Raw genomic sequence first — 576,716 nt, 5'->3', positions numbered from 1 at the left:
AGAACAATTGTAACAATATACTGTAATAGTTATATGAATGTGGTCTCTGTCAAAAATCTTACTGTGCTGTGCTCATTCTTCTTGTGATGATGTCGGATGATACAATGCCTACATGATGAGATAAAGTGAGGTGAATGACATAGGCACTGTGATGTGTCAGACTACTACACCGGTTATTTGAACACAAGCACTGTGGTACTGCAACAGTAGATCTGATAACTAAGCAGCCTATTAACACACTTATGGGATGGGTATCATCTACAGCAGGGGTCTCAAACTCAACTCAGCACGTGGGCTGCAGAGCAAGATCACAGCCGTTCGGCGGGCCGCACTAGGTCTACAAAAGGCGACTGTTACGTAACACTTTTCTCACTGCAGTTGAAAACAAAAAATAATCAGTACAACAAGCACAATCGTACATGCAGTTTACTCAGTGTCACAAAACAACCAGAAACTATAGTTCGCATCACAACTGCTGTTAACTAAGCTAATATCTAGCTAGGATGCTAGAGAAATGAAAAATACAAGTAGGCCCCTAGGCTTACTTAATTTTATCCAAAATATTTTGAACTTCATGGATTAGTCTGCGGGCCACACAAAATTGTTCGGCGGGCCGCATGCGGCCTGAGGGCCGTGAGTTTGAGACCCCTGATATACAGAATGGACACGCTGGACAAAGGAATGACTCACATCCCAGAAAGAATGGAGCGAGAAGGAGCAAGATTTCATCATAGTACTCAGAATGGTGTGCAATTTAAAACTTATGATTTTTTTTAATCTGGAATTTTTCATTTAATATTTTGAGACCATGGTTGACAGCAGGTAACTGAAAGCTTGTAAAGTGAAACGACAAATAAGGGGGGAGGGAGTACTGTACTGACTTAGACAAAGCCTTCTACATATCTCTAGTTAAGAGTTCTGGCCTATGAACACAGTATTGACTAGTACCTAATGATTATACAATAAGAGTTAGTTGTTTTTATTAATATTAAGTTCAGGACAAAAACCCAAGAAAGGACAGACAATTCTGATGTAAAGAGACAGCATTTACATAATAACCCTCATCATTACACCTCAAGTAAACAACATAGTCTGATTTCTCTGGAGACAGGTTTTTTGTTTGTTTGTTTTTTTGCAACCATAACATTTGCTGCAATTACAATGCTAGACCTAAAAGGCAGTCATATTGACTTGAGAAATTCCAGAAACCCCTTCTTTTAATCCTTCTTTCATTGTGACTTGAAGAAACTCAGGAAGACCTCTCTTAACTTCTCTACCAGCAAAAGCCCCACTATTAGCATTTATTACTGTGAAAGGGACTACCTTTACTTCACCCATGCCCTAAGTTCACCTTCTCTCCTCTGTGCTCCCAAGCCATCTGGTATAAACCTCAATAACACCACTTTGAATGTCCATACTTGTTTATGTGTCTGCCTGCCTGCTGAATAACACGTTCTGGTAGGGATAAAGCCTATCTTTTTCATAGGCTTTGGAATTAGTGCTGATTATATGATCTTAGGCATGTAACTATACCTCTCTCAATCTAGGATCTCATCTATAAAGTGGGAAAATACTTCATGGGGTTTCTGTGAACCTTAAATGGGATTATATATTTTTAAAATATTTGGTTCAGCCCTGGCTGGATAGCTCAGTTGGTTGGAGCATTGTCCCAAAGTGCAGAGGTTGCCGGTTTGATCCCTAGTCAGAGCACATACAGGAACAGCTCAATGTTCCTCTCTTTCTGTCTCTCCCTGCCTCTATCTAAAAAAATAAAAATAACTTATTTGGCTCACTTGTATGGTGCCCCAATCCCAAACCCACTCTCCATAGTTTGAACCAGTTCCTGGCTAGTTCTTAGGAATGACAGAGCAAAATGCTATTCACAAAGATGCCTTCTAAGCTGCTAGCTCTGCTAATGTAAGTTTGGAGTTTGAAAAATAAAAATTTCTTGAACTGCCTGAACAGGCAAGTGGCGCAGTGGATAGTGTTGGACTGGGATGTGGAGGACCCAGGTTTGAGACCCCGAGGCCGCCAGCTTAAGTGCGGGCTCATCTGGTTTGAGCAAAACTCACCAGCTTGGACCCAAGGTCGCTGGCTCAAGCAAAAGGTTACTCAGTCTGCTGTAGCCCCATGGTCAAGGCACATATGAGAAAGCAGTCAATGAACTAAGGTGCCACAATGAAAAACTAATGATTGATGCTTCTCATCTCTCTCCATTCCTGTCTGTCTGTCCCTATCTATCCCTCTCTCTTACTCTCTCTCTGTCTCTGTAAAAAAAAAAAAAAAAAATTCTTGAACTACCTTAGCTAAAAAAATGTATATACTGTATACGGCCCATTTTAGGTGTTCAATGAAACACCTGTTTTCTCTATCCCTCCCACAGAACAAAATAATAAATACTCTTTAAGTATATATTAAGTGAAAGATGAAAAATTATTAATTTTTTAAGCTCCTATAAAATGAGTTTTCTATCCTGGCCTGTGGTGGTACAATGGATAGAGCGTCAACCTGGAGCAATGAGGTTGCCAGTTCAAAACCCTTGGTTTGCCCTGTCAAGGCACAGATAATGAGCAACCAATAAACAGTTAATGTGAAGCATCTATGAGTTAATACTCCTTTCTCCACACTTCCCCTGTAAAATCAATAAATCTTTTAATAATAGTGAATAATGTTTCAAGAGTATTTACTATGTCTCAGGTACTGTGGTATATGCTTTACATATGTTTAATCTTAACGACCATATTAAGTAACACCTTAATGGCCATTTCAAACATAAGAAAACTGAGGCCTAGTTATTCATCCATAGTTGAGTGGTACTAAGATTAGAATCTAACTTCAGGCCGTTTTCTTAACCGCTGTGTTTACTGTAGAGGAACGCTTATGGTTTAAATACCCAATCATCAGTCATGCTTAGGGCTAGAACAAAGCTGTGTATATTTGGATTTAGAGCAAACACTGCCTAGGCCTTTCGCAAACACTTTATGGAGACCATCCTGTTCCTTCATCCATCTGACTATGCCCTCTGAAAAGCAATGTGCATAGCAGTGCCAGGAATCAGATCCTTTGAAGTACACAGCCCATGAAATCAACCTGCCTGGGCTTTGGCCCATCAGCCAGCTCTGAGTCAGCTGGTAGGCTAATGGGCCAGAGGCTCAGATGTAATCAGTTCCTGAACAGGTTCAACCATGCCACCTTCACCTTCCTCGGCCTTACATATCCTTCCAACCTGATTTCTCAAGAAACCTGTTTGCAGGGGGAGGCACCATCTCTCAGAAATGGCCCAGTAACTCTCCCTAAGTAATTCTCCTCCAATCTCTAAGACAGGCACACTTACTACGCAAAAACAATGATTAAGGATAATAATGCTTGGAAGCTTTGGTAGTGTATTGGAATGGAATACAAACTTTAGAGTCAAATCAGGCAGAGTTCAAAGTTTTAGCTTTGTAATATTGTTAGACAAATTGTCCAATCTCTTTAAATTTCAATTTTCTTATTGATAAATTAGGGATGAAAATATTAAAAGTATTTTACAGAGAGTTGTTATAAACATTAAGAAACTTCTGCCTGACTGGGCGGTGGCGCAGCAGATAGAGTGTCGGACTGGGATGCGGAAGACCCAGGTTCAAGACCTCGAGGTCGCCAGCTTGAGAGAGGGCTCATCTGGTCTGAGCAAAAGCTCACCAGCTTGAGCCCAAGGTCGCTGGCTTGAGCAAGGGGTTACTCGGTCTGCTGAAGGCCCGCGGTCAAGGCACATATGAGAAAGCAATCAATGAACAATTAAGGTGTTGCAATGTGCAATGAAAAACTAATGATCGATACTTCTCATCTCTCAGTTCCTGTCTGTCCCTGTCTATCCCTCTCTCTGACCTCTCTCTGTGAAAAAAACAACAACCAAACTTCTGCCTGGCGTGTGGTAGCACAGTTGATAAAGCATTGACCTGGAATGCTGAGGTTGCTGGTTTGAAACCCTGGTCAAGGCACATACGACAAGTAATCAATGAACAACTAAAATGAAGCAACTATGAGTTGATACTTCCTGCAACCCCCCCACCCTATAATAATCAATAAATAAAATCTTTAAAAAATATATCATGAAACTTTGCTTACAGGAAAACATCAAATGTTAGCTGTAACTGTGTAGCTTTGGGTAAATAAACAATGGAAACTCACTATCACCCAGAAGGCTTTTGTATAACTTAAAAAGCCTATGGCACAGAGTAAGTGCTCAAAACATTAATTTATTTGATCAAAGCTCCATTTCCCAGGGTAATAATAATAGTAAACAACTTCAGTTTGTTCCATCACAAGCCTGGTGAGATGCAGTGTTGCCATCAAGTGTAAAAGGGACAACACTATTGGAGATTAGGTAAGGTAAGCATCTTGTTGGACTGTGTTAGGTTCTGAGATTTTATTTATTTTTTTTGTTGTTGTTGTTTTTTTTTTGTATTTTTCTGAAGCTGGAAACGGGGAGAGACAGTCAGACAGACTCCCGCATGCGCCCGACCGGGATCCACCCGGCACGCCCACCAGGGGCGATGCTCTGCCCCTCCGGGGGGTCGCTCTGCCGCGACCAGAGCCACTCTAGCGCCTGGGGCAGAGGCCAAGGAGCCATCCCCAGCGCCCAGGCCATCTTTGCTCCAATGGAGCCTTGGCTGTGGGAGGGGAAGAGAGAGACAGAGAGGAAGGAGGGGGGTGGGGGTGGAGAAGCAAATGGGCGCTTCTCCTTATGTGCCCTGGCCGGGAATCGAACCCGGGTCCCCCGCACGCCAGGCTGACGCTCTACCGCTGAGCCAACCGGCCAGGGCTGGTTCTGAGATTTTATATCAAGGTAAGGGCCATATGTGCTTTAAAAACCTTAGACTTGGCCTGACCTGTGGTGGCGCAGTGGATAGAGCATCGACCTGGAGCGCTGAGGTTGCTGGTTCAAAACCCTGGGCTTGCTTGGTCAAGGCACATATGGGAGTTGATGCTTCCTGCTCCTCCCTTCTCTCTCTCTCTCTCTCTCTTTCTCTCTCTCTCTCTCTCCTCTCTAAAATGAATAAATAAATAAAATCTTAAAACAAAACAAACAAAAAACCTTAGACTTGCCTGACCAGGCGGTGGCGCAGTGGACAGTGTTGGACTGGGATGTGGAGGACCCAGGTTCGAGACCCCGAGTTCGCCAGCTTGAGTGCGGGCTCATCTGGTTTGAGTAAAAGCTCACCAGCTTGAGCCCAAGGTCGCTGGCTCAAGCAAGGGGTCACTTGGTCTGCTGTAGCCCCTGGTCAAGGCACATATGAGAAATCAATCAATGAACAACTTGAGCTGCAACAAAGATTGATGTTTCAACAAAAAAAAAACCACCTTAGATTTTTATACAACATTTACTTTACCTTTAACCAGTCTGATCCTCACAACTTTATGGAGTAGTTCTTATATCATATTTGGAATTTTTAAAATTACAGTTGACCCTTGAACAACATGGGTCCACTTTATATGTGGATTTTTTTTCGATTGACCAGTTAAACCCTTGTTGTAAGGGTCAACTCTTCAGTTGGGAATCCCTGTGTGGAGAGGTGACTGTAGCTATACTTGAATTTTCCACTACACAGGAGATCTGAGTCCCTAACCCTGGCATTGTTCAAGGATCAATTGTATTTGATTTACATGTCATTCTCCACAATAAGACAAGAAAATTTTTTCATCATATTTTTCTATCCAGATAAAATTTCACTGACCAGGACACTAGTTTAACAGTGTTTTAAGTGGGTTTCTGAATGGGGAGAGGAAAGAAATAGAAATCCAGAGGTATGTTACTCATATAAGGTAAGCTTTGGAATACACTTTAATTTCTTCATCTGTAAAATCGCATAATCCCTACTTCAAAAACTTTGAAAAGATAAGTATGTAATGCTGATGCTTTGGTTGTAGGACATAGCAATAAACCTAAAAGCAAGTTGAATACAATCGTTGCTCATAAAAAGAAAACTCAACATGACCATTAGTTAATGCTCAGGAGGCATGGTATTTTTGCTGACCTATAAAGGACCAACATTGCAAACTAATGGTACTATGCTTTTAGGCTGTCTGGATGCCCAGAAATATATATTTTCTGGCTGAGCTCCTAACTAAGGGCACGTGGAGGGATTAGAGAGGGGCTAAAAACATTCTAAATGCAGACATGAAGGTGGTTAGAGTGAGAGGGATAGTTCCTTTTGTGTGTATGAAGGTGGTGACATCATACATGGGCTTATAGCTTTTCTAAAATTTTAAGAGATTCATGGACCCTAAGAACCACTACTCCAGGGCATGAGAAAAGGCTCTATTCATTCAACAAATATCCACCGTACACTACAAAAATGTACTATATTCTCTGTGCCCTCATAGTGGAGAATAACATGAAAACCAAATATTCTGAAGAATTCCAGTGATTTATGGTATTAAATAGTTTTCCTTTTTTGTTATCAAAACAAGCAGGCTCCCTTTGTGATGTCTCTCTACCTACCTGCTTATCTCAATCACCTGGAAAAGAAAGGCATGTATAAAGTACCTAGCACATAGTAAGCCCTCAACCTTTAGTTCATTTCCCTTCACTTATCAACTTAAAAACACATACATCTTCCTCCTCTTCTCTCCTTTAGTGCAGTAGCACTAATATTCACTGAAAGGAGATGTTGCTGTAGAAATCTTATCCAGGATGGGAGTAGTAGGCATGGTGTGATATTTCCAAATGTATACACCTATAAAGGACAGTAGCACTATAAAAGTCCTTAAATAATGTAGGTCAAATACCTTACGTGAAAAGTTCTGGCACATAAAAGGTGCTAAATAAATAGAGGCTAATAAAAATGAACCAAAAAATCCAAAATCCGAACAGGTACAGACCTAGAGGAAGTGAGAAGTAACACTGGGAACTTTTACAGGTTTCATAGTCATAATCTGTGAGAATGACAAGGAACATTAGACGATACACAATCATTCTGTAAATGAGAAGGCTGAGCATCAGAGAGCTTATCACTAGTGTCTAGTTCAGATCAGCCTTAACTTTGCAACTTCTGACATCAACTGACATGAAATTTTAAGAGATCATAATGCTTGCTAGAGTTTGGTTATTGTTACCTACCTACACATGTTTCTTCAGTTAAAACTGGAGGACAGAAACTCAGGAAAACACACAAAGAGTTTTACTTGTAGCTGGTGAACACTGCATTGGACTTCGGAATATACTTAATCCAATTTTATACTTTATAAATGATGAAATTGAGGCCCAGAGAGGGGAAGTGACTTTTCAAGACAAGTTACTGGCAGAGTCAGTACTGTAATCCCAATTCTGTATCTTCAGATAAAGACAGATCAAACTTTACATGAAGGCCAGCCCTCTACAGAGTTCATCTCTTTCCTTGATGCCCCCTATCTTTAAGAATCCAGGCGCCTTAATACTACTTACAGTACAAAACACACTACCCCTAGCTAGCAGTGCATGCACATTTTTCAGAACAGATTGCCAGGCCCTAACCTCCAACTCCATCCGCAGATCCCATCCTTTTTCTAGCCCAACACATGCACACTACATACACCACATGCACCCTTTTCCTGAGTCTTAAATAATTCTCAACAGCTTGATCTACAAACTAAGGTATAGATGACAACAGGATGATGACTTAGCCCCTCCTTGGATATCTATATTTCTATAGGAGCTTATCAGAAAAAGTACTGTTTCAAATGCCTTTTTTGAATAAAGAAAAGTTGTACATGAAACATTCAAATGTTACTTTTTAAAAGTAAAAATTTAGTACAAACTATTAAAAAAGGCAGCACAAGAAAATTTGGGGGACAATGGAACTGTTCCATACCTTGATTGTGTTAATTACATGACTCTATGAATTTGTTAAAAGCCAGAATTATACATCAAAAGAGTAGTTCTTAATGTATTAAAATTTAATTAACAAAAAAAAAAAATTAAAAAGATGGGAAAAAGGCCCTGGCCGGTTGGCTCAGTGGTAGAGCGTCGGCCTGGCATGCAAGAGTCCTGAGTTCGATTCCTGGCCAGGGCACACAGGAGAAGCGCCCATCTGCTTCTCCACCCCTCCCCCTCTCCTTCCTCTCTGTCTCTCTCTTCCCCTCCTGCAGCTGAGGCTCCACTGGAGCAAGGTTGGCCCTGGCGCTGGGGATGGCTCCATGGCCTCTGCCCCAGGCGCTAGAGTGGCTCTGGTTGCAACAGAGCAACGCCCCGGATGGGCGGAGCATCGTCCCCTGGTGGGCATGCTGGGTGGATCTCCGTCAGGCGCATGCGGGAGTCTGACTGCCTCCCCGTTTCCAACTTCAGAAAAGTAAAAAAAGGAAAAAAAAAAGATAGGAAAAAAGTAATTTCATAGCCCATTAATACCCCTTAGTTTTTCCTGCCCAGAAGTAACAGTGGTCTTTGTTTTTTTTGTTTGTTTGTTTGTTTTTGTATTTTTCTGAAGCTGGAAACGGGGAGAGACAGTCAGACAGACTCCCGCATGCGCCCGACGGGGATCCACCTGGCACGCCCACCAGGGGGCGATGCTCTGCCCCGACCAGAGCCACTCTAGCGCCTGGGGCAGAGGCCAAGGAGCCATCCTCAGTGCGCCCGGAGCCATCTTTGCTCCAATGGAGCCTTGGCTGCGGGAGGGGAAGAGAGAGACAGAGAGGAAGGAGGGGGGGGGGTGGAGAAGCAATTGGGCGCCTTCTCCTATGTGCCCTGGCCAGGAATTGAACCTGGGTCCCCCGCACACCAGGCCAACGCTCTACAGCTGAGCCAACTGGCCAGGGCAACAGTGGTCTTTTAAAAAAAATATTATAGTGGTGAAAATTTAGTCAGAGGAAAACTTATTGGGGAGGTATTTTTGGAAATGATGGTTATTAGTGCTCTTAAACCAGGAAACCTCCTACTCCACTGCAGTTTTTTTGGCTACAGATCATTTTCCACCTTTTCCCCACGAGACTGTTAGCCTCCTAATGGCATGTCTGTGCCTAGTTATCTTGGTGTCCCCAGAATCTACCTAGTATATCTGACACCTAGTGGATACTCAATGAATATCTGCTGAAGAAACAAAAGTCCTATTTTAAGCACAGAAGGAAATGTGAAAATAAATACAGTATAGGTTTTGTTCTCAAAGATCAACTTGGTGGCCATATACTTGCAGTGTAGTTAATAGTGTACAAACATAAGTGGGAAATAGGAGAGCAGAAGGTAGGGAAAGACTGAGTATCAGTCAATTATGGAAGCCTTCAACCTATCTTAATCCATTATGAACATTAGTGGTGTAGTATGCAATAGGAATCCCCTCAAAGAACTGTGGCTGATGATGAAAACATTACTAGGTGACAGGAAAATAGACCAGATGGAGGTAGTCTATCTGAAAATGCTTTATCTAATTGTAGAGTAGTATATATATATCTATACTTTTAAAAGAAATTGAGGATGAAACTGCCTTTGTCAAACCTGCATCATTTAGAAATCTGTTACATAACCAGGTCCCAAAGGAAAACAGTAATTAACACCACCAAAAACAAACTCATTTTGCAGGCTTCCTTTAGAAGATAAGCTGAAGTGTTACAGTGATGACTTTATTGTCATGGCATTAAACACACAATGGCACAAAACCCAGCTATCCATAGGATTTTATTTTCAAATATCATGATTTTCTCTGCACTGGGAATCAAGGATTCCAGTTCAGTTTCCTGTCCAAGCCCTAAAGGACTTTATCAACCATGTTCTATTTCATTGTCTGAAAGTCTCTCTAGCACAGAATCTGTCCCCCAAAAATCAGGTGATCAGGGATAATATAAGTAAACTATTAAAGGATTAAATCATCCTTGTTTTATAATGTAACATCTTATTTATCCATTAAACAACTGCTGCATGTCTACGTGCCAGGTAAAACAGTATATTAACAATAGGTAACAATAACATCTGGCTGCCAAAGGCAGCTTATTGGTTTATGCAACTTTGTGCTAAAAGGGTGTCAGAAGGGAGAATCAAGTTGTTTCCTAGGCATCATAATCAGCCTTTGGGGAGCATTGTGAATTTTAAAGGTGGTTTAAAGTCTACAAGTAGTAATTGGATCTGCCTTTTTCAAGTCAAGTACTAAATGATGCAGTATATCCATAATTATTTTCAAAATATAAAATTGTGTCATGTGGCTTGCACAAGAACTACAAATTATAAAATACTAAAAATTAAAATTATTCTGTAAAGTCTGGGACACACTGTCACTGTTCATGGTTTTACATACCTAATCACCTAGGTGACTAGTACTGAATGAAATAACTACAGGTCAACAATCCCTTAAACTAAACCCTTAGGACCAGGTGTGATGCAGAACTCAGAAATCATTGGCATTTAGGATGGCAATGAGGCCCATATACTATATATTATGAAACCTCTCCAGCAGGGTCTAGGTCAGCGCTGACATCAAGTAGTATTTCCGTAGTGAAATGAGTGAATGCTCACACCAGTAAGAATGGGTAAAACCTACAAAGAGTTTTTTTTCATCAGCACAGATCAGACCAGGCTATAGTTCCCAGCTGCCCAGTTTTCCTCATGTGTAAGATGTTAACTTCTTTATGTTATGAATTGACCATTAGTGCTTCTGAGCCAGAATTGAAATAATTTGTATATGTATTATGCAATAATTTAGCGATTATCATCAGTTCATCATGCCCCATGTGGATTAAAAGGGCTTGAAAATCACTATTCACTTTAACATTTTTTTCCCACTCTCAACAGCGTTTTCGTAAAACTAAAATGTTTTATAGCCTTCTAAACAAGGTATGTGAAAATATATCCACTGATATTGATGAGAGGTGGAGGAGGAGAAAGGGGCATTCAATCTTCACCGGTAAATTACCAACACAAACCCCAGAAACCTTAAAATGTTTTTCTTGGAGGGCAGAAAAGATAAAAAGATATCAAGTACATTGTGAAAGAAAAATTGCAGTACAAACTTCAGCTTATCTATTTTTAAAAATGTGCTTTAACCCTTTTAGTATGAACGTTTCATGTACGTCCTCGTGCCTCCTGACCATCCAGAGTATGATCGTACAAAAATTATTTTAAAAATCTGTAAGGCAACATTAAAAAAGGCAAATGTATGTTCTTGTTTCCATAAATTGGTTATCAAACAAACATGATTTTAAGTTAATAAAACTGTAACTGGAACTAATTTCATTTTTTGAAAGCAAAAAAAAAACCCACCTCACTCCCAGGGGTCAGCAAGCATGAAAACTCACTACTCAAAGGGTTAAATAGTTACAGAACTTTTGTTTCATATGGTTGTTTCACCTTTTGGAAATGTGGGGAAAAACCGTATTTGTTGTCTTGGTCAAATAAGAAACTTAAATTTGTCCGTTTCCCCTAGAAGATAATAGTAGTAGTTCTCATGTAGATTTTAAAAGTCAACAACTTGGATTCTATTCTTAATTCCTCTACTTGTTAATGGGTGACCCTGAGCAGATTTGTACCTTAATTTAAAAATGAGGCCCTGGCCAGTTGGCTCAGTGGTAGAGCTTCGGTCTGGCGTGCAGGAGTCCCGGGTTCGATTCCCGGCCAGGGCACACAGGAGAAGCGCCCATCTTCTTCTCCACCCCCCCTCCTTCTTCTCTGTCTCTCTCTTCCCCTCCTGAAGCCAAGGCTCCACTGGAGCAAAGTTGGCCGGGGCGCTGAGGATGGCTCTGTGGCCTCTGCCTCAGGCACTAGAATGGCTCTGGTTGCAACAGAGCAACGCCCCAGATGGGCAGAGCATCGCCCCCTGGTGGGCATGCCGGGTGGATCCTGGTCGGGCGCATGCGGGAGTCTGTCTGACTGCCTACCCGTTTCCAACTTCAGAAAAATACAAAATAAATAAAATAAAAAAAAATGGAGGTGAGCTCTGGCCAGCTAGCACAGTTGGTTAGAGCACTGTCTTAATATACCACTTGTGGGTTTGATCCCATCAGGGAACATACAAATTAACCAATGAATGTATGAATAAGTGGAACAAATCAATGTTTCTCTCTCTCTAAAAATCAGTATTTTTTTTTTTTTTTTTTTACCCAAAGGTGATTCTTGTGAACGTGGTAGCTAAAAATATACTAACATTACTTATAAAGCTTACTGTTGCGGACAAAAATCTCTCTTCCGAGTTGGAGGTAGGTTAATGGTGAAATGCTTGAGCAGTGTCTAGAGAAAGGTACCACAGACTGAAAGGCAATTAGGTGATAAACTAATTGGGTGTGCCAGTAACTTTCCTAGGCTTTGGAATACATCAGCTTCAATGAACAAAACAGAAAAAACCTTCCCTGCTGGAGCTTATACACCAGTGGGACCACTTGAGGAAGTTAGCCCTACCTTTTAATTCTATCTAGGACACACTGAGTTACAGACAACCCCTCCAATCTGTTTATACAAAAAAAAAATTAGTATTTACTATACCTTGCTGAAGTTTTATGTTGTACCTTGAATTTAACGTTCTCAAAATTGTGAGCCTCTTATGAAAAAGTTCATTCATTCATTCATTCATTCTACTATTACTGAGCTATTACTATGTACTAAGTATAGTGGATATAGAACAACTTGGATACTAAACACATACTTTTAGACAATAAAGCTGCCTCTTTTTCTAACTGCTCCTAATGAAACAAAAGGAGATAATTTAGTACTCTCTAAAGAGTGTTTGTGTGGCCCTAACTGGATAGCTCAGCTGGTTAGAGCATCATCCCAATACATCATCAAGGTTGTGTGTTTGACCCCTGGTCAGGACACACACAAGAATCAACCAATGAATGCATACATAAGTGAAACAAATCAATGTTTCTCTGCCTTTTTTTTTTTTTTTTTTACAGAGACAGAGAGAGTCAGAGAGAGGGATAGATAGGGACAGACAGGAACGGAGAGAGATGAGAAACATCAATCATCAGGCTTATTTTTCGTTGCAATACCTTAGTTGTTCATTGATTGCTTTCTCATATGTGCCTTGACCGTGGGCCTTCAGCAGACCAAGTAACCCCTTGCTTGAGCCAGAGACCTTGGGTCCAAGCTGGTGAGTTTTGCTCAAACCAGATGAGCCCATGCTCAAGCTGGCAACCTCAGGGTCTTGAACCTGGGTCCTCTGCCTCCCAGTCCAATGCTCTATCCACTGCGCCACCGCCTGGTCAGGCTCTCCCTCTCTATTTTTAAATTTTAATTTATTAAGTGAGAGAGACAGGGAGAGACAGAAACATCAAGCTGCTCCTGTATGTGGTCTGACCGGGAATTGAACCAGCAATCTTTGTGCCTTGGGACGATGCTCCAACTGAGCTAAGTAATCAATTAAAAAAATTATCTGCATCTTCACCAGAAGAAATGAGACCTTCCTTAAATCCACTTTATGGTATAATTTGATTTTGAATTACACGAGGTCAGACATCACAAGTTTTTCAGTGCACAGGTCTCAAGTTCTTAATCAGGCCTTAGATACAAGTGAAAAAGTTCATGCCATTAAAAAAATTTTTTTTTGTATTTTTTTGAAGTTGGAAACGGGGAGGCAGTCAGACAGACTCCTGCAAGCGCCCGACCGGGATCCACCTGGCATGCCCACCAGGGGGCGATGCTCTGCCCATCTGGGGCATTGCTCTGTTGCAACCAGGGCCATTCTAGTACCTGAGGCAGAGGCCATGGAACCATCCTCAGCGCCCGTGCCAACTTTGCTCCAATGGAGCCTTGGCTGAGGGAGGGGAAGAGAGAGACAGAGGAAGGAGAGGGGGAGGGATGGAGAAGCAGATGGGCACCTCTCCTGTGTGCTCTGGCCGGGAATCGAACCCGGGACTCCTGCACACCAGGCCGACGCTCTACCACTGAGCAAACCGCCCAGGGCCACCATTAAAAATTTTAACTAGGGTTGTGAATCACGGTTTCATGAAATTTAGGGGGTCCATGAACTTGGATGGGAAAAAAATTACATCTCTATTTTCAATAACGTCCACAAAATTTGAATGTAGGCAATAGAAGTGTTAGCAGTAAATGTTGCAGACAACTTGAAATATTTGTTCACCACAGTTAAAATTACAGTAATTACAGGCAGCACTATGTCTTAACTAATGAGTTAATAAAGCATATGTATTTCTATATCAAAATTTTTAATTCTTGATAATTGTTTCACCATTGGCCTCTTTTGTAATCCAATATACTGCACTTCATTAAAATTTTCTTTTGAAAATAACACTAAAAAGGTTGAGTCTAATGGTCTGTAGAGTCAGTCACTGTTGTACCTCCAGAGCCTTGTACTTGGTAATTATTCCATACTTAATTAAGAAATGGATTTAGAACTGGTTAAAAACGTACTCCCAAAATATTGATACTTCCAGTAGTCTGTACCAGAGTACTGTAAGGCTATCTTACTCTCAAATGTTTTAGATGAAGACATGTATCATATAACTTGTTCATTTCCTTCAGAAAACTACTATACACCTTAGTTAAGCAATACTTGTTCATGTGATTGATTATATTCTTCACTGTATATATATATATACACAGAAACATTTAAGAATATTTTGCACCTATGTCATGGAATTTCAGAAATAAGAGGTATTGAACACAACGGAAAGACTGAATTATGAAATGAGAGAGGGCTTACAATGAAGAGGACTTTTTTTTTTTTCAAGTCAGAGAGAGGAACAGAAAGGGACAGACGGGGAGAGACATAAGAAGCATCAATTCTTCGTTGCATTTAGTTGTTGGTTGTTCAGTTGATTGCTTTCTCATACATGCCTTGAGGCGAGGGGGCTACAGCAGAGTGAGTGACCCCTTGCTCAAGCCAGCGACCTTTGGGCTCAAACCAGCAACCCCTAGCTCAAACTGGTGAGCCCGTGCTCAAGCCAGATGAGTCCATGCTCAAACCGGCGATCTTGGGGTTTCAAACTTGGGTCCTCCGTGTCACAGTCTGATGCTCTATCCACTGTGCCACTGCCTGGTCAGGCAAGAGGTCTTTAACATTTTACCTTGGTGCTTTCAAGAAAAATTAGGTGGTGAGTTTGTTAAATGGATATATTCATAAAGGTATTTATATTTATCATTAAGTTCATGTTCATATACATGTTCTTGCAAAAAAAATTTTTCTAGTGCAACCTTAGTTATCCAAACCTATAAAAACAGAAAATCATAGGATAAAGAGAACAGACTTTATCTTTAGTGGCATATTAAAGCCAGAAGTTAAAATTATGCCAATTTGCGACAAACACAACAGTGGGTCAACCAAAGACCAGAAAACGTTTTCATTTTCTGAATGTTAGCTGAAAGTAAAATGTTTAAAATGTGAAGTATTAAAAAGGTTACAGTTTTGTCTTTATTCTTTAGCAGATATGGATAAAAGCTACAGAATTTTGAATGTAAAAACTCCAAATTTAGTATACTAGTCAAATTTGGAGCTAAAAAAGATACATTACATAGCATGTACCCAAATATCAAGAATACTAAGATAACAAATCATTTTTAAAATTTAGGACTTAGGGAATTATTAAAATTTTCAGAAAATTCTAGTATCTGGTTGCCACTGTCTAGAGACTTACTTTAAATATCTGAATAGCTAGCCTGACCTGTGGTGGCGCAGTGGATAAAGCGTCGACCTGGAAATGCTGAGGTCGCCGGTTCGAAACCCTGGGCTTGCCTGGTCAGGGCACATGTGGGAGTTGATGCTTCCAGCTCCTCCCCCCTTCTCTCTCTCTCTCTCTCTCTCCTCTCTAAAAATGAATTAAAAAAAAAAAAAGATGCACCCAGTTTTAAAAAAAAAAATCCGAATAGCTATTTTCCCCCCCAAGTGAGAGGAGAAATAAAGAGACAGACTTCCACACATGCCAACAGGGATTCACCCGGCAACCAGTCTTGAGCTAATGCTCAAATCAACTAGCTATTTCTAGCTCTTGAGGCTGATGCTGGGACCAATGAGCTATCCTCAGCACTTAGGGCCAGTGTTCAAACCAATTGAGCCACTGGCTGCAGGAGATAATGAGAGCAGCAGATGGTTGCTTCTCCCATGTGCCCCGACCACGAATTAAACCCAGGACATCCATACTCTGGGCCAACACCTTATCCACTCAGCCAGCCAGCCAGAGCCTAAATATCTGAATAGCTTTATCATAATTTTGTCATAGCATCAAGCTTTTACTGAAAACGTGTCTTATCACTTCCTTAGCATTAGACTAAACTCCCTACTCTAAAAAATACCTAGGTAAGTTAAGATATTTTGGTACTCTCAAGGCTCAAGTTGATCTCCGCCTGACTAGGTGGTGGGACAGGGGATAGTGGTGACCTGGGTCACTGAGGATCCAGGTTCAAAACCCTGAGGTTGTGAGCTTGAACACGGGCTCACCTGGCTTGAGTGTTGAATCAAAAACATGACCCCATGGTTGCTGGCTTGAGCAAGGGGGTGGTGGCTAAGCTGGAGCCCCTGGTCAAGGCACATATGAGAAAGCAATGAACTTAAGTGCTCCGCTATGAGTTGATGCTTCCCACCTCTCTCCCTTCTTGTCACTAAAAATAAAATAAAGTTTATCTCATCCCTCCCTCCCCAAATACTAAGTATAAATTGATCACTAGGCGATTTCCTCATTTAAACATTTCCAGAATAGCCTGACCAGGCGGTGGCGCAGTGGATAGAGCATCGGACTGGGATGCCGAGAACCCAGGTTCGAAACCCCGAGGTCACCAGCTTGAGCACGGGCTTATTTAGTTTGAGCAAAAGCTCACCAGCTTGAACCCCAGGTCACTGGCTCGAGCAAGGGGTTACTCAGTCTGCTGAAGGCCCACGGTCAAGGCACATATGAGAAAGCAATCAATGAACTAAGGCAGGGGTCCCCAAACTTTTTACACAGGGGGCCAGTTCACTGTCTCTCAGACCGTTGGAGGGCCGGACTATAAAAAAAAACTATGAACAAATCCCTATGCACACTGCACATATCTTATTTTAAATTTAAATAATAAAACGGGACAAATACAATATTTAAAATAAAGAACAAGTAAATTTAAATCAACAAACTGACCAGTATTTCAATGGGAATTATGGGCCTGCTTTTGGCTAATGAGATGGTCACTGTCCGGTTCCATATTTGTCACTGCTAGCCCTAACAAGTGATATGACGTGCTTCCGGAGCCCTGACGCATGCGTCCTGCGTCACCGGAAGTAGTACTGTACGTGAGCAACCCAGCGCTTTGCGGCTCGGCCACATACAGTACTCCAGGAGCACAGGATGCGGATGCTCCTCTCACTAACCACCAAAGAAAGAGGTGCCCCTTCTGGAAGTGCGGAGGGGGCCGGATAAATGGCCTCAGGGGGCCGCATGTGGCCCGCGGGCCGTAGTTTGGGGACCTCTGAACTAAGGTGTCACAGCGCGCAACAAAAATCTAATGATTGATGCTTCTCATCTCTCCATTCCTGTCTGTCTGTCCCTGTCTATCCCTCTCTCTCTCTGTAAAAAAGAAAAAAAAATTCAGATTAGTAATAAATCTAAAATCTTTGCCAAAACTTATTACTGGTGTAACACATCACTGAAAACAAAGTTATGGGATAGGAAGGCCTCCTCTATCCCACCTACAGTCATCTATAGTTTTTAAAACTCACAATAGCTGGTTCCAACCCTGAAGAATTCAGCAGGGATATGTGGGCAGTAAGTACGTATTTTGAGCTGTATAGGTGATCCTGACATTTAACCCTGTTGAAAAACGCACTGCTCTAACAGCAACTGACTCAATACAATACTCTTTAATGAGCCACATATAATGACAATAAAAATCAATGTCCTGGACTCTGGCTGAGTTGGTCAGTGGATACAGTGTTGTCCTGGCATGCAGAGGTCACAGGTTTGATACCCAGTTAGGGCACATGTGAGAAGCAACCAAATGAATGCACAACTAAATGGAACAACTATGTGGAACCGAGTTGATACTTCCTTCTCTCTCACCCCCACCCCTTTCTTCCTTCTCTCTCAAAGTAATAAAAAAATTACTAAAAAAGCAATAAATCAATGTCCTTGTATTCACCCTCCCTGGGACACACCTGTACCTTTCCCCTCACCCTCTATGCCCCCCTCTCCCAGAACCTTACATTTACACTTTTAACTTTATAATTTGTTTTTTCTAAACTTTTATTAAAAAAAGTTAATGCTTAATTCTTTTGAGATGAAAAAAAAATGTTGGTTTCTGTATCTATCTAAGGCATTCCTAATGAAGTTGACATTATCAACTACTCAAATACGAATTTTATAAACAAAACTTCTAAATAAAGCAGTATAGATTTTTTTCCTCTTAAGAGTTAAATAAAAAGTTAAAGAGTTATATCATTGAGTCTTTTTGTAGATATTATCTAGATCTGTTTCAATTCTTTATGGCTAGATGCCCATTGGATATAAGGCTGGAAAAACTTCAAACTACCCCCACACATGACAAATTGTAGAAATCAGTGATTACATAGATCTTATTTCCCACTCATAAGATTCTGAAAAATCTGTTGGGGTTTCTTTCTCCCACTAAACTGTCTTTCATAGTAACTCAAATTAAGGAAGCTATTGCTTGTATAAAGAAATACCTTACAAAATTCACTATTATTTTGTGTAAGACACAAAAACACCCTGAACAACCCCTAAATATTTTTTAAGAGTTTGAAACTAAGCCTAAATGTAAATCTGTCTAGTCTATTTCATGTTTATTAAGTTTAAAACACTTCTACAGTTGTACTGAAGGTCAGAAATAAAATAGTAAACATTTTTGTCTTTTTCCTATACTTACCATCATAACAGATTTGCATGAGTCCTTCCCATTGTAGTATTCATGGATAAATGTTCCCAGAAACATGACATAGAAGATCATTTCCTCATGAAACTGTTTTTGTAGTTATCATCTGCATACATTCAAGAGACTATTTCTATCTTTTTTTTTATCATTTGTAATCACTGTGCCTAGCCTTTCTTTGATAAGAGAATTTGTTTATCAGTGACAGTTTTATTAACACCTAACCAGTGAAGTGCATATCTTACTGACCCAAAGTAGTTAGTTTTGTTTTCAGAATAAGGTGCAAAAAAGAGGAAAAAGAGCACAAAGTATATCAGCATTTTTAATCCTTCAGACACCCTCAGGAAGAAAAAATATCTCCCATCTTTCTATAGTGTAGACCAGGGGTAGTCAACCTTTTTATACCAACTGCCCACTTTTGTATCTCTGTTAGTAGTAAAATTTTCTAACTGCCCACCGGTTCCACAGTAATGGTGATTTATAAAGTAGGGAAGTAACTTTACTTTAGAAAATTTATAAAGCAGAGTTACAGCAAGTTAAAGCATATAATAATAATTACTTACCAAGTACTTTATGTTGAATTTTCGCTAAGTTTGGCAGAATAAATCTTTATAAAACTATTTACTATAGTTAAATCTATCTTTTTATTTATACTTTGCATACATAGAAATTACATTAGTTAACTGAATTATTAGTGGGATCCCTGAGGCTGATGCTGGGAAACTAAATATTGAATACCCAGTTCAATTTTTGTGAGGAACAAACGAAGGTCTCCCCTTTCGGAAATATTCTGGCAGTTTCTTTCTTTCGTCATAATATGATTAAGAGCACTAAATCCTGATTCCACAAGATATAAGGTAGAAGAAGGTATCAATAAACTGAACACCACTTTCCACATATTTGGATATAAGATTGGCATTTTTTAAATTTTGCCATAGGTTTTTATATCCAGCACTGTCGAATTTATGTTTACTTTCTTCATCAGATCTAATTTCTAACAATTCTTGGCAAGTTGTATCAGCCTCTTCAATATCTGCAGTAAAAGAATTTTTCATCCAGTCATATACCTTCAATTTCAAAATATCTTCAAATTGTTTTTCCATGTCCAATTTAAGTTCGTTGAGGTGGCTACTGAATCTGTCAATATCCTCTGGAGTTACATCATCTTTTATAGAGGATAATTGAGGAAACTGATGAAATTTTCTCTTCAATAGACTATGATGAAGTAGTTCAAGTTTGTCAATAAATAATAGCACATTACTTTGGCAACCTATAAGAGTTTTATTAGCTCCTTGAAGCTGCAGATTGACATCATTAAATCTCTTGAAAATATCTGCCAAGTAAAAGGTATCATTCTTTCCTGTTTTTAACTGTTGACACAGATTGCTCTCATTATTACTTTCAAAAAATTGTATGACACTATCATATAATGCTACAAATCTAGCCAAAGACGTACCCTTTGACAGCCACCGAACTTCTGTGTGCAAAAGTAACTTAATAAAATCTTCATTATTGTCCTGGCAAAGCTGCCGAAACATTCTATCATTCTTTGCACTGGATTTGATCTTGTTTACGCTTGAATTATTATAGTTAATGATGGAGACTTGTACTTAGATGTTTTCCTACACGATGTTGTCTGTGCACCACACAATGAATACATAAAACATTTGGCACTTCCTGCTTCAAATAAGCAACAAATCCACAATAGCAACTTACCATTGATGGTGCTCCATCAGTAGCACATGCAACAATATTATTCAAAGGAATATTATTTTTTGTAAAGTATGTTCTCACAGTATTAAATATAGATAATCCTTTTGTATCTGTGATGAGATTTATTGCGAATAGCATTTCTTCTCGTAATATATTTTCATCAAAATAGCGTACATATGCCATCAATAAAGCATCATTATCTGCACTGGTAGATACATCCAATTGCATGGAAAATGAAGTTTTGGATAATACTTATAAGTTTGTTTTCAACATTAACTGCCATTTCATCAATTCGTCACTTTACTGTGCTATCGCTTAGGGGCAACGTTTTTAAAATTTGAGGTATATCCTGATGCATTACTGTTGAGATAAATTCTTTTATAGAGGGTATTATTACAGTTTCTCCAATATTATAGCTTTTACCACTTTTTGCAATTATTTGTGAAATGTGATGAGTGGCAATTAATCTATCTTCATTCACTGTATGTTGTTTCTTAAATGATGCAACAATAGTAGAATGATTTTGAAATTTTTTATATATTTCCTGAAAATATTCAATGGACTTGTCCTTGTCATTTGTATGCTTTGTCGAAATATGTTCTTGCAATCGACTTGGCTTCATTGCCTCATTGGATAATGTTTTATGGCACAATAAACACATTGGATGTTATTTGCAACAGATTCTACGAAACCCATCTTCAGATACTCTGGTGAATAGCCACGTGTATTTTTTTTTTGAGACATGAGCTCACGAAATTTCACAATATTTTGTTTGAAGTTGTAAGCACGTGCTTGCTCTCAGAAATCTAACTACGTACTGACTTTAGTTTTGATTGATATGTAGCAATTTAACTTCACTTACCTAACGTGAACAAAACTTACACACTTGAAGTTTGTTGCATGGCCACGACGTTACAAGTGTCGTGGTTGAGCAAGAGTTTGTCGAGATGAGACTAAGTTAGTGAGTATACGTGGTTGTGTGTTTTATAAAATTTTATGTAGTGGGTGTTGGCCAATGGCATCACTTCTTTGCGATCAGGGCGAAGTAGTGAGACATAGGCTAGTTTTGGCAGTCCAAGGGGGGGGGTCCCTAAAATGTCATCCTATTACCCTAAAATCTGGGAATCGAGACAAAAATATGAGTTAATTGTTGTCTCCATTGTCCGGCAGTTTCTGTCATAGAAAGAAGCATCAAACCATGGAGTCCTTTGTCTACAGGGTAATAAAATGATGAACTGCTAGTTTTTGGGCGACAATAGCGGTCATAAACTGCCCACCTGATGGGGCGGCAGGTGTGGACCCGGGGTCAGATACCTGGCTGCTCGAGGATGTGGGCCAGGTGGTTGCAAGAGGTCAGGTGCAGTCCCAATACAAATGCCCTGTAACAGAATCTGACTACTGTCCTGATCTTGACTGGCCAACAGTTAGTGGAGTAGTATGTAATCCCAGCGCCCTTTGGTTGCTCCGCTACCACCCACCATGAAAGCTGGAATGCCCACTAGTGGGGGGGGGGGGACCAGGTTGACTACAACCGGTGTAGACAGACTCTGAAAAATAAACACAGAGTATTGTTTTAGTAATACAATTGATTTAAAAATACTGTTCATTTGATACTAGACAAGATAATTTTTAAAAACCAGTGATTTGGTTCCACTTAAAGAATTAGTTGTTAAAGTAGTTATAAATATGGAGTACCACAAATTTAAATAGGTTGGTGATCCATGCCAATAAACAATCCCATCTCTGCAGTTTAGCGTACATGCACTCTTAAGTTCACAAAGGATCCATGCAACTCGGGAACAGATTGCCTGTCCATCAATAATATCCCCGTCCCACATGTCCTTGCTTTTGCTGACAGGTACAAAGGTGTCATTTCAACCTGGGTGTGTTTCTCTTATAGGCCTGTTATCTTTTAATTGCAGCGCCAAAGATCCCTCTGTCCTTTTGCAGCTTGTCTACCTTCCCAACATTGATTTCTTTGGACACCTTCGCAAATCATTCTGTATGAAAGACCAACGAAGGTCCGAAACCTTGGGGGAGGGGTAATAAAGAATGGAAAACAAATTAAGAAGTTAAACGTAAATTTGGAGGGGACAGCCCAACTCCGTGATTGGAAGCTTGTTCGACCGCAGGCGAGAAGTTCGCCGCCCGGGGGTCCCGGTACCCAACAAAGATACCAACCATCCCGCCAGTCCCGTTAGAGGGTCCAAATGATACTCGGAGGCCACCTGTGAACTGAGTCCCTCAACACCTTACTTAGAAAATGGAGCAAGAAGCGCAGGGAGTCTATGCAACCCATGTAGGACCGTGAGGCCGAGGCCCATTTGATCTCTGGATGTCGCCTCCAGCCAGACATCTGTTTCCAGATGAAGGCTCTACCCTTCGGTTCCCAGGTTCGGGCCCCCGGATCTCCAGCGGGCTTGTCCTCCACCTCACCGTCCCCAGTGCACCAACATTCGGCTTCCACGCTGACTAAAACCCTCAGCCGAGCTCCGCAGAATCCTCCGGCAACCCTAACATGGCGGCCGAGCTTCCTTAGCTCCCTTCTTTCGCTCTGGGTGCGTCCGACTGCGGCGCATTTTGGGCATTGTAGTTCCGGCAATAATCTCAGGGTCCGGTTACGCCGTAAAGAGACTACAATTCCCAGAATGCAGCGCTCCTGAGCATGATTATTGGGGCCTTTTGGACAGAGGGATGATGTCATTGCAAAAACCCCACTGCATTCATTGTGCTAAGGTCTATCCACCCCCCTGCTGCTGCTGGGCTAGTGATTGCCGCTCGCTCCTGCTGAGCTAAGAGTAGCGGCGGCATCAGGGCAGGGACTGACTCCAGCCCTTGGACTTAAGACATCGCAGCACCTTACGTTGCGTGCGTGACTCGCACATCATTTCTGTTTATGCCTGGGGTGGGGAGAAATATCCCAAACCAGGTGAGTTGAAGTGATTTATTCAAATGATTCTACCAAGTTATTCCTCCCGCTTAATTCTCAGGGCTTTCTTTTGGAAAGAAGGTGGGGGGAAGAAGATTGGGGAGATGATTGCAAGCGCTGCTAAGCTTAAAGCCCTGTGCAATTTGGGTCACTGCAAAGAACTCCAGCAACCTTCCCCCGCGGGAGGACCGATTCTTGCCAAATTTCTAGTCGCAACTCCCCTCAATCTTTTTGAGCTGAGAGAGGGGGCTGGGCTGGTGAGGATGTTGGGAAGTGCTCTTGGAAAATCAGAAGAAGGCAGAGGACTGCAATCCTGTCACAAACGCCCCGAGTGCTGAGGTTTGAGTAGGAAGGGGTGATGCGTGGGGAGAAATGGAGACAGTGATTTAATGTGGTCGCACTACTTTAGAACATTTCTGTGTCGCTTGGGCGAGCACACACTATTCTTTTTTAAAGATGAGCGTGCTTCTCAGTAGGTTAAGTTTTGTGGGGCTCTGTTTCATATGTGTCTATGTCGTTTGCTTCGCCTTTTCTGCTGGTTTGAGGTGACAGTGTCCTTTAATGGTGCACTCCGTGCCAGTCAAATATTTCACGTGTCTCGGGGAAGCTTCTCTTTCGGCTGCTGCAAGTAGCCTTTTCGTTAAGTGTTCTCTGGATTGCAGGATTTCAGGACTGTTTGGAAGTGGAGCCGACAGATTTGTGCTTGTGTGAGTGTTTTAAATTACATTACAATAGGCTCCTTGCCACTGGCAGTGGTACCATAATGAGCTGCTGTTTCCTGAGGCACAGTTACTAGTCACAAATAACGGTTTAGAGAAGGGATAATTAAGGAAACCTGGGTTCATTTTGACGCATTAGGAACGGGGAAAGTTAGAAGCACTGTTAACCTTCATTTGCCATTACTGAAAGGAACCCATGGACAGTGCTATTGGCCGAGAAAATCAAGGAACATAGTAGTAGTTTGTTTTTTTTTTTAGTTTTTTTTTTTTACAGGAACTGATACGTTTAACGGGACAGAAAGCATTCTGACTTGTATGATGTTGGCTCTTGTAAGTTATTAGGATGATTAGTGCAATAAATATGTTACTTTGAGATAAACAGTTGGCTGATTCAAGAACAGATAAGGCCAGTCTTAGCTGAGAGATCTACAACCTTGGAAATGAATGGACCTAGGGTCAACCACACCCCCCTCTTGGAATGTCAAAAGAAGGAGAAATACTGGTACTTTATGCTTAACTCTAAAATGCCAAACCTTTTTGTAGTCAAGTCAGGCATTGCGGGAAAGTCTTTAATGGCAGTCTTCTGCTGCTGAACTGATTTTGTTCTTTTTAAATTCACACACTTAGATCTCCAAAGTTACAGCTGGGTGATGCTTCATTTAATGCTGCTTGTTACTGAAAGCAAAGGACAATCCATTGTACGGGCTTTGTAGTAGAGTGATTTATTGGAATGCAATGAGCAGCTTTTGGATTTGGGAGAAGATGGACTGCCTAGCTCTGTATCTCTGCATGACTCTGTTTTGCTTGCAGTCTGCTTTTTTTGGACACCTTATCCTTTTGTCCTGGTACCTTCCTTTTCCCACCCATCTACATTATCTTGAAGTTCTTTCAATTTCTTTCCCTGTTTCTCCATTTGCAATTCTCATTTTTCCTTTGTGGTTTCAGAATCTCCCTCTTATCTCCAGTATATCACATCTATTTCTTTAAGTCTCTTTCCAGTCTCTGAATACCTTCTCCACCCCTTCACTGCCTCACCCAGAAACTCCAGACGGTGTGAGACAGTGTGAACATTTATTCCACAGAGTTCTCTTTGAGGAGGCTTTGTCTTTTCTTCTTCTTGCAGTTGTTGCTTGGCAAGATGAGCAACAATGACTCTGACCCCTTGGCCTGGTTTGTGACTTTTGTGACAGACCATAACCGGGCCCCAAGCAGCATGTGAACAATGAAATGATGCAGTAGAGATCATGCCAACTGTGTTGCTACCTGCATTGAGACCTGCCAGTAGTCCTGATTGGTGGTGGTGCAGTGAATAGAGCATTGACCTGGGATGCTGAGGTCCCAGGTTCGAAACTCCAAAGTCATTGGCTTGAGCATAGGCTCACCAGCTTAAGTGCAGGGCTGCCGGCTTGAGTGTGGGATCATAGACATGACCACATGGCCACTGGCTTGAGCAAGAGGTCATTGGCTCACCTGGAGCCCCCTGGTCAAGGCATGTATGAGAAGCAATCAATGAACAACTAAGTGCCACAACTATGAGTTGATGCTTCTCCTTTCTTTGCCCCTGCAAAAACAAAAACAAAATCAAAAACAAAAAACTGCCAATTGGTTAGCAAACTTTCTAAATGCTGTACATGAAATGTTCTAATGATTCCCCCAAAATAAGCAGATTTCACATGGCTTTTTGCCTCATTTAATACTTTCTTTTTCTTATCCCGCCTCCAGTAAGTCGTAGGAAGGCATCTCCCCCCCCCCCCTTCTCTGTTGATTGCTAAGGAGCAATATCCAGGTGGCAAAACTGCTGCTTTTTGAGGGAGGGGGGTCACTGAGCAAAAACATCTTTCTCTCCTGTGGTTTCTTCTCCTTTGTGGATGAAAGAAGTTTGTTATTTTATACCCCCCTGTTAAAAGAAGGGTGTGGCAGTAATATTTGTTTGTTTAACATTAGCATTTCTCTAGGCATGGAAAGTCTAACTGTCTGGCAGAGACAACTAGTGTGACAGGCAGATTCAGAAACTGTCATTCTAGACCTCTCTGTCATCACCTTCTCATTTCTAACATTCATCTAAAATGCTCCCTCTCCCAACCACACTTTTTAGTGTTTTAGGGAGGAGAAATGCTATCTCTGTGACCTTGAAAACTATGCAGTTCTTTCTGTCTCAGTTTACTCTTTGCAAAGGGGTAATGAACCTTGGTACTTGGTTTACTTGGCCTCATGTCATAGCTTGCTACAATCTGGCCCCACCCTGTCATCCTGACAACAAATATTAATTGAGCAACTACTGTGTTCTAAGGTCTGTAGATACATCAGTGAAAAAAGAAGCTCCTCTTGCCCTCATGGAGTTTGTATTCTAAAAGGGGAGACAATCGTTGGACATGTTATTGCAAGTATGATGAATGTTACTGACTAAAGGGGGTGTATTATAAGATGGAACAGGAGTGCCTACTGGTGCTCTCTCCCCTTGTCTTTCTTGTAGGAGGTGACATTTCAAGAGTCACTTAAGTGAGTACAAATACTTTAGGGTGGCAATGAGAGGTTCCTAGAGGGGCTCAAAGAGGGTTTCTGACAGAGGGAACTACATGTTTAAGGTACAAAGGATAAAGTGATGAATATGAGGTTTTGAAAGGAGGTCAGTCAGTGTGTGGGAGAAGAGACCAGAACGTAAAAGAGTGGGGCTGGAGAGGTGGGCAGTTTTCTGAGCCATGGGAATTTTGGCCTTTATCCTAAGAGTAACAGGAACTTAGTAAAGGCCTTTAATTAGCTAGGTCAATTACATATGTAGAAAGATATAAAAATATCACTATGGCTGTTAAGTGGAGAAGAGACTGGAGAAAAATGGCCATACTGAAAGTGTGAAGATCAAGCAGTAAGTCATTTTTGTTGCCTACATAAGCGACAATGGTGTCTTGGATCTAGGATGGTGCAGAGGGCTTGGAGAACAGGGAAGACATTAGAGCAGGGGTAGTCAACCTGGTCCCTACCTCCCACTAGTGGGCATTCCAGCTTTCATGGTGGGCGGTAGCGGAGCAACCAAAGTATAAATAAAAAGATAGATTTAACTATAGTAAGTTGTTTTATAAAGATTTATTCTGCCAAATTTAGCGAAAATCCGACATAAAGTACTTGGTAAGTATTGATAATTATTATTATATGCTTTAACTTGCTGTAACTCTGCTTTATAAATTTTATAAAGTAAAGTTACTTCCCTACTTTATAAATCACCATTACTGTGGAACCGTTGGGCAGTTAGAAAATTTTACTACTAACAGATACAAAAGTGGGCTGTAGGTATAAAAAGGTTGACTACCCCTGCATTAGAGAGATGCCAAATTTGAATATTATAATTGATAAGATTGTTAATTGATTGGATGTGGGAATTGGGAGAAGAGAGAATCAAGATGACTCAAGTTTTTCCTTGAGCCACTGGGGATGCCATTTACAGAGAATGAGAATACTGGATGGGGACCAGATCTTTGTTTGCTTTTTTCAAGAAGTGACTTTTGGACATGTTAAGTTTGCAGTTCCAGGAGGACGTCTGAGAGCTTTCTCTCCCTGTCCGCATGTTTGATGTGGCATGCTGGAACAGAAGAGAGCCCTGGTGAGAGCTCTATGACTGGATACTACTATTTATTAGCTGTATGATGTTGGAGATGTCCTATTCTTTTTATGATCTTTAGTTGCCTCATCTGTAAAATATATCTATTCCATGAATTTATACTGATCGTCAGCTACGTGTGCACTGTGCTAGGAAGATAGCATTGAATGAAATAGTGTTTACTTTGGAAGAATTTGCTCAGGTGATCACATACAGAGAGGTATGTAGACCTTGGTAGGAGAACACAGCCCCATGGAGGGGCTTTTATTCTTTTCCCTGGTGGGAGGAATAGTGTCTACAAAATGGCTGGTGACTTTTGACCTGAGACATAAAGGCAAGAAAGAACTCTCCAGACTGTGGTCCCCAGGCACCTAATAGAGTACCTTGCATAAATTAGGGACCCTGTGAATATTTGTTGATTGAGTCAACTAACCTAGGTCACTAAGGGCCCATTGAAAACAGGAAATATCAACATATGGGAAGAGGGCAATTAGAAATGTAAATGTCAAATGTGAAATGCTTTTAACAAATCCATTAACATGTGTCCCTGAGACCTGAAGCCTTTGAGATGTTTTGTGATGACTTTTGGGGAAATTCAGAAATATTTCAGATCTGGTTTCCTTTTGATCAGCACTTCCTTTATTTAAGCTAGTTTCTTAAAAATAATTTTAATTGTACGTATCTAGTTCCCTAAATCAGTAGGTCTTAGATTTTTGAATTTTATAAATAAGTAAAATTACAAAATATTAAGATACAGTGAGGGGTGAGCTGTTGACAATAGTTGTTTTTCTATCAGATATTTTTTATTTATTTATTTTTAGGAAGAGAGAGGAAGTGAGAGAGATGAGAAGCATTAACTCGTAGTTGTGGCACTTAGTTGTTCATTGATTCTTTCTCATATGTATCTTGACTTGGGGTTTTGAACCTGGGACCTCAGAGTTCCAGGTTGACGCTTTATCCACTGTGCAACCACCAGTCAGGCATATAATAAAGAAATTTTTTATTTTTTTTAATCTTTTAATTTTTTTTTATTTTTTCTTAAGTGAGAAGTGGGGAAGCGGAGAGACAGATACCCACATGTGCCCCAACCCAGATCCACCCAGCAAGCCCTCTATTGGGCAGTGCTCTCCCCATCTGGGCTGTTGCTCTGTTGCTGGGCAACTGAGCTGTTTTAGCGAATAAGGGGAGGCCATGGAATCCTCAGCACCTGGGGCCAACTTGCTCCAACCAAGCTATGGCTGCAGGAGGAGAAGAGAGAGAGAGAGAGAGACAGAGACAGAGAGAGAGAGAGAGAGAGAGAGAGAGAGAGAGAGAGAGAGAGAGAGAAGGGAGACGGGGAGAGGTGGAGAAGCAGATGGTCACTTCTCCCATGTGCCCTGATCAGGAATTGAACCCAGGACGTTCATATGCTGGGCTAATGCTCTACCACTGAGCCATCTGGCCAGGGCCAAGATATTTCTTGAATGTATCTTTTAAGTTGTAGGAAAAGCATAATTTTAAAACTAAAAATATATTTAGCTTTATGAAAATTTATTAACCTTTTCCTCACTTTGTTGGAGAATAGTTAAAAGAAGAAAAACAATCAAAACACTTAAAATAATTTATGGAACCATTTTCCTATGTTCTTGGCTGTTTTGAAAATGTGGCTGATTTTATATGGAAGACTTTTATATGGACCATAGTTAATATTTTTTCAGTTTCTTTCCTACTGGAAGTCACATTTAAAAACTAGATAGGTTGTCTGACCAGGTGGTGGCGCAGTGGATAGAGCATCAGACTGGGATGCGGAAGACCCAGGTTCAAGACCCCGAGGTCGCCGCCAGCTTGAGCACGGGCTCATCTGGTTTGAGCAAGAATTCACCAGCTTGGACCCGCTGGCTCAAGCAAGGGGTTACTCGGTCTGCTGAAGGCCCATGGTCAAGGCACATATGAGAAAGCTATCAATGAATAACTAAGGTGTTGCAATACGCAACGAAAAACTAATGATTGACGCTTCTCATCTCTCCGTTCCTGTCTGTCTGTCCCTGTCTATCACTCACTCTGACTCTCTCTCTGTCTCTGTAAAGAAATAAAAAAAAATAGATAGGCCTCCTCAAGTTCAGTCTAAGTTAGGGGTTCTTAACCAGTTCCTGGAGGATCATCAGGGAAACCATAAACCCCTGAGATCATATGTTAAAGTGTGTGTGTATGTGTGAGTTTACGTGTGCATACACGTTTTTCTATCACTACATGTGTATCCTTAGGCAACTTACTTAAGTCTTTTGAACCTCTATTTCGTTGCTAGATTGTTACGTGGTTTAAATGAAATAATATATTTTAAAAGTCTGGCACTATGCCTGATATAGCTGGGGCTAATGGTAGCTGTTTTTACTGTTAAATGTATTTATTGTTTTAAATATTGTATTTATTGGCTGATGCTTACTTAGTGCCCACAGTGACAAAAATAAATAAAAGATAATTTCGTGTAATTAGAAAAACCTCATGCAATAGAAAGTACACATTACTGATGTAGAATTGTTGCTGCAAATATTTAACCTAAATCTAATCATGAGGAAATAATCAGGCAAATCCACATTGTGGGACATACTGCAAAAACAGCTGGCCTGTGGTCTTTGAAAATGTCAATGTCATGAAAGACAAAACAAAATCAAACAAAATGTATGGGCGACTGATCTTAAAGGAGGCTAAAGAGTTGTGACAGTCAGGCCCTGGCCAGGTGGCTCAGTGGTAGCGCGTCAGCCTGGTGTATGGATGTCCTGGATTTGATTCCTGGTCAGGGTACCCAGGAGAAGCGACCATCTGCTTCTTCCTCCCCGACTCCCCTCACAGCCATGGCTTGTTTGGTTTCAGCACATCAGCCTCTGGAACCTCTGCCTCAGATGCTAAAAATGGCTCGACTGGGAGTATGGCCCCACATGGACAGAACATTGGCCCTAGATGGAGGGGGAGGTATTGCCAGGTGGATCCTGGTCTGGGTGCATGCGGAGGCCACCTATCTCTTGTCCTCTCACTTGGAAAAGAAGAAAAAATATAGTTGTGACAATCAAATTCAACATGTAAGCCTTGATTGGATCCTGGGCTTAAACAAAATGCTATAAAGGACATTTTAGGGACAGTTGGGGAAATTTGAATGGGAGCTGCCTATTAGATAATCAGTAACAATGTTAGTTTTCTTGAATGTGACAATGGTACCATCTGCTTAGCTTGATGTGTATGGGTATTGGTGTCTAGATCAGTCGTCTTTGGGAATGTTACAGCAGAGCCAGAAGACATCAAGGTCTGCTTCAGAAGGTGGTGATTCTCTTGGTTAATGCAAGTATTTAAACAGCCTGTGTGCTGGAATACCATTTGTTCGGGATCTTGTAAGTGATCCTTGAGTCCTTTCTAAACACAATCCTGTCTATTCTGTAAGCTAAGATACATTCTGTCTTTGATATTACTAGAGGTAGTAATGCAGGTGGAGCTGCTAACTAGTTGTTTTTAAAGTGAAGAGGAAAGGACAAGAAAGGGCACATAAATATATACCTTAAATTTGTTTCTCTGTTTTTGTTTTTTTTTGTTTGTTTGTTTTTAAGCAAGAGAGACAGACAGGAGGGAGAGAGATGAGAAGCATCAACTCATATTTGCGGCATCTTAGTTGCTCATGATTGCTTCTCACATGTGCCTTGACTGGGGGGCTCCAGCCCAGCCAGTGACCTCTTACTCAAGCCAGCAACCTTGGCCTCAAGATAGTGAGCTTGGGCTTCAAGCTAGTGACCGTGGGGTCATGTCTATGATTCCATGCTCAAGCCAGCGACCCTGCACTCAAGCTGGTGAGCCCACACTCAAGCTGGCAACCTTAGACTTTCGAACTTGGGTCCTCAGTGTCCCAGGTGACGTTCTATCCACTGTGCCATCACCTACTCAGGCATCTTTTTGATTTTAGATATAACATTAATAAAAATTTTAGTACAGAAATACACAAAGAACTACATAGGAAGTTCCCCTAATTCTACCCACTAAGGATAATTAACTGTTGAGATTTTGATGTATAATCCTCTGTCATTTTTTCCTCACACGTGTACTAATAATATTAGTATAATACATATTATTTTGCTTGCTTTCTTTAACTTAATATATTTTGGGCATTTGTCCCACATATGTGCATGTTGCTCTAACTTACCTATTTTAATGGCTGTAGGGCACTGCTGCAGTGAGCATTTAAGTATTCATCCTTTTGTGATGAATTTGTAGGAATATTTCTGTATAATACATTTCTAGGGATAGAAATACTCAGTTAAATGGCATGAATGGTTCCCCTTTAATAGCTCCCTGATTTAAATTCTTATTGATAGTTTTTGACCATCATTTCTATACACCTTTGCAAAATCCATTACCTACCTGAGCTAAACTTTCTTACTAAGGGAAGGGAGCTGTGATGGGTGGACAGAAAGTAGGGAAAAATGGAATCACAGAATGCTTGCTTGTTTTTGTGATGGCTGTAATAAAGGTTGATGTGTAAATAATATGGAAACCCCTGAAAAAGAGAAGTAAATTACATTATCCCTGCCTGCAGCACAGCACGACGTTTAAAAACTGAACTGAAAGAATAGAGCAGCCAAGAATTTTCCCCAGAAAATTCTGCAGGAAATTTTATTTTTTGAGATATGGTTAAAATGTGGACACCATCAACCTTCAGATGAAAATAACCTCTTCTGCTTACTTCCTCTCCATCTTAGTCACACGACCATACTAGAAAGAGGAATTTAAGCCTCACTTTTTTTATATGGCACATGGTTAAATGGCCCAATTATTCACCTTTCTGAGTATCAGTAGAAGCATTCCTAGGGCAGATTTTTGGCATTTTTCTGCAGAAAAGGTCTGAGTCTAGGAGTGGCGATCAGTGACTCACTCTGCCCTAGCAGAGACCCTGATAAAGAGATTGTAAGGATCATGAGCTGTGCGTTGTTTCCATTTTTTTAGCCAGTTATTTACATTCTTTTTTATTTTATTTTATTTACTGATTTTGGAGAGAGGGAGGAAGGGAGACAGAGGGAGAAACATAAATTTGTTGTTTCACTTATTTATGCATTCAATGATTGATTCTTGTAAGTGCCCTGACCAGAGATTGAACACTTAACGTTGGCATATTCAGGACATTGCTCTAACCAACTGTGCTACCCAACCAGGGCCCAGTTATTATCATTCTTTTGTGGCTGAGCAGAGCAAGCACAAATTCGAGTTGTGTGCTAAGTGGGTAATTTATCTTTTCAAAATGCTGTTTCTTCATCTATGAAATGGGGATTATTATGAGGCTCAAATTAGATAATGTATATAAAAGATTTTGGCAAATTTATGTGCACATAAATATATGCTGTTGTGAAGGTGCTGCTGTCTCAGACTGGGTCTGCTTATATTCTTTCCTTAAATGAAATTTGTAGCCCCAAAGATGTCTGTCTCATAAAGGTTTCTTGTTACTTCTTTAACCAACATTTGTGAGCATAAGCTAAATGCAGGTCCTATGCTGAGTGTTCTGATAGGGGAACAAAGGTGGAGCCATCCAGGAGTTTTCCTTCTCCTCACTTTTATTCTAGGAGATTCATATCTTTTAAAGAGGGTCTTCAATAAAAGTTGCTTTATAAAGCATCTTTTAAAATTATGAATATTATACCGTCTTATTCTCACAATCCCAGGCAGTAAATTTTAGGTCAGTTTTTCCATATAAATGAGGAACTAATTTTTTGTGAGGTTAAGTAACTTTTTTTTTAAGTTACCTAGTTAAAAAAATTTTTTTTTCAAATGTGGGCCCTAGGTAGATTTTCTGGAACCAAAACCATACTGCTTCTCCAGCTGCTTCCTGTTTTTGCCTTGCCTTCTGATCGTAAGTATAAACTTGACGAAGGCAGGACTGGCTGGTGGACTTTACTTTAATGGGGTTTGTTTTACCTACAGGCATGGGGGAAGGAGCTTTCTGTGGCTCTATTGAGTTAACTGAAGCCATCATGAACTCTGTCGTAGCATCTACTTGGTGCCAGATGGTTTCTGTGTTTTGATTTTTTTCCTCAACTTATTTTGAAAATATTTGAACATATTGAAAAATTGCAAAAGTATTACAATGAACATTCCATACTCTCTTCATCTAGATTCATTTGCTTTCTTTATCTACACATGCACACACATATATTTTTTTCTAAACCACTTCAAACTGAGTCGCAGACATCACAATACTTTATCTCTAAGCACTGAAGCATATATCTCTTAAGAACAAGGACATTCTCCTATGTAACCATAATACCATTACATTAAAACGATAATATTTTCAGATTTTCCTAGTTGTTCCAATGTTGTTTATAACCTTTTATTTGGGGACCCAAGATGTAATCAAGGATTACATAAGTTGTGTCTCTTTAGTTTCCTTTAATATATCACAGTATCCTTGCCTTTTTTTGTCTTTTATGACATTGAAAATTGGAAGTTTCCAAGTCTGTTGCCTTGTTGTAGACTGTGAGTTGGATTTGTCCAATTATTTCTTCACTATTAGACTCAGGTTAAACTTGTGGTAAGAATGCTCCATAGTTGCCTGACCAGGCGGTGGCGCAGTGGATAGAGCGTCGGACTAGAATGCAGAGGACCCAGGTTCGAGACCCCGAGGTCGCCAGCTTGAGCGCGGGCTCATCTGGTTTGAGCAAAAGCCCACCAACTTGAATCCAAGGTCGCTGGCTCCAGCACGGGGATACTCAGTCTACTGAAGGCCTGTGGTCAAGGCACATATGAGAAAGCAATCAATGAACAACTAAGGTGTTGCAACGTGCAATGAAAAACTAATGATTGATGCTTCTCATCTCTCTCCGTTCCTGTCTGTCTGTCCCTGTCTATCCCTCTCTCTGACTCTCTCTCTGTCTCTGTAAAAAAAAGCAACAAAAAAAAAACAACAAAAAAAGAATGCTCCATAGGGAATGTTGTATCCCTCCCTATGCATCACATTAGGTGACACATAATGTGAGTTTGTAATGTCACTGGTGTTGTGAGGTTTGATTTCCTGGGTGAGGTGGTATTGCCAGAGGTCTGCATTGTAAAGTTAACCTTTTCTCTTTGTAATTAATAACATTATCTGTGGGGTGATCCTTTGAGATTGTTTAGATAAGGATATCTTACCTTAAGTTCCTTAACAACTTTCATCCAATGGTTCTTTTTATTTAAAGATTTTATTTATTGATTTTAGAGAGGGAAGGGGGTGGAGACAAGAAGTAATTGCTTCGTTTTAGTTGTTCATTGATTGCTTGTCATATGTGCCTTGACCGGGCAAGCCCAGGGTTTTGAACTGGTGACCTCAGCGTTTCACGTGGACATTCTTATCTCCACTGCGCCACCATAGGCCAAACTCATCCAATAGTTCTTAACATCTATTGATAATCCTTGCTTAGGTCAGTTGCTATCTATCGGTGTTTTTCTGATTCATTAGCTATCAACTCCCCTCTTCTTTTTTCAAAAACATTTATTTATTGAATTTTAGAGAGAGAGGAAGGGAGAAAGAGACATCAATTTGTTTTTCCACTTATCCATGCCATCATTGGTTGACTCTTGTATGTGCCCTGAGCAGGGAGGGAATGAACCTATAACCTTGACATGTTGGGACAATGCTGTAACCAACTGAGCGACCCGGCCAGGGCTTTTTTTTTTGGTATCACTTGGACTTCTGGATTCTTGTATTCACCCAATGTGTTATACTGCTCACAGAAATTAGGGGATATTTCAAAATGAATAAGAAGCGATAAAAAGAAGCATTTGATTTCTTTTTATTAAATAAGAATATCAGAAAAGCAAACAACAAGTCAAAGAAAGTTGTTCGATTTTGCAAATGAGGTGCAAAACCAACTTTTATTTCATTGGTGAAAATGCACTATACAAAAGGCTGAAAGTACTGGAGTATCTGCACGTTCCCTGATCCCCTAATTTTTGTGAGCGGTATACGTTACCAACCTTCTGTCATTATTTTCAACCTTTTGCTTTTTGCTACACAGATTGTATCTGTCTTATTTTACTTAAATGCTAAAAGAAACCTAATAAAGTAAGTAAGATCTTATCCATTTTATAAGTGAGGAAATTAAGGCTCAGAAAGTACAGCTAATCTTCCCAGAGTCACATAGCTAGTTAGGCAAGGCCAGTGGCAAATCCAGTGTGACTAACTCGGAAGTTTTCCTGCTACTATGTATGCTGCTTCCTGGCAGTCCAGGAGCAGAATAATCATCTGATGAAGGCACGTTAAAAGCATCGCATCATTGTTGGTAATAGCAAATGATTTGAAACAACTTAAGTGTGCATCAGTGGAAAACTGGTTAAATAAATGAGTACATTCATACAAGGGGAAATTAATATGAAACTACAAACAGGAATTAAGGTATTCTTCAGTTACTTATACGGAAAGATCTCTAAGAATAGACTAAGTGAAAGAGGGGAGGTAGAGAACAGTGCATGTTTTTTGAAAGAAATGGGGCTAAACATATTTCAATTTGTACAAAGACCCCTGGAAGGATGTAAAATAACAAAGTGGTTATGGTATGGGGCAGTAGGAGTGTGGAGTGTGTGTGTGTGTGTAGTGGGGTTCCTTAAAATTTACTATTTTATATAATGCTGATTTTTTAAATAGCTTTATTGTAATATAATTCACATATCACACAATTCACTCACTTAAAGTGTATAATTCAGTGATTTTTAATGTTTACAGACTTGTGAAACCATCAGTAGACTCAAATTAGAACATTTTCATTATCTCTCCCAAAAAGCCTGAACTCATTAGCAATCATTTGCCATTTTCCTCACCCCAGGACCCCAGTCCAAGGCAACCATTTATCTTTCTGTCTCTATAGATTTGCCTGTTCTGGACATTTCATATACTGCAAATGGTTTATTTCATTAGCATAATCATTTCAAGGATCATCGTGTTGTAGTATAGATTAGTACTCCATTCTTGTTTTATTACCAAATAATATTTAATTATATTAATATACCATATATTATTTATTCATTTATCAATTGATGAACATTTGGGTTGTTTCTACTTTTTGGCTATTATGCATAATGCTGCTATAAACATTTGCATACAGATTTTTAAGTGGACATTGGTTTATTTAATTAGCATCTATATCTACAATAGGAGTGCAATTGCTGGGTCAATTGGGTACTCTACGTTTGAACTTTGGAGGAATTGCCAAATTGTTTTCAGAAGTAGCTGCATTGTTTTATATTCTCTCCAGCAATTTCTCCACATCTTTGCCAACACTTGTTATTATCTGCCTTTTTTTATTGTAATTTTTCTAATGGGTATATCACATTGGGTTTTGAATCACATGAATATATTACCAATGTAATATCTATTCCAAAAATAAAGTAAAATTATAACAAAAAAAATTGGAAATAAATGACAGCTCAGAAAGAAGTTTCAGATGGCTAGCCAAAGAGTCAGGGTGTGGTGAGATGGCCTTAGGGTAGGGACAAATAAGGTGTCCTTGTTTGGCCTGGGTACTTGATGCATAGACATTTCCCTCATCTGCTTTTTAGTACCAGCTGACTTTTCCTCCTCCAGTGCTCTCCCAGGTTCATTGCCCAGAGTGTGGGGGTCTTGGAAATAAAGTGCTGGCCTGAGGATTTCTTTTACTTTAGAAGCAGCTCTAGAAATAGAGTGACTAGGACCATGTTAGTTTTAAGACCAGGGAGGTACCAAGATTCTGTGTGCTATGATTTCCTCACATTGGAGTTCCTAGTATACATGGTGAGGGAATTAGAAAAGGCTGCTTAGGTCTAGGAGGAGGTATTGGATGCTTTAGAACAGGGGTCCCCAAACTACGGCCCGCGGGCCGCATGCGGCCCCCTGAGGCCATTTATCCGGCCCCCCCGCCGCACACCCGGAAGGGGCACCTCTTTCATTGGTGGTCAGTGAGAGGAGCATAGTTCCCATTGAAATACTGGTCAGTTTGTTGATTTAAATTTACTTGTTCTCTATTTTAAATATTGTATTCGTTCCCATTTTGTTTTTTTACTTTAAAATAAGATATGTGTAGTGTGCACTGGGATTTGTTCATAGTTTTTTTATAGTCCGGCCCTCCAACGGTCTGAGGGACAGTGAACTGGCCCCCTGTGTAAAAAGTTTGGGGACCCCTGCTTTAGAAGAAAACCAAGTATGGGAGCCTACAGACTGGAGTTTGAATCTATGTTCTTGTCAATTTTAAGATGTGTGACCTTGGGCCAGTTGTAACTTCTCTGAGCCTCAGATTCCTCATCTACAATAGCCTAGTCTAATGTGTCTCCTCAGAAGATACTTATTAATTACAAAGGGGCAGAGAGTGAATTTACAGTGGAGAAAGGTGGCAGACACCATTTTTAGTAAGTGGTCAAAGTTAATTCCAGTGATAAGACAAATTAACATTTTAGAAGGACGCGTCACTTGTGTGGCATTCCTGCCTAAAATGCCTAATCTGAATCTAATTATGAGGAAATATTAGATACACTCAAATTGAGAAACATTCTACAAAATAAATGTACTGTATTTCTTAAAAATGCCAAGTTCATGAAAGACAAGGACTGAGGAATAGTTCTATTGTAGATTAAAGGTGACTAAAGACACATAAAAAGTAACAGGTACCTCTTATTATCCTGGATAGGACTGAACCAGAGAAAATGTTTTTCTTTTGCCATAAAGGACATTACTTGGTGAATTGGTGAAATTTGAATAAGGGTTGAGATTAGATTACAGTATAATATTGAATTAGTATTCTTATTTAATATTAATTTTCTTACTTTTATAATCATACTGTGAAAATATAAGAGAATATCCTTATTTTGAAAGAAGTATTAAGTGGTTAGTGGTGATATAATATCGACTTACAGAAGAATGATAAAGCAAATGTGGGAAAATATTAACATTTAGATAATCTGAGTGAAGGGTATATATGAATTCCTAGTAATTTTTTTTTGCTTTTTTTTTGATATGTATGAAATTAATTCAAAATAAAAAGGTAAAAAAGGAGGGAGGGGCGATGCCAGTACCTATATTGCTTAGGGTTGTTGTGAGGATTTAAACAGGGCCCTGTATGTCAAGTCTCAGCATGGTGCCCCTCACCGGGAGGGCCTCGAAGTGCATGTGAGCATCCTGGTTGGACAAAGCGGTCAGTAGCTCTTCACCATTGCTTGGAAGCCAGATTAAAATTGACACATGGCATATGATGATAGTATTGTTCAGAATCCAAAATTGGGATTCATGGTTCGACAATTTTTTTCCTTTATTTATAAATTCATTTAATTGCAAAGTCTGCCTGACCTGTGGTGGCGCAGTGGATAAAGCGTCGATCTGGAAATGCTGAGGTCACCGGTTCGAAACCCTGGGCTTGCCTGGTCAAGGCACATATGGGAGTTGATGCTTCCAGCTCCTCCCCCCTTCTCTCTCTCTGCCTCTCCTCTCTCTCTCTCTCTCTCTCTCTGTCTCTCCCTCTCCTAACAAATAAATAAATAAATAAAAAATAAATAATTGCAAAGTCTTATAAAATATACATATATATGAATCTCATTTAGTTATCTATTTAACAAATTTTCTTATTATAATGTTACATTTTTGTGAAGTCATAATTGTCCTAGGAAATTTAGAGGCTGTTCACTTGGGGCCATATTGGGGCCAGGATGAGCATTCAGGCAACTTTCCCCTCCCCTCCCCACCCCTCCCCTCCCCTTTCCTCCCCACCCCTCCCCTCCCCTCTCCTCTCCTTCTCACCACTCACCACACAACCAAGTTTCTGATTTTGTTGCCCAGCCATTTTAATTAGCCATGTCAAAAGTTAATTGTTTTGGCAGACAAAATAAATTTGAATAAGCTTTTTCTTCTAATACTTAAAATTCTACTTTTTAAGAGTTAACTTTGGAAGCAATGTTTCTGGTCTGGAAAATTCAGATAGCAACCTCAATAGGAATTCATGTCCTTGAGGAACTGGGAGTGGGGTGTGGAGTTCAACTGCCATTCAAATAAATATTTCTATCTGAAATAGTAATAAAGATATATTTATTTCTTTCATCTTTTTTCTTAAAAGCTTTAAAACATGAATGATTAAATTCAAAATAGATTGGCCCTGGCTGATCAGCTCAGTGGATGGAGTGTTGGCCTGGCGTATGGACGTCCTGGGTTCAATTCCTTGTTAGGGTATACATGACAAGTGACCATCTGCTTCTCTCCTCCACCCTCTTCTCCCTCTCTCTCTCTTCCCCTCATGCAGTCAGTAGCTTGGTTGGTTCAAGTGTCATTCCAAGTACTAAGGATAGCTTGGTTGATTTGAGCACTGGTCTCAGACGGGGGTTGCCAGGTGGGTCCTGGTCAGGGTGCATGCAGGAGTCTCACTATCTCTCTCCTCTCACTTAAAAAAAATATTCAAAATAGATTTAGCTGAGCTACACCCCCCCCCCCAAGAAAAGAAATAAAATCCTCACATAATCCTGATTAAAAAACATTTATGAGATCTTGGGCAGGCTGCTTTGCTAAGAGAGATGACCCTTAGTAGAACATTAGGCCTGTCCCTTTGAAGTGACAATATTTCCAACTACTAGAGTTACAACTGTATAGCTCCAGATTCCACATTCAGTGATACCAATCCAGATTCATTATTACTGCTGCAATAGTGTCTGGTGTTTTTCTTTTAATGTTTATTGTTTTTAGAGAGCGAGGGAAGGAGAGAGACAGACAGACAGAGACAGAAACAGCAATCTGTTCCTGTATGCGCCCTGACTAGGGATCAAACCCGCAACTTCTGTGCTTTTGTACGATGCTCTAACCAACCAAGCTATCCGGCCAGGGCAGTGTCTGTTTTGACTATTCCTTGCCATAAATTGTTTGGTTTCAAAATACTGCATGCTGTTTGCTTTTAAAGTTTTCATGGTCAGGAACCTAAATGGCATGTTTATATGCATACTAAGTGACTTTTATTATATAACTTTATAATAATAATTCTGGCAAACAGTTTTTGAGTTTATGTGCCAAGTGCTATGCTGCTTTACATAAGTTATAGCATTTAATTGTGACAAAATTACATGAGAAAGTTAAAGCTCTGGGGCTTTTAGTAACATGCCTAAGATCCTATGACAAGTAAGAGGCAGATCCAGGATCAGAAATCAAGACTGTCTTTCTGCAAAGCCTGTGCTTTTCTGCTGTGATTCATCCCTTTTGCAAATGTGTGTGGAAGATGATATGTTTTTACATCATGTTTGGAGCAGAGTCCTGTTTTATTTACTTATAGCTATTTATTAAGTGGCCATCACCTGTCAGGCACCTTGAGAACTATAAGATGATTGAGACCCAGTCTTTGTCATTAAGAAGTTCATACTCAAGTAGAGGAGATAAAACAGAAACACCTGTGTACCCTTATGTTCATAGCAACATTATTCACAATAGCCAAAAGGTAGAAGCATCCCCGGTGCCCATCAATAGATGAATGGATAAGCAAAATGTGGTATGTGCATACAGTAGAATGTTATTCACTCTTGAAAAGGAAGACAACTCTGACACGTGCAACAACATGGAGGAACCTTGAAGACATTATGCTAACTGAAATAAACCAGACACAAATGGACAAATATGGTGAAGTTCCACTTACTGATTTACCTAGTGTCATCAAATTCATAGAAGCACAAAGTAGAATGGTAGTTGCCAGGGCCTGGGCGGGAGGGAGCAACTGTGAAGTTGTTTTTTAATGGGTGTAGAGTTTCAGTTTTGCTAAATGAAAAATTCTGGATATTGATTGCTTAATAATGTGAATATATATACTTAACAGAACTGTACACATAAAAATGGTTAAGATGGCCTGACCAGGCGGTGGTGCAGTGGATAGAGCGTCGGACTGGGATGCGGAAGACCCAGGTTCGAGACCCCGAGGTCCCCAGCTTGAGCACGGGCTCATCTGTTTTGAGCAAAAGCCCACCAACTTGAACCCAAGGTCACTGGCCCCAGCAAGGGGTTACTTGGTCTGCTGAAGGCCCGTGGTCAAGGCACATATGAGAAAGCAATCAATGAACAACTAAGGTGTTGCAATGCTCAACGAAAAACTAATGATTGATGCTTCTCATCTCTCTCCGTTCCTGTCTGTCTGTCTCTCTCTATCCCTTTCTCTGACTCACTGTCTCTGTAAAAAAAAAAATGGTTAAGATGGTAAATTTTATATTATGTGTATTTTACCATAAATTAAGAAACCCAAACAAACACCCCTCTTGTATGTGGTAGAAACTAATTAGTGAAAACAGAAAGTCTAATGAAGTCATAGGAATGAGAGATGGCTCCTAGCTGGGGCGAATACAGCTGGGCAATAGAGGATGGGGAGATTTGTGTGGCAGTGAGGAGGGTGGAAAGGGCAGCCCAGGTGAAGGGAACAGTGAGCACAGTTCTTGAGGCTACTTGGTGCTGCTTTAAGATCCAATCCTAGCAAGAAACAAATCTCTAAGTACATGGTTCTGTAATTATGGGTATCCCAGCCATCTTCCATGTGGGCAGAAAGTTAAATGCAAAGTCTAATCCAGAACATGAGACTGTGGTGTGCTGGACAGGGACTCATTCATGATTCATTTAGTAAACATTTTTTAGCACATAGTGATTGCTATGCTTAGCGCTTTATGTATGTTGGCAGATTTAATAACCCCAACAACTCTAAGGTTATTAATAGTCCCAATTAACGAATGCAGAAATAGTGACTCAGAGATGAAGTAACTTGCCCAAAGTCACATGACTGATAGGTAGCAGGAGCAAGACTTTGCCTGTGGAGCCCATGCTGTGTCCTCCAAGCTACACTGCCGCCTTGAGGGGATGAGTGAGAAATAATATTGTCTTTGAACTCACAGTCACAGTGGCATGTGACTGCTACCACTTGTCATCTTCTTGCTGCTTTTGAGGCTACCTTGGCTGAGCTACCTTACAGCTCTGAGGCTCCTTCCTTCTCTGTGAAATAAAGACCTTGTATTAGACCAGATGATGATTATTATTATCTATTTACTTATTTTTTGCAAGAAAGAGAGAGAGAGGGACAGACAGGAAGGGAGAGAAATGAGAAGCAGCAGCTCATAGTTGCAGCACTTTAATTGTTCATTGATTGCTTTCTCATATGTGCCTTGACTGGGGGGCTTCAGCCGAGCCAATGACCCCTTGCTCAAACCAGCGGCCTTTGGGCTCAAGCCAGCGACCATGGGATCATGGCTATGATCTCACGCTCAAGCTGGCGACCCACACTCAAGCTGGTGAGCCTGCACTCAAGTTGGTGATCTTGGGTTTTGAACCTACAGGTCCTCAGCATCCCAGGCTGATGCTGTATTCACTGAGCCACCACCTGCCCAGGCCAGATTATTTTTAATGTTTCTCCAAGATTAAAAGCCCTATTCATCCCTCCCTCCATCCATCCATCAATGTGTCCATCCAATGCTAATTTAATATTTACTATACAAGGTACTATGCTGGTGGGTACTGGTAATTGAGATTTTGCAGAACACCATTTTTTCCTGAAAGGAGATTATAACCTAGTGAAGGAGACACTATAGATGATTATTGTACAGTGTGGTCATAGTGCTGGTAATGGTGTATACGGAAGATTGGAGCATAGAGGAGGGGCACCTGGCCTTTTCTTGGGTAAGAGGATGTCAAGAGGAAATGATTTCACAGATTAGGAAGATAATAAAGAAGACCAAAAGAACTTTATCCTTTCTGTTGTCCCTATGACCATATTTATTAAATTCAATAAAACATTGGTAAAGTTAGAACTCCTTATTTTAAGCCTTGTATAAAGTTTAGTTGAATTTGACCTTTGTGGGTTTTTTTTTTTGTTTGTTTAATTTGGTTTTTGAGAGAGAGGAGAAGAGAGAGAGAGAGAAAGAGAGAGAGAGAGACAGGGAAGGAGAGAGATGAGAAGAATCAACTCATAGTTGTGTCACTTTAGTTGTTCATTGATTGCTTCTCATACGTGCCTTGACTGGAGGGCTCCAGCTCAGCCAGTGATTCCTTGCTCAAGCCAGTGACCTTGGGATCACATCAACAATCCCATGCTCAAGCTGGCAACCCGTGCTCAAGCTGGATGAGCCTGTGCTCAAGCCAGTGACCTCGGAGTTTCAACCTGGGACCTCAGTGTCCCAGGTCAATACTCTGTCCACTGCGCCATCACTGGTCAGGCCTATTTGACCATTGCTAAGTACAGCTATGTGCCAAAGATATATAAGGTTTGGACTCTCTTTCAGATTGGAGAAAGATAATAAAGTTGAAGAAAGACGTAGGAGTTAGTTTGTTTCTCTCTTTCTATCTCTTTCTCTTTCTCTCAAGAAAATTTAGGAAGCATGAAGTAGACTAGTAAAAGACCCAAGGGCCCAGAGTTATTTGATATGTTCAGCTAAAGTCATAGATAGTTATATTTCAAAGACACAAGTGAAATGGTCAAGATATGGGATAATATACATGAGTCTCTGAAGATTACTAAGAACCTGTGGATTGATAATAATTAGAATGGTTATTAGAATTCCAATACTAAGGAATTGAAATGAGGGTTGAGGGAGAAAATGTAAGAGCTAACATTTATTGAGCAACTACTGTGTATCAGGCACTGTGCTATGCCCTTAGATTCACAATTTTGTTTATCCTCCCCACAGTCCTATAATACAGGTATTTTTATCTTTTTTTTTTTCAAGAGAGACAGACAGGGAGAGAAATGGGAAGCATCAACTCATAGTTGCAGCACCTTTAGTTGTTCATTGATTGCTTTCTCATATATATGTGCCTTGACTGGGGGGCTCAAGCCGAGTCAGTGAACCCTTGCTCAAGCTAGCGACCTTGGGCTCAGGCCAGAGACCATGGGATCATGTCTATGATCTCACACTCAAGCTGGCAACCCCATGCTCAAGCTGGTGAGCCTGTGCTCAAACTGGATGAGTCCACACTCAAGCCGGTGACCTTGGGATTTCTAACCTGGGTCCTCAGTGTTCCAGGTCAACCCTCTACCCACTGCGGCACCACCTGGTCAGGCAGGTGTTTTTCTCCTTTACAGATGTAGAAACTGAAGCTCAAAGAGGTTATGACTTGCTAAGGCCACAGCTAACTAGAAACTGAACAGTGGTTCAAGAACTGGTTGTTAAAATAAAGGCTTTTGCCCCTTACACTACACCATGCTTCTTTAGGATCCTGGGTTTTCTATTCCCAGAGGAACTTCACTGTGGTGCAGGGCTTCCCTCTCATCCTTGGAGCCCAGAAAATAACAATAGGAGAGGCCAGCTCTTGACGTTTTCTAACATGCTGAAGGTTAGCTCCCTCATTCCTTGTGTCTTCCTTCTGGGTTGTTGGATCACCAGCTACCAGGGATAAATGGGTCTTACTAAAATGTTTTCTTTTCTTTTTTTTTTTTTTTGCCTTTCCCAGGAAGTTTATGATTGTTTGATTTTGACAATTTGTCTTTTCTAAGTGGCTCATGAAAATCACCTGAGAGAATGCTGATTGAGGCCAGCTAAGTCAATGTAGTTGATCCCCTCTCCCTCTCCAACAGAGTGTACCTTCAGCTTATTTGCTTAGGATTCTATCTTTGGAGTCCTGAGAGACCTTGTCTGGCTCTCAGAGGCTTCCAGCTATGAGATTCTGACAAAATCACAGGAGGTCTCAGCACTTCTAACCATGCCTCAGGCTCCCTCCTCTTTCCTTACGGCTACCCTGTGGGCATAAGCTACGGGTGTCTTGTCAGGGAATATTTTCCCAGCTGCTTTTGGAGGCAGGCCAGGCATCTATCTCAGGCCCTTTAACCCCCGGCAAAGTTTCCACAAATGGCTTCATGAAACAGACAATTAGCCTCCAACATGGGTTGAAGAACTATGGCACTGAGAAAAAGTCCCGTTCAGCCAGGCCATTTCTCTGCTCTGGAATTTCATAGTTTGGGCTACAGTGATATGGATAGAGGATCTGGGGTTGGGAGACTGGACTTCAAATCTTGGCTCAAGTCACAAACCTTGGGGCCATGAGCACTTGACCTGTCTAAGCTCTTAGCTGTAAATGAAGGACTGATGACAGTCTCATCTTCATACTGTTGTTCTGAGAGTAAAGTAACTCAATATGGAATATAAAAGTGCTTTATAACAAGCCCATCGAATATATCACAGATGTCAATGCTTGCTGCTATAAACCAGTTTTGGCTCAATGAGAAACATTTCTGGAAACTGAGCAGGATGCATGCTCTGTCATCACTGGCCCCAGTCCCTGGCAAACCTTTTCATTGCTCAAGTGGGCGTTCATGGCATCATTCTCCTGTTTATTTTTGTAATCTTTTCATTTATAGTCTTATAAATGCTCCCAGAAGCTTTGTTGATTCTTGAATATTTATCTTTGAAAACTGTGGTCAGGGTTGTACACTTAGATACAGAGCTGTTTACACCAGAGTAATTATTTTAACTCTTGGAGCTGTATGTTGATCCATTTCCCAATAAATCATAGGATAGCAGAGCTGGCTATGTATGATAAATGAGGTTTTTCTTGCTGTTATGATTGCTTGTTAGGATTCTGTATGGTTGAGGATCTCTGAAGGTATCTGATAGCAGGTAAATCTTAAGCTTGGTACAGCTTCTGGTAATGAAATGAGAACGGGGGAGAGAGTATCTTACTCTAAATGATTCATGATTTTAGTGCTAGTAGTCCTTGGAAACTGAAGAATCTTTTGCGTATTGTCATCAGTTTGTTGGAATTATTACTCTGTTTTGAGAAATTTTCTAGGTGTTCCCTAGACACTTGGGGATTGTTGCTTTATTCTATCTTCCTGTCACTTCAAATGATTGCAGTTTATTCTTCTTGACTGTGTTCCTCAGAACTCTTTGAGTTGTAACTGAAAGACCCAACTCAAACTAGCTTGGGCAAAGAGAGCATTTATGGGAAGAACATTAAGGTGTTGCATGTAAGCTGCATAGGAAGGTGCAGCTGGAACCAGGAGATATTAGAGCAGGTAATTGCCCTAACAACCCCCAAATTTCAGTGCTTAACACAGGTTTATTTTTGTTTGAACAGCAAGCAGTTCAACCTGGCTAAGTATGATGTTCAACATAGTTTTTCCTGGTTAGGTGACTTTCTCTGCTTCAGGGACTATAAAGCCAGTAGCCACAGCCACCATCACAGCCGCCTGGCCCATGCAGGTTTGCATTTGATTCGGACAGACGGTAATGAAACACGGAGCCAAGAACTGGTGGGCCATTAGCTTTAATCCTAGCTTGCACCCAGTGGGCAAGAAACACACACAGTGGGAAAACACTTCCCTTTCCATTCAGTGCTCCCAAAACCACTGACTTATCCGAGTTTCCTAGAATCAAAGGTTCCTACCTCACCAGCCTTATTCACCTCTGTTCCCCATCTCCTTCTCTCTGCACAAACTCTGCACAAACCGGCTTCTCCTTCAGCACTCCGCCATCTGGGCTGCTTCTCCTTTCCTCCACGTAGCCTTTCTCTGCTCTCTTCTCTAATGCTAATCTCAGGAACTGAGAGAGAACAAGCTCCCGGTCTGCCCATTGTATAGTATAGAAATCAAAACCTTTAATACAATATACAAACAAGGAAGTCTCTGATACAAAGTCACTTAGGGTGGGAAAGGCTTAGTCTTAAAACTAAGCCTTAGGGTATAATGACCCTGCCTGCTTACAGCCTGTCCCCCACACCCAGTGCAAACCTATATATCATATTTACAAACTTATTTGACCAACAGGGACCCAGGCTCCTTCTATCTGTGGATTCCTTCTCTAGGTGTCTCAAAGTTCTCTCCTTTTAACCTGCACATGAAGAAGGAGACTGAAGGATCTTACATGGGATGTTCTCATGGGCCAGGTCTAGAAGTGGCTTATATCATTCCTGGCCTCATTCAATCAATTAGTGCCCAGTACAAGATCCCCCTATAATGGTAAAGGAAGCTGGGAAATATGGCCTGATTACCCATTAAGAAAAAGAAATAGGTTTGGTGAGCATGTAGCTATACAGAGACTTAAATGATGTCAAGATTCTGTTTCTTGGCTTTGAATTTCTCTTGTACAATAGGGAGCATGGGTACGATTGTTTCTGAACTCTTAACCTCACTGTTGTTAACAGCAGAGACAACTGATCTACACTCTTATTGGCTCCAACTAAAAATTTTCAAAGAGAAATGATTGGCTCAGTCTGGATCATGTGACCACTCTTGATCCAATCAGTGGTGGGCTAAAGGGCAGGGTCATTTAGCACCAACTTAGCTACTGAGAGAAGGAGGAATCCTTGTGAGACAGCTACTCCACTTGCCAACCATTAAAAAGACCTAACCTCTCTTTTTGTTTCTACTCTTGTGGAAAATTTAGTGCATTTTTATAGTTTTTCCAATTCTTCTTACCACAGCTACATCAAGCGATTATATTTCACTGAATCTCTGACATTATCATTTATAATACATATGACTATTACATATACCACTGAGAAAGAAAAAGAAAATAAGGTTCCAAATAAACTATTACACAATGCCAAGATGCCTTCCATCGGAAATTTCCGAGCTGTCAAAATGTAAGAAAAAATGTTTTTAGAATTAATGAAAGATATTTATTACTCCACAACCAAGCTCTATACTATTTCATGCCTCAGTACCACTGCTATTTTGTTTCTTTAGTCCATCCATTAATTAAAAAATATTTATAGGCCAGAGAACAATGAATAAGGCATTCAGTTTCTGCCCTTTTAATGTTTACCGCCCCTCCCCCTTTTCCATCCTGGTGTTATGTAGTATCTGCTCTGTACTAAGCAGTCTGCTGGGCACTGAGGGCTCAAGAAGGAATAGATGGGGTCCTTGTCTTCAAGGGACTTACATCCTGGGGTAGTAGAAGCAATGGATTGTAGGTAAGTAATCATAGAAACAAATGAGTAAATGAAGGGTCATAGGTCCTGTTACTAAAGCCCTTACAGGATATATAGGACCCCGAAACTAGAGGTAATGGACAATTCTTTGAGGAGTGAAAATGATGTACTGTGTTTGCCAAGATGATTGCACACTGTTAAAAGAATAAACAGTAGTCTATTTTGAGTACTAACATGCAATTTTCCCATATATTTGATCATAATAAGTAGGCCAGTGTGTTTTCCAATGCCTATTTGAATCACTTCAAACTTTCTATAAAATTTCACATTCAAAGGGACATGTGCATCTCTTTTTTGTGCAAATATTAATAAATAGTCTGCAAAGCCTGTTATAGAGATAAAGTAATAGGGGGAACTCAGGAGTTAAAATTTTTGCTTAAGTAACCTGGCTGGCGGTGGTTCAGTGGGTAGTGTATCAACCTGAGATGTCAAGGTGCCAGGTTCGAAGCCTTGAGGTCACTGGCTTAAGTAGAGGCTCACCAGCTTAAGCATCGGGTCATTGGATTGAGCATAGGATCATTGACATGATACTATGGTCACTGACTTGAGTCGAAGGTCGCTGGCTTGAGCAAGTGTTCACTGGCTTGGCTGGAGACCCCTGGTCAAGGTATGTATGAGAAGCAATTAATGAACAACTAAAGTACTGCAACTACAAGTTGATACTTCTCATCTCTCTCCCTCCCCACCCTCTCTCTCCCTTGGGAACAATAAATTAGCATAATGGTGGCTTTGGTTGTGGTCAGTGGGCTTCATGGTCAATGCAGGCAGAGGAGCTGGGAAGCCTGAGTGGGTCTGCATTACTTAACAAGATCTGCAAGCAGTCCGCTCTTGTGCTCCAGGAGATCTGTGAGCGATCCACCTTTGTGTCCCAGGGATCTTCAAGCAGTCCACTTTTGTGGCCCAGGGGTCTACAAGCAAAGCCTTTGTGCTCCAAGGACTGAACACTGTCAGTTAACTTTGACTATGATCTGATTAACTTTCCCTTGAAATTCCAAAACCCTTACCTACAAGGTTCTTTCCCTTATAAAAAAGAAGGGGTTGAGATGGGGTTGACTGAATTGGTGACAGGCAGCTCTAACTCCAGAATTTCTAGTTTCAAAAATAAGTAGATAGCCTGACCAGGCGGTGGTGCAGTGGATAGAGCGTCGGACTGGGATGCAGAGGACCCAGGTTCGAGACCCTGAGGTCGCCAGCTTGAGCGCGGGCTCATCTGGTTTGAGCAAAAGCTCACCAGCTTGGACCCAAGGTCACTGGCTCCAGCAAGGGGTTACTCGGTCTGCTGCAGGCCCGTGGTCAAGGCACATATGAGAGAGCAATCAATGAACAACTAAGGTGTTGTAACGAAAAACTGATGATTGATGCTTCTCATCTCTCCGTTCCTGTCTGTCTGTTCCTGTCTATCCCTCTCTCTGACTCACTCTCTGTCTCTGTAAAAAAATAAAATAAAATAAGTAGATAGCAGTTTTATCTTGTGGTGGAGGCAGTCTGCATTTGTGTACAGGAATTACCTGGGCTCCTTCCAGAGGAGCCTGTGTGATGCTTTTTCAGGCTCTAGTGGCTGCTCTGGATCACTTGGTCCTCAGGAGAAGAGCAGGAACTGCCAGGAAGGGCTGATGCAGGCACTCAGGCCATGCTGGGTCCATGAAACAGAGATTACAGTGATGGGATTTGGAGAAAATGTGGGTGAGGCTGTTTGGACCAAAGATCAGAGAATAGCTATTGCTGGGCTTTTCCTTAGAGACTCCTGGAATCCAAACTTATAACTGAGTGCTGGATCCTTATTTCAAACGAAGATTATTCTTATCTTTCAGCTAAGATTCAACCAGTTTTTATTGATTGAAAAGCACATGAAAACAAGACTCTGGGAAGTACAGGGAATTTTTTGAGGTTCATATAGAAGTCAGTAGAGCGTTAGTGTCTGTCTCTCTCTTCTGGCTCTTAGGAAAAGCTTACCTAATTAGTCAGGAAGACAATTCAAACTTTATTTTTCTGTCCTCTGGTTTATGGAGATTATGGAAATAACCATTGAGATATACAGGATTTTTTTTTAACCTTCCAGGTCAAATGCGTCTGGAGCATGGTGCTTGAGGTAGGGGGTGGGGAGTGAGATGTGTTGTTGGGCAGATAATATATATTATGCTCACTTTGTTAAAAATGGCGCTGCCCACGTGGAGGCCATCACCCAGGTGATATTAATGTGTGTTGGGGGTGGCTGTGGGCAGGCAGGATCCTTGTAGCCTGGGGCTTGGTTTTAGGACTAAGCCTTTCCCACCCTTTTTGATGTGGGGTGGTACAATCCCACCATGACTCACATAAGTGACTTTGTAGTAGAGACTTACCTATTTTGTATATTGGATTAAAGGTTTGGATTTCTACATTATAAAATGAGGGCAGAAGAGGAGCTTGCTCTCTCTCGGTTCCTGAGATTAATATTAGAGGAGAGAGGAGAGAAAGGCCACGTGGAGGAGGCCAGGAGAAGCAGCCAAGTTGGCGGAGTGTTGAATGAGAAGCCAGGTTGTGCAGAGTTTGTGCAGGGAGAAGGAAGGAGATGGGAAACAGAGGTGAATAAGTCTGGTGAGCTAGAAACCTTTGATTCTAGGAAACTCAGATAAGTCAGTAGCTTTGTGAGCACTGAATGTGAGTGGGTTTTGGAGCCCAGTGTGTGTTTTTACTTGCCCGCTGGGTGCAAGCTAGGATTAAAGATGATGGCCCATCAGTTTTTGGCTCCATTGTTTCTTTACCGACTGTCCGAATCCAATGCGAACCTGCATGGGCTGGGCAGCTGTGATGGTGGCCGTGGATACTGGCTTTACATGTGTGAATCCACTTCATTATTGGGCGTTGGGTGCCTTCAGGCTTCTAGTCAGTTGAGAGGAGAGAGAGCTCCAAGTAGCTTCTTTTTTGTCTAAAAAATTTTTTAATGTTTATTGTAAAGCCAGTTGCCGGGGCCATCATCACAGCCACCTGGCCCATCCAGGTTCTCATTGGATTTGGACAGATGGTAATGAAACAACAGAGCCAAGAACTGGTGGGCCATCATGGGCCATCATCCTTAATCCTAGCTTGCACCCAGCGGGCAAGTAAAAACACACACTGGGCTCCAAACCCACTCATTCAGTGCTCACAAAGCTACTGACTTATCCGAGTTTCCTAGAATCAAAGGTTCCTACCTCACCAGCCTTATTCACCTCTGTTCCCCATCTCCTTCTCTCTGCACAAACTCACTTCTCCTTCAACACTCCGCCATCTTGGCTGCTTCTCCTGGCCTCCTCCACGTGACCTTTCTCTGCTCTCCTCTCTAATGCTAATCTCAGGAACCGAGAGAGCAAGCTCCCAGTCTTCCCCACTTTATAGTACAGAAATCGAAACCTTTAATACAATATACAAACAAGGAAGTCTCTGATACAAAGTCACTTATCTGAGGTATAATTGGATTCCTCATGAGAGTGCACCACCCCACATCAAAAAGGGTGGGAAAGGCTTAGTCCTAAAACCAAGCCCCAGGCCACAAGGATCCTGCCTGCCCACAGCCCACCCCCAACACACATTAATATCACCTGGGCGACGAGCTTCCACATGGGCAGTGCCCTCTTTTTTTTTTATTTATTTTTTATTTATTTTTATTTATTTATTTTTAGATTTTATTTATTAATTTTAAAGAGAGGAGACAGAGAGAGAGAGAGAGAGAGAGAGAAAGAAGGGAGGGAGGAGCAGAAAGCATCAACTCCATATGTGCCTTGACCAGAGAAGCCCGGGGTTTTGAACTGGCGACCTCAGTGTTCCAAGTTGATTTTTTTACCCACTGAGCCACCGCAGGTCAGGCTGGGCAGTGCCCTCTTTAACAAAGTGAGCATAATATATTTTCTCTGCCCAACATTTATTTTATTGATTTTAGAGAGAGAGGGAAGGAGAGAGATATAGATAAAGACAACAGGAACACTGATCTGTTCCTGTATGTGCCCTGACCAGGGATCTAACTGGCAACCTCTGTGCTTCAGCATGATGCTCCAGCCAACTGAGCTATCAGGTCAGGGCTCCAAGTAGCTTCTTTAGAGGGAAGTAAAGAAGGCAGACTCTCTAGATCAACTTTGTAATTTCTAAGGACAGTCTGACAGAAAATGAGGTTGGGGTGTGCTATACTTGTACTGGAGATACTCGAGTGAGGGATGGCAGAAAGGCACCCCTTGCTCCCTTCAGGAGGATGCCTTGTGAGCGTACAGAAAGAGGAAGCCCAAAGGGAAGAGGAAAAAAGAAAAAAAAGAGAGAGAAAGTCATCCTTTGAAAGCACCCCAGGAGTGATTTATGGGTATATAGAGGAGGAACATTAAAAAGAGTAATTGCTGGTTATTTATTTTGGAGAAGGATGTGTAGTGAGAGTGGAGGCAGGGAGCTTTATTTTCTATTTTACCTTGCTCCAACTTCCATTAGTGTTAATAGGATCATATATTCTAGACTTTCCTTGGCTTGCTGCCCTGACATAACTGTGTGAATTCCTTGTTTTAGTATTATATATTCTTAACAACAGAGGAAAAGAGAAACAGAATGTTGTGTGCTAAATTATTCTGTATGCTTTAATGTGGATGGGATTTATTCCCTTGGGTCCATGGCTATTAAGATGATCTGCTCACATGATCTGTGTTTCTGATAGCTACTTCTAGATAGCTTTATAATTTGCCCAAGGGGTTTGTTCAGGGGATAGCTAAATGTATTTTTTATTTGGTGGAACAAGGTGAGCCTTAATCCTGGTTATCTGAGCTCCAGGCTGGTACAGGGCCCGCTGTCATCCAAAGGCCAATGAGTTGCATGTTCCCCTTGTTGTGAGGAGTCGGTCCTGTGGGCATTTATTAGGAGTTCATTTGATACACATTGACCCTCTTGGTGGGGGAATTAGTTCTTAGGTATACTGCTGCAGAATCTATTTAAATAAATAACAATTGAGCTCCTGCTCTGCCTTGAATATATTTCAGATTTGGGAATACTCTGTGCAAAGAGCCAGAATTGGACTGTTCAAGGAAATCCAGCAGAATTAGAATGCTAAAATTTCCAGGTGTGAAGGAACCTTAGAGATAACTTATCCAGGACCAGTAAGCTTATTCTGTAAAGGGCCAGCGAATAAGTAGGGACCACACACAACTTCTCATGGATATTATTCTTTGTTTGCTTTTTTTACAATCATTTAAAAATGTAAAAATTTTTCTAAACTTGGACGGGGTCATGTAAGCTGGATTTGGTTCATGAGCCATAGTTTCATAGTGTCAACATAAGAAATGTCCAAACCTGTAAAAATTTTTGTGAGTTTATTTGAGCCAGACTGTCACAATTGCTTGGAAGCAAAATCTCAATGGATTGAGAAAATGTTCCGGAAAATGGTAGGTTCACCACTTACTTTGTACATCAGAATCAAAGGGGGAGGAAGACTAAGGGGGGGGGGGGTTCCATGAAATCCACGGTGATGGATTACGGAGGTGTGGGGAAATGGGGGGAGGAGAATCTTTGGGATTGGATAGAAAGTAAAAGTATAGACACACACTTCTTTTACATAGGCAGTTATATGATAGTTAACAATTTTTTAAATTTAGAAATTAAATTTAATGGGGTGACATTGATTAATAAGAGTATATAGGTTTCAGGTAAACATCTCTATAGCATTTGAACTGTTGATTACATTGTGTGTCCATCACCCAAAGTCAAATCATTTTTCATCACTGTATATTTGTCCCTCTTTACTCCCCTCCACCCTAACCCCCTTTCCCTGGTAACAATTAACATGATAATAACAACAATGAGGGGATTTATGGGCTCTGCTTTAGTGTGGTGGCTGCACCCTGAGGGGTCTGGAAAAGATTTCTGTCACCTTTCAAAGGCATGTTACTTTAACATTTGAAAGGTGTGGTATGTTATCAGGTATGTTATTATAGATAAATAAATAAAGGCCAATAGACAGGCTTAGTTAAAGTAAACACTGACCATTGTTAGAGAAAAATACCTCCCTAGGACAAGACTACCTGCCCTGAACTGCTTTTAGTTAGAAAGTTTGAATTTCAGACCATCCTATATAGTTACTTTAGGTCTTTGAGTTTGCAAGACCACCATGCAGGCTTCCCTGAGCTTGTCAGATTCAGCTTGTGGCCCCTTTTGTCTACACTAGCTTGCCAAGCCTGGATCTAATCCATTTCCCTCATTAAAAAAGAAAAAAAAAAGAATCAAAGGGGCAACTGAGAGCCGAAGGGTGAAATGGTTCCACTCTCTCATAGCTCCGTCCCCCTCCCCATGGTCACTCAGCTAGTTCTTGACACTGCTGATCGGTGACCCTTAAGAGGGCCCCCAAACTGCCTAGTTTTTTGCAAATGTTTAGTTCTGGTCGTCAGGGTAGTATAAATTTTAGTTAATTATTAAGTTACTAAGTGCCTATCACTTATAGGCACTGTGCTTGGGACTGAGGATGCAAAATTAGCACAACAAAGCTCTAGGCCTCAATCTGTGTAGCTGTTGGTGCAGGCAGATAAGATGGTGTAAAGCCATTAGCCATGGCCACCATCACAGCCACCTAGCTCGTGGAGGTTCGCATTTGATTCGGACAGACGGTAATGAAACAACGGAGCCAAGAACTGGTGGGTCATTAGCTTTAATCCTAGCTTGCACCTGGCGGGCAAGAAATACACACAGTGGGAAAACACTTCCCTTTCCATTCAGGGCTTCCAAAGCCACTGATATATCCAAGTTTTCCTAGGATCAAACGTTTGTACCACACCAGCCTTATTCACCTCTGTTCCCCATCCCCTTCTCTCTGCACAAACTGGCTTCTCTTTCAGCACTCTGCCATCTTGTCTGCTTCTCCTCTCCTCCACGTGGCCTTTCTCTGCTCTCTCCTCTAATGCTAATCTCGGGAACCCAGAGAGCAGGCTGCCGGTCTGCCCCATTTTATAGTGTAGAAATCAAAACCTTTAATCCAATATACAAACAAGGAAGTCTCTGATACAAAGTCACTTATCTGAGGCATAATGGGATTCCTCATGAGAGTGCACCACCCTACATCAACAAGAGTGGGAAAGGCTTAGTCTTAAAACTAAGCCTTGGGCTATAATGACTCTGCATGCTTATAGCCTGTCCCCCACACCCAGTGCAAACTATAGATGAGCAAAGATATACATCATATTTGCAAACTTATTTGACCAACATTCCACCCCTTTTGCTCACTTCATAATCTAAAGTACAGGTATTCCTGCACAAGAAAATTAGGCACATTACACAAATTACAACAACATGACAAATCATACAATTTCAACAATTACAAAGGTACACTTCACTAGTCTCTGAGTACTTTGCCAAAAACACAAAATGTCCTTGACCTTCTTTCTAGCCATGGGAAAAGCTACCTGGGGCAGGGGAGTGCTTCCAGCAAAGCTGCCCCCCATCCCCATCAGGGTATTTCACATTGTCCAAAATCCTTAAGTCCATCCAACAAAGGAGCCAGTGCCCATTCCGGTCATAGTCTAGGAATGCTAGAATGCACATGGGGCCTTAGCCTCCCCCCCTCATCCCTGCCATCCTGGCAGGTCTTACACTATCCCAAAGAGGAGCACGTGGCAATGGCAGTCAGTATTTCCATCTCTGCTTTGGAGAGCATGATGGCACTCACCCCTATGTCCCAAAATCACAGACCTACCAGGAGCATAGCAGGTACTCCTTGCTGCTGGGCTCTCACCTTCTGGAGACTGCGGATTGCAACTCCAGCCCGATTCTTCTTATCCTCCAAAGAGGAACTGAAAACATCAGCTCCTGCTGCTGAGCTCAAGCCCCGGGCCGCTGCCACCTTCTGCTTTGCAGACCTTGCAGCCCCAGCTCCGGCCTCAGCCCTAGCGTCCTGCTGCTGATGGCTCTCCACAATGTCCAGGGCAATCTGCAACTCATGAACCTGTGATTCCTTCTCCAGGAGCTGCTCCATTTCCAAGTGAATCTCACGAACCTGGTCAGCCTCCTCTGGTGCTTGCTCCAGCTCCAGGGTCGGCATCTCTTTCTCCCACATTTGCTTCAGCTCCAGGGTTGGCATCTCTTTTTCCCATTGTAAAGCCAGAAGCCAGGGCCACCATCACAGCAGCCTGGTCCATGAAGGTTTGCATTGGATTCGAACAGTCGGTAAAGAAACAACGGAGCCAAAAACTGGTGGGCCATAGTCTTTAATCCTAGCTTGCACCCGGCAGGCAAGTAAAAATACACACATTGGGCTCCAAAACCCACTCACATTCAGTGCTCACAAAGCTACTGACTTATCCGAGTTTCCTAGAATCAAAGGTTTCTAGCTCATCAGACTTATTCTCTGTTCCTGTAAAGCCAGAAGCCAAGGCCAGAGCCACTATCACAGCAGCCTTCTGGCCCATGCAGGTTCGCATTGGATTCGGACAGTCGGTAAAGAAACAAAGGAGCCAAAAGCAGATGGGCTGTCATCTTTAATTCTAGCTTGCACCCGGCGGGCAAGTAAAAATACACACTGGGCTCCAAGACCCACTCACATTCAGTGCTCACAAAGCTACTGATTTATTCGAGTTTCCTAGAATCAAAGGTTTCTAGCTCACCAGCCTTATTCTCCTCAGTTCCCCATCTCCTTCCTTATCCCAGATACAAACTCTACACAAACTGGCATCTCACTCAGCACTCCGCCATCTTAGCTGCTTCTCCTGGCCTACTCCACGTGGCCTCCTTCTGCTCTCTGCTCTGTTCTCTCCTCTAATCCTCCCAGGAACCAAGAGCCCAAACTCTGTTCTGCCCCCATTTTATATTGTAGCTTCACAACCTCTAATCCAATATACAAAATAGGGAAGTCTCTAGTAGAGTCACTTCTCTGAGGCATGATTGGATTGTACCACCCCACATCAAAAAGGGTGGGAAAGGCTTAATCCCAAAACCAAGCCCCAGGCTGCAACGATCCACAGAGACACACATTAATATCACCTGGGCAATGGCCTCCACGTGGGCAGTGGCGCCATCTTTAACAAAGTGAGCATAATACATTTTATCTGCCCAACAGTTCCCCATCTCCTTCCTTCTCCCTGCACAAACCCTGCCCAAACTGGCTTCTCTCTCAGCACTCTGCCATCTTGGCTGCTTCTCCTGGCCACATGGCCTCTTTCTGCTCTCCTCTCTGCTTGGCCTTTCTCTGCTCTCTGCTGCTAATCTCAGGAACCGAGAGCGCAAGCTCCCGTTCTGCTCCCATTTTATAGTGTAGAAATCCAAACCTTTAATCCAATATACAAAATAGGGAAGTCTCTAATACAAAGTCACTTATCTGGGGCATGATGGGATTGTACCACCCCACATCAGAAAGGGTGGGAAAGGCTTAGTCCTAAAACCAAGCCCCAGGCTACAAGGATCCTGCCTGCCCACAGCCCAGAGACACACATTAATATCACCTGGGCAACAGCCTCCACATGGGCAGCGCCATCTTTAACAAAGTGAGCATAATATATTTTATCTGCCCAACACCCATGTTTGCTCCAGCTCCTTCCACTGCTCAGTTTGCAGGTCCCAGGCAGCCTCTTCCACAGAGCTCTCGGTTTCCTCATGCATGGCTGTAAAAGTTAGCCAGCCTACGGTCCCCAAAAGGACAGGCATGGGGAACCATACAGCAGCCAGTCCTCTACTCCACTTCTCAAGGGTGATGGTGGTTCCATACTGATCTGTTTTGAATCTTGCCACAGACTACACCAAATGTAAAGCCAGTAGCCATGGCCACCATCACAGACATCTGGCCCGCGTAGGTTCGCATTTGATTCGAACAGACGGTAATGAAACAACGGAGCCAAGAACTGGTGGGTCATTAGCTTTAATCCTAGCTTGCACCTGGCAGGCAAGAAATACACACAGTGGGAAAACACTTCCCTTTCCATTCAGGGCTTCCAAAGCCACTGACTTATTCGAGTTTTCCTAAGATCAAACATTTGTACCACACCAGCCTTATTCACCTCTGTTTCCCATCCCCTTCTCTCTGCACAAACTGGCTTCTCCTTCAGCACTCTGCCATCTTGGCTGCTTCTCCTCTCCTCCACGTGGCCTTTCTCTGCTCTCCCCTCTAATGCTAATCTCGGGAACCCAGAGAGCAGGCTGCCGGTCTGCCCCATTTTATAGCGTAGAAATCAAAACCTTTAATCCAATATACAAACAAGGAAGTCTCTGATACAAAGTCACTTATCTGAGGCATAATGGGATTCCTCATAAGAGTGCACCACCCCAGGATGGGAAAGGCTTAGTCTTAAAACTAAGCCTTGGGCTATAACGACCCTGCCTGCTTACAGTCTGTCCCCTACATCCAATGCAAACTATAGGTGAGCAAACATATACATCATATTTGCAAACTTATTTGACCAACAGATGGCAATGTGGAAAGTGGCATACGGAGACAAGGGGTGGGTGCCCTGAGGCACTAGAAGGCACTCCTCCCTTGGTGTGTGGCGTGCTTCTGTGTACCCATGGGTACATTCATTCACTGTGCCTCCCCCTTATGTTTTGGGTGCCTTTACCCCTCCTAAAGAAAGGGGACTGGGGCCTGGGTTCCTCCCCACTGGCTTGTTTTTCTCTTTGGAGACTCATACTTCATGTACATCCTATATATACACGCACGGGTGGGTCATGAGATGAAAGGAACTAAAGTGAAAAAAGATTCAGGCCTGTAAGGCCAGAGGCTGCTGCCATGGCCATGCAGGTTCACACTGGATCTGGGCGATAGTAAAGGAACTGTGGAGCCAGAAAACGGTGGGCCATTCTGTTTATTAAAGTCTTGTAATGGCGGATGAGCAAACAGGCAGGGAAGACCGCTGCTCTCTCACTCAGGGCTCTGAAACCCTGACCACCTCTGGAGTGACTGGACTCACAGGCCTCCACCAGCCTCAGCAGGGCTCCCAAGCCCCTCAGCACTCTCCAGTAAAACAGGCTGGGTGGAAATACCCCTTCCATTGCAAACAGTAGCAAACTATCACCCTTCCCCAAGCAGGCAGGTTACCTGCTATTGGCAGTCTGCCGCCCTGAGGGCAAGCACCCGCAGCCTTCCATAGACCATACACATGGCGCTGCCCTGCACCAATGTACCAATTTGGCAAAATACAAGCAAGCAAACCAAACTCACTTGTTTCACACTTGAAACACATTGGTTTGCACAACAAGGCCCCCACCAGAGAAAGATGGTTTATTTGGCAGTTTTTTTGTTGTACTAGTTTATCTAAGCAGTGGCACAGACACAGCTGAAACTGTCATTAGAGAAAGCCCAAGCCCAAAGGGGGCTTCTCCATCCTCGGTTCTTGTCATGCTCGTGAGAGTGAATTCATGCAACAGACACTGCAGCATTCAAGCAAAGCAAGCAGTTTATTAAGCAAAGGTATACACTTGGCACAAGCTGAGCACCCTGCCTGTTGGGGTGTTAGGAGTTATATACTCTTAGCTTCAAGGCTTTGTTTCCCTGTTATCGGGTCTAATGTTTAGGGTTTCAAGGCTTCTCTTTCTTGATGTTGGGACTAACATACTGGGTTTCAAGGCTGTCTGGACATGTGGTGATTTTGTTTTGGCAGACCTTAAGACTACTGACTCCCTCCTTTTAGTGGGTGAGATAAACCCCCTTTGTTTCTTTCCTCCCCTTTTCGTTCCCTGGTAACTGTCTATCCTACCTAACAAAATCATATAGTGTCATTATAGTACCTTTTAATATTCTAGAATTAAAAGGACTTTAGACATTACTTGACTACATATACTTTTTCATTTAACAGGAAAAGAGAGGGAGGCCCAGAGATGTTAAATTTCTGGGTCACACAATTAATTCCTAGAATCTCAGTGTTATAGAGGACCTTTAAAGATACTTAGTATAACCACCCAGATAATAGTAAAGAACAACAATTATGGTCCTGGCTAGTGGCACAGTGGATAGAGCATTATCCTGGAGCACTGAGGTTGCCAGCTCTATCCCAAGTTTGACAGTTCAATCCCAAGAGCACCAGCTTGACCATGAGGTCGCTGGTTCTAGCCCTAGTCAGGGCACTTATGAGAAGAAATCAATGGGTGCACAACTAAGAGGAACGAGTTGATGGGTCTCTCTCTCTTTCAAAAAAATAAAAGAATAATAATTATAACTAGTATTTATTGAAAGTTTATTGACATGTGTAATGATATATATTTTCTCATTTAATTCTGACAGTACCCCAATATAATAGGTACAATTATCATTTCCATTTTACAGCTGAGGAAACTAAACTTGAACAGATTAAGTAAAATTTGCCCAAAGTCATCCAACCAACCAAAAATTAAACTTGTATGGAGTCCTTTACTCCAATTTGCCTAAGTGTTTGAACTGTGTTTCTTCATTAGCGTATGAGCGCCTGGACATAAGCAGGGCCATGCTCCCTTCTTGTATGTTTCCCACTCTGGGATTGTCATGTAAAATTTGCTCAACAGATTTTTGTACAATGAATGAATCATTGTCAGTCACTGTTAGTGACAAGTGACTAGGAACTCAGTGGCTAGCTAGACCCATATCCAGGTCTGCTGATGTCTTACCCTTTCAGCAGCTGTATGAGCTTATATGCAGATGTGGACCAGAAAAGCCCATTGCTCTGCAGCTGTCTACATTGTCACTGAACAGTTTTGAGAATTAATGTGCACAGAATTATCTTTGGACATCAAAGCTTCTTTGAAGATGTGGCAGCCTGGTTGGTTTCCCTGAATCTCTGAAGTTTGTCGAGGCAACTGGAAGATTCTCTCTGTATGTAGTACCATATTCCCCCCCCCCCCCAACAACCATTTAATTTACAGTTGTAGTTTCAAACCATAGTCTGAGGTGTCCTGGAGTTCGTGGGCTAGAGAATTGGGGGATTTTGTAAGAAAGCATGGCAAGGATTTGGCTTTGAGTCAAATAATGACCACAACAAATATCTTTGCTGTATTAATTTATTAGTTCTGACAGATGAGAATGGACTCATTAGATGTACAATACCTTGTGATGTTTTCTTATAAGCTGAGTGTTTTTCCTACTCAGTAATGGTAATATATGGGCTTGTTTGTTTAGAGGTTTTTCTTTTTAAAATTAATTTATTATTTATATAGAGGAAGAGGGAGAGATGGAGGGAGGGAGGAAAAGGGAGAGACGGGGGGGGGGTGCATCAACTTGTTCCACATAGTTGTGCATCCATTGATTGCTTCTCAATGTGCCTGGACTGAGGATCAAGCCAATGACCCCAAGACTGAGTCAACTACCCCAGGCTCAAGCTGGTGACCCCAGGTTCAACCTGGAGACCTTGGGATTGAGCTGGTGACCCTGGGCTCAATCTGGAAACCATGGGATTGAGAAGCCAGTGACTGTGGCCTCAAGCCAGCTACCTTGGTGACCCCAGGATCAAGCCAGCAACCTCTCTCAAACTGGTGACCTTGGCACTTTAGTTTGACCCTCTATTTACTGTACCACTACAGGTCAGGCAATTGGAGGTTTTTGAAGCCAAAGACATTTTAACAGATTTATAAAGATGGTTCTAAAAAGAAACAAAAAACACCTCTCTACCTAGATTACTGCTTTCTATATAAAGAACAGCATGGGCATTGTTTGCCATTCATTGTAAGCAGAGTTTCTCTATATGGCACGGAAAAGCCAAGGTTCTTGGATTTCAGCTCAAAGCTATAACCTTTGAATCTGGACCCCAGGGTTGGTTCATAAAAGCAATACATAGCATTAATAATTGCTGCTTATCACTTGGAGGAAAATCCAAATTAAATAAAGGAGGCTTTCATTAGGTTGTGAACAAAAAGAATCAGGCTCTGTTGGTAAGAATCTTGAGGGATTTTCATGGGGAAGGGGTGTATACAAGATACTCTTCTTATTTGTAGGCATTTGAGAAATCCCTTAAAATAGAGAAACAAATGAATATTTGTTTTCTAACACAAAAAAAATATTCAAAGACCTGCCCATGTTCCTTGCCAAAGCTTTTCTCTTTTCAAGTTTCAGGCAACTGCCACATTTTTTTTCCTGATTATATTAGGGAGAAAACCTCACTGAGTAATTGCTTTCTGTTAATACCCACTTTTAAACATATCTCATCTATTAATGATTCTTTCCTTTAAGTCTGTCAGGGTCTAGCCTGGTTTATCCAGCTCCCTCTTCGGCAGCAGTAGTCACAGTAAAGGAGTAGGAGGTGGAGGGTGGCAAACAAGAACGAGAGGATCTGTTCACTACATGGTGGCTGCTCTGTTACCAGATAAGTGTTCATGTCACCATGTGCTGGAGGTAGCTGTGCATTTTTATTTCTAACTTTTTATTTTCAAAAATTTCAAATGAACAGATTAGTACAAAGGACACTCAAAAAGCTTAGATTTACTAATTCTTAACATTTTGTCATATTTGCTTCATCTTCATAATATATGCAGGTTTACATTTTTTTGGCAGCAGACATCATCATGATACTTCATCTCTAAATATGTCAGTATTTATCTCCTAAGTATAAAGATATTCCTCTACATCAACACAATAGCATTATCATGCCCTAGAAACTTAACACTGATTCTGTAACACACATGCTATATGGAAATCTCATAATCAGTTAACTTTTGCTGCATAACAAGCATAACAAACAATGCCAAAACTGTTGGCTTAAAAAAAAATTATATATTAATGCTCATGATTCTGTGAGTCAACTGGATAGTTCTTCTATATAATCTTTTTTTTTTTTTTTTTAATTCAGTGAGAGGAGGAGAGGCAGAGACAGACTCCTACATGAGCCCCAACCGGGATCCACCTGGCAACCCCCCCCCCCCCAGCTATTTTTAGTGCTTTAGGCCAATGCTCAGAGCAACCAAGCTATCTTCAGTGCCTGGGGCCAATGCTCGAACAAATTGAGCCACTGACTGTGGGAGGGGAAGAGGGAAAGAAGGAGGACATGGAGGGGGAGAGAAGCAGATGGTCATCTCTGTTGTGTGCCCTGACCAGGAATCGAACCTGGAACATCCATACACTGGGCTGACTTTCTATCCACTGAGCCAACTGGTCAGGGACTTCCCTCTTTTGTATTTTGACATTGATTTTCTTTTTAAACAACTGATCGTCAATTTATCAAGAAGGTTGATTTAAGCATCTGCAATGGTGGCTTCAATCTTAACTGCTGCATCAATACTGATGGAAATAATCTCCTTAACAGTCTCAGAAGGGCTGTGCAAATCAATGGGTTACTTGTGGATCCACATCTGACACAGATCCCGAGTCTCAGAGCCCTCCTCTTTGGGAGCTCTTCATGTAGTGATTCTCAGAATCTTAGTAGGCATCTGACTGGTCCTTTCACTTGGCGATTCTTTTTTTTTTAAATTTTTTAAATTTTAATTAATTAATTTTTTACAGAGACAGAGAGTGAGTCAGAGAGAGGGATAGACAGACAGTAACGGAGAGAGATGAGAAGCATCAATCATTAGTTTTTCATTGTGCGTTGCAACACCTTAGTTGTTCTTTGATTGCTTTCTCATATGTGCCTTGACCACGGGCCTTCAGCAGACTGAATAACCCCTTGCTGGAGCCAGCGATCTTGGGTTCAAGCTGGTGGGCTTTTTGCTCAAACCAGATGAGCCCGCGCTCAAGCTGGCGACCTCGGGGTCTCAAACCCGGGTCCTCTGCATCCCAGTCCGATGCTCTATCCACTGCACCACTGCCTGGTCAGGCTGGCGATTCTTTTTATTTGTGCCTGTGGTCAAGTCAGCACACACCCTCTCCAGACTTTAATTGGGGCTGGTGAGGGTAATTCTAATTCTGTTAATTGCCACCTCTGTTTTCACAAGTGGCTTTCTGGTGTCTTTAAAAGCGATGGCCTGACCTGTGGTGGCGCAGTGGATAAAACGTCGACCTGGAAATGCTGAGGTCGCCGGTTCGAAACCCTGGGCTTACCTGGTCAAGGCACATATGGGAGTTGAAGCTTCCTGCTCCTCCCCACCTTCTCTCTCTGTCTCTCTCTCTTCTCTCTCTGTCTCTCTCTCTCCTCTCTCTCTCCCTTTCTCTTCTCTAAAATGAATTAAAAAAAAAAAAAAAAAAAAAAAAAAAAAAAGCGATGGCTGCCTCGCGGCATCCTGACTGACCTGAGCAAGGGCAGAGCCAACGGCAGTGAGTCAAGAGCAGGAGTGAGTGGGACAGAGCTCAGCTGCTGCAACTGTTTCTCAAGGAGTGACATTGATATTGTTTTGATTAAGATTCCAGGCCGCCTGACCTGTGGTGGCGCAGTGGATAACGTGTCGACCTGGAAATGCTGAGGTAGCCGGTTCGAAACCCTGGGCTTGCCTGGTCAAGGCACATATGGGAGTTGATGCTTCCAGCTCCTCCCCCCTTCTCTCTCTCTCCCTCCCTCTCTCCTCTCTAAAAATGAATAAAGAAAAAAAGAAAAAAAAAAGATTCCAGGCCTATTTTCATAATAATAACTCACAACCTGAATTTATTTAGTTATTTCCCCACAATTATATGTAGGTTAAACATTCTTGGCAAGAATTTTAAATAGCTGTATTGTATACTGCCCCTTGCTTCACAAGGGGAGGCACATGTGTGAGTTTATTCCACTACTGGTGATGCTCACTTGGCTAAGGTGGGTTCTGTCAGATTTCTCAATTGTAACTGTCACTTCCTAGAGATAGTTTTGTATTAAGTCTGGACATTTGGTGCTAAAGTTCTTGCAATCACATCAGCATGCATTTATTAGATACCTACTGTAACTGTAGTTTTAAATTTAGTGCTGTGGAGGCTCTAAAAGAACGGTAAGGAATGTTGCCTGTCTGAAGAAATATATAGTGTTCTTGATGTTGAGTACTTTTAAGAAAACTGAATGAAGAGTACAGGAGTGGTGATTCTTCTAAGTTAATATCTGGTTTATAAAAACTTTTTATTGAAATATAATGAATACGCAGAGAAGTGCACATATAAGCTTAGAGCTTGATGACATTTTCAAACTAAGCAGACCAGTGTAACCAGCACCTAGATTAAGAAGCAGAATATGAGCACATCTCAGTAAACCTATGTCCAAATGATGGCTGTCCTTTTCAATACCAATTTATGAGTGGCCTAATAAAATTAATATCCTTTTAAGCTCAAATGATGTTATCTTATTATCAGTCTGTATTCATCAAGCTTGAATTAGAGTAACTTTCACTGTGTTCATACATTACCTCTCTTTCCCCAAGGGTATTCTTTCCTGATGCATCTGTCCTGCCCCTCTTGACTTTCTTGGGTCTAGTTCTTTCTTTAAAAAATTTATTTATTGGTTGACCTTGGCTGGTGGCTCAGTGGATGGAGCATCAGCCTGGTCTATGGATATCCCAGGTTCGATTCTAGTCAGGGCATATAGGAGAAGTGACCATCTGCTTCCCACCCCCCTTCTCTCTCTCTTTCCTTCCTGCAGCTAGTGGCTCAATGTTAGAGTGTTGGCCCTGGGTGCTGAGGATAGCTCAGTTGGTTGGAACATTGGCCTCAGATGCTAAGGATAGCTTGGCTGGTCTGAATGTTGGCCTCAGGCACTGAGGATAGCTTGGTTCATTGGAGCATTAGCCCCAGATGGGGTTGCTGGGTGGTAGATACTGATTGGGGCACATGGAGGAGTATGCTTCACTATCTCCCCTCCGTTCACCTAAAAAAAATTTTTTTTTATTGGTTGATTTGAGAGGGAGGTGGGGAGAGAAAGAGAGAGAAACATGTTTGTTGTTCCACTTATTTATGCATTCATTGATAGATTCTTTTATGTGCCCTGATCTGGGAGTTGAACCTACAACCTTGTCATATTGGGATGACACTCCTAACTTACTAAAGGACCGGGCCAGAGCTGCTCCTCCTAGTACTTTCTTGCATTTCTGTCTTTGGCTCTGTCTTCAGTTCTCTTCTTTTGGCTCCTGTTCCTCACCTTCTCTACCAGGCATGGCCAACAGTTTTTGCCCCTGGGCCAGATTAGAAAGAAAACTTTTTTCACGAGCTGGACGAAATATTAAAATTAAAAAATGTTAAATACAAAAATGATTCATTTAAGTAAATAAAATTTTATTATGTAATTTGTTTATGAATAAATGTAAGTGGGTGAAAAAAATTTAATATACAATATTATTTTAATAAAAAAATAATTATATACCATCTAAATATCCAAACTGTATTGCAATCAATTGAAACAATATTTAATTAATAGAATGAGCTTGAAGGGGTTATATCGCAAATAAAACAATTATTTTGTTTTACAAACAGCCTGGACAGTTTTCAGTTATCAACTGCAGCTACTGTCTATGCTACAATGCCACTTGATTCAGCACACTTGACCACAAAAATAACGAATTGTTTGACCTTGTGTGCACACTGGCAAACTCCGCCTAAAAGAATGTGGGTTTCACATCGCCACTAAATGTCAAATAGTTCATATGGAGTACAGACAAGTACAAAAGTTGTAAATCTTTATAATGGAATTTTTTAAAAAAAATAAAGAAGTATTATGAATCCATTTGACCAATTATTGGAAGTTAACCCTAGATTAGTCACACGCGGAATTCTTTTCCGCGTATCACTATCTTCTTAAATATCTTAATTTCTAATAATCAAAGATGCTTCTGCTTCTGAGTAGCTGAGATTTTTAAAGCAGCGGAGAATATTAAAAATTTAATCGCGGGCCACATAAACTCATTCCCAAGGGGCCGTATGTTGGCCATGCCTGTTCTGTACTTATCAGCAGTTCTGCTTTTCACCAGGCTGCTCCCTCTCCTTTTTATCACCATGCTTTTAATAAGACTGTGTTCCCTTCCTCTTTAATCCATTCATCCACATGTCCTTGAGACTTAGTGTTCCTTCCCACAGTTCTAAGGAAGTTCATCAGCAAACTCCTGGTTACTAAGGCAGGCTTTGTTCTCTTAGATCCTGCCTCCTCTTCTCATCTTTTCTTTGAGACTGTTTCTTCTTGGCTTCCATTTACTGTGTGCTTTGTCTTCTGCCAACTGCTCTGAGCACTCCACTAACAGTTTGACTCCCCAAAGTCTACTTTTGGTCTGTATGAGAATGACACTTCTTAGGACCTTCTTTTATGGACTGTGGGTCATTATGTTGGCAATTTATTTGTAGCTTGAAGATTGTGATTTTAATAGCAAACCCTCAATTAAATTGATGTAAATTCTCTGCAACCTTAGTTTTTTTGATGCTATGCCTGGTAGGAACTCAATAAATGTTTGTTGGAATGATTTACTTGTTCAATTATTCATTTATACATCCAATAAATATTTACTAAATGTCTAGTTGGTGAATTGAACTGTTTGTTAAATTTAACAGTAGGTTACATCTTTTTTTCAAATTATGTAAATATGGTTTTCTTTTTCTTCCAACTTTTGTTGAAGTATGTTTATTTGCTTGTTTTTTTTTTTTTTAAATTCCAGCAATAACTAGCTAAATGACTCTTGGATAAGTTGCTTAACCTCTAGAAATCTGTTTCCTAATTTTTAATACAGGGATAGTAATAGTGCCTACCTTCTGGGGTTTTTTGAAAAGATTAGATGCAAAAAATACACATAGATCACATAGTACATGCTAGCATATAATAAAGGCTCAATAAATGTCAGTTGTCATTATTCTTATTAGAATGTTTTAGACATTGGACTTTGGTCCTCGCAGCAATTATCCTGAATTGGGCATTATTTTCCCCATTTTTTAAAGAAAGAAACTAAGACTTAAAGAATTTAAATAACTTGCCAGCTATCACAGAGCTGGTCTGGGCTATCTGATCCCATAGTCTGTGCCTTTTACCTACATTACAGCCTTTCAGCATATTGTTTGATACTTAGAGGTAAAGTAAGAGTCACTGTATATTGACTAAAATAAACTGAAATATTGTTTTCATTTGCCTTTTTTTTTTTTTTTTTTTTACACAGGGACAGAGAGAGAGTCTAGAGAGAGGGATAGATAGAAACAGACAGACAGGAACGGAGAGAGATGAGAAGCATCAATCATCAGTTTTTTGTTGTGACACCTTAGTTGTTCATTGATTGCTTTCTCATATGTGCCTTGACCGCGGGCCTTCAGCAGACCGAGTAACCCCTTGCTTGAGCCAGCGACCTTGGGTCCAAGCTGGTGAGCTTTTTGCTCAAGCCAGATGAGCCCGTGCTCAATCTGGCAACCTTGGGGTCTCGAACCTGGGTCCTTCCGCATCCCAGTCCAACGCTCTATCCACTGTGCCACTGCCTGGTCAGGCTTCATTTGCCTTTTAAAAGAAAGTTGTGCTCTATTGTGGAAACTTTAGTCCTGAAAGTCAGATAAATAAAGATTGTCACTTAAAACCACAGAATCCTAGGGTTTAGAAGGATTTTAGGTTTAGGCAGATCTGCCTGCTTAATTATTGAGTTCTGTAACCATCTAGCCAAGGGGTCATCAGGATTGTTCATTAAAGCTTCCAATGCCAGGAAAGTCGTCAGCACCCCGGGCAGCTCACTTCACTTTCTGCAGCTCTGACCAGGAGACAGCCCTTCCCTATGGCAGCTGAACGCTTCTCCTGTGACCGCCCTCGCTCCTAACTGGCCCCCTCCCTGCACTCCCTCTTCCTCACAGTAACCAGAATTCTCTCTTTAAGGCACAAGTCAGATTTTCATTCTCCTAATTAAAACTCTCCTTTGATTTCCCATTGCCCTTATGACAAAATCCAAACTCTTTTCTGTGGTCAGCGAGGCCCTGCCTCATCTCAAACATCCTTTCTTCCTTGTTGCTCACTCACCCTTTCCCTGGTGGCCTTTCTGTTCTTCAGAAATGCCAAGTGTTTCCTGCAGGAGGCCCTGGCACTGTTCCTTCTCCCGGCTCTCTTCTTTCTTCCTTCTTCTTTTAAAAAATGTTTATTATTGATTTTAGAGAGAGGAAGGGAGAGAGACAGGGACATCAGTCTGTTCCTGTATGTGCCCTGACTGGGGATGGAACCAGCAACCTCTGCACTTTGGAATGATACTCCAACTAACCAAACTTTTTGGCCAGGACTGCGCTCTTCTTTTCTGAGCTGTGCAAATGATTGGCTCATTCTCACCTTTCAGGTCTCAGCTTTCTCAGAGAGGCCTGTCTTCATCACTCATCTGAGGCCTGAATCTCATCATCCTGTACTTACCTTTCAGGTCCCCTTGCCTTGTCTCCTCATGAGAGCTTAAGTTCTTTGGTGAGTGGACCTAGGCTACCACATTAGCAGTCGTATCCTCTACAGATGTCCAAAGGAGGTGTTCCATAAATGTTTGAGGAATAATGAATGGCCTCATGATTGACTGTCAGGGTGTGCAGTCATATTCAAACTGAAGTCGAATTGGAACTTTGCTGCTTTCTGTGTAACTTGGGGCAAATTACATTGCCTCTCTGAGCTTCGGTTGCCTCACCTATATAAAAACAATCTTATCTTCCTCACAGAATGATGTGAAGATTAAGATATCGGCTGTGACTGTACATGCCACATTACCTGGCACATGTTAGGTGTTCAGTCCACTTCAAAGCCTGGTACTTAATTATGAACACGTGTAGAAGAGTTCTGTGTAGTTTCAGCCTGATTAATGAAACTGTTTATACAGTGTGCCTGTGTGTGCGTGACTCACAGCCTGGGTGTAAGATGCCTGTGACTCCCCTGAGGCAACACTCGCCTAGCTGGGAAGACAGTTCTGAGCCAGGATATCAGTTGTGCTGAGTGATGCTCAGTCTGATAACTCAGGGGTGCCAAGCCCAGAGCCTTCGCTGGGCCACTGAACACACAGCCTGAAACTAAATGCTCAAACGTGACCGTGTTGTGTCCAGTCTCTTGTCAAGATGGATTGGGACACTCTGTCTAGACAGTTGTCTCCCTTGGGAAATCACAGTTGCTCTAAGAGGAGGCACATGGTCTCCTGTTAAGAATACAGAATAGACCTGTGAGCTGTTTTGCAGGGGGCGGTGGAGTTGCTGTGAGGTACATGGGCCTGTGGAGCAGAACCCACAGAAGGGAGTTGTCAGTTTCCATACTCACAGCATCTCAGGATCACAGTGGTGGCCTTCTCCTTCACACACGCAGTGTCAACAGCACCCACGGGAAAGCAGAAATGTCACTGTCAGTGTCAGCCTGTCCAGAGCCAGTGATTCTTTTCCCCCACTGAGGAATGCTCAGAGATTAGTAGGTAACCCTGGATCATGGATTACCTGCTGGGAAGTGGGCAGAAGGTTATGCAACTTGCTTGCTTGGCATGATGGCCTATGTCAGGGGTCCCCAAACTTTTTACACAGGAGGCCAGTTCACTGTCCCTCAGACCATTGGAAGGCCAGACTATAAAAAAAACTATGAACAAATCCTTATGCACACTGCACATATCTTATTTTAAAGTAAGAAAACAAAATGGGAACAAATACAATATTTAAAATAAAGAACAAGTAAATTTAAATCAACAAGCTGACCAGTATTTCAATGGGAACTATGCTCCTCTCACTGACCACCAATGAAAGAGGTGCCCCTTCCGGAAGTGCAGCGGGGGCTGGATAAATGGCCTCAGGGGGCCGCATGTGGCCCGCGGGCCGTAGTTTGGGGACCCCTGGCCTATGTGGTTCCCTCTGTAGGCTGTGAGACTGAGTGTTTTAACATGCGGGCTCTAAAATGAGATAGATTTGGAATCAAATCCTGGCATGTCATGATCTTGGCTAAATTATTTAACATCTCGCCTTAGTTTCCTCATTGAAAATTAGGTTACTAATGATTCCTATCTTATTTGGTTGCTGTGAGGATTAGATGAGGTAGTGCATGGACACATCTTAGCTTAGTTTCAGACCCATAGCCGATGTTCAGTAAATGATGATTCTTTTTATTAGGCAGGACAGGTCAGGGTTGTGAGTTCATTTCTGGTGAGTCTCACCCATATTGAACTTTGGGTCTTGGTTCACCACTTGCCAGCTGTGACTTGGGACAAGTTATCTGACCTCTGAGTCAGTGTTCTTATATTACATGCAGTTTATAATTCCCACCTCAAAGTGCAGGTAGAATGAAATACGAGTACCTGACACAAAGTAAGTGCTCAAAACACTCATTCCCTTTACCTTTGGTTCTTGACTGTCTGAAATGTGGAATGAGGTCCCTTTAAGCTTGTTGAGATTCCTCCCTAGTCTTGTATGCAGCTGTGTTCAGATAGCTTTGGCAGGAAGAAAGAGTTGCTTTTTTTTTTATGACTATTTCATAATTTGTTGGCTCAGATCTGCTGCTGCCACACCCTGTGCCTCTCAGAGTCCCTGGGCCTTATTGCAATTAGCGTGTGCCTTGCCTCTCACCTCAGTGACCCTAGAAAGACGCTGCTCGGGAAGGCTGCTGAATGCAAAATGGATTTTTCTCTCTGCTCTTTGGTGCGATTGCTGGCTCAGGGATTCTCAGCTGCAGGAGGAGGGGCTGGCAGGCCTGAACTGCAGTTGGACATAGCGGCCAGGAGTTTTCTGGTTTTCATTAAAATTCTCTGGCTGTCTTTGGAATACTCCGTTGGCTATGACTAGGCGTTGGAGCTGGTTGTGCTGTTCTGTCAGCCTCACACACCCGTCAGACCACAGCGGCCCTGAGGATGAGAGAAAATTGAAGGTGGGGAACAGGCTGGCTAAGGGGTCTTGTTGAGCAGCCTTTGTGTAAGTGGTGTAAGGGACCCCTGTCTACAACAGCAGAGCTTGGATTTTGCAGTCTTAACTACAGATGGGGAGGTAGACAGAGCTGAGCTGGGAATGGGTAGCAAAGAGAAATCCTCTTCCAGCCTGCTCTTGATGACAGACTTGCTCTTGAGCAGGGGTCTCAAACTCGCGGCCCGCCCACCAATTTTGTGCGGCCACAAACTGGCCCGCAGACTAATCCACGAAGTTTGATTAGTCTGCGGGCCGCACAAAATTGATGGGCGGGTCGCATGCGGCCCGCGGGCCGCGAGTTTGAGACCCCTGCTCTTGAGGGTAGACAGAAGCTTCTTGGCAGGTGTCAGAGGACCCCAGAATGTTACATTCATGAATGAAATCAGTCTGGCATAATCATTTTTCTGAGGTGCCGGTAATCCTCATATGGCCAAAGAGATCAGGATTGGGTGTAAATTCTCTGAGGGTGGCAGATTGAATAAAGACGATTCAGTTTTTAAATGTTAGTTTCTGGTAGCTAAAAAAAAAATCTCACTTGAGGCCTGACCTGTGGTGGCGCAGTGGATAAAGCGTCGACCTGGAAATGCTGAGGTCGCCGGTTCAAAACCCTGGGCTTGCCTGGTCAAGGCACATATGAGAGTTGATGCTTCCTGCTCCTCCCCCCTTCTCTCTCTCCTCTCTCTCTCTCCCCCTCTCTCTCTCCTTTCTAAAATGAATAAATAAATAAAAAAATCTCACTTGAGAGTGAAATTTTAATCTGAAAACCCAGGTTTAAATTAGGACTCCGGTATTGATAAGCTTTGTGACTTTGAGCAAGTTACTTTCCTGGGTCTCAGCTCCCCAGTGGGGCTGCGAGGATGAAATGAGATGAATTATGTAAAGGTCTTGGCATAGCATATGTTCTCAGTAAGTGGTAGCTATTGATATAAATTGGGCTGGATCTGACCTGGCACTCCAGCTCACCAAGCTATATCCCAGTTCTGTCACCTAGGACATTTGTTGTACATCCCTTCCAGCTTTGTGTCATTTAAAAATTTGAGGCAGACGTGTTCCCTAGGGCAAATTGAATCTCCTCTCTTTGGAAAAATAAACCAACACATTATTATGTTTCCCACTGAAAGGCTTACAATGTCAGATATTTCATCTCTGGGTAACTTAGTAGGAAGAAAAGGATTTTTGACATCATTCTTGGTGGATAGATTGTGAGAAAGCCATTGTAATTGATCTTAGGTATTAATGTTCCCTGATGCTACCCCAAGAGAGCAACATTACTCCCATGGGAGCATCACTGAGGCTCCCAGTTGCCTTCATTTTATAGTCGACTACATTTCCAGTCTTTTCTCCTTTCACTCTATGCTTCAATCAAGCCTTGTGTTCCAGCCACAGTGTACCGCTCACGCAAAATAGTGAACATGGAACACATTATACGTACCGAAGAGTATTTTAAATACACATTTACAGTTTAATTTTTTTTTTTTTTTTTTTTTTTTGTGGCAGAGACAGAGAGTCAGAGAGAGGGACAGATAGGGACAGACAGACAGGAAGGGAGGGAGATGAGAAATATCAATTCTTTGTTGTGGTTCCTTAGTTGTTCATTGATTGATTTCTCATATGTGCCTTGACCGGGGGGCTACAGCAGACCGAGTGACCCCTTGCTTGAGCCAGCGACCCTAGCCCCAAGCTGGTGAGCCTTGCTCAAACCAGATGAGCTTGCGCTCAAGCTGGCGACCTCGGAGTCTCGAACCTGGGTCCTCCACATCCCAGTCCGATGCTCTATCCACTGTGCCACCGCCTGGTCAGGCCACATTTACAGTTTAAAAGAATAATAATCGGATGAAAACTGGTTATCTACCATCCAATTTATAAAATTGAGTATTTTGGGTGCCTTAGCTGCTCTGTACTCTCTGCCTCCACATCGTGTCTTCTTCCTCCCTTACCAGAAGCAATAATTATCTTAACATTTGTGTTCATCATTCCCTGACTTTATGGTTTAATAGCCTATGTTTGTATTTCTAAACTACATATTGTTTAGTTGTTTTTTTTTTATTTAGAAATTATATTTAATGGGGTGACATTGGTCCATGAGAACACATAAATTTCAGGAAGACATCTCTATAGCATTTGGACTGTTGATTGCATTGTGTGCCCATCACCCAGTCAAATCATTTTCATCATCATATTTTTGTCCTTCTTTCCTTCCCTACTCTTATTATTTAGTTTTTTAAAACAAAGATTCAAGCATAAATCTAGCAAGCTTTATAAGAAAAGGGTGACATTGACACTCCTAGATCTAAAAATAATCTGAATTTACTCAGGGTATAGTCTGGCTTTAGCTTCCCTGGGAGTTCCAAAAGGTTTTAGTGTCAATGTGCAAGATTGTAAGTGAATCTTAGGGAATGTGAGACTCACCACTGATGGGGCATCTGGATGGGGTGGTAGTGACGACCAGGCATTGGGCATCTGGTAGGATATGGTCGCAGAGAATGGACTGCTCTGCCTCTTCTCCTCATTTCTCTGTGACTCAGGGAGTAGTCAAAGCCAAACTCATCTGTGGGATGAAGTAAATGCCATCAACTAACCCAGATAGACAGCAGGGAGGGGACAAGCAGATACTTCATCAGCACGTGGTCAAGACAAATAGAATCAGGAAAGAATTTGAACCAAGTTTATTTATATTTGTCAGGTTAAAAAGAGAGTATGTAGAATATTCCATAGGTGGAATATTCTAATCTAAAAGTTAACCCCCTTCTACTAATAATAGATTTTAGTGGCTATGCTTATGGGATAGATTAATGGTGACATGATCTGAAGAGGGAGGATTTTTCTGGTCCTCCTCCTATATGAAATGGCTAAACAGAAAAGAAAAAAAAAAGTTAACCCCTATGGTCCTGGCTGGATTGCTCAGTAGATAAAGCATCGTCCTGGTGTGCTGAGGTTGTAGATTAGATCCCCAGTCAGGGCACATATAAGAAGCAGTCAGTGAGTATACAAGTAAATGGAACAACTAAGTGGAACAGAGAGTTGTTGCTTCTCTTTCTCTCCCTTCCCTCCTCACATACTCCACTCTCAAATCAATGGAAAAATTAAAAATAAATAAGTAAAAGCTGACCCCTAAATCTTATCAAGCATCTAGAGCTGACTCATTGGAAATATAGAGGAAAGGATGAGAAGTTAAATTACACTCTAAGGAAGCAAACAAATAAATTTAGTATTGAACAAATGACTTGGCTTCTGCAAGAAGTCAGTGGCATGAAAAAAATAATGTGGCTTAAGGATAATAACCAAGCCTGACCAGGTGGTGTCACAGTGGATAGAGCACTGACCAGGTTTGAAAGCCTGAGGTCACTCGCTGGCTTGAGCATGTGCTCAATAACATGATCCCAAGGTTGCTGGTCATTGGCTCAGCTTGAGCCCCCCAGTCATGGCATTTATGAGAAGCAATTGAACAACTAAAGTGATGCAACTATGAGTTGATGCTTCTCTCTCTTTCTGTCTCTCTCTCTCTCTCAAAAAAAAAAAAAAAAAAAAAGCCCTAACACAGATAGCTTGGTTGGCTAGAGCACCATCCTGAAGCGCAGAGGTTGCTGGGTTCTATTCATGGTCAGGGCACATACAGGAACAGATCCATGCTCCTGTCTCTCTCTCCCTTCCTCTCTCACAAATAAATAAATAAAATACAATAAAATAAAAAGAGAATGGGTAAAAAAAAGATGAGTTCTGAAGTACATGGGTAAAACAATGTGGAGTTTGTTTTAAAATATTCTAACTAAGAAAAATATAGGGGGGGGGAAAGGATAGATCAAGTTAATAGGTCAAAATGTTCATAATTGTTGAATCTGGGTAGTAGGTATTGGGGGTCTACTTTTGAGTATGTTTGAAAATTTTATAATCATATATTTAAAATAGTTAGAATAAAGAGAGTTTAATGGCAGTGGGTTTGTTGTGATGACCATCTCCAATATGCCTCTCCCTGGAGTTATACTTCTCTGACCTGGTTGGCTTCTTCATGTGGTAGTTATTTTGGAAACCTCTGTTACTTGTTTCTACTCGAGCCTCTGATTCTTGTCTACTGCTTGGTGAAGGACATCTTCCAGTTTGTAGAGTCTTCTCTGCAGTGTCTGCAATTTCACAGTAATTTCACATGGTGCTTAGTGTGCTGGACCCTTTCAACCTGACAAGGTGGACCCCTAAATTCTTTGAGGTTTGGTTGAGTTATATTATTGTGATTTTTCTTTTTTCTGTTTTCTCTTTCTTGGGAATTTCTCTTATTCAGATATTGGACCCTTGTACAAATCCTCTAGAATGTTAACTTCTCTCTCCTGTTTTCTATATCTTTGTTTTTTGACCCTTACACTCCAGGAGAATTCTTCTACTTTATCTTTTAATCCTTTTATTTAGTTTTTTCTTTTTTTTTTTCACAGAGACAGAGAGAGAGTCAGAGAGAGGGATAGACAGGGACAGGCAGACAGGAACGGAGAGATGAGAAGCATCAATCATTAGTTTTTCGCTGCGCATTGCGACACCTTAGTTGTTCATTGATTGCTTTCTCACATGTGCCTTGACCATGGGCCTTCAGCAGACAGAGTAACCCCTTGCTTGAGCCAGCAACCTTGGGTCCAAGCTAGTGAGCTTTTGTTCAAACTAGATGAGCCCACGCTCAAGCTGGCGACCTCGGGGTTTCGAACCTGGGTCCTTGGCATCCCAGTCCGACGCTCTATACATTGTGCCACCACCTGGTCAGGCAAGTTTTTAATTTTTATTATTAAGTTGTCTTTTATTGTGTGTGTGTGCGTGAGAGAGAGAGAGAGAGAGAGAGAGACAGGGACAGACAGACAGGAAGGGAGAGAGATGAGAAGCATCAACCTGTTGTGGCATCTTAGTTGTTCATTGATTACTTTCTCATGTGTGCTTTGACTGGGGGGCTCCAGCTGAGCCAATGACCCTTTGCTGAAGCCAGTGACCTTGGGCTCGAGCCAGCGACCTTGTGCTTCAAGCTAGCAACCATGGGGTCGTGTCTGTGATCCCACACTCAGGCTAGCAACCCCATGCTGGTGAGCCCACACTCAAGCCAGATAAGCCTGTGCTCAAGCTGGTGACCTCAGGGTTTTGAACCTGGGCCCTCAGCATCCCAGATTGATGCTCTATCCACTGCACCACTGCCTGGTCAGGCAAGTTGTCAATTTCTAAGAGCTCTTTTTTGTTCTCTGAGTGTTTCTTTTTTATAGTATACTATTTTTACTTTGTAGTGGCAGTTTTATATCCTTTTTGTGAGAATATTAGTGGTACTTACCCCCTGCGTAGTATCTGTTTCCTGCAAGTTGCTCTTTTTGTGTTTGCTGTGGTCTAGATCTCTATTAGAGGTTTTCCCAAGATGTCACTCTCAATGTGACCTTTGGCTATGTTGCTCCTGACTAAGGGGAATGGTTTAAAAAAGGCTGTCAAAACCTTGACATTATGGTAAGTGAAAGAAGCCACTCACAAAAGACCCTATAGTATATGATTTCATTTATATGAAATGTCCAGAATAGGAAAATCTATAGAGACAGAACATAGATTAGTAAATAGTTGCCTGGGGCTAGAGAGTGGGTAGAATGAAGGGTACAGGGTTTCTTTGTGGGGTGATGGAAAAGTTCTAAAATTGATTATGGTGATGGTTGTACAACTCTGTGAATATACTAACCCTGCTGAATTGTATACTTTGAAAGAGTGAATTGAGTGTGTGAGTTATATCTTAATAAAGCTTAGTATTATATCTTAATAAACCATTCTGGTGGTGATGGTTGTACAACTTTGTGAGTATACTAAACACCATTGAATTGTGTACACTTTAATGCCTGACTGATGGTGGTGCAGTGGACACTGGGGGACCCAGTTTGAAATCCCATGGTCTCTGGCTAGAGTACGGGCTTGTGGGCTTGAGCATGGCATCATCGACCTGAGCATAGCATCATCGACCTGAGCATGGCATCATCGACCTGAGCATGGCATCATCGACATTATCTCAAGGGCACTGGCTAAAGCCCAAAGGTCGCTGGCTAAAAGACAAGGTCACTGGTTTGAGCGCCAGGTCGCTGGCTTGAGCAAGCTGTCACTAGCTCAACTTGAGCCTCCCCCCAGTCAAGGCACAAATAAGAAACAATCAATAACCAACTAAAGTGAAGCAATAACAAATTGATACTTCTCATCTCCCTTCTCCCCCTGTTTATTCCTTCCTATCTCTCTCTCTTTAAATAATAAAATTGGACACTTTAAAAAGGTAAATTGATTATGTGAGTTAATTAAATATAGTGTGTATATATTAATTTTTAAATTGATTTTAGAGAGAGAAGAAAGGGGAGAGAGGGAGAGAAAGAGATTGAGAGAAAGAGACTTCAATTTGTTTTTCCACTTAGTTGTGCATTCATTGGTTACGTCTTATATGTATCCTAACCAGGGATTGAACCTGCAAACCTCATGCATCAGAACAATGCTCTAACCCAGTAGTCCCCAACCTTTTTTGGGCCACGGACTGGTTTAATGTCAGAAAATATTTTCACGGACCGGCCTTTAGGGTGGGATGGATAAATGTATCACCTGACGAGACAAGCGTCAAGAGTGAGTCTTAGATGGATGTAACAGAGGGAATCTGGTCATTCACTTAAACTGTTTTTAAAAATAAAACATCGGCCTGGCCTGTGATGGCGCAGTGGCTAAAGCGTTAACCTGAAACGCTGAGGTCACAGGTTTGAAACCCTGGGCTTGCCCGGTCAAGGCACATACAACAAGCAATCAATGAACAACTAAAGTGGAGCAACTATGAGTGATACTTCTCACTCTCCCCCCTTCTCTCTGTAAAATCAATAAATAAAATCTTAAAAAAAAATAAATTAAAAAAAATAAAACATCGTTTAGACTTAAATATAAATAAAACGGAAATAATGTAAGTTATTTATTCTTTCTCTGCGGACCGGTAGCGGTCCGCGGCCCGGGGGTTGGGTACCACTGCTCTAACCAACTAAGCTACCTGGCCAGGGTGTGAATTATATCTTAATAAAGCTGACCAAAAAAAACAAAACAAAACAAAAAACTGTCAGGAAACTGAATATTGGATGGAGATCATTAACTCTGGGCCTCACTGTAGCATGATTGGGCTGGGCTGCTTTGGGGGGGCCTTGAAGGGGCACCCTCAGGTTTGCCCCAGGCTGTGTTCTCCCGGGGTGAGACTGACACTCCTTTCTGTGGAGAGTGGTGCTACCTCGGTATCAGGAAGATGTGTGGCACTCTACCTTTAGTAGTCAGAATGCTCTTTGTTACATTGCCCTTCAAATATGCTGGGTCCTTCTGGACCAGAGACAGTCTTACTTTTTATTATAGAAAATGTCAAAGATTTAGAAAACTAGAGAGTACAGTGAAACTCCATGTTCCCATCACCCAGGTTCACCAGTGATCACTTCATAGACATTTTTATTTCATCTGTATCCCCTGCCCCTTCTCCCAGAGTATTTCAAAGCAAACACTAGACATTTCTATTTTATGTTTTCCAGACACTAAACCTCTAGAATCTTCCCCTGGGGAGAGGATATAGGGACCGAACTTCTTTTTGAGCAGTTTTCACTCTTCTTGATTGTGGCATCTGATACCCCTGGGTACACAGTACTGTCAGTCCTGGGCCTGGGAGGATTCTGTGGTTTAAATCGGCTCAATTCTCAGCTTTCCCTGCACCTGGCCTAGGATTTAGATTTCAGAGTTTGCTAAGTCAGTCTTCTTTTTCCTTGTACTTGTACAGTTTTGTTATTAGGAAGAAAAGTATTCCGCTGACTTTTTGTGGGGTTTCTGGAGCAGGCAAAATGAGAAGCAGCTGTTTGCTGTGCTGTGGTCTTGGGAAGATGGACTGCCCCCCCCTTCCCCCAGTCGTGCTCTGCCTACTCCATTCTGCTCAACCCTAGAACCCTATTTTATTCACTTAAACTGTTTGGATTTATTTGCCTTCAAAACTCTCTTCCAGTCTTCTAAGAAGGATCTTCTTACTTCAGCCGCCTTTCTTCTGACCTTGAGTCTAGGCAAAGTTAAGGCGTCCCTGTGTTTGTGCCTCGCTGGCATTCTGTGCTCGCCTCTTATTATAGAGTTGTTTGCTTGCACTTTGCCTGCTGCATTGCAGTTTGTTTACCTGCCCATTTTCCCTGGGAGGCAGGATTTGTGAGTCTGACTATGTCTTGTTTTTCCCTGAATCTTGAGCACAATGCCTCGCTCCCAGAAAACATTTGCTAACTCAGTCTGGATCACTGCACGCTGTGCTTCCAGGGTGGGGACAGACAGCAGACAATGCCCTTTCCTTCTTGCCTCTTACTGGCACCACTGTTTGCTAAATAGGAAGGAGCAAAGCTTGCCTTGTCTTCTGACTTCTTGTTATGCAACGCTGTACCCTTTGCTTTCAAGCCTGGTGTTTTATTCCCAGTCAGCAGGTTGGGGGGGGGGGGTGTCTTGGAGTGTAAACACCCTACCAGAGAAGGAATGGGTTCAGTCAGAGATGCGTGTTCCCTTCCCTTGGTAGAAAGATTTGTGGTCTACAGTCCACCTCCTGCTAGAGAGGAGGGTGTTGTTTTGACAACTACTTAGTTCTCTGTACAGTCTTCCGTTGCTTTTTCCCTTTGGGCAAAATGCCAGGAGGAGTTTTTCTTTGAAAACAAACTTTTTTTATTTAGAAATTAAGTTTAATGGGGTGACATTGATCAATGAGTGTACATAGGACCCTGGCCTGTTAGCTCAGTTGGTTAAGAGTGTCATCCCGAAACAAGGTTGTGGGTTCGATTTCCAGTCAGGGCACATATGGGAAGCAACCAGAAAAAGCACAACTGAGTGGAACAACAAATGCTTTTCCTGCCCCTCCCCTCTCTCTCCCTTCCTCTCTCTGTCTCTAAAAATCAGTAAAAATTAAGCCCTGACTGGAGAGCTTGGTTTGTTGGAGTGTCGTCCTGGAGCGTGGAGGTTGCCGGTTTGATTCCCCAGTCAGGCACATACAGGACCAGCTCAATGTTCCCGTCTCTCTCTCTCTCAAAAAAAAAAAAGAAAAAAAGAGTACATAGGTTTTAGGTAAACATTTCTATAGCATTTGAACAGCTGATTACGTTATGAGCCCATCACCCAAAGTCAAAAAGTTTTCTGTCACCATATATTTGTCCTTCTTTACTCCCTTCTCCCTCATCCCACTCCCAGGAGAATTTTTTAATTACTGATTACATTGTTAAAAAAAAATCTGGTGTTAAAGTGTTATCTATGAGAGGTTCTATTGCAAAATATAACTTTGCAAGGGTGACAGTCTGTTTTTTCTTCTTCTTTTCTTTTGAGAGAGAGGAAAGGAGGAGGAGTGGGGTGGGGTTGGGGAGAGAGACAGACAGAGAGAAACATCAATTCATTGTTCCACTAAGTTGTGCCATGGATTTCTTCTCACATGTGCCCTGATGGGAGCTCAAACTGGTGATCTTAGGGTTGAGCTGGTGACCTCGGGGTTGAGCTGGTGACCTCAGGATTGAACTGGCAAACTTGGTGCTCCAGATAATGCTCTATCCACTGCACCACTGGCCGGGCATTAATCCTTTTTTTCTTAAAGCATGTTCCTCAAGATGCTATGATGATCCTCCAGGGTGGAGAAATAGAGCACTAGTCTTCAAACAAACTTGGGTGCTGGATTAAACAACGTTAAATAGAGTTCCTTACTGCTGGACTTCTCAGAGCCTTGCTGCTGTGCATTGTGGGGATCCTAGAGGGGTATGCAGTAGGCAGACTTTTCTAAATTTGCTTTTCATCTGAGGAGCAGATGATTTTAGCTTGGTGTTGTGTGAAACATGCACAACTCTGGAAATAGCCCCTCAGCTTAAATTCATTCTTTGAAGTCTAATTCAAATGCCACTTCCGCCAAGGCTTTCCTCTTCCCCCAGAGATATATAACCCTTTCCTTCTTTGCATTGCACTGCCTTCATTTGTGTGATTGTCTCCCTCCCTCTTCCCTACCCACAGGAGATCATAAATTCCTTATACATGCAGTATCACTTCCACGGCATCTGGGACATTGCCTTGTACAAAGGTGCTCAAGGAATGTTTGCAGTGCTGCATTTGGTGCCTTGGCTGAGTCATCCATAGAGTCCAGAGGGCACCAGCAGGGGCGGGAGCCCAAGACGGGTCTGGAGCTTGGGACTCTCACTGCTGAGGGATATGGATGGGGGAGAGGGCTCACAGCAAGGGCACAGGTCCAGCATCAGAGCCTGGTCCTGGAGGACAGACTAGGAAAGCTGTATCAGGAGACGCTGAGAATATTAATCAAGTGTACTGAAGGCTGGTTGTATGCCAGCCACTCTCTGGTCAGCTTTGAACACTTAACCATATGTAAAGCCAGTGGCCAGGGCCGACATCACAGCAGCCTGACCCATGCAGGTTTGCATTGGATTCGGACAGTCGGTAAAGAAACAATGGAGCCCTAAACTGATGGGCCATTTTCTTTAATTCTAGCCTGCACCCGGTGGGCAAGTAAAAACACACACTGGGCTCCAAAACCCACTCACATTCAGTGCTCACAAAGCTACTGACTTATCCGAGTTTCCTAGAATCAAAGGTTTTTAGCTCACCAGCCTTATTCTCCTCAGTTCCCCATGTCCTTCCTTATCCCAGATACAACTCTGCACAAACTGGCTTCTCACTCAACACTCTGCCATCTTGGCTGCTTCTCCTGGCCTCCTCCACGTGGCCTCTTTCTGCTCTCCTCTCTGCTCTCTCCTCTAATATTAATCCCAGGAACTGAGAGAGCAAGCTCCCGTTCTGCCCCTATTTTATAGTGTAGAAATCCAAACCTTTAATCCAATATACAAAATAGGGAAGTCTATACTACAAAGTCACCTTCTGAGGCATGATAGGATTGTACCACCCCACATCAAAAAGGGTGGGAAAGTCTTAATCCCAAAACCAAGCCCCAGGCTACAAGGATTCTGCCTGCCTTTAGCCCACCCCAACACACATTAATATCACCTGGGTGACGGCCTCCTCCTGGGCAGCGCCATCTTTAACAAAGGGAGCATAATATATTTTATCTGCCCAACACCATAATTCCAACCTTTCAAGCAGGTGGTATTCTTCCTATTTTATAGATGAAGAAACAGGGCATCAGAAAGGTACAGTAGGAGTAAATACCTAAATTACCAGGCACTGTGCTGGGGACACAAAGATGAATTAAACTCAGGCCTTTCCCAGAGGGAACCCTAGTTTTATGGAGTAGATAGCCCTGTAAATAAGTAATTATAAACAGTGTGGGTACTACAGTAATGAAGCTGTGATCAGGGTATTATGGGAGAACCAAGAGCAAGGCTGAGCAAGAGTGCAGGGCTTGAAGGGACCAAAGATTAATATATACATGCCTAAATATAAATAAGTAAAGAAAAGCATGGGGCAAGAAATACTGCTTGGAATTTATTGTTAGTGGAGTATGAGATGTGAGTTAGGTGAGAAGTGAGGCTGGAGAAGTTGAGACAATGTTTTAAACGTGTTGAAGAGTTTTGTACTTGATTTGGAAAATTATGGGAAACCATTATAGGGTTTTCAGCATCAAAGGAAGCTGTCTAGCACATTTTAGCTACCCAGGTAATGGGTAGAAGTTAGTATTATTCCCATTTTCTAGATGAGGGAATGTGACCCAGCTTGTCAGAGGTGGAACAGAGCCACGATTTCAATTCAAATCCATCTTTAATCTTTTCCACTATTAAGTGACTTCTCAAAGTAACAATGGCCAACAATTGAATTTCCTATTGAAAAATACTGCTCCTCTCACTCTGATATTTGAATCATAGAATAGTTATAAGACTTGATATAATCAAGAGCTAGTACTTAGAGGCATAGATGTTCAAAGGGAGAGATCAGGAAGGACTTCATGGGAGAGATGGGATCTATGTCATCTTGAAGGAAGAGCCAAGCGAGAACAGATGATGGGAAACCAGGTGAGATAAAGATGGGGCTGGAGGGGTCAGGTTGTGCCACCAAGTGGTAGAGTAGGAGTGGGCACGGGAAACATGACGAGGCATAGGCATGGTCACTTCTTTTTGACATAGCCATGTAAAGAGGAAGGAAACAAAAGTGACCATGTTCCTTAATTTCCACCTTCACTTTTGCTGAATATAAACACACAACCGGCATTTAAAAAATCTTTGTACTGCCTTAGTACAGTCACTGGAGAGTTCACTCCCTGCAGTGTTCTCCCTTACACTGTACTGAGATTGATGTTAGTGTCCCCCTTCCTCTCCTCAAACCTACTGTGAACGTAAAGGGGCAACAGTTGAGGGCCCTATAGCTAGTAGGACTACAGCCAGATTTTCAATAAACCATCTGTGTGAAAATGCAATACTAGAAGTCTGTATGAGGAACAGAGCTTGCTTACACAGAAGAAGGGAGTGTGTGTGTGTGTGTTGGCGCTCACAGATTCTCTAAATATTCCTTCAATCTCTGTTATGATTCATTTCAGAGACTGGAGTTGGGATTAAAATAATTTTTTTAAAAATTTATTGATTTTAGTGAGATATACAGGAAAAGAGAGAGAGAGAGAGAGAGAGAGAGAGAGAGAGAGACATCAGTCTGTTCCTGTATGGGCCCTGACCAGGTATCATACCGGCAACCTTTGTGCATCAGGTCAACACTCTGGAACAACCAAGCATTCTGACTAGAGCTGGAGTTGGGATTTTTTTGCAAATACTATTATGTTATACTACAGTCAATGGTGTGGTGGAAAGAGGATGCTCCTTTGAATCATAACACAGCTGGATTAGTATCCCAGCTTCTCTGCCTACCAATTCTTTTACCTGGGGCATGTTATTAACTTCATTAAGACTAGTCTTATAGATATTTGATGTTGTAATTATGCCCTCTCTCTTTGCCATCACTAAATTTACCCTCATCCTTGGGTAATTCTCCGTATCAAGCAAGCATGCTCTAATATTTCTTATCTGGAAGCAAAATAACAAATCTCAAAACCTTTTCTATTTTTTTTATTTAATTTTAAACTGTTAACATTATATCCTTCTCTAGCTATCTTCTAGTTTTTTTTTTCTTTTTCTCAGTAAAACTTAAAAGTCCATAGTTTTAGCTTTGATTTCTCCTCCTCACTCTAATTTCTTCCTGTCATTTTATCAGGACTAGTCTTGTCTGAAGGTCAACTAATGACCTTCATGTTGCCAAATCTAAGGCCACTGCTTTCTTTTAATCTTCCCTATTCTCTGAGCAGCATTTGTCAAGGCCAATCACTGTTTTCTTGGAAACTCTCCTTTCCTGGGTCTCTTTTTATCTTTCAAGTCTCTTCTCCTCAGCCTCTGTCTGCTCCCCAGTCTGAAACTGCCCCCTTCTCTCCTTTATTCTCTTTTCATAGATAACCTCTTCTTGCCAATGGCTTTAATAACATTCATTTGCTAATGATCTTTACATTTGCATTTTAATCCTCAGACTTTCTCTGGAATCCAGACTCATGTTCAGATAGATGCCTAAAAGGCATTGCAAGTTTAACACAGCTGAAAGAGGACTCTTTTTCTCTCCACCCCAAACTTGCTCTCTTCCCTCAGCCTTCCCCATCTTAGTCAGTGGTGCCACTATTCCCCCCAAGTACTCAAGCCAGAATACCTAGGTGTCACTTTTAATTTTCTTTCTTCCCCATCATTGTCCAATTCCTTAGCAAGTCTTAGCTTTTCTGTCTTCAGAACCATTCCCATACTTGTCTCCTTTCCTCCATCTCCACTGCGAGCACCCTAGTCCCAGCCACACACTCTCTCACGTGGACTGTTTGCAGTGGCCTCTTAACCAGTCCCTTTGTTTCTACTCTCCATACCACAATATCCTCCTTTACAGGACCAGAGAAATCTTTTCAACTGTTCCTTGGTTAGGTCACATTTTGTAAATCCCTCCAGGTGGCCCCCCATGGCACTCGATGACATCCAGACTCCTCTAGCTCTGTGACCTGCCCCATGTCTGTGTCTTGGCCTCTTCTTCTTGACCAATCACCCAGCCTCATTACTCCAGCTTTAGTTCCACGACCATGCCAAGTTCGTTCTTACTTTAGGGCCTTTGTACTAGCTGTTCCTTCAGCTTGAAATGCTCTTCTTTCATTCTTCATCTTTATGTGCTTGGGTCTTTCTTATTCGCATCTCATTTTAAATACAGCCATCTCAGAGAGGCCTTCTCTGACAGCCAGTCTGCAATAGCTGCCTAGTTAGCCTCTGTCCCTTCCTTTTATTTTAATTCTATTAGCACTATCTGATATTTTTCTTGTTTATTTATGTATATGCTTATTGCCCCATTCATTCATTGCTCTGTTTTCTGCCCACCTGGAAGGTATGTTTTATGAAAGGGGGACTTGGCTCTTACATTGCTGTAGCTGCTGGACCAGTGACTTGCACGTAAAAGATGTTCAGTGCAGATGTATAGAGTGAGTGAAATATGTTTTTCTCATCTGTAGAATGCAAAGGCTAATACTTATGTCTCTGAGTTGTTGAGGGCTTGCATTATTTAATTTGATAATACATGTAAAGTGAATAATAGTTCTATGTGTAGTACACTGTGTTTAATAAATGGACACTATTTTTTTTAACGTATCTGGCTCATCATAGACAGTTAACAAAGATTAGTTGTCTTTCTTTCTTGCAGTCTGCATCCCCTGTGGTGTTTTATATTTAAATAACCTGTACTCTGGACAAAGCAAAAGGCACTTTCCTGTCAGCTCTATTTTTTTTCTAAAGAAGTTTAAAAAATCATTATTCAATGAATAGTCAACATAAGAACCATTATTAATGTCACTTCTGCCCACCACCACCCACACAATATACACAGACACACTGCATTATAACATTGCTTGGCTTTCTCTTGGGAAATTATAATTTTCTTCTTCCTTTGGTTATCTGATCTTTTCCAGTTCTCCATAGGATCAAAGTATTTGTGGGTTTGATTTTCTCTCCCATTGTTTAGGTTCTCTGAAAAATATTCCCAGATTTTGTGTGTTCTGTTCACTTTTTCTTTTGCATTTATTTATTTTTTATGAGGACAGAGAGAGAGTCAGAGAGAGGGATAGAGAGGGACAGACAGGAACGGAGAGAGATGAGAAGCATCAATTATTGGTTTTTCGTTGCAACACCTTAGTTGTTCACTGATTGCTTTCTCATATGTGCCTTGACCATGGGCCGTCAGCAGACCAAGTGACCCCTGGCTCGAGCCAGTGACCTTGGATCCAAGCTGGTGAGGTTTTCTTTTCTTTTTTTTTACAGAGACAGAGAGTCAGAGTGAGGGATAGACAGGGACACACAGACAGGAACGGAGAGATGAGAAGCATCAATCATTAGTTTTTCGTTGCACATTGTGACACCTTAGTTGTTCATTGATTGCTTTCTCATATGTGCCTTGACCGTGGGCCTTCAGCAGACCGAGTAACCCCTTGCTCGAGCCAGCGACCTTGGGTCCAAGCTGGCGAGCTTTTTGCTCAAGCCAGATGAGCCCGAGCTCAAACCGGCAACCTCGGGGTCTCGAACCTGGGTCTTCCGCATCCCAGTCTGACGCTCTATCCATTGTGCCACTGCTTAGTCAGGCCAAGCTGGTGAGGTTTTTGCTCAAGCCAGATGAGTTCGCGCTCAAGCTGGCAATCTCGGGGTCTCGAACCTGGGTCCTCCGCATCCCAGCCTGATGCTTCATCCACTGCGCCATCGCCTGGTCAGGCTCTTTTGTATTTATTTAATAAATATTGATTTAGGCTCAGCTGAGCGCAGGCCATGGGGATATAGATAGGAATTCATAGGGATCTCTGTCCTTAAGACCTAGTCGGGAAGGCAGGATACAAAAACCAGTGAGGATAATAAAGTGACATGCAGAGGGTCTCCTTATAGCGGAGGCACAAAGGAATGAGTGGCTAATTCACGTGGAGGGAAAGGAAGGTTTCAGAGATAGTTACTCACCAGCCAGCAAAGAGAGAATGGGCATGTGAGTAAAGGTCTAGAGGGATGAACCTGCCTCATGTCTGTGCCCTGGGAGCCTGGTGTGGCTGTGTGGTCACAGTGGTGCTGGCAACTCAAAGGCCACGGGAAGCAAAGCTGCTGGGATGCACCTGTCTGGCCGTGATGGCTCTCTGTGCCCTGCTAAGGAATGTGAACTTTCTCCAACAATAACAATGACAGGAGCAGCACTTAACGTGTGTGGAGCTCTTCCTCCATGCCAGGTTCTCTTCCTCATGCTGTACTCTATTCATTCCTTTAATTGCAACCTTGGGCGTAAGTACTGTTACCCCTGTTTACAAATAAAGAAACTGAGGCACGAAGAGGATAGGGAGGTTGCCCAGAGTCAGCAAAGGCAGAGGCAGGACTCAGAGTCCTGGGGTGTGGCTCTGAGTGCGCCCTCATCACCAGGGCACTGGACTTCCTTTCAGATGGCTTTGTATACATAGCAGGAGCCCATGTGGAGATTTGAGGAACGACATGGTCAGATTAGTTCTTTGAAAAGGTTGCTGTGGAGTCATGTCGCTACTTGTACAGGGGTTGTTTCTGAAAGCATCTAAGGCAAAGAGTGCTGAGTTCCATTGTCCCTGGAAGTGAGGAGCGGCCGAGTGAGGTTTGCTGTTAGCACAGCAGCTTCCCAGCCTCGGAACTGAGCGTGGCCTTGGGGAGGCACACATGGCAGGGATGAATAGTCGGTTTGTAGTGAGCGGCCCTGTTGTTTGAAAATCACAAAAGCAACGCACTCCTATGGAAACTGAGCCCCTCAGAGGTAATAGCAGACTCAGCTACCCGCTCACTTTCTCCAGGGCCCACACTCACCTAATGGGCGGGGGAGCCCACGTGTTGCTTAGATAGTGATTTTTCCCATCCCTGTTCCTCTCCCCAGAGGAGTGGCGCGGATGGAAGTCAGGCCTGTGTGTGATGACAGCAGGGTGGAGGAAGGTCTTCGTGGAGTGGGGAAGTGGGAAGAAGGCAGAGAGAGCAGGCAGCACGTGGCAGCTGCTGCCCAGGGACGAGAGGCTGGCCCCAGTGCAGCTCGAGCAGGTGGACAGGAGAACATGGACGCAAGAGATGTAAAGGAGGTTGAGTATTCTGGACCCAGTGACTCATTGGATTTGATCCCTTCAAGCATTTCCTGATCTGAAAACATATAGTTTATTATGGTATCTTTCTGTTTTCAAAGTCTGGTAAAATTCCTTCTAATATCAAACTCCGTGAGCCTTAGTAACACAGTCCTCTCCCTGTTCCTGCCTGTCTTCTGCAGGTATTAGGAACTTTGATCAATCTGTCTGTTTTGTCACAGTGGTGCAATATTTCTGTGTTTGTTGTTGTTTTGTTGTTACAAATAGACATTATATTAGGTCAGTTCTCCTGAAAGTGCTTGAAAAAAACCTACCACAATATTTTTTCTTACAAGTTTTATGTTAAGTTCACTGATTTTTAAAAAATTGAAGTGATTTTATAACTACTTTAAAGAAAACCTTAACCTGATTACAGTGATAAAAACCAAACCAAACCACCCAGTATACAGTAAAAAAAGAGACAGGGAGAAGCATGTGATACGCTGACTGTGATTGTGTTCCTTTGGGTAATTTATTTTCCCCTTTTCTTTGTTTTCTAAGTTTTGAAAAATGTGTCTGTGGTACATGCACAATGTTAGACATTTGTTTAAAAAAAGGACAAAATTTAAAAAACAATAAGCTCCTTGTAATCCCATAATCCTAACACAACATGTAGTATGTTCTTCCTTTTGAAATGCCTTTGTTCACATACATGCTTGTTTTTCATAGCCGCAGCCCTGACAAGCGCAGCTTTGTGTATTCTTTCTATGTTACATCCTATTGTCAACATTATTTCATATTTCTACATAGTTTTCATGATTGGCATATCTAATGGCTGCCTTGCATTCCATGGTGTTGATGTTCCATACTGAACTATCCCTTGTTCGACATATGGATTGTTTCCAATTCTCTTAGAGAAGACGTAATGAGCAGTTTTGTTCCTTTAGCATTTTTAATTTGATCAGTTCTTTCCCTAAAGTGAATTCCTAGCAGTGAGCTCAGTGTGTAAAAGCTTGGAATTCTGTAATGGTTTTGGTTTGCACCAAGTGAGATGATTTCTAGGACAGCCGACTGAGTGTGGATGGCTGCTAGCTATGTTCCTGTGGGTCTGTCTCATGTTTCCCTCGCCAGTATTGCGCCCCTGTGATATTTCAACAAAGTGTAGTATTTCTTTTTTATTTTTCCTTAAAGATTTTATTTATTGATTTTAGAGAGAGGAGAGAGAGAGAGAGAGAGAGAGAGAGAGAGAAAGAAAGAGGCAGTGGATGAGGAGCAGGAAGCATCAACCTGTAGTAGTTGCTAGTCATATGTGCCTTGACCAGACAAGCCTGGGGTTTTGAACCCGCAACCTCAGCATTCCAGGTAGATGTTTATTCACTGTGCCATCACAGGTCAGGCAACAAAGTGTTTTATTTCTTAATATCATGCTTATTGGAGAGAATTTAGAAAAGTATAAATACATAAAGAAGGAAATAAACTATCCGTTATCTCACCACCCAGAGGTAAGCATCTTAAAAATGTATTTCCTTCCAAGTATATATTTCATAATGTTATACCACATGGCTCTACAAATGTCTAACATCTTTTCTGTTATTGGATGGAGGTTTACTCCTTTCTCCATGGTGGTGGTGGGGGGTGTTACCGTAATTCCCTATGTATAAGATGCATCCTATTCTGAAAAATTTGGGGTCTAAAAAGTGGTTGTGTCTTATACAGTGGTTGTAGATTTTTTTTACTTGTATTTCCTGCTTTTCCATGCAGACGAGTTGTATGAATTTTATGATGAATAAAACTTGAGTTCAATAACTCAAGTAATATATTTTTTTCAAATTTCGGGCCTGTTGGTCAAATAAGTTTGTAAATATGATATATATGTTTGCTCGCTTGTGACTTATATTGGGTGTAGGGGACAGGCTATAAGCAGGCCAGGTCGTTGTAGCCTAAGGTTTGGTTTTGGGACTAAGCTTTTCCCCACACCCTTGACTGATTGTATGATCTGGGTGGTGCATTCTCATGAGGAATCCAGTTATGCCTTGGATAAGTGACTTTGTATCGGAGACTTCCTTGTTTGTATATTGGATTAAGGGATTTTGGTTTTCTACACTATAAAGTGGGACAGACCAGGAGCTTGGACACACAGTTCCTGCTATCACAATTGCAGGGGCTTCCCTGATCCCTTGCCCTTCATGGGAAGAGCTGGTTTTCTGCTTTTCCCTTGTCTTCTTTTGTGGTTTGCCTGTCTTGGTGAGACACCAATAAATAGGATGGCCCCCCATCCTCTGACTCCGCCATTTCTTTATCGTCTGCCCGAATCCAATGGGAACCTGCATGTGAATGGCCACGATGGCGGCTCCTGGCCTTACAGGGCCCCAAAATTAAGGTGCGTCTTATACATGGGAGCACCTTATACACGGGAAAATACGGTATTTACGTAATACTAGAATGAACTTTCTTGTGAATAAATCTTTATGAACATTATGGAATCATTCCTTAGGGGACAATCAGGCCCCCCACCCAGAATTGCTAGGTCAAAGAGTATGGACATTGTTGAAAATGGAAAACTTGCTATTGAGGAATATTGTGCCATGTTATACTTCACCTGGTTGGAAGTGCATAGGAGACAGTGCATAGGAGACAGGCTGGGTGAGAGCTGACAAGGGCCTGAGCCAGGTGGGCGCAGTCGAGACAAGCTGGAGCAGAGGGGGAATTCATGCCATATTTCTGAAAGATAATCTGCAGACCTTGGTGACAGATTGCTCATGGCATGCTGTTTGTGTGTGTGTGTGTGTGTGTGTGTGTGTGTGTGTGTGTGTCTGTGTTTTGGGGGTCCATGTCGAGAAAGAATTTCTACCTTGTCTTCTATGTCGGGATTTGCTAAAGTGCGGATAAGATAATTAGGAAAGTACACCCAGACCCGAGGTGCTGAGTAGATCTGAAAGCTACTGATGGTAACAGCCCCAGGCAACAGGGTTTTTCAAGTGGGAAATGGGTGTGTGTAAAGCACCCATGCTAGTCTAGACAAAGAGTCATTTACTTGAGAAGCTGCACAAACTCAAGATAATTCCTTTATTTTATCTTCATCCATTTGAGTCCCAGAGATGTGGACACTTTCTTCCCTTTTACTTCCCCTGCTTGTAGTAAGGAGGGAATCTGTGCAAACAGCTGACAGGGGTTCAGCCTGGAGTGACAGTCTTCTTTTTGACAGGGAGGTAGGCACTTCTGGCCTTGGTAGGCCTTGGGCCCCTCCGGTGGAGGGAAGCCTTGAGCCCACTTGTGGGCTGCAACCCGGACCTCAGGCTGCCTGGCCAGGCTGCTTTGTGTGCTCAGCCTGGGGGAGGAGACTGAAGATGCTGATAAGGAGGCCTTTCCTGTCCAGCCAGACAGGCACAGGAAAGCTTCTGCAGAGGAAAGATTAGACACAGTCCCCAGTTTAGAAAACAACAGCAGGCCAGCAGAACAAATTCCCTCCCCCAGCTCTTTGCTGGTGGTATTGTTTATTGTTGCAGGAGGACCACAGAGGGAGCCTGGCCTGCTTGTGCAGAAGACGGAAACAGCAAGTTGGGCCTGGAAGGGCCTTGTCTAGATCAGTTCAGCAAACGTGATTTGCTGACAGAATCTCTCCATCTTGGGAAGGGATTTATGAGTGGGGAGGGTATCTCTCTTTTCCCCCAGGAAGCAAGGTGCTAGTATTTCCAGGAGCATCCAAGACTGTGAAGCACCTGCGCCCAAGTGCTACGGCACAAATTAGCTGTGCCTGGGCAGTCACTGAGAGGGGGTCCAACACAGCACCCGCCCTTCTCCTTTCCCCTCTGTAGGACACCAAATCTGTGCTCAGTGCAGTGACACCTGTCACTGTGGAAGGTGACAGAGCACTGTTACTTCAACAATGGGATTCAGACACTTGCTTTGGTTACTGCTGATGAAATGCTAGTCCAAAGCTTAATTTTTTCAATTTCCTTACATGTCTGATATCCTGAATGTATTATATATTTATATGAAATAGGAAAATATAAAAGATGATCTACACAAAGGATAAAATAGTAAGATATTTTATTGTTTTGCTTTTAAAAATCATATCGTGGAGGTCTCAGGCCTACTTTATTTTTGCTTTTTACATGTCTTGAAAAATATTCCCAAGGGCTGCTTTTGAGCTCCCTCCCATTGATGGGTCCATGCCAGCCTTCCTGGTGGTTATGACCATGGCCTTGCTCAGTAGTGAGTTAGCTTTGCAGACCTTATGTGTCATAGCAAAAGGTCTGGCTTAGAGTCAGGGGACCCACGCATGCTTTCTGACTGTTGCTGGCATGCTGCATGGCCTGAGGCAACTCACTCTCTTGATTTTAAATCCATTTCTTTAAAATGAGGAGAAAAAGACAGGCTCCTCCTGCTTCTTCAGGAAGATTCTGTGTCAGAATGCAGTGAGAGTAATTTCTGAGCAGTAAGACATGACACACCTCTGCAAGAGTTTTATTTTTATTAGTGACACAAATAAACTATTGTTCCACCCATAGGTTTTGGCTGTCATATGGTGGATACTTGGTTTGAGGAAGTCGGTATGAAAGAATGACTACCGTGCAGGGACCTGCTGTGCTGGTTTAATAGAGGAACTGTGGTCCACACATCCTTAACTGGAGGAAGCAACCCAGAGTCTGGGTGGGACGGTCCTTCCCTGTCATGTGAAAGTGCAGGAGAGCAGCCAAAGAAAAAGACAGAAACACAGAAACACAGCACTCAAAACAGACTTTTTCTAAGGGCCTCTCTCACTGTATTAAGAAAACTGGCTTGCCCTGGCTGGTTGGCTCAGTGGTAGAGCATCGGTCCGCCGTGTGGAAGTCCTAGGTTCGATTCCCGGCCAGTGCACACAAGAGAAGCACCCATCTGCTTCTCTACCTTTCCCCCTCTGCTGTCTCTTTGTCTCTCTCTTCCTTCCTGCAGCCAAGGCTCCACTGGAGCAAAGTTGGCCCAGGGTTTGGGGGGGGGGGCGCTGAGGATGGCTCCATGGCCTCCGCCTCAAGTGCTAGAATGGCTTAGGTTGCAACAGAGGAACAATGCCCTAGATGGGCAGAGCATCGCTCCCTAGTGGGCTTGCCAAGTGGATCCTGGTCTGGTGCATGCGAGAGTCTGTCTCTCTGCCTTCCCGCTTCTCACTTCAGAAAAAATACAAAACAAAAACCAAAACCAAAAAACAAAATGGCTTGCCCTGGGCAGGTTGCTCAGTGAGTTATGCATTATCCCAGCGCATTAAGGTTGCTGGTTTGACCCCCAGTCAGGGCAAGTACAAGAAGCAATCCAAGAGGGCACAACTAAATGGAACAACTCAGTGGAAAGAATTGATTCTTCTCTCTCCCCCACTTCCTCTGCCTCTCCCTTTCTCTCTCTCTCTGTCTCTCGTCCTCCAACCTTCTCTCTCTCATTTTCACATACACACACTCTCTCTCTTTCCTTTCCTCCCCACTTCAAATCAGTGGGGAAAACTGGCTTGCCTTTTGAGCACTACAGACTGAATAGAAGGACAGAGTATAATTTGCTAAGAGTTGGCTGTTATCTTCTTTTCTAGAAAGCGCTAGGTCTACAGCCTCCCCAGAGGCAGACACTGTTGCTAGTTTTCTTTGTATCCTTCCAGGGATCCTTCCTGCCTGTACAGACAAATAAGTATATGCTGTTTTCATACCATACACACCACTTTCCACCTTTCTTCTTTTACTTAATGCACATTGCAGATGTCTGTAGCAGGCTGCATGGTACATTGATGTCGTTTCCAAAATCTGTACTACCATTTTCCTGCTCTGGACGTTCAGGCTGTTTCATGTTTGCCATTGCAAACATTACAGTAATGAATATCCTACTCCAGTGCCTTCATACACATGTATCAGTTCAAGTGTAGGATAGATTCCTAGAAGTGGGTTGGAAGGTTTGTAATAGCCTTTTTGTTTTAAATCAATTTTGTTTTCCATAGGGGGGACATTGATTTACCTCCCATCATCAGTATTCCAGGGTCCCATTTCTCCATATTCTTTCTGGTATAGAATGAACTTTGCCAGTCATTGCTGAAAAATGGTTTCTGATTATACATTCATTATAGTTTTCAATATAAATCATAATTTTTATTTAAAATTAAAATATATGATTATAATTTATAATTATGAAGTATAAATTCATTAGAGTCTGATTTGCTCTTATGAGTAAGGCTTATCATTTAAAAAATGTTAGTACCATTTTTGTTTTCTGTTTTATAAACTATCTCTTCATGTCGTTTGCCCATTTTTTCTGTTCTGTTATTCAATTTTTCTTGATTTGTAGAAACTCTTTATTTAGGAAGTCAGTCTTTAGTTATATGCATTGCAGATATATATATATATATTTTGTATTTTTCTGAAGCCGGAAACGGGGAGAGACAGTCAGACAGACTCCCGCATGCGCCCGACCAGGATCCACCCAGCACGCCCACCAGGGGGCGACGCTCTGCCCACCAGGGTGCGATGCTCTGCCCCTCCGGGGTGTCGCTCTGCTGCGACCAGAGCCACTCTAGCACCTGGGGCAGAGGCCGAGGAGCCATCCCCAGCGCCTGGGCCATCCTTGCTCCAACGGAGCCTCGGCTGCAGGAGGGGAAGAGAGAGACAGAGAGGAAGGAGAGGGGGAGGGGTGGAGAAGCAGATGGGTGCTTCTCCTGTGTGCCCTGGCTGGGAATCGAACCTGGGACCTCTGCACGCCAGGCCGACGCTCTACCACTGAGCCAACCGGCCAGGGATTGCAGATATTTTAATCAGTTCATTTTTTATTGTTTTTTCATGCAGACTTTTTAAAAAGTTTAAGTAGTCACATTGGTCAATTTCTTTATTTATGGCTTTTATTTTGAATAGTTCTTAGAAGATCATCCCACTTAAAGATTTTGTATATATCATGGTTTCTTCTAGTACTTATATGCTTTTCTCTTTAAAAGGCCAAATTTTTAATTCCTCTCGAATTTTATTTATCTCTCCATTTTATTATTTAAAAGAAATTTATGAGAGCGAGCAAGCTAGGAAGTAGATGGGCAAAAGAGAAAGGAAAGGAGAGAGGAAGGAAGAGAGAGCGGGAAGTATCAATTCGTAGTTGCTTTCACTTCAGTTGTGCATTGATTGCTTCTCCTATGTGCCTTGACCAGGGATTGGACCTCTGGCTTCAGCCAAGCCAGGGACTTCTTGCTCAAGCCAGTGACCTCAAGCTGGCAACCTTTGGGATGTGTTGTCAATCCCGTGCTCAAGCCAAAGAACCGTGCTCTAGCTGGTGACCTTAGTGTCTGGAGCCAGCAACTCCAGCATTTGGAGCTGGCAACCTCAATGTTCGGGGTCAGTGCTCCATCCTTTGCACCACCATAGATCAGGCTCTATTTTATTTATTTACTTTTCAATAAGTTTACATCTTGAGGGGTAGAGCATTACATGGATTCTGTGTCCAATGGCTTTAGCAGGAAGGTTGCTTCAGAATTTGGCACAAGCCATTCACTGTTCCCATGAGTGCGTTACCTTTCCCAAGATGACTCTGGTTTTGTTTGGTTTGCCACCAGGAGTCACTGTGTTCTTTGCCTTGTACACATAAGCACATCTCTTGCCTAGATGGAATTCAGTTTCATCTCAAGCATAAACACCAATTTTAAGAAGAGCTGTGCCCTCGCTAGTTGGCTCAGTGGTAGAGCTTTGGCCCAGCGTGTGGATGTCCCTGGTTCGATTCTGGGTCAGGGCACACAGGAGAAGTGCCCATCTGCTCCCCCCCCCCCATTACTCTCCTACAGCCATGGCTCGATTAGACCGAGTTGGCCCTGGGCACTGAGGATGGCTCCTTGGCCTCCGCCTCAGGTGTTAAACAACATGGCTCCTGTTGCAATGGAGCTAAGGCCCCATATGGACAGAGCATCGCCCCCTAGTGGGCTTGCTGGGTGGATCCCAGTTGGGGTGCATGCGGAAGTCTTGTCTCTCTGCCTCCCCTCCTCTCACTAAAAAAGAAGAGCTGTGTGCTCCCTCTGGTTCCAGAGACCCTGCTTATAGCTGGCAAAAATGGCCTCGTGAGAGAAGTCCTGTTCCTGAGAGGCCGCCACAGGCCCCATGATAGTGGGAAAAGCTGAAATTTATTCTAGCATAAAGAGTGAGGTAGAGTTCCAATTTAACTTTTTCCCAGAAAGATGTGGGCTTTGAATCATGCACTTTTACTCACTGTAATTTTGAACAAATTAATTAACCTCTCTGAAACTCAATTTTCTTATCTGTATAATGAGGCTGTTAAAAAGGTTAAATAAGATTAAGTATGGAAAAAACATTTAGCATAGTTCCTGGCACATATTAAGTGTTCAAATCATGGTCCAAATACTCAGGAACCTGGGACTACATCATGTGTTCCAGCAAAGGAGAGAAGTTCTAGGTGGCTGGTGTAGAGGTCACCTTGCAACTCGCTAGTGTGTGACTTAGGGTGAGTCACTTTATCACCTACACCCTCAGTTTCCTCACCTGCATATTTAATGATAAGAAGCAATTCATGAGATCATTGCAGGTCCAGGTTAGATCACATCTGTTAAAGCAACGGTTGTAACCTGTAAGGACCATGTAAAAATTCTGGAGATTATGGCCTGGTGAACGAGGAGTAGCTGTGGTGCAGGTGGGTGTTTGAATTCTCTGGCCAAGGAGAGTAATTACTTTGAAATAATATGAAATTAACAGCTGATGTAAAGCAGGTGAGCTTGCAGCAGTTGATTATAGTAATGTTTAGTAATTGCCTTCTAGTAATTAGGCAATAATGAGCTTCCTGAGACAGAACCTTGTTAGAGCGAAAGATGGATCAAATGCTCTCAATTCAGCGTGTACATCTTGAGCACAGCGGACATGAGTGTCTTGTTGAAGTATGCTTCTCCTTAAGGACATAGGGGCAATAGATAGGTAGAGCACATCCCTCCAGCAGGCGAGGGCACATGCCTAGATGTACTTGGAGGAAGGTCCACATTGCTCTGGGGTTGTCCAGGAGGGAGAGACTTTGCCTGCAGAGCCCTGTTTGCCAGTCTGAGACTGGTCCCCAAAGTGTGGCCCTGCATCCAAAGAGCCCCTGTGTAGTAATGCCTTCTTCAATGTCACTTGCCCCTTTTTATTCCTTGTTTGGTTGTTTTGGATTCACCCATCACATCCTATTGCTTATGCTCTGCCCATCTCCCTCCACACCTTCCAGGGGCCCTGGGGTTGTGCTTAGGGCCCCTGTTTCTCCTAGGTTTGCCGACTCACATTTTCCCTGGGTGGGATTGCCCGATGAAATATAAGATGCCCGGTTAAATTTGAATTTCACATAAACAACTAATAATTTTTTAGTGTAAGTCTGTCCCACATAGTATCTGGTTCACACTTTTATACTAAAAATTTATTCATAAGTCCATCTCATGTTTGGAACAAATATATTAAAATGTGCTGCTATTAGAAATTCAGATATGTAATGTTTACTGGGTGTCCTGTTTCTCCTTCTTTCCCTCCCTCCTTCCCTTCTTTCCTTGCTCTCTTCCTTTATTCATCTAGCAATCATGCCTGCATGGCCCTGATTTCACATGCTGTAAACTGGCATTTACCACACTCACATTTCATGGAGCCCTAGTAGCAAAGGAGGTTCAAAGATGTTAGGAAAGAATTCTGGCCTAAAATCACGCTTGGTAAATCCTGGCTTAAACAGAGTTAGCTAGTTTTCTTCATTATAGCAATTTCTAGAACCTTTTACATCTCCAACATTTTGTTGTGGCATGTAGTATTTTGCAAAGGTATGTCCCTACCCACGCCTCCCCATTCTGGAGAGTTCAGGGTCACAGGAGTGAGTGTTGAATGGATGCTTGCGGTCTCTGTTTGTAGACTATGAGTTCTAATTTTGGGTTTTGGGACAATACCCCTCTATAGAAAAATTGACAACTTTGTATAATGTTCTGTTTCTGTTTTTAAAAGCCATAAATTTATAAAATATACACATAGATGTGAGTATATTTAAATTAAAAAACTAGAAGGATATATACCAAAATATTAACTGTCATCACAGTAATGAGTGTGGATAGGGAAAGATTATAGATGATTTTCATTCCTTTTCTTTTGGCTGTATGTTCTGTGATCTGTAAATATCAGATATGACTCTGTCAGAGGGTTAAAAGTTTTTGATTATTTTAAAAAGGGTTACTATTCCATGTATTATTTTATTTGCCTCCCAAGCAATTCAGTGATAGAGGTTCTAGTACCCCCATTCTGTGGAGGAGGAAATACGCAGTTCCGTAGCAGGCTCAGGTCTCTTGATGTCATTATCATGCTGCCTCTTTGGTACAAGACGGGCAGCACACCCTGTCCTGGGAAGGGGTCGTGGCGCCCATCTACCTAGACCCCTCAGTTTACAGACCAAGGTTGAGACCCTGAAAGGGAAAAGGACTCTAGTGAGACTCATGATTTTTGAACAAGGACACGTCCTTAAAGTATCTCTTTCTTGGGTTGGGTCTGGGGATCAGAAGGCAGGACAAGGATCTGGCCTTTATTCCCCAGGAGCCTTGACTTTATCTGTTACACTACACCAGAAGGGCAGATGGGAACACGTTGTGCTGTATGACAGTGAATACAGTTTTGTTTTGTTTTTAAAAAGGTCACTTGATAAATGATTTATGTTGATAAAGTCACATTGCTTAGACTTTATTTTTAAGCTTTGCAAAGTATATTTTCCTATATCTTTTTTTTCCTATATCTTTTTTTAAGCTCATTTTTTCATCTATTTTTCCTTTTCAAATTCTAGGCATATATCCATTTATTTAGAGCTATTGTGGAGATTATGCTATTTGGGGTTTTGCTTGTTTATCTGAGTAGTGATACTGTTTATATTATCTGGTGTAGTTACATGGATGAAAGATGACTGAGTTGTGGGGGTGGTATGCAGGGAAAAGTCTTGAGTCTAGCTCCTGAAAGAAATCTGAGCTCAGAAGGCACAGTGAGGAGCAGTGCTTGTATAGTGTGGGATCAGTGTGAGACCCTATCAATGTGGGTGTGCTGCTCCCAGAACAGGGAGATTCTAGAGCACTGTAGTTCAGTGGGGCTGGCGTTCCATGTAGCCGAGCCTCCGGCTCTCGTACAGATACAGCAGTGTTGTCAACTATGAGGCAAGGGGCAGCAGCATCCTATTTCAGGAGTTAGGCTTTGGAGTTGACTGGATCCGGGTTGGAATCCTGGTCCTAAGACTAACGAGCTGAACATGTTTAGGATAAACTCTCTGTGCCTCAGTTTCTCTTCTGAAAGCTAGGGATGTTAATAATAATCCCTACCTTATAGGGTTGTTGTGAGCATTCAGTGAGTGAATACATGTAGAGAGGACCTGGCGTGTCATGAACATTGAGTAAGTGTCAGCTATTACTATGATTAACAATAATAGAATATAAAACTCCTAGAATACTGCTCAGCCAGGAGCATATCTTGGCACATGTTTGCTCCCCAGACAAGTGTGAGTTTGTTGTCAATTTAGGGCTGGGTGTAACTGACTGCTTCGGAATGAGTTTCCCTTCCTGGGGAAGCTGCCCCATCCCCTGGTGATCGGTGATGCCTGAGTTGTTCTATCACTTACCGAACAGGTGGGCTTCCTCAGAGTGCAGTTTCCAGAGAATTTTTGTGAGTGTTTCATTCAGTATTGTGTTTTCTATCAGAAATAAAACAATTACCACAGCAGGTAACCTGGAGTTTACAGCTCAGCGTTAGCCGCAGACAGCCTGCGTTTTTAAAGAGACCAAACACTTTTCCCCCAGATGTATATTAAAAAAAAATTCAACAGAGCATTACAGTAATTTCTTTTAGAAAGGAGAAGGGCACTAATTTTCATTCTGTGGCTTGCTCCAGTGGTAACTACATGAGGCTTGACTATGAATGTTGACTCTGACCAAGTAACTCTTTGCCTTTCTTTCATGGAGATGCATCATTTGGGCAGTTAACTTCCTCTTATGAGCCCTGTTTCTCAGGTCTTTTTTTTTTTTTTTTTTTTTTTTTTTCATTTTTCCAAAGCTGGAAACGGGGAGAGACAGTCAGACAGACTCCCGCTTGCGCCTGACCAGGATCCACCCAGCACGCCCACCAGGGGCGATGCTCTGCCCACCAGGGGGCAATGCTCTGCCCACCAGGGGGCGATGCTCTGCCCCTCCGGGGCGTCACTCTGCAGTGACCAGAGCCACTCTAGCGCCTGGGGCAGAGGCCAAGGAGCCATCCCCAGTGCCCGGGCCATCTTTGCTCCAATGGAGCCTTGGCTGCGGGAGGGGAAGAGAGAGACAGAGAGGAAGGAGGGGGTGGGGGGGTGGAGAAGCAAATGGGCGCTTCTCCTATGTGCCCTGGCCGGGAATCGAATCCGGGTCCCCCGCATGCCAGGCCAACGCTCTACTGCTGAGCCAACCGGCCAGGGCAGGTCTTTTTATTGGGATGCTGTCCTCTGGATTCCCTGCTTGTTCTTTTGACCTCTGTAAACATGGAGAAGTAAACGTGGGGCAAACAATCTGAGCACAGAAAAAGAATGCAGCCCCGTCCTGTGTTCCTGTTCACAGGCTATGGAAGCAGTGAGTTGTGGGTTCTCAGAGTCTCAAGTCTTTCCGCTGTCCTTGTGTTTGTCTCTGAGTTTTATTTTCTTTTCACTGTCACTAGTTTGAGCTTTGATTAACATATTATGTCCCTGAGACTTTATTCAGAATTTGACCTTGATTCTTGTTTAGATTACTACAGTGTGGTAGAAAAGCATTTTGCATTCGAAGCCAGAAGAGAAAAAAGGGAAATCATACTTCTTAAGTGTTTTTACCCTTTATTGTTTAATTCATCAGATCTTTCTTAAGCTCCCACTATGACCCAGGTATTGTCAAGGCACCTCAGGGTATTGGTTCAAAGAAGTGGGTGCTGGACCCAGGCTGTCTGGGTTTGAATCCCAGCTCCACAGCTTAAATGGGACCCAGCATTACATGGGGCTTTAACTTTTTCTTTTTAGACTTTATCTATTGATTTTAGAGAGATGTTAGAGAAAAAGAGGGGAGCAGGAAGCATATGTGCCTTGACTGGGAAAGCCCAAGGTTTTGAACTGGTGACCTCAGCATTTTTTTTGGTATTTTTCTAAAGCTGGAAACGGGGAGGCAGTCAGACAGACTCCCACATGTGCCCGACCGGGATCCACGCGGCATGTCCACCAGGGGGCGATGCTCTACCCATCTGGGGTGTTGCTCTGTTGCAACCAGAGCCATTCTAGCGCCTGAGGCAGAGGCCATAGAGCCATCCTCAGTGCCTGGGCCAACTTTGCTCCAATGGAGCCTTGGCTGCGGAAGGAAAAGAGAGAGACAGAGAGGAAGGAGAGGGGGAGGGGTGGAGAAGCAGATGGGCGCTTCTCCTGTGTGCCCTGGCCGGGAATCGAACCTGGGACTCCTGCACGCCAGGCCGACGCTCTACCACTGAGCCAACCGGCCAGGGCCTAACCTCAGCATTTTAGGTCAACGTTTTATCCACTGCACTGCAACAGGTCTGGCAACATTTTTTTTTAGGTTTTCATTTCTGACATGGTTTAAAAAAATTTTTTTTTTATTTTAGAGAGAGAAGAAGGGAGAGAGAGACAGACAGAAACATCAATCTGGTCCTGTATGTGCCCTGACTGGGATTTGAACCTACAACCTTTGATCCTCAGGATGAAGCTCTAACTAACTGAACTATCTGGCCAGGGCTTAACAACTTTTTATTTACCTTCTGTTCTGCTTCAGTGTCCCCATTTGTCAAGTTAGGATGCTAATAGCATCCACCTGATAGGCTTACTTGGAGAATGAAATGAATCAATAATATAGAGTGAGATGATGATGATGACAATGACGGGACAGGTTAGGATCAGGACTGAACTGTTTGTTATTCTCACGCTGCTCACAGTCCTGCGTGTGTGTGTGTGTGCGTGTGTGTATGTGTTTAGGACCAAGGTGCTCAGCATGGTGTTGGTGTGTGAGACCAATATATATGATTAAGTATAGTAAAGCATGGTGAGTGTTACTGAAGGAGAGGGGAAGGGCGTTGGGAGAGCATGTACCAGGGTGCCGCCTCCCTCATAATCAGAGAAGCACACGAGAGAGTGATGTTTAAGCTGAGATCTGAAGGAGGAATAAACGATAGCTAGGCTAGGGGCGCTGAGGGGAGGTTGTGTTCTGTGTTCTGTGCAGAAGGAACAGTATATGTGAAAGTCTGAAAAGAAAAATCTCGTGGTGTTTAAGAAACTGAAGAAATCAGTGGGTGTAGAGCATGGGGTGTGAGGAGAGTGGTGAGAGATGGCACTGGCAGTAATGACGGCTGAAACCAGACGATGGAAAACGTGTGAGTCACATTGTGGATTTTGAGTAAGAGCCAGGATCTATTCTTGGGGGTTTTCTTATTTTTTATTTATTTTTTTATTATTTAAAACATTTTTCCATTGATCAGAGAGAAAGAGAAAGAGGAAGGGGTGGGAAGGCAGGGAGAGGAGCATCAATCTGTTGTTTCACTTAATCGGTCCATTTAGTTGTGTACTCATTGGTTGCTTCTCGTATGTGCCCTAACTCTGGGTTGAATCTGTGAACTCTGGTGCACCAGGTCAACACTTTATCCACTGAACACCTGGCCAGGGCCTTGGGTTTCTTATTAATTACTTCAAGCTTCACAACTCTGTGATACAGGTGTTATTAGCCCTCTTTTATTGATGGTGAAGTTAAGACTAAAAAATTTTCACTTGCCCAAAGGCACAGACATAGATGGTAGTTGTATGGCCAGTAGCCACAGCCACCATCACAGCCGCCTGGCCCATGCAGGTTTGCATGTGATTCGGACAGATGGTAATGAAACAATGGAGCCAAGAACTGGTGGGCCATTAGCTTTAATCCTAGCTTGCACTCGGCAGGCAAGAAATACACACAGTGGGAAAACACTTCTCTTTCCATTTAGGGCTCCCAAAGCCACTGACTTATCCGAGTTTCCTAGAGTCAAAGGTTTCTACCTAACCAGCCTTATTCACTTCTGTTTCCCATCTCCTTCTCTCTGCATAAACACTGCACAAACTGGCTTCTCCTTCAGGATTCTGCCATCTTGGCTGCTTCTCCTCTTCTCCACGTGGCCTTTCTCTGCTCTCCTCCAGCATGGGCTCCTCTGCCCCATTTTATAGTGTAGAAATCGAAACCTTTCATCCAATATACAAACAAGGAAGTCTCTGATACAAAGTCACTTATCTGAGGCATAATGGGATTCCTCACGGGAGTGCACCACCCCACATCATGCAACAGTCAAGGGTGTGGGGAAGAGCTTAGTTTTGAAAAGATCTTAGTATTAAAAGGGTGGAAAAGGCTTAGTCTTAAAACTAAGCCTTAGGTATAAAGCCCCTGCCTGCTTACAGCCTGTCCTGCATACCCAATGCAAACTATAAGCGAGTAAACATATATATCATATTTACAAACTTATTTGACCAACAGTAGTACAGTCAGGTTTTGAACCTAGGTTTCTCTGGCTCCAAAGCTCAAGTTCTTTTGATGACACATAGCCTTCTGAACTTGAGGGCTAGCTTTCTTACTTCAGGCTATTCTCTTAATGTCCTTTACTTCAGTTTAATCACTTGCAAACTAGGTAATATAAATAAATACCAGCCTCATAGACTTGTGAAAAAAAATGGAAATGTACATAAAGTGCCAAGTACATTGCCTGGCATACAGCAAGGGTAACGACTTCTTACAGACCCAGGTCTCGACAGAAAAATGTTTCTCTTTCATGATACCATGAACTGACACAGAACCCCATGTGCTGCCAGCTGCGTGTGGCTTGGGTGTCCCAAGGACCAGTTGAAAGCCACATAGAAATCACCTCTGCACACAGGGAATCGATTCCTCAACTACCTGACAGGTCTCAGTACAGTGGGCTCTCCTGCCTGCAACCCTACAGCCGCTCGGGCTTCAGCTGGCTGGTAGGAGTGACCCAAGGCTTCTGCAGCTCTCCGAGCACCCTCCCCCTCCTGGGCTTGCTGTTACCTTTTCTCTTCTCCTCTGGAGTCCGCTGGGCTTGTTCTGCCTGCACCAGAGTGCAATTATAAAATTGAACTCTGCTGTTGATTTGAATTGAATTTAAGTTTGTTGTTTAACATTTCTCATGTTGGTCTTGAAGGCAGAGAGTCTCATCTCTGTATTTCCCATGGTGATTACACAGTATTGTCATAGGTACTTGTGAAGCCAGTGGCCAAGGCCACCATCACAGCTACCTGGTCCATGCAGGTTCGCATTGGATTTGGACAGACGGTAATGAAACTATGGAGCCACGAACTGGTGGGCCATTAGCTTTAATCCTAGCTTGCACCCGGCGGGCAAGTAAAAACACACACTGGGCTCCAAAACCCACTCATTCAGTGCTCACAAAGCTACTTACTTATCCGAGTTTCCTAGAATCAAAGGTGTCTACCTCACCAGCCTCATTCTCCTTTGTTCCCCATCTCCTTCTCTGCACAAACTCTGCACTAACTGGCTTCTCCTTTAGCACTCCACCATCTTGGCTGCCTCTCTACTCTCCTCCACATGGGTTTACTCTGCTCTCTGCTCAAATGATAATCTCAGGAACCAAGAGAGCAAGCTCCCGGTCTGCCCAATTTTATAGTGCAGAAATCAAAACTTTTAATCTTATATGCAAAATAGGGAAGTCTCTAATACAAAGTCACTTGTCTGAGGCATGATGGGATTGTACCACCCCACATCAAAAAGGGTGGGAAAGGCTTAGTCCTAAAACCAAGCCCCAGGCTACAAGGATCCTGCCTGCCCACAGCCCATCCAACACACATTAATATCACCTAGGCGACGGGCATCTATGTGGGCAGCGCCATCTTTAACAAAGTGAGCATAATATATTTTATCTGCCCAACAGTACTCAATAGATTACAATTGTTTTCACTAGGATAGGGCTTTATGGATAGCAAGGCTCTTTTATATAGTTGGTTTTTTTTTTTTACATCTTCGCAACAGTTCTCTGAAGTAGAGTGTATAGTATTCTTTTTCGCACAATTGGAGAAACTAAAGCCTACACTTAAGCAATATGACTGTTAATTAATTCTTTAATTCTAGAGTTGTTATTTATTAGGTGTACCTCTATCCTGTGGGCTAGTAAAACAGAGCTGAAAGATGTAATCTTGCCTGACCTGTGGTGGTGCAGTGGATAGAGCGTTGACCTAGAATGATGAGGTCATTAGTTTGAAACCCTGGGCTTGCCCCGTCAAGGCACATATGGAAAACAACTATGAGTTAATGCTTCCAGCTCCTACCCCTCACCTCTTTCTCTCTCCTCTCTCTAAAATCACTAAATAAATTTTTTTTTTTTTTTAAAAAAAGGATGTAGTCCTTTCCTTCACAGATAAAGGGACAGACATTTGAACAAATAACTGTACATAGCAAATGAATTTTGGGAAAAGAGGAATGATGAACGTGTTTAACTTTATTTGGAGAGTATCAGTGAGAATTTCAAAGAGTAAGAGATGGCTGCATTGGACCTTAAAGAATTGACCTTATCATGCAGAAAGAGTGGGGGGGGGGGCGTCCTGGACAGAGGAAGTAACATACATCAAAGCCCCTCAGAGTGGGGATGGCACTATGGACGCCCTGCAGCATCGGTGTGGAGGGCAGGACGTGGATGGCAGTGGGTGGTGGGAGAAGAGAAAGATGGAGGTAATTCCTATTGGGGAGGCCTTAGGACCTCCAGGTCTATAAGGGACTGAAAGGTTCCTTCCTGGCTTCTTGCCTTCAGTCGGTCTCCCAGCCCCCAGCCCAGAGGCATACACAGCCCCAACCTAACCACTGTGAAGCTGTGGGCAGACTCTCCTTTGCCCTGGTTCCTTGCACCCCAGCTGGTCTGCATGTAGATTTGCAATGTACTTTCCACGCCAAAAGAAAACCCATCTTATCACATGAGCAACCTGTGGCCTGACTACTTGGAAGAATAAAGGTCACCAGGTGAAAGAACATCTGTGTCATTTACTCTTTGTGGTGTGAGGTGGCTGGGAAGGAATGAAGTCCATCTGTGACCAAACACCTATGTTCCTGTGTCGCTGGTGGAGTCACCAGAGGGGAGCATTAAATTGCCCTTCAAATGAGTCAGACCGTTGTTCCCGAGGAGACAGGGCCGGCGCAGCGTGAGCTCTGTGGGCAGGTCTGACCAGGCCCCGTCTCACTCTTGCCTGTTTGTTTGCCTTGCAGCTGTGTAAATGAGTATGGAAGATTATGATTTCCTGTTTAAAATTGTTTTAATTGGCAATGCTGGTGTGGGGAAGACGTGCCTAGTCCGACGATTCACTCAGGTAAGAGAACTCGGAAGTCCAGGGTTGGCTTTCTCCATCTGGCCTGAGGGTTAGAAGGAACTAATAGGACAGGTCTGGCCCATAGCCAGCCTCTGGCTGCCGGTTATTAACGCAGCCTTTGAAAGAGCACCAGCTTTGTAGCCTAGACTAGGGCTTTTTATTTTTTTATTGACTTGATTGGGGTGACATTGGTTAATAAAATTATACAGGTTTCAGATGTACAGTTCGCTAACACATCATCTGTACACTGTAGTGTGTGTTCACCGCCCCAAGTCAAGTCTCCTCCATCACCATCCTTCCCCCTATCGTCCTCCCCCTCCCGTACTCCCCTTCCCCTCCTGTAATCCCCACACTGATGTGTCTGCTAGTCTTTTCTTTGCTTAATCCCTTCACCTTTTCCACCCAGCTCCACAACCCCCTTCTTTTCTGACAGCTGTTCTCTGTATCAATGAATCTGTGTCTATTTTACTTGTTAGTTCACTTTGTTCATTAGATTCCACATATAAGTGAGATCATATGGTCCTTGGCATATTTCACTTAGCATAATGCTCTCCAGATCCACCGTTGCTGTCGTGAAAGGTAAGATTTTCATCTATTTTACAGCTGAGTAGTAGCCATTGTGTAAATGTACCACAGCTTTTTTATCCACTCATCTACTGATAGACACCTGTGCTGCCTCCAGATCTTGGCTGTTGTAAATAACGCTGAGGAACCTAGGGGTGCATGTATTCTTCCAAATTAGTGTTTCGGGTTTTTTTGATATATTCCCTAAGTGGAATTGCTGGGTCATAAGGAAGTTCCATTTTTAGTTTTTTGAGAGACTAGAGCTTTTTAAGCCACCTCAAGGGAGCATGGCTCTGTGGTCACCGCCTCCCTCCCACGCCTCTTTTGGCTTCCTGTAATGAAAGGGGCGAGTCGTTTGCTTTCAATGTGCAGCATCAAAAATAGATTATTAGATTCATAAATAGATTATTAGTTAATAATAATCTAAAGATGAAAACAAATGAATCTGGACAGCAAATTAAGCCTAAAATATATCTTTTAAATACAAATTAAACCAATCAAACTCCTTGCCTATGTCCTCTCAAGTCCTCCCAGAAAACTGAGAGAATCATTTTGGTTCAGAACCTAATACGCTGATTTTTCTAGATCTATTAAATGGGAATGAAATGAGAACAGAGATGGACTGTTTGAACTAAATAATATGTTCCCTCTGGGTTGAGTACTTATCTTAATATCTAAGTACCAGTTCTTTTGGTGCTGCCCTTTTGAGAATTTCTGCCAGAGATTATATATTGTTTTTATACAGAAATAGTAGAAAATTATTCTGAGGTTGACCTTCTTTTGTGTTTTTCCGGAAAAGATATGAATGGTGTCCTTTTCAGGATATCACGCATGCATCTTGCATTTTCATAAAGTGCTAGTTGGGAAAGTTGAAACTAGCTCTTCTATGTGAGGCAGAGGGCAACCCAATGCGGAGAAAGGACACTGGCTTGACAGGACACGGGTTCTAGTCCCAGCTCTGCCCCTGGCTCAGCCTGTGAGCCTGGGTAAATTACTCACCTTTGTTGGGCCTCCCCGCCTCCATGCACAGGAGGGGCCTGGTGCTCTCCAAAGCCCCTTTCAGCCACAACAGTCTGGTTCTGTAGAAAACTGGAGAGGCAGATTGGATAAGATAAACAGCGTTAGGACAGAGAGCCACCTTTGGAATTGCCAGGTTTTCCCCATTATATTTAATGACACAACACAATTCATGCTTTTTACTAAGTTTTAGCCTGGTGAAATCAAAAGTAACAAGCTCATGTGCCTGTTCTCAGTCAAAACAACTTAGCGTTACATTGGAAACTCCAACTGGTTTTCCTTCTGCCTAACATTCGTGATCTTTTCTGCTTTATTTATTTATTTATTTATTTACTTATTTATTTAGTGACAGAGAGAGAGGGAATGATAGGGTCAGACAGACAGGAAGGGAGAGAGATGAAAAGCATCAATTCTTCATTGTAGCACCTTAGTTCTATTCATTGTTTGCTTTTTCATATGTGCCTTGACTGTGGGGCTACAGCAGAATGAGTGACCCCTTGCTCAAGCCAGCGACCTTTGGGCTTAAGCCAGTGACCATGGGTCATGTCTATGATCCCACGCTCAAGTCAGTGACCCCACACTCAAGCTGGTGAGCTCGGGGTTTTGAACCTGGGTCATCTGTGTCCCAGTCTGACGCTCTATTCACTGCACCACTACCTGGGAAGGCTGATCTTTTCTGCTTTTGGCAGGAGGACAAGACTGCAGAGATGTAGAGAAGTTTTCAGTCCCCTTTTCAAAAATTCCTTTAACCTTTTCTTATCGGGAGATTTCTTAGAGATTATCCAGCCCACTCCTCTCATTTTATGGATGAAAAACTCAGGTCCAGAGGGATGACATAACTTCTTAGTATCTCATATCATGTAAGTGGCAAGGATAGTATTAGAACCAAGGTCTCCTGGTTCTTGGCCTTATCAATTTTTTATCTTCTGCATATTCTAACCTCTAAAATCTTGCCTTTTTTTTAAAAAGCACAAACCTTGTTATTATAGGTAAAAATGCTTCCATATTTGAACACTAATTTTTACCAATAAGTACACCATCCCGTATTTTTCATTTCTATTTTTCACCCCTCAGCTCTCCCCAAAGTTTGTATTTCATAGAGAGGATTATGTTCGTTTTTGTTATTTAGTAGACTGTTGAAATGAATTGGATTCAGCTGTTTTTGAGGCATGAGGAGTTGGGGAACAAACGGAGAGGAGAAGATGTTGGGAAGGATTTGTTTTATTTTTCGGCATTGGTTAGACTGCAAAACAGCTGGAGCTATAAACTTGAAGCTTGGCAGCCTTGTGTTTGAGCCAAACCAAAATAGGAGAAAATTGATTCAATATTTGTAAGTAAAGTTATGAATGTTTATGTTTACATCTTTTGCAGACAGGCAATGGAACACTTCCTGTTAGTTTGAAGCTCAGTCTTTTAAGTTTAAACTAAATTAAAGAATTATCTTGCTCAGGAATGGCCTTAATTAAAGATGGTTCAATCTTAGCTGCCAAAGCTAATAAATTCCATTTTACTTTAATTTCTGGAAATTTTGGAATATAAGTAAAGAGAAAAGAGAAAGTAGGTGAAGGGTTCTTTCATGATAGAATTCTAGCTCTCTCCCTAAGCTGACAGGAAATATTATGTAAGAGTAAATTACATTATACATGTTATTTTAATGGAATCTTTCTAGGGTAGCTTCCAGCTTGAGGTAAAGCGGTTTTTTTGTTTTGTTTTGAAATGCTTGCATTAGTCACAGACTCATGGAGTTTGAGGCCCAGAGAGGGGAACTGGTTTGCCTCATGTCACACAGAGATCCTACGGCTCATTTACACCTAATGGTTTAGTATTTCTCCTAGACTTTCTCCCTGAATGACTTTGTTTTCTTCAGTTATCTTCCCAGTGTCATTGTTCCTGATTTCATGTAATTACATAGTTATCACTCTCAGGGCGGAGGGAAACCCAAAAGCTTCTCTGGGCTGTTCATTTTCCTTACACTGAGCTCTCGTTGGTCTCTTCTACTGCTGTTCACCTCCCTTGCTGTCCACGCTTGAGACTGAAACCTCTTTCAGAGAACCAGCCCGTTCACTCTCACCCTACAGTCCTGATCCCATCATCCCTGTGGCTCCATGCTTCTTAGTCTTATCTTTGTGCCTGTTCTTTCTGTTTCATTTTTGAAATCGGATCCTCCTGCCCTTCCCCAATTCTCTTCCTTCACCCTCTGTCTTCTTCTCCCTTATTTGTCCCCCTTTAGCTTTCTTTCCTTTTTTTTTTTTTTTTTTTCCTGTATTTTTCTGAAGCCGGAAACGGGGAGAGACAGTCAGACAGACTCCCGCATGCGCCCGACCGGGATCCACCCGGCACGCCCACCAGGGGGCGATGCTCTGCCCCTCCGGGGCGTCGTTCTGTTGCGACCAGAGCCACTCTAGCGCCTGGGGCAGAGGCCGAGGAGCCATCCCCAGCGCCTGGGCCATCTTTGCTCCAGTGGAGCCTCAGCTGCGGGAGGGGAAGAGAGAGACATAGAGAAAGGAGAGGGGGAGGGGTGGAGAAGCAGATGGGCGCTTCTCCTGTGTGCCCTGGCTGGGAATCGAACCCGGGACTTCTGCACGCCAGGCCGATGCTCTACCACTAAGCCAACCAGCCAGGGCCCTTTCTTTTTCTTTTAGGATTTCTCTCCCTCTTTCTTCCTCCATTTGCCTTCCCTCAAAACATACATACATGTGAAGTTAAATTAAACAGGGTTCCCAGGACACTAACTAGAGCTTTTTTCCTACTAGTTAACTCAGGCAAAGGAAGGGGCTGATGATGAATAGTGATGGGGGGGGGGGGAGAATTTCATTCAAATGAAAGATTTGCTTAATTGTTCCACTATTTCTTCTTTAGGGTCTTTTCCCCCCAGGTCAAGGAGCTACAATTGGAGTTGATTTTATGATTAAGACAGTGGAGATTAATGGTGAAAAAGTAAAGGTAAGATGTTAAGTGGTCAATAAGGCTTTTATTGTGCTGTTAGAGGAAGCAGTGTTTTCATAACATTTATCATATCTCCTAATTGAAACCCACATTGAAAATAATATACTCAGCCATGACAGCTTATTTGCAAACAGAGGTCACTCCCTTTATGGGGGCAAATAGGGGGTTTGGATAATGCATTCACAGATGGGAGGACAGAGAAAGAAGGGCTAATGCAAGCTTGTCTTGTCTTCTGTCACATCAGAAGGGATGTAAAAACAAGGAAGAAATTTCTTTTTGGGATCTCCTTAGTTGGGCCAGTAGGTGGTGCTACCTCTTCTGAGGTAGCAGCCCCATGAAAGAACCAATGTCTTCCTACATTGGTTATGTCTTATTCAGTCACATGTATCATTTACTGTCTCCCATCATACCCCCTATTCCTAGCAAGGGAGAAATACTAAGTGAGGGGTTCAGGAGGGATCCACCATCTCTCCCTTCCCCTTTGTGGCCTGTAGATAGTTTGGTACCTATAAGAACTATGGTGTCTGATAACAGGAGAAGGGAGACAGTGTTTATCTAGTATCTACTGTGTCAGTCCCTCTGTTGGGTGATTTTGCATGTGTTATCCTATTTAACTTAATCCTTACTATAAGTCTTGTGACGTAAATAGTAAATCATCTTCATTTTATAGGTTTCAGAGAGGTTGTGTGACTCATTTATCTTTAGAGTTAAGAAAGGAGGTAGGCAGGATCTGAACCATTTTGTGAGCTAGTGCAACCTGTTGCCTCCCTGGAGTCTGCCCTGCCATGAAAGGAGAAGGAATGGAGGCACAAGAAACTGATCACCTTGGAGCAAGGAAAGAAAGAAGGTGATGGAAAGGTAGAGAGACTTGCCCCTTGGAGTTAGTGAAATTCCACTATAGATCTTCCAGGGCTGAGGCCCATGGAAAGAAGCTGCCACTCCGGCATCAGCTGCACAGTGAAAACTGTGGCATCAGAATCCCAGCTAGATCCCAACCCAAGCTTCCCAAGTTTGAGTCCTTGTCATTTGCATTCTTCCCCCATATGTACCTGCACTCCTGCCTTCAAATGCTTAGGGAAGGGCAGACACACTCCAGGGTGCTGTCTCTTGCAGCATTTCATAGACACACAGAGAACTGTTTAGGACAAGGTTCCTGAATGGGAACAGAAGCTTGTCCAGTGGTGACTCCATGGAGTGGCTCCTTACTGCAGCATTTACACCAAGTACAACAGTGACGAAGAGCCGGGGCTCTGGAAAACAGAAACGGTGCAAAATCCACATGAATGCCAGCTGGAAAGCTCAGGAAAATGGCGCGCTGGGGGTGGGGGGCAGGGCGGAGAAGGCCCCAGGGTCTGGGGATCGGCAGGAGACAGAGTGTGCACCGAGCAGGTGTTGGCAGGGGCAGCCGCTTGCAGCGGTCTGTTGTTCAGCAGAGCGCAGGTGGATGCCACCTCCAGGAGTTGAGTAAAAATAATGACTGGTTTAGGCATTTTACTTCCAAGTGTTTGGGTTTCCCATTTATGTACATGTATATGTTTGAGTGAATCCCGTTGACCAGAATTGTTAGTGCCTGCTGTATGCCAAGCACTGGGAATGAACTGGGCTGAGGAAGAAATAGTCCCTACTGTTAAAGAACAGGCTTTTCACCTTGGCTGGGTATCTCAGCTGGTTGTAGCATTGTCCTTATATGCCAGTGTTGCAGGTTCGATCCCCGGTCAGGGCACACACAGGAATCAACCAATGAATGTATAAATAGATGGAATAATAAAAAAATAGATAAAGAACAAGCTTTTCTATTGTAAATAAATGCCTAATAAGTAAAACTCTAAGCTAGGTCACATTTTAACTTTAGATTATGGCAATGAAGTTTTTTTACTTCTCTCTAACCAGGTATATTTTGCATAGATATACACATCTATTTGTTCATTCGACCATTTATTCATCTATCCTGTGTTATAGTAGATGCTTCATTCCAAGCACTGTGTTAGGTAAATCACCTTTGCTCCCGAGTAACTGTCTTCTAGCTCAAACATTTATCTATGAAAACTTCTTTAAAATCCTACCAATCAATACATAGAATTAATTCTTCCTTTGTGATTTCCACAATTCTTTGTCATTCAGTTAGTCATTATTCAAATGTTTCCATCATGTAATATGTAGCATGTTAGGAAGGCACTAGAGGTATAAAGTTAAGGAAAAGACAGTCCTTGCCCTTACAGAACTCAATCTAGGAGACACACCAGTAAACCAATGACTGGAATAGGTTATTGTGACAGTAAGGCAACAGAGGTGTAGGTAGTGGGGTAAAGAAGAGAGCAGATGAACCACGCAGCCCCATGATGGAGGTGAGTAGTTAGAAAGGCCATGGCTATGGTAATGAGAACATGACTGGCATGAGACCAATACTAGGAGGCACTTTCTCCTGCTGGAGCCTCTTTAAAAGAATGTCCCATATTTTATTATGGGTAGTTACTGTTGTGTTTATCTTCCCTATAGATTGTGAGCCCTTTGAGATCAGGGATTGTGTTTTATTCATCTTTGTACCCTAACTGTGCTTAGTACAGTGCTCTGCATATATTACTGAGCTATAAATGCTGAAAAGGGCGTGACCTGGTGGTGGCACAGTGGATACAGCATCGGACTGGGATGTGGAGGACCCAGGTTCGAGACTCCGAGGTCGCCAGCTTGAGCGCGGGCTCATCTGGTTTGAGCAAGGCCCACCAGCTTGAGCCCAAGGTTGCTGGCTTGAGCAAGGGGTCACTCAGTCTGCTGTAGCCCCATGGTCAAGGCACATATGAGAAAGCAATCAATGAACAATAAGATGCTGCAATGAAGAATTGATGCTTCTCATCTCTCTCCCTTCCTGTCTGTCTGTCCCTATCTGTCCCTCTCTCTGACTCTCTCTGCCACACACACAAAAAAAAAAATGCTGAAAAGGAGCAAATGAATTGAAGAGAGAATGGTGGAACCAAGGTGAATGATGAAGGCAATGGGATATGGAGATCCCAAGACTCAACTATGAGGCTAGAAATAGTTAGCCTCCTATGAGGACACATCTTGGCAAGGCAATACAGTCACTTTTTTAGAATAGATTTCAGTGGCTTTAATTCTCAAAGCTCTTCTCAAGATCTGCCAATCATGAGAACATAGTGATTTCTAATGATGGATAGTATAAAATCCCATCACAAGCATATTTCAGTGTTCAATGTGGCATTAAAACAATAGCCTGTTGTTCTGAGACCCTTTCAGAAGGCAACCACATCCCTGTGTTTGGGGTAGAGCAGAGAAATAACTTCTGTCCCAGCAAAAGCCAGAGCTCCTGTGTGGTCGCCTTCAGCACACAACTTTCACGTACACTATCAGAGTAGCTGTTAACTCCAAATCAGAGGACAGCCCTTGTGCTACTGATTGGGTTACTTGTCACCCATGTTTCCTTGGCTAAGATGGTATGAGCAGAGGGTGACATCAACTGATCTGTCCTCTTGGGATGCTGCAGGACATTTAAATCAGTCTCCAGGAGCAAACACAGCACAGTGGTGTGAAATGAGCCCTCACCTGGGAATGAGGCCTGGAGTCTGAGTCCCAGCTGTGTGAGTAACCAGTTAGCAGATGGAGCTTCCTGTTAATGAAGGGGAGGCACAAACTTGCCTAACCCATTGGATTGTTGTAAGGATCAGGTGAGACCAGCAACAAATATTTGAACACCTTACTATTTTCCAGACACTCTATTTGATGCAGGGAAAACTCTAAGTAAAATGGACATTGACATTCCCCTCAGGAAGCTTTCAGTTCAGTGAGAAAGACAGCTATTAAACAAATTATTACAGCTAAATAAATGATTTAAATGTGTCAGGTGCCATGAGGAAGAATAACAAGATGGGTTGCGGGAGCCTGTGTGGGGGTGGGAGGTGGGGATGGGGAAGGGGAACCTGTCTAATCTGAGGCTACCAGAAGGCCTTCTCTGAGGAAATGATGTTCTGTTAACGGGGTGAATGCATTTTGCGACGTGCAGTTTATGCAATTAGAAGGGAAGACTATTATTATTGTCATTTCTCAAGGCCTTTTGCATGCAGCGGTCTCTCTGGAGAACAGTTCTCTTTCAGTATCTTCTGCTCTGTGCAGAGAAATTCGGGGAGAAGTGATTTTTTTCTTTGTTATGAGATCCATCAGTTATTAGGTCATAGAACTGGTAGATGATTTCGGAAACTGAATTTTTAGCAGGTTCACATGTTTATTAACCTCTTTTCATAAAGAAACTGCTGAAACCTAAAGAGACTAAGTGACTTGCTCAAGGTCACAGAGCTTAGAAGTACTGGAGGAAAATTATTATTTTTGTCTGCTGTGGCATTGTTCCTGTTCACTAACAAAGATACTACCTTAATATATTCATTTGAATTTTGAACTTGAAAAGGTGGTGAAGTTGGATTTTCTCCCTCTCCAGTTGTTGACTGACACACCAACAATCACAGAATGGCAGCTTGCCCTGTATCCTGACTTTTTATGGCATTGTGGTGCAGAGCATGGACTCTGGGACCCTAGTGCCTGGTGGAATTGGCCCTGGAGTGAACGTACTGGCTGTGAGGTGTTGAGCAAGTTAATTAGTGTCTCTATGCCTCACATGAGACTTGGATATAGTAAAAGTACCTACCTCATAGTTATTGTGGGAATTATGTGTTATGACATATAGAGTGCTTAGAATAGAGATGAACACATAATAAATGCTCAGTAAGGGTTTTCTTTTTCTTTTTTTAAAGAGTAAAGGGGAAACTTTTAAATCTAACAAAGAAAATATCCAAAGCAAGCCCCTGTCTTTAACCAGACATATACATTTAAAAAAAATTTTTTTAGTACTTTTTTATTATGGCAGAAAATAACTATGCAATTATTTGAGTGAAGGTGTTCCCACTTCTAAAGTATCTTTCTTTTCTGCTTCTCCAACCTGACCCTCCTCGTATACCTGTACAGCTTCAGATTTGGGACACAGCCGGTCAGGAGAGATTCCGGTCCATTACCCAGAGCTATTACCGAAGCGCCAATGCCTTGATCCTCACCTATGACATAACCTGTGAGGAATCCTTCCGTTGCCTTCCTGAGTGGCTGCGGGAAATAGAACAATATGCGAGCAACAAAGTCATCACTGTGCTAGTCGGTAAGTAAGGGCTAATGCGGGAAATTGATTTTTGGGGCATCAGAGAATTTGTAATCACATAAAGCTTGTGCCTTGGTACCTTCCAAGAATATAGTCTACAGCTATATAATTCAAGCAGTGAACATTAAGTTCTGCAGTTGAAGAGAAAATGAACTAGGTCCTATCCCATGGTGATGGTTTAGAAAAGTAAAGGAGAAAGTACTGCAGATAGATTTTTCTGTCAATGTCAGCTGTAGGGAAGAAGGTATACTGCCATGAAGTTATGTGGCTGCTAAACTTTATTGTATGTCCATTCGTGAGATCATGAAATTGCTGGTCTAGAATTAAAATATATCTTTTATGTTGATAAGGAATTCATTATGAAGCAATTGTTTTTTGCCTAAGAAGTGGACTTTGGCTGATTTTTTCCCCTCTTTATATTTATGCTGACTTGAGAAATTCTAATTTTCAAAACGACTCTACTAAGGGAAATTCTGCAGTTTGTTTCTTTTTGTAAGAGAGTAGAACCTCTGTTTAGTATGAGGGAAAAGCAGAAAACGGCCCATGATTTTCTATGGTGACAAATACAACTGATTAAGAATGGAATTACAACAAAATACCAGGTCATTAAAAATTCCTCTAGTGGTGATGGGAAAATGTTAATGATATATGGTTGTTAAAATGTTTTCTTCCTAAGAAGGAACATTACTGTATATTCAAGCAAGACCTGAATTGGAAATCTGGGTAGAGAACCTCAGAAAGGTTATAAAGTATGGCTAATGCTAAGTTAACACCTTATAGTAAGCATTATAGCGCCAGGAATCCTACTAAGACTGTTATGTGTCCTGATCTTTAATTAACAGATGAACAAACCAAGGCTCTGGGAGGTGAAGTTTCTTGCCCAGGGTCACACGGCATGTAAAATCTATCCTAAACCCTGTGTTTATCCAACTTTACTTATTATTTTTGTTAATTTTTAGAGACAGAGAAACATCAACTTGTTGTTCCACTCATCCATGCATTCATTGGTTGATTCTTTTTTTAAAAAATTTCCACTGATTTTAGAGCGAGAAAGAAGATATAGGGGAAAGAGAGAGAATGGAATTACAAGCAAAAGAAAGAAGCATCAACTTGCTCTTTTGCTTAGTTGTTCCATTTGGTTGGGTACTCAATGGTTGTTTCTCATATGTGCCCTGACTGGGGATCAACCCCGTGACCTCAATGTGGTGGGACAATGCTTATCCACTGAGCCACCTGGCCAGGGCCATTGGTTGATTCTTGTATGTGTCCTGAATGGGGAATCAAACCTGCAATCTTGGTATGTTGGTAGGACATTCTAACCAACTGAGCCAGCGCATCTGTCCAGCATTAATATGCTGCTTTGTAACAAATTCCTGGACTCTTCTTTCAGGCTGTTGTGTTGGGTATCTGCCTCTTTATGAACTAATACTCTATACCCAGTCCTAGAAACCCTCTGCATACTGGAGAACCTTTGCCATGAAGCACCTGAAAACCCTCAGCTTTCAACTTGGGCTTTCTTTCTATTCCACAGAAAGCCTTTGAGAACTTCAGTCAAAGCATTACTACTTGGGAATCTAACAAAGTTAAATAAAAATTTGAGGGGAAGCCTGACCTGTGGTGGTGCAGTGGATAAAGCGTCGACCTGGAAATGCTGAGGTCGCCGGTTCGAAACCCTGGGCTTGCCTGGTCAAGGCACATATGGGAGTTGATGCTTCCAGCTCCTCCCCCCCTTCTCTCTCTGTCTCTCCTCTCTCTCTCTCTGTTTCTCCCTCTCCTCTCTAAAATGAATAAATAAAAAATAAATAAAAATTAAAAAAAAAATTGAGGGGAGATAGTTCAGTAGGAAAAAGGCACTGGCTTTCTCTCTTTTATTGTAACCCTTTATTATGGAAAGTTTCAAACCTAAGCAGAAGTAGAGGAAACAGTGTAATGAACCCCATGTACACATCTCTCAGCTCTGACAATTATCAGCTCATGGCCAATCTTATTGATCTGTTCTCCACCTATTCTGTTTGTCCTTCCCTTCAGGTTGTTTGTAAGCAGCTGTTGTATTAATTCATCTTTTAATTCTCACTGTGTATCTCTAAAGGATAAGATTATTTTTTTAAATAACCTAACCACAATGACATTTCACTTATAAAAAAGTTAACAATTCTTTAATAAGATCGGAAATTTAGACAATGTTCAAATTTTCTTGACTAAAATTTTTTTTAGTTTATTCAAATCAAGGTCCAAATAAAGTCCATGTTGTAATTGATTCTTTGTTTTTTTTATTTTCCTTTTATCTGTAGCTTATCTTCCATTTTTTTCCCCTTAGACCCTACTTGTTAAGCATTTGTCTAAAATTCAGAGTATTAAGTCTGAATTTTGTTATTTCATGCTGGGGTGCATTTGACAGACTCTTCCACCACCGGTATTTCTTGCAGATTTGTAGGTAAATCTAGAGGCCAGGTCAGATTCAGGGTTTTTTGTGTTTGTTTATTTTCTTTTTAGTAAAAACTCTTTATATTTGGTATTCTGAGGACAGTCAAGAAAAATGCTGTTTTCTCATTTTTAAAGATTTTATAGAAAGAAGAGAGAGGAGAAAAGCAAAGTATCAACTCATAGTTGCTTCACTTTAGTTGTTCATGATTGCTTGTTTGTTGCTTGTCGTATGTGCTTTGACCAGGAAAGCCCAGGGTTTCGATCTAGTGACCTTGGTGTCCCAGGTTGACGCTTTACCCACTGCGCTACCACAGGCCAGGGTGACTCTTTTTTATTTACTATTTTTCAAGATAATGAGTTGGGCCTGACCTGTGGTGGTGCAGTGGATAAGCGTCGACCTGCAATGCTGAGGTCACAGGTTCAAGACCCTGGGCTTGCCCGGTCAAGGCACATATGGGAAGCAAAGGATGCTTCCCATCCTTTCTCTTCCTTCCTCTCCTCTCTGTAAAATCAATAAATGAAATCTTAAAAAAAAAAAAAAAAAGATACTGAGTTGGTGCCCCAGTATCTTCCAAAAGTAACTATTGAGGTTTTTTATATTTGAATATAGTTATATATTTAAATATATTTGATGTATTTTAGTCCTTTGCAATTATTATCAATTGTCCAACTCTCCCAACTTTGTTAGTGGGAGCTTCTTCAAATGGGTTTCTGAGTCCTTTTGACATGACCCCAGGAACCTGGTAATTTTCTTGTTTTCTGATATAACAGTATTCTAGGCACATCTTGTGCATTTCCTGCCCCAGACCTGGAATTACCCATTTCTTCAGGATGTACTGTTTCTTTTCAATGGGAAGTTGTATTGAGAGGCCACAACCAAGATGATAGGCATTCTCTTTACCAGTTTGTTGGTTGTTGCTTTTAGGCTTTTCATTAGGCAGAGTTAGTGTGTGTATATGCAGTGAATTCTATAGCCAGAATTCACAGGGGTTATCGAATTAGGCTCTACTAAATATTTTGACTCACACTGGCATCATATTCAGTTAGAAGAGTATAGGACAGGAGACACAGCTTAATAGGAGGTCAGCCTCAGGCATGCTTCTTCAGTGGACGTAGTCCTCATAGCAGTCTATGTAGTTATCCAGAACTTCCCAGGACCCTTCAGGTATGAGGAAAAAGGCTCACTTCAAGGTTCACGATCTGCCCTGGTCTAAAAGCCTCAATGCCCACAGGAGCCAATCTCACATAAGCTCCACAAGCCTACCTTTCAGGGTCTTTTCAAGTGAAGAATCACCACACTCAGGGAAGCCCAAAGTTATGGCTTTACATTAGGTATTTATAATTCATACACAGAATTTCCAGGTCAGATGGAATTTACCAATCAGGGTCACTTTTACCATAGAAAATGTTGTCAAGTAACAGAGTTGACATATCACCTTTGTCCGGTTTCTTGGAGAAGAGAGGTAGAATTTTTTTTTTTAGTTGAGAGGAGGGAAGATAGTGAGGTAGACTCCTGCATGTGCCTTGCAACCCCATCTTGGGCCCATGCTTGAGTACGGAGCTATTTTCAGCACCTGAGTCTGATGCACTCCAACAGAGCTATCCTCAGCACCTGAGCCTGACACTCGAACCATCGAGCTTCTGGCTGCGGGAGGGGAAGAGGGAGAGAAGGGGGAGAGGGAGGAGGGGAGAAGCAGATGGTCACTTCTCCTGTGCGCCCTGACTGGGAATTGAACCTGGGATGTCCATATACCAAGCCAACACTCTATCCACTGAACCACTAGCCAGGGCCAGAAATTTTTGTAAAGACAAAATACACCATGTATTATTCATACTGATACTTTCATTTATTATTTAGAACTTCAGAAATTTTACTTAACCTCATTAATCTTATATCTGTTATTTTCTTTTTCTCATGCCAAAAATCCCTGTCCCAGTGACACCTGCATAATTACTCATTTGCTTTATCCCCAAAAGCATTCATGGCAGCCTCAGAATAACATGCCAGCACTACCCCTGACAAGATGATTACTGCAATAATTCAAGATATTTTCCTTCAACTCTTTCTGTTCTTGGGGTGTATGACTGGTGATGCATAGTTAAATTACTGTCTCTTAAATTTATATGAATAGTTTCTCTTTGCGGTTATGCCATTTCATGATAAACAGATTCATTTGTTTAATTTTGCTTTCAATTTTAGGAATTGTTTTTAAATTTAATTTTATATTAATTATATAATTATAAGTATATAATTACATAAAACATTTATAAGATTCTAAATTCAAATCTATAAATAAGGTATATTTAGAGAGGCCTAGTTTCTATCCTTCCTTAATCCTTAACCTATTCCTTTCATGGGTAACCATTATATTTAAAATTAAGATTTTGGTTTATTCTGTCATTAAAAAATAAACAGTGCATATATATTTTTTTCCTCCTTGTTCTGAGACAGACAGTGGTATGTTATATATACTTTCTTCTACTTTGCTTTATTCACTTAACAATATATCCTAGTGTCTCATTGCCTGGCAGCATATAGAGATGTTCCTTATTACTTTTTACAGTGGCAAATAACTCCAAATAACTATTGGGTATATGATAATATATTTAGAGCCCAATTGCTGGATTTTGGGCTGTTTCCAGTTCTCTGCCATTACAAGTGGCATTGGTATTTTCAAATAAACATTCCAGTAATTATATTCCCAGTGGCTTGGCTTTTCTTGCCCATCTCTCTGGTGTGAATGCAGATATGGAATTGAATTTTAATGTTTCTGAGTCTGCAAAAGTCAAATGATGATTTCTTCTCTGATTTTATCATTGTTTTAGGCAACAAGATTGACCTGGCTGAAAGGAGAGAGGTCTCCCAGCAGAGAGCTGAAGAATTCTCAGAAGCCCAGGACATGTATTATCTGGAGACCTCAGCCAAGGAATCTGATAACGTGGAGAAACTCTTCCTTGACCTAGCATGCCGCCTCATCAGTGAAGCCAGGCAGAACACACTTGTGAACAATGTATCATCACCCTTACCTGGAGAAGGGAAAAGCATCAGCTATTTGACTTGTTGTAACTTCAACTGAAGGCTGAGGCAAGAAGTGAGAGGAATCAGCAGCGGCCCGATGGGCCACAGATTGCTGGGGAGCTCTGACGATGATGTGCCTCCTGCTCTCGGACCTTCTGACTCCTGTGACTCCTGAGACTCCTGAGTTTACGCAGCATGGCAGGCCAAGGGCCTGGTCCACAGGCTGGCATTAGCAGAACATATAATGGTTTCATCCTTTCGCAGTCTGGAGTCAGAGCAAGGAGAAAATTGCACTAGGCGCGCCATGACCTGCAGAGCATGTTGCTTTTGTTTTTTTTAAAAAGCAAGCAAAAGTGGATTCCTGAACATAGTCTGGAGGAATCCCTCCCGCACATCAGCGGGTGCACGTGGGGGCAGTTCTTTAGGGCTTCTGAGGGCCTTGGCTTTGTTGTCCACCAGATAAACCCAAACTGGGAAGGCCAAGTGCTGTCTCTGTGGTGCGTGTTGATGACCCCGTGGAGAGTTTGAAAAGTGTTATTTCTCTTGTCCACAGGCACTTTCAAGAACTTTGGGATGTAAAAATGAAATGAAACCTTTACCCATGACAAACAGTTACCAATTATTGTTTTAATAATATATACAAGCTCCATGACTCCTTTCGGTGCTAATGATTCCGCTATTTCACAGACCAAACGTTTAGTACATTGATGTCTTTAAATGTATTTCATAGAAATAAAAAAAAACAAACCAATAAGGGAAGTCCATGAATCAGCACTCTTTCTCAAAGTCTCATTACTATCTTTTCTAGGGTGGATTTGTTAGAAAAGAGAATACTTCCTTTCATGTTCCTCTCTAAATCTTGCCATTTTCTTCTATTTTCTCATCTTTCCTGCACTTGAAGTAAATGAAAATGATTGAAAAATGAAAAAAAAAAAAAAAAAAAGGAATGGCTGATAACATTCTAAATAAAAGATTAGCTCCATGACATTATGAGTGTGAGAAAACAGACCAGATCTGACCAAATACTGTGGATTAATGGACTGCCATGCAGAGGCCCAAGCAGAGCACAGTCCTTGATAGCAGGTCACATCTTTTACTTTCTGGTACTATGTATCTTGGACAGACCAAGACTTAGGATTTTGTAGATTTTTTAGTATGATAAGTGAAAACAGCGACAGATGAAAATTCTCATGAACCATTTTTGTATCTTCAGTGATAACCTTAGAAACTGTCTGCTTGTGGAAGCAGCTTTAGTTGTCATTTTTTACCTCCTTTGTGTAGTAATGTTACCCTCAGACCATACATCCTTTCCTGTTTTCCTTTTCCTTTCTTTCTTTTCTGGTCTTTCCCTTCTTTCCTTATATGCATGTTACTGCAAATCTCCAATTCAAATGGAGGTGTATATGCCTTTACTTAAGCCAATTTTAAACCAGGATTCAAAAATGGAAGATATGCTGCTGAATATGTTATTTCTTCAGTGCCATATTTTGATACCTTCCAATTTGTTCACTGATATAAATGCAAATTGGGAAAATAATTAAACCTGTGTACTGTTCATGCTGTCAGATGTTTATGTAGCTTGCTGCTTAGCAAACTGAGGAATGAGTAATGGAATAGGATATAATATATAATTCCACTGTTTCTGTTGGTGGTGGCAATCTCAGTCCAATTGATGTTTGAAAGCTTATTTAAAAGAAATGAGTCATGTCAAGATGCAATATTGATAAAGCATATCTAGAATTCTCTTGCAGGTTTCAGAGTGACCCATACCTTGCACTTGGTGGCTATAAATATTGTTTAAGGGACTGATATTTTTGGTTGGCCCTACTATGTTTGTCCTGATTATATGGGTAAGAGAGACCCCAAAAGTTTGAATTGCTTTTATTTTAGAATCTATCTCTATAGGAAAGAAAAATCATTTTAATAAACACCAACCAAAATAATTTATAACTGTGGCCTTTCCCTCCTTGTCTTCCCCACTAAGCCAGCAACTATAGGTATTCAGAAAACAAGTTGATCAAGGTGGGCAGAAGAACTGTTTGTCTTTTAATTGGGCAAAAATCCAGTAACTTTACTACATCATGACCCAACTTTGTCTTACAGCAGCAAGTGTATTGAAAATAAAGTTGCTCTGTGAACTCAGAAGAAAGGACTTTGTTAGATTGGATAAATTTATATAAAATAACAGCTTCTAGAGTTACTCCTGCATTCTGAAATTCTATTCTTAGGCTCACCACCCTTTCTCTACTGTTGGCTGCACTTGGAAGACTTTAGAAAGCTCTTCTCTTGGGCCCTTTCTTCGCTGTTACTCCTTCCAGCCTTTCTGTAATTTAGTCACTCGTCCATGGCCCATCAGCAGGACACTTGAGAATGTAGAACTGTTTCTTCTTTTTACCCCTTAGTATGTGAAGTCTAGATTAGGCCTTTAGGTCTTATGGACACTTGTTCATTGATGTAGCTCAAGTTTGAGAATAATCCCTGATGATATTGTAGGTGCTTAATAAGTATAGCTGAATAAATAACTTAGTGTCAAGAGGGACATTTTTTGTTGTTGTTGTTAAATAGAAATTTCTCAAAAAGAACTCGAGAAAGGACACTAATTAAATATGGTCATCTTGACCCAGGCCAGGACTTAAACTTACTGGTTTGCCTACCAGTTCTTACTTTCATGGCAATATTTGCTCAGATGAGTCTTCTAAAATAAAAATGACTTCTCATTTAATGGTGGGTGAAAAAGAGTTACTTTATCATAATTTAGTTTGGCTTAACCTCAAGACTATCAGACTCCATGTCTACTTCCATTTTTGGTGTGATCTTTGTCTTCTTTTAATAAAGTTACTAAATATATGGCAAAGAAAATGTATCATATTCATGTCATGTAGTCAGATTTGGGAAAATGTGTGAAATCATATATAGCTTGCTGATATTAATCATTTATTAAGGGTTTGTGTAGACTGCATTGTCAAAGGATTTTGTGCTTTCTCCTTTACCTATGCAAGGCTTTTTATTCCTTGATATGCTTTTAGTCATTTTACATTTGCATCTCTTCCTAAGTGGCAAGAAAACAAAACAAAACAAAAAAAGTCAACTGGATTGATTTGACAGTGTGTCAATTTCTGATTTAGGGTTTGGTAAAAGCCACTGGTCAAAATAAGATACTGGGTTCGGATTATTTATTTTAAACAATTTAGAGTTCTTGGAATATCAAGGGACAATCTAATAAAAAACTGGATTCTTCTTCTGTTCATGAATGTATGCCCTTGTAGGACACTGGTGAATCCCAGTGTTAGAGCAGTGATTTGCCTCATTTACCCTTTTAGCGATCCCATAATTCTTCCAGATTCAGCATCAACTTTCAAAATATGAATCATTTTGAATAACCAGTTGTAAGTGATTATGAATTGGTCTTCTGACTAAAGTTAAAACATCTTTTATAAACCAAGCCACAGCAGCCTCAGGAAGAGCTCCCCTATGGTTTGCCCTTTCATCTAGGGGCTTTTTGTTGTTGTGGTCTTTAACTGCACTGTTATTTACTTTCCTCAACCATAGTCCAGACAGATGTGCTTTAATACAAGTATAATAATACTTTTAAGACTTTTAACTAGAAAATCAAAAGCAGTGAAAAAAAAGTGTATCTACACTTCAGACATAAGCAGTATAGCTGAATACTAATTCTGGAATAAGAGAGGGATGTGTTTTCTTCTCAGATTTCATTTCTGTCACATAACCTATTTGTGTTGGGAAGGAAAACTGCTTTCCCTTACATTCTTCACATTGGGTAGAGAGCACACTGACTTCTTATCTCTTTAGACAACTAATTAATATAGTAGTGTTAGACCAAGGGAGATGGCACTTCATCGCCTTTCCTAAGCCCATGACGTTAGAATGTTACAATCATTCTTGGAAGCCATTCTTTGAAATTAAAAACAAACTGAGGCATTATAAAGATGGTGAAGGAATTAAGTTTTTAAGACATTTGAATACTTGAAGGATTTTAGGAGATTTAGCTTGGGAAAGAGGAATATAATTAGTGCATTAGAACAAGACTCTGTGGTCCAGAGGGATATAACGAGGCCCATCAAATAGAGGCCATAAGGCCACAGATTTGGGCTCCATGTCAGGGAGAACATGCTCAAAAAGGAGGTTTACCTTGAAAGGGGCTGCTTTAGCAATGGTCTGTCAAGCAGAGTTTAGATAAGAACTCAGCAAAGATGATGTAGACAGGCTCTCAGAACTGATTAGGCATTGGACCAGATGAGCTATTAACTTAAAATTCTAATGTTGCAGTGCTTTGTCCCTCATAAGATGTTCAATTAAATATTTGTGGACATGCAGATAATGCTTTAAAAAAGAAAAAGCCTTTCCTCTTCTACCAAAAGTGCATTCTCCCTTCCAGGAAGGAGGCTGGTTACATGTTGTTAGGCCAAAACACTACATGCCATTATGCCCCAGGCTGGGATTTCTTTGTCAAGTCCATTCATTTATGTCCTGTTGAAGTCATATACTAGGTCTTAAAATTTTTTAAAAAGATATTGTTTTAGTGCAAGTTACATGAAAATTGTGTATTTGTCACTTGCCAAAAATAGACCAGGCTAGGTTTAGTGAATATTGGTGTATCTTCAGGATTTCAGGACAGGCCATTTTAGTAGAGCAGAATCTTTAGTTAAAGGACTCATACATACACCAACATGAAGTTTTGCAGTTGCCATCCAAGATAGGCTGGTGGATCACTGGCATAAAGCAGTCCCCAGGATCTAGTTTGAAAATAGATCAAATGACATTTGGTTACTTGGTTTGATTCTCTTGAAAAAACATGACCTGAAAAATATGATTTTAACAGAAAGGATGCCAAATTGCTTTATGTAAAAAGTAACAAAACACAGGTCTTTGAAAATCAGAGATAACTATAAGCAACAGTTGCTAATAAATCCCATGACCCAAATGACTCCACCTGTAAAACAACATGCATCTTTGCTAGGCTGATAGATTCATTGGTCTTTATAAAGGTCGATAGATTCATTGGTCTTGATAAAGGTCATTGGTCTTGCATCAGTAGAAACACTTGAGTTTGGGTGAGCAGGACAGATTTCTTTGGCTAAGAGGACAGAGCATAAAAGCTAGTCATCTCTTCTTTAATTGACTTCCTGAGGTGCATGAGTCAAAATATTCCTTTCCCACTGAGATAAAGTAGAATATTTGGAGATGTTGTATTCAACTTCCTGATGGAATCCTCAGTGGATAGTGATTCTGACACGTAAGTAATGCAGGGAGGTGTACAGAAGGGGGAATTACTGGGCTAGTGTTTTAGGAGTACTAGTACTGCCATGAATTAGCTTTATGCAAAGCACAATCTTGAGTATCAGTTTTCTCATCTATGATAGACATACCTGTCAGTATTATTGTGAAAATTAAATAAGAAAAATTGAAAGTACAGCACTTAGTAACAGTAAGAACTCAAATCTTAGTTCTTTTTTCTTTAAGAGCAGACTTTGGATGTATGGTCTGATGCAAGTACAGATCCTTAGGACAAAACAAAAAACGCTTATTTGATAGCAAAGAAAAGAGCTCCAATTCTGAAAGAGCCGTAAAAGAAAGTCACTTCTTGACCCATCAGTCTGCCTTTGGGCATTACTGTTACCCAAGAGAGTCTTCATTTCTTTAACATATTTAAGGAAAGGCATTCTCTTTCCATCCCTCTCTCCCAACAGGCAATTCCAGGGTTGTAAACTCCTCATTATCAGGAAACCTAACCTCCTTACTGAAATACCTCACAGTGCAATTTGAACCTCTTTCTTCTTGATCCTATTCTTCATGGGAAGAAAAGTGGGTTGATCCTATCCTTTTAAGGGGCCATGTTTGCCATTTTTTATTGCCCTTTTGCCTCATTTTTTAAAATGTCAGTCAGAAATGCTCACTAAGGGGGTAATTATTCCTTGAGGAAATGTCAGGATAGGTATTTATAAACTCTTAGCTTCTTCTTGGTATGAGATTTAGATCATAATCTTACTGTTAGTTAACTCTTGAATTATCCACATATTTTTTTCTTTATATAACATAATTGATGACAAAGTGTTTCTGAAGATTATTCTGGTTGTGTGGCTCTTGTTTCTTCCTTTTGGTAAAAATGGAGTCATAATTCTAATTTTGTCACCTGTTTTTAGAAATTAATTTCACAGATGACATTATTTGATAGACATAATTACCAACATCGAAATTTATGTGTGCACTAAGTTCTGAAATAAAAATTGGAATACCAAATGACCAATTAAGCAAAAACTCATGTACAGAATAACAAAAGATAAGAACCTGGCCTATTAGGATAATTTGTCACTAGTTGGTTGAATGGTGCATAGCTTTTGTCTAGGGTTAGTTAGGCCTAGATTAAATAACAGTAGCAAGACCTGATGCCCTCTAAAATATAGCTGCTAAACATATTGCTTTCTGAAATGTAATCATTAAGAATAAATGTTCATTTGTCCTATACAGTTGCAGAATGCTAGTGGAACTTTCTTGTAGGCTATTTGACAATGAATGTTAATTCATTTATATAATTTTTAAAATCCTTTCATCCCTTTAAGGCATGTTGGGGCTTCCATGTTCCTATTGTAGAAAATTTCAAATGCTGGCTTCTAATTTCTGCTCACTGATACACCTACATAAATGTGTGTCAGTAAAATTGCTGTTTTCAGGGAAAAACACTGTTCAAAATTTCAGACAATAAAGAGTTAAGAGATTTTTGATAATCCAAAGGGAAAGGTGTGCCCCCTATATATTGTTGCATATACTTTAATGCATGACTTTTAGTATAGGGATGAAATAAATGCAAATTATATCATTCTGGAGGTCTTTTCTGCAGCTAGTAAAAATATTTAGAGCTGTTTTATAAAGACTTAACAATCCTTTACCTCCACCCCCATTTTCTTATCCTTTTTCTTTGAAACATGGATCTTGAACATACACATAGTTTTAATAACCATATGAGTCATCAAATCTTATAAACTCAATTCTTAATATTTGGCTATTGGTTTTAAGCACAGGCTTTCAGTAATACCTGAACATACCAGTATATAAAATTTAACCATCAGCTTCAAAGCAAACATACTTGATTTTAAATGTTAATATGCAGATATTGACAGTATATTGTACCATGTCTTATGCGATTATTTTTTCCCTAATAATAAGCCTTTTAGATTTATAAGCCCATAATGACCTGAGTGCAGTTAGCTGAAAACATTCTGTAGAAATGTGATTGTGTGAAAACTTAATATTAAAAAGGAGGGCTAGAAAACAGAAATCTGAACAAAATGTTTTAAAAGAAATTGTATATCTTTTAAAAAATAAGGTATAATTCACACACCATATAATTCTGTGTACGGAATTTTTGCAGTAGACATTTTTGCTGGAAACATTTTGGCCACAATATATTTTTGCTGTATAATTAATTGTTCATGAAACCATTTTGCTGTAAAAAAAAAAGATAAAATAATTTTAGTTTTTTGTTTGGTTTCATTTTTCCATTGACGAATCAACCAACCACTATAAAAAGATAAAATAATTGGTTGACAGTGTGTTCTCATTTCTTCATTGACACATCAATTGCCTTAATGTGTTGAAGACAACATATTTAAACTAGTCAGTTTGGTTTCATATTCCCATTGACAAAGTTCTTTCAGTTACTCCCATTTTTGTGTTATATATAAACCTTAGCTAGCCCTTACAATGGTCTCTACAGTGACAAGTAAAGATGCTTACAACGGAAGTACTTAGAACCATACAGTTTACCCCTTTTAAGCATACAAATCAGTATTTAGTATTTTCACAAAGTTGTACAACCTTTACCACTATCTCTAGAGCCATCATCCCAAAAAGAAACTCTGTACTCATCAGCTGTACCTCTCACTCTCTCTTCCCCCTGTATCTGGCAAACACTAATTTACTTTCTGTCTCTACAGATTTGCCTATTCTGGACATTTCATATAAATAGAATTATACATTATGTGATTTTTTATGTCTGAATTATTTCTAACTTTTTTTTTAACAGGGACAGAGAGAGAGTCAGAGAGGGATAGATAGGGACAGACAGACAGAAACGCAGAGAGATGAGAAGCATCAATCATCAGTTTTTTATTGCGACACCTTAGTTGTTCTTTGATTGCTTTCTCATATGTGCCTTGACTGCAGGCCTTCAGCTGACTGAGTGACCCCTTGCTCGAGCCAGCGACCTTGGGTCCAAGCTGGTGAACTTTTTGCTCAAGCCAGATGAGCCAGCGCTCAAGCCGGGGACCTCAGGGTCTTGAACCCGGGTCCTTCCGCATCCCAGTCCGATGCTCTATCCACTGCGCCACCGCCTGGTCAGGCTGAATTATTTCTAAATTTAGCATAATGTTTTCAAGTTTCATGTACCATGAATCATTATATATCTATATATCTATCTATATCTATATCTATCTATCTATCTATCTATCTATCTATCTATCTATATTTTATGGCTAAGTCATATTCCATTGTAGGTATATACCACATTTTATTTGCCCATTCATCAGTTGATAGATATTTGGGTTGTTTTCACTTTTTACTATGATAAAGAATGCTGCTATGAACATTTCCTACAAGTTTTATGTGGACATGTTTTCACATCTTTCTTAAAAGCAACTGGTCTAGCAAGTCAAGTCATGGGTGTTGTTAAGCAGAACTTCTTAAAATTCCTTCTTAGGGAATACAATTTATAATCTTAAATCAACTGTTCAATAAAAAGACCCATAAATAATTGCTAACTCCCCAATATGTCCATAAGAATTTTTCTATGAGCCTATCGTTTAGATATGATGATCAATTTCATGCTTCAGTCTTGTAGAAATTGAGTTGTCATCATAGATTGTCTGAAGTCCTCTGCATTGTTTCAAGGACAACTACAAATCATGCTGGAGAGGAATACTCACCAATCTTCTAGGTTTCAACAAAGGAGCACTTTTAATATACAATTTCCTTTATATTATATATTGATTGTCTTTTCAAATTTGGATTTCCCTTCTCGCAAAAAGACTGTCAAATACCCAAACCACTCAACTGTCCATTATAGCTTAATTTTTATTATTAAAAATAATTCCTACTGAGAGTCAAAGTAAAAAGAATGTATTTTGTGTGCATAGGATAAATATATCAATAATTTTCTTTGTATGGAATTTTTTAAAAAGATGAAGGGAAATCGCTTTCCCATGTACTTGTATATAAATAAACATTTCCTTTTGCCCACATTTGGGGGATCATATGCTATCAGAGTATGTAAATAGCAAATAAGCTTTAATTACACTAATGTCTTTCAGGATGACATGTAAGGTGCTCTGGATTTGGCCATCTGGAGACCTCAGTTTGTTGATTCCCTAATTGGTTAAACCAGACAAGTCATTTTGACATTTTGCACCATGGATTTTGCACCTCCTCTGTAAAGGGGCTAGATTGAATAATCTTTAAGGCCTCTTCAAACATTAAATAAGATTACTCTGCTATATTCAGGATGTGAAAACTATATGTTATTTCTAATGGTGTGAAAGATGCGTTTTTCAATATGTTGGAAATATTATTGCACTGAGAACAAGGAGTCATAAATTCTAGTTTCAGTTCTGACACCCAGGAGGTGTATGACATTAGAGCAGATATCTTTAGCTAGCAGTGCTTTCTAGCTAAAACATATTTTACAGTTCTACATTCCTATTTTATTTCTTTTTAGTGAGAGAGCGAGAGAGAGGAAGGGAGAGAGATGAGAAGTATCAACTCATAGTTGCATCACTTTAGTTGTTCACTGATTGCTTCTCATATGTGCCTTAATGGGGGAGGGAAGGCTCCGGCTGAGCCAGGTTGATGATCCCACGCTCAAGCTGCTGAGCCTGCGCTTAAGTGGAATGAGCCTGTGTTCAAGCTGGCAACTTCTGGGTTTGGAACCTGGGAACTCAGCATTCCAGTTTGATAATCTATCCACTGTGACATCACTGGTCTACAGTTCTATATTCTTTAGAGATATCACAAGATATTATCCTTCATAATTAAGAACGAGATGACTGCCCCTGGCCGGTTGGCTCAGTGGTAAAGCGTCAGCCTGGCGTGCAGGAGTCCCGGGTTCGATTCCCGGCCAGGGCACACAGGAGAAGTGCCCATCTGCTTCTCCACCCCTCCCCCTCTCCTTCCTCTCTGTCTCTCTCTTCCTCTCCTGCAGCCAGGGCTCCATTGGAGCAAAGTTGGCCTGGGCTCTGAGGATGGCTCTGTGGCCTCTGCCTCAGGCGTTAAAATGGCTCTGGTTGCAGCAGAGCGATGCCCCAGATGGGCAGAGCATCGCCCCCTGGTGGGCATGCCGGGTGGATCCCGGTCGGGCACATGCGGGAATCTGTCTGACTGCCTCCCCGTTTCCAACTTCAGAAAAATACCAAAAAAAAAAAAAAAAAAAAAAGCCTTACTAGTAAGGCATTCATTCATTTACTCATTCATTTATTCACCATTTATTAAGCATACACTATACGGCAGGTGCAGGAACCTGCTTTTATACTTCCCTTTTCACCACTGCAGAAGTCATGGATTTTCACCTTTTTTTGAAATTCAACCCCGTCTCATCCTCTGCCTTGGGATATGCACTTAAGAGATGAATATCTTGGGTTAAGAGTACAGTGAGTCATGAAGCACGGCAGAGTTAACAGGATGGCAAAAGTATTAAACCTATGATTTTGGGGTCCCTGGCATGGTGTTCTTTAGTTAACTAATAAGTACAGACAATCTGTAACCTTATAAATTATCATTTAACATTAATAAAGTACTGGGATTTGCAAAATCATTCATAATAATTTAATGTTATTGTCTAATGACAGCTTCTCTGCAGTTGTTATGAAACTCTCATTTTTGCTATTTGAGCACCTTCACTAATATGATGTGTCTGTAGAAATTTCTTTTCTGAATTTACACATGCTGTGGTTTTAAGTGTCCTATTATTAATATTAAAACACATGAAATTGTTTTTGTAGGTCAAAACTGGTTAGATATTGACAATTTATATGATTCTAATGTGACCTAAGAAGTCATAAGCAGAAAAGACTGGAAGGGAAATACAACTAGCTGGAGGAGGAACTATGACTCTTACTTATTTTTATTCCATTTTGTTTAGTTTTTCTGCCACTAAGAAAATTTAGACAAGTAATTTCACCTTGCACATTGGTTTTTCCATTAGTTATGTGGGAGAAATTGCAAACTTGAATAGGATTTTAAAATGCTTACTCATGTACAAATCATTATAGATCACTGAAGTATAAATATGGTTTATCCCCCAATCAGTAAACTGTTTAGATCCTTGTGCTTCTCATTTGGGCAATGTAATGCTTCAGATACTCAATTCCTTGGCAAATTAGAAGTCAATGTTTTGAAAAACCTTGAGGATCACTATCATTAGTGACTCAATTATTCCACATCGGCTATCCACAAACTACACCTGATATATGCTATCTGCATACCCTCAAGTTCATCTGCAGCTGAAAGATGAAAACTGAAGCTATATTTAAAGCACATCATATGCCTATGCTTTTGGCCAGGTGCTCACCTCTGAATATTTCAAGAGTTGAAATATCTTATTTCTATTACTTGCTGGAAACCATGTTAATAACCTAAGACATCCTATAGGCTTTTATTTCTGAACTGTATTCAGGCTTCCTAGTGAAGTTATGTTTTCACATCAAGGTAAAAATAAGCTTAAAGATACAGGCTAGGCTTTCTGACTTTGATCTTAAAGATGAAACCTTAAGAACAACAGTATGTGACCTAACATTAAAAGTTTATTGATGCCTGACCAGGTGGTGGTGCAGTGGATAGAGCGTCTGACTGGGATGCAGAGGACCCAGGTTCAAGACCCCGAGGTCGCCAGTTCGAGCATGGGTTCATCTGGTTTGGGCAAGGGTCACCAGCTTGAGCCCAGGGTCACTGGCTCGAGCAGGGGGTCACTTGGTCTGCTGTAGCCCCCTGGTCAAGGCACATGTGAGAGAGCAATCAATGAACAACTAAATCAAAGTGTCACAGTGAAAAACTGATGATGGATGCTTCTCATCTCTCTCCGTTCCTGTCTGTCTGCCCCTATCTATCCCTCTCTCTGACGCTCTCTCTCTGTAAAAAAAAAAAAAAAAAAAAAAGTTTATTGATGCTCAGAAGGGGTGAGACAGCTCCCTCACCCACTTTTTATAAGGCACTAATCCCATTCATGAGGGCTTTGTCCTCATGACCTAATCACCTCCAAAAGGCCACACCTCCAAATACCATCATATTGGGGATTAGGTTTCAACATATGAATTTTGGGGGAACACAAACATTCAGTCAATATCAGATGGTGTCCAATTAATCAGGCTGATCAGCTATTCAGAGTTACAGGTTTAATATTAGAGTAATCCTATCCACTTTCCTTTTGATATATCTGAAAGAAATACCCCAAGATCAAGGAGTTATAACACATTGTCAATGGCATTTATTGACTCCAGTTCATTTAAGCATGTCCATTCAACTTATTCAAATTAATATTTTTTCAAGTGCTTATTTTTATGTAGAAAATTAAATTTAATGGGGTGACATTGATCAATAAGAGTACACACATGGGTTTCAGGTAAACATTTCTATACCGAATGCTTTCATTCAACCTCTTCATTTGGCACCAGCCAAACTGCAAGTCCTGAAACCAGTAATCTGGTTAAGGCCAGATGAATTATGGCTATCTTCCCAAACACATAAACCTTAAGTTTAGATCTTCAAAGAGTGGAAAAATGCTTTTGTAGCTACTGCTGACTTTTGGGTCTCTGTTTTTAGTGATCTTGGACAAATTCTATTTTCATAGTATTTTTGATTGGTTGATTTTGTAATCATAGATGCTCCTCAAAGTACAATGGTGTTACATCTCAATGAATCAATGGTAAATTAAAACTATGCATTCTTAGGCCCTGGCCGGTTGGCTCAGTGGTAGAGCATCGGCCTGGCGTGTAGGAGTCCCAGGTCCAATTCCTGGCCAGGGCACACAGGAGAAGTGCCCATCTGCTTCTCCACCCCTCCCCTCTCCTTCCTCTCTGTCTCTCTCTTCCCCTCCCACAGCCAAGGCTCCATTGGAGCAAAGTTGGCCCGGGCGCTGACGATGGCTCCGTGGCCTCTGCCTCAGGCGCTAGAATGGCTCTGGTTGCAACAGAGCGACACCCCAGATGGGCAGAGCATCGCCCCCTGGTGGGCGTGCTGGGTGGATCCCGGTTGGGTGCATGCAGGAGTGTGTCTGACTGCCTCCCTATTTCCAACTTCGGAAAAATACAAAAACAAAACAAAACAAAAAACAAACAAACAAAAAAACCCTATGCATTTTTTTTCCATTTTTCCAAAGCTGGAAACGGGGAGGCAGTCAGACAGACTCCTGTATGCGCCTGACCAGGATCCACCCAGCATGCCCACCAGGGGGCGATGCTCTGCCCCTCCGGGGTGTCGCTCTGCTGCAACCAGAGCCATTCTAGCGCCTGAGGCAGAGGCCACGGAGCCATCCTCAGTGCCCGGGCCATCTTTGCTCCAATGGAGCCTTGCTGTAGGAGGGGAAGAGAGAGACAGAGAGGAAGGAGAGGGGGAGGAGTGGAGAAGCAGATGGGCGCTTCTCCTGTGTGCCCTGGCTGGGAATCGAACCCGGGACTCCCGCATGCCAGGCCGACGCTCTACCACTGAGCCAACCGGCCAGGGCCCCCTATGCATTTCTAAGTAAAAAATGCATTTAATACACTTAACCTATTGAACATCAGAGCTTAATCTAGCCTATCTTAAACATATTCAGAGCACTTACATTAGCCTGTGGTTGTGCAAAATCACCTAACACAACCAATTTTGGAATAGACTGTTGAATATCTCAGGCAACTTACTGAATACAGTATCTAGGAAATGTTGGGGGGGACAGTACACTATGGAGGACTAGCTGTTTACCTTCCTGGTTGGGGTTGATTAGGAATTGCACTTGCTGCCACTGCTCATCCTCGAGAGAGTACTTACAGTATATTGCTAGCCCAGGAAAAGATCAAAATTCAAATTCTGGAGTATGGTTTCTACTGAATTTGTGTTACTTTCACACCATCATAAGTAAAAAAAAAAATCACAAGTTGAAACATCATAAGTAAAGGACAATATGTATTTTATAAACTAAGTATGTATGTGGTAATTACTAGCGTAAAAACAGAAACAGCACTTAACTACCAAACCTAGGAGAAAGGAGAACAGAAATGACAAAATTAATAATCATCAGGGGGGAAAATAGCATAAAAGAAATATTGAATAGACAGAGAATAGATAAGAAGTATGATAAATCCAAATATATTTTAATCATTACATTAATTGTTAATGGACTAATGTTCCAGTTAGAGGGAAAAATTGTCAAAGTGGACAACAAAACAAAACCTAACTATTGCCTGACCAGGCGGTGGCGCAGTGGGTAGAGCATTGGACTGGGATGCAGAGGACCCAGGTTCGAGACCCTGAGGTCGCCAGCTTGAGCACAGGCTCATCTGGTTTGAGCAGGAGCCCACCAGCTTGAACCCAAGGTCGCTGGCTCCAGCAAGGGGTTACTCAGTCTGCTGAAGGCCCACGGTCAAGGCATGTATGAGAAAGCAATCAATGAACAACTAAGGTGTTGCAAGGTGCAATGAAAAACTAATGATTGATGCTTCTCATCTCTCTCAGTTCCTATCTGTCTGTCCCTGTCTATCCCTCTCTCTGACTCACTCTCTGTCTCTGTAAAAAATAAATTAAAAAACAACAACAAAAAAAACCCCCTAACTATATGAGGCTTACAAGAAGCAAATCAAAGACAAAAAGATACAGAAATATTGAAAAAGAAATGAAAAGCAAAAACGAATACCTCTTGCAAATATTAACTAAAACAAAGCCAGTGTAGTACAGTGATAAGAATTAGATTTTAGGACAAAAGACATTCATAGTAATAAAATGGGGCTTCCATGATGAAATTTTCAGTCTAATTAGGAAGATAAAACAAGATTGAATTTGTACCTAATAGCCTCCCAAATATAATAAAAATTGACAAAACTGAGAAACACATACATTCACAATCATAGAGGAAAATTTTTAAATCCCTCTTTCAGTAATTAATAGGACAGAAAAAAGATCAGTACACATATATTTGAGCAACATGATTAACAAATATAGTATAAACATATAAAATTCTTTGCCCAAAAACTGCTTTCAAACACATACAAAACATAAAAACTGGTCATAGATTGGGCCACTAAAGAAGTTTCAACAAATTTCGAAGGACTAAAAAAATATAAAATCTTTTTTTGTTTGGAAATTAAGAAACACATTTGTAAAAAGCCTCACAAGTCTAAGAGAGCACAGGTAAATTATAAAATACTTAGAGCTAAAACGACAACATAAACACTAACATACAAGCATGGTCTCAGGAGAAAGTCTAAATAGAAGATTGACTTAGAATTAAACAGCTTATGGGTGGTTACTATAGATGAGTGAATGAATTCAACCAAAGAGTACATGTAGAAGGAACAATAAAAGAACACTAAGTTAAGGCATCATCTTTTAAAAGGCAGGTACTTTTAAGACCCGAGTAAGCAGGGATCCACACTTAAGAATACTCGTGCTTTAGACTGCCTTCTTCAAGATTTTATAAATCCTCCTCCAGTTCCTGGAACTAACTAAGCAAGGCACCCTGAGACTGGATTTGGTCCCATGTAGGACCTGGATGCCAAGTACCTGTCCTGAGATTTTCTAAGTCTCACTTTGGTGCCTAAAATAGATATCTTTTCTCTCCTTTCACCTATGCTTGGTAGACCAAATGCCCCAGGGAGCTCTGGCTCCTGTGCCTATAGAATTTTCCTGAGTCTGATTTTCCTGATCATTTTCACTAGCTGAGCAATATTTCTTTCAGACAACAGCATGAGATTAGGCTGTCAGAATGGTGCTGACTTGCTTTTAAGTGACTATTATATTGGACACAGGTTAAATTCAGAATTCTGGACTACTGAGGGTCACCATGAAGCCTTGGTATTGTAGTGTGTGTGTGTGTGTGTGCTGTGCATTGGCTGTCACTTCTCTGTTCCATCTATGATGCCGCCTCCGGTCTGTAGACTCCCAGATTTGTGAAGGTGGTGGCAGTGTTCTTTACCTTGTCCATTTGTACCAGGGAGGTCACCCTTCCCATCTAGTCAGGTTATGCACCTTGTGTTGAGCCAGACCTCTCTCATCTGAGGTTTTTCAGGATTTGTTTCACAAAGCCAATTGGCTCTTCCAATAAATGTCCTCTCCTGTTTCCAACTGATAGTGACTGTTCTGTCTAGGACTTGGCTTAAGACATGCTGATGAATGCATGGATATGCCCTGCACAAATAAAACTACTTTTCTTGCTCCACCCATGGACCTCTTGCCTTTTCTTCCTGAGTGTGGCAAGGAATGCGGTAATTACAGCTTAAAACATTCAGGAAAAGACATGGTTGGAATATGTTTTCTATGTTTATGCTACAAAAGTCCAAATGGTAAATATAACCAGAAAATAAACTATTCTTCCCACTCTGGATAAGACTTGCACTTTTGGTAATCATCAATGAAGCATAGTAACAATCCTTGAGAGAGAGTCACTGAAAGTCAGTATCCACAGGCACAATGAATGCAACATAATGAATAATTATCTATAGGGTTCAATACAAACAGGTTCTTAAGAGTCATGGCAGAGTAATAATAGCATTGCTACTCTTATTTCAGTGGGAGGTATGCCAGAAATGGCACATTTGACAATAAAGAACATGAGACTATTTCCTAGGCTTATAGTATATAGGCACTATTTACTAGGTGCCTGTATACCATAAAAAATCTTTACATGTACTGACTGGACAAAATACATGTACCTTTTCTCTATCCATTATTCTAAATCTTCATTGACAAACCACTTTAGCTTACATGAGTTCATAAATTTTATAATAGACTTTTATTTTTATCTTTTTTAATTTTTATTTTTTCCTTTTGGGAGAAACAGAGAGAGTCAGAGAGGGACAGATAGACAGGAAGGAAAAGAGATGAGAAACATCAATTCTTTGTTGCAGTTCCTTAGTTGTTCATTGATTTCTCATATGCGCCTTGACACGGGGGCTACAGCAGACCGAGTGACCCCTTGCTCAAGCCAGCAACCTTGGGCTCAAGCTGGTGAGCCTTGCTCAAACCAGATGAGCTCATGCTCAAGCTGGTGACCTCAGGGTCTCGAACCTGGGTCTTCCACATCCCAGTCTGACGCTCTATCCACTTCGCCACCACCTGGTCAGGCTATAATAGATTTTTAAATAAAAGTTTTCATATAGACAAGGGCCTTGCAAAATATATTTGCCCTGTAGGCAGCCCAGATCAAAGCAAAGCAGAAACTAAGAAATCAGAAGCCATGCTCTTTCTTCTTTCTAAAAATAATATAAATAAAAATGTAAATGTTCGTTTGTACAAAATCTTAAATCTCTAAAAGTTCTTCACCGATTGCTTTGAAATTGACACAACGTTGCATTCGAATACATGCATGTTTTTATATAGGCTTGTGTTTTTATATACCTACTATTATATAGATGTCACACCTGTGACAGGTAAAAACATGCTTTTTTAAAAAAACAGCGCCATCTGTTGGACATAAAAGCAACACACACTATACTAAATATTTTACGATTCCGTTTCAATGTTTCCAATTTACGATCCATTTACGATTTCCAAATTTCCAATTTTACAATTCCATTTCAATGTTTCCGACTGCATTAAATTAAATTTTCATAGATTTCTACTTATTTTCATTTTAATTATTTTGTGTGATATTGTGTTGGAATTGAGCTGTGTCGTTTACCATAGCATTCATTTTGTGAGTAGAGTTTATTTTTTTTTGTGAACAAAATTACAACACAGGTGATCTTTTGTTGTATGTGCAATCAAATATTCCTAAGCTAATGCTTGAGCAAAAAGGCATTTATGATCAAATAATGCAAACTGTCAATAGCGGGGTTGGAGAAATCTTCTTCTTAGATGCGCCAGGAGGAACTGGTAAAATGTTCCTAATTAGATTGATTCTGGCAGCAATTCGATCCCAAAATGACATAGCCTTAGCTCTTGTGTCGTCCAGAATAGCTGCGACATTGCTACCAGGTGGAAGAACTGCTCATTCCACTTTGCAATTGCCATCGTACATGCAATTCATTGAAACTCCCACATGCAACATTTCCAAAGCATCTGGCATGGGAAAAGTATTGCAGAAATGCAAACTTATTGTTTGGGATGAATGCACAATGGCGCATTCGTGCCTTGACCAGGAGTGGGGGGGGGACCTCCAGCTGAGCCAGTGACCCCTTGCTCAAGCCAGTGACTACTGGACTAAAACCAGCAACCTCAAGATCATGCTGAAGATCCTGTGCTCAAGCCGGCAACCCTGCACTCAAGCCAGTGAGCCTGCACTCAAGCGGATGAGACCAAGCTCAAGCCAATGACCTTGGGGTTTTGAACCTGGGCCCTCAGCTTCCCAGGTCAATGCTCTACTCACTGTGCCACCACGTGTCAGACACAAGTACACAAATATTACTAAAATAAAATGTAAAACAATGTGAGTGTAGAAAAACAAAGAATATGAAAAGATATTCAACATCATATATCATCAGAAAAATGCAAATTATAGCAACCACACACTTATTAGAATGGACAAAATTCAGGACACTGACAACATTAAATGCTGGTAATGATGTGGAGCAACAAGAACTCCATTGCTGGTAAGAATGCAAAATGGTACAGTTTAGCCTGACTGGTGGTGGTGCAGTGGATAAAGCATCAACCTGGGTCACTAAATTCCCAGGTTCAAACCCCAAGGTCACTGGTTTGAACACAGGCTCATCAGTTTGAGCACGGGATTATTGACATGATCCCATGGTCACTGGCTTGAGCCCAAGGTCACTGACTTGAGCAAGGGGTCACTGGCTCAGCCTGAGCCTCCTAGTCAAGGCACATATGAGAAAGCAATCAATAAACAACTAAAGTGCCACAACTATGAATAGATGTTTCTCATCTCTCTTCTTCTCTCTCTCATTCTCTCTTGCTAAAAAAAAAGGTACTATTCAGCAGTTTCTTAAAATACTAAATATACTTTTGCCATACAATCCAGAAATCACACTTTTTAGTATTCACTCAAAGGAGCTGAAAATTTATATCCTCACAAAAACCTGCATAACTTCTAATACTTGGAAACTTTAGTACAGGGGTAGTCAATCTTTTTATACCTACTGCCCACTTTTGTATCTCTGCTAGTAGTAAAATTTTCTAACCACTCACCGGTTCCACAGTAATGGTGATTCATAAAGTAGGGAAGTAACTTTACTTTATAAAATTTATAAAGCAGAGGTACAGCAAGTTAAAGCATATAATAATAATTACTTACCAAGTACTTTATGTCAGATTTTCGCTAAGTTTGGCAGAATAAATCTTTATAAAACAACTTACTATAGTTAAATCCATCTTTTTATTTTTACTTTGGTTGCTCTGCTACCACCCACCATGAAAGCTGGAATGCCCACTAGTGGGCGGTAGGGACCAGGTTGACTACCACTGGATACTAGAATAAAGCAAACACATAAATCTAAAATGTAGGATAGTCTATAAAACAGGGGTTGGGAACCTTTTTGGCTGAGAGAGCAATGAACACCACATATTTTAAAATGTAATTCCATAAGAACCATACAACGACCCATGTATGTTATGCATTATCCAATAAAAATTTGGTGTTGTCCCAGAGGACAGCTGTGATTGGCTCCAGCCACCTGCAACCATAAACATGAGTGGCAAAAAATGAATGGATTGTAATACATGAGAATGTTTTTTTTTTTTTTTTAAGGTTGTTTTTGAAAGAGCAACATTTTTTTTTTTTTTTTGTATTTTTCTGAAGCTGGAAACGGGGAGAGACAGTCAGACAGACTCCCGCATGCGCCCGACCGGGATGGCACGCCCACCAGGGGTGAGGCTCTGCCCCTCCGGGGCGTCGCTCTGCTGCGACCAGAGCCACTCTAGCGCCTGGGGCAGAGGCCATAGAGCCATCCCCAGCGCCCGGGCCATCTTTGCTCCAATGGAGCCTCGGCTGCGGGAGGGGAAGAGAGAGACAGAGAGGAAGGAGGGGGGGAGGGGTGGAGAAGCAAATGGGCGCTTCTCCTGTGTGCCCTGGCTGGGAATTGAACCCGGGACCTCTACACGCCAGGCTGACGCTCTACCACTGAGCCAACCGGCCAGGGCCATGAGAATGTTTTATATTTTTAACATTATTAATTTTTTATTAAAGATTTGTGTGCGAGCTAAATGCAGCCATAAAAAGAGCCACATCTGGCTCGCGAGCCATAGGTTCCCAACCCCTGCTATAAAACAATGGTCTTTTTCATAAAGTTAATGTAGCAGAGAATAAGAGCTCTAGAAAAAGAGACAGGAGACATAACCATATACCAAGAACAAACTCTAACAAAATCCTGGTTAAACAATATCAACAATAATAAGACAATTTAGGGACAAGTAGAAAAATTGGAATATGAGCTGAATGTTAGATATTGGAGAATTACTGTTATTTTTCTTTGGTGTGATAATGATATTGTAGTTATAAGTTAAAGTCTTTATATTATGGAAAATTATGTTGAAAATTGAGGGATGAATCATTCTATCTATAGCTTAAATTCAACTGGCTGAGCAATAACTTACATCTATACAGACATATTGAAAGCAAATACACAAATATGAAAAGGCGAAATGTTAAAAAGAACTGAATCTAAGTGGTATGTATAGATGCTCTGTCAGTGTACTGTTCTATTCTTTCAACTCTGTATTTGTAAATTTTCAAAATACAAAGTTGGGGAGAGGGAAAGAAACAACTGAATGGAAGTAAAGACAGACGGTTGTAATTAACAGCCAAATACTAGAAAGATACTGCTCACGAAAATTAGGGGATATTGCAAAATGAATATGAAGCTATAAAATATCCCCTAAATTTTGTGGGTAGTATAGAAGGTGGGCACCATGTTCTGAGATTAGAGGAAAGAAGCTGTGAGTAGAGACACAGACAAGTGGGCAGGCATAGGTGTGGGAAGCAGGGGAAATACCAGGAGATCCCAATCTTTGCCACAGAGGAGGAGACACGAAGAGTGGCCATAGGTTGGTGTCATGAAGAGAATGAAGATGTGGAATAGCTGCTGTGGGGAATGGCAAAGGGAGCTCAACAGAGAAAGTAATGATTTCACAGCTAAAAGGTTTAGCTGAGGTGCTAAGAATTTGTCTAGAAATTGCTTCTGATTTTTGCTCCCATTAGAACTTCAAACTTATCTCCAGTCACAGAATTTATCAGATAATAATTGTATTTACTCTATAGATCATGAATTTCTTAAGGGTGAAGAGCTTGGCTTTGTGTTCCCAGCACCTTGACTATAGTAAGCACATAATGGATATTTATTTAATAAAATAGGACAGTTTCACACTTAACTCTAAATACCAAGTTTTTATTGACCTTTCTTCCTCCCCAGCCCAGATTCTGCTGGGTTAACTGCTTCTCTATCACAATCCCATAGCAACATAAATGTCTGTAATACCCATTAAAAATCTCGTTCATTGTATTTGCTGCATTGTAGTGAAATTGTCTGTAATATGTCTGTCTTACCCAGTGGAACAAAATCTTTTGAGATCAGTGATTGTATAGCTTGGTATGACAAACTCAACCCAGTAGTTGGTGTAAGACACACAGGCCTTTTCTGAACTGAGCTGAACAATTAATGAAGATTTTAAGTTTTGCTTTGCAAAGGCTTTATTTCTAAATGTACATGTGAGTTTAATAATAATTTTAACATGCAAAATTAACAACATTACTACCATACAATCAATAATATAAAGTGCCAAATTATCTGAATCAGAGTATTCTGGACACAATACAAAAAAACAACTACTTTACAAACATTTTAAACAGCACAATAATACCTCTTTTCTATTTGTGTCTCTGCAAGTGTTCAAAATGGCAAGAATACTTTCCATGCCAGTGGAGGCAAAGTTTCCAAACAGACTTACTTTTAAAGGTTCAGCCCTAGCCAGGTAGCTCAGTTGGTTAGAGCATTGTCCCAATACACCAAGGTTGTTGGTTCTATCCCTACTCAGGGCCCATGCAAGAATCAACCAATGAATGCATTAGTAAATGGAACAATAAATTGATATTTCTCTCTCTCTCTCTCTCTCTCAAATGAATAAAAAAGGAGGATTCAGCCATTAGGTTCAGCTGACTTTTTTACAAAAACAATTCAGGAGACCAAGCACTTCTAAAGATTTTATTTATTAATTTTATGGGGGCGAGGGCAGTGAGAAGTATCAACTCATAGTTGCTTCACTTTAGATGTTCATTGCTTGCTTGTAGTATGTACCTTGACTGGGCAAGCCCAGGGTTTTGAACCAGTTACCTCAGCATTCCAGGCCAAAGCTCTATCCACTGTGCCACCACAAGCCAAGAGAACAAGTACTTTTAGATTCAGGCACTGAAGGTGGCCAATTTTCTGAAAATGTAAGGCAATATTTGACTTCTGAATAAGAACCTGGTCCCAAAACTTACTTCCTCCCTCCCTCCCTCCCTCCCTCCCTCCCTCCCTCCCTCCCTCTCTTCCTCCCTCCCTTCTTCCCTTCCTTTTTTTTTTTAGGTGAGAGGAGGGAAGATAGTGAGACAGACTCCTGCATCCACCCCAACTGCAATCCAACCGACAAACACAGTCTGAGGCTGATGCTTGAATCAATTGAGCTACTTTTAGCTCCTTAGGCTGATACTTGGACCAATGAACTATCCTCAGCAACCAGGACTGACACTCGAACCAACTGAGCCACTGGCTGTGGGAGGGAAGGAAAAGGGAGAGAAGCAGATGGTTGCTTCTCCTGTGTGCCCTGACTGGGAATCCAACCCGGGATGTCCATATGCTGGGCCAACGTTCTATTCACTGAGCTAACTCACCAGGGCTAAACTGACTCTTTTGAAATTCTTTTATTTTTGTGTGTGTGTGTGTGACAGAGACAGAGTGACAGAGAGGGGGACAGAATAGGGGATAGACAGAAACAGACTGTCATAAAGGGAGAGAGAAGCATCAAATCTTTGTTGTGGCACCTTAGTTGTAGTTGTTTTTTTTTAAAGAGACAGAGTGAGAGTCAGAGAGAGGGACAGAGAGACAGGAACAGAGAGAGATGAGAAGCATCAATCATTAGTTTTTCGTTGCGACACCTTAGTTGTTCATTGACTGCTTTCTCATATGTGCCTTGACCGTGGGGCCACAGCAGACCGAGTAATCCCTTGCTCAAGCCAGCAAACTTGGGTCCAAGCTGGTGAGCCCTGATCAAACCAGATGAGCCTGCATTCAAGCTGGTGACCTTGGGGTCTTGAACCCGGGTCCTCCGCATCCCAGTCCGACGCTCTATCCACTGCACCACCACCTGGTCAGGCTTATTGCTTTTTCACGTGTGCCTTGACTGGGGGGCTACAGCAGACTGAGTGACCCTTTGCTCAAGCCAGTGACCTTGGGCTCAAACCAGTGTCCATAGGGTTGTGTCTATGATCCCACGCTCAAGCTGGATGAGCCTGCACTCAAGCTGGTGATCTTGGGGTTTTGAACCTGGGTCCTCTGCGTCCCAGTTTGATGCTCTATCCACTGCGCCACCTCCTGGTCAGGCTCGACATTCAACCTGAGCACATACTGTTGTAGTCAGGAGTTTTCTGATTTGTAACTATTGCTGTAAGCATATTCTTTAAATTGAACTCCTTGGCTTGGTTAAATGTTTATTGGTTCTTTGTTCAATGTTTCAGTTTCTTTTTCAATAATATGTTTAATCAGGAGAATTACAGGCAACAGGGTATTTCCTTAGACCAATGGCTTGGAATCCAAGCATATCTGAAAGAAATACTTTTTTTGTAATAGAAGGGGCCCATTCATCAATGTCAGATTCAAGGCAGTCAGCAACAGGACAGCTGTTAAAAACCTCTGCTTGTGTCATACCAGAAATAACAGGGCTTCTGGAATTCTGGCTGTTTTCATATTTTTGGGACAACTGAGAGTGACTTGCTATGCTTCATTTTAGAGGAAATACTTGTATTTTTTTTTAATACTTAGCATCAGGATCTGAATAAAAGGCAGGTAATTTCTTGACATCTCCTGCCATCCAATGGTTTCGTGGGAGAATTCTGCAACTGGAGTTGACTGTGAACATGGAACAAAGTCTTGGTTATCTTCAAAATCATTTTCTGAATCTGATGGAAAATATGGTGAAGAGCATGTTTTTTTAGTAGTTGCTTCTCATATGTGCCTTGACTGGGCAAGCCCAGGGTTTTGAACTGTCAGTATTCCAGTTCAATGCTTTGTCCACTGCGCCACCACAGGTCAGGCCAAGAGAGTTTCTTTGGACACATGGAGGCAGACATGTCCTGCAAGGATAATTTTTGTGAAGATTGGCTGGAGTTTTCAGAAAATGAACTCAGTGAAAAATCAGATTCTGTATGATGACTTTCTGCCAAAGAATATCCTCATTGTAACAAAATATCCTGTGATTTTTTGGTGATTTCTGCTGCAATATCCATTTCTTTAGCACGATCATCAAAGAGATTAGCAGAAGGATTGCAGCTACCTCTATCACCAGTAAAACCATTCTGTGTTAAATTATTATCAATATGTCTCTAAGCCATTTCCTTCAATGTAGTTGTAATTTTATTCGGATTACTGCACAGAGCTTCTAAGGGACACGTAAGTTTCCTGCAGATTCTAAGACTGTCCCTTGGCTCTCTAGCCACCTACTATATAGTTTATTTTCTAAGTTGCAAAGATCAGAAACAGCACTATACCTCATAGAACACAGAGTTGTCAACTTTTTACTCATTTCCAAAGCAATTTTTCTCCACACCCATCAAAATATTTGATATAGAGACAAGAATGGTTACTCTTTGAAGTACTATGTTTAAGAAAAATTGCAGCCCTCTGTGGTGAAATTCTGGTAGACCCCCGAAGAGTAGATGTTATTCCTAAACCTTTTGAAGATGAAAACTGAGATGACAGATAAGCATTTGGTAGAAAATATTTAGATACCGCTCTTCCATTTCTACTCACAGAGACAGCCTCTGCTGTCACTCTTTTTTGAACACTAGGAGTTGGATTTGCTTCACAGCTGGAAAGGAGTTACTTTGCCAGAGTTTGTTTTGACTGTTGCTTGTGATGATCTTAAAGCTACAAGTGGTATATGCAAGGCTCTAGTAGTTCTCTAGGGAATCACAGATAAATTGCTGTGGTTTGCATGTAATTTATCAATGCTATTACTTAGAGGATGCTTCCTGCTGCTGGCATCTGTCTGAGTTGGAGCAATCTCACTTTCAATAACTGCCAGAAACTTGTTTAAGCTTTTAAAGAATGGCAAGTCACCCCAAATCTTGGGGTCATAATCCTGGAAACCACCAGCTCTCCAAGTCTGAGTGATGAAGAAGGTGGACAGCAAGTAGGTCTTTCCTGAAGGTTCAAGGGAGGGAGGAGGAGGTACTGAATCATGACACTGGTGACACGTTAGCTCACGCTGAGAATTTCTATTTTTAATTTCTACTGCACTGTGGAAGGATATTGTATTACTTGGCTCATGGGGTTCTAGCATTTTCAAGGGGAATAAATTGGAACCAGGGTTGGGCAAATAAGTTTGTAAAATCTGTCTTTTCTGGTTTTGCTCACCTTTATTGTTAAAAATGGCACTGCCCATGTGAATGGCCATCGCCCAGGTGATACGACTAATTGCCTTTCTGCTTGGGTAGGGGCTTGGTTATGCTAATGTGTGCTGGAAGAGGGATTTTCACACCAAAAAGTTTTAAAAGAAGGAGCTAGGAGGCCATTTTGAAAGAGAGGCCACATGGTTGCAGAGGAGGCAGGCAGCCAAAACGGAGGTGTGCAGAGCGGACTGAGTGAGGCTAGTGGGGCCTTTGATTCTAGGAAAACTCGAATGTGTCAGTAGCTTTGTGAGTGCTGAATGAGTGGGTTTTGGAGCCTAGTGTGTTTGTGTCTACTTGCTTGCCGAGCGTTAGTTTGGAATAAAGGTTATGGCCCACCAGTTCTTGGCTCCATTGTTTCATTACGATCTATCTGAATCAAATGCGAACCTGCATGTGCCAGGCGGCTATGACAGTGGCTGCGGCTACTGGCCCTTCAACCAGTAACTCCAATTTCATGATGACTGCTGTGTACTGCACTTGGCTGATGAGCTTGTAAGCCAAGTTTTTCATCCAAGCTTTGTGCTGGACTCTTTTAATCCATCTATGAAACAAGGCTCCATGAACACTGAATGGCACCATGGCAACTCTTGGAACCAGTGTCCTCTGCCAAGGAAATGCAATTTCTGTTCTGTGGAAGAGCATCAACGGCCTGGCTTTGTTCTGAAGCGGAGGAATTATCATCATCTGTTAGTTGTGAAACAGTGGAAGTGAGTTTAAGTGTGGCTGACAGAATATTAAAAAATCATCTCTGCCATGGGACTCAGAAAAAGAACTGCTCTCTAAGACACATACGCTGCTGCCATCAATACTTGAGGGTTCTAAGGCAAGTAAGTGGCTATCAGGTGTGTGGGAGCCACTATGACATTTTCTGAAATCAGAAAGCCGCAAAAGCTGCTGGAAATAGTCAATGACAGTGAAGCCTGCACCACCCTGGGCTGGCAGGACAATCTGGCAAGTGCTTTACCTCTTACTGTTCTAAGAAGTTACTGGAATCTAAACCTTGCCCATGTTAATTTTCAAAATTCTGTGTAAGAAGTAAATATATTTACATGAAAATAAAATTTTCTTCCTTTGACTAGAATGTGCAACAGTGACTTAAAATAATTTCAATTCCTCTAGTGTTACAAGCACAGCAGTTTAAGTAAGAGAAGTCAACCTTGGGGTAAAGATACTTGTATTCCAATCTGGTTCTAACATTTACTAATGTTGTTGCTTTGGACAATTTATTGAACCTTTCTGAGCCTTAGATGAAAAAACGCAAAATTATTGTATTTGCAATCACACATGGAGAAATACAGTGCTTAGCAAATAGTAGTTGCTTAAAAAATGGTAGGGACTATATTTCTCATTAGTTTCCTTAAATTCTAAGTACTTAAGGGAATGTTCTTATCTGTTTTTAAAAAAGAAAAAAGATAATCATGAAGGTTTGAACAAAGAAAAGCTCTGTAGGAGGATGACGTCAGAGTAATGGCGGGGTAGGAAGCGATACCGATAAATCTCCCCCAAAACTCAACAAGATCTTCAACCAGAAACAGAAAAACCTATACTTGGAGCTTCCAGATGCTTCGCAATACACCCAAAGGTATGATTGAGTGAAAAATTGGCTAAATATATAACCAAACCCCGAAGGAAATAGGGAGTAAGAAATGCTCCGCTTTCCTCACTAACCTAAACAGGGCGGCTTTCTCTGGTAACTGTGAATATAGAAACTGAGGCGGGCAAAGGGGGTGAATACAAACGGCCGAACCAGGCTGTGGCACGGAGATCCAAGCCGAGGAAAATCTGATCCTGTGGCAACCCGGGCAATACAAGCTAACACTCGCGCCAAACCCAAACAAAGAAAGACAAGCGGCGCGGCCATTTTACCCGGTCTCCTGGTTGGTGCGCAGTTAGTGGGCGAGAGATTTCTTCCTAAGCCCCGGAAGTGGGTGCCCGTGTTGCCCCACGGAGAGGCAGAGTCAGAGGCCTTTCTGTGGGCCGAGGGCAGAGTCTCTGGGCAGCCCCAGCGCCCTGGGAAAGCCACACATGGGAGGGAGTGAGAACTAATTCCAACGGTGGAGATTTTCCGTGCTGGAGGGTGTTTCACTCAGAGGGAAACGCGGCCGGCCTCATATCCTGGTTTGTGCTCGCAGATAAGGAGTGAGCGATTCCTCCGAGTGCCTCGGCAGTGCGCGCCCGTGTTATCGCACAGAGGGGCAGAGTCAGGGGCCTTTGTGTGGGCCAAAGCGGAATCTCGGGCAGCCACAGCGCCTTGCAAAAGCCGCGCACGGGGACGGAGCGAGACTCAATTCCAACGCTGCAACTTTTCCCTGTGGTTGGGGGTTTCACTCAGAGCGTGAGACTGCTGGCCGGATATCCTGGTCTGCGTGCGCAGCCAGTGAGTGAGAGTTTCCTCCAAACGCCCCGGAAGTGGGCGCCCGCCTGTGTTACCGGACAGAGTGGCAGAGCCAGAGGTCTTTGAATGGCCGGAAAGCCCGCCTGATTATGCTAGCAGCTCTGACTGACTGAGCCTTACCCAGAGCCCTGTGCTGAGTGGAAATAGAGTGGGGAGTTGCCAGCTCTTTGAGCCTCTTACTATCCAGGCAGAGGCAGCAGCAACCCCATAGCTGGATTATCAGGCTACTAATTGAGGAAGGAAAGACTAGGAGAAAGGCTCCAGGAACACGGACTCTCTCACTGTCGGAGCCTATAAATGCTAATGAGCTTCGACTGCCAACGAGACTAAAGCACAATACATGACATTGCCATAGAGACTTATCAACTGCAAACCTCCACCTGAGCGTGCCAAAGGGGCAAAACCCGGGGTACAGAATCACCGACCAGGAAGAGGGAGAGAAAAGAAAAAGCAAGAAGATAACCTCTCAAAATCAAGAATAATCTGCAGACTTTATAACCTATCCCATTTTATTATATTTGTTCGTTTGTTTCTCTTATCTTCATTCTTGATACTTTTTTTTTTCCTCCTCCAATTTGGCTGATTAACTCTCTACTGGTCTTACTCTCTCCTCTCCTTGAACTACACTACCCATAAGTGTTACATCTCCCATTATCTTTTCTCTTCTCTTCCTTTCTCTCTATGAGGGTTGCACTCCAAAACCCTTAACTCTCTCTCTCTCTCTCTCCTTTCTTTTTTCTTCTTTTAGTGGTTCCCTCTTTTTTTCTCTCTCTCTCTTTCTTTTCTCCCTCTATATTAGTTTCTTCCTTTCTCCTTTACATCTCCTCTCATTCAAACCTCAATAACAAACAAATTATCTTATCTGGGACTCAAACTTATGTTTGTGGCATTTTGGGGGGTTTTTACTTCACCTTTTTAACTCACTAACAGTGCTCCCATCCCTGGCTCTCCATATTATCTAGTTCTTGTTCCACTAAATACAATAGTAATTTTTTAATTTGTCCCCCCATTTTTCTGTTTTCCTCTTAATCCTCTCATCATAACTCTTAGACAACCAACACCTAAAAGCAAATCATTTTATTCTTGACCCAAATTTTTTCCTTATTTGCTTTTTGTGGGTCCATACGCTCTTTTTTTTTTCTTTTTTCTTTTTTTTTTTTTTGCCCCTTTATTACTTTTCCCCAATTCAGGCCCTCCATCACAGGCATTGTTTGTTATAATTCACAGTCCACCACAAGATTTTATCAAGAAAGAGGGGAGAGGAGAGGAGAGGAAAAAAGGAGGGGGGGAATAATTTCCTTTTTTTTTTTTTTTTTTTTTAATTTTTATTTTATTTTATTTTTCTTTATTTCATTATTAATTTTTTTTAAAAAAAACAATTCTTTTCGATTTTTAATTTTTTTTATTATTTTTTTAAACTTTTTATTCTTTATTAAATCTCATTAATACTATCAACAAAACCACCCTCAGATGCCATTAAGGAAGAGAAAATCGAATATCATGGATACAAAAGACAGAGAGGTAACACAGCTAGATGAGGAAAAATCTATGGAGAAAAAATTTAATATATTGGAAACCTTGGAGCTAAATGACAGAGAATTCAAGATAGAAATCCTAAAAATCCTCCGAGATATACAAGAAAACACAGAAAGGCAATTTAGGGAGCTCAGAAAACAACTCAATGAACACAAAGAATATATGTCCAAGGAAATTGAAACTATAAAAACAAATCAAACAGAGATGAAAAACTCAATTCACGAGCTGAAAAACGAAGTAACAAGCTTAGCTAATAGAACAGGTCAGATAGAAGAGAGGATTAGTGAAATAGAAGACAAACAACTTGAGGCACAACAGAGAGAAGAAGAAAGAGACTCAAAAATTAAAAAAAATGAGATAGCCCTACAAGAATTATCTGACTCCATCAAAAAGAATAACATAAGAATAATAGGTATATCAGAGGGAGAAGAGAGAGAAAATGGAATGGAAAACATACTCAAACAAATAATAGATGAGAACTTCCCAAGCCTGTGGAAAGAACTAAAGCCTCAAGTTCAAGAAGCAAACAGAACTCCAAGTTTTCTTAACCCCAACAAACCTACTCCAAGGCATATCATAATGAAATTGACACAAACCAACAGCAAAGAAAAAATTCTCAAGGCAGCCAGGGAAAAGAAGAATACAACATATAAAGGAAGGCCCATTAGATTATCATCAGATTTCTCAGCAGAAACTCTACAAGCTAGAAGAGAGTGGACCCCAATATTTAAAGTCCTGAAAGAGAGGAACTTTCAGCCACGAATACTATACCCATCAAAGCTATCCTTCAAATATGAAGGAGAAATAAAAACATTCACAGATACAGAAAAGATGAGGGAATTTATCATCAGAAAACCCCCACTCCAGGAATTACTAAAGGGGGTTCTCCAATCAGATACAAAGAACAAAAAAAAAAAACAGAGCCACAAGTAAAAGCTCCAAGAAGAACACAATAAAACCAAATTTAAACTGTGACAACAACAAAAAGAAAGAGGGGGAGAAGATGGAGATTAACAGTAGCAAAGGACTATGGAGTGCAAAAGTACTCACAAAATAGTTCGCTACAATGAACAGGGTAGGGACCCTTTTCATTATTCAAAGGTAACCACCATTGAAAAAACCACCACAGAAGCACATGAGATAAAAAAGATAGCAACAGAGGAAAGATGTATGGAATACAACCAAATAAAAACAAAAGATAGAAAAACAAAAGAGAAGGATCAAACAAGACACAAAACTAACAGAAAGCAAGATATAAAATGGCAATAGGGAACTCACAAGTATCAATAATTACACTAAATGTAAACGGATTAAACTCACCAATAAAAAGGCACAGAGTAGCAGAATGGATTAAAAAAGAAAATCCAACTGTATGCTGCCTACAGGAAACTCATCTAAGTAACAAGGATAAAAAAAAATTCAAAGTGAAAGGCTGGAAAACAATACTCCAAGAAAATAACATCCAAAAAAAAGCAGGTGTAGCAATACTCATATCGGATAATGCTGACTACAAGACAGGAAAAGTACTCAGAGACAAAAATGGCCATTTCATAATGGCTAAGGGGACACTGAATCAAGAAGACATAACAATTCTTAATATATATGCACCAAACCAAGGAGCACCAAAATATATAAGACAGCTACTTATTGATCTTAAAACAAAAACTGACAAAAATACAATCATACTTGGAGACCTCAATATTGTGGTTCCTTAGTTGTTCATTGATTGATTTCTCATATGTACCTTGATGGGGGGGTTGTTCAGCAGACCGAGTGACTCCTTGCTCAAGCCAGTGACCTTGGGCTCAAGCTGGTGAACCTTGCTCAAACCAGATGAGCCTATGCTCAAATAGGCAACCTCAGGGTCTCAAACCTGGGTCCTCCACATCCCAGTCTGATGCTCTATCCACTGCACCACCACCTGGTCAGGCTACAAATGTTTTTATTATGCATTTATCATATTATAGTGTATTATTGTTGCAATGAATAAAATGTTTCTTTTATTTACAATATTTTTTCAATTTATTTTTGTCTTCCTTTTCATTGTAAAAAAGTTGGCCACCTTGACTATAGTCACTGTTGGGCAGATAAAATGTATTATGCTCACTTTGTTAAAGAGGCCATCGCCCAGGTGATATTAATGTGTGTTGGAGATCGTTGTAACCTGGGGCTTGGTTTTGGGATTAAGCCTTTCCCACCCTTTTTGCTGTAGGGCGGTACAATCCAATCATGCCTCAGAGAAGTGACTTTGTATTAGAGACTACCCTATTTTGTATATTGGATTAAAGGTTGTGAAGCTACACTATAAAATGGGGGCAGAACGGGACTTGACGCTTGGTTCCTGAGATTAGCATGAGAGAGCAGAGAGAGTAGAGCCAGCAGCAGGAGGAGGCCACGTGGAGGAGGCCAGGAGAAGCAGCCAAGATGGCAGAGTGCTGAGTGAGATGCCAGTTTGTGCAGTTTGACGCTGGAGAAGGAAGGAGATGGGGAACTGAGGAGAATAAGTCTGGTGAGCTAGAAACCTTTGATTCTAGGAAACTCGGATAAATCAGTAGCTTTGTGAGCACTGAATGTGATTGGGTTTTGGAGCCCAGTGTGTATTTTTACTTGCCCGCCGGGTGCAAACTAGGATTAAAGACTATTAATATGCGGCCGGCATATTAATAAATTTCCTCCTTTCAATAAAATCCTTCAAAATTCATCTGGACTTGGTGTGTCTAAATAAACCCGTGGAAGTGAAGTACGGTACTTTACAAAATTTGGCTCCCAACATGGGGCTGCAGTGTTCTGTGTCACCAGGTAGAGGGTCCCCTGTTGGTCAAATAGGTTTGTAAATATGATATATATGTTTGCTCGCTTGTGATTTTTATTGGGTGTGGGGAACAGGCTATAAGCAGGCCAGGTCGTTGTAGCCTAAGGTTTGGTTTTAGGACTAAGCTTTTCCCCACACCCTTGACTGATTGTATGATCTGGGTGGTGCACTCTCATGAGGAATCCAATTATGCCTCAGATAAGTGACTTTGTATCGGAGACTTCCTTGTTTGTATATTGGATTGAGGGTTTTGGGTTTTCTACTCTGTAAGGTGGGACAACCAGGAGCTTGCTCACTCAGTTCCTGCTATCACAATTGCAGGGGCTTCCCTGATCCCTTGCCCTTCATGGGAAAAGCTGGTTTTCTGCTTTTCCCTTGTCTTCTTTAGTGGTTTGCCTGTCTTGGTGAGACACCAATAAATAGGATGGCCCACCATCCTCCGACTCTGCTGTTTCTTTACCATCTGCCCGAATCCAATGGGAACCTGCATGGGCCAGGCGGCTGCTTTGATAGTGACAGCCATGGCTCCTGGCCTTACATCCCCGAATCGGCTGGTCTCTCTGGAGGACTGACTGACCCCGCTGGAATCTCAAGGAGATATGCCAGCTGAGACGTTTTCAGGGCTCCCATTTTCCTGTGGGTTCAGACAGTTCTTCAGCAGACGCCCCCGGTTCCCAAATTCGACAATTTGGACAATTTGGCAGAAAGATCAACGAGGTAGGTAAAGCAACTCTTTTGCTTTACTGAATTCTAGCTTGTAAAGCCAGTAGCCAAGGCCACCATCACAGCAGCCTGGCCCATGCAGGTTCGCATTGGATTCGGACAGTTGGTAAAGAAACAACGGAGCCAAAAACTGGTGGGCCAACATCTTTAATCCTAGCTTGCACCCGGCGGGCAAGTAAAAACACACACTGGGCTCCAAAACCCACTCACATTCAGTGCTCACAAAGCTACTGACTTATCCGAGTTTCCTAGAATCAAAGGTTTCTAGCTCACCAGACTTATTCATCTCTGTTCCCCATCTCCTTCCTTCTCCCTGCACAAACTCTGCACAAACTGGCTTCTCACACTCAACACTCCGCCATCTGGGCTGCTTCTCCTGGCCTCCTCCACGTGGCTTTTCTCTGCTCTCTAATGCTAATCTCAGGAACCAAGAGCGTAAGCTCCCGTTCTGCCTCCATTTTATAGTGTAGAAATCCAAACCTTTAATCCAATATACAAAATAGGGAAGTCTCTAATACAAAGTCACTTATCAGAGACATGATGGCATTGTACCACCCCACATCAAAAAGGGTGGGAAGAAAAAAAAAAAAGGGTGGGAAAGGCTTAATCCCAAAACCAAGCCCCAGGCTACAAAGATCCTGCCTGTCCACAGAAACACACATTAATATCACCTGGGCGACGGCCTCCACGTGGGCAGCGCCATCTCCAACAAAGTGAGCATAATATATTTTATCTGCCCAACATAGCTTTTCTATTTGGGACTAGTATGTAGGTAAGGCAGATCTGTGGCTTTGCTGTTTGTGACTTCGAAGATATGTAGGTAAAACAGACCTTCTGCTTTACTGTTTGGGACTCCAGAGGTGTGTAGGTAGGGTCAATCTTCTGTTTTGCTGTTTAGAACTAGTCTGTCTGGATCTGCTGCATTGTTGGGCAGATAAAATATATTATGCTCACTTTGTTAAAGATGGTGCTGCCCACATGGAAGCTGTCGCCCAGGTGATATTAATGTGTGTTGGGGGCAGGCTGTGGGCAGGCAGAATCCTTGTAGCCTGGGGCTTGGTTTTAGGACTAAGCCTTTCCCACCCTTTTTGATGTGGGGTGGTACAATCCCATCATGCCTCAGATATGTGACTTTGTATTAGAGACTTCCTTATTTTGTATATTGGATTAAAAGTTTTGAATCTACACTATAAAATGGGGGCTGTTGGGCAGATAAAATGTATTATGCTCACTTTGTTAAAGATTACTGTTGGGCAGATAAAATGTATTATGCTCACTTTGTAAAAGATAACGTTGCCCACGTGGAGGCCGTTGCCCAGGTGATATTTATGTGTGTTGAGGATCGTTGCAGCCTGGGGCTTGGTTGTGGGATTAAGCCTTTCCCACCCTTTTTGATGTGGGGTGGTACAATCCAATCATGCCTCAGAGAAGTGACTGTATTAGAGACTTTCCTATTTTGTATATTGGATTAGAGGTTGTGAAGCTACAATATAAAATGGGGGTAGACTACACGAGAGCTAGGGACTCTTGGTTCCTGAGATTAGCATGAGAGAGCAGAGAAAGTAGAGCCAGCAGCAGAAGGAGGCCATGTGGAGTAGGCCAGGAGAAGCAGCCAAGATGGCGGAGTGCTGAGTGAGATGCCAGTTTGTGTAGAGTTTGTATCTAGGATAAGGAAGGAGATGGGGAACTGAGGAGAATAAGGCTGGTGAGCTAGAAACCTTTGATTCTAGGAAACTCGGATAAATCAGTAGCTTTGTGAGCACTGAATGTGACTGGGTTTTGGAGCCCAATGTGTATTTTTACTTGCCCGCCGGGTGCAAGCTAGAATTAAAGACTATGGCCCATCAGTTTTTGGCTCTGCTGTTTCTTTACCAACTGTCTGAATCCAATGCGAACCTGCATGGGCCAGGCGGCTGCTGCGATAGTGGCTCTGGCCGCTGGCTTTACATTTACGTTGCCCACGAGGAGGCCATCACCCAGGTGATATTAATGTGTGTTGAGAATCCTTGTAGCCTGGGGCTTGGTTTTGGGATTAAGCCTTTCCCACCCTTTTTGATGTGGGGCGGTACAATCCAATCATGCCTCAGAGAAGTGACTTTGTATTAGAGACTTCCCTGTTTTGTATATTGGATTAAGGGCTTGGATTTCTACACTATAAAATGGGGATGGAACAGAGTTTGTGCTCTTGGTTCCTGAGATTATCATTAGAAGAGAGAGCAGAGGGGAGCAGAGAAAGGCCACGTGGAGGAGGCCAGGAGAAGCAGCCAAGATGGTGGAGTGCTGAGTGAGATGCCAGTTTGTGTAGAGTTTGTATTTGGGATAAGGAAGGAGATGGGGAACAGAGGTGAATAAGTCTGGTGAGCTAGAAACCTTTGATTCTAGGAAACTCGGATAAGTCAGTGGCTTTGTGAGCACTGAATGTGACTGGGTTTTGGAGCCCAATGTGTATTTTTACTTGCCCGCCGGGTGCAAGCTAGAATTAAAGACTATGGCCCATCAGTTTTGGGCTCCGCTGTTTCTTTACCAACTGTCTGAATCCAATGCGAACCTGCATGGGCCAGGCGGCTGCTGCGATAGTGGCTCTGGCCGCTGGCTTTACAATTACGTTGCCCACGAGGAGGCCATCACCCAGGTGATATTAATGTGTGTTGAGAATCCTTGTAGCCTGGGGCTTGGTTTTGGGATTAAGCCTTTCCCACCCTTTTTGATGTGGGGCGGTACAATCCAATCATGCCTCAGAGAAGTGACTTTGTATTAGAGACTTCCCTGTTTTGTATATTGGATTAAGGGCTTGGATTTCTACACTATAAAATGGGGATGGAACAGAGTTTGTGCCCATCTGCTTTTGGCTCCTTTGTTTCTTTACCGACTGTCCGAATCCAATGCGAACCTGCATGGGCCAGGCTGCTGTGATAGTGGCCCTGGCCTTGGCCTCTGGTTTTACATTTGGCGTAGTCTGTGGCAGGATTCGATACAGATCGGCAAGGAGCCTTTCAGTGGTGGAGTAGAGGACTGGCTAGTGTTATGGTTCCCCATGGCTGTCCTTTTGGGGACCGTAGGCTGGCTCACTTTTACAGCCATGCGTGAGGGAACTGAGAGCTCTGTGGAAGAGGCTGCCCGGGACCTGCAAACCGAGCAGCGGAAGGAGCTGGAGCAAATGCGGGAGAAACAGGTGCTGACCCTGGAGCTGAAGGAAGTGCTGGAGGAGGAGGCCAACCAGGCTTGCGAGATTCGCCTGGAAATGGAGCAAACGCTGGAGGAGGATTCAGAGGTTCGTGAGTTGCAGCTTGCCCTGGATGCTGTAGAGAGCCAGCAGCGGCAGGAGGCCAGGGCCGAGACCGAGGCTGAGGCTGAAGCCAAGTCCGGAGCTGCAAGGTCTGCGGAGCAGAAGGCGGCAGCGGACGGAGGCTCGAGACCAGCAGCCGGAGCTGGTATTTTCAGTTCCTCTTTGGAAGATGAGGAGAATTGAGCTGGAGTTGCAATCCTCAGTCTCCATAAGATGGGAGCCCAGCTGGAAGGAGCACCTACTACAGCCCTGGTAGGTCTGCGATTTTGGGGACATAGGATGGACGCTATCATGCTCTCCAGAGCCAAGATGGAAATGCTGACTGCCATTGCCACTTGCCCCTCTTTGGGACAGTGTAAGACCTGCCAGGATGGCAGGGATGAGGGGGGTGGCTAATGACCCACATGCATGGACTGATTTCCTGGACTATGACCGGAGTGGGCATTGTACCCACTCTGGCTTTACAGGGGCAGAATGGGAGCTTGCTCTCTTGGTTCCTGAGATTAATATTAGAGGAGAGAGCAGAGAGAGGCCACATGGAGGAGGCCAGGAGAAGCAGCCAAGATGGCGGAGTGTTGAGTGAGAAGGCAATTTGTGCAGAGTTTGTGCAGGGAGAAGGAAGGAGATGGGGAACAGAGGTGAATAAGTCTGGTGAGCTAGAAACCTTTGATTCTAGGAAACTCGGATAAGTCAGTAGCTTTGTGAACACTGAATGTGAGTGGGTTTTGGAGCCCAGTGTGTGTTTTTACTTGCCCGCCGGGTGCAAGCTAGGATTAAAGATGTTGGCCCACCAGTTTTTGGCTCTGTTGTTTCTTTACCGACTGTCCGAATCCAATGCGAACCTGCATGAGCCAGGCTGCTGTGATGGTGGCCATGGCTACTGGCTATACATGCATGAAAATTGGACGCAATCTTATTTGTGCACTGGGCTTTCCAAGACCAAGACGTGGTGAAGAGTTTTTGGGTCCTGCCTTGGGCTCCTCTGGGCAACGTCTGGTTGTACTCTGGAAGCACAATTAGTGGGGATTAGGTCCTGCCTCTGACTCCCAGGGATATCTGCTCATACTCTAGGAGGGCATTAGTGGAAACTGAGCTAACCAGGTTAGTCAGTTCTGCCTTGGACCTCCAGAGACATCTGTTTATGCTCTAAAGAGACAATTAATGGGGACTTCATCCTGCCCAGGACTTCCAGAGACATCTAGTAGTGCTCTCAGAGGGAGACATTAGTGGGGACATTAGGGGGTGCTCTCAGGAAGAGACCTGAGTAGGGACTGAGTTAATACTGAGCTAATCAGTCCTGTCTCAAGACTTCCAGGGACATCTTTGTGTTTGTCAAGATCTCAGTCTTTGTTTTTAATGTTTCTGTCTAAACCCTGAGTGATTAGTGTGTAAGTGGAAATCTCTGGTGCCTGAGCCTGTAAGCACCTGAGAGGCCCCTAGAGGGAACCCCTTCCCTTGTCTATTGAGCTGTGTATTTAAATAGTAAATAATCTGTTTTGTCTCTTTGTTTTGTCAGAAAAATATCCGGTATAATTTTGATTGGAATAAGTAAAGTGTGTTCATTTAAATTTCTTGATTTCTAATTTGTGTATGTGAAGTCTTTGTTTAATGTTTAAATGTGTCTTGCATGCAAAAATTGAAACTTTCTGGCTTAAAACCAAAGGGCAAATTAAAGGGAAATTTATAAACTTCATATGAGGTTAGTGGCTATCTGATGGAGCCTGCAAATGATAAAATCTCTCTTCTTGGATCCAAGCCTCTGGCTTCAGAGCACTCTGATTTCTTCCCTGAAGAAATTATTCTCTTCTGTTGGCTCCTTCCCCTTGTCTTGTGTAATAATATCTCTATAGCCAAACATCCTTTATTCTGAGTACTAATTATTATCTGTCTTCTTGTTCTTGCCTTTTATTGGTGTGCTAATTCCTGGATTTTCCCGGACAGTTTCAATTTTGTAAATCAGCACCCAGACATTAAATATGGGAAAAGAAGGCTGGTGAGGTAGAAACCTTTGATTCTAGGAAACTCGGGTGAGTCATTGGTTTTGGGAGCCCTGAATGGTAAGGGAAGTGTTTCTCCAGCCTCTTGGGAAAAGGGCTGGCAAGTAAGTGGTTTGGGTGAGAGAAAAGTGGAAAGCAGGGCCTGGACGTGCTGTGTGCGGAGTGGCGGGGGAAGGGCGCTGGAATAAAATGGCAGGGACAACTAAGGGTGAGGTGACTGGAGGAAATATAGAATAGAAACTAGTTTCAGATATTCAGATACCCACCTACTGACCAGAAGAGGTTTTGCCCATTTGGAAAATACAGGGTAGGAATAGTATTAAAAATTAGAACTTTGCTTTAGAAAAATCTTAAAAAACAAAAATAGGGCCAATTAAAAAATTTAAAAATTAACAAACCACAGGTGTGGACCTTGCTGGTAATCAGTTTCTTGAAATAAATTGCAACTCGAATGAGTAACAGGATTATAGGAAATAGAATTATCAGGAACAGGGCCTCCAGCTGCAACTCCCCTTCCCCTCCCTAGGACATAAGGGTAGTGTGGGCCCTCCATGGGTTGGGGGTGGTGGCTTGTTGCCCTCCACTGGTGTAAAAAATTATATAAAAAAAATAAATGGCCCTGGCCGGTTGGCTCAGTGGTAGAGCGTCGGCCTGGCATGCAGGAGTCCCGGGTTTGATTCCCAGCCAGGGCACACAGGAGAAGTGCCCATCTGCTTCTCCACCCCTCCCCCTTTCCTTCCTCTCTGTCTCTCTCTTCCCCTCCCACAGCTGAGGCTCCATTGGAGCAAAGATGGCCCGGGCGCTGGAGATGGCTCTGTGGCCTCTGCCTCAGGTGCTAGAATGGCTCTGTTCATGACAGAGCAACGCCCTGGATGGGCAGAGCATCACCCCCTGGTGGGTGTGCCGGGTGGATCCCGGTCGGGCGCATGCGGGGAGTCTGTCTGACTGCCTCCCCGTTTCTGGCTTCGGGGAAAAAAAAAAAAAAAAAAAGATGGATAAAAAAAAAATGTAAAATGTACAAAACTAGCACTGGGAGAAGGGTTCCAACTCTCTCCCGTGAGGCCAAGGCTGGTGTTGGGTCCCCTCCAAGTCTCTCAGTTCCTTTGTATGGCATGGTTGTTGTCTGACATGGAAGGCATGGGATTCACAGGGGAGACCCACTGCTTTAACCATAGTAGTAGTGTAAAGCCAGCAGCCAGGGCCAGGGCCGCTATCACAGCAGCCTTCTGGCCTATGCAGGTTTGCATTGGATTCGTACAGTCGGTAAAGAAACAACGGAGCCAAAAACTGATAGGCCTTCATCTTTAATTCTAGCTTGCACCCGGCGGGCAAGTAAAAATACACACTGGGCTCCAAAACCCACTCATATTCAGTGCTCACAAAGCCACTGACTTATCCGAGTTTCCTAGAATCAAAGGTTTCTAGCTCACCAGCCTTATTCTCCTCAGTTCCCCATCTCCTTCCTTATCCCGCATCAAACTGCACAAACTGGCATCTCACTCAGCACTCCGCCATCTTGGCTGCTTCTCCTGGCCACATGGCCTCTTTCTGCTCTCTGCTCTGCTCTCTCATGCTAATAATCCCAGGAACCGAGAGCACAAACTCTCGTTCTGCCCCCATTTTATATTGTAGCTTCACAACCTCTAATCCAATATACAAAATAGGGAAGTCTCTAATACAAAGTCACTTCTCTGAGGCATGATTGGATTGTACGACCCCACATCAAAAAGGGTGGGAAAGGCTTAATCCCAAAACCAAGCCCCAGGCTACAAGGATTCTCAACATACATTAATATCACCTGGGCGATGGCCTCACGTGAGCAGCGCCATTTTTAACAAAGTGAGCATAATATCAATACATTTTATCTGCCCAACAAATAGAAATTGTAAAAGGAATTTTCAGGAAATTGTGGGGAAATTAAAAACCTCATATAGGCTAAAGCAGCCCACTGTTGGGAAGGTAAATTTGTAAAAATTTATATTTTTAATTTGCTGCTTCTGTTGTGGGAAAATAGCATTGGGCAGCTGCTCAGAACAAGGCAGTTAGTTGCAGGTAGCAGGTTGGATTAAGTTCATGCTTAGGAAAAACCATTGTTGACTGCAGGAAACCTGCTTGACTGCAGGAAAAATGGCGAGAAAAGAAAAAAAAAAAAATAGAAGCAGCAGGCTCCACTCACAGCTCCCGTAGCCTGCTCCAGGAATCCCAGGCTCCCCGAACCTTATATTGACTTAATAGTGTAAAGCACTGTAGGTCAAAAAGAGGGTTAATTTCTCTTTGCCAGCTGGTTAGTTATGAAATAGTGCATTTTGACCATTCCTTATTTTTCTCAGTAAATCAATGGTTCATTGGGATAGTAGTTTACAATCCTCTTATTGTAAACTATACTAAACTTATATTAATAATAAGGCATATAAAATTGTATAGCCTACCAAATCCAAAGACTTCCTTTTTGTACCAAGGATCCCTTATTGTATAAAAAGTATTTTCCATGTTAGAAATGTATATGTTATTCCAAAAGCCTTTTGTTAATTCTCCTTTTTATTTGCTGTTTCATAGCCCTGTGATATTGAAATCTTGGTTTAGATATTTGGGGAATATGTAATAATTATTAATAATGTCTCTTTATATAATGTTTAATTTATTATCATTTTTGAAGCAGTATTGTTCAGTGTTAAATCACCAAAACCCAGAGGGACAAATATTACTATTGATTAGCCTAACAGTAAAGTTACAGCATAAATAAAATGTACTCAACAAATGCTTAAAGGTCAATTGTAAATAATATAAAAAAGGGGGAAGTCATATCCTAGAACTCCTGCAAATCTATTTTTATTATGCTTTTTACTTAAAAATTTCTTTTGAATGCTAATGTACTGAGTTATTCAGCAGCGGCGAGACTCTGGAATCCTACGGGAGATGCCAAACTTGTTTCTCCTGCAAACTTCTACCCTCTTTTATTTGATCCAGCTAATAATGCTGTTTTTGTCTTTTTCCAATCAGTTCCAGATATACAAAAAAAGTTTATATAGGCAGATAAGGACCCTCAAACCCCTCAGTAAGATCTTCTGAGCATGGCTTTTAAAAGGTCTATAACAGGGGTCGGGAAACTTTTTGGCTGAGAGAGACATGAACGCCACATATTTTAAAATGTAATTCCATGAGAGCCATACAATGACCTGTGTACGTTATGCATTATCCAATAAAAATTTGGTGTTGTCCCAGAGGACAGCTGTGATTGGCTCCATCCACCCACAACCATGAATATGAGTTGTAGGAAATGAATGGATTGTAATACATGAGAATGTTTTATACATTTTTTTATAAATAAATTTTTATTAATTTTAATGGGGTGACATCAGTAAATCAGGGCACATATATTCAAAGAAAACATGTCCAGGTTATCTTGCCATTCAGTTGTGTTGCATACCCATCGCCCAAAATCAGATTGTCCTCCGTCACCTTCTATCTAGTTTTCTTTGTGCCCCTCCCCCTCCCTGTTTTATATTTTTAACATTTTTTCTTATTAAAGATTTGTCTGTGAGCCAGATGCAGCCATCAAAAGAGCCACAGGTTCCTGACCCCTGGTCTATATTGACCAAGAGAGGGACAGAAAAGGAAAATAGAGCCCAAAAAGAGATCAGGTAAAATACCAGCTCTTGGCATACACCCTTAAAGGCTCCAATCCCCTGAAAGGGATTCATAGGACTCATCAGGGCCCTGCTTCAAGAGTGGAAAAGAAGGTCATTGAGCTAAGGCCTGCCAGGCTTCTCAGTCCCTCACCAGGGACATGCCTTTGCTGTGGGAGAAAGGGACACTAGAAGGTAAGCTGCTCCCTCACTCCTCTAAGGGAGGGTTCAGTCTCTTCCAGCCCTGCTCCAGCCACCTGTGACCTGACCTTGCCCAGCCTGCTGGAACTTACCATGGAAGGCTCAAGGTGCCCAGGGCCATTGGCCCCATCTTGAGACACCAGACGACCCAAGGGTATTTTTTCCTAGTAGCGTGTAAACTGATTTCGTTTCTTATGGACATGAGGGCCACTTACTATACCTAGCCTGAATATTTGGGTTTTATTTATCCCTTGAAGATCTCTGTTGTGGGTATTGATAATCCTATTTTCTGCTTTGTTTAATGTATAGTGTCTCCTTTATTCCTCTTGTCTCAATGCCCCATGCCTATTTTAGGTTGGGACCTGCTCCTAATTTAGATGAATCTACCTCTGCTACCCAGCATAGTGTATCCCAAGGTTCTCGTCACCATGCCATGGTTGCAGAGCCCTAGGGAAAGGCCCCCTGGGTTCATCTCTCCAGTTTAAAGAAAACGAAAGCTCTGTCTCCATATGTGCTGCAGACGGCTTTTCCAGTCTACCTGAATCATTGCCAGCTAGAAGTAGTGGTTATTGGGACTTAGACTCTAGCTGCAAAGTGTGGAAATGTGACCACAACTCCAGTGCCTTGTGAACTTTTCCTGAATCTGTGTGACTCCTGCTCCTTGGGACAGTTCTCAGACTGAAGTGGGGTTAGGTTATATTTACAAATAATATGAAGCAGTGATAGTATCAACATGGATTTGGTGAAATTAACATGTTAAAAACACTTAAGACTGTAAAAATTTTATTTTAGATCCCGTTGTATTAAGACTTTGCTTGATAATATAATAGGCTTTAATCACTTCGTTGTATTAGGACACTTGTTATAGTATCTGTTAGCACTGGCTATTTTAATTTTGTTGTTTCTTTTATATTTTTTTAGTCTGCCTCAGAATCAGAACATAGAAATTCAAATGAGTATAAAGATGATACATAAAACCAGTGGGGTTTTTAGGAAATTTTAATAACTTCACTAAAACCCTTGTTACTAAAGGTTTATTAGCAACCAATTAGAAAAAGATTTTGCCAATAGGGAAGGGATAGTTAGAAAAGCCAGTTAATTTTATATAAGTTACAGAAGGTCTGTAGAGTTTATAAAAAATTAATCAGTAATATTCGTTTCTTTAATAAACTACATTGCTATTAATGCTGTCTGTTAAATATCTGTTAGTGTTATAAGCTAATATTCTTACTTAACAGCCTCATGCTCTACCATTAAATTAAGTCAAAGATTTTACTTAGGATACAAAACCAGTGGGGAATGTGGTAAGGTACCAAAAAGCTGCAAAATTAATATTGATATTTTAGAAGGAAAGGTCAGGCTTTCTGTCCTGTCCTTTCCTTGGGGAGGGGAGGGAGAAGAATGTAGAAGCTTCCTGACTTACAAGGACAATGGGTTGTTTAGTTTTAACTATAGAATAAAGGTTGTCTGAGAAACTTCTTTTTTCTTACAATAAGAGACAGAATTTACATACCACCCTACATTGATTTTGGCTCTTCCTCCAATCCTGGAATCCTGAGAGTAACATACCTTTAGGCAAAGGAGGAGAGAAAGACACTAAAAGATGTGTAAATGTCTTTGATTGTATTACTTTAAAAGTTTTAATGTTTCTATGGATCCCCTAAACAAATGTTATAAGCTTGTGTCATGATGTCATGCTCCCCCCAACCTGTATGTGGTCAAAGGGTATATAACCAGCCTCTGAGATGTATTTGGCGTGCATGATTTGGATCTGCAATGTCCCGTGTTAGTCATATGCTGCCAGCATATTAATAAATTTCCTCCTTTCAATAAAATCCTTCAAAATTCATCTGGACTTGATGTCTCTACGTAAACCTGTGGAAGTGAGGTACAGTACTTTACAACAATATATGTCCTTGCATATTCGGTACAACATAATAGGTCAAACTATGCAGTAAAGTTGTAATGCAAATGAGAGAAATGACAAAATTTCAACTTCTGATATGCAACTATTTCTACAAATGCTTATTCTCCCTCAAGGGACTTTAGCAACTTGAGTGGTAACTACAATTCGGATAATCCTTCAGTTTGAAACAATTTTCTTTTCTTGTTCTTATGTTCTCTAACTTGGATTAGAGGGTGTGTTCTTCTTTTGTTTTAATTTTATTGATTGATTTTAGTGAGAGACGAAGAGAGAGAGAGAGAGAAAGAGACAGGCATATTAATCTGTTCCTGAAAGTGCTCTGACCGGGGATCGAACTGGCAACCTCTGTGCTTCCAGATAATGCTCTAGCCAACTGAGATATCTGGCCGGGGTGGATTAGAGTTTTGTAATTTAATATTGTAGTTACAGCTTAGTTGGCCTGAATAAAAGGAGCCTGGTTTAATATCACAATATGTATTCAGGAAATGAACATCTATATCTTGATAATATTTTAAAGGAACTGATGATCTGAGGTTGAGTGATCATCCTTTTACTAAATGCATATTACCTTTAAAACACATATCTTCAAATTCTATTAATATACTAAAGGAGTAATTAGGAAAAAGAATGCTTTAAATAATCTTACTTCTGCAAATCAGTGGCTGTAAGACCAAAAAAAATTCATCAACAGAGCTTCAAAAAACAGTTAACACCAAATAATTTGTTTGATTCTGCAACTTTTAGGGAAGTTTCTCTCTGTAATTGGCATTTTCAGGTTCACCAGTAGAACCACATTTTGGACAATGAGACCTGAAACAGTGAAAAAAAAAATTCTAGAAATATTCACAAATGTTCCTATACCACTTACAGTCTTCTTAAACTATTTCAGATCAATCTCTTTTGAATTTCTTTATTCATAACAGCTGCCTTCACTGATTTAAATTAAGTAACACCAAAATTAACCAAAAAGCGGTGTGTGTGGGGGGTGGTGTGGAAACAGAGATGTATAGTCAGGCATTAGCATAGTTCAAAAAGTCTCGTGGCACACTGAAAATCGCTGATCTAGCTTAAAAAAGAATGGCAAATGCAAATAGAAAATAAAGAGAATTTTAAAAATTTGATTGCTATCAGATAGCCACTAGGTGGAGCCTAAACTCCATAGCTACCAAGGTGACTAGTTTAAAGACAAGTTAATCCTTCCTAAAAGAAGTTATTGAGTCATCATTAAATAGGTGCTAATTATTATTTTTGTTGTTGTTATTATTACTATCAGCTACACTGAGGATAGACCATGCCAATCCAGTTATATAATCTTCCCCAAATCTGGAGATTGTGCTGTAGTTTGGCCATAAATATAATTTCTTTAAATGTTATATATATATTAATAATTTATTCAAGTCTCATGTAAAATTCTTAGCAAATCTTAGAATAGTTAATAGACATCAGCATTTGGGAGTTAATAAATGTTTGTAAAATATGTTATTTTATTCTGATAGGTAAACAAGGCCATTTATTCTCATTTATGTATGGGGTAATTGGAGTGAATTTTTGTCCAAACTGACAAAGTTAATAAATTTTGTGACCAAATCCAAAGCTTTGGATTTCTAGCCTGGAGATTTTTCTTGTTTGATGTCTTATGATAACTTAAGAACAATATGGTTAATAATGAACTATCTCAAAAATAGAATATCAATGATAGCCTAACAAAACCTAGGTTTTCTAATATGAATGCATATAAACACTAAATTACATATACAGTAGTTTTATATATGTATAATGCAGATATTTATGTCTATAGTTTCCTTTAATCCTTGAGAAATAAGGCTCAATTGAAATAAATAAATGTTAGTATGGAATAAAACACATCAGAGCTTGAACTTTAATATGCATATACATAACCTTGGGATCTTATTAAAATGAAGATTCTGATTCAATAAGTCTGTGTCAAGGCCCAAGATCCTGCATTTCTAACAAGCTCCTAGGCAATACCTAGGATGCAGCTGTTCCCCTATCCACACTTTGGGAAGCAAGGGTACAGACAACACATTCAAATTATAATCCCCTCATTTAACTTCTAGATATACTCCTATTTCCAAAATGTCATTTTTTATGAAATAGCAGTTTTCAAACTTTATATGCCTAAGATTATTGAGGAAACTAAAGAGCTTTTGTTTATGTGAGTAATATCTACTGGTATTTTAAACTGATTATGAAAATTTAAATGAAAGAGAAATTAAAATTAATAAATTTAAAAAGTACTTATTAATTAATTAAAAATAACAGACCCACTGCATGGTTAACAAAGAAGAATAACTATGTGTTCCAAAATATAAATTAATGAGAAGAGTCACATTGTTTTACATTTTGCAAATCTCTTTAATGTTTGGTTTAATAAAGACGGTTGACTTGATCTCTTTTTCTGCTCAGTCTGTTGTGATATCACATGTCATGTAGTCTCTCAAAGACTCCTTTATGCACTTGTGAAAGAATGAGAGTGAAAAGGGAAATAGTATCTTAGAATTATAAACATAGTATTGATCTCACAAAGCCTCTGAAAATATCTAAAATAATACCTGAAATTTGTTACCTATTATTTTTTTATAACAATTAAAACAGCAGGTTTCACCTGTTTATTTTTCTGGTATATCTATATATATATCCCTGAAGTAGAAGTGGTGAGATGATTGATTCTTAGTGTTTCCTTGGTCATGAAGTTCTGAAATCTGATGAAACCAATGAAGTCTCTCCTAGAAAAACACACATGTAACCACAACCACACAATACTTTATATATTTTCAGGACTAGAAGATTCATATACATCTACAGTCTATATTCATAGACCTCAGGTTAAGAATAGCTAGACTAGATGATTATATAATGTCCCTTCCAAATTTATAGTCCCATATTAAGTTCAATGCATACAATATAATAAAGAATACTTAAGAAAATGTATACTTAATGGAAGCAATCTAAGAGCCCATCAATAGAGGAGTGTATAAAAAAGCTGTGGTACATGTATTTGGGGTGGGCCTAAGTAGGTTTACAGTTGTAATACAAATAAGTAATACAATTATTGATAAACAATAATATAAGAACAAACTCTGTTTCATGTACTTATAACTGTAAACCTACATTTGCAATCACTGTACAGAGGGTCCTGGGTTACGACCCTCTGTACAGTGATTGCAAATGTAGGTTTACAGTCTCTACATACAACGTTTTTAGTTTACAATGCTCATTCCATGAAAACTTAAAAAAATTGAGACGTGAGTGTTTTGGCTTACACTGTTAGCGTTGTAGTTACGGACTACATGGGTGAACTAGTATGGCTGTGCGTGGTGGAAGAATACACAGTAATGTGGCATATAAGTGAGGGAGTTGGCATCCCCCAGTACGCTTACCTATATATACTATTTTGGGCTGTTAAAAGCACAAGTGTTCCATTGCATTAGGCTAGGGTGTGTTTTGACTTACACCAAAATTCCGGTTACACTACTGTCGAAGGAACAGAACTGTGTTGTAATCCAAGGACCCTGTATAATGGCCCCTACTCAGTCAGAAAAAAAGAATGAAATCGGCGCAGTGGATAGTGTCGAACTGGGACGCGGAGGACCCAGGTTCGAAACCCTGAGGTTGCCGGCTTGAGTGCAGGCTCATCTGGTTTGAACAAGGCTCACCAGTTTGAGCCCAAGGTTGCTGGCTTGAGAAAGGGGTCACTCGGTCTGCTGTAGCCCCCCAGTAAAGGCACATATGAGAAAGCAATTAATGAACAACTAAGGAGCCACAACAAAGAATTGATGGTTCTCATCTCTCTCCCTTCCTGTTTGTCTGTTCCTATCTGTCCCTCTCTCTGTCTCTGTCACAAAAAATAAATAAATAAAATCTTACTATTTACAACAGCATGAATAGACCCAGAGGTTATTGTGCTAAGTGAAATAAATAAGTCAGAGAAGGACAAATACCATGTGCTTTCACATACATGTGGAATCAAAAGAACAATGGATAGCTTATCTGGATAAGTCTCCTCCCTTGCTCATAATTTTTGGGAGAGCACACACACACAAACACATAAAAATAAAATTAATTTGGTCCTTCATATGAAATTATTATATTCACATTTATGTACACAAATAGGTGTACACTCATGTATGTGAACATGATAATCTTATATGAACAATCAAAAACTTTCTATACATATATTTTCTATGTTTGTATGTGTATGTGTCTTCATCTTTATACCCATCATGAATGCAAATGAAATCTTGGAACCCTAATACAAGGATGAAAATGGAGTGCTAGCCAATGGTTATAACTCAATCTTCAGAACAAGTGAATGAATCAGGCATTATTCCCCCATTTTATAATGAGATCACCGAGAATCAAGTAAATTAAGACTTTTGCTCCAGAACACACAGAATGTGTCAGCACTTACTTTGAAAGTAATTTTAATTAAAGCCTGCACTTTCCATCCTACCAAGTTGTACAGTCACTCCCCATAAGGAAATGGAATAATAAAAATATGAATTATTAAGCATATATACAAAAATATTTGAAGAACATCTTTACATATAAAATTACAAAGTAATAGTGTTTTTGCCTTATTCTGGATGGATCTTTCTGCAAATTACCTGCTCTTAATTAATTCTCAGTAAATTTTTAATGAAATTCTCAATATATAATATTCCATGTGTGAATGTTGCTTAATGTCTTATGTTATGAGACTCATACTTCCCAGTGAACCAAACACAGGAAGAAATGCTTGTACTCATTTTATGTAACATCCAGCTTCAGGAGTCTGTCACTACTTATGAATAGAAATCATCCTTTGTTCATGAATTTGGCTCCATGCTGTGACTTTCTCCAGTTGGTAATGACATGGCTCTGAGATCTGATTGCTTCTGGATGGGGAAACATCTAAAAGGAACTGAGTTATCCCAAGAAAGCTTGGTGTTCCTGCTGCCTTTTCAAACAGAAACAGCTTGGCCAGCACAAACCCTTTAGGGGATGAAGAAAATGCCAATGATGTGGGTGTGTCTTAACCTCACGGTGGGCATTTGTCATTTCATATTTCTGTTTTCACACAAATCCTACCCTATGGAAGTGACACATGATATCCTGCTACAGCTCTGCTAGCTCATCCTCTGTTTGTTTGTTTGTTTATTTATTTGTATTTTTCTGAAGTTGGAAATGGGGAGGCAGTCAGACAGACTCCCGCATGCGCCTGACCAGGATCCACCCGGCATGCCCACCAGGGGGTGATGCTCTGCCCATCTGGGGCGTTGCTATGTTGCGACCAGAGCCATTCTAGCACCTGAGGCAGAGACCATGGAGCCATCCTCAGTACTTGGGCCAACTTTGCTCCAATGGAGCCTGGGCTGCGGGAGGGGAAGAGAGAGACAGAGAGAAAGGAGAGGGGGAGGGGTGGAGAAGCAGATGGGCGCCTCTCCTGTGTGCCCTGGCTGAGAATCGAACCCAGGACTCCTGCAAGCCAGGCTGACGCTCTACCACTGAGCCAACTGGCCAGGGCCCCTCTGTTTATTTTTAAAACAGCTAACATCTATTGAGTGCTTACTATGTGCTGACACTGTGTAAAACTCATTATTGTCATTATCTTGCCAAATCTCGTAAATTTTAATATTTTCTCCATTTTTCAGGTAACTTGTTCAAACTTCATCAACCAACAAGGAACATAGCCAAAGCCCATGTTCCTAATTACTATGCTAATGCTATGCTGCTTTAGTAAAGAGTGTTACTATCCATAGGACGCTGGAGAGATGTAAGACTGGAATAATTATATTCTAGTCAACAGCCTAGTGAGAGATTCTCTATTGGATGGTTTTTGTAAATTTTGCTATTAGAAAGTGAATTCCTGGTGCTTTTGCCTCTACCATTTGCTTGTAAATGTGTTTACAAGTAGATTCCTATCTTGTCTTTTGATCAAAAGCCATGTCTTATATTTTGCTGGTATCTCCAACTACATAATACAACGCTTTGCCTTGGTAAACATGCAATAAATACCTTGTTAATTAAACTAAATGACCAGAGATGCTGCAGGAAACTCATGAGTCAGGCAGATGGTGATCCACATGTCTGGGCTTTGACCTGTGGTTATCAAACATAAGAATCCCAGACCATAAACTATAGTTGCCTGCTTTCTAATTACAGGCTGCCTGGCTTTTTGGTTACTGTTTTCCACTGAAAGGAGATTACCAAACTAGCCAAACTCAGATTCCTCAATTATATCTAACCAAGACCATCTTGAATAGAATGAGCAAAATTACATGACTTAGTTACGTTATACACACAAAGATAAAATGATTTATGAAAGCTTCTAAGTGACAACTCTAGTCAGCAGCAGAATTGTTATATGATTGAGATATATTTGAACAAAATCTCTAACCTAATGTTCTAGAAAAACAATGAACTAGAAGATAGGGGATGCATCTGACTTGGGAACTATTTGGGACAAATTTCTCCGGCATCATTCATTCATAATCACTTATTCATAATTGAGTTGATGCCAGAAGCTGGACCAAACTCTGAGTATTAATCTTCAGAGGCCAGTAAAGAGAAATCTTTGTTGCCTTCACTGGGTAGCCCAGTTGGTAGCATCGTCCCAACACACCAAGGTTGTGGGTTTAATCCCCAGTCAGAGCACACACAAGAACCAAACAATGAATGCATAAATAAGTAGAATAACAAACTGATGTTCTCTCTGTGTCTATTTCTCTCTCCCTTCCTCTCTTTCTAAAATCAGTATATATATATATATATATATATATATATTTTTTTTTTTTTTTTTTTTTTTTTTTTCTGAAGCTGGACACGGGGAGAGACAGTCAGACAGACTCCCGCATGCGCCCGACCGGGATCCACCCGGCACGCCCACCAGGGGCGACGCTCTGCCCACCAGGGGGCGATGCTCTGCCCCTCCGGGGGCGTCGCTCTGCCACGACCAGAGCCACTCTAGCGCCTGGGGCAGAGGCCAAGGAGCCATCCCCAGCGCCCGGGCCATCTTTGCTCCAATGGAGCCTTGGCTGCAGGAGGGGAAGAGAGAGAGAGGAAGGAGGGGGTGGGGGTGGAGAAGCAAATGGGCGCGTCTCCTATGTGCCCTGGCCGGGAATTGAACCCGGGTCCCCCGCACGCCAGGCCGGCGCTCTACCGCTGAGCCAACCGGCCAGGGCCAATATATTTTTTAAAAAAGGAAAATCTTTGTATCATCCGTATACCTCAAATGGCTTCCATCAAGTTGATTATGATGATGTATATCATAATGGCTTGAAGAGTACAGAGAATGAAAACAGAAAGAACAAGAATACACTTTATTATATAGTCCAGTGAGCCTATACAGTGTCATCATCAGTGAGATTGGGGCCCAGACAATAGGAGAAGAACTTGCAAATTTTCTTGCTCAAAAGCCTCTATTTAAGACTAGTAATAATTCTTAGCTTTGTGGAAATAGGGAGGGAGAAAGGAGACATGAAAAGATAAGAGAGGACAGAGAACTGATATATAAAACTAAGGAAGAGTTAGGAAGATATTGTTATTACAAGTAAAAATGGATGGTGATTGCTGCAGGGAGTACTAAATTTATTGGGGTTTGAACTAGAAAAACAACAAGTTCCCTCTTCCTTGGTGAAACTGAGACATGTGTGAAGTCAGCTTAAACCTTGGGTTTCAGAGTAGGTAAACAGAAAGCACAGAGCTAAGGTGCCTAAGTGTTTACTAATTGGCCACAGTTCTCCCGAAGGTCAGGTGAGGCACTGCTGAATTATCATCCGGATGATGTCCTTTTACAAAGTCCAATGGAAGGTCTGTCCTGTTCATCCACTATAACCTACGGTCTACAAACAAAGAAGTGATAATCTAGTGTCCTGGGAGAAAAGCATATTTGCAATATTTTCTACTGATCCTGAATTAAGGTAGTGTTTGTTATAGTTGAATCCAGTGATATAAATCTATTTCAAGAGTTCCTGTCTCATATGAATGTATTTTGCAAGAGTTTCAAAAGAGAAAAATAAGTTAAAATGGTATTACCATCAGAAGTAACATAAAATGTACTAATGTATGTAAATGATTTTTATGTGTAAGGAACATGGAAGTCCAACTTACAGCTTCATAAAACACACTCCACATAGGATGTTTCAAATTAAAGTATTTTCATTTGTGTACATTTTTAAATGTCACTACAATTAATTATTTTCTTTTCCTTGCCCATATTAATAATACTTGTTGCTTGCTTGGCAGAAAACAGCTATTGAAAGTAGTGACTAAGGCCTTACCAGGTGGTGGCACAGTGGATAGAGCTTCAAACTGGGATGTGGAGGACCCAGATTTGAAACCATGAGGTCTCCAGCTTGAGCACGGGCTCATCCGACTTGAGTGTGGGCTCACCAGCTTGTGCACAGGGTTGCTGGCTTGAGCGTGGGATCATAGACATGACCCCACGGTCAATGGCTTGAGTCTAAAGGTCACTGGCTTGAAGCCCAAGGTCACTGGCTTGAGCAAGGGGTCACGCGCTCTGCTGTAGCCCCCAGTCAAGGCACATGTGAGAAGATAATCATTGAATAACTAAGGTGTTGCAACAAAAAATTGATGATTCTCATCTTTCTCCCTTCCTGTCTGTCTGTCTCTATATGTCCCTCTTTCTGACTCTCTCTGTCAAAGAAAAAAAAGAAAAGAAAATAGCTACTAAGGTAATGATTAACATGTATACCAAGAACAACCCTAAAACCAGCCTGTCTGGGTCAAATCTAGATTGCATCATTCTTGGGCCCTTAGTCATTCAAAGTCTCAGATACATTATCTGTAAAATGCTAATGATAAGAGTAAAGTTCTCGCCTGGACAGGGCGGTGGCACAGTGGATGTTGCGTCGGACTGGGATGCAGAGGGCCCAGGTTCGGGACTCCAATGTTGCCAGCTTGAGCTCAGGCTCATCTGGTTTGGGCAAGGGTCACCAGCTTGAGCCCAGGGTCACTGGCTCGAGCAGGGGGTCACTCGGTCTGCTGTAGCCCCCTGGTCAAGGCACATGTGAGAGAGCATTCAATGAACAACTAAAGTGTCACAATGAAAAACTGATGATGGATGCTTCTCATCTCTCTCCATTCCTGTCTGTCTGTCCCTATCTGACTCTCTCTCTATATATAAAAAAATAAAAAAAGAGTAAAGTTCTCATGAAAATTAAATTAATATGAAGTTCTTAGAATGAATTTATATGAAGGACTACTAGGTACACAGACTTTTTAAACTATCAGGTATCATTACTATTCTGTTCAAGTCATTATACTTTATGGTTAATTATTGCAATTCCCCTAAGTTACACATGTATGGTCTCCATTTCATTACCCTAATTGTATAGATCAGGAAACTGAGGCTTGGGAGGTTACATCATAACTGATAGTAGTAGAAATGGGTTGAAAACGTGCCTGACTCCAAAGTCCTTCTATTTTTCACTGCATTGCATTAACTTCATTGGCATTCAAATCCCCACTTTCTCACCCATCCATCCTCAAACACACAAATGTCCTTCTAAGTAGAAATTGTCTCTTCTCTGAGCTTGGTTTTGTTTCTAAATTCTAGCTGTCTAGTAACTTCTCTGGAAACCAAGATGAGATGCCTACCTGAAGATGAGTGAATGTTCTCTGTTTGAAACACATTTCCTTGATAAATGTTTCTGAGCTTGGATGTTTGTCTGAGTGTCAGATCTCCCAAAGACAGAAACAATCTTGAATATCACATATTCTGTGATTATTTCTCAGAATGTACAATTCAATTTGGATGTGAAAAAACTCTTATTTTCTATGGGTGAAAAAAATCTAGACACTTTGGAGGATAAAAGGTGATGCTAACTGGGTTGGATGTGAGAATAATAAGTATTATATAAACCAGGATGGCCCAGGCAACGTGGCATGTATGCTTACTCCACCTGTAACTTCCTTCTGAGTTCTATTAGGGAGTGTCTGAATAATGAAATATATATGAGTAGTCCCTATTCTGAGATTCTCCTGGCTGGGTGTTATCTTGTCCTTCCTTCCTTTGTTTCCTCCTTTCTTACTGTTGTTCTTTGAAACTCTTTGTCACAAGAGGGAAAGCATATCGAACTCAGAAACTGAAGGATGCAATTATTTTTGTATAGCCTGACTTTTATTGCTGTCCTATTAAAGTGAGATTTGAGAAGTGCCATGAATAAATATCAAAAAAGCTGTCCATGAAAGAAAAAACAATTCAGCTTACTAGACCAGAGTAAGTAATGAGAAGAGACAGGATAACGTGGAAACCTGCAGCCCTAGTGAAGATCAAGAATTTCCCCAGAGAAGAGACAAGGACACATCATTAAGCTGTGTTAATGAGGGAGAAAGGGGAGGAGAAGGAAAAGAAGATTTTAAATTATTGTGCTGGCCTGGCTGGTTTGCTCAGTGGATAGAGCGCTGGTTCAGTGTATGGATGTCCTAGGTTTGATTCCTGGTCAGGGCACATAAGAGAAGTGACCATCTGCTTCTCTTCCCTTCTCTTTCCCTTTCTCTTCCTCTTCTCCTCCTGCAGCCAGTGGCTTGACTGGTAAGAGCCTCAAAAGCCTTGGGAGCCTCAGCCAGGGCACTGCGGATAACTCAGCTGGTCCAAGTGAGTTAGCCTCAGGTGCTAAAAATAGCTAGTTGATTCAAGCATTGGCCCAAGATGGAGGTTGCCAGGTGGATCTTGAGTGCTTGAGGGAGTCTGTCTCACTATCTCTCCTCCTCTCACTTAAAATAAATAAATAGATATATAAATTGTGCTAAATTGGGGGGAACGGTGACATGAGACAAGTTGAAATTTTGGATTCTAAGTAAAGCTGTGCGATGAAGCTCCTGGGCCCACCCCCTCATCTGATCACATCCAAAGCCAAAAGAATTTGTATAGTTGGGGAGAAGCCTCCATTCTCACTGAACAATCCAAAGAGCAATCCCAATTGGTATCTGGAAAAATTAATTTATGCCATAAATATCTTTAAAAATATGCTTATCCAAAAACTATAAAACTGTGAGCCACACAAATGAATGTACCCTCTAATAGTCCCTTACCAAAACCATCTTGGCCTGACCTGTGGTGGCGCAGTGGATAAAGCATTGACCTGGAACACTGAGGTCGCTGGTTTGAAACCCTGCACTTGTCTGGTCAGGCACATATGGGAGTTGATGCTTCCTGCTCCTCCCCCCTTTCTCTCTCTCTCACTCTCACTCTCTTTCCTCTCTAAAATGAATTTTTTAAAAAACAAAAACCAAAAAACTATCTTGTTATTTATTTTCTATTTTACTTTATCATATTATCTCTAATTAAACCTGACTCTCCAGAAGGTGACTCTACTGTATAATATACAACTCTTCCACACTGTCCAACACAATCCAGCCAGGCTTGCACTCATGCATACACACACAATCCCTAACCATTTGAAAGGCATTTTTCTTGAAATGTTTGTATTTGTGTGAAGTGTTTATTGGCCAGGCTTTGTAGCCATAGAAACATGCTGTAGAAGAAAGTGCTGGCTGAAATAGGCAGCGTGGGAGCTCTAGCTTGGGACTATGTGAGCTCAGGTCCTTCCCATGACCACTGGATAGAATCCCAGCTTGTTTGGCCCCACTGAGACGCACTAAGAAGAGGGCACCACAGAGCTCATGTCGGTGCCTACCTGTTTTGTAGACAGCTGCAGCCACTTAAGTCAATCTTTTAGATCCTACACTGGTTAGATGGAATAGAAGCGACTTGCAAGAGAAACCTAGTCCACATATCTTCCCAACAGCCACAACCTGTAACTTCTCTCCTTATGTAAAGTTTTACTGGCCAGTCTCTAGGTAAAATCACCTTAGTTCCTCTTGTCTTCAGTTTTCTTTCTCTGGAGGTTATGATGGGTAGTGAAGATAGCAAAAGATTCCATGTTTCTATCCATGTAAGTTAGAATCATATATCAGTGCTGCAGCATAGTTAGCTATTCATTATACAGAAGCTAACATTCCCTTAGTCCCTGCTACCTCACCAAGGCCAGGGTGTCAATGAACAACTAAGGTGAAGTAACTATGAATTGATGCTTCTCACGTAACTCCTCCTCTTTCTGTGAAATCAATAAGTAAAATCTTTAAAAAAAATCTCCTTTGGCCTGACATGTGGTGGCACAGTGGATAAAATGTAGACCTGGAACACTGAGGTCACCGGTTCGAAACCCCAGGCCTGCCTGATCAAGTTGATGGAAGTTGATGCTTCTTGCTTCTCTCTCCCTATACCCTGCTCTCTCTCTCTCTCTTTCTCTCTCTCACTCCTCTCTCTAAAATGAATAAATAGGCCTGACCTGTGGTGGCGCAGTGGATAAAGCATTGACCTGGAAATGCTGAGGTCGCTGGTTCGAAACCCTAGGCTTGTCTGGTCAAGGCACATATGGGAGTTGATGCTTCCAGCTCCTCCCCCCTTCTCTCTCTCTGTCTCTCCTTTCTCTCACTATCTCTGTCTCTCCCTCTCCTCTCTAAAATGAATAAATAAAAAATTAAAAAAATTAAAAAAAATAAAATGAATAAATAAAACCTAAAAAAAAAACCCTAAAAATTCCTCCTTCTAGGTGGAATTAACGTTGTTAAAATGTCCATACTGCTCAAAGTAATCTATAGAGTCAACACAATTCCCATCAAAATACCATGCCCAATTTCCCCCCATCATTATAAACATTATCACCATTCCCCAAAAACCTTAGAGTTGTCCATAATTCCCTTTCTTTCACAGAAATACACATCCTATCTGTCAGCACATCCTCTCAGTTTTCCTTTTGAAATACACAGGGGGTCCTTGCATTACGACAGTCTCGACATATGATGTTTCAAGTTTACAACGCTCACTCCCATAAAAACTTTAAAAAATTGAGACATGAGTGTTTCAACCTACGCCATTAGCATTGTACTTATGGACTATGTGGGTGAATTAGTTTGGTTGTGTGCAGCGGAAGAATACACAGTACAGTGTACAGTACAGTATATTTATGTCCTTTACCTTTTCCTGTAGCTTAGTTGTGTTTTTATGTTGTAGATTATGATTTTACAACTGTGATAGGATAGGTAAGTGACTTAGGCTAGGGTATGTTTCGATTTATACCAAAATTCGGGTTATGTCACTGTTGTAAGAAGGGAACTGTGAAATAACCCGAGGATCCCCTGTACACAGAATACAATCTTTCATCTTCATCTCTACTACCACCACATGCTATAAGGCATAAAGTCTGTCACCTGGGTCCTGGCAGTAGGCTTTTAACTATTCTCCTTCTCCTCTTTCCTCCCTAAACTCAAGCAACTAATGTAACACTTTAAAAACATAGATCATACAAATAAATGGAAGCATATACTGTGCTCATTGGAAAGAATTAAGAATGTTAAAATGTCCATACTACTCAAAGTAATCTATAGATTCTATATAATTCCTATCAAAATGCCAATGATGTATTTCACACAACTAGAACAAATAACCCAAAAATTTATATGGAACTACAAAAGATCCCAAATAGCCACAACAATCTTGAGAAAGAAGAAAAAAGTTGGAGGAATTATGCTACCTGATATCAAATTATAATACAAGGCAACAGTAATCAAAACAGCATAGTTCTGGTATAAAAACAGAAATATAGATCAATGGAACAGAATAGATAACTCAGAAATAAACACACATCTTTATGGTTAATTAATATTTGACAAAGGAGTCAAGAACATACAATGGGGTAAACACAATCTACTCAGGCTGACCAGGCAGTGGCACAGTGGATAGAGCATCAGACTGAGATTCGGAGGACCCAGGTTCGAGACCCCGGGGTTGCCACCTTGAGCGTGGGCTCATCTGATTTGAGCAAAAAGCTCACCAGCTTGGACCCAAGGTTACTGGCTCGAGCAAAGGGTTACTCGGTCTGCTGAAGGCCCGCGGTCAAGGCACATATGAGAAAGCAATCAATGAACAACTAAGGTGTCGCAATGCTCAACGAAAAACTAATGATTGATGTTTCTCATCTCTCCGTTCCTGTCTGTCTGTCCCTGTCTATCTCTCTCTCTCTCCCTGTCTCTGTAAAAAATACAAACAACCCCCCCCCACAATCTATTCAATAAATGGTATTGGGAAAAGTAGACAGATACATGCAAAAATATTAGGTCTGACCTGTGGTGGCACAATGGATAAAGCATCGACCTGGAACATTGAGGTCGCCGGTTCCAAACCCTGGAACATGAAATAATGTTGAATATCACAAATCAACAGAAAAATGCAAATTAAAACTCACATCACACTTGTCAGAAAGCTGTCATCAATCAATCAACAAGTGTTGGCAAGGATGTAGAGAAAAGGGAACCCTCGTGCACTGTTGGTGGGAATGGAGATTGGTGAAGCCACTGTAGAAAATGGTATGGAGATTCATCAAGAAGTTTAAAATAGAACTGCCTTAAGACACAGTGATTCTATATCTGGGTAGATATGCAAAGAAATTCAAAACACTAAATCAAAAGAACATATGCTTCCCTATGTGCACTGCAGCATTATTTACAATAGCCAAGCTATGGAAGCAAGTGCCCATCAGTAGACAAGTAGATAAAATGCTGTGGCACATATATACAACGGCATATCACGTGGCCACAAAAAAGAACAAAATCTCACCATTTGTGACCTAGAGGGTATTATGCTAAGTGAATACTGATACTGTGAAGTAAATCACTATTTGAAACAACCATGCCAATACCAGGTTGGAAAAGCAGAAAAGACATCCAAAATCAATACAGAGCAAATCCTACACAGACCCAGTTCAACGAAAGTGGTGAAGTTAGTCAGTCACCCTTAGGGAAGTTCATATGACATTAAAAGGTGGGATGGGAAGACTTAATAGCCACTATGTCTTGGGGTGTCCTGGATCACTAGGAGTGGTAGATATCGTGGAATTTTTTAATTCCAATTTTCTATATCATAATGCCACTAAAACACTACAGTGACTATAAGAGGTTGGTATTAGCATAAAAACAGACACAGAGATCAACGGAGCAGAATGTAGAACCCCAAAACTAACCTGTGTAAACGGCGGTGAAAATGCTGGACAACCACAGGCAAAATGACACTAAAAACTAACTGAAAAACCAACAATTTTTTACATCAAACCCTCTCTGCTGGGTCATGGGAGGGCTGACAACCTGGCCTCCATCCTGCAGCAGCCCTGGCACACAGGAAGCTTCTGCTCACCTTTTGCCCTGGGCAATGCCTAGGAAGCGCGGGGGAGGGCACCGAGGTAAACCAAACACAAGTGCGGGCTCACGTCCCCCAGAGCCAACGTGGCTATTAAGCTGAACAAAATTTTCTCAGAACAGGTGCGGCAACAGACTCTGAGGCTGCATAGGTAGTCACTCTGCTCTAACTGCTCCCATAACCTGGGACCGGAACTAGTATACTCCTGAATACGATGCTAGAAGGCGTAGAAAGTGCTCATTTAAATTGACCCCCCAAAAAGGTGTCCCTAGCAAACCTGTCCTGAAGAAGCGTTCATGATAATGGTTCCTACCGGAAGTGCTCACTTAAATTTGGCAGTGAGGACGTGTGCCTCGGGAACGTTCTAGAGCAGTGGTCCCCAACCTTTTTTGGGCCACGGACTGGTTTAATGTTAGAAAATATTTTCACAGACCAGCCTTTAGGGTGGGACAGATAAATGCACAAAATAAAACTATATGACCGGCGTAAAAACTGTGGTATTTTTAAATATAATTGTCGAACTTACGAGATAAGCATCAAGAGTGAGTCTTAGATGGATATAACAGAGGGAATCTGGTCATTTTTAAAAAATAAAAATCATTCAGACTTAAATATAAATAAAACAGAAATAATGTAAGTTATTTATTCTTTCTCTGCAGACCAGTACCAAATGGCCCACGGACCGGTCCCAGTCCGCAGCCCAGGAGTTGGGGACTACTGCTCTAGAGGAAATGCTTGGAAGAAACCAGCCTGGGCAAAGCGGTCACAGCACATCAGCTGGCTGAATTGCACACTCTACCCCAGGGACCCCCTCTGCTCCTCAAACACTGGCAAAAGCGGTAATAAAAAAATTTGCATCTAGGTCTCTTATAAGGTTACCAATCATCCTCCTTTAGGGAGGATAATCTTTCATTTGTAAGTTCCGTCCTCCCTCAAAAAGTGTCCTCCTACATGTCCTCCTTTTTGATATTGGAAGACTAATCTGTAAATGTCTGTATTCGATCGATGCAGAGTTGATCCATTGCGTGTGATGTGACATATTTGTTGTATCTAAATGAGTACTTTTTTCTTACAATTATTATTAAAAATTAATAGGCAAATAAGCATAATTACAAATGTTTCTTTTATTTAGATATTGTTTTCTTCAATTTTTTTTGTCCTTCTTTCCATTGTAAAAAAGTTGGTCCCTTATCTCTCAGCAACCCTCAGGGGGGACCAGTCTGTCCTCACACACTAGTGTGAAGCCAAGAAGTGGTGCTGCACACCCAGCTCTCTGCTGGCCAGTTACCTCAAGACCCATGCTGTTCTTCACACTCCAGATGGCACCAGGAGGGAGAATTTGCCTCCATGTTTCTCCTTGCCTGTTTACCAATGACCTCCTCAGTCCCTTACAAGCTGTATGGGGAGGTGTTGTAGTAATATAATGTTATAGTAATTAAATATATTGAAATATAAAAAACAAAAATATGAAAGATATATAAAAGTAATTAAAATATAATATTAAAAATAATTAAAGAAATTAAATAAAGTTATACCATCTATCGGACAGGAATTAATATAGTGGGTGTTGATGTGATAAACAGACTCTGACTTTCAAGCAGGGCCCAGTTAGTGTATGTGTGTGAAGTTATACATAGATAAGAAGTGGGCCCTGGCAGGTTGGCTCAGTGGTAGAGCGTCAGCCTGGTGTGCAAGAGTCTCGGGTTCGATTCCTGGCTAGGGCACACAGGAGAAGCACCCATTTGCTTCTCCACCCCTCCCCCTCTCCTTCCTCTCTGTCTCTCTCTTCCCCTCCTGCAGCCAAGGCTCCATTGGAGCAAAGTTGGCCCGGGTGCTGAGGATGACTCCATGGCCTCTGCCTCAGGTGCTAGAATGGCTCTGGTCACAACAGAGCAATGCCCCAGATGGGCAGAGCATCGCCCCCTGGTGGGCATGCCGGGTGGATCCCAGTTGGGTGCATGCAGGAGTCTGTCTGACTGCCTCCCTGTTTCCAACTTCAGGGAAAAAAAAAAATCTTAATAAAAAAAAAAAAAAGATAAGTGGCTTGGTGTGATATCTCTGTAATTTGATAAACAGATAACTTTCGAGCAGGGCCCAGTTAGTATGTGTGTGTGAAGTTATACATAGATGAGAAGTGGCTTGGTGTCATAACTTTGTAAGTTAACGTAAATAAGAAAATCTTAAAAAGTGGTTTGATGTAAACATTTCAATAGATTAACATAAAAGGGGGTTCCCTGCAAGGAACTCCCAAAAAGGTGGTTTGAGGTGATAATCCTGTAGATTGACACCTGTTAGAAGACGTTGGCTAGGAAAGGTACTAAAGTTGAGGGGCCCCCTGCTGTGGTAGTGGCCCAGACTCCAACGTGAACGTGAACTGTCTCCACATCGCTCTGAGCTCTGACCAAAGACAGCCGAGAGGAGCACGCCGATGGGGCCCCCTTAAGCTGTACCCAGGCACGCCAAAAGGATCTGTGAGTAATAAATTGCCTGTGTGATTATTGCAACTAACCCTGTGTGTGTCGGTCTCGGGCTTTTCCTCTGGTGGCAGTTAGTGTTGGCACTTATCTCATAGCTGCCTCAAGAGTTGTCTCGAAGGGGCTGCCAGCCCTGCTGTTAAGCAGGAGTGTCCCACTGCGAAGTCGAATCAGGGACGCCTGATTGACATAGAGCTTGGGCTCTACTGGGACAGGAGGGAAGAATAATTCACCTCAAGGTCTTTCCTTGCCCCTTACCGGAAGACCCTTTCTGCCCCTCACACACTAGTCTCAAGCCTGAATGGATATTTTGCCCCAGGTCTCTAATACCTCCTCCCCAGGCATCCCCTCTACTCCTCAATAGCTTGTTGGAGCTGAGATAGAAAAATATGCCTCCCGGTCTCTCCTAACCTCATACCTCAAGACCCCTGTAAAACTTACCTGATATGTAGATCCCAAGAAAAAAGATAACTACTAAGAAGGGCTCCTGGTGGAGAACTGGTTTCAAAAAATAAAGAGTCTAATAGCCAATTCTACACAGAGGCTTCTTACACAAACCTCACATTAGGGAGAAGTTTGCACTGACCTGCAAAGTTCCTTTAGCGTTGAACTGACTGGTGAAGTCTAGACAAAACAGAGCAAAGAAGAAATGATAAATCCGGAATGGAACTCGTGGGGCAGAGCAGAGTAAAGCACAGCTGAGCTGTCTAGGCTGAAAAAGAATTTGCCCCAGGGTTGCCACACCCCAGGGACTCCTCACAGCCAAGATGCTTCATAATTGAGAGGTAGCACTGCTAAGCTGTTCCACAGCACTTCATAATTAACCTGTAACAATATTGAGCGTCTCAATAGCTGTGCTGTTCTCACAGTCATGCCCTAAAACAAATGACCTATTTGCTCTGCATAAAGTTTCCTACATTTACCGCACCCAAATTTGGGGACTCTTATTGGCACTGAATTGGAGACAATAACCATTGATTGGTAGAAACCAAAGACCAGTGCTGAACTTAGGATCCTGGACATAGGCACTTAACCAAAAGCTAGACACCAGACCTTGGTCCCCAAACATAAATCTGTTCCCCAAATCCAAAGCCGGACCCTAAATCCAGAATGCCAGACATCAAATGCCAGAGACTGATGGAACCAGATGCCAGATTCTAAACATGAGACCCTGGAGCCTGAGCTACATGTGGACCCAACACAGGACCCAGTACATAAAGCCATACCACCCAAAGAGACCCCAGACTCATTACCCACACCTGAATGAGGATTCAAGCCTAGACTACAGGCCCTGGAGATGGAACCCAGATCCTTAACTAAGACTCCATACCCAGACTCTAGAGCTGGACCCCAAGTTGCCAGATACTAGATGCAGAAGCTGAACTAGATTCTTACAACATAAACAGACTCATGACTCAATAAAGAAAACTCAAGACACTCTAAGTCTAAGGAGCTATCTTCAAAGTATTTTTTTTCCATGCCACTGTAAATGTAGAAGACAGGAAAATAAGTCACAGCACTTCTAACTTCTACCAAACCCTGCAGAAATAGACCAGGAAGGAGGTCAGAGTGAACAGAAATAATGCTTACCTTTGTTGGCAGTTGTTCATGATCTCTCATCTGCAGCAGTTTCCATTAGCTAGCAGTGCCCCAGTCAGTGATTTCAATGGTCAGCTGATCAATTCTGTGGGGGCTAATCATCAAATCAACATAATGAGATTAAGAGAAGATATTCAAAATTTAATACATGGGAAGGGGAATTCATAAACAGCGAATAGCAAAGACAATGAGGTAATATTGGGTATATAAGACATTTTGGATAATTGGAGAATAGGCTTTTACAGTTTTGAGGTGAAATGGGTGATATGCAGGTAATTTTTAAAAAGTGAAGCATAGGCCCTGGCCGGTTGGCTCAGAGGTAGAGCGTTGGCCTGGCGTGCGGGGAACCCAGGTTCGATTCCCGGCCAGGGCACATAGGAGAAGTGCCCATTTGCTTCTCCACCCCCCCCCCCTTCCTCTCTGTCTCTCTCTTCCCCTCCCGCAGCCAAGGCTCCATTGGAGCAAAGATGGCCCAGGCGCTGGGGATGGCTCCTTGGCCTCTGCCCCAGGCGCTAGAGTGGCTCTGGTCGCGGCAGAGCGACACCCCGGAGGGGCAGAGCGTCGCCTCCTGGTGGGCGTGCCGGGTGGATCCCGGTTGGGCGCATGCAGGGGAGTCTGTCTGACTGTCTCTCCCCGTTTCCAGCTTCGGAAAAATACAAAAAAAAAAAAAGTGAAGCATATATGGAATGTTACTTTTTTGTTAGGCAACTCCAAATACCACAGGACATGATGGATAAGGTAAGGGGGTCAACAAACTCCTGCTTGGAGTCTGAATTTCTAAGGTAATTATGGTAAAGTCTCTTCCTAAACCAGGTTTTTCTAATGAAATATCTTAGGAAGAAACCAGATAAAAATCACAGGTCTTCCTTAGTCTTTTGTTTCTTAACAACCAGCTTAAACACATGTCAAGCACAAAACTTTGGCCCTCTTCATCTTCACCTTTGAAGTTTTGGGGTTTTTTTGTATTTTTGTGAAGTTGGAAACGGGGAGGCAGTCAGACAGACTCCCGCATGCGCCCGACCGGGATTCACCCGGCATGCCCATCAGGGCGCGATGCTCTGCCCATCTGGGGTGTCGCTCTGCCACGACCAGAGCCATTCTAGCGCCTGAGGCAGAGGCTATAGAGCCATCCTCAGCGCCCGGGCCAACTTTGCTCCAATGGAGCCTCAGCTGCGGGAGGGGAAGGGAGATACAGAGAGGAAGGAGAGGGGGAGGGGTGGAGAAGCAGATAGGCACTTCTCCTGTGTGCCCTGGCCAGGAATCGAACCCAGGACTCCTGCATGCCAGGCAGACGCTCCACCGAGCCAACAGGCCAGGGCCACCTTTGAAGTTTCAAATAAAAGTTTTACACTCACAAGCTAAATTAGTAGATTGTTCCATATTTCATTGATATATTCATTCATTCAGTCCTAAGAATAAGTTAGTTTAGTTAGATTATTAAATTTTGGCCTTGGCCAAGATAGTCAGCCTGGCGTATGGATCTCCCAGGTTCGATTCCTGGTCATGGCACACAATAGAAGCAGCCATCTGCTTCTCTCTTCCCCTCCTGCAACCAGTGGCTCAATTAGTTCTAGCTTCAACCCTGGGTGCTGAGGATAGCTTGGCTGGTCTGAGCACATCAGCCTCAGATGCTAAGAATAATGTAGTTGATTAGAGCATTGGCCCCAGACAGGGGTTGCTGGGTGGATCCTGGTTGGGGCACATACAGGAGTTTGTCACACTATCTCCCTCCTCTCATTTAAAAAAAAAAATTGCCTGACCAGGCGGTGGCATAGTGGATAGAGTATTGGACTGGGATGTGGAGGATCCAGATTCAAAACCCTGAGGTCAGCAGCATGAGCGTGGGCTCATCTGTTTTGAGCAAGGCTCACCAGCTTGAGCCCAAGGTCACTGGCTTGAGCAAGGAGGGGTCACTCGGTCTGCTGCAGCCCCCTGGTCAAGGCACATATCAGAAAGCAATCAATGAGAAACTAAGGTGCTGCAACAAAGAATTGATGCTTCTCATCTCTTTCTCCCTGTCTGAGTGTCCCTATTTGTCCCTCTGTCTCCTTCTGTATCTGTCACAAAAAAATATTGTTAAATCTTTCAAAAGCTCTGACATTAATGTACTTACAAAATGTACCTCCTATTAAATATCTAATTACTTGCTTACGTAGGTGATTACTTGCTTACGTAGGTATTCGGAAAACAGTAGTGTTAGGCTTGCTCACTTGTACTTTGCTTGATTAGTGCACAAGCATGTGGCAGTGCCACATGTGTATAGTCTATGTAGGCTATGGGTGCTTGCCCTCAGGGCAGATGGTGGATTGTGGATTGCCTGCCTGCCACTGTGAGGGGACATTTTTTGCTGCTGAGAGGTTTTCCTCTGCTTGTTTGCTCATCCACAGATGTGAGATGCTATTAAATGGGTATGGCCCAATGCTTTCTGGCTCCACAGTTTCTCTACCATCTGCCAGAATCCAATGTGGATCTGCCTGGCCTTGGCCCATGACATTACATCTGGCATAGTTGGCAGGATTCAGATCACATCAGTATGGAGCTGCTGACACCCTTGAAGGGTGAGATAGAGGAGTGGCTGTTCCCTTTGGCTACTGTTGGGGGTTGGGTGTTTTTTACAGCCCTGTGAGCAGAAACTGAAAGCTCTGTGCGAGAGACTGCCCAAGTTCTACTGCCTGGATGAGCTGTAGATTGAGCACTGACAGCAGAGTCAACTGCAACAGTTGCTGGAATAAAGGCTGACTGCTTTCAAGAACTGCAGTGTGAAATTCAAGGCTGAACACCAACAGCTCCTGGAATTGGAATGGTCACTGAGAAAGGAATTGCAGGTATGTGAGCTGCAATTTCCCCTGGAAGCAGAACATTGGCAGCAATAGTTGTTGGAGAAACAATTTTGGATCCAAGAGCTCAAGTTTCAGCTTCAGGCTGAGAACTGGCAGCCTTAAGAGCTGAAGTGAGTGCTGAGGAAGGAGCAGCATCCCTGCCGGTGAAGTGTCTGCGTCAGCAGGAGCAGGCGTTTCCAACTTCTCCTCTTCTGAGGAGGAGGTTTGGGCTGAAACTGCCATCTGAAGACTCAGAGCCCGGCTGGTGGTCACCCAGAAGGTAAAAACCCAGCAGCCAAGATTGCCTCAGGGAGCAGGCACAACCCCCTCCACTGGTAGTGGAGCACTCTGTGGTCCACCCCTACACCCAGGTAACCTGATGGAGTTGGGGGCAAAATTCAGGCAGAAACCCACCCAGACCCTGGCAGCCTGGTTGCTGTGGTTGTGGGACATAGGGGGTGGTGGATGGTATCATGCTCTCTGGAACAGAGATTGAGAAATTGGCCACCATTACCACACACTCCTCCATGAGGCAGCTTCTTCAGAACTGCCATGACAACCCAGGAAATCATACCCTATTAGAATGGGTAATGGCTGCCATTTGTACAGTCTGGCAGAATGCTAAAGACTTTCTGGGGGCAGTGAGTTAGTGGCAGACACATACTGAGCTGAAGAAGGTCCTCTGGGAACTGGGTATGAGGAATGCTGCTTTCAACCTGAGGTCCTGTGGGCCAGATGAGGGACCTTATTCTATGTAGCACCCTGTCAGCCCTTTCCAGGTCACTAGTGGCTATCTTGAGCCCCTATGTGGGGCAGCCCATCAATGCAGTCACACAGATAGTGGCAGATTTGGAGGAGCTGGAGACAGAATAGGACTGTAAGGCTCTGCAGGCAGCTGCCTGTGCTGCCTCCTCAAGTAACAAGAGAAATGAGCCTGTAAAGGTTACCTAAACACAAATATGGGTAGATTTTATTGCAGCTGGGGCAGATAAAGAGAAATTAGATGGCAGGTCTAATGATATCCTTTTAGAGCAGGCGTCCCCAAACTACGGCCCGGCCCGTGGGCCACATGCAGCCCCCTGAGGCCATTTATCCGGCCCCCGTCACACTTCCGGAAGGGGCACCTCTTTCATTGGTGGTTAGTGAGGGGAGCACTGTATGTGGCAGCCCTCCAATGGTCTGAGGAACAGTGAACTGGCCCCCTGTGTAAAATGTTTGGGGACCCCTGTTTTAGAGGTTTGGCAACAGCTTGAGCTGGAAACAGAAGTTTCAGCCACTGAAAAAGTGGGAAAGAGGGTGGCCTTGGCAGCTCCCCCCAAAATGGCTGGCATTCAGGTTGCATGGTAGCAAGATTATTTGTTGAAGACAGCTGAGGGAGAGGAGGATTCCCCACCCAAGACCTGTTGTTTCAGTTTGAATAGAGGGAAAGCTGAGGGAACATCAAATGGGGATGGGTTGAGGGGGACAGAGGCCCCATGTGAAACTGGCAATTCATTGATCCCCTTCTAATGTGAAGCAGGTGTTGGCATTAGAATAGGAGCTTTTTTTGCAGCAGTAGCAGCTAAAAGAACTGTCAAGGTGGCACAGGCCTTGGATGTGTTTGACCCCACCAGGCCATGTAAGCTTACTTAGGGGTTTTGATGGGGCTTGTAGCAATGGACAGAGCACTTAGGAAAAGATGCTGAGATCCATTAATAAAGAGCTGTATAGCTAGTTGCCTGTAATGGACATTTACCTTGGTGAGTTGCACAGACAGCTGGGCTATCATGGAATGATCATTGAGCAGTATAATGGACTCCTGGACTGCGACCAGAGGGGTCACTGGCTCCCTTGCTGGATGGACATGCCACTTGTGGAAAGTACTGTAAGAAACCTTGACGGTTGAGCTGCGGCATTTGTGGAGACCCTCCTGCACCGGGAAGCTGTTCCCATCTAGATGCAGAGATGCACCAAGGACACTTTGTGGTTTCAATGGACATAGCCCTGGACTATACAGGCCCTCTCACCTACTGTGGGGTACAGGGCTAGAGGTGGGCCTCTAGTTAACTCCCTGGGAAGAGTGCTCAAGGAGACACTATGAAGGGCACCTTTGTAATTATTATAGTTCTTGTATAAGGTGCTGTTGCTGTAGTCTGTTTGTTTCTGTAATGTACCTCATGCCTCGCACAGGGACCATCATGGAAGATACCTGTCATGTAGATTGTGAGGAGAGCAACCCTAAAGAAGAGGAATGTTGGGAAAACAGCTGTGTTAGGACTGCTCACTTATACTTTGCCTGATTAGTGCATGAGCACGTGTCAGTGCCAAGTGTGTATAGTCTATGTAAGGCTAAGATCCATTAACCTGAGGGTGCCTGCCCTCAGGACAGATGGCAGATTGCCTGCCTGCCACTGTGAGGGGAAATTTTTTGCTGTTTGTTTCCTTTCTGCCGTGAGAAGATGTTTTCCCCTGCTGCTTTGCTTGTCTGCTCTTATGAGACTCTATTAAATGGAAATGGCCCAATGCTTTCTGGCTCTGCAGTTTCTCTACCATCTGTCTGAATCCAGTGTGGACCTTCCTGACCTTTGCCATGAGTATTACAGAGGGGAAAAAACAAACTTCCACCTAACCTCAAGGTTCTAGTGCCCGGTCTAATTATCAAATAGATATGAGTCAGGTTAGCAATGGAAAATAACCAAACTTAAGATATACATCTGTGTGAGAATCTCACATACATAAGAGTCAGAGACCCCACATGCAGGAGAGACTCAGAGATAAAAACAAATCATGGGTATATTAGACCTCCTGAGGTAGGGATAATGTATAGTGCCTTCAAAGTGTCCTTGCAAAATGGCAAGAGCAAGTGCCTAGTTAAAACGTGCTATTCCCAAAATGTACAATTGATTAGATGGCAGCAAAAACAGAACATTTCCAGGTGGCCTCAACTCAGGTGTTATTCCAAACAAGTTCACTAGATGGCAGTGTGCACCAGAGTGTTGAAAAGGTCCCATTCTGACAGAGGGTCCACTCACAGCAGCTCTAAGTACTCTGAGTGTTGGAATTAGTACCTCAGAGATTATGAGGTCCTATAACATGAGCTCTGGCTCCTCACCAGAGAGAGTAAAGGGTCATGTCATGTCAGCTCTGGGTCTTCTGAGCAAGGGGAGGGATCTCGTGACATCAGGTCTGGATCATGTGAGTATGCAAGATCAGAGATGACAGACTGGAGTGTCCTGTCACTACAGCACTGGGTCTTGTGAGTGTAAGAGGGGTCTCTACCTGTGAAATTAGGGTGGCCTGACAACCGCCCGAGTGTTCCCATCTGACAATGGGTGGTCCTGTCACATTGGCTCTATGTTACTGAGGGTAGGAAATGGTTCCACCAGAGACAATAGCCTCTGGGTTCTCTGACTGTGGAGAAAAGTGCCTTCCTGTGAAAGTCAAGGGTCAGCTCTTAGCCCTATTAATTTGGAGAAAAGTACCACCTGAGAGAATAGTGGGTTCTGTCACATAAGTTTGGATCCTCTCACTATGGGGAGGAGTCCCGCCTAAGAGAGTAGTGGGTCCCACTGCTATGCTGCTATGGGTATATAAGACCTCCTGAGCTAGGGATGATGTAAGGTGCCTTGGGCCTTGGGGGATTCACGGGATCTTTGGTAAATGTTAAGAGCAGATGCTTAATAAATAGGTGCTATTTCCAAGAAGTACACTAGATGACAGAAGAAAAATGCATTTCCTGTAAGTGTGCTCTGAGCGTGTGAAGATCTTCCACTCTGAGAGCATAGAGGATGCTGTCACAGCCGCTCTGGATTCTCTGAGTGTTGGGAGAAGTTCTAGAGAGAGTAGGGGGTCCTGTCATGTCGGCTCTGAGTCCTCTGAATGTGGGGTAAGTTCTCTCATGAAAGAGTTAGGGATCCTTTCACATCATCTCCAGATTTATTTAGTATGGAATGTGGCTCCACCTGACAGAGTATGGGGTCCTCTGACATTACCTCTGGATTCTGTGAGTGTGGGATCCTGTCATGGTAGCCCTGAGTCCTGTGAGCATGGAGAGGGTTATATATGAGAGAATGGAGTGTCCAGTCACTACAGCTCTTGGTGCTATGAGTGTTGCATTGGGTCTCATCCAGTAAAATCAGGGTGTCCTGTCATATCAGCTCTGTGTTCTGTGAGTGTGAGGCAAAGTGTGAGATTTGGGGATCATGTCACATCACCTTTGGTTCTTGTGAGGGGAGGAGGGTTCTTTCCCTGTGATGGCAGAAGGTCCAGTCACTTCAACTCTGGATCCTGTGATGGTAGTATGGGTGACACCTGAGAGTAGAAAGTCCGATAACTTTACAAATAATGATTTACAACTATTTTTAAAGATGACCAGAAGAGAGAAATTACATAAAAGTGTTTTATAGAATAAACATCTAACCTATAAACTACAAATAAGAATTAAAGTGTTTTCTAATGGTCTCCTTCAGGGACACATAATTTGTCTAATTTTTCTAAAGGCAGTCATAATAAGTCCCTGAAAAAGATTTACTAACTTTATATGAAAATTCTAGAAAGGGAAGAGAGAGGCAAGCAGGAAACAGAAAATTAAATAAACAAAAAGAGACAAAACCTCTTTAATCTGAAGAAATATTGGTGAAAAATATTTTTGCAACATTAGCCAGGAAAATCTTAGTGAGTACAACACAGTTTGTCCATTGCATTTATGATAGGTGCAGTACTCTTGTAGGGAAGGAGCAGGTGACAGGGTTACAGACAGAAAAAAAACAAAACAAAACAGGCTCTTGTGTTCAAGGAATTTATAATCTATTGGCTAAGGCTATATATAATTACCAATGAAGTGACACAAAGGTATGTACAAAATTTGCAAGCTCCAGACTTTCATATCTCAACTGCTTACCTGAGAGTCAACTGTATTTGGATGTCCCAGAGGCATCTTTCCTTCATTCCTCTATCACACCCATAGGTAAATGCTTGCGTCTATTCCCATATCTAAAAACCATCATTCACTCACCAACCCCTATGCCCCAAATACTGCCACCACCTTAATGCAAACTACCATTATCTCCTGCTCATGTTACTGCATTAGCCTCCTGTGTGGTTGGTCTCTGCAGATCTCTCCAGACTCACCTCATACAACTATTCTTTCTGAACATATTCCAGAAATATAGTTTTTTTCATTGGTTCTTGAACATGAGGATACCAAGTTCTTTCCTGCCTCAGGGCCTTTGAATAACCCATTCACTATGGAATGTTCTTTCTTTCCTCTGTTGAGTGGCTGGATCGTTCTCATCTCTTAGGCCTCAATTTAAGTGTCAACTTCTCAGAGTGCTCCTCCCAGACCAATCTAATTCCAATAGGTTCCCTTGTTTTTCCTCTTTAGTCCATCCACAAAAGTTTTAAGTTCCATTAGGATGGGAATCTATCTTGTTAACAATTGTAATTCCAGTACCTCTTGTTAACAATTGTAATTCCACTACCTCGTAGTTTTTGGCAGAGGAGGAAAGCAATTAAAAATTGTCTGCATAATGAATCACTAACTGCAGGTGAGGGAGGATGGTGCAGTTGAACTCAAAAACACATTCTGTATGGTTGGAAGCTCTGGCTAGAGTGGTGAAAAACAAAACTGCAGTGGCAGGTGAAGACCAGCCAAGAAGGGCCCTGTAAACCATGTTAAGGAGTTTAGATTAAACCTGAGGGAAAACAGAAGTGACTGAAAGGCTTTAAATTGGGAGTGCCCTGACCAGATTTGAGCTTTATCAGCCTGGCAATGTGGAAACTGGCTTGGAAGGTAATAAGGTTGGAGAACCAGCTGGGAGGCTATTGTCATAGCTCTGCAGCAGTGTGGTGACTGGCTAGATGTGAGCAATTAGGAAGGAATCCAGAAAAGGTTCATGTATCTGGTTTGAAAACACCACTCGGTTAATCAGTTTTCCCTCTGGGCCATCAAAACAGTTCGGAAAAGTCCCCTCTTCAGCATGTATTACTTTCAGCAGAACAGCCAGCTGAATATGTATCTCTGAGCACCTCAAAAGCCAGAGTTATTACTTTTCCTTTCTCTATGTTCGGTTCCTGACGCTGATCCGTGTCTAGCTCGACAGCCCAGTATATGCTCACTAACAGCCCCCTGAGCACTGCAACAGCACTAAAATTAAAATGACTGACCTTCCACTCTCAACCCTCATACAAGACCGTCCTTTTATAGAAGAGGCTAAATCCTGCAAAAATAACAAACAATGCTCTGAGTCTCATTTATAATGACGGTACGGGTTTCGTTAGGAGTCTCGGGCCCTAGACCTCCCGGGGAACCTCTTCCCGCAGGTATTCGAAAGGGACTAGGAAGGCAGAGCTCAGTAATGCAGGCAGGCGGGACTTACCGGTGAGTTCATAGTTCTCAAATCTAATCTCCCGCGTCCTCTTCCGCCGGAAGTGACGATTCAATCATGATTCTTCAGAACCAATCAGAAGAAGGCGTCTCGGAGGGCGGTGGTTAACCAGGCTTTCCCGGGAACTTTGGGAATGACCGTTTTAGTCAAACTGGGTGAACAGTTCAGTGTGGCGAGTGTTTTCCCTCGGCTGGTTGAGCGGTAGTTCAGCCTGTGAAGCTGATTTTGAGGAAGCGCTGAGCCACTGGGCGAAGGGGTCCAGGGGAAGGGGTAGGAGTTCAGCAGGGCGAGTGGAAGGAGGGTGAAGCCAGTGAAGGGGGTCGGAGGAGCGGAGAAGACAGCGGGCGGCTCTGCGGGATGGGATAGCGTGACCCAGCGACGGGGCAGAAAAGGGGCTTCCGCGCTGGGAGGCGGAGAGGCGGAGAGACGGGGCCTGAAGCAGGCTGCGGGGAAAGACGGGGCGTAACAGGAAGAAGGGACCAGGACCAAGCGGGATTCGGGGCTGCGTGGGCCTCGGGTGACCTCCATACGGGGTGGTGCTGTGGGCAACACAGAGGCTCGGGCTGACCCAGGGACAGAGCCCAGTAGGAGGGCCCTGGACGGGCACAGCGGAGGTGGCGTCAAGGAGCCGAGGGAGCCGTCTGAGAGGCCCTCGCCCCCTCTATCCGAGTGGCCCAGTGCAAGTTCAGTTTCCTCCTCTGTAAATGAGAGTGGCGTTCACACACACGCACGAGGTTTCTGTGGTGGTTGAGATAGGTGATGTGTTTGCCATTGTGACGTGTAGGAAACGATCAATAAATTGTCACGGTAGCTGTTGTTACCATTATATGAGATTTGCGGGGGCAAGGGGTGTGGCAATGGAGGTAAAATGGACAGGGTAGGGTTTGTAGGTGACGATTACGGCGAGACTATAGGGTGATGAGGCGGCAAGAGGGTGATACAGTTAAAAATGTGATTCAGCGGTGGGATAGAATGGGGCCCTGGGATGATGAGGGCAGATTTGTAGTGTGACCGAAATGAGGGTGGACTCTTAAGTGGAGATGCAGGAGAGGGAAATGAAAAGTGGCTTCTCTGGAATGGGGGCGGGGGCGGTGTGGCTTAGTGACCTGGGTTTAGACAGCATGGCTGAGGGGCGGGTAACTTCGGGTTTCCCTGGGGCGGAGCCTATTGGAGGCGGGCGAAGCTGCGGGCTGGGCGAGGCTACGACTGCAAGTGTGCAGGAGTGCGTCCCAGCCTGAGCCATGGGGCGCCCTGTCCTGCTGTTCCTGGGTTTTCTGATACCAGGATTCGCCGTCCCTGTACCGCTAGCCCTAAGGGCCCTCAGCAACCTGCATTTGTCCACCAGCGTTGTATCCCGTCCCGCTGTGGTCATGGAGTACTCGATTCATTACATTCAACAAAAGGTAAGACTGCATGTGGATTGGAAGGAAAGGCCTGGGGTCGAGGACTCCTGCCCAACCGACGGGACACCAGGCACCAGAGCCTACCCGAAATTTCAGACCCCTAATGCATAGGACTTGTCCGATCTTTGGATCACATTTTCCAGAGGGTGGTCCCCAATCCCAGATCTGTATAATATCTCTCGTCCCATTACCAATTATTTACTATTAGTCTTTCCTCCACAGTGTTCTGTAACCGGCCCCTGTAATCACTTCAAGTCCTTAAGCTGTCAGAGGATGCTTTTAATTCAAATTTCCAATCCAATTTAACACCAACTCTGGCCTCTACTTCACTTGTAACAGTCATCCGTTGTCTCAAAGCGACCTTTAAATACAAATTTACAGTATCTTCGTAGTTGACATCTAACATTCAACATAAAACATAAACTTGGCATCTCATGCTTAACTCGAAGTTGATTTTGTGTCCCTTTTATGAAGAGTTCTTAACCTTCTCTGTTCTTGGCAAGACTGAACATAGATGTAGCCCCTGCCTGTAGATGAAGTTGTTTGGAAGTGAGGTGGGGGTGAGGTTTAGCATCGTTCGTTCTGAAGCTTGAGTTTAGAAATTGGATCTAGTCTTGAAGACTGTGATTGGCTGGAATGAGAGTGTTCTCCAATAAACCTAGATGGAAATGTACATTCTGTGTGAGATGATGGGATCCCTTACAGCTCTGTATTTCTGGGAGACTGTAAAGATAGGCAAAGATTTGGTAAGGATTGGGATTAGAAAGAGTGCGAGAGTCTGAAGTTTGGCTTTTGGAGTCAGATTGACTAGAATTCCACTCTCTACCTCTGCAGCTTTGGGAAGGTTATAATCACTTCTCTTAACCGAGATTTTCTGGATCTCCTGGGATTTGATAATGGTGAAATGAGAGCAGATGACATGTGTCTGTCTTCCAGTAGGCTCTTACTAAATTTGTGATTTCTGACCTATACAAATTTTGTATAAGAACTTCGGATAGAGAGATGACATGAACGTGTAGAATAATTTACAAGAAATGGTTTTTAACCCAGAAATTTATATTAGAGTTTATGAGGAAGAGAAAACATTTTAATTTTAGCAGAGGTGCCAGGAACGAGGGGTCTTTTTCTCAGGCAACTCACATTAATTTTTGAGGCTACAGTTTCCTGATTTGTAAATTTAGAGGTCTGGACAGGGACTAAAGTGTTTCACACTTCACTGAGGAAATGCAAGGGCTCTCTGTGGAGACAACTCAGAAGGATGGTGGGTGAAGGCCCAAGTGGAGGCCAAGTTAAGGTGTCCCAGTACCTTCTTTCTCCCTGTTTTCAGCGTGAGCTTTGTGCTTTTATCCATTTTATACACTGACTCTATATGTCTATTTGCAGTGATCTATTACTAATGTAAAATTGAAAGGGAACTCTTGGAATGAGGACCTGTAAAATCTTTCTGGAATGATTACAAAGAACTATCAGCAGAAAAGGGGAGAATAACGGGTAGAAGAGACTGAATCATGTGTTAGCTCCTAAATAACATTCCTTTAAATTTTTTTTTCTTGACTACTTCACTGTTTAGAAAGTGATTTAAGGTTATTTCTTCATTTTGGTGATTTGAAAAATGTATTTTGCTTCACTCAGCCACCCCTTGCCCTCTGGCCTAAATATAAAATTTAGTTCATATTATAGGACACAGATTACATATATATCTTTTTATGATAGTAATAATTTTCTTTATATCAATTCTAATTGAGTTTTATTTCATTTTTTGAGAAACTTTTCAGATGTGTATTGCATCATAACGGTTATAGTAGTTTCCAGTTTCTGGACCATAGATTTTTAGTTGGGACTGTGCGTGTATGTGCAAACTTAATTTTAATTTTTTTAGTTAGAGAGAAAGAAATACTTCATGACTTTTAATAATGAAAATTATTACTATAACTGCAGACTCAGTTTTTATTCAATGCTTAATTTTCATTAAACTTGATAATGAAAATTTTCTTTATCTGTGTTTCTGTCTATCCAGCTGACCAAGCTATCCCCAGCTGTCCTTATGTGCACTTACGCTCCATGAATGGTTCAATAAAAAGGGTTAGCCCATGACCCTGTCCCTCTTCTCCTTAAAAATCCTTCATAACTCTTAATTGTTTGCAAGGAAAGGATCAAATTCCTTGGCATTGTTCCTCACCATATAACCCAGCTGGCCTTTCCAGTTTCACATGCTGCCATATGTCTTCCTACTACCCCAACACACATATATTTTTAGTAACATAGAACATAGACTCAATTGAACTTTACTGTGTCAGAAATTCTGTCTGGAATAATATCCTGCTTCTTCACTAAAGTCATATCTCTGTCCCAGCTGAAATGTCATCTCTTCTGTGATACCTTCTTGACTTTAGGACAACTTAGCTGGTGTTTTTTTCACCCTGTGCACTTAGTGTTTTGTATGTATCCTGCCCAGCTAGATAGTACTCTCCGTTATCCAGAAGAGCCCATAAAAGTATATCAAGTATAAAATAAATATTTGTTGAAGGAGTTAATGAATGACTAACCAAAGAAAGCCTAAACAAAGTGACACAAATTCCTTTTTTCTTTTTCTTTCTTTCTCTCTTTCCTCCCTCCCTCCCTCCCTCCCTCCCTCCCTCCCTCCCTCCCTCCCTCCCTCTGTCTCTCTCTTCTTTCCTTTCTCCTTTCTCCTTTCCCTTCCCTTTATCTTTTGCTTCCATTCTTTGTATTTTGGATGCCATAAGCTGGCTCTGAATTGTGAAAACTCTGTCCTGTCCTCAGCAGCCCTGCCCAGCTCCTCTGGACTCATGCTTACGGCTTCTTTTATGGATTCAGTCCATCTCATATTCTCTCTTCCCGTTTTCCTGCTGCCTTCTATTTTCCCCAGCATTATTGTCTTTTCTCTGCCCTCTCATGATGTGCTAAAGTAGGACAGCTTCGGTTTTGTCATTTTATCTCCAGGGATGATTCAGGCTTGATTTGTTCTAAGATCCACTTGTTTGATTTCTGGAAGTTCAGGGTATTTGTAGAGCTCTCCTCTAACACCATGTTTCAAAGGAATCAAAAATTTTCTGTCAACCCTTTTTCTTCAGTGTCCACCTTTGGCATCTATACATATAATTGTGAATAGGAAATGTGGATGATCTTAACTTTGTTCTCTAATGGCACATCTTTGCTCCTAGTGATCATTCTTAATTTTCCCATGCTGCTGCCATTTTGAGTCTCAGCCTCTTGAATTTTTTGGCTGCAGTCCCTATTTGAGTTGACTGAACCAAGGGAAGCAAAATCTTTCTTTTCATTTAATTTAATTTTTTTTTTTTTTTTTTGTATTTTTTCTGAAGCTGGAAACGGGGAGAGACAGTCAGACAGACTCCCGCATGCGCCCGACCGGGATCCACCCGGCATGCCCCTGGGGGCGATGCTCTGCCCACCAGGGGGCGATGCTCTGCCACGACCATAGCCACTCTAGCGCCTGGGGCACAGGCCAGGGAGCCATCCCCAGCACCCGGGCCATCTTTGCTCCAATGGAGCCTTGGCTGCAGGAGGGGAAGAGAGAGACAGAGGGGGGGGGTGGAGAAGCAAATGGGTGCTTCTCCTATGTGCCCTGGCCGAGAATCGAACCCGGGTCCCCCGCACACCAGGCCGACGCCAACCGGCCAGGGCCTTCTTTTTTTTTTTTAATTGAGAGGAGGGGAGACAGAGACAGACTTCCACAAGCACTCCAATCTGGATCCACCTGGCAAGCCCCTTAGTGGAGATGCTCTGCCCATCGAGGGCCATTGCTCAGCAACTGAGCCATCCTCAGCACCTGGGGCCAACTTGCTCGAACCAATCGAGCCATGGCTGTGGGAGGAGAAAAGAGAGAGAGAAAGAAAGAGGAGAGGAAGAGTGGAGAAGTAGATGGTCACTTCTCCTGTGTGCCCTGGCTGGGAATTGAACCTGGGGCATCCACACTCAGGGCCAGTGATCTACCATGGAGCCAACTGGCCAGAGCCTGGGAAGAAAAATCTTTACTAGTTATTTTTTATTTTTATTTTTTTTATTCATTTTAGAGAGGAGAGGGAGACACAGAGGGGGGGGGAGACAGAGAGAGAAGGGGGAGAGGAGCTGGAAGCATCAACTCCCATATGTGCCTTGACCAGGCAAGCCCAGGGTTTTGAACTGGTAACCTTAGCATTTCCAGGTCGACGCTTTATCCACTGCGCTACCACAGGTCAGGCATCTTTACTAGTTATTTTTTTCTCTTCTTTCAAAGTCTTCAAATATTGTTGATTTAGTAGGATGTGTGGCTTGTGGTTACAGGGTTCCCCTGTTTCTATGGTGTTCCCTGTTTTACTATACTCCACCTCCCATGCTAGCCCCTCAGAATAGAATTTGAGTCCTTAGGGCATTTTACCTTGTGATATAGTGGGAAAGAGAATGAGTCCTTTCAAGCTATCATTTTCTTGTGTGCTGAAATAGAGAGCAGTATCTACTAGTCAGAGTCCTCTCAAGAAACAGAATAGTGTGTGTGTGTATCTCCCCAAAGAGAAATGAATTTATTTTAAGGAACTGGCTTATGATTGTGGAGGCTTGGTAAGTCCAAAATTTTCAGGGTAGGCTGGAGACCAAGGGTAGATTTGCAGTTTGGGTCCAGAGGCAGTATGCTTGCAGAATTCCTTCTTGTTCAGGACAGGTCAGTCTTTTTTGTTGGACATTTAGACTTTTACCTGGTTGGATGAGTCCTCCTGCATCATCAAGGGTAAATCAGTTTTACTCAGAGTGCACTGATTGAAATGTTAATCCCATCCAAAAAAAACCCACCTTCACAGAAACAGCCAGAATAATGTTTGACAAAATACATTGACATCGTGGCCCAGCCAAGTTGACATAAAATTCACCATCCCATCTACCAAGGTTGTTGTGAGCATTATCTATGATAACATGATAGCATATGCACAGTGCTTTGAACGTGGTAGGAACTTAGTATAGTAAGTGCTGGTTCCTTCCCCATTCTTTCCTAAAAGCACACTCTCCATAGTATAATTTGTTTCAGACTGATCCAAATGTCAGACAGTTGTGGAAATGCCTCTTCTAGTAACCTGGTGGTCAGCAATCATACTCAACTATTCCTACTTAAGTACTGACCAGTGTTTTTGTTAGAACTCTACATCATGGTCCAGCATTGAGCTCATGGCCACTGACTTCTGCATGCCTCTCACCAGCTCCCTCCCCATCTGCTGTGAGGCAGTCCCAGTGGGCTAAGCTATTTCTATTTATGTACACCCCTTACAGTTCTACTTTCAATTCCTATTCTAGGTTCCCCTTTTCCACCTTGTCACAGTGGCCCTGATGGCTAGTAAAATGTATCTATGTCAGGCCCTTTGGAAGAACCTATTGCTCTTTTCCCTTCTTGTCCTTTTACTATTATTTTTTAGTTATTATTATTTTACTTATTGATTATTAGAGAGAGAGGAAAGGAGAGAAAGGAAAGTAGAGAAAGTGAGAGAGAGTCGTTTGTTGTTCCGCAGAGTTGTGCATTCATTGGTTACTTCCCGTATGTGCCCTGAGCGTGGATCAAACCTGCAACCTTGGCGTTTGGGGATGATGCTGTAACCAGCTGAGCTAATTGGCCAGGGCCTCTTCTCTTATTTTTGGTTTGTCTATTGGTGGCCTTAACCTTAGACCTGGAGTATACTGTCACAGATAGTGTGTGAATTCTGAACTGATTTCTGTTTTCGCTTACAGCATCATTGTCAGAAGGGATCTTAGAAATCATGTAATCCACCCCTTAGAAATGATGAACTGACCTTGATCTCAATTATGGAGGGTTGTAATTTGATAGAGTTTGAATACTATTCAGGTTTGAGAACAAATTTTGTTTTTACCACTACCTGAGTAACTTCAGACAAGTTACTCTGTGCTTGCATTTTTATCATCAGCAAAATGGAGATAATTATACTACCCATTCCACCCATTTGTTGTGAAATGAGCTGGGATGTGTAAACTGCTTATTTAGTAGTTTGTATCACTTAGAAAACACTCAAGAATGGTCCATATTATTTGAGCTTATATTTTCTTAATTTACATGGCTTTAACTTACTTCCTCTTTACTCAGAATAAAATATTTAAATCATTCCTTATCATTACCTAAAATGGTTATTCTGAAAAATATGAAAATCTGTGGGAACTCTTTTCTGTTTCAAATACAGTGCAAATGTGTATTTATTTATTTATTTATTGACAGAGAATCAGAGAGAGGGATAGATAGGTACAGACAGACAGGAAGGGAGAGAGATGAGAAGTATCAATTCTTCATTGCAGCACCTTAGTTGTTCATTGATTGCTTTTTCATATGTACCTTGACCAGGGGGCTACAGCAGACTGAGTAACCTCTTGCTCAAGCCAGCGACCTTGGGCTCAAGCTGGTAAGCCTTGCTCAAACCAGATGAGCCGGCTCTCAAGCTGGCAGCCTCGGGGTTTCGAACCTGGGTCCTCCATGTTCCAGTCTGATGCTCTATCCACTGTGCCTCTGCCTGGTCAGGCCAAATGTGTCTTTTTTATCATTGGTTTATAACCTTAATACACTTGTAAATAAGGCATAAATATTGACTTTTTATTTTTTTGCTTAAAATCATTTTTTTCCATACAAGATTGATGATATATGAAGAAAGACATATGAAACTATTTTTTTTCTATGCTATTTTGAGTTTGGTAAGTTGTGGAGCAGAAAATATGATAAATTATAATTTTTAAAGGTTTTTGCAAGTACTTTCTCGTATACTAAGGCTAACATTGTATTTCTGATATCTGAGTTTTGGATGTTTTAACAGTTAATGCTAAAATGCACTTGTAGTAAAAATTAATTTTAGGTTTTGCATTGTTATGTTTATACTGCTCTGTCAGCATATTGTAGGGACTTTTAACTTTGGGCACTTGAACAAAACAATTTTAAAAGTTTGGGTTCTAGTTATCAGCCCTGCCACTACTCATGTTATGACCTTGTGCAAGTTGCTTAAGTCTAGATCTTCCTGTATTAATATATAAAGAAAGAGGATTGGGTCTACTGATATCTGGTGCCTGTCATTCACCAGTGGGGATGTGGGCACAAGTCTATTTTGCCCTGTCATTAATTGCCTTTGGTAAATTGGATCTAAGCCATTTTTCCATCTCAATTTTGAATAAAACACAGACTCACATCATGGTAACTGTTTTTTTTTTTTTTTTAAGTTAATTAGCTCTGCTTCAATTAAAAAAAAAGATAAGGCCCTGGCCGGTTGGCTCAGTGGTAGAGCGTCAGCCTGGCGTGCAGGAGTCCCGGGTTCAATTCCCAGCCAGGGCACACAGGAGAAGCGCCCATCTGCTTCTCCACCCCTCCCCCTCTCCTTCCTCTCTGTCTCTCTCTTCCCCTCCCACAGCCAAGGCTTCATTGGAGCAAAGTTGGCCTGGGCACTGAGGATGGCTCTGTGGCCTCTGCCTCAGGCACTAGAATGGCTCTGGTTGCAACAGAGCAATGCCCCAGATGGGCAGAGCATCGCCCCCTGGTGGGCATGCCGGGTGGATCCCAGTCAGGCGCATGCGGGAGTCTGTCTGACTGCCTCCCCGTTTCCAACTTCAGAAAAATACAAAAAAAAAAAAAAAAAAAAGAAAAAAGATAAAAAGATTAGCTTTGTCTCTGACACCATATTTATAACATAGACTATTGTATTTATTTTTACAATTTTAAATTTTGCTTGGTAATGAGTAGGTTAGAGAAGAAAGAAGAATTGTAGGTAAGAGAATAATTGATGATATGCTTTATCTTACTTGTTTGTATTCCTAATGCCTTACATGGTGCCCTCTATATAGTAGTTATTTTTAAAAATTATTTATTTTAAAAATTGATTTTCAAAGAGATTCAGAGAGAGAGATAGGAATGGAGAGATAGAGAGAGAGGAGAGAGATGAGAAGCATCAACTCATAGTTGCATCACTTTAGTTTTTCATTTATTGTTTCTCATATGTGCCTGGACTGGGGGGCTCAAACAAAGCCAGTGACCTCTTGCCAGTGACCTTGGGCTCAAGCCAGTAATCTTGGGCTTCAAGCCAGTGACCTTTGGGCTCAAGCCAGCCGCTTTGGGAATCATGTCAAAGATCCTGTGCTCAAGCCAGCAACCCTGCGTTCAGGCTGCTGACCCTGTGATCAAGATAATGAGACTGCCCTCAAGCTGGTGACATTGTGGTTTCAAACTGGGGACCTCAGAGTTCTGGGTAAACTCTCTATTCACTTCACCACCACTGGTCAGGCTACAGAGTAGTTCTTAAAGATACTTTTTTAATGGAAAATGTTGATTATAAATTAAAGTGAAAAAGGAATAAAAAGTGAGAGAGTAAAATGAACTATGCAGTGCTTAGTGTCTAATACATTATTAATAATCTGTTACTATTTATTGAAAGCTTTATATGCCCTAACTGTGCTGCTAGGTACTTCTTAGACATTCACTTATTTAAACGCTATATCTACTGTATGAGGTAGATACTATTATTGCACTACTTTATAGGTGAGAGAACTATTATATAGAGATTAATTGACATGTTCATGTTCAAGGTAAATTGCTAACCTGTACCATTTTTGTTTTTCTGAAAGTTATTCCAACAAATTTCTAGTTCTAAGATAAATGTCATTACCTTGCTAGGTTACATTGCTGTAAAAAATTCAACAATTTTCATAACTTTACCGCCCCCCCCCCCCAAATTTATGACTCATACTGTATTTCCATTTGGATGAGCAGAGTATTCTGCTCATTGTATTCTTTTGGAGACTGAGGGACTGATGGAAGCTGCCTCTCAATATCTGCTCTCATAATCATGGTTGCAGTGGAAAAGAACCTGGCAGGACTGTGCCAGCATGTAAATGCTCCAGCCTAAAAATGTCATGTGTCACTTCTTATCACAATTCCTTGGCCAGAACAGGTTATAGTGTTGCATCTAACCACAGGGTGGGGAGACAAAAAGTATTGACTTTGAATTGCCTAGGAGTGTCATACTCAATTAGTCACTGACCCAGCCACTTATCCACCTACACAGGATTCATCCAGTTCCTTTTATATGTTGGGTACTGGTCTATGTCTTAGGGAGGTAGAGACAATTACATCCTGGAGGACTTTACATTGTATATGTTGACCATTCCAGTAGCTCATACTCAAACATCTATCTGAATAATATGAAAAAGCACTGATAAATCTGTGATTTATTGGCATATATATGGCAGCAACTCAAAGATTGCTTCAAAGAATATTCCTGAAGTGATGCTGGTTTACTTAATGTTTTCTTTGCTTTTATCATCATAGTTCACTGAACCGATATATTTATATATATTTGGAGCACATAATAAAAAAGTTATTTATTCATACTGTCATTCAGTAAATAAAAATAATTGTTTTGCTTATCTTTTTATAATAAAAGATATACAGTTGATGCAGTTTTTAAAAAAATCTTAAGTATATTTTAATTATTGGTGAATTGTTCATCAAAAGGCAAATTCTGCATTGGTAATCTATATATCATTGGTGGGTTTATAAAATTTTTTTTCTGGTTCACAAGTAAGAAGAGTCCTAGTTATTATTTATGAGCTGTGAATGAATGAGCATTTATTGGTTTTCTAATCTGGTCCAGGTATTATGCTCAGTCCTTTTACATATTTATTTATCACAAGCACTTTTAAAAAATGTTATAATTGAGAGTCATTGAGATTGTAAGGTATTTTTCCCACCAAGGAAGAAAGAAGGGAGTAGCTACAAGTGTGGAATAGCAAAAGCTTTATTTAGTAGAGTGCTGCCCGGATGAGGTTCTCTGGTCCATGAGATGGGGGCCAGAGAAGTCTCACAGATTCTCCCATTTGGGGGTAATTTATAGGGTCAGTAGGGTGAAGGCAAGTTGATATGATGTGGTGAAATTTCATTGGCTGTCAGACAGCTGTTCCTTTTCAAAGGGCTCCTGGGAAGTTTCTTTTAGCGCACATGGGTGTGGGTGGTTCCAGCCAAAGTTCCCAGGCCTGGTTCCTCACGTGACCTTCCCCCATTGCCAACCGACCTCACATTCCGACCTTTATGTTAGATAGGGGTGCTGCTATTTGGCTACTTTCTGATGGTTAGGGGCTTGGTGAGGAGGGGAGGTCGGAAGGTGGTGGCTTTGAGGGGAGTTGTGTATATATGAGTGTAGGAGCATCTGTTTGTGACTTGAGAAACCTCATGAATGCAGTCCTGTAAGAATTTAAAAAAGAGGAGCAAATATGAGTAATATGCTGATAATTAGAAGAAGACCTAGGATAGGGGCAGCCCAGGTGAGGATGGGTGGCTGCCATCAGGAGTTAAGCAGGTTGTAGGAGGAGAGATCCTTGCGCAGTTTCTCTTGCAGACGGTTGAGGACATTGATGTATTCTTCTATCAGGCCAGTCTCATTGAACAGCATTGCTTCTTGCTTTAATTCACTCTGGTGGCAGGTTCCCAGTGGGAGGGATAGGAGCAACAGGGCCCAACCTTTTGGTGAGCCGGAGACAGGTGGGGCCCAGTGGTTCTGACTGTCAGCAGTCCTGAATGGGGCCAAGCTTGAGGCGAGAGACGTGTTATTAAGGTGTTTGCCCTAGGAGCTTGGCTGCAGTAGGAATAGTCAATATTACCGTATGGGGTCCTGTCCACCCGGGCTATAGGGAGCCGGGTTGGAGCTCCCTCAGAAGAACCCTGTCTCCTGGCTGGAGGGGGACCGCTGGGTGTGCTTCATCTGGACTCCCTATGTGAGGAAGGGTTCGGTCTGCATGTTCCCCGACAATTCAGGGTGATAGGGTATGTGGAGCTTTCAGGTGATGTTGAGAGAGATGGCAACCTGCTGGACTATTTGGGCATATTAGGCTGGGCCATTGTCTGACTGGATGGTAGTCAGCAGTCCAAATTGCGGGATACATTTAACAAGAATGGAGGCAACGGTGTCTGCTGTCTCTTGAGAGGTGGGAAGGCTTCTATCCACCCCGCTCCTGTAGCATTACCCTGGGCTCGATGAGGGTGATGGGGTCTTCAAGTTTGGGTTGCGTCAGTTGTCTTTGAGGCCTAGGAGTTCAAGTGACGGGCTCGCCTGGCTGGCTTGGTCTCACATTTGGGTGGCTTGTCCTCCACGCAGAGGTGCCAAGGAAGAGCCTGTTGCCCAAAAGGGGCAATCGCTCGGCCAGTGACTGGGCTGCTTGCAGTTAGGGCAGGGCTTAGTGGGTGGCCTCGGGCAAGGGCACTGTCATGCCTACATTTAAAGCAAGCTTCTGTTGGGGTTCCTCTTTACGGCCTGGACTTGGGTCAGGTACCTCCTATGCCTTGCCCCTGTTGCTCTGCCAGCCTCAGGGCTGCCACAGGAGTCTGGGTTTGGAGTGTTACCTTTTGCTGCATGCGGGCCTGGCAAGCAGCTTGGGCCTTTTCCTCCCGACTTTAAATGCCATGTTCATCAGGTCTCGGATAAGGGTTTGGGATTGAAAATAAGAGGAGGGAGGCTCCTAGGGAGCCCAGCACCCAGATCTAGCCGGAAACGCTGGAGCCAGAGGCAGGACAGGGCCAGACCTTCCCGCAAGAAGACCAGGGCTGGGCCATGGGATCAGGAGCCCTGCAAACCTGTGTGAGGGCCAATGGCTGGCGGAGCAGGGCCTGACGGGGAAGGGGCTTAAGACAGTGGAGAAGGTAGGGGCTCCTGGCCGGCAGGGGAGGGGGCTTCCTGGAGGGAAGGACCCAAGTGGCAGAGGTCTGCAGAGGGACCAGAGAGAGGTCCTGAGAGAGGAGTGCCCTTGGGGGTTGGGCAGGAGGAGGGAGGAGAGAGCTGGGGCTCAGTGAAAGAGGAAAGATCAGAAGTGGAGGGTTTAGCTGAGGTTTATCTGGCCAAAAAGGGCCTGCGTCTTGGAGCAGGCAGCATAGAGATTAGGACAGAATGCAAATACTAGGAGCCCTGAATGTAAGGGATCTCAAACCAGTTACCAGTTCTTTGGCAATAGTTAAATTGGTGAGGGTGTTAAAATAGAAAGTCCCTTCAGGAGCCCACCTGGTCTGGTTATCCACTGGGTATTGGGGCCAGGCCACATTGCAGAAGATTAGTTTATTCTTTTTTAGGGAAGGATCAATGTTTGAGAGATTCTGGATAAGGCACCCCAGGGGTGTTTTAGAGTCAGGTTTGGATTCCTTTGTCCCCACGGCCACCCTCAGCCCTCGGAGGGGTCAGAGATGAGAATTGGTGTCCTGCAACTCAAGCTCTGGCCACCGGACGGTTAGGTAGAGTGGGTGTGTCTGGGATGTCTCCACGGGCACACACACACTCAGAATGGATAAGAGGTCCCTAATACAGCTGCGATTACAGACAGGGAGTCTCGGGTGGAAAGAACTGAGGGGAGGCTGGAGGCAGGGGACTTACCGCACCATGTGCCGAAGTGGGTATGAGGTCAGAGATCCTGGTTCTTCCTTGGAAGGGAAGGGGAGAAGAGCAGCCCCAGTGGGCTTCAAGCTCCTCCAGTTTCGGCACCAAATGTAAGGTATTTTCCCCGCCAAGGAAGAAAGAAGGGCATAGCCACCAAGTGTGGAATAGCAAAAGCTTTATTTAGTAGAGTGCTTCCCGGATGAGGTTCCCTGGTCCATGAGACGGGGGCCAGAGAAATTGCACAGATTCTCCTGTTTGGAGAATGTATATATATAATATGTAGCATTCAAGACCTTCCACTTTAGGGCCCCAACCTGACTTTTCCATTTGCTAATCTACTCTGCACACATGCCCCTTCCTTTGTTTTTTTCTGTGCCCTAGCCCACATTGTTCCCTTTGCCTGAAAGGCCTCTCCCATGCCCTTCCCTTCTTTATCAGCTCCATCACAGACCCTGCCTCCTGGGGCTGTTTCTTAATCTCCTTAGAAGTGTGTGACAAGAGTCTTATTCTAGCTTTATGTTGAAATCTTTTGTATCCTTGTTTTAATTTCTTTTCAAAGCAGGAACCCTGTCTTGTAAGTATTTATATTAACACAGAGCTTACTGTACATTTTACCTAAGAGTATTATCTTCATGAATGTTTGTTGAATCTATATCTTTTCCCCTCTTCCTTTTTCTGCTTCTGTACATGTTGAGGTGAGGAAGGTGTGTGCATGTGTATGTGTCTAGGTAAAGAATATCAGAACTTGATTCCAGCTGTCTAAAATTTTAACAGGAACAAAGTAGAATGTCAGGTAAGTAAAAATAATCCTCTTCTCATTCTTTTATTTTGATGATCTGGAAGCTGTGGCTACTTGTCTGTGCTGACCCTACTCTACTTACAAATATCTACAGAGAAAGAGTCATGGGAGGGAATGCCGCTATTCCTGTTTTTTGTTTGATTGTTTGTTTGTTTTTGTGGGGTTCTTTTGTGTGTGTGTGTGTGTGTGTGTGTGTGTGTGTGTGTATGTGAGTGAAGAATGAACACATTAAGAAAAATGTCTCCAAAAGGAACCCTCATTCACTGTTGGTAGGAATATAAATTAGTACAACCACTATGGAAGAATAGTGGTTCCCAAAGAAATTAAGAATAGAACTACCATATAACCCAGCAATCCCTCTACAGGGTATATGCCCCCCCAAATTAAAAACACTGCTCTGTAAAGACACATGCAACCCCATGTTCATCGCAGCATTATTCACAGTGGCTAAGACATGGAAACAACCAAAGTGCCCTTAAATAGAGGACTGGATAAAGAAAATGTGGTATACACACACACACACACACACACACACACACACACACACACACACACACACAATGGAATACTACTCAGCCATAAGAAATTATGACATAGTATCATTTATGACAACATGGATGGACCTTGATAACATTAAACTGTGGTAAAGTTTTTTTTTTTTCCTGTTTTTTTTTTTTTTTTTTTTTTTTTAACAGAGACAGAGTCAAAGAGAGGGACAGATAGGGACAGACAGACAGGAACAGAGAGAGATTAGAAACATCAATAATCAGTTTTTCCTTGCGACACCTATGTTATTCATTGATTGCTTTCTCATATGTGCCTTGACAGTGGGGCTACAGCAGACCGAGTAACTCCTTGCTCGAGCCAGTGACCTTGGGTCCAAGCTGGTGAACTTTTTGCTCAAACCAGATAAGCCCGCGCTCAAGCTGGTGCCTCGGGGTCGGGTCTCGAACCTGGGTCCTCCGCATCCCAGTCCGTTGCTCTATCCACTGCGTCACCACCTGGTCAGGCTATGGTAAGGTATTTAAAAGTTGCAAAATTAATATTGATATTTTAGGAGGAAAGATGAGGCTTTCCTGTCCTGTCCTTCCTTTGCGGAAGGGAGAGAGAAGAATGTAGCAGCTTCCTGACTTACAAGGACAATGGGTCATTTAGTTTTAAGTATAGAATAAAGGTTGAGGAACTTTTTTTCTCTTACAATAAGAGACAGAATTTACATACCACCCTACATTGATTTTTGGCTCTTCCTCCATTCCTGGAATCCTGAGAGTAACATACCTGTAGGCAAAGGAGGGGAGATAGACACTAAAAGATTTGTAAATGTTTTTAATGTGTTACCTTAAAAGTTTTAATGTTCTTGTGGATCCCCTACAAATGTTGTAAGCTTGTTAATAATTGTGCCATGATGTCATGCTCCCCCCAGCCTGTATGTGATCAAGAGTATATAACCAGCCTCTGAGATGTATTTGGCACACACAATTTGGGTCTGCAATGCCCATGTTAGTCATATGCGGCCAACATATTTAATAAATCTCCTCCTTTAATAAAACCCTTCAAAATTCATCTAAACTTAATGTCTCTACAGAAACCCACTAAAGTAAGGTACAAGTACTTTACAACAATACTGAGCGAAATAAGTAAATCAGAAAAAGCTAAGAACTGTATGATTCCATATATAGGTGGGACACAAAATTGAGACTCATGAACATAAATAGGATTGCAGTGCTTACTAAGGGGAGGAAAAAGGAGGGAGGGAGAGGAGGACGGACAAAAAGAGGGACAATATAAGGTGACTGAGGATGATTTGACTTTGGGTGATAGGTATACAACATAATTGACTGTCTAAATGATGTGGAGATGTTTGCCCCAAATCTATGTACTCTGGTTGTCCAAGGTCACCCGGTAAAAAAAAAAAGTTCCCTTAAAGGCTGCTTCTATGGTAATTGTGTATTGCCCATATTTATTAGAGAGTTCAAGTAGAGGCAGTTGTTTTTATGATTGTGGTTTTTCATTTGCAAACAGGCCAGTTAACTATGTTTATTTGTAAGTCCTTTCTGTCTACAGTGTATGTGTCAGTTCTAGGTTGCCTGAGATCCTCCAACTGGCGAGGTCATGATGTTCTCTTTCTTACTGCTCGTACTGTGGGAACTACCTGTATAGGTTAGTAAAAGGCAGATTTGTTAGTCAGATTTCTTTAGGAGCTTTCTCTGAGCAGTTCTGCAATTTGGTTATGCAATGCAATGAAGCGCCACTCTATTATAGCAGATATGATAATCTAACATTTATGTAGTAGAACAGCCTAGTTATATATTTATTCAACAAATATTTATCAAACTTTTCCTATATGCTGTACACTGTGTTAAGAACTGAAGATAAGTAGCAAACAATGATAGACCTCATGAAAGTTACAGTTTAGTGGGAAAGAGGATAGTGACAAGTGTGACGTGCTTTAAGGAAGTGGCTTGTTGTGGGATCTACAGTGGAGTCCTCAGGTTTGAGTATTGGGGAATCTGCTAAGCAGCAGTGGTCTTAAAGCAGAAACCAGAAAGCTGAGTAAGGTGTTAGCCAAAGAAGGGAGATGATTGAAATTTCTGTCCCAGTAGAGGATGTATCATGTACCAGATCCTCACTTAAAAGAGCAGGTTATGTTGGAGGAACTGAAAGGAAGTCAGTAAGATTGGGACAGCGGGTCAGTGGTGTGGAGGCAAGGTGGGTGTGAAACATGGAGGTCAGTATTGTCCCTTTTATCATGTACACACTCATGGTGTGCATATTCCTTCTCAGAGGCTTTCATTGACTTTAAGAACATACCATGGTATTGTAGTGTGGGGCAGAGCATGCTGTGTTGCCTAGAGTAAATACATTCACCTGGTGACAGTACTGCGTAAGTATTCTTAATATATTTTTCTTTCATTTTTACATCTTTTTTATTGAGGGACATAGGGCTCAAAGGTGACATAATGTGTCTAATCACCTAGTTGATAAATGATAGTGACAGCACTAGAATTTAAACAGCTTTGTTGACATCAGAGCTCTTTGCTCCATGTTGCCTCTGTAGTCTATTTTTGGGATAGAAGTTTTGTAATTCATGGCCTGATTTTGAGATAGTTGTGGGAGTCACAATTATTAAGGCAATCTGGATTAGACAATAAAGTTGAAAAATCTCAATTCTTTTTTTAATAATGAGATTGCATAATTTTAGAGAACAAAATAACTCCTGCTGGAGATTTCAAAAACAGAATTTTGTTCTCACTTTGGTTTTGTGTAATGGAAAGAAGTGCTTTAAGTGAATGGCAACTATGTTAGCAGCCAAAGGGACCCTGAAGATAACATGCACTGAGATATTTTGGGGTGGGTTTATACATTCTAGGGTGGAAGATGTTAAGAGACCTCTACTGATGATCACAAAAAGGCACTCTCCAAGGGAATAAAGGAGGAGACTAAATCAATGGGGCAGGAGTGAGTTTCCTGCTTTAGAACTTTGTTCCCTTAAGTTTGGTGCTCATTGTAGTTTACCTTTATTTCATTAGCACATCCTTCATTTTAAGCTTTCCCACCAGTCTGTTTACAAAATTTGGCCTGGAATTAGTTAAGTAAGAATTCATGTAAATGTCCCTAATCTATGCTGCATGACTAGTTGCTTACCTATATTCTTCTTTCATTGCACTTGTAAAGGTCCTTGCATATCCCCCTCCTGTTCAGTTATTTAAAGGGACCAATGTCACCTGTTTGGCACTCTGCTTTTGAAAGTCTGCTAGCCCCTGGATAAGGGCATCAAGTCCCATTGACTGTATCTAGGTTTTTTATTCTGTGTGTGTGTGTGTGTGTGTGTGTGTGTGTGTGTGTGTGACAGAGATAGAGAAACACACAGTGGGAAAGATAGGGAGAGACAGACAGGAAGGCAGAGAGATGAGAAGCATTAATTCTTTGTTGCAGCTCCTTAATCTCCTTAGTTGTTCATTGATTGCTTTCTCATATGTGCTTTGACCAGGGGGCTATCATAGAGCTAGTGACCCCTTGCTCAAGCCAGCGACCTTGGGCTCAAGCTAGCAACTATAGGGTCATGTCTATGATCCCCTGCTCAAGCTAACAACCCTGCTCTCAAGCTGGTGAGCCTATGCTGAAACTGGTGACCTCAGGGTTTTGAACCTGGGTCGTCCGCATCCCAGCCTGACGCTCTATCCACTGCCCCACTGCCTGGTCAGGCAGGTGTTTTTTTTTTTAAGAGCCTGGTCACTGTTGTCATCTTTTTTTTAAAAAGAATTCTCAGTTTATTTGCATATATACATTGTCACCCCAGGGAGTAATCTCCACTTCACCTAGCCAACATGCAAAACCTACATAGGAGTCTGGGTCCTGAATAAATAATACCCAGGACTCATATCACAACCCCATACATAGGTTATGTTATAAGAATTTATTTAGCAAAAAAAGAGGCCAGTGCCCATAAGACATCTTTACCCCTTTGTAAACATTGACTACCAGGCCACTGGAACCTGGGGAAAGTGTGCAAATATGAGGGTACCATACTGTGTGCTCAGAGGGCCAGGGATACCTGGCAGCCATACCCGTGAAGTCCTGAAGAGCTGCACTCACTGGAACCTGGCAGTGCCAGGGGAAAAAATCAAGGCAGCTGGCCCATGCCTGAGGGCTCACATGAGACTACAGCGGCGCTCTTGCCCATATGGCTCTCCACACGGGCAATCTCCTGGATGACTTTGGTGAAGATGCGTTGAGTCAGCTGATTCTCTCGAGCAGATGACTCCATGAATGTTGCACCCCAGGACTCTGCCAGCTTCTTCCCTTCAATTGCCTGGACCTCCCTATCTGGAGAGAGATCTGCCTTGTTCCCCACTAGCACCACGGGCAGCTGGGTTTTCCCATGGCCTTCATGTAGCTTTTGGTACAGACTCTCAATGACTTGGAAGCTATGCAGAGAGGTGACAGAATACACAAGCACATAACCATGGACCCCAATGATGAATGAATAAGGCAGAATGCTGTACTCATCCTGCCCTGCTGTGTACACCAGGTGTAAGTGAAACTCATCTTTGCCAAGAGTCACTATCTTGCTGTAAGTATTCTCCATTGTAGGATAATAGCTTTCCAAGAACTTGCTCTCCACAAACTGATGTGCCAAAGATGTCTTCACTACAGAGCGGTACCCGAGGATGACCACCTTCCTATAACGGACTAGCGGCATGGCAGGAGCCGGCCCCGAAGGGCTTGCAGAACTGCGGGCTGAGAAAGCCCTGAGAAGAGGAGGTCACAGGTGCAGCAACTGGCACAGAAAAGCGCTCACCCGAAGATACCGGGGTGGGGGGGCGGGGGGGGCAAGCTAGAGAGAAACCAAAACAAGCGCTGCACCCGGAGCTAACCACGTGATCACAACACAGCAAGACTAAAGCGAGGGAGCAGTGCGCAGGGGAACTCTGTTGTCATCTTTTAACATAGTGTTTAGAATAATAGTATTATTTTTCTGTTTGATAAAGTGGTATCATTTTAAAGGATTTTAGACTGAAAATTTAAGCTAATCTCTTAATTTCTTTGGTGAGAAACCTGGTTGTTGAACCAGGGTTGCAATGATCTTATGCTGCCATGTAAGAGAAAATAAGTAGTCCCTTAAGATGTAGATTTATAATTTTCAGCATATGAACCAATCACAGTGTTATCACAGATTATTTTTAAATTCTTTATACAGTTTCCAAAGCAATCATGTTTCATTTCTGCAATATGTACCTTTTCTCAGAGCTACATAATTTCCGCAGCGAGATGTATGTGTACTAAAGGCATGTTGTACTTTCTTAGCACTGGTGACTGGTAACTGGACAGAAAGTCAAAAGCATGTCACATACCAGGCCACATCATTTTTGGTGTGTAAGAGCCCCTCATTGTCGCCAAATCATTTCCCTATCATCAGTTTTAAGATAGCTGCAAAATTTTAAAAAAATTATTCATTTATTGTTTTTAGAGAAAGATGAAGGGGTGGAGAGAGAGAGAGATAAACATCAATTTGTTGTTCCATTTATTTATCTTTGTTAGTTCCTGTATGTGCCCTGAACAGGTATTGAACCACAGCCTTGGAGTATTGGAATGAGGCTGCAGCCAACCAAGCCAATTGGCCAGTGCTGCAGAACTTTTTTTTTAAATTTGACTTTGCGAGGTCATGTTTTTTTAAGTCAACTCTCAGAACAAATTTTTAAAGTTTTATACCATAATTTTTCTTCATAAGTGTCAATATTTAAAAGAAAACATTATTATACATGTTTGTTTGTGTGTTTAGCAGTGGTTTCAGACGTGGGAGGTGCTTGCTCACGTAATCATCAAGCTCTCCCTTCCAGGCCCTTGCTGGGCACTGGCACACATGTATTACCCAACTGAATCATCACAAGACCCCTCTGGGATAGTTATTATATTTTTCATTGTACGTATTAGAAAACAAGCCAAAGACATGAAGTAACTTGTTCTAGATTAAATAGCTTTAATGGATGGCAGAATTGGCACTCAAATTCAGATCTATTTTATATGCCCTTCTCTTTCACTGTATCAGAGAACATTTGTGGTTTTCAGGAGGGAAAAAACAAAGTGTTTGAATGATCTTGGTATTAGTTAAATTTTATTACTGCAAAAGAGTATGTGTGTGTGTTTAAGCCTTGACGCAATTTGCATTTTAGTTAAGTTTTCCTGATGGTGTATATAACTAGTGTGTTTTGCCAGCACCATTGTGATTTAATAACCTAATTTAAACAAGGAAGTACAACCCAAACAATGGCTCTGATTCAGCAGATAGGAAAGTGAGGAAGTACTTGTTATTATTTTTCAGTGAATTTTATTTTTATGCAGTCTGAGCCATGGGTCACACTGCAGACACCGTCTGTTAAAACTGTTGGAAAAGTCTGTCACTTCCTGAGCAGTGATGGCCTTTCCTTTAAGGGAGCAAGCAGCTCATACAATAATTTTGGAAAGCACTGCTGATGACTCTTTGGTGTCTGATGCTTCCTTTCTTGAACAATGGCTTGAATGACAGTGATCAGTCTAGCCCATACAAACCAAAAGAGGCTTTTTATTTACCATTCTATGTAGTCTAATTTCTAGAAAATGATCACACTTGATATTTTTATTTATTTGAAATGTTAAAGAGTTTATCTGAGCCAAAGTGCAAGGGAGCAAGATCTTAAAGGCTCCCGGAAAATGACCACTCTGTAAATTAGGGAAGGAATTCATATTTGCCAAGCACCTCTCTGTGATCTCCTCAAGGACAGCAACTTTGGGTTTCACTCATGTGTGGATCCCGGAGGCCACAGCACCGCACTCTGTACATGTGGAATTAGCTGAGAGGATGGAACAGCACTGCACGTCATATCCTGTCTTATCACGGGCATTAAATGCAAAGAGCCTATTGCTGTTACTCATATACCCCAGTGCTTTAGTCCATCTCTGAAGGATGTGAGTGTAACATGGTGAAATGGATATTGGCTGAGATGTCAGGTAGTTACTTGCCATTAAATATGGATCATGGTTTTCATAGATGTCCAGAAGGGTTTTTTGCAGTCAATTTCTATAACTTTAATTAATGTGAATTAATAGTCATTTATCTGTAGTATCTGTTTCCAGGAGACAGTGAAAATGAATTTTAAGATCCAACTTTAAAATATATAATTGGAGAAGTGAATCTGCTAGAACAAAACTATTATATGTTGTTATAATATGTAAGGCATTAGACAATAGTTATCTCCTTGTCTTGTACACACTGTAATGGGATATGGCTCAGACAGTGCTGGTATCTCTCTGCTTGAAACGGTTCATCTTTGTCCTTTCTCTCCCTGGTGGACTCCTGTTCACTCTTTACTGCTCAGGTCTTTTTCCCCTTTTCTGTGCTGCTCTCCCACAGACTGGGTAATTGACTTCTACCCCAGTTGTGTCTCCACTGCACTTTATAGAAGTTCTTTTCTGCTACTACTCTGGATTTCAGTGGTTTGTTTCTCTGTTGGTATGCCCCTTAGACTGTGGGTAGCCTGAGTGCTGGGACTACACCCCTCAGTGCATCCTCAGCGTACACACTCAACAAGTGTTTGGGTCATTGGCCCAAGCTGAAGTGATTACTCCCTCTTCTGAAAGCTGCTAGTCCTTGCTTATATTTACCTAGTAGTAACCAATATGGCATCGATACTGCCCAGTCAGAATAGAAGCTGGTTATAGAGCTGAGGCCTCTTAATACACCGTAGGTTAGTTCTTTAAGTCTAGAGGTCTGGAGAAGGGACTGGGACAACAGGGAAAGTGGGCATGTAGAGGGGCCAGGCATCACTCCAAGTGCTAAGATAATTATTTGCCAACTGGCATGAAAATATTTTAAGAACTAGGTGAGTATCAGCCTTCATTCTTCCAGCTAAGAAGAGCTCCTGGTGACAAACTGGGTTCAAATTTAAAAGCAGAGCGTAGCAGCTGTTTTTATACAGAGGCTTCTCATGCAAAACCACACTTCAGGGAGAAGCCTGCACTGAACTGCAGGCCTGCACTATATTCCTGCCATCTGAGACAACCCATAAAGGAGTTCCTGGAGTTGTATTTGAATCAATAGGACTGAGGTTTTTCTTCATCTAACCCAGGGGTCGGGAACCTATGGCTCACAAGCCAGATGTGGCTCTTTTGATGGCTGCATCTGGCTCGCAAACAAATATTTAATAAAAAAAAAAAACAAAAAACTTTAAAAATATAAAACATTCTCACATATTACAATCCATTCATTTCCTACCGCTCATGTTCATGGTTACGGGTGGCTGGAGCCAATCACAGCTGTCCTCCAGGACAACACCAAACTTTTATTGGATAATGCTTAACGTACACGGGTCGTTGTATGGCTCTCACGGAATTACATTTTAAAATATGTGGCGTTCATGGCTCTCTCAGCCAAAAAGTTTCCCGATCCTTGATCTAACCAGAGCTATGCAGCTATATTCCTACCAACATCTTCACCGACCAATAAGAGCAGCTCCATTCTGACCAATCAGGACATTTTCTTTCAGACCAATCAAACTATGAGGATTTGGAATCCTCCTTTGCATGAGGATGGTCCAGTCAGGGAACAGGGCTTTGGATTTTCTATATAAGCCAGCTCTCCTGTGGTTCAAGCAGTACACTTTTTTTTTCCCCACTGTGTTTCCTCAGCTAGAGCTGAAACACAGAAGATGTCTCACTGAAGCAAAACAAGCAAGCAGAGTAGAGCTGAGCAGAGATAACTAGCCAGAGTGGGATCTTGCTCCAGGGCCTCCTGGCCTCAGAGCCACCTTGCCCCAGGGCCTCCCCAGGGCCATACTGTTTTTCTCACAGCCGGGCTGTATCAAAATTGAGCTGTTTGCACTAAATACATTATCCTACTTCTCTGCACCCCAGATCGGAGATTCCTGTCCGTATTGGATTGGTGCCAATGACTATTGGTTGATAATTGTTAATGGCACTATCTCCTCTTGGTCACACAGGATAGAGTACTTTGGAATCTTCTGGTTTTCTCACTTTCTACATGAAAATATGATCAATCACCAGGACCTTTTTATGATTTCTTCCTAGTTTCTGTCCCTTCCTTTATTTCCCCCAGGGTTACCACTTTGTAGAGACCCATATAATTCCTAGCTAAACTATTAGAATAAGCTCTCTGTGCCTCTGTTCTTTTAGGCTCATTACAGGCCAGCTGGCACAATGCACTTTTTCTTTTCCTCTTTTCCAATCCAGGCTTTAGTGGGCCCTGGTTAAATACCACCTCCTCAGGGAAACCTTTCCCATTGACCTAGCCTAGCACTAGCTATCCTGCTTCAAGCTCCCCTTGTATTTATTGTCTGTAGCATTCATTTGGCTGTTAACTGACTGCTTTGTGAAGTTGTTCTTGCTGCCTGAACTGTAATTCCATCTTGGTATGTGATTTAACATGTAGTTATCCCTAAAGTAGAAAGCATTTATGGTCTAGTATTAACACAACCACAGGAGCATATGGTTCAGGATATTTAGATTTTTTAAATTTCCTGATAGATACAATTTTAAACTTTGCAGCTAGGTTGGTGTATAATATGCAATTTCATTAAGGAGAAATGACCCACTAAATTTAGTTATAACCCAGTAACAGATCACTACCTCCATATATGTAACATTGATCTATACTTTATGGATCCAACAAAGGTGAATTTATGAGTCTAACAAAGATGAATGTTTCTCCTGGAATGAAGAAGTAAGACCTGGAAGGAAAAATCTTTACTACAAGTGGAGTTATAAATTATTGCAAGAGAAGTATGCAGCATGAGAGTTCAGAGGAAGCAGAGTTGCATGATGAAAACTACTTACTGTTGTAGAAAGTTGATTCTGTTTGGAAGAGAAGGGGCTTGAGTATCTCTGGGAAGTCATTCATCTTCTCTTTATTTATTCACTGTTCTGTTTTTCTTCTTGATCTTTATGTGCTTGCAATGATACTAGGGCTAGTAGTTAACATTTCCAGACTTGGATTGTATCTCTCTTTTTTCTTCTTCTTTTTTGTCTGTTTGTTTTAGAGAGACAAAGAAAGGAAGGCCAGGGGGAGGTAGGGAAGATGAGCAGCATCAACTTATAGTTATTTCACTTTAGTTGTTTATTGATTGCTTCTCATATGTGCCATGACCTTGGAGGCTCAAGCCAAGCCAATATCCCTTTGCTCAAGCCAGTGACCTTGGGCTTCAAATCAGCAACCTTGGGCTCAAACCTGTGACCTTGGGCTTTAAGACAATGACCTTTGGGCTCAAGCCACCGACCGTGGGATTATATTGATGATCCTGCACTTAAGCTAGTGACCCTGCACCCTAGCAGGAGACCTTGGGGTTTTGAGCTGGGGCCCTCAGTGTCCTGAGTCACTGCTCTATCCCCTGTGCTTCCACTGGTCAGTCTGGATGGTATTTCTAAACACTAATAAGGAAAACAGGATGCTGTAAGGGAGAAGATTTATGTCTTCCTTAATACTCATTCATTTTGGGGATGAACAAAGAAATCTTAAAAAGTGGGGAGCTCTGGGAGTTACTAGGCTTTGGGATGAAAACATCACCACTTATGAATAGTTGTTAAGTACCTTCTCATTGTAGGCTGCCCGGATTATAGTTTTAAAGTGAGGCAATATGCTATAGCAGGGGTCGGGAACCTTTTTGGCTGAGAGAGCCATGAACGCCACATATTTTAGAATGTAATTCCATGAGAGCCATACAACGACCTGTGTACGTTATGCATTATCCAATAAAAATTTGGTGTTGTCCTGGAGGACAGCTGTGATTGGCTCCAGCAACCATGAACATGAGCGGTAGGAAATGAATGGATTGTAATATGTGAGAATGTTTTATATTTTTAACATTATTTTTTTTTTTATTAAATATTTGTCTGAGAGCCAGATGCAGCCATCAAAAGAGCCACATCTGGCTTGCGAGCCATAGGTTCCCGACCCCTGTGCTATAGTAAGTAAGGTTGGTAAACAATTATTGTTTAACTTATTTTTTTATTTTTCAATTACTACTGACATAAAATACTATTTTAGGTCAGACTATTACTGCTGAGTCATTTTCCTCAGAATGTGCTGTTTATTTTCCATTGATTTTTAAAATTTTTATTCTTAGATGGTATGAGCTTTTGAGACAGAGCTTCTTTTCTTGGTTACATTCTTTGTGGGAGCTTGTTTCCATTATAGAAGAGGCGGTATATACAGGCTACCTTACATTAGTTTTACTGCCTTAATGAGAACAGTATTTTATTGTACCAGGTGAAAATATATCATCAAACTGTTTTTTAGGTTTCCTAGGATTATATATATACCAAATGTGAAAATATCCATATAGTTGTAATGTACTTGTGTGTGTGTGTGTGTGTGTGTGTGTGTGTGTGTTTAATATCACAAGGTAAAATTATTGCTAAACCATCAGAGGTTATTTGGTATAATTCAATAAATTTTGAGCCTATACTGTGGTCAGGAGTTTGTACACATACTACCTTGAATCTTTGCAACCTTGTAAGGGAAATATTAGTAGCCCCTTTTTTATAGATGAGGCAACTAAGGTTTAGATGTGAAAAAATTTGCTGGGCCGCGCTCTCCTTGGGAGCACACCGGCACCTTTCTTTTCCCTCTGTCCTTCCCCCACTGGCGTGCATCTCCTAAACTCTAAGGGAACCCACTAGACATGCAACCAGGGAGCAATGAGCAGTGGGAGCTTGTCCCAGGGTAACTGCCTGAACCTGTCCCCAAAGCCCCTTTTCTCTGACTTCCCAGTGTGCTGACAGCAGCCCCACCTTGACTCATTTCATAACATCTCTAGAGAGCCAGAGCAGCCCCACCTAGTCTCCTGTTGCTGCTTCTATCCTAGGCCCTTCCTTTGTTGCACTGTCCCCAGCTTTGATAAACATACTGTCAAAATCAGCTGGACTCATGCTGTGAATCTTTCCTGCTTGAAATCAAGGACCCACTCTACACGCCAGCCTAGGCAGACCTGCTTCAGGTCCAGTCCGCTTAAAATTAATATTGCTGGAATTCATCTAACTTGAAAGTGGCACAATCAGAATTTTAGTCCAGAATTGTCAGGCTACAAAGCTGTGTATTTCCACTGGAGAAGGAATACTTCCCTCTGCACCAAGGGTTGTCCTTGAAAGCTTTACCGAGGGAACAGTGCTTAGGGGAGCACTTGGAAGGGTGATGGATGAAATAGATCTCTATTATGACACGAGGGAGGAGGATCTTCTGGGTGGGAGAGAATTCATGTGCGACAGCGTGGGGACTTGAGAACGTGTATTATGCTCAGAGGATTTCTGAATTATGAGGCAGGAGAGGGGCAAGTGGTAGAAGATGAAGTGGGGAAAGTGGTGGGCACGGTCCTGGTGGTGGCATTACTAGCTCCTCTGGGTTTGCCTTCACTGCAGCTCCTGTACCAGCAGATAGTCAGGTTACATCTCCTCTCCGCTGCCACAGCAGACACCCCGTGCTTACCTGCATTCACAGTGTGCATCCTTTGTGTGGAAATAGTTTCTTTGCTTGCTTATCTGCGCTAGTGTGTGGCCTCTTTTAGAGCAAACTGCCTTTTATGATTGTATCCAGTGCAGCTTTTCTGCACTAGAGTGTGGCCTCTGACAGCAAAAGACTCTGCCTTCTATACTTGTATTGAGTGTGGCCAGGCTCATGCATCAGGTACATGAGAAGTGGTGAGGGGATGAAAGGGCTTTGTCCTTGATAAGGAGATTCAATATGAATCATAGTCGCCTATGTCAGCAATTTTCAACCAGTGTGCCACAAGAATCTTTAAAACATGCAATACTTGACTATTTAGTCAGGATCAGTGACCTCATTTGCGTTAGATTTAAAAAAAAAACATAACAGCCAACACTACTATAGCCATCCAGTGTGAATAAATCAAAATTATACATATTTGTCAATTTGACAAAAAAAATCTATTTTTTGGAGTGTGCCACAAAATTTTAGTAATTGGTTTATGTGTGCCATGAAATAAAAAATAATGAAAATGCTGACCTATGTGTACAACTCTTCTACCCTTTCAATATTGAGTTGTATATTACTTGATAATTTTAGGATATGTTCACATTTCCTGAGATTAACACACCTGATAGGAAGATAAGCCTCACTGCTGTCATATTATACTTCTCACTTGTACTCAATTCAGCTCAAAAGTCTGGTGGAACAAGTCCTCTGCCCATTGTGCTTTGTGCTGTGGGCGTTCTGGCAGTACGGCGTAGTGGAAAAATGCAGCTTCTTCACTTCACAGGGTTCCTGTGAAGAACAAATTAGGTTCTATACATTTATAGCCCTTAATGCAGCCCTTGCGTTATTCACAGGGGCAGGCGGGAATTATACACAGGGTTTGATCAGTAGGATCAGTAGATTCTAACATCTATGGATTACTTTAGTGTTGGGGTTTGTTATAGTATAGCAAGGATATTATATATATAGATAACTAGTGCAAAGCTAGTTACTGTTTTTACTAGTGCAAAAGTAGGTTTACTGTTGTTTGTATGGAAAATAATACAGTAATTAGTAAACCATAATACAAGAATAAACTGTTTCATGTACTCACAACTGTAAACCTACTTTTGCCCCACCTGCATTTAAAAAGAACTGTGGCAGAACTGAAATTATTGTGGAAGCTCAAAGAAGGTAGAAAGGCCAAGGAATGCTTCATCTAGGAAGTGACATTCAGTAACATCCCCTGGACCTTTTCACACACTTGATGCCTCACTAGAAGGCTGTGGAGATTAAAGGCTTAACTAGGTCTACCTTTGTTACTATCAGAATCAAACCTGCACAATTATAGTTTCTAAGTGTTTCTCTATTTGTTTATTTGCTTGCTTGTCTGTTTCCTTCATTAGATTCTAGCACTGTGAGGACAGTGATCATATCCAGCTTGTTCACTGTTGTATCTCTAGCATTTATCTCAAGGTAGACACTCAAGAAATACTTGAATAAACGAATGGCTGCAATCTCTGACGGTCACTCTCAGTACATCCTGTTAGCTCTGGGCAGTTGCTATACAGGATGGTGACGGCGGTGGCAAAAGCACTTGAAAGTAATCAAAGAAGCAACTTGGTCATGTTTGAACTTGCTGTCATTGTTTTGAGCTTTTTGGTTTTAGCTGAGGATATCCTTTTCCCTTCCTGTTATCTTTTTTACAGTGCCCTTATCATTCAGACCGGATGAATGCAAAAATAATGAGTAGACTAGAAGTATATTTATAAGTTGATGATAAAAAGTCTCTAGAGGCCATTGTATAGGGAAGCCATGAAGATTTGGAGTTCCCCAAGAGGAAAAAGCTTAGGCAGCTACTTCTGTCAGTTGCTTCCTTTTGTGGATGTTCTTCAAATGGGGACTTGTAAAGTTTTATTTTTCAGAATTCTAAAAGCCTCTAAAATCATGTGTTAGTCGATTTAATAATGATGCTTTTTAAAGCAATCTCGAAAAAGAGAATGCTGTAGGTTTTCTTCCAGTTCTCGCAGTGTGATTCACAGATCTCCACGCAAATGAGGAGATGCATTTTAGCATTCTGTCATAATATATTGTTTGTATATAATACTTTTAAAATATAGTTTATTAATTTAACAGAGGTTACACAGTCAAGATTGTGATCCCAATGTCATGTCTCACCAGAGGGAATCAGGAATCAAAAAGTTTGAGAACTATTAGATTCTTACTTGATACAGTTTTTTTAAAAGGTGTTTGAAAGAAAAGGATGGGAATAGAATCTACTTTATTAACTTCCATTAAATGCTAGGGACAACTTGATTTCACTAGGTTGGTGGGCTCCTACTCTTAAATGCCCACAGCCAGTGTTAGTGCAGAATCAATTATAAAATGGCAGTAGTGGTGGTTACAACTGTTCAAAGGACTTATTTTGGATGAATGCTGTTATTTCAATACTGCTGATGTTATTGTACATTGGGTCCTTTTTAATTGTGATTTTTCCAGGGTATTTCATGATTTTGGAAAGTGAACATTATTATTATTTTTTTTTTCATTTTTCTTAAGCTGGAAACGGGGAGAGACAGTCAGACAGACTCCCGCATGCGCCCCACCGGGATCCACCCGGCACGCCCACCATGGGGCAACGCTCTGCCCACCAGGGGGCGATGCTCTGCCCATCCTGGGCGTCGTCATGTTGCGACCAGAGCCACTCCAGCGCCTGAGGCAGAGGCCACAGAGCCATCCCCAGCGCCCGGGCCATCTTTGCTCCAGTGGAGCCTTGGCTGCGGGAGGGGAAGAGAGAGACAGAGAGGAAAGCGCGGTGGAGGGGTGGAGAAGCAAGTGGGCGCTTCTCCTGTGTGCCCTGGCCGGGAATCGAACCCGGGTCCTCCGCACGCTAGGCCGACGCTCTACTGCTGAGCCAAACGGCCAGGGCGGAAAGTGAACATTATTTATGTATTATATATGTAGCAACTGAAGAGAGACTTGGGTTTGAATCCCGGCTAATTCATTATTCTTACCATCATCTCTTACCTGGACCTTTCAGTAGCCTTCTGTTTACTCTTGCTCTCTTTCTTTATCACCTTTTTCTCCAAGTCATCCGCCATAGAACAGCGAGAGTGGTCTCTTAAAACATAAATCAGAGTAAGTTTTAGAACCCTTTTAAAACTTCCCATTGCCCTTAATACTAAATTCAAACTCCCTGCTGTGGCCTACTCAGCCCTGAGCCCCATCTTATACCACTACCCCCTTTCCAGCATGCTTCAGATGCTTTGTTCTCCTTTCTGTTTCTACAACATTTCAAGCCCTTTCTGGCCTCTGGGGCTTTGTAGTTTCTGTTCCTTCTTTCTAGAGTTCTTCCCCTTGTTGGCTCCTTCAGGCTTTACCCCCAATGCCACATCCATGGAGAGGCCTTCTGTGTTAGTTTCTTAGGGCTGTTGTAACAATGCCACAAACTGGGATGCTTAAAACAACAGAAATTTATTTTCTCACAGTTCTGGAGGCCAGAAATTCAAAATCAAGGTCTCGGCAAGATTGGTTCCTTCTCGGGAACTCAGAGGGAGAATCTGTTCCCTGGCCCACTCCTTGCTTCTGGTGGCTGCAGGCTGTCTTGGCATTCCTTGGCTTAAAGCTGCATAATTTCACTGTCTCCTTTTGTCATCACATGGCTTCTGTGTCTTCACATGGCATTCTATTCTGTGTTTTTGTTTTGTCTCTTCTATTCTTATCTGGACGCTAGTTATAATGGAGTAAGGGCTCACCCTACTCCAGCATGACTTTGTCTTAACTAATTATATGTGCAATGAATGACCTGATTTCCAAATAAAGTCACATTCTGAGGTTCCAGGAAGGACATGAATTTTGGGGGACACTATTTGACCCAGTACGCCTACCCTGACCCTCAATTTAAAGTAGGCTGCATTAGTGGAGCTACATCTATAAACAAACATGTTACTTATTTTTGGCCAGTGGTGAGCAAGGCACTTCATTAGAGCACATTTTATACGTTGTACTGGATTCTGGGCACACCATCCATGAAAGGGAATGTACTTGAACCAGGATGTGAACAGGATTATAAAGATTATAGAAATAGTGTTATATGGGTAAGAACCAGGTTGCTCAGTTGGAGAAGAAGGCTTCTATGGGAAGTCATAGAAGCCTTCTGCAGGAGGGCTGTTCCTTCAGAGGGGGGTAGTATGGAGTAACTGGTAGTATGGAGGATTATGAATTATACACATCACAAGTCTATACCTAAAAGGTTTTGCCTTTTTTGGGTAGCAGGAGTGTGTGTGGGGGGGTCTTTATTCTTTTGCATTATACCAGATACCAGCTTCCATCTCTCAGAACTGGCATGATATATGATCATAGTAGTGCTACTAGGAGAATGTTTTGCATGTTCAGAAGCATTCAGAACAATAGCATTTAAAGAAAGAAAACCATTAGTAATACATCATATTATATATATTAACAAAACAGGAGAATATAAACCTGTAGAGCTTTGTTTGATAATATACAGCATTACATAACTTTTATAAGATTATCATTGAAATGCTTACATATTGTATATGTGAGTTCTGGCAACATTTTTCACTCTCTTTTTCTAATGTTTGTTTTATTTATTTTTAGAGAGTAAGGAAGAGAGAGAGACAGGAACATCAATCTATTTCAGTATGTACCCTGACCTGGGATGTAACTGGCAGCCTCTTTATGCTTCCGGACCAGTCTCTCTGGCCAGGGCACATTTTTCATTCTTTAAATGGGATAACAACAACATAGTTTAGATTCCCTTGCAAGTAAGCAAGCAAATTTGGCAGCATTTGTCTGTGGTGGAGAGGACCTCATCATGCTGGGTATTCATGGTTATATGGATATCAGGGATGACCTCAATGTTCTTGTTCCATGTCTTTCTGTCATAGCCTCTTGATGAATTTTCCTCCTACTTTTATCCAGCCATTCAAGTTCTCTGTTCTAACCCTGGGTTAAAGATACCTGCTGAAGCAAACCTAGACAGGTTGTCATGTCTGCAAATTCAGCCTTAAACCTCAGGCACGAACCCTCTGGAGATTTAAACATCAGTTCTTTTTTCCATGCTACACCTTTGCTGTTTTATTTTCTTATTTTAATTTATTTTTACATTTATTTACTTTTTTAAAAACTCTGTTTTAATAGATAGCCTTGTGCCCAACATCACTGATTAAAAAACTGAGGTGATGTGTTAGAAGCACAGCCTCTTTAGTTTCCTCCCTTTCACCTAGAAATGTAACTCCTTCTGCACCAATGTGTTTCCCAGTAAAGGAGGGCTTCTCTCCTGTCCAGTCGAATCCCTCCGTCTGTGCTGTGGACCCCATTCCCTCCTACCACCTCAGAATCTCTTGGCATCACGAAATCCCCATCTCTATAGTTTCAACTCTTTCTAATCACTTATGGCCCTTGGGTGTTATACCTTTCCCAGGTTTCTTTCTTTTTCATCAAACTGTTGTTGAAAAATGTATTTTACATTTTGATCAAATCAACATTTTGCAGCACAAGGTTTACTGAACTTGAGAATGCTATGAATGAATTCTTATGATACACATTTTACAGGAGACTGTCATTCAGGTTAAATAACAGCACTGGATGAGAACCACAGTTTTAAGTCCATCCCAGCCCTAAATAATGTGACTATAACCCTGTCATAAGATCAGGCATATTTCAGGTTTATAGTTCACTAAAATGCTCATTATCCTTCCCTGACCCTCCACCCAGATTCTGGCCTTTTGTCTATACTAATTGTAGTTATTCATCTTGCTTCTACCTCCGGCAGAGGGCATGCAGGTCCTGCTCCTCAGCAGCCTGGTTAAGGATAAACTGTTATGAACTGATCTTAGATTTTATGCTTGGGTTCCCTCTTAGGCCTGTGGTTTGTCGCTGGGCAGAAGGCACATTCAACTTGTCCAAAGCCAGTAAAAGACCCATGCAATAAAAGAACCTGCACAAACTTGATCTTGGGAACTTTGATCTCCATTCTCATTGCTTTGAGTCATGCTGTTTTTTTAAACCAGTTTTGGTGTTTTGGTACCAGTTGCAGAGCTAAGATGTATACCTACATTCATGCATTCTCTGCACATTCACTGATCTTCTGCTATCTGCCAAACATTATTCTAGTCTCTGGGGATTTAGTAGTGGACAGAACAGACAGACTATTGCCTCGGTCTCATTAAGGTTCTATTTCTAGTGGACTGATTTTATTCATTGCTGGTTTAGAGAAACAATTTCAGATTCATTTAGGTTTCTCTTGATAGAATATTTTCTTATTTAGGTCTAGTGGCAGCCTGATAAATCCAGCCTTACCCTCATAAACTATATACATTCTTCCATAAAAAACAACAACAATAAAACAGTTCCTGAATGTTTGTTCTGCACAGTTCATCATGCTCCTTTTAATTGAAATGCTCTTCTATCTTTCTGTACCTGAAAATATTCTTGTTACTTGTTAGGGGTCATCTCAGATGTTACCTCCTTGCTGTAGCTTTCCATGATTTCCTCAGGCAGGAGGGCAGCCCCCTCTACTGAGCTCCCACAGCCGGTTGTCTGTAGAATCTTTCCACACCATCATGCCACTGTTTATTAGAAAGTTCATAACTTCTGTTAGATTCAAAACTTAAGAGATAGAATTGAATCTAGTTCTCTTTCCTTACTGCCTATCATTTAAGAGTACTCATCTATTTTTAAATTAAAGAAACATTTAATATAGATATTATTTAGTGCAATGTAATTTACAGATGACTATAGTGAACTAGAACTGTAAACACCATATGTATGTTATAAAATAAATCTTAAAATATAATATATAGCTTAAAGACAATATTAAATATTAACACTGCTATTTGTTCATTGTTGTATAGAAAAATGCAGTATCCTAACTCCAGAATCCTCTCATTATTTTTTAGAGTCAATTTCCACTTCAAGAGTAACTACTGTCTTGACTTCTAATAGCAAAAATTTTAAACCCTGACTCTAAAAAGGACAATGAATGCCATATTTAAATGAAGTGAATACATGTATATTTAAAAAATAAAGACAAAATAATTGGCATTTCTGAATCTTATTTTGTTTTTATGTAAGAATTTTCAAAAGAACTTGAGTTTTTGTTCATTTAGAACTTAGATATCTAAGTTCTCTTTCTGTCTTAATATTTTACGAATCTACTTCTTATACTACAGCACCCTCTAATGGTATAAAATTTATGCATTTCATAACAAGAGCAGCACTTTATTTTTAATTTTAGAGTTTAAGTTGTGGCCAGGTAATTCTAGTGGTGCAAACTTCCTAAGCCATCAGAAGTTTTTGATCACATGGTGCTGCCCAGAGTTGTTTAGCCAAAAATCTTTATCTAATGAAACATTTAACTCTTGTTTTACAAAACTTGTTACAGCTAGTGCTCGACTTATGACCACGATTGGTTCCAACAGACTGGTTGTAACACGATTTGGTCATAAGTTGAGTAGGCTATATGTACAGTACTGTGAAATGATGTTATAAAAATCTTTAAGTCATATTTTATCATAATTTTCTTTCATTGTTATATATCATAATTTTCTTTGTTCATTTTATGCCATTTGTATCATCTCTACACCATTTCGTTTCTTATTTTTATATTCGTCAGGTTTAAGTAAAACACTGCATTACCAGTACAACTGGTTTAATATTTGCAAAGACAATTTCCTCTTGGTAGACATCTTGGGAGGGGTTTGATGAAAAATATCCAAGACACAAAACACAAATTGCTGTACCAAGTCTGGGATAACAGTTGAAATGGTACACGCGGAGATGGTAGTGCTGCCGGAAGCTGGTCCGCACTGTCACACACCCAGTTGGGCAACGCTTGTGCTGTCAGATGCAGAACAGTTGTGGCTAGTGACTGTGGTCATAAAGTCGAATGGTCGTAAGTTGCACAGGTCGTAAGTCGATCAATATTTGTATTTCTTGATTTACTGGAACATTTGCAGTGTTCTCAAGGGCAGGATATCTCCACCTCTGTTATAGCAGTAGAGCAGAGAGCATTTTGATTCCATAGAGTTTTGGTAAAATAGAATGTAATTCTTTGGAGCCCACAGTCTTGGTCATGGAAAAGGGGGTTAGTGAGCATCTCACAGTTAATTGGAGAGGGTGTTTGAATCCATTTTCCTACCAAGTACTTTTTTTTTTTGTATTTTTCTGAAGTTGGAAACGGGGAGGCAAACAGACTCCGCATGTGCCTGACTGGGATCCACTCGGCATGCCCACCAGGGGGCGATGCTCTGCCCATATGGGGCATTGCTCTGTTGCAACCAGGGCCATTCTAGCGCCTGAGGCAGAGGCCACAGAGCCATCCTCAGTGCCTGGGCCAACTTTGCTCCAATGGAGCCCTGGCTGCGGGAGGGAAAGAGAGAGACAGAGAGGAAGGAGAGGGGGAGGGGTGGAGAAGCAGATGGGCGCCTTTCCTGTGGAATCAAACTCGGTACTCCTGCACACCAGGCTGATGCTCTACCACTGAGCCAAATGGCCAGGGCCCCAAGTACATTTTTTAAATGTAATTTGATTGCGGTATTATATTTATACCAGTATTGCATTTATAATAGTTTCTCATATATTTTCTCAAGCACTGGCCACTACAATAGAACATGTCTATGAAAATATTAACATAACAAGAGATTTGGGGACCACTGATTTAGAAGATTTGAACTGCATTTATTTAATAGTTATAAAGTATCTGTGGTACAGAAGCTCTGTGGTAGCTCTTGTGTTCTTGCCTTTCTAACTATCCATTTGTAAGCATAGGAGCCTGAACTTAGCCAAACTTTTTCCAGGGGAGACTCACCCTTGTTTCTCCTTTTGCTCCTTTTACCTAGATCATTTCATTTTAAATGAGTCTTTTTTTTCTTTTTTTTTAAATTTATTCATTTTTAGAGAGAGAGAGGAAGAGAAAAAGAGAGCAAAAGAGGAGGGAAGAACAGGAAGCATCAACTCCCATATGTGTCCCAACCAGGCAAACCCAGGGTTTCGAACTGGCGACCTCAGCATTTGAGGTCGAGGCTTTTTATCCACTGCGCCACCTTAGGCCAGACTAAATAAGAGTCTTTCTATCTCTCTCTCTCTCATTCTTTTTTAAATTTTTTTGTCTTTTTCAAATTATGAGAGAATATTTGTTACTTTTTTTTTTTTTTACAGAGACAGAGAGAGAGTCAGAGAGAGGGATAGACAGGGACAGACAGACAGGAATGGAGAGAGATGAGAAGCATCAATCATTAGTTTTTCATTGTGTGTTGCAACACCTCAGCTGTTCATTGATTGCTCTCTCATATGTGCCTTGACCGTGGGCCTTCAGCAGACCGAGTAACCCCTTGCTGGAGCCAGCAACCTTGGGTTCAAGCTGGTGGGCTTTTTGCTCAAACCAGATGAGCCTGCGCTCAAGCTGCCGACCTCGGGGTCTTGAAGCTGGGTCCTCTGCATCCCAGTCCGACGCTCTATCCACTGCGCCACCCGCCTGGTCAGGCTATGGGAGAATATTTATATAGAAAGTTACTGAGGTAGTAGAAAGGCCCTTGAAACTTAGGAGAGAAAGACAGAGGTAACATGCGGGGGTTGGGAGGAGGGAAGGAAATGTGCTGGCGTGCTCCCCAGAGGGAGGTAGCACCAACAGTCTCATTTTTAAGGCTAGGGTTGGGTTACCAAAGAAGTATAGAAGGAGGGGAGTACCATTGTCTCCTGGTTAATATGGCCAGAAGGTGCATGTGTGAAATGTATGAAGAGCAGTGACTTATTACACAGACGATGGTTTCACTTGAAGGGTATATCTGAGGACATTCTCACCTTCTTTGATAAAATGGAAACTAGACTTGCTAGGTGGCCATGAAGAGAGTATCCCTATGGGCAGGGAAAGGCAGTTCTGTTTTTTGTACTCACCTTCCTCTTGGAGGAATTTGGATCGTTTCCTTGTCACTACCACACTATCCTCAAGGAATACTGTTTTGTTTTAATTATTTAATTCCAATATAGTGGGTAGCTCTTCCTGATATCTTCATAGTAGAGATAAACAAAGGCAGAACGTTTAAGCAGGACTTTTAATGGTTCTGACATAATGCGGTGACAATAAATGGGAATCACCCCTGATCTGACTCATAAGATAGGGTTTGTTCTTTTATCTTGTCATAGCTTTGGGGCTACTACTGTGTGAGCAACAACTTAATTTAGTAAGACTACACTTGTACACATGTACCCCTTTGCAACTATAGACTAGTGCTACCTAAACCCCACCTTTCTTCTAGGTATTGGTTCTGTTTTTAAGAACTTCTGCCTTCCAACATGAAGGTGTTCACCCTTTCAGGGGAGATCAAGCTTACCCAGAAACAGTAGCAGTTCTGTTTAGGAACTCTTAGCAATGTAATGCCAAATTCCAGATTAAATATAGGACACACATCAAATGGACAAAGAGGAGACTTATTTCAGGTTAGTTAGCATTTTTTTTATTAGAATTGGAAACCATAACATCATCCTTCAAGGATCCTTGATTTATTGGATGTGTGTATCCATTTTTTTGTCCTGTGTTCTTTTCCTATTTTTAGTAAAATTTCAGTTAGCTATCATTATACATCTGGGTGCATAAATAAAACCAACTGTATACTGAGGTGTTGTTTTTTTAAACCAAAGGTTACTGAGTAAAAATCAGTGTGATTTTGTTTTTTTTATCAGTGGCATAATTACATGAGCTACAAATAGTAGTATAGTAAGGATTATTGAATCAAGTCAGTGAAAACACCAATATTTCATATATTCTTCAGTGTAACTGTTAGTAGCTGTAGGATAATCTTCATTTTGCAGGTTTAGGAGAAAGATATCGCAGTGTCTCCTGACAAAATTTGAAGTTTGTAGTCAGCCCCTATCCACAATAGTGTGTTAAACTAACAAAAGCAGCCCAGGTTTTGTTGGAGGTAGGCTTGGGTAGGAAATAAAATGCTTGAAAAAGAATTATATCTGACTTTGATTTATTAGTTATGTACCTCGGGCATGTTATCTGACCTCTTTGAGCTTCTACATCCTTACTGTAATACTGGTGTAAGGAAAGCATCCCAGAGGGTGATCCTGAGGATGATGAGGTGATCTTTAGAAAGCACCAGCATGGTGTCAGGCACATAGTAGGTACTCTGTCCTTTCCTGCTCCCCACTGCTCCCATATTGCCACCCAAACTGTCAGATGGAATATTCTGACAGGCTTTTCTGAATGTAATTTAATTTTCAAGTTTTAAAGTTCAAATATTGTAGTTATTTTCATATCAATGAACTTAATTTAGAGAATGTTCTGTTTGTACTTTGCTTACGCATTTCACGGATCTCTTTCTGCCCTTCAAGGTAGAGATTTTTGGACCACATTGTAGAAAGGACTAGTGTATATGACTAATGGTGTTTCCTTTTTGGGGTCTGTAATGCTGGTGGCCAAGGCCAGGCAGGTCCACACTGAATTCGGCAGATGGTAGAAAAAACTCTGGAGCCAGAAAGCGTTAGGGCCATTCCATTTAATAAACTCTCACAAAGGCGGACAGGCACACGGACAGGGGAAAACCTCTTCTCCGGCACACAAACAGCAAGAATGGCCACTCACAGCAGCGGGCAGGCAGTCGCGATCAGCAATCTCCCATCCCTCGAGCTCAAGCGCCCATAGACTTGTATAGGCCATACATACGTGGCGCTGCTATGCACCCATGCACAATCAGGCAAAGTGCTTACAGCTGGAAACCCCACGAGGAAGCCTAACACAGCTGCCCCACAGGGTCATTCCTATGTTGCTTTTACAGCAGTACTATTTATTTTATCAATAGTTATGTCCATAAACCAAATTTCAAAAATAATTAAAAGTTCCAGCTCTGCTTCTGACTTGTAGCCAAGTCACTTGACATTTGAGCTCAGTTTCTTCTGCTGAACAACTGATCAGATAGTTTCTAAGGCCCTTGTCCCCTTTCATGTTGTGATTTATAAAACTCTCTTCAGGAGCATAGAGCTGAAAGTGGCATGTAGGTCCTAGTTCTCTACAGCAGAGGGCACATGCCCCTAGTGTGCTAAGCCACTACTGGAAACTACATTTATGTAGTTGGAAATTTATATCCATGGTGATAGGAAGGAGCCAAGAAAATTCTGTAAATTAATGTTTTTCAAAGGAGATTACACTGCCATTTTCTAACAGTTTAATATTTAGGGGAAGTGCTCAGAAAATATGGGAGATCTTGACATTCTAAAGGTATTTCCTGTTAATTTTGTGAAAAGTTTCATCATCTCTCCACCTTATAACCCATCCAAGTACGCCATGCTTAGGATTGGTGTGCAAATTCAATGGAGAGAACTAACATTTACTAGGCAGTAATTATTTAACCTGAACTCTACCTGGGATTTAAGTACTTTTCTCTAATCCTATGAATTGTGTGTTATTATCCTAATTTTATATAGGAAGACACCAGGCTCAGAGGTTAAGTGACTTACCTGAGGGCTCATAGTAGAGATTGAAGTTCAGGTCTGTTAACTCTCAAACCTGCTTTCTTTCTGCCATGCCAGGGTTCCTACCCTTTCCACCAGTGTTAACAATTAGGGATGACTGCTGGGAACAGGAGTGCCCTGAGAGTGGCCACAGAAGGAAGTGTAACTTTCTTTGGTTCTGGAGTTCTTGTGGCCCTTCTTTTTCTGGATGGAAGCTTTTCCACGTGTAAGAAATTTGCTATTTACATTTACCGTGATAGATACAACACAAAACCATGTTTTTCAATTTGAAACCTGGAGTATTGAATTGTGTGGGTTGTTTTTAAGGATACAGTCATATTTTGTTTATTATAGGAAGGCTAGGTTCTAAAGTGAGTGGGTAAGATGAAAATCACTATGGCAACATGATCTTTGAAAATCCCACAGGAAAAAATAAATTTAAAAAAAAAAAAAGAAAGAAAATCCCACAGGAAGGCATCTTGTTAAAGAGCCATGTACTTCCTTTCTTTAAATTGAGCACAGCCAATCTTGTCTTGTTGAAAAGATCATGTTTCTTTTTTCTTGTTAACTGGTAAGTCTTTAAACACCAGAGTCTCATTCAACATGGTTAGGTGCTTGTAGTATGAGAAGTATTCTGAATTGATTGAGACAAGGAATAGTGGACTTGTATCTTATTTTGGGGCTCATGTTAACTCAGTGGTTCCCAGAACTTTATTGTACTGTACATCAGAATCACCTGGAGAGCTTGTTAAAATACAGGTTCCAGGGTTCTGCTCCCGCAGTTTCTGATTCAGTGGGTCTGGGATTCAGCCAGAGGACTTGAATTTCTGCTGGCTGTTCCAGGTGATGCTGTTCCTTTAGGGACCTCATGCGGAGAAGCACTGTACTCATTGCATGGAAGCAGGTGGAAGCACTGTCTGTCTTCTCTCTTTTTTAGGCGAAATGGGTGCAGTTGGATTAGTTTGTGTTAAATGCAGGGGTTGTGGCTCAGCCACCTCTGTCCTGTTGCTTAGCTTACTACTTTGCCTAGAACAAGTACTTGGTGCATTCAATAGATGCTTGTTTGTGGGGGTGAGGAGAGTGAACACACAATACATTGTCCAGAGATGTGTTGTAGAACTGGGCACCTGAAACCTGTATAATTTTTTTAACCAGTGTCACCACAATAAATTAATTAAAAAATAGATTTTTATTGAATGATGATTGAGTGAATTAGCATATTATGAGAGGGATTTTCAGCACATGGACATTATTATCGTATACCTGCTCTATGTGTACTGTGTATTTCCTGAAGGTAGGCAGTCTTTACATTTGAATAGCTTGTATGTTAGGACCATATATGGCAATGATCACGGACATCAAGGAGTGTGTAGTTAGGTTCAGTTTTGAGAGGCTTGCATTCCAGGACCCATGGTAGGAATGTGAAGTGTGTGTGTGTGTGTGTGTGTGTGTGTATAGCTGGGTAGGGGAGTCCCATCTGTTTGGATTGTCCTAGGAAGACTTGCAGGGTCTGGGTGAGGTCAGAACCAACTCCTGCCCCAGGGAAGCCTGAGCAGCACTTGGATCAGCTTATGTCTGCCCTTGACCAGACACTGCGTTCTCACTGCTGTTCCCCAGAGCACTGGGGGACTCAGCCCGCGTGATCCTAAAGGCTCTGTAGAGCTCTGGTACTATGAGATAACTGCCAATTTAGGTACTGTACCTGAATCTTACTGTGCTATAGGGTTTGATGATTATATTTTAAATGGTGGTCTATTTAACAAAGGGGAAAAACTACCTCAAGAAATTATTTTAAAGTTCAATTTAGGCTTAACATTGTTGTCATTTTTAATATTTTTTAAAATATTTTATATGATCTGACTTGCGAAGTCTCAGAATCCAGTGTTTTCTCTCTTTCAGGTATAAATTTTCTTCCTTTAAATTTATTTTACTTCTTTATTCTGAAGTATTTTTAAGTGATAGAAAGATGATATTTTAGCTCTAAATATTTTTAAGTACAGCTGTAAAAATAAAATTTTCTTATGTACCCAAAATAATATGATCACTTCTAACAAAATTAACAAGTCCTTTCTATCATCTAATATCCAGTTTATATTAAAATTAACCTAATTGTCCCCAAATTGTCATTTATGTTTTCCTTGTTTAAAGCAGAATAAAACCTAGAATCATGCTTTGCATCTGGTCATGTTGCTTAAAATTTATTTAATCTAAACAGTCTTCTTTTTTAGACTACTAGAAATAATAAGCCAATACAGTAAGGTCGCAGGATACAAAATTAACATACAGAAGTCAATAGCCTTTCTATATGCCAACAATGAAACATTTGAGAATGAACTCAAAAGAATAATCCCCTTCACGATTGCAACAACAACAACAACAAAAATACCTAGGAATAAACATAACAAAGAATGTAAAGGACTTATATAATGAAAACTATAAACCATTGTTAAGGGAAATCAAAAAAGATATAATGAGATGGGAGAATATTCCTTGTTCTTGGTTAGGAAGAATAAATATAATCAAGATGGCCATATTACCCAAAGCAATATACAAATTTAATGCAATTCCCATCAAAATTCCAATGACATTTTTTAAAGAAATGGAGCAAAAAATCATCAGATTTATATGGAACTATAAAAAACCCCAAATAGCCAAAGCAATCCTAAAGAAAAAGAATGAAGCTGGGGGCATTACAATACCTGACTTCAAACTATATTATAGGGCCACGACAATCAAAACAGCATGGTATTGGCAGAAAAATAGACACTCAGACCAATGGAACAGAATAGAAAACCCAGAAATAAAACCACATATATATAGTCAAATAATTTTTGATAAAGGGGCCAACAACACACAATGGAGAAAAGAAAGCCTCTTCAATAAATGGTGCTGGGAAAACTGGAAAGCCACATGCAAAAGGATGAAACTGGACTATAGTTTGTCCCCCTGTACTAAAATTAACTCAAAATGGATCAAAGATCTAAACATAAGACCTGAAACAATTAAGTACATAGAAGAAGACAAAGGTACTCAACTCATGGACCTGGGTTTTAAAGAGCATTTTATGAATTTGACTCCACAGGCAAGAGAAGTGAAGGCAAAAATTAATGAATGGGACTACATCAGACTAAGAAGTTTTTGCTCAGCAAGAGAAACTGATAACAAAATAAACAGACAGCCAACTAAATGGGAAATGATATTTTCAAACAACAGCTCAGATAAGGGCCTAATATCCAAAATATACAAAGAACTCATAAAACTCAACAACAAACAAACAAACAATCCAATAAAAAAATGGGAAGAGGACATGAACAGACACTTCTCCCAGGAAGAAATACAAATGGCCAACAGATATATGAAAAGATGCTCATCTTCTTTAGCTATTAGAGAAATGCAAATCAAAACTGCAATGAGATACCACCTCACACCTGTTCGATTAGCTATTATTAACAAGACAGGTAATAGCAAATGTTGGAGAGGCTGTGGAGAAAAAGGAACCCTCATACACTGTTGGTGGGAATGTAAAGTAGTACAACCATTATGGAAGAAAGTATGGTGGTTCCTCAAAAAACTGAAAATAGAACTACCTTATGACCCAGCAATCCCTCTACTGGGTATATACCCCCAAAACTCAGAAACATTGATACGTAAAGACACATGCAGCCCCATGTTTATTGCAGCATTGTTCACAGTGGCCAGGAAATGGAAACAACCAAAAAGCCCGTCAATAGATGACTGGATAAAGAAGATGTGGCACATATACACTATGGAATACTACTCAGCCATAAGAAATGATGACATCGGATCATTTACAGCAAAATGGTGGGATCTTGATAACATTATACAAAGTGAAATAAGTAAATCAGAAAAAACCAGGAACTGCATTATTCCATACGTAGGTGGGACATAAAAGTGAGACTAAGAGACATTGATAAGAGTGTGGTGGTTGGGGGGGGGAGAGGGAGAGGGAAAGGGGGAGGGGGAGGGGCACAAAGAAAACTAGATAGAAGGTGACAGAGGACAATCTGACTTTGGGTGATGGGTATGCATCATAATTGAACGACAAGATAACCTGGACATGTTATCTTTGAATATATGTATCCTGATTTATTGATGTTGCCCCATTAAAGAAATAAAATTATTTTAAAAATAAATAAACTGTAACTAATAAACAGTCTTCTTTTTTATAAAGTGCTCAAACGCAATTTATTCTCTTAAGCAGTTTAAACACTTCCCTTTTCATCTTGTTTATACCACAATTTGCCCAGAAAACCTTCTAAAAAAATAGAGCAGTCTAGCTCTACCTAAATGATCATCAAATATGAATTAGCCATGTCTGAACTACAAAGGTATGACTCCAGGACATTGCAGCTAGCATGCCTGAGAATCATGCACTGAAGAACTGGGCAGAGCAGATTCTTATTTTCCTATTTAGTTCTTAGTCAGAAGCAGGGGCTTAGAATTAGTTGCTCAGTCCTATTGAGAGGAGAGAAAGCCCCCTGACCAGGAAATAATGCTGGCCATTATGCTAGTCCGCCTCAGAGGTCTAATGGTAGCTTCCACTGAGGCAGTAAAAATGAGCAAATTTACTGTTAGGATAATTTTACTATGATCAAACAATTGCCAGTGGGCAAAACTAATAGAAGATAATTTGATTGCGGTTCATTTTCAGCAAGTATAGGTGAGCAATTTAAGTGTCAACAAAGAGAGTCAATTGCTAGAATGACACTGTATTTCACAGTTTAATCTTTTTACTTTCTCTGGTTCATTCAGCTAAAATTCTATTTCTTTGGGTGGATCAAAAATTCTCTTTCTTTTTTTTTAAATTTAATTTTTATTTAAAAAAAATTTTAAATTTGTTCTAGCTGGTTGGTTCAATGAATAGAGCATTGGCCCAGCATAAGGACGTCCCAGGTTTGATCTCCAGTCACACAGGAGAAGCAACCATCTGCTTCTCTCCCTCTCCCTTTCCTTCTTCTCTCTTTCTTCCCCTCCTGCAGCCAGTGGTGGGAGTGGTCCAAGGAAGGCCCTGGCCCCTGCCCCCCAGGGCTGAGTATAGCTCAGTTGATCCTGGTTGGGACGTATGTGGGAGTCTGTCTCACTTTCTCTCCCCACTCTCACTTAAAATAATTTTTATTTTATTTTCGGTTGCAATTTACATTTAATATTATTTTGTATTAGTTTCAGATGTATAGTATAGTGGCCAATCATATACAGTGATCCCCCTGATATTTCAAGTACCTACCTGGCACCATACAGAGTTATTACAATATTATTGACCATACTCCTCATGCTGAACTCCATATCCCCATGACTGTTATTAGCTACTAATTAGTACTTTTTAATCCCTTCACTTTTTTACCTGGCATTTCAACCCCCCACCCTCTGGCATCTATCAATCTGTTCTCTGTAGCTATGAGTCTATTTTGTTTATTTGTTTGCTTTGTTCTTTAGATCCATATATAAGTGAAATCATATAGTATTTGTTTTTCTCTCTGACTTATTTGACTTAGCATAATACCCTCCACATCCATCCTTGCTGTCACAAATGGTAAAATTTTATTATGGCTGAATAATATTCCATTATATATATATATGTATCACAACACTTTCAACACTTTTTTTTTTAAGGATTTTATTGATTGATTTTATAGAAAGGAGAGAGAGAGGGTGGGGTAATTAGAAATATCAACTCATGGTTATTTCACTTGAATTGTTCATCTTTTGATTGTTACATGTGCCTTGACCAAGCAAGCCCAGGGTTTTGAACTGGCGACCTCAGCGTTCCAGGTCAGTGCTTTTACTACACCACCACAGGGGAGGCGGTAACACAACTTCTTTTATCTCTCATCTATTGATGGCACTTGGGTTTCTTCCATATTTTGGCTATTGTCAGTAATCCTGCAATGAATATAGGGGTGCATATATTTTTATTAATTATATAGTCTCTTTTAATGATATTTTCTTGCCATTATCTTGTAAAATGTCCCATCTTTAGATTTGTCTGATTGTCTCTTCAGAATGTCTTCAGCTTATTCTTCTATCCTGTGTATTTCTTGGAAACTAGAAATTAGATATAAAGGCTGGACTAAGATACAGTTGAACATTTTTGTCAAGAATTCATCATGGGTGATTTGTGCTTCATGTATCATGTGAAGAGATACACAATCCCTGCCTACCTCACTGTTAGTGATGCTAACTAACATCGATCACTAGATTAAAGTGATGGCAGCCTGATCCTTCCATTGCAAAGTAACATATTTCTTTGTGAAAAGAGAGTATTCTCTATGATAAAACCAGCCACTAATGTGAATGTTCATTTCCCTATCATCCACTTTCCTAATGCTTTTAACACCATTTGGTAATTTTGCCTCAATCAGTGACTTAATTACAGTTTACAAAACTATCACTTTTCTAATCCTGGTATTTCTTGTGCAATAGCTGACATTTGATTAAACAGCTCTGTTTCATCAACTGGGACAATTTGGTACCCTGAAGTTAAATTCTGTTGAAAAGGCAGGTTAAAGACTGAGTTCATGACTCTTTTTATTCTCAATTTCAAAGAAGTTAGTTTAACAGACACCTTAAATAGTGGCAAATGAAAAATTTTCTTGCTTCTTTTTGATATTCTTATGGACTAATATATTTTCATGAATTGAATAATTTAATCAACTATAATTATTCTTTTTTCATTCAATTTAAAACTTTACCCAGTGATAATCTCTTGTAGTCAGTGCCTATGTCTGTTAGACATAACTTCATTAAATTTTTAGCACTTCTTGCTTTTGAACAGCAAGATGCCTTGTCCTAGTATCAGTCAGACTTGTCACTAACAAGCCTAGTTCCTTTTAGTGGAGAATGGCATTAGATACCAGAATGCTGGCCCTTGAAATGTCAAATGTTACTGGGGTGTCAGTGTTTATAGACATTTTCAGCAGTCTGTTTAGTTTTTGAATTTTGACATTGAAGGTTTGGATAATGAAAATCCAGATGGTAGAAATATCTGTATTTTAATAATTAATGGGTTTACAAAATAGAAACAGATCCATAGATACAGAAAACAGACTGAGAGCTGTCAGAGAGGAGGGAGTTGGAGGGCTGGGTAAAAAATGGGAAGGGATTAAGGGGGTATGGGAGGAATCCCATAGACGCAGACAGCAGTATGGTGATTACCAGAGGGAAATGTGAGAGGGAGGTAGAAGAGGGAAAAGGAGGGATAAATGGACAACGAAGAAGACTTGACTTTGGATGGTTTAGTGTAATATAATATACAAATAATGTATTTTAGAACTATACACTTCAAACCTATATACTTTTACTAACCAATGCCATCCCAATAAATTCAATATTTCTTTTTTAATTAATGGATTCACATTGCCCTGGTCAGTTAGCTCAGGGGTAGAGAGGGTCAGCCTGGCATGTGAATATCCGGGTTTGATTTCCAGTCAGGGCACACAGGAGAAACAACCATCTGCTTCTCCACCCTTCCCTTTCCCTCTTCTCTCTTTCTCCCTTTCTCTCCCACAACCATGGTTTGATTGGCTTGAGCTCATTGCCCCAGGTGCTGAGAATGGTTCCATGGAGCCTCTGCTTCAGGTGCTAAAACTAGCTTGCTTGTGAGCATTGCCCCAGATGAGCAGAGCATTGGCTCCAGGTGGGTTGCTGGGTGGATCCCTGTCAGGGTGCATGCCGGAGTCTGTCTCTCTATCTTCCCTTCTCTCACTTGGAAAAGAAGAAAAAAAAATTATAATGGGTTCACATGAGTATTTCCAATTCAATTTTAATGTATTTAAAAGTAGCTACTTCATTTTATAATTGCTTCTTTTCTCGTATACTGAGAATCTTTTTAAAAACATTTTATTTAGAAAATTAACTTTAACAGCGTGATATTGATCAATAAGAGTACATAGGTTTCAGGTAAACATTTCTATAGCATTTGAACTATTGATTATGTAGTATACCTATCATCCAAAGTCAAATCATTTTCCTCACCTTATATTAGTCCCTCTTTACACCCTTCCCCCCACCCTCTCCTTTGTGCCCCTTGCTCATGTTCCCTTCCCCTGGTAACCACTTCACTTTTATCTAGATCCATGAGGTTCAACTTTATATCCCACCTATGTGTGACATCATACAGTTTTTAGATTTTTCTGATATACTTGTTTTACTCAGTAGAATGTTCTCAAGGTCCATCCATGTTGTTGTAAATGTCACTATATCATTATCTCTTATGGCTGAGTAGTATTTCATTGTATATATGTACCACATCTTTTTTATCCAATCGTCTATCGAGGCACACTTTTGTTGTTTCCCTGTCGTGGCCCCTATGAACAATGCTGCAATGACCATGGGGGTGCATGTGTGTTTATGTACCAATGTTTTTGTGTTTTGGGGGTAGACACCCAGTAGAGGGATTGCTGGGTCAAATGGTAATTTTATTCTTAACTTTTTGAGGATCCAGGGTAATTTCTTCCATAATCATTGTACTAATTTGCAGTCCCACCAGCAGTGCATGAGGGTTCCTTTTCCTCTACAACCTCTATAACACTTGCTATTACATGTCTTGTGGAGATAAATAGTCTATCTAAGAGGTGTGAGGTGGTATCTCATTGTAGTTTTGATTTGCATTTCTCAAATAGCTGGTGAAGATGAGCATCTTTTCATATATCTGTTGGCCATTTCTATGTCCTCTTGGGAAAACTGTCTGTTCAGGTCCTCTCCCCATTTTTTAATTGGACTGTTTGCTTGCTTGTCGCTGAGTTTTGTGAGTTCTTTATATATTTTGGATATTAACCCCTTATTGGAGCTGTTGTTTGTAAATATCATCTCCCATTTAGTTGGCTACCTATTTGTTGTCAGTTTCTTTTGCTGTGCAGAAGCTTTTTAGTTTGATGTAATCCCATTCATTTATTTTTGCCTTTACTTCTTTTTGCCTTTGGGGTCAAATTCATAAATTGTTCTCACTGGCCAAGGTCCATTAGTTTAGTACCTATGTTTTCTTCTATGTAATTTATTGTTTCAGATCTTATGTTTTAGGTCTTTGAACCATTTTGAATTAATTTTTGTGTGTGGGGACAAACTATAGCCAAGTTTCATTCTTTTGCATGTGACTTTCCATTTTTGCCAGCACCATTTATTGAAGAGAGTTTCTTTTCTCCATTGTATGTTTTTGGTTCCTTAGTCAAAGGTGATTTCTCCATATATATATATGGTTTTATTTCTGGGCTCTCGATTTTGTTTCATTGGTTTGTGTGTCTATTTTTCTGCCAACACCATGCTGTTTTGATTATTGTGGCTCTATAGTATAATTTGAAGCCAGGTAGTGTGATACCTCCCGCTTCATTCTTTTTCCTCAGGATTGCTTTGGCTATATGGAGAATTTTTTATGGTTCCATATAAACCTGGTAATTTTTTGTTCTAGTTCTTAAAAAAATGACACTGGGATTTTGATAGGAATTGCATTAAGTTGTATATTGCTTTGGGTAATATGGCCATTTTAACTATGTTGATTTTTCCAATCCACAAACATGGAATATTTTTATTTCATTATGTCTTTTTTAATTTCTTTTAATAATGTTTTGTAGTTTTTAGTATATAGGTTCTTCACATCCTTTGTTTAGTTTATTCCTAGGTGTTTTATTTATATTTTTCTTGTAATTGTAAAAGGAATTGTTTCTTTGAGTTCATTTTCCAAAGTTTCATCGTTGGTGTATAGAAAAACAATAGAATTTTGTGTATTGATTTTGTATCCTGTGACTTTACTGTATTGGTTTATTGTTATTAACACCTTTGGTGGTCTCTGGGGTTTTCTATATACAGGATCGTGTCATCGGCAAATAGTTATATCATTATTTCTTCTTTCCCGAAATGGATGCCTTTTACTTCTTTCTCTTGCCTTATCGCTCTGGCTAAAACTTCCAGAACTATGTTGAATAAGAGTGGAGAGAGTGGGCAGCCTTGTCTTGTTCCTGATTTTAGAGGAAAAGCCTTCATTTTTTCACTATTTAGTATGATATTAGCTGATAGTTTGTCATGTTGAGGTACTTTCTTTTTGTTCCTATTTTATTGAGTGTTTTAAATGTAAAGAGATGGAGTATCTTATCGGATGCCTTTTTTTAATCTATTGATAGGATCATATAATTATTGTTCTTTGTTTTGTTGATGTGGTGTATTATGTTGATCAATTTACATCTTGAACCATCCTTATGCTTCTGGAATGAATCTCACTTGATTTTGATATATTATTTTTTTAATGTGTTGTTGTATTTTATTTGCTAGTACAGTGGTACCTTGAGATACAAACAGACCAACATACGAATTTTTAAGATACGAGCTGCGACTTGCTTCATTTTTTTTTTTTTTTTTGTATTTTTCTGAAGCTGGAAACGGGGAGAGACAGTCAGACAGACTCCCGCATGCACCCGACCGGGATCCACCCGGCACACCCACCAAGGGCGATGCTCTGCCCACCAGGGGGCGATGCTCAGCCCCTCTGGGGCTTCGCTCTGTTGCGACCAGAGCCACTCCAGCGCCTGGGGCGAAGGCCAAGGAGCCATCCCCAGCGCCCGGGCCATCCCTGCTCCAATGGAGCCCTGACTGCAGGAGGGGAAGAGAGAGACAGAGAGGAAGGAGAGGGGGAGGGGTGGAGAAGCAGATGGATGCTTCTCCTGTGTGCCCTGGCCGGGAATCGAACCTGGGACCTCCGCATGCCAGGCTGACGCTCTACCACTGAGCCAACCGGCCAGGGCCAATTTTTGTTTGAGATCAAGTAAAATTCTGAGATACAAGTCGTGATTCGGGAAGCTGCTGCTAGTTGGTGCGTTGGCACATGGATCCAGTATCGGCAGTTTGATATATGAGTTGACTGACTTAAGAGCTCGGTTACAGAATTAATTAAATTCATATCTAGGTTGTGGAATTTGGTAGCATATAATCTTTCATAATATTCTACTTTTATCCTTTGTATAGCTATGATGTCTGTGGCAATTTCTCCTCTTTCATTTTGAATTTTGTTTATATGAGTCTTTCTTTCTTCTTTTTTTTTTTTTGTATTTTTCTGAAGCTGGAAATGGGTAGAGACAGTCAGACAGACTCCCGCATGCGCTCGACCGGGATCCACCTGGCATGCCCACCAGGGGGCGATGCTCTGTCCCTCCGGGGCGTTGCTCTGCCGTGACCAGAGCCACTCTAGCGCCTGGGGCAGGGGCCAAGGAGCCATCCCCAGCGCCCGGGCCATCTTTGCTCCAATGGAGCCTTGGCTGCAGGAGGGGAAGAGAGAGACAGAAAGGAAGGAGGGGGGGGGTAGAGAAGCAAATGGGCGCTTCTCCCATGTGCCCTGGCTGGGAATCGAACCCAGGTCCCCCGCACGCCAGGCCGACGCTCCACCGCTGAGCCAATGGGCCAGGGCCTCTTTCTTCTTTTTTCCTTGGTAAGTCTAGCCAGTGGTTTGTTGACTTTATTGATCTTTTCAAAGAACCAGCTTTTTGTTGTATTAATTTTTTTGTAGGTTTTTTTTTTTTTTTTTTTGTATTTTTCTGAAGCTGGAAACGGGGAGAGACAGTCAGACAGACTCCTGCATGCACCCGACCGGGATCCACCTGGCATACCCACCAGGGGCCGACACTCTGCCCACCAGGGGGCGATGCTCTGCCCCTCCGGGGCGCCACTCTGTTGTGACCAGAGCCACTCTAGCGCCTGGGGCAGAGGCCAAGGAGCCATCCCCAGCGCCTGGGCCATCTTTGCTCCAATGGAGCCTCGGCTGCAGGAGGGGAAGAGAGAGACAGAAAAGAAGGAGAGGGGGAGGGGTGGAGAAGCAAATGGGCACCTCTCCTGTGTGCCCTGGCTAGGAATCGAACCCGGGACTTCCACACGCCAGGCCGACGCTCTACCACTGAGCCAACCGGCCAGGGCCTTTTTTTAGTTTTTTTGTTCTTTATTTTATTTAGTTCTGCTCTTTTACTAATTTGATATGTTGTGTTCTCATTTTTTTTGTCTATGTATATCTTTTGATTTCTGCTTTTCTTTCTCCTTTGACCCAGTCATTTTTTAGAAGTATGTTGTTTAATCTCTACACTTTTGTGGGTTTCTTTACTTTTTTTGTACAGTTGAATTCTAACTTCAAAGTTTTATGGTCAGAGAATTCGCTTGGTATAAGTTCAATCTTCCAGAATTTGTTGATGTTAGTTTTGTGGCCCAACATATGGTTTATTCTTGAGAATGTTTCATGTATGCTGGAGAAGAATGTATAATTTGATGTTTTGGGATGAAGTGTCATTTAAATATCTATTATGTCCATTTGGTCCAGAGTGTCATTTAAGGTCTATATTTATTGATTTTCTGTTTGGATGATCAATCTAGAGCCACCAATAGTATGTTAAAATATCCAAGTTTGATTGTGTTCTCCCAGAGGAGTTGCTTTCGCAATGATGTAGGTGAGACCGCATTGTGTTGGTGGATGTGGTGTGTTGTGAAGGCTTTCTGGCTTTATGGCTCTTAACAGTGATGATTTCAGTCTCTCAGATACTCATCCCCACATCTCAATAGTCCTGAGGACAAGACACAGAGCACTTCTATTCTTCTGGGGATAGAGTAACTCTGAAGAGCTAGCTGTGGGGTTTGTCTCTGCCACTCTTCACACCATGAGGTGAGGGAAGTGGGATCTGGGAAACTGGGAGCATCTCACTTTAGTTTTCTCTGTCTGCTGTGTGTGGGCTGCAGGTAGACTGCAGGAATACTGGCCATGACCCCACAGTCTGGCCACTTTGGTTTATCTCCTCTTCTGTCCCTCTGTCTCACCGCTCCTCCTGGCAGAAGGAGACCCAGTCACTCCGCGTCTCCCTCTCTGTACCCCTCAGACAAAATACAAACAGCCTGAGCTTCCCTCCTCCTCAAAGTCCAGTAAAGAAAAAAAAGGAACCCAGTCACTCTGAGTTTGTCTCCTCTTCAGAGCTGACCATAAATGCATTTTATCTTCCACCCTCCTTTTCAACCCATCTGACCTTTAGTCCATTCAGTGCATTGATCTTTCAGGCACGTCTTTGAGGCCAGCTGGGGTTTCTTTACTGCATTATAGTTGTTCAATTTGTTGAAATATCAAGGGGAGAGATTGGGAGTATCTCTCACATCACCATTACTCTGATGTCATTCTTTCTGAAAATTTTAACCACCAATAACATTGCTTTATCTTGCAATGTAAAGAAATAATTTGAGCCCTGGCCAGTTGGCTTAGCAAGAGAGCATTGGCCTGGCTTATGGAAATCCTGGGTTCAATTCCCAATCAGGGCACACAGGAGAGGCAACCATCTGCTTCTCCACCCCTCCTCCCTCTCCTCCTCCTCTCTCTCTCTCCCTCCCGCAGCCATGTCTTGAATGGTTAGAGCAAGTTGGCCCCAGGTGCTGAGGATAGCTCCATGGCCTGGCCTCAGGCACTAAAATAGCTCAGTTGCCAAGCAACAGAGCAATAGCCCCAGATGAACAGAGCATCATCTCCAGATAGGTGTTGCCGGGTCTGCCTCCCTGCCTCTCACTTAAAAAATAATAATAATTTTGTTTTATCTAATAATATAAAGAAAATAACAGTATTAATATTGCTACTAATAAAATCAAATACAGTTTAATTTTTGTAGGATAGGTTGATTTAATGGAATAATAAATTCAATTACTCTTTTTGTTGATCTCATTTAATTACTTTCCTTTGAAGTATGTATCTTGTCTGGTTTGTTTTTGTCATAGGTTGATCATTTTGGATTTAAGACTGATAAAACTTTTAAACAGCGGTACCTAATAGCTGATAGACACTGGAAGAGAGATGGTGGATCAATACTTTTCTACACTGGTAATGAAGGGGACATTATCTGGTTTTGCAACAACACGGTATGTGCAAATTTGTGGAGGTCCTATGCTCTATTTGTCTGCTGTCATGATAAACTGGAAAAATGTTTTGTAGTGTATATATGATCAAGTATTATTGTACTTAACTGTGAAGTTCTTTAAAAAATAACAAGAAGTTCAACTCAGTAGAAAAACAGCAAAAAAACCTATGAATGGGCAGTTCACAAAAGAATAATGAATGTAGATATCCAGTAAGCTTGCATGTTCAGCCTTAAAGAATTACTCATGAAGAATGAAATACTATATTTGGACAACTGATTTTTAAGACTTTTTAAAAATCTTATCTATTCACTGGAGTGAACAAGGATATGAGGGAAATGGGAATAGGAATGTTATGGGATATAGTTATTTTATTTTTATTATGGTCTCTGGATTGTAAATATTATACAAAGGCCTAAATTTTTGGATTTTTATTTGCTAGGCATATAGTAGGTCTGAATATTTGTTAAATGGAAGAATGAATAAAGCCAATGCAAATAAAAAATATACAAGTCTAATTATCAAACAGGAATGCACAAAGATAAAGTGGTAGCTATATTTTAATTTAGCTTTAATGTTTGACCATTTTTCTTACATTTGTAAAGGTAAAATGGTATAGCTGGGTTTTTTTTCTTTATTTGGTGAGAAAGAGAGAGAGAGAGAAAGAAAGAAAGACTGAGACAAACAGGTACAGACGGACAGGAAGGGAGAGAGATGAGAAGCATCAACTCGTAGCTATGGCACTTTAGTTGTTTATTAATTGCTTCTCATATATGCCTTGACAGGGATCCAGCCAAGCCAGTGACCCCTTGCTCAAGCCAGCAACATTTGGGCTCAAGTCAGCAACCATGGGGTCATGTCTATGATCCCAGGCTCAAGCCAGCAACCCCATGCTCAAGCTGGGGAGCCCACACTCAAGCCAGATGAGCCTGTGCTCAAGCTGGCAACCTCAGGGCTTCTAACTTGGGTCCTCAGTGTCCCAGGTCGATACTGTATCCACTGCGCCACCACCGGGTCAGGCAAAATTTTCCTTTTTAAAATGTCAGAGCTCTGACTAGAAAATGACAACTTTCTACCAAAAACCTACTCTATGCTCTACCTTAAAGTGAGGACTGAATCATATTTTCTCCACTGCCAATGTCTGGCATGCTGCTGGTACTCAGGAGACCTCAGTAAATGCTGGACTGAACTGAACTGAAAGCAAAGATATGAAAGCAATTATACATTTCTGATATTTCCTTAGCAATGCTAAGATTCTAAATATGTGCTATGTTACTTGAAAATAAAATAATTCCCTGAGAAATGAGATGCTAGGATGTCTATTTCTTTTAGATCAGAGACGAGTGACATATAAAACCTATTTTGTGTCAGACTCCAGCTCTGGTTGCTGTGAAATAACTGAGTCTGCCTCGTCTTCCTTCCTTTTCCTTGTGTAACTTCCCTTTCATGCCAAGGCCACAGGCAGCTTCTCCTGCCCATTCATTTTCCCAGCTCCTCCTCTTCTTTATTACAGGCAGGCAGCTGTCCTGCCCCTCCCACCCGCTGTCCTCACTGGCACTGCAGTGTAACTGAAGGCTGCCAGGAAACCCCGGACCTCAGAAGTGGTAGAAAGGAATACGTAGTGTAAGAACAGTCCCAGAGAACTGACCGGAGCCTGATCCTGGAAGGATAGCTCCTGGTCCTTTCCCAGCCCTGCACACCTTCTTTACTTACTAAAGTGTTCCAGTGTGTGTTGACATGTCCTGGACGTTCATTTATTGAGAGTCAGTCTATCATGGTAGTCAAGAGTGAAGACTTCTGCCAGACTGATAAGGTTTGAATTTTTATTTTGCCACTGTGCTGTGTTACTTTGGGCGAGTTTCTCATTCTGTGCCTCAGTTTTCTCATCTGTTATATGGGTATAGTAATGATGTCTAGTTTATAGAAATATGTGAAGACTAGATAAGAATCAGGGCTTTAGAGTAAAGCTGGCACATAATGTTATTGAGAATTAATATATTATGTGGATCTATTTTTTTTCTTCTTCATTTTTCCGAAGCTGGAAACGGGGAGGCAGTCAGACAGACTCCCGCATGCGCCCGACTGGGATCCACCCGGCATGCCCACCAGGGGGCGATGCTTTGCCCCTCTGGGGCGTGACTCTGTTGCATCCAGAGCCATTCTAGCGCCTGAGGCAGAGGCCAGGGAGCCATCCCCAGCGCCATCTTTGCTCCAGTGGAGCCTCACTGTGGGAGGGGAAGAAAGAGACAGAGAGGAAGGAGAGGGGGAGGGGTGGAGAAGCAAGTGGGCGCCTCTCCTGTGTGCCCTGGCTGGGAATCGAACCCGGGACTCCTGCACGCCAGGCCGACGCTCTACCGCTGAGCCAACCAGCCAGGGCCTGTGGATCTATTTTGAAAAATAAAAATACCTCTGAAGTCGAGGCAAATTATTACTCATTATAATGTGAATCAGCTGAATTAAATTGTTTCCTCTTGAATCCTGGGGTCAACTCCACAGAGGTCTAGGTGTTTTGATGGATGGTCTTTACCTGAAGAATCTCATAGACTGGTAGGGTAAGACATATGTGTAAACAACTATTGCAGCACAGTAATGGTTATCTATACTTAGCAGTGTTGAGAGGAGGGAGCAGCAGGCTAGGGTGTGGCAGGCAGATGATGGCACATTTGAGCTGCTGTTACAGAATCTATAGAGCTGGCAGGGAAGGAGCAGGGTGTTAAGAGAAGTTATTGAAATAATCAGATATCAGGTTAAATTCTCCATCCTCATATTCATACAGCTCTTTAATTGTTATTTATTGATCCAAACAAAAATGTTTGGAGGTTCTTAGTCCTTGTTAGGAGGGTGTGGCTCATTAAAAAGCAAAAATCTGCAATAGAAATGACTAATAGTTTTAATGTGTGTTAAATCTAAATCTAATCGGTTGATGTTGGCTGCCTAGAATGCTTTATTAAGAGGATTCTGAGGACACAACAGATCTAAGTAAAAAAATGCAGTGATTGATTAATAATCAGCACTAAATGTGGAATCAAGATTATCTAATAACACTGGTGATTGTGCTCTGGAGCCAGACAGCCTATGTTTGAATTTTGGTGCTGCCACTTTCTAGCTCAGGGATCGGGAAACTTTTTGGCTGAGAGAGCCATGAACGCCACATATTTTAAAATGTAATTCCATGAGAGCCATACAACGACCCATGTACATTAGGCGTTATCCAATAAAAATTTGGTGTTGTCCCAGAGGACAGCTGTGATTGGCTCTAGCCACCCACAACCATGAATATGAGCAGTAGGAAAAGAATGGATTGTGATACACGAGAATGTTTTATATTTTTAACGTTATTTTTTTTTATTATTAAAGATTTGTCTGTGAGCCAGATGCAGCCATCAAAAGAGCCACATCTGGCTCGCGAGCCATAGGTTCCCGACCCCTATTCTAGCTTGTCTAGCTGTGATCATGGCAGGTTGTTTTAACTCTTGTGCCTCAATGACTTGTCTGTAAATTGGGGATAATCAAAATGCATATCTCTTAGATTGCTGTGAAAATTAAGTGAATTGATACATATAAAGTGTTTAGAATAGTGCCTGACACATTGTGAGCATTCAATTCATATTAATTATTGCTAGTTACTATTTATTTTCAAATAAATAAGATTAATATAAAACCCATGTGAGTCTAGTATGCTTATTTATACTGTTCTTACTTTTATGTTATAAATGTCTATTTGTAGGCAGTGAATTAAAATATCTTCAGCTCTTTCTTAGGCTGTTTGTCACATAATACAATTTGAAGACTATTTTAGACGTAATGTTGATTCTATGTCTAGAGTGTCAGAATATGGAGAGTTGGAATTAGTAGTGGTTGAGCAATGGGCTGGTTTTTAATTGTTTCACTTTAATACAGTGTGAGATTCTACAACAATGACAGCAATTATACCATTTATCTATTGACAAATATAAATTACATGGTTTTCAGAGAGCTCTTTTTGGTCTGGTTGAGCATCTGTTTCATATGAGTTGCAAGAAGATTAATGACTTTTATTATTGTATCCTACTTTTATCATCTGACTCTGTAAATTCTTTCTAGGGGTTCATGTGGGATGTGGCCGAGGAACTGAAAGCAATGTTGGTGTTTGCTGAACATCGATACTATGGAGAGTCTCTACCCTTTGGTGCCAACTCATTTAAGGTAAGTACATTTTTAACTTCTAAGTTTAGAAGTTTTTTAAATTTTACAACAATTTCTAATTACAGCCCCACTGTAAGAAAGAAATAATAGCTTTAACATGAACTGTCTGAAATTCCAATACTTTGTGTTTAGTCTTTTACCTAATATATAATTTGAACAGATTGAGACTTTTTATAACCATGTTATTATCATTTCTAATGTTGATCGGTCTCTAACTCTGCATTATGAAGCTAGCCTTCCCCAGAAGAATCTTTATGGCTGCAGAAACTGGAGGGAACTTTTCATTGTTTCAAAAATGTCAGTAAATTATACACTTAAATTATTGAGTCTACTATTGGAAAAAATATAATGAGAACTGAGATATTTGTTTAATAAGATGTTTTTCAGTAAAATAAGGACAAAGAATCTCTATGATTCATTGAGACCAGGTAGCCACATGGATTTCTTTTCTTTTCTTTTTTTTAGCAGGGGTTGGTGGGGACAGGAAGGGAGAGAAGTGAGAAGCATCAACTCATTGTTGTGGCACCTTAGTTGTTCCGTGATTGCTTTCTCATATGTTCCTTGACCAGGGGAGCTCCATCTGAGCCCGTGACCCCTTGCTCAAGCCAGTGACCTTGGGCTCAAACCAGTGACCTTGGGCTTAAGCCAGCGACATTTGGGCTTAAGCCAGCAACTATGAGATCATGTCTATGATCCTAGGCTCAAGCTGGTGACCCCATGCTCAAGCCAGATGAGCTTGTGCTCATGTATTATTTTCTTTTTCAAAATTATATTAAAACAAGTATTCAATTAAAAATGTTTGTGTAATACCTAAGATTATTATATATAACACCAGTATAATCATACCATGCTTTTGGGGAACTGTGAGTTAGAAGAACTTGGGGTCAATTATTTTTATTGGGTACATGTTTTGAAAGGAGTTATTAAATTACTGTCTCAAAGGTTTTATTATCTTATATTGTAGATAAATAAAAAGTCCATGTGTTATAAATGAAAAGCAGAACAATTTGTTGATATGTATTGGGCTGTATGGGAACTCTATTTTTTTGCTTATTATTTTGCATAATTATCTGGTTAGGGGAGTTGACTGGTCCTGAAACCATTTGGAATTAGTCAGCTTATTAAAGATAGAAACATTACCTCCACACACATACAAACACCAACATAACCTTTATTAGGTCCCTATGGTTTGTACTTTTTTAGCAAAATGGAGCAAAGGGCTTCTTTGATATATGCATTTTCTCTTTTTGTGCTCACAGAATTTGTCACTCACCTGGGATTTATAACAAATATTATGCAAAGATTAGACAATTCTTAACTCAAATATACATAGTGGCATGAAAACAAAGTAGAGAATAGTGACAGACAATGAGAGGGACAGGAAGAAGTCAGAGCTAAAGGAGTCAGTGACATATATGTATTGGAAAGATGGGAACTGTGTGCTTCCAAATGTGCCGAGTCAGAATGGCAAGACCAAAGCATGAAGGTCAAATAGGATAGTATACTATGGATATACAGCTATTTTAGTTATCTGTCACTATATACCAATTTACTTCAAAACTTAGTGGCTTAAAACAATAACAGACATTTACCATCTCACAGTTCCTATGGGTGAGGAATTAAGAGTAGCTTAGCAAGGTGGTTGTGTTTCAGGGGGTCTTGTCAGCTGGTGCAATGGTCACCTGAAGGCTTGACTGGGGTTGGAGGTCCCTCTCCACTCTCAGAGGATCCACATAGGTGACAAAGTGATACTGGTTGTTAGCAAGGGGCTTCAGTTTGTCTCCCCATGGATTTCTCCAGAGGACTACTTGAGTGGCCTCCTGACATGGAGACTAGATTCCCTCAAAGTTTACAATCCAAGAGAGCAAAGTGAAACTTCAGTGCTTTTATTGACCTAACATTGGAAGTCATATATCACTTGTTACATTCCCTTTGTTAAAAGCAAGTCACTTAGTCCAGCCCAAGTTCAAAGTGAGAGTAATTAGGCTTCAACTTTTAAAGGGAGACACCTCATTAGTCTCCCTAGCTTAGCAAGACTCTGTTTTGAGTTCCACTACCCTACATTGCAGTGAGAATTGTCCCTAGGCAGAGAGCTAGAATATCATGAACTTATTTTATGAGTTTCTTTCTCTGAGGTATCAATATCTTATGCTGCTGTTTTCTGATTCCTGAAAATAATTGCTCTGTAGTGTTTTTGTTTTTTACTCTAATTTTATAACTGGCAGGTAAATTTGTTTCATTTGTTGATATATCAGACATAACAATAATGTTTCTGATAAATAAGGATGAGTTTTATTTTTACTAATGATTCTCACTTCAGTTTTCTGCAGGATTTAGTTTACCTTTGCTTGTGTGGGAGCTATTTTAAATGAAATTTTGAAATAAAGTTTTAGTACAGTAGTTGTCTGTTAAGCTTAATATTAAGTTCTATCACATTTGCTATTAAATGTTATTATCAGTTTATTTCTATTCTTTCTACAACCTCAACAAGGTCTTTGGTGAAGAGAATATATTGGAAATTATATTTGAGCCTGACCAGGTGGTGGCGCATTGGATAGAGCATCAGACTGGGATGTGGAGGACCCAGGTTCGAGTCCCCGAGGTCGCCAGCTTGAGCGCGGGCTCATCTGGTTTGAGCAAGGCTCACCAGCTTGAGCCCAAGGTCGCTGGCTCAAGCAAGGGGTCACTCGGTTTGTTGTAGCCCCCAGTCAAGACACATATGAGAAATCAATCAATGAACAACTAAGGAACCGCAACAAAGAGTTGATGTTTCTCATCTCTCTCCCTTCCTGCCTGTCTGTCCCTATCTGTCCCTCTCTCTGACTCTCTGTCTCTGCCACAAAAAAAAAAGAAAAAAAAAATTATATTTGAACGCAAAATACATTATTTCTACAAACTTAAAATCAGTGTAAATCAGCATTGCTGTGGCTTTGACTAGGCATTTTAACTCAATTGCCTAGAAATTCTATTTGGAGAAAAGATTATCTGACTCTGGCTTTTTTCTGGATCTATGCTATGCCTGAGCTGTTATGTGCACATTTATAACTGTGTTCTTTGTTATTTTTCTTTAGGATTCTAGACACTTGAATTTTCTGACATCAGAACAAGCTCTGGCTGATTTTGCAGAGTTAATCAAATACTTGAAACGAACAGTCCCAGGAGCTGATAATCAACCTGTTATTGCCGTGGGGGGCTCTTATGGTGGCATGCTTGCAGCCTGGTTCAGGATGCAATATCCTCATGTGGTGGTTGGGTAAGTGCATTTATATTCGACACAAGCACTTCTTAATGGTTGTCAAGGCAAGCTTAGAGATTCGTTTTGGGTAAAACATGTTTAATTCTATTGTATTGTTTGGGTTTCTATCTCATTACCAGCTGTTATTTTTCTCACCATTCCTGTTCAATATTAGTTTCAGTTTTAAAACTTGAGTTTGAGGAATTACATTGTTTTTCTTTTCTTTTGTCCTTGTTTTATTACTATTTAGAGCTCTTGCAGCCTCTGCCCCCATCTGGCAGTTTGAGGATCTAGTACCTTGTGGTGTATTTATGGAAATTGTAACTACAGATTTTAGGAAAAGTGACCCGGATTGTTCAGAGAGCATCCGCAGGTCCTGGGATGCCATTAACCGACTCTCAACAACTGGTAAGCTTTCATTAGAAGAATAGGATCATGTTTTTTTTATCTTTAACTTGTTAAATTCAACATTTCCCACTTCTTCTATAAACATTCTATTTAGACATAACATACATATTTAAATACACAGAAAAGTACACATATCAACCTACACAACTTGATGAATTTTCAGAAAGCAAATATGTAGTGTAATGAGCATTGAGATAAAGAACCTTCCTAAGAAATCCCCTTGTGCCCTTCCCAGTCACTACCTCAGCATTTCCCAAGCTAATCACTATCCTGACTTCTAAAACATAGATTAATTTTGCTTGCTCTTGAATTTTGTAGTCATTGGAATTGCACAGTGTGTATTTTTGTGTCTGCTTTCTTTTGATCAATCCTGTGTTTGTGAGAAACTTCCATTTGTTTTATTTAGCCATAGTTTATGCTTTCTCATTGTTCTATAGAGTTATACTTATTTACTTATTTATTTCATTAGTGTCTTTAAAATAGACAATAATTCAGAGTACAAATTCTGGTAAACTCCAAGAGGATGGCAACTTGTCTATCATGGGATTATTATCCTGTTACTCTAAATATATCTTACTGATTTTGAAAAGGTATTCTTGGAGAAATGGTATAGAAGATTTTATTTTGTAAAATATTAAGTGAAGAGAGTATAAAATCTTACGTTGAGCAGGGCTTTTTGGATTTCAGCATTGTGATTTTATTCTCAGGGGCTGGCTTGCATTGGCTTTCTGAAGCTCTCCAGTTATGTACCCCATTAACAAATTCTCAGGATGTTCAGCGTTTGAAAGACTGGATCTCTGAAACCTGGGTAAATCTGGCAATGGTGGACTACCCTTATGAGTCTAACTTTTTGCAGCCTTTGCCTGCTTGGCCAGTCAAGGTAACAGGAAAATGTCCTTTCATCATATGTAATAACATTCTTTTTAATTGTATGTGTGCCTTCTCTGACTTTCAACATCAGGGGAAATCCCAGTGACAAAGGGGCTGGGGCATTAGTCAAATCTGGGCAGGAATGCTGGCTTTGCCACCTTCTGGTTACTCAGGTTTGACCATGTTACCAACTTTTCTGAACTCTGTTTCTTCATTTGAATCATGGAAATTAAGTGCATAGGTTACAGAGTTACATGGATTAGAAATAAGACCAATAGTTACGTATAATGGAATGTTACTAAGTGTCAAGTCCTGTGCTGTGCACTCTGCATATTCAATTGATTTAATCTTTGTGATATATGTGAGACACCTAGAGCTATGTAATACATGGTCAATGTTTAACGAGTGGCAGCTGCCCAGATATTTTGTCATCTCATATCACAGCACTATGATCCAGTCAACTGCTTATGCATTCAAGTTCTACCTCCATCATGAAGGGGTGAACCACTCGTAGCAAGGTGGAGTGGAACGAGCACTGACTCTGGATCCTTGATCTAGAGCTACCAGTTCCCAGCTGTGTGATCCAGAGCTACCAGTTCCCAGCTGTGTGATCCAGAGCTACCAGTTCCTAGCTGTGTGATCCTGGGCAAGGCTTTCTCCTTCCTGAGCCTCCTTGTCTTCCTCTGCAGAACAGGATAATAATACTTTCTCCATTGGGGTGCGCTGAGTGTCAGATAAAATACTAGATGCGAAAACAGTCCAGAAAGTGCAAAGATACATCATACTATACATTTTAGGTTTCTTTTATACCAAACTTTGTTATTGTATGTTCCCTTTTGAAAACATTTTTTTTTTTTTGGAAAGAACAATTCCTCTTAGTTTTGAAAACAAAGGCTGGCCAAATTGATGGTCATTAAGTGTCGAGACTATAACTGACTCTGCAGTTAGAATGAATGTTGAAATGTAATGGAATTGGTCTTAGAAGAACAAGGTTTCAAAAGCACTTTTAATAAAATTGTCCCTTTGTTAAATGCACACCTTGCTTAACACTTTGTAACCTAAATGGTACAAGGACATTTGCTATTAGAGATAGTTTTCTTTATCTAAAAAGTGTAATGACCAGTGTGTATCTTGCACATAACAGGCCAGAGATAAATGGGTATTGAATTAAATTAAATTTTGATTGCTTCCATGTCTTGGCCTCTGTGAATAATGCTGCAGTGAACATGTCTCTTTGCGAAATTAAGTTTTGATAATGCAAAGGTTATTAAAAGAGCAGATCTTTCTCATGTTAAGGTAACCTGTATCGAAATAATGAGTAAAACTGAATCTGAACCACAAAGTCACCATATGTGTCAGTGTGCTAATATTGCCAAATTTTTTTTACATTATTTTACTATTTACAAAGCACTTATATATACACTATTTCATTTAAACTCACAAGAATACTGTGGAAAAAATAGGTATAATCCCAGCTTCATGGAGGGGAAATTTAAATGAAATAATCACAAAAAACTGATGGACCGTGTCTCAAAAATTTTTATCACAAGTATTTTGTCATCTGTTTTTTACTTACTACAATCCTTCTTTCATATTTTGTATATATACATTATAAAAGTTTATTTTTAAGGCATGATAACTATGTGTCTGTCCCACCATCACCTTTTATTTTTTTATCCAAGACTAGTTCTTGTCATTTTCTTCAATTACTTCTTATTGACTTGATTCTTCTTTTTGACATGTTAACAGATTTTTGATTGTTTAAGATATATTTATGATTCTGTTTCCTGTTTTACCCCACCAAAAATAACCTTTTTTCTTTGCCTCTTGCTTGAGAAACTTTGAATGCATCTGTCTTCAGTTTCATCCTATCTGATTTAGAATTTTTCCACTACATGTCTCCCTCCCAGACTTTTAGCTTCAGATCACTTTCCTTCACTGTTCATTCTGCTTCTCTTTTCTTGAGCCCCAGTCTGTTCCCTCTAATCCCTGGAACACTACCCAGTGGGATTGCTCTTTCACTTGGGTAGTTCCTTTAACCAGGACTCCTCCTCCTTCTCATTCACTTCTTCCTTTTGAAAGGGCTGACAAACAGCCATTTTTTCTTTCTTTCTTTTTAAACTTCCATTTTATTTTCTTTTTTAATTAAATTTATTGGGGTTACATTGCTTAATAAGATATATATTTCAAGTGAACATTTCTATGATACATGATCTATATATTGCATTGTGTGCCCACCACCCAAAGTGAAATTTTCTTCCATCACCATGTATTAGGACCCCTTTACCCGTATTACCTACCCACTTCCCTTTGAAAACCACCATGCTGTTGTCTGTGTCTATGCGATTCAGTTTTATATCCCACTCAGGCTTAGGGTGGTGAGATAGTAACTAACAGTGGACTATGGAGAAAAGCAGGTGATTTCAAAGTCTGTCTGGACCTTGTTTGGTTCTGATGGATCCATAGTCAGCAACTGAATGCCATTTCCCGTGCCAACTCGATATTGTACTTTTTCATTTGTCTTCGGGCTTTACCTGCTCAGACATTTGCTTTGTTTACTGTTAACCGAAGCTGCAACATTCAGGCAGAAATAATCATGGACTCGGCTGATAGAAGACAAGGAAGAAGAGAAAAGGGAAATTGAAAACCCCTCTGTCATTTGACTGCTCTGTCAGCATGAAACTACTAGGTCTCTTCTCAGCTTAAAGAGCCATTTTAAAGGACACTGCAGAGTTTGTTTATTTTAGAATCATGTTTTTAGCTGATAACTCACTAAATCTTTTAGTTTAGCCTTCTGAGCATGCAGATAGATATTGTAAAATAATGAGACATAAACTGACAAATCTCTTCCATTTGTTTTGTGTTTGATAATGTATGCGACCTCTCTGGGTGGTTTAAGCGGTTTAGGTGCATTCTGTGAAAAGGGAGCTTTTAATGACAAAACTAATGTGATTATTGGAGTGAGTGTGAGAAGGGTGTTGAGGCCTTAGAGAATGAAAGTCTGTTAGAAAGCTAAATGTATCTGCCTAATTCTTTCTCTAATGGGGATGGACTGTACTCAGAGAGGAGACTGTTTGTTCTTCTTTTATTTTTCTTTTAATCTATCTTCTTTCCTTCTCCTTAAAACATTTTCTTTGTTCCCCCATTTCTTTCTCTTATTTAAATGCTTATCTTCATAGGTGGGGGACACTTAAAGCTTTTAAGCAAATTGTTATCTTTACTTTCATTGGTGTTCATGGGGCAGGACCTAAGTATTTCAGTGCAGAGCTGATTAGTTTGGTACTAAGGTTAGAATGTTCTGTTAGCTCCACGATTTCTGTATTCTTAAAAATGTCTATTATTATAATGCACTTGTAATGCTCTTTTTCAGTTTTTCCTGAATGTTTACCCTTGTTCTAGGAAACAGAAAGTGAGTGAAGTCTGTCCATTTCATGTGATTCTTGAGCCTTATATTACTGTTTTATTCCTACTTTAACACAAAAAAGTTTTGTGATTTTATAGTGCCACTGAATCTCTGCTAAGTTATACCTAAAACACGTAAACTTAGAATAATACAAAACCAATCTAAAAATTTTAAAAATTGTATAAAAATTAACTATGAAAATAATCATGGGGATGTAAAGTATAGCATAGAGAATATAGTCAGTAATACTATAATACCTTGTTTGGTGCCAGGTGGGTACTAGACTTACTGGGAGGAAATCACTTCTTAAATGATATAAATATATATTTAGCTAACATGCTCTTGCCCTGAAACTAATATAAAATAATATTAATTAAGCTATAATTGACTAATAAAAACTAAGAAAATAAGCATGAGATACAAGTGTATTTAGGTGCTATTTGTGTTGTTATTTCTCTCATACACTGTAACTTCAAAGTTGACTGTGTGTAGCATAGTGGTTACAAATGGCAGCTTCATAGTAAGTCTGTATTTGAATGCCAGCTCTGCTACCCTTCCTGGCTGTGTGGCTTTAGGCAAGTCTCTCGACCACTGTGTGCTTTAGTTTCTTCATGGGCAAAATGGGGATAATAGTAATTGTAATACTTGTTAGGATCACTATAAGGATTTAATAGGACCAGATATATTGTAGGCACTAAATTAGTGCTAGTTATATAATAACAATAAAAACAATGGAAACGGGGAAGTCAGGGAAACAAATTGTTAAACCAGGACTTTGTGGCTAAAATCTGGGTTCAGAACCTATATTCACAGTTTATAAATTCTGACTTTGTTTCTTCCTCTGTGAAATGGGGATTGTCATTGTATGTTCCTCCCTGGGTCATTGTAGGGAAAGAACCTGACTTCAAGAAACATTCAGTAGTTGTACTAGCAGCCTCAACCCCATTTGCCCCATATCAGAGAATTTATGGCCTTACGCAGTACCTTAAGTAGAAATTGTTTAGAAGATGCTGTTTGTTAATGTCCACAAAATAAATAAAAGATATAATACAGGGGCTGCCTTCCTGTTGAGTATTTTGGGTGGAAGTGATTGGCAGAGAGTCTTTTCCTATTGTCTGATTAGATCACAGGCCCCAAGTAAACAACTGACAGACTAAACACCTGCCCTTATCAAGGGGGTGACATCTGCAAATTATTAAGCTTGAGTATTATATAAGGTTGAACCAAATATGCCAATATTTGATTGTCTTTGACTTGTAAACATGGCAATTTCATAGGGTTCAACTTAACATTTACATAAATGTTTTTTGCATCCTATAGATTTGTGATAAAAGCATATGAATATCTCATTTTGATTATTATAGCCTTTGAATAAGTAGGGAACTAGTGTGAGGTTTTGCCAGCATGACTTCAGTATTTTTTTTGTGTGTGTGTGACAGAGATAGAGAGAGACAGAGAGAGGAACAAAGAGGGACCGACATACAGGAAGAGAGAGAGATGAGAAGCATCAGTTCTTTGTTGTGGCTCCTTAGTTGTTTATTGATTGCTTTGTTATATGTACCTTGACCAGGGGCCTACAGCTGACAGAGTGACCCCTTGCTCAAGCCAGCGACCTTGGGCTCAATCTGGTGAGCCTTGCTCAAACCAGATAAGCCCGCGCTCAAGCTGGCGACCTTAGGGATTCGAACCTGGGTCCTCCGCATCCCAGTCTAATGCTCTATCCACTGCACCACTGCCTGGTCTGGCGATCTCAATATTTTTTGAAAATTTATTTACTCTTTGCTACCAAATTGTTAAGGAAATATATAGAAATATGCAGAGATTATGGTTTTTTTTTATGCTAAAGGATGATACTTGGACTTACAGTCTTTCGAGTTAGAAAGGTACGTTAGAACCACTAAAATAACAAAATTCTCCTAGTATATTTGAAAATATATTGTAAAAACATTTTAAGTGATATTTTTCTGGCCTTCTACCTAGCATATTGGGAGAATTATAAATAGGTACTTAATTTCTATAAGGCAATTTGATAGGATATTGCAAAGACCTTAAAAATGTTTATATCTTTGAACCAGTACTTCCTCTAAGAATTTATCTCAAGAAAACAGGTTAAGGATATATGTAAACATTGAGCCCCAAGTTTATTTATTGTAGCCTTATTTGCAATAATGAAAGATTGAGATTAATATAAATGACCAATTATAGAGTTTCTTCAACTCTTTCTCAACTCCCCATCCTGACAGCTCCCCTCTGGATTTTCTCATGTTGGTCAGTGTCTTTCTTAAAATGTGTTGCTCAGACTGGACCCAGTACTCCAAGGGTGCTCTGACCTCATTGAACACAGTGGGCCCAGGATGGTCCTTTATCTGGACATGGAATTTCTATCATCAGAGGCCAGTTTCTGACCATGATCTTCTTTCTCTTTGTGTAAGTGGGGTTGCTGAAACCCAAGTATTGTCAACGGGTGCTGGTCCCCAGCCGTGCTTGTGTCTTTTAAGGAGTGACAGTAACTGCTATTTGCAGAGATGGCTATTCATGGGGACGCCCTTTCTTTGCCTGATAGAGGCCCAGTGTTCTAGCATTGGGAGGGGATCTGATGCCAGCATGTGTGTCACACTCACTTGCTACTGTTCTTTTCCTGAGTAGGAGGCTGCTTGTTGCTGCCCATCAGCACTCCTTACTCCCCGGCCCAGCTTGCATGCCCCCCCCCCCCCCACCTCGTCTGCCATGCTGTGCTCGCATATAAGGTGCTCTGCATCCCGTGTGTCCCCTCTGGAGTTCTGTGCTGTGCTGTGAAAGAGCTGAGTCCACTGTTGGTGTCCACATGCAGGAAAGAATGCCGATCCCATGTGGGAATGGGTAGTGTAATAAATTCTGTGATTGGTGCTTGATTTCCATATTTTCTTGGTTATTTCTGATTGGCATACTTCTTAGGAACATTTTCTGAGAAAAGTGCTATACAGTTAGATTTATTTTTTTTACTTACTATGAATAATTGAGAGTTGTCAGAATAGTAACACTGTTTTGCCTTTTTTCTTCAACTTGCATTTCCTTATTGCTTGTGCTTGGTAGGTGTGAAGCTCTCAGTGTAGCACGATTTTGTTTCTTTCTGTGTGCTCTAAACCCTGATGTGTGGCCTCAGACTTACTTTTTAATGTACAGTATATCTAGTTATTTGAACATCTTAATTTCTGACTTTTCTCACACTCAGTATTTCCAAAATTTTATTGGGAATAAAGCACTTCCATCTCCCTTTTGGCAAGTCACATTGTAGTGGAGCATGTTAAAGGCTCTGGGAAATCCTACACTCAAGAAAACTGTTCACATCTGCTGACACATTTTCTAACGTTGCCTATGAAACAAACATTTTTCACCAAGTATCATGTAACATTACATAGAAATATTGTTGTACTGACAACATCAGGGAGAGGCATTTAATTTTTTCTGTGATTCATTTGCTCAGAGTTTTCAGGTTTCCCCTTTTTTCGGGAAAGTGATGCTGGGAGCTGGTACTGGGCTGGACTGGGATGAGAGGCCGTGTTCGTTTGTGGGCCCTGCCCTCCTTTCTCAGTGCCCTGCTTTCCCGACTGGGAGCATTCCCCCGCTGGGCCTGGCTGCTCCTGTGCCCACAGTCTCTCCCTAGAGTGGGGTACTGAGTTCTCTTTTCTAGGCTTCTCTTCTCTGGTTTCATCTCTCTTTTTTTTTTTTTTTGTCAGGACCTGCCTGGTGTATAGATCTTTTCCATATGAAATGAGAAAGGATGAGAACACTTAATTTGCATGAGAGTGTTAATAGAGGATGGAAACTTAATGCGTTTTCCTTGTCTTGGAGCTCTTTGCAGTTTTACAGGGGATACAACCTAAGCCGTGCAGCATTATGGATAAGACGTATATTTCATAACCAGGAGACCTGGTGTGGAGTCTAGGTCCTACCATTTCCTAGCTGGATTACCTTTAACAAGAGATTTAAACCAAGAATCAGTTTCTTCATGTAAAATAGTGGATGATAACACATCTGACATGACTGTGTGTGGATTAAGTGATGTAATGATTCTAAACCCAAGGGTCAGTCATCAGGAGCTATTGTTGTTACTCAGCTATGATTCCATTTCCTGTGATTTCCCCCTAACATTTTATTGTGAAAAATTTTGAACACTGAAAAGTTGAAATAATTGAGAGTGAACACCCATAAACCTATCACATAAATTCTATAAATATATTTTGCTATATTTGATTTATCATATGTGGTCACCTCTCTGTTCTATCTGTCCTCATTCCATCTTGTTATTAAAGGCATTTCAATACACTTTGCAGACATCGGTATACTTCCTAAATCAGTTTTAACATCATTAACTAAAGTTCAATATTTGCTTATGATTTTTTGGGTAAATTTACAGACAGTGAAAGGTACAGATTGTAAGGTACCATTTGTTGTGTAAGCCAGACCCCCACGAAGCTCTGGAACATTTACCTACCCCCCGAAAGTTTCTGCCCCTGTCTAGTCAGTCCCTGCTTTCCCTCTCAGCCCTGAGGATGTCTTGATTTTTAGTAGTGGAGTTTCAGGTCTGATTAGCGTCTGGTAGTGGGAGTATTTGGGAGCTGGGGAGCTGCCTGATCTGCTTATCACACCGAAGACATTGGAGCTTTGAATAGTTGTTCCATAAGGCGTTTTATAAATTTAGTATTTTTAAAAAATATTGTCATTCATTCAGCTAACATTTAGTTGCTTGATACCTTGCAAAGGAAGTGGTGGGGGAGACATTCTAGAGTCAGATGAGTGCTGTACAGTGTTATGGGGGTTCTGATAGAAATAGGCAGAGGGCATAGTGAGACATGAAGAAGGGAGTGATTTAGTTCTTCCTGACTTGAGGGCATAGACATGATGGCCGAGTGTTTTCCAGGTGCAGGTGGAGTGGGAGAGTGGGGAAAGGACTTTCTGGGAGCGCAAGAGCAGAGGAAGGAAAGCGCATGGTGGGCTTGAAATGGTTTTGCTGGGCTGGAGCAAAGGCTGCAGGGGATGCAGCCAGTGGGAGGCACGGAGGACTGCATGCTATGCAAAGGACTTTGGTTTATTTCTACAGTTTGGGGAGAATATAAAAGGTTTATTTATTTGTGAAAGGGAGGATACTCAAAAGATAAAAATTGTCAAGTAATGCAAGTTAAATGCTTAAGATTGTTTTATGATCAAATCAAAGTCATATGTCTTTTTTGTTTTATTATTTATATTCTGCTTCTTTTTATTTCTCTAAAATGACAGGTGGTTTGCCAGTATTTGAAAAATCCCAGTGTATCTGATACACAGTTGCTGCAGAACATTTTCAAAGCTCTGAATGTATATTACAATTACTCAGGCCAGGCGATGTGCCTGAATATGTCGGAGATATCAACAAGCAGTCTGGGTTACCTGGGTTGGAGCTATCAGGTAAGTGTGCATAATTTCCCCAAGTGGAACTTATTTTTCACTAATATGGTTGTGTTGTAACAGAATGTTCACAAGATTTTGTCACCTTATCTGGATCTCAATCGGGGCTCCCTCCGATACTATGGATAAATTTATTCAGTCAGTCATGCATTTATTCATTCATGTATTTGATCACCACCAAATATATTCTAAAGTACTTACCATGGGTCAGCACCCTTCTAGGCTCCAAAGATACAGAGATAAATAAGACATGATCTTACCATCAAATGTAGCTTGTTGAAAAAGGAAGAATAGCTATTATTGCAATAGATCTTGATAAGTTCAATAAAGAAGGCATTTTATGGACACATAAAAGAAGGAAAGTCTAACTTGACTGTCTCTGAGCCTTCGTTTCTTCATCTGTATGATGAGAATAATAATACTTTCCTGTCAGAGTTGTTTTGAGGATTCATATGTTAACAGATGGGAAAGAAAGCAGTGTACAAAGGGGGTGTATAGTTCTACCTTCCATGGCTTCTCCACAGAGCCTTTCCAGGGGCAGAGAGGGTGGAATGGCATAGAGGGAAACAGCGAGAACTCTGTAGCGAGACCGCCTGAGTTCACCCCCTGGCTTTGCTGCTGACTACCCATGTGGCCTTGGACAATTTATTCAACTTCTTTGTGTCTTAGTTTTTCACTAGATTCTCCTGGCTTGCTTTCTCAGGCCTGCACAGAAATGGTCATGCCCCTTTGTACAAATGGTGTTGATGATATGTTTGAACCTCACACATGGGACTTGAAGAAATTTTCAGATGATTGTTTTAATCTGTGGGGTGTGAAACCAAGGCCCTCCTGGATCACTACTATGTATGGAGGCAAAAACATCAGTTCCCACACGAACATAATTTTCAGGTGAGGTTTTTCTGGTCCAAAGAAAAACTTTGGTTGATGGAGACATTTGTAGAATATCTGAGAAAATAGAACCAATAAAAATGTTGGAAAATAAAACAATATAGAATACAACCAGTGGTATCTTGTTTCCCTGTTTCTTGAAAGATAGAGGATGCTGAGAAGAGATATGATTATACACTCTGTTACCAACATGCTTAAAGGTTTAAAACAATACAGCAACATAATTAAAATATTTAAAAAAACTCACTGTTCTTAATTTCCTACTTTAATTACTATTGTTATTAATGGCAATAAAAATGTTTGGTATTTGTTCAACAAACACTGCATTTGGCACTTTAAATAAATTACCTAATATTTAACCCTCACAACAATTCTGTGAAGTAGTTGTTATAGCTCCTCTTTTACTGAGGAGGACAGAGAAGGGCACTGTGTTCAGTCACTTGCCCAAGTTCATCCAGCCTTATTTCAGTTATAAGAAAGCCTTATTTCAACCTTGGCCTGTGTCACCACAAAAATCCTGTTTGCCACTGCCCTTATAGGGATATATTTGCTATCTGTTCACATCAGAGCTATTTGAGTAGACTCTATGTGTGTCTGGCTGTGACTTCAAAATGTCCATGTTTTGGTTTGTATATCAGGTTGTCAGTTATTAAGAACAGCAACCAATTAATAAAAATATTTCCCTAAATCTATATAGAAATAGTAGATAGATACCCATACATACCTCTTAATCTGTAGCAACTGTTTAAATTGTAAATGTCATTCTTTTACAAGCTCTTATAAACAAGAGTCAAATTTGGCCTTTGGGACTTGCTCAATAGCTTTTAGGAGTGAGGAGTGTGTTTTTGACGGAGGGCTCGGTGTCTAGATTTAGGCCCATAGCACTGCCCACTTTGCAGTCTGTGTACTGGGTTGGTTCCAGTTTCTCACGCAGCAGGGTACTTACCCAAAATGAAAGGTGAAACAGTTCATGGAAAACTTTAAGGTTCTTTTTGTTTAATTTCCTTAAAGGATGTTCTCTGTAGGATTCTTCCCAACTATAGTCTTCAGCTTAGCCTTATGAAAGTGACTGTTGAACAAGTAAATCTATTTAGGACACTTAAGGAGACTGTGCCAAATCCTGGTGGTAAAAGGAGGAGAGGACTGAAAAAGGCTTAAGCACAAGCCTGGGGCTCCAGGCGCATCTTTGTTCCTCAAGCAGGAAGTACTTTGTCAATTTCTTGTTTTTCTTTAGGAGCTAATCTATCTTCATGTAATATTCATGTGGACTTCTCTAGCATGCTGACACTTGACGCTCATCCTTGCTTGCTTTAACCTTATTAAGCTCAAGTTCAAGTTGAATTATAAAGTGGAGACTAAATATTTGTTTGAAGGTTTTAATATATGAGGTTTAGTCAAATACATTGTACTTTTTTTATCGGATTTATCCATTACAGATAAGTATTTTATTGACTCATTTTTCTTCATATTATTTCCCTCAGGCCATCAAAATAACAATCATAATCATCATCATTGTCATCATTTTCACTGGGAAGGGGACAGATTTTGTGAGAAAAATTTGGGGAATAGAAGTGAAATCTGTAGGTAGAAAGTATAGTTAAGTGTTAAAAACTTTTCATTCAATATAAGAACTTTCTAACAGACCTGTGCAAAGGTAGAATAAGCTGTCGTAATAAAATTACTTTAGTTCTCTTTGATTCTCAGTTTTCTCTTCTGAAAAAAATGAGAATAATACCACTCATCCCCTAAAGTTTTTGTGATGCTTTAAGGAATTAACCCAGTGTGTGACCGGTGGTGGCGCAGTGGATAAAGCTTCCACACAGAACAGTGAGGTTGCTGGTTAGAAACCCTGAGGTCTCTGGCTCTGAGTGCAGGCTTGTCAGTGTGGGGTTGCTGGTTTGAGCTGGGCATTGTCCACACAAACTTAAAGCTTGCCAGCTTAAGTCCAAACTTGCTGGCATGAAAAGCCAGGGTCACTGGCTCGAGCAAGGGGACACTGGCTTGGCGTTGGTAAAGGCACAAATGAGAAGCAGTCAATGTACAACTAAGTGAAAGCAACTACAAGTTGATGCTTCTCACATTCTGTCCCCCTTCCTTCCCTCTCTCGCACACACACTCTCTCTCTCAAAAATAAAATAAAATTAAACTAAAAAAGTTAACCCAGGAAAGTACTTGTCCCAGAACTGGCAAATACACGTGCTCAAAAAATATTTATTGAGTGAATAATGGAAGTACACTGTCTGCCTTGTACTTTATGTTGAAGCCACAGGGAACTGTTTATTTTTTCCTGAATGTCCTTTCCCTTTCCCTTCCTCTTTTTCTCCTTAAGACTCAAGTGTCCTTCCTCCAAGACACCTTTGCTTACTCCTCCAGGGAGGTTAGGGTTCCGTCACCCTCTTAGCTTCTAGGGCCTGTGACTGTCATAGCAGACCAGGTGGAAATTACTGTTTGTGTTTCTGTCTGCCCCCATGAGATTGGGAACTTCTGTCTTAATCAACTCTGCCTTTAGCACCTGCTGCCGTGATGGGCACATAATGAATGTGCAATAAGTGAGGGTGTCGATAAGGATGAGGACTGAAATACAAAGCTTAGGAAGGCTTCAGGGGCAGGACTGTGTATGTGAAGGTGCTGGTTTATCCTTCTGCAGTGGCAAGTCTACTTGTAAAAAAATTATTTTTTCATGTTGCTAGGTGAAAAATCCAATGTAAAAATTTGTGTTATTTAAAAATTCAGAATTCTGCTTTAATGAAGAAAGCACATTTCCCAAAGTCCAGGAGCAGCTGCAGGTGCCTCTGTGGCTACCAGCTAGAAACATTTCTGGTTGAGGGGGAAGAAATGTCCAAGGAACCGTGTAAAATATCTTTTGTTCATGCTTCTCTGCTCGGGTTGCCTCACACAAATCCAAGTGTGACTGCTTTCTGATTGGAGCATTCAGTCTATCTGTTGGATTGGAGATTTGCCAGTTAAGAGTTTGGGCTCTGAAGTCATAGAGACCTGGGTGCTGTTTTGCTTCTTCACTGAGTTAGCTGCATGGCCTCTGGAGATTGCTAATTTATATAAATTAGAAATAATGACTGCCCACTAAAGTTATTTCAGGAGTACGCAGACTCTTATGGAAGGGAGCACTATGAGGGCAGAGATTTTATCTGTTCACTGCTGAATCCCCTGTGCCCAGTCAGTGCCTGGCACAGAGTAGGCACTCAGTAAACATTTGTTGAGTGAATGAGGCCTTTAAAAATAGTCCTATTAATAGTTCCATTTCAGCATATTTTTTATTCCGTAGTAGTTTTTTAGAAGGATTAATTTTTTCCCAAGCCAAATTGGTAAGAAACTCTTTTACTTCAGTGGTCATTCTGTTATTTAAAAATAAACTAATAGGGAATTCCTAAGAAGCTGATTAATTTAATGTAACTTTTCAGGCAAATTAATTGTCAGCAATTAAATGAGGCTCAGTGTGGGGGATTTTGTCCCAACATATAGATTCTATCATGAAAGCCATTATTACTTTTTTTGTGTGTGTATTTTCCAGTGACTGGTTTAGCTTTCACATGTCTAGGAGCAAGAAATTCAAGTCCATGTGTTGTATCTTAGTTCTCTCAGCAACTCCAAACACTGTCGCTAAGTCACTAGGCTGATTCAGATGACTTTTAAATGCAGTTTGCTTATTATGTGGCTGTTAAAATGGTCTTTATGTTTTGCGAATAATGGAGAAACTCCTGTGTGGTTGGTCCTGTCAGTTGGCAATAATGATAAAGGCTATTTGTTCACTTAAGAGAATCCAAACCCTTCTGTAGTTTACTTTATTTATTTTACATCTTCTGTATATCCAGGAATTTATTTAACTGACAATTTTAAAGCCTTAGACATGGATGAAAAAAAGTGTAGAAGATATAATTAAATGGAAAGATACTCCATGTTCATGAACTGAAAGATTTAATATTGTTATAATGTCCGTACAGTCTACAGATTCAATGGAAAATTCCAATGTCATTTTTCACAGAAATAGGAAAAACAATTGTAAAATTGGTGTGGAATCACAAAAGCTGCAAATAGCCAAATAATAACAAAGCTGGAGGTATCATATTTCCTGATTTCAAACTATACTACAAAGTGATGGTAATCAAAAAGTATGCTCTTGGCAAACCCCCCTGTTGTTTACTTTAAAAACTATATCTGATATCTAACAACTAAAAATCCTATTTTGCATGTGAGTTTCCTCTTTTGTTTTTCATAAAACAGAAAAAGTACTTTATGATTGATTTTTTTAAAAATGATGTTAAGTTACAATTGAATTATTTTTTTATTTTTTATAAATGTTTATTATTTGATTTTAGAGAGAGAGAGTAAGGAAGAGAGAAATATCAGTTTGTTGTTCCACTTGTTAATGCATTCACTGGAGTTGATTCTTGTATGTACCCTGACCTGAGATCGAACCCACAACCTTGGCATTTCAGGAACAACACTCTAACCAACTGAGGCCAGGACATTTTTTATTTTTTCTTTCAAAGAAAAGTGTGGTGAGAATTTGTGGTGGGAATTTAAACTTGCATTTCAAAGACATATATATTTAATGTTTCTAAATACATATTTTTTTCATTTAATTTGTACATTTGCTTAGAAAAAGTTGATTGTGTTGTCTGACCCAAAATCTACGAGAAATGCTTCCACATTCCTTTTTATGATTCATTTAGTTCTCAGAAGTATTAACACTTCTCATTCTTAGACTATATGATAATATTTATAATAATACTGCACAATTATGTGGTATTTTATAGTTTATACCTTTCACATATAGTATTTAACTTGGACCCTAATAGCATTTTCTCAACTTTAAAGGTAATGTAAAGTGGGATCTTTGAGTAGTGATTAAATTTTCTGATTGAAATTTGGAGGAATTTTTTTAGTTCGATCACCCTATTTCCCAAAGTACTCTACTCCAAGGAAACTATTGTATGAAAAATGAAGGCTTTTTTTTTTTAAATATAAGAGATAGTTAGCGTTTTCAAATATGAGAGTTTTCTTTATCACTTCGATAGTTGCATCCCAGGAAAGAAGGAAACTGGAATTAATTGAGGGACTAGTACATGACTGACATTATACTTATTAACTACATCCACAGCCCTGGCTGGTTAGCTCATTTGGTAAGAGTGTCATCCCAGAATGCAAAGGTTGTGTGTTCTATCTCCACAGAGGGCACATACCGGAAGCAACACATGTACCATCTGGTTTAACCCACACAACAACTTTTTGAAGTTGCCCTTGTTATGTATCTCACAGAGGAAGAAGGTCATATGGCTCTTGAGTGATGAGCTGGGAATGAAATTTCAGCTTCTAAATTGCAATTTTCAGTACAAACCGAATTGATTCCTGGCGCACCAATCTTCACTCTTTGGTCCTATTTCTTGTACTTGATTGCAGAAGTTTTGTAAAACTCTATTATGAATCACTTTTCTATATGACAGATTTGATCCTCAGATAAAATCCCCCAGGTTATAAGCTTGCAATTTTAGATATTATGCATAAAATAGGTTTCTCCTCTGTTAATCTGGATATAGACTGGAAAAACTAACAATTTTATTTTTTCTTTTTCCCTCACTTAGCAATGGTGACCTAGATCCCTGGTCAGGAGGCGGAGTAACCAAAAACATCACAGACACATTGGTTGCCATCACCATCCGAGAGGGGGCCCATCATCTAGATCTCCGAGCCAACAATGCCTTTGATCCCATGAGTGTGCTATTAGCCCGCTCCTTGGAAGTTAAATACATGAAGCAGTGGATTAGAGATTTCTATGACAGTCTGAGAAAGAAGCACTGAGCCAGCAACTTTTGATCATTTTCAGTTTCTTCCTTTATGTTCATTCCACCCACATTGTCATTCATTCTGGTTTTCTACACATAATTACTTTCCCTTGTTTATCATAGATTTGGCGGGGCAAAGGTTGAGATAGAAGAGTGGGTGATGGTGGTGACAGCACCCACACCACACCCAGGTCCTTGCACCACTTCCAGGAAGACTCTTCGTGACAGTTTCTCATCCATCAGTGGCCCTCATAACTGGAGCAGGGTCCTGACTGCCTTTCACAAGAGGGAGCATCAATTCCTTTGTTTCTCTGAGAGCAGGAATTGTTCTTGGTTTGGAGACTGAAGTCTCTTTGGTCCATTTGTAATTTCCTACCCTGTCTTCCCTAACAGAAAAGCAAAAGATAGAGAAAAATGGTGTAATTGCAGCTAGTAGGAAGGATGTCTGATGCCAATCTAGGGAATAGGAGCTGTTTTTTGTTTATTTGTTTGTTTGTTTTTTCCTTGATATAAAAACTTTGAACTGTGCTGTGAATAAAGAATGAGGCTGGGCCTTATACCTGTGTGTTGCTTCTGAAACTCACCCCAGCTGTTGAGGATGTTGTGTGCATTGGACTCGGCTGTTTTTGGACCGTTTTTAAATCTATCTTCCACTTGGCAACTTTTCTTAGTTTTGGGATATTTGCCACTGTGTTTCTGCCAGTAAGAAACCTGGCCATTTTCAGCTCCATTTCTCTGTTTCTAAGGTCAGTTGTGGTAATTTGGTTACATTTTGCCAGTTTAGGAAAATGACTCTTTTGCATCTCCTTTTATATCAGGGCAAACTTTTATATGCTGTGGTCACTGATGATATTTTAGTAAGAAGCCTTTAAAAATTGATGAATCAACTCTTCAGAAGGTAGAATGTAGTTATACTCAGCATTAAAATTTTTAAAATTATTTTCTGGTGGTGGTTCTGCTGTTGCTAATGCCAGAAGTGTCAGGACACTAAGAGGCAGGTGCACGAGAACTTTTCTGTGTGCTTCTGAAAGGCAAGCTATTTCATGCAGGCAGCATATTTGACATTAATAAATGGTCGAGCTGTTCCTATATCCAAAGAGTTGGCTTCTTTCAAGCAGAATTTACACTGAAACCTTTCTTCAGAAGAGCTTTTCTAGAGTAACAAATAGGGTTGGAATAAAACCTTTCAGGGGCACAGAGAGAGACTAATGGTTTCTACTCTGTTGATTTTTTCTCTTGTTTTTTTATTTTCTCTCAAAAAGTGTTTTTCTTCACTCTGCCTTGAGAATATTTTCTGTTGTTTAAAAACTGCACCTTGATTTTGATCATTTGAAAACATTTTTTTTAGTGCATTTAAAGTTAATTTTGGGGTGAGAGACTGAAATATTTCCCTTATTTTCCCTGGCATCCAGGAGATAACAGAGAAATCTTTGTCTAGTTTCAGAAGCCTTCAGTTCTCATTGTGACGAGTTGTCCATCAAAGCATTTGGTCACTATTTTCATTTCAACATCAGAGAAAAGTCTGCTGGGGTGGCAATTTCAGGGTCAAAACAACACTAGTTTCTAGTTTTTATTCTGTGTCAACAAAGAAGTTATGTAATGCCGGATTTATGGGCTTAAGGGAAGATATTCTTACTAAGGATACTATTGATTTTAGGATATTTTCCTTGAAACATTTTTACTTGTTTAAAATCTTTAAAATACATTGCCACTTCACTTAATATTAATTCCTTGGACGAATTGCATTTTAATGAAGAGAATAATTGCTGAAAATGACATTTTCTGCAATTATAATTGGTCTTATGTACATGCTGTTTTCTATGCACATTTCATGGCAGATGGCAACCTTAATTAAAGTTAATTATAATATGCTGAAATTTAAATTGAAAAAGAATTAGAGCCTGACCTGTGGTGGTGCAGTGAATAGGGCAGGGGTCCCCAAACATTTTACACAGAGTGAACTGGCTCTCAGACCGTTGGAGGGCCAGACTATAAAAAAAAACTATGAACAAATTCCTATGCACACTGCACATATCTTATTTTAAAGTAAAAAAACGAAACAGGAGCAAATACAATATTTAAAATAAAGAACAAGTAAATTTAAATCAACAAACTGACCAGTATTTCAATGGGAACTATGGGCCTGCTTTTGGCTAATGAGATGGTCAATGTCCGGTTCCATATTTGTCACTGCTAGCCGTAAAAGCGATATGACGCGCTTCTGGAGCCATGACGTGTGTGTCCTGTGTCACCGGAAGTAGTATACTGTACATGAGCAACACTGCGCTTTGCGGCGCCGCCACATGCAGTACTCCAGGAGCATCCGCATCCTGTGCTCCTCTCACTGACCACCAATGAAAGAGCTGCCCCTTCCGGAAGGGTGGCAGGGGCCAGACAAATTGCCTCAGGGGGCCGCATGCAGCCTGCGGGCCATAGTTTGGTACCCCTGGAATAGGGCATCAGTGTGGAGTGCTGAGGTCATTGGTTCAAAGCCCTGCGCTTGCTTGGTCAAGTCACATATGGGAGTAGATGCTTCCTGCTCCTCCCCACTTATTTCTCTCTCTCTCTCTCTCCTCTCCAAAATGAATAAATAAAATCTTTTTTAAAGAAAAGAATTAGAACATCAAACAAACCTCATTTAAAGCATCCCTCTAATTAATAGATGATGCTTTTGAAATACCAATGAAGAGACACAAAGACAGTTTGGGTTTTATTTTCTGCTTTTGTTACTTTTAAGTACCTGGAGTCAATGGGTAAAACTGAGGAAAATTTGGGATCTTACTCAAGGGTTCTGTATAGTCGAGAGATTATCCAGAGAAGCCAATGTCTAGCACATTAGAGAGAAGGCACCTCAGACACGCAGTCCAACCCCACCCTTTGCAGGTGGCTGGCATTGCAGCGCGGGGAGAAGGAACTTGTGTGAGGCCTCACAGCTCAGTTTTGGCAGAACCGGGCTTTGAATCCAGATTTGTTGTTGCTGTTTTCATTGTATTGGTGTAGCTTAATGTTTGTTTGGATTCAAGAAACAAAACCTCACCAAACTAGTTTAAGCAGAAGAGGAAATTTACTGAAACTGCAGGAAGAGCTCCAGGACTTGGGTAAGGAGGAATCACAAGGAAATGGAAGGGGTCTGCGGAGTCGTTCAGTCAGGACTGCTGTTCCTCTTTCTCTCACTGTGAACAGAAGTCCGCAGTCATCCTCCTGGGGGGGAGATTTGTTCCTCAGGTGTTTATAGTTAGGCTAGCAGTCTAAAGGGGTGCATGTGCATCAGAATTGCCTGAAGGGCTTGTTAGCACATTGATTGCTGAGCCCCACCGCAGGGTTTGTAATAAATAAGTCTTGGGGTGGATTTTGGGAAGTTGCATTTCTTACCATTTCCCAGGTGATGCTGGGGGATCACACTTTGAAAACGAGGTGAAAGAATTCTGAATGTCAGTTTCTTCAGACAGAGCATGTCCCTTCAGTTCACCTTGCTCCTGGTGCCCTGCCTGATCCCATTTGAGTGTAGGAGTCCTGCCTACCATTTCTCTTCCCGTTGCTCCTTCATTCTGGCTTGAAATAAAGTCAATAATATCGTAATAACTTAGGAAATAAAGATTACTCTGGCTATTGAGTGGAGTGTGCTTTGTAGGGGCAAATATGGCACATAGAAGACCACTGTTGCAGTAGTTCAGGTAAGAGAAGAGAGAGCTTTGACTAGGGTGGTAGAGGTGAAAATAAGGATGAATTCAAAAGAGGTTTAGTAAGAAATGTCAGTGGGATTAGGTGTTGGTTTCTATATGAGATCAAAGTTGGGCCGGTGTCAAGGATGATACTTTTGGCTTGTGTACTTGAATATATAGTGGAGTCATACACTGGAAAGAGCACCAGATGGTGCCAGGTTTGGCAGGTAGCTCTTAAGTTTGTGAGTTTTATGCACTTTTGAAATAAACAGGTGGGGCTAGCTGTCAAATAGGGCTGTTGGATGTACAAACTGGAACCCAGAGTAGGTGGGAAAATCATGAATACTGTAGATAGTAATGAAAGCATGAGTGTGAGTTCAAGTGACTTGTGGGCAGGTAAGATACTTCAGAAGCTGCTACGTTACTGTACCTACTATGATCCATTCTTAAGAAATCCCCAAGCATTCTAATTCTCCTACAATTGTACATACGACTCCACTGAGCCAGCCCACCACCTGATCCCTGGTACTGTCTTTGCTTAAACTGGGATCTACTTCTCTGATCTCATTTCCTATTCTCCACCTTTCACTTTTGTAACACCCTGCAATTCAGCCACACAAACTTCCTATCATTCTAAAACACTGCTCCTTATTGTCTTGGGATGCAACGGGCCCAGGTTCAAAACTTGAGGTTGCCAGCTTCACTGCGAGTTTATCAGGCTTGAGCACAGGCTCACCGGCTTGAGCATGGGTCACTGGCTTTGGTGTAGAATCATCGACATGACCCAAAGGTTGCTGGCTTGAAGCCCAAGGTTGCTGTCTTGAGGCCAAGGTCACTGGCTTGAGAAAGAGGTAACTTGGTCTGCTATAGTCCCCTGGTCAAGGCACATATGAGAAAGCAATCAATGTACAACTAAGGTACCACAAGAGGAACTGATGCTTCTTATATCTCTTCCTTTCTGTCTGTCTTTCCCTATCTGTCCCTTTATCTTTTTCTCTTTCTGTCTCTCTCACTAAAAGAAAATAAAAATAAAAAATAAATAAGTAAAACATCCTTCCTGCATGGAGCACCCTAAGTCTTCTGCAACCCCTGCTTTCCCCAGGTGCTCTGCACCCCACACCCACCCCAGAACAGCTGGAACCCCTGCTCCTCTTTTCTTTCCCATTTTTGAGCTCCAAGGCTTGTCTTTGCTGGAACTTGTTTTCTGAGCCCATTTCTTCTACCTATGTGAAACTAAAACAATAAAAAATAAAAATAAAATAATGGTCCCCTATCAAAAATATTGTTCCCAGCACTAGCCTTCAGTATGTGCTGGGAACTTCTGTGTGTCACTGACAACCTCTGTATGTCTTTCAAAGCCCAGATCCCCTGATTACTTCCCCTGCAGTCTTCCTCAGCTTTCCTAAAGGGAGTGGTTTCCTTATCTATTCTCTCACAGAACAAGGATCACAGCTAGCCTGTCGGCTAGAATGTGAACTTCATCAAGAGAGGGATTGTCTGTCTTGTTCATTTCTGCATCTCCAGGACCTTAAATGGTGCCCAACCACTTCTAATTTAGTACACATAGCCCAAATTGTAATAAAAGGTCTACCAGAAAGTTCTGTTCATTTTTGGAATAAAACAAAATACAAATTCTTCTGACTTAATTCATGTGGCACCCATCTTGAATATTTCCACACCAATCCTATCTTCCGAATGTGGTCCGAAATGGTTTGCTGAGCTGAATTAAGCCTTTCTGTGATCTCTGATGTTGGCAGAAAAGGATCTGCTCCAACATGGTCTTAACAACATCGTCATCAATCAAAGATGGTCGCCCAGAACGTGGCTTATCAGAAAGTTTGAAATCACCTGTTTCAAATTTTTTGAATCATCTTCTGCATGTCCTATCAGAAACTGTACCTTCACCAAACACTTTCAATAAATTTCTACATGCTTCTGTAGCATTTCTTCCTTGTTGAAATTCATAAAAATACAGTGGCGTAAATGAACTTTATCAGTAGCCATGGGTACACTATTGCTTCACACATAAGACTAATGTGAATCAACTTTGTTTTAGTTAATTTGCTACGTCAGTATGTATACATTAAATGATAAAAATAGAGAAGCACACATGAGCCAAATATGTGCTTATGTGTCGAAACTTGTTGTGATAGAAATGGACAGAACTTTCCGGTAGACCTTATATTTTGCTATATGTTCTTACCCTCTTTTCAGGAAGACCAAGTTCTCTGATAACAGGGATGATGTCTTATTCTTTCTAGTAATGGACATCCTGCATGGGGCCTGGGGGCCCGGTCTCAGTAGGCCCTAAGTTTATATGAATAGACACATTTCAGGGTAGAAAGGCCAAGCTCTCTATCCACCTCTCTCTCTGCTCATGTTACCTCTTCCCCTGGGCTTCCCTGAATTCTGGAAAGGGGGTCTCCTAGCACTCTAAACCTCTAGAACCTGGACTCCCTGGTCTTTTCTCACTTCGACTGTGTGCTCCTGGCCCCTTCTCCCACCATCTCCCTGGCATTCTTCCTCAAGGAAGCTGTAGTGCCCCCTTCCTGTTAGGTGAGAGAACTCTGGTAGAAATAGCCATTGGAGTGAATGGATTTCTTGGGAGCCACTTTTCAATGCCAGGGGTCAGAGAAGGGGCTGGTTCCAGCAGATTTGTTGCCTGATAGAGGAGGTGGAAGAATAGAAGGTTATAATAGCAGTGCTGGAAAGCAACCTTGGGATCAGTTTGTTTTGTATGTGTGTTAATGTGGCTAACATTTTTATTAAGTGACAGGCCTGGAGTGTGAAAGTTACTTGCCCAAGGTCATAGAGCTAGCATGTTTATTCATTATTTATTTCAAAACTTTTGTCACACCTGGTTCTGAAAGGATTTCTGGTGATTTAAAAATATAAATTAGCCTGACCAGGCAGTGGCACAGTGGATAGAGCGTCAGACTGGGATGCGGAAAACCCAGGTTCGAGACCCCGAGGCCGCCAGCTTGAGTGCAGGCTCATCTAGTTTGAGCAAAAGCTCACCAGCTTGAGCCCAAGGTCGCTGGCTCAAGCAAGGGGTTACTCAGTCTGCTGAAGGCCCTCAAGGCTCATATGAGAAAGCAATCAATGAACAATTAAGGTGTTGCAACACACAACAAAAAACTAATGATTGATGCTTCTCATCTCTCCGTTCCTGTCTGTCTGTCCCTGTCTACCCCTCTCTCTGACTGTCTCTGTAAAATAAAAAAATAAAATAAATTAAACATGGCATAAGAAGAGATTTAAAAAGAACAGAGAGGTAACATGGATCTAGGGATACAAACCATAAAGCAGCGTTTATCAAATAGTTTCCATAGAATGCTAGTAAAGTCTGTTGTTAGTGGGTGTTACATAGAAAAGGGGTACAAGATCAAAACATTTGACATGGTGGAAATAAATGTGAACATGTATCCTTAGACTCTCTCAAAACGTTGATATGCCATGTTCATTGTAAATCAGGAATGTGACATTTTTCAAACTTATTTGCTGTGAAACCCTTTTATCAGCAACATTTGAGGAGCTGGTACTCTGCCAAACAGCCACTGGGAGACGCTGCCATGGACTTTTGTATATTTTCTGAAGATTGGGGCCAAGAAAATCTGGCTCTAAGCTGTCTAGCGGCCATCTGCAAAGAGGTAAGCAAAGTCTGTTAAACAATTCACACTGTGCATAAGATGAAACCAGACCAGTCAGTCTGGAGAAGCCCAGGCAGGAACTTGAAAGAGCCTCAGAAAGGGGAAAAGTGTAATATAATGAATGAGATCTTCAACTTCTCTACACATATTGCTAAATGTCACTGTATCCATCCATATATGATCCTTCATTACAGAGGAAAGTCAAAACACCAAAGCATAACAACTATTTTATAATGAACTAATGAAATATGCTGTTGGCATATAGTTGTTTATCTGGCTTAATCTAGAAATAGATTTTACTGTCTGGAGGAAGACCGACAGCCAAAATTTTTCCAGATAGCTAGCTAACTTGCTGTAGTAGATAGTTGAACAGGGAGAAAGAATAGTATTTGATAACATAAATTAAGTAGTTTGGAAAAAAAAAACAATCTCAGACACCTGAATATAATGTCATCCTACTTGACTCATGAGTAAACTGTTGGACCAATCATAGCATACTAGCTACATAGTTGCAGAACAGAGACAGAGAATTGGGTGCTTTGTCCACAAAGATGTTTGTATCTGTTACCAAACTTCTCTGTGGCTTTGCAAAGGTGATTTTCTCTGTTTTATTTTATATTTATTTCTATTTTCGTTTAGACAGAGACAGGAAGGGAGAGAGATGAGAAGTTATCAACTTGTAGTTGCATCTCTTCAGTTGTTTATTGCTTGCTTTCTCATATGTGCCTTGGCTGGGGGGCTCCAGCCGAGCCAGTGAGCTCTTGCTCTAGCTAGCAACCCTAGGCTCAAGCCAGCGACCATGGGGTCAAGTCTATAATCCCATTCTCAAGCCGGTGACCCCATGCTTAAGCTGAATGAGCTTGCACTCAAGCCAGTGACCTTGGGGTTTCAAACCTGGGTCCTCAGCATCCCAGGTGCTCCATCCACTGTGCCACCATCTGCTCAGGCTTCTCTGTTGTATAACTGCTGATATTCAAGGTAAATAGTCAAAGAGATGTTTACCAAAAAACCAGCAACCAACAAATTCCAAGATATTAAACTCCAAATGAAAGTTTTTGCTCAGGTGATATATAGAGTGTATTATGACACTACAGGTATACACTAAATACTCTCGAATAAGTTCAATACAGTGAAGTAGCCAGATGATTTGGAAAGCGGTTTCCTTCTTTCATCAGCAAAAACCATCAAATTACTCTTGTTTCAGAAATATCCCTTACAGTTGACAAAGACATTTCATATGTTACCATGATGTCAGTTTATTGATTCAATCTATCTACCTTCAAAGTGGATGGTAAAATATAAACTAGTAAAATACCCATCTGCTTTATATTTAAGGAATTCATGGGCAGATTTCCACCATCTCTTTTGTCTCCTTTTGTGATGTCACAAAACCTTCAACTACAGGAATTTACTCTTCAAGTCTAAGTCAGTGGTTTCCACAGGCAGCACTTTTGCCCCGCAGGGGACATTTGGCAATGTCAGGAGACATCATTTGTCACAACTCTGGGTACAGGGGAGTTGCTGCTGACATCTAATGAGTAGACACTAGAGATTCTGCTAAGCATACTATGATATAAAAGACCAACCCCACAAAAAATAATTAATTTGGCCCCAAATGGTGATAGTGTGGATGTCTAAACTAAATCTCTATGGAAACATAAGGCCCTTTACTCAAGTTTTACCATGCAAAGGAGATGAAAAATTGATTGTTAATTTAATTAATCCAATACTTTTACAGTCTAAAAAACACAATAGCACTATGTTTAGAATCAATTTAGTCTAAGCACTGTAATACAGACTCGCTCTTCTCTAAAATTTAATAACGTTTATTTTGGAGACTGTTTTTTAATTGAGTCCTTGAATTTCTCTTCCGTGGACCAAATAACCACAGATTTGGGGGGTTGTTTTTTTATTTCTTTTTCATTCATTCAAATATTTATAGAATGGCAACTATGCAGGTACAGTGTAAAGTAGTAAGAATAAAAAGACAAAGCTCAGTTTTTCAGAACCTCAATTTTAATGAGAGAGGGTCACCATGTCAGATTAAGTACTTTGGGCTGAGAGGTTGAGTGGCGTGCAGATGCCATATAAGCCTGAAAGGAGAAGTGACACATATATCCTGAAGGATTGAGGAAAGCTTTAAAGAAGTAGCATCTGAATTGAGACTTGAAGGAGGCGAGTTTGCATGGGGGGGGGGGGGCTCAATGAGAAAGGCAATAAAAGCACTATTCATTAAAAACAATGGCCTGACCAGGTGGTGGCACAGTGGATAGAGCGTCGGACTGGGATGCTGAGGACCCAGGTTTGAGACCCCGAGGTTGCCAGCTTGAGCGCAGGCTTATCTGGTTTGAGCAAAAGCTCACCAGTTTGGACCCAAGGTCGCTGGTTCGAGCAAGGGGTTACTCAGTCTGCTGTAGCTCCGAGGTCAAGGCACATATGAGAAAGCAGTGTATGAACAACTAAGGTGTCCAACGAAAAACTAATGATTGATGCTTCTCATCTCTCTCTGTTCCTATCTGTCTGTCCCTGTCTATCCCTCTCTCTGACTCTCTCTCTCTGTCTCTGTAAAAAACAACACAAAAAAACCCCCAAGTGATTAAGTGCACATTATGTACCAAGTGTTTGGCACCAATCATGTTAGTGTAAAAATAAATAAATAGCTTGACCAGGCAGTGGCACAGCGGATAGAGCATCGGACTAGGACGCGGAGGACCCAGGTTTGAAATCTCGAGTGTGCCAACTTGAGCCCAAAGTCGCTGGCTTGAGCAAGACGTTACTCGACCTGCTGTGGCCCCCGGTCAAGGCACATATAAGAAAGCAATCAATGAGCAACTAAAGTGCCGCAACAAAGAATTGATGCTTCTCATCTCTCTTCCTGTCTCTCTGTCCCTATCTCTCCCTCTCTCTGTCTCTATCAAAAAATAAATAAATAAAACAGACATAGGTCCTATCATTTGGGGGGGTCATAAAAAGAGATGAAGGAAACCTCCTCTCTAATGTTTATATCATACTTTATAGACCTCAGAACTCTGTGCCTGCCTTTTCTCATTTGAGCTCCACAATAACCCTGGGTGGGTGGGCAAGGCAGTTAATACCTCCATTTGATAAAGCAAGACCATGGGGCCAGGAGAGATGAAGTAACTCTTTGACCCCAAGCCATGGCCACAGATCTAGTTATTGGCAGTTATCTGATCCCAAATCTTGTGCTTTTCTACTCTTCCCTGGTTCCAAATGCAATTCCCTGTGGCAGGAGGCAAGCCCACTTCTTTCTGCCCCCTCTTGCCTGCTGTCTTCATCTCTGTCTTCTGTTTTCTGCTGGCCCCAATGCTGAGGGAGTTGTTCAGCCTTCCCAGTTCCAGTTGCAGAGGAAATGCCTAGGAAAGGAGTGGGAATTGCTGTCCTGCCACTGGTCATTTGCAAACTCATTCCTACCTCGAACGCACAAATTTTTTGAGGAGTCATAAAAACCATGATATGGAACAGAAAATCTCTTTTGTTTGTCTTAGTGTTAGATAATGTATGCAACCTCTCTGGGTGGTTTAAGCGGTTTAGGTACTTTCTATAAGAGGAATCGTTTAATGAAAAAACTAATGTGATTATCTGAGTGAGTGTGAGAGGTGCATTCAAGATTTAGAGAAAATCTGTTAGAATAGCTGAATGTATCTGCTTAATCCTTTCTCTAAAGAGGCTGAACAATGCTCTGGGAAGCCATTGGTTGATTCTTCTAGTAAGTGTCTGTCTCCAGAGGTAGGGACTGTTTGCAGCTTTTGATACCCTTGCTTCATCTTCTCAGCTGCACAAAGCACAGGAAAAGGCTGGAGGAGCCCAAAGTGCTGGCAGAAACCAACACCATCACTGAATGCTGCGCGTGAAACATAACGGCGCACACATGCTTTCTCCACAGAGCGTGGAGAGCAGGGCTGCGGTCACTGGTGGGAATGACATCTCGGAGAAGGGCCAGTGTCCAGTGCTTGGTTTCATTGGGTGCTGGGTGAGGGATCAACTGTGGAAGCTTAAATTCTTACACCTGAGCTTTAAGAGTGGCTTAGCTACTCCTCTCTGGGGATGGGATTGGGAGGGGGGCAAAAGCATAAGAGGTGAGAAAAGTGATACTGACTTGGGTTCTACAACTTGCTCTGTGACTTTGGGCCAAAATAAAATCCCTCTGCCTGTCCTCTCATTTGTGAACTCGGGATAATAATACCTGCTACACAAATTCACTATGAAACCAAAGTGAAAATGTAAACATGAATGTGAAACTGTCACAGCCGATCTAGGACATCTGATAACATGTTGTACACTTTTTATTCTATCTAACTTTATTTAAAGTATTTTTAATTTTAGTTCTTTTGAAAATACTCTTGTTTTATAAATGTATAATTCAATTTCACTCAACAAAACACTTGTTGGCTGTTTACTATGTGCAGAGCATCACACACAGTTTGGGGATATAGGTAAGAATAAGCCTCTGAATTTTAAGAAGGTCACTATCCTGTAGGGCAGGAGTCCCCAAACTACATCCGTCCCGTGGGCCACATGCGGCCCCCTGAGGCCATTTATCCGGCCCTGCTGCACTTCCAGAAGGGGCACCTCTTTCATTGGTGGTCAATGAAAGGAGCACATTGACCATCTCATTAGCCAAAAGCAGGCCCATAGTTCCCATTGAAATACTGGTCAGTTTCTTGATTTAAATTTACTTGTTTTTTATTTATAATATTGTATTTGTTCCCGTTTTGTTTTTTTACTTTAAAATAAGATATGTGCAGTGTGCATAAGGATTTGGTCATAGTTTTTTTTATAGTCTGGCCCTCCAACGGTCTGAGGGACAGTGAACTGGCCCCCTTTGTAAAAAGTTTGGGGACCCCTGCTGTAGGGGAAACAGGCATGTAAACTTCAGTTTGATGAATGTGTATTGGAAGTGATTAATTCTAACTTGGAGTCACTAATAATAATGGCTAAAACTTACACAGTGCTTGTTACCTGCCAGGAGCTGAGCCAAACTCTTTACTTGCGTTACCTCATTCAGCCCTTGTAGCCCTGTGTATGGGGTGGGAGCTATCATGCCCAATGAACAGGTGAGGACACTGGGGCTCGGTGTGATCAATTATGTCACTTCTCCACAGAACCACAGCTGGTAGCAGCAGGCCCGATTGGAGTCCCAGGTCTGTCTGACTTATAGTCATTGTGCTGTGCTGCATCTCATTCAAGGAAGACTTCCCAGAGGAGCTGAGCATAGCTGGTTTTCAAGACAGAATTAGAAGTTTGCCAGGTGTATGGAGGAGAAAGCATTGCAGGTAGGTGGAACAACATAAGTGAAAGCACATTGGCTAGCAAGTGTGCAGAGAAGAGGAGCTTGAAGCAGTGTGGGATTCCTGGTGCAGTGAGCAGCCGGAGGGGTAAGAAGGGGCTAGGTCACAACCTCTCACAATGCTACTTTGTGAAAAATGTAGGTATATTATTTATTTTAATTATTACTTGGTTTATATCCTATTTGTTAAAAAGGGTTTTGCAGCAAAGTGGAAACTGTTGCCACCATTATTTTGCAGAATAACAACAGATACTTCAAATTTTAGAATCAGAAAACTTTCAGGAGGGAAAGCACCTAAAAGATAATGACCTCATTCTATCTAAGAGCAACTCAAGGTTGAATGCATATAAATGTCTTAATTAAGGTTATAAAGTAGTTAAATCAGTTGAGCCTGGAATATTTGTTTTTTTTGGATTGAATTATGGAGTTAAAGTGAACATTAAATGAGAGTTGCAGTAATGTCTTCAGGTACACTTATGGAAATTGGTGAATTGCAAAGAGGGAGAGATGTAGTGAGTAATTCCAGGGAATTGAAATGAAGTGCTTGGCTGAAGCTGTAAGTTGCCCACCTGGAGCCTGTGTGACAGCTCTCTCCAGAGACAACGGTGTAGGATCTGTGAGTGAGCTGAGCTGAAGCTGGGAATGAGGTTGGACTGCTAGGTAGTTAGAGGATCTCTTTCTGGGTCTATTTATTCATTTTCACTGGCTACTTAATTTTTTTAAATTTTTAAAATTCATTTTACAAAGGAGAGAGAGATCGAGAGAGAGAGAAAGGGGTAGGGGCAAGAAGATTCAACTCCCATATGTGCCTTGACCAGACAAGTGCAGGGTTTTGAACTGGCGACCTCAGCATTCTCAGGTTGACACTTTATCCACTGTGCCACCACAGGTCAGGCTTACTGGCTACTTTAAATGGGGCCTGGTATTTATGTTGGCATATTCTTGTTCTCACTGACTTCACAATCCAAAAAAAAGGACATGGAAGAAACAGGTAATTACAACAAGCTGGAATTAATTGTATAATAAGGAATAGGGTGCTAAGGCAGCTCAGAAGGGTCATGAAATAATTACCTCGCTCTCTGGGAGGAGAGGGACATCTAAGATAAGACCTGAAAGATGACTAAGAGTGTGGTGAACGGGAAGGGAAAAGAGTGCTCTAGATGGAGGAACAGGCACTATGAATGCCCTAAGGACAGATACCACTGCATTTTGGAAAATTACCTTGATGTGCTATTTCCATTTGGTATAACTCAAGTGTAGTGTGTGAGGTGGGATGATGAATTCTTTTTCTGACCTCCCCTCTCCAATATGAAAGGTCCCACATAGAGTCAGTTTGCTAGAGAGTGTCACAGCTCAGAAAGATGGACACACATCTGGGAGTGCACAGAGCAGGTGCTGATGCGCTGGGCGCACACTGAATGATGCACCGGGCAAGGTCTCCAGAGCCCCTCTCCACAGTCAGCACAGCCACCCCCTGACCCCAGACCCCGTGTCCCCGAAGGGGCTACTTCTCACCTCTAAGACGGAAAACAAAAAGGCATGAATCCATGCTCTGAATGTAAACAAGATAAATGTCAGTGCAGCAGGAGGGGAGAGCAATAAAGTGAGCAGGCCTGAGTGATTGATGGTGGTAACCTGTTGAATTCCCAGGTCACAGAGCAATTTACTGACTGGTCCTTGGTCACTAGATAATTATTCAGACGGCTCTGATTCTGGGGCAAATCCTCCTGCTGCTTATGTTATTAATACCAGCTGCAACCAGCGGGTGTTGGTGGGAGCAGAGAAGAGCAAACCAAGTCCCCAGGTTGTGGAGAGAATGTGGAGGCACCTGGCAGGGCCCTCTGAACTGGATTTCATCAGGACAACTGACCAGCTCCAGCATCAGGTGTAAGCCCAGCTGTTGCATAGTTCCCAGGGAGAGGCTCCCCAAGGATGCTGAGTGCTTGGACAAAGGAAGACACCCAAGTCCTGGAGTTTGACCAGCTTGTGTCAAAGAACCACTGCCTAGGCCCTGGCCGGTTGGCTCAGCAGTGGAGCGTCAGCCTGGCCTGCGGGGGACCCAGGTTTGATTCCCGGCCAGGGCACATAGGAGAAGCACCCGTTTGCTTCTCCACCCCCACCCCCTCCTTCCTCTCTGTCTCTCTCTTCCCCTCCCACAGCCAGGGCTCCATTGGAGCAAAGATGGCCTGGGCGCTGGGGATGGCTCCTTGGCCTCTGCCCCAGGCGCTGGAGTGGCTCTGGTCAAGGCGGAGCGACGCCCCCTGGTGGGCAGAGCGCCACCCCTGGTGGGCGTGCCGGGTGGATCCCGGTCGGGTGCATGCGGGAGTCTGTCTGACTGTCTCTCCCCGTTTCCAGCTTCAGAAAAATACAAAAAAAAAAAAAGAACCACTGCCTTGGAATTGACTGGAAAGTGATTTTGAGGCCTTTATAGAATAACTTAATACCCATGGAGCAGTGTCAAACACTCCTCTCTGACAGAGCATGGGAATTACACTGCTCACAAAAATTAGGGGATCAGGGAATGTGCAGATACTCCAGTACTTTCAGCCTTTTGTATAGGGCGTTTTCACCAATGAAATAAAAGTTGGTTTTGCATTTCATTTGCATAATCAAACAACTTTCTTTGAGTTGTAATTTGCTATTCTGATGTTCTTGTTTAATAAAAAAAACCCAAATGATTCTTTTTTATATTGCTTCATATTCGTTTTGAAATATCCCCTAATTTTTGTGATCAGTATAGACTTCACTGCACTCAGTGGGGAAAGTGATGCTGTCTGTTCTAGGTTTTAATCATTTGGGAGCTTGACCTCAGGTAACCCTGAAGGTATTTCAGGGGGCACCTGGTGTGGGAGTAGGGTTCTCTTCTCTTATATCCCTCTTTAAAATTTGATACCATATGCAAAGTCTCAGCACATACGACACATTTTCAATCAATGGGAGTGTATCTCCTTCCTTCTATATCTTTATCTAGTGAAGGGGCTGAAGATCTCTATCTTCTTTTCCCTCTAGGACATTGGTTCTCATCCAGGGGCAATTTTCCTTCTCAAATAACATTGCCAACATCTGGAGGACATTATTGGATGTCCTAATCGGGGAGGGGAGTGCTGCTGGAACCTAGTGTTCAGGGGCCAAAGATGCTGCTAAACATCCTACGAAGGACAGGATAGCCCCCACAACAATTAGCAGTTCAAATACCAGGGGTGCTGTGCTTGAGAAAACGTATTCAGGTCGTTTCACAGCTACAGTAATCCTTTCAAATACAAATCTTAAGTCATTTTCTTACTTTAAAAAGTCCTAAATGGTTTAATCATTATCATAAATGCATTTCTAATTATCACTCAGTATGTATGGAGCACCTGCCCTGTGGTAGGCACTGTGTGAGGTTGTGTAGGACCATCTGCATAGACCCTGCCCTGGAATCGATGATTATGAACCACTATCTGTCATCTCCAGGGTAAAGTCCAATCCAGTGAGGGTCAAAAGGGGATGCAGGGAAACGAAAAGTGAGACCATGAGGAATGATTCTGCTGTGGGACATCCAAGCTGAATGAGCAGGAAGGACAAGAAATAGCAGTCTAGATGTGGCAGAACTTGCTCCACCCAGCGGGGTGTGGGTGGGGTATTGTGTTTCTTATTTCAGTAAATAGAACTTCCAGTTCCCCATGTCCCATGCCTGAATCTCAGGTTTCCTTTTTGACCCTTATCTCTTTCTCTGGCTCTCTGTGTTACTGTCATCTAAGGACCTTTAAGTCATGCCCCCTCATTTTTGGAGATTCCTGGGGTCTGTGTTCCTTAAGCTCATCTCCTCCAGGTACATTGTTTTAAAATAAAAGATGGATTTCTAAAGGTCTTAAGTTACCTTTATATATCAAAAGCAAAGCTCGGCTTTCTTAACATGAACATTTGATTTTCTCCAGTGGATTTCAGGCTTTTGGACTACAAGCCATAGTAAGAAATGCAGTTTTATCATTACCCAGCACACATGTACACATACATATGCACCTAATTGTATGAAATTAAAACAACAATTTCAGGAATTATTCAGAATTCAGTAATAAAAAATTATTACCCTTAATTCAAGGATTCACCCTAATATTTTTTATACTTTTCAATTTAATTTTATTTATAAAAATGCTACTCTTGACACTCTAAGGTGATTTTGCAGCTCAACCATAACATTTTTTAAAACTTCAATAAAATCATAGTGCAGGGAACTCTCAGAGTACATAAGGAAGTGCTCTGACTCATGAGACACCATGGAAGAGGCAGGGTAAGGTAGTCATGGGAGTCCTCCTTGTTTCCCACAATTTTAGGGTATAACCTTGAGGTTGTGTGTGAGAGTGTGTGCATTTGTCCATGTGTGCATGCATATGTGCATGTGTGTGTACCATAGATGTCCTCATATAGGTATGAGGAAATTGAAAACATTGGAAATAGTGACCTGAGTCCAGGGCCTAGAGATGCTTTGAGCCTCTAGAAGAAGTTGTGCCTCTGGGTTAGCAAAAGTCTTACCAGATTTGGAGCAAAACAATGTGGATGTGGCTGAGAAGTAGTCTAGAGAGATAATGTAAGAGCACTGTTGGTCTTCCTGGCCTGTGAGCAGCACACAGGGAATTCAGAAGGGTCTGCTAGGCTTGTGATGGGATTTAAATGTGCTGGAAAGATTAGTGGAGCAGCAGAGTTAGGGTTGAGATAAAGAAAAATCCAGACATGCCTGACCAGGTGGTGGCGCAGTGGATAGAGCGTCGAACTGGGATGCGGAGGACCCAGTTCGAAACTCTGAGGTCACTGGCTTGAGCGCAGCTCACCAGCTTGAATGCGGGGTTGCTGGCTTGAGCATGGAATCATAAACATGGCCCCATGGTCGCTGGCTTGAAGCCCAAGGTCGCTGGCTTGAGAAAGGGGTCACTTGCTCTGCTGTAGCCCCCCACCCCCATCAAGGCACGTATGAGAAAGCAATCAACGAACAACTAAGGAGCTACAATGAAGAATTGATGCTTCTCATCTCTCTCCCTGTCTGTCTGTCTCTATTTGTACCTATTTCTGACTCTCTCTCGGTCTCTGTAAAAAAAAAAGAGGGGGGGGGGAGGAAGAAAGAAAAGCCAGACATGTATAGGAATTTTGCAGCTATGAGCAAATAACCAATAATGTGAACTTTAACAGCAAGTAGATACTGGTGTAATATCCCAAGAGATCTGATGAGGTCAGCAGTACCTCCATGTGTACCAGTCTAGGGACCAGATACAGGCTTGAAGCATGAGGAACTTTCTGAAGGGATGAGAGGGTCTTCCTCCCCAGCGGCCACAGACCTCTGTAACCCCTTCTCACAGAGCCAAATGCCCTACCTGGAGTGGTTCAAAGGAAGGGGAGCAAGCCAAAAGCCTGAGAATTTACATGGAAGAGATTGTTAAAATGGAAGAGAAAGAGATATAATTTAATTGAAAATTTTAAGTCCCCTTGGACTTGCAGGTTTTGAGGAAGATTGGAGCAGTTAAGGAAAACATGAAATTGTAGTTTGTTAAATTTGCACTCCCATTACAAATATACTAATTTATAGCCCTATGTTATCCAGAAACTTAGGACACAGAAATTTTGAGATAAACATTGTATCAGAGGTCACATAGCTGGTAAGAGGCAGGCAGCACTGGAACCCCAGTCCATCAATGTGTAAAGCCTTCTGTTAAATGAATAAAGGACCCGAGAGGACACTTCTCCAAAGAAGACATACAGATGGCGAGTAGACACATGAAAAGATGCTCAATATCACTAATCATCAGAGAAATGCAAATTAAAACTACAATGAGCTCTGGGTTGGTAGCTCAGTTGATTAGGACACCATCCCAATATACCAAAGTTGTGGGTATGATCCCTGATCAGGGCACATGCAAGAAACGACCAATGAATGCACAAATGAGCAGAGCAACAAATCTGTGCTTCTCTCTCTCTCTCTCCTTTTCTCTCTGTCTCTAAAGTTAATAAGTAAAATTTTTTAAAATAAATAAAAAAATTAACCATATGAGATGTCACCTCACACCTGTCAGAATGGCTATCATCAATAAATCCACAAACAACAAATGTTGACAAGGATATGGAGAAAAGGGAACTCTCATGTGCTGTCGGTGATTTCTACAAGTGAAATGAAAGACATGCTGTCAATGTGGGAGAAGCTTTCAAGTTTCATTGCAAAGAAACACCCAGAAAAAGTTTCAACTGGTCCTGCTTCAGCACTTTTTAATGACACCTGTTTGTCACATTTCTGTAACATTTTAAAAGGCAGGCAAAAGCAACCTCTTTGAATAGATTTTTATTCAAAAGTCCTGCAAGTGAAAGTGCTGAAAGTGCAGCCAAAAAGGCAAAAACAGATGATGATTAAATAAAAAATACGTAATGTTAAGCTTAGGCTAAGTTTAAAGATAAGAAAGTGCATTTTTTTACAATTAAGTTTTTGTGGTTTCATTTTAAGTAAAGAAAGTGCAGTTTTAGTTTTGTTTAAAGTAAAGAAAATGCAGTTTTAGTGTACGTTTCTACAGTGCCTGCATCCCTTCCTCCCTCCCTCCTCCTCCACCATTCATTCACCTCTGTTAGCCACACTCGTCAGTCTCCAAGGTAAGAATAGTGCTAAATAACACTTTTTTCTTTTATTTCATATATTTTTTAATACATTGGTAAAGTATACATGTGTGTTTCTTAATTAAAAACATCTTTTTTCATAATTTAGGATGGTTTGGGGATGTTTCACAGGGCTGGAATGGATTAAATCTATTTCAGTTATTTTAAGTGGGAGAAATTTGTTTGATATACGAGTTGACTGACTTACGAGCTCAGTTATAGAACAAATTAAACTCATATCTCAAGGTACCACTGTAAATAAAATTTTAAAGAAAAACAAGAAGGAAACTCAACTTTTGTGACAGCATGGATACCACTGCAGAGTGTTAGCCTAAGTGAAATAGACTAATCAGAGAAAGACAAGTCCATTAAAAAGTCATTCTATAGAAACTTTTTCACTTACTTCACAGTTACTCTATTCCTTGTAGAAATAAAAGTATAATGCTAATAGGGGTATTATAACAACATCAAGGGTATTTCTCAAGTGCCTTATCTTAGCAACATATTCAGTATCCTGAATAGCCAGGACTAATCACTTTGGAGATGAAATCTCAGGATTATTTTAAGCTGAGGATAAAATAACAGGATTTTTAGGAATACAACTGTGGTGAAAGCAACTTGATTATGTAAGGTTTGATTTCTTTTTTTCTTTTGGGTGATGATTCACACTTTTCAAGAAAGAAATTAAAGGTTAATTACTAAAAAATACTTCAAAACTATAGCAAAGAACATTGAAAAGTACTTTAAGACCAACGGCAGCCAAAGGCAGAATTGGAAGAACATTTACTGCCATCTCCCAAATTACAGTATTCAAGCGTGTTAAACTTGTAAAATTAATATCTGATGGGATGTTGAGATAAAAATCTTTATAGTTGGGCTATTAGTCACAGAAAACCAGATAGATGATAGATAGATAGATAGATAGATAGATAGATAGATAGATAATATATAAATAGACCCTAACATGAGCAATTTCTGATGTTAGTTCAGCTGCTTATTGTTACCACAATGCGCCTAGACTCTATTTTTTTGCTTCATCTTCCCTGATGTGTTAGTTATCCTTACCTGGGTGCCTCATGATTTCACAATGGCCGATTCACTTCCAGACATCATACCTCTATTCCAAAAGGGCAAAGGGCCTTTTCCTCAGGATGCTTTGATTTTATACAGAAAGAGAAGTCCTCAGGAAAAAAATCTCGTAGGTAAAACTAGATTATATGCTTACCCTTACACCTCTCAGTTACCATTGGGAAAGCTATTACCATGACTTGCTTAGACCAATCATAATTTATACCCTGGAGCTGGGGAGGTTTCTACACTTAGCTGGTTTGTCTTTGGGGAGATCTCTGCCCAAACCCTAAGGAGATCAGTGTTCAATTTTCAAGAAGGGAAAAGGATAGCTGTTGGGTGTATAAGGGCAACATGCCTAGTTTGATTCAAATGTCCAGAACTGTCTAACAGAAACATCAAACATATGCTGTTATTCCCAACAACCTATAATTTTGAATTAGAACTTCTAATTTAGTATGACTAGACAGTAAAATTATTGTCTAGTTATAGAATCTGACCTATAGCCAAAGCAATCTGATACTGATCTGGATATATGCATATGATCTGAAAAACTGCATATAATTTTATCTGATAAATATATTTTATTTTTTTAATGAAATGTTTTTATGACTATTTAAAGCTGTGCTTTCTTGCTATAATCAATGGTTAATTTAAATTTTTAAAAATTCATTTGCCTAAAATTAGATATCTGTATTAATGGGCATGGTGTTTCTTTTTGAGGTTAGAAATATATTCTATTAATAGAATTATATAGTGGTGATGTTTATACAACTTTGTGAATATACTAAACACCACTAAATCACACACTTTTTTTTTTCTTATTGATTTTTAGAGGGAGAGAAAGGGAGATAAAGAGACAGGAACATTGACCTGTTTCTGTATGTGCCCTAATGTGTATCAAACTGGCAACCTCTGTTTCAGGACAACACTCTTATCGACCAAGTTAACCAGCCAGAACGAATCACACACTGAAAAGGGTGAATTTTTATGGTAATTATATATAAAATATTGGTGGTGTGCATGTGTACTGAATACTTATTAAAAGTTCTTAGATGTGAAGTTTGAGATTTTAACTGGTGTGCCACAAGATTTTTAAAACATGCAATACTGGACTATTTAGTCAAGGGCACTGACTTCTTTTCCTTTAGATTTTCAAATAAAAAATGACAAAAGTCAACACAACATCCAGTGTGTTAGAAATTTATGCTTATTTCTTTTGGGTCAGATTGGCAAAAAATATATTGTGTGTGTGCCACAGAACTTTAATAATTAGTTTATGTGTGTCATGAGATAAAAAAAAAAAAAGTTGAAAATCACTGTGCGATGCAATCTGGAGATAAGCACTAGATCTCTGAAGAGATGGAGCCAGCAGGGAGGTTGCTGGCTTCCTTCCGGGCAATATTTGGACAGTGAAGAGACAGACCCTCATTCATATGGCTGTTAAGGCTGTTCTACATAATGCTAAACAGCCAGATTCATTAATCTAACGATAAAATTATCAGTTTGCTATTTTTAAATCTTATTTTCACAGAGCACAATTCTGTTCTGACCTTAGAACTTCAAAAGCTGTGCATTACCCCATTTTTAGGAAACCAAACATCCAGTCTACAACTGAGGGCAGTGTAAGGGCTGTAGCTACACAGAGGACAGAGGAGTAATGGACTAGCTGGTAAGGGAAAGCTTCATTCAGGCTTGAAGGCTGGGGAGAAACTGGCCACGGAAAAAAAAGGGGCAAAGAACATCTCAGGTGAGGACACAGCCAGGTCAGGATGCACAGAAGTAGGAGACAGCATGTATCAGCAGAACAGTGAGATGTTCACTCAGGTGTCCCCACACTACGGCCCACGGGCCGCATGTGGCCCCCCTGAGGCCATTTATTCGGTTCCCACTGCACTTCTGGAAGGGGCACCTCTTTTATTGGTCATCAGTGAGAAGAGCACCGTATGTGGCGGCCCTCCAACGGTCTGAGGGACAGTGAACTGGCCCCTTGTGTAAAAAGTTTGGGGACCCCTGAGTGGTCCTCATAGTGGGAGTGGCTGGGGATGAGGTTATAGCCAGAGGAGAAGGTACTGGAATGCCAATCAGACCTTTGGCAGTATTATATAAGCAGTGGGGAACGATGAAGGATTTTAAACACAGAGAATATTTTAGAAATATTATTCTCTAATATAATGGAATGAAGGTATTTGGTGATTAAAAATGTACAAACTACCAGGCAACAACATGGGTGAATCTCATAAACAGATTGGGCCAAATAAGCCAGACATAAAGGAGTGCACACTGTATGACTGCATTTATATAAAATCCTAGAACAGAAAAACTAACTTATGGTGCTGGAAACTAGAACAGTGGAGCCTATAGGAGAAGGGGTTGACTGAAAGGGGGCACATGTTAGTTACATGGTGGATGCATTTGTCAAAACTCAAGAACTGTACACTTAAGGTCTGTCATATCCGTGTTTGTGCCTATACATAAAACACAAAAACAAATCTCACTCTGGCATTAGTATGAAGGATGGATTGGAGAGAGCAAGGTTGATAAAGATAAACCTGCCTTTTCATTATCTTCTCTTCTGTTATAATTCAGTCAGGCCCTGCTCAGTTGTGTGGTCAGTCTGCTGCAGGCCCATCAGATGAGTCCAGGAGGGAGCTGGAGGACGTGATTTCCAAATAGTGATTGAAAACCTTCCTTTTCCTAGAAATGGTTAAATTACATGAGACCTTCCATTTGGAATCTTGTTTGTTCAGACTTTTATAAAACACCTGGTATCTTACTCCTCTTAGAAACACTACACTTAAGTTGAATCAGTGTGGACCGAGTCTATCAGAACAAAGTTTTAGGCTGCTCTGAGCCCACAGAGGTTTACACCAAAATGTGACAAGTGCAGACAGCAGAGAGACCCAGGGCCTAAGCAAGGCAGGGGAACTTGAGCAGCCTTGAGACCAATATCCGGTGTGCAGACAGAAATGCTTAAAGATCCTATTATATGAGGTTGAATTCATTCAATTAAACTGCTAAGTAGTTCAGATAAGCCACTGGAACATTTCTCTGCAGAATGCTAAAACAATGGCCTGAGGGGCAGCTGAAGTTCTAACAGCTGGAGTTGGCCAGGCTGGGGAGGGCCAGCGTCCCGTAATTGCATTAGACCTGCCTGTTCTCTCTGGAAAGCACTTCCTGACTGACCACATCAAGGAGGAAATGAGTTAAGGGGGAGCTTTCAAATCTTAGGATACCACACTTATCTTTCAATCCCCCTGCCTCAACCACTCAAAACCACTTTAATGAAAAGAGAATCTGAATTTAGACTCCCCTGCAGAGGGCCAGTTTGCTATATTAACTTGGTCTTTCTTAATTTGTATTAAAGTCACTTTTGTTGGGCATAGCATTTGGTGCAGCAGAAAATAGATTATATTTCCATAAGGTAGAACCAGGGTATCACTAGTTTTATTGCACTTTCTGAGGATCCTATTCTGCTTTCAGAATCCACATTAAGCAGTAACATCTCTCAAAAAGCTTTCCTGCCTGACCTGTGGTGGCGCAGTGGATAAAGCGTCAACCTGGAATGCTGAGGTCGCCGGTTCAAAACCCTGGGCTTGCCTGTTCAAGGCACATATGGGAGTTGATACTTCCTGCTCCTCCCTCCTCTCTCTCTCTCTCTCTCTCTCTCTCTCTTGCTCTCTCTCCTCTCTAAAAATTAATAAAAGAAAAATTAAAAAAACAACAACAAAAAAAACCCCAGATGAGCCAGCACTCAAGCTGGTGACCTTGGAGTCTTGAACCTGGGTCCTCGGCAACCAGTCTGATGCTCTATCCACTGTGCCACAGCCTGGTCAGGTTCAAACTCACTTTAAAAAAAAAAAAAAAAAAAGCTTTCCCAAATCTTTGTCACCACCAACTCAGGCTGTCATGTGCCCTTCCTCATGCTCCCCTGATGCTTTGTCTTTTATTTTTTTAATTTATTATTAATTTTAATGGGGTGACATTAATAAATCAGGGTACATATGTTCAGAGAAAACATCTCCAGATTATTTTGACATTTAATTATGTTGCATACCCATCACCCAAAGTAAAATTGTCTTCCATCAGAAGATGTACATATATACTATGGAATACTACTCAGCCATAAGAAATGATGGCATCAGATCATTTACAATAACATGGATGGACCTTGATAACATTATACTGAGTGAAATAAGTAAATCAGACACTTTGTCTTGTATACGGCACTTCCTCATCTGTCCATTCACTCAGCAAGCATTTACTGAGTTCCACCATATATTTGAATCACTATTGGCACTATCACATATTATTTATTTAATCCTTACAATTAATGAGGTTAATATCATCCTCATTTTATTCAAGACACCTTAATTAATAGTTTGGGCAGTTTGCTGAAGGAGAAAACAGCAGGTACTGACAAATAATTCAGTCAGGCCCTGCTCAATTGTGTGGTCAGTCTGCTGCAGGCCCATCAGATGAGTCCAGGAGGGAGCTGGAGGACGTGATTTCCAAATAGAGATTGAAAACCTTCCTTTTCCTAGAAATGGAAAAATTACACAAGACCTTCCATGTGGAATCTTGTTTGTTCAGACTTTTATAAAACACCTGGTATCTTACTCCTCTTAGAAACACTACACTTAAGTTGAATCAGTGTGGACCGAGTCTATCAGAACAAAGTTTTAGGCTGCTCTGAGCCCACAGAGGTTTACACCAAAATGTGACAAGTGCAGACAGCAGAGAGACCCAGGGCCTAAGCAAGGCAGGGGAACTTGAGCAGCCTGGAGACCAATGTCCGGTGTGCAGACAGAAGTGCCAATTTAGATTCTTCAAATCTAAATCCTGTGCCCAGTCTGCTTTGAATCAGCTAGTGCTTGTCTGTCACTAACACCTAATAAATATGTATCAGGGCCTACTATGTATTAGGAACCATCCTAAGCGCCAAGGATACACACATAATTTATTCTTGGTCTTAAGAAAATAGACATATTCCTAATGATCGATTTGAGTCTGACAGTCATGTCATTTATTTATTCAGCAGACATTGCTGAGCACCTGCTATGTCCTATGAAACCATGCTCTGGGCATGGAGAAATGGCATTCACATGCTTCCAGAATTTGAATAGAGATACTGATTGTCACTGGAGCACACAAGAGTGAGTAGTTTGTTGTGTATGGGATCTGGAGAAGGTTTCATAAAGGAGATGGCATTGAGTTGGGTCATAAAGATAAGGAGAGTTTTTGATAGGTTAAAAAAAATGGTTGGGGGGAAAATCCTAGAGTCCTTAAGAGCCAGGATAGTGAAGTATAAACCTGTACAGTAGTGTCGGGATGACTTAAATAGTGCTATGTGGCTGGAATGCAGAGTGTGAGGCAGGGAGTAGAGGAAGACAAGATTGGAAAGGGCGCCTCGAGTGCTATGTAACAGAGCTCAGACTTGGTTTTATGAGAATGGAGGGAACCATGAACTATTCCTGAGCAGGGGAGCTAATTTAACTTTGTGTTCCATGGCATGTGGCACACTGCTTTATTCTTGGTAGCAGTTTTTAGCATTTGTCACTTTCTTGGCACCAGAAAAGTCTCTGCCCCCCAAGCTGATGCCATGCTCTGCTTACACAGGCAAAATAATGCCCATGCTCTTGCATATAGCAATTTTCTCGCCAGCTCCTCTGCCAAGGCACTCTGGATCTGAGAGCAGTCTTTCTCTTTCATCCAAGGCCAAGTTGCTGCCTCCATGTTGTTGTCACTGCTGCAGACTCTGCTAAAATGTCCTTGGAGAACAGAGATCGGTCCAGCGGAAGACACACTCGACTGGAGGCTTAAGGAACCAGGGTCCCTGCTCTACAAGAACTTAGAATGTAATCTTGGCCTATCTCTCACCTATGAAATGGGTAGATTATCTCTATATTCCCTTTCAAATTTAAGACTTTGATTTTAATTTCAAGATCTACATGCTTTCAGTTAAACCTGACAATGTTCATATCTGCAAAGTTTTGCTTTAACATGTGGCAAAATAACATTCTATGGCTGTAATCTGTTTTATTCTCCCTGTATTTTGTCTCATCTCATACTTCCAGACTACCTCTTTCTAGTCCATTCTAGGAAGGTCTCTAAGGATGTTTGCATCTGTGCCTCAAGGAAATTTTGTATTGCTAAGATAGAAACAGAATTTGCTAAAGAAAACTCTCTTTGCCAAAAACAATCTTCTGTGAAATCCTAAATGCAGTGAGGATATGAGATCACTTGTCTTAAATAGAGTCCAGAGAAAAAGGAGCATTTTTTCAGCAGAGAAGCAAGAATAGCAAGATTGAAAATTTCTTTCTTAAGATGACCATAAAATTAATCTTTTGTGGGAGGACATTTTGTAGATAAAAGGTAACAGTACATATTAATAATTACCCTACAGGCAGAGGCATAAACCAGGATAGTCTAAGGCAAACTGTGTCATGTAGTCACCCTACAGCACCATTAAAGCCAAAAAGAAATGTGGCAGCAGACCCCACTGTACTACAGAAATCAATAATCAATCATAACCCTCTTTCTACTGAGCCCAGACAAGCCTAGAACTCTTTACATCATAGTGCTCCTGACACCTCTAATTCATAAGTGTTCTCCCTTGCAGTGGAATCTTTTTATTACAGTTAACCTTGTATAACAATAAGACATAGTGGATACTGTGTTGCTATGACCAGATCTCCTCTGGGGACTGATGAACCCATTCCTTGTCAGCTGAATCTACTGTCTACTGATGGCTGACAGCCTGACTGCTCACCAAGCATTGCCACAGCTGAAGGAAACTGTCTTGCCCAAAGTCATGTCCTTTCCCAAGCACACCAGAGACCAATGACTGGCTGGGTGATGCATGGATACAAAAGCCAAACCCACTTTACTTCATTTTGAATCAAGTCTAAAAGGCCAGTCCAGCTCCAGAGCTTTCCATAAAATTAGTGGAGGCCGATGTCAGGTCAGCTTCCTCTTCTGCCCAGTCTTGACTCCCTCACTCTGCTACAGCTGTATCTCCCAAAAGTCCTTCTCAATCAACCTTCTGCACACAACTGTCCATCTCAAGGTCTGTGTCCAAGGATCCTGTTTAAGAAAACAAACTACCTCTCTGCTGAATTATAAGAAGAAAACCCCTGAACATATATATGGATGGCCAAGAGCCATATGAAAAGGTGCTCAAAATCACTAATCATCAGGGAAATACAAATTAAAACCACAATGAGATGTTACATCATACCTGTCAGAATAGCTATCATCAGTGAATCAACAAACAACAAGTGAGGATATGGAGAAAAGATAATCCTCATGTACTGTTGGTGAAAATGCAGATGTGGTGCAGCCACTATGGAAAACAATAGGATATGGGGGCATAAATGCTGATGGATATTGACTTGGGAGGGGTTGAACACACAATATGGTATACAGAGATGTGTTATAGAACTGGGCACCTGAAACCTATATAATTATAATGTTAAATAGTGTCACACTAATACTTTTTTTTTAAGTCTAAATTTCTGGTTATAAAAACAGTCACAAAGATATAAAGTACAGCATAGGGAATATAGTCAATAATATTTTAACGAATATATGTATGTATCAGATGGGTACTAGACTTACCAGGGTGATCACTTTGTAAGTTGCACAAATGTCTAATCACTATGTTATACACCTGAAACAAACATAATATTGTATTTCAACTGTTACTGGAAAAAAAATATTAAAAAATAAATCCCAAGGTTAACATTCTAATTTGATCTAATAGAATGGGTCAATTAGCATATTCTTGTTCCCAAATTAAATTGGTTTTAATATAAAAGCTGCCCTAGAAAATACATGTTCCTTCAAGCTTTGCAGTCAGAAAAGTACAAGTCGTCTTCTTCTCTGGTCTCCAATGGAAGACACAGGATTCCTATGTGGTTCCACAGCAATAAAGAGGAACAAACATTGCTAGGGATTCAGGAGACTTGGACTTTAGTTCTGGCTTTGCCAACAACTCACTATGATGTGGGTAGATCATATACTTCCTATAGGTAGGTTCAAATTCACCCGGCTATAGAATATAGGACTTCTCAGAAAAATTATCCTAAACTTGGAAATAAGACAAAAAGATGGGTTTCATATTCTTTCATTGTTATAAAAAACAAAGACCAGAGATTGTCCACAGGAATGTATGTAATTTCTCTGAGCATTTGCTATCGATTGAAGTTGCCAGATTTAGAAAATTTGCTTATAATTTGGTAGAGTTTTGTCCAGTAGATATGAAAATTATTTCTGTCCATGAAACAGATAATAACAAAGATGTATATCTTAGGGTTTTTAAATGTAATTTAGTAAATATTCTTTCTTTCTTTCTTTCTTTCTTTCTTTCTTTCTTTCTTTCTTTCTTTCTTTCTTTCTTTCTTTCTTTCTTGTGAGCGGAAGGGAGATAGAGAGACTCTTGCATGCACCTGACTGGGATCTACCCAGCAACCCTAGCTATCCTGAGCACCTGGGGCCAATACTCAGACCAACTGAGCCACTGGCTATGAAAGGGAAAGAGAGAGAAAAGGGGGAGAGGAAATGGGAAAGAAGCAGACGGTCATTTCTCATGTGTGCCTTGACCAAGACTCAAACCCAGAACATCCACATGCTAGACCAATGCTCTAGTCACTGAGCCAACCAAGGAGGGAATAACTTATCCTTTCAATGTTTAATATACATACTTAGCTGTTTTTCTTCCTCTTCCTATTCTTCATCTTCCCTCTCCTCTCCCTCCTCTTCTTTTCCTCCTTCTCCTTCTTCTTTTCTCCTCCTCCTCCTCCTCTTTCTTCTTCTTCTTCTTCTTCTTCTTCTTCTTCTTCTTCTTCTTCTTCTTCTTCTTCTTCTTCTTCTTCTTCTTCTTCTTCTTCTTCTTCAACTTTGATGTAATGATGACTAGGGGTTGAAGAGCTACTTCTTTAGGGAATAAACAGTGTCTAAAAGCTTGTTGAAAGGTAACTAGCAAAAACTTTTTGATTTGTTTCTCTACTGTGACTGGTTAGTATAAATGTAGAGGCCAGAAGTGCCTGCAAATTGTAAAGATTACTGTGGACACTATAGGAGGAGCTGACAAACTACAGCTCACAAACTAAATCTGGTTCACCTTCAGTTTTTGTTTTTGTTTGCCCCCCCTGCCTGTTTTTGTGCAGCCTTCAAGTTATGCTAAGAATGGCTTTTACATTCATTTTTATTAACTGAACTCATCAGAATAACATTGGTTCACAGAACCATACAGGTTCCAAGTGTACAACTCAGTAAAACATCATCTGCCCCCTTATTGCGCACCCTCCTCCCCAAGCTAAGTCTCTTCCTATTCGCATTTGACCCCCTTCACCCACCTCCACTTACCCCCAAACCAGTGGTGGGATTCAAATAATTTAACATCTGGTTCTCTGCCCTAATGATCATTTTAAGTATAAAAGTATAAAAAAAGATATACTAAAAAGTAGGTTATAATTTCATGCATTTAATACTTCAATAAGAACAATAAATGAGGTACACAAAACTATATTGTTATGAATTTTAAAATATTAATGAAAAAATATTAAATAATATCTGACAAACACTGTTATTAAAGATATTTTCATATTGCTTCTTTTTTTGTGGCAGAGACAGAGAGAGTCAGAGAAAGGGACAGATAGGGACAGACAAACAGGAAGGGAGAGAAATGAGAAACATCAATTCTTCGTTGCGGCTCCTTAGTTGTTCATTGATTGCTTTCTCATATGTGCCTTGACCGGGGGGCTATAGCAGACCGAGTGACCCCTTGCTCGAGCCAGCAACCTTGGTCTCAAGCTGGTGAGCCTTGCTCAAATCAGATGAGCCCACGCTCAAACTGGCGACCTTGGGGTCTCAAACCTGGTCCGATGCTCTATCCACTGCACCATTGCCTGGTCAGGCTCATATTGTTTTTTGATTGGTGTCCTCACTTGCAATTTTTTTCACCTATGGACGGAATGAACATTACTGTAGGTGCTTAGAATAAGCTGTTGTGTGGATGAACATTAAAAAAGAATAAGGAATGTAAATTGGTGATTTCCACATTGAGAGGCTGCTCAGGCACCCACCTTAGAGAGAACCCTGGTTATAAGTACCATTTTAACAACTGGTTTGCCGAACTCAACAAAAAATTAGGTATTGGTTTTGCCAAACCAGTGTGAACCAGCTGAGTCCCACCACTGCCCCAAACCCTTTCCTTCTGGCTATACTTAGCTTCTTAAATGTTCTTGGAACCAATCATCATCTTATTGATTCCCTTGCTCATTCATGAGTTAAATAGAACCTCTTACACGTGGTTCATTTTACATTTGACTCAAAGTTGTGATTTTACCTTTTTAAAAATTATACTTCATCAGGATTGATCTTTTCCATAATACAGGAAGAAAACCAGTCTACATACCTATCTGGAGAACTCGAGGTCTTACAGATTTAATGTAACACAAAGGCATCTAGAACCCTTTTTACAGAAATCCTCTGGACCATGTTCCTCTGAAGAATAGTCAGCAACACCAGATTTACCAGATCCACCATTCCTGATTGCTGAATGGCTGGGTGGAGGCTGGGAAAAGAGCAGCACAGCCAGGCTTAGTGACAGGGAGGTTCCCAAGCTCTCCCAAGTCTGAATGGTACGAAAGTTGTATGTTGTCAGAGCTGGAACTCACAGCAGGCTAGTCTTGCACTAAAGGCAAGCCCATAACTACACTCTTCACACACTCATGCCGTGACTCATCTACCTATATCCCCAGTGAATATCACATATGCCTAGTCCACAATAGACACTCACTATATGTTCTATGCTATTAAAAATTTTTAAGTATTTTTAGTGACTAGAGCTTGGATGTTTCCAAAGGACCAAATCTATCAATTAGCCTCACTTCAGAGCATTAGAAAAGACAGACACCAGGAGCCTGGCAGGTCTATGTCTGGTCCCAGCATTGCCATTTCGTGGACAATTAGCAGTGTAACCTTGAACCAAAAATGAAACAATGTGAGCCTCAATCTCCTCCCCAGTCACATGTAAATAATCCTCTTATTATTGATTATTAATCCTTGTTATGAGGACAGAAGTAGAAAAGGAATGTGAAAGCACTTAGTACAGCACCTAGTCCAAAGGTGCCCCAACCCAGGGTGGTCATTTGGTCTTTCCTTCCCCTCCCAGATGACCCTGGAAGGCATTGAAGCCTTGCTTTGTTGCTGCTTCCACCAGCCACTCCCCAGCCACACAGGGATCAAAGGGTGGGAAAATCGCTCTGCTCAAACAGGTGTCACTGTTCTAAACCCACAGTCTCATTTCCTGATCGTGTCTTAATCTGCTCGTCGGTGGTGAAAGTTGATCTCTTGCACATTCTTATATCAGTGGGAATTTCTGCCCTTGGCTGACAGGCATTATGGGCCGGCTTTGACATACAGCCCTACAGGGCTGCACAGCTCCTATTCTTTCCCAGACCTGAAAGGGAGCTTTGTGCCAAGGATTCATTAAACTGCACGGCACAGCCCCTTCATAAATGGGCTCAATAATGAACAGTCAATTTAACGGGGAAAGCTGCTGGAGCTGTTAAATTGAAGGGAAATAAAGTGCACTTTAGACTCAGTCTGCCAGAAGAAATGGTGACCTAAAAGGAAAGTCTTCATTTTTATTGAAGTTTTTAAAAAGTTTAACTTGTCCAGGAAGCTTCTTCATGACAGGCAATGAACGTAAGACTCAGAACACAGGCTTGAGCTGGTGTGCTTTTATTGACCCCATCGTCCCAAAGTGAGTCTCGGGCTCCTGGCGAGTGCAGAGTAATGACTTAACTGAGAAAGAAATATCAGGGGACCCTGCAATATGCTACCAGAAAGTGGGTTTTAAAATTTTTTTTAGTGTTTTAAGATCAGGCTTTCTCTTTTATTCTTTGAACATTTGAAGGACCAAGAGCCATTCTTCTCAATTTCTTGCTCTCTTTCAGGGAGCAGACCCAGTTGTTTCTCCTCACACCACGGCTCCTTCTGTTTTATCTGGGTAGAGTCCTCTGACATCTGGCTCAGTAGCCTCTTCTTTATGTTTGAGACTTTCAGAAGTATGTATAGTGCTCCAAAGAACTTGCCCTTCAACTTCAGAGTGATAGAACATCTTAGCATGCATGGTAAGACAGAACTTCTACTCACATATGCTGGAATGTTATACTTTTCAATAACTCATGTGCATGAAGCAAAAGCCACTGTGCTTTGGCAGGTAACATGACCATATGGTCGTCTTACCTTTTCTCTGGCAGGCTCTGTGAGCTAGGAATTCTTAACATGTCTCCCATCCTCCTCGTTTTCAGATCTTTAGATAAAATCTGCTCCTGGATGTGTTACAGGTGTCTCAATCCTAGTCAAGGCTTTTTCTGGTTTTTAGCTGAAGCATCATTTCACCATCAAAAACAATGAAGTCATCTCAGAGTGTGAAGTGAAATCTGAAGGCAATGTGAAATAAATGAAGTCCCACTACCACCCTCATAGTTCAGGGTCACTGAAATCCAAATGCAGATTTTCAGTTGCGAAGCTTTATAGAAAAGACAAAACTTCCTAAGAAGTTTGATGTTCTCTTTCTAAAAGCTACTTTGTTTTCTATTTTCACTTCTGAGCCATCAATTTGATTTTTTAGAGTTCTTCATTAGGCAATTTAAAGCCATCTTGACAATGTCCTGAAATTGAAAAATATAAATCTGTGCATGTAATCATTTTTAATAGTAACTGTGGTGACGCCATAAATAGTATGTTTTATCCTTTGTCCAGCTACTGCTATTGAGTCATGGCCAGCCAAAATAAGTTATGGGTTCTCCACACCAAGACATTCTGGGTTTATAAAGCATCTGCAGCCTGTGACCACTTCTGGGATGGACTTTGCCCACTGTGAGCTCTAATAACACCTGCAACAAGGCAAACAAAATTTCATTCATGTTCCATTTAAAGATTTTCAGAGTCCAAATTGGCTGAGCCATCCCATGTGATTACATTTTGCATTTGGCAGTAGGGTAATTATTCATTAAGAAATACGTATTTGCCTGGCCAGTGGTAGCCCAGTGGATGAAGTGTTAACCTGAAATGCTGATCTTCCTGGTTCAAAACCCTGGACTTGCCAGGTCAAGGCATATATGACAAAGAATCAGTGACAACTAAAGTGAAGCAACTATGAGTTGATATTTTTTGCTTCTCCCCTCTTTCCTCTTTCTGTAAAATCAATAAATGAAATCTTTTTAAAAAAGAAAAAGAAATACATATTAAACCAGTCGAACTTTTACATGTGGCATCAGCCATTCAAATGCACTCTTCTACTCATGAGTTATCCCTACAGGAACAATCATAAGCTGTTCAGAAGATAACTAGCCTTAAATATGGATATAAGAGGACTTTCTGGGTCTGCATAGATTCAACCACAGGCAGTCTACAAATGAAAAAGAATGTTAAAATTTACAGCTTATCTAAAGGAAAATGGCCAGCAAAGTGATGGCGATCAAAGTCAATGTACAAGAGGAAGTATGTTTCTATAAAATTCAGAACATTTCTTAAGTCTTCTATTTGTTTTATCTTCTATTTGTTTATTTTATTTTATTTTTGAGAGTATGTTTATTAAAATTGAGGACAGTGAAACAAGGAAGGGCTTGGGACAGAAGAGACAACAGGAGAGAGACCAGGTGGGGCTGTGTTAGCTCACTGAGAAGTCAGAGAAAAGGAGTTCTTGGAGACAGGTTCAGAGTGTTAGCACGGGTGAACTGTTGCTGCACATTGCTCCCCTGATTTCAAGTCTTCTGAGGTCCCTCTGAGTCTAGGAGATGCACGCCTGAGAGGGAAATCATGGGCGTGCTCTCAGGAGGGAGAGTGCTCTTCTACTTGTTTTTGCTATTTTTGTTTTGTTTTAATTTGGAGAGAAAGAGAGACAGACAGACAGGAATATCATTTGTCCCTGTATGTACTCTAACTGGGGATCAAACCCCCCAACCTCTGCATTTCAGGATGATGCTCTAACCAATGAACTATCCATGCAGGGCCCTGCTTGATCAGGAGCCCAAACAGTATGTGTCCTGGTTCCAGTTCCTGGGACTCTTGGATTTTCTTTGTTTGATCTTGCACAAGTCAATCCATTATCTTGGTTGTGTGGGATTTGGTCCTCGAAATAGAAATGAAAAGAACCAGGATCTTATTGATCAGTTCTTCAAGTCTTACTCTGGTTCCTGGGGAGATCAGAATGCTTCAAAGAGGTCCTCATCTCTATCATGTATAGTAGTCCCCCTTATCTGCAGGAGATGCATGCCTAGACCCTCAGTGGATACCTTCCCCTTCCCACACTTGAGGGAACCCTCTCGCCTCCCTGGAAAGAACCCAAAGAATTTCAGCAAGTTCTACCTCCAGTGCCAGGGGCAGGGCCTCTCGAGCTCCTCTGGATAGAGCTCAGCTCTCTTCTCTTTGTTTCAACGACTAAAATTTTGTGCCTTTTCCCCTGACACTGTGTAATCCTTCTGAGGAAAGGTAAGGAGTTAACCTCAATGCCTATGAGACAATCACAAATAGTATATGTGTAATGGGTAATACCAGGAAAAAAAGAAAAGGAGAAAGGGACAGAAGAAGTATTTAAAACAATAATGTCTGAGAATTTCTTCCAAACTAATGTCAGCATCAAATCAGAGATCCAGGGAGAGCAGAGAACATCAAGCAGGATAAAAGCCAACAACAATAAAATACTACACCTAGGCTTATCATTTTGAAACTACAGAAAATAAAAGACAAATAAAAATTCCTGAAAGAACCCCTCCCCCAAAAAAGCACCTTACTATGCTAACACTAATCCAAGCTGGAGTGGCTATATTAATTTCACACAGAGCAACTGACAGGAACATTACCAGGGATAAATACAGGCATTGCGTAGTTTCTAAGAAGGTATACAAACTTAACATGTATGCATCTAACAACAAAGTGTCAAAATGCATGAGGCAAAAACTGGTAGTACTGTAAGGAGAAATGAGTAAATCCACTATTTTACTTTGAGAGTTCAACATCCCTCTATTGGTAATGAAAAGATCCAGTGGGCAAAAAAGTCAGTAAGGACATAGTTGAAATCAACAACACCATCAATCATTGGATACAATGAATATCTATAGAGCACTTCATCCAATAACCACACAATGCATATTTTTCTCAGGCTTACTTGAGCATTCACCAAGATAGACTATATCATGGGCCATAAAATACACCTTAACAAATTTAAAATAATAAAAATCATGTAATGTCTTCTCTCAGACCTAATGGAATTAAACTAAAAAATAGGAACAGAAAGATAGCTGGAAAATCTCCAAATACTTGGAGATTAAACAACGTATTTTTCAACAACATATGGGCTAAAGAAAATATCTCAAGAGCAAATAAAGAATATTCTGAGTGCCCTGGTCAGTAGCATAGTGGATAGAGTGCCATCTGGGAACACTGAGGTCACCAGCTCAATCTCGAGGTTGCTGGCTCTATCCTGAGTTCACTGGTTCAAGCCTTGGTCAGGGCACATATAAGAAGCAATCAGCCTGACCTGTGGTGGCGCAGTGGATAAAGCGTTGACCTGGAAATGCTGAGGTCACCGGTTCGAAACCCTGGGCTTGCCTGGTCAAGGCACATATGGGAGTTGATGCTTCCAGCTGCTCCCCCCTGTCTCTCTCTTCTCTCTCTCTCTCTCTCTCTCTCTCTCTCTCTCAAATGAATAAATAAAAAAATTAAAAAAAGAAGCAATCAATGGAACAACGAGTCAATGAGTTGATGCTTCTCTCTCTCTCTCAAAAAAAAAAAAAGAAAAGAATATTTTGAACTGAAAATTAAAGCACAGTCTATCAAAATTTGTAGTATACAGCAAAAGCAGTGCTTAGAAGGAAATTCATAGCATTGACTGCATTGAAAAACAAGATTTAAAATTAATCATTTAACCTTCTGCTAAGAGAGGATAAAAGAGGAGTCTTCCACCCAGAAGAGAGACCTCAACCGACCATGATGACATACTGATTTTGGACTTCTTGCCTCTACACCTACACCAGATTATTGATATACAAGAGTAGAGGGCAGATAAGTTGGTACTACAACCAAAAGAGATACTTTTCATCCAGTCTAGAGGGCGGCATAGGTGAACACAGTATTCACCTTCTCTCACAACCACATCAAGATGACAACTATATTATACAGAACAACCATCATTCAGAACCACCTGAAATCTAGCTGAACAGTTCTATAACTAAGGATATAAAGAAGAAGCCACATCAAGATGGTCGTAGAGTATTACAGTGTATCAGGCACTGTTCACCGACTAAATATATGTGGTAACCAGAACAAAACTCTCATTCAAAGAAGAGGAAACAAATGATCAATGAGCCAACAAGTAAATTCTTCAAAAATCTTCAGAGAAAGTTAGACATTATAAATAAAATGCAACACAGAAAATGAAGGTGTTTATTTAAATGGAAGAGTAAAAAAACCCAATTCAGAATAATGGATCAACCTATAATGTCACTTGGTCTGGTAACATCACTCATAGGTTCCATAACCTTGGCTAGAGAATTTTCAGGGTTTTTTTGTTTTTGTTTTTAACTAGTAAGCAGTTTGACAAATTATCATTTATTACCATGGTCCAACATAGAAAGCATTTTTAAAATTTTATTCAATGAGAGGAGGGGAGACAGAGACAAACTCTTGCATGTGCCTTACTGGGATCCACCAGGCATACAAACTAGGGAGCAATGCTTTGCCCAACTGAGGCATTATTCCATTGCTCAGAAACCAAGCTCTTCTTAGCACCTGGGGCAGAGCCCATGGAGCCATCTTCAGCACCCAGGGCCAACTTGTTCCAATTGAGCCATGGCTGCAGGAAGGGGGGAGAGAGAGAGAAGCAGATGGGCTTCCTGTGTAACCTGACTGGTAATTGAACCTGAGACATCCACACGCTGGGACAATGCTCTACTACTGAGCCAACCAGTCAGGGCCTCATAGAAAGCATTTCTTGGTTTTTCTCTGGAATTTATCCTCTGAGAGTTTAAACCCTTGATTTTGAATTCCCTTTCAGAGAGACAGAGAGAGTCAGAGAGAGGGACAGATAGGAACAGACAGGCAGGAAGGCAGGAAGGGAGAGAGATGAGAAACATCAACTCTTCGTTGCGGTTCCTTAGTTGTTCATTGATTTCTCATATGTGCGTTGACCAGGGAGCTACAGCAGACCGAGTGACCCCTTGCTCGAGCCAGCGACCTCGGGCTCAAGCTGGTGAGCCTTGCTCAAACCAGACAAGCTCGCGCTCAAGCTGATGAACTCAGGGTCTTGAACCTGGGTCCTCCACATCCCAGTCCGACACTCTATCCACTGCGCCACCACCTGGTCAGGCTTTTGTCACATCTTTTACCTACAACAGAAACCTCTTGATTTTTGACTCAGCTCATAGGTTATTTGATTTTAGAAAAATCCCTTTGAAACTCAACCTGTCTAGAAACCTGGAATTGTATTTCTGAGTGACTGCAAAAAACTTTTCTGAACAGCACTCTAAAATTCTTTTGATTGCAGAGTAAAAGAGTGTTTTTTTTTCTGCTGCTTCCTTTTGTGGGTTCAGAACAATCCCAAACTTTCCATTTGGTACTGTATTTTGCCCTTTCCAGCATACCCAATAATATGACTTCAGGCCTTTTTTTTCCCCATTCTTAATAATTTTATTTTTAATGGGGCAACATCAATAAATCAGGATACATATATTCAAAGATAACAACTCTAGGTTATCTTGTCGTTCACTTATGTTGCATACCCACCACCCAAAGTCAGATTGTCCTCTGTCACCTTCTATCTAGTTTTCTTTGTGCCCCTCCCCCTCCCCCTTTCCCTCTTCCTCTCCCCCCTCCCCCCGTAACCACCACACTCTTATCAATGTCTCTTAGTTTCACTTTTATGTCCCACCTACGTATGGAATAATGCAGTTCCTGGTTTTTTCTGATTTACTTATTTCACTTCGTATAATGTTATCAAGATCCCACCATTTTGCTGTAAATGATCCGATGTAATCATTTCTTATGGCTGAGTAGTATTCCATAGTGTATATGTGCCACATCTTCTTTATCCAGTCATCTATTGATGGGCTTTTTGGTTGTTTCCATGTCCTGGCCACTGTGAACAATGCTGCAATGAACATGGGGCTGCATGTGTCTTAACGTATCAATGTTTCTGAGTTTTGGGGGTATATATCCAGTAGAGGGATTGCTGGGTCATAAGGTAATTCTATTTTCAGTTTTTTGAGGAACCACCATACTTTCTTCCATAATGGTTGTACTATACATTCCCACCCACAGGGGATGAGGGTTCCTTTTTCTCCACAGCCTCTCCAACATTTGCTATTACCTGTCTTGTTAATAATAGCTAATCTAGAAGGTGTGAGGTGGTATCTCATGGCAGTTTTGGTTTGCATTTCTCTAATAACTAATGAAGATGAGCATCTTTTCATATATCTGTTGGCCATTTGTATTTCTTCCTGGGAGAAGTGTCTGTTCATGTCCTCTTCCCATTTTTTTATTGGATTGTTTGTTTGTTTGTTGTTGAGTTTTATGAGTTCTTTGTATATTTTGGATATTAGGCCCTTATCTGAGCTGTTGTTTGAAAATATTATTTCCCATTTAGTTGGCTTTATTTTGTTTATTTTGTTATCAGTTTCTCTTGCTGAGCAAAAACTTCTTAGTCTGATGTAGTCCCATTCATTAATTTTTGCCTTCACTTCTCTTGCCATTGGAGTCAAATTCATAAAATGCTCTTTAAAACCCAGGTCCATGAGTTTAGTACCTATGTCTTCTTCTATGTACTTTATTGTTTCAGGTCTTATGTTTAGATCTTTGATCCATTTTGAGTTAATTTTAGTACAGGGGGACAAACTGTAGTCCAGTTTCATTCTTTTGCATGTGGCTTTCCAGTTTTCCCAGCACCATTTGTTGAAGAGGCTTTCTTTTCTCCATTGTGTGTTTTTGGCCCCTTTATCAAAAATTATTTGACTATATATATGTGGTTTTATTTCTGGGTTTTCTATTCTGTCCATTGGTCTGAGTGTCTATTTTTCTGCGAATACCATGCTGTTTTGATTGTTGTGGTCCTAAAATATAGTTTGAAGTCAGGTATTGTAATGCCCCCAGCTTCATTCTTTTTCTTTAGGATTGCTTTGGCTATTCAGGGTTTTTTCTAGTTCCATATAAATCTGATGATTTTTTGCTCCATTTCTTTAAAAAATGTCATAGGAATTTTGATGAGAATTGCATTAAATTTGTATATTGCTTTGGGTAATATGGCCATCTTGATTATATTTATTCTTCCTAACCAAGAACAAGGTATATTCTTCCATCTCATTATATCTTTTTCGATTTCCCTTAACAATGTTTTATAGTTTTCATTATATAAGTCCTTTACATTCTTTGTTATGTTTATTCCTAGGTATTTTGTTTTTTTTGTTGCAATCGTGAAGGGGATTATTCTTTTGAGTTTTTTCTCAAATGTTTCATTGTTGGCATATAGAAAGGCTATTGACTTCTGTATGTTAATTTTGTATCCTGCGACCTTACTGTATTGGCATATTGTTTCTAGTAGTCTTTTTGTGGATTCTTTGGGGTTTTCGATGTATAGGATCATATCATCTGCAAAAAGTGATACCTTTACTTCTTTTTTTCCGATATGGATTCCTTTTATTTCTTCGTCTTGTCTGATTGCTCTGGCTAGAACCTCTAGTACCACATTAAATAAGAGAGGAGAGAGTGGACAACCCTGTCTTGTTCCTGATTTAAGGGGGAAAGCCTTCAGTTTAGTGCCATTTAATATGATGTTAACTGATGGTTTATCATATATGGCCTTTATCATGTTGAGATATTTTCCTTCTATACCCATTTTGTTGAGAGTCTTAAACATAAAATTGTGTTGTATTTTATCAAAAGCCTTTTCTGCGTCTATCGATAAAATCATGTGGTTTTTGTTCTTTGCTTTGTTGATATGGTGTATTACATTAACGTCCAAACTTCCAGTTATAAAATAAATCACAGGGATGTAATATAGAGCATAAGGAATACAGTCAATAATATCATAATAAGAGTGTACAATGACAGATTATTACTAGACTTATTATGATGATCACTTCATAAGGTATATAAATGTTGAATTACTATATTTTACACCTGAAACTAATATATTGTATTTCTACTATAATTAAAAATAAATTTTAAAAAATCCTGGGGAAACAAATTGGATCCAAGAGTCACTGGCCCTATCCTGAGGTTACTGGTTCAAGCCCTAGTTAGGGCAAATACGGTACGCAATCAATGAGTGCATGTCCCAGTAGAGCCCGAGCACTACGTTAATCAGGTGTCTCTGATTTGACTTCCCCAAGCAGTGAGACACTCCTGCTAAACAGCAGGGCTGGTGGTCTCTTCAAGACTACTCTTGAGGCAGCTGTGAGGATTCTACTTATTGGTACTGAGACCAATTGCCACCGGAGGAAAGATATGACCGACACACAAGTTAGTTGCAAGAATCACAGTTTCTTACTCACAAATCCATATGGCATGCTTGGGTATAGCTTACTGAAGCCCCATCAGTGTGCTACTCTTGGCTGTCCTTGGTCAGAGCGGTGTGGAGACGATCCACGTTCAATGTTGGAGTCTGGGTGACCAACTGCATCTGGGGGGCCCTTGGCTTTAGTACCCTTTTCTAGCATATGCCTTCTAACGGGTATTAATCTATGTGATTATCACATCAAACCACTTTTAGGAAGTTCCTCGCAGGGAGTTTTTTTTGTTGTTTTGTTTTGTTTTTTCCAGGTTATCTTGTCATTTAGTTCTGTTACATACCCATCACCCAAAGAGAGATCGTCCTCCATCACCCTCTATCCAGTTTTCTTGGTACCCCTCCCCCTCCCCCTCCCCCTCTCCCTCCTTCCCTCCCCCCACCCCCCATAACCACCACACTCCTGTCCATGTCTCTTAGTCTCTTTTATGTCCCACCAATGTATGAAATCCTGCAGTTCTTGTTTTTATCTGATTCGCTTATTTCACTCTGCATAATGTTATCAAGATTCCACCATTCTGCTGTAAGAGATCCGATGTCATCATTTCTCCTAGCTGAATAGTATACCATGGTGTATATGTGCCCCATCTTCTTTATCCAGTCTTCTATTTTTTTACAGTGATTAAAAGCCTTTAAGCAAACTCTTGGCCAATACAGCAAGAATCCATAAAAGAGTAGTGTCCTTAACATGTTCACCAAGTCCAAGTTGGCCCCATCACCATGCCAAATCCCTGAAAAATGCAACCCAACCACAGTTCAGTCTGTTAGGAGCTGTCACAGGGAGCAGGAGTCCAGGAAAAGTCCACACAGGAAAAGTCCGCATGGCACTGGAATTGTTGTCACCATTCAATACTTTGCGGCTCATGTCCAAGTCCCAATGACCGCTGCTTCTAGCTGGTAATGATTCAGGTAGACTGGAAAAGCCATTTGCAGCATGTATGGATATGGAGCTTCTGTTCTCCTCTGCCTGGAGAGTTGAGACCAGGTTGCTTTTCCCTGGAGCTCTGCGACTGTGGCATGGTAAAGAGAACCTTGGGATATAATAAGCTGGGTGGCAAAGGTAAATTCATAATAGAAGCTGGCAAAAGAGGGAAAGAGAGCTCTAAATTAGGAGTAGGTCCCAGCCTGAAATATGAGTGGGGCATTGAGGTAGGAGGGATAAAGGAAACACTATATATTAAGCAAAGCAGCAGAAAATAGGACTATCAACACCCACAACAGAGATCTTTGAGGGAAGAATAAAAAACCTGACTATTCAGGCAAAACATAGTTAAGTGGCCCTTGTGCAAATGAGATCAGTTTACCTGCTTCTTGGAAGAAATACCCTAGGCTCGTCCACAGTGTCGTAGATGGGGCCGACGGCCCTGGGAACTTTCAGCCTTCAGTGGCAAACCCCAGCTTTCTGGGCAAGGTTAGGTCATAGGTGGCTGAAGCAGGGCTGGAAGAGACTGAACCCTCCCTTGGAGGAGAGAGGGGGAAGCCTACCTTCCAGTGTCCCTGTTTCCTCACAGCAGAGGCATGTAAGCCTGGCAGGCTTTAGCTCAATTACCTTCCTTTCCACTATTGAAGCAGGACCCAGATGGCATCCTATGAGACCCCTTTGGGGCGTTGGAGCCTTTAAGGGTGTATCCTAAAAGCTGGTAGTTCCCCTGATCTCTATTGGGCTTTTTCTGCCTCTAGGTATCTTAAAAGCCATGCTCAGAAGATCTCACTGAGGAGTTTGAGGATCCCCATCTGACTATATAAATCTTTTCCATATATATGGAACTATTTGGAAAAAGACAAAACAGTGTTATTAGCTGGATCTAATAAAGAAGGTAGAGCATCGGCCTGGCGTGCAGAAGTTCCAGGTTCAATTTCCAGCCAGGGCACACAGGAGAGGTGCCCATCTGCTTCTCCACCCCTCCCCCTCTCCTTCCTCTCTGTCTCTCTCTTCCCCTCCCGCAGCCGAGGCTCCATTGGAGCAAAGATGGCCCGGGCTCCGGGGATGGCTCCTTGGCCTCTGCCCCAGGCGCTAGAGTGGCTCTGGTCGCAACAGAGCAATGCCCTGGAGGGGCAGAGCATCGCCTCCTGGTGGGCAGAGCGTCGCCCCTGGTGGGCGTGCGGGTGGATCCCGGTCGGGCGCATGTGGGAGTCTGTCTGACTGTCTCTCCCCGTTTCCAGCTTAAGAAAAACACACACACACACACACACACACACACACACACACACACACACACACACAAAGAAGGTAGTAGTTTGCAGGCAAAAAAGATTTGGTGTCTCCTGTTCATCAGCATTCAAAAGAAATGTAAAAAAAATTTTTTTTAAGTAAAAAGCATGATATAGTAGACCCGTAGGAGTCATTGGCCTGGTGTGCAGGATTCCCGGGTTCGATTCCTGGCCAGAGCACACAGGAGAAGTGCCCATCTACTTCTCCACCCCTCCCCCTCTCCTTCCTCTCCATCTCCCTCTTCCCTCTCGCAGCCAAGGCTCCACTGGAGCAAAGCAACCCCGGGCACTAAGGATGGCCCCATGGCCTCTGCCCCAGTTGCTAGAATGGCTCTGGTTGTAACAGAGCAACCCCCCAGGTGGGCAGAGCATTCTCCCCTGGTAGGCATGCATGCCAGGAGGATCCCAGTCAGGCACATGAGGGAGTCTGTCTGACTGCCTCCCCATTTCCATCTTCAGAAAAATACAAAAAATAAATAAATAAAAGAAAAAATACAACAACAACAAAAAAGAAAAGAAAATAAAAGAAAAGAGAACAAAAAAAGGGGCATTCCCGTGTGTTAAAGCTCCAGGGAGCATGGAGTGAGCTTGAGTATGTCCTATGAAACATGGAGCTCTATGTTGACATATAAGTCTTTGAAGAAGGAGGAACTGCTGAAATAGTTCATCAGCATTTGTCCCTAAGACAGCAGTCTTTATAGTGGAAACACCATAAGTAAATATTTGCTGTCTGTCTATAGATTAAAGGGGGAAATGGCAAATGCTGAAAAGCCATGATCTTTGTGCCCCTCCGCTCTCCCAACCCCCTCCCTCTCCTCCCCCCACCCTGTAACCCCAACACTGTTGTCCATGTCTCTGAGTCTCATCTTTATGTCCCACCTATGTATGGAATCATATAGTTCTTAGTTTTTTCTGATTTACTTCTTTCACTCAGAATAATGTTATCAAGGCCCATCCATGTTGTTGTAAAAGATCCTATGTCATCATTTCTTATGGCTGAGTAGTATTCCATAGTATATATATATACCAAAGCTTTTTAATCCACTCGTCCTCTGATGGACACCTGGTCTGTTTCCAGATCTTTGCTATTGTGAACAATGCTGCCATAAACATGGGGGTGCATTTCTTCTTTTCAAACAGTGCTATGGTGTTCTTGGGGTATATTCCTAACAGTGGAATAGCTGGGTCAAAAGGCAGTTCGATTTTTAATTTCTTGAGGAATCTCCATACTGTTTTCCACAGTGGCTGCACCAGTCTGCATTCCCACCAGCAGGGCAGGAGGGTTCCCTTTTCTCCACATCTTCGCCAGCACTTATTCGGTGTTGTTTTATTGATGAGCGCCATTCTGACTGGTGTGAGGTGATATCTCATTGTGGTTTTAATTTGTGTTTCTCTAATCATTAGTGATGTTGAACATTTTTTCATATGCCTATTGGACATCTGTGTGTCCTCTTTGGAGAAGTGTCTATTCATTTCTTTTGCCCATTTTTGGATTGGATTGTTTGTATTCCTGGTATTAAGTTTTACAAGTTCTTTATAAATTTTGGTTATTAACCCCTTATCAGACGCAATGTCAAATATATTCTCCCATTCTGTAGTTTGTCTTTCTATTCTGTTCTTATTGTCTTTAGCTGTGCAGAAGCTTTTTAGTTTGATAAAGTCCCATTTGTTTATCCTGTCTTTTATTTCATTTGCTTGTGGAGACAAATTAGCAAATATATTGCTGCGAGAGATGTCAGAGAGCTTACTGCCTATGTTTTCTTCTAAGATGCTTATGGTTTCACGGCTTACATTTAAGTCTTTTATCCATTTTGAGTTTATTTTTGTGAGTGGTGTAAGTTGGTGGTCTAGTTTCATTTTTTTGCAGGTAGCTGTCCAATTTTCCCAACACCATTTGTTGAAGAGGCTATCTTTACTCCATTGTATTTTCTTACCTCCTTTGTCAAATATCCATTGTCCATAGAGCTGTGGGTTTATTTCTGGGTTCTCTGTTCTGTTCCATTGATCTATGTGCCTGTTCTTATGCCAGTACCATGCTGTTTTGAGTACAATGGCCTTATAATATAACTTGATATCTGGAAGTGTGATCCCTCCCGCTTTATTCTTCCTTTTCAAGATTGCTGAGGCTATTTGTGTTCTCTTTTGGTTCCATATAAATTTTTGGAATATGTGTTCTATATCTTTGAAGTAAGGCATTGGTATTTTTTTTTTTTTTTCATTTTTCTGAAGCTGGAAACGGGGAGAGACAGTCAGACAGACTCCCGTATGCGCCCGACCGGGATCCACCCGGCATGCCCACCAGGGGCGACGCTCTGCCCACCAGGGGGCGATGCTCTGCCCATCCTGGGCGTCGCCATATTGCGACCAGAGCCACTCTAGCGCCTGGGGCAGAGGCCACAGAGCCATCCCCAGCGCCCGGGCCATCTTTGCTCCAATGGAGCCTTGGCTGCGGGAGGGGAAGAGAGAGACAGAGAGGAAAGTGCGGCGGAGGGGTGGAGAAGCAAATGGGCGCTTCTCCTGTGTGCCCTGGCCGGGAATCGAACCCGGGTCCTCCGCACGCTAGGCCGACGCTCTACCGCTGAGCCAACCGGCCAGGGCCGGCATTGTTATTTTAATCGATATTGCATTGAATTTATAAATTGCTTTGGGTAATATAGAAATTTTAATGATGTTTATTCTTCCTAACCATGAGCACGGTATATGCCTCCACTTATTCGTATCTTCCCTGATTTCTTTTATCAATATTTTATAATTTTCCGAGTACAAGTCTTTAATCTCCTTGGTTAGATTTATTCCCAGGTACTTTATTTTTTTGGTTGCAATGGTAAAGGGGATTGATTCCTTGATTTCTCTTTCTGACAGTTCATTATTAGTGTATAAAAATGCCTCTGATTTCTGAGTATTGATTTTATGTCCTGCCACCTTGCCGAATTCATTTATCAGGTCTAGTAGTTTTTTGACTGAGACTTTAGGGTTTTCTATATACAATATCATATCATCTGCAAATAATGATACTTTTATTTCTTCTTTTCCAATTTGGATGCCTTTTATTTCTTTTTCTTGTCTGATTGCTGTGGCTAGGACTTCCAGAACTATGTTGAATAAGAGTGGTGAAAGGGGGCACCCCTGCCTAGTTCCTGATCTTAAAAGGATTGCTTTTAATTTTTTCCCATTGAGTATGATGTTGGCTGTGGGTTTGTCATAGATGGCCTTTATCATGTTGAGATATGTTCCCTGTATTCCCACTTTGCTGAGAGTTTTGATCATGAATGGATGCTGGATTTTATCAAACGCTTTTTCTGCCTCTATTGAAATTATCATGTGGTTTTTCTCCTTTCTTTTGTTTATGTGATGAATCACATTGATTGATTTGCGAATATTGTACCAGCCTTGCCTCCCCAGAATAAATCCCACTTGATCATGGTGTATGATTTTTTTCATATATTGCTGGATCTGGTTTGCTAATATTTTGTTGAGGATTTTTGCATCTAAGTTCATCAGGGATATTGGCTTATAATTTTCTTTCTTTGTGTTGTCTTTGCCTGGTTTTGGAATCAGAATTATGCTCGCCTCATAAAAGGAGTTTGGAAGTCTTCCTTTCTCTTGAACTTTTTGAAATAGCTTGAGAAGGATAGAAGTTAGTTCTTCTTTGAATATTTGGTAGAATTCACTTGTGAAGCCATCAGGCCCAGGACTTTTCTTTGTTGGGAGTTTTTTGATAGCTGTTTCAATCTCATTTGTTGTAATTGGTCTGTTTAGGTTTTCTGATTCTTCCAGATTGATTTTTGGAAGATTATATGATTCAAGGAATTTGTCTATTTCATCTAGGTTGTCTAGTTTTTTGGCATACAGTTCTTCATAGTATTTTCTTACAATATTTTGTATTTCTGTTGTGTCAGTTGTTATTTGTCCACTCTCGTTTCTAATTTTATTTATTTGAATTCTCTCTCTTTTTTTCTTGGTGAGTCTAATTAAAGGTTCATTAATCTTGTTGACCTTTGCAAAGAACCAGCTCCTGGTTTCATTGATCCTCTGTATTGTTTCTTTAGCCTCTATGTCATTTATTTCTGCTCTGATCTTTATTATTTCCTTCCTTCTACTAGCTCTGGGCTTTACTTGTTGTTCTTTTTCTAGTTCTTTTAGATGCAGGGTTAAGTTGTTTATTTGAGCTTTTTCTAGCTTCTTGAGGTATGCCTGTAATGCTATAAACTTCCCTCTCAGGACTGCTTTTGCTGTGTCCCATAAATTTTGAGTTGATATATGCTCATTATCATTTGTTTCTAGGAATTTTTTAATTTCTTCTTTGATCTCAATATTAACCCATTCGTTATTTAATAAATGCTATTTAGTTTCCAAGTGTTTAAATGTTTTTCAATTTTTCTATTGTGGTTGATATCTAGTTTAATGCCATTGTGATCAGAGAAAGTGCTCGATATGATTTCAATCTTCTTAAATTTGTTGAGCCCGCTTTTGTGCCCTAACATGTGGTCTATTCTAGAGAATGTACCATGAGTGCTTGAAAAGAATGTATATTCTGCTGTTTTAGGGTGAAAGGTTCTGAAGATATCTATTAAATTGAGTTGATCTAATATGTCCTTTAAGTCTGCTGTTTCTTTGTTAATTTTCTTTCTTGACGATCTATCTAATGATGTTAATGGGGTATTGAAATCCCCTACTATTATAGTATTGCTGTTGATTTCGCCCTTTAAGTCCACCAAAGTCTGCTTTTTTTTTTGTATTTTTCTGAAGCTGGAAACGGGGAGAGACAGTCAGACAGACTCCCGCATGCGCCCGACTGGGATCCACCTGGCACGTCCACCAGGGGCGACGCTCTGCCCACCAGGGGGCGATGCTCTGCCCCTCTGGGGCGCCACTCTGCCACGACCAGAGCCACTCTAGCACCTGGGGCAGAGGCCAAGGAGCCATCCCCAGCGCCCAGGCCATCTTTGCTCCAATGGAGCCTTGGCTGCGGGAGGGGAAGAGAGAGACAGAGAGGAAGGAGGGGGTGGGGGTGGAGAAGCAAATGGGTGCTTCTCCTATGTGCCCTGGCCGGGAACCGAACCTGGGTCCCCTGCACGCCAGGCCAACACTCTACCACTGAGCCAACTGGCCAGGGCCAAATTCTGCTTTATATATTTAGGTGCTCCTATATTAGGTGCGTAGATATTTATAATGGTTATATCTTCCTTTTGGATTGCTCCCTTTATCATTATGTAGTAACTTTCTTTTCTCTAACTATGGTCTTTGTTTTAAAGTCCATTTTGTCTGATATAAGTATTGCTACCCCAGCTTTTTTTTTCATTTCCATTTGCATGAAATATTTTTTTCCATCCTTTTATCTTCAGTCTGTGTGCATCTTTTGATTTAAGGTGTGTCTCTTGTAGACAGCATATGTATGGGTCCTGTTTTCTTATCCATGCAGCTACCCTATGTCTCTTGATCAGATCGTTTAATCCATTAACATTTAAGGTTATTACTGATATGTAATTGTTTATTGCCATTTTTTTCTTTAAAACTGTATTCCTCTTTTGCTATATTCTTTATTTCCTTTGATCTGTTTACAACAGGTCCCTTAGCATTTCTTGCAGCCTTGGTTTGGTTGCAGTGAATTCCTTGAGTTTTTTTTTTTGTCTGTAAAGCTTTTTATTTCTCCTTCAATTTTAAATGATAGCCTTGCTGGATAAAGTAGTCTTGGTTGTAGATTCTTGTTCTGCATTACTTTGAATATTTCTTGCCATTCCGTTCTGGCCTCAAGTGTTTCTGTTGAGAAGTCAGAAGTCATCCTTATGGGGGCTCCTTTGTAGGTGATAGTCTTTTTTTCTCTAGCAGCTTTTAATATTTTCTCTTTATCATTTATCTTTGGTATTTTAATTATGATGTGTCTTGGTGTTGGTTTCTTTGGGTTTCTCTTTAATGGAGTTCTCTGTGCTTCCTGAACATGTGAAATGTTTTCCTGCCTTAATTGGGGGAAGTTTTCCGCTATGGTATGTTTGAACAAAGTCTCTATTTCTTGTTCTTTCTCTTCTTCTTCAGGAACCCATATGATGCGGATGTTATTTCTCTTCATGTTGTCACAGAGCTCTCTTAGAGTTTCCTCAGACTTTTTGAGTCTCTTTTCTTTTTTCTGCTCTGCTTCCATGCCTTTATTTATCATGTCCTCTAACTCGCTGATTCGATTCTCTGCTTCATCCATCCTGCTTTTTTTTTTTTTTCTGAAGCTGGAAACGGGGATAGACAGTCAGACAGACTCCCGCATGCACCCGACCAGGATCCACCCGGCACGCCCACCAGGGGCGATGCTCTGCCCACCAGGGGTCAATGCTCTGCCCCTCCGGGGCATCGCTCTGCTGCCACCAGAGCCACTCCAGCACCTGGGGCAGAGGCCAAGGAGCCATCCCCAGCGCCCGGGCCATCTTTGCCCCAATGGAGCCTTGGCTGCGGGAGGGGAAGAGAGAGACAGAGAGGAAGGAGGGGGTGGGGGTGGAGAAGCAAATGGGCGCCTCTCCTATGTGCCCTGGCAAGGAATCGAACCCAGGTCCCCTGCACGCCAGGCCGACGCTCTACCGCTGAGCCAACCGGCCAGGGCCCCATCCTGCTTTTAATTCCTTCCATTGTATTCTTTATTTCAGATATTGTATTTGTCATTTCTGACTGTTTCTTTTTTATTATTTCAATGTCCTTTTTTATATTTGTTATCTTTTTTTAAATTTTTTTAATTTATTCATTTTTAGAGAGGAGAGAGAAAGGGAGAGAGAGAGAGGGAGAGAGAGAGACAGAGAGGGAGAGAGAGGAGGGAGATACAGAGAGAAGAGGGGAGGAGCTGGAAGCATCAACTTCCATATGTGCCTTCACCAGGCAAGCCCAGGGTTTCGAACTGGTGACCTCAGCATTTCCAGGTCGACACGTTATCCACTGTGCCACCACAGGTCAGGCTGTTATCTCTTTATTTAGGTTTTTGTGATGACCATCTATGGTTGTTCTAATGTCTTTGAGCGTCCTAATAATCGTTATTTTAAACTCTGCATCTGGTATTTGGTTGTATCTGATTCACTTAGGTCCTTTTCTGGGGATTTCTCTTGGTTTATTTGTGTTGTATTTCTCTGCCTCCGCATTTTCTCTTCACAGCTGTGGTCACGTGCTTGGGTGCACAAGCGTTGGTGGCCTTGGCCTTTGCCCCGCCCCCATGTGTGACGTTATGCTCGGTTCTGAGGGCACTGGCGAGCACCTTTGCTCAGCTGTGGGTCTCCGCCTGTTTCCGGGCTTTCGCCCTGCCCTTGCAGGAGGAGCCTGCTCGAGGAACGGCTGCCAGCCTTGGCTCTACCACTGGGAAGGACTGCGTGCCCAAGCTCAGCTCAGTAGCAGAACTCCACCTGTTGTGGGCTTTTGGCTCCACCCCTGCAGGAGGAGCCGGCTACCAAGTCAGAACGCAAGCCTGAGTTGCACAGGCGGGGCAAGGCTGTGCTCCTGTGCCCTTGCTCGGGGGCTGGTCTCCACCCTTTCCGGGGTTTCTGCCCTTCTCCCGCAGGCTGGATTACAGGCTGCCGGCAGTTGAGCTTGACTGCTTTTGCACACCCCCTTCTCCTCAGCCGGGCAAGATTGAGCTCACACCTGAGCCCAGTGGTGGCCAGCTGGCTTCCGCCCCTGCCAGCAGAACCACGCTTTTATCTCCCGCTGCCGCCCGCCCTCTGGAGAGCCCTCAGCCGCGTGGGTGGGAGCGTTGCAGCTCGCACCCTAAGACTCACTACTGTAGAGCCAAAAGCTCCCTCTTTCTATGCGACTCTGCTCTGAGTGCCGTGGGGGAGCTTGTTTGGCTGCTCTCCTGCTTCCCTTTGCTGGTATTGCTGTTTCTGGGGGAAATATTCACTTCAGCTTTGGGGAGTGACTTGTCCCAGGGGTTAGGGTGGCTATCTCCCAAAATGTTTCTCCCTGTACGTCCTAGATTACACTCTCTTCCTGTTACTCTGGTCCTCTCCTCTCTCCCCCCATCCCCATGAGCCCTGGGTGAGTGGTTGTGAGAGAGATGTTCTGCGCGGTCCCTTTAAGAAGGATCCTGGGTCTGAGAAATCAGACTCTTTCTCACAAACAGTATCCTGACTTGTTTCCAGCTAAATACTGTCCTTATGCCTCTTCTGGGCTCTGGGGCTGCAGGCTGCAGCTTTGTTCCTGGGGCTCAGGACCCTTTCCCCTCTGCTAAACTCACTTCCCACCACGCGAGTCTCTCCCTGCTGCTGTTCGCTCCGGGGAGCTGGGCAGCCCCCTCCATGTTTCCGCTTTTCCTACCAGTCTCGGTGTGGCTTCTTCAGTGTTCCTTGGTTGAAGAGTCCTCTTAGTTTAGTCGGAGCTCTTTTTATCTATGTTTAATTTCACACACACACTAACTGGGCTCTGCACAAAAGGCATAGTCTACCTACCATATCTGTACACACTAGATTATCTTCCAGGTGATTATTTTCACCTGATTTGAGGGATTACATCCTAACTTATTTCTATATATTTTCTATATAGTATTTAATTACTATAAAATTATATTATTGTAATAGTGCACAACTAAGTGGAACAATGAGTTGATTAATCTTTCTCCTTTCTTCTCTCTCTCTTGCAAAAATAAAAAAAAATTGCCTGACCAGGCCATGGTGCAGTGGATAGACCATTGGACTGGGATGCGGAGGACCCAGTTTCCACACTCTGAGGTCGCCAGCTTGAGCGCGGGCTCATCTGGTTTGAGCAGAGCTCACCAGCTTGGACCCAAGGTCGCTGCCTCAAGCAAGGGGTTACTCGGTCTGCTGAAGGCCCATGGTTAAGGCACATACGAGAAAGCAATCAATGAACAACTAAGGTGTTGCAACGAAAAACTGATGATTGATGCTTCTTATTTCTCATTCTTCCTGCCTTCCTGTCTGTCTGTCCCTATCTATCCTTCTCTCTGACTCTCTCTGTCTCTTTAAAAAAATAAAAAAAATTATGAAGAAAAATAACCCAGATATAATGTTTAACATGGCTTCAAAATTAGCATCTGTGCTAATTTATCCTCAGTTATATCAATTTACATTCTGACCAATCATATACCTAGGTTCCCTTTTCTCCATACCCTCATCCACACTTTTTATCTCTGGCATTTTTAATAATAGCCATCCTAACAGGTATGAGGTGATAGTTCATTGTGGTTTTCTTTTTCTTTTTCTGTATTTTTTTGAAGTGAGAAGTGGGGAGGCAGAAAAGACAGACTCCTGCATGTGCATGACTGAGATCCACCCAGAATGCCCACTAGGAGGCGATGCTCTGCCTATCTAGGGTGTTGCTCCGTTGCACCTGGTACCATTCTAGCACCTGAGGTGAAGGCCATGGAGCCATCTTCAGCACCCAGGCAAACTTTGCTCCAATGGAGCCTTGGCTGCGGGAGGGGAAGAGAGAGTTGGAGAGGAGGGAGAGGAGGAATGGTAGAGAAGCAGATGGATGCTTCTTCTCTGTGCTCTGGCTAGGAATCAAACCTGGGACTTCCACACACTGGGCTGATGCTCTACCACTAAGCCAGCTGGTCAGGGTTCATTGTGGTTTTTATCTGCATTTTTCGTGATGAGTAGTGTCATTATGCACCTTTTCATATACCTGTTATAGGTCTGGAGAAATGTATACTCATGATTTTTGCCCATTTTTAATGTGTTATGTGATGTTTTGCTATTGAGTTGTAAGAGCTTTTTACATTTTTTTGGATATTAACTCCTTATCAGACATATACTTTACAGTTTTCTCCTATTCAGTAGGTTGTCTATTCATTTTGTTGTTTTCTTTTTTTTTTTTTATTTTTTATTTTTTTTAATTTTTTTTTTTATTTTTCTGAAGCTGGAAACAGGGAGAGACAGTCAGACAGACTCCCGCATGCGCCCGACCGGGATCCACCCGGCATGCCCACCAGGGGCGGTGCTCTGCCCCCCAGGGGGCGATGCTCTGCCCATCCTGGGCGTCGCCATATTGCGACCAGAGCCACTCTAGTGCCTGAGGCATGAGGCCACAGAGCCATGCCCAGCGCCCGGGCCATCTTTGCTCCAATGGAGCCTTGGCTGCGGGAGGGGAAGAGAGAGACAGAGAGGAAAGCGCGGCGGAGGGGTGGAGAAGCAAATGGGCGCTTCTCCTATGTGCCCTGGCCGGGAATCGAACCTGGGTCCTCCGCACGCTAGGCTGACGCTCTGTTGTTTTCTTTTTTGTGCAGAAGCTTTTTAGTTTGATATAATCCACTTGTCTATTTTTGCTTTTGCCACCATATCAAAAAAAATTGTCAAGTAAGTTTTTGCCCTATTTTTTTCTAGGAGTATTATAGTTTCAGGTTTTCCACTTAAGTCTTTAATATACTTCAAATTGATTTTTGTGAAAGGTATAGGATAGGGATCCAATTTCAATATTTTTATGTAAACATCCACTTTTCCAAAACGTTTATTAAAAGGACTGTTCTTTCTCCATTGTGTACTCATGGCACCTTTGATGAAGATTAGTTGACCATATATGCATGGGTTTATTTCTTGGCTCTATATTGCATTCCATTGGTCCATGTATTTATTTTTATGCTAGTACCATACTGTTTTGATTACCATAGCGTTGTAATATAGTCTAAAACCAGGACATATGATGCTTCCAGTTTTGTCCTTCTTTCCCAAAATTGCTTTGGCAATTAAGAAATTTGATAAATCCATATGAATTTTCAGATTGTAATTTTCTGTTTCTAAAAAAAAAAGCCATTTGATTCTTGATAGGGACTGAAGTTAATCTATAGATCACTTTGGGATAGTATGAACAATTTAACAATATTAATTCTTCCAGGGATATTTTTTCATTTATTTGGTCTTATTAAACTTCTTACATCAATGTTTTATACTTTTCTGTGTACAGATATTCCATCTCCTTAGTTAAATTTATTTCTAAGTATTTATTTGTTTATCTATCTTCTTATATATTTTGTATTTCCTCATTCAATCTCAGCTGCCACAAACAGACAGACAGGAAGCGTGAGCAAAGGCCCTTTTTTTTGCATCTCCACTGGAACCTAAGCAGCAGACAATAACCATCCCTGGTCTGTCAAATAAGTATTTAGTATTTTTGATGCAACTGTAAATGGGATTATTTTTGTTATTGGTGGGGCAGAGAGGACAAAAAAATTCATCAAGATCATGTTATAAAGTACCGTTTCGCTGGGTTGATGTAGGTAGAGACACCAAGTCCAAATGAATTTTTAAGGAGTTTTATTAAAAGGAAAACATTTAATATGCCAGCCACATGTGGCTAACACGGTGCAAAAGCTGATCCAAATCATGCGCCCTGCACAAAGCTCTGAGGCAGGTCATATACCTTTGATCACACACAGGTTGGTGGGAAAAGGGGGAGGAGAAGTGATGAAACAATTCATTAGCAAGCTTATAACACTTGTCTATAAAATTTATAAAAAACATTTCTACATATTAAAACTTAGGAGGTAACACAATAGTGAAAATGTTGCTTTTCATATTAAAAGACATTTCTAAATTTTTCAGTGTTTATGATATTCCTTTGTCTAGAGGTATATGCATTCACTATATGCTTTCAGGATGGGGTGGGGAACCTACATGGGGCCAGGGAATAAGCTTTTGCAAGTGACCCATTAGAGAAGAAAGAAAGAGAAAGGAAAGTGGCTTGCCTTATCTCTCCCTCCCTCCCCACACCTGGCTAGATGTTCACCCTGTCTTCTCACAGAGCTGGGGGAGGGAGAATCTAAGTCTCTCCAGCACAAAATCTCTTTACAATACAATGCTGTTGTCTATCCTGAGTTGGTGCAAATCATACATAAGTATAAAAATCATATTTACAAAATCTCTCTGTATGCCTAGCCTAAATTGTAAAATGCCCTTTAAGCTTCCTGGTAAAAAGGGTTTCCTACACAGTATGTCTCTGCAAGCTAGGAAACATTCACATTCCTTTACTTTCACTCCCTACAGAAAGAAGAGGACAAGCCTGACCTGTGGTGGCGCAGTGGCTAAAGCGTCGACCTGGAAATGCTGAGGTCACCGGTTTGAAACCCTGGGCTTGCCTGGTCAAGGCACATATGGGAGTTGATGCTTCCAGCTCCTCCCCCCTCCTCTCTCTCTCCCTCTCTATCTCTCTCTCTCCCTCTCTCTCTCCTCTCTAAAAATGAATAAATAAAATAAAATAAAATAAAAAATTAAAAAAAAAAGAAAAGAAAGAAGAGGACAAGAAACCTAACTATTTTCCTTAAAATATTAATATTAATTTTCTATTTTTTGGTACCTTACCACAGTCAAACCTGTAGTAAATGGAGGAACTAATATTTATATATTGTTCTGACAAATACCTAAGTCCATGCTTTCTATTAAAACTTCATTGCGGGCCTGGCCATTTGGCTCAATGGTAGAGTGTCACCCAGCATGTGGGTGTCTCAGGTTTGATTTCTGGTCAGGACACATAAGAGAAATGACTATCTGCTTCTCTACCTCTCCCCCTCCTGCTTATCTCTCTCTCTCTCTTTTCCTCCCACAGCCATGGCTCAATTGGTTCAAGTCAATTGGCCCCTGGGCTGAGGATGGCTCTGTGTAGCCTCCCTTAAGTTGCTAAAAATAGCTCAGTTGCTGAGCAATGGCCTAAGATTGGCTGAGCATCACCCAGTAGCGAGCTTGATGGGTGGATCCTCTTTGGGGCACATGCAGGAGTCTATCTCTGTTTCCTCTCCTTTCACTTAAGAAAAAAACAAAAACAAAAGAAATTCCAATGTTTTATAGAAAAGCAATGATGCCTGACCAGGTGGTGGTGCAGTGGATAGAGCATCGGACTGGGATGTGGAGGACCCAGGTTTGAGACCCTGAGGTTGCCAGCTTGAGCACAGGCTCATCTGGTTTGAGCAAAGCTCACCAGCTTGGACCCAAGGTCGCTGACTCGAGCAAGGGGTTACTCGGTCTGCTGAAGGCCCCTGGTCAAGGCACATATGAGAAAGCAATCAATGAACAACTAAGGTGCCACAATGAAAAAACTGATGATCAATGCTTCTCACCTCTCTCCGTTCCTGCCTGTCTGTCCCTACCTATCCCTTGCTGTGACTCTCTCGTTGTCTCAAAAAAAAAAAAAAAGAAAAGCAATGACAAATATGTACATCTTTCTCCCAAACTTCATTCTGGCAAACTCTTTAAGGTTTTTAGCAGGTCTTGCTCTTTAATAAGACATAAGCAGAGAAAAGTCCAACAAAAACATGCATTTAATAACATCAGAACCAATTTCACTACAGAATAGGTCTCTTAAAAGTTTCTCTTGAATAATTGCATCTTAATGAACCCCAGTGAAGATCCTCTATGTCATCAGGGTAAGTTTTCTAAAGGTCAGGGAAGTGGATGGCTTGAATAAATACCTGGGTCTTGTAGGCCTATTAGAGCAAGCTCACTTACATGTGATTTGAGATTTTTTCAAAGACCTTCTATGTATTTGCTTCCCCAACTTCTATCCCAGTAAGAAGCTAAACCTTGTTAAAGGGAAAGGAATATCGCCCACTTCTATTCTCATGCAAATGATCCCAGCAGAACAAAAAGGGAGGGCAGAGAAAGTGATGGCACTGATCTAATTATCTGCGAGCCAATAACACCAAGTTCTTGAAAGGAGCCGAGAATGGCCTGACACAGACACTAAGTACAGCCAGGAAACCACTGGGACCTTAGCAACAAGGCAGAAACGGACTCCTCTCCGCACAAAGAGCTGTTTCATGAGCATTTCTATTACTTTACAGTTAGGTCCCACCACTTGCCCAAAAGAAAGTTGCCCCCCCCCAAAAGCCCTTTTTTTCCCTAGCTTTGCTGATATATAATTGATGTTAAAACACTGTAAGTTTAAGGTGTATAATGTGTTGATTTGATATACTTAGATATTACAAAATAATTACCACCACAACATTAGCCAAAACCATTATCCTGTCACATAATTACCATTTCTTTTTAGAAGTTAGAACTTTTAAGATCTCCTCTTTTAGCAACTTTCCATTGTAGTTACCATGCTATACATCAGAACTTGTTAATCTTATAACTAGTTTACACTTTTTCACCAATGTGTCCCCATTTCCCCAAGTCCCCAATTTCTGGTAACCACCACTTTATTCTCTGTTTCTATGAGTTCAACTTTTTTTTTTTTTTTTGGCTGTGTTCCAAAACTTTATTTACAAAAACAGGCAGAAGACAGCTGGATTTGGCTGGAGTGCCATAGTTTGCAGAATCCTAATGCAGGACCTTATAGATCAGTGAAGGGTTTTGGCTTTTTTTTTAAAAATTTATTTATTAAATTTAATGCAGTGACATTGATAAATCAGGGTACATATGTTGAAAGAAAACATCTCTAGATTATTTTGACATTTGATTGTGCTGTGTACCACTCCCCCAAAGTTAAATTGTCTTCTGTCACCTTCTATCTGGTTTTCTTGTGCCCCTCCCCTCCCCCAACCCCTCTCTCCTTCTTCGCCCCATCCCCCTCCCCCCACCCCCCACCCCTGTTGCCATCATATTCTTGTTCATATCTCTGAGTTATGAGTTCAACTTTTTAAGGCTCCATATATAAGTGATATACTGTATTTCCCTTTCTCTGTCTGTCTTATTTTCCTCAACATAATACCTTCAACAAAATGCAAATGGCAGAACTTCCTTCTTTCTCGTGTCTAAATAATATTCCATTGTATGTATAGACCACAGTTCTATATTCATTCATCCACTCACATCCACTTAGGTTGTTCTCATGTCTTAGCCACATGAATAGTGGTTCAATGAACATGAATGTGTTGGTATACTTTCAAGATCCTATTTTCCTTTCCTTTGAATATAACTCAGAAGTAGGATTGCTGGATTGTTGACAATACACATAACACATAAGAATAACACTTCAGGGGTTAGAGAGCCTCAGCATCCAAATAATGAACTTCACAGGCTTTCACATGATCTCCCTAACCACAGACTAAAGCAAATGTTAGAACTCCCACATTTAAAATAAGAAAAATGAAGATTAGGGAGATGAGTCTACTTGACAAAACGTTCAAAGTAGCAAGTAGCAGGAAAGGAGCCACAGATCCTAAGACCCTTTATGCTAAACCACACCACAGCTATGCTGCTAATATATCCGTGAAAGGATGAAATGAAAGCTGTGCCCTAAAAGCAACATTCAATGCAGTTCAGCAAATAACTGAGTTTCCTGTATCCAGACTACTTGACCTGGTTTTCAACACCCAAACCTTCAAGTGTCCTGTCCCGGTGGGCAAGTCCCACCCTGTCCCTCACCATGACCTCCCCCACCTGGCACGCTCTCATCCTGCTCCAAACCCTTGTGCTGCCTTACCCCCTCTCATCACTGCCTGGGACCATGTCATGCCCTGCCCTGTCTTCCAGATAAAAATCTTTGCCCCTAATACCAGCTCGGATCAAATCAAGTTCATCACAACCTCTTAGGCTCTTGGCCATGTCTGTCAGGAATTAGAGACAGGTATAACTTCCCCCAGCTCCAGCCCTGACTAAGTCCAACTCCATCCACTTCTCTAGGACCTGCCATTAAGTTTCAGCACCTTCTAGCAGAGGCAATGCAGGGTAGGCGATGATCATAGGCTTTGGGATCAGACAGACAGATCTGGGTTCAAATTCCATTATATAAACTAGGAGAGTTATTTCAGCTCTATAAACTTTTATTTTCTTTTCTGCCTATGGAGAATGATACTATGTGCTTAGAGAAGAATCAGCATAGAATGCGTTCACATTCATAACTCTTATTTATATGGAATAAAAATTCTTCCTAATGGTATTTAAGAATAAGTTTAAATTTAAATTAAACAGGAAAGGCCCTGGCCAGTTGCTCAGTGGTAGAGCATTGGCCTGGCATGTTGATATCACAGGTTCAATTTCTGGTAAGGGCACACAGCAGAAGTGACCATCTACTTCTCCACCCTTTTTTCTCCCCATCTCTCTCTCTTTCTGTCTTGCTTCAACTCCCACAGCCATGGCTTGATTGGTTCAAGCACATTGGCCCTGGGCACTGAGGATGGCTCCCTGGAACCTCTAGCTCAGGTGCTAAAAATAGCTTGGTTACTGAGCAGTGGTCTCAGATGGGCAAAGCATTGGCCCCAGCTGGGCATTGCCAGGTGGATCCTGGTCAGGGCACATGTGGTACTCTGTCTCTCTATCTCTCCCCTTCTCACTTGAAAAAGAAGAAAGAAAATTAAATAAGAAGAAATCGCCTTACTACCTAAAAATAGATCACACTATTTTAGGAGTAAATAGAAGATTAAATGATGATTAAATAATTAAATAAATTAACCAAACCATTAGATATACTTGATATAAATGAATCCTTTCAATTAAACAAATATATATTAACACTACTATGTCGTAGGTACTGTAAAGGAGATAGACAGGATCTTTGCCTTTATGGAGCTTTTAACCTAACATTTACTCTCCTTCCTTTAGTTCTTTGACATGAAATTTATTACAACATTGAACTGACTATATTGGACCTATCTGCTGTGAAAGCTGCCTCCTTCACTGGCCTATGAGCCAATGAAGGTAAAAGCTAGGTCTTGGTAACCTGTCTCAGGCCCAGAAAGGATTAATGACTTTATGTACTAGCCCCATGTCCCGTTCCTGATAGACATTTTTCTGTCCCCTCTGGATATTCCTTAATTTTGTCCAATCATGTTTCTTATCTCCTGACAAAAATTCAGGTAGTAGGAGGCCCTAGAATTTATCCCTCATGACCTGGTAGGAATGTGTCTGTAAAGGAAAGTGCTGATGTGTAAAAGGAAAATAAGTCCAAAGTAGTATGCCAACAGAAGAGAGCCAAGTGATTGACAGGTGCCAAAAAGGGCACTAGGGAGCAAGCCCACAGTGGTGCCCAAGTTAATTGTGGAGACTAGGAGCCAAACTTTTGTATCCCCTACCATGTATTTGGGCAGTGGGCCCAGATTAGTTAAAGGAAGAGAACTACGTGGATACTGTTACCTTCTCCAGGAACCAGACAAAATGTGGACCAAGACTGAGAAAGCTTGAGAGTGGCCACCCTTCCCGGATGGGAATATTAGCTCTGGGTGGACTTAGCTATACTAAACAATGAGTTCAATGAGTTGTCAGACACGAGAACAAACAGGATGTGCCAGGGCTTCTTTACCTTCTTTCTGGTGTCACAGCTGGAGGAAGGACAACTGATAAGGACTGACAATAATTTGCAGTTACAGTGGATGGAGAACAGGAAGCTTGGATGCAATAGCCTCACCCCTGTCAGAGCTTGTACCTGAGAGCTGAACACGTGAGAGCACATGGATCCATCGTTCACAGAGGAACCCATCAGAGTAAGCAGGACCCATGGGTCGTTTCACACAGCAGACAGTAGCAGAGCTGTTGTGGCTGAAGTGAGGATACGAGGTCTGGAAGGCTACAGGCTCAGCCCCTCCTGTCCCTTGCAGGTGGTAGGGGTGGGGGGTAGGGGTGGGGGGAAAGGAGCAGGCAGGGAGAGAGCTGAGAATAGGATGAGCAGGTTGTGGTTCATAAAGAGGAACCACATTGCTGTAGAGCAATGGGGATTTAATAGTCATTCAGGGATTCACTTGTCAAAACAATGGGGAACGAGCATGGTCAGGAGTGAATAATAATTGGCTGCTGGGATCTTCGTTCACCATGGTGATTATCTCCCGGCCAAAGTCAACAGGCAGCAGACCGATAAGAGACCAATCAATTCTTCTGTTCACAATTCAGTTAGAGCTTTTTCTTTTTCTTTTTATAATGTGAAAGCCAATTTATTCAGACTGTCAGGTCTCTAGTCAGCAGTGGAAATTTACCCCTTATCCCTCATCCTGTCTGACTTCTCAAAACCAGCGAGGAAAAGGTGCCAAACCAGCTGGTCAGAAAGGTCTGACTCATGCAGAACTTTCCTTCAAAAGCTTTGGGCAGAAGCCTGTGTAACTGCATTTGCCTGTGGCCAGGGTCTTCAGAGGCCCCTCCCCCACTGCACCCCACTTTGGGCAGCTGCTTCCTAGCTACTGTGGGTGCCAACGCTCAGACCAGAGAAAAGAAAATAAACCATTGCCATTTCTCACCTGTCAAAAGTTCAGACTCGACTTGTCCTGAACAGCACAGCCTAATGCAAAGAGGCAGTCACCAGTCAGATGTGAGGACGTGAAGGATGCAGGGAAGGAGACAGGAACATGGAATGTTTTGCCACTATCTCCCTGTCCTGGAACTAACTAGGATGGCAAAGTCTTCTGATGTGTGTCTTTCAAACGATCAAAAGACCTGGCCCTGGCCAAGTAGCTCAGTGAATAACACGTCATTCTGGCACACTGAGGTCACAGGTTGCATTCCTGGTCAGAGCACACACAAGGAGCTATCAATGAGTGCACAACTAAATTGAACAACTAAGTGGAACAACAAGTTGATGCTCCCCTCCCCTGTCTCCCTTCTTCTTCTTCTTTTACTCAGTCAATGGAAAAATAAAATAAACAAATAATTAATTAATTAAATAAATAGAAAGACCTGGCTGAGGGTCTCCATTCCATCCTGCCGTGGTATGCCCTCTGGAAACTTATCTGATTCTTCTAAGACCTGTTCCTTCACCTGGAGAAGGAGGATAATATGAGTACCTGCTCCTAGGTTTTTGAGGTTAACTAAGAAATGTGAAGAGCTTATGGACAGTAAAGCTCTATATATGTAATTATTAAGCATAAAGACTTCCTGGGGCCCTGGCTGGTTGGCTCAGTGGTAGAGTGTCAGCCTGGCATGTGGAAGCCCTGGGTTCGATTCTTGGCCAGGGCACACAGGAGAGGCACCCATCTGCTTCTCCACTTTTCCCCTTCTCCTTTCTCTCTCTTTTTTCCCCACCTGCTTCTCCACTTTTCCCCTTCTCCTTTCTCTCTCTTTTTTCCCCACCTGCAGCTAAGGCTTCATTGGAGCAAAGTTGATGGGGGCGCTGAGGATGGCTCTATGGCCTCTGCCTCAGGTGCTAGAATGGCACCAGGTGCAATGGAGCAATGCCCCAGATGGGCAGAGCATCGCCCCCTAGTGGACATGCCAGGTGGATCCTGGTTGGGCGCATGTGGGAGTCTGTCTCTCTGCCTCCCCACTTCTCACTTCAGAAAAAAAAAAGAGTAAAGACTTCTTGTAAATAATCTGGTTCTGAGTGTTATCATTTTCCAGGCCCTGTCTCTGCTCCATCCTGTGTATGACCATGTTTACCCAGGGTGATTGAAGGAATCAGTGACTTCCACACTGCCTGGGATGACAGCTTTAGATCACTACAGTAGGCTACAAGTATAACACAAAGCTTTATTTTTGTTTGTTTTAATTTTTATTGAATTTATTGGCGTGACATTGGTTAATAAAATTATACAGGTTTCAGGTGTACAATTCTACAATACATCATCTGTATGTTACATTGTGTGTTCACCACCCCAAGTCAAGTCTCCCTCCATCACCATTTATCCCTTCTCTACCCTACATCATCTCCCCACATGCCCCTCCCCTCCTGCAATCCCCACACTGTTGTCTGTGTTTATAAGTTTTTTCTTTGCTTAATATTTCTGCCTTTTTCACCCAGTCCCTAACCTCCATATTCTCTGACAGCTGTCGGTCTGTTTTCTGTATTTATGAGTCTGGTTCTATTTTGCATTAAATTTGTTATTAAAATAAATACATGCACAGTTTAGAAAAAAATAGTGGTATATTACAATTTTCTTCTGCATTATCCTTAGTTCTGACTCTGTCTTTAAACATTTAAAAACTACTTCTTTTTATTGTTCCCTGCATGTTTGAAAGCAATCTTCACGGCAGACATGGAGCTGCACTGCTCCGATTCCTCTTCAGGAACGACCCTCCCAGCTGCTCTGAGTGTGGTGAGCAGGCGCCGCCAGGTGTTCCCTGGTCGGGTTTCCCTCCTCCTCCAAGCTGAGGCCACACTCTTCCTGAGTGATGCCATCTATGACTGGGCAAGGTAGCAGAACAAAGCTGAGGCATTTCTGCCTTGTGTAATAGTCCTTTTGTGAGTCAGCTTTGCTCCTGGTGTCCCCACTGGACTTGTAGAGACATTTATCAGATCTATGAGACTGAGGCCTTCACTGCTGGGTTTCCTCTTTCCTTTTCTTTCCTTTCCTTTCATGCGTCTTAGATTTGCACCGTGCTCGAAGGCTTTCCTTGTCCAATTCTGCTTTCTCTCCTTTTATCTTTTATACGTGTTACCCTTAAAACATCACTTGTCCTGAACACTGTATTTACTTATACCTAGGGATCTTATTAAAATGAAGATTTTGATTCAAAAAGTCTGGAGTCAAGGCCCAAGATCCTACATTTCTAACAAGCTCCTAGGCCTGTGATGGCAAACCTATGACACGTGTGCCAGCACTGACATACGTAGCCATTTTCGATGACACACGGCTGCATACGGCCGCATACCAAAGAAGTATGGGACCACATGCCGAGAAGGGCATTTCATCCTCAGCTCCTGCACGGCCAGGTGAAGTAGCCGAGGATAAAACATTTGCTGTAGTGTAGACACTCTGTGCTGGAGGTCTGTAGGCCAAAACAACAGAACTCCAGCACAGAGCATCTAGTTCTGGGACTTCCGGTTAGGCCGTGAGGGGATCTTTGACCTCACTTCCGGTGGGCAGAGCAGGGAGCAACAGAATGCCGCCAGGACGCATCTCTGGGGGCCCTGTGATCGCCATTACCAGCAACCACATAACCACAGCAACCATCATCCAATCTACTGTTCTGGGGTGTTGTGGATTTCTAATTGACCATCATTACTGAGATAAGTGAGGGGGAGGCTGGGAGAGGTGAGGGCCTGTGCTATGGGTGCCGTTTCCCGCCATTAGAAATAGTGGCAGCCATCTTAATTTACATAAGATGCAACTTGCAGAATTTCAAGACAGCATCTGGGCTCAGGTGTTTGTCGACCTGAGGTCAAAGCTTGAGAATCTGGAAAGGTGCTGCTTGGAGAATTAAGAGGAGTGCCACTACGAACAGGAAATTTGGAGTGCCTGGAACTGATTACCAGACACTGTTAGCACCCTGAAAAATGGCTTTACTCACAATTTTTCCCTCTACATACTTTTGTGAGACCTTATTCTCAGTGTTAAATAATATCAATACCAACAAAAGAAACAGATTGACAGATGAAGTTAGTAGCGCTTGCTTGGGCTTGAAGTGTACAAAATACCAACCTTCAATTGAAGATTTAGCCAATGAAATTCAGCAACAAAAAAGTCACTAATAGGCAGGTTAGTGAAAGAATTCCCCCTCCCCCTCACTTATCTTAGTTCACGGCACCCCACACAAGTTAAATAATATCAAGACCAACAAAAGAAACCGACTGACAGATGAACAAAGAAGTCATTAAGCAGGTAAGTTAAATAATTAGTTTTTGGTTTATTAAATACAGTTATATATTACAATTATACATTTTTGTTATCTAAGTGTTTTTTTCTTGAAGTGATACACCATCTGAGTTATGCTCGTTTTTTTGGCTAATTTTGACACACCAAGCTCAAATGATTGCTCATCACTGTCCTAGGCAATACCTAGGATTCAGCTGTTCCCCTATCTACACTTTGGGAAGCAAGGGTACAGACAACACACTCAAATTATAATCCCCTCATTTAACTTCTAGATATACTCCTATTTCCAAAATGTCATTTGTTATGAAATAGAAGTTTTCAAACTTTATATGCCTAAGATTATTGAGGAAACCAAAGATCTTTTGCTTATGTGAGCAATATCTACTGGTATTTTAAACTGATTATGAAAATTAAATGAAAGAGAAATTAAAATTAATAAATTCAAAAGTATTTATTAATTCATTAAGAATAAATTTTATAAAACATAGTTTTATGAAAAATATCTATGTGTTCCAAAAAGTAAGTTAGAAGAGTGGCATTGTTTACATTTTGCAAATCTAATGTTTGGTTTAAAAAAGACAATTGACTTTTCCTCTTTTTCTGCTCAGTCTGTTGTGATATCACATGTCAGGTAGTCTCTCAAAAACTCCTTTATGCACTCATAAAAGAATGAGAGTAAAAAGGGGAATAATACCTTAGGATTATAAAAATAGTTTTGATCTCAAAAAGCCTCTGAAAAGATTTAAAATCATACCTGAAATTTGCTACTTATTTTTTTGATACCTGTTAAAACAGCAGGTTTCATTAATTTTTTTCTAGTGTTCTTATATATCCTTGAAGTAGAAGTGATGAGATTATTGATTCTTAGTGTTTCTCTGGTCTTGAAACTGAAATCTGACAATAGCAATGAAGTTTCTCCCCCACAAATAGGCACATAACCAGAACACACGAGACTATATATTTTGGGGAATGAAAGATTCATATACATCTGTAGTCTATCTGTAGACCTCAGGTTAAGAATACCTAGACTAGATGATTATATATGTCCTTTCCAAATTTATAGTCCCATATTAAATTGAGTGCATACAATGTAATAAAAAATACTTTTTTTAAAAAAGTATATTTAATGGAAGCAACCCAAGAGCTCATCAATAGAAGAGTGAATAAAGAAATTGGAGTGCATATTTTTGGGGCAGGCCAAAGTAGGTTTACAGTTGTAATATAAATAAAGAATACAGTTATTAATAATAATATAGGAATAAACTCTGTTTTGTGTACTCACAACTGTAAACCTACGTTTTCTCTCAATGTATAATGAAATACTATTCAGCCATTTAAAAAAAATGAACTTTTACTATTTGCAACAGCATGAATGGACCCAGAGGGTTGTGCTAAGTGAAATACGTCAGTCAGAGAAGGACAAATACCATGTGCTTTCACTTACATGTGGAATCTAAAGTACAATGGTGAATACCTTACCTGGATAAGTAAGTCCCCTCCCTTGCTCATAATTTTTGGGAGAGCACACATACACACACATAAAAATAAAGTTAGTTTGATCTTTCATATGAAATGATTATCATATTTACATATGTGTAAATATATAGGTATATAGAAACTTATGTATGTAAATATGATAATCATGAATAATTTATATAAGTCACTGAGCTTCATTATTAAAGGGAGCATAGGAAAAAAGCTAATGCTTCTTAATTCTTTTGTTATCTTTATTTGGGGATCCTTAAATACAGAAGCAGATATATATTCCTAGATTTGGTTTTCATCTTAAGCTACATGGCAATCTCTAAGAACAAGGTAGAGAAGATAATATAGGATCAGGGGAAGGCAGAAAGAATGGTCACAAAATACTGCCATTATTAGTGCTACTGACCTCAAGTTCCCTGACAACACAACAAAAACTGGAAGGTATGCCAGCGAAAGTATCTGCCCACTACATCTCCTCTAAAATCCAGTTTAAGGCAAGGTATAACATGATGGTACACCTATCTGTGAGCTAGGAGAGGAAAAATAGGGCAAAGCTCTCTCCTGAAAATGCCAACTCTTACCTGCTTAAATCCTGCTGTTCAGAATGAATCTCAGTTTCTTACAATGGCCTATGAGACTTTAAGTCATCTAGCACTACCACCTTGACCTGACCTTGCTCACTGCACTTCCAGCCATGCTTCCTTCTTTCTGCTCAAGTAACACCAAATGATATTTCTCAAGCTATTGTGTTTACCTCTCTCTGTGTCTAAAATGTTCTTGATTTAGTTCTTCAAGTAGCTGGTTCATTCTCATTCTTTCATCATTAACTCTAATTTTATCCCCTGTAGAAAGCCCTACTTTACCTCAAGTAGACCTCTAAGTTTCTATGAAATCACCCATTTAATTTCTTCATGGTGCTATTCATGCACGTAATAGAAGCAGTAATGAGAATGCACACATCCTATATTTGCATTTGCTAAGCTATTTTTGTTTGTCCCTCCCCCTTCTAGTCTGAAAGCTTAATAAAGACAGGGACTTGGTCTATTTTGAGCTCTACCATATCCCCTGTGCTTAGTATATAGTAAATTCTCTATAAATATTCAGTGAATAAATTTAAAAACCATAAGCAGAATCATGCAATTTAAGTAAATTTTTTTTAACAGAGTAGGTATGTGGCATAAAATAGGATTTTTCTCTTTTTCATTGAAAGCCTCCTTCAAAAGTCTTTATTAACAAAAAGAATTGACTTTTCTTTTTTTCAATAGCTGTACTTGTATAGTTTTACCTTGTCTTTGTCTCTTCTATTCTATTTAATTTTATTCTTTCTTGTGTCGTTTCTCTTGAATCTCTCTACCTTGTTCTTTATGTGCCAGTAATTTATGCTAGAGAGCACACAAAAGTAACCTGAGGTGTATTCTTTGATTCCTTCCTTATCCTCAAATACTCTCCAACCACAACATGATTCACATTTCTTTGCTTTTCTTCACTCTGCCTCTGTCTAAAATGTTCTCTCACTCTCCTGGTTAATGCTTATTCTTCTTTAAAATTCTTTCCAGGGTCTTCTTTTCCAGGGAGCTTTCCCCAATTAAGTGACCCTACTTTTTAATTTATCACTTACCAAATTGTAGTAAACTATTTAATAGGTATATATTTTCAAGTAAGATCTTAGTAGGACCATTTTTTTATACCCCTAGTGCCCAGTTAAAACTTGTCAATCTGAATTTCAGCTATTAATTTTCCTCTTGATTTTCAGCTTTCCTCTTTTTAAGCTAGTTCTGCCATATGCCATTAAATATGACATTTTACCAAATCACAAAATAATTTTATATGTGTATATCCATTGGAGTGCACAAAGTAGTTTTCTATATGGTACCTTACTTAAAACTTATTTTAATCATTGAGGTTAAATTATTTACATTTTATCCTCATTTCTAGTGTATTTTCTTAATTGTGGTCATATGAGCAGAGATTGTATTATTTAGGCTCTAAAAACAAAATTCATATTGTGCCAAAACTATACTGGCATTCATCAAATCATATTCTTCACAAAACTGTTATGAAATTCAAACTTTAGAAAATGGTTTAAACCTTACAATGACTAGGACACTGTGCCAAGTGTTGGTTGTGGAGAAATATTTAAAAAGGACCCTTCTAGTCCTAAAATGTTTACTGTCTGATTAGGTAGACAACTAATCGATAAATGAAACACATACAAGCAGAAATATTGGGGGAATAATTTCTAAATTGTACAAGAATTAATTACTATATTTTTAAAGGAAGTTTGGTCAAATTGTCTTTAAGGTAGTGGATCAAATAAGTATGTCTAGATAGAAAACTCAAACAATAGGGAGTCTGAAAACAGAAATGAAAAAGGTCATTAAAAAGCTATTTTTACTATTTTTGTTTCACCTGATAAACTAAAAAAGTTGCAGAATTTTTCCATTCATTGTGTTGTGGGAAAAAATTCAATAATACCCTTTTAGACAATTACTGTTAGTTATTCCTTTTGCTGTTTTCATAGTATTTAGTATTTCTTTTATGATACTTGTCACCTAGTTTGCTTTGTCTCTCTCCTGCTTGACTTGCAGTACAGTGAATTCATGTTTTATGGATAACTGAATGAAGAAGCATCAGAAATGAATAAATACTAAAGTTAGGCAAACATAATGATAGACTTGAGAACAATTTCACATGTGGTATTTCTTGCTGTTTACCTTCTCAATTTTTTCAGGAAGGATAGTGAAATAGTATTTCATTTCTTTCAGCTCCATTATAATTTGCAAATCATATTCCAATTAATAACCTCAGTACATTTACTTAATTATCAGTTGTTTATTGTGTAGCTGCCAAATACCAGATGCTGGGGACCATATTAAGTGATGGACAGAATAGACAAGGTTCACCTGACCTGTGGTGGTGCAGTGAATAAAGACTTAACCTGGAATGCTGAGGTCATCGATTAAGAACCCCAAGCTAGGTAGGCCCTGGCGGGTTGTCTCAGTGGTAGAGCATCGGCCTGGTATGCAGGAGTCCGGGTTCAATTCCCGGCCAGGGCACACAGAAGAAGCGCCCATCTGCTTCTCCACCCCTCCCCCTCTCCCTCCTCTCTGTCTCTCTCTTCCCTCCCACAGCCGAGGCTCCATTGGAGCAAAGATGGCCCAGGCACTGAGGATGGCTCTGTGGCCTCTGCCTCAGGCAAGGCCCCAGAGGGGCAGAGCATCGCCCCCTGGTGGGTGTGCCGGGTGGATCCTGGTGGGGCGCATGCGGGAGTCTGTCTGATTGCCTCCCTGTTTCCAGCTTCGGAAAAATGGAAAAAAAAAAAAAAAAAAAAAAAAAAAAAAAGAACCCTAAGCTTGCCCAGTCAACACATGTATAAGAAGTAACTACTACAAGTTGATTCTTCCCACTCCCCTCACCTTTTCTCTCTTTCTCTTCTCTCTAAAATTAATAAATAAAATCTACCTTTTAAAAAAATAGACAAGGTCCCTACCTAGTCACTAGACTTGTAATTAGACCTGTCTAATGCAACAGATATTAAACCAATAGTCACACAAAAAAATTAACTAAAATTGTGGTGAATTTTATAAAGAAAACAAATATAATACCATGAGAAAGTATAACAGGGGGACTGACCTATATATAGTCTTACCTTGGGAGGACAGTGAGACATAGAACATAGTTTAAAAATGTAACCTTTAAAAAAAAGTACTTTATCTCAGAGTTGTCAGATTAAAGATAATTTTTATTTCCTTTAAATATTTAAAATATCTTCTAAATGAATTACTTTTGTAGTTAGAATAGTTATATATATATATATATATTAAAAATACTATATATAGTATTACAGGTTAGGGAAATTAGCAATAGCATACAAACAAAATCCTGGATCTGTTCAATTTCTCATACATGAAAGTAGAAACAAGGAGGATGAGATAGAGACAGAGGGAAAAAAAGTAAATATTAGGGTAAGTTGTTGGGAACTAATTAGGGTCTCTGTTAGCTATTGTTTTGAACACCTAGACACTGCTGAGCCAATGTCCAGGAATAAAGACTCTGATAGACTTACTTATGGGGGGATTTAGGTGGACACACCAAAGCAGTTTTTCAGTTTAACAGAGAATATTAAAAGTACTTGCTTTCGCTCTTTCTAATGAAGACATATAGGGAGCTAAACTATTATCAAAGAAAGATGTTTTAGTAATTTACATGGAAAATTACAATCACAGAGAACGGATACATCTTAAGCCATATTTTCTTTGGGTATAACTATACATTACACCAAATATAAACAAAATTGCTTGAAGAAGGGTGAATTAGGTGAATCAAAATTTAATGGAATGAGGCTGGTATAGCTGATGCAGCCTTTTCACAATAGAGATGAGTCAATGAGCCCAGACATATAAGCTCATTGATTACCACCCCTACATCCCATTTTCATATGAGCCAAGTGGTTCTCAAACTTCAGCGTGCATCAAAATCACTTGGAGGGCTTGATAAAACATTAATTTCAAACAGGGATAGCAATTCCCCTGACAATCAGTGTCAGAGTCTATGAAGGCACTTGATAAACAACTCAGTTTTGACTTGTTAGTAAATAACATAAAACATTAATTTTATGTAAAAACAAATGCAAATACATTGTGCAGTAGAATGCAAAACTTATATGAAATTTTAATTCATAAAGCTAATGACTTCAAAGTCTGTTTTCTGTTTGTTTAATTTTTGCTTTGGACAGGCTCTTCTGACCAGTTCCCAAATGTCAAAGTCTAAGTTTGATTCTCTCTCTCATGAAGAGTCTTTAGTGAAAAATTTTTAAGGGCTGCTTTATAGAAATATGAATCTAACTGAGAATGATATGAATAATCTGATTGTTTAAAATGTTACTTACCACTAAGAAAACATAATAACACATAACCATATTAACAACAAAAATGTAAGCATAGCTTTTTCTTTCTTACTGACCCTAGACTTAAAATACATTAATCTGCACCAATGATCATGTTGTTTAGAGCGTCAATGTGTGAGAAGCCATACTATAAACTGGGAAATAAGAAACCTTACATCCATATTACTACTGTGTACTGGGCTGTTTTAGAAAATTTCCTGACACTTCTGTCTTCCCCCCACCAAAATAATCAGTTCACCTGGAGTCAAGAGTTACCGGGAGAATTACAGACACAACCCATCAGCAGAGTGAATGTATCTCTTTACAAACAGAAATTCTGGCAACATATAGAAACTGCTGTAAATTATACCTTACAACATAGACGAATAGGTTGTCTTCTGAAGTTAGCTTCTAGAGCAAAGAGATGAGATTAAAATTTAGCAGCTTCTAAATGCAATGTGGTGTCCTGAATTGGATCTTGGAATAAAACGGACATTAGTAGAAAAACTGATGAAATTCAAATACAGCCTGGATTTTACGTAATAGTAATTTACCAATGTTGGTTATTGCATTTTGACAAATGTACTATGGTAATATACAATTACCATTAGGGAAAAGTGGATAAGGGATATATGGGAATTCCCTGTGCAATCTTTGTAACATTTCTATGATAGGAATTATTTCAAAATAAAAATAAAAAATTTAAAAACCATTACCTTCAATAAAATATATTATATTTTTTTGATTTGATGCCAAGTCCCCAAATAAGTTTTTGTTGTTGTTGTTGCTGTTTTTTACAGAGACAGAGAGAGATTCAGAAACAGGAATGGAGAGATGAGAAGCATCAATCATTAGTTTTTCGTTGTGCATTGCGACACATTAGTTATTCATTGATTGCTTTCTCATATGTGCCTTGACCGGGGGCCTTCAGCAGACCGAGTAACCCCTTGCTTGAGCCAGTGACCTTGGGTCCAAGCTGGTGAGCTTTTGCTCAAAACCAGATGAGCCCGTGCTCAAGCTGGTGACCTTGGGGCTCAAACCTGGGTCCTTGGCATCCCAGTTCGACGCTCTATCCACTGCGCCACTGCCTGGTCAGGCCCCAAATAAGTTTAAAGTATGCTTATGGATTCCAAATTTTTCCCCTTGTTGTTTAAACTAGACATTTGAAATGCCTTGCCGTGGTCATTTATCATTAATAAGTTTGTTATACTTATTAGATATTTGGTCTTGTTATATTTGGATATTTTAGGTCAGATACTCATTTTTAAAAATAGAATTCTCAGCTTTTATTATTCACTTTTTTCTTTGTATCAAAATAAGCAGATTGCAAAGACTTCCTCTCACATAATTAAAATATGACCAGGGAAGAAAAGATAAGTTTAACACTTACTACAATAATTTGGAATAAGGTATCTATCATTCTTAAAGTTACTTTTCAGCAAACAAAATATGTCATTGTTTCCAAAAACCAGTAGATCTTTTCAATTAAATGTAATTCCAGAAAAAGTAGAAAAACACAAAATGAGATCATTTCTTGAATCCAATGTTTTTAGTAGATTAAGAATCTTTTAAAACAGTAATCTCTGAATTTCTGTAAAATTGAGGGAGAAATTATCATCAGTGTATGAGTATACTGCCCACATCTAATCAGGGACATTTCTGACAGTGGGGGTGCGGTCTTCACTGCTGGCAGAGCAAATAATTGTTCTGTAGTAAGGGAGTGTATTTTTTTGCGTTTCTTCGAAATAGTGGTTAAACTCACACACAGTGAACCTCAATGAACTCTGAGAAGTAAAGATGCATCAGTCATGAGAAACTAGTAAGATTTAGTAAGTTCTTACAGCCTGTCAAATACTGATGTCTGGGTATGTGTCTGAGGTCAACTGAGTCAATTTGGTCAGAATGGTTCAAATTTAGATAAGAAAATCTCATACAATCAATTAAACTGAGTTAATGGATCTTTTGATTTGAGAATATGGACTGGATCTGATAATAGGAACACAATGAAAATATAATGCCTAGCCCTGGCCAGTTAGCTCAGTGGATAGAGTGTCAGCCTGGTGTGTGGATGTCCCAGGTTCAATTCCCAGTCAGGGCACACAGGAGAAGTGACCGTCTGCTTCTCTCCTCCATCTTCTCCCCCCCCCCCTCTCTCTTCCCCTCCAGTGGCTTGACTGGCTCAGGTATTTCTCCCTGGGTACTGAGGATAGCTTGGTTTAGTTGAGCATCCACCCAGATGGGGGCTGGGTGGATCTCAGTCGGGGCACATGCGGGAGTCTGTCTATCTTCCCTTCTCTCACTTAAAAACAATGAAGACTCTGTCTAAAGCAGTGGTAGTCAACCTGGTCCCTACCACCCACTAGTGTGCGTTCCAGCTTTCATGGTAGGTGAGAGTGGAGCAATCAAAGTATAAATAAAAAGATTTAACAATAGTAAGTTGTTTTATAAAGATTTATTCTGCCAAACTTAGTGAAAATCCGATATAAAGTACTTGGTAAGTAATTATGATTATATGTTTTAACTTGCTGTAATTCTGCTTTATAAATTTTATAAAGTAAAGTTAGCCTGACCAAGTGGTGGCACAGTGGATGGACCGTCGGACTGGGATGCGGAGGACCCAGGTTCGAGACCCCGAGGTTGCCAGTTTGAGTGCGGGCTCATCTGGTTTGAGCAAAAGCCCACCAGCTTGCACCCAAGGTCGCTGGCTCCAGCAAGGGGTTACTCAGTCTGCTGTAGCCGCACAGTCAAGGCACATATGAGAGGGCAATCAATGAATCAATGAACAACTAAGGTGTCGAAATGCTCAGTGAAAGGCTGATGATTGATGCTTCTCATCTCTCTCCGTTCCTGTCTGTCCCTCTCTATCCCTCTCTCTGACTCACTCTCTGTCTCTGTAAAAAATAAATAAATAAATAAAAATAAATAAATATAAAGTTACTTCCCTACTTTATAAATCACTATTACTGTGGAACCGGTGGGCGGTTAGAAAATTTTACTACTAATAGAGATACAAAAGTGGGCGGTAGGTATAAAAAGGTTGACTACCCCTTGTCTAAAGCATGACTTGCTTTAAATGTTAAAATTAGAAAAAATATAAACCCCAAACACCCCTCTTGTTAGAAAGACTGATTGTGGCCTATGACTAAAATCTCAAATTTCCAATTCTACATTAATTATGTTTTATAAACTTTTCAATGTTAAACAAAAATTGGGCTCATAACTCAATTGTACAAAGGCAATATTGCTCTGGGGACATTGTTAACTCTGGAGAACGGTATTTTGTTCAACAGATAGCATGGATTTTATACATATTATTAATGCCTTGAAAAACCAAACAACTTTAAACATTGGCAGCAGTTTCTGCAAGTACAAAAATACACATTTATTACATAACATATGGCAGTAAAATTTGATAAGCTATACAAACTCAAAGCATTTTAGATAAAACATCAGTCTAAATATTACATCGGTTAACAGAGTATAATGAAATGACATGTTCTTCACACTCATACAATATAATATATACTTCAGAACAGTGATTTTTCAATTGATGTGCCGCAAAATTTTTTTCATTAGAAATGACACATTTTATGGCCCAGCTCTATTCTCCATCTAAAGACAACTGCCCAGAGGGGCTCAGGATGTTGAAGCCACTTGGACACAACACTAGGTCTTCTCCTTTCCCTTCCCCATGTCTCAGCCTTTGTCTGAAAATTCCTCCTAAGGACTGAACAACAGGCCAGGCCTGAATCCAGGGCTATGTGGCTGAGTCTTTGTGTCCCTGTTCCTGCCCAGCAGTGCCCTGGAGAGTGTGGCACGGGGCCTGCCTGCGCCTGCAATGGCCATTGGAGGCAAAGTCTATAGTGCCCGGAGCAGGCCTGGGTACAGTTTCACTTTTGCCACCAGCATATCCAGGGACCCACTAAAGTCCTTGGGTGACATGGGTAATTTTCATCACAGCACATCCTAGGGTATCAGGTGAGTTTTTCTAAACATTGTAGTATTATTAGTCACAAGACTCATTGCATATTCAAAGTTTTCAGTTTTTGTGTGTAGAAACTAATGAATGGTGAGACAGTTTAAATTGTGTAAGATTTCATTTCAATGGTTTAGTTTTGAACTTTTGACAAGTGTGTTCACAAATAATTTCAAATACTGCTCATATTTTCTTTCGATAGGTAAAAATTATTTTTTTCTTCTTTTTATTTGTAGCCACTAACAATCCAATTAACAGGGAAAAAAAAAGAAAAAGAAACTGAGAAGACAGTGAAGAAAGGGATGTAGGCAGGTATGTTGAGTGCTGCTCTGCCCAGCACATCAGCAGCTGACACTTCATCTGGTACCTTAACTGGCACTGGTTCTTCTAAAGCTAAATGAAAGACTATTGTTCATTATTATGAAGATTATTTGTCATTTGGCTTTATATCAGTGAAGAAAATCCATCAAGACCCTCATGCTTAGTTTGTGGTGAAAAATTAAACCAAGCTATGGTTCTAAGTAAATTAAAAAGACATTTGCAATATAAATGGTCTCACTTATGTGAAAAGCCAATTGAACATTTTAAGATACTTGTACTGCACAAGGCTAATCAAGTAAAAAGATGGACTAAATTTTAATGGTATCGGAAAAAGCACAAGAAGCAAGTTACATAATCACAGAAATTATTGCCAGAAAAATGAAAGAGATCTCACACAATTGCAGAATCAGTAATTTTACCAGCATGCTGTAAATTGTAAAAATCATATTTGGCAAAGAATATGAAAAGAAGGTTTTATAAATTCCAATGTCAGATAGCAGCATAGTCAATGTATTCAGGGTTTGTCCCAAGAGGTTGACTTATAAGTGACATCTCACATTAAAGAAGAAGGTATATCTGCTATTCAACTGGATGACTCAACTGATGTCACTGGCAAAGCTCAACTTTTAGCATTCAGTAGATTTATTTATATATATAAAAAAGATATTATTTTATTTTGTGTTATGTTTCTTTTTTTGAGGAGTAGATGTGAGGGGAGAGAGAGGCATCAACTAATTGTTTCACTTTAGTTGGCACCCATTGACTGACTTTCATATATACCCGGTCTCAGGATTGAACCATTAACTTTGGGTTCAAGCTAGTAAACTTGGGATAGAGCTGGTGACTTTGGTGCTCTGGGAGGACGCTCTATCTACCCCAAGGTGCTGGTTTGAGCCCCACTCAGGGCCGGACCCCAAGGGTACTAGCTTAATACCCAAGGTCACTGGTTTGAGCCCCAGTAAGGGGCTCAACATAATCAACAGTTCAAATGCCATATAAATGTTTACCTGAAACCTATGTACTCTTATTGATCAATGTCACCCTGTTAAAGTTAATTTTCTAAATAAAATTAAAGCAAAGAAGCAATCAGGCCTGGCCGGTTGGTTCAGCAGTGGAGCGTCGGCCTGGCGTGTTGGGGACCCGGGTTCGATTCCCGGCCAGGGCACATAGGAGAAGCGCCCATTTGCTTCTCCACCCCCCCCTCCTTCCTCTCTGTCTCTCTCTTCCCCTCCCGCAGCCGAGGCTCCATTGGAGCAAAGATGGCCCGGGCGATGGGGATGGCTCCTTGGCCTCTGCCCCAGGCGCTAGAGTGGCTCTGGTCGCGGCAGAGTGACGCCCGGAGGGACAGAGCATCGCCCCCTGGTGGGCGGAGCGTCGCCCCTGGTGGGCGTGCCGGGTGGATCCCGGTCGTTCGCATGCGGGAGTCTGTCTGACTGTCTCTCCCCTTTTCCAGCTTCAGAAAGATTAAAAAAAAAAGAAAAAAAAGAAGCAATCAATGGCAAAGTTAAATGGAACAATGAGTTAATGCTTTTCTCTTTTGCTCTCTCTCTGTCTTTCTGTCTCTCTCAAAAAAAATATCAACAGAGTCTGACCTGTGGTGGCGCAGTGGATAAAGCGTTGACCTAGAAATGCTGAGGTCGCCGGTTAGAAACCCTGGGCTTGCCTGGTCAAGGCACATATGGGAGTTGATGCTTCCAGCTCCTCCCCCCTTCTCTCTCTCTGTCTCTCCCTCTCCTCTCTAAAATGAATTAAAAAAATAAAATAAAATAAATTCTAAAAAAAAAATATCAACAGATACTACCTCATTTGGGTTAACACTTAAAAGTGAATTTCTCAATATTAAAAAAACACACAAGAGAAGCACTGCTTTCTTTTCCTACATCATATTGTGCAAATCAAGCTTTCCCAATGAATAACATAAGAACAAAAATAGATTGTGGCTAGAAATCCTGGCAAAAATTTAAGAGTATGCCTGTCCAAAATTTGACCTCACATAAAAGACATTCCAAAACGTCAGGCTCACATATCTCATTAAATATTAAATGCAAGTAAATTAGAGGATAATAATATAAATTGTTTCAAATAATTGCAAAGTATCATGAATAAATTTTTTATAATGAATTAAAAAAAATTGCTTTGGAGCAAAAAAGGTAGGTAATAACTTTTTTTTTTTTTGTAAATCAATCAAAATTATACCTATTTTTGTCAGATAGGCAACAAATGTAATTGTTTCTGGCAAGTTGCAGAATTTTTTTTTTTTTTTTTTTATTTTTATTTTGAGAGAGAGAGAGAGAGAGAGAGAGAGGAAAAGAGCGAAAGAAAGGAGAAGAACAGGAAGCATCAACTCTCATTTGTGTCCCGACCAGGCAAACCCAGGGTTTTGAACCAGTGACCTCAGCAAGTGAGGTCGAGGCTTTTATCCACTGTGCCACCACAGGCCAGACGGTAAGTTGCAGAATTTTAGTTATCCGTTTGTGTGCCACGAGAGACAAAATGTTGACTTGAAAATCATGGCTTTACAGCATTATTAACAAATTATTGACATTAAGTATCACAGAGTATCTAAAAAATACACACACATACGCAGAGAATAAAGATGGTTATTTAAGAAACTCAACATCTTTTTTTTTCCATGCCTCAAATTGACTAGATGATTTTCTACTCATCCATATGAGAAAAGAAATTGCTGGAACTATTATTTTGTTAAGTAGAGAGGAAAGTCCTTCCAGAAAGGCACTCTAAGCTGGAAGAGCTTCACTCAAAATTTGCAGTTCTGACAGTAGTGTTGCCTGAAGGACAAGGGAAATCCAGTTGACTATTTACCACAGAAGATGCATATAGGCCTGAGGAGTCTGAATATAGGAGTGGTCGCTTACAAGTCGACATCTACTTCAAATGTGTGATAGACATGGACGTTGTCATGAAAGAGATCTTTAAACCCAAAGTTCTAAATCTAATTATAATGCTAAGGGCAAACAGGGCCATGTACCTTCAAGGTAGGTGGCATCAATAGCTAATACTGGAAAAGAAATATTTTACAGAAAACATTACTTTTTCCTCTATAACTGAGAATTGCAACATTTAGGAAAACAGAGAAAGGACATGTTTTTTTATTTTATTTTAATTTTTTTGTGACAGAGACAGAGAGAGACAGAGAGGGACAGATAGGGACAGGCAAGCAGGAAGGGAGAGAAATGAGAGGCATCAACTCTTCATTGTGGTACCTTAGTTTCTTATTGATTGATTTCTCACATGTGCCTTGACCGTGGGGCTACAGCAGACCGAGTGACCCCTTGCTCAAGCCAGTGACCTTGGGCTCAAGCTGGTGAGCCTTGCTCAAACCAAATGAGCCTGCGCTCAAGTTGGCGACCTTGGGGTTTCGAAACTGGGTCCTCCGCGTCCCAGTCTGACACTCCATCCACTGCACCACCACCTGGTCAGGCAGGGAAAGGACGTTTGACATGAAAGGGCCATCTGATGGTGGACTAAAGAGACTCAATAGATTCTGAGCTTCTTTTTTTTTTTTTTTTTAAAGAGACAGAGAGAGAGTCAGAGAGTGGGATACATAGGGATAGACAGACAGGAACGGTGAGAGATGAGAAGCATCAATCATCAGTTTTTCATTGTGACACCTTAGTTGTTCATTGATTGCTTTCTCAACATGCTTTGACCGTGGACCTTCAGCAGACTGAGTGACCCCTACCTTGGGCTCAAGCTGGTGAGCTTTGCTCAAACCAGATCAGCCTGCGCTCAAGCTGAGAGCTGGCGACCTTGGGGTATCGAACCTGGGTCCTCCGCATCCCAGTCTGACGCTCTATCCGCTGTGCCACCACCTGGTCAGGCTCTGAGCAACTTCTTATAAGTTAAAGTGAGGGAAGACGCATATCCATTCCTGACTATCCCTTCATTCTGGCTAACAAGGCCTCATAATCCAAGGGACATTCCAGCTGATGTACCAGTGTAATCTTTAAGGCAAGAGAAGGGAGAAATGTCCATGGATATGAAATAAGCCAATGGGGTAGAGTAAATCAATGGGGTACAAACTATCTGTAAACCATGAATCATTTGGACAAAATTATTTAAAAACTTCTAGAGGTAAGGAAATACAAATCTAGTGACTGTCTGAGAAAAAGGCCTGATCACCACTTTGCTGGGTCTTCTATCCTACAAGATCTTTATACACTGGCATCCTCTCAATTTCTCCACAGCCAAATGATTATCAGAAAAAAAATGGTTTATCAATAATGTTTTCTTGCTGACTATCCTAAGAAACAGGACTGCTGAGGAACATGTGACAGGCTCTGACCACATACATGTTGGCAAGAGCATTATTCTTGTAACACAGGATCATTGTCACAGACTTTCTTCACACCCAGGTAATGAATGCTTTCAGGCCACCTTTGAAAGGACACTGAGATGAGTCACTTATTTCCTTCTCTCTCTTCACAGCTGTTTCCTGGAGGCTTTGCAGAGCAATGCAGCACTAGCAGTGCAGCAGTAATAGAAAAACAAATCAAATAACACACCACCACAGGGCCGATGTCATGACACTCATGGTTCTTGAGTCACTCTAGTTGTTCCAGTCTAGCTACATCAATGGGCTGTCTTTGGCAATGATCCTGTGAGGGCATGTGACTATAAGAATTCAGAAAAATGGCTACTGGTGTGGCTTCAGGGAAATATCTCACAAGATTCCCTTCCTTACTGGGCATGCTTTTTTTTCTTACTGCTTTGATTAGTGGCATTTTTCTTGCCTATTACAGGTATTCCAGGGACTATGGACGGTTTCTCTGGAAGCTTGCCTCTCCCTAGCCCCCATTCTTTACTCACAATACCCTGGCCTTCTTGGGAGACTAATCTTATATAATGCATGTTTTCTCCACAGAAGCTATTTTCTCTAACTCTCTGAAAGTATCTCTAGAATGACATGATGGGACCACCAGGCCCATGATCTAAAAAGGAACAATCTTCCAAACACTGAGCTGATGCAATAGTTTCAACTAAAAGTTTTGCCAAATGGTCTCTATAAAGAGAATTACTTTGTGGTCCTAAGTATTAGCCGTGTTTACCTTTATGCTCTCTGTCCCAGGGATTTCATACAAAAGGGTCAGAGCAATTATTGTCTGGATGTCATTGTTAGCCCAGTTTCTCCTACTCTGGTAGACATCAGACTCTGGTGGTAAAATGTCTTTGGTTGCATGTTTTCCCCCACCATCACTAAGCGCTGAAGGCCCTGAGTCTGGGCTGAACACATCATCCACAACCAAAGGGCTGGGGGAGGACCTCAGACAAGGCAGAGTCCCAGGAGAGCACTGCCCATTTTTCTCCCCTTCCCACTGAGATTTCATACAAAGTTTGAGTCTGTCTTCCATGAGACTGAATGAACAGCTATTGTGTTTCTCTGAGTCTTGCTTGGGATGAGCTATACTGCTGGGTGGTCTGCACAGCCCCAAGTCCTTCCTCTACTTCAGACTGGGCTGTGCACACAGCTCCCAGTCCTTTTGTTGCAGCAAACTGGGCTGTGTGCACAGCTACAATTACTTCCATTGCAGCAGACTGGGCTTTCTGCACAGCAGCAAGTCCATCTGCTGTCACAAACAGGGTTGTCTGCAAAGCTCAACCTGGGCCATCTGTATAGCTATGGGCTTCTCCGTTGCCTCCACCTGGGAGATTTGCACAACTTCAAAGGCTTCTTTTCTGACAAACAGCACTGTGTGTACAGCTCCTAGTTCTTCTACTGGCCCAAACTGATCTGTCTGCATATGTTCAAGTTCACTCTTTGCCATACTCTGTGCAGCCTGCACACCTCTTAGCCCTTTCATTGCTATCATCTGAGCTGTCTGAACGGCTCCAAGTCCTTTCTTTGATTCAAAATGGGGCACCTGCGCAGCTCCAAGTGCTTCCTTTACATCACACTGGGCTGTCTTCACAGCTCCAAATCTTTCTATAGCCTGTACCTGGGCTGTGAACAAGGCTGGATCAGCCATGAATAGGGCTGCCTGCACGGCTCCCAGCCCTTTTGTTGCCTCTAACAGGGCTGCCTGCACTGCTCCAACTCCCTCTACAGCCTGTAACTGGACTGTCTCTACAGCTCCAAGCCCTTTGGTTGACCTCGGGAGCATGTCTTTCTGTTTCTCTTGCAGTGAGTTGGCTTCTGTGAAATCAGAAGCACAGGGAGGTGGCTCTGGTTTCTTTCAGAGATGCTGTTTTCTTTTCCACTGTTCTAGATGCCCTTGCTTAATTTTTGAAGGACCAGTTTCTCGAACTAGCCAAGCCATTTCTCAACCATTTGCTGGGTGGAGAGTTACAGAACGCAATTTTGAATGTTACTTTATGGTGCCACTTTTTGTATAAGTCAGGCGGCTGCCGCTTTGCCCTAAGGAGGTAACCAGTTCTCCAGACGTGAGACTGGAACTGCAAAAACCAGAAGGAAGTTCTTCCTACTTTCTTTGAGCCTGAAAAGTGCAGACTATGGGAGAGGAAGGCTCGGTGGGTGAGCTGAGAAAAAGCACAGTCTTCAGAGCACATAGATGAGCTATTAATAGATGGTGAAGGGCCCAGGGAGGACAAGCAAATACTCCATCTTGAGGGTAAAAACTCCTCACTGTTCGGTTTTGTGGTGCTGTTCTTGCCTCCTTGGTCTCCATGACCACTCTGATGAATGAGCTTTTGCCTCTTCATTTGCAAAGGCTTCTGCTGCTGGAGAGAACTCTCCGCTCCATGCAAGTGACCGGCTCTCTATATAGCTAGCTTTTCTGTGTTTCTGTGAAAATATCTTCCTGAGAGGGCTCAGTTTGCAGAGCTGGTCATCCATGTTGGCTCTGGGCAGTGCCACCGCCCCTCTGAACTCTTGAGGGCATCCGCTGTGTGTGGTGGGGGATGTCCAGATGGATCCGAATCAAAGGGCTGGTTCCGGGGATGATCATGGGGGGGACCTGTGACTGTAAAATGCCACAGAAATGGCCACAGGCTTGGCTTTAGGGAGAACCTTCACATGATTTCCTTTATGACCCAAATAGCTTTTCTCCTTAGTATTTTTATTATTGGCATTTTTCTTGATATCAGTGCCTCTGACTAAACTCTGGTTAAAATATCCCTCCTCCTATAAGGGTTCACTCTGCTTCAGAAGGTCCTCATCCTTTTCTGAGAGAATTGTATCACAGCTGGACTTGCGCAGCTTTTTCTGGTAAAACTGCCTGAGGGAGGACAGCTTTGAACCTCGGTGGTCGGTGCTGGGCTCCAAGTAGCGCCACTGTCCCCTCAGGCTTTCTGGAGCACCTGCTGCAGCTGTGGACAGACAGCTGGGCGTGTGCATGCCAGATGGGGCGTTGGCATGGTCCCTTAGAGTGGCCTCTCTGTACACAGCTGTAATGGTCATTGGCTTGGATTCCAGAGGCCACTGCTTTCAAATGTATTCATGTTTAGAACAGTCTAAGTCAAAGTCACTTGGGGTTAAAGACCTTTTATCTCAGGCTGGTTGAGGTCATGGTCACTAAGGGTTAAGACAGACTCCATGCTTCCGCTCCCTGACCAAGGTTCTTTACCAGGTCACCACTGGAGCATCAACATCCTCATTCAGCTCATTTACCAAACTGTCATAAGAGAAGTGAGTCACTTGTAAGCAAGAGATATGGGAGGTGCTCTCTGATGTCACACCTCACTGAAACCTCTCCAAGGAAAGAAGTGATTTCTTTTCCAAATAGTCTACAGCAATTTTCAATAAAAATATTAAAAAAGTTAAACAAGCAGAGTGACATTTTTTTTATAAATTCATTTTCTAGTTCTGGGCTGGAGGAAGGAGGAGGCTGAAGAATGCTTGGAACCAAACACACTGCTAAATTAAATGCCCTCATCTGATTGGATGAGGAATTATGCATGGTGTTGTGTAATACCCCAAAAAGATACTTTAGGAAAACCACATTGGCTCTTGGAAGCTGGCTTAACTACCTTTGAATTGTGTTTATTTCCTCTTCATCATTTCTTGATCTATTACATAGACACAGTGAACATAGAGATCTGATGATAAAATACTTCCAGGAATATTTCATAGAAAATCCTTTAAAACAGACACTACCACAAAAATAGATTCAAGGCTTGACCTGTGGTGGGTCAGTGGATAAAGTGTTGACCTGGACCACTGAAATCACTGGTTTGAAACCCTGGTCTTGCCTGGCCAAGACACATATGGGAGTTGATGTTTCCTGCTTCTCCCCCCTTCTTTCTCTCTCTTTCTCCTCTCTAAAATGAGTTAAAAAATAGATTCATGGTTGAGGTGTACTTCAACTCCAGAATTCAGTTGCTCTTTCAGCTCTCTGCAAGATTTCACACTGGCTGTCTGTCTGGAGATGCCCTTTGTGAGGGGTCCTTTCTGATGAAGGACAAAAAGCATATCCGAGACGGGTTTGGGCAGATTGTCATTCTCACACTATTTGGCAGAGACACTCCAAAGAGCTGTGCTGACATAGGAGAGGTTGGCAACACAGGCAAGTTATCCAGGGGAGTGCTAGAACCCCACCAAAAGGCCCACTTGGTGATAGATCTTCTCCTTTTAAACGTCTTCCAACTCGAATCACTCAGATGCTGGGCCGCAGCCAGGCAGTGGGGCCGCAGGGTGAACCAGCACTGCATCTGCTGGGGCAGCTGTTCCGTGAGGAAGGGCTCTTGGAGGCTGGAAGGGCTGGCAGAGTCCTCTGAGCCCTGTGTCAGCAGAGCAGTGTCTCAAAGATGGCTCATTTTAATTCCATAGGGATATTCATGCCCAATAAGTGGGTATGGTGCCACTTCTCGGCCAGAACTGACCCATAACTGGTAATCTCCCTCAGAGACAGTTATCCCTAGCATTGCTCATGACAGGTTGATAACTTCATTTGCTGTCTCTGAATTCCTTATTTTATAGTTTAAGAATAGGCACCATTCCCAGTGTCCTTGGTGAAGATTCTGAGGGGAATGCTTTTTGGATAGTCCTTCCCCTTCTCGAGATGGTTGTGTCTTTGAAGGGAAGAGAGCCAGTTGTCCCTCTTTTCTGGGGAACTGAAAGTGGATACAAAGTTCACCATGGGCCAGCCCAGGACGAAGGACCTCATGGCATTGGTATGGCCTTCTCCCACTTCATCCACACAGCTCGCTGTCCACATGTCACTTAATTTTATCATCTTAAACTGGTTGTTATATTTAATTTTGGCCACAACAAACAGAACATTGGACAGGGAAAGATGCTGCTACCATCTCTGCAGGCCTTTTCTGAGTTCCACTTGGCCATCAAGTAGCAGAGTCCTACTGGAGGACACAAATAATGACAGAAATGCACAAGTGTCTATGCTAACTAAAGGACTATCCTTGGCACTAAGCCATTCTTGTAGGGCTTTATCCAGGGAAAGAGATGAGGTGATCCTCCTCCTTCCTGCTAGTGATTTCATTTTCTTTATGGTGGGTTGCTGAGTCCCGCTAGAAAGCGTCAGCCCTGATAACTCGGAAACTGATCTCTTGGTCAAGAGATGGTGCGAGCCCAGACTGGGGAAACCCAGGGACCCAGCACCTGGAGGGGCTGGGGTAAGGTGGTGTCTCAATTCTGCCCCCCGCCAGCTGGGGAAAAGGGCTTCCTATCTACCTCTGTGTGGATGGAAATGAAGACAGAAGCTGCTGGCTCCAATCAGACAGTGTCTAGACTCAGACACAAAGAGTACGCAAAGAGTATCACAAAGAGATCACAAAGTACCAGGGAGATCTGGGAGAAGGTGAAGGGTATGGGGGTGACCTAGAGGACAGAGGTGCTGCTGGTCTGGTCGTCAGGGCTGGGCTGGTAAGGTGGGAGCACTAGAATTAGAACTAAGGTAGTGGGCTGTGAGCCTCCAAGGTTAAACTCCCACTCCAACCCCAGTGGTAGGCTTGTGGCATGCCCTGGTTGTGGACACGGAGGGGACACATAACGTGCGAGTATACTACGGGGGCAGTGGCTCCAGTGGCATTGTGAGGCCTGCCTCAGTGTCCTCACTTGTGTTGTGCCAGAGCTTCCTTGGGGTAGACATACCTGTCAGGGGGAAGGCGTGCCCAAGCTGCCCCCAGAGTCACCTGCTGATAGTGGTGGTGGTGGGAACATTGCTTCCGTGAAGAAAATTTACAGGCAAATCCCAGCCCAGGAGGAGGCGAGGGCAGTCATAAACTCAGGACCATGGCTGGAAGGGAGACATGTGAGATGAAGGTGGCCCTGAGCTCAGTCAGGAGCCAGCCCAGAGTGCAGACGGCAGGAAGTGGCCACTTTCACCTACAAAATTATTTCTTGATTTCTGTCATTTGAGTGCTCAGTTTTGACAGTATTCCTTTGGACCCTTTCCCTGATTAAACAGTGCTAGATTAGCCATCTAATATAGTTCATTTTAAAATAATTATTTATCCAAGGGTATTTATCTGATACCAATATTTGTTCACCTTGTATTAGACTTTGTGAAAGGTACAGAAACGTGGTGAAGGTAATCATAAAAAATAAAAATGGACCATGATTATTGAGCATTTACATGCCAGAAAGTATTTTAAGAGCTTTGCATGAATTTTATTTCCCACAACAACCCAGTGAAAGATACTGTTTTCTCCTGCATTTTATCAATGAAGAAATAGAGTTTTAGAGCATTAAGAAAAATGCCTAGGATAAAACAGGTGTGTATAAGGAATAACAAGATACACATATGTATGAGAATCTTCTGTACATGAAAGAGTCAGAGACCAAGCATGCAGGAAAGAATCAGAGATAGAAACAAAATACCAGTATATAAGACATTCTGAGCTAGGGATAGTGTAAGTTGCCTTCACAGTGCCCCTCCAAAATTATTAGAGCAAATGCTTAAGTAAAATGTGCTATTCCCAAGATGTACACTAAATTAGATGGCAACAAAAATGAACATTTCCTGGGGGTGTCAACAAAGGCGTTATTCCAAGCAAGTTCACTAGATGGCAGTGTGCACCAGAGTGTTAAAAGTGATCTCACTCTGAGAGAGGGTCCACCTCTAGCAGCTCTGGGTGCTCTGAGTGTTGGAAGAAATATCTGAGAGATTATAAAGTCCTGCAACATGAACTCTGGGTTCTCACCAGAAAGAGTAAAGGATTATGTCATGTCAGCTCTGGGTCTTCTGAACAAGGGGAAGGATCCTGTGACATCAAGTCTGAGTCATGTGATTGTGGAGAGCACCAGAGATAAAACTAGGGTGTCCTGTCACAACAGTGCTGGGTCCTGTGAATGTTAAAAGGGGTCTCTGCATGTGAAATTAGGACACATCACTTCTGTGTCCGATGACTGTGGAGAGGGGTCCAACTTAAGAGAGTAAGGGGTTGTGTCACTTCAGCTCAGCTTTGAGTTCTGTGAGCCTGGAAAAAGTTTCCATCTGAAAGTAGGGGGTCTTGTCACATTGGCTCCGTTCTTCAGGGTGAGAAATGGTCCCACCAGAGACAATAGCCTCTGGGTTCTCTGACTCTGGGGAACAGTAAAGGGAAAGTCAAGGGTCAGCTCTTAGTCCTGTTAGTTTGGAGAAAGGCCTCACTTGAGAGAATAGTGGGTTCTGTCACATGAGTTTTTATCCTCTCACTATGGGGAGGAGTCCCAGCTAAGAGAGTAGTGGGTCCCACTGCTATGCTGCTATGGGTATATAAGACCTCCTGAACTAGGAATGATGTAAGGTGCCTTAGGGTCTTGGGGGGATTCACAGGATTCTTGCAAAATGTTGGGCTGATGCTTGGTAAATAGTTACTATTCCCCAAAAGTACACTAGATGACAGCAGAAAAAAGCATTTCCTAGCAGTGTGCATCTGAATGTGTGGAGAGCTCCACTCTGAGAACATAGAGGATGCTGTCACATTGGCTCTGGATTCTCTTAGTGTTGGGAGGAGTTCCACCCGAGAGAGTAGGGGGTCCTGTCATGTTGGCTCTGAGTCCTCTGAGTGTGGGATGAATTCCCTCATGAAAGAGTTGGGATCCTTTCACATCATCTCTGGATTTATTTAGTATGAAATGTAGCTCCACCTGAGAGAGTATGGGGTCCTCTGACATTACCTCTGGATCCTGTGAGTGTGGGGAGGAGTCCAACCTGAAAAAGTGGGGGTTCCTGTGATGGTAGCCCTGATGCCTGTGAGCATGGAGAGGGTCATACACAAGAGAATGGAGTGTCCAGTTACTATAATTCTTGGTCCCTTCAGCATTGTAAGGGGTCTCACTAGTGGTGGCATTCAGCTGGTTTTCACCAGTTTGGCAGAACTGATACCTAATTTTTTGTTGAGTTCGGTGAACTGGTTGTTAAAATGGCACTTGTAAGTAGGGTTCTCCCCAAGGTGGGCACTTAGGCAGCTGCCCAATATGGAAATCACAAATTTATATTCCTTACTCTTTTTTTTTCTTTTAAAAAAATTTTTTTTTAAAATTCATTTTAGAGAGGAGAGAGAAAGGGAGAGAAAGAGACAGAGCAGGAGAGAGAGTGGAGAGAGAGAGAGAGAGAAAGAGAAGGTGGGGAGGAACTGGAAGCATCAAGTCCCAGATGTGCCTTGTCCAGGCAAGCCCAGGGTTTCAAACCAGCGACCTCAGCATTTCCAGGTCGACGCTTTATCCACTGTGCCACCACAGGTCAGGCTCCTTACTCTTTTTTAATGTTCAACTGTGCAACAGTGTATTCTAAGCATCAGTAGTAATGTTTATTCCATCCATATGTGAAAAAATTTTGACAGAACTATGCTTGCAATATTTATTTATTCATTTCATAAAACTCATTATACCTTTGATGAAATACTACATTTTAATTCCTTCACATTTGTTACTTCAGTAAACAAACATATATAATATATTATAATGAGAAAAAGTACCAAATAACCAAAGGGTGACAACTTGTACTATTTTTTGTCAGGTATTATTTAATATTTTTCCACTAATATTTTAAAGCTCTTTCTTATAATTTAGTTTTGTGTACCTCTTTTATTGTTCTTATTTAAGTATTAAATCCATGAAATAATAAACTACCTAAACTACCTTTTGGTATATCATTTTTTTTTTCCTGAAATGAGAAGCAGGGAGGCAGAGAGACTGACTACTGCATGCGCCCAACTGGGATCCACCTGGCATGCCCACTAGGGGCGATGCTCTGCCCATCTAGGCCATTGTTCCATTGCAACAGGAGCCATTCAGGGTCTGAGGCAGAGGCTATGGAGCCATTCTCAGCACCGGGCCAACTTTGCTCCAATGGAGCATTGGCTGCAGGAGGTGAAGAGAGAGATAGAGAGAAAAGAGAGGGGAAATGGTGGAGAAGCAGATGGGTGCTTCTCCTTTGCCCTGGATGGGAATTGAACCCAGGTGGAGGTAAGATAACAATTAGGATTGCTTAAGTGGAGAGTTATGGGAACTGCCCTGGTCCTGGGTCACATAAATTTCAACCTGGCTAGTTGAGGCTTTCGGTAAGGGGCCCTGGATCTGAACCTAACAGTATGGTCTCTACAGATTTCTCCAGACTCATCTCATACAACTGTTCTTTTTGAATATAGTCCAGAAACATTGTTTTTTTCCTTAGGTTCTTCAACATGAAGATGCCAAGCTCTTTCCTGTCTCACAGCATTTGCACAACTTGTTCACTGTGGAATGTTGTTTGTTTCCTCTGTTAAATGGATGGATAATTCTCATCTCTTAGGCCTCAATTGAAATGTCAACTTTTCAGGGCAGCCTTCCCAGACAAACCTAATTCAAATAGATTCCTTTGTTTTTCCTTTAAGTCATCAATAAAAGTTTTAAATTCCATTAAAATGGGGATCTATCTTGTTAACAACTGTAATTCCAGTACCTAGCAGTTTTTAGCACAGAGGAGAGAAGCAGTTAAATACTATCTGCAGAATGAATCACTAACTGCAGGTAATGAAATATGACAAATTTGAGGAACTCAAAAAGACATTCTGTATGGTTGGAAACTCTGGCTAGAGTGGTGAAAAAAAAAAGCTGCAGAGGTAGGCAAAGGCCAGCCAAAAGATCCCTGTAAACTGTTGTGGGTAAAAAAAGGGCCACATGCTGAACCTAACAAGCTCAGGGGAGGCCTGCATGGTGACCTTGAAAACTCACAGGCATAAAGTAACCACACAGGATGGTCTGAAATTAAAACTTTCTAACTAAAGGGCTAGGTATCATTTCCTAAGGAGATTATTTTTCTCTAATTAAACAAGTCTGTTAGATGATGACAGAGTAATGGGAGAATGAGAGAAACTCATGATTTCTCCCTTTGAAATTTCAACAAATTGAATAACTATAATGCAGTGAAGGAACTCCAGCTGGGCTTGCTGGTACACCTGAAAGATCCATACACTGAATGGACTAAAGGTGGGATGGGGTGAAAAAGGGAGCAGAAGATAAAACACATTTGTGGTGAGCTTTGGAAAGGAGAGGAGACAAACATGGAGGAACTTTTTTTCTCTGCCAGACTATAGGGAGGAGGGAAGCTCAGGCTCTCTGGATTTTGTCTGAGGGTACAGAGAGGGAAACTCAGAGTTACTGGGTCTCTTTTTGCTGGGAGGAGTAATGAGATAAAGGAGCAGAGGGGGAGATAAACCAAAGTGACCAGAGTACAGGGTCATGGTCAATATTCCTGCGGTTTGCCTGCAGCTTGTACACAGCAAAGACAGAAAGTGAAAGCACGGCCCTCAGCCTCTCAGATCCCGCCTTCCTCACCTTAAAGTACAAAGAGTGGCAGAGACAAACCCCACAGCTAGCTCTCCAGTGCCAGTCTTTCCCCTGAAGAACAGAGGTGCTCCATGTCTGGTCCCCAAGTCTGTTGAGATATAGGAAGGAGTGCCCGGGAACCTGAGATCACCATTGCTAGAGCCCTGAAGCCACAAAGTTGAAACCTAAGGCCCTCACAATACGACCCACCCACTAACACAACTGTGGCCCTGCCTAAATCATTGCAACAGCAACATCTCAGCAGCAGCCAGCCCATGAACTTCATAGAGCTAAAAGTTGTAGTACAGCAACATCTACCGGAAGAAACCTCTCAAAACAAAAATTTATTTCTTCTTTCCCCACTTTCTCCTTTTCTTTCTTCTTATCCTTTTTTTCTTTTGAATTTCATTTTCTTTAATTTTTACACTTTTATTCTTATTTTTCTGTGGGTGTTGTTTTTGATTTTTTTGTTGCTTTCAATCTTTCTTTCCTGTGGTTTTCCTTCTTTCCTTGTCATAATTTAAAAAAAATTTATTGTACTCTTTTATTTTTCATTTTTAGTTGTTTTTTTTGTTAGGGTTCTTCTTTTGTCACAGAGACAGAGAGAGAGAGAGACAAAGAGAGGGACAGATAGGGACAGACAGACAGTAAGGGAAAGAGATGAGAAGCATCAATTCTTAGTTGCAGCACCTTAGTTGTTCATTGATTGATTTCTCATATGTGCCTTGACCAGGGGGCTACAGCAGAGCAAGTGACCCCTTTCTCAAGCCAGAGACCTTGGGTTCAATCTGGTGAGCTCTGTTCAAACAAGATGAGCCTGCACTCAAGCTGGTGATCTCGCAGTTTTGAACCTGGGTCCTCTGCATCACAGTCCTATGCTCTATCCACTGTGCCACCACCTGGTCAGGCTGGTTAGGGTTCTTAATAATACTGCTCTCAAATGCCATAAAGGAAGAAGAAATTGAATACCATGACTACTCAAGACAAAGACGTAGTTCAGAAAGAAAACAAAAAATCTCCAGAAAAAAATCTCAATCACATGAAAACCTTGGAGTTAAATGATAGAGAATTCAAAACTGAAGTTCTGAAAATGCTAAACAAGATGTGCAAAGACACCAATAGGCAACATAATGAGCTTAGAAAACAAATTGATGAGAAAATCCTTTAAAAATAGATGAAGAACTCAATATATGAATTGAACACTGAGGTAGCAGATTTAGCTAATAGAACAAGCCACATAGAGGAAAGAATCAGTGACACTGAAGACAGGCAACTAGAAATGCTACAGAGAGAAGAGGAGAGAGAACTCACAAATTAAAAAAACTGAAAGAAAAAAAAACTGAAAGAGCTCTACAAGAATTGTCTGACTTCATCAGAAAGAACAACGTAAGAATAATGAGTAAATCAGAAGAAAAAGAGATGGAGAAGGGAATGGAGAGCCTATTCAAACAAATAATTGATGAGAATACCCAAAGCCTATGGAAAGAGTTAGAACCTTGAATTGAAGAAGCAAACAGAACACCAAATTATTGCAACCCAAACAGACCAACTCCAAGGCACATTGTGATAAAATTGTCAAAAATCAACGATAAAGAGAGAATTCTCAAGGCAGTTAGAGAAAAGGTGAACATAACATATAAATTAAGGCCCATTAGGTTATTATCAGACTTCTCAGCAGAAAGTCTACAAGCCAGAAGAGAGTGAATCCAAACATTCAAAATATTAAAAGAGAGGAATGACCAGCTAAGAATACTATATCCATCAAAGTTACTCTTTAGATATGAAGGAGAAATAAAAACTTTTATAGACAAACAGAATCTGAGGGAATTTATCACCAGAAAACCCCCATGGCAGGAAATACTCAAGGGGGTTATATGACCAGATACAAAGAACAAAACAAATCAAAACTACAAGTAAAAGGGCCAAAAAGGTCAAATAAAAAAATGATAATATGTGACAATAATAAGATAAAAGGGGAGAGGATAAAGATCAGCAGTAACAAAGGAAGATGGAGTGCAGAAGCACTTATAAGACAAAGGACTCTTGTATTGTACATATAAACATTTTTCTTTTAATAATCTAATGGTAGTACTGACCTGTGGTGGCGCAGTGGATAAAGCGTCGACCTGGAAATGCTGAGGTCGCCAGTTCGAAACCCTGGGCTTGCCTGGTCAAGGCACATATGGGAGTTGATGCTTCCAGCTCCTCCCCTCTGTCTCTCTCTCCTCTTTCTCTCCCTGTCTCTCTCTCTCCCTCTCTCTCTCCTCTCTAAAATGAATAAATAAAAAAAAATAATCTAATGGTAGTAACCACTCACAAAAAAGCCACTATTGAAACACACAACTTAAAAAGGAAGAAACATGAGGAAAAAGTATGGGATACCACCAAACAAAAACAACTACAGAAACAAAACAGAGAAGAACCAAATAAGACACAGAACTACTAGAAAACAAAACATAAAATGGCTATAGGAAATCCTCAGATGTCAATAATTACTTTAAATTTAAATGGACTGAACTTACCAATAAAAAAACACAGAGTAGCAGATTGGATCAAAAAGCAAAACCCAACCATACACTGCCTTCAAGAGACACATCTAAGCTGCACGGTCAAAAGTAGGCTCAAAGTGAAAGGTTGGAAAATGATTCTCCAAGAAAATATCCAAAGAAAAACAGGTGTAGCCATACTCATATCTGACAATGCTGACTTCGAGACAACAAAGGTAAGAAAAAACAAAGATAGTCATTTTATAATGGTAAAGGGGACATTGTATCAAGAAGACATAACACTTCTTAATATATATGTGCTGAACCAAAATATATAAGACATCTACTAAATGATCTAACAATAGAAGCAGACAAAAACATAATCATACTTGGAGATCTAAACACACCGTTGATGGCTTTAGATAGATCATCCCAAACAGGAAATCATTAAAGAAATATTGGCCTTAAACAACAGTCTGAACCAAATGGACATAATAGACATTTATAGAACATTTCATTTCAAAACATCAGATTATGCATTTTTCTCGAGTGTGCATGGAATGTTCTCAAGGATAGACCATATGTTGGGCCACAAAACTAACATCAACAAATTCAGGAAGATTGAAATTATACCAAGCATATTTTCTGATCATAAGACTTTGAAATTAGAATTCAAACTGTAAAAAGGAAGTCAAGAAACCCCCCAAAATGTGGAAATTAAACAACATACTTCTAAAAAAATGACTGGGTCAAAGAAGAAATAAAAGTAGAGATCAAGAGATATATAGGGAGTGATGTCACGGAAATGGCGCCGTGAGCAGCGCGTCCGACAGATCTCCCCAAAATCACAACAAATTTATCAACTAGAAACAGGAAAATTTATCTTCGGAGCATTCCGGAGTTCCACACAAACTGAAAGCGAAAGGACTGTTATCACTTGAATCTGAGAGACGAGGGTGTGGAGGAAGCTACCGCAGGGACGTTCATTCAAGCCACGAGGAAGTGCGCCTGTGGTGAGTCAGCCTGCACTCGGGAGCCGCGAGCCCCCGTGAGCAGCGCCCGGGTCGGTTGCAGAGCGAGCACCGCCGCCGCGAGCAGCCACCGCGAGCAGCGCCTGGTCCGGTTGCAGACCGAGCACCGCTAACGTTCCCAGCGGTCCGCGCACGGGGAGCGGGAGAGGCCCCAGGGCGGTATTCCCTACTTGGGAGATTCTCTCCGTGGGCGGGGCACCTCACCCAGCCATTCAAGCTAACAATCAAGCGTTGGGGGAGGGGCGCGCGCAGGCAGCCTGAAATACCTTCGGGAGCACAGCTGCGACCCAATTACTGAAATTAACTTAACCCGTGAAATCTGCGCACCCTCGGTTCTAATTGATAAGATCTCTCTCAGTTCATCGACCCAAGACAAGAGGCGTGATATTTTTTAGTGCCTCTCGCTAAAGGGGCAGGGGCAACTTCTGATTGATAGAGCCTCCATATTCAGGGATAAACGCTAACAAGAAGGACTTGGCAGATAATAAGATCTATACTACACTAGTCGCAAGCAGAGACTAGTGCCTCTTCTTCCCAGCCGAAACAGGCTACAAAGTGTGGAAAGCCTGGGTTGAGAGGTCCAACTGAATGCTAGGCGCTGAACAGTCACCTTGACAACAACTGACTCCCACCCCCGCCTGATTACACTGGAGGCCCTGACTGCCAGAGCCTTTCCCAAAGCCTTGCACTGAGTGGGGATAGAGTGGGGATTTCCCAGCTCTTTGAGCCTCTTACTCCCCAGGCAGGAGCAGTGGCAGCCTTATAGCTGGATCACCAGGCTGCTAATTCAGGAAGGGGGGACTAGGAGAGAGACTCCAGGAAAGCAAACTCTCTCATCGTTGGACCCTGCAAACGCCAACAAGCCTTGACTACCAGCAAGACTAAAGCCAATTATATGACATTGCCATAGAATCCCATCAACTGCAAATCCCTACCTAAGTGTGACACAGGGGCAGAGCCTGGGATACAGAGTCAATGACCAGGAAGAGGGAGAGAAAAGAAAAAGGAAGAAGTTAACCTCTCAAAATCAAGAAAAATCCACAGACTTTACAACTTGTTCCACTAATTTTTTTTTTGCTGTTGTTTGTTTCTTCTATCTTATTGCCTTTATTATTATTATTTCTATTTCCTCTACCTCGGTCCTTCTATTCTCTGCCCATCTTATGCTTCCCTTTTCTTGAACTACACTACCCATGAGTGTTACATTTTATTTCTTATCTTCATCCTCACCCTCCTTTAAGGTTATACTCCAAAACACTTAACTCTCACTCTCTCCTTTTTTGTTTTTTTTTTTTCTTTTGCTTTATTTTGTTTTTTTCTCTTCCTTTTTTATTTCTCCCTTCGTTTTTCTCTTTTTCTTATTTTTTCCTTTCTATTCGTCTTTTCTCGTTTTACTTTCCTCCCATTTAATCCTCAATCACGAACAAATTAGTTAATTTGGGACTCAAGGCTTTTTTTGGCTTTATTTTTCTTTTTCGCTTTTGTTTTTGTTTTTTTCTTGTTTGTTTATTTTTGTGGCATTTTGGGTCCTCCCAACCCAAGGTCTCCATTGTATTTGGTCTTCGCTCCACTTAATACAACAGATTTTTACTTATTATTTTTATTTTTTTCTTCGTTATTATTCCTTTTTTTGTCCTTTTTTCTGGTTCCCTCTTATCCCTCTCATTATATCTCTTAGTTGACCATCACCCGCAGGCAGATCATCTTATGCTTGTCTAAGATTTTCTTCCTTTTTTTTTTTTTTTTTTGCATTTAGTAGGTCCCTCCTCCCCTTTTTTTTTGCCCCTTGAACTCTTCACTGCAAACCAGGCCCTCCATTATAGGCACGATATTTCCCTGAGGAGGGGAGAGGAGGGAAAGAGAAGAAAGAAAAAAAGGGGGAAATAATAAATTATTACTGCTTTTTTTTGTGGGGTGTTTTACCCTTTTTTTTGTTTTTTTTTTTTTTTTACTTTTTACTCTTTATTAATTCTAATTAGTGCTATCAACAAGACCACCCTCAGATGCCAATAAGAAAGAGGAAATCGAATATTATGGATACAAAAGAAAGAGAGGTAACACAAATAGATGTGGAAAAATCTATGGAGAAAAGACTTAACATATTGGAAGCCTTGGAGCTAAATGACAGAGAATTTAAAATAGAAATCTTAAAAATACTCAGAGATATACAAGAAAACACAGAAAGGCAATATAGGGAGATCAGAAAACAACTCAATGAACACAAAGAATATATTACCAAGGAAATTGAAACTATAAAAACAAATCAAACAGAAATGAAAAACTCAATTCACGAGCTGAAAAACGAGGTAACAAGCTTAGCTAGCAGAACAACCCAGATTGAAGATAGGATTAGTGAAATAGAAGACAAACAACTTGAGGAACAACAGAGAGAAGAAGAAAGAGACTCAAAAATAATAAAAAACGAGAAAGCCCTACAGGAATTGTCTGACTCCATCAGAAAGAATAACATAAGAATAATAGGTATATCAGAGGGAGAAGAGAAAGAAAATGGAATGGAGAATATACTCAAACAAATAATAGACGAGAACTTCCCAAGCCTGTGGAAAGAACTAAAGCCTCAAATTCAAGAAGCAAACAGAACACCGAGTTTTCTTAACCCCAACAAACCCACTCCAAGGCACATCATAATAAAGATGACACAAACCAATGACAGAAAAAATTCTCAAGGCAGCCAGGGTAAAGAAGAGTACAACATATAAAGGAAGGCCTATTAGATTATCATCAGATTTCTCAGCAGAAACTCTACAAGCTAGAAGAGAGTGGACCCCAATATTTAAAGCCCTGAAAGAGAGGAACTTTCAGCCAAGAATACTATACCCATCAAAGCTATCCTTCAAGTATGAAGGAGATATAAAAACATTCACAAATTCAGAAAAGATGAGAGAATTTATCACGAGAAAGCCCCCACTCCAGGAAATACTAAAGGGGGTTTTCCAACCAGATTCAAAGAACAAAAGAAAACAACACCACAAGTAACAGCTCCACCAAGAACACAATAAAACCAAACTTAAACTTTGACAACAAAGGAAAAAAAGGGGGGAGAGGATGGAGATTAACAGTAGCAAAGGACGATGAAGTGCAGAAATACTTATAAGATAGGGTACTACAATGAATATGGTAGGTACCCTTTTTATTACTTAATGGTAACCACCCTAGAAAAAAACCCACAAAAACACTTGACTTAAAAAAGGTAGCAACAGAGGAAAGAAGTATGGAACACAAACAAACAAAAACAAATGATAGAAAAACAAAAGAGAACAATCAAACAAGATACAAAACTAACAGAAAGCAATTTATAAAATGGCAGTAGGGAACCCACAAGTGTCAATAATTACACTAAATGTAAATGGATTAAACTTACCAATAAAAAGACACAGAGTAGCAGAATGGATTAAAAAAGAAAATCCAACTATATGCTGCCTACAAGAAACACATCTAAGCAACAAGGATAAAAACAAATTCAAAGTGAAAGGCTGGAAAACAATACTCCAAGCAAACAACACCCCAAAAAAAGCAGGTGTAGCAATACTCATATCTGATAATGCTGACTACAACACAGAAAAAGTACTCAGAGACAAAAATGGTCACTTCATAATGATTAAGGGGACACTGAATCAAGAAGACATAACAATCCTTAATATATATGCACCAAACCAAGGAGCACCAAAATATATAAGACAGCTACTTATTGACCTTAAAACAAAAACTAACAAAAATACAATCATACTTGGAGACCTCAATACTCCGCTGACGGCTCTAGATCGGTCATCCAAACAGAGAATCAATAAAGATATAGTGGCCTTAAACGAAATACTAGAACACCTGGATATGATAGACATCTACAGGACACTTCATCCCAAAGCGACAGAGTATACATTTTTCTCTAGTGTACATGGAACATTCTCAAGAATTGACCATATGTTGGGCCACAAAGACAATATCAGCAAATTTAGAAAAATTGAAATTGTACCAAGCATATTTTCTGATCATAAAGCCTTGAAACTAGAATTCAACTGCAAAAAAGAGGGGGAAAAACCCACAAAAATGTGGAAACTAAACAACATACTTCTAAAAAATGAATGGGTCAAAGAAGAAATAAGCGCAGAGATCAAAAGATATATACAGACAAATGAAAATGAAAATACAACATATCAGAATCTCTGGGATGCAGCAAAAGCAGTAATAAGAGGAAAGTTCATATCACTTCAGGCCTATATGAACAAACAAGAGAGAGCTGAAGTAAACCACTTAACTTCACACCTTAAGGAACTAGAAAAAGAAGAACAAAGACAACCCAAAACCAGCTGAAGAAAGGAGATAATAAAAATCAGAGCAGAAATAAATGAAATAGAGAACAGAAAAACTATAGAAAAAATCAATAAAACAAGGAGCTGGTTCTTTGAAAAGATCAACAAAATTGAAAACCCTTGGCAAGACTCACCAAGGAAAAAAGGCACAGGACTCAAATAAATAAAATCCAAAATGAAAGAGGAGAGATCACCACAGACATCATAGATATACAAAGAATTATTGTAGAATACTATGAAAAATTATATGCCACCAAATACAACAATCTAGAAGAAATGGATAAATTCCTAGAACAATACAACCTTCCTAGACTGAGTCATGAAGAAGCAGAAAGCCTAAACAGACCAATCAGCAGGGAGGAAATAGAAAAAACTATTAAAAACCTCCCCAAAAATAAAAGTCCAGGCCCAGATGGTTATACTAGTGAATTCTATCAAACATTCAAAGAAGACTTGGTTCCTATTCTACTCAAAGTCTTCCAAAAAATTGAAGAAGAAGCAATACTTCCAAACACATTTTATGAGGCCAACATAACCCTCATACCAAAACCTGGCAAGGATGGCACAAAGAAAGTAAACTACAGACCAATATCTCTAATGAATACAGATGCTAAAATTCTAAACAAAATACTGGCAAACCGAATACAACAACATATTAAAAAAATAATACATCATGATCAAGTGGGATTCATCCCAGCATCTCAAGGATGGTTCAACATACGCAAAACGGTTAACGTAATACACCATATCAACAAAACAAAGAACAAAAACCACATGATCTTATCAATAGATGCAGAAAAGGCTTTTGACAAAATACAACACAATTTTATGTTTAAGACTCTCAACAAAATGGGTATAGAAGGAAAATATCTCAACATGATAAAGGCCATATATGATAAACCATCAGCCAACATCATTTTAAACGGCATAAAACTGAGGACTGTCTACCTTAAATCAGGAACAAGACAGGGTTGTCCACTCTCTCCACTCTTATTTAACGTGGTGCTAGAAGTTCTGGCCAGAGCAATCAGACAAGACAAAGAAATAAAAGGCATCCATATCGGAAAAGAAGAAGTAAAGGTATCACTTTTTGCTGATGATATGATCCTATACATCGAAAACCCAAAGGACTCCACAAAAAGATTATTAGAAACAATAAACCAATACAGTAAGGTCGCAGGATACAAAATTAAAATACAGAAGTCCATAGCCTTTCTCTATGCCAACAATGAAATATTAGAAAACGAACTCAAAAAAATAATCCCCTTCACGATTGCAACAAAAAAAATAAAATACCTAGGAATAAACATAACAAAGAATGTAAAGGACCTATATAATGAAAATTACAAAGCATTGTTAAGGGAAATTGAAAAAGATACAATGAGATGGAAAAATATTCCTTGTTCTTGGATAGGAAGAATAAATATAATCAAAATGGCCATATTACCCAAAGCAATATACAAATTTAATGCAATTCCCATCAAAATCCCTATGAGATTTTTTAAAGAAATGGAACAAAAAATCATCAGATTTATATGGAAGTATAAAAAACCCCGAATAGCCAAAACAATCCTAAGGAAAAAGAATGAAGCTGGGGGCATTACAATACCTGACTTTAAACTATATTATAGGGCCACAATAATCAAAACAGCATGGTATTGGCAGAAAAATAGACACTCAGACCAATGGAACAGAATAGAAAGCCCAGAAATAAAACCTCATATATATGGTCAAATAATCTTTGATAAAGGGGCCAACAACACACAATGGAGAAAAGAAAGCCTCTTCAACAAATGGTGTTGGGAAAACTGGAAAGCCACATGCAAAAGAATGAAACTCGACTACAGCCTGTCCCCGTGTACTAAAATTAATTCAAAATGGATCAAAGACCTAAATATAAGACCTGAAACAATAAAGTACATAGAAGAAGACATAGGTACTCAACTCATGGACCTGGGTTTTAAAGAACATTTTATGAACTTGACTCCAATGGCAAGAGAAGTGAAGGCAAAGATAAATGAATGGGACTACATCAGAATAAAAAGTTTTTGCTCAGCAAGAGAAACTGATATAAAAATAAACAGACAGCCAACTAAATGGGAAATGATATTTTCAAACAACAGCTCAGATAAGGGCCTAATATCCAAAATTTACAAAGAACTCATAAAACTCAACAACAAACAAACAAACAATCCAATAAAAAAATGGGAAGAGGACATGAATAGACACTTCTCCCAGGAAGAAATACAAATGGCCAACAGATATATGAAAAGATGCTCAGCTTCTTTAGTTATTAGGGAAATGCAAATCAAAACTACAATGAGATACCACCTCACCCCTGTTAGATTAGCTATTATCAACAAGACGGGTAATAGCAAATGTTGGAGAGGCTGTGGAGAAAAAGGAACCCTCATTCACTGTTGGTGGGACTGTAAAGTAGTACAACCATTATGGAGGAAAGTATGGTGGTTCCTCAAAAAACTGCAAATAGAACTACCTTATGACCCAGCAATCCCTCTACTGGGTATATACCCCAAAACCTCAGAAACATTGATACGGGAAGACACATGTAGCCCCATGTTCATTGCAGCACTGTTCACAGTGGCCAAGACATGGAAACAACCAAAAAGCCCTTCAATAGAAGACTGGATAAAGAAGATGTGGCACATATACACTATGGAATACTACTCAGCCATAAGAAATGATGACATCAGATCATTTACAGCAAAATGGTGGGATCTTGATAACATTATAAGGAGTGAAATAAGTAAATCAGAAAAAAACAAGAACTACATGATTCCGTACATTGGTGGAACATAAAAATGAGACTAAGAGACATGGACAAGAGTGTGGTGGTTACCAGGGGTGGGGGGAGGGAGGACAGTGGGAGAGTTAGGGGGAGGGGGAGGGGCACAGAGAACTAGATAGAGGGTGGCGAAGGACAATCTGACTTTGGGCGAGGGGTATGCAACATAATTTAATGACAAAATCACCTAGACATGTTTTCTTTGAATATATGTACCCTGATTTATTAATGTCATCCCATTACCATTAATAAAAATTTATTAAAAAAAAAAAAAAAAAAAAGAGATATATAGACAAATGAAAATGACAATACAATCAAAATTTCTGGGATGCAGGGAAAGCAGTATTAAGAGGGAAGTTGATATTGTTACAGGCTTATATCAAGAAAACAAGAGCGATCCCAACTAAACAACCTAACATCATACCTTAAATGAACTAGGAAAAGAAGAACAAAGGCAACCCAAAGTGAGCAAAAGAAAGGAAATAGTAAAAATTAGGCAGAACTAAATGAAATAAAGAACAAAAAAAACCTATAGAAAATATTAATACAACAAAGAGCTGGTTCTTTGAAAAGATCAATAAAATCAACAAACCACTGGCTAGATTCACTAAGGAGAAAAAGAAGAAGGACTCATATAAACAAACTCCACAAAGAAAGAAAGAAATTACCACAGACATCATAGATATACAAATCCATATCGGGAAAGAAGAAGTAAATCAGAAGAAGCTAAGAACTGTATGATTTTACACATAGATGGGATATAAAACTGAGACTCATGGGCATAGGTAAAAGTGAAGTAGTTACTGGGGGAAGGAAACTTTGGGGAGGGCAATGGAAGAGGGGCCCGGTGACTGACTAGATGTGAGCAATTAGGTAGGAATCTGGGAAACGGTCATGCTTCTGGTTTTAATATATCGCTCAGAGTCACCTTTACCTCAGGGCCATTGAAGTACTGTACTGTAGTTTGGAAAAGCCACCTAGTAGGGCCAGTAGTCGCAGCCATCAGAGACGCTGCCAGGCATGTGCAGGTTCACATTAAACTCAGACAGATGGTAAAGAAACAGCAGAGCCAAAAACTGGTGGCCATACCTTTATTCTAGCCTCACAACCGGCTGGTGAGTAAACACAAACACACAGGGCACCAAAACCCACTCACACATTCTCGGGTTCCACAACCAGGAGAATCTTTTACGGTTTTTCCGAGAATCAAAGGCCCCAAACCAGTCTAAATCACCTCTCATTCCCCATCTGCCAACATGGCTTCTTACTCTCTTCAAGAACTGGCTTCTCCTTCAGCACCCTGCTATCTTGGCTGCTTCTTCTCTTCAGCACACTTCCTCCCTGCTCTCACTCTGCAAAAACATGGCCTCCTTCTTCTTAAAACTTTTTGGCGCCAAAACCCCTCCTCCAGCAACATTAGCATAACAATGGCCCTTCCAAATCAGGAAGGTAATTAGCAGTTTCACAGATCACATATCTGGGCAGCCATTTTTAACAATAAAAGTGAGCAAACCCCCAAAATACAGACTTTATAAACTCATTTGCCCAACACCCCCCTTCAGTACATATTGCTTTCAGCAGAGCTATCAGCTAAATATGCATCTCTGGGCATCTCAAAAGCTGGAGTTATCGTCTTTCCTTTCTGTATGTTCAGTTCCAGCCGCTCATCCATGTCTAGTCGGATTGCCCAGTAAATGCTCAATAACAACTCCGTGAGCATTGCAACAGCACTAAAATGATAACGATTGCCCTTCCACTTTCAACCCTCATTCATGACTACCCTTTTATAGAAAGGGCTAACTCCTGAAAAAGTAAAGACTGCTCTTAGTCTCATACATAATGACGTCAAGGGCTTTGTTAGGAGTCTGGGACCTCGCCCTCCAAGAGAACCTCTTCCCGCAGGTACTCATGGCGGGTAGAAGCCAAGGACATGCCCAAGCAAGGCTCAGTAATGCAGGTGGCCTGGCCTCAGTCATGAGTCCATCGCCCTCCGTTCCCTTCCACCGGAAGTGATGTTTTGGCTGCGGTTCCTTAGAGCCAATCAGAGGAAGGCATCGTGAGGGACAGCGGTTAACCAGGCTTTCCCGGGAACTTTGGGAACGACCGTTTTAGTCAAACTGGGTGAACAGATCAGTGTGGCGAGCGTTTTCCCTCGGCTGGTTGAGCGGTAGTTCAGCCTGTGAAGCTGATTTTGGGGAAGCGCTGAGCCACTGGGCGAAGGGGTCCAGGTGAAGGGGTAGGAGTTCAGCAGGGCGAGTGGAAGGAGGATGAAGCCAGTGAAGGGGGTCGGCGGAGCGGAGAAGACAGAGGGCGGCTCTGCGGGATGGGATAGCGTGACCCAGCGACGGGGCAGAAAAGGGGCTTCCGCGCGGGGAGGCGGAGAGACAGGGCCTGAAGCAGGCTGCGGGGAAAGACGGGGCGTAACAGGAAGAAGGGACCAGGACCAAGCGGGATTCGGGGCTGCGCGGGCCTCGGGTGACCTCCATACGGGGTGGTGCTGTGGGCAACACAGAGGCTCGGGCTGACCCAGGGACAGAGCCCAGTAGGAGGGCCTTGGACGGGCACAGCGGAGGTGGCGTCAAGGAGCCGAGGGAGCCGTCTGAGAGGCCCTCGCCCCCTCTATCCGAGTGGCCCAGTGCAAGCTCAGTTTCCTCCTCTGTAAATGAGAGTGGCGTTCACACACATGCACCAGGTTTCTGTGGTGGTTGAGATAGATGATGTGTTTGCCATTATGCCCAGTGATAAAGTGACGTGTAGGGAACGATCAATAAATTGTCACTGTAGCTGCTGGTACCATTATATGGGATTTGCGGGGGCAAGGGGTGTGGCAATGGAGGTAAAACGGACAGGGTAGGGTTTTTAGGTGACGATTAAGGGGAGACTATAGGATGACCAGGCGGCAAGAGGGTGATACAGTTAAAAATGTGATTCAGCGGTGGAATAGAATGGGGCCCTGGGATGATGAGGGCCGATTTGTAGTGTGACCGAAATGAGGGTGGACTCCCAAGGGGGGATGCAGGAGAGGGAAATGAAAACTGGGTTCTCTGGAATGGTGGCGGGGGCGGTGTGGCTTAGTGACCTGGGTTTAGACAGCATGGCTGAGGGGCGAGTGACTTCGGGTTTCCCTGGGGCGAAGCCTATTTGAGGCGGGCGGAGCTTCAGGCTGGGCGATTTTCTGGCTGTATGTTCTGATGGTCAACCTCCCCACCTGCACTGCAGCCGCCAGCTTGAGCCATGGGGCGCTGCGTCCTCCTGTTTCTACTCCTGGGTTTCCTGATGTCCGGGGTCGCCATCCCCTTACCACCAGCTCTAAGGGCCCTCAGCAACGTGCGTTTGTCAACCAGCTTCACATCCCTCCCCAGTGGAGACATGGAACACTCAATTCGCTATGTTCAACAGAAGGTAAGACTGCACGTGGGTTGCACGGAAAGGACTGGGGCTTCAGGGCTTACCGCTCAACCGACGGGACCCCAGGCACTGGAGCCTACCCGAAGTTTCAAACCCCTAAATACCTAGGGCGTTTCCAGTCTTTGGATCGCGTTTTCCAGAGGTTGGCCCCCAATCCCAGTTCTGTTTAAAATCTCTTGACCCTTTACCAATAATTTACTATCAGTCTTTCCTCCACAGTCTTCTGTAATTGGCCATGGCAGTTACTTCAAGACCTTAAGCTGTCAGCGGATGCTCTAATTCATAATTAAAATTTTCTTTACCTTCGGTCCAATCCAATTTATTTAATACCAACTCTGGCCTCTACTTCGCCTATAACAGTCATCCTTTGTTCCGAAGCTGCTCTTAAATACAAATTTCCAATATCTTTTTAGTTGACATCTAATATTGAACCTAAAACGCCAGCTTGTCATCTCATGCTCAGTTCAAAGTTGATTTTGTAGCCCTTTAATGAAGAGTTTTTAACCTTCCCGATTCTTGGTCAGACTGAACATATAGGTAGCCCTTGCCTGTAAAAGAAGTTGTAGGAGTACATCAAGCTTTGGGAGTGAGGTGGGGATGAGGGTTAGCATCTTTGTGGTTCTGAAGCTTGACTTTAGAAATTGAAGGTAGACTTCATGACTTGGTGTTTGGCTGGAATGAGGTTCTACAACAAGCTTAGATGGAAATGCACATCTTGTGTGACATGGTGGGATCCTACAGCTTTGTATTTCTGGGAGCCTTTGTAGGTAGGCAAAGATTTGGGAAGGGTTGGGATTAGAAGGAGTGCAAGAATCTGAAGTTTGGCTCTTGGTGTCAGAGCAACTAGAATTCCACTCTGCTACCTCTGCAACTTTGGGAAGGTTATAATTACTTTCTCTCTGAACCCAATTTCTTGATCTCTGTGGGTATGGTAATAGTTAAATGAGAGCAAATGATGTGTCCCTAGTAGGCACTTATTAAATTTGTGATTATTGATCTATGTAAATTTTAAATAGGAACTTGGGGTAGAGGGATGGCATGAACTTGTAGAATAATTTATCAGAGATGGCTTTTAACCCGGAAATTTATATTAGAGTTTATGAAAAAGAGAAAGCATTTAATTTTAGCAGAGGGGTCTTTTTCTCAGGCAACTCAACTTGCATTAATTCTCTAGGCCAGTGGTCCCCAACCCCCGGGCAAGGGACCAGAACGGTCTGTGGGCCATTTGGTACCGGTCCACAGAGAAAGAATAACTTACATTATTTCCATTTTATTTATATTTAAGTCTGGATGATGTTTTATTTTTAAAAAATGACCAGATTCCCTCTGTTACATCCGTCTAATACTCACTCTTGACGCTTGTCTCGTAAGTTCGACAATTATATTTAAAAATACCACAGTTTTTATGCCGGTCGCATAATTTTATTTTGTGCATTTGTCCATCCCACCCTAAAGGCTGGTCTGTGAAAATTTTCCCAACATTAAATTGGTCCGTGGCCCAAAAAAGGTTGGGGACCACTGCTCTAGGCTACAATTTTCTCATTTGTAAATTTAGAGGTTTGGACAAGGACCAAGTGTTTCACACTTCACTGAGGAAATGCAAGGGCTCTCTGGAGAGACATCTCAGAAGGATGGTGGGTGAATGCCCAAGTAGAGGCCAAGTTAGGGTGCCTCAGTACCCCCTTTCTCCCTACTGTTTTCAGCCTGAGCTTTACATTTTTATCTGTTTTATACACTGATTTTGTATATGACTATTGCAGTGTTCCATTGCTAATGTGAAATTGAAGGGAACTCTTGGAGTGAGGATCTGTAAAATCCCTTTAGGAATGATTACAAAGAACTATCAGCAGAAAGGGGAGAATGAAAAGTAGAAGAGACTGAATGATTTGTTAGCTCCTAATTGGTATTCCTTCATAGTAGATTTCTTTCTTGACAACTTCATTCTTTAGAAATGTGATTTAAGATTAGTTATATTTCTATTTTGGTGATTTACAAAATCTATTTTACTTCACTCAGGCACCTTTTGCAACTCAGGCCTAAATATAAAATTTAGTTTATAATTTAGGATCCAGATTACACATATCTTTATTATCATGGTAACAGTTTTCTTTACATCAACTCCAACTGAGTTTTTTTTTCTTTTTTTAATGTTTATTTATTTTTTTATTTTAGAGAAAGAAAGGGAGAGAGCAAGAGAGAAATAGGAAAATTGATCTATTCTGTATGTGCCCTGAGCAGGGATCGAATTGGCAACCTCTGTGTTTCAGGATGATGCTCTAACCAACTGAGCTATCTGACCAGGGCCCAATTGATTTTTGTTTCATTTTTTAAGAAAAACCTACACATAAGTATTTGTGGCAGAATAATAGGTATGGTAGTTTCCAGTTTCTGGATTATAGTTAAAAAAATTTTTTTTAAATTAATTTTAATGGGGTGACTGATAAATCAGGGTACATATGTTCAGAGAAAACATCTCTAGGTTATTTTAACATTTGATTATGCTACATTCCCATCACCCAAAGTCCAATGTCTTCCATCACCTTCTAACTAGTTTTCTAGTGCCCCTCCCCTCCCCCAATCCTCCCTCTCCTCCCCCCCACCCCATAACCCCCACAACCTTGTCCATGTCTCTGAGTCTCATTTTTATGAACCACCTATGTATGGAATCATATAGTTCTTAGTTTTTTCTGATTTACTTATTTCACTCAGTATAATGTTATCAAGGTCCATTCTTCTTGTTGTAAATGATCCGATGTCATCATTTCTTATGGCTGAATAGTATTCCATAGTATATATGTCCCAAAGCTTTTTAATCCAATTGTCTACTGATAGACACTTGGGCTGTTTCCAGATCTTCGCTATTATGAACAATGCTGCCATAAACATGGGGGTGCATTTCTTCTTTTGTAACAGTGCTATGATGTTCTTGGGGTATATTCCTAAAAGTGGGATAGCTGGGTCAAAAGGCAGTTCATTTTTTAATTTTTTGAGGAATCTCCATACTGTTTTCCACAGTGGCTGCACCAGTCTGCATTCCCACCAGCAGTGCAGGAGGGTTCTCTTTTCTCCACATCCTTGCCAGCACTTATTCTGTGTTGTTTTGTTGATGAGCGCCATTCTGACTGGTGTGAGGTGATATCTCATTGTGGTTTTAATTTGCATTTCTCTAATGATTAGTGATGTTGAGCCTTTTTTCATATGCCTATTGGCCATCTGTATGTCCTCTTTGGAGAAGTGTCTATTCATTTCTTTTGCCCATTTTTGTTTTGGATTGTTTGTCTTCCTAGTATTGAGTTTTACAAGTTCTTTATAAATTTTGGTTATTAACTCCTTATCAGATGTACTGTCAAATATGTTCTCCCATTGTGTAGTTTGTCTTTTTATTCTGTTCTTATTGCCTTTAGCTGCACAAAAGCTTTTTAGTTTGATATAGTCCAATTTGTTTATCCTGTCTTTTATTTCACTTGCCCGTGGAGATAAATCGGCAAATATATTGCTGTGAGAGATGTCAGAGAGCTTACTGCCTATGTTTTCTTCTAAGATGCTTATTGTTTTACAGCTTACATTTAAGTCTTTTATCCATTTTGAGTTTATTTTTGTGAGTGGTGTAAGTTGGTGGTCTAGTTTCATTTTTTTGCAGGTAGCTGTCCAATTTTCCCAACACCATTTGTGGAAGAGGCTATCTTTACTCCATTGTATGCTCTTACCTCCTTTGTCAAATATCAGTTGTCCATAAAGGTGTGGGTTTATTTCTGGGTTTTCTGTTCTGTTCCATTGATCTATATGCCTGTTCTTATGCCAGTACTAGGGTGCTTTGAGTACAGTGGTCTTGTAGTATAACTTGATATCTGGAGTGTGATACCTCCCACTTTATTCTTCCTTTTCAAGATTGCTGAGGCTATTTGTGTTCTTTTTTGGTTCCATATAAATTTTTGGAATATGTGTTCTATATCTTTGAAGTAAGGCATTGGTATTTTAATTGGTATTGCATTAAATTTATAAATTGCTTTGGGTAACATAGACACTTTAATGATGTTTATTCTTCCTAACCATGAGCACGGTATATGCCTCCACTTGTTTGTATCTTCCCTGATTTCTTTTATCAGTGTTTTATAATTTTCTGAGTACAAGTCTTTAATTTCCCTGGTTAAATTTATTCCTAGGTACTTTATTTTTTTGGTTGCAATGGTGAACAGGATTGATTCCTTAATTTCTCTTTCTGACAGTTCATTGTCAGTGTATAAAAATGCCTCTGATTTCTGAGTATTAATTTTACAGCCTGCCACTTTGCTGAATTCATTTATCAGGTCCAGTAGTTTATTGACTGAGACTTTAGGGTTTTCTATATACAATATTATATAATTTGAAAATAATGATAGTTTTACTTCTTCTTTTCCAATTTGGATGCCTTTTATTTCTTCTTCTTGTCTGATTGCTGTGGCTAGGACTTCCAGAACTATGTTGAAGAAGAGTGGTGAAAGGGGGCACCCCTGCCTTGTTCCTGATCTTGAGGGGATTGCTTTTAATTTTTTGCCTATTGAATATGATGTTGGCTGTGGGTTTATCATAGATGGCCTTCATCATGTTGAAGTATGTTCCCTGTATTCCCACTTTGCTGAGAGTTTTGATCATGAATGGGTGCTGGATTTTATCAAATGCTTTTTCTGCATCTATTGAAATTATCATGTGGTTTTTCTCCTTCCTTTTGTTTATGTGAAGAGTCACATTGATTTATTTGCAAATATTGTACCAGCCTTGCCTTCCTAGAATAAGTCCCACTTGATCATGGTGTATGATTTTTTTCATATATTGCTGGATCTGGTTTGCTAATATTTTGTTGAGGATTTTAGTATCTAAATTCATCAGGAATATTGGCCTATAATTTTCTTTCTTTGTGTTGTCTTTGCCTGGTTTTGGAATCAGAATTATGCTCACCTCATAAAAGGAGCTTGGAAGTCTTCCTTCCTCTTGAATTTTTTGAAATAGCTTGAGAAGGATAGGAGTTAGTTCTTCTTTGAATATTTGGTAGAATTCACTTGTGAAGCCATCAGACCCAGGACTTTTCTTTGTTGGGAGTTTTTTGATAACTGTTTCAATCTCATTTGTTGTAATTGGTCTGTTTAGGTTTTCTGATTCTTCCAGATTAATTTTTGGAAGATTATATGTTTCAAGGAATTTGTCCATTTTATCTAGATTGTCTAGTTTTTTGGCGTACAGTTCTTCATAGTATTTTCTTACAATATTTTGTATTTTTGTTGTGTTAGTTGTTATTTCTCCACTCTCGTTTCTAATTTTATTTATTTGAGTCCTCTCTCTTTTTTTCTTGGTGAGTCTGGTTAAAGGTTCATCGGTCTTGTTTACCTTTCCAAAGAACCAGCTCCTGGTTTTATTGATCCTCTGTATTGTTTCTTTAGCCTCTATGTCATTTATTTCTGCTCTGATCTTTATTATTTCCTTCCTTCTACTTGCTCTGGGCTTTACTTGCTGTTCTTTTTCTAGTTCTTTTAGATGTAGGGTCAAGTTGTTTATTTGAGCTTTTTCTAGCTTCTTGAGGTATGCCTGTAATGCTATAAACTTCCCTCTCAGGACTGTTTTTGCTGTGTTCCATAAATTTTGAGTTGATATATGCTCATTATTGTTTGTTTCTAGGAATTTTTTAATTTCTTCTTTGATCTCATTGTTAACCCACCCATTATTTAATAACATGCTATTTAGTTTCCAAGTGTTTGAGTATTTTTCAGTTTTTCTGTTGTGGTTGATTTCTAGTTTAATGCCATTGTGATCAGAGAAAGTGCTTGATATGATTTCAATCTTCTTAAATTTGTTGAGACCGCTTTTGTGCCCTAACATGTGGTCTATCGTAGAGAATGTACCATGAGCGCTTGAAAAGAATGTATATTCTTCTGCTTTAGGGTGAAAGGTTCTGAAGATATGTATTAAATCAAGTTGATCTAGTATGTCCTTTAAGTCTGCTGTTTCTTTGTTAATTTTCTTTCTTGAGGATCTATCTAGTGATGTTAGTGGGATATTGAAATTTCCTACTATAATAGTATTGCTGTTGATCTTGCCCTTTAAGTCCATCAAAGTCTGCTTTATATATTTAGATGCTCCTATATTAGGTGCATAGATATTTATACCAGTTATATCTTCCTTTTGGATTGCTCCCTTTATCATTATGTAATGACCTTCTTTTTCTCTTACTATAGCCTTTGATTTAAAGTCCATTTTGTCTGATATAAGTATTGCTACCCCAGCTTTTATTTCATTTCCATTTGCATGAAACATTTTTTCCATCCTTTTATCTTCAGTCTATGTGCATCCTTTATTTTAAGGTGTGTCTCTTATAGACAGCATATGTATGGGTCCTGTTTTCTTATCCATGCAGCTACCCTATGTTTTTTGATCGGATCATTTAATCCATTTACATTTAAGGTTATTACTGATCGTAATTGTTTATTGTCATTTTATTTTATTTTATTTTATTTTATTTTATTTGTATTTTTCTGAAGTTGGAAACGGGGAGGCAGTCAGACAGACTCCCGCATGCGCCTGACTGGGATCCACTGGCATGCCCACCAGGGGGTGGGCACTGCCCATCTGGGGCGTTGCTTTGTTGCAACCAGAGTCATTCTAGCATCTGAAGCAAAGGCCACAGAACCATCCTCAGCACCCGGGCCAACTTTGCTCCCATGGAGTCTCGGCTGCGGGTGGGTAAGAGAGAGTCAGAGAGGAAGGAGAGGTGGAGAGGTGGAGAAGCAGATGGGCGCTTCTCCTGTGTGCCCTGGCTGGGAATTGAACCCAGGACTCCTGCACACCAGGCCGACGCTCTACCACTGAACCAACTGGCCAGGGCCACCGTTTTATTCTTTAAAACTGTATTCATCTTTTGCTATATTCTTTTTCTCCTTTGATCTGTTTACAACAGGCCCCTTAGCATTTCTTGCAGCATTGGTTTGGTTGTAGTAAATTCCTTGCGTTTTTTTTTTTTGTCTGGAAAGCTTTTTATTTCTCCTTCAATTTTAAGCAATAGCCTTGCTGGATAAAGTAGTCTTGGTTGTAGGCTCTTGTTCTGCATTACTTTGAATATTTCTTGCCATTCCTTTCTGGCCTCTAGTGTTTTTGTTGAGAAGTCAGAAGTCATCCTTTTGGGGGCTCCTTTGTAGGTGATAGCCTTTTCTTCTTTAGCAGCTTTTAATATTTTCTCTTTATCACTAAGCTTTGGTATTTTTATTATGATGTGTCTTGGTTTGGATTTCTTTGGGTTTCTCTTTAATGGAATTCTCTGATGCCCTACCACTGAGCCAACTGGCCAGGGCCTATTTGCTATCTCTTTATTTAGGTTTTCGTAATGACCGTCTATTTTTTGTTCTAAGATCTTTGAGCATTCTAACAATAGTTATTTGTAACTCTGCATCTGGTAATTTGGTTATATGTGAATCATTCAGGCCTTTTTCTGGGGATTTCTCTTGATTCATTTGTTTTGCATTTCTCTGCCTTCTCATTTTGTCTGTGTAAAAGAAGTTTATGGCCACTGGGGTCCACTGGGTGTGGCCTCTGTGTTCTCTAGGAATGGTCTGTCTGCAGGCCTGCCACCCCCTCTGCTGCTGCTGCCTGAGGCATTTGGGTATGTGCATTGCCGGTGCCTGCCCACTGGGCTGTTGCTGTGGTTTCTGCCTCTCCTTCACGGGAGTGGTTGTGATCACGTGCTTGGGTTTACAAGCCTCCGTGGCCTTTGACTTCACCCCGCCCCCACTAGTGGCGTTATGCTCGGCCCTGAGGGCGGGCGTAAGCACCTTTGCTCAGTTGCAGGTCTTTGTCTTATTCTGGGGTTTTACCCTGCCCCTGCAGGAGGAGCCAGCTTGTGGGACAGCTGCAAGCCTTGGCTCCACCTGCCGGGCAGGACTGCATGCCCACACTCAGTAGCAGGACTCCGCCTGCTCTGGGCTTTTGGCTCCACCCCCGCATGAGGATTCTGCTCCCAAGTCAGGCCACAGCCTTGGTTCCGCAGGTGGGGAAAGGCTGCACCCCTGTGTCCTTGCTCAAGGGCAGGTCTCCACCCCTTCTGGGGTTCCTGCCCTTCCCTGAGGCTAGATTACAAGGTGGCCTGCAGCTGGGCTTGACCACTTTTCCACATCCTCTCCTCCCCAGCTGGGAAAGACCGAGCTCACATCTTGGCCTCAGTGGTGGCCAGCTGGCTTCCGCCCTTGCTGACAGAACCGCGCTTCCACGTCCTGCTGCAGCCTGCCCTCGGGCGAGCCCTCAGCCATGTGGATGGGGGCGCTGAAGCTGAGACTCTAAGACTCACTACTGTAGTCCTGAAAGCTCCCTCCTTCTAAGCGACTCTGCTCTGAGTGCCGTGGGAGAGCTTGTTTGGCTGGTGTCCTGCTTCCCTTTGCTGGTATTGCTGTTTCCAGGGGAAATATTCACTTCAGATGTGGGGAGTGACGTGACCCAGGGGTTAGGGTGGCTGTCTCTCAATGTGTTTCTCCTTGTGTGTAAAGCCAGCAGCCAGGGCCACCATCACAGCTGCCTGGCCCATGCAGGTTCGCATTGGATTCAGACAGTTGGTAAAGAAACAATGGAGCCAAGAACTGGTGGGCCATAGTCTTTAATCCTAGCTTGCACCTGGTGGGCAAGCAAAAACACACTGGGCTCCAAAACCCACTCACATTCAGTGCTCACAAAGCTACTGACTTATCTGAATTTCCTAGAATCAAAGGTTTCTAGCTCACCAGACTTATTCACCTCTGTTCCCCATCTCCTTCCTTCTCCCTGCACAAACTGCTTCTCACTCAACACTCTGCCATCTTGGCTGCTTCTTCAGGCCTCCTCCACGTGGCCTCTCTCTGCTCTCCTCTCTGATCCCTCCTCTAATCATAATCTCAGGAACCGAGTGCAAGCTCTCGTTCTGCCCCTATTTTATAGTGTAGAAATCCAAACCTTTAATCCTATATACAAAATAGGGAAGTCTCTAATACAAAGTCACTTATCTGGGTCTTGATGGGATTGTACCACCCCACATCAAAAAGGGTAGGAAAGGCTTAATCCCAAAACCAAGCCCCAGGCTACAAGGATTCTGCCTGCCCACAGCCCACCCCCAACACACATTAATATCACCTGGGCGACGGCCTCCATGTGGGCAGCGCCATCTTTAACAAAGTGAGCATAATACATTTTATCTGCCCAACACTGTGCCTCCTAGATTATACTCTCTTCCTGCTACTCCGGTCCTCTCCTCTCTCCCTGTCCCCCAGAGCTCCTGGTGAGTGGCTGTGAGAGAGGTTTTCTGCGCGGGCTCTTTAAGAAGAATCCTGGGTCTGATAAATCAGTCTCTTTCTCACAAACAGTATCCTGTCTTGTTTCCAGCTAAATACTGTTTGTATGCTTCTTCTAGACTCTGGGGCTGCAGGCTGGGGTTTTGTTCCTAGGGCTCAGGACCCTCCCCTCTCTGCTAAGCTCACTTCCCACCACGCGAGTCTTTCCCGGCTGCTGTTCACTCTGGGGAGTTGTGCAGCCCCCTCCGCATTTCCGCTTTTCCTACCAGTCTCAGTGTGGCTTCTTCAGTATTCCTTGGTTGAAGAGTCCTCTTAGTTTAGTCCAAAGTTGGTTTTTCCAGATGATGGCTCTTAAAATTAGTTTGTAATCCACTTTGGTTCTGGGAGTTGGAAGTTGGTACGTGCTTCTGCTCCATCGCCATCTCGTCTCTCCTCTGGATTATAGATTTTTAATTGCAGCTGTCTGTCTATGTATGTGCAAATTGAACTTTAATTTGTTTAGTTAGAGCACGAGAAGTACTTTTATGCCTTTTAATTACCAACATTATTATAAGTCATATCTCTCTCTCAGCTGAAATATCACCTCTTTTGTGATACCTGCTTGACTTGAGGACAACTTAGCTGCTCTTTTTTCACCCTGTACACTTAGTGTTTTGTATATATCCTGCCCAGCTAGATAGTACTCTCCAGCATCCAGAAGAACTATAAAAGTATATCACGTACAAAATAAATACATGTTGAGGAAGTGAATGAATGACTAACCAAAGAAAGCCTGAATAAAACAAACTGACACAAATACTTCTTTTTTTCCTCTTTCTTTCTCTCTCTCTTTTTTTTTTATCTTTTACTTCCATTCTTTGTGTGTTAAGATGCCATTGAGTTGACTCCAATTATTGCAAACTGAGTGATATCCCAAATGTTCTGTCCTCAGCAGCCCTGCCCAGTGCCTGTGGACTCATGCTTACGGCTTCTTTTATGGATTCAGTCCACCTCATATTCTCTCTTCCTGTTTTCCTGCTGCCTTCTATTTTCCCCAGCATTATTGTCTTTTCTCTGCCCTCTCATGATGTGGTAAAGTAAGATAGCTTCAGTTTTGTCATTTTAGGCTCCAGGAATGTTTCAGTCCTGAGTTGCTCTAGGATCCACTTGTTTCTCTTTCTGGAAGTTCAGGGTATTCATAGAGCTTTCTTCCAACACTGTATTTCAAAGGAATTGAATTTTTCCTATCAGCCTGTTTCCTTCACTGTTCAACTTTGACATCTGTACATATAATTGGGAATGTGAGGTGTGGATTATCTTAACCTGGGTCTCTAATGACACATCGTTGCTCTTGGTGATCTTTCCTAATTCTCCCATTGCTGCTGTCCCTTTGAGTCTCAGCCATCTTGATTTTTTTGGCTACAGTACCTATTTGAATTGATGATTGAATCAAGGTGAGCAAAATCTTTATTAATTATTTATTTTTTCTTTCAAAGTCTTTCTTTTTTTTAAGTGAGAGGAGTGGAGATAGAGAGACAGACACCCACATGTGTCCCGACCAGGATCCACCCGGCAACCCCTGTCTGAGGCTGATGCTTGAATCATTTGAGCTATTCTCACTGAGCCACTGGCTGCAAGAGGGGAAGAGAGAGAGAAAGGGGAGTGGGAGGGGAAGAAAATCAGATGGTTGCTTCTCATGAGTGCCCTGACCAGGAATTGAACCCAGTACATCCACATTCCGTGCTGATGCTCTATTCACTGAGCCAACTGGCAGGGCCCTTTCAAAGTCTTCAAACATTGATTTAGAAGGAATATTTTCTTTTATCCAAAGTAACTGAATTAGAATACCAGACAAAGGATAGTACATCACTTGGTAAAATGAAGGCCCTGAGTTCATGTGTAATCCTAGTGTTGTAAAGGACTCTGGGGTGTGTGATTTGTGGTTGCAGGATTTCCCTGCTTCTCATTGTCCTCTGCCTCCCACGCTAGCTCCTCAGACTAGAATGTGAGTCCTGAGGGAATTTTACCATTTGATATTGTGGGAAAGAGAATGAGTCCTTTTAGACTGTCATTTTCCTGAATGGTGAAATAGAGAGCAATATCGATTGTACTAATTATGGTCCTCTTGAGAAATGGAACCAATAGTGTGTGTATATCTCCACAAAGAGAGATCAATTTATTTTAAGGAATTGGCTCATCTGATTGTGGATGCTTGGTAAGTCCAAAATTTGCAGGGTAGACCCACAGGCTGGAGACCTGGGAAGATTTGCAGTTTGGGTCCAAAGGAAGTATGCTTGCAGAATTTCTTCTTGTTCAAGACAGGTCAGTCTTTTGTGATAGTTAAGCCTTTACCTGATTGAATGAGTCCCACTTGCATCATGGAGGGCAAATCTGCTTTACTTGAGTACACTGATTGAAATGTTAATCCCATCCAAAAAAACACCTTCACGGAAATATCCAAAATAACATTCAACTAAATACCTGGACTCTGTAGGACATTTAAAACTTGGAGAACCTTACATTGTATTTGTTGACCATTCTACTAGCTCATCCTCAATCTTGTCTCTGAAAAATACAGAAAAGCACTGATAAATTTGTAAGGTATTGGCATATATATGGCAGCAACTCACAGATTATTTCAAAGAACATTCCTGATGTAAGGCTGGTTTACTTAATATTTTCTTGCTCTTATCATCATCATTATAGTTCACTGACCTGATATATATATTGAAGCACATGATAAAGAATTTATTTATACTGTCATTCAGTAATTTAAAATAATTATTTTGCCTATCTTTTTTATGATAAACCATATAAAATTGATACAGATTTTTATAAAAAATCTTAAGTATGCTTTGTAAGTATTGGTGAATTGTTCATCAAAAAGGCAAATTCTGTATTGGGGAATATATAAAAATCTTTCTTGTTTACAATTTAAGAAAAGTCGAGTTATTTTTTATGAGCAGTGAATGAATTAACATTGTTTTTCTAATCTGGGCCAGGTATTACGCTCAGCTCTTTTACATATTTGATTTTAATTATCACACTTGCTTTTAAAAAACAGATGTTATAATTGAGGTTCGTAGAGATTAAGTGTCTTTTTTTTCAACTTATAAGAAAAAGTTGATTTAGAAAGTGATGAGGTAAGGTGCCTGGAGGGAAGCAGATGGGGAGGGAAAAGCACCGGCACAGTCCAGAGAGGGCCTGCCTGGGAGGGGGGTGGGTGCGCTCCGAGAGGTAGAGCACCTTGGTTACCTGTCTTGATAAGTCTTTAAGAGACAATATTGTGAGTTACATTTTAATCTATGATCTTTCATTCAATAGACATCTAAGCAGTGGTAACAAAACTGATGTCTTTGTACCTATTTATGTTATACATTTAGTCTTTACAAGAATCCTGTGAGGTAGATACTATCCTGATTTTTAGAGGTGAAACTACTGAGGTTCAGAAAGATCAAAGGAAGAAATATCCAGCATTTTCCACTTATAAGTTTGTTTGTTTTTTAGCACACAAGAGAGATACACAGACAAGGACAAATAGACAGGAAGTGAGAGAGATGAGAAACATCAACTCATAGTTGTGGCACCTTAATGTTCATTGACTGCTTTCTCACATGTGCCTTGACTAGGGTGCTCCAGCTGAGCTAGTAACCCTTTGCTCAAGCCAGCAACCTTGGGGTTCAAGCCAGTGACCTTTAGGCTCAAGCTAGTGACCATGGGATCATATCTTATGATCCCACACATAAGCTGGCGATCCCGTGCTCAAGCTGGTAAACCCATGCTCAAGGTGGAAAACTCGGTGTTTTGAACTTGGGTCCTTAGAGTCCCAGGCCAATGCTCTATCTACTGCACCACTGCCAGATCAGGCTAAAGATTTTATTTATTGATTTTAGACTGAGAATAGAGGGAATGAAAGATAGAGAGAGGAGCAGGAAGCATCAACTCATAGTAGTTTCTTCTCATATGTGTCTTGACTGGCCAAGCCCAGGGTTTTGAACTGACAACCTCAGCATCCAAGGTTGAGACTTTATCCACTGTGCCATCACAGGTCAGGCTAACATTTACCACTTTTAAATGTGATTTCTCAGTATCAGATGGTAGATGATTGGTGGTATATCTATAAAATGGAATTCTATTAGTCTGATAAAAATGACTGACTTGAAGTGTATTCTGACAGTGTGGGGAAATGTTCATGCACTGATGATAAATGAGAAAAGCAAAATAGAAACTGAATGTATAATGTGTTTTTAAATTCATTTACTCAGTTTTTAAGTGCCTACTGTGTGCTAGGCACTTTCCTAGGCACTGAAGGAAGAGCATATAAGGTGTGAGGAAGAGCAAGTAAAAAAACCTGAGGTACATATATACTAGGCAGGAGCAACTTCAAGGAAGTCAGTATGCGTAGAGGGACATGCCCAAGGGAGAGAGTAGTAAGGGATGAGAGTGAGGAGGAGAGAGAATGTAAATACCCCTCTAACAGATAAGGACAGTAAATGGACGAGGGAAATTGAGTTTGATTGTAGGGCTGCTTTGAAGTCTCCTGCAAGGTAATAAGACCACTTGAATGGCTATATATTTTTCTAGCTATATTTAGTTTCTTGGTTATGGGTGTGGAGTTGGTGGAGAGTTTATTTATTTATTTATTTATTTATTTATTTATTTATTTATTTATTTATTTATTTTTACACAGGATTGTCCATTTACCAAATGAGTAAAACAAAGTGAGAAAAATACATAAGGACTGAAGGGTGTATGCAAGGCAATGATTATGCATAGAGCATGGAATTGAAGCCCAGTGAAGAGGGGCATGAAGAGGAGGTGGGGGACAGTGAAAAGGTGGATTATTATGAGGTTGAAAGTTTTGAGGAATCATAGTAGAGGGAATGAGATGAAAAGATATGAGGAAGTAGTAGAATGTTTTAAACAGTATATGGTGGTATTGCAGTGACTGGGAGTGACAAAATCTAGGGTTTGACCCTGGGTTAGTGACTTGGAAGACAAGGTCATTGAAGGAGAGGATAAAAAGAAACAAAGGGCTAGGATATAGAAATCACAAAGAATTTTGAAAGGTTTTATGTTGGAGTGACAGTGAACGAGGAGCAAAAATCTTCAAGGCATAAGGGAAAGTGAACCAAGGGGCAGTAGATGATTATATCAAGAGAGGTAGTTGGGTGATATAGTTTTATGACATAATATTTAAAGGCAGTGAGTTAGGGAAGGCCTGGAGAATCAGGAACTAGAAGAATAACTATTCTCACTTTCAGGCTGAGTGGGGGGAGAGGTTTGAGAGGAAAAATCAGCTACCACTTGAGAGAATCAAATATGTTTAGAAATATGATTATAACTGCACAGAAAAGGAGTAGAATATACTAAACTATTAACTAGGTGATGTTTTATTTTATTCTCTATACTTTCCTGTAGTTTTAAAATGATCTGTAATGAACCTATATTATTTTATAATCCATTAAAAAAAATGTTATTAGCCCTGGCCTGTTACTCAGTCTGGAACAACGTTGTTCCAAAATGCCAAGGTTGTGGGTTTGACCTCCACAACCAAGCGACTAAGAAATTAAAGATTCCCTTTCTCCTCTCTTTCTCCTGTTCTCTCTCTGTCTGTCTTCAATCAATCAATTGCAAAAAAAGTGTTATTAAAGAAGCCATTTACCTGTCCTGGCTCATGTAGGCAGTATGTGGCAGCATTTAGAAGTGGGCCTCAAACTTCAGGCTGTGTATCACCAAGTGCCATGACACTTGGTAAACACTTGCTGTACTCTTGTTCCTTCTTTGCTTCCTACCCATGACTGCTTCGCATCTTTTTCTTAAACCTTTGAGTAGTGAGCTTTTTTTATGCTTGCTGACCCCTGGGAGTGAGTTTTTTTTTTCAAAAAATGAAATTAGTTCCAGTTTCAGTTTTATTAACTTAAAATCATGTTTGTTTGATAACTGTATGGCCAGGACTCACGGCTGTCATGGCCATGCCCATGCAGGTTCCCATTAGATTCAGGCAGATGGTAAAGAAACAGTGGAGCCAAAAAATGGTGGGCCATTCCTTTATTAAAGTCTTGCACCAGCTGATGCGAAACTTTAATACACACAGGGCTCCCAAAGCCTCTGACACATTTTCCGGTTCCGCAACCAGGAGAATCTTCTCTTGTTTCTCCTAGAATCAAAGGCTTCACCAGTCTCAGTGGAGCTCGCAAAAGCCCCTCACCTCTGGTTCCCTATCTGCACATCTTCTCCTCTCTGCCAACATGGCTTCTCTCAGTACTCTGTATTTTCTCTGCTCTCACTCTGCAAACATGGCTTCTCTCTGCCTCCTCGCCTTCTTCTCTCTCCTTTCAAAACTTTCTGGCACAAAAACTTCTTCTCCAGCAAACATTAGCAAAACAATGGCCTTTCCCAAGTAGGAAGGTAATTTGCGATTTCACGGACCCACATATACCTGGCACTGCCCAGCCCCCAATGCAAATTATAAGCGAGCAAACATAAAAATCACATTTTACAAACTTATTTGACCAACAATAACCAATGTATAGAAACAAGAAGAATATATATTTGCACTTTTTATGTTGCTTTACACATTTTTAAAATAAAAATTTTTGTTATCTCATACACCTCCCATCTATAAATAAAGAATTATTATTAGCAGAATCTCAAATACATACTTATATATGATGATATTCTTAGGATAATTTATAGGTATTTTTATTTATTCCTTACATTTAAAAACTTTTCAAACTGTGGTAGTCCTCAAAACATGGATGCAGGCTGTATGGCCAGTAGTCGCTGCTGTTGTGGCCATGCACATGCAGGTTCCCATTAGATTCGGATAGATGGTAAAGAAACAGTGGAGCCAATAAATGGTGGGCCATTCCTTTAGTAAAGTCTCGCACTGGCCGACGAGCAAACACACAGGGCTCCCAAAGCCACTGACACATTCTTCGGTTCCTCAACCAGGAGAATCTTCTCTGGTTTCTCCTAGAATCAAAGGCCCCACTAGTCTCAGCTGAGCTTGCAAAAACCCCTCACCTCTGGTTCCCCATCTGCACACCTTCTCTCTCTCTGCACATGGCTTCTTCTTCAGCATTCTGCATTCTCTGTGCTCTCACTGCAAAACATGGTTTATCTCTGTTCAAAACTTTCTGGTGTGAAAACCTCTCCTCCAGCAAACAGCAAAACAATGGCCCTTCCCAAGCAAGAAGGTAATTTGCAATTTCACAGACCCACATATACCTGGTACTGACCAGCCCCCAATGCAAACTGCAAGCGAGCAAACATAAAAATCATATTTCACAAACTTATTTGACAAACAGAGGCAAAGTGGTTTGTTACATTCAATGCACATTACCCCTGTGTCTCTCTGCTTATGCTCCTTTCTTGTAGTACACTAACATATGAAGCATTTTTGTTTTGGCTTATCCTTTGAAGCTGTTGCAGGGACTGACTTTGGGAAGTGATGCTGGAAGGCTGTCTCCTACTGACAATGGTCTGCAGCCTCCTCTGGGTGATTTTTATCTCTTTCACAAACTCCTCCAAAAGCGATTGGTGAGCTTCAATCTGAAGTTATATAGCTGTGGTCTTTTTCCAGTTTTCATCTGATACACAATGTATGGTTCAAAACAGCAATGTCAATTTCATAAAAAATAGCTTTGAGCTCCAGCTCAAAGTTTAAAGACATACATGTACGATCGTACTCTGGATGGTCAGGAGGCACGAGGATGTATGTGAATGTTTGTATTACTCAAAGGGTTAATTATTTTACATCATTGTCTTCTATACACAGCTGAGGGTAAGGGTGAAGAACTCAGCTGAGTAGAGATGGAGGGAGGAAAAGGACAATGTCCTTTTCTGCCTGATTTCAACCTGAGCTTTTACTGGATGAAAGAGGAGAAGACAGGGAGAGGAAATAAAGGGAAGGTTTCCATAGGTATTGGTACCTGTTTAAAAGAGAGGGGTGGGAATTAAGGTCACCTAAATAGTACCAGCGCATATATTTTCCTAAGTCTCTAGCTCCTCCAGTCTGTCTGCTTTTCACAGATAGGTGCTCCTGGTTTCTCTCAGGGCTGCTTTGCTGATCATTCCAAATCCACAGTTGTAGATTTCTCACTCTGTCTCTCTCTCTCTCATGCACTTTGACCCATCTCTCTAAGAGTAATCATAATAATAAATAATATTTACTGAGCTCTTACTATGTACTAGACAGTGTTCTAAACTCTACACCTATTAGCTCATTAATTCTCACAGTGACCTTATGAACTCTTGACACAATTATCCCCAATTTATAGATGGAGAAACTGAGGCACCAAGTGTTATGTGTTTTAACAATGATCTCAGTCTGCCTCCTGTTATTTCTACTTGTAGGTTTTTTGTTGTTTTTTTTTGTTTTCTGTGACAGAGATAGAGAGAGGGACAGATAGGGACAGAGAGACAGGAAGTGAGAGAGGTGAGAAGCATCAATTCTTTGTTGTAGCACCTTAGTTATTCATTGATTGCTTTCTCATATGTGCCTTGATGGGGGGGGGGGCTACAGCAGACTGAGTGACCCCTTGCTCAAGCCAGCAACCTTGGGCTTAAGCTAGTGAGCCTTGCTCAAATCAGATGAGCCCATGCTCAAGCTAGTGACCTCGGGGTTTTGAACCTGGGTCCTCTGCATTCCAGGTCTGATGCTCTATCCACTACACCACTGCTGGTCAGGCTCTACTTGTAGGTTTTATAGTTCTGACTCAGAACCAAACTCATCTGATTAAATGATGACTTGGTCCAATTTATTCCTAGTGGCTCTATTATCACTAAAAAATTAATATTTTTTAATTAAAAGTATTTATTATACTGGGCATGGTACTGAACATAACAGATGGACTGCTCATGTGGAGCTTATATTTTGATTAGAAAATAAGTACATAACAAGCAAATCAACATTAAATGAACTAGTTATAGATTATAATGATTGCCTTGAAAATAAGCAGGGTGATATGTGTGTGTTAATATGGATACAGTGGATGGGAACAGCTTTATCTCAAGAAGAGACACTGGATCAGAGAGGGAGCAGAAAGTATAAAGTCCCTAAAATTTGAAAAGTTTATTATTTTTGTCTCATTTCTTGTATACTTACCAAGTTGAGTTGATTCTATCCTGAGTGTATCTGTTATTTTCACTTGAATGGCCCTTACCCTTTGTTGCAAACCTGTATTACTGCCTTGCTACCTGCAGTTCCCCCTCCACCTCAGTCTCCATAGGTCACTTTAATCACTTCTCCTTCTAGTCAAACCATTCCTCTGCTCAGAACCTGCAACAATTCCTTATTGTTTGCTTTATTAAGAACAAAATCCTGTAGCATTCAAGACCTTCCACCTTAGGGCCCCCACCCGACTTTTCCATTTGCTAATCTACTCTGCACACATGCCCCTTCCTTTGTTTTTTTCTGTGCCCTAGCCCACATTGTTCCCTTTGCCTGAAAGGCCTCTCCCATGCCCTTCCCTTCTTTATCAGCTCCATCACAGACCCTGCCTCCTGGGGCTGTTTCTTAATCTCCTTAGAAGTGTGTGACAAGAGTCTTACTCTAGCTTTGTGTCAAAATCTTTTGTATTCTTGTTTTAATCTCTTTTTAGAGCTGGAAACCTGTCTTGTAAATATCCATATTCCTCCAGAGCTTACTGCATGTTTTACCTAAGAGTATCATCTTCATGAATGTTTGTTGAATCTCTATCTTTTCCCCTCTTCCTTTTTCTGTTTCCCTACACGTTGAGGTAAGGAAGGTGCACGCGCTCGTGCGTGTGTGTGTGTGTGTGTGTGTGTGTGTGTGTGTGCCTAGATGAAGAATATGAGACCTTGATTCCCAAATGTCTAAAATTTTTATAGGAACAAGGTAGAATATCAGGTAAGTAAAAACAATCCTCCTCTTCTCATTCTTTTATTTTGATGATCTGGAAGCTGTGGCTACTTGTCTGTGCTGACCCTACTCTACTTACAAATATCTATAGAGAAATAGTCATGGGAGGGAGTGCCAGTGTGTGTATGTGCGCACGCATGTGTGTGTGCGTGCGTGCGTGTGTGTGTGTGTGTGTGCGTGTGTGTGTATGAGGGCTAAGGAAATGGTGAAGAATGAACACATTAGAAATAACTGTCTTTTTAAAGACTGCTTCTATGGTAATTGTGTACTGCCCATATTTATTAGAGAGTTCAAGTAAAGGCAGTTGTTTTTATGATTTTGATTTTTCATTTGCAAACAGGCCAGTTAACTACGTATATTTGTAAATCCTTACTGTCTGCAATGTATGTATGTGTCAGTTCCAGGTTGTCCTGTGATCCTGCAACTGGCGAGGTCATGCTGTTCTCTTTCTTACTGCTCCTACTGCAGGAACTACCTGTATGGGTTAGTAAAAGGCAGATTTGTTAGTCAGATTTCTTTAGGAACATTTTCTGAGTGGTTCTACAATTTGGTTATATTATTATAAAGTACTGCAATCCTTGGGTTACATAGAGACACCTGGTGTCTCTATGAAATTTTGAGGAGTTTATTGATTAGTTGGCTAGCCTAATGGGGCACAGTCCCAAATCCTGTAGCCTCTCATATAGTTCTGAGCTTGCTTTTAGACAAAATCAAGTACTGGTTGGAGTGGGTAAGGAGGAGGAGCATGGTACAAAAGTCATTAAAGTCATTTACTAACAAGCTTACAACATTTATCTATAGGATCCATTAAAAGGAAGAAAACATTCCCATGCATCAAGACCACAAGGTAACACAGTAGTGATAAATGTTTTACATACCCAGCAGAGACATTTCCAGATCTTCTAGGGTCTACTACCTATCCCTGTCACCACAATAGCAGGAAATGAAATGTTTAGCTTAGGATAAGGAGAGAAGCTAAATAAAATTACCTTTGCTAAAAGTTTTGCTTAGTTTACAAGTTTTATACATATAAAGAATTTCAAAAGGGATGATTATTAGAAAGCTTATAAAATGTTACAGAATGCAGGTTGTTCAAGCAAGGGGATTGGGCTCGTGATCCCTCTGTCTAGAGGTACACGTCACTCTCAGGACTCCAGGACGGGAGGAAGAGTTATAGGAATTTTTAATTAAGATATGTAAACATTCTTTTTCTTTAGGATTGCTTTGGCTATTCGGGGTTTTTTATAGTTCCATATAAATCTGATAATTTTTGCTCTATTTCTTTTAAAAACGTCATTGGAAGTTTGATGGGAATTGCATTAAATTTGTATATTGCTTTGGGTAATATAGCCATCTTGATTATATTTATTCTTCCTAACCAAGAACAAGGTATATTCTTCCATCTCATTATATCTTTTTCGATTTCCCTTAACAATGGTTTATAGTTTTCATTATATAAGTCCTTTAAATTCTTTGTTATGTTGTTTCCTAAGTATTTTATTTTTTTGTTGCAATCGTGAAGGGGATTATTCTTTTGAGTTCGTTCTCAATTGTTTCATTGTTGGCATATAGAAAGGCTATTGACTTCTGTATGTTAATTTTGTATCCTGTGATCTTACTGTATTGGCTTATTGTTTCTAGTAGTCTTTTTGTGGATTCTTTGGGGTTTTCGATGTATAGGATCATATCATCTGCAAAAAGAAAAAGAATGAAGCTGGGGGCATTACAATACCTGACTTCAAACTATATTATAGGGCCACAACAATCAAAACAGCATGGTATTGGCAGAAAAATAGACACTCAGACCAATGGAACAGAATAGAAAGTCCAGAAATAAAACCACATATATATAGTCAAATAATTTTTGATAAAGGGGCCAACAACACACAATGGAGGAAAGAAAGCCTCTTCAATAAATGGTGCTGGGAAAACTGGAAAGCCACATGCAAAAGAATGAAACTGGACTACAGTTTGTCCCCCTGTACTAAAATTAACTCAAAATGGATCAAAGATCTAAACATAAGACCTGAAACAATTAAGTACATAGAAGAAGACATAGGTTGACTCCACAGGCAAGAGAAGTGAAGGCAAAAATTAATGAACGAGACTACATCAGACTAAGAAGTTTTTGCTCAGCAAGAGAAACTGATAACAAAATAAACAGACAGCCAACTAAATGGGAAATGATATTTTCAAACAACAGCTCAGATAAGGGCCTAATATCCAAAATATACAAAGAACTCATAAAACTCAAGAACAAACAAACAATCCAATAAAAAAATGGGAAGAGGACATGAACAGACACTTCTCCCAGGAAGAAATACAAATGGCCAACAGATATATGAAAAGATGCTCATCTTCTTTAGCTATTAGAGAAATGCAAATCAAAACTGCAATGAGATACCACCTCACATCTGTTAGATTAGCTACGATTAACAAGACAGTTAATAGCAAATGTTGGAGAAGCTGTGGAGAAAAAGGAACCCTCATCCACTATTGGTGGGAATGTAAAGTAGTACAACCATTATGGGAGAAAGTATGGTGTTTCCTCAAAAACTGAAAATAGAACTACCTTATGACCCAGCAATCCCTCTACTGGGTATATACCCCAAAACCTCAGAAACATTGATACGTAAAGACACATGCAGCCCCATGTTTATTGCAGCATTGTTCACAGTGGCCAGGACATGGAAACAACCAAAAAGCCCGTCAATAGATGACTGGATAAAGAAGATGTGGCACATATACACTATGGAATACTACTCAGCCATAAGAAATTATGACATCGGATCATTTACAGCAAAATGGTGGGATCTTGATAACATGATACGAAGCAAAATAAGTAAATCAGAAAAAACCAGGAACGGCATTATTCCATACGTAGGTGGGACATAAAAGTGAAACTAGGAGACATTGATAAGAGTGTGGTGGTTACGAGGGGGAGGGGGGAAAGGGAGAGGGAAAGGGGGAGGGGCACAAAGAAAACTAGATAGAAGGTGACAGAGGACAATCTGACTTTGGGTGGTGGGTATGCAACATAATTGAATGACAAGATAACCTGAACTTGTTATCTTTGAATATATGTATCCTGATTTATTGATGTCACCCCATTAAAAAAATAAAATTATTAAAAAAAAAGATATGTAAACATTATCTCCTAAAAGCTCTTAGAGAAAGGGAAGAGGAAGTTTTCAGATAAGTTTTACCTTCTTTGCTGTCTAGCAAGTGGCCCCAGTCCTTCCAGAGAACTATAGTTAAACTATGATTAACTACTAACTAACTTTTGCCCCTTTAATCTCTTTCTCTTGGGTCTTTTTTTTCTTCTCAGAAAGGAGGGGTAAGACGTTCTGACTCTTCCTTTTAAAATATTAATGTTAACAATTTTTGCAATTCATTGATACCTTATCACAATATAATGCAATGAAGTATCACTCTAATATAGCAGACATGATAATCTAACATATAGTTATATATTTATTCAACAGCCTAGTTATATATTTATTCAACAAATATATATATTAATTAATTAATTTATTTATTTATTATTATTTTTTGCATTTTTCCGAAGCTGGAAATGGGGAGGCAGTCAGACAGACTCCCGCATGTGCCCGACCGGGATCCACCCAGCATGCCCACCAGGGGCGATGCTCTGCCCCTCTGGGGCATCACTCTGTTGCATCCAGAACCATTCTAGTGCCTGAGGCAGAGGCCATAGAGCCATCCTCAGCGCCTGGGCCATCTTTGCTCCAATGGAGCCTCGGCTGCGGGAGGGGAAAAGAGAGACAGAGAGGAAGGAGAGGAGGAAGGGTGGAGAAGCAGATGGGTGCTTCTCCTGTGTGCCCTGGCCGGGAATCGAACCTGGGATTCCTGCACGCCAGGCCGATGCTCTACCACTGAGCCAACCGGCCAGAGCCTATTCAACAAATATTTATCAAGTATTTCCTATATATCATACACTGTGTTAATAGCTGGAGATAAGTAAGTGGTAAACAAAGAAAGATCTCATGAAAGTTACAGTTTAGTGGGAAAGAGGATAGTGACAAGTGCGACATGCTTTAAGGAAGTGGCTTGTTGTGGGATCTACAGTGGAGTCCTCAGGTTTGAGTATTGGGGAATCTGCTAGGCAGCAGTGGTCTTAAAGCAGAAATCAGAAAGCTGAGTAAGGTATTAGCCAAAGAAGGGAGATGATTGAAATTTCTGTCCTGGTAGAGGATGTATCACATACAAGATCCTAACTTAAGAAAGAACAGGTTATGTTGGAGGAACTGAAAGGAAGTCAGTAAGATTGGGTCAGTGGTGTGGAGGCAAGGTGGGTGCTAAACATGGAGGTCAGTATTGTCCCTTTTATCATGTACACACTCGTGGTGTTCGTATTCCTTCTTGGAGGCTTTCATTGACTTTAAGAACATACCATGGTGTTGAGGTAGTGTGGGGCAGAGCGTGCTCTGTGGACCAGAGTAGGTGCATTCACCTTGTGACAGTACTGCGTTAAGTGCTCTTCATATATTTACTGTATCTTTCATTCTTCAGGAAGGTACTGCATCTTTTTTGTGAGTCACAAAGGGCTCCGAGATGAAGTAATATATCCAGGATCACAGAGCTGATAAGTGATAGTGATAGCACCAGTATATAAGCAAAGCTCGGTTGACATCAGAGCCTTTCCATGTGGCCTCTGTATTAACTTCAGGATAGCCTGAACTTTTGTAATTCATGGCCTGATTTTGAGATAGTTGTGAAAGTCACATTTATTAAGGAAAATTAAATAATAATAAAGTTGAGGAATCTCAATTCTTTTTCTATCATCAGGTTGAGTAATTTTGGAGGGCAAAATAAATCAAATTAAAGGTTTCCAAAACACAGAATTTTGTTCTCACTTTGGCTTTGTGTTATGGAAATAAGAACTTTAAATGAATGGCAATTATGTTAGCACTCAAAAGAAACTATTAACCTCCTGAGATAAAACAGACTATGAGATATTTTGGGGTGGCTGTATACATTCTAGAGTAAAAGATGTCAAGAGACCCCCACTGATGATCACAAAAAGGCATTCTTCAAGGGAATAAAGGAGGAGACTAAATCAATGGGGCAGGAGTGAGTTTCCTGTAGAACTTTGTTCCTTTAAGTTTGGTGCTCATTATAATTTACCTTTATTTTGTTAGCACATCCTTCATTTTAAGCTTTCCAAGTAGTTTGTTTACAAAATTTGGCCTGGAATTAGTTAAGTAAGAATTCATGTAAATGTCCCTAATCTATGCTGCATGACTAGTTACTTACCTATATTCATCTTTCATTGCACTTGTAGAGGTCCTTGCATATGCCCCTCCTGTTCAGTTATTTAAAGGGACCAATGTCACCTGTTTGGCACTCTGCTTTTGAAAGTCTGCTAGCCGTGGATTAGACCATCAAGTCCCATTGACTGTATCTAAGTGTTTTGTTTTCTTTAAGAGCCTGGACACTGTTGTCATATTTTAACATCGTGTTTAGAATAATAGTACTATTCTTGTGTTTGATAAAGTGGTATCATTTTAAGAGAGGTTAGACTGAAAATTTAAGCCAATCTCTTTAATTTTTTGGTGAGAAAGCTGGTTGTTGAACCAGGGTCGTAATGATCTTATGCTGCCATCTAAGAGAAAATAAGATAGTCCCTTAAGATGTGGATTTATGGCCCTGGCCAGTTGGCTCAGTGGTAGAACACCTGGCGAGCGGAAGTCCTGGGTTCGATTCCCGGCCAGGGCACACAGGAGAGGCACCCATCTGCTTCTCCACCCCTCCCCCTCTCCTTCCTCTCTGTCTCTCTCTTCCCCTCCCGCAGCCGAGGCTCCATTGGAGCAAAAGATTGCCTGGGCGCTGGGGATGGCTTCTTGGCCTCTGCCCCAGGCGCTAGAGTGGCTCTGGTCGCGACAGAGCGACGCCCTGGGTGGGCAGAGCATCGCCCCCTGGTGGGCGTGCTGGGTGGATCCCGGTCAGGCGCATGCGGGAGTCTGTCTGACTGCCTCCCCATTTCCAGCTTCAGAAAAAAAAAGTGGATTTATAATATTAAGCATATGAAGTGATCAAAGTGTTATCACAGATTATTTTTAAAATCTCTATAAATGTGGTATCCAAAGCAATCATGTTTCATTTCTGTGATATGTACCTTTCCTTAGAGCTACATAATTTATACAGTGATGAACGTGTGCTAAAGGAATATTGCACTGTTGCAGCACTTTTGACCAGTAACTGGACAGAAAGTCAAAAGCAAAAGCATGTCACATACCAGGCCACATCATTTTTGGTGTGTAAGAGACCCTCACTGTCACCAAGTCATTGCCCTGTCATTGGTTTTAAGATAACTGCAGATTTCTTTAAATTATTTATTTATTGATTTTAGAGTGATGAATGGAGAGAAGAGAGAGAGAGACACAGAGAGACAGAGAGAAAGGAGCATAAATTTGTTGTTCTATTTACTTATTTTGGTTGATTCCTGTGTGAGCTCTGAACAGGGATTGAACCCACAACCTTTTCATATCGGGATGATGCTACAACCAACTGAGCCACCTGGTCCAGGGCTTTAAAATTTTCTTTTAATTTGATTTTGCAAGGTTAAGTGAACACTGAGAACTAATAGTTAAAGTTTTATCTCATAATTTCTTTTTATAAATGGCAATATTAAACATATAACATCACTATACATGTTTGTTTGTGTGTTTAGCAGTGGTTTCAGACGTGGGAGGTGCTTGCTCACGTAATCATCAAGCTCTCCCTTCCAGGCCCTTGCTGGGCACTGGCACACATGTATTATCCAACTGAATCATCACAAGACCCCTCCGGGATAGTTATTATATTTTTCATTGTACGTATTAGAAAACAAGCCAAAGACATGAAGTAACATGTTCAAGATTAAATAGCTCTAATGGATGGCAGAACTGGCACTCAAATTCAGATCTATCTTCATATGCCCTTCTCTTTCACTGTATCAGAGAACATTTGTGGTTTTCAGGAGGGAAAAAAAGTTTTGAATGATCGCCTTGACAATGATTAAATTTTATTAATGCAAAAGTGTCTGTGTGTGTGTATTTAAGCTTGACACAATTTGTATTTTAATAACTTTTCCTGATGATGTATTACTAGTGTGTTTGGTTAGCATCATTGCGATTTAATAACCTAATTTAAAGAAGGAAGTACAACCCAACAATGGCTCTGATTCAGGAGATAGGAAAGTGAGGAAACACTTGTTATTATTTGTCAGTGAATTTTATTTTTATGCAGTTTGAACCCTGGGTCACACTGTAGATACTGTCTGTTAAAACTGTTGGAAACCTCTGTCACTTCCTGAGCAGTGATGGCCTTTCCTTTAAGGGAGCAGCTCATACAGTAATTTTGCAAAGGAGTGCTGATGACTCTGTGGTGTCTGATGCTTCCTTTCTCTTGAAAAATGGCTTGAATAACAGTGACCAGTGCTGCCCCTACAAACCAAAAGGCTTTTTGTTTGACTTTTTTATGTAGTCTAATTTCTAGAAAACAACCTCACTTTATATTTTTATTAATTTGAAACTTTAAAGAGTTTATTTGGGCCAACCGATTACATACACCAGGTTATTTTCTGGAAGCAAGATCTTAAAGGCTCCCAGAAAATGACCTCCCTGTAAATTAGGGAAGGAATTCATATTTGCCAAGCATCTTTCTGTGATCTCCTCAAGGACAGCAACTTTGGCTCTCGCTCATCTTTGGATCCCGGAGGCCACAGCACTGCACTCTGTACACATGGAGCTAGCTGAGAGGATGGAACAGCACTGCACGTCATATCCTGTCTTATCACGGACATTAAATGCAAAGAGCCTATTGCTGTTACTCATATACCCCAGTGCTTTAGTCCATCTCTGAAGGATGTGAGTGTAACATGGTGAAATGGATGTTGGCTGAGATGTTAGGGAGTTACTTGCCATTAAATATGGATCATGGTTTTTATAGATGTCCAGAAGGGCTTTTTGCAGTCAATTTTATTATTATTATTATTTATTATTATTATTATTTTTTTTACAGAGATAGAGAGAGAGTCAGAGAGAGGGATAGATAGGGACAGACAGACAGGAATGGAGAGAGATGAGAAACATCAATCATCAGTTTTTCGTTGCGACACCTTAGTTGTTCATTGATTGCTTTCTCATATGTGCCTTGACCGTGGGGCTACAGCAGACCGAGGAACCCCTTGCTCAAGCCAGCGACCTTGGGTTCAAGCTGGTGAGCTTTGCTTAAACCAGATGAACCCATGCTCAAGCTGGCGTCCTCGGGGTCTCGACCCTGGGTCCTCAGCATCCCAGTCTGACGCTCCATCTACTGCACTACCACCTGGTCAGGCTGCAGTCAAATTCTATAACTTTCATTAATATGAATTTATAGTAATTTATCTGTAGTCTCTGTTTCTAGGTGACCTTGTTTCACTTCACACCCCAGCCAGATATATATGTAACTATTTACTCTTTCCTCTTGATCTTCAAGGTTTATTCTTTAAATACTTCTTTGATCTTCAAGGTATGGTGGCCTGTTTAGTGCTTGCTTGTTCCTGTCGGTTAAGAAATGTTCCCCCCGACCCGAAACCTATATAATTTTATTAACTAATGTCATCCTAGTAAATTCAATAAAAAGAAACAGAAATGTCCCCCTCCAGGAAGCCCTTTTTATACATTGGGAAAGTCGTGAGGTTCTGTTGTTCTTTTCTCATACTTCACACTCCAGTTCATTCCCTGTCTTTCCTCCATCTTCCTTACACACATCTAACACATGAAGGTGACTCTAGTAGATTTGTGGATTCTATGTGCTTTATTGTTAAATTTTAAACAGACCCTATGCCTCCAGTGCATCTTTACTGCCTCATCCCTTGCTCAGCTAGTGTAGGCTTAGACAGTGCAAATGAATTTTAAGATCAACCTTTAAAAAACAATCAGAGAAGTGAATCTTCCGGAAAAAAAATCTTTATTAAAAATTGTTATAATATGTAAGGCATTACACATCATTTCCTTGTCTTGTATACAGTGTGCTGGGATATAACTCAGTGCGGTATCTCTCTACTTGGAACGGTTTGTCTTCCTTCTTCCTTTCCCTGGAGGACTCCTGTTCACTCTTTACTGCTCAGGTCTTGTTTCACCTTCTTTGTGAAACTGTATGGGACTCCTTTGCTGCTCTCCCACAGACTGGGTAATTGACTTCTACCCCAGTTGTGTCTCCACTGCACTTTATAGAAGTTCTTCTGTTCTACTACTCTGGAATTCAGTGGTTTGTTTCTCTGTTGGTATGCCCCTTAGACTGTGGGTAGCCTGAGTGCTAGGACTACACCCCTCAGTGCCTCCTCAGTGTACACACTCAACAAGTGTTTGGATCATTGGCCCAAGCTGATGTGATAACTCCCTCTGAAAGCTGCTAGTCCTTGCCTGTATTATATTTACCTAGTAGTAACCAGTATGGCATAGATACTGCCCAGTCAGAACAGGAGCTGGTTATAGAGCTGAAGCCTCTTAAGGCACCATAGGCTAGTTCTTTAAGTCTGGAGGTCTAGGACAAGGGACTGGGGCAAAGGGGCAGGTGGGCATATAGAGAGGCCAGGCATCACTCAAGGTGCTAAGATAATTATTTGCCAACTGGCTTAGAAGTTTTTTAAGAACTAGGTGAGTAACAGCCTTGGTTCTTCCAGGTAGTAAGTGCTGTAAGCATAGAACGCTGCTTTGACTGCTTAGGGCCCCTCATATAGATACCTAAGTGCAACTCGGAGGTATAAGTGTTCAAAGCAAATTAAACATTTATAACAAATATTGTTGTCATTTAACTCTCCCTTCTAAAAGTCTTCTGATTTTTTCACATTACTGTGTGATCCCTGAGAAAGAAGATTTCCAGTAAGAAGAGCTCCTGGTGACTAATGGGGTTCAAATTTAAAAGCAGAGCCTAGCAGTTATACTTAAACAGGGGCTTCTCCTGCAAAACTGCACTTCAGGGGGAAGTGAACTTCATGCCTGCACTGTATTCCTGCCATCTGAGCCAACCCATAAAGGAGTTCCTGGACTTGTATTTTAACCAATAGGGCTGAGGGTTTTCTTCATCTATTCAGAGTTATGCAACTATATTCTGATCAGCATCTTCACCCACCAGTAAGAGCAGCTACATTTTGACCAATTGGGACATTTCCTTTTTGACCAATCAAACTGTGAGGTTTTGGAATCCTCATTTGCATGAAGATGGGCCAATCAGCGACCAAGGCTGAGGACTTTTTCTTTATAAGCCTGTTACACTATGGATAGGGAGTGTACTTCTCCACTGTGTTTTCTCAGCTAGAGCTGAAACATTGAAGATGTCTCAGTGGAACAGAGCAAGCAAGCAGAGCAGAGCTGAGCAGAGCTGTCTAGTCAGAGTGGGACCTTCCTCCCAGGCCTCCTGGCCCCAGAGCCATCTTGCCCCAGGGCCTCTTCAGAGCCATACTGTTTTTCTCTCAGCCAGGCTGTATCAAAATTGAGCTGTTTGCACTAAATAAATTTTTCTTCTCCACATCCCAAATCAGAGATTTCTTTTTATATTGTACTGGCACCTTTGACCATTGGTTGACAGTTGTTAATGGCACTATCTCCTCCTGGTCACCCAGGCTAGAGTTTTTTTGGAATCTGCTGATTTCTTCACCTTTACCTCTTCACCAAAATCCAATCAATCACCAAGACCTTTTTTTTTTTTATGAGTCCTTCCTAGTTTTTATCCCTTCCTTTATTTTCCTGGGGTTATCACCTTGTAAAGGTCCATATAATTCCCAGCTAAACTGTTAGAATAAGCTCTTCAGTGCCTCTGTTCTTTTAGTCTCAGTCCAGGCCAGTTGGCACAATGGTTTTTTTCTCCTCTCTTCTTTTCTAATCTAGGCTTTAGAGGGCCCTGCTTAAACCCCACCTCCTCAGGGAAACCTTTCCCACTGACCTAACCTAGCACAAGCTATCCTGCTCTGAGCGTCCCTAGTATTTGTCTATAGCAGGGGTCTCAAACTCAACTCAGCATGTGGGCCGCAGAGCAAGATTACAGCCGTTCGGCGGGCCGCACTAGGTCTACAAAAGGCAACTGTTATGCAACACTTTTCTCACTGCAGTTGAAAACAAAAAAAAATCAGTACAACAAGCACAATCGTACATGCAGTTTACTCAGTGTCACAAAACGACCAGAAACTGTAGTTCGCATCACAACTGCTGTTAACTAAGCTAATATTTAGCTAGGATGCTAGAGAAATGAAAAATACAAGTAGGCCCCTAGGCTTACTTAATTTTATCCAAAATATTTTGAACTTCGTGGATTAGTCTGTGGGCCGCACAAAATTGTTCGGCGGGCCGCGAGTTTGAGACCCCTGGTCTATAGCATTCATTTAGCTTTTAACTGTCTGCTTTGTGAAGTTGTTCTTGCTGCCTGAACTGTAATTCCATCTTGTTATATGGTTTAACAGATAGTTATCTCTACAGTAGAAAGCATATCTGGTTTAGAATTAATACATATACTGGAGCATATGGTTCAGTGTGTCTATATTTTAAAAATTTCTTGACCAACACAATTTTAAACTTTGTAGCTAGAGTGGTGAATGATATGCAATTTTATTAAGGAGAAATACTGACCATGACCCACTAAATTAAGTTATAACCCCATAATGGATCACTACTTCCATTTATGTAACACTGACCTATACTATATGGGCCTTACAAAGATGAATATTTCTCCTGGAATGAAGAGGTAAGGTCTGGAAGGAAAAATCTTTACTATAGGTTGAGTTGTAAATTATTGCAAGAAAAGTATGCAGCATGAGAGTTCAGAGGAAGGATAATTGGATGCAAACTGCTTTCTGTTGTAGAAAGTTGATTTTGTTTGGGAGAGAAGAGACTTGAGTATCTCTTAGCAGTCATTCATCCATTTTCTCTTTATTTATTCACTGTTCTGTTTTTCTTCTTGGTGTTTGTGTGCTTGCAATAATAGCAGAGCTAGTAGTTGAGGTTTCCAAAGTTAGTCTGTATCTCCCTTTTTTCCTTCCCCCCTTTTTTTGTTTGTTTGTTTTAGAGAGAGAGAGAGAGAGAGAGAGAGAGAGAGGATGGCAGGGAGTGGGTAAGGGAGATGAGCAGCATCAACTTGTAGTTATTTCACTTTAGTTGTTTATTGATTGCTTCTCATATGTGCCTTGACCTTCGGGGCTCAAGTCAAGCCAGTGACCCCTTGCTCAAGCCAGTGACCTTGGGCTCATGCCAGTGACCTTGGGCTCAAAACAGTGATATCGGGCTAAAGCCATTGACCTTGGGATCATGTTGATGATTGTGTATTTAAGCCAGTGACTTTGTACCCTAACAGGAGACCTTGGGGTTTTGAGCTGGGGCCCTCAGTGTCCTGGGTCGCCATTCTGTCTCCTGTGCTTCCACTGGCCAGGATGGATTGTATTTCTAAACACAAGGAAAACAAGATACTGTAAGGGAGGAGATTTATGTCTTCCTTAATATTCATTCATTTTGGGGATGAACAAAAATATTATTTAAAAAGTGGGAGCTCTGGAAAGTACTAGGCTTTGGGATGAAAACCTCACCACTTGTGAATAGTTGTAAGTACCTTCTCATTGTAGGCTGCCCGGATTATAGTTTTAAAGGGAGGCAATATGCTATAGTAAATAATGTTGGTAAACAATTATTGTTTAGCTTATTATTTTTATTTTTCAATTACTATTGACATGAAATATTATATTAGGGAAGAATATTATTATTGTTTCTGAGTAATTCCTTCAGAATGTGCTGTTTATTTTCCATTGATTTAAAAAATTTTTATTCTTAGATGGTATGAGCCTTTGAGACAGAGCTTTTCTTGGTTACATTCTTTGTGGCAGCTTGTTTCCGTTATAGAAGAGGCGGTATATACAGGCTACCTTACATTAGTTTTACTGCCTTCATGAGAACAGTATTGTATTGTACCAAGTGAAAGTGTATAATTAAACTGTTTGTTAGGTTCCCTAGGGTCATATGCCAAATGTGACAATATCCATATAGTCATAATGTACTTGTGTGTGTGTGTGTTTAATATCACAAGGTAAAATTATTGCTAAACCATCAGAGGTTATTTGGTATAATTCAATAAATTTTTAGCCTATACTGTGGTCAGGGTTTTGTACACATACTACCTTGAATCTTTGCAACCTTGTAAGGAAAATATTAGTAACCCCTTTTTTATAGATGAGGCAACTAAGGTTTAGATGTGAAAAAATTTGCTGGGCTGCGCTCTCCTTCTTGGGAGCACACCGGCGCCTTTCTTTCCCCTCTGTCCTTCCCCCACTGGCGTGCATCTCCTAACTCTAAGCAGTGGTTCTCAACCTTTCTAATGCCTTGACCCCGCAATATAGTTCCTCATGTTGCGGTGACCCCAAACCAAAAAATAATTTTGGTGGCTACTTCATAACTGTAATTTTGCTACAGTTATAATTCGGAATGTAAATACCTGATATGCATTATGTATTTTCTGATGGCTTTGGGCGGCCCACAGGTTGAGAACCACTGCTCTAAGGGAATCCACTAGACGTGCATCCAGGCAGTGATGAGCAGTGGGAGCTTGTCCCAGGGTAACTGCCTAAACCTGTCCCCAAAGCCCCTTTTCTCTGACTTCCCAGTGTGCTGACAGCAGCCCCACCTTGACTCATTTCTTTTCATAACATCTCTAGAGAGCCAAAGCAGCCCCACCTAGTCTCCTGTTGCTGCTTCTATCCTAGGTTCTTCCTTTGTTTCACTGTCCCCAGCTTTAATAAACGTACTCTCAAAATCAGCTGGACTCATGCTGTGAATCTTTGCTGCTTGAAATCAAGGACCCACTCTACAGGCCAGCCTAGGCAGACCTGCTTCAGGTCCAGCCCGCTTAAAATTAATATTGCTAGAATTCATCTAACTTGAAAGTGGCACAATCAGAATTTTAGCCCAGAATTGTCAGGCTACAAAGCTGTGTATTTCCACTGGAGAAAGAGTATTTTCCTCTGGACCAAGGGTTGTCCTTGAAAGCTTTACCAAGGGAACAGTGCTTAGGGGAGCACTTGGAAGGGTGATGGATGAAATAGATCTCTATTATGACACGAGGGAGGAGGATCTTCTGGGTGGGGGAGAATTCATGTGCGACAGCGTGGGGACTTGAGAACGTGTATTATGCTCAGAGGATTTCTGAACTATGAGGCAGGAGAGGGGCAAGTGGTAGAAGATGAAGTGGGGAAAGTGGTGGGCACGGTCCTGGTGGTGGCATTACTAGCTCCTCTGGGTTTGCCTTCACTGCAGCTCCTGTACCAGCAGATAGTCGGGTTACATCTCCTCTCCGCTGCCACAGCAGACACCCCGTGCTTACCCGCATTCACAGTGTGCATCCTTTGTGTGGAAATAGTTTCTTTGCTTGCTTGTCTGCTCTAGTGTGTGGCCTTTTAAAGAGCAAACTGCCTTTTATCATTGTATCTAGTGTAGCCAGGTACATGCATTAAGTAGGTACATTTCATCCCCCTACCACTTTTGGTAGGGGGATGAAAGGGCCTTGTTTCTGGTACTGTTGTAACAAAGTGCCACAAACTGGGAGGTATAAAATAACAGAAATTTATTTTCTTACAGTTCTGGAGGCCAGAAGTTCAAAATCAAAGTCTTGGCAAGATTGGTTCCTTCTCGGGAACTCAGAGGGAGAATCTGTCTCTGGCCCACTCCTCGCTTCTGGTGGCTGCAGGCAGTCTTGGCATTCCTTGGCTTAAAGTTGTATAATTCCATTGCCTCCTTCTGTCACCACATGGCTTCTGTGTCTTCACATGGCATCCTCTTCTCTGTGTGTATGTCCTTGTGTCTCATCTCTTCTTATAAGAATCCTAGTTTATGAGAATCCTAGTTATAATGGTGTAAGGGCTACACCAGCATGACCTCATTTTAACTACTTACATCTTCAATGACTTGATTTATAAATATAGTCACATTCTGAGGTTCCAGGAAGGACATAAATTTGGGCAGACACTATTTGACCCAGTACACCTTCCCTGACTCTCAGTTTAAAGTAGGCTGCATTAGTGGAGCTACATCTATAAACAAACATGTTACTTATTTCTGGCCAGTGGTGAGCAAGGCACTTCATTAGAGCACATTTCATACATTGTACTGGATTCTGGGCACACCATCCATGAAAGGGAATGTACTTGAACCGAGATGTGAACAGGATTATAAAGATTATAGAAATAGTGTTATATGGGTAAGAACTAGGTTGCTCAGTTGGAGAAGAGATTTGGGAAGTCATAGGAGCCTTCTGCAGGAGGGCTGTCCCTTCAGAGGAGGGTAGTATGCAGGATAAGATTATGAATTACATACATCACAGGTCTATACTTCTTTATGTGAGAAGCATGGCTCTGCCTATTTTGGGGGTGGGGGTGAGGTTTTATTCTTTTGTATTATACCAGATACCAGCTTCCATCTCTCAGATCAGGTATGATATATGATTATAGTAATGTTACTAGGAGAATGTTTTGCATGTATCAAAGTATTCAGAACAATAGCATATAAAGAAAGAAAAACATTAGCAATACAACATATTGTATTAACAAAACAGGAGAATACAAACCTGTAAAGCTCTGTTTGATAATATACACCATTATATAAGTTTTATAAGATTACCATTGAAATGCTTACATATTGTATAGATGAGTTTTAGAAACATTTTTCTCTTCTTAAAATGGGATAACTATAGCATAGATTAGATTCCCTTGCTAGTAAGCAAGCAGATTTGGCAGCATTTGTCTGTGGTGGAGAGGACCTCATCGTGCTGGCTATTCATGGTTACATGGATATTGGGGATGAGCTCCATTCTCTTGCTCTGTATTTGTGTCACAGCTTCTTAGTGAAATTCCCTCCTGGTTTTATATAGCCATTCAAGTTCTCTGTTCTAACTCTGGGTTGAAGATACCTGCTGAAGCAAACCTACAGCTAGGCAGGTTGTTGCACCTGCAAATTCAGCCTTAAACCTCAGGCAGGGACCCTCTGGACATTTAAGCATCAGTTCTTTTTCCATGCTACACTTTTGCTATTTTACTCTCTTTTATTTTTTACATTTTTAACTCTCTTTTAAATAGATAGTCTTGCCCCCAACTTTACTGATTAAAAAACTATGATATTGTATGAGAGGCACAATCCCTTCAGTTTCCTTCCTTTCACCTAGAAATAAACCTCCTTCTGCACCAATCTGTTTCTCAGTGGAAGAGGGTTTCTCTCCTGTCCAAGTCAAATCCATCCGTCTGTGCTATGGACCCCATTCCCTCCTACCACTTCAGAATCTCTTAGTATCATGAAATCCTCCTCTCAACTATAGTCTCAACTGTCCCCTCTAATCACTTATTGCCTTTGGGCATTATACTTTATTTTTATTTTTTTATTTTTCTTAAGTGAGAAGCGAGGAGGAAGAGAGATAGACTCCTACATGTACTCAGACCTGGATCCACCCGGCAAACCTCCTATGGGGTGATGCTCTGCCCATCTAGGGCTCTTGTTCTGTTGCTCGTCAACTGAGCCATTTTAGTACCTGAGGCAAGGCCATGGAACTTCCTCAGTGCTTGGGGCCAACTTGTTCCAGCTGAACCATGGCTGCAGGAGGAAAAGAGAGAGATAGAGAGAAAGAAGGGAGAGGGGGTAGTGTGGAGAGAGGGAAGGAGGAAGGGAAGCATTCATTTGTTGTTTCACTCAATTGTGCATTCATTGGTTGCTTTCTGTGTGTGCTTTGACCGGGGATTGAACCAGCAACCTTGTTGTTTCCAGATGGTGCTCTTAACTGACTGAGCTAACTGGCCAGGGTGAACTAATTTTAGATTTTATGCTGAGTTTTGCATTAGTTCTATGGTTTGTCACTGGGCAAAAGGCCACATCCAAGTATAGCATTCTGCAACTCTTCCAAAGCCGGTAACAGACCCATGCAATAAAAGAACCTGCACAAAGTTGATCTTGGGAACTTCGATCTTCATTCTCATTGCTTTTAGTCATGCTGTTCTCAAAGCTAGGTTTGGTCTGTTTTGATACCAGTTGAAGAGCTAAGATATATACCTACATTCATTTATTCTCTACATATTCACTGATCTTCTACTATTTGCCAGACATTATTCTAGTCTCTGGGGATTTAGCAGTGGACAAAACAGACTACAGCCTCGCCCTCATTAAGGTTCTATTTCAGGTGGACTGATTTCATTCACTGCTTGTTTAGAGAAGCAGTTTCAGATTTCATTTAGGTTTCTCTTTATGGAATATTTTCATATCTATGTCTTGTGGCAGCCTGATGAATCCAGTCTTACCCTCATAAACTACATACATCCTGCCATAAAACAACAGTTCCTGAATGTTTGTTCTGCACAGTTCATCATGCTCTCTTTAACTTGAAATGCTCTTCTATTTTTCTGTACCTAAAAAAATTCTTGTTACTCATCAGGGTTCAGCTCAGATGTCAGCTCCTTTCTGCAGCCTTCCAAGATTTCCTCAGGCAGGAGGGTAGCCCCCTCTACTAAGCTCCCACAGCCCTTCGTTTGCAGAACTTTTCCACACCATCATGCCACTGTTTATTAGAACGTTCATCATTTGTTAGGTTCAAAACTTGAGAGATGGGACTGAATCTTCCTTAATGCCTGTCATTTAAGAGTACTCAATACCTTTTCTTTTAAATGAAAGAAACATTTAATAAAGTTGTTATTTGGTGCAATGTAATTTACAGATGACTATAATGAACTAGAAATGTAAGCACTATATGTATATTATAAAATATATCTTAAAATATAAAATATATGTTAAAGGGAATCTTAAATATTAACAAAGCTATTTGTTGGCTTATAGAAAAATGCAGTATCCTAACTCCAGCATCTCTTCTTCTTTTTGCATCACTTTTCCCCTGCAGGGTAAACACTATTCTGACTTCTAATAGCATAAATTTAAAACCCTGACTTTAAAAAGGATGATGAATACCATATTTAAATGATGTGAATATTTTAAAAAAAGAAGACAAAATAATTGGCATATCTGGATCTCAGTTTTTTCATTTAAGACTTGGACTGGATATCTAAGTTCCCTTCCTGTCCTAAAATTTTACAAATCTAGTGTGTAAACCTTTAAGTCTCTCCCATTTTACTTCTTATACTACAGCGCCCTCTAATGGTATAAAATTTTTGTATGTATTTCATAATCAGAGAAGCACTTTATATCTAATTTTAGAGCATAAGTCGTGGCCAGATAATTCTAGTGGTACAAACTTCCTGAAGCCATCGGAAGTATTTTTGATCATGTTTTGCTTTAGAGTTGTTTAGCCAGAATCTTTATCTAATGAAACACTTAACTCTTGTTTGATAATAATATGTTTTTTCTTGATTTACTGGAACATTTTCAGTGTTCTCAAGGGCAGGATATCTCCACCTCTGCTGTAGCAGTAGAGCAGAGTGTATTTTGATTTCATAGAATTTTGGTAAATTAGAGTGTGATTCCCTCTTTGGACCACAGACCTTGGTCATGGAAGAGGGGGTTTGTGAGCACTGCACAGTAACTTGGAGAGGATGTTTGAAGCCATTTGCCTACCAAGTATATACATTTTTTAAATATAATTTGATTGTTGTATTATATTTATATCAGTACTGAATTTATAATAGTTCTCATATATTTTCTCAAGCACTGGCCGCTAAAATAGAACATGTCTATGAAAATTTTAACGTAAGAAGAAATGCGGAGAACCACTGATTTAGAAGATTTGAACTGCATTTATTTAATAATTATTTGTAAAGTATCTGTGGTACAGAAGCTCTGTGGTAGCTCTTGTGTTCTTGCCTCTCTAATGATCCACTTGTAAGTACAGGAGCCTGGACTTAGCCAAACTTTTTCCAGGGGGGTCTCTCCCCAGTTTCTCCTTGTCTTCCTTTCCTTCGGGTCATTTCTCTTTAAACAAGAGTCTCCGTCCGTTCCCCTATCTCCCCCCCCCCCCCCCCTTCAAATTGTAAGGGAATGTTTATTTAGAAAGTTACTGAGGTAGTAGAAAGGCTCTTGGAACTTAGGAGAGAAAGGCAGAGGTAACATGCGGGGTGGGGGGGATAAGAGGAGGGGAGAAGAGGAGGGAAGGGAAAGGTGCTGGCGTGCTCCCCAGAGGGAGGGAGCACCAATAGTCTCCTTTTTAAGGTTAGGGATAGGTTACCAAAGAAGAATAGAAGGAGAGAGTATCATTCTCTCTCCTGGTTAATATGGTCAGAAGGTGTGTGTGAAATGTGTGAAGAGCAGTGTCTTATTACACAGACAGTGATTTTACTTGAAGGGTGTATCTGAGGACACTCTCACCTTCATTGGTAAAATGGAAACTAGACCTGCTAAGGTTGGCAATGAAGAGAGTATCCCTGTGGGCAGGGAAGGATAGTTCTGTTTTTTGTACTTCTCTTTTGAGCTTTAAAGGCCAAATAATTATTTTTGTCACAATAAACTTATTTAAAGAATGTTCTATTTGTACCTTGCTTATCCATCTCATGGATCTTTATCCTCTACAAGTTGGAGGGAAATATGTCTTAAAATTTCTTGGACCACATTCTGGAAAGGACTACTGTGTGTGACTAACTGTGTTTCTTTGTTGCTTTTACAAAACTATTATTTATTTTAGTTATGTTCATAAATCAAATTACAAAAATAATTAAAAGTCCAACTGTGCTTCTGTCTTCTCACCAAGTCACTTGACCATTGAGCCTAGTTTCTTTAGCTGAACAACACAGATCAGATAGTTTCTAAGGCCCTTGTCCCATTTCATGTGATTTATAAAACTATTCAGGAGCACAGAGCTGAAAGCGGCACGTAGGTCCCAGTTCTCTACAGCAGAGGGCACAGTGCTCCTAGTGTGCTAAGCCACTAGGTACTGGAAACTCGAGAACATTTATGGTGATAGGAAGGAGCCATCAAAATTCTGTAAATTAATGTTTTTCAAAGGATATTTCAATGCCTGTTTCTAAAAGCTTAATATTTAGGTAAAGCACTCAAAATATAGGAGATTTTGACATCCCAAAGATATTTCCTGTTAATTCTATGAAGAGTTTGTTCATCTCTCTACTTCATAGCCCATCCAAGTACTCCATGCTTAGGACTGGTGTGCAAATGGGAAGAAGAGGAGAACTAAAATTTATTGAGCAGTAATTATTTAATTGGAACTATACCTGGTACTTTAGGTACATTTCCTCTAATCTTCACAGCTATCCTTTGGATTATGTGTTATTATCCTCATTTTATATAGGAAGACACCATGGCTCAAAGGTTAAGTTTAAGTGATTCCCTGATGCCTCACCGTAGAGATTCAAGTTCAGTCTGTTAATTCTCAAACCTGCTAGCTTTCCAGTATACCAGGGTTTCTAGCCTTCCCTACCCCTACCTCATTATCCAATTAGGGATGATTGCTGGGAGCAGGAGTACCCTGAGAATGGCCACAGAAGGAAGTGTGACTTTCTCTGGTTCTGAAGTTCTTTTGGCCCTTGTTTTTCTAGATGAAAGCTTTTCCTCTGATGAGAAATTTTGCCATTCATTTTTAACATAATATATACATATATACCCATGTTTTTATGGGTGTTTTGTTTTTGTTTTTGAGAGAGGCAGGAACATCAAGTTGTTCTTGTATGTGCCCTAACAGGGGAATCAAACCATCAACCTCCACACTCCTGGATGATGCTCCAACCAACCGAGCATCCAGCCAGGGCTTACTCATGTTTTTAAATTTGAAACCTGGATTATTGAATGTTGTGGGCTGCTTTTAATGATACAGCCAGATTTCATTTTACAAGAAGGTTAGGCTCTAAAGTCAGTGGATAAGATGAACATAACTATGGCAAAATTATCTTTGAAAATCCCACAGGGCTCTGGGCAGATTCCTCGGGTGGTTGGAGAAGTGTCCTGAGGCACAGAGTGCCAGTTTGATCTCTGGTCAGGGCACATACAAGAAGAGATTGATGTTCCTTTCTCTCTCTCTCTCTCTTTCTTTTTCTTTCTTTTCTTCTTCTACTGTCTCTAAAATCAAGAAAATCAACATTAAAAAATAAAAAGAAAGAAAATCTCACAGGAAGGCATCTTGTTAAAAAGACATGTATATACTTCCTTTCTTTTTTTTTTTTTTTTCTTTTTTTTTTTGTATTTTTCTGAAGCTGGAAACGGGGAGAGACAGTCAGACAGACTCCCATCTGCGCCCCACCGGGATCCACCCGGCACGCCCACCAGGGGGCGACGCTCTGCCCACCAGGGGGCGATGCTCTGCCCCTCTGGGGTGTCGCTCTGCCGCGACCAGAGCCACTCTAGCGCCTGGGGCAGAGGCCAAGGAGCCATCCCCAACGCCCGGGCTATCTTTGCTCCAATGGAGCCTCGGTTGCGGGAGGGGAAGAGAGAGACAGAGAGGAAGGAGGGCGGGGGGTGGAGAAACAAATGGGCGCTTCTCCTATGTGCCCTGGCCGGGAATCGAACCTGGGTCCCCCGCACGCCAGGCCGATGCTCTACCGCTGAGCCAACCGGCCAGGGCCTACTTCCTTTTTAAAATCCAGCACAGCCAGTCTTTCTTGCCTTGTTGAAAAGATACTTTAAAAGATGCCAGTGGCTTGTATTTGAGGGTGATGTTAGCTGGTAAGTCACATCTTTAAACATCCGAGTCTCATTCAGCATGGTTAGGTGCTTATAGTATGAGAAGTATTCTGAATTGATTGAGACAAGGAATAGTGGACTTGTATCTTATTTTGGGGCTCATGCTAACTCAGTGGTTCCCAGAACTTTATTGTACTGTACATCAGAATCACCTGGAGAGCTTGTTAAAATACAGGTTCCAGGGTTTTGCTCCCGCAGTTTCTGATTCAGTGGGTCTGGGATTCAGCCAGAAGACTTGAGTTTCTGCTGGCTGTTCCAGGTGATGCTGTTCCTTTAGGGACCTCATGCGGAGAAGCACTGTACTCATTGCATGGAAGCAGGTGGAAGCCCTGTCTTCTCTCTCTTTTAGGCGGAGTGGGTGCAGTTGGATTAGTTTGTGTTAAGTGCAGGGGTTGTGGCTCAGCCACCTCTATCCTGTTGCTTAGCTTACTACTTGTACTAGAACAAGTACTTGGTGCATTCAATGGATGCTTGTTTGTTGATGCGGGGAGAGGGGCAAGTACATGATAGGGTGTATTAAGATGTATTGTAGAACTGGGCACTGGAAACCTGTATAATTTTGTTAACCAGTGTTACCACAATAAATTAATTAAAAAATAGATTTTTATTGAATGATGATTGAGTTAATTAACATATAAAAGGAGGGATTTTCAGCACATGGACATTATTATCGTATAACTGATGTATGTGTACTGCGTATTTCCTGAAGGTAGGGAGTCTTTACATTCAACTGGCTTGTATGTTAGGACCATATATGGCAATGATCACGGACATCAAGGAGTGTGTAGTTAGGTTCAGTTTTGAGAGGCTTGCATTCCGGGACCCATGGTAGGAATGTGAAGTGTTTGTGTGTGTGTGTGTGTGTGTGTGTGTGTATAGCTGGGTAGGGGAGTCCCATCTGTTTGGATTGTCCTAGGAAGACTTGCAGGGTCTGGGTGAGGTCAGAACCAACTCCTGCCCCAGGGAAGCCTGAGCAGCACTTGGATTAGCTTACGTCTGCCCTTGACCAGACACTGCGTTCTCACTGCTGTTCCCCAGAGCACTGGGGGACTCAGCCCGCATGATCCTAAAGGCTCTGTAGAGCTCTGGTACTATGAGATAACTGCCAATTTAGGTACTGTACCTGAATCTTACTGTGCTATAGGGTTTGATGATTATATTTTAAATGGTGAGTTTATTCAGCAAAGGGGAAAAATAACCTCAAAATTATATTCAAAGTTCAATTTAGGCTTAACATTGTTATTTTTTTGACATATTTGATATTATCTGACTTGCAAAATCTCAGTATCCAGTGTTTCCCCTCTTTTAATATAGATTAAATATTCTTCCTTTAAATTTATTTTACTTTTTTTATGCTGGAGTATTTTCAAGTGAATGATAGACAATGTGCCGTTCTAGCTCTAAATTCTTCTATGTACATTTGTAAAAATAAAATTTTTTTGCCTGACCTCTAGTGATACAGCGGATAGAGCATCAACCTGGAATACTAAAGTTGCCATTTTGAAAACTAGGCTTGCCCAGTCAAGGTGCATCAAGAAGCAAGTGCTAGGAGTTGATCCTTTCTACTTCTCCCCTCCCATTCTCTCTCTCTCTCCTTTCTATAAAAATCAATAAAAAAATTTTTCTTATGTAGCCTAAATAATATGAGCATTTCTAGCAAAATTAACAAGTCCTTACTATCATCCAATATCCAGTCCATATTAAAAGTAGCCTATTTTTCCCTAGATTGTCATTTATACCTTCTTTGTTCAAACCAGGATACAACCTAGAATCATGCTTTGCATCTGGTTGTTATGTTGTTTAAAATTTAGCTAACCTATCTTCTTTCTTTAAGTGCTTAAAAACAATTTATTTTCTTAGTAGTTTAAACACTTTCCTTGTAATTTTTTTACACCATAATTTGATTTCTTTTTAAAATTTTTATTTATTGATTTTATAGGGAGAGTAATGGAGAGAGAGAGACAGGAACATTAATCTGTTCCTGTACGTGCTCTGACTGGGAATTGAACTTGTAACCTCTGTGCATCAGGACGATGCTTTAACCAACTGAGCTATCCAGTCAAGGCATTTACACCATAATTTGTCCTGCAACCTTATAAAAAAATAGATAGAGCTACTTAGCTCTACCTAAATGATCATCAAATACGAATTAGTGATGTTGGAACTACAAAGGTATGACTCCAGCATGTTGCAGCCAGTATGCCTGCGAATCATGCACTGAGGAAGTGGGAAGAGCAGTTGATTCCTCCTTTCCTATTTAGTTCTTAGTCAGAGGCAGGGGCTTAGAATTAATTGCTCCATTCTACTGAGAGGAGAGAAAAGCCCCTGACCAGGAAATAATACTGGTCATCATTCTAGCCCTTCTCAGCATTCTAATGGCAACTTCCTCTGAGGCAGTAAAAATGAGCAGATTTATTGTTAGGATAATTTTACTATGATCAAACAATTCCCAGTGGGCAAAACTAATAGAAGGTATTGTAATTTGATTGCAGTTTATCTCTAGAAATTACAGATGAGCAAGTTAATTGCCAACAAAGTAAGTCATTTGCTCGAATAACATTGTATTTCACAGTTTTATCTTTCGACTTTCTACAGATCACTCAGCTAAAGTCATTTTGTTTTCTTGGGTGGATCATACATTCTCTTTCTTTTTTAAAAATTTTATTTTAAAAATTAAAAAAATATTTCTTCAATCACAATTTACATTAAACATTATTTTTAGTTTCAGACTTGTAATATAGTGGCCAGATAATCATATATTTATACTGTGATCCTCCCAATATTTCAAGTACCCATATGGCACCATACAGAGTTATTACATTATTACTGACCATACTCCCTATGCTGAACTCCACATCCCCATGTCTGGTCTTAACTACCAATTAGTACTTTTTAATCCCTTCACCTTTTTCACCCAGCACCCCAAACCTCCCACCCTCTAGCAGCCATCAGTCTGTTCTCTGTAGCTATGAGTCTATTTTGTTTGTTTATTTTGTTCTTTAGATTTCACATATAAGTGAAATCATATGATATTTGTCTTTCTCTCTGACTTATTTTACATAGCATAATACCATCTACATCCATCCATGCCATTGCAAATGGTAAAATTACTTGTTTTATAGTTTAGTAGTATTCCATTATATATATGTACCACTTTTTTATTTTGTCATCTATTGATGGGCACTTGGGTTGCTTCTGTGTTTTAGATATTGTCAATAATCTTGTAGTGAACTTAACTGTGCATGTAAATGTGTGTGTGTGTGTGTGTGTGTGTGTATAAAATTAAACAGTTTCTGTTGCGGTGCAACTCACACTGAACAGAATCAGAGCCCAAATTGATTAGGAATTTGGAAAGCTTGGCCAGTATCTGTCTGCTGCGCCAAGAAGCAACGAATAGCTTGGTGGGAGAGGAGTATTTAAGGGCAAAAACCACAAGGTTACAGCTGTTCAGTATGTGTTCAGCACGTTTGTACAATATCTTTGTAAAAGTACATACTGTTCCTTCTTCCTGCAATTTCTGCAAGGCTGACGCACGAAGAATGCGTATCCTGCCTCTGTTAGTAAGATTAGACCTGCTGAGGCTTGTAAGAATTTTCTACTGTAGTTGTAGCTGTAAGCTAAATTGGGTCAGGGGTCCTTAGCATGGGCTGGCACTCCAGCACAGTTGGTTTTTTTTTTGTATTTTTCCGAAGTGAGAAATGGGGAGCAGCAGACAGATTCCTGTATGCACCTGACCAGGATCCACGGGGCAGGCTGGGCCCATTTGGGGCATTCTAGTGCCTGATGGGGAGGCCATGGAGTCATCCTCAGCACCTAGGCCAACTTTGCTCCCATGGAGCCTTGGCTGTGGAAGGGGAAGAGAGAGACAGAGAGAAAGGAGAGGTAAAGGATGGAGAAGCAGATGGGCGCTTCTCTTGTGTGCCCTGGCCGGGAACTGAACCCGGGACTTCCATACGCCGGGCCGACGCTGTACCGCTGAGCCAACTGGCCAGGACTTAAACAGATTCTTTTAATGACATTGCCTTGCCATTGTTTTGTAAAATGTCCCAACTTTAGATTTGTCTGATTGCCTCTTCAGAGTGTCTTAAGCTTATTCTTCTATCCTGTGTATTTCTTGGAAACTAGAAATTAGATCTAAAGGCTGGTCTAAGATACAGCTGAATATTTTTGTCAAGAATTCATCATGGGTGATTTGTGCTTCATGTTGTATCATGTGAAGAGATATACAATCCCTGCCTACCTCACTGTTAGTGATGCTAACTAACATTGATCACTAGATTAAAGTGATAACAGCCTGATCCTTCCATTGCAAAGTTACACATTTCCCTTGTGAAAAGAGAGTACTCTGTATGATATAACCAGCCACTAATGTGAATGTTCATTTCCCTATCATCCATTCTCCTAATGCTTTTAACTCCATTTTGTAATTCCTTAATCAGTGACTTCATTAGGGTTTACAAAACTATCATTTTTATAAGTCTGTCATATTTGCTGCAATAGTTGATATTTGATTATACACAGCTCTTTTTCATCAACTGGGACTATTTAGTACCCTGAAATACAATTCTGTTGAAAAGGTAGGTTAAAACTTGAGTTCTTTACTCTTTTTATTCCCAATTTCAAAGGAGTTGGTTTAATAGACATCTAAATGGTAGCAAGTGAATATTTTTCTTTTTTGATATCCTTATGGACTAATTTATTTTCATGAATTGAATAATTAAATTAACTATAATTATTCCTTTTACATTCAGTATATTTTATATTTAATTTAAAGCTATACCCAGTGATAATCTCTTGTAGTTAGTTCTTGTGTCTGTTAGACATAACTCAATTAATTTTAGAGTACTTCTTTGCTTTGAACAGCAAAATGCCTAGATTTATCTAGTAACCTCCTTGTCCCAGTGCCAGTCAGACTCGTCACTAACAAGCCTAGTTCCTTTTAGTGTGGAATGGCATTAGATACCAGAAATGTCAAATGTTACTGGGGTGACAGTGACTATAGACCTTTTCAGTGGTCCGTTTAGTTTTTGAATTTTGATACCAAAAGTTTGGATGATGAAAATTTAGATGGTAGAGATATCTGTATTTTAATAATTAATAGATTCACAAAATAGAAACAGACTCACAGATACAGAAAACAGATTGACAGTTGTCAGAGAGGAGGGGGTTGGAGGGCTGGGTCAAAAAGGTGAAGGGATTAAGTAAGACAAGAAAACCCCTTCATAGACATAGAAAACAGAACGGTAATTACCAGATGGAAAGATGAGAGGGGAAGTAGAAAAAGGTTAAGGGGGGATAAATAGAGACAGAAGGATACTTGACTCTGAGTGGTGAACATACAACACAATATATAGATAATATAGAATTGTATACTTGAACCCTATATAATTTTACTAACCCATGCCATGCCAATAAATCAAATTAAAAATTTAAAAAGCTTGCACCAGTATTGCCAATTTAATTTTAACATTAGTAAAGTAGCTACTTGATTTTATAATTCCATTTTTTTCTTATACTGAAAATCTTGACCACCAATAACATTGCTTTATCCTGCAATATAAAGAAAATAATTTGGTTTACCTTACAATATAAAGAAAATAACAGTATTAATATTGCTACTACTAATAAAATCAAATGAAGTTTAATATTTTTGTATCTTGTCTGTTTTGTTTTTGTCACAGGTTGATCATTTTGGATTTAAGACTGATAGAACTTTTAAACAACGGTACCTAATTGCTGATAAACACTGGAAGAGAGATGGTGGATCAATACTTTTCTATACTGGTAATGAAGGGGACATTGTCTGGATATGTAACAACACGGTATGTGCAGATTTGTGTAGTTCCTATGCTCTATTTGTCTGCTGTCATAATAAAGTGGAAAAATATTTTGTAGTGTATATGACCAAGTATTAATGTACTTAAATATAAAGTTTCTTTTTTAAAAAAACAAAAAGATAACACTATAAAACAACAACAACAACAACAAAAACCATATATGAATAGGCAATTCACAAAAGAGTAAATACAGATATCCAGTAAGCCTGCATGTTCAGCCTTAAAGAATTTCACATGAGCCTGACCTGTGGTGGCATAGTGGATAAAACATTGGCCTAGAATGCTGAGGTCGGTGATTTGAATTCCTGGGTTTGTCTGGTCAAGGCACATACAGGAAGCAAGTACTATGAGTAAATGCTTCCTGCTTCTCCCTCATCTTTCTCACTACCTTTCTCTTTCTCTCTCCAAAATATTAATAAATAACATCGTAAAAGAAAAGGAATGTCAATGAAAAGAAGTTAAAATACTATTTTTGGACAATTTTATTTATTTATTTATTTATTGATTGATTGATTTTAATATATTGTGTTTACATAGATTCTCGTGTTGTCCTGAATGCATCTCCCTCCACCATATTCCCCTCAACATCTCCTTTGCCACCTTCTCCATAGAGTCCTCCTCCCTTCCCTTCAGGTTTATCCCATGGTATCATCCCTTTTCCCTCTGTCCTCTTCTCCTCTTGTCCCTTTGATTGCTCCTCTGTCTCAATTCCGTTCCTCAGTTCACATTGTTCATTGGATTCCTCAAATAAGTGAGGTCATATGATATTTTATTTTTCTGCCTGGCTTATTTCACTTAACATAATAGTTTCCAGGTCCATCCATGTTGTCACAAACGGTAAGATTTCCTTCTTTTTCATGGCCCTATAGTATTCCATTGTATATATGTACCACTACTTTTTATCCACTCGTCCACTGATGGACACTTGGGCTGTTTCCAGATCTTTGCTATTGTGAACAATGCTGTCATAAACATGGGGGTGCATTTCTCCTTTTGAATCAGTGCTATGGTGTTCTTGGGATATATTCCCAAAAGTGGGATAGCTGGGTCAAAAGGCAGTTTGATTTTTAATTTTTTTTCCAGTGAGAATTTTATTAATTTTAATGGGATGACATTGATAAATCAGGGTGCATATGTTCAGAGAAAACATCTCTAGGTTATTTTGACATTTGATTATGCTGCATTCCCATCACCCAAAGTCTAATCGTCTTCCATCACCTTCTAACTGGTTTTCTTTGTGCCCCTCCCTCCCTCTCCCCCCTCCCCGTAACCACCACACTTGTCCATGACTGAGTCTCATTTTTATGTCCCACCTATGTAAGGAATCATATATTTCTTAATTTTTTCTGATTTACTTATTTTGCTCAGTATAATGTTATCAAGGTCCATCCATGTTCTTGTAAATCAAGGGTCCCCAAACTTTTTACACAGGGGCCAGTTCACTGTCCCTGAGACAGTTGGAGGGCCGGACTATAAAAAAAACTATGAACAAATCCCTATGCACACTGCACATATCTTATTTTAAAGTAAAAAAACAAAATGGGAACAAATACAATATTTAAAATAAAGAACAAGTAAATTTAAATCAACAAACTGACCAGTATTTCAATGGGAACTATGAGCCTGCTTTTGGCTAATGAGATGGTCAATATCTGGTTCCATATTTGTCACTGCTAGCCGTAACAAGTGATATGACGCGCTTCCAGAACTGTGACGCGTGAGTCCCATGTCACTGGAAATAGTACTGTACGTGAGCAACGCCTCTCACTGACCACTAATGAAAGAGGTGCCCCTTCTGGAAGTGCGGTGGGGGCCGGATAAATGGCCTCAGGGGGCCGCATGTGGCACGTGGGCCATAGATTGGGGACCCCTGTTGTAAATGATCCGATGTCATCATTTCTTATGGCTGAGTAGTATTCCATAGTATATATGTAACAAAGCTTTTTAATCCACTCATCCACTGATGGATACTTGGGCTGTTTCCAGATCTTCGCTACTGTGAACAATGCTGCCGTAAACATGGGAGTGCATTTCTCCTTTTGAAACAGTGCTATGGTGTTCTTGGGGCATATTCCTAAAAGTAGGATAGCTAGGTCAAAAGGCAGTTCAATTTTTAATTTTTTGAGGAATCTCCGTACTGTTTTCCATAGTGGCTGCACCATTTGGCATTCCCAACAGCAGTGCAGGAGGGCTCCCTTTTCTCCACATCCTCGCCAGCACTTATTCTGTGTTGTTTGGTTGATGAGCACCATTCTAACTGGTGTGAGGTGATATCTCATTGTGGTTTTAATTTGCATTTCTCTACTGATTAGTGATGTTGAGCCTTTTTTCACATGCCTTTTGGCCATCTGTATGTCCTCTTTGGAGAAGTGTCTATTCATTTCTTTTGCCCATGTTTTGATTGGATTGTTTATCTTCCTGGTGTTGAGTTTTACAAGTTCATTATAAATTTTGGTTATTAACCCCTTATCAGACGTACTGTCAAATATGTTCTCCCATTGTGTAGTTTGTCTTTTTATTCTGTTCTTATTGTCTTTGGCTGTGCAAAAGCTTTTTAGTTTGATATAGTCCCATTTGTTTATCCTGTCCTCTATTTCACTTGCCTGTGGAGATAAATCAGCAAATATATTGCTGCAAGAGATGTCAGAGAGCTTACTGCCTATGTTTTCTTCTAAGATGCTTATGGTTTTATGGTTTACATTTAAGTCTTTTATACATTTTGAGTTTATTTTTGTGAATGGTGTAAGTTTGTGGTTTAGTTTCATTTTTTTGCAGGTAGCTGTCCAATTTTCCCAACACCATTTGTTGAAGAGGCTGTTTTTTACTCCACTGTATGCTCTTACCTCATTTGTCAAATATCAATTGTCCATATAGGTGTGGGGTTTTTTCTGGGTTCTCTATTCTGTTCCATTGATCTATATGCCTGTTCTTATGTCAGTACCAAGCTGTGTTGAGTACAATGGCCTTATAGTATAACTGGATATCAGGAAGTGTGACACCTCCCACTTTATTCTTTCTTTTCAAGATTGCTGAGGCTATTCATGTTATTTTTTTTTTGTTTCCATATAAATTTTTGGAATATGTATTCTATATGTTTGAAGTATGTCATTGGTATTTTAATTGCTATTGCACTGAATTTATAAATTGCCTTGGGTAATATAGACATTTTAATGATGTTTATTCTTCCTAACCATGAACACGGTATATGCTTCCACTTGTTTATATCTTCCTTGATTTCTTTTATCAATGTTTTATAATTTTCTGAGTACAAGTAATCTCCTTGATCAAATTTACTTCTAGGTACTTTATTTTTTTTGTTGCAATAGTGAAGGGAATTGTTTTCTTAATTTCTACTTGACAGTTCATTGTTGGTGTATAAAAATGCCTCTGATTTCTGAATATTAATTTTATATTCTGCCACTTTGCTGAATTCATTTATCAGATCCAGTAGTTTTTTGACTGAGACTTTAGGGTTTTCTATGTACAATATCATATCATCAGCAAATAATGATAGTTTTACTTCTTCTTTTCCAACTTGGATGCCTTTTATTTCTTTTTTTTGTCTGATTGCTGTGGCTAGGACTTCCAGAACTGTGTTGAATAAGAGTGGTGAAAGGGGGCACCCATGCCTTGTTCCTGATCTTAAGGGGCTGCTTTTAATTTTTTCTTATTGAGTATGATGTTAGCTGTGGGTTTGTCATAGATGGCCTTTATCATGTTGAGGTATGTTCCTTGTATTCCCACTTTGCTGAGAGTTTTGATCATGAATGGGTGCTGGATTTTATCAAATGCTTTTTCTGCACTTATTGAAATTATCATTTGTGTTTTCTCCATCCTTTTGTTTATATGATGAATCACATTGATTGATTTGCAAGTATTGTGCCACCCTTGCCTCCCCAGAATAAATCCCACTTGATCATGATGTATGATTTTTTCTCATGTATTGCTGGATCTGGTTTGCTAATATTTTGTTGAGGATTTTAGCATCTAACTTCATCAGGGATATTGGCCTATAATTTTTTTTCTTTGTGTTGTCCTTGCCTGGTTTTGGAATCAGAATTATGCTCGCCTCATAAAAGGAGCTTGGAAGTCTTCCTTCCTCTTGAATTTTTTGAAATAGTTTGAGAAAGATAGGGGTTAGGTCTTCTTTGAATATTTGGTAGAATTCACTTGTGAAGCCATCTGGCTCAGGACTTTTGTTTGTTGGGAGTTTTTTGATAACTGTTCGATCTCATTTGTTGTAATCGGTCTATTTAGGTTTTCTGATTCTTCCAGATTGATTTTTAAAAGATTATATGTTTCAAGGAATTTGTTCATTTCATCTAGGCTGTCTAATTTTTTGACACACAGTTCTTCATAGTATTTTCTTACAATACTTTGTATTTCTGTTGTGTCACTTGTTATTTCTCCACTCTCATTTCTAATTTTATTTATTTGAGTCCTCCTTTTTTCTTGATGAGTCTGATTAAAGGTTCATCGATCTTGTTTACCTTTTCAAAGAATCAGCTCTTGGTTTCATTGATTCTCTGTATTGTTTCTTTAGCCTCTATGTCATTTATTTCCACACTGATCTTTATTATTTCCTTCCTTCTACTACCTCTGGGCTTTACTTGTTGTTCTTTTCTAGTTCTTGTTGATGCAGGGTTAAGTTGTTTATTTGAGGTTTTTCTAGCTTCTAAGGTATGCCTGTAATGCTATGAACTTCCTTTTCAGTACTGCTTTTGCTGTCCCATAAATTTTGAGTTGTTGTATGCTCATTATCATTCATTTCTGGGAATTTTTTATTTCTTCTTTGATCTCATTGTTAACCCATTTGTTATGTAATAACATGCTATTTAGTTTCCAAGTGTTTGAGTATTTTTCAGTTTTTTTGTTGTGGTTGATTTCTAGTTCATGCCATTGTGATCAGAGAAAATTCTTGATATAATTTCAATCTTCTTAAATTTGTTGAGACCGCTTTTGTGCCCTAACATGTGGTGTATCCTAGGAATGTACCATGAGCAGTTGAAAAGTATGTATATTCTGCTGTTTTAGGGTGAAAGATTCTGAAGGTATCTATTAAATCGAGTTGATCTAGTGTGTCCTTTAAGTCTGCTGTTTCTTTGTTAATTTTCTTTCTTGAGGATCTAGCTAGTGATGTTAGTGGGGTATTGAAATTTCCTAGTCTTATAGTATTGCTGTTGACCTCACCCTTTATATCCATCAAAGTTTGCTTTATATATTTAGGTGCTCTTATATTTGGTGCATAGATATTTATAATGGTTATATCTTTCTGTTGGATTGCTCTCTTTATCATTAAATAGTGACCTTCTTTATCTCTTAATAAAGCCTTTGTTTTAAAGTTTATTTTGTCTGATATAAGTATTGCTAGCCCAGCTATTTTTTCACTTCCATTTGCATGAAATATGGTTTTTCAGTCTTTTACCTTCAGTCTACATGCATCTTTTATTTTGAGGTGTGTCTCTTGTAGATAGCATATGTATTGGTCCTGTTTTCTTATCCACACAGCTACCCTATGTCTTTTGATTGGATCATTTAATCCATTTACGTTTAAGGTTATTATTGATATGTTGTTGTTTATTGCCATTTTATTCTTCAAAGCTATATTCCTCTTTTACTATATTCTTTCCTTCTTTTGATCTGTTTACAATAGGCCCCTTTAACATTTCTTGCAGCATTGGTTTGGTTGCAATGAATTCCTTGAGTTGTTGTTTTTTTTTTGTCTGGGAAGCTTTTTATTTTTCCTTTAATTTTAAATGATAGCCTTGATGGATAAAGTAGTCTTGGTTGTAGGCTCTTGTTCTGCATTACTTTGAATCTTTCTTGCCATTCCCTTCTGGCCTCAAGTGTTTCTGTTGAGAATTTCGATGTCATCCTTATGGGGGCTCCTTTGTAGGTGAGACCCTTTTTTTCTCTAGCAGCTTTTAGTATTTTCTCTTTATCTCTTAGCTTTGGTATTTTAATTATGATGTATGTTGGTGTAGATTTCTTTGGGGTTCTCTTTAATGGAATTCTCTGTGCTTCTTGAACTTGTGTGACTTTATCCTTTATCGGTTTAGGGAAGTTTTCAGCTATGATATGATTGAACAAGGTCTCTATCCCTTGTTCTTTCTCTTCTTCTTCAGGAAACCGTATATGCAGATGTTATTTCTCTTCATGTTGTCACAGAGCTCTCTTAGAGTTTCTTCAGACTTTTTGAGTCTCTTTTCTTTTTGCTGCTCTGCTTCTGTGCCTTTGTATATCTTGTCCTCTAATTCGCTGATTTGATCCTTGGCCTGCTTTTAATTCTTTCCATTGTGTTTATTATTTCTGATATTGTATTTGTCATTCTTGACTGATTCTTTTTTATTATTTCAATGTCCTTTTTTATGCTTGCTATCTCTTTATTTAGGTGTTCGTTATGTCCATCTATTGTTGTTCTAAGATCTTTGAGCATCCTAACAATCATTATTTTAAACTCCGCATCCAGTAATTTGGTTATATCTGACTCATTCAAGTCCTTTTCTGGAGATATCTCTTGATTCATTTGGGTTGCATTTCTCTGCCTTTTCATTTTGTCTGTGTATAAGAAGGTTGTGGCCACTGGAGTCCAATTGGTGTGGCCTCTGTTTTCCATAGGTGTAGTCTGTCTATACCCATACTTCCTCTGCTGCTGCTTTGGCATTTGGGTATGGGCATTGCTAGCACTAGGCCGTTGCGGCAGTCACTGTGGTTTCCACCTCTCCTCCACAGGCAGGGCTGTGTTCACGTGCCGGGTCTACAAGCACCTCTGGTCTCGGCCTTTGCCCCACCCCCATGGGTGGGGCTGCGTGCAATGCTGGGGCTGCAAGCCTTGGTTCTGCAGGTGGGACTGCACACGCGCACTCTGTTGCGGGTCTCTGCGGTTTTCCAGCTTTCGTCCCTCTCTCATGGGTGGGGCTGCACTCGCGCCTCGGCAGCAAGCCCTGGTTCTGGGGGCAGGGCTGTGCACTCACTCTCTGCTGCAGTTCTCCGTGGTTCTCTGGCTTTTGCCTTGCCCATATGGGGTGGTACTTTAGGTGGACCACTCTTGCTCACCCAGCCTGCAGAGGGTTGGACCACTTTCATGCACTCCTTTCGCCTCTGCCCAGCAAGACTGTGCTCATGCCAGGCCTCAGTCTTGGCTGGCCTGGCTTCCGTCCTCGTCAATGGGACTGTGCTTCCACGTCCCTCTGCTGCCCACCCTCCTGCGAGCCCTCAGCAGTGTGGGTGGGGGCGCTGCAGCTCAGACCTTAGCACTCAATCAATACTGTATTCCTGATGGCTCCCTCCTTCCAAGTGACTCTGCTCTGAGTGCCATGCGAGAGCTTGTTTGGCTGGTGTCCTGCTTCCCTTTGCTGATATTGCTGGTTCCAGGGGAAATATTTAGATTTGAGGGTTGACTCAGCCCAGGGGTTAGGGTGGCTATCCCTCAAAGTGTTTCTCCTTGTGCCCTCCTACATTACACTCTCTTCCTCCTACTCTGGTCCTCTCAACTCCCCAGTCTCCCATAGTCCTGGGTGAGTGGTTGTGAAAGAGGTTTTCTGTGAAGTCCCTATAAGAAGAATCCTGGACCTGAGAAATCTGTTTCTTTCTCACAAACAGTATCCTGACTTGTTTCACAGCTAAATACTGTCCATATGCCTCTTTAGGCTCTGGGGCTGCAGGCTAGGGCTAGGTTCCTGGGGCCTAGGACCTTCCCCTCTCCACTAAACTCACTTCCTGCCATGCGAGTCCCTCTGGGCTGCTGTTTGCTCCTGGGAGCTGGGAAGCCCTCTCCACATTTCTGCTTTTTCTACCAGTCTCAGTGTCGCTTATTCAGGGTTCCTTGGTTAAAGAGTCCTCTTAGTTTAGTCCAAAGTTGGTTTTTCCAGATGATGGTTCTTAAAATTAAGTTGTAATCCACTTTGGTTCTGGGAGGTGCAAATTGGTACGTCCACCTACTCCATCGCCATCTTGCCACCCCTTATTTTTATTTTTTTAAAAGATTTTATTTATCCATCTTTAGAGAGAGAGAGAGACAGACAGACAGACAGAGAAAGAGGGGAGGAGCAGGAACATCAACTCCCATACATGTCTTGACTAGGCAAGCCCAGGGTTTTGAACCAGCAACCTCAGCATTCCAGGTTGACACTTTACCCACTGTGCCACCACAGGTCAAGCTGGACAATTGAATTTTAAAAGATTTTTTACAAGTCCCATATGTTGTCTAGATTGAACAAGGATATGAGGAAATGGGAATAGGAATGTTATGGGATATATTTATTTTATTTTTATTATGGTCTCTGGAATGTAGATACAAAAGCCCAAATATTTATTTATGTTTGTTCACTATTATATATTCAGAGTCCAGGACTGCTAGGAATGTAGTAGGTGTGAATATTTGTTAAATGGAAGAATGGATAAAGCCAATGCAATAAACAATATAAAGTGTATTTATCAAATAAGAATGGACAAAGGTAAAGTTGTAGCTATATTTTAATTTAGCTTTACTGTTTGACCATTTTTCTTGTATTTGTGAAGGTAAAAATGGTATAATTGTTAGCTTGCCTACCTTACCACATTTTCTATAATCTTTTATAATATTTTTTTATTTTTTATTTTTTAATCATCAAGTAAGAGGCAGGGAGGTGGAGAGAAAGACTACCGAATGCTCCCAGATTGGGTTCCACCTGGCAACCCCTGTCTTGGGTTGATGTTCTGCCCATTTGGGCTCACTGCTTCATTGCTTGGCAACCATGCTATTTCAGTGCCTGAGACGAGGCCATGGAGCTAGCCTCAGAGCCTGAGGCCAACTTGCTCATTCGAGCCATGGCTGCAGGAGGGAAGGGGGAGGGTAGAGAAGCAGATGGTTGCTTCTTCTGTGTGCCCTGACTGGGAATCAAACCCTGGAACTTCCACATGCGGGGCTGATGCTCTACCACTGAGCCAAATGGCCAGGGACAATAATTCTTCAGTCCATTAACAAAACTTAATTTAAAAGGACACATTGAAGGAACAAATTTTCCTTGCTAGTGTGTCAGATCTCTGACTAGGAAATGACAACTTTCTACCAAAAGCCTAGTCTCTGCTTTTCTTTAAAAGTGAGAACTGAATCATGTTTTCTCTAATGCCAATGTCTGGTGTGGTGCCTGGTACTCAGGAGGTCTCAGTAAATGCTGGACTGAACTGAACTGAATTTAAAGCAAAATTATGAAGCCAATTATACTGTGTTATTGCACACCACATTTCTGATATTTTCTTAGCAATGGTGAGATTCTAAATATGTGCTATGTTACTTGAAAATAAAATAATTCCCTGAGAAATGAGGTGCTAGAATGTCTATTTCTTAGATCAGAGACGAGTGACATCTAAAACCTATTTTGTGTCAGACTCCAGCTCTGGTTGCTGTGAAATAACTGAGTCTGCCTTATCTCCCTTCCTTCTCCTTGTGTAACTTCCCTTTCATGCCAAGGCCATAGGCAGCTTCTCCTGCCCACTCATTTTCCGAGCTCCTCCTCTTCTTTATTACAGGCAGGCAGCTGTCCTGCCCCTCCCACCCGCTGTCCTCACTGGCACTGCAGTGTAACTGAAGGCTGCCGGGAAACCCCGGACCTCAGAAGTGGTAGAAAGGAGTACGTAGTGTAAGAACAGTCCCAGAGATCTGACTGGAGCCCGATCCTGGAAGGATAGCTCCTGGTCCTTTCCCAGCCCTGCACACCTTCTTTACTTACTAAAGTGTTCCAGTGTGTGTTGACATGTCCTGGACGTTCATTTATTGAGAGTCAGTCTATTATGATAGTCAAGAGTGAAGACTTCAGCCAGACTGATAAGGTTTGAATTTTTATTTTGCCACTGTGCTGTGTGACTTTGGGTTGCTCATTCTGTGCCTCAGTTTTCTCATCTGTTAAATGGGTATAGTAACAATGTCTAGTTTATAGAGTTATGTGAAGACTAGATAAGAATCGGGCTCTTAGAGCAAAGCTGGCACATAATGTTATTGAGAATTAACATATTACATGGACCTCTTTTGAAAAATAAATATACCCCTGAAGTTGAGGCAAATCATCACTTATTACAGTGTCAATTAGCTCAATTACAAAGCCAAGGGTCAACTCCACAGAGGTCTGGGTGTTTTGATGGATGGTCTTTACCTGAAGAAGCTCATAGACTGGTAGGGTAAGACACATGTGTAAGCAACTATTGCAGCACAGTAATGGTTATCTATACTTAGCACAGTAGTGTTGAGAGGAGGGAGCAGCAGGCCAGGGTGTGGCAGGCAGAGGATGGCGCACTTGAGCTGCTGTTACAGGCTCTATAGAGCTGGCAGGGAAGGAGCAGGGTGTTAAGAGAAGTGGTGGGGTTATTGAAATCATCACAGATATCAGGTTAAATTTTCCATCCTCACCTTCATATAGCTCCTCAGTTGACATTTATTGATCTAAACAAAAATGTTTGGAGGTTCTTGGTCCTTATTAGGGAGCAATAGCTCATTAAAAAGCAGAAATTGGCCCTGGCCGGTTGGCTCAGTGGTAGAGCGTCAGCCTGGCATGCAGGAGTCCCGGGTTCAATTCCCAGCCAGGGCACACAGGAGAAGCGCCCATCTGCTTCTCCACCCCTCCCCTTCTCCTTCCTCTCTGTCTCTCTCTTCCCCTCCCGCAGCCAAGGCTCCATTGGAGCAAAGTTGGCCCGAGCACTGAGGATGGCTCTGTGGCCTCTGCCTCAGGTGCTAGAATGGCTCTGGTTGCAACAGAGTGTCGCCCCAGATGGGCAGAGCATTGCCCCTTGGTGGGCGTGCCAGATGGATCTCAGTCCGGCGCATGCGGTAGTCTGTCTGACTGCCTCCCCGTTTCTAACTTCAGAAAAAAATACAAAAAAAAAAAAAAAAAAAAAGCAGAAATCTATAGTATGAATGACAAATAATTAATGTTGCTAAATCTAAATTTAATTGGTTGATGTTAGCTGCCTGGAATGCTTTGTTGAGAAAGAATCCTGAGGGCACCACTGATCTAAGTGAAAAAATTCAATGATTGATTAATAACCAGCATTATGTGCAGAAGTAAGAATATCTTACAACACTGTTGATTGTGATCTGGAGCCAGACAGCCTATGTTTGAATTTTGGTGCTGCCACTTTCTAACTTGTCTAGCTGTGACCGTGGCAGGTGCTTCAGTGACTTGTCTGTAAATTGGGAATAATCAAAATGCATATCTCTGAGATTACCATGAAAATTAAGTGAATTGATACATACAAAGTGTTCAGAGCAGTGCCTGGCACATTGTAAGCATTCAATTAATATTAGATATTTCTAGTTATTATTTATTTTCAAGTAAATAAGATTAATATAAAACCCATGTGAATCCAGTATGTTTTTTTGTGCTGTTTTCTTTTTATGTTGTAAATATCTATGGGTAGGCAGTGAACTAAGATATCTTCAGCTCTGTTTTAGGCTATTTGGCACACATTACAACCTGAAGACTATTTTAGACTATAATATTGATTCTGTGTTTACAGTGTCAGAATACAGAGAATTGGAGTGAGTAGTGATTGAGCAATGGCTGATTTTTAATCGTTTCACTTTAATACAGTGTGAGATTGATGGGCAACAATGACACAGCAATTATATAATTTATCTGTAGAACAAATAAATTGTGTAATTTTCAGAGAGCTATTTTTGGTGTGGTTGAGCATCTGTTTCATATGAATTGCAAAAAAATTAATGACTTTTATTATTGTATCCTACTTTTATCATCTGACTCTGTAAATTCTTTCTAGGGGTTCATGTGGGATGTGGCTGAGGAACTGAAAGCAATGTTGGTGTTTGCTGAACATCGATACTATGGAAAGTCTCTACCCTTTGGTGCCAACTCATTCAAGGTTAAGTATACTTTTCACTTCTAAGTTTAAAAGTTATTTTAAATTTTAGAACATTTTCTAATTATAATCCTGCTGTAAGAAAGAAAGAATAGCTTAACATGAACTGCCTGTAATTTCAATAATTTGTATTTAATCTTTCACTTTTATATACAATTTGAACATATTGAGACTTTTTAAAACCATGTTATCATTTCTAATGTTGATCAGTCTTTAACTCCGTATTATGAGGCTAGCCTTCCCCAGATGAATCTTAATCTATGGCTGCAGAGACTGGAGGGAACTTTTCATTGTTTCAAAAATGTCAGCAAATTATACACTTAAATTATTGGGTCTACTACTGAAAAAAATAAGAATTGAAATGTTTGTTTAATAAGATGCTTTTCAGTAGAATAAAGACAAAGAATCTCTATGATTCAGTGAGACCAGCTGGCCGCATGGATTCATTTTGGCCTTTCCTGTTCTCACAAGAGCTTCGGCCTTGGCCATGGACTCGACACCTAATGAACCAGGACACTTTTTCCTTAGCTGAGTCATTCCTGTCATATCCTTGTAATTCTTCTGGCTATATGATTTTGTCACCTGTACTATTATTTACTTAATATATATTTTTAAACAACTCAGTTTTCAAACTTAGCACTATCTTAACAAGGGCTTTATATACTAGTAATTTTTTTCTAAATTACATTAAAACAAATATTACATTAAAAATGTTTATTTAATACCTGAGATCATCATACATACCACCAGTATACACATACTATACTTTGGGGAACTTTGAGTTAGAAAAACATAGGGTCAATTATTTTTCTTGGCTGCCAATTTTTAAAGGGCTTTTAGAAATTTTTGTTCTTAGAGTTTTTATTTTCTTGTATTATAAATAAAAAGTCTATGTGTTATAAATGAGAAGCAGAACAATTTCTTGATATTTGTGGGCTGCATGAAAATCTCTATCTTTTAGCTTATTATTTTTCATAATTATCTGGTTAGGGAAGTTGACAGGTCCTGAAACCATTGGGAAGTAGTCAGCTTGTTGCAGATAGAAACATAACCTCCACACACACAGAACACACACAAAAACATAACCTCTGTTAGGTCCCTATGGTTTATATTTTGTTAGCAAAATGGAGCAAAGGGCTTCTTTGATATATGCATTTCCTCTTTTTGTGCTCACAGAATTTGTCAGTCACCTAGGCTTTATTACAAATATTATGTAAGGACTGGAAAAAATTTTTTCACTCAAGTATACATAGTGGCATGAAAACAAAGTAAAGAATAGTGACAGAGCCTGACTTGTGGTGGCACAGTGGATAAAGCATCGACTTGTAACCCTGAGGTCGCCAGTTCAAAACTCTGGACTTGCCTGGTCAAGGCACATATGGGAGTTGATGCTTCCTGCTCCTCCTCCCTTCTCACTCTCTCCCCCTCTCTCTGTCCTGTAAAAATGAATAAATAAAATCTTTTTTTTTTTTTTTTAAAGAATGATAGACAATGAGAGGCATGGGTAGAAGTCAGAGCTTAAGGAGTCGGTGACATACATAAGAAAGATGGGGACTATGTGATTCCGAATGTGCCAAATGATGGAAGGAGTCAGAGTGGCGAAACCAAAGCATGAAGGTCAAATAGGATAGCGTAATATGGGTATACAGCTGTATTAGTTATCTGTCGCTATATACCAATTTACCTCAAACCTTAATGGCTTAAAACAATAACAGACATTTACCATCTCACAGTTCCTATGTGTGAGGAATTAGGAATGGCTCAGTGAGGTGGTTCTGTTTTGGGGAGTCTCATGGATTAAGGTGTCAGCTGGTGCAATGGTCATCTGAAGGCTTGACTGGGGTTAGAGGTCCCTCTCCACTCTCAGAGGATCCACATAGGTGACAAAGTGGTACTGGTTGTTAGCAAGAGGGTTCAGTTTGTCTCCCCATGGATTTCTCCAGAGGACTACTTGAGTGGCCTCATGACATGGAGACTAGATTCCCTCAATGTTTACAATTCAAGAGAGCAAAGTGAAACTTCAGTGCTTTTATTGACCTAACATTGGAAGTCATATATCACTTCTGTTGCATTCCCTTTGTTAAAAGCAAGTCACTTAGTCTAGCCCAAGTTCAAAGTGAGAGAGTAGGCTTCAACTTTTAAAGGGACCTTGTTAGTCTCCCTAGCTTAGCAAGACTCTGTTTGAGTTGCACTACCCTACACTGCAGTGAGAACTTGTCCCTAGGCAGAGAGCTAGATGATCATTAATTTACTTTATGAGTATCCCTCTGAGTTATTAATGTCTTGTGTTCTGTTTTCCTATTCCTGAAAATAGTTACTCCATAGTTTTTTTTTTCTGACTCTAATTTTATAGTTGTTTACAATAGGCAGGCGAATTTGTTTCAGTTGTTGATATATCAGACATCATAATCATTTTCTGATAAAGAAGGATGAATTTTATTTTAATAATTTTATTTTTTTATAATTATTTTTAATAATTTTATTTTATTTACTTATTTTTTTATTAAGTGAGAGGTGGAGAGGCAGAGAGATAGGCTCCCACATGCATTCTGACCAACCAGCCAGGATCCACCCAGCAAGCCCCCTACCAGGTGGGCAATGCTCTGCCCATGTAGGGCCTTTGCTTCATTGCTGGGAACTTGAGCTATTTTAGTGCCTGAGGTGAGGTCATGGAGCCGTCCTCAGCATCCCAGACCAACTTGCTCAAACCATTCAAGCCATGGCTGCAGGAAGGGATGGAGAAGCAGATGATCGCTTCTCCTGTGTGCCCTGACTGGGAATTGAACCCGAGACCTCCACATGCCCGCTGATGGTCTACTAGTAAGCCAACCAGCCAGGACCACTTTTTTTTTTAGAAATTAAATTTAATGGGGTGAAATTAGTCAATAAGAATACATAGGTTTCAAGTAAACATTTCTAAAACATTTGAACTATTGATTGGGTTGTGTGGCCATCATTCCAAAGTCAAAGAATTTTCTTTCACCATATATTTGTGCCTCTTTATTCCCCCCCCCCCCCCACTATTGATTTTTACTTTTCTGCAGGATTTAGTTTACCTTTGCTTGTGTGGTAGCCATTTAAAATGAAGATTTGAAAAAACATTGTGATACAGCAGTTGTCTGTTAAGCTTGGTATTATGTTCTATCATATTTGCTGTTAAATGTTATTTTCAATATATTTCTATTATTTCTACAACCTCAACAACATCTTTGGTAAATAGCATTTAATAGAAATTATATTTGAATGCAAAATGCAGCATGTTATAAGTTATGCAAACTTAAAATTACTGTAAATCAATATTGCTATGGCTTCAAGTAGGCATTTTAACTCAATTGCCTAGAAATCTTATTTGGAGAAAAGATGATCTGACTCTGGCTTTTTTCTGGATCTATGCTATGCCTGAGCTGCTGTTATGTGCACATTTATACCTGTGTTCTTTGTTATTTTTCTTTAGGATTCCAAACACATGAATTTCCTGACATCAGAACAAGCTCTTGCTGATTTTGCACAGTTAATCAGACACTTGAAACGAACAAACCCAGGAGCTGATAATCAACCTGTTATTGCCGTGGGGGGCTCTTATGGTGGCATGCTTGCCGCATGGCTCAGGATGAAATATCCTCATATGGTGGTTGGGTAAGTGCATTTATATTCGCCACAAGCACTTCGTAATGGTTGTCAAGGCAAACTTAGAGATTAGTTTTGGGTAAAATATGTTCCATTTTATTGTATTGTGCTGGTTTCTATCTCATTAACAGCTGTTATTTTTCTTATCATTTTTGTTCAATATCAGTTTTAATTTTAAAACTTGAATTTGATGAGTAACACTTTTTCCCTCTTTTCTCCTTCCTTGTTTTATTACCATTTAGAGCTCTTGCAGCCTCTGCCCCCATCTGGCAGTTTGAGGATATAGTACCTTGTGGTGTATTTATGAAAATTGTAACTACAGATTTTAGGAAAAATGACCCGGATTGTTCAGAGAGCATCCGCAGGTCCTGGGATGCCATGAACCGATTCTCAAGAACAGGTAAGCTTTCATTAGGAGAATGAAATCATGTTTTTTACCTTTCACTTATTAAATTCAACATTTACCACTTTTCCTATAAACTTTTTATTTGCATATAACATATGTATTTAAATATAACATACAGAAAAGTACACAAATCAAAATACACAGCTTGATGAATTTTCAGAAAGCAAATATGTAGTGTAGTGACCATCTAGATCAAGAAATCCCCGCATGCCTTTGGGTTTTTTGTTGTTGTTGTTTTTTTAGAGAGAAATTTTAATTACTGATTTAGGAAAGAGAGAGAAAGGTGGAGGGATGAGTGAGAAGCATCAACTCATTAGTTGCTTCTGGTATGTTTCTTGACCTGACCAACTCGGGCCTCAAACCAGCAACCTCAGTGTTTGAGGTTGATGCTTGATCCACTGCGCCACCACAAGCCAGGCCCCTCTCCCCTTCCCAGTCACTACTTCGGATTTCCCAAGCTAATCACTATCCTGACTTCTAAAACCATAGATTAATTTTGCTTGCGCTTGAACTTTATAGTCTTTGGAATTGCATAGTGTGTATTTTTGTGTCTGCTGTCTTTTGCTCAATGCTGTGTTTTTTAGACAATTCCATTTGTTTTATTTAGTTGTAGTTTGTGCCTTCTTATTGCTTTATAATGTTCTACTCATTTGTTCATTTATTCCAATAGTGTCTTTAAATTAGGCAGTAATTCATAGTACAAATTCTGGTAAGCTCCAAGAGAATGGCAACTTATCTATCTTGAGATTATCCAGTTGCTCTAAAATTATCTCAGTGATATTGAAAAAGTATCTTGGAGAAATGGTATAGAAGATTGAATTTTCTAGAATATCAAGTGAAGACTAAAACCTTATGTTGAGCAGGGCTTTTTGGATTTCAGCATTGTGATTTTATTCTCAGGGGCTGGCTTGCGTTGGCTTTCTGAAGCTCTCCAGTTATGTACCCCATTAACAAGTTCTCAGGATGTTCAGCATTTGAAAGACTGGATCTCTGAAACCTGGGTAAATCTGGCAGTGGTGGACTACCCTTATGAAGCTAACTTTTTGCAGCCTTTGCCTGCTTGGCCAGTCAAGGTAACAGGAAAATGTCCTTTCATCATATGTAATAACATTCTTTTTAATTGTATGTGTGCATTCTCTGACTTTCAGCATCAGGGGAAATCCCAGTGACAAAGGGGCTGGGGCATTAGTCAAATCAGGAATGCTGGCTTTGCCACCTTCTTGTTACTCAGGTTTGACCATGTTACCAACTTTTCTGTACTCAGTTTCTTCATTTGAATAATGGAAATAAAATGCATAGATTAAAGAGTTACATGAATTAGAAATAAAACTAATAGTTGCTGATAATGGAATATTACTATATGTCAAGTCCTGTGCTATGCTCTTTGCATATTCATTTGATTTAATTCTTGTGATGTATGTGAGACACGAAGAAGTATGTAATATATGGTCAGTGTTTAATGAGTGGCAGTTGCTCAGATATTTTGTCATCTCATATCACAGCACTATGATCCAGTCAACTGCTTATGCATTCAAGTTCTATATACATCATGAAGGGGTGAACCACAGGCAGCAAGGTGGAGTGGAACGAGCACTGACTCTGGATCCTTGATCTAGAGCTACCAGTTCCCAGCTGTGTGATCCTGGGCAAGGCTTTCTCCTTCCTGAGCCTCCATGTCTTCCTCTGCAGAACAGGATAATGATACTTTTTCCATTGGGGTGCGCTGAGTGTCAGATAAAATACTGGATGTGAAAACAGTCCAGAAAGTGCAGGCACATCACACTATAAATTTTAGTTTTCTTTTATACCAAACTTTGTTATTGTATGTGCCCTTTTGAAAACATTTTTTTTTTATAAGGAACATTCCTTAGTTTTGAAAACAGAGGCTGGCTAACTTGATGTTTATTTATTTATTTTTTGTGACAAAGACAGAGACAGAGTCAGAGAAAGGGACAGACAGGGACAGGCAGAACAGAAGGGAGAGAGATGAGAAGCATCAATTCTTCATTGCAGCACCTTACTTGTTCATTGTTTGCTTTTTCACATGTGCCTTGGCTGTGGGGCTATAGCAGAGCTAGTGACCCCTTGCTCAAGCCAGTGACGTTGGGCTCAAGCCAGCGATCCTCTGCATCCCAGTCCGATGCTCTATCCACTGTGCCACTGCCTGGTCAGGCTTGATGGTTATTGACTTTAGAGAATATAACTGACTCTGTAGCTAGAATGAGTGCTGAAATGTAAATGGAATTGGTCATAGGGGAACCAGGTTTCCAAAGCACATTTAATATAACTGTCCCTTTGTTAAATGCACACCTTGCTTCAAACTTTGTAACCCAAATGGAACAGGACATTAGCTATTAGAGATAGTTTACTTCATCTAAAAAGTATTATGACCAGTGGGTATCTTGTATATAGAAGGCCAGAGGTAAAAGGGTATTGAATTAAATAAAATTTTAATAGTACATATTTACAAAGCATTTACCTATACACTCTCTCATTCAATCCCCAAAATAGAAAAAGAGGTATAATCTCAGTTTTATAGATAGGAAATTTAAGCTCAATGAAGAGGCTGTGGATATGGAATTTGAACTCAGGTATACCATTGTTCAGAGCCTATGATCTACCACTTTATACTGGATGAGAAGAAGACTTGACTAAAGGTTTGGGTGGATTGCTGGCCACAGTGTGACAGCTGTCAGATTTCATTCTGTACTCTGCATGCATACAAAGTGAGAATTACATCTGCATCTTTATGCCCACCAGAAGAACAAATGAATTTTCAGATGGTAAAAACATGAGGAATTCACTTCTTATTTAAAACAGGGTTTGGCAAACTTTATCTGTAAAGGACTAGATTGTAAATATTTTAGGTTTTGTGGGACATATGGTTTTTGCCCCAGTTACTGAAGTCTGCAAGAAAGTATCAGAAAATAGGCATAGACAATATGGAAATGAATGAGGGTGACTGTATTCCAATAATACTTAATATTTATAAAACAGGCAGTGTCCTGGATTTGGTGTGGGGGCTGTTGTTTGCTAACCCTGATTTAGAAAAAAAGCTAGAAGAATCCAGCTTTTTAGTGTTTGTTTGTTTATGATTTGTAACAGTGAATAGTCTAACTTTGGTTTCTCTTCATTTCTTTAATGTTCCTTTTGAGATATTTTTCTGTTGAGTTTAAATGTGAATAAATATTTTTCTCTCTCTTAAATAATAACTCAAAATGAATGGAGTATATCTCAAGTAATTTTTTCCAGCTCAAATATTTTGTCATCTTTTTTTTTTTTTTTTTCTGAAGCTGGAATCGGGGAGGCAGTCAGACTCCAGCATGCGCCCGACTGGGATCCACCCGGCACGCCCACCAGGGGGCGTCGCTCTGTTGCGACCAGAGCCACTCTAGCGCCTGAGGCAGAGGCCATGGAGCCATCTTTGCTCCAATGGAGCCTTGGCTGCAGAAGGGGAAGAGAGAGACAGAGAGGAAGGAGAGGGGGAGGGGTGGAGAAGCAGATGGGCACTTCTCCTGTGTGCCCTGGCCGAGAATTGAACCTGGGACTTCCACACTCCAGGCCAACGCTCTACCACTGAGCCAACTGGCCAGGGCCTCATCTTTTTTGATTTAACATAATTCTTTTATCTTTTGTGTGTGTGTGTGTGTATTATAAAAGTTTATTTTTAAGACATGATAACTTTGTGTCTGTCCCAGTCACCTTTTACATTTTTTATCCAGGACTAGTTCTTGTCATTTTCTTCAATTATTTCTTACTGACTTATCCTTCCCTTTGACAGTGCTCATAAAAGTTAGGGGATCAGGGAACGTGCAGATACTCTAGTACTTTCAGTCTTTTGTATAGTGCATTTTCACCGATGGAATAAAAGTTGGTTTTGCATCTCATTTGCATAATTGAACAACTTTCTTTGACTTGTTGTTTGCTTTTCTGATGTTTTTATTTAATCAAAAAATCAAATGTTTTTTTATTGCTTCATATTCATTTTGAAATATCCCCTAAGTTTTGTGAGCAGTATATTAAGGAATTTTTTATTGTTTATGATATATTTATGATTCTGTTTCTTGTCTTACCTCACCAAAAATAACCTTTTTTCTTTGCCTCTTGCTTGAGAAACTTTGAATGCATCTGTCTTCAGTTTCATCCTATCTGATTTAGAATTTTTCCACTACATGTCTCCCTCCCAGACTTTTAGCTGCAGCTCACTTTCCTTCACTGTTCATTCTGCTTCTCTTTTCTTGAGCCCCAGTCTGTTCCCTCTAATCCCTGGAACACTACCCAGTGGGATTGCTCTTTCACTTGGGTAGTTCCTTTAACCAGGACTCCTCCTCCTTCTCATTCACTTCCTCCTTTTGAAAGGGCTGACAAACAGCCATTTTTTCTTTCTTTCTTTTTAAACTTCCATTTTATTTTATTTTTTTAATTAAATTTATTGGGGTGACATTGGTTAATAAGATTATATATATTTCAAGTGAACATTTCTATGATACACGATCTGTATATTGTATTATGTACCCACCTCCCAAAATCAAATCTTTTTCCATCACCATGTATTTGGACCCCTTTACCCGTTATTACCTACCCACTTCCCTTTGAAAACCGCCATGCTGTTGTCTGTGTCTATGCGATTCAGTTTTATATCCCACTCAGGCTTAGGGTGGTGAGATAATAACTGACAGTGGACTATGGAGAAAAGCAGGTGATTTCAAAGTCTGTCTGGACCTTGTTTGGTTCTGATGGATCCATAGTCAGCAACTGAATGCCATTTCCCATGCCAACTCGATATTGTACTTTTTCATTTGTCTTTGGGCTTTACCTGCTCAGACATTTGCTTTGTTTACTGTTAACCGAAGCTGCAACATTCAGGCAGAAATAATCATGGACTCGGCTGATAGAAGACAAGGAAGAAGAGAAAAGGGAAATTGAAAACCCCTCTGTCATTTGACTGCTCTGTCAGCATGAAACTACTAGGTCTCTTCTCAGCTTAAAGAGCCATTTTAAAGGACACTGCAGAGTTTGTTTATTTTAGAATTATTTTCTTAGCTGATAACTCACTAAATCTTCTAGGTTAGCCTTCTGAGCATGCAGATAGATATTGTGAAATAATAAGACATAAACTGGAAAATCTCTTTCGTTTGTCTGGTGTTTGATAATGTATGCGACCTCTCTGGGTGGTTTAAGCGGTTTAGATGCATTCTGTGAAAAGGGAGCTTTTAATGACAAAACTAATGTGATTATTGGAGTGAGTGTGAGAAGGGTATTGAGGCCTTAGAGAATGAAAGTCTGTTAGAAAAGCTGAATGTATCTGCCTAATTCTTTCTCTAATGGGGATGGACCATACCCTCTGAGCGGAAACTGTTTTTTTTTCACCTGTCCTCTTTCCTTCTTTTAAAAATTTTCTTTGCCCCCCTTTTTTTCCTCTTATCCTCATAGGTGGGGGACACTTAAAGCTTTTAAACAAATTGTTATCTTTAAAAACTCTGGTGTTCATGGGACAGGACCTACGTATTTATATTTGGGTACAGAGCTGATTAGTTTGGTACTAAGGTTAGACTCTTCTTTTAGCACCATGATTTCTATAGTCTTAAAAAGCATGATTATTAAAATGGACTTATAATACTAATACTATTTTTCAGTTTTTTTCTGAATGTTTACCTTAGTCCTAGGAAACAGAAAGTGAATACAGTCTATTTCATGTGATTCTTGAGCCTCATGTCACTGTTTTACCGTTTTCTTCTTGCACACAATAAAGAAGTTTTGTGATTTTATAGTGTCACAGAATCTCTTCTAAGTTTTATCTGAGTTATGTAAAGATAACCTAGTAATAAAAGATGTATAAAAATGAAAAAAAAATTAAGAATGAAAAGAATCACATGGATGTAAAATTTAGCATAGGGAATATAGATATAGTCAGTAATATTGGAATAACTTTGTATGGTGCCAGGTGGGTACTAGATTTACTGGGAGAAAATCACTTCTTTTTTTTTAAGATTTTATTTATTGATTTTAAAGAGGTAAGGGGTGGGGAGGAGAAGTGGAAAGCATCAACTAGTAGTAGTTGCTTCTTATATGTGCCTTGAACAGACAAGCCCAGGGTTTCAAACTGGTGATCTCAGAATTCCAGGTCAACACTTGATCCACTGCACCACCATGGGGCAGGCAGAAATCACTTCTTTAATTATATAAATATCTAGTTGCTGTGCTGTGTACTTGAAACTAATATAAAATAATATTGAATGTCAACTGTAATTGAAAAATAGAAATTTAAATAATAAAGATGAGATTACAAGTGTATTTAGGCACTGTTGTGTTATTTCTCTCATACACTGTAACTTCAAAGTTGACTGTGTGTAGTATAGTGGTTACAAATGGCAGTTCATAGTGAGTCTGTATTTGAATGCCAGCTCTGCTACCCTTCCTGTCTGTGTGGCTTTAGGCAAGTCTCTCAACCACTGTGTGCTTTAGTTTCCTCATGGGCAAAATGAGGATAGTAGTAATTGTAATACTTGTTAGGGTCATTATGAGGACTTAATAGGACCAGATATATTGTAGGCGCTAAATCAGTGCTAGTTATATAATAACAATAAAAACAATGTCAGGAAAACAGATTGTTATACCAGGACTTTGTGGCTAAAATCTGGGTTCAGAACCTATATTCACAGTTTATAAATTCTGAGTTTGTTTCTTCCTCTGTGAAATGGGGATTGTCATTGTATGTTCCTCCCTGGGTCATTGTAGGGAAAGAACCTGACTTCAAGAAACATTCAGTAGTTGTACTAGCAGCCTCAGCCCCATTTGCCCCATATCAGAGAATTTATGGCCTTATGCAGTACCTTAAGTAGAAATTGTTTAGAAGATGCTGTTTATTAGTGTCCACAAAATAAATAAAAGATATAATATAGGGGCTGCCTTCCTGTTGAGTATTTTGGGTGGAAGTGATTGGCAGAGAGTCTTTTCCTATTGTCTGATTGGATCACAGGCCCCAAGTAAACAACTGACAGACTAAACACTTGCCCTTATCAAGTGGGAGACATCTGCAAATTATTAAGCTTGAGTTTTATATAAAGTTGAACCAAATATGCCAATATTTGATTGTCTATTTCATAGGGGTTAACAACATTTATATAAGTGTTTTGTGCATCCTACAGACCTTTAATAAAAGTATATGACTAACTTCATTTGATTACTACAGTCTTTGACTAGGTATGGGACTAGTGTGAGGTTTTGCCAGTATGACTGAAGTATTTTTTTTGAAAACTTATTTATTCTTTGCTACCAAATTGTTAAGGAAATACATAGAGATATGCAGAAATTTTGTTTCTTTTATGCTAGAGGATGATGCTTGGACTTATAGTCACTTTGACTTAGAAAGGAACCTTAGAACCACCTAAAATAACAAAATTCTTCTAGTAAATTGGCAGATATATTGCAAGAACATTTTTTTTTAACTTTTATTGATTTTTTTTTAGAGCTAGGAGGAGAGAGAGCGACAGAGAGAGATAGGAACATCTATCTCCCTGACCAGGATCGAACTGGCAACTGTGCTTCAGGAAAATACTCTAACCAACTGAGCTATCCAGCCAGGGTGCAAAAACATTTTAAGTAATATTTTTCTGGCCTTCTACCTAGCGTATTGGTAGAATTTTAAATGGGTACTTTCTTTCTATAAGGCAATTTGATAGGATGTAGCAAAGGCCTAAAAATGTTTATATCTTTGAACCAGTACTTTCTTTAAGAACTTATCTCCAGAAAACAGTTAAGGATATATGTAAACATTGAGCCCCAAGTTTATTTATTGTAGCCTTATTTGTAATAATGAAAGATTGAGAATAATACAAATGACCACTTATAGGGTTTCTTCAACTCTTTCTCAACTCCCCATCCCGACAGCTCCCCTCTGGATTTTCTCATGTAGGTCAGTGTCTTTCTTAAAATGTGTTGCTCAGACTGGACCCAGTACTCCAAGGGTGCTCTGACTTCATTGAACACAGTGGGCCCAGGATGGTCCTTAATCTGGACATGGAATTTCTATCATCAGAGGCCAGTTTCTGACCATGATCTTCTTTCTCTTTGTGTAAGTGGGGTTGCTTGAAACCCAAGTATTATCAACGGGTGCTGGTCCCCAGCCGTGCTTGTGTCTTTTAAGGAGTGAGAGTAACTACTATTTGCAGATGGCTATTCATGGGGACACCCTTTCTTTGCAGGCCCAGTGTTCTAGCATTGGGAGGGGATCTGATGCCAGCATGTGTGTCACACTCACTTGCTACTGTTCTTTTCCTGAGTAAGAGGCTGCTTGTTGCTGCCCGTCAGCACTCCTTACTCCCCAGCCCAGCTTGCATGCCCCCTGCCTCATCTGCCATGCTGTGCTCGCATATAAGGCGCTCTGCATCCCGTGTGTCCCCTCTGGAGTTCTGTGCTGTGCTGTGAAAGAGCTGAGTCCACTGCTGGTGTCCACATGCAGGAAAGAATGCTGATCCCATGTGGAAATGGGTAGTGTAATAAATTCTATGATTGGTGCTTGATTTCCATATTTTCTTGGTTATTTCTGATTGGCATACTTCTTAGGAACATTTTCTGAGAAAAGTGCTATACAATTAATTTTTTTTTTACTTACCATGAATAATTGAGAGTTGTCAGAATAGTAACACTGTTTTGCCTTTTTTCTTCAACTTACATTTCCTTGTTGCTTGTGCTTGGTAGGTGTGAAGCTCTCAGTGAAGCATGATTTTGTTTCTTTTTGTGTGCTCTAAACCCTGATGTGTGGCCACACAATTACTTTTTTTTTGACTAAATTTTTAGACACACAATTACTTTTTAAAGGTACAGTATATTGCCCTGGCCGGTTGGCTCAGCGGTAGAGCGTCGGCCTAGCGTGCGGAGGACCCGGGTTCGATTCCTGGCCAGGGCACACAGTAGAAGTGCCCATTTGCTTCTCCACCCCTCCGCCGCACTTTCCTCTCTGTCTCTCTCTTCCCCTCCCGCAGCCAAGGCTCCATTGGAGCAAAGATGGCCCGGGCGCTGGGGATGGCTCTGTGGCCTCTGCCCCAGGCGCTAGAGTGGCTCTGGTCGCAATATGGCGACGCCCAGGATGGGCAGAGCATCGCCCCCTGGTGGGCAGAGCGTTGCCCCATGGTGGGCGTGCCAGGTGGATCCCGGTCGGGCGCCTGCGGGAGTCTGTCTGACTGTTTCTCCCCGTTTCCAGCTTCAGAAAAAATGAAGAAAAAAAAAAAATAAAAAAAAAATAAAGGTACAGTATAGCTCATTATTTGGACATCTTAATTTCTGAATTTTCTCAACTCAGTATTTCCAAAAACTTATTGGGAATAATACATCCTCTACCTCACTTTTGGTAAGTCACCATTATAGTAGATCATGTTAAAGGTTTTGAAATATTCTGCAGTTCAGGAAACTTTACATTTGCTAATATATTTCCTAAAATTAACTATGAAAGGAAACATTTTAATTATTTATTTATTTTAGCAAGGGAGAGAGATGAAAAGCATCAACTCATAGTTGTATCACTTTAGTTGTTCACTGATTGCTTCCTGATATGTGCTTTGACCAGGGGGCTAAGTCAGTGATCCTTGCTCAAGCCAGCGTCCATGGGATCATGTCTTTGATCTCACGCTCATCTGTGATCCTGCACTCACCCTGGTGAACCTTTACTCAAGGCAGATGAATCTGTACTCAATCCAATGACATTGGGGATTTGAACCAGGGTCCTCAGCATCCCAGGTCAAAGCTCTATCCATTGAGCTACCACTGACTGGTCAGGCAAAACAAACCTTTTTCCACAAAGTATCATGTAACATTACATAGAAATATTGTTGTTTTGAAAACATCAGGGAGAGGCATTTAATATTTTCTGTGATTCATTTGCTCAGCAGTCTTTTCAGGTGTTTTTTTTTTTTTTTCTTCAGGAAAGTGATCCTGGGAGTTGGTACTGGGCCGGACTGGGATGAGAGGCCGTGTTCGCTTGTGGGCCCTGCCCTCCTTTCTCAGTGCCCTGCTTTCCCGACTGGGAGCATTCCCCCGCTGGGCCTGGCTGCTCCTGTGCCCACAGTCTCTCCCTAGAGTGGGGTACTGAGTTCTCTTTTCTAGGCTTTTCCTCTCTGGTTTCATCTCTTTATTTTTTTGTCAGGACCTGCCTGGTGTATAGATATTTTCCATATGAAATGAGAAAGGATGAGAACGCTGAATTTGCATGAGAGTGTTAATAGAGGATGGAAACTTAATGCGTTTTCCTTGCCTTGGAGCTCTTTGCAGTTTTACAGGGGATACAACCTAAGCCGTGCAGCATTATGGATAAGACGTATATTTCATAACCAGGAGACCTGGTGTGGCGTCTAGGTCCTACCATTTCCTAGCTGGATTACCTTGAACAAGAGATTTAAACCAAGAATCAGTTTCTTGATGTAAAATAGTGGATGATAACACATCTGACATGATTGTGTGTGGATTAAGTGATGTAATGATTCTAAACCCAAGGGTCAGTCATCAGGAGCTATTGTTGTTACTCAGCTATGATTCCATTTCCTGTGATTTCCCCCTAACATTTTATTGTGAAAATTTTCAAGCAAAGAAAAGTTGAAGTAATTGACAGTGAACACCCATAAGTGTACCACCTAAATTCTATAAATAATATTTTGTTATATTTATTATATATAGTCACCTAAACATCCTTCTATTTGTCCTTTATTTACCTTGTTATTCATGCATTTCCTAATAAGTTGTAAACATCAGTATACTTCCTAAATCAGCTTTACCATCAGTAACTAGGATTCAGTATTAACTTATGATTATTTAAGTAAAAGTTGCATTCAGTAAAACGTACAGATTGTTGTAAGTGTACCATTTGTTGTGTAAGCCAGACCCCCACGAAACTCTGGAACATTTACCTACCCCCCAAAAGTTTCTGCCCCTGTCTAGTCAGTCCCTGCTTTCCCTCTCAGCCCTGAGGATGTCTTGATTTTTAGTAGTGGAATTTCAGGTCTGATTAGCGTCTGGTAGTGGGAGTATTTGGGAGCTGGGGAGCTGCCTGATCTGCTTATCACACCAAAGACATTGGAGCTTTGCATAGTTGTTCCATAAGACGTTTTATAAATTTAGTATTTTTAAAAAATATCGTCATTCATTCAGCTAACATTTAGTTGCTTGATATCTTGCAAAGGAAGTGGTGAGGGAGACATTCTAGAGTCAGATGAGTGCTGTACAGTGTTATGGGGGTTCTGATAGAAATAGGCAGAGGGCATAGTGAGACAAGAAGAAGGGAGTGATTTAGTTCTTCCTGACTTGAGGGCATAGCCATGATGGCCGCATAGGGGAGGTGGTACTTGAGCTGAGTATTGGGAAGAGGAGTGTTTTCCAGGTGCAGGTGGAGTGGGAGAGTGGGGAAAGGACTTTCTGGGAGTGCAAGAGCCAAGAGGAAGGAAACGCTTGGTGGGCTTGAAACGGTTTTTCTGGGCTGGAGCAAAGGCTGCAGGGGATGCAGCCAGTGGGAGGCACGGAGGACTGCATGCTATGCAAAGGACTTTGGTTTATTTCTACAGTTTGGGGAGAATGTAAAAGGTTTATTTATTTGTGAAAGGGAGTATACTCAAAAGATAAAAATTGTCAAGTAGTGCAAGTTAAATGCTTAGGATTGTTTTATAATCAAATCAAAGTCATGTCTTTTTTTGTTTTATTACACTATAATTTTATTTTCATATTCTAACCTTTTTCCTTTTTATCTCTAAAATGACAGGAGGCATGCCAATATTTGAAAAATCCTGGTGTATCTGATACACAGTTGCTACAGAACATTTTCCAAGCTCTTAATGTATATTACAATTATTCAGGCCAGGCGATATGCTTGAATATGTCAGAGACATCAACTAGCAGTATGGGACACCTTAGTTGGAGCTATCAGGTAATGGTGCATTGTTTCCCCACATAGAACTTAATTTTCACTGATATGGTTGTACTGTAACATAATATTCACAAGATATTTTACCTAACCTGGATCTCAATCTAGTCTCCTTCTGAGATCATGGATAAAATTCTTCATTTATTCACTCATTCATTCATTCATGGAATTAATCATCACCAAATATATTCTGAGTATTTACCATAGGTCAAGCACCCTTATAGACTTCAAAGATACAAAGATAAATAAGACATGATCTTAGCATCAAGTGTAGCTTGAAAAAGAAGTATAGCTAATATTATAACAGATCTTGATAATTTCTATGAAGGAGGCATTTTATGGACACATAAAAGAAGGGAAGTCTAACTTGACTGTCTTTGAGCATTTGTTTCTTCATCTGTATGATGAAAATAATAATACTTTCCTGTCAGAGTTGTTTTGAGGATTCATATGTTAACAGATGGGAAAGAAAGCAGTGTACAAAGGGGGTGTATAGTTCTACCTTCCATGGCTTCTCCATAGAGCCTTTCCAGGGGCAGGGAGGGTGGAATGGCATAGAGGGAAACAGCGAGAACTCTGCAGCGAGACCGCCTGAGTTCACCCCCTGGCTTTGCTGCTGACTCCCCATGTGGCCTTGGACAATTTATTCAACTTCTTTGTGTCTTAGTTTTTCACTAGATTCTCCTGGCTTGCTTTCTCAGGCCTGCACAGAAATGGTCGTGCCCTTTTGTTCAAATGGTTTTGATGATATGTTTGAACCTCACACATGGGACTTGAAGAAATTTTCAGATGATTGTTTTAATCTGTGGGGTGTGAAACCAAGGCCCTCCTGGATCACTACTATGTATGGAGGCAAAAACATCAATTCCCACACGAACATAATTTTCAGGTGAGTTTTTGCTTGTCCAAAGAAAAACTTTGGCTGATGAAGACATTTGTAGAATAACTGAGAAAATAGAATGAGGAAAAATGTTGGAAAATAAAACAATATAGAAAACAACCAGTGGTGCCCTGGCCGGTTGGCTCAGCGGTAGAGCATCGGCCTAGCGTGCGGAGGACCCGGGTTCGATTCCCGGCCAGGGCACATAGGAGAAGCGCCCATTTGCTTCTCCACTCCTCCGCCGCGCTTTCCTCTCTGTCTCTCTCTTCCCCTCCCGCAGCCGAGGCTCCATTGGAGCAAAGATGGCCTGGGCGCTGGGGATGGCTCTGTGGCCTCTGCCTCAGGCGCTAGAGTGGCTCTGGTCGCAATATGGTGACGCCCAGGATGGGCAGAGCATCGCCCTCTGGTGGGCAGAGCATCGCCCATGGTGGGCGTGCCGGGTGGATCCCGGTCGGGCGCATGCGGGAGTCTGTCTGACTGTCTCTCTCTGTTTCCAGCTTCAGAAAAATGAAAAAAAAAAAAAAAAAAAAAAAAAAGAATACAACCAGTGGTATCTTGTTTCCCTGTTTCTTGAAAGATAGAGGATGCTGAGAAGAGATATGATTATACACTCTATTACCAACATGCCTAAAGGCTTAAAACAACACAGCAACATAATTAAAATGTTAAAAAAAAACTACCCAGCACACAATGAAGCATATCTATTCTCAATTTGTCTTACTTTTGTTACTGTTGTTATTAATGTTAATAAAAATGTTTGGTATTTATTCAACAAACACTGCATGAGGCATTTAAATAAATTACCTAAAATTGAAGCTTACAAAAATCCTGTGAAATAGTTGTTATAGTTCTATTTTTACTGAGGAGGAGAGTGAAGGTCACTGTGTTCAGTCACTTGCCCAAGTTTATCCAGCTTTGTTTTAGTTATAATAAAGCCAGGTTTCAACCTTGGCTTGTTTGACCACAAAAATCCGGTTTGTTCTGCATTACACTGCCCTTATAGGGACATATTTGCTATTGGTTCACATCAGAGTTATTTGAGTAGACTCTTTGTATCTGACTGTGACTTCAAAATATCCATGCTTTGGTTTGTACATCATGTTATCAGCTATTAAGAATAGCAACTAATCAAAAATTTCCCCAAATTTAGGTATATAGAAATAGTAGAGATTCCCCTTTGTATCTCTTAACCTGGAGCTATTGTTCAAATTGTAAATGTCTTTCTTTTACAAGCTCTTATAAACAAGAGTCAAATTTGGCCTTCAGGACATGCTCAATAGCTTTTAGGAGTGAGGAGTGTGTTTTGATGGAAGGTTCACTCTCTAGGTTTAGGCCCATAGCACTGCCCACTTTGTAGTCTGTCTTACTGGGTTGATGCTGTTTTCTCATCGAGCAGCTTACCTACCCAAAATAAAAGGTAAAATACTTTGATGGAAAACTTCAAGATTCTTTTTTTTTTCCTTCGAGTGAGAGAGAGAGAGAGATAGAGTGACAGCTAAAGCCAGACAGGAAGGGAGAAAGATGAGAGGCATCAACTTGTTGTTTCACTTGAGTTGTTCATTGATTGATTCTCATATGTGCCTTGACTGGGGGACTTTACCTGAGCCAGTGGCCCGTTGCTCAATCCAGCGACCTTGGGCTCAAGCCAGTGACCATAGGGTCATGTTATGATCCCATGCTCAAGATGGTAAGCCTGCACTCAAGCCAGAGATGGGAGGGTTTCAAACCTGGGTCCTTAGCATCCCAGTTCAATGCCCTATCCACTGCACCACTGCCTGGCAAGTCCAAGATTCTTTTTGTTTAATTTTCTTAAATTGTGTTCTTTGCTCTCAGTAGGATTCTTCCCAACTATAGTCTTCAGCTTAGCCTTATGAAAGTGACTGTTGAACAAGTAAATCTATTTAGGACACTTAAGGAAACTGTGCCAAATCCTGGTGGTAAAAGGACGAGAGGTTTGAAAAAGGCTTAAGCACAAGCCTGGGGCTCCAGGCGCATCTTTGTTCCTCAAGCAGGAAGTACTTTGTCAATTTCTTGTTTTTCTTTAGGAGCTAATCTATCTTCATGTAATATTCATGTGGACTTCTCTAGCATACTGACACTTGATGCTCATCCTTGCTTGCTTTGACCTTATTAAGCTGAAGTTCAAGTTGTATTATAAAGTGGAGTCTTTAAATATTTGTATGAAGGTTTTAATATATGAGTTTTAGTCAACTACACTGTCCTTTTTTATTGGATTTATCCATTACAGATAGGATATTATTTACTCATTTTTTCTCTTGTATTATTTCCCTCAGGCCATCAAAATAACAATCATCATCATCATCATTATCATCATTTTCACTGGGAAGGGGACAGATTTTGTGAGAAAAGTTTGGGGAATAGAACTGAAACATGTAGGTAGAAATTATAGCTCAGTGTTAAAAATTATAGTCCAGTATAAAAAAGGACTTTCTGACAGCTGTGAAAAGGTAGAACGAGCTGTCTTAAATAAAATTACTTAAGCTCTCTTTGATCCTCAGTTTTCTTTTCTGAACACTATGAGAATAATAATATCACTCACCCCATAAAATTGTTGTAATGCTTACAATAGTTAACCCAGTGAAGTACTTGTCTCAGAACTGGTAAATGTATATGCTCAAAAAATACTTGTTGAATGAATAAATGAAAGTACACTTTCTGCCTTATACTTTACATCGAAGCCACAGGGAACTGTGTATTTGTCCCTGAATGTCCTTTCCCTTCCTTTTTTTTTCCTTTTCTTAAGACTCCAGCATCCTCCAAGAAACCTTCTCTGACTTATCCAGGGAGGTTAGGGTTCCCACACCCCTTACAGGGCCTCCTAGGGCCTGCGATTGTCATAGCAGACCAGGTGGAAATTACTGTTTGTGTTTCTGTCTGCCCCCATGAGTTGTGAACTTCTGTCTTAATCATCTCTGTGCCTTTAGCACCTGCTACCATGACTGGCACATAATGAATGTGCAATAAGTGAGGATGTCAATAAGGATGAGGACTGAAATACAAAGCTCAGGAAGGCTTCAGGGGCATGCCAGAGTTTAAAGGCAGAGCTGTGTATGTGAAGGTGCTGGTTTATCCTTCTGCAGTGGCAAGTCTACCAGTAAAAATAAATCATTTTCCATATTGCTAGCTGAAAAATCTAATGTAAAAATGTAAGAAATAAATTCTGTTTTTAAAAGTTCAGAATTCTGCTTTTCTGAAGAAAGCACATTCCCAAAGTAAAGGAGTGGCCTCAGGTGTCTCTGTTCTATGTATTTAGTGGCTACCTGCTAGAAATATTTCTGGTTGAGGAGTAAGAAGATGTTCAAGGAACCATATGAAATATTTTTATGTTAATTATTTTATTATTTTTACTTGTTGATTTTAGTGAGAGAGGAAGGGAGAGAAAGAGAACCAGGAACATTAATCTGTTCCTGTACGTACCCTGACTGGGGATAGAACGAACAACCTCTGAGCTTTAGGACGATGCTCTAACCAACTGAGCTATCCGGCCAGGGAAAAATCCTTATGTTCATGCTTTTCTTTTCAGGTTGCCTCACACAAATCCAAGTGTGACTGCTTTTCTGATTGGAGTGTTCACTCCGTAATTGTTGGGTTGGAGATTTGCCAGTTAATAGCTTGGGTTTTGAAGTCAGAGAGACCCGGGTGCTGCCTGGCCTTTGGGAGATTGCTAATTTATATAAGTTAGAAATAATGATAACCTGCCAGGGCTATTTTAGGGAGTAGATAGACTCTACTGGAAGGGAGCACTAGAAATAATGTCTGCCCACCAGGGTTATTTCAGGAGTACACAGACTCTTATGGAAGGGAGCACTATGAGGGCAGAGATTTTGTCTGTTTACTGCTGAACACTCTGTGCCCAGTCAGTGCCTGGCACAGAGTAGACACTTCGTAAACATTTGTTAAGTAAATGAGGACTTTAAAAAATAGTAACTATTAATAGTTCCATTTCAACAAATATTTTTTATTCCATTGTAGTTATGTTGGAAGGATTAATTTTTTCCCCAGCCCCTATTATTAAGAAACTACCTTACCCCAGAGGTCATTTTCAGTTATTTAAAAATAAACCAAAAGGGAATCTCTGAGAAGCTGATTAGTTTAACATAATTGTTTTAGGCAAATTAATTATTGTCAGGAATTAAGTGAGGCTCCATGTGGGGAATTTTATCCCAGCATCTATATTCTTTCATAAAAGCGGTTATTACTTTTAATTAATTAATTAATTAATTAATTTTTTGTTTGTTTGTTTATATATTTTCCAGTGACTGGTTTAACTTTCACATGTCTAGAACCAAGAAATTCAAGTTCATGTACATCTTAGTTCTCTCAGCAACTCCAAACACTGTTGCTAAGTCACTAGGCTGATTCAGATGACCTTTTAAATCAAATGCAGTTTGCTTATTATGTGGCTGTTAGGATGACTTTTTGTATTGCAAATAATGGAGAGTTTCTTTGTGGGTTGGTCCTGTCAGTCGGGAATAATGATAAAGGCTATTTGTTCACATAGGAGAATCTAAACTCTTCTGTAGTTTTTTTATTTTTTAAAATTTTTCTTAAGTGAGAAGTGGGTAGGCAGAGAGACAGACTCCTGCATGTGCCCAATTGGGATTCACCTGGCATGTCCACTAGGGGGCGTTGCTCTGCCCATCTAGGGCATTGCTCTGTTGAGATCTGAGCCATCAGAGCCATTTTAGTACCTGAGGCGGGGAGTGACGTCAGAGAAATGGCGCCATAAGGAGCGATACTGATAAATCTCCCCCAAAATTTAACAAGATCTTCAACCAGAGACAGAAAAATCCATCCTTGGAGCCTCCAGAAGTTCCACACTAAACGCGAAGGCACAGGCAGCAGCAACCCCATAGCTGGATCATCAGGCTACTAATTCAGGAAGGAACGACTAGGAGAGAGGCTCCAGGAACATGGACTCTCTCATTGGCGGAGCCTGCAAATGCTAATGAACCTCTACTGCCAACGAGACTGAAGCCCAATATATGACATCAACATAGAGACTTAATTGCAAACCTCTACCTAAGCATGCCACAGGGGCAGAACCCGGGGTACAGAGTCACCGACCAGGAAGAGGGAGAGAAAAGAAAAAGCAAGAAGATAACCTCTCAAAATCAAGAATAACCCACAGACTTTATAACCTATCCCATTTTATTATATTTGTCCGTTTGTTTCTCTTATCTTCTTGTATTGATTATTTTCTTCCTCTTCCAATTTGGTCGTTTAATTCTCTGCCAGTCTTACTCTCTCCTCTCCTTGAACTACACTACCCATAAGTGTTACATCTCCCATTATCTTTTCTTTCTGTCTATGAGGGTTGCACTCCAAAACCCTTAACTCTCTCTCTCTCTCTCCTTTTATTCTTTTTTCTTCTTTTTGTATTTTCCTCTTTCTTTTTTTTTCTCCCTCTATATTAGTTTCTTCTTTTCTCCTTTACTTTTCCTCTCGTTCAATCCTCAGTCACGAACAAATTATTTTATCTGGGAATCAAATTTTTTTTTTTGTGGTGCTTTGGGGATTTTTTACTTTGCTTTCTTAACTCACTAGCAGTGCTCCCAACCATGGCTCTTCATTTTATCTAGTTCTTGCCCCACTAAATACAATAGTAATTTTTAAATTTTTTCCCCTTTTCCCTGTTTCCCTCTTATTCCTCTCATCGTATCTCTTAGTCAACCATCACCTAAAAGTAAATCATTTTATTTTTGACCCCAATTTTTTCCTTTTTTGCATTTTGTGGGTCCATATCTTCTTTTTTGCCACTTTAAAACTTCTCCCCAACACAGGCCCTCCATTATAGGTGGTTTTTGTTCTATTTAGCACAATATAATTCACAGTTTACCACAAGATTTTCTCAAGAAGGAGGGGAGAGGAGAGGAGAGGGAAAAAAAGAGGGGGGAATAATAATTTTTTTATTCTTTTTTATTTTTATTTCTTACCTTTTTATTCTTTATTAATTCTCATTAATACTATCAACAAAACCACCCCCAGATGCCATTAAGGAAAAGGAAATCGAATATCATGGATACAAAAGACAGAGAGGTAGCACAGATAGATGAGGAAAAATCTATGGAGAAAAAATTTAATATATTGGAAACCTTGGCGCTAAATGACAGAGAATTTAAAATAGAAATCCTAAAAATACTCAGAGATATACAAGAAAACACAGAAAGGCAATTTAGGGAGCTCAGAAAATAATTCAATGAACACAAAGAATATATTACCAAGGAAATTGAAACTATAAAAACAAATCAAACAGAGATGAAAAACTCAATTCATGAGCTGAAAAACGAGGTAACAAGCTTAGCTAATAGAACAGGCAAGATAGAAGGTAAGATTATTGAAATAGAAAATAAACAACTTGAGGCACAACAGAGAGAAGAAGAAAGAGACTCAAAATTTAAAAAAATGAGAAAGCCCTACAGGAATTGTCTAACTCCATCAAAAAGAATAACATAAGAATAATAGGTATATCAGAGGGAGAAGAGAGAGAAAATGGAACAGAGAACATTTCAAAAAAATAATAGATGAGAACTTCCCAAGCCTGTGGAAAGAACTAAAGCCTCAAATTCAAGAAGCAAACAGAACACTGAATTTTCTTAATCCAAACAAACCTACTCCAAGGCACATCATAATGAAATTGCCACAAACCAACGACAAAGAAAAAATCCTCAAGGCAACCAGGGAAAGAAGAATAAAACATATAAAGGAAGGCCCATTAGATTATCACCAGATTCCTCAACAGAAACTCTACAAGCTAGAAGAGAGTGGACCTCAATATTTGAAGTCCTGAAAGAGAGGAACTTTCAGCCACGAATACTATACCCATCAAAGCTATCCTTCAAATATGAAGGAGAAATAAAAACATTCACAGATACAGAAAAGATGAGGGAATTTATCATCAGAAAACCCCCACTCCAGGAATTACTAAAGGGGGTTTTCCAACCAGATAAACAAAACAAAACAAAACAAAACCACAAGTAAAAGCTCCACCAAGAACACAATAAAACCAATGTTAAACTGTGACAACAACAAAAAAAAGGGGGTGGGGAGAGGACGGAGATTAACAGTAGCAAAGGACGATGGAGTGCAAATGTACTCACAAGATAGTGCACTACAATGAACAGGGTAGGAACCCTTTTCATTACTTAATGGTAAGCACCATTGAAAAAAACCTCCACAGAAGCACATGATTTTAAAAAGATAGCAACAGGCCTGACCTGTGGTGGTGCAGTGGATAAAGCGTCGACCTGGAAATGCTGAGGTCGCAGGTTCGAAATCCTGGGCTTGCCTGGTCAAGGCACATATGGGAGTTGATGCTTCCAGCTCCTTCCCACTTCTCTCTCCTCTCTTTCCTTCTCTGTCTCTCTCTCTCCCTCTCTCTATCCCTCTCTCTCTCCTCTCTAAAAATGAATAAATAAAATTTTAAAAAAATTAAAAAAAAAGATAGCAACAGAGGAAAGATATATGGAATACAACCAAACAAAAACAAAAGATAGAAAAACAGAAGAATCAAACAAGACACAAAACGAACAGAAAGCGATGTATAAAATGGCAATAGGGAACTCACAAGTGTCAATAATTACACTAAATTTAAATGGATTAAACTCACCAATAAAAAGGCACAGAGAGGCAGAATGGATTAAAAAAAATCCAACTGTATGCTGACTACAAGAAACTCATCTAAGCAACAAGGATAAAAACAAATTCAAAGTGAAAGACTGGAAAACAATACTCCAAGCAAATAACATCCAAAAAAAGCAGGTGTAACAATACTCATATCTGATAATGCTGACTACAAGACAGCAAAAGTACTCAAAGGCAAAAATGGCCATTTCATAATGATTAAGGGTATGCTAAATCAAGAAGACATAACAATTCTTAATATATATGCGCCAAACCAAGGAGCACCAAAATATATAAGACAGCTACTTATTGACCTTAAAACAAAAACTGACAAAAATACAATCATATTTGGAGACCTCAATACACCGCTGACGACTCTAGATCGGTCATCCAAACGGAGAACCAATAAAGATATATTGGCCTTAAACAAAACACTAGAGCACCTGGATATGATAGACATCTACAGGACATTTCATCCCAAAGTGACAGAGTATACATTTTTCTCCAGTGTACATGGATCATTCTCAAGGATTGACCATATGTTGGGCCACAAAAACAACATCAGCAAATTCAGAACAATCGAAGTTGTACCAAGCATATTTTCTGATCATAAAGCCTTGAAACTAGAACTCAACTGCAAAAAAGAGGAAGAAAACTCCACAAAAATGTGGAAACTAAACAACATACTTTAAAAAAATGAATGGGTCAAAGAAGAAATAAGCAAAGAGATCAAAAGATATATACAGACAAATGAAAATGACAATACGACATATCAGAATCTATGGGATGCAGCAAAAGCAGGGATAAGAGGGAAGTTCATATCACTTCAGGCATATATGAACAAACAAGAGAGAGCCCAAGTGAACAACTTAACTTCACACGTTAAGGAACTGGAAAAAGAAGAACAAAGACAACCCAAAACCAGCCAAAGAAAGGAGGTAATAAAAATCAGAGCAGAAATAAATGAAATAGAGATCAGAAAAACTATAGAAAAAATTAATAGAACAAGGAGCTGGTTCTTTGAAAAGATCAGCAAAATTGACAAACCCTTGGCAAGACTTACCAAGGAAAAAAGAGAAAGAACTCATATAAACAAAATTCGAACTGAAAAAGGAGAAATCACCACGGACATCATAGATATACAAAGAATTATTGTAGAATACTATGAAAAACTTTATGCCACTAAATTCAACAATCTAGAAGAAATGGATAAATTCCTAGAACAATACAACCTTCCTAGACTGAGTTAAGAAGAACCAGAAAGCCTAAACAGACCAATTAGTAGGGAAGAAATAGAAAAAACTATTAAAAACCTCCCCCAAAATAAAAGTCCAGGCCCAGACGGCTATACCAGCAAATTTTATCAAACATTCAAAGAAGACTTGGTTCCTATTCTACTGAAAGTCTTCCAAAAAATTGAAGAAGAAGCAATACTTCCAAACACATTTTATGAGGCCAACATAACCCTCATACCGAAACCGGGCAAGGACAGCACAAAAAAAGAAAACTACAGACCAATATCTCTAATGAATACAGATGCTAAAATACTAAACAAAATACTAGCAAATCGAATACAACAACATATTAAAAAAATAATACATCATGATCAAGTGGGATTCATCCCAGAATCTCAAGGATGGTTCAACATACATAAAACGGTTAACGTAATACACCATATCAACAAAACAAAGAGCAAAACCACATAATCTTATCAATAGATGCAGAAAAGGCATTTGATAAACTACAACACAATTTTATGTTTAAGACTTTCAACAAAATGATATAGAAGGAAATATCTCAACATGATAAAGGCCATATATGATAAACCATCAGCTAACATCATATTAAATGGCACAAAACTGAAGGCTTTCCCCCTTAAATCAGGAATAAGACAGGGTTATCTACTCTCTCCACTCTTATTAAATGTGGTGCTAGAGGTTCTAGCCAGAGCAATCAGACAAGACAAAGAAATAAAAGGTATCCATATCGGAAAAGAAGAAGTAAAGGTATCACTTTTTGCAGATGATATGATTCTATACATCGAAAACCCCAAAGAATCTACAAAAAGACTACTAGAAACAATAAGCCAGCCAATACAGTAAGGTCGCAGGATACAAAATTAACATACAAAAGTCCATAGCCTTTTTATATGCCAACATAATGAAACATTATGAACAAATGAAACATTTGAGAAGAAACTCAAAAAAATAATCCCCTTCATGATTGCAACAACAACAAAAAAATACCTAGGAATAAACATAACAAAGAATGTAAAGGACTTACACAATGAAAACTATAAACTATTGTTAAGGGAAATCGAAAAAGATACAATGAGATGGAAGAATATTCCTTGCTCTTGGATAGGAAGAATAAATATAATCAAGATGGTCATATTACCCAAAGCAATATACAAATTTAATGCAATTCCCATCAAAATTTCAATGACATTTTTTAAAGAAATGGAACAAAAAATCATCAGATTTATATGGAACTATAAAAAACCCTGAATAGACAAAGCAATCCTAAAGAAAAAGAACGAAGCTGGGGGCATTACAATACCTGACTTCAAACTATATTATAGAGGCATGACAATCAAAACAGCATGGTATTGGCAGAAAAATAGACATTCAGACCAATGGAATAGAATAGAAAGTCCAGAAATAAAACCACATATATATGGTCAAATGATTTTGATAAAGGGGCCAACAACACACAATGGAGTAAAGAAAGCCTCTTCAACAAATGGTGCTGGGAAAACTGGAAAGCCACATGCAAAAGAATGAAACTCAACTACAGTTTGTCCCCTTGTACTAAAATTAATTCAAAATAGATCAAAGACCTAAATATAAGACCTGAAACAATAAAGTACATAGAAGAAGACATAGGTTCTAAACTCATGGACTTTGGTTTTAAAGAGCATTTTATGAATTTAATTCCAAAGGCAAGGGAAGTGAAGGCAAAAATAAATGAATGGGATTACATCAGACTAAGAAGTTTTTGCTCAGCAAGAGAAACTGACAACAAAATAAACAGACAGCCAACTAAATGGGAAATGATATTTTCAAACAACAGCTCAGATAAAGGCCTAATATCCAAAATATACAAAGAATTCAAACTCAACAACAAACAAACAAACAAACAAACAATCCAATAAAAAAATGGGAAGAGGACATGAACAGACACTTCTCTCAGGAAGAAATACAAATGGCCAGCAGATATATGAAAAGATGCTCATCTTCATTAGTTATTAGAGAAATACAAATCAAAACTGCCATGAGATACCACCTCACACCTGCTAGATTAGCTATTATTAACAAGACAGGTAATAGCAAATGTTGGAGAGGCTGTGGAGAAAAAGGAACCCTCATACACTGTTGGTGGGAATGTAAAATAGTACAACCATTATGGAAGAAAGTATGGTGGTTCCTCAAAAAACTGAAAATAGAACTACCTATGACCCAGCAATCCCTCTACTTGGTATATACCCCCAAAATTCAGAAACATTGATACGTAAAGATACATGCAGCCCAATGTTCATTGCAGCATTGTTCACAGTGTCCAAGACATGGAAACAACAAAAAGCCCTTCAATAGTACCTGAGGCGGAGGCCATGGAGCCATCCTCAGTGCCTGGGCCAACTTTGCTCCAATGGAGCGTTGGCTGTGGGAGGAGAAGAGAGAGATAGAGGAAAGGACAGGGAAAGGGTGCTGAAGCAGATGGGCACTTCTTCTGTGTGCACTGACCGGAAATCGAACCCAAGACTTCTACACGCTGGGCCAACGTTCTACCACTGAGCTAACCAGACAGAGCCAAACCCTTCTGTAGTTTACTTTAAAAATTCTATCTGGTAATTGAAAACTAAAGATCCTATTTTTCAAGTGAGCTTTCCCTTTTTTTTCTAATAAAAATTACATTTTCTATTGTTTTTTCCCTCAAGAATGATATTATTAAGTTGCAATGGAAATTAAAAAAAAAATTTTGTTGATTGATTGATCTTAGAGAGAGAGAGGAAGGGAGAGAGAGAAACATTCGTTTTCCACTTGTGAATGCATTCACTGGTTGATTCTTGTACATGCCCTGACCTGAGATCAAACCCTCAACCACATCAACCAACTGAGCTACCTGGCCAGGGCAAATTATTTTTTTCTTTTAAAGAATAGTGTGGTGGGAATTTAAACTTGCATTTCAAAGACACATATACTTAATGTTCCTAAATGCATATTTTTTCACTTACTTTGTACATTTGCCTGGAAAAGAACTATTGTGTTGTCTGGTCCAATTTTTATGAGAAATGCTTTAACATCCCTTGTGATTCATTTACCTCTCAGAAATAATAACACTTCTCATGCTTACAGAATATGATAATAATTATAATAATACTACACATTTATAGGGTAATTTATACCTTTCACATCTGGTATTTTTGTTGTTGTTGTTTATTTCATTGACTGTAGAGGGAGAGGAAGGGAGAGAAAGAGAAATAGAAACAGTGATTCATTCCTGAATGTTCCCTGACTGGGGATTGAGCTGGCAACCTCAATCAGTTGGACGATGCTCTGTCCAACTGAACTCTCTGGCCACGGCCCTTTCACATATAGTATTTAACTTGGACCCTAATAGCTTTTCCTTAACTTTAAAGCTAATGCAAAATGGGGATCTTTGAGTAATGATCAAAGATCAGATTTTTTGAATCAGATTCAGAGGAATTTTTTTCAGTTCTGTCACCCTATTTTCTAAATTACAGTATTTCAAAGAACGTATTGTATAAAAATGAAGGTTTTTTTCTTTTTGTTAAAAGCTAAGAGATAATTAACATTTTTCAAATATGAGAGTTTTCTTTATTTTAATAGTTAGGTCTCAGGAAAGAAGGAAACTGGAATTAATTGAGGGACTGCTATGTGCCTGACACTTAAGCTTATTTAATACATAGGCCTTGGCAAATCAGCACAGTTGGTAAGAGCATTATTCTGAAATACCAATGTTTCAGGTTTGATCCCAGTCAGGTCACTATGGGAAACAACACAGGTACCATCCTGTTTAACCCATACAACAAACCTTTGAAGTCAAACTTGTTATTTGTTTCATAGAGGAAGAAGGTCATATGGCTCTTGAGTGATGAAGCTGGGATTGGAATTTTGGCTTCTAAATTGCAATTTTCAGTACAATCTGAATTGATTCCTGGCGCACTACTTTTACTCTTTGGTCCTATTTCTTGCACTTGGTTGCAGAAGTTTTGTAAAACTCTAGTATGAATCACCTTTATATATGACAGATTAAGTTCTCAGATGAAATCCCTCAGGTTATAAGCTTATAATTTTGGATATTATGCATATAAGTGGTTTCTCCTCTGTTATTTGGATATAGACTGGAAAAACTAACAATCTTATTTTTTCTTCTTTTCCTCATTTAGCAATGGTGACCTAGATCCCTGGTCAGGAGGTGGAGTAACCAAGAACATCACAGACACGTTGGTTGCCATCACCATCCGAGAGGCGGCCCATCATCTAGATCTCCGAGCCAACAATGCCTTTGATCCCATGAGTGTGCAATTAGCCCGCTCCTTGGAAGTTAAATACATGAAGCAGTGGATCAGAGATTTCTATAGCAGTCTGAGAAAGAAGCACTGAGCCAGCAACTTTTGATCATTTTCAGTTTCTTCTTTTATGTTCATTCCACCCACATTCCCGTTCCTTTTGGTTTTCGACACATAATTACTTTCCCTTGTGTACCATAGATTTGGCAGGGCAAAGGTTGAGACAGAAAAAAGGGTGATGGTGGTATAACACAGGAGGTCCAGACCCAGAAAATGGATCTGGTGTTGTTGTTGGATCCCAGAGAAACCACAAAGAGGACCAGATGAAGCAAATACAGCCTTTATTACTTATGTACAGGGGCAGCACCAATGGGTGAAAGTTCTGCATGCTGTTGGGTTGGGTTTCCATTTAAATAGCTAAGCCCTGGGTAATTACTCAGAGGAAATGTTTTGTCTAAGTGCAAGCAAGCAGGTAAGCAGGGGGCAGGGAGAAGTCTATACTCCATTTTTTGTTGTCCCTCCTTGATGCATGTAGTCTTTATCTCATGACCCCAAGGTCAGGATTTGTGACCACGGTGCTATGTGGCTGGGGAGGGGGGTGGGTCAGTCCAGCATCAGCCCTATACTCCACCCCGATATTGCTCTCACATCTCACAGTCTACATGTGATTCTTCTACCATTACCCTTGTGGGCTGATCGTTGGTAGCACATTGCATCCAGATACCACTAATACAGTATATGCTACAAGCACAAAAAAGCAAAAGGAGAAGGTGGATCAGCAGTGTCCCATTGACTAAGCTAGGACTATTCAGTATGATTCACAGGGTGAATCTGCTGAGGCAGGCTGTCAGTGGTGAAGTGGGAATTCGGAGCATACCCAGGAAGCCCTTTGTTTCTGGATGTCTGCAAAATCACCTACCCACTGCAGAAAGGAGTTGCAGGCACCTAGACTAAGGGTGGTAAGACAAATGAGATAAAGGAACAATAAGTGGAAGGTCGTTGCCATCTGGCAGGATGTTATCTGTTATACAGTCCTGCATCAAAAAGGTTACAATCTGTGGGGCCTGGCCGGGCTTAAGGTACCAGGCCATGTTTGCTGCCCCTCATCCCATTCCCCAGCAGGAAGAAAGACAGGAGGAGTTCTGATTTGCCGTTCAGAGGCAATGTAAGTGCCACTTGATATTATTTCTGAACAAAGATTGTGACACTAGATCATAGTGGGCCATGTCCCTGAAACAGTTGACTATAACTGCAGGTATTGCTTTAACCCTGCCCCAGAGGGAGAGAAGAGAGCACCACTTGGGGCTAATCTGCACTGCCCAATTCCAAGTCAGGTTTGACAACCCAGAGGAACATTCTGAGGGGCTGGTAGGAGCATGTTCTTTTGTCCCTGTCCCAGCTTGAGGCCAGGGCTGGCACAGATCTGAATGTGAATGGGCACCACCCATGGTCGGATTAATAGTGCTAGTGGGGCTGCCCTTCCTCTCTGTGGCTGTTTCTTTAGCACCTGAACACCATCTGTCCAACCCTGGAAGGAGTGTCAGTCTGTAAGGCATTCTTCAAGAGGCCATTGTATCATTCTATGAGTCCAGCCCCTGGTGGGCTGTATGGGAGGGGAAAATGCCAGTCAATGTGGAGGGCTTCAGCCCATTCTTGTACTAAGTATGTAGTGAAATGAGAGCCCAGCTCACTCTCTGGGGCGCCAAATGAGGCACACAATTGCTTGAGCCTCCAAATGGTTGCTCTTTGGTTAGCTGTTCCACTTGGGTAGACCTGCAGAATACCAGCAGTGATAGCCACACACGTTAAGCAAATCAGGACCCCTTGCTATGTGGCAAGGGTCTAATGTAGTTCACCTGCCATCGAGTCAGTGGTATCCTACCCCAACATTTCTTTGTGCTGTTGTGGGGGAGGAGATGTGGTTGTGTCTCATTACACACCGAGCATTGCTGACAGGCAGTCCCTACTTCCACGTATCTTAGTGGGGGACCCCACGCCTTAACAGTTTCCCCATGGTCCTTTGACCCTTGTGGTATAGTTTCTGATATAGCCACTTGGCAATGTCTGCCCCTGAAGCATCTTCCTGCCTGCGAACTCTTGCCAAAGCATAAGCTTTGTTTCCTGGACTCTACGAAGGTGGGTGATCTCTTACATGGAATACAGTCACAGTCTTTTCATCGTGCATGCACCACAGGTTGGCCCACATGGCCTGACCCCAGAGGGGTTTCTGCTGTATTGTTCATCCTGCACATTCCCAGGCAGGGAGCCAAAGCGTCAGTTCTCGGTATACTGCCCAGCTGTCAGTACAGATGGTCAGTGGTTCGGGCTCCCGTGTGATGGTCCACATAGCCCCGAGTTTTGTCTTTATCCTATAACCAGATGTTCTCAGTCACAGGTTGATACACAACAGTGTGCCACCAGGGTGTGGTCCCCCAGCAGGAGCCATCTGTGTACCATGCTTCTTCAGGAATGGGTGCCTTCCCTTTGGGGACAGGTGATGGCAGCAGCATCTCCGACCAGGGCTTTGGTTTTCAACATCCTGATATGTCACCAGCCCAAGAATGCCCTGCAGTTCTTTGCTTAATGGATTAGAAAGGTGGCTTCTCTGTTAGAGATATGTACTCCACTTGGTCAGGGTGGATGTTTGTGCCACCATACTCTTGGGCTGTTGCATGGCTGGGTGCACCCAGCTGGTGATGGGGTAGGTGATGAAGATTTTGACTGGGGCCAGTCCTGTTAAGGCATCTATCACTAACAGGGCTTGGTACAGTGCACTAACTTGTTGCTCAATGGTACTATATTGGCCCTTGACCCACCACAGTTGGGACCAGAACCTTAGTGGTGTCATCACCCTGCCTTGATGTTGCCATGACCCCTAACCATACCCCTCATGTGTTACGTGAACATCTAGTTCACATGGTTGGCTCTAGTCGACTGCTCAGATCCTGGATAGTGGCTATGGCTCGCTTAGTGGCCTGAAAAGCTGCCTTGTGGTGCTCTGTCTGATCCCAGACAGCCCCTTTCTGCAGTAGTGCATTAAGGGGCCACACCAGTCAGGCCAAATGGGGAATGAAGACCCGTTGACTTAACACACTTAAAACTCCTGCAATTGCTTGTCCTGCTGTGGTCGTGGATAGGCCTGTACTTTTCAATAACTGTGGCTGGCATCACCTTTGTCTTACCTGACCAGATAACCCCCAGGGATTTGACAGATAAGCCAGGGCCTTGCATTTTACTCTCATTGACCTCCCATCCTTGCTGTCAGAGGTGCGTTAACAAAGAGGGAGCTGCTTTCTCTAGGGCATGAGAGTCAAAAGTTAGCATGACGTCATCAATGTAATAATTAAATAGCACTTCTGCTGGTTTGGACCAGGCTGACAAATCAGTTGCCATAATCCTGTAGCAGATAGTTGGGCTGTGCAGATATCCCAAGGCCCATTGTCACTCCTCCCAAATAAAAGCAAATTGGTTTTCACTAATAGCTATAGAAATAGCTACAGAAAAGACGGCATTAGCTAGGTCTCAAACAGTGATATGTCCTGAGCTGGTGACTCAATGCATCTAGCAAGTTTGTAATAATTGGGAACTGCTGCATGCAAGGGAGGCACTACCTTATTTAACTTTTTCTAGTCCACTGTCATGCACCAGGTGCCATCTAGCTTGCAGACAGGCCACATGGGGAAAATTGTAGGGACTCTGAGCTGTACAAATTATGTTTACTTTGGCCAATTCCTATGTGGTTACTTTAGTATGCTCCCCTGGCAGACAGTATTGGTGGATGTTCACCACCTGTCGAGGGAATGATAGCTGCATCTCCCTGTAAGACAGCATTCACTACCCTGCTCTAAAAAATTCCCCAGTGGTGGTTTGTAGGCCCATGCCTGCCTGTACGTCAATTCCAAGAATATACTCAGAAATGAGGGAGACATACACTCAGAAAGGATGAGGGGGGATCCACTCTATGCCAAGGGTGAGAGTAATGGATTTCACATGGATGGCGGATCTCCCATAACTGTCAATGACAGATAAAGGCCCCATGAAACATTTTGGTTGCCATATATGAGTGTACACTCAGTGCCAGTATCCATGAGGGCCAATACTTGGTGAACATTTTGTGGGTAGTTGGCTAGTTCAACATATAACCTCCAGTCCTCACTGGGTCCCTGCACTTGGGTCTCTCAGCCTGCTTTTTAGGGGAGCAGAAGGTCACTCCTTCCCCAAGGGTCATTCTGGGGGTATGCAGGTAGCAACTGGACCAGCAAGTCCTTGATGTCTGGCAATGGTGGAATGAACAGAGTAGCAGCCATGGATTGAGCCCATGCTATAGAATGTACACTTGTCTTTGGCAGGGGCTGCCACTTATGCTTTTCCATTAATTGCTGCCAAAGAGTGAGGAGGACCCGAATAAGCTGCTCATCAATCTTGGCAATGTCTACCCCCACTTTTACAAGGTCTATCGATCCCAGCGGTTCTCAACCTGTGGGTCGCGACCCCAGCGGGGTCGCCTAAAGCCATCGGAAAATACATAATGCATATCAGGTATTTACATTCTGAATCTTATGATACTTCATAAGTGGCTACTTCATAACTGTAGCAAAATTACAGTTATAAAGTAGCCACCAAAATTATTTTTTGGTTTGGGGTCACCGCAACATGAGGAACTGTATTGCGGGGTCACGGCATTAGAAAGGTTGAGAACCACTGATATATCCATAGCTGCTTGTAGGAAACCTTGATAGGATGCTCTTACCAGGGGCAGCATCTCCCTTCTCCTTTTTCTACCTCATAATCTCTACTGCTTCCAAATTGATGATTGATTGGGCTACAATCTGTGTAAGCTGCCTCACATGGGCAGAAAGAATGGGAATGAGACTGCCAAGACACTCTGAAAGGGCCATCTGCACCACTCTGTCCCTCAGGCTAGCCATAAAGTCTCCACATCTGGCCCCTGCATATTAGAGTTGTAAATAGCATGACACATATGTAACTCACAGGTAAAGTGCTGCAACTTCATGAGGGTCATCTACCACACCCCAAAAGTAAGGAAGATCCCTCCCATTAGACCATGCTGTGGGGCACCCCACCATCAACCACATCTACAGGGATGTAGTCTGCATGGCCTGGAAACTAATATCATGTATCTGCTGGCATAGGGATGGGTGAATTTTAAAAGAAGACATTCATGATAGCTCTTTCCCTGTTAGAGAAATACCATCAGCACCCATGTACCACAGACATAAAAGCCAGGTAGCTGTTCTCAGTGCCTTACTGGTGGAATTTACCCACCAGTTTAACCAGCTCAGCCTGAACATACAGCCCAGCCTGATGTGGTTGACCTATTGGATGGGGGGAGGCTGTGCCCTCCCAGCACCCTTGGTTGCTGAGACTTAATTTTCTGTACTACCGCCAGGCAGGCTGCCAAGGCACCTCTGCTTCTTCATCATCATTAACCATTATTTCACTATCACCATCAAAATCAGAGTCACTCTCAGTGATCGGATCCACCTGTTTTGAGAGACCACCACTCTGACATGGATCATAGCCAAGGGGTGGCCCTGACTGTAAGTAAAGCAGCGAGCTAAATCTGTTAACTACACACTAGACTGTTCCAGCTTTCCCCCCAAAGACTCCTTATTATCAGCTTGTATAAGCCACATGTCCATATCTAGCTTAAGTTCTTCCTCCAATCAGTTCAGTGGCTGTTTCTGTGTGATGGCACACAAGGAATCCAAGAGGGATCACACAGCACCACCAATGGCTCACCTTAAGTCTTTTCTCTTACTCAACTCCCAATGGTCCTCCATCACCTTCAGGGCATCTAGGCTAATGGGACATTCAGAGGCATCCCCTCAGTCCCTTGGCAGACCCCAACAGTCCACCAACATGGCAACATCATGCCACATGCAGTCAGCTGGCCAACCCCAGATTCCCTTTGATATTCTCCCACTTGTCACATAGCTCAGGGTCAGCTCAACTTGGGGGTCCCTTGGGATTGTGCAATCTGGCTGGCTACACCAAATATAATGTATGAAATCCAGACCTGGAAAATGGATCTGGTATTATAAGATCCCAAACAAACTACATGGAGGACTAGATGGGGTAAACAGCCTTTATTACTTATACAGAGGGGCAGCACCAGAAGGTGAAGTTCTGCACCTCACTGGGCGGGGTTGCTATTTAAATAGCTAAGCCCTAGGCAGTTACTCAAGGGAAACATTTTGTCTTAAGTGCAAGTAAGCAGGTAAGCAGGGGGTGGGGAGAAGGGTATGCACCATTCTGAATTGTCTCTCCTTGATACATATCTGGTGACTCAGTTTCATTGTTCTTAGTAAAACCTTAGTTACAATTTTACTACTCTTTATCTCATGGCCCTGAAGTCAGAATCTGTGACCAAGGTGTCATGTAGTTGGGGAGGGGGAAGGGCCATGTCCAGCATCAACCCTAAAGATGGTGACAGCAGCTAGCCCACACCCAGGTCCTTGCCGTCTTTGCACCACTTCCAGGAAGACTCTTCGTGACAGTTTCTCATCCATCAGTGGCCCTCATAACTGGAGCAGGGTCCTCACTGCCTTTCACAAGAGGGAGCATCAATTCCTTTGTTTCTCTGCGAGCAGGAATTGTTCTGGGTTTTGAGACTAAAGTCTCTTTGGCCCATTTGTCATTGCCCATCCCCACCCTCTCGATAGGAAAAGCAGAAGATAGGGAAAAGTGCTGTAAGTGCAGCTGGTAGGAAGGATGTCTGGTGCCAATCCACGGAATAGGAGTTGTTTTTTTTTTGTTTGTTTGTTTGTTTGTACTTGATATAAAAACTTTGAACTGTGCTGTGAATAAAGAATGAGGCTGGGCCTTATAACTGTGTGTTGCTTCTGAAACTCACCCCAGCTGTTGAGGATGCTGTGTGCATCGGACTCGGCTGCTTTTGGAAAGTTTTAAAATCTCTTCTACTTGGCAACTTTTCTTAGTTCTGGGATATTTGCCACTGTGGTACTGCCAATAAGAAATCTGGCCGTTTTCTGCTCCATTTCTCTGTTTCTAAGGTCAGTTGTGGTAATTTGGTTACATTTTGCCAGTTTAGGGAAATGACTCTTTTGCTTCTCCTTTTACATCAGGACAAACTTTTATATGCTGTGGTCACTGATGGTACTTCAGTAAGAAGCCTTTAAAAATTGATGAATCAACTCTTCAGAAGGTAGAATGTAGTTATACTCAGCATTAAAATTTTTAAAAATTATTTTCTGGTGGTGGTTCTGCTGTTGCTAAAGCCAGAAGTGTCAGGACACTAAGAGGCAGGTGCACGAGAACTTTTCTGTGTGCTTCTGAAAGGCAAGCTATTTCATGCAGGCAGCATATTTGACATTAATAAATGGCCAAGCCATTCCTATTTCCAAAGGGTTGGCTTCTTTCAAGCAGAATTTACACTGAAACCTTTCTTCAGAAGAGCTTTTCTAGAGTAACAAATAGGGTTGTGAAAAAACCTTTCAGGGATACAGAGAGAAACTAACGGTTTTTACTTTGTTGAAGGATTTTCTCTTGTTTCTTTTTATTTTTTCTCAAAAGTTTTTTTCTTTACCCTAACTTGAGAACATTTTCTGCTGTTTAAAAACTGTACCTTGATTTCTATCATTTTGAAGCATTATTTTCTTTAGTGCATTTAAAGTTAATTTTTGGGTGAGAGACGGAAATATTTCCCCTGGCATCCGGGAGATAACAGAGAAATCTTTGTCTAGTTTCAGAAGCCTTAAGTTCTCATTGTGATGAGTTGTCCATCAAAGCATTTGGTCACTATTTTCATTTCAACATCAGAGAAAAGTCTGCTAGGGTGCCAATTTTAGGGTCAAAACAACACTAGTTTCTAGTTTTTATTCTTTGTCAACAAAGAAGTTATGTAATGCAGGGTTTATGGGCTTAATGGAAGGTATTCTTACTATTTATTTGAGGGTACTATTGATTGTAGGATATTTTCCTTGAAATTTTTTACTTGTTTAAAATCTTTAAAATACTTTGCCACTTCACTTAATATTTATTCTTGGGATGAATTGTATTTTTGTGAAGAGAATAATTGCCAAAAATGACTTTTTCTGCAATTATAATTGGTCTTATGTACAATGCTGTTTTCTATGCACATTTCATGGCAGATGACAACCTTAATTAAAGTTAACTTAATTATAATATGATGAAATTTAAATTGAAAAAGAATTAGAGCCTGACCTGTGGTGGTGCAGTGAATAGGGCATCAATGTGGAGCGCTGAGGTCATTGGTTCAAAACCCTGAGCTTGCTTGGTCAGGGCACATATGGGAGTAGATGCTTCCTGCTCCTCCCCACTTCTTTCTCTCTCTCTCTCTCTCCTCTCCAAAATGAATAAATAAAATCTTTTTTTTTAAAAGAAAGGAATTAGAACATTAAATAAATCTCATTTAAAGCATCCCTCTAATTAATAGATGATGCTTTTGAAATACCAATGAAGAGACACAAAGAGAGTTTGGGTGGGTTTTATTTTCTGCTTTTGTTACTTTAAGTACCTAGAGTCAATGGGTAAAACTGAGGAAAATTAGGGATCTTTCTCAAGAGTTCTGTGTAGTTGAGAGATTATCCAGAGGAGCCAATGTCTAGCACATTAGAGAGAAGGCGCCTCAGACACGCAGTCCAACCCCACCCTTTGCAGGTGGCTGGCATTGCAGCGCGGGGAGAAGGAACTTGTGTGAGGCCTCACAGCTCAGTTTTGGCAGAACCGGGCTTCGAATCCAGATTTGTTGTTGTTGCTGTTTTCGTTGTATTGCTGTAGCTTAATCTTTGTTTGGATTCAAGAAACAAAACCTCATCGAACCCATTTAAGCAGAAGAGGGAATTTACTGAAACTGCAGGAAGGCTCCAGGACTTGGGTAAGGAGGAATCACGAGGAAATGGAAGGGGTCTGCGGAGTCGTTCAGTCAGGACTGCTGTTCCTCTTTCTCTCACTGTGAACAGAAGTCAGCAGTCATCCGCCTTGGGGGGAGATTTGTTCCTCAGGTGTTTATAGTTAGGCTAGCAGTCTAAAGGGGTGCATGTGCATCAGAATTACCCGAAGGGCTTGTTAGCACATTGATTGCTGAGCCCCACCCCAGGGTTTGTAATAAATAAAAGTCTTGGGGTGGATTTTGGGAAGTTGCATTTCTTACCATTTCCCAGGGGATGCTGGGGGATCACACTTTGAAAACGAGTTGAAAGAATTCTGAATGTCAGTTTCTTCAGAAAGCATGTCCCTTCAGTTCACCTTGCTCCTGGTGCCCTGCCTGATCCCATTTGAGTGTGGAAGTCCTGCCTACCACTTCTCTTCCCATTGCTGCTTCATTCTCTTCTTTGCTTGCACAGGGCCCACGATGACTTCCCAAAATGATGTTCTCAGGCCCCAGAGGCTGCATCACCATACAAGTCCACACTCTCAGGTGGTTAGGGAGGGACAAGGTCATAAATACATGGCATCAGAAATACACTATTTGGGATGAAAGGGGAGCTATTCATCCATCTCAGTATGTTCCTATCCTATAGTGTTTCTGGGGACCCAGGTGTCTGATAAAATGCAAATGATTTATGTAGTAAAAAAAACCCATAGTCAAGCAAGTTTGAAAAGAGTGGGTTAAATGAAGTTAAATAGTTGGTGTTTTTTAATCTGTAAATATGCATTGTAACTCTCCAAAATGATAATTGAGTCAAGGGAATGTTTTGTACAGCATAGGAAATAAAGTCAATAATATCATAATAACTTAGGAAATAAAGATTACTCTGGCTATTGAGTGTGCTTTGTAGGGGCAAACATGCCACATAGAAGACCACTGTTGCAGTAGTTCAGATAAGAGAACAGAGAGCTTTGGCTAGGGTGGTAGAGGTGAAAATAAGAAGGATGAATTCGAGAGAGGTTTAGTAAGGAATGTCAGTGGGATTAGGTGTTGGTTTCTATATGAGATCAAAGTTGGGCTGGTGTCAAGGATGATACTTTTGGCTTGTGTACTTGAATATATAGTGGAAGTCATACACTGGAAAGAGCACCAGACAGTGCCAGGTTTGGCAGGTAGCTTTTAAGTTTGTGAGTTTTATGCACTTTTGAAATAAACAGGTGGGGCTAGCTGTAAAGTAGGGCTGTTGGATGTACAGACTGGATCCCAGATTAGGCAGGAAAACCATGATGAATAGATAGTAATCAAAGGATGGAGTGTGAGCTGAAGGAACTGTGTTTAGGAAGCATACTTCAGGAGCTGCTACGTTACTGTACCTATTATGATACATTCTTAAGAGATCCCCAAACATCCCAATTCTCCTACAACTAGTACATATGACTCCACTGAGCCAGCCCACCACCTGATCCCTGGTACTGCCATTGCTTAAACTGGGATCTACTTCTCTGTTCTCATTTCCTATTCTCCACCTTTTGCTTTTTTAACACCCTGCAGTTCAGCCACACAAACTTCCTATCATTCTAAAACACTGCTCTTGTATGGAGAACTCCTGAGCCTTTCCTTTCACAACCCCTGTTTTCTCAGGGTGCTCCCCACTCTGCCCCCACCCCAGAACAGCTGGAACCTCTCCTCCAGCTTTCTGCTCTCAAAGTACATGTCTCCCCCTTCTTCTCCTGAGCTTTAAGGCCCATCTTTCACTGGACCTTGTTTCCTGAGTTCATTTCTTCAACCTCTGTGAAACTAAAACAGAATAAAAAATAAAAATAAAATACCACCCCTCTGTCTAAAATTCTGTTCTCAGCACTAGCCTTTAATATATTTCTACTGGCAAACTTCTGTGTGTCTTTCAAAGCCCAGATCACCTTGATTACTTCCTCTGCAAAGTCTTCCTCAGCTTTCCTAAAGGGAATGGTTTCCTTATCCTCTCACAGAACAAGGATCACAGCTAGCCTGTTGGCTAGAATGTGAACTTCATCAAGGTAGGGGTTGTCTGTCTTATTCATCTCTGCATCTCCAGGACCTTAAATGGTGCCTGACCACTTCTAATTTAGTACACATAGCCCAAATTGTAATATTTGCTAGATGTTCTTATCCTCTTTGCAGGAACACTAAGCTCTCTGATGACAGGGACGATGTCTTATTCCTTTTATTGATAGTAATGGGCATCCTGCATGGGGCCTGGGAGCCCGGTCTCAGTAGGCCCTAAGTTTATATGAACAGACACATTTCAGGATAGAAAGGCCAAGCCCTCTATCCACCTCTCTCTCTGCTCATGTTACCTCTTCTCCTGGGCTTCCCTGAATTCTGGAAAGGGGGTCTCCTAGCACTCTAAACCTCTAGAACCTGGACTTCCTGGTCTTTCCTCACTTCGACTGTGTGCCCCTGGCTCCTTCTCCCACCATCTCCCTGGCATTCTTCCTCAAGGAAGCTGTAATGCCCCCTTCCTGTTAGGTGAGAGAACTCTGGCTAGAAATAGCCATTGGAGTGAATGGATTTATCTGGAGCCACTTTTCAATGCCAGGGGTCAGAGAAGAGGCTGGTTCCAGCAGATTTGCTGCCTGATAGAGGAGGTGGAAGAATAGAAGGTTATAATAGCAGTGCTGGAAAGCAACCTTGGGATCATTTTGTTTTGTATGTGAGTTAATGTGGCTAACATTTTTAATAAGTAACAGGCCTGGAGTGTGAAAGTTACTTGCCCAAGGTCATAGAGCTAGCATGTTTATTCTTATTTCAAAACTTTTGTCACACCTGGTTCTGAAAGGATTTCTGGTGATTTAAAAATATAAATTAAACATGGCATAAGAAGAGATTTAAAATGGACAGAGATATAACATGGATCTGGGGGTGCAAACCATAAAGCAGCATTTATCAAATAAGTTTCAGAGAAAGCTAGTAAAGTCTGCTGTTAGTGGATATTACATAGAAAAGGGGTACAAGATCAAAACATTTGACATGGTGGAATTAAATGTGAACATGTATCCTTATAACAGATTCTCTCAAAACGTTGATATGCCACGTGCGTTGTAAATCAAGAATGTGACATTTTTCAAACTTATTTGCTGTGAAACCCTTTTATCAACAACATTTGAGGAGCTGGTACTCTGCCAAACAGCCACTAGGAGACGCTGCCATGGACTTTTGTATATTTTCTGAAGATAGGGACCAAGAAAATCTGGCTCTAAGCTGTCTAGTGGTCATCTGCAAAGAGGTAAGCAAAGTCTGTTAAACAATTCACACTGTGCATAAGATGAAACCAGACCAGTCAGCCTGGAGAAGCCCAGGCAGGAACTTGAAAGAGCCTCAGAAATAATGAATGAGATCTTCAACTTCTCTACACATATTGCTAAATGTCACTGTATCCATCCTTATATAATCCTTCATTACAGAGGAAAGTCAAAACACCAAAGCATAACAACTATTCTATAACAAACTAATGAAATATACTACTGGCATATAGTTGTTGATCTGGCTTAATCTAGAAATAGATTTTACCATATTGGAGGAAGACTGTCAGCCAAAAATTTGCCAGCTAACTAGCTTACTTGCTGTAGATAGTTGAACAAGGGGAAAGAATAGTATTTTATAACGTAAATGAAGCAGTTTGAAATAGATAAGCTCAGACACCTGAACTGATTGTCATCTAATGGCTCAAGAGTAATCTATTGGAACAACGGTAGCGCACCAGCTACATGGCTGCAGAACAGAGACAGAGTCCAGTGCTTTGACCACAGAGATGTTTGCATCTGTTACCAAACTACACTGTGGCTTTGAGGAAGTGGTTTGAACCAATTTTTTCTGTTTTACCAAAAACTAGTAATCAATAGTTCCAAGATATTAAACTCCAAATGAAAGTTTTTGCTCAGGTGATATATAGAGTGTATTATGACACTGCAGGTATACACTAAATACTCTCGAATAAGTGCAGTACAGTGAAGTAACCAGATGATTTGGAAAGCGGTTTCCTTCTTTCATCAGCAAAAACCATCAAATTATTCTTGTTTCAAAAATATCCCTTACAGTTGACAGAAGCCCTTTCATATGTTACCATGATGTCAGTATACTGGGTCAATCTACCTACCTTCAAAGTGGATGGATGGTACAATATAAACTAGTAAAATACCCATCTGCTTTATATTTAAGGAACTCACAGGCAGATTTCCACCATCTCTTTTGTCTCCTTTTGTGATGTCACAAAACCCTCAACTGCAGGAGTTTACTCTTCAAGTCTAAGTCTGTGGTTTCCACAGGCAGCACTTTTGTCCTGCAGGGGACATTTGGCAATGTCAGGAGACATTATTTGTCACAACTTTGGGTACGGGGGAGTTGCTGCTGGCATCTAATGAGTAGATCCCAGAGATTCTGTTAAACATCCTATGATATTAAAGACCAACTCCCACAACAAAGAATTATGTGTGGCCCTGACTGGTTAGTTCAGTGGTAGAGTGCTGGCCTGGCGTTTGAATATTCCGGGTTTGATTCCCAGATAGGGCACACAGGAGAAGCAACCATCTGCTTCTCCACCCCTCCCCCTTCCCCTTCTCTCTCTTCCACTCCTGTAGCCTTGGCTCGAATGGTTCTAGCACAGGAGTCGGGACCCTATGATGGCTGCATCTGGCTCGCAGACAAATCTTAAATAAAAAAAATATAAAACATTCTCATGTATTACAATCCATTTATTTCCTACTGTTCATGGTTGCGGGTGGCTGGAGCCAATCACAGCTGTTCTCCAGGACAACACCAAATTTTTACTGGATAATGCGTAACGTACATGGGTCGTTGTATGGCTTTCATGGAATTACATTTTAAAATATGTGGCGTTCATGGCTCTCTCAGCCAAAAGGGTTCCCAACCCCTGTTAAGCATGTTGGCCCCAGGCGCTGAGGTTGGCTCCATGCTAAAATAGCTCACCTCAGGCACTAAAATAGCTCAGTTGCCAAACAATGCAGCTGTAGCCCCAGATGGCAGAGCATCTCTCGGTAAGAGACTTGCTAGGTGGGCCTCAGTCAGGGTACATGCGAGAGCCTATCTCTCTGCCTCCCTGCCTCTCACTTAATAATAAAAAAAAAATTATGTGACCCCAAATGGTGATAGTGTGGATGTCTAACCTAAATCTCTATCATAACTTAATATCCTTTTCTCAAGTTTTACCATGCAAAAGAGACGGAAAATTGATTGCTAATTCAATTCATCTGATAGTCTTACACTCTAAAAAAAACAGTAGCACAATGTTTAGAATCAACAGTCTAAATACTGTAATACAGACACATTCTCCTTTAAAATTTAATAACTTTTATTTTGGAGACTGTTTCTTAATTGAGTCCTTGAATTTCTCTTCCCTGGACCAAATAACCTCAGGTTTGGGGGTTGTTTCTTCACTTCTCAATCAGTTATTCAAGTATTTATTGAATGGCAACTATGCAGGTACAATGTAAGGTAGTAAGAATAAAAAGGCAAATCTCAGTTGTTTTTCCAGAAGCTCAATTTTAATGAGAGAGGCTCACCATGTCAGATTAAGTGCTTTCGGCTGAGAGGTTGAGAGGCGTGCAGGATGCCATGTAAGCCTGAAAGGAGAAGTGACTCATTCATCCTAAAAGACTGAAGAAAGCTTCAAAGGAGAAGTAACATCTGAACTGAGACTTAAAGGAGGAGAGTTTGCAGGGTAGCTGGGGCTTAAAGAAAAAGGCAATAAAAGCACTATTCAATAAAAACAAATTATTAATCACCCATTATGTACCAAGAATTAGGCACCAATCATGTTACTCTGAAAAAAATCACAGACATAGATCTTATTGTTTGGGGGGGGGGGCATAAAAAGAGCTGAAGGAAACCTCCTCTCTAATGTTTATATCATACTTTATAGACCTCAGAACTCTGTGCCTGCCTTTTCTCATTTGAGCCCCTCAATAACCCTGGATGAGGGTCAAGGGAGGTAATACCTCCATTTTATAAAGCAGGACCATGAGGCCAGGAGAGGTGAAGGAACTCTTTCAGTTCAAGCCATGGCCACAGATCTACTGTATTTCTTCGTGTATAAGATGTCCCCATGTATAAGATACACCTTAATTTTGGGGCCTGAAATTTGAAAAAAATGAATTACATAAAGTTATTGAACTCAAGTTTTATTTTATTTATTCATTTTTAGAGAGGAGAGAGACAGAGAGGGAGAAAGAGGAGAGAGAGACAGAGAGAGAGAGAAGGGGGGAGGAGCTGGAAGCATCAACTCCCATATGTGCCTTGACCAGGCAAGCCCAGGGTTTCGAACTGGCAACCTCAGCATTTCCAGGTTGATGCTTTATCCCCTGCGCCACCACAGGTCAGGCTGAACTCAAGTTCTATTCATCATAAATGCATACAACTCCTCATCACTGTCAAAACTCCCTTCTATTAGTTTGTCCTCATGTGTGTCTGATGACAAATCACTGTCTTTAAGAAAGAGCGGAAAAACAAGCATGAAAAAGCAGGAAATGCAAGTAAAAAAACTACAACCACTGTATAAGATGCACCGAGTTTTAAGACCCCATTTTTTTTTGAAAAAAAAATGTGTCTTATACTTGGGGAAATACGGTAGTTAGTGGCAGTTGTCTGATGCCAAATCCTGTGCTTTTCTACTCTTCCTTGGTTCCAAATGCAATTCTCTGTGGCAGGAGGCAAGCCCACTTCTTTCTGCCCCTTCTTGCCTGCTGTCTTCATCTCTGTCTTCTGTTTTCTACTGGCCCCAATGCTGAGGGAGTTGTTCAGCCTTCCCAGTTCCAGTTGCAGAGGAAATGCCTAGGAAAGGAGTGGGAATTGCTGTCCTGCCACTGGTCATTTGCAAACTCATTCCTACCTTGAATGCACAAATATTTTGAGGAGTCGGAAAAACTGTGATATGGAACAGAAAATCTCTTTTGTTTGTCTTAGTGTTAGATAATGTATGCAACCTCTCTGGGTGGTTTAAGCGGTTTAGGTACTTTCTATAAAAGGGATCTTTTAATGACAAAACTAATGTGATTATCTGAGTGAGTGTGAGAGACGCATTCAAGGCTTAGAGAAAATCTGTTAGAATAGCTGAATGTATCTGCTTAATCCTTTCTCTAAAGAGGCTGAACAATGCTCTGGGAAGCCATTGGTTCATTCTTTCTTCTAGTAAAAGTCTGTCTCCAGAGGTAGGGACTGTTTGCAGGTTTTGATACCCTTGCTTCATCTTCTCAGTTGCACAAAAGCACAGGAAAAGGCTGGAGGAGCCCAAAGTGCTGGCAGAAACCAACATCATCTCTGAATGCTGCGCGTGAAACATAACGGCGCACACATGCTTTCTCCACAGAGCGTGGAGAGCAGGGCTGCGGTCACCGGTGGGAATGACATCTCGGAGAAGGGCCAGTGTCCAGTGCTTGGTTGCATTGGGTGCTGGGTGAGGGATCAACTGTGGAAGCTTAAATTCTTACACCTGAGCTTTAAGAGTGGCTTAGCTACTCCTCTCTGGGGATGGGATTGGGAGGGGGGCAAAAGCATAAGAGGTGAGAAAAGTGATACTGACTTGGGTTCTGCAACTTGCTCTGTGACTTTGGGCCAAAATGAAATCCCTCTGTCTGTCCCCTCATTTGTGAACTCGGGATAATAATACCTGCCACACAAATTCACTATGAAACCAAAGTGAAAATGTGGACATGAATGTGAAACTGTCACAGCCAATCTAGGACATCTGATAACATGTTGTACAGTTTTTATTCTATCTAACTTTATTTAAAGTATTTTTAATTTTAGTTCTTTTGAAAATACTCTTGTTTTATAAATGTATAATTCAATTTCACTCAACAAAACACTTGTTGGCTGTTTACTATGTGCAGAGCATCATGCACAGTTTGGGGATATAGGTAAGAATAAGCCTCTGAATTTTAAGAAGGTCATTATTCTGTAGTCCCCCACAGGCATGTAAAATTCAGTTTGATGAATGTGTATTGGAAGTGATTAATTCTAACTTGAAGTCACTAATAATAATGGTTAAAACTTACACAGTGCTTGTTACCTGCCAGGAGCTGAGCCAAATTCTTTACTTGCCTTACCTCATTCAGCCCTTGTAGCCCTGTATATGGGGTGGGAGCTATCATGCCCAATGAACAGGTGAGGACACTGGGGCTCGGTGTGATCAATTACATCACTTCTCCACAGAACCACAGCTGGTAGCGGCAGGCTCGATTGGAGTCTCAGGTCTGTCTGACTTATAGTCATTGTGTTGTGCTGCATCTCATTCAAGGAAGACTTCCCAGAGGAGCTGAGCATAGCTGGTTTTCAAGACAGAATTAAAAGTTTGCCAGGTGTACGGAGGAGAAAGCATTGCAGGCAGGTGGAACAGCATAGGTAAAAGCACATTGGCTAGCAAGTGTGCAGAGAAGAGGAGCTTGAAGCAGGGTGGGCTTCCTGGTGGAGTGGGCAGCTGGAGGGGTAAGTAGGGGCTAGGTCACGACCTCTCACAATGCTCCTTTGTGAAAAATGTAGGTATATTATTTATTTTAATTATTACTTGGTTTATATCATGTTTGTTAAAAAGGGTTTTGCAGCAAAGTGGAAACTATTGCCACCTTTACTGTGCAGAATAACAAAAGATACTTCAAATTTTAGAATCAGAAAACTTTCAGGAGGGAAAGCACCTAAAAAATAATGAACTCTTTCTATGTAAGAGCAACTCAAGGTTGAATGCATATAAATGTCTAATTCAGGTTATAAAGTAGTTAAATCGGCCGAGCCTGGAATATTTATTTATTTTTTTAGATTGAATTATGGAGTTAAAGTGAACATTAAATGAGAGTTGCAGTAATTCTTCAGATACACTTATGGAAATTGGTGAATTGCAAAGAGGGAGAGATGTAATGAGTAATTCCAGGGAATTGAAATGAAGTCCTTGGCTGAAGCTGTAAGTTGCCCACCTGGAGCCTGTGTGACAGCTCTCTCCAGAGAGAACAGTGTAGGATCTGTGAGTTAGCTGAGCTGAAGCTGGGAATGAGGTCGGCCTGCAAGCTAGTTAGGGAATCTCTTCCTAGGTTTACTTATTAATTTTCACGGGCTACTTTAAATGGGGCCTGGTATTGATGTCAGTATATTCTTGTTCTCACTGACTTCACAATCCAAAAGGAAGGACAGAGAAGAAAACAGGTAATTGCAACAAACTGGAATTACAGTAATACTTGGGTTTTTTTTTTTTTTTAATCATTTTTCTGAAGCTGGAAACAGGGAGAGACAGTCAGACAGACTCCCGCATGCGCCCGACCGGGATTCACCCGGCACGCCCACCAGGGGCGACGCTCTGCCCACCAGGGGGCGATGCTCTGCCCATCCTGGGCGTTGCCATATTGCGACCAGAGCCACTCTAGCGCCTGAGGCAGAGGCCACAGAGCCATCCCCAGCGCCCGGCCATCTTTGCTCCAATGGAGCCTTGGCTGCGGGAGGGGAAGAGAGAGACAGAGAGGAAAGTGCGGCGGAGGGGTGGAGAAGCAAATGGGCGCTTCTCCTATGTGCCCTGGCCGGGAATCGAACCCGGGTCCTCCGCACGCTAGGCCGACGCTCTACCGCTGAGCCAACCGGCCAGGGCCAATACTTGGGTTTTTGTTGACTTTGGTTGTCACCGGTTTGGGTTTTGATTGATTTTTTCTGCAAAAAACTTGTCTCGGTTTACATCAGTTGGCTCAGATTTCGTTGGAGTGCTCAGGTGACCTCGCTGCTAATTTTGTGAAAACAAAGGGTGACCCACGTGTTCTCCTGCTCAGTGTGGCATTGTTTCTCATTGTGTGAGCATCACCCCATGTGTCTAGCCAAAGAATTCCATTGCTTTCAGTGTTTTTGTGCTTCTTTTAATTGATTGTGAGTGCTAATACTACAATTACATGTAAGTGATTACTGCGTGTACAGTATTCGGTGTAATGTGTTTATTTTGTGTTTTTCAGTTTCAAAATGTACCTAATGCACATAAGATAAAATCACATGTACTCAAATCTCATTGTCCCTGTTAAATGTTTCCCTTGCTAATAAGTTAACCCTTTCCTTTTAGCTACATCATGGGACCAAAGAAAGTTTCCAGAGCCAGCAACCCTTCAAGAGGAATGCCAGGAACACAATCTAGTTGAAGGAGGAAATCATTGAAAAATACGAGAGCAGGTTCAAGATTGCTGAAATTGGCCCTATGTACAGGAAGTTGGGAAGTCACCATCCATGACAAGTTCTGTTGAGGCGAAAAAGGAAGCAATTAAGGAAGCTAATGTAGCAAAAGGTGTGAGTGTGCTAACGAAACAGAGATTGCAAGAAATTAAAGATATTGAATAGTTATTATTAATTTGGATCAGTCAAAAACAGTCAGATGGCGATTCTGTTTTGGAGGTCATCATATGTGAAAAGGCTAGACTGTTGTATGATGATCTCATTAAGAAAATGCCTGGGACGAGTGCTAGTGTACTTAGTGATTTTAAGGCCAGCAGAGGCTGGTTCAAAGAGTTCAAGAGGCGCACTGGCATACACAGTGTTACTAGGCATGGCAAAGGTGTGAGTTTGGATAAGTCTGGGGTCGAAAAATTTGTGTCTGAATTCAAAAATTACATAGAGGCTGAAGGATTCATCACCCAACAAGTCTTCAACTGTGAGGGGTTTGAGCCTTCCCCTGGTGACCCTACACATGGTGCAGCCAATTGTTGATTTGGGGAAGTCCATGGGTTTGGAGGTGAGTGGTGAGGATGTGGAAGAGTTGGTGGATGACCTCAGTGAAGAACTCACCATGGAAGAGCTGTAAGACCTTCACCTAGAAGTGCAACAGATGGCAGAGGAAGCAGTTGCTTCAAATGAGGAGGAAGAGACAGGGGTGAATGTACCTTCCTCAGAGATTAAGGACATCTTCTCCATGTGGAGTAAGGTACAGGGATTTGTGGAAATAAATCACCCAGACAAAGCTGTTGCAGAACATGTCTGCAACTTGTTTAATGAAAATGTCTTGCCCCATTTTGGGCAAATCTTAAAGAGGTGGCAGAAACAGACATCTTTGGACAGCTTTCTTGTGTGACATGGGTCCACTGACTCTGAAGCTGGTCCTAGTGCCAAAAGATCAAGAAGGGAAGTGACCCCAGATATGCCTTGATACCTAAGGTCCTTATGGAGGGGGGGGGGGGTTCCCCTTCCAAACAATAATATCTGCATCTCTCTCTCCTCTCCTCATCATCTTCCATATGCCAAGAAGAGTCTCTAGAAAGGTAAATGCATGTTAAATGTTCATTTATTCTTTACATTAGTATTTCATATTAATTTTATATTAATTTCTTATTGTTTTTAGTATCAAACACTACATTTATTCTCTATAAAATGAGTTTTTGATATGTATTTTGGAGTGTGTAGAACAAATTAATTGGATTTACATTGATTCATATGGAAATAATTGCTTGGTTTTCGTCTGTTTTGGATTTCACCAATTGTTTTTGGAGGGATTATTGATGAAAACCGAGGTATCTTTGTAATTGTATAATAAGGAGTAGGATGCTAAGGCAGCTCAGAAGGGACAGAAATAATCCAACTGAGTTCTGAATGGGCAAGGAAAAACTTTCTGGGAGGAGAGGGACATCTAAGATAAGACCTGAAAGATGACTAAGAGTGTGGTGAACGGGAAGGGAAAAGAGTGCTCTAGATGGAGGAACAGGCACTATGAATGCCCTAAGGACAGATACCACTACATTTTGGAAAATTACCTTGATGTGCTATTTCCATTTGGTATAACTCAAGTGCAGTGTGTGAGGTGGGATGATGAATTCTTTTTCTGACCTCCCCTCTCCAATATGAAAGGTCCCACATAGAGTCAGTTTGCTAGAGAGTGTCACAGCTCAGAAAGATGGACACACGTCTGGGAGTGCACAGAGCAGGTGCTGATGCGCTGGGCGCACACTGAATGATGCACCGGGCAAGGTCTCCAGAGCCCCTCTCCACAGTCAGCACAGCCACCCCCTGACCCCAGACCCCGTGTCCCCAGAGGGGCTACTTCTCACCTCTAAGACGGAAAACAAAAAGGCATGAATCCATGCTCTGAATGTTAACAAGATAAATGTCAGTGCAGCAGGAGGGGAGAGCAATAAAGTGAGCAGGCCTGAGTGATGGCGGTAACCTGCTGAATTCCCAGGTCACAGAGCAATTTACTGACTGGTCCTTGGCCACTAGATAATTATCCAGACGGCTCTGATTCTGGGGCAAAGCCTCCTGCTGCTTATGTTATTAATACCAGCTGCAACCAGCGGGTGTTGGTGGGAGCAGAGAAGAGCAAACCAAGTCCCCAGGCTGTGGAGAGAATGTGGAGGCACCTGGCAGGGCCCTCTGAACTGGATTTCATCAGGACAACTGACCAGCTCCAGCATCAGGTGTAAGCCCAGCTGTTGCATAGTTCCCAGGGAGAGGCTCCCCAAGGATGCTGAGTGCTTGGACAAAGGAAGACACCCAAGTCCTAGAGTTTGACCAGCTTGTGTCAAAGAACCGCTGTCATTTACCCCCTTGGAAAGTGATTTTGAGGCCTCCCTAGAATAACAAATTAATACCCATGGAGCACTGTCAAACACTCCTCTCTGACAGAGCATGGGAATTAGACTTCACTGCACTCAGTGGGGCCAGGGAAAGTGATGCTGTCTGTTCTAGGATTTAATCATTTGGGAGCTTGACCTCAGGTAACCCTGAAAGGATTTCAGGGGGAACTGATGTGGGAGTGGGGCTCTCTTCTCTCAAATCTCTCTTTAAAATATGATACCATATGCAAAGTCTCAGCACATAGGAGACATTTTCTTTTTTCTTTTTTTTTTTTTAAATAATTTTATTTTTTTAATGGGGTAACATCAATAAATCAGGATACATATATTCAAAGATAACAAGTCCAGGTTATCTTGTTGTTCAATTATGTTGCATACCCATCACCCAAAGTCAGATTGTCCTCTGTCACCTTCTATCTAGTTTGCTTTGTGCCCCTCCCCCTCCCCCTTTTCCTCTCCCTTTCCCCCCTCCCCCCGTAACCACCACACTCTTATCAATGTCTCTTAGTTTCACTTTTATGTCCCACCTACGTATGGAATAATGCAGTTCCTGTTTTTTTCTGATTTACTTATTTCACTTCGTATAATGTTATCAAGATCCCACCATTTTGCTGTAAATGATCCGATGTCATCATTTCTTATGGCTGAGTAGTATTCCATAGTGTATATGTGCCACATTTTCTTTATCCAGTCGTCTATTGATGGGTTTTTTGGTTGTTTCCATGTCCTGGCCACTGTGAACAATGCTGCAATGAACATGGGGCTGCATGTGTCCTTATGTATCAATGTTTCTGAGTTTTGGGGGTATATACCCAGTAGAGGGATTGCTGGGTCATAAGGTAGTTCTATTTTCAGTTTTTTGAGGAACCACCATACTTTCTTCCATAATGGTTGTACTACTTTACATTCCCACCAACAGTGTATGAGGGTTCCTTTTTCTCCACAGCCTCTCCAACATTTGCTATTACTTGTCTTGTTAATAATAGCTAATCTAACAGGTGTGAGGTGGTATCTCATGGCAGTTTTGATTTGTATTTCTCTAATAACTAATGAAGATGAGCATCTTTTCATATATCTGTTGGCCATTTGTATTTCTTCCTGGGAGAAGTGGCTGTTCATGTCCTCTTCCCATTTTTTTATTGGATTGTTTGTTTGTTTGTTGTTGAGTTTTATGAGTTCTTTGTATATTTTGGATATTAGGCCCTTATCTGAGCTGTTGTTTGAAAATATCATTTCCCATTTAGTTGGCTTTCTGTTTATTTTGTTATCCGTTTTTCTTGCTGAGCAAAAACTTCTTAGTATGGTGTAGTCCCATTCATTAATTTTTGCGTTCACTTCTCTTGCCTTTGGAGTCAAACTCATAAAATGCTCTTTAAAACCCAGGTCCATGAGTTTAGTACCTATGTCTTCTTCTATGTACTTTATTGTTTCAGGTCTTATGTTTAGATCTTTGATCCATTTAATGAGTTAATTTTAGTACAGGGGGACAAACTGTAGTCCAGTTTCATTCTTTTGCATGTGGCTTTCCAGTTTTCCCAGCACCATTTATTGAAGAGGCTTTCTTTTCTCCATTGTGTGTTGTTGGCCCCTTTATCAAAAATTATTTGACTATATATATGTGGTTTTATTTCTGGACTTTCTATTCTGTTCCATTGATCTGAGTGTCTATTTTTCTGCCAATGCCATGCTGTTTTTATTGTCATGGCCCTATAATATAGTTTGAAGTCAGGTATTGTAATGCCCCCAGCTCCATTCTTTTTCTTTAAGATTGCTTTGGCTATTCGGGATTTTTTATAGTTCCATATAAATCTGATGATTTTTTGCTCTATTCCTTTAAAAAATGTCATTGGAATTTTGATGGGAATTGCATTAAATTTGTATATTGCTTTGGGTAATATGGCCATCTTGATTATATTTATTCTTCCTAACCAAGAACAAGGTATATTCTTCAATCTCATTATATCTTTTTCGATTTCCCTTAACAGTGGTTTATAGTTTTTATTATATAAGTCCTTTACATTCTTTGTTATGTTTATTCCTAAGTATTTTATTTTTTTTGTTGCAATCATGAAGGGGATTATTCTTTTGAGTTCATTCTCAATTGTTTCATTGTTGGCATATAGAAAGGCGATTGACTTCTGTATGTTAATTTTGTATCCTGCGACCTTACTGTATTGGCTTATTGTTTCTAGTAGTCTTTTTGTGGATTTAGTCTTTTTGTGGATTATTTGGGGTTTTTGATGTATAGGATCATATCATCTGCAAAAAGTGATACCTTTACTTCTTCTTTTCCAATATGGATGTCTTTTATTTCTTTGTCTTGTCTGATTGCTCTGGCTAGAACCTCTAGTACCACATTACATAAGAGTGGAGAGAGTGGACAACCCTGTCTTGTTCCTGATTTAAGGGGGAAAGCCTTCAGTTTTGTGCCATTTAATATGATGTTAGCTGATGGTTTATCATATATGGCCTTTATCATGTTGAGATATTTTCCTTCTATACCTATTTTATTGAGAGTCTTAAACATAAAATTGTGTTGTATTTTATCGAAAGTCTTTTTTGCATCTATTGATAAGATCATGTGGTTTTTGTTCTTTGTTTTGTTGATATGGTGTATTACATTAACCGTTTTACGTATGTTGAATCATCCTTCAGATTCTGGGATGAATCCCACTTGATCATGATGTATTATCTTTTTAATATGTTGTATTCGATTTGCTAGTATTTTGTTTAGTATTTTAGCATCTGTATTCATTAGAGATATTGGTCAGAAGTTTTCTTTTTTTGTGCCATCCTTGCCTGGTTTTGGTATGAGGGTTATGTTGGCCTCATAAAACGTGTTTGGAAGTATTGCTTCTTCTTCAATTTTTTGGAAGACTTTCAGTAGAATAGGAACCAAGTCTTCTTTGAATGTTTGATAAAATTTGCTGATATAGCCATCAGGGCCTGGACTTTTATTTTTGGGGAGGTTTTTAATGTTTTTTTTCTATTTCTTCTCTACTAATAGGTCTGTTTAGGCTTTCTGCTTCTTCTTGACTCAGTCTAGAAAGGTTGTATTGTTCTAGGAATTTATCCATTTCTTCTAGGTTGTTGAATTTAGTGGCATTAAGTTTTTCATAGTATTCTACAATAATTCTTTGTATATCTACGGTGTCCGTGGTGATATCTCCTCTTTCATTTTGGATTTTGTTTATATGAGTTCTTTCTCTTTTTTCCTTGGTAAGTCTTGCCAAGGGTTTGTCAATTTTGTTGATCTTTTTAAAGAACCAGCTCCTTGTTCTATTAATTTTTTCTATAGTTTTTCTGTTCTCTATTTCATTTATTTCTGCTCTGATTTTTATTATCTCCTTTCTTCGGCTGGTTTTGGGTTGTCTTTTTTCTTCTTTTTTCAGTTCCTTAAGGTGTGAAGTTAAGTGGTTCATTTGGGCTCTCTCTTGTTTGTTCATATAGGCCTGAAGTGATATGAACTTTCCTCTTATCACTGCTTTTGCTGCATCCTATAGATTCTGATATGTCGTATTGTCATTTTCATTTGTCTGTATATATCTTTTGATCTCTTTGCTTATTTTTTCTTTGACCCATTCATTTTTTAAAAGTATGTTGTTTAGTTTTCACCTTTTTGTGGGGTTTTTTTCCTCTTTTTTGCAGTTGAGTTCTAGTTTCAAGGCTTTATGATCAGAAAATATGCTTGGTACAACTTCGATTTTTCTGAATTTGCTGATGATTTTTTGTGGCTCAACATATGGTCAATTCTTGAGAATGATCCATGTACACTGGAGAAAAATGTATACTCATTCACTTTGGGATGAAATGTCCTGTAGATGTCTATCATATCCAGGTGCTCTAGTGTTTTGTTTAAGGCCAATATATCTTTATTGGTTCTCTGTTTGGATGACCGATCTAGAGCCGTCAGTGGTGTATTGAGGTCTCCAAATATGATTGTATTTTTGTCAGTTTTTGTTTTAAGGTCAATAAGTAGCTGTCTTATATATTTTGGTGCTCCTTGGTTTGGTGCATATATATTAAGAATTGTTCCGTCTTCTTGATTCAGTGTCCCCTTAGCCATTATGAAATGGCCATTTTTGTCTCTGAGTACTTTTGCTGTCTTGTAGTCAGCATTATCCGATATGAGTATTGCTACGCCTGCTTTTTATTGGATGTTATTTGCTTGGAGTATTGTTTTCCAGCCTTTCACTTTGAATTTGTTTTTATCCTTGTTATTTAGATGAGTTTCCTGTAGGCAGCATACAGTTGGATTTTCTTTTTTAAGCCATTCTGCTACTCTGTGCCTTTTTATTGGTGAGTTTAATCCGTTTACATTTAGTGTAATTATTGACACTTGTGAGTTCCCTATTGCCATTTTATATCTTGCTTTCTGTTAGTTTTGTGTCTTGTTTGATCCTTCTCTTTCGTTTTTCTATCTTTTGTTTTTATTTGGTTGTATTCCATACATCTTTCCTCTGTTGCTGTCTTTTTTATCTCATGTGCTTCTGTGGTGGTTTTTTCAATGGTGGTTACCTTTAAGTAATGAAAAGGGTTCCTACCCTGTTAATTGTAGCTCACTATTTTGTGAGTACTTTTGCACTCCATCATCCTTTGCTACTGTTAATCTCCATCGTCTCCCCCCCCCCCCTTTTTTTTTGTTGTCACAGTTTAAATTTGGTTTTATTGTGTTCTTCTTGGAGCTTTTACTTGTGGCTTTGTTTTTTTTTGTTCTTCGTATCTGAGTGGAGAACCCCCTTTAGTAATTCCTGGAGTGGTGGTTTTCTGATGATAAATTCCCTCATCTTTTCTGTATCTGTGAATGTTTTTATTTCTCCTTCATATTTGAAGGATAGCTTTGATGGGTATAGTATTCGTGGCTGAAAGTTCCTCTCTTTCAAGACTTTAAATATTGGGGTCCACTCTCTTCTAGCTTGTAGAGTTTCTGCTGAGAAATCTGATGATAATCTAATGGGCCTTCCTTTATATGTTGTATTCTTCTTTTCCCTGGCTGCCTTGAGAATTTTTTCTTTGCCATTGGTTTGTGCCAATTTCATTCTGATGTGCCTTGGAGTAGGTTTGTTGGGGTTAAGAAAACTCGGAGTTCTGTTTGCTTCTTGAATTTGTGGCTTTAGGTCTTTCCACAGGCTTGGGAAGTTCTCATCTATTATTTGTTTGAGTATGTTCTTCATTCCATTTTCTCTCTCTTCTCCCTCTGATATACCTATTATTCTTATATTATTCTTTTTGATGGAGTCAGATAATTCCTGTAGGGCTATCTCATTTTTTTTAAATTTTTGAATCTCTTTCTTCTTCTCTCTGTTGTGCCTCAAGTTGCTTATCTTCTATTTCATTAATCCTACCTTCTATCTGGCCTGTTCTATTAGCTAAGCTTGTTACCTCGTATTTCAGCTCGTGAATTGAGTTTTTCATCTTTGCTTGAGTTGTTTTTATATTTTCAATTTCCTTGGACATATATTCTTTGTGTTCATTGAGTTTTTTTCTGAGCTCCCTAAATTGCCTTTCTGTGTTTTCTTGTATATCTCGTAGGATTTTTAGAATTTCTATCTTGAATTCTCTGTCATTTAGCTCCAAGGTTTCCAATATATTAAATTTTTTCTCCATAGATTTTTCCTCATCTATCTGTGTTACCTCTCTTTCTTTTGTATCCATGATATTCGATTTTCTCTTCCTTAATGGCATCTGAGGGTGGTTTTGTTGATAGTATTAATGAGATTTAATAAAGAATAAAAAGTGAAAAAATAAAAAATAAAAAAAAGTTTTTTTTAAAAAAAATTAATAATGAAATAAAGAAAAATAAAATAAAATAAAAATTTAAATAAAAAGGAAATTATTCCCCCCCTCCTTTCTTCCTCTCCTCTCCTATCCCCTCTTTCTTGAGAAAATCTTGTGGTGAACTGTGAATTATATTGTATTAAATAGAACAAACAATGCCTGTAATGGAGGGCCTGTATTGGGGAAAAGTAATAAAGGGGGAATAAAAGGGGGGTATGGATCCACAAAAAGCAAATAAGGAAAAAATTTGGGTCAAGAATAAAATGATTTGCTTTTAGGTGTTGGTTGACTAAGAGTTATGATGAGAGCAATAAGAGGGAAACAGGAAAATGGGGGGACAAATTAAAAAATTACTATTGTATTTAGTGGAACAAGAACTAGATAAAATGGAGAGCCAGGGATGGGAGCACTGCTAGTGAGTTAAAAAGGTGATGTAAAAACCCCCCAAAATTCCACAAACATAAGTTTGAGTCCCAGATAAGATAATTTGTTCATTATTGAGGTTTGAATGAGAGGAGACGTAAAGGAGAAAGGAGGAAACTAATATAGAGGGAGAAAAGAGAGAGAGAGAGAGAAAAAAAGAGGGAACCACTAAATGAAGAAAAAAGGAAAGAAGAGAGAGAGAGAGAGAGAGTTAAGGGTTTTGGAATGCAACCTTCATAGAGAGAAAGGAAGAGGACAGAAAAGATAATGGGAGATGTAACACTTATGGGTAGTGTAGTTCAAGGAGAGGAGAGAGTAAGACTGGCAGAGAGTTAAACGACCAAATTGGAGGAGGAAAAAAATATATCAAGAATGAAGATAAGAGAAACAAATGAACAAGTATAATAAAATGGGATAGGTTATAAAGTCTGTGGATTATTCTTGATTTTGAGAGGTCATCTTCTTGCTTTTTCTTTTCTCTCCCTCTTCCTGGTCGGTAACTCTGTACCCTGGGTTCTGCCCCTTTGGCACACTCAGGTAGAGGTTTGCAGTCGATAAGTCTCTGGCGATGTCATGTATTGTGCTTTAGTCTCGTTGGCAGTCGAGGCTCATTAGCATTTATAGGCTCCGCCAGTGAGAGAGTCCGTGTTCCTGGAGCCTTTCTCCTAGTCTTTCCTTCCTCAATTAGTAGCCTGATAATCCAGCTATGGGGTTGCTGCTGCCTCTGCCTGGATAGTAAGAGGCTCAAAGAGCTGGCAACTCCCCTCTCTATTCCCACTCAGCACAGGGCTCTGGGTAAGGCTCAGTCAGTCAGAGCTGCTTGCATAATCAGGTGGGGCTTCCGCCCACTCAAAGACCTCTGGCTCTGCCACGCTGTCTGGTAACACGGGTGGGAGCCCACTCCCGGGGCGCTTGGAGGAAATTCTCGTTCACTATCTGCATGCGCAGACCAGAATATCAGGCTGGCAGTCTCACACTTGAGTGAAATCCCCACTCGCACGGAAAAGTTCCAGCATTGGAATTGGCTCTCGCTCCGTACCCGTGCGTGGCTTTTTCAAGGCGCTGGGGTGGCCTGAGATTCTGCTTTTGGCCCACACAAAGGCCCCTGACTCTGCCCCTCTGTGGGATTACACGGGTGTGCACTGCTGAGGCACTGGGAGGAATCCTTCGCCCACTAACTGCGTGCGCAGACCAGGATATCAGGACGGCCGCCTCGCCCTGAGTGAAACCCCCACCCACACGGAAAAGTTCCAGCATTGGAATTAGTTCTCGCTCTCTCCCCGTGCGCTGCTTTCCCAGGGCACTGGGGCGGTCTGGAGATTCCACTTTTGGCCCACACAAAGGCCTCTGACTCTGCGTCTCTGTGGGATAACACGGGCGCCTACTCCCGGGGCTTTGGAAGGAATCTCTCGCCCACTATCTGTGCGTGCCGACCAGGAGATTGGGGAAAATGGCTGCCCCGCTTGTCTTTCTTTGTCTGGGTTTGGCGCGAGTGTTAGCTTGTATTTCCCAGGTTGCCACAGGAACAGTTTTTCCTCGGTTTGGATCTCCATGCCACAGCCTGGTTCAGCCATTTGTGCCGCAGCCTGGATCTATTTACCCCCTTTGCCCACCTTAGTTTCTATATTCTCAGTTCCCAGTGAAAGCCGCCCTGTTTAGGTTAGTGAGGAAGTCAGAGCATTTCTTACTCCCTATTTCCTTCGGGGTTTGGTTATATATTTAGCCAATTTTTTGCTCGACCATACCTTCGGGTGTATTTAGAAACATCTGGAGGCTCCAAGGATAGGTTTTTCTGTTTCTGGTTGAAGATCTTGTTGAGTTTTGGGGGAGATTTGTTGGTATCGCTTCCTACCCCACCATTACTCTGACGTCATCTCCGAGACATTTTCAATCAATGGGAGTGTATCTCCTTCCTTCTATATCATTAGCTAGTGAAGGGGCTGAAGATCTATATCTTCTTCTTTCTCTAGGACATTGGTTCTCATCCAGGGGCAATTTTCCTTCTTAAATAACATTGCCAACATCTGGAGGACATTATTGGATGTCCTAATCGGGGAGGGGAGTGCTGCTGGAACCTAGTGTTTAGGGGCCAAAGATGCTGCTAAACATCCTACGAAGGACAGGATAGCCCTCACAACAATTAGCAGTTCAAATACCAGGAGTGCTGTGCTTGAGAAAACGTATTCAGGAGGTTTCGCAGCCATAGTAATCCTTTCAAATACAAATCTTAAGTCATTTTCTTACTTTAAAAAGTCCTAAATGGTTTAATCATCATCATAAATGCATTTCTAATTATCACTCAGTATGTATGGAGCACCTGCCCTGTGGTAGGCACTGTGTGAGGTTGCAAAGGACCATCTGCATAGACCCTGCCCTGGAATCGATGATTATGAATCACTATCTGTCATCTCCAGGGTAAAGTCCAATCCAGTGAGGGTCAAAAGGGGATGCAGGGAAAGGAAAAATGAGACCATGAGGAATGATTCTGCTGTGGGACATCCAAGCTGAATGAGCAGGAAGGACAAGAAATAGCAGTCTAGATGTGGCAGAACTTGCTCCACCCAGCGGGGTATGGGTGGGGTATTGTGTTTCTTATTTCAGTAAATAGAACTTCCAGTTCCCCATGTCCCATGCCTGAATCTCAGGTTTCCTTTTTGACCCATCTCTCTTCCTCTGTCTCTCCCATTCAAATATGTACTAACCTGACCCTGCCTAGCTTCAGAGATCAGATGAGATCGGGTGAGTTCAGGGTTGTATGGCGGTAGACTTCCTTAGGCTCTCTATTTGAGTCTTTCTCATATATTTCAGGAAAGTATTATTCTCTAGTACTTAAAGTACCTATTGTGTGTAATGAATTAGCATTTCTCCATTGCATACAGAAATTATTTTAGCTATTCAACATTCATAAGAAATTAAAAAAAATTATTCAGCTTGATCAGGTGGTGGCACAGTGGATAGATCATTGGCCTGGGATGCTGAGGACCCAGGTTTGAAACCTGAAGGTCACTGGCTTGAGTGCAGGCTCACTAGCTTGAGTGCAGAGTTGCCGGCTTATGTGTAAGATCATAGACATGACCCAATTGTCACTGGCTTTAGCCCAAAGGTCACTGGTTTGAGCTCAAAGTCACTGGCTCTAGCAAGGGGTCATTGGCTCAGCTGGAGTCCCCCCCATTAAGGCACATGTGAGTAGCAATCAATGAACAACTAAGGTGCCGCAACTATGAGTTGATGCTTCTCATTTCTCTCCCTTCTTGTCTGTCTGTCCCTATCTCTCCCTCTCTCTCTCTCTCTCTCTAAAAAAAAATCATTTAAAAATATTTTCTGTAGGATTTAACTTTATCAAGGGACACTTGTCAAGAAAGGTTGTAAGCATCATGTCTCTATAGCTTATGTTTTAATTGGACACTAACATGATGATATTTAAATATTTTCTCCTTTATAGAAATGTCTAGTCAGGCCTTTTGGCCATTTATAAATTAGGGTTTTTTTTGCTATTGAGTTGTAGGAGTGTCATATACACTGCTCACAAAAATTAGAGAATCGGGGAATGTGCAGATACTGCAGTACTTTCAACCTTTTGTAAGTGCATTTTCACCGATGAAATAAAAGTTGGTTTTGCATCTCATTTGCATAATATAACAACTTTCTTTGATTTATCATTTATTTTTCTGATGTTCTTGTTTAATAAAAAAATTGAATGATTCTTTTTTTATTGCTTCATATTCATTTTGAAATATCCTCTAATTTTTCTGAGTAGTATATATGTGAGAAAGAGCCAGAGAAAGGGAGAATGAAGAGGGAGAGACGGACAGAGGATAGAGAAGCACCAACTTGTTGTTCCACTTAGTTGTTCACCCATTGATTGTTTTTCATGTGTACCCTGACTGGGGTTTGAATCGATGACCTTGGGGTCCATCTGGCACCCTCAGGATGGAATCAGTGACCCTGAAATTGAGTCAGCAACTTTGATGCTCTGGGAAGACACTCCATCCACTGTGCCACTGACGAGGGAATTATATATTTTCAATATTAACCCTTTATTAATCCTATGATTTGCATATGTTTTTCTCTCATTCCATAAGTTGGCTTTTCACTTTGTTGATTGTTTCTTTTGCTGTGTGGAACCTTTTTAGTTTGATTATTCCCACCTGTTTATTTTGGCTTTTGTCACCTTTGCTTTTGGTGTCATCTTGAAAAAAATCATTGCCAAGGCCAATGTTAAGAAACATTTTTCCCATTTTTTTCTAGGAGTTCTATAGTTTCAGGCCTTACTTTTAAGTCTCCAATCTATTTTGATTTGATTTGCATGTATGGTGTAAAGTAGGGGTCCAATTTTATTCTTTTACATGTAGATATCCAGTTTTCCCAGCATCATTTATTGAAAAGACTATCCTTCCCCTATTGTGTATTCATGACACTCTTATTAAAGATCAGTTTACCATAAATGTGTGAGTTTATTTCTGGGCTTTTTATTCTGTTCCACTGGTCAATATATTTATTTTTATGCCAGGGCCATCCTGTTTTGATTTCTGTTAACTTCGTAATATATTTTAAAGTCAGGACGTGGGATGCCTTCACATTGTTTTTCTTTTTCAAAATTGCTATGATTATTTGAGTTCTTTTGTGGTTGCATACACATTTTAAAATTGTATATTCTATTTCTGTGAAAAATGCCAGTGGAATTTTAATAGGGGTAACATTGAATCTGTAGATTGCTTTGAATAGTATAAAATTTATAATACTACTAATTCCATCTATGAGCATGGAATATCTTTTCATTTATTTGTGTTTTTTTAATTTATTTTACAACTCTCTTATAGTTTTTAGTGTATAAATCTTTGAATTCTAAGTGTTTTATTTTATTTTTAAAGATTTTATTCATTGATTTTATAAAGAAAGGAGAGAGAGGACAGGGTGCAAGAAGTATCAACTGATAGTTGCTTCACTTTTAGTTGTTCATTGATTGATTTCTTGTCATATGTGCTTTGTTTGGACAAGCCCAGGCTTTTGAAGTGGCAACCTCTGCATTGCAGGTAGATGCTCTGTCCACTGCACCACCACAGGACAAGCAGTGATTTGTTATTTTTGATGCTATTGTAAATGGGATTGTTTCTTAATTTCTCTTTCTGATAGGTCATTATTAGGGTATAGAAAAAACTGTGTTGTTGTTTTTTTAGATTGAGTTTATAGCCTTCAAATTTACTGAATTTGATGATTAACTGTAATAGTCTTTTGTTGGAGTTTTTAGGGTTTTTTCTAATATAATATCATATCATCTGCAAATGAAGCAGTTTTACTTTTTCCTTTCTAATTTGGATACCTTTTATTTATTTATTTTTTTGCCTAATTGCTCTGACTAGGATGTACAAAACTATGTTGAATAAAAGTGGTGAGAGTGGGTTTTCTTGTGTTCTTCCTGATCTAAGAGAAAAAGCTTTTAGCTTTTCACCACTGAGTATGATGTTAGTTTGTCATATATTGCATTTTTTATGTTAAAGTATTTTCCTCCATACCCATTTTGTTGAGCATTTGTATCATGAATGGATGTTGAAAACTCTCAAATGCTTGTACTATATCTATTGAGATAAGTATATAATTTTTATTTTTATTTGATAATGTGATATATCACATTGATTGATTTGCAAAAGTTGAACTATCCTTGTATCCCAGGGATAAATCCCAATTGATCTTAGTGAATGGTCTTTTTAATGTATTATTGAATTTGGATTGTAAATATTGTATTTTGCTAAGAATTTCTGCATCTAAGTTCGTCAGCATTATTAGACTCTGATTTCCTTTTCTTGTATTGTCTTCATTTGGTTGTGCTAACAGGGTAACTCTGGCCTTGTGAGATTAATTTGGAAGTGTACACTCCTATTCTATTTTTGGAAGAAATGGAGAAGCTTCTGCTGGTGTGGGTGAAAGAGAAAGAGCTGGCAGGGGATACAGTGACGGAGACTGTAATATGCAAAAAGGCACATATTATTAACAGCAACTTGAAGAAGAAAGAACCATCAACCTCAAAAGAGGCAGCAGAAGATAGTTTAAGGCAAGTCACGGCTGGTTTGAAAATTTCAAGAAGAGATCTGGCATCCACTCAGTGGTGAGGCATGGTGAGGCTGCGAGTGCTGATGTTAAGGCAGCTGAGGAGTACATCGCATGTTTTGCTGCACTTATTGCAAAGGAAGGCTACATCCTCCAACAAGTGTTCAACTGTGACGAAACAGGATTGTTTTGGAAAAAAATGCCCTGGAGGACTTTCATCACTGCAGAGGAGAAGAAACTGCCAGGCCGTAAACCCATGAAGGACTATCTGTCCCTTGCATTGTGTGCAAATGCTAGCGGTGACTGTAAAGTTAAGCCACTGCTAGTGTATCATTCCGAAAATGAGTCTTTAAGACTCACAAGATTCTTAAAGAAAAACTGCAGGTTATGTGGTGCACCAATGTTAGGGCATGGGTTACGCAGCCGTTCTTTATTGAATGGGTAAATCTCATCTTTGTTCCTGCAGTGAAGAAATATCTTCAAGAAAATAAACTCCTGATGAAAGCATTACTAATCCTTGAAAATGCTCCAGCCCACCCACCTGGTCTCGAAGATGACATTCTCGATGAGTTCAAATTCGTCAAAGTCCTCTACCTCCCACTCAACACGACTTCAATCTTGCAACCTATGGATCAGCAGGTCATTTCCAACTTTAAAAAGCTTTACACAAAGCACTTGTTCCGCCGCTGCTTTGAGGTGACTGAGAATAAAAATTTAACCCTTTGAGAGTTTTGGAAAGATCACTACAACATTGTGATATGTTTATGCATTATTGACTTGGCATGGCAAGAGGTTACAAGAAGAACCTTGAACTCAGCATGGAAAAAGTTATGGCCTGATGCAGACAGGGACTTTGAAGGATTCAAACCAGAGACTGAGACTGAGGTAGAAGTGTTGGAGGAGATTGTGTCCCTTGGAAAGTCGATGGGTCTGGAGGTAGATGAGGTGACGTATACGAGCTCATCGAGGAACATGAGGAGGAACTCTCAACTGAGAAGTTGAAGGAGCTACAGATGATGCAACATACGGAGCTTCTGCAAGAGATTAGTAGTGAGGAAGAGGTAGAGTCAGAGGAAGTGATTTCTACAAGTGAAATTAAAGACATGCTGGCAATGTGGGAAAAGCTTTCAAGTTCATTAAAAAGAAACACCCAGAAAAAGTTTCAACTGGTTCTGCTTCATCACTTTTTAATGACACTTGTTTGTCACATTTCCATAACATTTTAAAAGGCAGGCAAAAGCAAACCTCTTTGAATAGATTTTTATTCAAAAGTCCTGCAAGTGAAAGTGCTGAAAGTCCAGCCCAAAAGGCAAAAACAGGTGATGATTAAATAAAAAAATATGTAATGTTAAGCTTAGGTTAAGTTTAAAGTTAAGAAAGTGCATTTTTTTACAATTGAGTTTTTGTGATTTCATTTTAAGTAAAGAAAGTGCAGTTTTAGTTTTGTTTAAAGTAAAGAAAATGCAGTTTTAGTTTACATTTAGTGTTAAGAAAGTGCAGTTTTAGTTTACGTGTCTACAGTGCCTGCATCCCTTCCTCCCTCCCTCCTCCTCCACCATTCACCTCCGTTAGCCGCACTTGTCTGTCTCCAAGGTAAGAATACAGTACTAAATAACACTTTTTTCTTTTATTTTATATATTTTGTTATGCATTGGTAAAGTATACATGTGTTTTTCTTAATTAAAAATGTCTTTTTTCACAATTTAGGATAGTTTGGGGATGTTTCACAGGGCTGGAACAGATTAAATCTATTTCAGTTATTTTAAAAGGGAGAAATTTGTATTTCTTATTAAATTCATATGGTAGTACTATTCTTAATTTTTGAAAAACCATCATACTTTCTTCCATAATGGTTGTACTAATTTGCATTCCCACTTGCAGTGAATGAGGATTCCTTATTCTCTACAGTCTCTCCAACACTTGTTATTACCTGTCTTATTGATAATAGCCAATCTAACAGGGGTAAGTAAGGTGGTATCTCACTGTAATTTTGATTTGCATTTCCCTAATATCTAGTGAAGATGAGCATCTTTTCATATATCTGTTGGATATTTGTATGTCCTCTTGAGAGAAATGTCTGTTCAGGTCCTCTCCCCATTTTTTACTAGATTGTTTGTTGCTGAACTTTGTAAGTTCTTTATATATTTTGGATATTAACCCCTTACCAGAGCTGTTGTTTGCAAATATTGTCTCTCATTTAGTTGGCTTCCTTTTTGTTTTGTTGTCAGTTTCTTTTGCTGTTCAAAAGCTTTTTAGTTTGATATTGTCCCATTCATTTATTTTTGCCTTGATATTCCTTGCCTTTGGGGTCAAATTCACAAATTGTTCTCTATGGCCAAGGTCCATGAGTTTATTACCTATGTTTTCTTCTTTGTAATTTATTGTTACAGATCTTATATTTAGTTCTTTGATCCATTTTGAATTAATTTTTGTTCAGGGGGCCAAACTGTAGTCACATTTTATTCTTTTGCATGTGGCTTTACGATTTTATAAGCACCATTTATTGAAGATGCTTTCTTTTCTCCATTATGTGTGTTTTGTCTCCTTTGTTGAAGATTATTTGTCCATATATATGTGGTTTTATTTCTGGACTCAATTCTGTTTCATTGGTCGGTATGTCTGTTTTTCTGCTAATACCATGCTTTTTTCATTATTGTGGCTCTACATTATAATTTGAAGTCAGGTAGTGTGATACCTTTGACATCATTCTTTTCCCTCAGGATTGCTTTGGCTATTTGGGGATTTTATGATTCCATACAACCCTGGTGATTTTTTGTTCTATTTCTTTAAAAAATGACATTGGGATTTTGATGGGGATTGCATTAAATTTGAATATTGCTTTGGGTAATATGGTCATTTTAATTATGTTGGTTCTCCCAATCCATGAACATGGAATATTTTTCCATTTCATTGTGTGTTTTTCAATTTCCTTCAGTATGCTTTGTATTTTTCAGTATATAGGTCCTTCGTATTTTTTGTTAAGTTTATTCCTAGGTATTTTATTTTTTTGGTTACAATTGTAAAATAAATTTTTTTAGTTCATTTTCTGAAGTTTTATCATTGGCATATAAAAAAGCAATAGTCTTTTGTAAATTGATTTTCCACTGCACCACCACCTGGTCAGGCTATACATTGATTTTGTCTCCTGCAACTTTACTGTAATGACTATTGTTTCTAATAGTTTTTCAATGGAAATTTTGATATTTTCTATATACAGGATCATATCATCTGCAAGAAGTGATACCTTTACTTCTTCTTTCCTGATATGGATGCCTTTTATTTCTTTCTCTTGCCTGATTACCCTTACCAAAATTTCTAGAACTCTGTTGAATAAGAGTAGATAGAGTGGGCAACCTTTTCTTGTTCCTGATTTTAGAAGAGAAGCCTTCATTTATTTTTTTCATCATTTAGTATGATATTAGCTGATGGTTTGTCATATATGGCCTTTATAATGTTGAGGTACTTTCATTCTCTTCCAATTTTATTGAGTGTTTTAAACATAAAGAGATGTTGTATCTTATCGAATGCCTTTTCTGCATCTATTGATAGGATCATATGATTTTTGTTCTTTGTTTTGTTGATGTGGTATATTATGTTGATCTATTTCTGTATGTAGAATCATCCTTGAGCTCCTGAAATGACTCCCACTTGATAGTGATGTATTAGTTTTTTGATATGTTGTATTCCATTTTCTAATATATTTTTTAGGATTTTTGCATCAGTATTCATTAGAGATATTGGTCTGTAGTTTTATTTTTTATGTTGTCCTTGCTACGTTTTGGTATCAGAGTTAAGTTGGTTGCATAAAATATGTTAAAGTATATTGTTTCTTCTCCTTTGTTTTGGAAGACTTTGAGAAGGATAGGTACCAAATCTTTGAATGTTTGACAGAATGTTTAGCCATCTAGTCCTGGACTTTTATTTTAGGGGAGGTTTTTGATAGTTGTTTTTATTTCCTCCATGCTTATGGGTCTATTTAGCTTTTTTTACTACATAAAACATTATATATTTATAACAGTCCATTTAAGTCCTCATAAGAACTTAACTTCAAAGGCATAGAAAAGCTGTATACTTTTATACTCCTCTCCCACATTTTATTTTTTTGATGTCACAATTACATTTTTTATATTGTACTCAAAGTTACTTTTTATGCTTTTATGTTTTAATCTTCACACTAGAGTTTTTATTTACTCATAATCATTGCAACATGAGTATTCTGAATTTAACTATTTACTTTTACTAGTGAATTTTATATGTTTTTCTTGTACTAATTAGCATTCTTTTATTTCAGCCTGAAGAATCCCTTTTAACATTTCTTGTATGTCTGGTCTATTGGTGATGGTTTTTGCTTTCCTGGTGAACTCTTTATTTCTCCTTCAATTCTGAAGGACCACTTTGCCAGGTAGAATATCTTGGTTGGCAGGGTTTTTTTCTCCCAGTACATTGAATCGATCATGTCATTCCCTACTGGCCTGCAGTTTTTGATGAAAATTCTGCAGATGGTCTTGAGGGCAGCTTTTCCTACCTGTTTTGATGTAGGTATTTAGCCATTTACACAATGTGTAAGCGCTGCTCAGCTAGTACCTGGATTTCTTTCAGAGAGACTTGCTTCATGTGCAGCCGTCTATTCACTGTGCCCATGGGAGAGAGGAGTTCAGGAATGCCCTATGTTGCCATATTTATTGACCTCCTGAATATCCTGAGGGTTTTTTAAAGAAAAAAAAATGGGGCTTGGGGAAAAGATTTGTGTATTTTGGAAACTTTTAATTGCTATAGATATGCAGTCTGTTATTGTTAGTACCTAAAGCAATATAATACAGGCTCTCAGAGATGGCACCACTTTGGGCCAAGCAGCAGGATTTTCTCCTCTAACCCCTTCCAGCTTGGCTTCCTCTGCACTGCCTTCACAGAGCTTTTTCTGGGCCTTGAAGTGAATGGGGAGTACGGAACTTACACCACCTGTCCACGCCAAGATATTAGAAAGGGAGGCAGAGGAACTTTCTTAAGCAGCAAGGCTTGACACTACCTGCCTCCTCACTCTCTTCCTCACAGCAGGGGGTGAGTGCTCTGGAGAGGCTTCTTGGCAAGTTTGTATTTGGCTCAAACTGGGATGAGTCATGTTGACTCCAGCTGCAGAGATGCTGCCGAAGGACACTGCCTCTTTAACATGCACAGCGTCTGGGCAGTGAACTGCAAGATAAGATCCTGCTCATTCAGACACAAGTATACGGGCTTTATTGTCTCTGGAGGGATCTTGGAAGTGAATATCAGCGTGGCTGCCAGGAGACCTAAGTCAAGACTAAATTTTCCATTCACCTTCTGTGAGACAAGCTCTTTCATCTCTTTGGGTTTTAGTTTCCTTAATGGTGAAATTAGGGAATAGAATTTAGATTATAAGGGCAAATACAAATTAAAAATAAGTGGCTCTCTAGAATTAAACCCATACATATATGATTAACCGATTTATGGCAGAGCAGCAAAGAATACACAATGGGGAAAAGACTGTCTTTTCACTGAATTATGTTGGGAAAATTGAGCAGCCACATGCCAAGGAATGAAACTGCTATTTTACACCATACACAAAAATTGACCAGAAATCATAAAACTGCTAGAAGAAACCATAAGTAATAAGCTCTTTGACATAGGTCTTAGCTATAATTTTTTGAGTCTGACATCACAAGCAAAAACACCCAAAACAATAATAAACAAGTGGTTTCTACATCAAACTAAAAATACGAAAAAGGAACTTACTGAATGGGAGAATATATTGCAAATCATATATTGGACAAGGGAATAATATACAAAATATATAAAAAATGTGTACAACTCAATAGCAAAAAGAAGAAATGATTCATTTAAAAAATGGGCAGGTCTGAATAGATATTTTTTCTAACAGTATGAAGATTTTTCAAAAATTTAAAAATAGAACTATCATATGCTCCAGCAATTCCACTTCTGGGTATTTATCTGATGAAAACAAAAATAGGATTGCAAAACATTATCTATGCTCCATGTGCATTGCAGCATTATTTGCAAAAGCCAAGATATGGAAACAACCTAAATATTTATCAATGGGTAAGTGGATAAAGAAATTGTGGCATATAGAGAGTGGAGCAAAAGTAAATTTACAGTTGTGAGTACACAAAGCACAGAGTTTATTCTTGTATTCTTAATTATTAATTATAATATTATTTTCCATATGAACAACTGTGAACCTATGTTTTGCTCCACCCTGTATATAGCGGAATATTATTCAGCCACAAAAAATAATGAAGTTTTGTGTTTTTTTTTGTATTTTTCTGAAGCTGGAAACGGGGAGAGACAGACAGACTCCCGCATGCGCCCGACCAGGATCCACCTGGCACGCCCACCAGGGGCGACGCTCTGCCCACCAGGGGGCGATGCTCTGCCCCTCCGGGGCGTCGCTCTGCCACGACCAAAGCCACTCTAGCGCCTGGGGCAGAGGCCAAGGAGCCATCCCCAGCGCCCGGGCCATCTTTGCTCCAATGGAGCCTTGGCTGCGGGAGGGGAAGAGAGAGATAGAGAGGAAGGAGGGGGTGGGGGGGTGGAGAAGCAAATGGGCGCTTCTCCTGTGTGCCCTGGCCGGGAATCGAACCCGGGTCCCCCACACGCCAGGCCGACGCTCTACCGCTGAGCCAACCGGCCAGGGCCTGAAGTTTTGCCATTTGCAACAATAGACAGACCTCAAGAGCATAATACTAAGTGGAATAACTCAGACAGAGAAAGATAATACCATAGGATCTCTCTTATATACAGAGTCTAAAAATAAAGCTAGGCTAGTTCAGCTCACAGGAACAGAGAACAGACTGGTGGTTGCCAGAGTAGGCAGGGGGTAGGAGGTGGGAGCAAAGGGTGAACTGTTTGTCTTTAGTTTAAATTTCCTGCATATAAAAAATAATAAGAGGCTTAGTTCTCCCTATTTAGAGTAAGAGAAGAGACTGCTTCTCTTTCCTTTCTTAGAGCATGCTCTTTAGAAAACAGGTTCTTTCGCTGTGCCTTTGAGATGATGTGTATATGTTTAAAAAGCATCTTGCTACTTTTTAAACCCAGGGATTGAAAACCTGTGAACCATATTTCTCTATTTTTTTATTGTGGTAATATATATATTTTTATTGTGGTAATATATATATATGATAAAATATACCATTTAAATCACTTTAAGGTATATGGGATAGCTAGGGACAGGTAGATCTGCTTTCTACTGTAAGCTTTATACCTTTAGATTTTTATTTTTTTCCTATGTGCGTGTGTTTACTGGTTAAAAAATACGTAGAAATGGTAAAGAAAATCTATTTGTAGAAAGTAATTTTTGTAAATTAACTTTATACATACTTGTACTTGAAAAACGATTTGACTTATTAGTTTCAGGTGTCTTCATAAAATTCAGCCATCTGAATTCCTAAAATTTAACTCAGGCACAATCAGTTAAGTCAATTAAGTTAATTAAAACAAGCCTATAGCCCTGGCCGGTTGGCTCAGTGGTAGAGCGTTGGCCTGGCGTGCAGAAGTCCTGGGTTCGATTCCCGGCCAGGGCACACAGGAGAAGCGCCCATCTGCTTCTCCACCCCTCCCCCTCTCCTTCCTCTCTGTCTCTCTCTTCCCCTCCCGCAGCCAAGGCTCCATTGGAGCAAAAGATGGCCCGGGTGCTGGGGATGGCTCCTTGGCCTCTGCCCCAGGCGCTAGAGTGGCTCTGGTCGCGACAGAGCGCCACCCCAGATGGGCAGAGCATCGCCCCCTGGAGGGCATGCCGGGTGGATCCCGGTTGGGCGCATGCGGGAGTCTGTCTGACTGCCTCCCCGTTTCCAGCTTCAGAAAAATACAAAAATAAAAAATAAAAAAAACAAAAACAAAAACAAAAAACAAGCCTATAACTTTTCTGTAAAAGGTTACTCAGTGTTCCAGCTTTCTCATCTTTAGAATGACAGCAAGTGTGCTCACATGCTTGCCAGGGTTGCTCGAGGACTATCCGAAGAAGGTTTCACCAGCAGGTCATAAAGTGTTGGAACGGCAGAGGTGGGTCTGCTATAGTGGGAGCCTGATAGGCCAAGGCCAGCCAGTGTCCTCTCTCCAGCTTATTACTTCTGGGAGCCTATGAGCAGCCAAAAGACCAGACTGGTCTGTGTTCATGGATCTACTCAGTTTTTCACCTGTCTTTGCATGAACAACTCTTTTTTGTTCCTGAGGAAATTGATTTGGCACATTGCCATCTTCCTGCCACCGAGCCCACCCTCGGTCATCTTTGGTGTCTTCCTTTGCCCTCAACCCCACGTCCAATCTGTTGCCACCTGTGGGGAAAACAGCTGTGTTAGGCTTGCTTGCTGGTTTCCTGCTTCAAATTCTTTGCATAATTAGTGTGTGAGCACGTGGCAGAAAGCCATTTGTGTGTCACTATGAAGACATGGGTGCTTTCCCTCTGGGCAAATCTCCGAGATCACTCTCCTGCCACTGCAAGGTGCGGTTCCCTGATTCCCTCAGGAGCCACCACCACCGGGAGGGGCAGTGTTCCTGATCCCTTGCCCTCCACTGGGAAAAGCGGTTTTCCTTTGTGGATTCGCTCGCCTGCCTCTGCGAGCTAGCCTCCAGTAAATGCGTATGGCCCGATGCTGCCCAGCTCCGCAGTTCCTCTACCGTTGGCCCAAATTCAATGTGAACCTACCTGGCTTCAACCACCAGCATTACACCACCTTTAGCTGCTTTGTCGTTCTAATGTCTCTCCGTCACCTGTAACTGTCTCTACTCATATTGCCCCTAGTAGCAGCTTGATGTGCTTTCATGGCCCTCTTCTTGGATCATCCTCCCAGCTTCTTTCACTTGTTGAATTACTACTTACTTTTCAACTCTCAGGTTAATTTTCATCTCTCAGGCCTCTTTGTTAAGCCTGAGCTGAACTTCTCCTTGAGCATTACTATACTTTCCTGCTCTGCTTTAAACGTACATTTTGTACCCAATATTTTGTGCACACCTCTTGTAGCCTTTGGAATATCACAGTGTGCAATCAATTTATCGTTTGTGTCCCATCGCTCCAATCCATATGTTGAAGTCCTCAGCCCCAGTGTGATGGTGTTAGGAGGTGGGGCTTTGGGAGGTGATGGGGTCATGAGTGTGGAGCCCTCATGATTGAGGACACAGTCAAAAAGCATCAGTCGTACACCCAGAAGAGGACCTCACTGGGTTCTGACCATGCTGGCATGCTGATCCTGGATTCCCAGCCTTCAGAAGTGGGAGAAGTGTTTCTGTTTATACATAACCCAGTCTATGCTAATATGTGGTTTCTTGTTTTACATGTTTGTTGCTCTCTGAGAGGGCCTGCAGGAAGAGACTACCTCCCCACTGAGAGTTTAAACTCTCAGTGATTAATTTCTGTGTGCCAAGTACTGAATAAAAATTGTACCTATGTTGTCTCGTTTCATTGCTTCCTCTGCAATCCCGGGAAATGGATATTATGAAATTTACAGGAGAGGATTCTAAGAGCAGGGATTAGGTGACATCCTGATCTGTGATTGAACGTTTCTTCCTTATATTCTGTTGCATCATCCAGGCACGTGACAGATGCTGAATGCAGAATTCCAAACTAATATTACTGACTGTAAACCTCAGGTTAGACACCTCCTGTCCTAGGAATTCTTCTGTAAGAATTCCCTAATGCTGCCTCTCTGTTGCACATGAACCTTGATCAGACCTCTGTGAGCACACTTGTCATGTTGACTTGTGATCATTCACGCCTGTCCACTTTCCAGGCCCGTTGGGTGCACTGGGTGGACTATGCTTGTTTTCTGGCCAGAGTGAGCAGAGCAGGAGTGGGAGGCTGGCCTGCGGGGCCAGCTCTGGAGGAAACGCTCTCGGAGCACCAGGGCTGAGGCAGTTAATTTGTCCCAGTGGTGAGGAGCAAATCTCTTATAAAAGCTAGCTCCCCCAGAACAATGTGGCCTTTATTTTTTACTTTGGAATGGAGCCTAGCTGTCCATGGGAACAAAGAGAGGAGAGAATCACTGAACCAGTCTCGCACATAAAAAACTGACCATGTCTGTCTTTGAAGTCTCCTTCATGTTGTTTAGAAAACTTTGTTTTTCCCTCTTTTTCTTCTTCAGTCTCTCACCCAACCATAATTTTTTTTTTTCCAGAGAAAAGTGAGAACTGGGTGTAAGGGCATTTTCTTTGAAACAGGGCAGAAGTCATTAATTAAGGCTCCCATTCATGCCTTCTGACACTCGCTCATCAATCAGATTTCCTCTTCGCATTCTGATGACCCTGCTGACCTGGAGCCCTCCATACTGTCTGCCAGACAGAACTGAAACTCAGACCACACAGCAGGAAAGAGGGCGTGGGCCCCTGCTGCCAGCTTCCTGGGGCTAGGGAGAAGTTGTCTGGGGACAAAGCTGGTGGGTGGGGAGCTCCTCTGCGTGGAGGTGAAGGTGAATAAAGAAGGTATTTTCTCTGCGGAAGCAAGTGCTGCTCACTCACTGAACAGTAATCTATAGTTGCCCTTCCCTGCCTCTCCCTCCCCTGAGGCCACAATGGACAGGGAGCCCAGCCAGGGGGCGGGATGAGGCTGGCAGTGTCTGCCAACATGGCACTGCTCAAAGAAGTGAACAGCTCTAAGCCTTCCCTCAGAAAAGTACAGGAAGGTGTTCTGGAGATGACAATGGCATTTTGAGCTTGAGCTGGGTGACGTTTATTTCATCACTCATTACTAATTTATTCATTTGTTCGTTCAGTAGCCATTTACCTGGCACCCACTAGGTAGTAGGCATCATGCTGGGTACAGGAGACAGACCTATGAACAACCTTCATGGAGCTTATAGCCTAATTGTGAGTGCACCTGGGACTTTCCTTCTAGAAAAATTGTGAACTTAGGAGGACCCACTGTGCTCATGTGCAATTAAAATTTGATAACTATTTACTGGTTTCCTTCTATGTATTAGGCATAGTGCTAGGAGCTGGGGATACGGAAAGGAAAAAGAAAAAAGTGTCCACAACCTCCATCCTCAAGGAATTAACAGAGTAGGCAATAGCAGACTGCAAATTTAGACCATTAGTATATTCAGTATAAGTGTCATTTCAATGGTACATACAGAACTCAGAGAAAAAAGAGACTAGTTTATTCTACATGGAAGTCCTTGGCTCTTACTCTGAATAAAGCAGGAATCACAGGAGGGTTTTACAGAGAGGAGTAACATACTCACACATTTAAAAAAATGGAGAATAGATTTAGGGGTCAAGGGAGGCAATAGGGACATTGGTTAACAGGTTTACTGCAATAAACTGGGTTTGGTGTCTTGGACCAAAGAGGTAATGATGTGAGTATGAAGAGACTAGATTTTAGATATTTGGAAAATGTAGCCAGCAGAATTTGCTGATGGATTTGATGTCTGATATTAGAGAAAAAAATCATTATTAAGTTCCAAGTTTAACCTGAGAAGCCAGAAGGTTGGAGTTTTTCTTAATTGAGATAGAAAAAATATAGAAGCAGAGGCTGTATGAGAAAATCAAGGGTTTGGCTTCAGATATGCTATGTCTGAGATACCTATTAGAAGGCTTGGTGATTGTATATATTTAAAATTGTCAGACTGGATGAGATCACAGGATATGAGTACAGTAGTTCTCACCCCCCTTATTCTTAGGGGATATAGTCCAAGACCCCTGTGGATGTCTGAAACCAAAGGCAGTATTGAACCTATTATATATTATGGTTTTTATTTTTTATCTATTTATATATTTTTAGGGAAGAGTAGGAAAGATAGTGAGGCAGAGTCCCACATGTGTCCTGACCAGGATCCACCTGGCAACCCCACCTTTGGCCGATGTTCAAGTACCAAGCTATTTTTAGTGCCTGAGGCTGATGCTTCAATGAAGCTATTCTCAATGCCTAGGGCCACACTCAAACCAATGGAGCCACTAGCTGTGGGAGGGGAAAAAGGAGAGAAGAGGGAGACAAAAGGATAAGCAGATGGTCACTTTTCCTGTGTGCTCTGACTGGGAATTGAACCCAGGATGTCCATATGTTTGGCTGATGCTCTATCCAATGAGCCACCAGCAAGGGATTTTTTCTTATATGTACATAACCATGACAAATTTTAATTTATAAGTTAAATACAGTAAGGGATTGATAATAATAAAATAGAACAATTAGAACAATCTACCATAATTAAAAGTTATATGAATGTGGCATTATTAAGTAAAATAAGGTTTACTTAAACATAAGCATTACTATACCATGACAGTTCATCTGATAACCAAGACAGCCACTAGATGACTATTGGGTGGGTGAAGAAAACAGCATGGATATGCTATAGAAGGGAATGACTCATGTCTCAGGTGGGTTGGTACAAAATTTCATCATGCTACTCAAAATGGTACCCAATTAAAACTTATAAATTATTTATTTCTGGAATTTTTCATTTCATGTTTTTGACCATGGTTGACCATGAGTAACAAAAACTGTAGAAAGTGAAGCCATGGATAAAGAGGTGCTATTATTATACATGAAGAAAAGAGAGCTAGCCCTGGCAGGTTAGCTCAGTGGTAGAACATAGGCCTGGCATGTGGAGGTCCTGGGTTTGATCCCCAGTCAGGGTACACAGGATAAGTGCCCATCTGCTTCTCTACTCCTCCCCCTTTCACTTCTGTTTCTCTCTCTTTCTCCCCCTTCTGCAGCCATGGCTTGATTGCAGCGAGTTGGCCCAGGGCACTGAGGATGGCTTCATGGTGAGCTGCAGGTGTTTAGACAAGCTCCATCGCTGAGCAATGGGGCAACACTCCAGATGGGCAGAGCATCTCCCCCTAGTGGGCTTGCTGGGTGGATCCCAGTCCCGGTGCATGCAGGAGTCTGTCTCTCTGCCTCCACTCCCCTCACTGAATAAAAAAAAGAAAGAAAAGAGAGCAGACTTAAGGACTGAGTAGCAGTCAGTGAGATTAAGAAGATGGAGTTTTTTGGATTCCAAGCAAATAAGATATTTAAAGAAAGAAGGGGGAACTAAATATTCCTGATTGACAAAATGAGCAATAACTATTCAGTTAGGTAATGTTGATTACTAAAGACCTTTATAAGAGCTCTATTTATGGAGTGGTAGTGGTAAATTCTTGTTTGAGGTGGATTCCTTGGAGAACAGAAAGAGAAGAATTGAAGAAAATGAATATAGACAACTCTTTTCAAGAATTTTGCTACAAAACAGAGCAGAAAATTAGGTTGTCAGTTGGAATGGGTTGTGGAATCTCAAGATTTCCTTTTTTAAAAATGAAAGAATTTCAAGTGTCAGCCTGACCTGTGGTGGTGCAGTGGAGAAAGTGTTGACCTGGAATGCTGAATTTAAAACCCTGGGTTTGTCCAGTCATGGCACATATGGGAGTTGATGTTTCCTGCTTTTTCCCCCCTTCTCTTTCTCTCTCTCCCTTCTCTCTAAAATGAATAAATAAAGTTTTAAAATTTTTTTTAAAACAGAATTTCAAGTATTCTTTTTTGCAGATGGGGATGACTTTATAGAGAGTTAGTAATCAATAACATAAAAGAGAGAGAGGAAAATTATTGAGTGAGGCTTTTGAGTAACAGAGAAGAGAAGGAATTCATTTAGATTAGACCAGCAATTTTCAACCAGTGTGCTGCAAGACTTTTTAAAACATGCAATACCTGACTATTTAGTCAGGAGCACTACCCTCTTTTCCCTTAGATTGTCAAATAAAGAAATGACAACAGCCAACACAACAATAGTCGTCTGGTGTGCATGAATCAAAATTATACCTTTTCTTTTTTTTGTCAGATCAGCAAAAAATATATTTTTTGATGTGCTGCAGAATTTTAGTAATTAGTGTATGTGTGCCATGCAATGAAAAAGGTTGAAAATCTCTGGATTAGACAGGTTGGCCTAGGCAGGAGTAGACTGTCCATTCACAGTAACCGGAGGGAAGGCAGAAAAGACAGGCACAGACACGTGTGTGAAGGTAAATGTGGTGGTGCAGCCTCTAGAAGTTTTATGTGACTTTTTCTCCGGCCTCAGTGAAAGAGGGAATAATGATGGAAGAAAGGATGGAGGTTTAAAGAGAGAAAAATGAATGAAATACTTATCAAAGAAAGTGGGAGACTGAATGGATCACAGAGATGATTCCCAAGCAGCTCCATGAGTCTGCTCCAAGTCAGAAGTCATAAACTTAAAATCAGAACAGTCAGCACGGTTCAGTGTTTACCTGCAGCCAGGTTCAGCTTCAGGTGCAGGCTGGGTGAAGTGAAGAGGAAAATCTCACTGAGGTTGGAGATTTCAAAGAAGAGTAAGTACAATGAAGCAAGAAAAGAGGAAGTTAGTTGAAAGTGCATGGAAGGGAGAAATTACAATGATGGCTGTAGACTCCATCCTGGGGAAAGTGGGGAGTGAAGCCACAGCAAAGTGCTATGGTAGAGGCAGTGAAGAGAAGTAAAATCTGTAGTTTGTAGGTCTCTGTAGCGTCAAACACCTGTTGGAATTGGGACACTAAAACTGGAAATATAAGAGGTGGTGGTGATCAGAAAGTGTCATGCTTGGAACTGAGATTAGGTAAAAATTGCAAGTATGGGTAAAAATAAGGTGTAGGATATGACTGTGGGAATGAATGGCTAGATTAGGGTGTAGAACAATGTCATTGGAGGAGATGAGGTCAAGGAACACAGATACCAGGAATCTCCAAAATTGAAGGGGCATGAATTAAAGGTCCTAGATGACAGCAACAAAGAGAAGATAGAGGGTAGGATAGTCTGGCAACATTACTTAAAGCTGGACGTTTTAAGAAGAAGGGGACAAGAATGATCAAGACTGAGGCTCCATGATGGTCAAGAAGAACATTTAGCCAGCCTGGGCTCTGTGGTACAAGGACTTTGGAGATAAAACAGCAATTTTTCTAGGGTTGTTGAGGAAGAAGTGTCCTTTAAGAACAGATTTCTGTTAGAATGAGAAGCAAAGGGAAAGTAAAAGAGATTGAGGATACATGAGATTTGCTAATGGCTAGCTGTGACTTCCAGTGGAATACAGTGGAAGGGTTCTGCAGACATCTGAGGTCAATAGCATTAGAAGAGTGAATATGGAGAACCAAATAGGGGATGAGGGAGAGATCAGGATCCCAGCAGGAGCATAGAATTCTGAGAGGTGGCCTTGCCAGGATCAATCCAGATTCCACGGCAATCTTCTCATTTGTGCAGCACAAGGTACTCTGAGGCTTTCTCTCAACTTTACTGGTGGATTTTTCTGGTGAAACTGAGCAGCTGTCACTTGCTTAAAATCATCTGTGTTAGCCTCCTGATAAATTAGGGCAGTGGTCCCCAACCCCTGGGCCACGGACCGGTACTGGTCCGTGGGCCATTTTGTACCAGTCCACAGAGAAAGAATAAATAACTTACATTATTTCCATTTTATTTATATTTAAGTCTGAACAATGTTTTATTTTTAAAAAATGACCAGATTCCCTCTGTTACATCCATCTAAGACTCACTCTTGACGCTTGTCTCGGTCACGTGATACATTTATCCGTCCCACCCTAAAGGCCAGTCCGAGAAAATATTTTCTGACATTAAACTGGTCCGTGGCCCAAAGAAGGTTGGGGATCACTGAATTAGGGTATTGGGAAGTAGCCTGGCAGGCCCACCCCTAAATTTATCTTTAGGAATAAGAATAACTCACTTTGGCTAAAGGTAAACACTGATTAAAACATACCATTTATGATAGGATAGAAGTCAGCCACATCTTTGATTCTAAAATATCTGGCAAAACACTAGGGAGTAAGAGGTCACTCAATTGTGGAGTGTTCCTGGGCCAGGTATGCCAGTGCTGTGCATGTTTTCCTAAAAAGTATACTGGGGATAATGCTTTTGGGTTAACCAGATGCATTTTAATATAAATCTTGTTGCTCTGTAAGTTCTCATTCAATGACTTAATGTCATTTTCTTTCATTGAAAGGGCAGGTGCCACCCAGAGCAGAGTGTCTGTTTTTCAGCTGTCAGATTCAGATCTAAATTCTTTAATGAATCCTCAGGAAGACAACCATTTTGAGAATCATTGTTGAAAGAAAGAAAAGATGGATTTCTAAAGGACTTAAGCTATCTTTATATATCAAAAGCAAACCTCAGAGAGAGAAAAAGAGAGAGAGAGAGAGAGTCAGAGAGAGACAGACAGGAAGAAAGAGAGATGAGAAGCATCAACTCATAGTTTTGGCACTTTAGATCTTCATTGACTGCTTTCTCATGCATTTCTTGACTGGGGGGCTCCAGCTGAGTCAGTGACACCTTGCTCAAGCCAGAAACCTTGGTCTCAAGCCAGTGACCATGGGGTCATGTCTATGATCCCACACTCAAGCTGGCAACCCTGCATTTAAGCTAGTAAGGCTGCACTCAAGCCAGCAACCTTGGGGTTTCAAACTTGGGTCCTCTGCCTCCCAGGCTGACACTCTATCCACTCTGCCACTGCCTGGTCAGGCAAAGCTCAGATTTCTTAACATGAATATTTAATTTTCTCCAGTGGTTTTCAGGTTTTGGACCACAATTAATTGTAAGAAATTCATTTTTTATCATCACCCGGCACACATATACATATACGCATGCATATATTTGTGTGAAAGTAAAACAACTATTTCAGTAATTATTCAAAATTCAATAATAAAAAATTATTACCCTTAATTCAGGGGATGCCCCCTAATATTTTCTATTCTGTTCAATTTTATTTTAATTTTATTTACAAAGATGCTGTTCTAGACAGTCTAAATTGATTTTGCAGCTCATTTATAACATAACATGTAATTTTTAAAAACTTCAATAAAATCACAATGCAGGAAACAGTCAGGGTACATAGGTAAAGCTCTGACTTATGAGACTGAAGACATTCCATGGAAGAGGTAGGGTAAGGTAGCCATGGGAGTCCTTCTTGTTTCCCACAATTTTAGGGTGTAACCTTGGGGTTGTGTGTGAGAGAGAGTATGTGCATGTGTGCATGCATATGGGCATGAGTATATGCATGTGTGTGTGCATATGTGTGTACCATAGATGTCTTTATATAGGTATGAGGAAATTGAAAGCATTGGAAATAGTGGCCTGAGTCCAGGGCCTAGAGATGCTTTGAGCCTCTAGAAGAAGTTGTGCCTCTGGGTTAGCAAGAGTCTAACCAGACTGGGAGCCATACAATGTGGAAGTGGCTGAGAAGTAGTCTAGAGAGATAATGTAAGAGCACTGCTGATCCTCCTGGCCTGTGAGCAGCACACAGGGAATTCAGAAAGGTCTTCTGGGCTTGTGATGAGCTTTAGTGTTCTGGGAAGATTGGTGGAGCAGCAGGGTTGGGGCTGAGATAAAGAAAAAGCCAGATATGAATAGGAATTTTGCAGCCACAAGCAAATAACCAATAGTGTGAACTATTTTTTTTCTTTTTTTGTGACAAAGACAGAGAGAGGGACAGATAGAGACAGACAGGCAGGAAAGAAGAGATGAGAAGCACCAATTCTTTGTTGTAGCTCCTTAGTCTCCTTAGTTGTTCACTGATTGCTTTCCCACATGTGCCTTGACTGGGGAGCTACAGCAGAATGAGTGACCCCTTGCTCAAGCCGGCGACCTTAGGCTCAAGTCAGCAACCATAGGGTCATGTCTATGATCCTACGCTCAAACCAGCGACCCCTTGCTCAAGCTGGTGAGCCTCTGCTCAAGCTGGTGACCTCGGAGTTTCGAACCTGGGTCTTCTGCATCCCAGTCCGATGCTCTATTTACTACATCACAGCCTGGTCAGGATAATAGTGTGAATTTTAACAGAGTAGATACTGGTGTGATATCCCAAGAGATCTGATGGTGTCAGCAATACCTCCATGTATACCAGTCTAGGGGCCAGATATGGGCTTGAAGCATGAGGAAATTTCTGAAGGAATAAGAGGGTCTTCCTCCCTAGATGCTGCAGACCTTTGAAACCCCTTCTCACAGAACCAAATGGGGTTGTTCAGAGGAAGGGAGAGAAAGGCAAAAGCCTGAGAATTTACACAGAAGAGACTGTTAAAACAGAAGAGAAAAATATCATTTATTAAAAGTTTTAAGTCCTCTTGGACTTACAGATTTTGAAGAAGATTGGAGCTATTAAGGAAAACATAAAATTGTAGTTTGTTGAATCTGCAAACTTTATATATATCTATCTATATATATATATATATATATAGATATATATATATATATATATTAGTTTATAACCCTATGTTATACTGAAACTTAGGACACAGAAACTTTGGGATAAACATTGTATCAGAGGTCACATAGCTGGTGAGAGGCAGGCAGTCCTGGACCTCCAGCCCATCAACCTATAAAACCTTGTGTTATACCTGCAGCCTCCTGTGGTGACCTAATTAAGCTGTCATCCCAGGCAGTGCTGAAGTCACTGATTCCTTCAATCACCTTGGGTAAACATGGTCATACACAGGACGGAGCAGAGACAGGGCCTGGAAAATGATAACACTGAGAACCAGATCATTTACAGGAAGTCTTTAGGTACACTTAAAAATCACATATACAGAGCTTTATAGTCCATAAAGCTCTTCACATTTCTTAGTTGACCTCAAAAACTTAGGAGCAGGTGCTCATATTAGTCTCCTTCTCCAAGTGAAGGAATAAGGTCTTAGAAGGATCAAGTAAGTTTCCAGAAGTCATACAGTTGTGGGATAGAATGGAGATCCTCAGCCAGGTCTTTCTATTATTTATTTATTTACTTATTTTCTTATTTATTTACTTATTTCCATTGATTGGGAGAGAGAGAGAAAGAGAGAGAGAGAGAGAGAGAGAAGAAGAAGAAGAAGAAGAAGAAGAAGAAGAAGAAGAAAAAGAAGGAGGAGGAGGAGGAGGAGGAAGAGGAGGAGGAGGAGGAGAAGAAGAAGGAGAAGTAGGGATACAGAAAGAGAGGGGGGGATCATCAATTTGTTGTTTCACTTAGTTGTTCCACTTAGTTGTGCACTCATTGATAGCTCCTTGTGTGTGCCTTGAACAGGAATGCAACCTGTGACCTCAGTGTGCCAGGGTGATGCTTCATCCACTGAGCCACCCAGTGAGGGCCAGGTCTTTTTATTGTTTGAAAGACACACATCAGAAGACTGCCTTCCTAGTTAGATCCAGGACAGGAAGATAGTGGCAAAACAAACAGTCCATGTTCCTGTCTCCTTGCCTGCATCCTTCACGTCCTCTCATCTGACTGGTGGCTGCCTCTTTGCATTAGGCTGTGCTGTTCAGGACAAGTGGAGTCTGAACTTCTGACAGGTGAGAAATGGCAATGATTTATTTTCTTTTCTCTGGTCTGAGCGTTGGCACCTACAGTAGCTGGGAAGCAGCTGCCCAAAGCGGGGGTGCAGTGGGGGAGGGGCCTCTGAAGACCCTGGCCATAGGCAATTGCAGTTACACAGGCTTCTGCCCAAAGCTTTTGAAGGAAAGTTCTGCATGAACTCAGACCTTTCTGACCAGCTGGTTTGTCACCGTTTCCTCACTGGTTTTGAGAAGTCAGACAGAATGAAGAATAAGGGGGAAATTTCCACTGCTAACTAGAGACCTGAAAGTCTGAATAAATTGGCTTTCACATTAAAAAAGGAAAAAGAAAAAGCTCTAAATGAATTGTGAACAGAAGAATTGATGAATTGATGCGTCTCTTATCAGTCTGCTGCCTGTTGACTTTGGCTGGGAGATAATCACCATGGTGAACGAAGATCCCAGCAGCCAGTTATTATTCACTCCTGACCATGCTCATTCCCCATTGTTTTGACAAATGAATCCCTGGATGACTATTAAATCCCCATTGCTCTGCAGCACTGTGGTTCCTCTTTATGAACCCCAACCTGCTCATCCTATTCTCAGCTCTCTCCCTGCCTGCTCCTTTCCCCCCCACCCCTTCCCCCCACCCCTACCACCTGCAAGGGACAAGAGGGGCTGAGCCTGTAGCCTTCCAGACCTCATATCCTCACTTTAGCCACAAGAGCTCTGCTACTGTCTGCTGTGCGAAATGACCCATGGGTCCTGCTTACTCTGATGGGTTCCTCTGTGAACGATGGATCCATGTGCTCTCAGGTGTTCAGCTCTCAGGTACAAGCTCTGACAGGGGTGAGGCCATTGCATCCAAGCTTCCTGTTCTCCATCCACCGTAAGTGCAAATTATTGTCAGTCCTTATCAGTTGTCCTTCCTTCAGCTGTGACAACAGACGAAGGTGAAGAAGCCTTGGCACATCCTGTTTGTGCTGGTGTCTGACAACTGATTGAACTCATTGTTTTAGTCAAGCTCAGTCCTCCCAGAGCCAATATTCCCATCCAGGAAGGGTGCCCACTCTCAGGCTTACTCAGTCTTGGTTCACATTTTGTCTGGTCCCTGGGGAAGGTAACAGTATTCACTAGTTCTCTTCCTTTAACTAATCTGGGCCCACCGCCCAAATACATGGTAGGGGTACAAAAGATTGGCTCCTGGTATCCACGGTTAACTTGGGCACCACTGTGGGCTTGCTCCCTAGTGCCCTCTTTGGCACTTAACAATCACTTGGCTCTCTTTGGTTGACATACTACTTCGGACTTATTTTTCTCTCACACATCAGCACTTTCCTTTACAGACACATTCTTACCAGATCATGAGGGATAATTTCTAGGGCCTCTTACTACCTGAATTTTTTTCAGGGGATAATAAACAAGATTGTGTAAACCTACGGTGTGTTCAGAGGAGACAGCAAAATGTCTATCACAGGGGTGGGGAACCTATGGCTCGTGAGCCAGATGTGGCTCTTTTGATGGCTGCATCTGGCTTGCAGACAAATCTTTAATAAAAAACAAATAACGTTAACAATATAAAACATTCTCATATATTACAATTCATTCATTTCCTACCACTCATGTTCATGGTTGTGGGTGGCTGGAGCCAATCACAGCTGTCCTCTGGGACAACACCAAATTTTTATTGGATAATGCGTAACATACATGGGTCTTTGTATGGCTCTCATGGAATTACATCTTTATTATATGTGGCTTAAGTGTCTGTTTGTTGCCGATAGCTTATTGGTTGCTTGTGTAACTGTACTAGCCAATGGGGTGAAGTTGCCACGGCTGAACGCAAATTGAGCGGGTCAGGGGGAAGGTGAACATTTGTTTTCATTGGCGATCATCTGTTTTACATAAAAACTATGACTTAATGTAATTTCTTTTAAGAATGCCTCCTAGAAAATACAGCACTGAAGAGGAAAGAAAAGGAGCTAAAGCTGCACAAAAAGGGCTTTCTCGACAAAAAGAAAACACTGAGCAGAGAAAGACAAGGCTTGCTTCAGTCGCAGAGCAAATGCATCTTTCTCAGAAAAATGAGACGGATGAGCATAGAGAAACAAGGCTTGCCTCAGATGCAAGACAAAAAAGCCTGTCTCGACAAAATGAGTCCCTTGAACAAAGGCAGCACAGAAATGCAAAAAAAACGACAGAGTAATGCTGACCGAAACGCAAAAAGGATTAAAACAGTTTCAAACGGAGAAACTTCATAGACAATTTCCTGTAAAACTTGCCTTTGCTATGACCATCAATAAGTCTCAGGGCCAAACGCTTAAGCGTGTTGGCATTTTTTTACCTGAGCCTGCATTTGGACACGGTCAACTTTATGTTGCCTGTTCAAGAGTTTGTGAAAGAATGGACGTAAAATTAAAAATAATTGGTGGTCCTCTGCAAGGCGAGCTTAAAAATGATGGAAAGATCTACACAAGAAATGTTGTGTGCAAAGACATCTTTGACATGTGAATTAACATTTTATTATTTAAATCACCTTTATTTATTGAGCTAGCGGTGGCTCTTAAGAAATGTACCGCCAGTGGTTTCCTTCATTGCACTCTACTTTAAGCAATTAAGCAAGTAGAAGGGGGAAACCCCGTGGGGCACTAAGCAAAGGGACGTCCTCGCCACCTGCCCTCCCTGGGTAATTCAGTTTGAATTAGCAGACACCTTTGCACAAATCATTTTAATTACAATTTATAATATCCAGAACAGTGGTCATTTTGTATGACCGCTGGGCTTTCTAGTTTTAAAATATGTGGCGTTCATGGCTCTCTCAGCCAAAAAGTTTCCTGACCCCTTGGTCTATCAGGAATGAGACATGGGGCTAGTACATAAAGTCATTAATCCTTACTGGTCCCGAGGCGGATGACCAAGACCTAGCTTTTACCTTCATGTGCTCACAGGCCATTAGAGGAGGCAGCTTTCCTGAAAGATAATTTCCATATAGTCAGTTCAATGTTGTAATAGATTTCATGTCAATGAACCAAAGGAAAGAGAGAGTAATTGTTGGACTAAAAACTCTATGAGGGCAAGGGTCCTGTCTTTTTTGTTTATAATGCCTATGACTTAATAGTATTTAACCTATATTAATTCAATTGAATGCATTCATTTATATGAAGTATAACCAAAGGTTTGATCAATTCATTCAATTATTTAATAATTTATTTAATCCTTTATTCACTCCTTAGTGTTAGCTATTTTTAGGTAGTAAAACAATTTCTTCCCATTTATTTTAAATGTAAAATTATTCTTAACATTAGGAAGAATTTTTATTACATATAAATGATCATTATGACCATGAACACACACTGTGCTAATTCCTCTCAAGGTTCATGGTATCATTCTCCATAAACAGATAATAAAAATTTATAGCTGATTTTAGGATACACCCTTAAAGGCTCCAACACCCCAAAGGGGTCTCATAGGATGCCATCTGGATCCTGCTTCAATAGTGGAAAGGAAGGTCATTGAGCTAAAGCCTGCCAGGCTTACATGCCTCTGCTGTGAGGAAACAGGAACACTGGAAGGTAGGCTTCCCCCTCGCTCCTCTAAGGGAGGGTTCAGTCTCTTCCAGCCCTGCTCCAGCCACCTATGACCTAACCTTGCCCAGAAAGCTGGGGTTTGCCACTGAAGGCTCAAGGTGCCCAGGGCCGTTGGCCCCATCTACAGCACTGTGGACGAGCCTAGGGTATTTCTTCCAAGAAGCAGGTAAACTGATCTCATTTGCACAAGGGCCACTTAACTATGTCTTGCCTGAATAGTCAGGTTTTTTATTCTTCCCTCAAAGATCTCTGTTGTGGGTGTTGATAGTCCTATTTTCTGCTGCTTTGCTTAATATATAGTGTTTCCTTTATTCCTCCTACCTCATGAGCCCCACTCATATTTAAGGCTGGGACCTACTCCTAATTTAGAGCTCTCTTTCTCCCTTTTGCCAACTTCTATTATGAATCTACCTTTGCCACCCAGCTTAGTGTATCCCAAGGTTCTCTTTACCATGCCACAGTTGCAGAGCTCCAGGGAAAAGCAACCTGGTCTCATCTCGCCAGGCAGAGGAGAACAGAAGCTCCATATCCATGCATGCTGCAAATGGCTTTTCCAGTCTACCTGAATCATTACTAGCTAGAAGCAGTGGTCATTGGGACTTGGACATGAGCTGCAAAGTATAGAATGGTGACAACTCCAGTGCCATGCAGACTTTTCCTGGATGTGGACTTTTCCTGGACTTCTGCTCCCTGTGACAGATCCTAACAGACTGAACTGTGGTTGGGTTGCATTTTTCAGGGATTTGGCATGGTGATGGGGCCAACTTGGACTTGGTGAACATGTTAAGGACACTACTCTTTTATGGATTCTTGCTGTATTGGCCAAGAATTTGCTTAAAGGCTTTTAATCAGTGTAAAAAAAATAGAAGACTGGATAAAGAAGATGGGGCACATATACACCATGGTATACTATTCAGCTAGAAGAAATGATGACATCGGATCACTTACAGCAGAATGGTGGAATCTTGATAACATTATGCGGAGTGAAATAAGTGAACCAGAAAAAAACAAGAACTGCAGGATTCCATACATTGGTGGGACATAAAAACGAGACTAAGAGACATGGACAGGAGTGTGGTGGTTATGGGGGGGGGTGAGGGAAGGAGGGAGAGGGGGAGGGGGAGGGGTACAAAGAAAACTGGATAGAGGGTGACGAAAGACGATCTCTCTTTGGGTGATGGGTATGCAACAGAACTAAATGACAAGATAACCTGGACATGTTTCCTTTGAATATATGTACCCTGATTTATTGATGTCACCCCATTAAAATAAAATTTTATTTATAAAAAAAATTTATAGCTGAAATAATTCACCCAGTTTTTTTTTTTTTAAATATTTTATTTATTGATTTATTAGAGAGAGAGGAGTGAGAGAGAGAGACAGAGAGAGAGAGAAGAAGGAGGAGCAGGAAGCATCAACTCCCATATGTGCCTTGACCAGGCAAGCCCAAGGTTTCGAACCGGTGACCTCAGTGTTCCAGGTTGATGCTTTATCCCACTGCGCCACCACAGATCAGGCTCACCCAGTTTTTATAATGGGATTTAAACCCAGATCTGTCTGTCTGACCCCAAAGCCTACTACAATCATCGCCTACCCTGCATTGCCTCTGTTAGAAGGTGCTGAAACTTAATGGCAGATTCTGGAGAAGAGGATGGAGTTGGACTTAGTCAGGGCTGGAGCTGGGGGAAGTTAAATCTGTCTGTCTCTAATTCCTGACAGACATGGTCAAGAGCCTAAAAAGGTGTGATGAACTTGATTTGATCCGAGCTGGTATTAGGGGAAAAGATTTTTATCTGGAAGACAGGGCAGGACATGACATGGTCCCAGGCAGTGATGAGAGGGGGTAAGGCAGCACAAGGGTTTGAAGCAGGATGAGAGCGTGCCAGGTGGGGGAGGTCGTGGTGAGGGACAGGGTGGGCCTTGCCTACCGGGACAAGACACATGAAGGTTTGGGTGTTGAAAACCAGGTCAAGTAGTCTGGATACAGGAAACTCAGTTGTTTGCTGAACTGCATTGAATGTTGCTTTTAGGGCACAGCTTTCATTTCATCCTTTCACTGATGTATTAGCAGCATAGCTGTGGTGTGGTATAGCATAAAGGGTCTTAGGATCCATGGCTCCTTTCCTCCTACTTGCTACTTTGAATGTTTTGTCAAGTGGACTCATCTCCCTAATCTTTATTTTTCTTATTTAATTTTTTTTTTTTTTGTATTTTTCTGAAGCTGGAAACGGGGAGGCAGTCAGACAGACTCCTGCATGCTCCTGATCGGGATCCACCTGGCATGCCCACCAGGGGGCAATGCTCTGCCCATCCCAGGCGTCACTCTGTTGCAACCAGAGCCAGTCTAGCACCTGGGGCAGAGGCCAAGGAGCCATCCCCAGTGCCCGGGCCATCTTTGCTCCAATGGAGCCTTGGCTGCGGGAGGGGAAGAGAGAGACAGAGAGGAAGGAGAGGGGGAGGGGTGGAAAAGCAAATGGTCACCTCTCCTGTGTGCCCTGGCCGGGAATCAAACCCGGGACTTCCGCACGCCAGGCCAACACTCTACCACTGAGCCAACCGGCCAGGGCCTATTTTTCTTATTTTAAATGTGGGAGTTCTAACATTTGCTTTAGTCTGTGGTTAGGGAGATCATGTGAAAGCCTGTGAAGTTCATTATTTGGATGCTGAGGCTCTCTAACCCCTGAAGTGTTATTCTTATGTGTTATGTCCATTGTCAACAATCCAGAAATCATAATTCTGAGTATATATACAAAAGAAAGGAAAACAAGATTTAGAGAGTACATTAACACCATTATTCTCTTGGATAAGACATAAAAACAGCCCGACCAGGCAGTGGTGCAGTGGATAGAGCACCGGCTTAAGATGCTGAGGACCCAGGTTCAAAACTTGAAGGTCATTGGGTTGAGTCCAAAGACCACTGGCTTGAAGTCCAATGTTGCTGGCTTGAGCAAGGGGTCACTGTCTCAGCTGGAGTCCCCTGGTCAAGGCATGCATGAGAAAGCAACCAATAAAGAACTTAAGTGCCACAACTATGAGTTGATGCTTCCTGACCAGGATTCACCTTGCAACCCCTGTCTGTGGTTGATACTTGAGTCAACCAAACTATCCTCAGTGCCCAGGGCCAATGCTCAAACCAGTGGGGCCACTGGCTGCAGGAGGGAAATAGAGAGAGAAGGGGAAGAGAGAGGGGAGAGAAGGAGATGGTTGCTTTTAATATGTACCCTGACCTGAGATCTAACCCACGACTTCTGCATGCTGGGTCACACTCTGTCCAATGAGCCAACTGGCCAGGGCACATACAATGGAATGCTATTTAGCTATGAGAAAGAAGAAAGTCCTGTCATTTGCAATAACTTCCATGAACCTTAAGGGCATTATGCTGAGTGATATAAGACAGACAGAGAAAGAGAAATACTGTATGGTATCCCTTATACATGGAGTCTTAAAATATTGAATTTGTTGAAATGGAGAATAGAGTGTGATTACCAGAGACTGAGGGCTTGCAGAAATGGAGAGATATTGGTCAAAAAGTATTAACTAGTTATAAGATTAACAAGTTCTGGTGCTCTAATTACAATGTTGTGATTATAATTGAGAGTTGCTAAAAGTGTAGATCTTAAAGTTCTCACCAAGAAAAGGAAATCGTAATTATGAACAGGATAGCTGTTTTGGAAAATGCTGTGGTAGTAATTATTTTGTAATATCTCAATATATCGAATAAAAACATTATACATTTTAAACTTACACAGTGTTTTAATATCAATTATATATTAATAAAGCTAGAAAAAGAAGGCTGCAACTTTCTTTGGGGAAAGTTGTGGGACTAAACAGAGTAATAGAAATGCTCATAAAACAGCTCTTTGTGTGGTGAGGAGTCAGTTTCTGCCTTGTTGCTAAGGTCCTGATGGTTTCCTGGCTGTATTTTGTGTGTCTGTGTCAGGCCATTCTGGGGGCTTCTTTCAAAACTTGGTGTTATTGGCTCACAGATAATTAGATCAGTGTCATCACTTTCTTTACTCTCCCTTTTTGTTCTTCTGGGACAATTTGCATGAGAATAGAAGTGGGTGATATTCCTTTCCCTTTAACAAGGTTTAGCTTCTTACTGGGATAGAAGTTTGGGAGGCATATACATAGAGGGGCTTTGGGAAAATCTCAAGTCACATGTGAGTGAGCCTGCTCTAATAGGCCTACAAGACCCAGGTATTTGGCCAAGCCATCCACTTCCCTGACCTTTAGAAAACTTACCCTGATGACATAAAGGATCTTCACCTCTGCTTAGGGCTTATCAAAGAGTGATAAAAACTTTAAAGAGTTTGCCAGAATGAAGTTTGTCATTGATTTGCTATAATAAGCAATGGAGTTTTCTTTTTATTCTTTTCATTTTTTGTTTCTTAAGTGAGAGGAGGAAGGAAGACAGACTCCTGCATGCACCCCAACCAGGATCAAGTCTGTCAGCCCACTAGGGGGTAATGCTCTGCCCATTTGGGGTGTGTCTCCGTTGCTCAGCAACCGAGCTCTTTTCAGTGCCTGAGGCAGAGGCCATGGCCATCCTCAGTGACCTGGGCCAACTAACTCCAATTGAGCCATGGCTGCAGGAGGGGAGAGAGAGAGAAAGAGAAAGAGAGAGAGAGAGAGAGAGAGAGAGAGAGAGAGAGACAAGGGGGAGAGGGTTGGAGAAGCAGATGGTTGCTGCTTCTGTGTGCTCTGACCAGAAATCAAACAGGGTACATCCACACACTGGGCTGTTGCTCTACCACTGCTTCTGCTGCCAGGGCCAGCAATAGAATTTAACAGAGAATGTGAACTTAGATGTTTTTCAGTACCATATATAAATATTACCTCCTCCATTTACTACAGGTTTGATCTTGATGAATTTGCTCATCATCTTGGCCCCCCCCATAATAAAAACAATCCCATTTACAATTGCATCAAAAATACTTAATAGTTATTTGACAGACCAGGAACCATAACTGTCTGCTGCTTCAGTTCCAGACCAGATGCAAGAATAAAGAGCCCTCACTCACACTTCCTGTCTGTCTGTTTGTGGTAGCCGAGATTGAATGAGGGAATACAGAATATATAAATAGATAGATAAATAAATAAACACTTAGGAATAAATTTAACCAAGGAGATAAAATATCTGTACACTGAAAACTAAAACATTGATGTAAGAAACTGAATAACACATAAATAAATAGAAAGATATCCCTGAATTCGTAGATTGGAAAAATTAATATTGTTAAAATGTTCACACTACCCAAGATGATCTATAGATTAACTGTAGTCTCATTTAAAAATCAAATGGTATATTTTTCAGAAATAAAGAAATCTGAAAATTCGTATAGATTTAAAAGCCCTTCATTGCCAGAGCAATGTTGTGAAAGAGGAACAAAGCTGGAAGCATCACATGCCCTGGTTTTAAACTATATTACAAAGCCATGGTAATTAAAAGAGTATGGTACAGGCATAAAAACAGATACATAGACCAATGGAATGGAATATAGAGCCCCAAAATAACCCCATGCATATTCGGTCAACTAATCTTTGACAAAGGTGCCATGAGTATACAATGGAAAAAGAAGAGTCTCATCAATAAATGGTTGGGAAAACTGAATATTCACATAAGAAGAATTAAAATTGGATCCCTATCCTATACCTTACATAAAAATCAACTCCAAGTGTATTAAAGACTTAAGTGGAAAACCTGAAACAACAAAACTCCTGAAAAAAAAAACAGAGGGCAAAAACTCATTTGGCAAATTTTTTTGATGTGAAAACAAAAGCAAAAATAGAGAAGTGTAATTGTATCAAACTAAAAAACTTCTACACAACAAAGGAAACAATCAACAAAAGGAATAGATAACCTACTGAAAGGGAGAAAACTCTTTGTAAAGTATATGTCTGATAAGAGGTTAATATCCAAAAAATATAAGGAACTCCTACAACTTAATAGCAAAATATCATATAACACATTAAAAATTGGCAAAGGGCATAAGTAAACTTATCTCCAGACCTATAATGGGTATATGAAAAGGTACACAGTGTCACTACTCATCACAGAAATGGAAATAAAAACCACGAGTTATCATCTCATACCTATTAGGATGGCTATTCTAAAAAATACCAGTGATAAAAAGTGAGGGTGTGGAGAAAAGGGAACCCTGGTATATGGTTGATGTTTGTCAAATAAGTTTGTAAAATTTGATTTTTATGTTTGCTTGCTTATAGTTTGCATTGGAGGCTGGGCAGCTCCAGGTATATGTGGTCTGTGAAATTGCAAATTACCTTCCTGCTTGGGAAGGGCCATTGTTTTGCTACTGTTTGTTGGAGAGGTTTTTGCACCAGAAAGTTTTGAGAAGAAAAAGAGCAGAATGAAAAGAAGAAGAAGAGAAAGAGAGAAGCCATGTTTGCAGAGTGAGAGAGCAGAGAGAATGCAGGGTGCTAAGGAAGAAGCCATATTGGCAGGGAAAGAAAAGGTGTGTAGATGGGGAACCAGAGGTGAGGGGCTTTGGGAGCCCTACTGAGACTGGTGAAGCTTTTGATTCTAGGAGGAACCAGAGAAGATTCTCCTGGTTATGGAACTGGATAATGTGTCAGGGCTTTGTGAGCTCTGAATGAAGAGGGAACTGTTTTCCCTGTGTGTTTGCTCATCTGCCAGTGCGAGACTTTAATAAAGGAATGTCTCATCATTTTTTGGCTCCACTGTTTCTTTACCATCTGCCTGAATCTAATGGGAACCTGCATATAAATGACCATAATGGCAGTGGCCTTTGGCCATACAGTTGGTCAGAATATAAACTTACTAAGGGTAAGTTAGCACAGATGTTAATTTTGAAGCCATGTCAAGCCTCACATCTGGGTTACTTCTCTTTATAATTTTTTAATGCTTTTTAAAAATTATTTTTTTGAGAAAGAGAGGAAGAGAGAGAAAGATGAATCAACTCATTGTTCCACTTAGTTGTGCACTCATTGATTGTTTCCCATACATGTCATAAAAGGGGCTTGAACCAGTAACCTCAGGATTGAGCTGGTGACCCTGTGATTCAACTTCTTTCCCTGGTATAAAGCCAATATCACTAGAATCAAATCAGTGACCTTGATGCTCTGGGTCACAGCGGTCGGTAAACTCATTAGTCAACAGAGCCAAATATCAACAGTACAATGATTGAAATTTCTTTTGAGAGCCAAATTTTTTAAACTTAAACTATATAGATAGGTACATTCCTTACTGAGGTAGTGCCCACATGTGGTATTTTGTGGAAGAGCCACACTCAAGGGGCCAAAGAGACGCATGTGGCTCGCGAGCCGCAGTTTGCTGACGAGGGCGGGACAATGCTCTATTCACTGCTTCACTGGCCAGAGATGTTTTTGTTTTTTAATTTATTTTCAGTTATACTAGAAACACAATATTACATTAGTTTCAGGCATAAAATATAGTGAGTCAACATTTATATACCTTATGAAGTGATTATCGTAAGTCTAGTAATCATCTGTTCTTGTACACTCTTACTATGATATTATTTTTTATTGATTTTAATTTATTGTGTTTACATAGGTTCAAGTGTCCCACCAAAAACATTCCCCCCACCCCACCCCGTGTTTCCCTCAACATCCCTGTTGCCCCCCTCCCCACACGCTCTCCCCCCTTCACTCCAGGATTTGCTTTTCTGTTCTCTATAATGCTGTGTTATGTATATATAACTTCACCAATCTCTTTCCCTTATCTGATCCCATCCTATCATCCCCTTTCCCTCTGTCCTCTTTTCCTCTGGTCCTTTGATCCCACCTCTGCCTCTATTCTGTTCCTCAGTTCACATTGTTCATTGGACTCCTAAATGAATGAGGTCATATGATATTTTTCTTTCTCTGCCTGGCTTATTTCACTTAACATAATAGTTTTCAGGTCCATCCATGTTGTTGCAAAAGGTAAGATTTCCTTCTTTTTCATGGCCCCATAGTATTCCATTGTGTATATGTACCACTGCTTTTTAATTCACTCGTCCACTGACAGACACTTGGGCAGTTTCCAGATCTTGGCTATTATAAACAATGCTGCCATAAACATGGGGGTGCATTTCTTCTTTTGAATCAGTGATTTGGTGTTCTTAGGGTATATTCCTAAAAGTGGGATGGCTGGATCAAAAGGCAGTTCCATCTTTAATTATTTGAGGAATCTCCATACTGTTTTCCACAGTGGCTGCACCAGTCTGTATTCCCACCAGCAGTGCAGGAGGGTTCCCTTTTCTCCACATTCTCGCCAGCACTTATTCTGTGTTGTTTTGTTAATGAGCGCCATTCTGACTGGTGTGAGGTGATATCCCATTGTGGTTTTAATTTGCATTTCTCTAATGATTAGTGATGTTGAGCATTTTTTTATATGCCTATTGGCCATCTGTATGTCCTCTTTGGAGAAGTGTCTATTTATTTCTTTTGCCCATTTTTTTTTTAATAAATAAAATTTTATTTTAATGGGGTGACATCAATAAATCAGTGTACATATATTCAAAGAAAACATATCCAGGTTATCTTGTCATTCAATTCTTTTGCATACTCATCACCCAAAGTCAGATTGTCCTCCATCACCTTCTATCTAGTTTTCTTTGTGCCCCTCCCCCTCCTCTCCCTCCTTCCCTCCCCCCACCTCCCATAACCACCACACTCTTGTCCATGTCTTTTAGTTTCATTTTTATGTCCCACCAATGTATGGAATCCTGCAGTTCTTGTTTTTTTTTCTGATTTACTTATTTCACTCTGTATAATGTTATCAAGATCCCACCATTTTGTTGTAAGTAATATGATGTCATCATTTCTTATGGCTAAATATTGATAGTATACCATGGTGTATATGTGCCACTTGTTCTTTATCTAGTCTTCTATTTTTTTACAGCTATTAAAGCCTTTAAGCCAGGGGTCCCCAAACTTTTTACACAGGGGGCCAGTTCACTGTCACTCAGACCATTGGAGGGCCGGACTATAAAAAAAAACTATGAACAAATCCCTATGCACACTGCACATATCTTATTTTAAAGTAAAAAACAAAACGGGAACAAATACAATATTTAAAATAAAGAACAAGTAAATTTAAATCAACAAACTGACCAGTATTTCAATGGGGACTATGCTTCTCTCACTGACCACCAATGAAAGAGGTACCCCTTCTGGAAGTGCGGTGAGGGCCGGGTAAATGGCCTCAGGGGGCCGCATGCGGCCCGCGGGCCGTAGTTTGGGGACCCCTGCTTTAAGCAAACTCTTGGCCAATACAGCAAGAATCCATAAAAGAGTAGTGTCCTTAATATGCTCACCAAGTCCAAGTTGACCCCAACACCATGCCAAAGACCTGAAAAATGAAACCCAATCCCAGTTCAGTCTGTTAGGAGCTGTCACAAGGAGCAGGAGTCCAGGAAAAGTCCACATCCAGGAAAAGTCCGCATGGCACTGGAATTGTTGTCACAATTCTATACTTTGCAGCTCACGTTCAAGTCCCAATGACCACTGCTTCTAGCTGGTAATGATTCAGGTAGACTGGAAAAGCCATCTGCAGCATGTGCAGATATGGAGCTTCTGTTCTCCTCTGCCTAGAGAGATGAGACCAGGTTGCTTTTCCCTGGAGCTCTGCAACTGTGGCTTGGTAAAGAGAACCTTGGGATACACTAAGCTGGGTGGCAATGGTAGATTCATAATAGAAGTTGGAAAAGGGGGAAAGAGAGCTCTAAATTAGGAGTAGGTCCCAGCCTTAAATATGAGTGGGGCTCATGAGGTAGGAGGAATAAAGGAAACACTATATATTAAACAAAGCGACAGAAAATAGGACTATCAACACCCACAACAGAGATCTTTGAGGGAAGAATAAAAAACCTGACTATTCAGGCAAGACATAGTTAAGTGGCCCTTGTGCAAATGAGATCAGTTTACCTGCTTCTTGGAAGAAATACCCTAGGCTCGTCCACAGTGTCGTAGATGGGGCTGATGACCCTGGGCACCTTGAGCCTTCAGTGGAAAACCCCAGCATTCTGGGCAAGGTTAGGTCATAGGTAGCTGGAGCAAGGCTGGAAGAGACTGAACTCTCCCTTAGAGGAGCGAGGGGGAAGCCTACCTTCCAGTGTCCCTGATTCCTCACAGAAGAGACAGGTAAGTCTGGCAGGCTTTAGCTCAATGACCTTCCTTTCCTCTATTGAAGCAGGACCCGGATGGCATCCTATGAGACCCCTTTGGGGCATTGGAGCCTTTAAGGGTGTATCCTAAAAGCTGGTAGTTCCCCTGATCTCTATTGGGCTTTTTCTGCCTCTTGGTATCTTAAAAGCTATGCTCAGAAGACCTCGCTGAGGGGTTTGAGGATCCCCATCCACCTATATAAATCTTTTCCATATATTTGGTGGAGCAATTTGGAAAAAGACAAAAGAGTGTTATTAGCTGGATCAAATAAAGAAGGTAGTAGTTTGCAGGAGAAAAAGATTTGGCGTCTCCTGTTCATCAGCATTCAAAAGAAATTTAAAAAAATTTTTTTAAGTAAAAAGCATGATATGGTAGACCTGTAGGAGTTCCAGGATATAACTACCCCCTTTTAAATTTTTTTAAATTGACATTAAAATATTTGCTGGGTACACTTTAATAATACCTTAACTTTAAGGATTGTAAGAATGACAAAATACAGTAAATGCTTTTGCTCCATATGTAGGAGCATTTTCAGTTTAACTAGTTTAGAAAATCTGATAATAGACCAATGCATACAGACAATGAGCTATAATCTGCTTAGCAGCCTTTCCTGTTCTGACAGAGGTTACTATAAATACAGAATATGTATCCACTGTAATATGGACATAGGACTGTTTGCCAAATGAAGGTATATGAGTAACATCCATTTGCCAAAGTTGTCCTGGTAGGGGTCCTTGAGGGTTAACTCCAAATGAAGGGGCAGATTGTAGTATAGGACCCCTTGGACAGGATTTCCCAATCTGCCGTGCTGCTTCCCGAGAAAGTTGAAACTGTTTACACAGGGCTGCAGTGTTCTGTTGATGAATAGTATGAGACTGAATTGCTCGATCTGTCATGGTTGCTCCAAATAATTTTCTTTTGGGTAGCTTGATCAACAAGGGAATTCCTAGGCCCTGGCCAGTTAGCTCAGTGGTAGATCATCGGCCTAGCGTGCAGGATTCTTGGGTTCAATTACCGGCCTGAGCACACAGAAGAAGCGCCCATCTGCCTCTGCATCCCTCCCCCTCCCCTTCTTCTCTGTCTCTCTCTTCCCCTCCCGCAGCCAAGGCTCCCCTGGAGCAAAGCCAGCTCAGGCACTAAGGATGGCCCCGTGGCCTCTGCCTCAGGTGCTAGAATGGCTCTGGTTGCAACAGAGCAACACCCTAGGTGAGCAGAGCACACACCCCCCCCCCCCTGCCGGTAGGCGTGCTGAGTGGATCCCGGTGGGCGCATGTGGGAGTCTTTCTGACTGCCTCTCCGTTTCCAACTTCAGAAAAATACAAAAAAAAAAAAAAAAAAAAAAAAAAAAAGAAAGAAAGAAAGAAAGAAAGAAAGAAAAAGGCATTCCCTTGTGCTAAAGCTCCAGGGAGCATAAGGTGAGCTCGAGTATGTCCTATAAAACATGTAGCTCTATGTTGACATACAAGTCTTTGACAAAGGAGGAACTGCTGAAATAGTTCATGAGCATTTGTCCCTAAGACAGCAAGCAGTCTTTATAGTGGAAACATCATAAGTAAATATTTGCTGTCTGTATATAGATTAAAGGTGGAATATGGCAAATGCTGAAAATCCATGATAATGGCATATAATTCTAGACTTTGAGCTGATTTTAAGTTGACAGTTTCAGTATAAAGTTGTCCATTGATTTGCAAGAGCGATTTGCCATTTAGTGAAGTTTCCCAGAGCCATTGTTGTTAATCCTTTGAAAAAAGCAATAACAATAATTTTGAGGCTCAAAACCTATAAGCTGTAAGGGTTGCCTATGCCCCTTGATAATCCAGGAGGCAACAAGATCAAAATATGGAAGTGTATTCCATGGGCAATTAGATGGTTCAATGTGCCCAAGCTGTAGCTGCTCTTGTACCAATTGAGCAGCCGCCCTAAATTTCACCTGAGAAAGGGGCCGTTGGTCTACCCATACAGGATTATCTGATATCCAAGTAATTGGGTCTGCACAATGCATTATTGAGGTAGCGGGAGCTACCAAGGCCCCTATGCTAAATTTTGATATCCTTTTGCCCATTTTTTGATTGGATTGTTTATCCTTCTGGTGTTGAGTTTTACAAGTTCTTTATAAATTTTGATTATTAACTCCTTATCAGATATATTGGCAAATATTTTCTCCCATGTGTGGGTTGCCCTTTTATTTTGTTAATGGTGTCTTTTGCTGTGCAAAGGCTTTTCAGTGTCATATAGTTCCATTTGCTCATCCTGTCCTTTATTTCACTTGCCCGTGAGATAAATCAGCAAAAATATTGCTACAAGAGATATCAGAGAGTTTACTGCCTATGATCTTCCAAGATGTTTATGGTTTCACGACTTACATTTAAGTCTTTTATCTATTTTGAGTTTATTTTTGTGAATGGTGTAAGTTGGTGGTCTAGTTTCATTTTTTTGCAGGTAGCTGTCCAATTTTCCCAACACCATTTGCTGAAGAGGCTGTCTTTACTCCATTGTATGTTCTTACCTCCTTTGTCAAATATCAGTTGTCCATCAAGGTGTGGGTTTATTTCTGTTTTCTCTGTTCTGTTCCATTGATCTATATGCCTGTTCTTATGCCAATACCAAGCTGTTTTGGGCACGATGGCCTTATAGTATACTTTGATATCAGGAAGTGTGATACCTCCCACTTTTCTTCTTTTTTAAGATTGCTGAGGCTATTCGTGTTCTTTTTTGGTTCCATATAAATTTTTGGAATATGTGTTCTATATCTTTGAAGTATGTCACTGGTATTGTATTGAATTTATAAATTGCTTTGGGTAATATAGACATTTTAAAGATGTTTATTCTTTCTATCCATTAACACAGTATATGCTTCACTCATTTGTATCTTTCTTGATTTCTTTTATCAATGTTTTATAATTTTCTGAGTACAAGTCTTTAATTTTCTTGGTTAAATTTACTCCTAGTTACTTTATTTTTTGGTTGCAATAGTGAATGGGATTGTTTCCTTAATTTCTCTTTCAGATAGTTCATTGTTGGTGTATAAAAATGCCACTGATTTCTGAATATTGATTTTATATCCTGCCACCTTGCTGAATTCATTTATCAGGTCCAGTAGTTTTTTGACTGAGACTTTAGGGTTTTCTATGTGCAGTATCATATCATCAGCAAATAATGATAGTTTTACTTTTTCTTTTCCAATTTGGATTTCTTTTATCCCTTCTTCTTGTCTGATTGCTGTGGCTAGGACTTCCAGAACTATGTGTAATAAGAATGGTGAAAGGGGGCACCCCTGCCTTGTTCCTGATCTTAAGGAGATTTCTTTAAATTTTTTCCCATTGATTATGATGTTGACTTTGGGTTTGTCATAGATGGCCTTTATCATGTTGAGGTATGATCCCTGTATCTCCACTTTGCTGAGAGTTTTGATCATAAATGGGTGCTAGATTTTATCAAATGCTTTTTCCGGATCTATTGATATTATCATGTGATTTTTACCCTTTCTTTTGTTTATGTGTTGAATCACATTGATTGATTGTCAGATATTGTACCAGCCTTGTCTCCCTAGAATAAATCCCACCTGATCATGATGTATGATTTTTTTCATGTATTGCTGAATCGGGTTTGTTAATATTTTGTTGAGAATTTTAGCATCTATGTTCATCAGGGATATTGGTCTATAGTTTTCTTTCTTTGTAGTACCTTTGCCTAGTTTTGGAATCAGTATTATGTTTGCCTCATAAAAGGAGTTTGGAAATCTTTCCTCTTCTTGAATATTTTGAAATAGCTTGAGAAGAATAGAAGTTGGTTCTTCTTTGAATATTTGGTAGAATTTGCCTGTGAAGCCATCTGGCCCAGGGCTTTAGTTTGTTTGGAGTTTTTTGATAACTGTTTCAATCTCATTTGTTGTAATTGATCTGGTTAGGTTTTCTGATTCTTCCAGATTGATTTTTGAGAGATTATATTTTTCAAAGAATTTGTCCATTTCACCTAGGTTGTCTAATTTTTGGGCATACAGTTCTTCATAGTATTTTCTTACAATCCTTTGTATTTCTGCTTTGCCAGTTGTTACTTCACTCTCATTTCTAATTTTATTTATTGGAGTCCTCTTTTTTTTTTTCTTGGTGAGTCTGGTTAAAAGTACATCAATCTTGTTTATGTTTTCGAAGAACCAGCTCTTGGTTTCATTGATCCTCTGTATTGTTCTTTTTTTGCCTCTATGTCATGTATTTCCGCTCTGATCTTTATTATTTCTTTCCTTCTACTTCGTCTGAGCTTTACTTGTTGTTTTTTTCTAGTTCTTTTAGATGCAGGGTTAAGTTGTTTATTTGAGCTTTTTCTTGCTTCTTAAGATATGGCTGTAATGCTATGAACTTCCCTCTCAGGACTGCTTTTGCTGTGTCCCATAAATTTTGAGTTGTTGTATGTTCATTTTCATTTGTTTCAAGGACATTTTTGATTTTTTCCTTGATCTCATTGTTAACCCATTCATTATTTAATAACATGCTATTTAGTTTCCATGTGTTTGAGTGTTTTTCAGTTTTTCTATTGTAGTTGATTTCTAGTTTCATGCCATTGTGATCAGAGTAGATGCTTGATATGATTTTAATCTTCTTAAATGTATTTAGACTGGTTTTGTGTGCTAACATGTGGTCTATCCTAGAGAATGCACCATGAGCACTTGAAAAGAATGTATATTCTGCTGCTTTAGGGTGAAAGGTTTTGTAGATATCTATTTAATCTAGTTGATCTAGTATGTCCTTTAAGTCTGCTGTTTCTTTGTTAATTTTCTTTCTTGAAGATCTATCCAGTGATGTTAGTAGGATATTGAAATCCCTGACTATTATAGTATTGTTGTTGATTTCACCCTTTATGTCCATCATAGTCTGCTTTATATATTTAGGTCCTCCTATATTAGACACATGGATATTTATAATGGCTATCTCTTCCTGTTGGATTGCTCCCTTCATCATTATGTAGTGACTTTCTTTATCCCTTACTATAGCCTTTGTTTTAAGGTTTATTTTGTCAGATATTAGTATTGCTACCCCAGCTTTTTTTTCATTTCCATTTGCATGAAATATTTTTTTCCATCCTTTTACTTTCAGTCTATCTGTATCTTTTGTTTTGAGGTGGGTCACTTGTAGACAGTATTTGTACGAATTCTGTTTTCCATGCAGCTACCCTATGTCTTTTGATTGGAGCATTTAATCCATTTACATTTAAAGTTATTATTGATATGGAGTTGTTTATTGCCATTTTATTCTTTAAATCTACATTCCTCTTTTACTAGATATTTCCCCCCCTTTGTTCTGTTTACAACAGACCCCTTAACATTTCTTGCAGCATTGGTTTGGTTGTAATGAATTCCTTGAGGTTTTTTTTTTTTTTTTTTTTTGTCTGGGAAGCTTTTTATTTCTCCTCCAATTTTAAATGATAACCTTGCTGGATAGAGTAGTCTTGGTTGTAGGCTCTTGTTTTGAAGTACTTTGAATATTTCTTGCCATTCTTTTCTGGCTTCAAGTGTTTCTGTTGAAAAGTTAGATGGATTAGTGAAATAGAAGACAAGCAACTTGAGGCACAACAGAGAGAAGAAGAAAGAGACTCAAAAATAATAAAGAATGAGAAAGCCCTACAGGAATTGTCTGACTCCATCAGAAAGAATAACATAAGAATAATAGGTATATCAGAGGGAGAAGAGAAAGAAAATGGAATGGAGAATATACTCAAACAAATAATAGATGAGAACTTCCCAAGCCTGTGGAAAGAACTAAAGCCTCAAATTCAAGAAGCAAACAGAACACCGAGTTTTCTTAACCCCAACAAACCCACTCCAAGGCACATCATAATGAAGATGACACAAACCAATGACAAAGAAAAAATTCTCAAGGCAGCCAGGGAAAAGAAGAATACAACATATAAAGGAAGACCTATTAGATTATCATCAGATTTCTCAGCAGAAACTCTACAAGCTAGAAGAGAGTGGACCCCAATATTCAAAGCCCTGAAAGAGAGAAACTTTCAGCCAAGAATACTATACCCATCAAAGCTATCCTTCAAGTACGAAGGAAATATAAAAACATTCACAAATACAGAAAAGATGAGAGAATTTATTATCAGAAAGCCCCCACTCCAGGAAATACTAAAGGGGGTTTTCCAACCAGATTCAAAGAACAAAAGAAAACAAAACTACAAGTAACAGCTCCACCAAGAAAACAATAAAACCAAACTTAAACTGTGACAACAAAAGAAAAAAAAAAGGGGGAGAAAAGATGAAGATTAACAGTAGCAAAGGACGATGAAGCGTAGAAATACTCATAAGAAAGGGTACTACAATGAATATGGTAGATACCCTTTTCATTACTTAATGGTAACCACCCTTGAAAAAACCACCACAAAAAACACTTGACTTAAAAAAGGTAGCAACAGAAGAAAGAAGTATGGAATACAAACAAACAAAAACAAACAATAGAAAAACAAAAGAGAAGAATCAAACAAGATACAAAACTAACAGAAAGAAATTTATAAAATGGCAATAGGGAACCCACAAGTGTCAATAATTACACTAAATGTAAATGGATTAAACTTACCAATAAAAAGACACAGAGTAGCAGAATGGATTAAAAAAGAAAATCCAACTGTATGCTGCCTACAAGAAACTCATCTAAGCATCAAGGATAAAAACAAATTCAAAGTGAAAGGCTGGAAAACAATACTCCAAGCAAACAACACCCAAAAAAAAGCAGATGTAGCAATACTCATATCTGATAATGCTGACTACAAGACAGAAAAAGTACTCAGAGACAAAAATGATTAAGGGGACACTGAATCAAGAAGACATAACAATCCTTAATATATATGCACCAAACCAAGGAGCACCAAAATATATAAGACAGCTACTTATTGACCTTAAAACAAAAACTGACAAAAATACAATCATACTTGGAGACCTCAATACACTGCTGATGGCTCTAGATCGGTCATCCAAACAGAGAATCAATAAAGATATAGTGGCCTTAAACGAAATACTGGAACACCTGGATATGATAGACATCTACAGGACACTTCATCCCAAAGCGACAGAGTATACATTTTTCTCTAGTGTACATGGAACATTCTCAAGAATTGACCATATGTTGGGCCACAAAGACAATATCAGCAAATTTAGAAAAATTAAAATTGTACCAAGTATATTCTCTGATCATAAAGCCTTGAAACTAGAATTCAACTGTAAAAAAGAGGGGGAAAAACCCACAAAATTGTGGAAACTAAACAACATACTTCTAAAAAATGAATGGGTCAAAGAAGAAATAAGCGCAGAGATCAAAAGATATATACAGACAAATGAAAATGAAAATACGACATATCAGAATCTATGGGATGCAGCAAAAGCAGTAATAAGAGGAAAGTTCATATCACTTCAGGCCTATATGAACAAACAAGAGAGAGCCGAAGTAAACCACTTAACTTCACACCTTAAGGAGCTAGAAAAAGAAGAACAAAGACAACCCAAAACCAGCCGAAGAAAGGAGATAATAAAAATCAGAGCAGAAATAAACGAAATAGAGAACAGAAAAACTATAGAAAAAATCAATAAAACAAGAAGCTGGTTCTTTGAAAAGATCAACAAAATCGACAAACCCTTGGCAAGACTCACCAAGGAAAAAAGACACAGGACTCAAATAAATAAAATCCAAAATGAAAGAGGAGAAATCACCACAGACATCATAGATATACAAAGAATTATTGTAGAATACTATGAAAAACTATATGCCACCAAATACAACAATCTAGAAGAAATGGATAAATTCCTAGAACAATACAACCTTCCTAAACTGAGTCATGAAGAAGCAGAATGACTAAACAGACCAATCAGCAGGGAAGAAATAGAAAAAACCATTAAAAACCTCCCCAAAAATAAAAGTCCAGGCCCAGACGGTTATACTAGTGAATTCTATCAAACATTCAAAGAAGACTTGGTTCCTATTCTACTCAAAGTCTTCCAAAAAATTGAAGAAGAAGCAATACTTCCAAACACATTTTATGAAGCCAACATAACCCTCATACCAAAACCAGGCAAGGATGACACAAAGAAAGAAAACTACAGACCAATATCTCTAATGAATACAGATGCTAAAATACTAAACAAAATACTGGCAAATCGAATACAACAACATATTAAAAAAATAATACATCATGATCAAGTGGGATTCATCCCAGAATCTCAAGGATGGTTCAACATACGTAAAACGGTTAACGTAATATACCATATCAACAAAACAAAGAACAAAAACCACATGATCTTATCAATAGACGCAGAAAAGGCTTTCGATAAAATACAACACAATTTTATGTTTAAAACTCTTAACAAAATGGGTATAGAAGGAAAATATCTCAACATGATAAAGGCCATATATGATAAACCATCAGCCAACATCATATTAAATGGCGTAAAACTGAGGACTTTCCACCTTAAATCAGGAACAGGACAGGGTTGTCCACTCTCTCCACTCTTATTTAACGTGGTGCTAGAAGTTCTGGCCAGAGCAATCAGACAAGACAAAGAAATAAAAAGCATCCATATCGGAAAAGAAGAAGTAAAGGTATCACTTTTTTGCTGATGATATGATCCTATACATCGAAAACCCAAAGGACTCCACAAAAAGATTACTAGAAACAATAAACCAATACAGTAAGTTCGCAGGATACAAAATTAACATACAAAAGTCCATAGCCTTTCTATATGCCAACAATGAAATATTAGAAAACGAACTCAAAAAAATAATCCCCTTCACGATTGCAACAAAAAAAATAAAATACCTAGGAATAAACATAACAAAGAATGTAAAGGACCTATATAACGAAAACTACAAGGCATTGCTAAGAGAAATAGAAAAAGACACAATGAGATGGGAAAATATTCGTTGTTCTTGGATAGGAAGAATAAATATAATTAAAATGGCCATATTACCCAAAGTAATATATAAATTTAATGCAATTCCCATCAAAATTCCTATGACATTTTTTAAAGAAATGGAACAAAAAATCATAAGATTTATATGGAACTATAAAAAACCCCGAATAGCCAAAGCAATCCTAAGGAAAAAGAATGAAGCTGGGGGCATTACAATACCTGACTTTAAACTATATTATAGGGCCACAATAATCAAAACTGTATGGTATTGGCAGAAAAATAGACACTCAGACCAATGGAACAGAATAGAAAGCCCAGAAATAAAACCACATATATATGGTCAAATAATCTTTGATAAAGGGGCCAACAACACAAAATGGAGAAAAGAAAGCCTCTTCAACAAATGGTGTTGGGAAAACTGGAAAGCCACATGCAAAAGAATGAAACTCGACTACAGCCTGTCCCCGTGTACTAAAGTTAATTCAAAATGGATCAAAGACCTAAATATAAGATCTGAAACAATAAAGTACATAGAAGAAGACATAGGCACTAAACTCATGGACCTGGGTTTTAAAGAACATTTTATGAACTTGACCCCAATGGCAAGAGAAGTGAAGGCAAAGATAAATGAATGGGACTACATCAGAATAAAAAGTTTTTGCTCAGCAAGAGAAACTGATATCAAAATAAACAGACAGCCAACTAAATGGGAACTGATATTTTCAAACAACAGCTCAGATAAGGGCCTAATATCCAAAATTTACAAAGAACTCATAAAACTCAACAACAAACAAACAAACAATCCAATAAAAAAATGGGAAGAGGACATGAACAGACACTTCTCCCAGGAAGAAATACAAATGGCCAACAGATATATGAAAAGATGCTCAGCTTCATTAGTTATTAGAGAAATGCAAATCAAAACTACAGTGAGATACCACCTCACCCCTGTTAGATTAGCTATTATCAACAAGACGGGTAATAGCAAATGTTGGAGAGGCTGTGGAGAAAAAGGAACCCTCATACACTGTTGGTGGGAATGTAAAGTAGTACAACCATTATGGAGGAAAGTATGGTGGTTTCTCAAAAAACTGCAAATAGAACTACCATATGACCCAGCAATCCCTCTACTGGGTATATACCCCAAAACCTCAGAATCATTGATACGTAAAGACACGTGTAGCCCCATGTTCATTGCAGCACTGTTCACAGTGGCCAAGACATGGAAACAACCAAAAAACCCTTCAATAGAAGACTGGATAAAGAAGATGTGGCACATATACACTATGGAATACTACTCAGCCATAAGAAATGATGACATCAGATCATTTACAGCAAAATGGTGGGATCTTGATAACATTATACGGAGTGAAATAAGTAAATCAGAAAAAAACAAGAACTACATGATTCCATACAATGGTGGAACATAAAAACGAGACTAAGAGACATGGACAAGAGAGTGGTGGTTACCAGGGGTGGGAGGAGGGAGGACGCAGGAGGGAGGGAGGGAGAGAGTTAGGGGGAGGGGGTGGGGCACAAAGAAAACTAGACAGAGGGTGACGGAGGACAATCTGACTCTGGGTGAGGGGTATGCAACATAATTTAATGACAAGATAACCTAGACATGTTTTCTTTGAATATATGTACCCTGAATTATTAATGTCATCCCATTAACATTAATAAAAAAAAAATTCAGTAAAGTAGCAGGATACAAAAAAAAAGGTATTCAAATATTGGTGCATTTATATACACCAATAATAAGCTATCTGAAATGGAAACTAAGAAAAAAATCCTATTTACAATTGCCTTAAAAAATTAAGTACCTAGAAACATATTTATTCAAGGAAGTAAAAGACTTGTATTCAAAAAATTATAAGAATGAAATTGAAGAAGAAATAAAAAATAGAAGCATTTATTGTGCTCATGGATAGGAAAAATTAACATTGTTAAAATATCCATACTACCCAAAGCAATCTATAGATTCAATGCAATCCTTATAAAAATACACACACACACACACACACACACACACACAATGGTGTTTTCACAGAACTAGAAAAACTAATATAAAAATTTATACGGAACCACAAAAGACCCCCAATAGTCACAATAATCTTGAGAAAGAAAAACAAAATTGGAGGTGTCACACTACCTAATATCAAACTACAAGGCTATAGTAATCAAATCAACATGGTACAGGTATAAAAACACACAGATCAATGGAACAGAACCCAGAACCCAAAAATAGACCCATGCCTATATGATCAATTAATACATGACAAAGAACAAAAGGCAAGAACATAAATAGGGTAAAGATAGTTTATTCAATAAATGGTGTTGGGAAAATTGGACAGATACAGGCAAGAAAATGAAAAAAGACCACCTTCTTACACCATACACAAAAATAAGCTCAAAATGGATTAAAGACTTAAATGTAAGACTTGAAACCAAAATACTCCTGGAAGAAAGCATAGACAGTATAATCTGACATTTCTCTTAGATTTACTTTTTTCTGATATATCCCCTCATGCAAAGAAACAAGCAAAAAAAATATACAAATGGGACTACATCAAACTAAACTATTTTTGCACAGCAAAGGAAACCATCAAAAACAAAACAAAACAAAAAAACCCTACTAAATGACAGAAGATATTGCCAATGATATATCTGATAAAAAGTTAATATCCTCCCTCCTAGCCAGATGGCTTGGTTGGAGCATAGTCCAGAAGCATAGAGGTTGGTGGTTCAATCCCCAGTAGGGCACAAATGGGAACAGATAGATGTTTCTCTTTCTCTGTCTCCCTTCCTCTTTCTAAAAATCAATAAAATAAACATTAATAAAAGGTTAATATCCAAAATTTATAAAGAATTCATACAACTCAACACCCCAAAACCCAAAAACAATTCAATTAAAAAATGGACAGAGGACCTGAATAAACATTTGTCCAAAGAAGACATTCGGATGGCCAATAGACACATGAAAAGATGCTCAGCATTACTAATCATCAGAGAAATGCAAATTAAAACCACATCACCTCACACCTGTTATTGATAGAATGGCTATCATCAATAAATCAGCAAACAACAAGTGTTGGTGAGACTGTGACCAAAAGGAAACCCTCGTGCACTGTTAGTGGAAATGTAGATTGGTGCAGCCACTATGCAAAACAGTACGAAGGTTCCTCAAAAAATTAAAAACTAAATTGCATATGACCCAGTGATTCCACTTCTGAGTACATATCCAAAGAAACTTAAAACACTAATTTAAAAATTATATGCAGCTTTGTTTACAGTTGCCAAGATATAAAAGCAACCCAAATGCCCCTCAATAGATGAATGGATAAAGTCAGTGGTATGTATGTACATTGGAATATTATTCATAAAAAAGGATAAAATCTTCCCATTTGTGACAGTGCTGAGACCAGCTCAGCAATGGAAATTCACGAGAGGAAGGCCCTGCAAGACTTAAAAGAAATACACACTACACAACATAAAAGAAAGATGGGTACAGGGCACTCCCAGCCTCTAGGACCGAGAGCCCAGATCTCTGAAGCCTCACCATATTTATTTGTTTCTTTAATCAGCAAGCAAATTAGCAGAGCATAGACTCAGGAACAGAGAACGATGATTAATTAAAACCTTGCAGGTATGTAGATTTGGCTGTAAGATTAAGAAGTTTCCAGTAAACAATCTTATCAGTGCTTGCCAGGGTAGCATTCTACTCTCGTAGCACTTGGCGTTCCAAAGTCCGCACGTAAGACTTGTTTCAGGGCAGCATTCCAATCTCTGGCCATTTTCCTACATGACAGCATGGATAGACCTAGAGGATATTATGCTAAGTGAAATAAGTCAGACAGAGTAAGACAAATACCATTTGATTTTACTTATATGTGGAATCTAAGGAACAAAATAAATGAACAAACAAAATAGAAACAGACTCATAGATACAGAAATAAGACAAATGTTTGCCAGAAAGGAAGGAGGTTTGGGCTGGGTGAAAAAGGTGAAGGGATTAATTAAGAAGTACTAATTGGTAGTCACAAAACAGTCATGGAGATGTAAAGTGGAGCATAGGGAATATAGTCAATAATATAAAAACTATGTATGGTGCTAGGTGGTAGTTGAAATATTAGGGAAGGGGTGACAAATTTTTAAAGTAGATGATTGTCTAACCATTATACTGTACACCTGAACTAATATAAGATTGTATTGTATGGAAAGTGTAATTAAAAAATAAAATTTTTTTTTTTTTGTATTTTTCTGAAGCTGGAAACGGGGAGGCAGTCAGACTCCCGCATGCGCTCGACTGGGATCCACCTGGCACGCCCACCAGGGGGGCGACGCTCTGCCCACCAGGGGGCATCGCTCTGCTACGACCAGAGCCACTCCAGCGCCCCGGGCAGAGGCCAAGGAGCCATCCCCAGCGCCCGGGCCATCTTTGCTCCAATGGAGCCTCAGCTGAGGGAGGGGAAGAGAGAGACAAAGAGGAAGGAGAGGGGGAGGGGTGGAGAAGCAGATGGGCACCTCTCCTGTGTGCCCTGGCCGGGAATCGAACCTGGGACTTCTGCACGCCAGGTCGACGCTCTACCACTGAGCCAACTGGCCAGGGCCCCAAAAATAAAATTTTTAAAAGCTTGAAAAGCTCAGATAATATAGTCAGTAGAATCTTCTTTATTGATCCCAAACATTTTAAATGTCAACATTTTCAGAACTTAAAATAAAAATCAAAATAAAAAGAGAAGTGTTGGGCGGAAAAAATGTATTATGCTCACTTTGTTGGAGATGATGTTGCCCACGAGGAGGCCGTCACCCAGGTGATATTAATGTGTGTCTCTAAAGGCAGGCAGAATACTTGTAGCCTGAGCCTTGGTTTTGGGATTAGGCCTTTCCCACCCTTTTTGATGTGGGGTGGTACAATCCAATCATGCCTCAGAGAAGTGACTTTGTATTAGAGACTTCCCTATTTTGTATATTGGATTAAGGGTTTGGATTTCTACACTATAAAATGGGGACGGAACGAGAGTTTGCGCTCTTGGTTCCTGAGATTATCATTAGAAGAGAGAGCAGAGGAGAGCAGAGAAAGGCCACGTGGAGGAGGCCAGGAGAAGCAGCCAAGATGGTGGAGTGCTGAGTGAGATGCCAGTTTGTGTAGAGTTTGTATCTGGGATAAGGAAGGAGATGGGGAACAGAGGTGAATAAGTCTGGTGACCTAGAAACCTTTGATTCTAGGAAACTCAGATAAGTCAGTGGCTTTGTGAGCACTGAGTGTGACTGGGTTTTGGAGCCCAGTGTGTATTTTTACTTGCCCGCCGGGTGCAAGCTAGAATTAAAGACTATGGCCCATCAGTTTTTGGCTCCGCTGTTTCTTTACCGACTGTCCGAATCCAATGCGAACCTGCATGGGTCTGGCTGCTATGCTGGTAGCCCTGGCCTTAGATACTGGCTTTACAGCTAGAAATAAAAAATTTATAATATCAAAGAAAGAATTCTTTTTTCAGACTTATAGTAGACTGAACACAGTAAAGTAAAGAATCGCTGGTCAGGTAACAGAAATGATCCAAACTGATATGCAAACAGCAAAAATATTGAAAAAAACAACTAAAGAAAACAGAACATATGAAATGTGAAACAATTAAAAAAAATTCTAACACTTATTGTAAGGCTAGTCAGGCCAGAAAAAGGCAACCCCCTCCGCCCTCAGAGTATTGGAATCTGGCGGCTGGCTTGGATACCGGTTTCCTTGGAATCTGGCCTCAGGCTATCACCACTCTCCCCCCCCCCCCCATTGTTTAACTACCACCAGTAATAGAAGTTTTTCACCTGTTGGTGGGAAATACCACCAGAACCCGTCCTATATACAGAGCATCTCTTCCTCTCAGGGCTGAAGCTGCATAGGGTCTCAGCCCATCTGTACGCAGATGCCCCCAATAAATTGCAATCGGAAGCCATTTGGGGCCAGTTTCCCTCTCACAGGTATCTCCTTCCCACCACAACTTGGCCCAAAGCCTGTTGGGAAATCTGCTATTTGGATGTGCCCCGACAGGGACCCCTACCCCATACCATCTGGATCTGGCCATCAGAGACCTTCAGCTGGAAGCATCTGATCACGTAGATCACATATCCCACGTTTGGCCTGGCTTCTTTCTAGGTGTGACCTACCTGACTCATATCTAAGTAGGATCCCAGAATGGATGGGGCAGAGGAGAGATCAGGAGATCAGGCAATTTCTGCTCATCAAATAAGCAACTGTCATGTCTTATTTATCAATTATGGTAATTTTTCCTTCATGGTACCTTTATAACTTTAAAATACGCTTAAAATATTTTTATTTTGCAGTTGTAGATATTTTTTAGGCAATTTGAGATATCAATCAAATACCATACAACTCACCCTTTAAAAGTATATAATTCAATGCTTTTTATTATATACACAATGATATATATTTATCATGATAGATTTTAGAATCTCTTTGTTACTTCAAAAAGAAATACACATTAGCCATCATCCCTGTTTTAGTCAGGGTTCTCCAGAGAATTGCCTTGTGGCTATTGTGAAGACTGTAGCAAGTCTGCAATTATCAAATCTAGCCATAGGCTGAAATTCCAGCGGATATTTATAAAGTGCACAGTAAATATTGCAGTATTGAGTCTGAAAGCTGCCCGAATATAGACTTCCTTTCTCTTTGAGGGACCTCAATCTTTTAAACCTTTGATTGGATAAGGCCCACCCACATTACAGATAGCAGTCTGCTTTAGTCAAAGGCTGCTGATTTAAATGCTAGTCACATCTAAAAAATACCTTCACAGACTGTCTAGACCAGTGTTTATCCAAGCAATTGGACACTATTATCACTGGTTCAAGGTGACTGATTATGAACATTTTACACTCCACCAATATGTTCCCCTATCTCCATCCAGCCCCTGAGCTCTCATGTCTCAGAATCTCTGCTAGGAGATGAGATCTTATAAGTTTTAGGGAATCAATAGAAAGGTGGGCTCTAAAGTCAACTAACTAACTAACACTCAAGATAGAGAAGAGACCTATATTGGCAATGAGACTGATGTGGATAGAAGTGTTGGACAGATAAAAATATATGCTCACTTTGTTAAAGATGGCGCTGCCCACGTGGAAGCCCGTCTCCCAGGTGATGATATTAGTTGCCCTTATGCTAGGAATGGGCGTAATTATATTAATGTGTGTTGGGGGCGGGCTGTGGGCAGGCAGGATCCTTGTAGCCTGGGGCTTGATTTTAGGACTAAGCCTTTTCCACCCTTTTTGATGTGGGGTGGACTTTGTATCAGAGACTTCCTTTTTTTTGTATATTGGATTAAAGGTTTTGATTTCTGCACTAAAAAGTGGGGCAGACCTGGAGCTTACTCTCTCTTGGTTCCTGAGATTAGCATTAGAGAGGAGAGCAGAGAAAGGCCATGTGGAGGAGGCCAGGAGAAGCAGCCAAGGTGGTGGAGTGTTGAGTGAGAAGCCAGTTTGTGCAGAGAGAAGGAGATGAGGAACAGAGGTGATTAAGTCTGGTGAGCTAGAAACCTTTGATTCTAGGAAACTCGGATAAGTCAATAGCTTTGTGAGCACTGAATGAGTGGGTCTTGGAGCCCAGTGTGTGTTTTACTTGCCTGCCGGGTGCAAGATAGGATTAAAGATGATGACCCAGCAGTTTGTGGCTCCATTGTTTCATTACCATCTGTCTGAATCCAATGCGAACCTGCATGGGCCAGGTAGCTGTGATGATGGCCATGGATACTGGCCATACAAGGAGGTAGAAAGACAGACAGAAAATGAAATACTCAGAGACAGGGAGAATGAGTGTTTGAGGAGGATGAAGAAGGAACAGAACTTACTATGAACTTTCAACAGTTTCTTCAGTTCCCTAGAAACAGAAACACGAGTGTATGACCAATGTGAAATGAGACACATATGTATGATAGGAGTGGGACTGGCAGGAGAAAAATAAAATGGCTGTTTCTTTACTCCCCAAGTACAAAGGTATAAAAATAAGGAATAACTAATCTTACACATTTCAGTATGGAAAGAAACTCAGTCTCATAGTTTCCTCCAGGAATTTTCCGGAAATGTGAAAATCAAAAGGGAAAGAATATATTACTTTCTATTAAAGTCTTCAAGAATAGTGTGGGGCCTAGTATTTTATTTATGTATAAGCTAATAAGTTAGCCTATTACTGTTTCCTGGATGCTAACAAAAGAAACAAGATTGCTGGACCTGAGACAAAGGACGTACCAGTAATATTCATGGCAAAATAGTAACCACAAGTTCCTGTTCATTTGCATTCATCTCCCATGTCCCTCAGTTCCACAGGGGTGAGTCAAAGAGCCCTTAGTAGATTTCTACATATGCAATGATTGCAGTATGATGGATGAAAAACTGAATTTAGGAGATTTACTTCTTTTATTTTTCTTTTCTTTTCTAAAAAGCGATGTTTATTGCCTTTGATCTGTAGTTAGTATTTCACATTATCTCTTGGTCCCAGGGCTGGCCTCCTGGTGTGTGTTTGTGTGTGGGGGTCCCTGTACTTGGTAAGGGAGAGGGGACAAGTATGGGGGGGGTAGCTGGCTTTGCCTCAGCCACTCGAGATCTATTGTCCTATCTGTGCCTCAGTTTCCTCACTGGGCCCCTCCGAGGGTCTTGGGGAAATCCATTTCCCCACAACACCTAAAATATGTGGGACTCTGGCCTGGCCCTCTCCCAGGGGAGTTCCTTCCCAGCCACTGCTCCAACCCCCGCCCCCCATTACTTTTGTTTTGTTCAAAGTGTTTGAAACTTCTGCAGGTACAGGAACCATAAACTGATCCCCAAAGAAAAAAGAAGATGGGTAGAAGCAATCGGAAGCCATTTGGGGCCGGTTTCCTTCTGCACAGGTTTCTTCTGGCCATAACTTGGCCCAAAGCCTGCTGGGAAATCTGCTACCTGGATGTGCCCTGGCAGGGACCCCCACCCCATACCATCTGGATCTGGCCATCAGAGACCCTCAGCTGGAAGTACTTGATCATATAGAAAAACAAGAGGAAAAAACAGAAAAACAAAACAAAACAAAAAACAACTCAAATCCCAGATGGTGCGATGATGTTGGGAGATACCCCCAAAGGGGGGCTCAGTAGTCTGCTTCCTCCTGGTGGTCGGGGTGTACACGGGAGGCTTCCCTGGGCTTGGGCAGTCTCAGGCTGACCCTGGAGCCCCCTGGGCTCTGTGTGCAGTACCTGGGGTCGACGATCTGCCGGGGCTGGCCAAAGTCCAGGCCTCTCTGTGTGCAGTACCTGGGGTCCGAGATCTGCCGGGGCTGGCCAAAGTCCAGACCTCTCTGTGTGCAGCCTATCTGCAGATACTCGGAGGACTTGGCACTTGTCAGTCCTCCACTTTGTGTCATGAATGGACGTCATGCCTGACTGGCTGGCACCCGTGTTGGAGAGGCTTTCTCACCAGAACCGCTTCGAGTATCGAGTATCGCCGGGAGCAGCTGCTCTCGGGGACCTGGCCCGGCTGCAGCTTATTCCTCAATGTAGGCCAGCTAACTCCTTCCTTCTGACCCTCCTGGGAGTCGGGATCCATAGACCGGCCCCTGCGGTCCCCGATCCTGATGAGGAGTTCCGCCTTCTCGGGGTCACGTTCGGGGAAGGGCGGGTTCTCGCCTTCGGCAGTGGCGACGGGAGCGGGGCCGTGGGGGGCGTCGCAGGCTGCGCTGCGGGCAGCCTCCTTGGCGTCCGGGGCTTCGGATTCTGGGGCTACGGGTGAATCGCAGGCTGCGGCGGGGGTGTCAGGGGTCTCTGGGGCTGCGGTCTCGGCGGCAGCGTTGGCGGCAGGGACATCATCGGGGTCAGAGGCCACAGGGGCCATGAGGGCTGCGGTCTCGGCGGAGCCGGCAGCGGGGTCTACGGTATTGGCCACTGCGGCGCCCCAGGCTGCTGTGGGGACTTTGATGGGGTAGGCACCGGGGGCGACGGGGACATTTGGAGACGTTGTGAGACAGAAGGCCTGGCAGGTGCGCTGGTCGGAGATGCCCCTTGATTCACTGCTCGTGCCTTCGGACCATTCAGAGTAGGATTGTTCGTGTACTTTGGATTGTTTATGTACTTCTTTAAACTTTGAGCTAGAGCAGTAAAGAAACTAATTTCAATTAGTATGTTCTTCTTGTTTCCATAAATTGCTTATCAAACAAACATGATTTTAAGTTAATAAAACTATAACTGTAACTAATTTCATCTTTTGAAAAAAAAAATAAATAAAAAGAACTCCCAGGGGTCAGGGAGCATGAAAAAAACTCATTAGTCAAAGGATTAAATAGGAGGAAACAAGTTTGGTCTTTTCCAAAAAAGAAATTATTTTATCTCTCAAGGTTGCTCACTGCAAGCACAACCTTGACAAATGATCTCAGTAAAGAGAAGTCAGGGCTTTGCATTTTTGGCCTGCTAAGGAAGAAGCACAGAGCCCAGCCTGAGCCAGGACTAGTGCAGGCAAGGCAAGCGCCCAGGATGAAAATGTGAATGAAGCATTTACTCACAGTGTCATTCATGTAAGAACAGAGGCAGCATTTTTATAAATGTCAGAGTTAGTGCCTCCCTAAAGTTTCTCTTAGGTACCTCACTTCATCCTATCCCTGGGACTAGTACTTGGATACTCAGGACACATGACAGACTGACTCTTACAGCACAGCTTTCTAGGAGTGGGGATGACCTTTAATACTGTCACAGAGCTCAAAGAAAAATTTTCATTTGTAAAAAGAGCCCTGGCTGGATAGCTTGGTTGTCTGGAGCATCCTCCCAATACACAGAGGTTGCTGGTTGGATCCCCCATCAGGGCAGATACAGAAACAGGTTTTTTGTTTATGTCTCTCTCAATCTCTCCCTCCCTCCCTCCCTCTCTCTCTAAAATCAACAAATAAAAAATTTAAAAAGACAATAATAGACATAATCCCAGCTATTTAAAGTAACTGGAACTAGACAATAATGAAATAAAAATAAAATCCAACAAAACATATTTAAAGAAAAAAAGTGTTTCAGGCATTAAATAATAGCCAGCACATAGTTGTGATCCTGCAGCAGAAAGAAGCACTACAATTTTTCCAACCTACTGTGTTGGGACAATTTCTACATTGCATGGCAGAGAGTAGAATCCCATGGGCAGAGAGTTACCTTATTAATATGAAGAGACAGAGGGTCAGAGTTCAGGCACGTTGAGGTGGTTAGAATTTTTGGAGCAGAATACTAGAGAAAAGGAAGTCAGGCAAAGATTTCCAGAAATCTACATAAGGACTCTCTTGAACTGGTTGCTGAGTACTATGCTATAGATACCATCATGCAAAGTACTAGGGGAGCTACAAGCTGGACAATTCTCAGAGGCCACAGAAAATTGAGGACATTATAGTTTCAGCTAGTGAGAGTGGAGATACCTTGTTGTTGTTTTTTGTTTTTTTTTTTTTTTTTTTTAGTAGAGAGCCCAGAAAGATTATGACAGTAATAGGCCTAAACTAGCTTTAACACAAAAGGCTTCTCTAGACTTAGAAAGAAAGAAAAGACCCTTCTTTGACAAATAGGCCAAGAGCGATAGTTATCAGCAGATGTGCACAACAAGAAATATTAGTTTTTTTAGGCATTAGGGAAATGATACCACATGGAAATGCAGATCTGCACAAAGGAATCAAGAGTACTGGAAATGGCAGGGTGGGTACATTTTAAAAAGCTGGGCTTCTTTCTTTTTCTTCTTATTTTTAAATGGCTTTAAAAGATAACTAGCTAATGATAACAGTATATATAACATGTATGACAAAAATAGCACAAAGAACAGAAATTAAAGCATCTCATTATAGCATTTTTGTGCTAGTCATAAAATATTATAATATTGGTTGGTTCAGTGTAGAATGGGACAAGCTAGAGATACATATTGTAAACCCCAAGGCAATCACTAAAAAAATGAAACAAAAAGGTACAATTAGGCCTGACCTGTGGTGGCGCAGTGGATAAAGTGTTGACCTGGATGGAAATGCTGAGATCGCCGGTTCGAAACCCTGGGCTTGCCTGGTCAAGGCACATATGGGAGTTGATGCTTCCTGCTCCTCTCCCTTCTCTCTCTCCTCTCTAAAAATGAATAAATAAAAAAGGTACAATTAATAGGTCACTATTTTAAAAAATAATAAAAATAAGCCAAAAAAAAAGGCAGGAAAAGAAGAAAACAGGGAACAAATAACTGACTGTCAATAAATAGCACAATGGGAAATTTAAACCTAACTATAATAATGGCTTATACCTCTCCTGTCCAATACTGCAGCTACTAGCCACATGGGGCTACTGAGCATCTGAAATATTATTATTGTAGTTGAGGAATTAAATTTTAAAATATTATTTACTTTTTCTTAATTTAAATTTAAAAACTGAAACTGATACTCCAATTATTGGAAACCTTTCAAGTATGCTTAGAACAATGGGTATGTGAAGTTACTCTTTCAACTATAAATTTTATGAAATCTAAATATGCATCAATTATTTCTGAAAATATTTACTGTCTAAATTGAGATGCTGTAAGTATACATGCATACTAGATTTTGAAAATGATACAAAAATGATGTGAATTATCAAATTTTGATATACTATTTTTGAGAAAAATTATATTGTACAAAATATATTGTTAACTATTAATTTCCAATGTTTATTTTTATTTTTAAATGTTGATACTATATAGTTTAAAATTACATGTGTGGGCCTTACGTTTTATTTCAATTGGAATGCACTGACCTAAACAATCTACTTAAAAGACAGAAATCATTTGACTAGATAAAAAGTAAGACCCATATAAACTTTCTGTAAGAAATCCACTTTATATATAGATTAAAAGTAAAAGAATGGGGAAAAATATACTATATAAATATTAAGAAAGCAAAAGTGGCGATATTGCTATTAGATAAGTAGAATTAAGGGCAAAATATTACCAGAGATAAAAAGGGACATTTTATAATGACAAAAAATGTCAGTTCATCAAGAAGACATAAAATTGCCTGACTGGTGGTGGTGCAGTGGATAAAGTGTTGGCCTAGGATGCTGAGGCCCCAGGTTCAAAACTCAGAGGTTGACGGCTGAGCGCGGGCACACCAACTTGTGTGTAGGATTATAACCCCATGGTTGCTGGCTTAAGCCTGAAGGTCACTGACTTGAAGTCCAAGGTCTCTGGCTTGAGCCCAAGGTTGCTGGTTAGAGCTAGGGGTCATTGGCTTAGCTAGAGCCCCCTGGTCAAGGCACATATGGAAAAGCAATCAATGAATAGCGAAAGTTACTAAGGTGCTGCAAATACGAGTTGATGCTTCTCATCTCTCTCCCTTCCTCTCGCTATCTCTTTCTCTCACTTAAAAAAAAAACAAGATAAAATTTCTAAATATGTAAATGCATTTTAACAGAAAAAAAAATAAACAGAGTAAACTGATAAAACTGAAATAGAGAGTTAAATAAATGCACATTTATACCTTAAAATTTTACCACTCTTAATAATTGCTAGAATAAGTAGACAGAAAATCAGAAAGGATTTTGAAGTCTTCAATAATATCATCAACCAATTTTACCTAACCAATATTACAGATTATTCCACTCAATAATAGTAGATGTCTTCTTTGTAAGTGCACATAAGACACTTACTAGATTGGACCATATGCTAGGCAAGAAAACAAGTCTCAGTAGACTTAAAGAATTAAAATAATGGAAAAACATGTTCTTTTACCACAATGGAGTTAAACTAGAAATATCTTTAATATTCCCAAATACCTGGAAAGTAAATAACATATTTATAAATAAGCTATGGCTCAAAGAAGAAATAACAAGAAAAATTAGAAAATGTTTGAACTGAATAATAAAAATACTATACATAAAAATTCATGAGATACAGCTAAAACAGTCTCTAAAGGACATTTTATTTTTACATTTTATTCACCTTATTTTGAATTGAGTTCAAGAAGATTTTTTAAATGATAGACAAAAAATATAAATGGTACATTTTATTCACTTTATTTTTAATTGGATTTGAATATTTTTTTAATGATAAAGTTTTAAATGATAATCATGGATATTGGAGAGAAAAATTGGTCAATCAATGTGGAATAGTCTAACTGGTTCACGAACTCATCTAACATAGAAGGTTCTGATAGCTCCTATGTTAAAATATTTTTTTTACATCAATATTATATTATATTAGTTTCAGGTGTGCAAATAGTGGTTAGACATTTATACAACTTATAAAGTGATCACCCCGATAAATCTAGTACCCATCTGACACCATACATAGTTACTACAATATTACTGACTATATTCCCTATGCTGTATTTTACATTCCTGTGACTATTTTGTAACTACCAATTCATACTTCTTACTCCCTTCAGCTTTTCTACCCATCCACCCAACCCCTTTTCCAAATAGCAACAACCATCAGTCTGTTCTCTGAGTCTGTTTCTGTTTTGCTTGTTAGTTTATTTTGTTCTTTTGATTCCATATGTCAGTGAAGTCATATGATATTTGTCTTTCTCTGACATATTTCACTTAGTATAGTACCCTTCTAGAGAAAATTTATAGTATTAAATATTTAAATACTTATATTAAGAAAGAAGAAAAGTAAAAAACCAATCACTTAAGAAGCTTCTACCTCAAAGAAGTAGCAAAAGAAAAATAAATTAAACACAAAGGAGAAAGGATATACTTAAATTAAGAGTAAAAGTCAACTTGACCAGGTAGGTGATGGGGCAGTGGATAGAGCATCAGACTGGAACACGGGGGACCCAGGTTCGAAACCCTGAGGTTGCCAGCTTGAGCATGGGCTCATCTGGTTTGAGCAAGGCTCACCAGCTTAAGCCTAAGGTTGCTGGCTTGAGCAAGGGGTCACTCGATCTGCTGTAGCCCCCCACCCCTCAATCAAGGCACATATGAGAAAGCAATCAATAAACAACTGGGGTACTGCAATGAAGGATTGATGCTTCTCATCTCTCTGTCTGTCTGTCCCTATCTGTCCCTCTCTCTGACTCTCTCTGTCTGTCTCTGTCACAAAAGAAAAAAAAGGAGCAAAAGTCAATGAAGGATTATTAGAAAAAAAAATTCAATGAAATCAAAAGATAGTTCTTTAAAATTGATAAATTTCTAAGTGTATTGATCAAGGAAGAAAGATAGGATGTATGAAATTCAAGTATTAGTAGTAAGAGGACATCACTACAGGTCCCTTAGACATTAAAAGAGTAATAACAGAATGTTTTAAACACTTCTATTGCAAATAAAGAAGCTCAAAGTACAGAGTTTAATGCATCAATTTATGATATATATAGCAAGAAGCAAAGGGAAAGAGAGGACTTAGATAAACATGCGTAAGAGAGATTGCAATCACACTATGTGAATGCTGTATTAAGCAGTGTTTATATGTCCTGGTTTTCTCTGCCTCATCAATCTTTGCTGATTGTGTGGTTTTAAAAACTAAAGTGATCTTGAACAGGAGGAATCAGCAATGTGGTATCTGGGGCCAACACACATATTTGTGGGACAAGTATACCTAGCATAGTTGTAGCTCTTTGTTGACCTAAGGAGCGGCTAAACATTTTACCCTTATTTCTTGGGCAAAAGGTTGTATGATGCCAAAGTGAGTATTACCCATGGGTGTTCAATTTAAGACTTCATAAATGGGTGCTTCATATGCTCATGCATATGTAGTGTATCATAATATTTGTTCCTTCCATCATTTTTCCTTCCTTTTCTATCTTACTCCTCCTCCCACATTAATAATAATAGTAAAATAATAATAATAACCTTTCATTGAATGCCTCTGAGTTGGTGCAAAGCAAAGTTGCATAATGTAAATGATTTATTTTAATCCACACAGAAGTTCTATAAATAAAGTATTATTTTCCATATTTTATGGTTGAGGTATTAAAGTTTCATTGATGTGACTTCCTCTGAGCAGAGCCTTTGCTGATTTTGATCTGGTTCCTAAGTAGAAAGGAGAAGCACAGATAGCTCTGAGCAAGATATTTGTATATTGAAAAGAAATGAATTCTGTTACCTGTTTCTGTGACGGTTTTTGAGACTGTTTCTCTTTAAACAAAATCCAATGAATATGAGAATCAGCATTATCAGAGCTGTTGCCAAAGCTGAAACCACTATGATGAATGTTGTGCAGATTGTACAGATGAACTCAGCAACTGAAAAACAGATGTTGCCCAATCAGTTTGCCTGGAGAGTTATTTCCACATTCATATCTTGCTCAGTCAATCCCCAATCTTATTCTCTTTAATGTAATACATTGTGATCCTCCCTCTACCTCCATTTCCCTTTAAAATTATGGTTAATTAGTAAGTTCAAGCTTCCATTCAAATATTATCTTACTCAGCTTACTTGCTCAGAAAATACATTGAAGCAAATAAGTTAATTTCTTCCATGGAAGAAGAACAATGTAACAGTATGTAATAGAATCAAGAGTATTGATATAGAGTAGGTCAGGGAGTCAACCCTTGGAGTTTAGTCAGGGCTGAACCTAGTAGCCTGGCACAGTGGGAAAGAATCAAGGGACCAGAGGTCTCCATGAGGCTAAAACTACATAAAAAAAGTAAACTATAAAGTTGAAGATTGGAAGTTGTGCTCAAAAAGTGAGATATTGGGATTTAATGGTTTAGAATGTAAACATTTTGCTTCACCAGGTGTTGATGCAGTGGATAGAACATTGGCCTGGGATGCTGAGGACCCAGGTTCGAAACCCAGAGGTGGCTGGCTTGAGTGCAGGGTTGCCGGCTTGATTGTGGGGTCATAGACATGACCTCATGGTTGCTAACTTGAGCCCAAAGGTCACTGGCTTGAGCAAGGGGTCACTGTCTCGTCTGGAGCCCCCCTGGTCAAGGCACATATGAAAAAGCAATCAATTCACAACTGATGTGCTGCAACTATGTGTTGCTGCTTCTCATCTCTCTTCTTTATTGTCCGTCCCTGTCTGGGGAACACTCTGACTTATGCAGCCGTATTTATGTTGGAAATCTAAAAGTTTGAGAATGGCTATGAGAATAAGTGGAGAAAAGTGAAGTAAAAGTGAAGACCTAAATAATCTGCCTTCTCTCTAGCTCACAAACTTTATCCCAGTTAATCTTCTCTCTCTGAAAATAGTTTTGGGCTAGGAGACTGAGAACTTGAGTTTGGTGAGAATTTGCTGCTCAGCTACCCTGGTTTGGATCAACAAATTGCCTTAGACAACTTTTATTCCCTTTCTACGTGTCAGTTTCCTCTGACTTTCTGTTTGGAATGTACAAGGGTATTTATTATACGGGCAGATAACCATTATTTTCATCATACCTTTAGTTTAACCTCTATCTAAGGTCTATGATTACTAGATGAAAGGCCCTTAGTTCAGCTGAGGCTTTGATGAGTATGGATAGATAAATTTGGAAGCAGGAATTAAAGAAAGTTGAGTATTCTCTTATAATAGAAGTAAGTAATTCAGTGTTTGTGTGGAGAGGTGTAAGACACGGTTCAGGAAGGAAGGGATGATGCAATGAAGAGAGAGTATTGTAAATAAATTCTATTAAGAAGAAAGTCAGAGCCTGACCAGGCAGTGGTGCAGTGGATAGAGCATCAACCTGGGATGCTGAAGACCCAGGTTTGAAACCCTGAGGTCACCAGTTTGAGCACAGGCTCACCAGCTTGAGCGCAGGGTTACTGGCTTGAGTGTGGGATCATAGACATGACCCCAAGGTTATTGGCTTGAGCTCAAAGGTTGCTGGCTTGAAGCCCAAGGTTGCTGGCTTGAGCAAGGGGTCAGTCTCTGGCTTAACTGGGGCCCCTCAGTCAAGGCATGTATGAGAAAGCACTCAATGAACAACTGAAGTGCCGCAGTTACGAGTTGATGCTTCTCATCTCTTTCCTTTCCTGTCTGTTCTTGCCTGTCCTTCTCTCTGACTCCTCTCTCTCTCTCTCTCTCTCTCTCTCTCTTTTTCTTTCTCTCTTTCTCTCTCCCTCTCAAAAAAAGCCAGAATAGAGTGTTCCAGTCAGAGGGGGCAGCAAGTGTGTAGCCCTAATGTAAGAAAACATTGGGCCTTTGAGGAACTAGCCAAGGGCAGTGTGCCCAGAGCTCAGTGAAAGATTGGGAGAGTAACTGGGGAGTCTGAGAGCGGGAGCAAGGGCAGATTATATAGGTCGTCACTTTGACCCCACTCTTCTCCACTTACTCATGGCCACTCCTGGACTTGTCACCTAGAATTGCTCCACATCCGACTTTAAATTCAGACTTTTAGATTTCCAACATGAATATGGCTGCATAAGTCAGTGTATTGCTCTTCCTTTTTATAAATAAAAGACCAGCCAGCCAAAATAATAATAATAAATAAATAAAAACTTTTAATGACTGCAAATACCAGACTTTAAAGGCTGATGAAAGCCACTATGATCACATGGAAGGCATGTGGGAGAATGTGAAGAGAGGTGGGGACAATGGTGAGAAGACCATGCAAGTGCAAATATCAGAAAGCACTATTAAAAATATTACTGAAGATGAAGGGCATGCATACCTTGATGATCAAAATCTACATGCTCATTTGTCACAAATGGTTTAGGAACTGAGGTGTGTATCCTAGACCTACTTCTGCTTAGAGAAGCAGAGCACATGGGATGTGCAGATGTGCACACACATCAGCCATACTTGAGGGAAGGAGTCTGTCTCTGTGGCAGCAGGTGGATTGGGAGAACCAGCTATCCTGGAAGACTACACTGGCCTCCTGCCTCACAAGAAACTGTGGAAATAGCTGACCCAGGAAAATTCAATGCATGTAATAATGAGTAAGAAATAAGACAGGCATAAGAGCAGTACAAAGATTATACATGGTGAAAGGAGAAAGAAGGATAATCAAGATTTACTGAAAAAGAAATGCTGCCACAGAATAGATGAATATTGTAGCCAAATATTTAGCCACGAGTTTAAAAATGAATAAGTATTACCCTCTATGAAGGAATACCACAAAGCAGAATTACAAAAATTTAACAAAACTGTGGCAAGACCACAGGACCTGGCAGAGATCAGGAAAGGAGTGAAATATGCCTGACCTGTCATCACAGGTGCATAAAGTGTCGGCCTGGAATGCCAAAGTCACTGGTTCAAAACCCTGGGCTTTCCCGGTCAAGGCACATACAAGAAGCAGCTATTATGAGTTGATACTTTCTGCTCCCCCCTTCCTCTCTCTGTCTTTCTAAGATCGATAAATAAATAAAAAAGAGAAATATGTATAGAACAAAATCATAACTGCATGTCAACAGGAAGTGGATCTGAGTTTAGGCTCATAGGATTTTTGCAACAGGTTATCCAGGTAGAGAGAGAATCCAGCAAAAATGGCTGAGTAGAAATGTAAAATGAGAAAGAGGAGAGATTGGCCGGTTGGAGGGCTAGAAAGGAGAAAGTCTGGTGAAGAGTGTGAAGGTTTGAATGTTTGTGTCCCCTCAGAATTCAAATGTTGAAATCCCAGTGCCCAATGTGAGGTCCTAAGCTCATAAACAGGGTTAGTGTCCTTATAAAAGATACCATGTCCCCACCCCTGTCCAGCTCCCTAGCCCCTTCTACCATGTAAGGACAGAAGGACAAGTTGGCTGTCTGCAACCTGGAACAGGGCTTTTATCAGGACCTGATTATGTTGACACCCTGATATTGAACTTCTATCCACTGTGAGGAATTAATTTCTGTTGTTTATAAGCCATCCAGTCTGTGATATTTTGTTAGACCAGCCTGGTGGACTAAGTTTAATTCCATGGAGAGGTTAAGTAGTGAAGACTGGAAAATTTGGTCAGGAAGGGGTGGGTGAAAGGAAGAACAAAGAGGAGGAAAGAGGGTCCAGGCAGAGGGACCGGTGGGTGTGAGGAAGACAGCAGAACAGAGCGTATGTCCAGAGCTGCCACCACAGGGAGTGTGAGCCTTAAAGCCCATGTGTGGGGCACACGGAGGGGGGAGAGAAAACTGACCTGCTGTGGACAATTGTTCTTCCTTTTTCTGATTCAGTACTGGGTTCCAGACAGAACATGTCACATTCTTCTGCGAAGATTCTCTGAGGAACAGTGACGTCGTTACATGGAACAAGCCACCTTTGTCCTGGGTGTAGGTCTCAGTCTCAGCTGGAATTTCTTCTCCCTCAGAGTCCATCCACTGGACCCTTGGCTTAGGGAACCAGCCCCCTGACTTGCACTCTAATCGGATTTGTCTGGACTTAGTGACTTCCACGCAGAACTGAGGATTTGAGCCGAGAACTGGGAAAAGGAAGAGGGAGAGAAATCAGGTCCTAACTTTATTTTCCTGCACACATATCCCTCCCCTGCTTCTGAAGAGTTCTGCTGCTAACTAGACCTCACTGTGCAGAACAGGAAACAGGCTGTGAGGAAGTCTAGGCAACAGAGGGTCAGGACCTAGACTCCTGGGCTAGAGCGGCATCCAACACAGCCCAACACAAATGGCCCTGCCGATTCCTTGACTCCCAGTATGAGTCTCTTTATTATCTTTAATTTAGCCCAAGCAGTGACATATGGAGAAATAGGGTGACAGGGAGTAATAGTCATCTCCCTTTCTCTTATAACTTCTTTATATTTCCCAGGAACATTGGATCAGAGGAAAGATTCTACCCAGAATACAGTAAACCCTGTGAGGTGTCAAAGGGATAATTGTGGGCCATTACCTGCCACTTTCAGCTCAACCACTGTATCATTGTAGAAGGAGCCATGTTGGAACGCACAGTGATACTGCCCATTGTCAGAGGGTCGTACATTGAAGATTCTTAGGGCCACAATCCCCTTATGCATGACATTTCTCACAAGCTCTGTCCTCCCAAAATACTCCTCCATGGCTTCCTCGGGCTTGTCCCTCCTATCCTGGTACAGATGCACCACCTGGGAGGGTAGGGATCGGAACCAGCTTATTTGCATATTTTTAACACTTTGAGTGGGTAAGAGGAAGCAGAGCAGCTCAGCTTCACCTCCCAGCATGGCCACCAAGGGCTCACGGGGCCCATGCACTTGGAATGCTCCTGAAAAGAGAACAGAGATGAAGTCAGGGCGACTGGGGCAGGATCTGGGCAGATAAAAGGGGTTGATTACAGACATGATTGGATGTTTCCATCCTAACCAAGTCCTAGGGACAAGGTCTAAGAGGGGGTAGTCACTGGGTTCTGGGGGTCTCTTTTATGAACTGAACACACAGAGCTAAGAGAAAGCCAGAGATGTTGGAAGTAGGAGGAACAGGCCCAGCTAAGGTGAGGCAAGCAAAGGATTTAGGGACAAATTTTGAGGAGACACTCATTTATGGGGTACAAGTGTAGTGTTGGCAAGATCCTGAGAGCAAGTGCCTCTTTAAATTGTGGGTTCTAGACTCCTCAATTATCACGCTGTGGGGAGGGCCCTGAGGAATGTAACTGCGTGAGATGGGGCAGACACATGCTAGTCCTCCAGGTCAGGTTCTGTCCTTGTGGAAAGGAGGGGGTATCACACAGAAACTCTAGGCTCTGGGTGGACAGTTGGAGAACTGTGTTGAGAAATAATCTGAAGCAGTTCAGTGGTAAAGATGTTTGACAATCATTAATACAGTTTGCCATGAGCATGGCAAAAGAAAATGGAGGCATATAGCTAATTTTTGTCAATTTTATTCTATTTTATCTTGAAGCTCTAAGAATCTCTGCTTCTTCTTTTTTTTTTTTTTTTTTTTGAGAGAGAGAGAGACAGACAGTGACAGAAAGGGAGAGAGATGAGAAGCATCAGTTCATAGTTACAGCATTTTTATTGTTTGTTGATTGATTCTCATACATGCCTTGACAGGGATGGGGAGCTCCAGGTGAGCCAATGACCCCCTGATCAAGCCAGTGACCTTGGGCTCAAGCCAGCCACCTTTGCATTCAAGCCAGTGACCATAGGATCATTTCGATGATCCCATGCTCAAGTCAGAGACCCCACACTCAAGCAGGTGAACCAGCACCCAAGATGGAGACTTGAGGTTTTGAACCTGGGACCTTAGTGTCCCAGGTCAATGTTCTGTTCACGCGCCACTACCAGTCAGGTGAATGTATGCTTCTTTATTACCACCTGGGGCTCCTTTACTTTCTCTTAATCTTTGCCCCACTGCCTGCACATTTGTACTCAGGTACACACACACACACACACACACACACACACACACAGCCCACCCTGCAGGCCTGGACCAAGAGATATGACTAAAAATGTCTAGTACACTGCCTGATACTTAGTAAATGAATTAAGTTAACTACTTTCCCCAGGATCTCATAGCATTTGTATTTTTGTCAAACTTCCTTCCAGCTTCCCTCCCTTTTCCTCTTCTCTTCTCCTTACATGTAAGAGAAGCAGAGTCATAGAAGGATTCCCACCTGTAACCATCTGGAGGCAGAGGTAGAGTGAGATGAGGCTGCCGTGACAGACTGTTGAGACTCGCTGCCCCCTTGGGTGACTGAGGCAGGGTGACCCCGAGGCTTTGTGCTGACACATTGGGGAAAGGAGAGGAACACTGTAGTGAGGAGAGAGATAAAAAGAGAACTCTGAGACTTAAGTCAAGAGGCTGATAAGCTATAAATGCAGGAGTCTCACTACTGGGCAGGCATGGGGCACATCTTATCTAAGGGACAAAGGTGAGGGGCAGAGTAAGGCCCTTGCTCCTTTTCTACAAGTTTTGGGACCCTTGATTTTCAGGACTACGCAGGCACTCATGGGTCCAGCTAGCTTCTACATGCTGATGACTCTGTCCCCAATGTATATCCTCTGTGCATAATGTCTGGTGATCCAGTGGTAGCAGCCTGCTTCTGAAAGGACCAGTAGCTTAGGGACCCCTAAGCCTTTGACCACCAGAAAAAAGCAGGTGGCTTCCCTCATTTTCTGCCTCACTCCTTTCTCCAACTAGGCCAAGGCAGGCTTCTGATGTCCCTTTTAGAACATGTAGATTAGTAGAAGCAGAGAGAGAGAGAGGGTGTGACTCACCTCAACAGTCACTACAACTTGGACTTTCATGGCCATAGCTATAAAGTTTGCCGCCCAGGGCCCAGGGCCCAGAGATCTTGCTGCTCAGACAGTGTCTAGAAAGTCTAGTTCAAAGAACAGAGCAGAAGACATTCCAAAGGCCATGCTCTTTTTAAGTGGAGGAGAAATATGCCTTACTTTTTGAGGAATGGATCCTGAGCAGGTAGAGGCGTGTTGTATATAATTGTGGAGGGTCCTAGGGACCACGAAAGCAACTGCAGAGTTGGAGCACACATTACTTCTCCCTGGATCAGGCAGCATGTCTCAACCTCTCTGTCATAGCACACAGAGAATGTTACTTGTTGGAGACACTGTAAACTGGAAAAGGATGAGGCTACATGGGCTTCATGGAAAAAATGACATTTTCTCTATGTTATATAAGAAAAACAAAACAAATTATCAAGAGATATGTTAAATGTAAATTTCAAAAGAACACACCTAAAAATTCAAATTTTTATAATTTCTGAAGTTGCTTCAATAAATATAGCTTCCCCCTCCTCCCCTTTTTATTGAATTTATTGTGGTGATGCTGGTTAACAAATTTATATAGGTTTCAGGTGCAGAATTCTACAGCACATCATATGTATACTGTATCCTGTATTGTGTGTTCATCATACTGAGTCAAGTATCCAAGTATTACCATTTATCACCCTTTACCTTCTTCAATCTTTCTCCACCACTTCCTCCAGCACTCACCTCTCTGTTGTCTGTGTCCATGAGTTTTCTCTCTCTCTCTCTTTTTCCTTTGTTGCTCAATCCTTCCACCCACCTCACCCAGCCACTGGCCCCACAACTGTCAGCCTGCTCCCTACCTATGAGTCTGTCTATATTTTGTTTCTTAGTTCATTTTGTTCATTAGATTCCACATATAACCAAAATCATACAGCACTTGTCTTTTTCTGACTGGCTTATTTCACTTAGCATAATGCTTTTTGATTTCTTATTGTATAATTGATATAACTAGATAATGATCAATGTTCTATTATAATTATCAGTGATGGTCTCTTCAATTTCTTGATAGTCATTATTGGTGAGCTATTTTAATTGTATAAGTAGGCAATACAAGTTTTTTATTTATTTTATTTTTATGTGTGAGAGTAGGACAGAGAGGAAGGGAGAGAGATGAAAAGTATCAACTCACTGCAGCACTTTAGTTGTTCCTTGATTGTTTCTCATACATGCCTTGACCAGGGGATTCAAGCCAAGCCAGTGACCTCTTGCTCAACCCAGCAACCTTGGGCTCAAGGCAGTGACCTTGGGCTTCAAGCCAGCGACCTTTCATCTCAAGCCAGTAGCCATGGGATCATGTCTGTGATCCCATACTCAAGCTGGCAACCCTGTGCTCAAGCTAGTGAGCCTGTGCTCAAGCTGGTGACCTCAGGGATTCAAATCTGGGACCTCAGAATCCCAGGTTGATGTTCTATCCTCTGTGTCACCACTGGTCAGGCAATAGGTGATATAAATTTTAAAATCTTTTTCATTTTCATTCTTTTAAATTACATTTAAAGAATCTAACAGTTCTCTTATTTATAGATATAAATAAAATTTCTAGTAAAAATTTTAATAAATTTAAAATTCAATAAAAATTTTCTCATCCAATGTTTCAAAATAAAGAGTTTTACTTTGTAGAATGTGCATGCAATGTTAAGATAATCACTTTGCAGTTAGTTTGCACATATCAACAGCACATGAACAAAAAATATCTGATGTGAGGACAAGATTCAGATACGGCTGCTTTGAGCTCCACCAGGAATCCTTCCCTGGCCTCTTTGTTCCTCCAACCCACTCCAGGTAGGGACATTTTGGGGCCCCTTGAACACCTGCACTTTAAACTCTTCCTGTTGCTCTCCTCTTCCTGAAGGCAGCAGCATTCAGTGCAGTTGGCTGAAGACCAAATCTAGGTAGTCCAGTATGTAGTTGCTGTCACCAAACAGAGGTTGTCAGAAGTGGCTCTTGCCATTTGCTGCTCATCGTACAAAGCCATCTGAAGTATCCAACTGGTGGAAAATGGTATAAGACATACTTAAGGATGAAACAAGAAGTCCTCCTGGTATCTGTACGAGTACACAGTACTTTCAGCTAAGTGGGGGCCTGTTTTCAAATTTCCTGAAAGTGTAGGAAATGACAGGTTAGGGACAAATTTTTATGGCAATTATCTCACTTGGGCACAAGCACTTAGCTTGTCCCCCCCCTACCCCTTTCACAAGACAGCCAGCTCTCCACCAATGGCAGGGAGGGGACACAGTGAAAACCATGCAGAGACCTAAGAAACTGTGAGAGAGCAAATGGAGACAGGTGGGGAGGACCTTAGCAAAGCGTTCGAGGCTATTAGTGTGAGCTCTTCACATAGCTCAGTCTTGACCAAAATCTCGTCATAGAAACTCACTGCAAAATTATAATGTCCAATACAATTTCTCTAATAGTTCTTTTGTACTTCTACCACACCATACAAGATATATTTCTGGTGGAACTCAAAAGAAATGGTTTTGAAAAAAGGAAAACAGAAACAAGACTTCCTGTTCTACAAAGTCTCAGAGGGAGCTTTAGGCTGATGTAACCCTTGGAGCTCTCTCAGAAAACTTTCAAGTAGCCCACACCAGCCCTACTCAAGGGTATTACTTTCTAAGAGCAAGAATAAGAGTACTGGCCCTGGCCGGTTGGCTCAGTGGTAGAGCGTCGGCCTGGCGTGCAGGAGTCCCGGGTTCGATTCCTGGCCAGGGCATACAGGAGAAGCGCCTATCTGCTTCTCCACCACCCCCCCCTCCTTCCTCTCTGTCTCTCTCTTTCCCTCCCACAGCCAAGGCATCATTGGAGCAAAAAAAAAAGTTGGTTCGGGCGCTGAGGATGGCTCCATGGCCTCTGCCTCAGGCGCTAGAATGGCTCTGGTTGCAACAAAGCAACGCCCCAGATGGGCAGAGCATTGCCCCCTTGTGGGCATGCTGGGTGGATCCTGGTCGGGCACATGCGGGAGTCTGACTGCCTCCCCATTTCCAGCTTCAGAAAAATACAAAAAAAAAAAAAAAAAAAGAGTAAGAGTACTTTGACAATTGTCAATCATACTGTGCTGGATCAGTCTGATGTTCTTGGTAAATTTCTTCTGAGAATTCACTTGTTCCTCGATGACTACTTCCTCAGACTGCATTGAATCACCAGCTAGTGATTTCATTTCTGTATCTCCCCTACCTCCACCTTCTGTGTTTGTAACTTTCTTCTACAAACTGAGAATCCTGCTTCTTTTATTCTTAATATTGTTTTTTTATCAACCCCCCTGTATGAAGTCAATTTCTCACCTCTTTTCGAGCCCTTCTCCTCCATGAATACCCTCCTCAAGCTTCTCTAGCACTGTGCTGGGCATTCCTCCCCACAGAAGTCCTTGCCTTGTATGGGCTCTGGCATGTCCTACCCTGTTCCCCGTGTGCTTTAGCTCTGACAGTCACTAGAGAGCTCCTTCCCCCATGGGCGTTCACCTCCTCATGTCAGGCTGCCTCCATGGGCTGGTATCCCTTCACTGCTTGGCTCCGACCCCTTGCTGTGGGCCAGCTCAGTTCCCTTCTCCACCCCGCCCCACTGCACTGCCAGAGCAGGTGCTGGCACTGCTCTCCCTTATCTGAACACATTATGACTGGGTTGTTCAGGAAAGGAAGGAAAGGGAAACAAAGAGAGGAAAAATGAAGGAATGGGAGAGGAGGGAAAGGCTCGTCCTTGTTTTTTATAATAAATGAAAGACAATTGTGAGAGATGGAACAGGAAATAAGCCTCTAACAAATTTAAAGAAAGAGCACATATGGGGTTGGAAGGTACAAGCATACACCTCGTTCACATGACTCCTAGTGAGTGCTCTTGAGTCTTTTCCTGCCCTCAGGCAGAAATCCTGGCATACAGGCCCCCAAGCCTTTTCATTACCATAGTTATTTTGCCTTATCCTCCACAGTTCTACTTCCCTTTCCCTCCTTCTGTCCTCTTTCATCCCACTTTCCGAAGGTCCAGAAGCACAGCCTCTCCATCCGCACCTCCTCTGTGCAGTAGAACCCTTTCACAGATCACTGACGTGGGTCTTTCATCAAACTGCCTCCTCCCTCAGCTTGGGGACACTGACTCCCTTCCCTGGCTGGGGCTCCAGACTTACCTTTGCCTCAGCTGCGGGCTGGGTCTCGAATGGTCTGTGGTGGCTCTGTTAGAGATTTTTCTCAGGAGCTCAGGGCCGGTGCTGGGGGTGGTCTGGCTTGGAGGAAGGACGGACAAGAGGTGCTGACAGGAGAGGAGCCTCAGGAGACTGGGACACTTTCTGACTGACTGGACTTTGGCTGGGCCATATGTGTGGCGTACCTGGGCGGCATCAATCACTAAGTTTACAAAGCAATATTATGAAAGCTTATCATTTCTATTTAGTTATGAAGCTAAAAACCAGACATGCAACTTGGTAAAGGTTGTTAAACACATAACTAAACATTTATTGCCTATAAATTAATGTTTAACATCATCAACCGAATCTGAAATGCTGTCTGGAAATCATACTAGTTTCCTGGAACACACTTTACACTCACTTTTACACTTTCCTCTCTCCTCAAACCTCCTACCTCACTCTGCTAGTCTTCTCAGCTGCCCCAGTTTATTGACTAAAAGAAGCCATTAGGCCCTGGCCGGTTTGCTCAGTGGTAGAGCGTCGGCCTGTCGTGCAGAAGTCTCGGGTTCGATTCCCGGCCAGGGCACGCAGGAGAAGCGTCCATCTGCTTCTCCACCCCTCCCCCTCTCCTTCCTCTCTGTCTCTCTCTTCCCCTCCCACAGCCAAGGCTCCATTGGAGCAAAGATGGCCCGGGTGCTGGGGATGGCTCCTTGGCCTCTGCCCCAGGCTCTAGAGTGGCTTTGGTCGCAACAGAGCGACCCCCCCCCCCCCCCGAGGGGCAGAGCATCGCCCCCTGGTGGGCAGAGCGTCGCCCCCTGGTGGGCGTGCCGGGTGGATCCTGGTCGGGCGCATGCGGGAGTCTGTCTGACTGTCTCTCCCCGTTTCCGGCTTCAGAAAAATACAGGAAAAAAAAAAAAAGAAGCCATTGGACGGAAACTTCTTTTTTTTTTTTTTTTTTTTTCATTTTTTAAAATTTTTTCGAAGCTGGAAATGGGGAGGCAGTCAGACAGAGTCCCGCATGTGCCCAACCAGGATCCACCCGGCATGCCCACCAGGGGGCGATGCTCTGCCCCTCTGGGGCATCACTCTGTTGCATCCAGAGCCATTCTAGCACCTGAAGCAGAGGCCACAGAGCCATCCTCAGTGCCCCGGCCATCTTTGCTCCAATGGAGCCTCGCTGTGGGAGGGGAAGAGAGAGACAGAGAAGAAGGAGAGGGGGAGGGGTGGAGAAGCAGATGGGCGCTTCTCCTGTGTGCCCTGGCCGGGAATCGAACCCGGGACTCCTGCACGCCAGGCCAACGCTCTACCACTAAGCCAACCAGCCAGGGCTTGGACGGAAACTTCTTCATCTCCTGTGCATCAAATTTTCATATCTGTACCCACTCTCCCAGAACAAAGCCCACTTCATCTGTTTATGATTTCTACTTTTCTGTTGTAATGAAGTATCTTTCTATCTCCATGCCCTACCAGGCATCCCCAAACTACGGCCCGGCCCCCTGAGACCATTTATCCGGCCCCACACCGCACTTCCAGAAGGGCCACCTCTTTCATTGGTGGTCAGTGAGAGGAGCACTGTATGTGGCGGCCCTCCAACGGTCTCAGGGACAGTGAACTGGCCCTCTATGTAAAAAGTCTGGGGACCCCTGCAGGCCTTCCTATCATTTTGTGAACTCATAATTTGTGTAGTCAATCCTGTCCTGCTTGAGCTCTCTAGAGATGTTTCTATTTCTGACATTTTTTTTTGTGGACTGATTCACTGAAGTCCTAGTTTTCTCATGTTTTAAATGGGTTTAATAATAATACCTACAACATCTGGGAAATATGGGTCCTTGCTAGGATCCCACACTTTAGAGGCCTCCCAGGTTTTAAGTATACATAAAATGCATTTTTAAAAGAAAATATAGACTGCACTGTCACTTGGTAATTGGTGTTCAGTATGACTTGTACCATCGGACATCCACTCTCATAGTTAACACTATTCAGGCCCCAGGGAAGCACATCTCCATATTTTTGTCCTGTATCTTTAAAACAAAACTGTATTTGAATGAGTAAAAGTTTGTGGTTTGTATCGTGATGGTGTTTTCCAAATACAGTTTTAAACACAGATGATTTGAGACATTGCATTTTCCACTTACAACATAGTGCTTAGAAAACACAAGACTATTTCCTTTTCCTGTGAACATGTACCGTATTCAAGTGTGGGGAATGCCCAGTTACTTACTAAAGCAGCTCAGCCTTAAAACGCCGTGGAATTGGCTACAAATTTGGGTCTTTCAATATTTTGTATGGAACAAAGTCTAAATGTACATCAACCTCTTCATTTGCAGGCCCAGAAGAGGAACCACCAGATGGAGGAGCCCCAGGCACTCCTCCTAGTTTACCTCCCACACTCTGTACAGCGTGGTGATGACAGGCTTGCAGACTTTCTCCAGCTCTTTCTGATGTTCCGATCTTTCCTTCTCTGCAGTCTGATTCTTATCAGGCCAGTTAATGATTTCATTACATTTGTCAAGAATCTTCTGTTTATCTTCATTACTGAGCTTAACTTGAAATGTTTTGTCTTTGGCAGTTGCTTTTATGTTGATTGCAAGACTTCAGGTGAGTTTTTGGAAGATGCCTGTGCCACTGCTTCTCATCTTCAGGCTTATACTTCTCAGCTTCTTGGACCCCATATTTACTGTCTTCCTTGCTCAAATGATTGTGTGGAGAGTGATGGTAATCTTGTTCTCCTTTCCTGCACTCTTATCCACAGCAAAGACACTGCAGGTTCTTGTTTAGGAAGGTTATTAATTGCTGATTTAATTTTTTTAATGTATATAAGACTCTTTATATTGTCTCTTTCTTCTTGTAGGAGTTTTGGCAGATCATATGTTTTGAGGAATTGAACCATTGTTATTTATGTAATCAAATTTGTAGGCATAGAGTTATTCATAGTTTTTCTTCATTATTCTTTTAACATCAATGGGATATTATTTTTTTTTTAGATTTTATTTATTCATTATAGAGAGGGGGGGGAGAGAGAGAGAGAGAGAGAGAGAGAGAGAGAAGGGGGGAGGAGCAGGAAGCATCAACTCCCATATGTGCCTTGACCAGGCAAGCCCAGGGTTTTGAACCGGCAACCTCAGGGTTTCCAAGTTGACACTTTATACACTGCGCCACCACAGGTCAGGCAAAAGTGTGGTCTTCTTGTTGCATTTCTAATCTTAGTGAGCTATGTTCTCTCTTTTTTTTCTAGTTAATGTGGCTAGAGGCTTACTAATTTTATTATCTTTACAAAGAATCTGCTTTGGGTTTCATTCATTTCCTGTTTTAAATTTCATTGATTTTTGCTCTTTTCAAAAATATATTTTTATTGAATTTATTGGGGTTACATTGGCTGATTAAATAGGTTTCAAGTGTACAATTCTATAATACATCATCCGTATATTATGTTGTATGTTCTCCACGAAGTCTAGCCTCCTTCCATCACCATTCATCCTCTCCTCCTTTACCCTCTTTTACCTGTCTCCACCTCCTTTCTCTCTGGTAATTTCCATACTGATATCTGTGTCTATGAGATTTTTTTTTTTTGCTTAATCCTTTCACTGATTTTACCCCTAAGGCCCCTCCATAAGTCTGTTCTCTGTATCTATGAGTCTGTTTCTGTTTTGTTCGTTTGAGTTTTTTTGATTTGTTTATTAGATTCCACATATAAATGAAATCACATAGTATTTATCTTCCTGTAACTTCCTGTGACTAGCATAATACCCTATAGGTCTATCTATGTGTGGTAGCAAAAGACCGGATTTCTTTATTTTTAATGGCTGAATAGTATTCCATTCTGTGAATGTTCCACAGTTTTTTGCCCACTCAACTACTCATAGGCACTTGAGCTGCTTCCAGACCTTAGTTATTGTAAATAGTGCTGCAATGAACATAGGCTGCATATATTCTTTCGAATTAGTGTGTCAGGTTTCTTTGGATATACCTATTTTTAAATTTTTTTCCCATTGATTTGAAAAAAAGAAGAAGGGAGGGGGCAAAGGAAAGAGAGAGAAAGAGAGGAAAGCATCTACTTGTTTCATTTAATTGTTCCATTTAGTCATGTACTCATTGATTGCTTCTCATACATTCCCTAACTGGGGTTTGAACCTGTGACCTCTGGCACACCAGGTTGATGCTTTATCCACTGAGCCACCATTATTTCATTTTTATTATTTTTATTATTTCATTTTTTTCTGCTTTTTTTGGATTTAATTTCCTCTTCTTTTTCTAGTTTCCTAAGGTAGAAACTTAGATGATTGATTTTTATTTATTTATTTTTATTTTTAGAACCTTAGTTTGGGAGAAATTCTTAGACATTATTGTTTTGAATACTTCTTCTATTCCTTTCTCCTTTTCCTTTCCTCCTGGTATTTCTCATTACACATGTATCATTTGTAATTGTCCCACAGGCATTGAGGATAACTTCTTACCTTTCCTTAAAAGAATTACACACTGGTAGAAAAAAAGGCACAATATTTTAGTCATTGAAACAAATATGTAGAAGGGAGATGAACTCTATCTGAAGGAGCTCAAGAGGCCCTGCCCCTGGCTCTGGAGATTGAATTTACTGAAATTCTACAGGTTCTTTCTGGGAAGGCAAGAGGGTTCCCCTAAGTGTGGGAAGAAGAGAGTATCCACTGGATATCATGGTATCTGTCCCCTGCAGATAAGGGGGACTATTATACATGATAGAGATGAGGACCTCTTTGAAGCATCCTGATCTCCCCAGGGCTCAGAGTGAGAACTGAACTGATCTACAAGATCCTGGTAGCTTTTAATTTCTATTTTGAGAATAAAATGCCACACAACCAAGATACTGGATTGACTAGTGCAAGATCAAACTAAATAGATCTAAATCTCAGGAATTGGGACCAGGACACATACTATTTGGGCTCCTGATAAAGCAAGGCCCTGGCTGGATTTCTCGGTAGAGCATCATCCTGAAGTGCAAGGTTACCAGGGTTTGATTCTTTATAAAGACACATAAAGGAAAGAATTATGTTCCTGTCTGTCTGTCTCTTTTCTAATTAAAACTAAACACAACAAAACAAAGTAAACCCAACCAAACAAAAACAAAAATAAAACAAATAGAATAGCACTCTCCTTGGCAGCACACCCATGATATCCCTCTCAGGCATGCATCTCCTAGACCTGAGACTTCATAAGACTTGCAACCAGGGGAGTGATGGGCAGCAGCAACTCACCCAGTCTAATGCCCTGAACCTGTCTCCAAGGCCGCCTTTTCTCTGACTTCCCAGTGAGCCAAAGCAGCCCCACCCAGTCTTTCTCCTATTGCTTCTTCTGTCCCAAGCCCTTCCTTGTTTCACTGTCCCCAGCTTTAATAAACATACTCTCAAAAATAAAATAAATTAAACAAATAAAAAATAAAACAAGAAGAAGGATTAAGGAATGTTCTGAATCTTATAGAAACATACTTTCTCCTGTACATTGATTTTGATCACCATCACTTTCCTGGTCATTTTCCTTTAGATAAGCTGTAAATTTTAACGTTCTCCTTCATTTGTAGACTGCCTGTGGTTGAATCTATGCAGACCCAGAAAGTGCTCTTATCTCCATATTTAAGGCTAGCTATCTTCTGAACAGGGTATAATCTTTTGAACAGGGTATAATTGTTCTTGTAGAGATAACTCACAAGTAGACTATATTTGAATGGCCGATGCCACATGTAAATGTTGGACTGGTCTAACATGTATATAGTTTTCTTTTTTTAAAAAAAAAAGATTTTATTTATTGATTTTGCAGAAAGGAGAAAGAAGGAATAAGCAAGAACTATCAACTCATAGTTGCTTCACTTTTGTTGATCACTGATTGCTAGTCATATATGTCCAGAGTTTTGAACCAGAAACCTCAGCATTTCAGGTCAACACTTCATCCACCGGGCCTCCACTGGCCAGGCAAATACATATTTCTTAATGAATATTTACCCCACTGCCAAATGTCAAAATGTGATCAACGAGATGGGTCAGCCAATTTGGACTCTGGCAATCTTTAATGGAAGGTGAATGAAACTTTGTTAGCTCTGCTGCAGGTGTAATTAGAGGCCTAATAACTATCAGGGTTCACAGTGAGCAAAGTCCATCCCAGAAGTGGTCACAGGCTGCATTTGCTTTATGAACCCAGAATGTCATGATGTGGAGATCCCATAACTTATTTTGGCTGGCCATGATTCATTAGCAGTATCTGGACAAAGAATAAAACAATACTATTTAGTGGGTCATCATAGTTTTTATTAAAATGAATACATGCACAGATTTATATTTTTTAACCTCAGAATATTTTCGAGGTAGTTTTGAATTGCATAATACAGAATGCTTAAAAAACCAAATTGATGGCTTAGAATTCAAACTAAAAAATAAAGTAGGTTTCAGAAAAGAACATCAAACTTATTTTAATTAATTAAGTAAGTAATTAAGTAATTAAGTTTTTTACATCAAACCTCTAAGAAAGTTTTGTCGTTTCTATATAGCTTTGCAACTGAAAATCTGTGTTTGGATTTCAGTGACCCTGAACTATGAGGGTGGTAATGGGATTTCATTTATTTCACATTGCCTTCAGATTTCACTTCACACTCTGAGATGACTTCGTTGTTTTTGATGGTGAAATGATGCTTCAGCTAAAAACCAGGAAAAAACCCTGACTAGGATTGAGACACCTGTAACACGCCCAGGAACAGATTCTATATAAAGATCTGAAAACGAGGAGGATGGGGGACATGTTAAGAATTCCTAGCTCACAGAGCCTGCCAGAGAAAAGGTAAGACGACAATATGGTCATGTTACCTGCCAAAGCACAGTGGCTTTTGCTTCATGCACATGAGTTATTGAAAAGTATAACATTCCAGCATATGTGAGTAGAAGTTCTGTCTTACCATGCTAAGAAGTCCTATAACTCAGAAGAAGTTGAAGAGAAAGTTCTTTGGAGCACTATACATAATTCTGAAAGTCTCAAACATAAAAAAGAGCCCACTGAGCCAGATGTCAGAGGACTCTACTCAGATAAAACATAAGGAGCCGCGGTGTGAGGAGAGACAACTAGGTCTGCTCCCTGAAAGAGAGCAGGAAACTGAGAAGAATGGCTCTTGGTCCTTCAAATGTTCAAACAATGAAAGAGAAAGCCTGATCTTAAAACACCTAAAAAATTTAAAACTCACTTGTTGGTGGCACATTGCAGTCATCTTATTTCTTTCTCAAAGTTAGGTCATTCCTTTGGTCTGCCAGAAGCCCAAGACTCACTTTGGGACGATGGGGTCAATAAAAGCACACCAGCTCAAGCCTGTGTTCTGAGTCTTACGTTCATTGCCTGTCATGAGGAAGCTTCCTGGACAAGTTAAACTTTTTAAAAACTTCAATAAAAATGAAGACTTTCCTTTTAGGTCACCATTTCTTCTGGCAGACTGAGTCTAAAGTGCACTTTATTTCCCTTTAATTTAACAGCTCCAGCAGCTTTCCCAGTTAAATTGACTGTTCATTATTGAGCCCATTTATGAAGGGGCTGTGCCGTGCAGTTTAATGAATCCTTGGCACAAAGCTCCCTTTCAGGTCTGGGAAAGAATAGGAGCTGTGCAGCCCTGTAGGGCTGTATGTCAAAGCCGGCCCATAATGCCTGTCAGCCAAGGGCAGAAATTCCCACTGATATAAGAATGTGCAAGAGATCAACTTTCACCACCGACGAGCAGATTAAGACACGATCAGGAAATGAGACTGTGGGTTTAGAACAGTGACACCTGTTTGAGCAGAGCGATTTTCCCACCCCTTGATCCCTGTGTGGCTGGGGAGGGGCTGGTGGAAGCAGCAACAAAGCAAGGCTTCAATGCTTTCCAGGGTCATCTGGGAGGGGAAGGAAAGGCCAAATGACATCCTGGGTCGGGGCACCTTTGGACTAGGTGCTGTACTAAGTGCTTTCACATTCCTTTTCTACTTCCGTCCTCATAACAAGGATTAATAATCAATAATAAGAGGATTATTTACATGTGACAGGGGAGGAACCTGAGGCTCACATTGTTTCATTTTTGGTTCAAGGTTACACTGCTAATTGTCCACGAAATGGCAATGCTGGGACCGGACACAGGCCTGCTGGGCTCCTGGTGTCTGTCTTTTCTAATGCTCTGAAGTGAGGCTAATTGATAGATTTGTCCTTTGGAAACATCCAAGCTCTAGTCACTAGAAATACTTAAAAATTTTTAATTACACAGAGCATATATTGAGTGCCTATTGTGGACTAGGC

General features: G+C 40.9%; 5 protein-coding genes, 2 non-coding genes and 3 pseudogenes across 11 annotated transcripts; 5 read left to right on the top strand and 5 right to left on the bottom strand.

Annotated features, from left to right (window-relative positions):
• The first annotated feature begins 23,169 nt into the window (after positions 1 to 23,169).
• On the top strand, positions 23,170 to 127,392 carry RAB30 (RAB30, member RAS oncogene family). Of its 4 annotated transcripts, XM_066369643.1 has the most exons (6): positions 23,170 to 23,381; positions 26,574 to 26,599; positions 107,377 to 107,477; positions 111,918 to 112,001; positions 116,970 to 117,153; positions 122,404 to 127,392. In XM_066369643.1, exons 3-6 carry the CDS (start codon positions 107,385 to 107,387, stop codon positions 122,652 to 122,654), a joined length of 612 nt encoding a protein of 203 aa, XP_066225740.1. In that variant the 5' UTR covers positions 23,170 to 23,381; positions 26,574 to 26,599; positions 107,377 to 107,384; the 3' UTR covers positions 122,655 to 127,392. The 4 variants fall into 4 exon arrangements, with proteins under 4 accessions (XP_066225740.1, XP_066225720.1, XP_066225746.1 ...); XM_066369623.1 differs by lacking the exon at positions 26,574 to 26,599; XM_066369649.1 differs by lacking the exons at positions 23,170 to 23,381; positions 26,574 to 26,599 and adding an exon at positions 23,702 to 23,720.
• On the bottom strand, positions 63,646 to 66,456 carry LOC136388062 (small ribosomal subunit protein uS10-like; annotated as a pseudogene).
• Positions 74,866 to 75,002, top strand: LOC136389888 (small nucleolar RNA SNORA29). The gene has a single exon (XR_010748446.1). It is a non-coding gene; the product is annotated as a small nucleolar RNA SNORA29 (small nucleolar RNA).
• Positions 127,393 to 146,470: 19,078 nt separating the features above from the next.
• DDIAS (DNA damage induced apoptosis suppressor) lies at positions 146,471 to 160,009 on the bottom strand. Its single transcript, XM_066360099.1, is given in 11 exon segments — positions 146,471 to 146,670; positions 146,673 to 146,718; positions 146,720 to 146,820; positions 146,823 to 146,947; positions 147,049 to 147,412; positions 147,415 to 147,528; positions 147,531 to 147,811; positions 147,813 to 148,299; positions 148,824 to 149,102; positions 149,105 to 149,330; positions 159,953 to 160,009. Coding segments are annotated over 11 exon segments (2,280 nt in total).
• A 36,472-nt stretch (positions 160,010 to 196,481) lies between these two features.
• Positions 196,482 to 472,426, top strand: PRCP (prolylcarboxypeptidase). 2 transcript variants are annotated; one of them, XR_010749289.1, is made up of 10 exons: positions 196,482 to 196,762; positions 249,123 to 249,263; positions 253,344 to 253,445; positions 256,517 to 256,698; positions 256,931 to 257,088; positions 257,796 to 257,968; positions 266,618 to 266,782; positions 267,486 to 267,673; positions 273,274 to 273,665; positions 472,242 to 472,426. XR_010749289.1 is itself a non-coding variant. In XM_066369593.1 (9 exons), exons 1-9 carry the CDS (start codon positions 196,601 to 196,603, stop codon positions 273,488 to 273,490), a joined length of 1,488 nt encoding a protein of 495 aa, XP_066225690.1. In that variant the 5' UTR covers positions 196,482 to 196,600; the 3' UTR covers positions 273,491 to 274,031. The 2 variants fall into 2 exon arrangements, 1 of the variants encoding a protein (XP_066225690.1); XM_066369593.1 differs by lacking the exon at positions 472,242 to 472,426 and having other exon boundaries at positions 273,274 to 274,031.
• LOC136395212 (GTPase RhebL1 pseudogene) lies at positions 214,609 to 215,258 on the bottom strand (annotated as a pseudogene).
• Positions 284,568 to 375,582, bottom strand: LOC136388060 (rho GTPase-activating protein 20-like; annotated as a pseudogene).
• Positions 376,050 to 466,007, top strand: LOC136395203 (lysosomal Pro-X carboxypeptidase-like). Its single transcript, XM_066369576.1, has 10 exons — positions 376,050 to 376,146; positions 377,130 to 377,312; positions 423,766 to 423,906; positions 435,673 to 435,774; positions 439,226 to 439,407; positions 439,641 to 439,798; positions 440,705 to 440,877; positions 451,548 to 451,712; positions 452,411 to 452,598; positions 465,644 to 466,007. Exons 2-10 carry the CDS (start codon positions 377,145 to 377,147, stop codon positions 465,858 to 465,860), a joined length of 1,494 nt encoding a protein of 497 aa, XP_066225673.1. The 5' UTR covers positions 376,050 to 376,146; positions 377,130 to 377,144; the 3' UTR covers positions 465,861 to 466,007.
• A 78,283-nt stretch (positions 472,427 to 550,709) lies between the features above and the next one.
• On the bottom strand, positions 550,710 to 563,818 carry LOC136388059 (selection and upkeep of intraepithelial T-cells protein 4-like). The gene is made up of 5 exons (XM_066360098.1): positions 563,683 to 563,818; positions 561,988 to 562,335; positions 561,284 to 561,565; positions 557,358 to 557,496; positions 550,710 to 551,433 (listed from the first exon to the last, which is right to left on the bottom strand). The coding sequence occupies exons 1-5, from the start codon at positions 563,798 to 563,800 to the stop codon at positions 550,710 to 550,712; spliced, it is 1,611 nt and encodes a 536-aa protein (XP_066216195.1). The 5' UTR covers positions 563,801 to 563,818.
• Positions 563,819 to 568,958: 5,140 nt separating this feature from the next.
• TRNAD-GUC (transfer RNA aspartic acid (anticodon GUC)) lies at positions 568,959 to 569,034 on the top strand. Its single transcript has one exon. It is a non-coding gene; the product is annotated as a tRNA-Asp (tRNA).
• Positions 569,035 to 576,716: the final 7,682 nt, after the last annotated feature.

Source organism: Saccopteryx leptura, chromosome 1 (genome assembly GCF_036850995.1).
Source record: "Saccopteryx leptura isolate mSacLep1 chromosome 1, mSacLep1_pri_phased_curated, whole genome shotgun sequence".
Lineage (NCBI taxonomy): Eukaryota > Metazoa > Chordata > Mammalia > Chiroptera > Emballonuridae > Saccopteryx > Saccopteryx leptura.
This window is presented reverse-complemented; position numbering and strand designations above follow the sequence as displayed.

What these genes read in the sequence shown, in the direction of transcription:
- RAB30 (XM_066369623.1), top strand. Translation starts at nt 107,385, where the DNA reads ATGAGTATGGAAGATTATGATTTCCTGTTTAAAATTGTTTTAATTGGC. An exon ending in TTAATGGTGAAAAAGTAAAG is followed by an intron (nt 112,002 to 116,969) that starts GTAAGATGTTAA and finishes ATACCTGTACAG; the next exon opens with CTTCAGATTTGGGACACAGC. An exon ending in AGTCATCACTGTGCTAGTCG is followed by an intron (nt 117,154 to 122,403) that starts GTAAGTAAGGGC and finishes TCATTGTTTTAG; the next exon opens with GCAACAAGATTGACCTGGCT.
- PRCP (XM_066369593.1), top strand. Translation starts at nt 196,601, where the DNA reads ATGGGGCGCCCTGTCCTGCTGTTCCTGGGTTTTCTGATACCAGGATTC. An exon ending in TAACCGACTCTCAACAACTG is followed by an intron (nt 257,089 to 257,795) that starts GTAAGCTTTCAT and finishes TTTTATTCTCAG; the next exon opens with GGGCTGGCTTGCATTGGCTT. An exon ending in ACCTGGGTTGGAGCTATCAG is followed by an intron (nt 266,783 to 267,485) that starts GTAAGTGTGCAT and finishes TTGCTTTCTCAG; the next exon opens with GCCTGCACAGAAATGGTCAT.
- LOC136395203 (XM_066369576.1), top strand. Translation starts at nt 377,145, where the DNA reads ATGGGGCGCTGCGTCCTCCTGTTTCTACTCCTGGGTTTCCTGATGTCC. An exon ending in GAACCGATTCTCAAGAACAG is followed by an intron (nt 439,799 to 440,704) that starts GTAAGCTTTCAT and finishes TTTTATTCTCAG; the next exon opens with GGGCTGGCTTGCGTTGGCTT. An exon ending in CACACGAACATAATTTTCAG is followed by an intron (nt 452,599 to 465,643) that starts GTGAGTTTTTGC and finishes TTCCTCATTTAG; the next exon opens with CAATGGTGACCTAGATCCCT.
- LOC136388059 (XM_066360098.1), bottom strand. Translation starts at nt 563,800, where the DNA reads ATGTGTCAGCACAAAGCCTCGGGGTCACCCTGCCTCAGTCACCCAAGG. An exon ending in GGTTGAGCTGAAAGTGGCAG is followed by an intron (nt 561,566 to 561,987) that starts GTAATGGCCCAC and finishes TCCTTTTCCCAG; the next exon opens with TTCTCGGCTCAAATCCTCAG. An exon ending in AAAAACCGTCACAGAAACAG is followed by an intron (nt 551,434 to 557,357) that starts GTAACAGAATTC and finishes TTACTGCTCTAG; the next exon opens with CTCAAAGTTTAAAGAAGTAC.